Below are 576716 nucleotides of genomic sequence, written 5' to 3'. Positions count from 1 at the left end.
AAAGGGTGTAAATGCCCCGTAACCCCCAACGCTACAATATCTTTGTCTAAAGAGAGAAACATAATCTTCTCCCGAGACTCAACAAGTGTTTCATGGTGTTCTTTGAGACAGTTTTCACATAATCAGCCGCTCTTTTTCACACACTAATGCAAAATACCTCTCGTGTTTTTTTTCTTTCTTTGAGATAAGTAAAACTCTGAATTACCACAGGAGCTCAAATGATTAGTGGGTAGGAGAGAAACAGCCCTCTCGCTGTTATGGCAGAGTGCCTCCCACAGACTCACACTGAGGTAGCAGCCGAGGCTTTTAAGCCATTTTGCTATTAGTTTGTAAGTGCCATTAAGAAGCTCTTCTGAGATTTGCTCCCAATTTGGCTGCAAACAAACACAAACACACTTGCTGTGCTGGAAATATGTGAGAACATGTTGCTGTTTCATTGCCAGACAAGGCCCAATGGCTCCCTCGTGGCTGCACACTGCAGGCTCTTCAGCGATGCGCTGACTTGAAAAAGGAGTTCTAATCCCTAAGTAATGACAAACACTAAACAAAGTCCCTTGCATCATTATGCTGCAGCTCTGCAAATACAACGCTGCTTTTTAAAGGCATCTTTTAAATGGCAGCATTTGGTAAAGAGCGAGGATACACAGATTCTGGGCCATCACCGCCACCTCGGTGTGTAGACGCTTTGCTTTTTCATGTAGGAGAAAGGAGAAGTGCTGCTGGTTATTCTTGCAGCACGTCTGGAAGAACAAATGTTCTCATTCAGCAGCACCCACAGGGAGCTTTCTTTCAGCATGGCTGTTTTCAGATCAGAAGACGGTGTAGTTGGTGATGTAGACACCAGGTGGCACTCAAAGTCTTCCCTCTCCATGCCCCCACCTACATCCCAAACAATGATGTAATCTTTTTCATACCCTTATATCACATGGCTCAAACAGGCTCTTTGCTCCTCTCCATGTGGATATACTCTGATTTCCAGTGTTTGCGAATACCACTGTTGCCTTGCTGGATGTTTGCAGGTTTCTTTTCTGGTTCGTGATCAGCCTTCACAAAAGAACTACATGACTGCAAAAAGGCATGAGTCAATGCGACCTTATTTGACTGCAAGCAATGCAGTTTGCTTATTTTTGGAAGCTTTTGCTTTGCAATGCAGCAGTGATCATTAAAAACCTGAAGATCATAATTATAAAAGGATGATATACCAGATATGTGAATGAGACGATCTGATATATTTAAACTATTCCCGATAATTATAGAAGAAGTACAATCATTAGCAGTAGTTAAATGTAGTTAAAATGAATCATTTTGAATTAAAATATCAGGAACAATGAACTAAGATGCCTGTTTTTCTTAACAAGATCCTGCTTTATAGTCTAAAGCATCTTTTGTTGGTGCATAATAGTCATGTATTGGTATAAATATCAGCAAAGCAATCAGATATTTGAATACAACTGACCATTAAATAAAAAATTAGTAAAGCTATTTTCACAGATGCACTGGACTTTTTGCGGATTACCCAGCAGTGGAGCATATAAGAATGTAAATGTCTGACATAGTGAGCTTGGACATTAACCTACCAGCTGCAAAGTACAAGATCTGTGTGAGCAAATGAGAAATAGAGCAGCTATTATTCCAGAGCATTTAATGAGTGGGCGTCATATGTGCTACGGTGCATTCTCGTGCACGCTCTTACCCAGGCAGTTCCCTTACCGCACAGAATATTTCCACCAGTGCTCTGGAGGATAAAATTGAGATTCCTTAGGCCCAGTCAATGCTGGCAATGCTGCTTAGTGAGAGCAGAGTGGACTGCCAGAAGTCAAAGACATCTGAATTAAAGCTAAATTTATCTTCAATTGTTCTAATTTTGGTGCTGGTGATTTTCCTTTGGCACTGACTGAAAGCTTGTTTTGGGGCGGGCACTAAAAAGTCCCGTATGGAGTAAAATCCCTCGGTTATCTCCCGTTCATAAGAAACCTCACAGTGTCTCTTTAATGAAATCAACTTCGAAGCTGAATTTGCAGCACGGCACTGAGACGAGTTCTCCCAGCTGGCCACATATCCACAGACGCTGCTCTCTCATGGATTTTAAATATGGCTGTGACCTTAACAGTAATAAAAAGCAATTCTCACAGCACTAATCCTCTCCTCCTGTCTCACTAGCTCTTAACCTTTTCTGCCACTGAATAAGTGAACTGAGCTGCAAAGATGTGACTGTGCTCCCCAGCCCCCCAACCGCTGTTTAAAAAAAAGAGTGCGTAATAATATTGGCTCAGCAGCAGATAGTTTACAGCAGGAGTGGAAAACAATATGACGGCTTCACGGAGCAGTGGCTGTAAAAGAAATCTGGAAACAAACAGAGGCATGGAAACATCCTGCAAGTACCATAAGTACATAAGAATTCAAGTATCGTAACTACAGAAGTGAGGGAAAGGATGTTTTCCTGTTGAATTTTCCTTTCAATTATTGCCATTTATGCCAATTATTAGCCTCAGATTTACCATCATTATATGAAGAGTGGCCCATGGTAATATGATATGAAAGATACAGGATGAGGAAGATAGGAACGTGAACAGGAAAGATGGTTATTTCATAAAATCAGTGTTCAGGAAATTTGGTGTTATTGTATTCCCTATCCAATGCATGGGAATATGTCCCTTGTTTTTTGATGTATATTTGATGTGGAAAACTGCTGTTGATGTTTTACAGAGGAAAGATAGTCAAGTTGTGCTCAGCTGCTTCATCATAGGTCAAAGGTCAAGTTTCCTATTTCTGTTTGGTCTGGTGAGATGGGAGGATGCTATGAGGCTCTAAAACAGGGCACAATGCCAGCTGGTAATGGAACATGTGATGTCAGAGCTGCAGCTAATGCACTTCACGTGCTTTTTATCACTATTATGTGTGTGGGTTTATGTGTGCACAGAGAATGTGGCTCTGTAGTATTGTGGTTTACATGTTTGCCTAACAAGCGAAAGGTCCCCAGTTTGTTTCTGGGAGGAGTCCCAAATCCCTTCGGGGTTATGTCAGGAAGGACAATGCGAATATAAAAAATCCCTGCCAAATCAAATATGGGGAGCTACCTATTATAGCGACCCCTTGCGAATAAGGCAGCAGCCAAAACTTGCTTTAGCTGTTGTGTGCATAGAGATAATCTGCTAGTGGAAGTTGTGTTTGAAACCATGGCTGAAAAGAAAGATTTATTGTTATATGAAAGTACTAAGTTGAGCTCCAGATATACTTATGCGATGTAGCTGACTCACTGTGTGTGTGTAGCTAAGTGTGCGTGCACACTTCCAGTAGCAGATGACTGCTTGCCTCTGTTACTGTATATCCTTACCAACAATGGGCCATTGAACCAACAGAGGACTTGTTCCTCTGCCTTCTTCCATCTCTTTGTTTCAGTTTTATTGTGTTATAGTAAATATATGTTGGCAAGCTTTTATTGCCCTTCCACTTAATTAATGAGTTTATTGTTCATGTTTACTTCCTTTCATCGGCCTCTATATACCTGTGTGGGGAGTTGAATATACAGTAAACCATCCTAACACAAGTTTGGAGCCTGTGTTTCCTTCAGAACTGCTTTAATTCTTCATGGCATGACTACAACAAGGTGCTGGAAACATTCATTAAAACGTTGGTCCTTGTTGACATGATAGCATCACACGGTTGCTGCATATTTTTTAGCTCCAAATCTCCCAATTTAACTACATCCCAAAGATTGGAATAATTGGAATAATATTGGATTGGTGACAGTTGAGGTGACTGTGGAGGCCACTTGAGTACAGTGAACTCATTGTCATGTTTAAGAAACCAGTTTGAGATGATCTGAGATTTGTAACATGTCATGTTAACCTGCAGGAAGCAGCCAACAGAAAATGGGTTACACTGTGAGCATAAAGGGATGGGCATGGTCAGCAACAATACTCACGCTGTGGTGTTCAAATAATCCTCAACTGATGCTAAAGGGTCCAAAATGTTCCAAGAAAATATCCTCCGCACCATTACACCAACACAGTCTCAACCTCAAAAGCAGAATGGATCCAAGTTTCCATGCTGTTTATGCCAAAATCTGACCTAACCATCCAAATGTCATTACAGAGTCATCAGACCAGGCAACATTTCTCAGAATCTTCTACTTTCATCCAATTTTTGGTGAGTCTGTGAAAGTTGATGCCTTAGTTTCCTGTTCTTAGCTGACAGGAGTGTTATAACGTGTTGTCATGTGCTGCTATAGCCCATCTGCTTCAAGGTTTGACGTGCTGTGCATAAAAGGTGATTATTTGAGTTGCCTTCTCCAGTGACCTGTGACAGCTGAGAATTCTCTGTAAACTAGAGATGGTTTTCTGGGGAAAATCCAGCTAGGTCAGAAGTTTGTGAAGTACTCGGACCAGCCTAGCTGGCACCTTCAAAGTCACCTAAATAAAGTTTCTTCCTCATTCTGATGCAGAGTTTGAACTTCGGCAGGTCATCTTGCCCATGTCTACGTTCCTAAATGCTTTGATTGTCTGATATTTGTGTTAACGTCAAGTTGAACAAGTGTCCATAACAAGCAGTCGGTGAGTGTATACAGGGTGAAACAAAGAGGAGAGAAAATTAACACAATAGTAAATTGGCAAATTGCATTTGTGAAATACTTTTTTAATTACAGTTTAGTTGCTTTTGCTTCTTTTTTAAGCCCTGTGCTAATTTAATAATCAATAATAACTGTCAGCGTTAGTGGAGTCAGCGAGGACCTTTCCTGAGAGTCATGCATTCAAACATTATGAACAAAGAAAGCATATAAAAAAATAATTAAACTGTTGTATGAAAAAAATGTATGTGTACATATTTCAGCTCAGTGTGAGAGTCTCTTCTATGCTTTGGCTAATTTTTCTCCTCTGCTGTCTGATTATGTATGAGAGTGAGTGAGTTTGTATAAGCCCCCATAGAGGGGAGCAGTCAGCCTTGTGTAAACAACGGTAACAGAAAACAACATATAGAAAAAAATTATATTATTCATCTAAATCACTTAAACATCAACACTGAACTTTGGTTTCCAATAATACGCCTGCCACACACAGAGACCCACATACAAAGCTGCTTTCCATATAGTGGGATGAAGAACTCCTCACACTTCTAAAATCAAATCATTTTAATTAGCAGAACTTAATAGCCTAATTTAAATAACTGTGTGTTTAAAGTGTAAAAAATCTCCCTCTCTACATCTGTGTCTGTGTATCAATGGCTTTCCCTCTCAGTGAGACTTACCACCCACAAAGGTTAATGAGCTTAAACACAGCTCAGAGTGAGCTCATTAAAAAGACCACAGAGACTGGAGAGGGGAGAAAAGAGGGACGGCAGCTAGGGAGGAAATAGAAATAAGTGTAAAGGTGCCACTAGGGGCAAAATGGGAATATGTCAATTTGGGGATATGACAAGTGTTTGATTCAAATGTTTTTTGTTTTGTTTTGTTTGTGGGGGCCTAAAATAAGACAAAATGTGATGAAAAATCATTCATAAGTAGGCATGCTGGAACAAAGAAAGAAGTGACACATAAGAGGTAGATGCCAGCTCTCATTTCTCCTCCGACGCTTCTGGCACCCTTCTCAGTGGAGCAGCAGTTGATCCAGGACGTGGGGGAGGAATAAGTTCAGACTCACATGTTAACACTTAACTTTCAAATCTGCTAACTTGAAAGTTAACTAGAGAAAAACACAAACACCTGGCCATTAAACTGTGACTAGTCCCAGAATAGAAGTTTTACAATGAAAACACATCCAAAAAACAGGTAATTAAAGTAAGCAAACCCTTTAAATGTGCCTTTGTGAGTTGCAGTCAACATGCATGAAGCTAATATGGGTTACAAAGTAAGCAGATATTCATAAGTCCACACTGAGACTATAAAGGAGACAAGTGTCTGCAGCGTATTTTAAATGATCCGCTTTGACCAATCACAGTGATGTTAGGTAAAGCAAATTAGGATCGAATTATTGTTTCACATTGGGGGAGCTTTTGCCTGATAATCATGAGCTGCTGAACAATCATTAGTGTAACTGATAACGAGTAGCAAAAAAAAAAAAAAAAAAGAAGACAAACATACTCCATCAGCTGAATTGAAGTCCCTAAAAGGCAATTAACCCAGCAAGTCACTGATAGAAAATAAATGACCTACATACTTTGTGACTATGACCACTCTTCTCTATCAAGATAGAAATGTTTGCAGGGACAAATTTCTATTGACTAAAAGCGCTCGATCATTAGGAGGATTCGTTTCAAGATCATGCTGAGCTGCAAATGAGATATCCTCTCTGCCTGTTACTTTGTCGGGATGAAATTAATTAATGGGATCATTGCTGCTCTAATTTGAATTCTAATTTGATAGTGTGATTCAAAATGAAAGAGTTCAAAGCGGTAGTCTAAAATGCAGAGGGAAAAAAGAGGCCTATTTCAGACATACAATCGTTTGTGTTCAGAGGACATAATTCAATATCAAGGGAGTGTTTCGGGGAGGGGTGCTTGAGGGTTACCGCACTCACAGGCGAACTACGACAGGCAGCGCTCTTCCACATGGATGAAATAGCAGTGAAGCAGGTGAAGAATGTTGGAGCTGGCGGGTGGATGTCGGCCAGGGTTCAAAAGGTCACAGTGCTTGTGAGGGCCTTACACAGAAGACCAGTAATGTGATGTCAGCTGAGGGGGCTTCGCTGACACAACAGTAACAGAAGTAAACAGCGATGGCATGTGTCAAGCACTTCCAAGCACTGAATGTTCAGTGCGGCACGGTGCTTCAGCGCAGCTGGGTTTCTGCTGAGGGACAAACAGAAAACACACAAAGTTCCAGATTTTTCATCGCAGAAAGAAAAACATGCATTTTCATGTTTTATCATTAATTTGTGACATCACTCGTGAATCATAAACATGAGGAAAAAAATGCTGTTTTGCAAACTCAAAATAGTTCAACAGTTCCCTGAAAATGGAAATTTTACCCAATTTTCGATCCATTTTTTGTTTTTTTGCCAGGTTTTGAAATTAAAGCACAAACACAAAATAAAAGCAGATAAAAATGCTGTGACAAAATATTCAGCGCAAAAAACAAAAACTGAGCTGAGCACAACTCACAGTGGAGAAAAAAAGAAAACTTTTGGAAGACCAACAGCACTTGTGAATGTCAAAGTCAAGAAGAGACATTGACACTGTCAACTACAGCAGAGAAGAAACTGATCATGGCTGTTATTTATGATCGGACATTGAAGAAGACACATTTTAATGACCTAGCAAAAACAAACACTTGACAGAAGAGCTCCAGAAATCAGATTATGTAAATGTGAAATATCCATCCAGTCATGATATCTGCTTAGCCTTTAGAGGGTCCTGGCTAATTTTAAGCAACAGGTCACTGATCTGTCACACGGTGTAGAGACAAGAACTGTCACGGTCTGGCTGGCAGACCGTGGGGATGTGGGGAAAGGAGGACCCAAAACGCAGACTCTGCAATGCAAACAGTGCTCTTTATTTACAATGAAAAGCTGTAAACACAATAACTCCCCGTTGCTCCCTTGAACCCCGTGTGCATGCTTCCCTCCGACGTCTGTGCTCGTGCTCCCCGCTGTTGTGTTTCCGCACTCCCTGTGCGTGCTGCCTTTCTGGACCACTGGAAGAGGAAGTCCTGCAGGGAAACCATAGAAGCAGCCGTCAACACTAACCCTCAGCGGGTATATACGAACAGCACTGACATATACTGACACACTAACTTGGTACGATAACTCAATGATCCCGCACCAGTGGGAGCTCCAACACTCTCCTAAGTAGCTCCCCCAACGAGCCCTGATCACCAACAGGTGTGGCAGGAACTTCAGGTGTAGCCAGTCCTTCCGCAGGGCCACACCCATCAGGCCTGCAGGTGGCTGTGCTCCATCCTCCAGCCACACCCGCAGACATACACACGTGCACAACCACACCCTGCCTATACATACGAGTGGGACACAGACTAACACAGCATTGTGCAGAAAAAACACACACGCCACCAAATAATAATAATAATAATAATAATAACAACAGTCAAAACTGCTCACGGACCCCCGAGTCCTCCAGAGCCGGGTCCATGACAAGAACGTGTTCACATTTAAGGTGTTTTCACACCTGCAGTGTTTAGTCAGTTAAAATTAGACTTCCTGCTTGATGAGGTTCACGTGTGCAGATGTGAACAAAGTAACTCACATAGGTGGTGGTCAAATGATCTCCAGAGTGTGAACATGAGCTGACCCATCTATCAGGTGTCTGCTGCAAGTCTGAGCTACATGCCTTCCTGCAACCAGGTATCCTTTGCATTCTGGGATGCGACAGGATGTTATAAATGTACAGAGTACACAAAGGGCTAGCAGCTAGGCCAGAACGCAGCACCTTCTTCCTGTATTTAATTTCATTACCCCAGACACATCTGACCAATAAGGAGGCTAAATGTTCTTACATGGTTCACTTGGAGTTCACTTGAAGTTTTTGCCATGTGAAAAGAAGCCAAACTATGGGAAGAAAGCTAAAAGTTTACAGATTCAATAACTGATTCAGATTAGAGTAAACAACTATAGCGGTGAAAATCAGAATCAGAATCAGAATCAGAATACTTTATTCATCCCGAGGGAAATTAGGGGTTACAGCAGGCAGCACGCTAATGGCGCATGCGCACTCACAAAGGAACCTTCTGACCAACTTTACACAAACATCACATTGGGCAGACATGTCAGAAGGTAGGCTGATAGGAAAAAAACAACGAAAATACACTACATGAGGTAAGAGGAGGAGAAAAAAACTCCACTCAGACTGAGCTCCTAGTGGGAGAACAGTTTGATAAAAGAAAAAACACCTCAGCACAAAAGCACATGACTATCAATACACCATAGAAACACGAGACAAGCAACAGGGGCGGGTAAAGGGTAAGAGAGAGCCGGCGTAGACAGCGCATCCGGTCCTGCAGCATCTGTGCTGGTCCAGTTGACTGCTATCATCCCCGGTAGGGCACAAGCATCGAAGGCGTTGGAAAGGGAGGGGGATGAGTGAGTGCTTATCAGTGTAAGTGTGTGTGTGTGCGTGTCCATAGTTTAGCTGAGACAGTGTCCTTCGGCCTATCAGGCTAAGTAAACAGTCCTCCAGCCAATCCAGGTGTCCTTCATGGGGCGGGAAGAATAGTCATCACACAGTCGTTATCAGGGAGTTGTTTTGGTGGGCTCCAGCCTTGGGCCTGCAGCTGGGGCCGTGGTGTCCAAATGTTGAATATTGTTGATTTCTCCTTTGTGAGCAGCTCGAATTCTAGCACTCCGAGGCTGGTCTCTCGATCTCCCGTTGAAGAGCTGCGAGCCTCCCCATGATGGTATCAAACTTCTGTTCCGTGGTGTTGTCAGTCTTTTGATTCTGAGACCTCACAACTGCAGTGATCCGTTCCGCGATGTTTTCCAACTGTCGCTCAAGGGTCTCATTTTGAGCAGGCCTCTCTCTGATGTTTCCCCTCATACGCTCAATGGTGTTGTTTTGAGCCTTCACAGCAGCTGTAAGCGTCTCCAAGGTGTTGACCATATTACGTTCGTTGTGAGAGGTCGCACCTCGTCCCGTCGCTTCGAATCCAGCGGGCAGCCTTGTGGGGGTTTGAACAGCCGGTTCCGCTTTCTTATTTCTCTGATAAACCAGGGCTAAGCCAACGCCGATCAGCATGAACCCTGTTATCATGGTTCCGAATAGGTAGATATCTTCAGCGTCCTCGATCGACAGTCCCGCCAGGCACACGGTCCTCCAGTTCTGCCACCCTTAGAGTCACCAAGATAGCTTCGTGTGTGGACTGTGGAAGGAAGCTATAAAGTACTTAGGCAAAACAGACACAGGGGTGACATGCACATCCCATCAAAGTGATAAAAGTCAAAACCTTTCTGATTTTAGGCCAAAGGGAAATTCTTCAGCATTCAAGGCAAGAGGCTGAGCTTTCTTGATTTTATGTGTTGAGCCATCATGTCAAGACCTCTCAAAACAATCGCTCTTTTCCCACTCTTATGTTCCACCTGTCTGCACAGCAGTTCATACAGATATCAGATATCAAAGACATCAGCATGGAAGCATAGATGACAAGCAACAATGACCAAGTGGAAAACCTTATGCTGAATTAAATTCTTGTAGAGGTTAAAAAAAAGAAGAATCACTGATCATTCCAACATGAGCACAAAGGGCTTTTCATGGACTCCATATTCCAGGCATGCTTCAGTGGGTGGAAAACAAGGAGGAATTCAACTAGGTTGCGATCAGTATCAGAGCTTTCATATGTTGAAGGTTTTTGGGTGAGGTCTTCACGCTGTGATTGCAGTCAGAAGACGAAAAAAAGAAGCGGCAAGCAGAAGGAGGAGAAATGGGTGGTGCTATGACTGAAACAAAAGCTGCAGCACTTTCCAGCTGTAACACAAACATCAGCAGTCAGTCTGTATTCAGCTCCAAGGTGGTCCAAAGAGAGCTATATTTCACGTCTCCTCCGACAGGCTTACGACAGCAACAGAGGAGGTATTTCACTCTCAGACTGAAGCTGGATGTTGACTTTGCAATAGAGGGAGCCATTAACAACCATCGACATAAGGACCACAGACTCAAGGAATCGCTCCCTGGAAAGCCACACTTTACCCCACTCGCCCATTTTTCAAGAGCAGACAGAAATCTGTCATCTATAAATTTTTCCTCATAAAGGAGCTGCTGTGCGTGCATCTGTGTGTCTTTTAGCATTTGCAGCTGCAATGCAAAGCATGCCTTTAACACACAGGATAACATATTCATAGTTCTATTTTACTCTCATGCATAACATAGTACAGATCCTCGAGGCTATGATTAATTATGACACGCTGAACACACATTTACACACACAAGGCTGCATGTTCTGTAAACTGCCAGAAAAGTGCTACCAGCGTTCGTGTATACTCCAAAGAAACTGTATTCTGTTGCTACTGTTAGCACCGTGTAAGCTGTGGGGAGAGGGGAGTTCAAAGTTCTCCAGAGTCTCTGGGGATAAAAGAGGCTGTCATGAAAGCATCAAGAGGACCTCATTCATAATAAATGCTGGGAGGAGATGAATCATCAATCCAAGAAAGGTTTTATCTGCAAGCATAACACTGAAAGGATTAACTTTAGCTGTATTTTCCTGGTATTTTTCAAAGCATTGATTGATCTTGTCAGTTCTTTGTAGCAGGCTGTGTGAATAGGGTCAGTATTAGCCCTATATTAACACTAACTCTGCTGTGTTGCACATCTTAAACGTGGCTTTACGTACTGTTTGTCCTGACTTTACAAGGTACTTAAAGAAAGAAACTTTAAAAATAGAATGTTAAGTGGGGAGAAAACCTTGCTTGGAATAGATAATTGTTCAAAACAAGGAGTTTTTCTTTGTTTGAATCAAAGCTGCACTTTGTGCTTTACATTTTTACATTTTAACTGGAAAATCTGAAAAAGAAAATATATGTGTTATCGTCTTATTAAAACACCCCTTAACCAAGCTAGGGTGAAACCTTTGTAGGCAAAAGAGGCTCAATATAATCCAGGCCTCCGCCTTTATGAAAAAAGCCACATTTCTGTGTTGTTTTACTTGCTGCACACAGGTGCATGAAGATCTTTACACATATAGAGATGGAGGTCAAGTAAGTTGAGTGAAGAATGAAGGAGTTGCTGTTCTCTTGCCCAAAAATAAGAACTGCGACTTTTTTTGCTAGAATAAACCTGTTTTTAATCATTTTTAGAACTGTTTTGAATGAATGTAATGTTATAAGTTTAATATATGTGAGAGCAAGTGAGGTTGAGAAGTTTCCAAGCAGATGTGTTGAGGTGTATTTGCTACCCTCATTATTTAGTTCCAATTCCTCTGACAGGTTAATATTAGCTGCAAGAAGGACAATAATAGAAATATGTTAGTGTTGGACAGGAAAACCCTTGGGTCCTGTCATTTAGTGGCATTCTTGATGTTGTGCTGGCTGAAAACCTGCTCTGGGCCCCACAGCTGTGTCTTGTCTGTTGGCAGTATGACTGTATAGAGTTAATTCAGAGAGTAGGTTTAGCTTATATTGTGCGCTTTGCTGAGCTGACGTCATTGCAAGCTCTGAAACGTTACAAGCTTGCCAAAGTGTCTATGACTCACGCTCGTTCTACGATGTGTAGTGTGCCAGTTTACAGCACAGCATCAACAACACTGGACTTACACTATATGGGACAATGAAGGCACACATGGAGGAAACTACAAAGGTCGTCTTTTATGTATCTGCACATTGAACTTTTAGCTATAACAACGAATCCAGAGACAATTTTGATGGAAGAATGCAAGTGGGATAAGTGAAAACATTTGTTTGGGACTTTAAGATGAAGTATATCGTTTACTTTTATAATTGTGTACTAATACCACCAGAAAATGCATGATTCGCTCGCATGTATGGTGTATAAAGTTTTGAACTCGAGTCAAAATAGATGTATTGGAAAATATACTCACATCTGACATGCAGCTGTGATCTGAAGGGCACATCAGGGTAATTACACCCAGTCCAATATTTGGACAATCTAAACAGACCATAATAGAAGGACATCATGATGCACTATCATTTAACAAGCCTTGGGAAAAAAGCATTAACATAATAATACAGCTCCAACAACAAATATAAAGTAATACCATAAAGAAATTCTGTTTATATGCTTCAAAGTCTCATTTGCAGAAGCATAATTGTAAGCCTTGTTTTTACCTCCTACTTTCAAACATTAAACAAGTCTGTAACCATCTGGGCAGACAGAAGAGAGTAATATCTTCAGCATGATCACAGTTGATACTGAATACTAGCAGTGAGTATTTGTGAAATCACAGTGAACTAAATTTTCAATAAAAGGTAAATTCTTATTTAAACTGCAATTCTGTACCAGTCCTTGACTAATCAGGATCAGTCCTCAGTGTTTTATTCTCCAGGCAGACAGAAACAGAAGCACAGAGACATCCAGTTTAACAGTTAATCAAACACTTGCAAAATAAATAGATTTCCAGCAGAAAAAGGCATCCGTTAAAACTGATCTTACCAAAAGGAAAGGAGTTTTACCGTGCAGGGGACGACATGATAAACACGCCTATTTTATGCATGCATTAATTATTAAGTAACATAATTTCATCCTAATGATTTAAAATGTAATGTCTCAGTTTTTAAAGGTTTCTTGACTATTTGAAATTCTTCCACTGAGATTATTTTTCTCTTGGCCAATTATTATCTCTGTCTGAGCAAAAGCTTCAAGTGTCTCTGAGAAATCTTTGCAGAAATACAACTCCGCTCTAAAAAAAACATTTTGTGATACAGAATTAATTTTAGAGTTTCAGGCTGTTCAATTTATCTGAGAACGTGTTTGTGTTTGTACTCCCTGCTGTATTCACTCCACCATCTGTTTGCTTTATATCAGGCATCCTGTCATCTCTTGGAAATATGGGAAATTGGTTGTATGTCTGCACACCTACACCGACTACATCTGTTTTGTGTAGTGATACAAATGGCATTCTCGAGAAACCAAGCTGCGCACGATAACTGTATGATGTGATTTTTTTTTAACTTCTTTTTACTCTACAAATTATCATGTCATTAAAGTGAGTACTCTTACTCTAAGTGAGAAAATGACAGATCATTGTCAGTGTGGGGATCGCGCTCTCGACCGAAATACATAAATTAGCATACAGTAGTTCAGTACTCGGTTTTGCTGATATTTTGACAAATTAAGATGTAAACAGAAATCTGAATGACATTTTTAAAAAGTCCCACATATTCTCACTAGAAAATAATTTGTACAAATGGGTTGAAAGTGTTTCAACTGAATGTCAAGCCTCACAGCTTCTTCTTCCAGCTCTAATTTGCTACATAAGTAGACCTAATCGGCTACTGTGCTTCAGTGCCAAGTGAGATGATTAAGTGTCTGTAATGATTTGCTCACATCTTGTATTTGGAAATCAAAAGGTGCGACGGCTTTTTAAATGACAACAGTGAAAATGCATCTGGTGATGCAAAGAGACTAGACACTTACTTTTGTCCCTGGTATGTCACTATATCTACAAACAATAATCAGTTTCAAATTACAAATTTTAATGAATACAGCTGATTATTTTCTCTTTTGTTGTGTGCCTTGCAGCAGGCTACAGGAAAAATAAGGGCTATTTTTTTCACCAACTAAAGACATGAAGTGGTTACAGATGGATTTGTGTTGTGTGTGGTCAGCTGCATGCGGCCGTCTGGAGGCTGGATGAATGCTGTTGTCATTGCTGTTGCTGTGGCTGCTGCTCGAAAATGAGCCTCTGGCACTGAGATGCTGTCAGTCTGGCAGACAGACAGGCCATCGCCCTGGTCACTGCTGCCTCATGCCATCTGGGTCTCAACACTGAGAAGGGAGGACAGGGGGTAAAGTCATGCACACACAAGCCTACTAACTAGCTTACTCTGTGACTGATTGGCTTGGTTTCTTGGTTTTCTGTTTCAACACTAGACAGAACATACAAACATGTGTGGATGCTTTTAAAACTAGACTGGGTCATTGACTATAAAATCACAAATGTGCTGTGTGAAGGGTTACTTCTGAGATCAACAAAACGTAGCATCTGCTGCTGTGCTAGCATTTGTGGATACATGAGTAATTCATCAGCTGTGGTCCATTTTGGCCACAAACACTTTAGAAAATTTAGCAAAGATGTAGGGAAATGTGTTGATCTATTTCAGTTCTCTATGTTCTCCATCTCCAGATAGCGACTATAATTAAATAATGTTAAAATATATATATCTTTTGATATATATAATTCTCGTTTACATGACACGCTTCTTATTTGTAACAAAACAGAGATGTGCCCAAATCCTTGAATATATTTACTTTCAGGATTGGAAAAATTATATTTTTCAATTGTTTAGATAAAAAAAATCCCTAATCATTAAAGATTAAACTGTAAGATGACAACTGAAAACATAACAGCACAACGTTCAAAACTACAAAACATATTTTGGGATTTTTATGATGTGTCATTTTTCACAACTTTGTTGGAAAATATCATTTTTTATTAATTTCTTCTTCTTTAAGCAGAAAGCAAATGACAGAAAGCTGCATCATGCCTGTGGTACGTGCTGGAACCTAGAAGCTTTTTCTTAAGTTGGAATTCTTATTTAAAACATAAATTAAGCAGTTTACCTTAAGAGTGGTAATCAACGTATAGATTTAGACAGCCTGAAATTATATCTCAGTTTAATTTTAAAGTTCACTTCTCTAATTCCGAGCTTTATAAATGTCAATTGTAGTGTGTTAAGCTACTTTTTATCAAGTTTGAGGCTTTTACGTTCCAAATGAAAGAAAACAAGTTGCCTAAAGTTTTAAAATGACTGCCAATGAAAAATTGAAAATGACAAAAATGTGCTGTGTGAAGGGTTACTTGTGAGATCAACAAAACGTAGCATCTGCTGCTGAAACTTGGTTTTTATAAATACAGAAAAATTAAGTCATGCTAAATCAAACCTTTAACAATCAATTTTGAAGTTTAATGTTTGACTGTTACAAACAGTGGTTTGCATTTATTTGGGCAGTAGTACACCTTCAGTTTAATATCGCTATATTTAGGCATAATCAATGAACTTTCACCAAACATATATGAGGGGTGCGTCTTAAAAATCACAGTTGGTAAAGAAAAATTTGTTAGTTAACAAAAAATGTCAATAAAGACAATGATGGAAGTAACTATTATGGAAATTACCTCGTCACACATTAGCCAACTCATGTTTGTTTGCACTTAGCATATAAAATGTTCTATTTATTCATACATGTAAAGTCAAAGAAAATATGTGTTTGAAATATGACCTGTTTGGAAATTACAGCCAAAAAGGCCACTTTTAATATCAAAAATTATGATCGAACGATTATTTAAATGTTTTGTAACAAAAACTAAACATGAAAAAATGTGTTTCTGTCTTTATTGTGTATCTAACCAATAAGATAATTTCAAGTAATACCATGAAATAATCTATAAATGTACTGAAAACATAACTGCACAATTCTCAAAACAACAAAATATACAGTGTGATTGTTATTTTGTGTTATTTCCCATGAATGTTATCTAAAAGTATGTGTTGTGATGGATATTTGTTTTGATCTAATCATTGTGCTCTGCTGTCAGTCATCTCCAAGAAGCGTTTCCCATGTATATGTGAATTAAATGCCTTTCATTATTTATCATCCAAGAGCATCTACCCTATAAATGGAGAGTAAATACCTGCCATGATCTATAATCAGTCATGTGCAGCTTTGACTGTGATCTACTATCACTCATTCACAACAGACATTGTGATCTATTATAAGTCATGCAAAGCAAGCATCTACATGTAAACACAGAGTAAACATTTTTGTCAGACACCATCACTCACTCACACTCACATGTATTATAACCTACTATCAGTAACTTGCAGAAAACGTCTGCAATAAATATTTGCCTGTTGTAATCATTGAGGTTATTTCTTCATTTGTTTTTGAACAAATGAATGTAAGTATGGAGAAGGACATAGATACACACACGTCACAGCTGAACAAACTCAGAGCTGACTGCGCAGCTGTTTGCCTTTATTTCACTGGAAGCTTAGAGTTACACATCTCACAGTTAATCAACTCAGACTTTATAGTTAGGGGATTATTAATCTTACTTTCTGGAAGAGGACCCTTCTTTCATGTAAACAGTTTATTTTAACCCTGCATTGTCACATCTCTTAACTTCACTGAGCTGTACACCAATGTTTATTTTGACAGAAACGTTTGATTTAGTGTTAGTCATAGTCTTGACGAAAACGTCATTTAGTTTATAGTTAACTAAATCTAACATTAATTCTTATTTTCTTTGTCAAATGTGAAACATGTCTACTCTTCTGTTGCTCCCAGGCACTGATGTTTTGTTGCTTTTCCATGAGAAACGGGGAGCACAGGAGGTAGTTGTACTGTTTTTAAAAAAAGAAAAAATGGAGAGGGGGGGGGGGGGGGCAGATCAAATGTGTCCATCTAACCTTAAAGCACGAGGGGGTTACTTCTGATAGGATCACTTACAAACTCGTCCGGCCTCGCTACACAAGTTAATTAGTCGTGATTGGGGTATTTTGTCCTAGTGCATTGGTTATTATTTAGTTATTGTCTTGCTTTCATCAGAAAAAAAAGGTAGTTGACAAAAGCTATGACAAAAATTAGCAGTCAACACCACTGCTCTGCTCTTTATAATGTTACAATAAGCCATTTTATTTGATCTGATATTTTCTAATCTGTTTTTCCACCATTTAGTAACTCGGTTTTGGCTTTGTTTTTTTTTTTAAATGGTACTTTAAAAATGCTCAGCTAAATGCTCATGTGATCTTGCCCACCTGTCCATCTACGCTAACATGCTAGGCTGTAGCAGGTACAGTAGCTGTGTCCCAAAACGTAGGCTGCATCCTTGTGAGGACCCAGCCTTCGTGATCCACGTGGGCCGTGTCCACAAGGCCGAGAAGGTCAGAAGTGCGAAGTGCGAGTTTTTTTGTTTATTTTATTTATTTATTTTTTTTGCCTGTCCCATTTGGTTCTTTAGCCGTCAGAATTGTTGTCTGAGGACCAACAAGGATACCCAATGGATTTATTTTGCCAAATGGATCATCGTGGCATTGCCGTATTGGTCCATTTGATCGACCTTTGTTTTTATTATTTATTTTACTTTATTTCCAGTTATTACAGACGGGACAGACATGAGGGATAGGAAAGGGAGAAAGAAAGAGGAAGGAAAAGAAAAACATAAGGGGAGAGGGACAGTGAGAAAGGGGGAAAAAAATAAAAATAAAATAAAATAAAATCTCCTGGATCACCTGTTGAGAGAGAAAGAATAGAAAACAAGCAAAAAAAACCAAAGCAACATACTAAACACAACACCATCGCATTAATCTAGCTAAGTGTAAACAGTAGTAAATACTAAATATTCAATGTTGTTGTGCAGCACGCAGGACAGACAGCGCACAATGTGCTTTGAAGTAGCAGCCAAGAAAGGTGTAATTTAAGTCTACGAACAGTGAACACGCGTGTGCACACCTGTGTGGATCAGCGCGCTTGTATTCAAATGGTTTCCACATGTAATGGTCTGCAAGAGGATGTAGAGAGCCATAGCCCCGTCCCCCAGGGCATGAAGCAGGCATGGAGGAGATCCAGGCCCCAGACATCCAGAGGCCCCAGAGTGCGAGAGCCCAAGGAGGACCACCGGAGGGGCATCCGTGCCACCTTCATGGGAAGGGCTGAGGATCCCCAGACGAGGCGTCACCCAGTAGCCACCGAGCAGAAGCTAGAGGGGGCTGCACCGGCGTGCCCGCCGGCTCTGCCGGCAGCCAGCTGTGCCAGAGTGAACCGAGCCGCAGGCCCAGAGGCCAGAGGCCCGAGGGCCCCCCGCACCCCGGAGGAGGCCTGACCGAGCAACAGGCGCCAGGCCCCGCCAAGTAGCCACCGGGAGTGAGCTGGTACATACCTGAGCGCCCAGCCCCGGACACCAAGAACCACCAATGCACCGACCCCTGAGGGCATCAGTTACCGGCAGGGAGTGTGGTGAGAGGAGATAGGCCTCCACACTTTGGAGGGCCTGGGAGTTCCCAGAGAGGTGGAGTCTAAGACCCGACCTGACATATAGACACAGACAAACAGGCATACACAGACACAAACATGCATTCCCACCCTCATGCACACATATACAAACACTCAGCACTCACCCAACGTAAGGATTGACATAAATGGACATGTACACACAATCACACTCCCCAAACATACTCTATACCCCGGGTCCAGGTACCCTCGCCCCCAGAGGGGGAAACAGAACCCAGACCCAAGAGATGTTACCTTTCCCCCCGGGGTGGAGGCAAGCAGACTGTCCCAGGCTCCGCAGCAGCAGGGAGGCCAATCGGACAGCCAACATCTCCTTCCAGCCCCCCTGCCCCGATGGCTAGTAGAGAACGGGGGTGTGTGAAGACCCCCTCCCTCCTCCCACTCATGTGTAGTGTCTCGGTGGAGTTTAACAAACTCAGCCGTCTGTACGGTGGCCCTGAGAGGCCAAACGGACTGCAACTTTAGAAAACACTTGCAAAAAGAAAAATGCTGCAAAAAGAAAAACACCTGCAAAAAGAAAAACGCTGCAAAAAGAAAAACACCTGCAAAAAGAAAAACGCTGCAAAAGCACACAAGACACAACGGAAATGTTTTTGGGGAGACAATAACCCGACGGACCAGTTGCACGAACCAAAACATGCTAACAAGTGCACTGGGACTGGGAGACACTTCAAAGAAGTGGAAGCGGGGCGGCCAAAGAGTAAACTTTCAAAAGTAAGTACTGAATATTATGTCACTTATTGATGTGCAAATGTTTAATAATGAAGAACATTAAAACATTACTGTTGGCCACATGTCGGCAAAGTTATGTGAAATTAGCGATGTTTGTACTTTCAGCGTTTACTTTGTTTTAAAGCCTTTACTTTATACGCCGTTCGATAGTCGACCTTAATCTTACAGAGAATCTGATGATTTTGTGGATAATTAAAGTCAGTCATATATCCACAAACACAACAAGCTGAAAGTCAGTGATGCTGCTCGGTTTGCAGTCCTGAATATCACGGCACAAGCAGGATTCACTGCACTGTTAATGTTTGAACTCAAAATCAAACTGTTTGGACCGGCAGCAGCCGATTAGGGTCAGCTGGTAGCAATACAAACAGTCAATTAAGAGTTCAAACTCACCAATTCCGTTCTGTTCAGTGCACAACAACATTATGGCTCTGGCTCACAGTAATCAGCATCTAAGTTGCATAAGTTAGTTGGTGTTAAAAAAATGCATTAAAACGGGAAAAGCAAATGTTTGCCAATACACACCTGCAACAGCTCTGTCACCTGGCTTGCCTCCACGCATCTGACGGGAGGAAGCCGGGACAGGCTTACTATGACCTACATGCCATTCGATTGGCTGAGCAAAGTCATGTGGTTGGAGTCATGCATTTGTGATGCGTTCAATGGCAGGAAATAAGTGCAGGAAATTACTCTGGGTTACACCCTCCCCCCTTGAATACATGCACGTCCCGTTGCATGACAACACTACACAATATGTACGACTGAAGGGTTAGAATTGGTGGTTGCGGTGGTTAAAGCATCTGACAGACTATGTAACAGAGACTGAACAACTGATATCAATGGATTGCCTAAGCGGGCATACTGAAGTCGCCTAGGTGGTGATCTGTGACGCGTTGACCGCCTCAGAGGGGGGTCAATAACCGAATCTGAGCAATTAAGAGTTGGTAATGTCACAGGACTAGGCTCGGCCGCTAAGTTGTCAGAGACTCCAGGATCGGACAAGTCTGTAGACACGGTTTCAAGAATGGGTTCGGGTAAGATTTCAAGCAAATCTTCCCCCGATGTCTCATCAGCGTCAAACTCCAATGGGTCTTCCCTCTGGGATCCTGACAGAGCTTCTCCAGCTGATTCCATTTCAGGTGTAGATGTTGGAGGAAGTCTTTCCTCCTCACCACTGGGAAAAGACTGTAGGGGGTTGAGAGACTTCTCCACTCTAAACTCCATTGGGAGCGGGAAAAGGTGGACAAAGGTCGGTTCAAATACATTCTCTTCAACAAAGTACTCAGGAGATTCCTGTTGTTTCTTGGCCTGTTGACGAGTTAAAGAGGGTGTGATTGGAATAGTCTCATCTGATGGTCCTGACTCTGTTGCAGGAAGAAACCCACACGGAAGAAGGAGATCTCTGTGCAATGTGCGAATTGGGCCGTCTTTGCATTCTGGTTTTACAGTGTAGACGGGGAGATCTTTGGCACATTTCAGCACTATAAAGACATCTGGTTCCCATTTGTCAGCAAGTTTATGTTTGCCCCTCAGCCTCATGTTCCGTACCAAAACTCTGCTTCCAACTTCTAGCTTGGACGGTATAATACGTTGGTCAAATCGAGTCTTGTTCCTCTCAGCGTTCTTTGCAGCATTCTTTGAAGATAGCAGATAACTTTCTTTCAACCTAGCTTTTAAGTCTTGTACATACTGTGAATGTGTCTGTTGTTCTTTCTCACGTACAGGAAGATTAAAAGCGAGGTCAATGGGGAGACGAGGACAACGTCCAAACATTAGTTCGTATGGGGTGTAGCCAGTGACTTCATTTTTGGTACAGTTGTAGGCATGGACAAGTGGTTTCACAAACTGTTTCCATTTGGATTTCTGTTTGAATTCAAGAGTTCCCAACATGGCCAGTAGAGTGCGATTAAACCTCTCTACTGGGTTTCCTCTTGGATGGTACGGTGTTGTGTGACACTTTTGGACTCCCAACAGGGCGCATAACTCCTTTATCAACTTCGACTCAAAGTCTGGCCCTTGATCTGTATGGAGTCTTTCTGGAATTCCATAATAAACAATGAAGTTTTCCCAAAGACAGTTAGCCACAGTTTTCGCCTTTTGGTTTGGTGTTGGAATGGCAAGGGCATATTTGGTAAAATGATCTGTCAGTACCAGGATGTCTTTGGTGTTGCTGGTATCGGGCTCGAGACTGAGGAAATCCATACAAATGAGTTCAAGCGGACGTGATGTCCGAATGTTAACCAGAGGAGCAGCTCTCTCCGGCAAGCTTTTCCGGCGAATACACCGGCCACAGGTTTTTATTTTATTTTCCACATCCACTGCCATTCTTGGCCAATAGAACCGAGTCCTGGCAAGGTCAAGGGTCCGTTCCACTCCCAGGTGGCCCATATCATTGTGGAGGCTGTGGAGAACAGTTTGCCGCAGTTCTGTCGGAAGGACCAGTTGGTATGATGGTTGTTCATTTTCATATCTTATCCTATAAAGGATACCATCAATCAGCTCCAATTTGTTCAGTTCGCGAAGGAGAAGAGGAATTTCAGGAAGCTCTTTCCTGGCTGTCAGAGGAACTTTTTCTCCTGACTCCAACTGGTGAATAACCTCCTGAAGAGTTGGATCAGTTCTCTGTTTTTCATAAAGCTCAGAATGGGATATGGTGGAAATAACAGGAAGTCCATGTGAATCTTCTGAGTAATTCTCAGGAAGCACTGCTGTGTTGATGGACAGGGATTCAACCAAACTATTCTCAGCTTGGGTCCTGACAACACCACTTTGGCAAATCGCATCGACAACTTCAGCTGATATTTCACCATCACTGCTGCTTGAGAGATGTTGTTGAGTAAACTGATTAATTAGCTCCTCATCTTTTTGAGCAGGTTCCCCAGAGGAAGTACCATCATGGGGCAGACGGGAAAGTGCATCTGCATCCAGGTTTTGCTTGCCTGCTCGATACTGTATCTTGAACGAGAATGTAGAAAGAGCAGCCAGCCAACGATGGCCGGTAGCATCCAACTTTGCTGATGTCAAGATATAGGTAAGTGGGTTGTTATCCGTGACCACTGTAAAGCTTGCTCCGTACAAGTAATCATGAAATTTTTCTGTCACGCTCCACTTCAGTGCCAAGAATTCAAGCTTGTGAGCTGGGTAACGACTTTCACTGGATGACAACCCCCTACTAGCATAGGCTATCACCCTAAGTCTCCCCTCTTGCTCTTGGTAAAGGGCAGCGCCCAATCCGTTGGTGCTGGCATCTGTGTGGAGAATGTAAGGCAGTGCCGGATCAGCAAAACCTAGAACTGGTGCAGTGGTAAGTTTGTCAATGAGGGTATCAAAAGCCAACTGACATTCAGGACTCCACCTGGAACCAAAGGAGTGCTTGGGATCAAACTGTGAGCTCTTAGAAGTCTCATTTTTGGAGCTTTTGTGTGTGGATGGATATCCACGTGTGAGGTTGTTGAGTGGCTTGGCCATCATGGCATATCCCTTAATAAAACGCCTATAGTAGCCAGCGAATCCCAGAAAAGATTTCAAGGTCTTCAGGTTGGTTGGAATTGGCCAGGATTTCAAGGATGCAACCTTTTCTGGGTCTGTCTCAACACCATTTTCTGAAACAATGTGGCCCAAGTATCGGACGGATGTCTGAAAGAATTTGCATTTTTCTGGAGAAAGTTTTAACCCAAATTCTCTCAAGCGATTCAACACCCTCAGCAAACGGTCTTCGTGCTCCTCAAGAGTGTTGGAGAATATGATCAAATCATCCAAAAACACGAGGACCTCTTTCAAGTGCAAGTCTCCCATGCACCTCTCCATGAGTCTTTGGAACGTTGAAGGTGCATTAGTAACTCCTTGAGGCATTCGGTTGAACTCCCAAAACCCAATTGGCGTCACAAAAGCGGTTTTGGCTTTATCAGCTTCATCCATCTCTATCTGATAATAACCAGATTTGAGATCAAGCACAGAGAACCATTTCGATCCAGTGAGTGCTGTAAACGATTCCTCCAAGTTGGGCAATGCGTACACATCCTTAATCGTTTGCAGGTTGAGTTTGCGGTAGTCAATACATAGTCGAATGTCTCCATTTTTCTTCTTGACAACCACTATTGGTGATGAAAATGATGACTCCGACTCCCTGATAACACCAGCATCTAGAAGCTCTCGAAGATGTTTACGAACAGCTTCTATGTCCTGGGGATGAATAGGTCTTGCTTTGTGTTTAAAAGGGGTATTGTCATGGAGCTTGATGTGATGCTTCACTTCCTTAGTGCAACCAAAATCCAAGTCATGATGTGAAAAAACTTCAGACATGGCATTTAGTTTTGTTGTGATCCGTTCTCTCCATTCTGCTGGTATTGGTGACTCGCCAAATTTGAAAGTGAGTGGTGTTGACACCATCTCCCGATCTGGGGGGTTGGTCACACTGTGCTCAGAGACTATGCAGTCATAGGCTCCCAGCTCTGCAATGACACTCAAAGCTGGTATGTAGATGTCTTGCTCTGTTCTGTTTGACACAACAACTGGAACCTGAGTATGTGTACCACCTTTAAGAGCGACTAGACAATTACTGACACACAAACCACCCGGCAGGCCTGAACCCGGGTGCTGAATGACAACACATTGACTAGCTGGGCTGAGAAGCTTGGCAGAACCCTCGACCACAACTGTGCAGCCAGCTGGAATTAGCACAGGAGATTTACTAAGGGTCGTCACAACACCAAGATGATCAATCCAATTCTGTTGGTATGTCACTTGGAGAGTTTGCAGAACTGCTCTGTACCCGTAAGAGGTAGGCTGGAATGATGAACAGTTACTAGAAGAGAATTGTTCATAAAGAATTTCAAGTGTATTCATGCCAACAAGTACTGAGGTTGGATAATCAGGTCTCACATCAGGAACAAGTGCAAGCGTTTGAACTGGGAAGTCACTCCCAAGAAAGTCTTTTGGAAATGTCATGGCAACCTCAACATACCCAAGGTATGGAACACATTGACCAGCAGCCCCCTCCACATGAAGAAGCTCATTCAATGGGTGGACTGGCTGATCGGAGAGATGCTCATTATAGAATGAAACTGGAATTGTGGTAACCTGGGAACCAGTATCCAGTAGACACGGGCAGTTGCAACCTGCAATGTTGACTTCTGCTGTACATCTGGATCCAACTAATCCTGGTGGTAATCTAGTGTGGATCTTTGTCTGCGACTTTGCACACTTGGCATGCTTTTTGTTCTCAGCGGGACAAGGTTGGTCCAGCTCAGCTCCTGTTTGCCCCTCAACAGGAACTGGAACTAGTTTAAATCCTCAGAAGCAGAGGACTTTCGCTTCTGCCACTTTTGTTTGCTGTCAAATTGCTTCCGCTTGGCACTTACCAATGCTGAATTGGGTGCATTTTCACATTGTGGCTTAATGTGACCATCTTCTCCACAGCGGAAGCAAAACCCTGGTTTAGGGCTGGAGACGCTAGGTTTTGGATTCTTACCAACCTTCTTTGGCCCATAGAGCTTTGGAGCTGGGCAGGCAGCAACCGGTGGTTTGACATTACACTGTTGTGCTGTCAAAGCTGAAAGCTGCTGTTGTATAGCTGCCATCTGTTGTGAGAGCCGTTTAGTCAGAGTGGTTAGCGCAGCACAGAGGTTAGTTTCTTCTCCAGTATTGGCAAACTGGGCATTAGTGGTGGCTTTCTGTTTTGTCGGTCCCAAATGCTGTTTCATCCTTAATGTCTTTGCTGCCTCTCTGTCCTCTTCAGTTCGAAGGAGTAATAGAAGCTCAGTAAATTTGGGGGGGTTGTGCTTCTTTTGCTTAAGTTGGAGTTCCAATATTAAATTGTTATCCCAACATCCCCTGCAGAATTGATTCAACAGTCGGTTGTCTATGTCTTTCTCTAAAACACCCCCTCTTTTTGCTGCATGCTGTAATACCACCTGCAGACGTTGCAAATAGGCCGAAGGCTTTTCTCCACTGTCCTGGAAGGTGTCCATGAACTTGGCGTATAACTCATCTCCATCTTGCACAGTGCCATAGGCTGAGTCAAGTTGTTTCATATAGACCTCTGGTGGTGTGTCAAGGCTGAGATGTTTTACCATATTACAGGCAGGAGGCAGTAGACTGTCACGAATCAGTCTGGTGCGCTGCAGATCAGATATAGATGGATCTTTCAGGGCTAATTCGACCCCTGACCGCCATATATCATAATCTGTCTCTTGAATTGGCCTGGGCACTTTACCAGAAAACGCTCTCAGTCGATGGAATGCATGCAGCGAGCTGTCCCCACTCCGAACAACGTGTTCCACAACATAGCGTTGTACTTCAGGAGGGTTGAGATCAGCCGCTGGAATGGAGGCAGAATGCCTCTCTCCGCCGTGCGCTTCAGCACTACTGGCAACAGAAGGGGACTTAGATGGAAGAGGGGCTGGTAGTGAAGAAGGAAAGACTGAATCGGGAGGGTTTGAATCTTCTAGTTCTGGTTTTGCAACCACTGGAGTCTCTGGGTTGAGCTCTGCAAGGGACCGGCGTATCTGGGTCATCCCCTCACTGAGGACTTCTGCATAATCCCTCCCAGATAATTTGGCTATTCTTTTTAAGTCTGCCAAGTAAGTATTTGTCTTGGAACCACTAACTCTTGATGCATAAACTTCAGATAGACTTTCAATATGGAGTTTGTCACCTGAATCTGACATAGATGTGTGCGGTAGCAACTGAGACAACCGCGTTAAAGATAAACCCGAAGCGTACTCAGCGACAAGCATGTCATTAAATTCAGATTCTGGTGAATCTATAGTAACCTTGCGAGCTATGTCACCATACTGTTCAAGGAAAAGTACAACTTCATTAACTGAGTGCTCAGTTACTCCGTCAACTAAAACCGCATTTGGGATCTTAATGGCAAGTGTCTCAAAAACTTCCATTATGGGGAAAAACGAATTGGTGAGTTTGAATATATATTAATTACTAACCAAATCAGCTCCTGGCTGGCTCGCCAAGAAATGTAACACTGATGTAGCGCTGATGAATTAATACAGGCTAGGGATTGAGTGTGAATTTGTGGTTATTATTAATCAGAAGATTTAGGAATGCTACTGGAGCTGATGGGCAGTAATTAAATACACACAACACAAAATGCTTTTGCAGGTACCATGTATTTAACCGAAAGCAAAGAAAATTAAGAAAAGAAAATGAAAGCTTAAATAATCATTCCTGCTGTAGCTATTTAATTAATAGAAAAACCCAGTGGGGGTGCACAAAGACAACTAAGCAAATTCTTCTGGCTTATACCAAGCAATATAGATTCTCAAAAAAAGTTCCCCATAAATAACACATGTTAACATCGAAAACACTGATCCACATTGAAGTCCATGAGTTTTATCTGAATATCCATGAGAGATGTCCAAGCGCTATTGTCCATAAACGGGGGAACTGGTGTGTATGATTGTGGAAATCAGTGTATTCGGAAATTACGGGACAGAGCGTCGTCTTTGATAGCTTCCTACCAGTCCAGTGGAAGCTTCAATGCAGAATGAGTCCTGCTCCTAGCCGTTCATTGGCTCGCCATCCTTTTCCATACCTCAAAAAGGTTCACCTGGCCTGCATTAAATAAACAAGGCCAATAAGAAATCACAAGAATAATACAAAAATGTCAGCCAATTAAGCTAAATACATTAAGTTATTCTTGTTCCTGTGTACACAATTTATAAATAAATAAACAAACAATATATTGGTTAAATATAATATTTCTAACCAATAAGGATTTAACTGAAACCATTTCAACTGCTACATACATACATACTATGCAGCTCCACAACATTTGTTATTCAACAACTATCAGTCACATCAAAATCAAACTGTTTGGACCGGCAGCAGCCGATTAGGGTCAGCTGGTAGCAATACAAACAGTCAATTAAGAGTTCAAACTCACCAATTCCGTTCTGTTCAGTGCACAACAACATTATGGCTCTGGCTCACAGTAATCAGCATCTAAGTTGCATAAGTTAGTTGGTGTTAAAAAAATGCATTAAAACGGGAAAAGCAAATGTTTGCCAATACACACCTGCACCAGCTCTGTCACCTGGCTTGCCTCCACGCATCTGACGGGAGGAAGCCGGGACAGGCTTACTATGACCTACATGCCATTCGATTGGCTGAGCAAAGTCATGTGGTTGGAGTCATGCATTTGTGATGCGTTCAATGGCAGGAAATAAGTGCAGGAAATTACTCTGGGTTACATATTGCTGCCTCTGTTAGGTCACACATGTGTCCACTGCACCATCTGGGAACTCTTCTTGTTTCGTAATAACACAAACACTAAATCCTGCTTCTCTGGTGCTGTTGTGTAGCAGTGTGTACACCTGAGACTGCCACCTGTCTGTCTCTCCTGCACTCTCTCTCTGTTTCTTTCTCTCTGATTGTGGAATAAAAGTATGAACGTGTGTTTATAAGTTACACTTGTGTTTGAATCCTGCAGCTTATCACACATTTGATTTCCATGTGTGACACCTGCAAGTGTCCAGAGTGAGGACAGACTGAGGGACCCACTGCTGCACATTATCTGTGAGGCTTTGCAGCCCTGATGATCCACCAGGACAAACTCAGCAGTGTGTGAGGAAGAGGAGGAGGAAGAGCCAGCAGCAGCTGACAGATGGAGAGAATAGACAGACTGTTCCCTGTTTGTGAAGGACTGCTAGGAAAGTTTAACATAACTGTCTGTGCTGAATCAGTCTTATTAGGTAATGTTCAAATAATGTGATCATCCCAGTGTTTCCAGTGTGGGAGAAAGTACTCAGGGCCTTCAAGTTACACACTATGAAAGGCAGCAACAAGTTTAATATTCAGAAACTTAAAGTATGTATCAGCAGCAGAATGGAGCTAAAATAAATGTTTGTTTCAGTTCTATGAAGCTTTGAGTATTTTGGATCAGTAGCTGCTGTGTTTGTTGCATCATATTGCTGTAATTGTTTATATGCTTTATATATTCTGAGCTAAGTTGATCTATAGTGTTACATCATATTCTATAATGATGTTATGTGTTTGTAGACTTTCTGCCCAGTTTGACCCATTTAGCAGAAGTCAGCCTGTTTAAGGCTCTGATATCTATTCTGTATGACTTAAAGCAGTTATGACATGGTCTGATTTTCTCACCCAATAAAGGAATATTTAATATATCAGTCGACTCTTCATTCTATCAGAAACAGTTATCACAGCTCGAACATTTTCTTTTTCCACATATAAGTAAGCATTGAGCCAAATTTAGTAATGCCAACATATTAAAAGAACAATATTTGCCTCTTATATATAATACATCTATAGATACACTGTCACAGACACTTGTCTTTGAGTGAAGATTTAAGGTGATAGGAAATATAAATAAATGCAACTTGAATCTTTACTGAAGCTCAGTGTTTGACACAGAGTTCAAACTCCCTGCTGTAATGACTAATAATGATTAATATAATAACTATAATATTGGCCATATTATATTTACATTATCACAGTGAGATGACTTTAGTCTCATGAACAACATTAGCTAATTGTTATTTACTAGCTAATCTTAAATGACTGTTCAGTACAGAAATGAAGCCCAACAATCATGTTTTATAGTCCTGTGGTCTCAGCCTCAGATACTAATCAAATCACACAAAGCTCATGTAGAAACAAATATACAAAATATGTTCTCCTTCATTTCTGTCAAACAAAGCTGTATGAAACGTTTCCAGCTGTTAGTATCATGGTTGCTAGGCAACCTGGGCAGCGCGACGGAGGCTAGAACGTCACATTTCACAAGCCTACAAGCCTCGCACTTCTGGCCTCAGCGGTCTTTGAGTACGCAGCCCTTGAGGACCGTTAAGGCTGCATACTTTAAGGCTGCAGACCCTGAATTGGGATACAGCCATACATACATGTTTTGGTTTGTGCAACTGGTCCGTCGGGTTATTGTCTGTTGTGTCTTGTGTGCTTTTGCAGCGTTTTTCTTTTTGCAGGTGTTTTTCTTTTTGCAGCATTTTTCTTTTTGCAGAATTTTTCTTTTTGCAGCATTTTTCTTTTTGTAAGTGTTTTCTGTAGTTGCAGTCCGTTTGGCCTCTCAGGGCCACCATACGTCTGCTCCTTGCTATCTAAAATATAACAGGACACTGACGTAAATTCTCGACCGTCTCAAACTTCTGTTTAATCAGTTTTCTTTTTGACATTTATTCAGCTGTGTAAAAAGCCCGGAGGAACCCACCCGATGGATTAATAATGCTTTATTTAATCTAATTTAAGCTAATAACTTTGATCTTAGTCAAACCAATTTACTCCAGATCAAATAAAACACAGAAAAAAGCCAAACAATAACATTTTTAAGTTATCCGAGTGACTTATATATCATGTTTAACCTGAGTAGCGAAAGACAGGGGGATTCTGAAAACAATGAAGCCGGGAGTCCACTGCTCTCGCCGGCTCGAATCACCATTGAACCCCCCGGCTAGCTATCGAGCGGGTGGGTAACAGACGTCTCCGAAAACGTCGGAGAACTTTTGCAAATATGTGATGTCTTGATAAACCAAGCAGATATTTGAAGTTTACACAGCTACTTTCTCGCCTGAAATTATGTTAAAAGTTTATTTTGTGACCCAGAAAGATTAATAAGAGTAATATTAAAACTTAGTAGTGGCCGCCATTGTTGGAAACTGGAATTGGCATGGCCGCACTATGAATTCTGGGATATGGTGGGACACGAAGCACACACCCGACCCATCCTTCAAATTCGGGGAAATAAAGGACACATTTGTCGGCCGCATTTGAAGGAGTCGACGAATTGGGACAGCCTTCGTCACCTGGCTGTGACGTAATCTGCCTTCAAATGCGGCCTCCGGAGGATGCAGCCGACTTTTTGGGACACAGCTAGTGTTTAGTTTAGCATGTTAAAGTGCTAAAATGTAGTAATTGAGCCCCCAAATAAGAAATTCTGTTCAGCAGAGGACCTGGAGTCAGTATGACCCTTCAGTTCTATCTGGATTTTTTAAAAGTAAGAATTGGGATGAAACAGCTTCAAGGAAAACAGCATGTCACTACTGCTAGACTAATCAATGCTAGTAGCACAGTAGTTAAGCTCACATAATGTTGTTTTTGAAGCTCATTTAAAACACATTATTTCACATGCAGAAACTGAAAGGTTTCCTTGATGTTTTCTATTCTGAAAGTTGGAAAATATAAGTTCACACCATGTAATCAGTAAAGGACATAGTAACAATTACAATAGCACCACCCTGTAATCTTTGATCCAGCTTTATACTTAAGAAAATGACTGATTTAAGCAATGGTTTTACATGATGCTGACTCCAAAGCAGAAGGATGTGTGCCTGTGTTGGAAATTCAAGATCACACACTGCCGGTGATGGTCTTTTTTTTTCTTCCAATTTGTAGTTACAGGTTTTAAAAAGTCAATAAAAAGGTCTTAAGTTTTTCAGACTTCAAAGAACCTGTAAGTGAGTGGGACACAGTTTGCTCCCAGCTATAGAAGCAGAATAGGGGTGGGTTAGGCGGAAAGTGAGAAAGGTAAACTGCAAACACTGAAATGGCTTAGAGTAGGCTAGACAGGTCATGTACGGGTGAATATGAATTCATGCTATAGCTAATATGGAAATATATTGATTTAAATACCTAACAAGCTAGTATACCACAGAGTCCTGTGCTGATCAGTGTGTGAGCCAAACTAACACTCTGCAGCACTAGAGATATAAATGGGTCAATTACTTTTAATTTTATGCTGGGAAAATAAAAGATGCCTAGTCTCTATGAAACACAAATTGTTACAGGAGCAGTATAGAAATGAAACTGTTATTGGTGCCATAGTAGCGTGTGGGATGGGAAGTGAAGAAGTGGCAGCCGTGAGGGTCAGGACATGTTAGAAAAAGAAAAAGAGAAAACTGTTAAGAGAAATTAATATGCTCCTAACCACTCTAACCAATTAGTATTCCAAAAATTAAAGGACAGCAGAGTCATGCCTTTGTTTTCCAACAAGCCCACTTGTTATATTTTTGTTTGTTTCTCAACAAATGCAACTGAGTGGTACATTTGCAATAATGAAAACATTTGACACCCTCGTGATTAAACCTAACTATGCACAACAGATCTGATAAAAGTGAAGGTTTGGTCTGAGCTGTGTACACTCTACTGTGTGCTCTAGGAAGTGAAAGATTTAAACTGTAGAATTAGAGCAGTAGGGGCCAATACAGTAAGCCATTTCCTATTGACTAATAAGGCTTTAAACAACTCCATCTGCGATAATCTACTGAGTTTCCCTTAATGCGAACCATATGGAGCATAAATCCTGGCTGGGATACTCTGCATTTTTTTGGGACTGCTTATTTGCTGACAACATACCACACCATTGACAATACAGTCCACACAGCGACCCCACATCCACACTTCTCAGATCATTATCCATACGATCATGTAAACAGACTCGTCCATGTAGAAATGTTGCTATCTGACCTCAGATCTGTCGTTAAATGGGGCTCTCCCTCTAAAGCCGAACACCCATTCCTGCTTAATTATGCATGTGGGCTGAGCGATCAGTCTCCCTGTATGGTACTGTACACTCTATCCTGCTGCTTCCTTGAGCTTGCAAGCTGCTTATGGAGCTTTGGCAGTCCAAGCACTTTGAATTATTTAAATCTCTGTTAAGCCTGGCGTACATACGTATATCAATGGGAGAAATGGATTAACTGCTGACATGTTTTTCCTGTGGCTTTGCCCCCTGCCACCTCCTCTTGCCCATCCCTTCTAACCTGACAAACACACCAGGCAAATCATAACACAATGCCTTTCAAGGAAATGGCAATTTTTCTAATTCCCTTTTGAAGCTCGTTTCGCAGTAGATGTTGCTTTTAGCTGTATAGGGGTTGAGATTATGCTTCGGGATTAAGGATTGCTTTTTTTGTGCCGAGCACTCAGTCGGTAAAAAGGTCCGCTGAGGGCTTTTGTGCACCTAGAAGGGCCCACCCTGGAGAACAGCTGCTTGCCCACGGGAGGCCTTCGTGTGGGTGGGCTGTGTAGGGCTGATGGATCCCCTCCTCAAACAAACCCCAGAAAGAAAGCAAACAATCAATATCCTGCTGTCTGCCCTCAGTGTCAATAAATAAAAAACACAGTAGCGTAAAGAGATGAATAAATAAAAAAGGGGTATTCTTTTTTTTTTGCATTAGAGACGGCATCGTACACAAAACCAAGCAGACGCAGCATTTAGAGGTACTAGAATAGTCTCCGTCTCTCTGCACGACTCTGGCTGTAAATTTATGTTTGCAGCTAACGCATTCGTACTTGGGCAGAACATGAGCAGTGTTTATTCAATGAAGAGCAAGCTGGCTTGGATTTGTATAAATGTCTCAATTAAGCCCAGTGAAAATCAATGCCATAACATTTCCCCACCACTCCTTCTGTCTGCAGGTTTGCCACAGTTGACAGCTACAGCAAAGGTGTCAAGATCTGGTGTTAAATTTGTTAATCGGCCTTTTTTTCCCCCCTGTCAACTGACATGAAATTACAGCTGGGGATAATAGAACAGAAGAGCTGTCTGTCAGGTGGGAGAGGGGGGGGGAGAAAGAGAGGCCAGGGGGGAGTGATGTGCCCATCAGGTTATATGAGTGACAGCATGAGAGAAGCTCTTCAATCCACTCTCAGACTGCCGCAGAAATGAATTCACATTTCCTCCATTGCACCATTACTGGCAGGACAGCAAAAGCTCTCTGTGCTTTTTATGCAGTCAAGGGGAAGCAGGAGTGGGCCGTTCCATGTTTCTCTTATCTTTAAGTTTTTCATACCAGTCACAATACTCAGTTGTATGGCTATAACTAAGATATCTCTTGTGACAATGAAATTTTGGCAGTTGTTGCATTCACATGTTCTCAATTCTGATTCCCAACCAAGAGACCAAGGATCCAGCTTTCACCTGTTATATGACTGGAAATCTGTCGCTGTCAAAAGCAAATGTGGAAGCACACATTTATCATCTGATGGGATTTTAAAGCATTCTGGTGGGCGGACCTTTCATACAAGAAATGTAAGATTTGTTTTTTGCTGACACCCACCTGCTAACATTAAGAAGCAAACACAGTGTGAATGCGCACAAGTTATTTGGTTTCTGTCTTCTCCGAGTCCCACTTCCAACACATAAAAATGAAGTCATTTCTCTGCCAGCGTTGGCTGACTACCCAAAGCCACTGACACTTTTCTGTCCTTTTCTGCCAGAAAGCTCTGACAAGTGACAGGTGATCTATGGCTGCTTGAAGTCTGGGATCTAAATCTGAAACTAGCTTAGCCGCGCCTCGCAAAATGAGAATTGATAATCGAATGATGCTGAATGAGGGAGCCTGTCAGTACATTGTAAGGGAGCTGACAGATTTAGTTAAGGGAGAAGGAAAGCATGGCAGATGAATTTTGGCAGCATAAAGAATTGCTCAGCGCACAGAGAGACGCTGATCCCCCTACAGCTATTTTTGATTTTCTTTGAGTGTTTACATTTTGGTGGTGCTGTCGATGGGTAACTGAAAGACTACTATGCATATTGTAGTCATATAATCACAGCACGTAAAAAGGCAAGTTAGGGTTTTTTTTTAGGCTTGTCTGGTTAATTACCAAAAATAATCATGAGAGTGACAATAATTAAAAAACAAGACGACAGGGAAACAAGAAATGAGAGACAAAACACACAAAAAAGTGCACTGTATTATCTGATAGCATATAAATTGTCACAGGCTGGGTCTCTGACCCAGCGCTCTGAGTTCATGTTTGTATTTGTCTCATTTTGTTATGTGATTCGTTTTGTGTCATTTCCTCTCTGTCTTTAGTTTGGGCAGCTTTTGTTTATTGTTCCTCTGGTTTTCTATGTTTTGGGTTCTTGTATTTATTCATTATGTATTAGGTCTGTTAGTTTGTGCTGTCATGTCTAGTTTTAGTGTTTCCTGTTTTATTCTGACAGTGTCACGTGTTCTTTGTTTATTGTATTTAGCTTTCCTCTCCTGGTCCTGTCATTAGGTTTATGTTAGTCAGCTGTTCCCCTCATGTGTCTCTACTTCCCCTGATCACCTCTTGTATGTATTTAAGCCCTTTGTTTTCTGCATGCCATTGTCGGTTCGTCTGTTTACCTCACCTCAGTCATAGGTCTAGTTTTCGTCTGTTATTTCCACGTTAGTCATAGTCATAGTCTTAGCCTGTTTATTTCCACCTCAGTCATAGTTATAGTTTAGGTTTTGGTCTCAGTATCGTTTAGTATTTTGTTTCTTAGTGTCTTGTCAGTTTACTTTGGTTTCCTGGTTTACTCCTGCAATCATCCAAATAAAGGATCGCTTTCTGTTTAAACCTGCAACACCTCGTCCACATCTGCTTTTGGGTCCTGTTTCAAAAACACACCGGCGCACCCCGCCGTGACAGTACGAACCGACCAGTATGGACCCAGCGGACATCTGTGAGGATTTTTGGGAGTTCAACACTCAGGTGACCATTCTCCGCGGACAGTGGATTTGCTACTCCGCGTGCAGACAGGAGAATGAGAAGGAGTCAACCAGAGTTCAGCTAAAACAGATTTTGTCTGCATATCCTGCTTACGCGGCGGGATTGTCGGAGGATGTGCAGGATTTTGTTCGCACAGTTTTTCCACCGCAGCAGCATCAAAACCGCGAACAGGAATCACTGCCGCTGCCTTGCGAGCCTGAGACGGTTCGTGTCGGTTCGCTGAGACTCGCCACAGCGTCACCACCTCTCAGCTCATCAGTTTCCACACCCTCGTCACAGTCTTGCCACACTCTTGCCACGGTCCAGTGCGAGGAAGCGCTGGACGCCATAGATTTGGACTACGACGAACGTCAGTCAATATTCAGCGCTCTATTGGAGGAGGAGCTCCGGTGGAAGCCATGGCTCATTCCAGAGCACGAGCACTCTTTCCGTGGAACTCGACTGGCTCTCGGGGGACCTCGGAGTTACCAGGGACTTCCACCTAGTGCACCGCCGTCTTCCACTTCCAAGAAAAAGCGGCGTGCGCGCCACCGACGCTCCACACCAAGAACACAAGTGAGTGACTATATCTTGGCTCCTCATGTTTTTTCTCCGGAGATTATTGGAACGGACACTGCCTTTCCGGGTCATGAGCCCGGCTATGATGAGACTGTTTTCACTGGAAATGCTAGCCATCAGGCTCAGCTACGCTGCTGTGGGACTGCTATCCAGGCCGGTTTGGAGCCGGAGACGGAGGTGCAGCTTGTGCAGCCTATTTCAGTGTCAGCTGGAGGGCCCGGGGAGCCCGTCCGGCCTCGCGTCTCGTCTGCTGGAGGTTCGGGAGAACCCAGCCAGCTTCATGTGTCATCTGCTGGAGGTTCGGAAGAACCCAGCCAGCTTCATGTTTCGTCTGCTGGAGGTTCGGGAGAACCCAGCCAGCTTCATGTCTCGTCTGCTGGAGGGCCCGGGGAGCCCGTTCAGCCTCATGCCTCGTCAGCTGGAGGGCCCGAGGAGCCCGTCCAGTTTCACACCTCGTCAGCTGGAGGGCCCGAGGAGCCCGTCCAGTTTCACACCTCGTCAGCTGGAGGGCCCGAGGAGCCCATCCGGCCACCATCCTCGTCAGCTGGGGGTTCAGGAGAACCACACCAGCCTCATGCCTCGTCAGCTGGGGGGCCCGAGGAGCCCGTCCAGCCTCGTGCCACGTCAGCTGGGGGTTCAGGAGAACCGCACCAGCCTCACGCCGCGTCAGCTGGAGGGCCCGAGGAGCCCGTTCAGCCTCACGCCGCGTCAGCTGGAGGGCCCGAGGAGCCCGTTCAGCCTCACGCCACGTCAGCTGGAGGGCCTGAGGAGCCCGTTCAGCCACCTTCTGCTTCACCACCTGTGGCTGCAGCGCCACCTCCTGCGGCTCCCGTGCCGCCACCTGCAGGACCACCACCTGCTGCACTACTGCTTGCTGCTTCTACGCCTCAGCCTGAGGACGACGCCTCGCCTGGTTCTGCCACACCTCAGTCTGAGAACACATATAAACTCATTTCACCCAATATAGACTGTGTGTTGCTGCAACTTCCGCAGCCTCCTGCCATGTCGGCTGGGGGGCCTGAGGAGCCCGTCCGGCCACCACCTGTGGCTGCCTCACTGTCACCTGGTTCTGCCTCTGCTACGCCAGGACCAGCTCCGGTCTGTGCTTCGCCCGGTCCAGCTTCAGCCTCTGCTTCTGCTTCGCCTGGACCAGTCTCAGCCTCGGCTTCTGCTTCGCCTGGTCCTGCTTCAGCCTGTGCTTCGTCTGCTGCAGCTCCAGCCTGTGCTTCGTCTGCTGCAGCCCCAGCCTGTGCTTCGTCTGCTGCAGCCCCAGCCTGTGCTTCGTCTGCTGCAGCCCCAGCCTGTGCTTCGTCTGCTGCAGCCCCAGCCTGTGCTTCGTCTGCTGCAGCCCCAGCCTGTGCTTCGTCTGCTGCAGCCCCAGTGTCTTCATCTTCGCCTGGTCCGGCTGCGTCAGAGTCTTCATCTTCGCCTGGTCCGGCTTCATCTTCGCCTGGTCCGGCTGCGTCAGAGTCTTCATCTTCGCCTGGTCCGGCTTCATCTTCGCCTGGTCCGGCCTCTGCTTCTGCTTCGCCTGGACCAGCTCCAGTTTGTGCTTCGCCTGGACCAGCTCCAGTTTGTGCTTTGCCTGGACCAGCTTCAGCCTCAGCTTCTGCCTCTGCTTCGGCTTCGCCTGGTCCAGCCCCAGCATCGGCTTCTGTTCCTGCTTTGCCTCCGCCTGGTCCGGCTTCGGCTTCTGCTTCGCCTGGTCCGGCCTCAGCGTCTTCAGCCTCGCCTGGTCCGGCCTCAGCGTCTTCAGCCTCACCTGGTCCGGCCTCAGCCTCGCCTGGTCCGGCTTCAGCCTGTGCTTCGCCTGGTCCGGCTTCAGCCTCTGCTTCTGTGTCGGCCTCGCCTGGTCCTGCGGCTGTGTTGCCGCCGCCCAAGCCACGTTTTGCCCCTCGGAATCGCCGGCCGCTTTCTGGGCCGTCAGCTGGCCGTCCTTGCCGTCGGGGTCGGCCGCCTGAACTGTTGCACTCTGACCTGCTATGCTGTCGACCTCCGGGTCGGCCCCCTGAGCTCGTGAACTATGGACTACTGGATCGTTGGCCTCCTGGTCGACCACCTGAACCTTGTGAACTCTTGTGCTGCTGTCGTCCAGGTCGGCCACCTGAACTGTTTGACCATGACCTCCTGTGCCGTCGGCCTCCGGGCCGGCCCCCTGATCACATGAACTATGAATTTCTGGACCGTCACCCTCCGGGTCGGCCCCTGAGGAGTTATGAACTGTTCCCTGCGCTCCTGTGCTTTTGGTGGACATTTTGTTTTTGTGGTTTTGTTTCGGGCCCTCCGTCCTGGACCCCCGCCGCCCGCCCTTGGTGGGGTTGTTTTTGTGTTTGTTTTCTGGTTGTTTTCGGGCGTCTGGAATCCGCCCTTGAGGGGGAGGCTCTGTCACAGGCTGGGTCTCTGACCCAGCGCTCTGAGTTCATGTTTGTATTTGTCTCATTTTGTTATGTGATTCGTTTTGTGTCATTTCCTCTCTGTCTTTAGTTTGGGCAGCTTTTGTTTATTGTTCCTCTGGTTTTCTATGTTTTGGGTTCTTGTATTTATTCATTATGTATTAGGTCTGTTAGTTTGTGCTGTCATGTCTAGTTTTAGTGTTTCCTGTTTTATTCTGACAGTGTCATGTGTTCTTTGTTTATTGTATTTAGCTTTCCTCTCCTGGTCCTGTCATTAGGTTTATGTTAGTCAGCTGTTCCCCTCATGTGTCTCTACTTCCCCTGATCACCTCTTGTATGTATTTAAGCCCTTTGTTTTCTGCATGCCATTGTCGGTTCGTCTGTTTACCTCACCTCAGTCATAGGTCTAGTTTTCGTCTGTTATTTCCACGTTAGTCATAGTCATAGTCTTAGCCTGTTTATTTCCACCTCAGTCATAGTTATAGTTTAGGTTTTGGTCTCAGTATCGTTTAGTATTTTGTTTCTTAGTGTCTTGTCAGTTTACTTTGGTTTCCTGGTTTACTCCTGCAATCATCCAAATAAAGGATCGCTTTCTGTTTAAACCTGCAACACCTCGTCCACATCTGCTTTTGGGTCCTGTTTCAAAAACACACCGGCGCACCCCGCCGTGACATAAATAAGCTAGTCGCCTCAACAAGAATGATTCTATGTGCACTGTGATTTTAACAAAACACTGCAACCTGCAATGAAAACCCTAAAGGGCAATTTACCAAATGATTATGGTGCACAGTACCCTCCAAGAAGAAACATGCGTCCTTACAGGACAATTCAAAAACAGTCTGTGGCTTAAAGTCCACCAAGTTTATGTTAAAGTTTAAGGACAGTGTAATAGCGGATATTCGAAACAATAGAAACAACCAAAACAACCAAAACAAGAGTCTACATTCAAATAAAACCTTAAAAACGGTCAGCCTAGGTGTGCATTAAATTTGAAAAGGGATACATGGCAAAAGTCAATAATATCAGCCAGCAGAAATACTTCTAAGAGGAAAAACACTCTAACAGTAGCATAATACCATCATGGGAATAACCTTTCTAGATGAACATGGCAGTTTAAGTTACCTAGCTCGTTAGTATGGAGTGGTGTGTGTGTGGATAGAGTTTATTGCCTCTGCGCTGTGGCTCAAATAAGAAAGGAGTGAAAAAAAAACCCATAACAAATCAGTAATTTATTACAGGAAAGTTAAACATAATGGGGGTTTATCTGCAGCACAGCTCTTTAGTGTGCAGTGTATAAATCAATCTGGATCCCGTGGCTCGTTCAAGAAAACCTTTTATACTTGGAATAAAATACAACTCCTCACACATCTACCAGCTCTGCCTAGAAGGGAGCAGGACCCATCACGATTCATGGTCAACACTATAAGATTTAAAGTTACAGTTTGTAAGATCTCACCACTAGAGACAGCAATATGAAACGCGTTCAAGTTCTGCTTTCTTACACCTCCTGACTTCAGATGCATAATCCTATCTACGGTGGCCGCTGTAGGACAAACAACTCTGGGGACCATTCATCTGCAGTGAGTGTAGGCTGCTATTAATGTGCCAGGTGTCCTCTTCTATTTACTCTGGAGGAGGCTGTAAAGCTTTGTGAAATAGTTCGATATGAGTCAGCGATGCTCACTTCTGTCTGATGACAGTGATACTGAGGTGAGTTGTTGAGGAAATCTTGAACCTTTCTGTCAGTAAGTGCTTTTAGCTGCTGTTAGCTGGGGTTACTGAAGGTTTCTTTGAAGTGGATCTAACACTGCTGGACTTTAACACTCTAGAGTAAAGCGTGTGATAAACTCCAGGATAAATAAGCCTGATAATGCACATTTTTGTGTGTTAGAGCCCTGACTTCAGTTCAGGAGATGAGGCATGAGGAGAGGAGGAAGAGGATGACTCTTCATCCAGATGCCAACAGCACTGGCTGGTTCCATCATGTTTTTGCTTCTTTGGTGGAGGGGACCTCTTCACATCACAGGAACACCTATGGGTTATCTTCTCCCCTGCCTTTAGTGTACAATGTAAGTGGCCGGTCTCTCACCACATACATAAAACGCAATTAAGTGGAACAGCCACTGTATCCAAGATGGCAACATGGTGGCTTCCATAAGGTGGCACCAGCTTCTTTGTAATTTTAACGGATTAATTCTCAGTTTATAAGAGTGCATCAATCTGCTGGACACACAGTAATCAGAGTATTTTTATGAGTATCAGTGTTCGTTTTTTCTGTTAAATAAACTGGCTGCGCCTTCAAGTGGTTTGTACTGTAGATCACTATGTCAGGAACTGCAGTTACATAATGACAATAAATAAAGACATAAGAAATCAAATACTGTGTGACAAATATCACACATTGTTTCACATAAAGGTTTTAAAACTGTGATACAAAAAAATTGATTTATAAAACTGCATGTTCAGAAGTTAATTAATTAGTAGCATCTAGGAAGGAATAATTAATGCTTGAGGGCTTTCACATTATCCAGTTTTTTTAATCTGCACATTAAGCTAATTTCCCTCTGATGACCTAAAACTGCAGAACTGCTAAACATTAATGCCACATTAGACCACTAGCATTTGATTTTCCCTTTATAGTAACAGTCGGTATTTTGATGGCCTCCCCTTCGTACTGACGAGACCCACATCTGCCTCACATTGCATTACAACACTCAGAAGACACTCATGACTCATCACACTCGGTGGATGTTACAACTTCCAGGGTGATAAGATCTGGCAGCTCTTAGTGTTACAGATATTCTTTCTTTTTCTTGCCTCACGTCTCACAGTGCCTTTTAGTTTCACACTAGCACTGCTGTAGAAAGTTTTGCAGCAGTCAGGGAACGAATTAGAACTCACACACATAAAAACCTTGTAGAATCTCTCAAACTGGACTGGAATGGAAAGTCTCTGATAGTTATGAGACATCCGGCCAATCAATATCACTTCACTGGATCCCAAAATGTTTTATACTTTTTCACCCAGCTCTCCAAAACTGAGGTCAGAATTCCCAGTGAAAACTGTATTCCACAGTTTACAGAGTAATAGTACAATACTTCACTTCTCAGCAAAGCAGAAATCACAGCCCTCTTTTAGCTGTTTTAAAGACTATAATTTGTAGCAACAGGCAACTTGATGTTCCAGCTGCAGTTTGTGTAGTTCAAAAGTGGAACTGAAAACAGTTACTCATTTTTACAGCATCACAGTTATGTGCAATTACATTCATATTCTTTAGTATATCTCAACTGGTACTAGAAATTATGATCACATCACACCAGTTTTAGCCAACTTACACTGGCTCGCTGTTGAATATCGTGTCAATTTCAAAATTCTCTTGCTTACCTTTAAAATTCATAACAATTTGGCTCCCAGCTATCTATCTGAACTCCTCCATTTGTATAATCCTAATAGAGCACTAAGATCTTCCAACCAGATGCTCCTGACGCAACCGAGGTCTCGTCTGAAGTCCAGAGGTGATCGGGCCTTTGCTATCGTAGCACCCAGACTCTGGAATAACCTTCCTCCTTATATTCATTCCTCCGACTCCATCCAATCTTTTAAATTGCGTCTTCAAACGTATTATTTTAGTCTGGCTTTTGATTCAGACTAGCTGGTTATTTCGTGGTTAGTTATGCTGTTTACTCATATTGTTTCTTGCCCTCCTTTTAACTGTTTTTATTCTGTCTTATGCTATTGCTCTGACCCACTGTGAAGCACTTTGGTCAACTTTGTTGTATTATTATGTGCCATAGAAATACATTTTGATTTGATTTGATTTGATTTGATATGGCTTTAGAGGGTTTATTGTCATTTAAAATACATTTTTGTTAAGATTTTTTAAATATTAAAAATAAAGCACACAATGGTTATTTTACATCTGTGTCCACCATTCCACATTTTTTATTTTCCCAAGTTTCTTAGATATTTTTTTGTGGAAAGCTTCAATTTAAATCTATGAAGGCCATGTGAAATTTTATCTGTGAAAAGCTAAAAGTGAGAAAAAATGTTTTTGGTAATCTATTTGTTATGGTAAAAATGACACACACACGTTCTTCAAGTTTGGTATTTTTCCAGCTTCTTGTATTCCTTCTGCCTGATCTTCCCGATGTGGCCTCTTCATGGATCCCATTGGTTTGGCTCTGACTGCCTTCCCTGTCTTTGTCACTTAGACAACACTTCTCCAGTACTAATGACTTTCCAATGTCATTGCTGCAGATCCTAGTGGTGTGGATCAGTGAGTCAATGTCTCTGGCATACAGCTTGATGTCATCCATGTAGAGGAGGTGGCTGACGATTGCTCCGTTCCGCACTTGGTATCCGTTGCCAGTCTTGTTAATTATCTGGCTGAGAAGAGCAGTGGGGACAGAGCAACTCCTTGGTAAAACTCACACTTAATGGCAACTTGTGCTATTGGCTCGAAGTTGGCCACCAGTGCTGTTTGCGACACACACACACACGCACACACACACACACACACACAAAGTCTTACTTAGTGACTTGGCACCAGCAATACATGTTATGAAAAGTGATTAAGAATTAAGCACAAAACGTGGTAGAGAGCTGCACTCGTTCCTATCCAGTGAGTGATTCAATGATCAAGCTTATCTTCTCAAGTTTAAAAACAATATAATTGGACTAGAATTTGACTAAAACTAAATCAAACACATTTTCATCAAAACACAAAACACTAAATGAGCGTCACCTGCCAAAACTTTAGCTGGTTAAGTTTTCTATGTATCTTCATCTATGTATTTCTAATGTTTATTCACTGTAAATGGCAGATTTGACTGATCCTAGAACACTAGCTGGGTCAGCATTTTGAACAACATTGCTTTCCTGCTTGTAGCTGAAGTCAGCAAACCGGGCAGTGGGCCAAGCAGTATCCTTCAACATACCCTAGCTTATCTTTTCTAATGTTCTGTTTTCAGCCTGTGAGCGCAGTTAAACTAAGTACTATGTCACTCTTCTTTAACAAACAGACAATTGTTATAGACTGCTAAAACTTGCTGTATCAAAGATTCTCAAGGTTGGTGCAAAAATGTGTGATTGCAAAAATGATCCTTGATATAAACGGTTTAAATGTAGCTGCTTAACTCTGGTTGCAGAGACTTTGATCTTAGAGGCCAAAGAGTGGCACAGCAAAACCATAACTTAGCTCCCATAAACTGACCTGTGGGGATGCATTTGCTACTCTTGCTTTATTGCTTAGGTGTCCATGCTAATGCCGATAAGTCCATAGATTCATATCATAGATATAATCTTAGCATGAAGTATTGGCTGAAATTGTATTTAAGTGCAGATCAGAGCCATTATCTTTCCCATTATTTCCCTTCCCTGAAGTACCTGCCCTTATCAAGCGACTGGATACGGTTCTGTCCTCCTCTGCAGTGAGGTTTAACAGCAACCCTGTGAACACCCGATCAATCCACGAGGGCTAGGAGGCTATGCCTGCTAATGGCTAATGAAAGGTGTAATTACAGCAGGTCATCGAAGGCATTCAGACACAGAGGAGAACGACAGTGACGAGTTCATTTAGATCATTAGAGCTGAAATGTGTCTGCCTCGTTAGACTGCAAGTCACCCACATTATCCTGATGATCTCCCTTTGTTTCTAGACAGGGTGGATGGTATTTGATGGTGTAGTAGATTGTGGAATTATGGGTGGAGAAAGGTGAGCTGATTTAATTTAGCAGAACTCACACAGAATAAATCTGAACAAATTTAGGAGCAATGATGAAATTTTACTGGCAGCATTTGTCGAAAGATTCGACATTACTATCATTTTTCTTTTGCTGTACAGATTGATAATAAGTATTTAACTCTAATTAATGCTTTTTCACACATAAGCTTGTGTTATGCATGCGACATGGCATTCAAACTCACATAATTGCTCCTGTTTGACACTTCATCTAATTTCTCCAACAAGGGTTGCATTTTCCAGCAATTTCAAATGCTCCTAATAGCAGGAACACCTTGCCTCTGAAGGCCCCTGGAAATAGACCTGCAGCTGTATTTTTAGACGGCTATTAATACCTCCAGCTAATTCATTTCAGCTCTCCAGGCACCTAGCATGGTCTCTCAATTATGGATGAGGGGAAAGTCATTGGATTCTCGGTGCTGAGAGGAAGCTGAGGAAGTGACAGGACACTCTGCAGACACATGACAAACAGGCAGACAGCTGAAGGACGCGGAAGAGGAATAGGATAAGCGAAGATGAAAGCCTAGTTATTGTTATGGGGGGGAAAGGTGTTTTAAATTAGTATGTGTACAGATGGTGTAAGAGAGATGTGGAAATTATAGACTGTTCACTGCTACTTCTTAAGAGGGCTGTAATAGAACATGTGTTAATTGAAGGCAGCTTTGAAGACTGATGATTATCAGTGGTAATGATGGTAAGTTACACCACCTGACTTACACGAGTTCATTAAAACTGAAGACATCAAACTTAAATTAATGCCAGTCTTCCCTTTAGTTTAGATAATATTACAGATTCTAAACACCTAATACCTATAATGCCTAAAACACCTGCCAAGAAGGAAAGGAAATTACTGACTGGCCTGTGTAATTTCACAGAACTGTACAAAGTAATGTCTCCTTTCTCTCCTTTTATCTTTTTATCCCAACATACTTATGCTCTAATATTAAAACAGAATTTATGATAGGGGCCAGTTATGCCACCAAATCTGTGGCACATATATATATATCTTAGAGGTATATTAGACTACAAAGGTTTGTAAGCATATGTTTCCATTAGATCATAAAGGAACATTTTCATCCCTCTTAAGCATTATTTATAGTACTTTACAGAATTGCTTGCATTGACACTTGTGATCTGGTTTGTCTGCATTGTGCTGCCATCATGAGTGAAGCTGAGGGGTTTGTGTTGGACTTGAAGTTAATGATTTTTGAACAGCTACTTTTACTGAAATGCAGGAAGGCCAAGGGACACAACTCTAAGTCAATAAAATCTATTGACAGAACTATGAAACTATGCCTGCATTGGCACAATACTGGTCATTCCATTCCCTAATCAATACTGTTTGTTTTTACACCACATAGTACTACCAAGCAGACCTATCACGGTAATTGAGATCTGCATCTCTATATCGCTATGCCTGCCCTGTAATACCTTTGACAGATTGTGATTATGTTTGCAAGAAAGCTAATATTTACCTTTTCAGTTTAACTCAAAAGGACAGATACAGTAGCTAATTGTATCTTTAACTAATTAATTGATTAACAAAAGATTTACAAAAGGAAATTTGTAATGAATTGTGAATGACTATCTAAAGGCACACGCTGCCATTTGAAGTCCATGACAGTTTGTACAGAGATTTTCAGGCATGAAAACAGTCAGGCTGTAACCATATAAGGAAGCAGCATTAGCACAGCATACGTTAAACTCACCAGCCACTTTAAGCACGCCTTGTATATTGGGTTCAGAGCTGACTTAATTCTTCATGGCAAAGCTTTAGCAAGTGCTGGAAACATTCCTAAGGGATTTTGGTTCATATTGATGAAATTCATGATCATGCAGTTTGCTGCAGATTTGTCAACTGTACACCCATGATGCAAATCTCCCGTTGTCCCAAGGGTGGTTTACTGGATTTCATGGATCTGATGGCTGCAGAGCCCATTTGAGTAAAATGAAACCACTGTCATGTAAAACAAACAAACACAAAAAAAAACAGTTTTAGATGATCTGAGCTTTATAACATGATTTGTTGTACTGTTGGAAGCATCTGTCAGAAGAAGGGTACGTTGGCAAGAAGTGTAGGCAGGGTGGCATGTACCTCTTCAGTAAAAAAAAAGCTTCCCAAAATAAATACAGAAATAAATAAATACGGAAAACAAAAACAGAAAATGAACTTAAATTGTTGTACAGAACTGACTTAAGCAATCACATTTAGGGGGGGACAAAAAAAATGATACCAAGATCCACCCTTGGTACTGTTCTCTATAATTCATAGAGTTGACTGTGGAGGTAAATCCCAGCAGATCAGCGGTTTCTAAAATGCTCAGACTAATCCATGTGGAACTAACAACCATGCCTCCTTCAAAGTCACAGAAATCACCTTTCTTTCCTGTTCGGATGCTCAACTTTAAACTTGAGCAAGTTGCCTTGACCATGTCTACATGCCTAATGACTTGCTGCTGTGTGATTGGCTGCTTATATATATATGCATTAATCACCAACTGAATAGGAGTACCCCAAAAAAGGTGGCAGTGAGTGTATATACATAAAATCAGTTACATTAACAGATTGTTTTAAAAATTGCATTAAACACGATATTTTGTTATGCGTTTTCTCACAGCAGCGCGAGCAGTGTTCAGTCTGTTTTTGTGAATATGTAAGCCTCCAGACAGAAACAGCGATTTTGTTTTGCATTTTGCATTTTGAACCAAATCAAAAGGGAATTATATTTACTTTATATTTACGTATATCTTGTCTTAAAAAAAAGAAAAGAAAAGAATAGAGTGTCGGAAGCTAACTGCAGAAAAACACTGTCTCTCTCTCTCATGAGAAAAATTGTATTTATGTTATTTTTAAGACAAAATCCCTCCCTGAACCGTTTCTCTGCTGGGCTCCTCCTGGTTCGCCACCAACATATTCATTACTCTTGTGAGCGACAGGGAGAGCATACGGGTAAATTGGGTTTAGCTCCTGACCTTTGGGGTTTGATTAATGGGCCCTCTGTTCTGCAGCTCTAACAGGGGTCTAAAGAGCTGCTGAGTGTTGAAGGGGTGAGGTGACAGGCTAAGAAACCAAGGCAAGGACCCATACATCCTCCATCTGGTTATTCATCTCAAACTGAAAGGGCTGGACCTAGTCAAGGCTTACTGACCCAAACTGAAGGATTGCCTTTACCTTTAAAATACGTCAAACCAGGCAACCAGGCTTCGGTAGTGTTTTTATACACCTGTCTCTGCTTGTAATGTATGTTTCAACTTTACCATTTACTTTTTCATTTTCAAGTGACAAGTCAAATTGCAGATCTCAACCACCGTGTCAACAACAGTTTTCCTGCAGACCATTTTTACATCACATATTGTGTTTGTTCTATTTATTTTTCCTCAAGGTGTTCAGTGACACACACACACACACACACACACACAGGCATCAGAGCTTGCCTAGCGCAAAAATGTGATTAGCAACGGTACAATTTCCAAATCGAATCCAGCTGACAGCATTAAACAGAAAAAGGCAGTGGGCCTCCTTAAATAACCCTCCTTGCCTTCAGATTACATCTGCCACACACAAGGAATCAGAGACCAAGAGCCAGATAATCACGTTTGCTTCCTCTGCCCTCCTATTATGACAAATTAAAGAGGTCTGGAAGCCATATTTTTCCGAGCAGCTTGTTATTAGCTAAAAGACTGACAAACTGATTAGTATTGATCACAACCAAACCCTTACAGCAGACAGCCTTTTCTGTGGCATTCTACAAGGACCTGAAGGAAAGGTCATGAGATATTCAGAGCAGACTAAAGGATTTTGTGTCTTTTGGTCAAAGTGATGGACTAAAAAAGGCAGTAAAAAGTGGGAATTTTAATGTTTTAAAAAAATATATTTAGTTTTTGCGAATTCTATAGCCAGGGAACAAATGAAAGAAGACAGGTATATAGAACAAACGCTGATGCTTCTACACAGATCCAGTCATTGCAATGCATAAGGTCCATTTAATGTGGATGTTACCTCAAGATGGCAAGAAGAAAAGATCCAAGAAACACTGAGTGATCATTGAAGGCAGCCTCAGTCCCAAAGGCTGCTCAGTACTGGTGCTTGAACAGAAATCGTGACTTAAGTGACAATAGAGCGACTTCAGTACGTAGACTCGGAAACTGCAGTAGACAGCTCACATTTTATGGCACTGATATCAACTCTTCCTCAGGTGACTGAGAATATCATTCAGGAAGTGAGCAAACTGTGCCCAAGAACAGTCCTTTGACAGTTACACAGAGAAGGAATATTATAGCAGAACCCCTCATTTTAAAGAAAAAGATTAATACATTTGAGAGTTCAGTGGTGCACCCAAGCACTTGTCTACACAGATGTGGTAAATGTGATTTGCTCAGTGAGTCCTCCATCATTATATTCTGGTAAGTGGAGGTGTGACAAAGGGGGGAGGGCTTGACCCCTACAGTGAAGCGATCTGTGCCTCTGGGGACGGGTCAGTCCGGGTAGAAGGAAAAAGCCAGTGCAAATCAGTATGCAAGATAATGAATCATAGACTTCATATTAACCAGATTTCAACACATTTGAACATGTCTCCCTTCCTCCCTCCCTCCTCGCTATTTTTTGACTGATTACACCCAAGTGATGTCCAGAGCCAGCGGTGCCGTGGGAAATTGTGTCAACTGTTCAATACTGTTCCTGCACAAAAAAGGAATGAATGAAACTGTAGTGTATTGTATTAGTGCAAAATGTTTGATTAACAAATTAAAAGGCCCTGACTTGTGATGATGAGGGCAACACCCATTGTTATGGCCCATCTAGGCGCAGCCAGACCACAACATAAAGGGTGATCCATCCCCGTCCAACCCCAAACAGCACGTCACACACTTAACACTTTGTGACAGTGATTTATTTACAATGAGTGCAGATAAACAAAGGAAGGGAGCATATCATAACTTCAGGGTGAACCCAAGGCCAAAACAACAAACAAAAGGTAGCCTATCTCAGGAATAAACACAACTTACCTACTCAAAAGAACTAACACAAACGGCAATCACTTTCCTCCCTGCCTAACAAAAACAGGAGAAAACTGATCAAACAAAAAGGCGGTCCACCCCTACATGCTCTTACATTAACCAACATAGTGACACAGTGAACGGTCTGCCGGTTGGGTTGGGCCAAGGATGAATGACCTGGCAGTCCCTGGCGGTTTCTTCTTATCCGCTGCCTCCCGGTCCTTAGCCAATCGGTGCGAGCCATCCACCCTGGATGCACCAATCACAGAGGAGCACCTGCACACTCAAATTTACATATAATTACGACAACAGTCGTAACACCCACGCAGAGGTAAAGCTTGTTTTGTTGCTTCCACTAGACTGTGGATGTCGACAGCTTTCAGTTGGAATCGTGCAGAGCTGCTGGAAAATCAAATCTCCCTTCTTAGAGAAACTTGGCGTAAAGTAAAAGGGCAAACGATCTGAACTAGCAGCAGCAAGAGCGTTTTTTTGATTGTGTGAAAGTGTTTCATAAGGGAAAGGATGGAAGTAAAATCAGGGAAGCTTACTGGAAAGCAAAAGTGTCATGCACAAAAACTGCCTTCTGACAGTAAAATCAAAATAATAGTTGACAATATTCCAGATGACATAAAGGCTATTTTCTGCAGATCTGATTGAAGGTCTGCTTTGTCCAATTCTTTGCAAACAAACATTTGAAAGCCACTGTGTTAGGTCATCATCATGTACATCACCTGTCACGGGAACAAAGACTTTTACTCCCAAGAGAAACAATATTGCTGCTTAATGTCTGGTTTTAGTGCTTGATGCTCTATTTCCTGTCCATCCACACACACACACACACACACACACACACACACACACACACACACACACACATACATTTTGACATTACAGATGTCAAAATGAAATTATACTAATGAGAAGCTGCCATCTATTATGTTGTACAACTCTGATTTGGACACTGTCAAATATGTGTTAGCGCCTGTAGGGGATCATTTATAGCAGCTTTTCAGGATCCTGTTAGAAGAAAAGGCCGAAGAAAGACTCCAGCTGAATGTGCCAGTGATTTTGTCTTGTTGTAATGTATATTGTACTTTAATATTAGCATTTATATTTCCATTTTATTTCACAGGGAAATATTATCACAGTATTTATGTGATGCGGTAGCTTCAGCCACTGCAGGTTTTTACATATATTTAGTGGATAAATTGCCCGGCAGCATAGGAAACAGTAACACTGCAGATTATAATTAATTTTATATCAACAATAATAGCAGTAATAGTTACAACACTGATTATTTAGTTGTTATGTTGTTTAAAAAATACAAGGTATTTTTTAAAGAAATACCTAAAGAATCATTGCAACTCTGATAATTTTAGTAACGTAGCATTGCCGAGCTTCAAGTGGGTTTTAGTGGGTTAACGAACCCTAAGACCTGGTTTAACAGTGTTCTTGAGGGAAAATGACTTCACATAAATAACTTAATGGTATGAAGAGTGAGAGCTTGAGATCAAGTGACCCGTGCTGCTACTTTGTCCCTGAGGTTGTTCCTCCACAGAATCACAGATGTTGATGGGCTTTCATATTATCGTGGGTTTTTCACAAAGCATCATCAGCTTAAAAAAGAAATGAAGTTGGCGACTATGTTCACCCAACAGTGACCATAGATACCAGATAAACTGGACCACTTAACAGTTCATGTGGATGCAGTTATTTGGCAGTTTGGTACTGATGTAACAACCTGTTCGACAGGTATCTGCCGAGTCTCGGTTAGTGGAGTTTTAGTATTTTATTTGTATGTTGCTTGCACTGATGAGCAGGTCTCTGTGACATTATGTTCGTCACAATGTCTCCTTCTACAACTGTTTACCTGACGGTTTTTATTTTGAGTGCTTTTTGAATTCACTTTGGTGTGTTAAATTCATGTTCACAGTCATGTGCGTGCTGCCTAGTTTTTTTGTATATCTATTAATTTCATCTTTCTCTAAGATGCCTGTAGATTAGAACTTTGTATATTTATTAAGACAATGCTGGTATATGTTTTAAAAGGCTGTGAAAGGACCTTACAAAATTACACAACAGTGCTGCAATAACTATGCAGCTATATGTGGCTTTCTTTTTACAGGATATCTGTATTGTAGCTTGAAGACAAATATGACATACATACATATTGACAAGAAAGGTGAAAAAGAGAGTGCAGGCAGAGGGGAGGAGGCGTCAGGGGTGATTTGTGACAGAAGGATAGCAGCAAGAGTGAAACAGAAAGTTTACAAGATACTCCTGGGATCTGCTATGAGGTATGGTTTAGAGACATTGGCGCTAACAGAAAGACAGCAAAGATCCTTGGAGTGGATACATTGGGCAAAGAGCACTGAATATGGAGGAGGGAAGGTTTATGGAGGTATTAAAGGGCATGTAGAGGGTTGGTGTGACAGAGGAGGATGCTAAGGATGGTGTAAGATGTAGACCAATGATTTTCTGGGACAATCAGAGCGGTCAAAAGAAGAAGAAGGAGAGGACAATGTGACGGGGCCCTAAGGCCAGTACGTGGACGTAGACCCAGATGCGGATACAGTCACAGGAAACAATGGTAAGGTTTCTCACAAGCTTTATTTGGTGACACAAAGTGAAACGTAAGCACAGGGAAATAATGTTAGAGCGGCTCCCAGACGTGCGGGCTATGTGAACAGAGGGAGAGGTTGGTTAGCCATAGCTCAGAGAAGCCGAGAGTGGAGATGTGGAGACAGATTGAGTTTATGTCTTTCTTGACAGGTGGAGTGGTAACCGCACCGGGGGGGAGTAAGCACGGCCAGGTGAGCGTCCCCCAAAGAGTGTAAGGAGATCGAGTTCGACCTGATTGATCTGGAGATCCTAAGCCAGCGCAGGCAGGAGGGCAGGCAGGTGGTGAAGAATGAGTCCAAGAGCAAAGGGAGGCGAGGGATGTCCGAAAGGTGGTGACCGGCATCCAAGGGGAGCTGTAGGGAGAGCGGTGGTGGATCCAAAGACTATAAGGGCACAAGCTGAGTAAGATAAGTTAAACATAGAATCAAGCACAAGGAGAGCCTGTTAGGAGCATGAGTTAGCTGACAAACTGGAAAAGAAGCAAAGTGGACACTGGTCTTAAATACTGCCCATAGATTAGCCAGGATCTCCACCAGCTGAGTATACCAGGTGTACTGATGAATGCTCTATGGAGAGGAGGAAACAGGGACACCATGGAAAAATACAGATGACTCAGTCGGACCATGACAGAAGAAGACGTTTGAAGACATATAACAGATACAGTACATGTTTATATCCAGGCATTATTGTGGTGAGTGCTGCTGGTGGGATTATCCCGTTAAGCTGAAATCTTCACTAGTTTTTGAACAGCAGAGCACTCTTAAGGAGGAAGAATCATCCCAAAAGCTGCAGCTCATATTGTCCGGAGGGGATTCGCCAGTACATTCTAGTATCACATTCAGCAGTTAACAGCAAAAATAGCAGCGCTGGCTTGTTGAAGGTTTTTTCATTGCGCCGATGATGAGGTTTGCTGGGCAGGTTAAAAAAACAAGGGCAGTATTTTGAACCAGGTTTTTTTTTCTCCTCTTCCAGGTTGTCATGGTAACAGCAGGGCTTTTTAGGACGCTGCGTCTCACCAGAAAAGCATCTCCAGGGCTCGATGTAATACAAGAGGCCCGAGCGGATATAGAGATACGCTCAGACATAACCGGAGGAAAGTAGAGGCCCACAGAGTAGAGCGAGGCTAAACGATATATGATTGGGCATTTTCTGCCATCGTTACCATTTACAACACTCGCTTTGAGTTTTATGAGTGGGCAGTCACAAACTGTGCTGTAATGTTTGTTCAAGAAGGTCACAGGGAGAGGAAAATGCAGTACAGTAAATAATAATAAACACGAAAACAAATGCTCAATTCACAAAATGATTATATGATACATTTACAGTTGTGGAAAATGCAAAGGAAGTGTCGTACTATGAGCAAAAATATTGTTTATGCGTTCAATTTAATTTCAACTAATGCTTTGTTGAAATTAACGCAGCTGGCCACTACATTATTAATTTGTGACTCCTCCAAAAAAGTGTTGCTTATAATATTATAACATTGCAGTGATATCCAGCCCAGTACTGAAGCTGCGGAGTTTGTCATATCCTGTTGAATTGGCTGCTTCTCATTATTTCATTAATTTGCTGCCAAATTCTATTTGGCTCCGAGTCAAATACTACTGAACATTTTCCTGCATTCACAAACTGTCCTACACAGCCAGACAAACGCGGTGACTAATAGAGTATCCTCTTTCTTTTTAGATAGATTAGATTTGTTTAGTCATGATTGTAGCTGGGCCTCACACAGTGATTATCTATTCCATCAAAGTTCTCCGCTTCTCATCAGATCTCAAACTAACTTAAACCACACCTAAATACTTTGTTTGGTCTTGCTTTGCATTGCCTTTAGTGGAAATTCACCAGAACACCAACAGAGAAAGAAAAAAAAGACTATCAGGCTTTTTGGTAATCACTTTAAGGTTTATCATAAGTGATCATCATCATTATCCATGTTGGTACACTGTAATTCTTTCTATAGACTTTAATGCAGAGGGATAAAGTGATAAGACATTCTACAAATTGCTGTTAAACCCTTGGAGGAGATTATCCTTGTAAATCTGTCACCAATCAGCATTCTAGCCTTGTTCTCACAGCACATCACAATAGAAAACACAAGTAATCCTAAATCAGAGAGGAAGAGTCTGTTAATCCTTGTTGTCACAATATATACTGAGAAATTATAAAGACCAGAAGTGGTTTCAGTTCTCCTTCACATTACTATGATGTAATGTCTAAAGGCATTTGCTAATGGGATACTTCAAAGTGAAATAGAGTAAATAGAAGAGTATTAAATTAGGCCTCAAGAAACTGCACTGTGTGCAGAAAACATGCACATGCAGGCAGAGCAACACGGTGACAGTAAAACCCTAAAATTGAGTTTGTTTTCCTTCTTTTTACAAAATTGCATTAACTTGACAATTTCAAGACTCTGCTGACACACCACGCGATTGTGTCACATAGAGCTGGGAGCTACTGGAGAGGACGCTACAATGGAAAACCATTCAGCGGACGTGCTGATTTTACTGGGATGTGGGGACACTTCCCAATTGTCAGCTGAACGACTGACATTTAAATAAAACTCATATGACCGTTATACGTCAACAAAAATTTTACACTCCCAGAGTCAGTCACTTACTCGGAACAATTGAAACGCTTCACGCCACCGTCAGTTCAAACTGCCCAGTTAATGGAGAGAATTGCAGGTAAAGACTTTACTACAAATTTTAGTAGGAAATGGGTGAATTTGGCTTTAAAATTCCACCCACTGGTTTTATACAAGAGATAATGAAAAAAGAAAATAAAATAGTAAAAAGCATGACATGGTGAGGCACAGGCAAATCGTTTATTGCAGCCTACAGAAAGACCACTATAAATGGTGGGGAAAGAGGAAATAGGAGGATGTTTGCAATTTCACAGAGGTCAGCGGCATGACTGTGGAGAGTGGGGGGAACCTCTGCAGGGCAGGAAAAAAGAGGCTGACACACATTGTAATAGCATCAGCCAGTGTGTGTATACACCCAAGGGGGTCTGTGCGTTTGAAAATTAATTTCCTCTTCTTTTGAAATTAGACTGCCGTGTACATTTTAACCTAATTACCTCAAACACCTAATAAAGGATGGAATTTAACTATTAAGTCTATCCAGGCAGACTCATGGCTTGGCTTGACATCCAAAAGAGACTCTCTTTACAGAAGACTGCTGATGTCAGTTAAACTCAATCCAACTTTTATTAACTGTGCTTTGCCAGATGCATACCATATGATCTGGGACACAATTTGTGAAGGACTCATATCTTTCGAAATATACTGCTCAGAAAAATGAACACTTAACTTAGACCAGATCTTAATGAATGAAATATTCAAGGTGAAAATATTCACGGAAACACACTGTGTAATTTGTTGGGTATAAAATGATATAAAAACAGTCAGTGAAAATCAAAATGATCAACCTTTAGAGGTCCCGCTCTGATCTGTAAAGAGAATAAGGTGCCAGTGCAAGAAGTCCTTGGGTGAATGCCAGGGCTGGGCTGTAGACACAGGTCCCGCTAAAGGAAATGGATTCTGTTTCTGATGATTTGGTCAGAAACACACGCTGCCGGAGGTCCTTTTGTTGGGCTCTGGCACTGCTCCTGTTATTACTCCTCACATAAAGGAGTAGATACATTTCCTGGGGTTGATGTGCTTCTTCGGTCCTGTCCTGCTCTCCTCATGTCCATTCTTTAGTATCTCTTCCACGCTCTTTTAGCTGCGCGAGGAGAAAGAGCAAACCTTGCGACTGCACACATGAACGTCTCATCCCGAAGAGCTGAACTACCCGTGCAACCTGAATGGGCTGCAGGCATTTCATGCTACCACTAGTAAAAAGGGTATTAGCAAAGAAGCAAAACTATGGAAAAATCAGTCGGCAGGGATAAGGACAGTCCGGTGGTCTGTGGCCACTATTTGCAAACATGAGGAAGGGTTATAAACTGAAATGGAATTTTTTCCTTCACAGTGTAAAATATTCAAACTTAATAAATAAACAGACTTTTAACAAGTCGCAAACTGCCAAACTCATGGTTCTAACATTGTGGAAATCTGTTAGAAAACAGAAACTGAATTACATTGTTCCAAAAATAAGAGGAGGGCAATGACACTCGTGTTTGTGCAGTGAATTAGAGGGTACAGCCTGAAGCTTGTTACCTTTCAGATGGAGAAATTATAGGAGCACTAATTGCAGCATTGTGCATCTATGCTATTGTTCTTCTTCTGTGACTTTTCTACTTTTTACTTTTCCGTGAAGGTAATTAAAAGTATCACGTTTACACTCGACTGTACAGACTGTAATAGTTCCATTTAAATAAGTGCGGTGCAAGTTTTAATGTAGTTTTGCTTCTAATCTTATCCGGTCACTATATGCTGGTGTGGTTTTCTTCTGGCCCTGAGTATATACACGTGTCTCTCACCCTTATTCATCATACTGTTTTGGTAGACGAACTGTGTATGTGACACACAGTTCACACAGCATGTACATGGCACAGTATTATGGTTGCTGGATGATTGTGCATGTTTGTGTACCCAAAGTTTCCATTTCATGTTAGCTCTGGAAACATCCCCCCTATGCTTTTTATGTCTGCATCAGTGAGGTCAGTTTTAACTCCAGGAACACAGAAGTACAAATCTATCTTACTCAAATTTAGCTCTGTGACTGTTTGAGGGATGTTTTGTAGTTTAGCCACATAGTGACAAATATTGACAGTAGTACAGGAGGAATCCTGAGATAATTGATCTAAACACTGAGGATATGAATTAGGAATCCTTTAAAAAGATTCCATTAATATTCGCTATAAATATGATGTAATGTTAACAGTATTTGGATAGATGTAATTACTGGGCTGACAAATTAACCAAGAGATTAACCTTGAGTCTGTGACCATTGAGACAAATGGCAGGGCATGAGAAAAACAGCCATTCCCATTTAATGTGGAGACCCCAAGACTAAATACCTCTGACAGTCCTTCAAATACTTCTGATAGTTTCTAGATAGTTTTCCAAAGGTGGCTGCACAGGCAGAGACTGCCCTCAATAACTTCTGATATACGCCCAGTGATTTTGTTCTATAAGCAGGCCGGAAATAAGAAATCGCTTAGTTCAGTAAAAGTTCGAGGATTACTCCTAGTAGGCTTTCAAGGGGTAAAGGGTTAAACCATTAAACCAGGTGAAACCATTCTTAATACTGGGGTCATCAGGGACAGAGTAAAACTGCATGCATGTTGCAAATTAATATTTTTACTTTCTTTAGTTAGTCTTATGTTTTTTAAAGTGTGCTACAGACACTGGGAGGAATGACAATGGAGGGACGACCACTGTTGACAGTGTTCACACATAAATACATATAATATGAGGCATGCAGACAGTGTGATTAGCAGGTGCTCATGCAAGCCAGAAAAGAGCGGCCTCACTAAGGAATGGATAAACAAGTGAGCATCCCCAGACACTTTCCAAGGTCACCCAGAAAACTCTGTGTGTTCACAGCTATAAACCCAGACCAGCTGCTTCTGCTCGAGCCATATCAGGACCAAACATTTCCTACAACGCAAGTTCAGTGTGTGTGTCCATGTGTCAGCAGCTATTATCTCAGTGGGGCGTTTGTAACATGCAGTATATTTATAGGACGCACTGCAAAAACCCTTAGTGCATACTTACAAATTATTAATAAACACTGGCTTGACGTCTGCAAGTTTTGTTTAAATTCTTGTGAATGCAGACTTAGCGAGGCACTGGATGTGTGTGCGTGAAAGACACACTTCCCACCTCACAGCTCCCTTCAATGATTGTTTCTTTCAACCTCCGGTGAAATCTGGTAAATGTCTTTGTTGGGAACTGAAGTGTTTCTGAATAACTGAACAGGAATAGTCAACGGTGAATGAGCCACCTGTCATCTTCTGCTTCGGCATTTCATTGCAGACCAATTTTCTCCCCCAAAATCTTAATTTTGGCTCAATTAAACTTTACTTCATTGTTTTTCACAATAACTCATCATTTCCATATGGTCCAGGGGCTGACTCTCTGGGAAAGATGGCATCAAGCGGAGAGGCTTCGTGGCCTCCGGCAATGAGACAGGACAGTTATGCTGCCACGAATGGAAATGTTATAACAGAAGCTGATGAGACGCCGTCGCCACACAGAGCTGTTCGGCAGTGAAATGCATCCCTGTGGACATGTGCAACATCAAGACAGTCATCTGGGGGCTAATTTTCCTTATTTATCATTAGCACAACAGTTGCTGATCTGAAAGTGTCTGTTTGTCCTCTGGGAATTAGCGGTTGCAACAGAAGTAACGCAAAAACATCAGCATCAATTAAACCCAGTCTCCTCTCTGATCTGGAGGCTCATCTTAATCTCCAGCAGTGAAATAGGGCAGGTGATCCAATCTGTCTGTGAGAGCTGGCTGCGTTAGCACACATGCCTTAATGTCCACCTGCCTTGCACTCTCAGCCAGGCCGTACCAAGCGGTGCACAGACACAATCGCGCTACGTCTGGTTTAATACAAAACGGCACATCGACCCAAATGGCCGTGTTTTTGTTTCCCCGCGGCACTGTTTGATGTTAATGTCCCTCTGAATTATTTATCTGTGTGTTCTCTTTGCCTTCTCCTCATGCTCTCTGAAGGAATAAATCAAAAGAGCGAGGCACACACAGAGAACAGACAGGAGGATTTATCACAGGGAGTATTGTTTACCGCACTGACCTCCAGGCCCTGTTCTATACACATATCTGGGCTTTGCAATTAAACAAGCGTCCCTTCACATGGGGCTGAAACAGACACATATACATTGGGCTGTTTTCTTTGTGATTAAATACAAGATCTAGCCATGTTTCACTTGTGCTTCTTTCCCATTGCATGAACATTCAGATTACACAATGTATGATTTAAATGGTTTTTGATTGACAGAGGCTAATATAGCTTTGTCCTTTCTATGACACCCTTACGTTTGCATGCACGCATGCTTTCTCATGTTGTCTTCATTTTCCATTACTAAAGGAAAAATGTTACAAGAGAGGCACAGATGAACATCCCACAGGCTTCACCAGGCTTGCTCTTGTTTTAAAAACAAAGAAGGAACAGAAATATAAAAAACGCTCTTCAGGCCTCTTGCAGTGCAAAATCTTTGTTCTTTTCGTCTCTCCAGCTAAAAATGGTTAAGAACTGCTTGACTTGACTGATCTGCTTCTGACAATATAACTGAATGACACCAAGAACTGAATATAACAATGTACTTTTCCAGCCCTATTTTCCTGCTGGTCCCAGACAGTGTGCTTTAGACTGCATAAATCCATCCTGACACAAAGTGCTGCTTGTTTTTGTAAAACACAAGCTAGTTGCTATTTCTCATTAACGTTCATAGCTATCGCTGACAGCTCCCTTGTGTCAGCCAAATTTTTCCCCATATTTGGCAGGTTGTAATTTCATGCTCTGGCACAACTGATACAATTTAATTTTGTTTACAATTGAAATTGTTTTGGGAGCAAAAATCCTCCTGATGAGTACAAGCAGGACTCAGTAATGAACCATGTTTAAGAGGCTTTAGAAGATGAATAAGCTCTTGTCAATTTAATTAGCAGGTAGAAACAATTGGAATAGTGGAGACAACGAGAGGACTAACCTTCTCTTGAAGTTCTCACGAGCAGGATGAGCATGGCTTCACTGGCTTACTTGTGGGTAATTTAACAACTAGTCTGAAATAAGCAGTGGCAAACAACATGTTGGTAAAATCAGTAAATCTAAATGATGCTTACATCGTTTTAAAACAAGAATCTCAAAAACAGAGTGAAAGGAGCATTTCACAGGAAAAGTGTCAACAGTCTTGCTTTTTGACCCAAAGTGTCAATAAAAAAATTGTTTTTATTAGTCTTTTACATATTTGTCGCACTTAAAAGTTTCAGATAATAAAGTAAGTAAATACAAAATGCAGTTTTTATATTACGATTTGATTTATTAAGGGGAAAAGTTATCCAAACGTACGTGGCCGTGTGTGAAAAACTGGTACTGGTGTTTTGTAAGTTTTAGTTTTATTCTTTGATTATTGTTATTTCTCAGTGTGTCATTGTGTTCAGTTTCCCTTCCCCATGACGTTGTTATGTTCATTCTATTCAGCTGTTTCCCCGTGTGTTTCCATTTCCCCTGATCACCTCCTGTGTGTATTTAAGTCGTCTGTCTTCCTTTGTTCATTGTCAGGTCGTCTGTGTTCCTTCCACATCGCGTCATTTTATTCACAGTCTTCATAGTCTTCATTGTTGTTTCGTAGTTATCACCGTTTTCATAGTCAGTTTTAGGTTTTTCCAGTTTAGGTGTTAGTTTAGTTCTTGTCACTGTTCGTGTTGTTTTGCACGTTTCATCATCAGCCCTAATAGAGGCTTGTTTTTGGTTTAAAACCGCAGTTCCTCACTCCAGTGTCTGCTTTTGGGTCCATTACACACTGGTGTACCCCGCCGTGACAAAAACTACTTGCCCACCCTTGTTAAATCATGGATTTTTTCAACAGTATTTACAGGTGACCACAGCAGAGCACACTTTACATGCAATTTACACAAGTAGTTACTGTTACTTCTATGCGCAGAAGTTAAAGTGGCAGGTGGGGGAACCTTAAATGTTGGTGTCTGACTTTGGTTTTTGCTCTTTGTGGAGTCTACACTCTGCCAATATGACTGCTTTCCAACCTCCAGCCAGTATAAGAAAAGGATTTGGCAAGTGTTGTTACTAAATAAAATGATAAATCAAACCTAAATTCAAACTGATGACTCCTTCTAGAGGCAAGTCCTGTTACTCGGCTGAAATGCATGTGAGCGCTTATCTAAAGGGACTAATCTCAGTGGTTAATGGGATATAGAAACTGCATGTATAGAATAGGCAGACATGTATGATGAAAATCACATAATAATTTGCTGATTTTGTACACAAGTAATATTTAAACAGTTATTTCAGTACCATCTTTACTCATAAAAACTCATAAGCGCTGATAAATTTGAATTCAATTCAATTCAATTCACATTAGTATTGATTGATTAGCCAGTTTGTGTTACAGAGAAAAAGGATACCAGCTACAGGGGACCTTTCAGGCACTGCACATTATTAAATGACATATCTAGAACAGGACTCTGCAGTGAAACTTCCAGGTCTGTGGTTCTTTCTGATGTTACAGATATGCCAGGCAGGGTTTGCCAGCCAAGTAGATGGAGAATGGCTGCTCATCATTTCATGTTCTGGCCTCCTTTCTACAACTGAGCTCAGACCAGCCAATCCCCACAGTCTAATTGGCCTACTTTAACACTTACCTTTCTGTGGTATTCACTCTGTTGTATGTGTGTGTGTGTGTGTGTTCCTGCAACTGTGGGGAAGTACTCAATGATGGTAAATCCCAAAATGAGGATTCTAGAGTCTATGTAACAACATTTCTCCAAACCTTTGCTTTGCTACCTGTTACTTTACCAGGCCAGGGTTTCATCAAAATACTGATCAATCTTTTTTTTCCCTTCTATTCTCAAAGCTTTGGGAATTCTGACAGTTTTTCAATCTTGGAAAAATAAAAAACAAACCTCATAAGACATGTTCTCTGTATTTATGAATGAACTTTAGCTTTAGAGGAGACGCAGAAGAGATGATACTTCCCCGAGGCGATGTGCAGTGTAGCTGTGTGTCTGTGCATCTGTCATGCTGCCAGCTGCTGCTCAAGATCAGCTCGATCGCAGTAATTGGTCTGGTCCATTTTGATTTCTGCTTCCAGTATTTTTAGTCATGTATCACACTTGTCTCTTGACATCATAAAGTAGAGCTTGAAATGATTCTGCAGCTGCCGCATCAGCTTGTGAAATTGTTACTACTCTTAAAACGCTTTTTCTCCCAGCAAGATTCCTCGCTGCTTCAGAAATGCATTCATTAAGCTGAAAAAATGTCAAGTCACTCACAAATAATTAAAACATTACAGCATTTTCAAGACTTTTTTAGTTTTTATGCAGGATGATTTATGATTTATTACAGCAGACCATGCGCTGATCAATGCACTTGGATTCATAACTGTTGGATGAACTGTCTGTATTTTGCACATGGGCCCCAGCAGAATATTCCTATATACTATAATATAATCCTATAATACTTATTTATGCTGCAACATGACTTCTCTTCAAGTGTCACCAGCACTCTGTTTTACACCGACGTTGCTATTAAACACATTCATGAACCACAAGTACTTAATCCTAAAAATAAGTCAGTGGCAGTCACACGGTTGTGGAAAAATACACATTTGTTGTGCATATTTATACCAGCAAAAGACAAATATGTGCATTTGATGCAAAACAAACAACCGTGTTTCATAGTAATAAAAGGAACCTGTTAAATGAGGCTACACATGCTATACTTAATCGGATGAATTAGCTGGTTATAGTTTATTTAATAGGATTTATTGACCAGAACAATCCCATCATATTCCCACCATTATTTATCATGAAATCACTAAATAATTAGATGTAACTAATTAGAGTAACATCTGCTATGGTATTATTATTATATTTATCATTATTATATACTGGACCCAGTGGAGTTGGGTCAAAGACCAGGCCCAGAGCCCAGGGCCAAATTGACTTACTATGATTGCCTAGTCTTTTATAATTAATTTGCAAAGGGCTTAAGGGCCTTAATAGCTGTGAGGAGCACAGGCTTGAAGGACAAACACTAATTAAAAGTTGCCAAGGATCAGGAGAATGCGATGGTGCCGGGTGACTTTTCTGTTAGAAAGAGCTGATTATAATTCTGCGCTGAGCCTCTACCGGCTCTGCTATCATGAGAGTTCACACCGCCTTTCAAAAATGTATTTTCAGTCAGGTTTAAAGGACATTTTAAATAGAAGATTGACACACCATGATGACAAATTCAGTTTAGCACATGAATGTATGATTACCTCATATGACAATATGCTATAAATGTGGCATTTAGCAATACACAAGCTGTGCCAAGGGGCCCAGCAACAGGGTTGTTCCTAATTTCAGGGTTACACTGGTGCTAGCTAAAGGTGAGACTTGTCGTGTATGATGAAATCTGAGGTTATGACACGTGTCAAAAACGTTTTGTCTTCTTGATGTGTAATGTGTTAGTGTTAAAAGAAGATCGACAAGATAGGAGGCAAAACTGAAAGTGTAATGAAATGAGAAGAAATAAAAGAATCAAAATAATTCTCTAGAATGGTTCAATGTATTTGTAAAAGTCAAGACAGTGTTTAGGCCTGCAGTTAGTCCCATGAAATGTTTCCGTATTCTTTGTATGACTCAAAGCTCACGGTTAGAACATATAAGTTAGCTTACATCATCTCCGCAGGAACAGATTGCCAAGCTAATGAAAAACTCCCACAGCAGTCTAGATTAACTTCTTCCAGGGTTTTCTGGAAGTCAAGTCCTCAATTGCTTTTCTGCCGCTGGCACTCTATCTCCTTTTTTTCCTCTCTCTATTTCCTTCCCTCTTTTTTTCTTGCTTTCACCTGTAGAGTAGCTGCAGCTGTCTCCAAGGGGGGAAAAAAGCTTATTGAGTCAATTGAAGCAAAAAGGAAATTAACAACTACTGGCTGGCTGGTTTTATTGTTTTGTTTGGAGACAAATGCAACTCTATCCTTGCTGGAGAAGGTGAGAGAGTGCTTTTCCCAAGCGCTCTCTGAATTGCTTTGTGTTTTTATACATGTGCTGGTTCCCTTGTAAAGTGATCTCTATATCTCTAATGGCTGACATTTCTTTTGATGCAACCCAGAGGTCAGACAGTCTTTGGAAAAACTTTAAAAGGAGCAATTTAGAATCAATTTGACCGCACACAAAATCTGGATGTAATTCAAATGCTTTAGGGACAAGATAGAGATGGAAAGTAACCATTCTGACCCATCATACACTGAATATCACTCATCACTCTCAACTGAATTAGTCAAGGGCAGACAGCCCATCCAGAGCACAGACATTTCAGACTAATATGAACAGTTGGGTTGACAAGCATTGTAAGAGCAGAGCTGATGGACTGCAACAAAAACAAAAAAAGCCATATAAGCAGCTAAATACCACACAAATAAGTACCAGTAAGGGGCCAGGTTTTAAATAATTATTTTAGGGGGGAAAGGGGGGGGACCATCCAAACCTACCTGTTCCTTGGCAGCAAAAAACAGTAACAAACGTTTGCGATAGCTAACAAAGACTCTTTTATATAGCTGTGGAGGACCTTGGCCAACTCTTGTTTCAGAATTATTTTAATTCATCCACAATGGAGGGTCTCCAAGCATGAGCAGCGTGTTTAAGGTCATGCTAAAGCATTTCAATCCGGTCGTTAAGCCTGACGTCACTAGCCGTGTCTGGGCCTAAACTCTGCTGCAGGTCCATATATCAAACGATCACTATGGCATTACTGAATTAATAAAATGATCAGCGTTCTGCTCTACCAGGTGTAACATTTGAGTTTAACATCCAGGCATCCATGAAAACGGAATTTATGACATTTAACGGAGTTAGAAGTTAGCAGGGAGTTAGCTCGCTAGCTTCTATCTAAATACAATATAGCATGTCCTGACTGCGGGGTTTTGGAAACAAATTAAAACGTACAGCTCTGCTATCACTTCCAACATAAATGAAGACAGAAAACTAAACAGCAGTGACGTTTGTAGGGTTACTGAAGTTTGGCTAGTTGGTATATAGTGATGTGCTACATGACCGCTAGCGACACAGCTATGTTAACATAATATAAACAAGCTAACTTTTTTTCCACTCGATAAAAGTTAACGTGAGTGTTCTCGGTGGTCAGGAACAAATGTAATCGCATGGCAGGGTGCTGTAAAAGGACCAAACTTCAGCCAGGAGAACAACTGAGATAATCCGTCCACAATACGAGGTTAGTCATTCATATACTGCTGCATGGGCTGGGTTGTAGTTGCATCCTAAGGTTTTAAAAACTGAGCTTAAATAAATGATTAGCGGTAATAAAAGCTGAGGGAGGTCAACAGTGATCACTGACTGTTTTAGGAGCTTTTTGAGATCAAATAGAAGAAAATACATAACATTAAACATGTTAACAACACAAAAGCCATATTAAACGCAGGCTACTTTAGGCCCGGAAGTAGGATTCGTCACGTCATCACTTAACAACCGGATAGGTTTTAAGCCCAGACTTTGACTAGACCACCCCAAACCTTGTGAATGACATGAATTGATGGTGGGACATTTACGGTGGGTAAAAAGCAGAATTCATGGTACCATCAATTATGACGCTCAAGCAGCAAAGCACCCTCAGGCCATCTCACTGCCACCACCATGTATGATGTGTTTTTATGGGTGAGGTAGTTGGGAACTTCTGTCTTGTCACTCTACCAAATGTTTTCCCAGAAGTCTTGAGTCTTTTGGTAAATGTGTGATAAGGCTTTGTGTTTGTTTTGGTCAGCAATGGTTTTCTTATTGGAGCTCTTTGCCCAGGCTCTTTCTTATTGTTAAATCATGAACATAGACCTTAACTGAGGCAAGTGACGCCTGCGGTTCTTCAGATGTTGTTCTTTTGTGACCCACTGGATGAGTCATCGATGTGCTTTTGGGGTAATTTAGTAGGTCAGCCACTCCAGGGAAGGTTCACCACTGTTCCAAGTTTACTTCATTTGTAAATAACAGCTTTCACTGTTTGCTGGCATCCCAAAGCTTTAGAATTGGCATTGTAAGCGTTTTCAGACTGACAAATGTCAGTGACTTCATTTCTCAGTTGTTCTTCAGTATCTTTAGGTTGTTGCATGATGTGATGCTTTTGAGAAATTGAAGTTAATTAGTTTGAAAAAGATGACTTGAACAGGATCTTGCTTGCACTTGCTGAACAAAGCATAAAAAACTGGCCTTGAATAAAATTAAACCTGGGATCTTATATGGCACCTTCTGCCTTGATGACGATATAAAATTCTGTTGATTCAGGGTATTTTCTCACAATAGAGTCAAACCCCAGAGTACACTGTACATTACTGAAATATTCATCATTTACCAGCCCACCGCTGACATATTAATCAACATGTTTTTCATCAATATCCTTTATTCAGTGTCCCTTGTCATCACTGTCATCTTAACAAGAAGAGGCGTCAGCCTCAGGAAGGCTTATTCTCGGTCTAATTGAGTGAAGCCAGTTGAGTTCATTTGAGGCTAACCGCACTTTCTCACAATGAGGTTTTGATGAGCTCAAATCAATGGTGGGCAGGGGGGAGAGTGTTGCATGTAGTGCTCATTAATTCAATCTTCATGCATCCCAGATGCTCGAGTAAGAATAAAGAATAGGGAAGCTATTGATCTTTTTCTGGCATCTGGCCAGACAACACAGCATGTCTGCATTTTCCGTTCGAAAACGCCCCAAAATCACCTAATAATGACCCGTCTAAACAGTAAAGCATTTTTTTATTATCTCCACTCCTATGTGGCTCCAACTATTGGCTACAAACTAAAAGCCTTTTGCACTGAAATCATATGCATAACCCTGGGGACCAAGAGTATTCACATTATTTTAGTATTTGGTTTAGAAATCCGGAAAATTGTTAGTGATCTAAAAGCAGCATGCAGATGAATTTGCAGGCACAAAGCCAAAGGGAGAAGGCACATGCACTTCTTTTTGTTAGCACTGCAGAGGAAAATACCACAGACAGTATACTTTATGAAGTGAATATTCATTACCTGGAGTTAATTAGCCTGGAAGTGTTTATGTCTTTTAGGCTGTTAAGGCCTTAGAATTGTCCCAACTAACTACAACAAAAGGGTATCCTTTTTGTTTCTTTCCAAACTGAGGCCATTTTTCTGTTGTTCCTCAAAGCTTTTCTTCCCAGGTCTTCACACATCTGCACAAGGCTATACCAGTGTGAAGAACTATTTAATTTACCGAGGGCCTTAATATAATATTTACATAAGCAGAGTCGAAGAGAAACCTTCCAAGCCCTAAGGTTATTAACAGCAATTATGCCTCATAAATCCATGCCCTTCCCTTGCCAAGTTTGCGTGCTAGATCACAGAGAAGATAGAGAGATTAAGAGTCAGCAACATCCACCCACTTACCAGCTTAAAAGAGGACAGTGTTACTGGGTGTATTCAGGCACATCAAAGTCTAGCTGTGCTATGAATGGGGTGATACATTGTCTGAGCGATGGGATGTGACAGCGCAGATACAGACTGTCACTGACATGCCTTCTATCCTGGATTACCAGTGAGTCAGCCTGTGAGGAGTTTGCTTCGAGGCTATGCCTCTGGAAGAGAGCCAAGCTAAAATAATGTGCACACCCACTAACTTCAATACCCCCATGACATACATCACTTTATGTTTATTAGCATTGGGTTTCATGCCTTGGAGAAAGCTCTTTTGCTCTTTCAACAGGTCTTTTTACATTAAAGAGTTTTCTTGAAGTGTGGAAGGGAGAGGGAGCACTTCTTAAGAACCTGGATGGCATCTTTCCGTTTGAAAAAAGTGAGTTGTAAAAATTGGTGACAAATTGAAGAAAAATACTAACAAAATGTGTTCTGCGGCACCATGTGCTGGCTTAACTATTACTCTATAAGTCTGTCGCACCCCAGTGGAATCTCATAATATGAAGATTATAGAATCAAGTCAACCAGGAATGTCAAACATAAGTCCCAGGGGCCAGTCTGGCAGAAGCTCCAATCTGTACCACTGCATGGCTTTAGACAATGTGAAGGAAGGCTTAAATGTTACACTTTTAACTGTATTTTCTTAAGTTTTACACATTTTGCTTCTTCTTTTAAAGAAAAATCCTTTGTTTATAATTGCAAGACAGTTTGGCAAATTACCGACCAGTTCCCTTCTTTCAATTTTAGACATTTATTTCTTGCAAGTTAAGTCCTGCTGACAGATTTTTTCCTTCAGGTTAGGATTTTATAGGATGTTTTACTTGCTAAAGCAACATCTCTTTATCATGTAGACAAACTGAGACATGTATTTGACTATGTACTTTTTTCTGATATTACGATATTCCTGGGATTAAATCTGTAGTTAAACATCTTTACACTGACAGAAAAGGGAGTTTCACACAGTGATTTGTGTGATTTGGTACTATAGAAATGAAATAAAGCGAACCGTATCGGTCCAGCCTACCTGAAGTCAAAGTTGACTCTGATTTCTGATGGAAATTTAATCTGGGAATTGTTTGGCATAGTTTTCACGATGTTTAACAAAGGGGTGTTATAAATATATTAAAAATATTTCACCATTTATCACAAATGTAAATCTCAAGAAAGAAAATGCACAATAAAAGTGCACAATAACTTTTACACAAAGGCAGGGAGAGCTTGACATGTTCACCTTTCTGCTCATATTCCTCACTTACAGTAAGAAGTGTTATGATTATTATTTCTATATTGATCTCTCCTTGTACTCCAACATCCTCTCAATAGTCTGAAAACAGACCTGCTAGGTTGATCGGTTAATGTGTTGGCCCCGTTATATACTGGCAGTCTGTCCGGGGTGTACCTGACCTTTTTACCATATGACAGCTGGAACAGGTTCCAGCCTCCCTGAGGTTAAGAAAATAAATGAAATTGTTTTGTGACCTCACGAAGCTATTTGATAAAAATATAGTTGTTAGCTTTAGTCTTTGTCAGTTTGGTCAAATTTGGTTTAAAAACCAACTAATCTGATGTGGTTTTTGTGTTTTATGCTTAATGAGGCTTTAGGAGGTCTACATATCTATTCCACAATATCTATTCAGAAGTTTAGGCATTTGAAGTGTGTAATGCTGATCTTTAAGTATTTATTATAAGCTGAATATCCACTGAGCCAAAAAAAACAAACAGATTTGAGTAGGTTTATCTGAGTGCATCCACACCTGATTACATGTAGCTGGTGGTTTATCGACACCCTGTTAAGAACAGTAAATGCGGAGGTAGCCTTTCCCCTGATAGCAAACCATGAGTCACTAATTCTGCTAGTGTAGATCTTTCTATGCTGCGAGTGTAAAGCCTTGAATTGAGAGCTGATGAATAGGCAGGGAAGGCTCTTATCAGGGGCAGCTGCAAGAGTCATTTATCAGTGCAGAATAATGGCAGCGAAAAGAGATGAGTGGGGCAGTCGGCCTATTGCTCCACAGCATAATAGGCCTACATATTCTCAGTGTCCTGGAATAACTCTGTATCTCCATCTTTGTCACTGCAGGCATTGTGCGCCACTTGCCAAACAGGTATCAAGAGTCAAGAATCTGCCATAAGGGAAAAAATGCTTCAAAACTCCAGAGACAGTCTGAAAAGGGTAATTTTTCATTTTGTATTGTGGTTGTGATGAAATAATGAACATTTTCTAAATTCTTGACAAGTTAGAGACAGTATCCGAATCACTGTCAGGCCATTTTAATGGTGAATTATAGTGTATATGCAGGGATTTATCATGGTGACACACTGATAACCTGGAGCTTTATTGTCTTTTGTGACACACTGAACAAAGAAAGACTTCACATACACAACTCCATACACTTACAGCACAATGAAACCGTGAATGCTAGCTTATAAATTCCACTGTGTGTACAGTAGTTGTGCTGTAATTACAATGGGAACTTGATTTAAAAAAATGGATTTGAGCAGCAGTCTATTTTCATGTTGAACATAAAAATAGCATCATATTCAATACAGACCATAAGTGCCAAACGTTAAAGACACAAAAAAATGTTTTAATATCTGCGTCCTTCAAATGCATATGTTGGGTTTTAAATATGATCCAAGCGTGTGGGTGTAAATACTCAAGAGAAGGATACGTTAAACTCTTGGGCCTTTTTCTTTTCCTTCCAAAGCAGCATTCCTTCTTTTGTTATTGGAACATGCTTCATGTGCTGGGTTACGTGCTGCACAGTTCTCTCTCATGTAAGGTATTTTACAACCTTAAGCTTCCAAATGGGGCGATGCCGAGGCGGTACGGCTACACTGATGCCTTATCATCATGTTAATTAATGTCCTTTGAGAAAATGCCAAACACTAGTGACTGATGAGCCAGCATTAAGCTGCTAGTCTAAATGAGTAAATTAATGTAGCCATACTGTAAGCATGCAGGTATTTCGTTAAGGCCTCGATGGTGTGCGTGTGCTAGAGAAAATTCACCTTGTAAATCTGTTTTTGTGCCACTCAGCATGCGCAGCGCTTGCCTGCAAATACTTCCTCTTATGAACTCTGCATTGCCAAGCAAGCAAAATAGCTTCTGATCTGCAAACTGACTGTCAGTCATACGTTATTGTTATTGTTCTTGTCGAGAACAAGACACGTTACCTCTAAAAATAAACTTCTGGATCATTTTTAATTGATTATGGTTATTGACAACTATCAGTGTGAGAGTTGAAACATGAGCTTGTACCTGTACAACTCTGGGTGCACCTGTAACCTCCTGAAGGAACAAGAGAAAGATGCTGCTTTGCTCTGTCTTAATTTGTCTAAACATACAATAATACAACAATATTGTATTTTACACTAGGTCACTTAACAAAACCTCCTTTGCCAGTTTATCTAAGCATAATTAATAAAGCCCTTATGCTAAAGCAAGGCAGCTTTGAAAGATCACTTACATGTTTGGGACCAAACTGCCATCTAGTCTGCTGTTCCAACGCTCACCAGAGGCCTGCAAGTGATCAAACCTGCAAGCATAGACAGTTATTTACAGGTAATGACTTAGAAGCATAAACTTACCCCAAACACACGCACACACACACACACACACACACACACACACACACACACACACACACACACACACACACACGTCTCTTTGCAGAAACGATAACACACTGCAGTTGGATAATGGCTGCTAGCTGCTGCTGTCGGGGGGCCTGCTGCTTCATTGTTGCATTCTCAGCAGCTTGTGCACAGGCCCCCTCAGAGGAGCAGCCTGTCTAAAGGGGAGGGCTTTCAGACAGGCAGCAGTGGCAGGAGGACAGCGTGTTGTCTTCACAGCCAGAGCAACCATGTCCCCACTTTGTGTTTCAACAGGAGTCATTTGTAGTGAACTGTTTGCATAGCAGGGAGACAAGAAATGGCTCTGTCCTTGCTTAAACTCTGTCCTGTCTTCTCAGTATGTGGAGGCCAGTGTTGACTTTGTCACAGAAACAGAGCAAAGCTTTGCAGTAATGTTAATCGAGTCTCAGCAAGTTCATCAATTAATTATGCAGATAGTTCAGCACAGGATCATGAAGGCTGTCTGGGAATTGTAACATTCATTTGCAGCCCAGTATTTCTTTAAAATATTTACCACAAGTACAGATGTAAGTCTTTCTGTAAAATGAATATATTGTTAACACTGCAAAAGTACTTGAGCAGATGGTGTTGGAGATGATGACTCCAATTTAGTCATTTTTTATTTTCGTAAAATGCAAGGGGGAAAAACACGATTATCTCACGTCTTTTAAGATCTTTATATGCAAGAATAATAAATGGCCTACATTACCTGCAAGGTTGTCATCATTACACATATTAATACAAATGCAGCAATTTTAGATGCTTTGAGTAAGCAGAGCAAAGACGTCCTCTCTGATTATCAGTTACAGCACAAACAGAGACAAAGTGTGAAAGCTAATTCATCAGCTCCTGCTGTTTGTGCTGCTTCATATTTACCGTCTGCTGACACCAACTAAGCGAACAGTACATATAGTCTTTTTTTAGCCTGTAGACGAGACACTGCAAACCTGTACTAAGTAGGTGAGGCGAGACAGGTATGAATATAGTGTAACTATTTGCACGCTCAGGTTTATGGAACTGCACATGACTACAAATAGAGCTGATATATAAATGCAAATTAGTGACTAAAATGTAACCATCAAACTGGGATCCAAAAATCCACAGGGGTCCGTGATTTGTACTCGGGGGTCGTCAAAATATTTAGTACTTGATAATAGAAATGTGTGCCATTAAGTACATATTTTTAAGATGTTGGCCATTTCCACTAATAAAACAAATGTATCACTGAGCATAACTCTGATGATATATTATGATACAAATAGGTTCATTATCAGCTATGAACAAAGAATATTGCTCTTGTGATTATGTGATTATGACAAGTCTTAGAAAAACAAATAACTCCATGTGTTGTGTGAAAAAGCAAGTATAACCACCTCTGTAAAAGCAGTTTTGAAAGTTTGCTGGTCTGGGGCATTTCCACTAGGTATATGCCAACACAAATTCAATGCAAATTCATTGAAAGGTCAGACCTTGCGATGCTCAGAGAATATGCAAAAAATCCAACAGCTACAACTTAGTTAGCATGTTAAATATTAAAGTTCACAACAGCACAAAAAAACTGAATGAGTAAGGCTGGTTTGGAAGAGTGAGCTGGGGAAAGCCGCCTCACTAAAATTAGCATGATAGCACACAAAGTTCCCTCTTAACAAACCCCAAGACTTATGGTCCAATGAGCTTTGCACAAACCAAAACAAAGTGAAGATGTTTGGTCATAAGACACCATATTTGGCACAAACACCTCTTAACAACTGTGAAACCTGGTGTGAAACACGGTGTTGGAGGAATGATGATTTTGGCTTGTTTGCTTGTTTTGTAGCCACAGGACATGGTCACCTTGCACTCATTGAGCCAACGGTGAAGTCCTCTATATCAGCAGTCCCCAATGTTTTGGCATCAAGGACCATTCATGTCCGACAATATTTTCACGGACCGGCCTGTAAGGTGTTGCAGATAAATACAACAAAATAAAACCAGTACCGGTACAAAAAAAAGAAGATTTATCCATAACACGCGGGAATAGACCCAGGGAAACCGAGTTAACGATAAAAACGATTAAAAAATAACAATAAAAATGCTGAAAGCCATAAATTTCATACCCGAGCCTCAACTCTCGCGGCCCGGTACCAAATGACTCACGGACCCCGGCGAGTGGGGACCGCTGCTCTATATATCAAAGTATATAGAGTCAAATGGGAGGCCATCCGTCCGACAGCTAAAGCTTGGCTAAAATGTGTTCAAAATTTCTTCTAATTCTCTGTTTTCATGTGATTTAAATATATTTTGGTCTTATTTTTCAAGAATTTTAACAAATAGCTACAAATTGCAGGGTTTCGTCTGGCGTTTTCTTCCCCTGTGTCTGCCACAGGTCTACATGTGGGTATTACCTACATATTACAGCACATAAGGACACTGCTAATTCACTTTACTGCAGCTGTTTATATAGTCAGTAAATACCTGTCAATCATTACCTAAACTTTCTGTATCTGCAATCCATTTTTTGTTTATAGAGATACAAAATATGCTATGTGTAGACCTATAAACGCTGGAGTTGTAACAATGATCGTAATGTAACTAAAGCTTGGGCTAAGACCCTAAAAGCAACATTTGGGTATGTTTTTGTTGTCGCCCGCTACTGCAACAGACAAACTTGTTGTTTTTTTTAATTTAGCAAGACACATTATTTGCTATCTCAGGGTGGCAAGATAATTAATATGTGATCACAAGGGAAGAGCTTGTTATCTGCAGATAACAAGATAATGAAGTTGTGATTGTTAGATAACAGGGTTGGGAGAATCTGTGCAAGCACGGCAGCACTTGGCTTCGGCAGTTTTGAAAGGTTTCTTATAATTATGTTGTTTACAAAAGAGAACAATGGATGAAAGCAGATTTAAAAGAAGATCTTTGAGTTCAAAACAGACAGTTGGAGCTAAGATCATACCACGTATAACATGTGTAGTGTTCAATCACAATAGTTTGAAAGGGTTTGCAAGCAGCTGTTAAAAAAAAACACTCCTGCAGGAGTGTCTGTGAATAATGCCTGCAGCACACAGGTTAAGTAGTCTTCTGTAGCTTGTTAACTCTGAAGAAGTGTGGGCCAAATGTTGCAGTTGCTGTGGTGTTTTGCACAGCTCTGCATATCAAGAAGGCAGGTCAGCCGATCTGTTTTGTCTGTTATTTATCTCAGAAAGATGACTCACATGTGTGTACACTCCTCAATGGCTGCGAGCTATATAACCATGTTATGCTGGGTGGATTATGCATCTGTATCAGGGGCGGTTGCACAGCTCCTAAGAGAAAATCTATCATCTATTCAGATTTTGGAGGCTGACAGGAAGATTCAAGAGCTTTTAATTTTGAAACAAGTTGCACAATAAGTTCATCCCATTGAAACATTTGACATATTTGAACATGCACTTACAACTTTGAAACATTGTTACAGAAAAGGGTGATATCCACCTAAAACTGACACCTTAAATAGACATCTTGTCGTCATTTTTATCAGAGAAATAATAATGGATCTCTCACTGCGATACATCACCTTGTGCCCCTGATAAGAACACTCTTGATTGGGCTGAAGCCATCGTATCTGCTGATTCTGGGCTGTTTGATTTTTTTAATTCTGCTGGATCTTAGCTAAGCATTTCATAAAGTATCACATATTTTATATATATTAAATATTATCTTCATGTTATTTGTGTTGCTATCTCAGATACTCTTTTACAGTTTTTAGTGAACTGAATCGTCTTATACGACATCACATTCAGGGACCTCCAGGTATTGTACCTCACAGACCCTGAGCTTGTACTTTTACTATTTTTAATTTTATTCATTTTTTTTATATTAACCTTTGTCCTATATTGTTTTAAATACATTTCCAATGCTGCTATATTTATATTAGCCTGATGATGCTTCTGCAGCTGTCACAAGTTTGTAGCTCCTTGTCCTAAATCTAAGCCAGGATTTCAGTTCTTGTCCATCAAAATACAAAACAAGCTTCTTTGAAGAATGCGCTGAACTACTATCATCTGTGTGTTGACTTTAACAACATTATTAGTGGCTGTTTAAATATATACACTGATAAATGCAATAATTAGATTAGATTAGATTAGATTAGATAGAACTTTATTAATCCCTCGGGTGGGTTCCTCTGGGAAATTCGATTTCCAAAAAAGCACAGCACCGACAGAAGTTACAGAGTTACAGAATATTATATATATATATATATATATATATATATATATATATATATATATATAATACACACACACACACACACACACACACATATATATATATATAAATACAGAGACAATATAAATAAAATATACAAAGGGGATAAATAGAATAAATAGGAATAAAAATAAAAATACAAGTGAATTGCACATTTCAAGTATTGAGTCTATTGCACCGTTGACTATTTACAAAAGTATTGCACAAAAGGTATTGTACAGTGAGGTGAAGAGGCACTACAGCTTAGTTGTTCCCTCCTTTGTCCTCCTGTTTCCCCTCCCTCTCCCCTCCAGGGAGGAGTTAAACAGTCTGATGGCGTGTGGGACAAAGGAGTTTTTAAGTCTGTTAGTTCTTGTCTTTGGGAGAAGCAACCTGTCACTGAACAGACTCTTCTGGTTGTTAATGGCCGTGTGCAGAGGATGTCTGGCATTGTCCATAATGTCCATCAGTTTCTTTAATGTCCTTTTCTCTGCCACTGTCACCAGAGTGTCCAGCTTCATGCCGACCACAGAGCTAGCCCTCCTGATCAGTTTCTCCAGCCTGGATGAGTCCTTCTTTGCTGTGCTGCTCCCCCAGCACACCACAGCATAGAAAAGTACTCCAGCAACCACCGACTGGTAAAACATCCTCAGGAGCTTCCTGCAGATGTTAAAAGACCTCAGCCTCCTGAGGAAGTACAGTCGGCTTTGGGCTTTTTTATACAGGTGCTCTGTGTTGCATGACCAGTCCAGTTTATTGTCCACCCACAGCCCGAGGTACTTGTACTTGTTGACCACCTCCACCTCCCCCCCCTCTATCTGAACCGGCAGTGGACCTGCTCTAGACCTCCCGAAGTCCACAACCAGTTCCTTAGTCTTTGAGGTGTTGAGTTGCAGGTGGTTTGTGTGACTCCATGCGACAAAGTTCCTCACCAGACTTCTGTACTCCTCTTCCTGATCATCCCAGATACACCCCATGATGGCTGTGTCATCTGCAAACTTCTGAATATGGCATAATTCAGAGTTGTAGCAGAAGTCAGAGGTGTACAGGGTGAAGAGAAGAGGGGACAGCACAGTTCCCTGTGGTGCTCCTGTGCTGCTGACCACAGTGTCAGACGTGATGTCCTTCAGCCTGACGTACTGTGGTCTGTCGGTGAGGTAGTCGGAGATCCAAGCCACCAGGCAGGGGTCCACCTCCATCCTGTTCAGTTTTTCTTGAAGCATAATAAAATAATAGCAATGACAAAGAACCTTTGTGTTCACGTAAAAAGGGACATATCCTAGATGTAATTATTTCCAAAAGCATGCACAGCCTAGGGATGTTCACTCTGACCATTTCTGTCTTATTTAAAACAGCCATCTCTGCAAAAGAATCAAAACTGGTGTATTAGGAAAGTACTTTATTAATGAAAATACACACACCACCTCTGTCTACAAATCCTACTAGGCCATGTTGAGCGCTTTAATATTACTGTTGCTAATGTTATTGGTTCCGTGAAGATACAATATTTCTAATAAGATGCAAAAACCATCATGGAGGGATGTCACAGTGGTAAAATTGCAAGAGTGTGCAGACAAAACAGAAAAACAGGTTGACTATGACATTTATAAAAAGAGACTTTGTATTTTTAATCTTGAACAAAAACAGGCAAGACAGATATTTTTTTCTCTGAGATTATTAATAAAAGCAGTGATAATGTGAACACAACATTGCCTGTCATCAACAGACTGACAAATCCCCCTGCATCACTCTCCCCGCAAAGCGTTATTGTTATCCAGTAACTCATGAAATGATTTTCATCCTTCTTTTCCCAAAAAGTCAAGAAAATAAGGGAAATCATTGGTAATCATAATAACATGAAAGCCCTGAGCCTTCAGATACTGTTACCAGTCTGACAAATTTCAACCACTAGACTCTGCAGCTTTAACAGGAATTGTTCAACACATGACATCCCCTGTTTGCTGCTTGGATACTTTGCTGTTTTCACCTTCATAGCAGCAGATGTGCTTCACATAATTAATAGCTCTCTCCGGTCAGGCATTTTCCCAAGAGGTTCTAAAACAGCAGAAATCAAATTCTTAAGAAGGCTTAATGTAGATGCCTCACTAATGAACAACTACAGGACAATATCAAAGGTGCTCAGTTTCCCTTGCTATGCATAATACCACTGTATATATTCAGATGACAACAATGGATGTTTTTAAACATTTAACAAGAGAATGATATGTAAATGTAACAATGAGCAAGATAGATACATAGATATATAGATTTAAGGGACATTAGGGTAATTAATTACACTGCTCATAACATTACTTTCTCATTTTTCTCAAAGACCTGAAAAGTATTGTCACATAGCTATTAGCTAACAATCTAAACCTTAGGCCAGCGGTCCCCAACCCAGCGGGCCTCGTTCCAGTACCGGTCCGTGAGTCGTTTGGTACCGGGCCGCGAGAGTTGAGGCTCAGGTGTGAAATGTTTGGTTTTCAGGGTTTTTATCGGTTGTCAGTGTTATTTTGTTATCGTTTTTATCGTTAACTCCGTTTTCCTGGGTCTTTTCACGTGTGTTATGAATAAATCTTCTTTTTTTCGGTACCGGTACTAGTTTTATTTTGTTGTATTTATCCGCGACACCTTAAAGGCCGGTCCGTGAAAATATTGTCGGGCATAAACCGGTCCGTGGCGCAAAAAAGGTTGGGGACCGCTGCCTTAGGCTACCGATCTTTCTCTTCGTAACTAGATTTGAACACAAAAGCAAACGCACAAGGCAAAAATGAAAACTAGCTCAAAGAGACTTCAAAGCGATCACAACAGTGATTCTACTTTAGAAACATGAGCAGAGAGAAACCGAGGCAACACCACTGACGGCTCATCACTGCTTTTGTTACCTGTTGAATATCAGGTTCTAAAGCTAAGGCGCACACTTAGCTTTAACATCACTCTGGGTTCTTGGTTAGCTTTGTGTTAGCATGATATCTTTGCACATGCTAACACAAAGCTAGCCAAAATTGTGTCAACAATATAAAGCTGTTGTTTTTGTTTTTACTGTCAGGGTCTTGTCTATTTACGCAATAAAAATAAAACTACTGTCCATATCAGTCAGACAGCTACGGTTCTTTCAGAATTTTCCTGAACTTTCGTGAATTTTAACAAACACTAAAAAGGCTGAGCGCCTTACTCCAACACACTAATTTACAAAGCACCAAATGGCCTGGGCCTAGTTCCATTTCAAATCTACTTGTGCTTTACAAAACATCCAAAAGTCTCAAATCAACAGGTCTTCTATGTGGCCCCAGAATTAAAAAAAACAATGTGAAGCAAGTCTTTAGTTTTTCTGGTTCTCACCTCTGCAACAAACTTCCTGAACACCAGCTATAACCGCCGCTTTGTTTACTTGAATCTTTATTATTTGAAGTGGCTTATCAGTAAACCATTTCTGCAGCCTCCTCTTAAGCTTTTGTTTGTATTCATTTCTAGAGTGCGGTTCCCCGTGTTCACATATGGTCTAAAGATTAGTCATTACAGATCAGTGTAAAACAGTTGTCTATAGAGGACTGCATCCTCCCACAGTTTTACCACTATTTTGACAATGTTTTCACAAAGCTTGTGTCATGGACGACCTGCGTTTGCAGTGACAATCACATCTACGATAAAAATTATCATGACAGATACTGTATACATACATATGTGACAAGATGAAGAACAACTTATTTCTAATTGTTGCTGTTATATTTTTAGGATTGCTTTTTCATGTTGTATATAATGATGTTTCAAATGTCACTTTCTATCAGTAAAGCACTCTGAATTACCTTGTGACTGAATATTGCTGATTGATTGATTTAACTTGACTTATCACCGATTCTTTAAAGTGAACTTTTGTCTGTGTTTGTGCTTCATCATGTTAGAAATCAACACTAAAAGGAAAATTAGTAGCCATTTGTTAAAATCTGATGAGAGGGGATCGGTGACTGGGTGTTAGTATGTGATAAACTGGGAATGAGTGCTTGCAAAACGATTTTGCAAAAGGAAGAAACTGCTGATTCTAGAAGTTTGCCTGTTTGTCTTTGTAAGGCGATAAGAATAGTACACTGATGAGATGTTTGCAAATGACTACAGACTATCATTCAGAGACCAGACAGCTTCGACCATAACAGGCCTTCAACGCTGAATCGCTAAAAGCTTCACATGAATAGAATTTGAAAACTAAAGTACAAACAGAAAAACAAGTGTCTGCATCCATTTTCAACACAGTTCAATAAAACCATTAACCATAAAACATTTCCAGATACTGTCTTTTAGTCCACAAAGTTCAAGCAAATGTTTGTGTGCAGTTTTTTTATCCTCACTGACTGACGTTTCTACTCCTGATTTCAATCTGAATGTTTTTCTTGTTTGGTTGGGGTTTTTTTTTTTTTTTTTCATTTTTTACAATCTCTGTTTCATCTTTTTAACACCTTAAGTTTTATAATCAAAGGCTTTGCAAATAAAATTATAAGATGCATCGAGGTGGATAAGAATAAGGGAAAATCTAAGATAAGTGTGTGAATGTGTGTGTGAATGGGTGAATGACTGAATGTAGTGTGAAGCGCTTTGGGGTCCTTAGGGACTAGAAAAGTGCTATACAAATGCAGGCCATTTTTACCATAAAGACTGTTATTCACTCTTTACCCTTTACCTCTTTACATCATGCAAGCACACATATCTGCAGCTATATTTATCTTGAACATGAAAGTGCTTTGCATGATATCTGCCTATCTACAGATCTGTGTGGGGTTTTTTTGTTCGAGCAAAGGAGCAACTCGGTTAGCTAGTGTTCAGGTCATCGAGAATGACTGATGTCTCCAATCCTCACTGTTGCTTGCAGCCTTGAAGCGCTTTGATTAATCATCTCAGTTATTATTCTTATTACTATTATCACCACTCATTGCTCTGCCTCAGCTGAGGAAAATTCCTTGTGGATTTTCTCTGTCATTCACTGTTCAGAAGTCCAGCTGTCTACAGTGGTTTGCTGAGGCTTTTACTCCTTCCATTACAGGTCACTGACAGAAAGAGGCTCTAAAGGTTCTGTGCTATGCCTTTCCTTTGGAAAACATGCATTTGTACATAATTTCACATGAATATTTGATCATGTATCATATCTTTGGAAGCCCATTTTATAATGAAGAGTCATGACAATAAAGTCAATGAATATTAAAATAAAAGAGGGGAACTATCATATATTCTCTTGACCTCCTCAGTTTCTTCCCCCTGTCTCACTAGTGCCGTTTCAAAGTGACCCATTTCTCTCTGCAGTCTGAGCTTGTCTCTGTGAAGTCCTGTGAATATACAGCAGTGTATGAATAAAGACACGGAAGATAAGGAAGCGCTCTTTCTCAGACACTCTGAGGGCTTATCTCGAAACTACAAAATGACCAAACTCTGGACCGCTCTCCCTCAATTTCTCTGTGTGTCATTAAAGCGCTTTATTCAATTTGGGGCTAATATTCTTTGAGAGTTCATAAATTTTGCGCTGAAATTGTGGTTTTATTGTCCATAGAATCTCATCTAGGTTTCCAGAAGGATTTAAATGTCACAGTTTAATGTGAAACTTTCTTTTTTATCTGCTCCCTGCAAAGACTTTGCTTGTGTCAAAATGTGTTTGTTGCAGGTTGAACACCGGGGTCAAGAAAGGATATCATGTAAAAAACAATAATTCCTCAGGGATTATGTACTTACACATTAGCATATATTAGCATATATATATACATACATACATACATACATACATATAAGGGTACACACAAATGTACATGTAAATGGAAGAACAAAGGACGCACACATACTTCAGACCACATTTCTGGAGAACCAATCAAGTCTGAGAAAATGGAAATGAAAATACGGAGAAACTGAATGTAATTTAAAGCAAAACAAACATTTCAATATAGCTTGCATTTCTATTTCTACTTCATTGTTATTGCTTTAACAACTGAGTGTGCTATACAGTAGGCGTAGTCTAATGGTTATACATAAGAGCGGATGCTGTGGAACTTTTTTAGGCTAATTCATTGTTGAAATCATATCATCCTCAGTCAAACAGCCACATACTGCACCATGTTCCATCCGTGCATCTGCAGTTTCAGTTTCAGCAACACTGTGTGAATCTGTGGATGCTTTGCTTTGGACTTTTTTGCTCTGGTTGTGGTTCCAGAACTGAGAATCCCAAGTACTGATCATTTTCACCTCTTTCTTCTTTTCACATCTTTGTTATTTTCTTTCGTAAGCATAAAGTCTTTTCACTCTTCATATTTACACACCCCTTTGCATTTAATCCTTAGTTATTAACAAACTCTCGTCCCGTCTCCCTCCCTTCACCCACAGATTCTGGTTCTGCCAAACACTTCTTCCTGTCAAAAGGGAGTTTTTCTATCCCACTGTTTTTACCTGGTAATATAAAGCCCCTTGAGGCAGTTGGTGTTGTTATTTGGAATTATGTAAATAAATTAATTGACCTTAACTAAATTAAGTTGAGTAACTGTTGTGCAAACAGCCTGACTGAGTTTTACCAGTCGATATATGTTTCCACTCCCATCAACAGGCACAAGCTTTCAGTAGTGACTGAATAAGATAATGGATACAGGTGGCAAAAATGAGGTTCCTCCAAAAGGTGTATGGGAACACATTTATGGGCTAACAATAGGCCTGTTTCTCCTCCACAACATAAGAAGCCACTTGAAGTGGCTCTACAAGGACAGCTTCTAGGTGAGGTGTTTGGGACATGTCTAACTAGGAGGAGGTACCAGTGTAGACCCAGGGGAGCTGGTGCAGGTGGCTGTGGAGAAGTCCTGTAGCTCTGGGCGTCTCTGCTTATACTGCTGCACCCACAACCCAGTCCCGCATAAGCGGCTGAAAATGCTTAGCATGACTGAGAAATTAATTTCTTTCTGATATAGTTATAAAATAAGTTCATGAGTACATATGTTGTAACTTAAATACATATGCACATTTTTGCACACACAGTGTTATTCATAAATCTACACCCAGTTTTATGCATCTGGCTCCCGATGGCCATTACCCAGCTCCTAGTCAAATAAACCCTGTGTGTTTGCCAGAGTCCTCATTTAACCCTGATTAACGCAGCCCCCAGCAGGCGCGCACCACTTCATAATTCCCCTTTCTTCTCGTTTCAGTGGTTACAGGACAGGCCCGGTGTCACTGTGGGGTTTAAAGGAGGTCACGTGATCATGAAAACGCTGCACACCTCTCACCACACCAATTACGCCATGCGAAGGAATGAATGATGAAGCCCGTCAGGAGCCCTTGCTGAGAGCAAGAACGCATGAGAAAAGCTGTGAGAGAGACACATGCCTTAGCACTGCATGTTTTAAGCACATGTTCCCTTTTTGCAGTAGATTAAGAGCAGGTTGGTCAGGCGGCCCGTCTGCATTTTAATGGATCTCGAGGTGATGTTTTATACAGCTCATACACAGTAGGCCCAGTGTGGCTTTACTACGCCCACAGGCAGCTATTTTTCAGCAGCAGTGTTACTCTGTACTGTGTACATTAGGAGAGTGTGTGCTACAGGATTAAAATAAGAGCATTGTGGTCACTCCTGCTACATTTGTATATATAATGCTATGTTGCCATTGTGGTATAGAAAATACCACACTGGGATGTTACTCAACCACAGAAGCGGTTGAGTAGTTGGACCGTGTACAATAAAAACTTCTCCACTGCAATTTTTGCTGTTTTTATTTCATGTTAACATCTTTTCAGTCTTAGAGACACTATTCGAGTTATTTCGCAGCGCGAATGATCTGGCACAAGAATACCTTAAAGTAAAGGTGTGTTTTTTTCTTCCCGAGGTAAAGGAAAATGGGGGGGGAAGGAACTGGAGGTGGGCTTAATGAACACTGATGAACACTGGAGCAATGAGGGGGGGAAATAGTGTCACTGTTCAGCCACATTCTCAGGCACGTGTCAGTCTGCCGTTTCCAGTCCAAATAATTAAATATCCAAATCAGAAGTCCTTTGGTGTTTAAGGAGCCAACACAAAGTGAGCGACATAAGAGGGAAGCACACATCAACACTTGTTAGTAATGTGTCATTTATGCGTAGGGGTTATGCTTCTAACTGCCACTTTTGTCAGTTAGAAAATGGGCTGACTCGACTAGTTTAAGACTTTTAAACAATGGTGACGTGGCATTTCAGCTGAGTGAGCTTACGTCGGGTATGGGGACTAAAACACAAGAGGCATGAAAGCATATATGTATATATATATATATTATCTGATTATCTTTTCATTAGAGCGTGGGATATATTGGAGAGCAAGTGAACATTTGCAGGACAAAATAAGCAAGCATAAGGATCTGAACAAGTTTTACAAGGACCATTGTCGCGGCTTGACGACTGAGTCAGATATTCTTCAAAACTGCAGCTTTTGTGAGGTGTGGTCGGTCTACAGTGGTCAGTATCTATCAAAAATAATTCAGAGAAAGAACAGGGGTCATGGGTGGCCAAGGCTTATAGATACAAGTGGGGAGCTAAGGCTGGCCCATGTGGAAAGGCAAGCTCAGCTCAAACTGCTGAAAATCCAAATACACATGTGCATCATAGCTCGTTGTGTATGTTCAATATAATGCCGACTCCCTAACCTGCTAAGAGAACATGGAAAACATACTTTGGGCTAAATAGTTTATTGGCGTATTAGCATTGTGATTTTGAGTAGTAAACTTAAAACAACTCACCATCGATGGGTAATTAGGACTGGAATATTTCATAAAGTTCCTACACAGCGTTAACTTTGAGGAAGTGTCAGGAAAAGCAAACATACTTGGAGTTGCATTAAACAATATGGCATTTTCAACACATCCAGCCTGGTAATAAAACAGCTGTCGCTCAACATTATTATACTTTGTTCTATTTACACCCCTGTAAAGTAGCCATTCATTGTTCTTACAAGGGCACTTTGTTTTGTTTGTGTTCATTGATTAAAGGAGCTTGAATTTCTAGTAACGCGAGCATCCAGTTTCTAGTGTGTAATGTACTGTTGCATTCTTTATTGGACTCTACATCAGTATAAAGCTGATGTAAAGAAAACTGATTTAATGTTTTTCTTCCACTGACAAAACTACACAGTGTCAACTTGGGCAGCGAAGAAACACAATTGCTTTTTGAATCCCGCTGTAGCCAGTGTGCCAGCTTGGAGACTTCAAGTGATGACTTGTGACTGATGACTGTAGTAACTCTTTTATGAGAAGTAGTATATTATCAACGTGTTGAATCCAGAAGTGTCAACAGACAAATCTCTGCAGCAATCCGCTGCCCACAAGTCTCTCTAAAGACCGTATCTCACCGTTAGCACAGAATGAAGGATGAGTAGAGAGGCAGTGCTCACTTTACTTTAAGAGCCAAATGCACAACATTACTTTCCATCCTAGTAAATAAGATTTCATTCTAATTTTGTGGTTACACAGCAGCAACAACAACAACTGTAAACACTTTCCTTGTTGCTGCCGTTCCTCACGTATGACCTTTGTATCCAACAAGGTACAAGTAAAGCACCTGATAATACGACAGTATCGATTTGTGTAAAATGCTGGATAGAGAGCAAAGGTGCCCTAAGAATGGCTCAGGGCTTCATACTTGATTCTGGCTCCGAGGACTGCAAAACAACAGCCAAGCGCTCTGCAGTGGTCTCGTTGTAAATATTAAGAGTTAATTCCCTCTGTAAAATGCAGCTGTAAACCATCTGCACCGCTGTTAATCACAGAGAAAATGCCCCGCCAAGAATCTCCACTTGCCCTATTCAAATTGCAGCACACAAGCCACAAATATTCACGGGTTGCGAGCGCATATGGACGCGCACTCAGAGTTTAGATTCATTGCTTAATGTCTTTGGCAGGAAACACCAGGCATCTCTCCAGCTCTGTGGGATGTATTTTAAAGATATACATACACAAAGGAGCACAAAAGTCAGGAATGGTGTATTTATAGTGTGTGATTTAATTAGCTGACTCTTGAAGGTGGTAGATAATACACTGGGTTGACTGTTGAAAGAGCTAGAGAGAGCCAAGACCAAGGGAAAGGCAGGGGGAAAGGTGCAATGACGTCCAGTGTATCAGCATGTTATCACAGCTGTGTAGCTGGAGGTTTAAAGGTCAATCCCTTCCTGCTTTCAGCAACAGTCACCTTGCCACACTGACAGAGCTATCTGAAGCATCATTGACTAAATCAACCATCAGGCAACACTGCAGCACCTCTTAAATGGCTAATGGAGCTGCCAGACCAGCTGGGAATACAAACCAATGGATTTATTGAACATTCAGCATACAGCACGGCCAGCAATTCAAAGTTTACACATACACTTAGGTTTCCATTTAACTGTGTAGTTTCGAATGTTTTAACAGGACTTGTTTTGCTTCCATAACACAGCTTCTTTCAGAGAAGCCATATATGACAAAATATGCATTTCAGCGAGAGGACATTTGTGCACTCGGAGTCTGTGCACGTTTAATGAGATGCCTCCTTTGCGCCTATAAAACATATGACAATATGAAAATTAAATGTAACGATAATCATTTTGTTTTCAGTTGTCTGATGTAATCGACTGGGGAAATTTCATCGCGACGTCTGTTTTGACCTACAGATGAATACTATCCGACTTAATGTGATGCGTAATCAAATAGCTGACCTGATTCAAACTTGCCCAGTTTCTCCTTTGAGATTATCCTTTTGCCAAACTTTTTACCAACCTGGCAACCACCAACAGCCTTACTCTCTCTGGAGAGCGGCCAATAATTTTGCAGGTTCTGGTGTATCTAGCAGATATTCAAGCCAAGACCTGCTCCGTGCACCGATCCTTGTTTAGGAATTTCAAGGAGCTAATGAAAAGCTAAATTATAGTGAGAACAGAGCCAGTGGTTTAAGATTGAAATTTGGCAAGTGTAGCGCCTACTTTGCTCTCAACTTACTGCTTACCTGTTTATTAGGAAGCTTTAGTACCAAAAGTCTTGTGCGTTGCCAACACGTGGTGCGTATGCTCATTTTTCCAAGCTGTACTTGTCCCTTAACAGAGATGTCTAGTTAATCTGATAGAAAACACAACTAACGCCATGTGTTTTTGGGTGTAACAACAGCAAGGCAGGAAGTAACACATACTTCTGAAATGAATAAACACAGGTGGTGCAGTCAGAATCAGACAATTATTTGAAAATGTTTTTGTCTTTTTAAGCACCTAAATCTAGATGCTACAAAAATACCTCATTCAAGCACATTTAACAGTATATCAAGACTGACTGGCAAAAAGATAAAAAGGTAAGGAAAGACAACGAGTGCGGAGACATTAAAGTGAAGGGCCAGAGTGCCAATAACAATCAGTACCTTCATAGTGAGCAACATTCATTCTTCCATCCATTAATTCATTTTCCTAACTGCTTATACAATCCAGATGGATATTTTTATATTAAAATGATATCAACTTATTTATATGAATACTAGATGCTATATTAATAACACAGAGTGTGGGTAATATGACTACATTGCGCAAATCCACTGTTTTAATTAAAGTACAACAGTGTACACCTCCATGGGAAATATATAGCATGTTCCACTCTGTCATTATCCATCCAAGCACAACGTAGAGTGCATGTCATTCTTTACTGCATGGAAAAATATCAGTCGTTCAGTTGAGATGCCCGTGCTGTCTTTTAGAGTACAGGACGTACTTTGTAAGGTCCTCCTCCGGTCCCACAGTCCTACATGAGGAGAAAACCTCGGAGTTGTCATGGCAGCTGAACCGAGGCAGGAATGCACATTACTATGCTGGAGGAGAGAGGAAGGGGGGGGGGGGGGGGGGGGGGGGGGAGAGAAATGTCTTGATATCATTTTGCTGCAACCAGAGCTGTTTTGAGTTTTTTTATTGGCATGACATTCAATCACATTAGGGAGCAAATTGAGACTTTCAAGTCAAATGAGAACAGCTGAAAGAAATGCAACACAGGGGAGGTGGAATTCAGCAGACGCCGAGCATGTTTGTTAGCATATTTGTTTAATTACCTACTGTTAATAATGCAGCTTCTAATCTAATTTCGCTTTTCTGCAGGCGCGCAGCAGTTTGAGCACATCTGAAGAGAACTAACACCGAGTGCGTGGAGCAGAGTGGGAAAAAAGGAGAGGAGGACAGCGAGGGAGAGAGATGTGTGAATACACTGAGAAGTCTGTTATGCTGAGGTCTTGTGCAGGGGAGGGCCCGGGCTCTGAATGCAGAGGAATGACAGGCAGGGATTAGAGGGGAGGTGGTGCCATTGAAAAGAAAGCTGAGCCAGAGAGTCGAGCTGACACTTGAACACAGCCAACTGACAAGACCAGCCAGCCCTGCTGCAGTCCTGTAGAGGCAACTTCTCCCCCCGCAACCTCTCCGTCTAGGGAACGGGAGGAGGAGGGTGGGGGTGATCCTGCACTGGTTCATTAGTCGCGACTGAAGAGACAGATGACGCAACGAATGAGAATTAATAGTCCATGTATGATTTATCAGTTTAAGGTTGCCATTCAGAACCCGAACTGGAAAAAAAAACCTGTAAATTTTGGTATATAATTTGACTCTCTCACTTTAACACCACTGCCTGCAATTGGTCATTGTAACCCAAAATGCTCACGCTTAACTCACACACAGCAATCTTAAGCAACAGAAGGGCAACAATCTTAACTCTGATCGTATCACGCAGTACATTAAAGAGTGATCGAAAGCTTCACTGGAAGAGGTCATGCCTAAGGATGAAAATAAGTTCATGTGAGGTAAAAGAAGTGCACGACTGCAGCTTCTGTGACTGTCAAAGATAAAATCACAGAGACAACATCTTAATGTGGTTAATGTGTTTCCTGCTGAAACAGGATGCTGGGGTGCCGCTTGCATGAAAGTCAGTTATGATGTTTTCGGTTGTTTTTGTCTTCTAACACAGTTTTTATTTCTTTTCCATCCAAATAAGCTGGCAAAAGTCTCAAAACGTTGGAAACTGGATAGCCTAATACAGAAAAGACAAAAAAAATGATGCTGCTACTAAAATATCTTGACCTAAATGTCCAAAATCAGCATGTAGGATAAAGCTATGGGTATGAAACATACATGTCTCGAAGTTAAAGCAGCATCTGGTATAACCTTGTGCGCAAAGGCAGCCCACTTACCAAAGAGGATGTCGACAAAAAACACACAGCCTTTAGCGCCTGAGACAAACATATCTCCATATCATTACTTTTTGCTGCAGTGTACTGTATGAACTCATACTATTTCCTGAACTGGGCACTGACATTGAGAATTTAGATCATGCACTATTAAAAAAACAACAACAACAAAAAACATTTGGTATAAATGTACTTCCCATGGAGTTGTGTGGATAATTATAATCATCGCAAAATACTGATCTGTATTGACAAACCCAACACAGCATTTTCAAACTAATAGTAAAATCGGTTAAGCTTGTTGCATTACATATTAGAGCTGCAAAAGAAGCTGCACTGTTTAAGCCCTAAGTTTGGTTGAAATCCTGCACTTATGCATTATGTTGTTCCCTCCTTTGCAGTGGGCAGCATGACATGTTGGTAGATTGCAGGTAATCAAGCTGTTTGAGATATGCAAGGTCGAGGTCTGGCTGTGCTGACGCCTGTCACACTCAGACACTTAACAGCTGCAGGATGCTCGGGTCTCTCAGCTACTTCTCGGGGTTCACACAGACATCATTGCTTAACTATCTGAACTTGAGGGTTCACCATGCCGGCAGTATTTTATTCAGATATGCGATTCTGGGAGCTCTTTTGATTAATAAACCTGACAAGTCAGCCCATTATTATGAATTAAAACAGGACAACTGCATGTGTCATATTATCTCCAGAGGCAGAGGGGACAAAGCCAGTGGCTTCTTACGCAGGGGGCTGATTAGGAAACACAAACACCTCTCGCATCCTGCTGAGCTGCGCTGGGAATTGGTTTGACACTTTGATCCGAGAGCTCTCTAATGCACATAATAAAATAACTGCAAATACAGAGGCATACAAACACATTGCCATGGACACCTTAGCCATGTGCTACGGCGTCAGAGGAATCAGTGTTTTGTGACTGATATAAACACAAATTGCAGCACAATGGTGACATTTTCTGCTGGGCTCGTGTGTGCAAATTTTCACTAAATATGTATATTTCTGTACGTCTAAGTAACGAGCAGGTTCGACATCATCTAATCACGTACTGTGGCAAATTGCAGCAACGCATGCAGTTACAAATGCATGCATATTTACGTCTATCTGAAGTGCACACACGCCCACACAGCGCACTAGCATCACAGCTGCACACAGCGTTAAACAAGTGCAACATACAGGAAGAAAAGAGCACCTCCAATGATCCATCAATTCCCATTGGTTTGGTGAGGGGGGATTTATTGACTGGCAGAGTAAATTCAAGGCTTATTCACTGTCAACATAACCCAAGAGGCAGTCTGCTGGAAAATCTAGTGCTGTGGTGCCAGGTCACTCCACATAATTCCCCTGTAGGGCTGCTGTCTGTGATGAGCCGTGCTCAGTGTGGTTGTGTGGCTGCTGAAAGGCCTGTCATTACAGCTGCACCCTGTGGCAAGGCAGCTAGATCCAACCCAAATAAGATCCCTTCTGACAACTAACTGCCCCACCTAAACCCACTTATCAGGTTTCAGGATTTGGTTAATATGTTCTGTGTAAGTAGGAATTAAACAAGCCATCAAACTCTAAAGCCTGCTGTATATTAGCCTGTGCCAACACTGCTGTTCTTTGCAGTCGAGTCAATCATTGAACAGATCGCTCTTACACTGCCTTTTACTGATCAGTGTTTTTGCACTGTTCTTAAACGGGCGTTCAAAATGTAACCCCGTGCATGGCTTGTGCACAGAAAATGGTGAAGCCATTATTAGTACTAGCAGCATTAGTCATGCTTATGGTGTCGTTATTGTTATTTTTATTATCATCATTGTCTAAAATAAAGAAATTTAATGTCACGGGGATCTTGGAGCCTTTACAGTCATTTTTCATTAATTTACTCCTGAGTATACTGTACGTGATCGCCTGCAGAATATGTTTACTTAACTGAAAATAGGAGATTTACAGTTATAGGTCAGGTCAGCTAAGGTAAGGCTTTTTTAATGCTGTGTTGTAAATGAACATTAGAAAGCATCTATAATAATAAAAGCCCTTTAGCAATATAGATATTGCTATATTGCTGTACGGCTGTTGGTAGCCATGTACAAAACAATGGAAGACAGCAACGTTTTGTTTCTTGCCTGTAAACAAAACTGAATCATATGTAGTTTATAGCACTAACAGCTCAGAAATTTTCACATCTGAAACCTGAAACACTCCAAGGTTTCAAACAGCAGTTTAATACAACATAAATATTCCCCTAATTCTTTTTTTAATTGGCTAACAAAATAATCTGCTTCGCAAATGACTTAAATAGACCAAATATTACACTGAATATAGCAAATACATAACAGAATTCAATGCTGATATGTTAGCATACTACATCCATCAACGTTTTTAAATTATTACCTTTCATATGCTTACGTTTTCTAACAATGGTTCCTGCCTGATTGTGACTGATGGCTAATAGATTTGTTGAAATCTGACTGCTTCACATTTAAAATGTGCCTGTTTAATGACTGGAGCTTTGCCCCATTTGTCTGAGAACTGTGCGCTGAAACACGGTGTGTCTGCGTGCAGGCTTATATAACCCATTTCACAGGCTTTTGCTCTCTATTCATCTCACTTTGCTGCTTTTATGTACATCTAGGTAGTTATTCACTAAATTTTCAGCACAAAGTAGCTGAAGCTGGTATTTGGGGGATGAAAATGCTGATGGATGACAGCATTACCACCCAGGAGATGTGGGTGGTTTATGTGCGCCTACAATGTTTCAAAAACAGCTGACTAAGACCGCTGTGGACATTTGAATCATATAAATAAACTGATCGCCTTCTTCTTCTTCTTCTCTCTGTCTCTAATCTCTTCTATCTGTTACACACACTTTCTCTCTTTGAAATCAATCAGAGAGAGCCCCCCACCACCACGCTGATAGATCTATTATTAATGAGAGCCCTTAGCACCAAACTAAATTTAGTGCATAAACTCCACTTGGAGTGCTACAGAGGGGGATCAATAAAATCACAGAGGCCACAGCAAGAGTCTCATTTAGCTCTCTGGAAATGCAGGATGTGGAAAGGCTGACCCTGAGTGCAAATGGGCCTCCTGACTAAAGCTTGTGAGAGTGAGCAATAAAGAGAGCAAGAGGTTCTGACAATACAAGGAAAATGTTAGCGGGTCTTGAATTGTTACCTTGTAACTAATCTATATATGAGATAGCAGGATCATTGTCGGGGTGACGTTTGGTCTAACTGGGTGCATACAAGGTCTGAATCATCTCCTATTGAGCAAACCACTTGTGCTGCATCTGAATTTTTAGTCCCCATTACATTGACGTGTCTCCTGCGAGGATGGTCAATGACATGATTAATCTCCTTTGCAACATACTTCCATATTTAATTATCGACCTATTTCCTTGGAATATTACAAAAATTTCTCCAAAAGATACTAGATAAGGAAACGTGCATCCATAACTGTCATTATTAGGGGCTAAGTGAACCACATATGGTAATAAATTTTTTTCAGTGAAATGTACAATACAGATGCACGACAGCACAAAAATTACTTTTTCATCTTTTGTAAGACACAGATTTTTCAGTAAGTCTTTCAATGTCTTACTATGAAAGGTAAATATTGGTAGTGAGAGTGAGAGCACAAGGAGACCTGAGGTGGACACGTTCGTATTGGACAGTGTTGAATGCACATTATACACGCATGCTTACTCAGCAGGTCTTAAGTCCCTTTGGCGCACATAAAGATATAAGAGTTTCAAAACACTTTAAAGGACACGTTTACGGGGAACCTTTTGTAGCACACGCCATTAAAAATGTTCAATAATCGTATAACTCACTACAGAAGATATTTTTAAAAAGAGAAACGAGATTAAAGCGACCGCTTAAATCTGTTTGTAATACTGTTTCGCAGCATGCCAATGAAAAGTGTCTTTTAGCTTCTCGAGATGCCTCCACGAAATCTAGTCTGGAGGCAAGATTTTAAAATCCCGTCCCCACATTAGACCAAAGCCATTTAACAAAACAGCAAAAGCTCAGCTGATGCTTGACTTTAACCTCAGCTCATGCCTGCTCTTTTGAGACAGCGGGGAGTTAAAAGCTCAATTATAATCCAGCACCTGGAAATGTAAAGCGAGCATGCAGTTAGTCGAATGGATTTTATTAGAAACTCTCATCCAGCTGACAAGTAAAGGAAAGTTTGAGGTTGAGCTAATGCATTTGCATTTGGTAATGTGCTGTGTTAGACCAGGCGCAACTATGTTCACATTAGAGGACACCTTTGCTCTGAGTAATAAAACAGTTACGTTTGGTTATAAAAAGAATAACACAAGAAAATAAAACAAGTGTGCTTAAAGTCTTTCATTACCAGGATGGCAAACAGTGGGCATCAGTTTGCACAGACTGTGCAGATTCATTGAGTCACATGATCATGAGGGCTGTGCCTTGAATGGCACTGCAAACTTTTGAATCCAAAGCATAACTGTTAGATTTGTATTGTTGGATTGTCATTTATGCCTAGAAATATATATTTATATATGCTTAGAAGTATATAATCATTTGTAGATTGAAAGAACGTCTCATCCTAGGAGGTCTGTAACAACTCTGTGTAGCATGAAGAGGGGGGTGCGTTCTGGCACAGATCACACAACTCTTGGGATCATGAGCAAGGCTTTATCTTCTCTTCTGACATATGGCATAGCAAACACACGTATATCTGTTTAAGTATAAGTGTTTTTGTTTAGATGAACTGCTGGACTTCCAGACCAGCAGGTTTAGGGAAGTTGTTTATGGGCTCACATTCTGACACACACACACCCCCACACACACACACCTACATAATATACAGACTGGTACCTTTGTTCACGTGTATGTTAATGAACCTATGTATATTCATGGAACCTCAATAAAGGAGGGTCAAGTGAAGGAACGGTGCTTGTCGTGGTTCTCTCCCTCACATATGAGTAACACAAAGAACTTTGCCTACTCGTGTCTTGCTTTTGCTGTGTAGTAGAATTGTCTTGAACGTTCCAGCGAATAGGTTTATGCTGCAAACCTATCAATAACACCAAACCAAAGAAAATGTAAGCTCCTAACCAAAGGGAACTGTTGTGCCACTGCCGGCAGTTGCTTTACCTGTTTTATGGCTTCTCTCCTATTAAACTTCAATTACAAAAGGATGTCAAGACAAGAGATACCAATTAGGATGATCAAAGATTTTGGGGGGGGGGGGGGGAAGTAAAGATGGCAAATGGCCAACATCTTTAATTAACATGTCGCAAAAAGCTTGTCGAAAAATGGCTTGATGCCACTTCCTCAAACACAGACAGTAACAATAGTGAAAACCAGCAGTGCCTTCTGCACACAGGGTTGGCAGTAATTATAATTGCAAATGTCTCATCCACCTTAAACTGGCACCTAAGCAAGGAACACAGCAAGCAGTTAACGTCAGTCTTGGGAGAAGAGAGCTGAACAAACTGTGAGACAAAGGAGAGGGACAACTGATGGTGGTATATAAGTTGGGGGCGGGGTTTGAAGGTGAAGGAGGAAGATGGGTGATGGGAACAGCTGTGCGCTGGAGGGTGGAGAGAGGACCAAAAATATTCATTTACCCGGCAGTGTATAAAACAGACACAACACACTGACTGATAGTGACTGAAATATCAAAGCCACAGTCTGCTGGGTAGGCTGGGAAGTGGCTGCCGCTGCTGTTTGATCCACCACACACCCGCTTGTGTTTTTACTAAAAGCTTTGGAGAAGCCTCTAGGTGCCAGGGAGAAGTGAAGCAAGGTGGAGAATGCATCCAATCTCTCTCTGCCTCTCTCTTCCTCTCTCTCTGTCAGTTTGCCTCTTCCTTTCCCTCTCCCTCTGCCTCTCATCTTGTACAAATTGTGAGAACTCCTTTAGGCACAGTGGGATGAGAAAGTATGCATTTGCTGGGACAGCATGTGTGAAAGCGTTTGCTCTGTCTGGGAACGCGTGTGTACCTGTTTTTGCTTAAGCTCGGATAAAAGTTAGATCCTCGTCTTGCCTGCTTTTTCATTCCCCACTCACACGCTTCTTTTGAGGGAGAGCAAAAGCTGACGAAAGTAGGGAAAAACGATTTCTCCATCTTCTCCACAGCTGATCTCTTGTGCTCGAAGGTGAAGTGCATGTCAGGAGAGATATCAGCGAGCGGAGCCTGCAGCGGAACAGCCCAGAACTGTCAGCATGGTTGCCACCTGGAAAGCCACCAAATGGAACCATCACCAGGAACAGCCATGTCCTCAATCTGCTGGACTTACTTTGAAGACTGCTTTGTTTGACAGACTCACTGCCAGAGAAAATGTGGGTCTGCTTTTTTTTTTTTTTTTTTGTATTGGAGCAACTTAAACATCTTTCTGTGAAACACATAAAAAGCTGACCCATTATTTCTTTTTCCGTTTCAGTGAATTGGGACTGCCCGAAGGTGAAGTGCAGGTCAGGAGAGATTAAGTCTTAAAGAACCTTAAATATCAGTCCAGAAACGGTCAGGAATTCCTTACATCTTTTGCAGATGATGCTTAAAATCTGTCATATTTCATAAAGACATTAACTCCCCGCGGCTCTCAGAGTACTCTGCCTGATATTGAAACTGAAATGTCAAAAAGCTTACACTTAGTTATGTCTCACTCCATAAGCAAACATGAGCCCACGCACGTAAACACACACTATCACCATAATCACTCGCAAGGGTTTTAGACATATGAGCACTCCCCGGGGAGCGCTAGCTACAGGAATCTCATCGGGAAGCAGCAGCAGAGAGTAACTAGATTTCTCTGTCTTCCTCTTCCTCCCTTCATCATTTCCTCCCACTGGAGAGCTCAAAGAGATTAACTACAGATCAGCTGGGAGACAGCACTGCAGAGACAGCAACTGATTACACAGCAACAACATGCACTGGGGACGAAATGTGTATATGTGCATACAGTACTGTGCAAAAGTCTTGAGCCACACCTCATATCTGTATATATTCCTTCCAAGGAGCCAGACTTCTAGTTCTTCAGGCTTTCTGAAGGTCTTCCAAAGTTTTTTGTTTGGACTTTTTTTCATTGGCTTTACACCTGACCATGTTCACAGGATTTTTTTCCCCCTATCATTCAAGTATTGAAGAAAACTGAACCTAACTCGGGAAATGAACCAGTGTTGTGTTCTGCCCATGCATGAAAGATTTTTTAGAAAAGAAGCATTTTTATATTCTAGCTTTAGACACTTTGTTGCTAGCAGCCTGTCACAAAAAACACAATTTGTTCCTATTTCTTTATCTACAATCTACAAAATTGCCAAAGATAACCCAGTTTGACAGGAAAAAAAATGGTATTTTAGCACCAACAAGGTGATTCCCGAAAGCTATTAGCAGAACATTTGGCACATGATCAAATAATGTGCAACGTGTCCTTAAAAACAAGTGGAGGACAAAAGAAGAAGTGTCTGGCCTAATAAACTAACTCCAGCAGATGAATGCCATGTCTGAAAGGCATGTTTTTAAAGAAAAGGAAAACTCCAGCTAAGAGCTGACGCAGTACTTCAGAGGTGGATGGAAACATCGAAATAGAAATTACCATCAGTGTTTTCTCTCTGCCAAGCAATATCATCTGGAAAGCTTGGTAACACCTTTGCTTTTCAGCATGAGCGTGCACTATATAACAAAAATGACTCGTGAACAAATAATCATCTTGGTACTTGCTTTTCCTGATTTGCTTTTAAGGAATAATTATTCATGGCACGCATCGCTATTCTGGTTTTACTGCATGAATCAGATTGGAGTGTCCATTTTTAATGGGTGTGTTTGACTTTTGTTTGTTTTACCACCAAACGACACAGGAGCAGGTGTCTTTCTTCTGAAAGGTTACGCGTGCTGATGTTCTGATTCACTGTACAATCAATCATTCCATCATTTATTATCACTCACTTTGTTCAGCTGGGCAACCTGCCATTTCAGAGGGTTTTCCACAGGTCAGTCAATATTTTAAAAGCTGTCTGCATCAATCCTGAGCTACGGCTTCACAGAATGTGTGTAGAAGATGGATTTACAACAGTGCACGGGAAAAGTTAAACAAGTATAAAAAAGGATGAAAGGTTTTGGCCAAATTATTTCCTGTACTTGGTGTCATTACAGAATGACTCTGACTACTTTCCTCCTATAAATTGAGCACTCTTCAGAAATGAGATTCAATCATTTGAATGGAAGTGGGTTTTAGTTTTTTTATATCGAGAGTACGACCAAATCTTCTTATCTTCCCCAGTCTGGATTCTCTAGGTTTTGTAGGGATTAAATAATGGCCTTGAAATAAATGATTTTAATGGATACGTGCATAATACTGCAGAAGAAAATCCTTCAGTGCTAAACCATCAAGTAAGAGTAACGCTTTTTCATATTTGCCCAAATGTGTCTCTATTAATTTGCAAAAGAAAGCTGCTTGGCATAAGCCCACTGTTAGAAACTCCCTCAATTTGTAACGATGAAAATCTGCTGTCACGCATAATCAGTGATATTACATTTCAGACTTACATAATTAATCAGCGAGTTGGTGAATAACTTGTGATCCCAGTCATGAATTATATTTAAACAAGTCATTACTAGAGTTGAACTCAAAAAGCAACTGTAGTTCTCATGTTGAAAGTAGTGCGCTGGGCTGCCTCAGCATGCCTTCATTTATAAAACAAACGATCCATGTATCTGCTCGCACCGTCTCACACTGGAAGCAGATCTTCTTGATGTTCTCTATTATAACTATCTGGGCACCAGTGAAGGACTTCAGGTGTGATGAATGCAGGTGCAGCACTGTATCTTTTCCCTGTATAAGTAAGAGTATATGAATATTTGGAATTACATTGTCCAGGAACGCAAAACCAGCTTGTGGGATCATTTACAAGCTGATGAATCCATTCAACATTATATCATCCAAACTTGTATTTTTTAATACACATTTAAAACACGTTTGCTTCACAACTGCAAGCTGCTTTGCAACCCTCGTCCACCCCAGCACTTGCTCTGTCATACATAAATAATGCTATATCTATTGCTACAGATGCCTGTGGGGGTTGTCGCTGCTGTTTTTATTTCACCTGCACGTGTAAACCTCCCCGTCTGCCCCCAAAAAGCAGATGGCAATAACTACAGCTATATGATAAATATCAACTGATAACCATCTTCTCTTGAAATTCAGAAGCAAACACTTTATCTCTGACTGGCGAATTGTTAAGGTGTCTAAAAATAAATATCTGTTAAAAAGCGAAAGTTGACCCATAAGAATATTAAAACAAAGCAGGGAAGCACAAGCCTTCCTGCAAGAGGGAGCAGCATCTAAAGCATTGTGTTCTCTCATTTGCCTGGAGTGGATGCATGCATGAAAAGCTCCATGTCTCTTTGCATGCAAATCCAGTGTGTTTCTATGAGTGTGTTTTATCTCAGGGGCTGCTGTTTTCTAATCAAGAGGCTTGTGAAAGCCAGGGGAGCGTTATAAGAAGCCAAGCATAATACGCCCGTTCACAGCCCCTTCCTCCCTCTCTCTCTCTCTCTCTCTATTTGAACACACGCTCATTTTACAGCCTTTTAACTTTCAATCTGCCAGTTGTTGATTTTCTATTCTTGCCTCTCCTTTGTTATTCAGCAAGCCTCTCGGTTGCTGTTCGAATGTATGAGCCATATTAACACTTGAGATAATGCATATCAGCACCGCTCAAAAGGACAAAACACTGTGGCAGGGTTTTTTTTGTCATTTTGTGGGGGTGCACAGTTGTGGTTTTTTTGTAGAAATGCAAAGTTATCTTTGCTTGTTGTACACTCTGCACAGCATGCGATAAGATTGTCATCAAATAATAAAGACAGATGGTATGCAACATTTATATCTTAAAGCAAAAATGTATCCACCACTACACAAAGTCCTTGGCGGGGTTACAGAGACAATCAAGCCAAATCAAATCAAATCACTTTTATTGTCACATCACATGTGCAGGTACATTGGTACAGCACATGTGAGTGAAATTCTTGTGTGCGAGCTTCACAAGCAACAGAGTTGTGCAAAATACAATAATGTAAACAAGCAAAATACAAGAATGGCTGCATCTGAAACTAATAAATATATGTACAATATATAATAGTATATGCGTTTCTGGATGTGTATACTAAATATTTTTCTACGTGTGTGTGTGTGTGTGTGTGTGTGTGTGTGTGTGTGTGTGTGTGTGTGTGTGTGTGTGTGTGTGTGTGTGTGTGTGTGTACACATATTTTACAAATTAAATAGAGTAAACAATAAATAAAATATATAAAAATATACAGAGTTGAGACAAGCCAAATAAAATGCATGAGCTGCATTTCATTAAATCAGCAAGTGGCATCCAATTGCTTAATCTTACTCGGCTTAACTAGACAGTTCAGTGTACATTAGAAAAGAACAGCTCATCCACAGCATGCAGGTGTACCTTGACATAAATGTAACACTGTGGCAAAGGGCACGCTTGTATAAGCAGGAGTGAGCTCATGTACTGTTGATTTCCCTCAGCAGCTGCTAATGATGAACTTTAAATGAAAGTTAAAGTTACGTTTTATCGCGGCACGCTCTATAAACTGACCACAGTTGACAATCATGTGGACACCAGACCCTTATGGGCTCGTCTCCGCAGCTCCCCTCATTACACATAACTGTCACCTGCCGTCAGCCTGTTTATGCTGCCTTCTATGTTTACTCAGTCTGTTAACATTGTGCTCATTATGCTGTATGGCTGCAGATATGCTTAGAAAACAAGCCGAGGGAAGTCTCTCCTTCTTTTTCTCTCCCCCACGCTCACTCGCTCTCTCTCTGTCACTCTCTTTTGGTGCCACTTGCTCACTTATTCACGAGTTCTAACAAGCAAAGTCCTGGGTGGTGAAGCCCTCCCATGTGACAGTTTGTCACATTGTGTCAGCCTGTTGAGTGCCACCGAGAAAACATCACCTCTCCTAATGTGGCATTGTGTGACACGGCCTTCGACGCTGAAAAATCTGCCGCTTGCAAACAGTTACAGGGTACATTACCACATGGTTGCATGTCTGTAAAAGAAAAAAGAAGGGAGAATGATTTTTGTGTGCGTGTGTGTGTGTGTGTGTGTGTGTGTGTGTGTGTGTGTGTGTGTGTGTGTGTGTGTGTGTGTGTGTGTAGGAGGTTAAGCGAGATGGTTGTTTGGGGACTTGGCACAAGTTATCAGTGCAGCTTGCGGGGTTTGGTGGCTCAGGCGTTAATTGCAGGGGGACAAGTGGGAATAGCTCTCTGTGCACCAAAGAAAAGAGCTGTTACATATGTAAGAGAAACCACTTACACTCTGTCAATATTTGCTTTTGTTCGAGTTATTTACTGAGTTATAGGAACTGGAGGCAAAGTATTAAATGCACAGAGTCTCCTTCACTGGCTTTTTGTTTTGTGTGTGCTAATGCTGGATCACAGCTCGCATAAGCATCTAACCACTGGCAGATTCAGTCATGTAAATCATGTAAAATATGTTAAAGTACTTTTATTTTTTTTAAAAAATCATGCTTTATGTAACCCACCGTTTTCGCTTGGAGGAGTGCGTTGACCTTTCAGCACATAAGCTTTTTTAATTAACTAAACTTTGCTTGATGAAAAGACTTTCATCGCAGTGTTCAGTGTCTGCTGCACCATAGGGGTTTTAAGAAGGAGCAAAACTGCACAAAATGTCTAATTAAAGGAACAGTTATTCTTTTTCTTGCTAAGAATTGGAAGATCATCTTCATTAAATAAGAATATAGAAACAGAGAACAGAACAGAGACGATCGAGCACAAAGGTACAAGGGAGTAAATGCTGGAAAGCTCGACACGTGGCACCAAGATGATCTGGCAAAGAAAAAGGAAATGCAGTTAATATACAGATAGAGGCAGAACACAGCTGCAGGTGGGAAACACACAAGGGCAGGAAGTGGAGGATCTGAAAAGATAAACTAAAGCAAGAACAAAATAAAGCAGGAAGTACAAGATATTTCATATCCTTTTGCCTACGTACAGACTCGAAACGATAATACAGGTGCGATCGCCACAAGATGTGAGTTAAGCCATCAGTGATGAACTCAAATGACATCCTCACTCTATCTTTCAGCAGCTGACAGGAATCGAAGCAGGTTTCTAGGGGAAATATTGACTGCCTTAGGGGGCCTTTTATGAAAAGCTCTGCTGTCACAACATCTGTTGATGCAATTTGGAGGAGCAGAAAGCATTGTTACTTTAGCAACAGAGAGGGCACTAGACGTTTAGGATCAATAAAAACCATTATGGCTATTTTTTCTCTAAATGTTGAGCAATGCCTGAAACCAAAACAAGAAATGTTGACTGAGGGATTCTCAGTGTGTGTGTGTGTGTGTGTGTGTGTGTGTGTGTGTGTGTGTGTGTGTGTGGGTGGGTGGGGTGGGGGGTGGGGGGCAATGACAGGAGAAGTGTATCCCCTTGTGGCACACAATAATTCAAAGAAACATTTTTTATGATGACATTTAACATGACATGTATCCACATTAGTCTCTTAACTCAATTTATTTCACTAAAGTATCAGGTCACATTGCTAATTTTGCCCTGAATGATGCCTGTAATAAAAGCCCTACTGCCTGCTCAAGGGCTGCCAGTAGATTCATCTCTCTCACCCACACAGCTCTGGGGCCAGTCTCTCTGTTTGATTAAACTTTGCTCCCCAGTGCTATGAAATATCCAAAGGCACTTAGATTTACAACCTGCTCCGTTAAATTATTGACACCTCAGTACCGTTCCTATCCGTTTCCTGACTAATCCTATGTTGTTACCTCACTTATTTAAGTTGGTGACTTCCACTTGACTTTCAGCTCTAAACCAAGCTGGAATGATTCCTTATCACCCGATGTCCACAGCTATGGCCATGTTTACGTTACACATGCAATATCTGTGGCCGAGTCTCCCGCGCTATGTATATATGTGTCTGTGTTCAGCATGGAACAAACAGCTGCTGCCTTTGAAGCATAGATATAGAGCAGAGGCTCAATGATAGATCTAAATAACGTAGGCTGTGAAGATAAAACAGGTGAGATGAAGAGGGGAACAAAGGATAAAGGAAAGATAGAAAGAGACAGCTGGGGAGACTGAGAGGGTAAGAGATGATGAGAGGAGGCTCTCGGGCCGGGAGGATGTTTAAGCTGTGTCTTTTGAGCAAGCAGGTTAATTTTTCATGCGGCAGTTTGCGAGGCCCCAGCCCAGACAATCCTATGGCTGGCCACGGTTTCCTGAGAGACATCTTGTTGCTCGAGGCCCCCGGGCGGGTTTCTTGTTGAGCCTGCCTGTAAATTGCCACCAAACTAGTGAATTACTCCATGATGTGTCACAGAGGCAGCCGAAAGGCCTATAGGCATAAAACCACTGACTTATGTTTTCCCTCACAGTAATTCCTCAGTGACAGCTAGGGCGACAAATTGAGACGTCTCAGTTAGAATCCAACATCTCATATTCAAAACAGCTGGTCGTCATTGCTGCTGGAGTTTCTGATGGATTGAATCGACGTGCATGCTGGTTGTGGTTTAACAAACAATTGCAAATCATTTTGAGGCAGATATTGGGGTAATTCATCAGTAAATGGCAAATCTGAGACTATCTTTTTAAGAACAAGACTAAAAGCTTACAGCCAGTGCTGTGTTGCTCTACACAGATACACGGTGGTGCTTTCAGATAAATGTCAATTTTAAGTTGCTAAAAAGCAAAGTGTAGCATTTCAGCATGCTAGCAATTTATTAATTGGAATAGATGGTAAATGGTAAATGGCCTGTATTTATATAGCGCCTTACTAGTCCCTAAGGACCCCAAAGCGCTTTACATATCCAGTCATCCACCCATTCACACACACATTCACACACTGATGCTAAACTCTGTGTCACTGCAGCACTGCATCAGCCCTGAGTGGGTTGGAGGAGACTTAAAGTTGGGGCGATTTTGCTGATGGTAAACTGTGATGTTTTCACCTGTGTGGATACATGACCAATCATCACACAATCCACTCAGCTGACCAAAGGGTGATGACACCTGGGTGTGTGCTGCAGACCACGCTGTCTCCTTCTGTTTCAGCCATAGTCAGTGACCGCTTCCTTTGGCAACAGTGGGGAGCTCTTTGATTAACTTGTGCTTGTCACATAGACCCTCCAACCCACCTCCACAGCATCCTCAGCCTGAGCTTCTACATTTTGGGATCGCAGTTTCTTCCTTTCATATCTCTCCTTGATGGCATCCTCCCAGTGGACTGTCAGTTCAACAATGAAGACAAACTAGCTGGAACTGGACCAGAGGACCAGATTTTGGCACAAGTTGGTGACTGTGATTTCAGCTGGAAAGGTGAGTGTTTTGTTAAGGTCAGCCCTCACTTCCTAATCCATAATTATGTTTCCTCAGAATTTCTGCCCTTCACAGGGCTGAAAAGTGCTCGATGTCTTTTAGAGGATTTTTAATATAAATGGATTTGAACTGTGTGTGAGCCCACAGCGCTATGCAACAGTGCTACACACTGCATCACCGTGCCTCCTTATAATAAACTTAAGGGGTGGGCGGTTCACAGTCATTACACTGAATTGGCCTGAAGAACCAGCCCAGAAGGCTACATAGAAATTCCATTGATAGTAGACCGAGCATCTTATTGTTTACATTCAATCTAATTGGCAGTTGGGTGTGTAACATGGCCATAAACACACTTTTTCATTGACCATAACCAAGTGATTTAGATGCCTAACCCTAATCATTCATTAACCCAACTTCATAACTTTACCTCATTTGCGTCACACTATACTTGACCTGTAAGACACGACTTGAGAATGTCAAAAACTTCCAGGAATGGATTTTTGTTTTTATGTCCATATTCTTATACCAACGTTTTTGTCTGGGGGAAAAAGCGTTCGCCATTTCAACTATGCCTTAAAAAAAGAGATGGTTTGTTGAACAGAGGTAATATACTGGCACGATGTGTGCACAAATTCTGTTGTGACACTGAAAGATTTTTTTTATTTTATTTACAGCAGTGTAGGGATTTGTGCATCTTACAGCTATCTGGGGTTCCACTGTGAAATCTAGCCTTATTGATTTCTGTGGGGCTACATTCCTTACAAAGGACACAGCGTGTACTTGGAGAGAGCCTTTTTATTGCCTGCTTCAAATCTCTCACCTCTCAATCTCATGTCAGCGCCACACAGCAGACTCTTAGAACTATTGCAGCGGAAAATAACTTTAAGCAATGAGCAACTTGACCTCAGCAACATCAAATGAATCCTTATCGTGGTGGCAGACACAAAGAAAAACAATTCTGCCACTTAAATATCATAAAAAAGCATGACAGGTTCCCTTCCTTTAGCTTCCAGCGCAGCTGGGGCTAAGCATTTCAAACAGACTAGCGTTTGAATGACTGGGATGTGGGAGCTCAGAGTCTGTAGTTATGGATTAAGCTCACAGCAAATAGTTGCATGGAAGAAACAGAGGTAATCTCTTCCCTCTCCTCCACGGCCCTCTCACCATACCTGTTCCCCCTTTTTTAATCTCCTTACTGAATGAGTTCTCGCAAAGCAGCTCAAACAGAGAGGGGTTTATTCACAGCAGTTAAAGTAACATGAAAACGATACCGTCTCAAGATGAAAAGTGCACCGGCGCAAAGATCGATGCACCGCTCACCTGGTTATCCTTCTTCAAAGTGACATATAGGCCCAGCGGCTGCCTTATTCAAACTGACAACTTCAATGAAAAGTAAATGAGGGCATATAACAAACTCAGCAATGGGCCTTGAACTGTGGACAGCTGTAAACAAAAGACAAGAGTCTTACAATTTTATAATTGCATATGCACAGGTTACAGCCTAACCTGATGTTTATCATAAAAGGATCATCATGCTCACTCACTCAGTGCAGACTGTGGTTTAATCACCTGCAGTGCGCTGGATAATTTACCCTGCAGCACTCTGTATTTGCATAAAAGTACTTTCATTTTGCATTTTGATGCATTGCTTTGCATTTCCACCAAAGATTCTTATGTTAAAGAAAATTTCCACACCTGATCCACTGCACTAACTACCTAAGATAAGATAAGATAAGATAAGATAAGATAACCTTTATTAGTCCCACACGTGGGAAATTTGTTTTGTCACAGCAGGAAGTGGACAGTGCAAAAGTTATGACGCAAAAATTAGAATACAATAAGAATAAATACAGTACACAACTGTACAGAATAGAATAAAATAATATACTATATACAGTAGAATAAAATAGAATAAAAATATACAATAAGATAAAAATAGAATACGAATGCTATATACAACTGAGTAAAAATACAACGATGCCAGAAAAGATTATTGCACTTAGTGTTATTGCACATGTGTGGATGTGTGTGTTTGTTCAGTTAAAGTCTTTGTTGTGGAGTCTGACAGCAGTGGGGAGGAAAGACCTGCGAAATCTCTCCGTCCCACACCGTGGGTGCCGCAGTCTCCCACTGAAGGAGCTGCTCAGTGCTGTCACAGTCTGCTGCATGGGGTGGAAGACGTTGTCCAACAGGGATGACAGCTTAGCCGCCATTCTCCTGTCACTCACCACCTCCACTGGGTCCAGAGGGCATCCTAGAACAGAGCTGGCCCTTCGGATCACCCTGTTCAGTCTCTTCCTGTCCCCAGCAGAGATGCTGCCGCCCCAGCAGACCACACCATAAAAGATAGCAGAAGCCACCACAGAGTCATAGAAGGTCTTCAGGAGTGGGCCCTCCACTCCAAACGACCTGAGTCTCCGCAGCAGGTACAGCCTGCTCTGCCCTTTCCTGTAGAGGGCGTCTGAGTTATGAGTCCAGTCCAGTCTGTTGTTCAGATGAACACCAAGGTACCTGTAGCTGTCCACAGCCTCAATGTCCATACCCTGGATGTTCAGTGGTTGCAGTGGAGAATGCTTGTGCCTGCGGAAGTCTACCACCAGCTCCTTGGTTTTACTGGCGTTGATCTGGAGGTAGTTCAGCTGGCACCAGTCCACAAAGTCTTGAGTCAGTCCTCTGTACTCCTTGTCGTCCCCATCAGTGATGAGGCCGACTATTGCAGAGTCATCAGAGAACTTCTGCAGGAAGCACTGGGTGGAATTGTGGGAGAAGTCTGCAGTGTAGATGGTGAAGAGGAACGGAGCCAGAACCGTTCCCTGTGGGGCCCCCGTACTGCAGACGACCCTGTCCGACACACAGCCCTGAGTCCTCACATACTGTGGTCGGTCGGTGAGGTAGTCCAAAATCCAGGTAGTGAGGTGATGGTCCACTCCAGAGTTCTCCAGCTTGTCCTTCAGAACCGAGGGAAGAATAGTGTTGAAGGCACTGGAGAAATCAAAGAACATGATTCTCACAGTGCTTCCAGCGGTCTCCAGGTGAGCGAGGGAACGATGTAGGAGGTGAATGACGGCATCATCCGCTCCAATGCCAGGCTGGTAGGCAAACTGAAGTGGGTCCAGGATAGCATTTGTAGCTTTGACTCTCCTGTTTGGCATAGTGTGAAAATCAGGTGATAAGCCAGAGGATTCCTATAAGCAAAATTTCACACTCAGTGGTGCGGTTCATCTTCAGGTTTCATACTTATTAGACGATTGACACTAAGTCTCTAGCACCATTCATCGGTCACAATATAGCTGCAATATAATATTTTGCTAAATTCTTTCATTCATATGCGTTACGAGTTCATCAGAGAACACTTGACAGCATGCCATGTATTTGCTAATAAAGTAATAATAACCTAAACAGCAAGCTTCTTTCATTTAAGCCCACAGCAAGAGAACAGGTTTCCAACTAAGCAAAGTATTATGCAAATACTCACCAGACATTTACAAAGGAACAACTTCCTCGACTTGTGTAACTGGAAATGAGATGCAGATCCTCTGGAAGTAAACATAATCTACAATCTATAAACTAGCTTGCCTAGAAAATTGGACTGTTGGCTTCTGAGGTTATGTTTCCATGTAATTGAAGAAGTCGATTGAGAAAATACCTTTATGAAAACATAATCACAGTATAGAGTATTGATAACGGTGTTAACCTGAGATACCTGTTCCTACACGTCTGCATCACAACCTGATGGCTCTGCAGGGGAGAAAATAAACATTTATAAAGGCTTGCAAAAGTCTCTGTTACAGTTTGGGTGGTGTTACAGTCACAGTAAGGGCAGTGAAACCTTTAACTGAAAAAAATATTACACAGTGGAGTGATTGTATAATGTCATTGCCCTGATTTCTCCTGATAGAAAGCAGATAAATTAAGCAGTTTCACTTTGCACAGGATTCCCTGGAATTCCCTCAGGGACCCCCTGGAAGTGCTCACTCTGCAGAGACACAGCAGTCCTGCTCAGGCTTTACAAAAAGGTTTGGGGCAGGGTAAATATGACAAACCCATATTTCAAATATATATTTTATTACAGTGCACTCATGAAATTCTGACCTTTATGCGACAGTGAAACGCAGCTTTACAGCTTTGCACTTTCTGTTGTCTGCTGGTGAATTTAGAGAGTTGGGGGTTGAGGTGGGGGAGAGGGGGGGGGGGGGGGGGGGGAGAGTCAGCATGCTCGGAATGGAGAAGCTGTCAGAACCTGATAGATGAGAGTGTGTGAGAGGGAGACAGCGCAAACCGTCAGCGGGAAACGGCATGATGTGGCATCAGCTCCGGCAGACAGACAGACTAAAATAGTGCCTTGTATGACAAAGTGTACCCAACAGTGAGAGAGAATGATTTTCCCTTTCTCTCTGGCTTTCTTTTTTTTACACACGCTTCCTTCCTATGGTAAATTGTAGGCCAGAGGTGGCGGAAATACGTCAGTTATGTGGGTTCTCTGAAGCTTGACTGCGTATCTTAATTTCGGATGAAGGGAATGAGAGATAGAGAGGGGAGGGGGCAGAGAGAGAGATTTTAATCACTCCTGTCGCTTTAAGGACACTTATCAAAGCCTTATTATGCGAACAGAAAATACCAGGAGCCACTGAGCAACTGAGGGACGGACTGGAGTGGAGGTTTGTAGGGAAACTCAACGTTATCTAAACTGGAATAGACCGCTTCGTTGCCCTATGGAGTTTGGATGTCTGTCTTATCCGGACGGCTCGGGTCATTTAGGAAACACTGCGCATAGCCTAAGTAGCTCTCAGACTTCGGATCCTTTGCTTCTGAAGCGCAGAGCGGAGAGGAATATGGCTTAAAAGTCAAAGCGTCGTCCGCGGGATTATTCTCTCATTCGACAGCTTCTATCGACACGTTTACCAGGCGTTTATTATCAGCATTATCTCGGACGGATACTGTCCCGATACTGTCTCTCTCTCTCTTTTTTTTCTTGCCAGACTTGGATCATGGATTGGGGTGGTGGAAAACAACAACGGGCAGCGACATGATTTCTCTGCGCTGTCTGCAGTATGCTGCGAGCTCCCGCTTTGAACGCCGCTCGTTATTACTGAGATGCCACAAAAGTTACGAGACGAGTGCAGTGCGCGGATTTTGAGCGTTTCGCCGTTTTTTTGCACCTGCTTTAGCGGCCAGCGCGTCGACACGGCGCAGATTCGTGACAGAATAGCGTGCGGATCCGCGTCGCTTCGCTCACTCTCACCCAGTCGCTCGCCTGCGCGGGGATACTTGGAACGTTTGCTTATCGTAATGGAGATTGGCGAGGTTTATACTCAAGGTCATCCACTGTTGTGAGGCTACGGTCGCCTCGTTATTTACAGAGCCCTGCACGCAGCGCTGTCTCCACGTTATAGCGCAGCGCAGGCTACGATCCTCAGTCCGGTGTGTGTGTCTGCGTGTGCGTGCGTGCGCGTGTGTTATTTGATATTGCGCGAGCTGTGGAGTAATATTGCTGTTTCTTTCGGACTCTGGGAGAATTCTCTGACAGCATGGATGGGAAACTGAAGCAGGGTCGGAGATGTCGATCCAAGCGGGAGAGAGTGCGGAGGTTGCGGGAGGCTGGGAGCAGAGACGCCCGCAGCCCCGACCCCAACTCCTCCTGCTCCGACAGGGAGGGACACAGTCCGGGGAGGGACGCCGCCTCCCTGCCCGGTAAAAAAGCTCCGCACCCCGCGGCCGCCGCCAGAGTCTCGCGCCCCCCGCGGCGAAAGAGACGAGAGTCCAGCTCGCAGGAGGAGGACATCATTGATGGATTTGCTATCGCCAGCTTCATCAGCCTGGACCGTCTGGAGGTAAGGAGGAAGCGGATCGTTAACTGTTTGTGTGTTTGCATTCTTCATCATGTGTCAAGAGTGTGTGTGTGTGTCTGTCTGCGCGTGTGTGCGTGTAAGTGGGTCCTCACCCACTCACCAGCAACATGAAGGACTAGTCCAATTTGTAGCCAATTTACTTGAGATGGCGGTAATGAGATGGATGAGGATTACTCTTGTAATCGTCTGATATTTGTAGATGAGAGGATATCCCTCAAGGTGATCAGTGCTCGCTTTGATGTGTGTCTGTTTGGAGTCCTTGTCATGAAAGTGTTTACAACACACACACACACACACACACACACACACACACACACACACACACACACACACACACACACACACACACACACACACACACCTGTTTCTTGAAAATTACTTGCTTCAGAGAGCCAGCATATGATTGGAGAATAAACAGGTGCTTTGGTGGGACAGGTTTGGATCTGGTTTGTGCGTTTTTCTGTTTTCTGCTTTCTTGACACTCCGACCTCTGATAAACTGCCTATTACATCATTCGTGTGTTGGAGGCTCACACACTACGTGCTGATAACTCTGCTGCTGTCATTACCGTGTGGTAGCTATGTCAGATGTCAGAGCAGTGATTTCAGGAAGAGAGGAGGTCCCCCTGTGACACCCTCCTTTATTTAGCTCCTTTATCTCATTACATTCAAAATGACAAATGAAACATAGCTCCCTGTGGGATATTAGGCAGACTGATGAGGCAGGTTTGTTGTTGCTTTTTTATGGCTCATTCTGAGGATGGTACTGTATATAAATAACTACCTTTAAAAATATATACCTAATATTCACTGGTGTCTGTGTATTTTAAGATGATGGCCTCGTTTGAGAGGCCGTGGATCCAATCACACCTTTCTATGTAAGCTTAACTAAGATAAGATAAGATAAGATAGAACTTTATTAATCCCTCGGGTGGGTTCCTCTGGGAAATTCGACTTCCAAAAAAAGCACAGCAATGACCGAAGTTACAGTTACAGAACTGTTATATATATATATACACACACACACACACACACACACACACACACACACACACACACACACACACACACACACACACACACATATATAAATACAGAGACAAATATAAATAAAATATACAAAGGGGATAAATAGAATAAATAGGAATAAAAAATAAAAATACAAGTGAATTGCACATTTCAAGTATTGAGTCTATTGCACTGTTGACTATTTACAAAAAGTATTGCACAAGGTATTGCACAGTGAGGTGAAGAGGCACTGCAGCTTAGTTGTTCCCCCCTCCTTTGTCCTCCTGTTTCCCCTCCCTCTCCCCTCCAGAGAGGAGTTAAACAGTTTGATGGCGTGTGGGACAAAGGAGTTTTTAAGTCTGTTAGTTCTTGTCTTGGGGAGAAGCAACCTGTCACTGAACAGACTCTTCTGGTTGTTTATGGCCGTGTGCAGAGGATGCCCAGCATTGTCCATAATGTCCATCAGTTTCTTTAATGTCCATCAGTTTCTTTAATGTCCTTTTCTCTGCCACTGTCACCAGAGTGTCCAGCTTCATGCCGACCACAGAGCTAGCCCTCCTGATCAGTTTCTCCAGCCTGGATGAGTCCTTCTTTGCTGTGCTGCTCCCCCAGCACACCACAGCATAGAAAAGTACTCCAGCAACCACTGACTGGTAAAACATCCTCAGGAGCTTCCTGCAGATGTTAAAAGACCTCAGCCTCCTGAGGAAGTACAGTCGGCTTTGGGCTTTTTTATACAGGTGCTCTGTGTTGCATGACCAGTCCAGTTTGTTGTCCACCCACAGCCCGAGGTACTTGTACTTGTTGACCACCTCCACCTCCTCCCCCTCTATCTGAACTGGCAGTGGACCTTCTCTGGACCTCCCGAAGTCCACAACCAGTTCCTTAGTCTTTGAGGTGTTGAGTTGCAGGTGGTTTGTGTGACTCCATGCGACAAAGTTCCTCACCAGACTTCTGTACTCCTCTTCCTGATCATCCCAGATACACCCCATGATGGCTGTGTCGTCTGCAAACTTCTGAATGTGGCATAATTCAGAGTTGTAGCAGAAGTCAGAGGTGTACAGGGTGAAGAGAAGAGGGGACAGCACAGTTCCCTGTGGTGCTCCTGTGCTGCTGACCACTGTGTCAGACGTGATGTCCTTCAGCCTGACGTACTGTGGTCTGTCGGTGAGGTAGTCGGAGATCCAAGCCACCAGGCAGGGGTCCACCTCCATCCTGTTCAGTTTTTCCTGAAGCATACAGGGCCGGATGGTATTAAAGGCACTGGAAAAGTCAAGAAACAGGATCCTGACCGTGCCTTTTCCCCCATCCAGGTGTGAGTGGGCTCTGTGTAGGAGGTACAGGATGGCATCCTCCACTCCGACACCCACCTTGTATGCAAACTGTAGTGGGTCCTGGGCATGTTGTACCTGTGGTCGGAGGAGGTTGAGGAAGAGCCGCTCTAGAGTCTTCATAAGATGTGACGTCAGTGCCACCGGTCGGAAGTCATTCAGCTCATTGGGCCGGTTCTTTTTGGGGACCGGGACGATGCAGGATGTCTTCCATATGGTGGCTATGGTGGCTATTAATCAGTCATCAGTCATGCCTCCTACATAGCTCTTATTCAATATAATGGTGGACTGCGTGTTTGCAGCATAAAATCTTAACCAGTTGTCTATTCTGAATGTAGGATTCACTCACTTGAAGCTGATAATCAATTCTCCACTGCCCAGCTATTAACAAGTTTAACCTGTCAGGGTCATCTGTGATTATCCTGCAATTCCATTTAGCTTCATGGTACTTAAAGCAGGCGGGAAAGCAGATAGGAGTGCAAGGGCGATCCCTGAAATATTGTTGGGAATGAACTTATATGAGAAGAATAATGATGTAAAAGGCGAGTGCAGTGATGTAAAACTGCTTTAATGACACTGCAGAGTTTTTTGGCTAATCAGGCTAAATTTCACAAGCGGCACTCACCCCAGATAAACTTGTGTGTTGCTGCCCATTCTCCTCATTCATCTCCATGTGATTTTGTATGTAAAAGCACCTTTGCCCTCTGTGCTGCATGGCAGCCACTTCTGATGGCTGGAAGACTTTGAAGTGCGCTGCACTTAATGACTTCTGGGAAAAGTAACACGTGTTGTGATGCTGTAAGACGTCTTTTTAGTTCACAAGTTGGACATCTGTCTCTGATGTGGGAGATGAGGTTAGATTTATCCTTTGAGGGTTTATCTTAATAAAAACATTACAGTAAATAAACGCTGCCTCTGTGAGAGCGAGGCGAAGCCAGATAATTATCCAATTTTAGTTTTACACATTTACTAGCTATAATAATTCTCTGTGTTGAGTGAACACAGAGAAAGAACACTGTGCGCTGCACAGAAGCTTATGTTTCAAGGCTACGCAAATGAGGCATGATACAGCTCAATGTGAAATGATACTCACATACCAGCTACTTGTTGATAATTGGTCTGATTTGCATGCAAATGGCCTGCGCTTATTAAATGATGTTAGTGGATCTGGTACAATTAGAAGAAGAGATGAGCACAGATAGGGTTTTTTTTTGTGCCTCTGATTTCTGTGCATGTGGTAAATGAAATCAGAGTGTTGACTTAGTGCTAATTTCGTGTATTGTTTGCTGTAAGTGACAACGCTAATGACATTTGTTTTAGCTGCATCACTGAGAGTGAAATGGCCTCTCCGCGGTGTGTGCCCACCGGAACCATCACATCGTCTGTCCATGAGTCATTCTTTCACCTACTCACCGCGTGCTTGAGTGGAGCTCATGACCTACTCTACCTGTGCTAATTACTCATCAATTATGGGGGAGGGCGGGCAGTCAGGGAATAGCTCTGACTTATTGCATTATGCTCCGATAAGCTGGCACACCCTCTGGAGAGCGAGCGTGTGGTCCTCCTGACCTCTTTAAAGTGACTGATGGCCAGCACGGTTGTGTTTATGTCAGGCCATACAGTCGGTCTCATTAGGATTTCACCGTCATTATTTATTCCACCCTCCCCAGGTTCAGTGAGCCCATATGGCCAACATAGCAATATTTACTTGTGTTTAATCTCATTGCTTTCAAATCTCCCTGTAATCTTTTTTCGTGTGTGTGTGTGTGTGTGTGTGTGTGTGTGTCTGCTCTCTGATGCACTTCAGGGTGAATGTGTTTCATAAAATCTACGTCACCTTTGGGTTACTGCTGTTTGATTGTCCCATTCTAGTCTGTAACTCATGCCTGAGGTTACGGGTTACTCCCAGAGCACTTCCACTCTAAGCTCACTCAGTTGATATTCCAGCTCAGCGCCGATAGGATCGAGCTCCCTCGATAAAGGCTTAGGCTGTGTGGTGGTCTTGCCTGCTACCCCGTAACCCGGTTTCATTACAGCCGAAAGCAATTTGCAGCCACAGCCGCATTTGATTACACCGTGTTTATTCGCTTTGAATCCCCTCGTTTCTCGCAGGAAAGCCGCTTACTTACCTGTGCAAATCGACTATGCAAACACAGCCGTGCTGCTTTGTCACGGGCAACTTATGATGATGTTTTTTTTAAATGGGGGTATGATTCAGTGATGATTCAAAAAGAGTCAATCTGTTACTGTGGGCTGTTGAAAAGGAGAAAAGCTCATGCACAGTTTCTGTGGTTTTTATTTCTTTTTTAAGTAAAGAATGAAATCATTGCGCATGAGTCAGGAAAATTATTCCCTTATTTTTTTCTCTTTTTAAGAAACACGACTTTAAGAAGAAGGATAAATTAGCCCGTATATTAGTCTGAGTAACTTTGGGGAATTCTTTCAGTTCCTGAAGGCCAATTTCGTGGACATAGCAGCGATATAAAACAATTATGCTTTACAGCTTATACCCTCCAGAAGTCTCCCTGTGTGTATCGAACAAGTGAGGAGATAATAAAATGACACAATTATCCATCTGTCAACGTATTAATAAGATGTTTGATTTGCTCCATTTGCTCTGTGAGTGATGTCGGAGTGGCAAATCCCCTCTCGTTAATCCACAATCCTTCTGTTCATCTGCTTTAACATGAATTTACAGATTTGTTTGGGTTTTCCGTTCCGCAGCGTGGGTTTCTAAATTCAGTCTAATGGGGGATTTAGGTTTAGTTGATTTAGTGATATTACAACAGTGTGAAGGGCAGGAGGCCAAGGGGGTCTGGGATTCTGGCGGAAAATGGGTTCATATATCAAAGACTCTGTCTCTTTGTGTATCCAGGGACGTTTTGCTTGCTGTTTTCCTGCATGGCTCTGTTTTCTCAAGTTTTGCACACTAATCATCCTCGATCGTTGGCTACTGAGTAGCACCGCTGGTGGAGTATGGGGAAATTAAGTCCCTTGCCCTCAAGGAGCTTGACAGTAGTTGTTAGGGAAACTGAGATTTGTTGCTTCATTTTCTCTGCCTGTGTTTTGGCAGCTGGTGCATGGATTTAAGCCAGCAACATTCCAGATACAAATATGTGTCATTATATATCAGAAAGATTTTTTTTCGCCCCAGAGACTTCCCCTTAATATAGCTACACTCGAGTGTCTCATAGTTAGCACCCAGATATGACCACATGCTAACTATTTGGAGTCGTTAGTAAGGCCGGAACTCAAGATTTCATGTTAGAAAGCACACTTGTGCAGAGACGTGCCGATAAATCCTGAGCTTAAACTGAAGGTTTGGCTTTCAGCAGATTGACGGATTGTGTAAAGCTTTAAAGAGCCCAAAAATCCTATAATTTCACATCTTTTCCCTGGGTCAGCTTTGTGTTTCCGCTCTGCTCGTTGCCACTTGAGTAACACGATGCAAACCAATACTGGCACCTTAAACCGCAGCGGTCCTTGCTGTAGTGAGATGTCTTGCTTCCATGGTGAGGCAGCAGATTTGTTGCAGGGGTTGCAGCAATCTTGCTTCGTGTTTTCACTTTCCCCCAACGGTGATAGTGCTGTGCATCATATGTCGGCACTGACAAACAACTCCGGCTTTAATTAACAAGGCAGCCCCCCGAGGCTCCGTTGCTCATTGGCTGACGCATCCCATGGAGAGAGCTTTCTTAATGCCAGTGGGACGTCCCCAAGCCCTGGCTGTCTCTAACTGTCACACACTGTAGGCGACAGCGTGGCTGATAAATGCATGGTCACATTCGCAAGCCTTTTCTCTGTCTGACACGAACACATGACCGAACCTCCAGCGTGCAGCTGTCCAAGTTGTATATTCTTAAAGTTTTCCCTTAAAGAATGGCTTCCTAGTCAACTGGTCATTGTGCATTTATATTGATTTAATTATTGAATAACATCAGAACATGATAAAATGTGGTATTTTTTTCTTTCAGGAAGTAATTGTTTATGAGTCCTTACTAATATAATGTTGTTGTGTCACAGCAAGTCGTGAGTTATTCATTTACGCGCTGCCTCATGCTGCTGGAATCAGCAGCCTGTCGTGTTTGTGCTCTTCCAAACACATGTTGCCAACAGGAGAGTTGCTGAGTGCCCTCTGGTAGACAAAGCATGCAACATCAACACTCAGACATGGTTGAAAGGTATATATAAATGCAGATCGGTCAAATAGCTAATAGATAGTTAACTGTCTGATTTGCTAATGATGACGTCACTGGTGCCATGCGGTTTGAGTTTGCTTTTTCCTTTTTTGTGACCCATCAGGCCTTCGTCAATTCATTTAATCAACCAACTTTTGGTTGATGACGATGCTGCGGATCTGGAAGCAGGATGATCACTTTTCTCTGTTACTGACAACACCGTATTCACAAAAGTGTGAGGCCTGCTTAGAGATCGCATGTAACGCGTATTTGTATTAGGAACTTCCCAAAGCTGATCTAGGCTGCAAATGATCTTCTCCAAAAAAGGGGAAATGAGCATCGCAGTTTCCCAAAGCTCAACTGCAAAATAGTGTATAAAGAGATTTGGTTTACTGGCATTGTGAATACCAGCAAGCCAGTTCTGGCATCCCTTTTGTTCATTTCTAATTAACACTTATAAATTGTTTCAGCTGTTAAGATGTTAATGAGTTAATGTGCAGGTGCTTTCATTTTTAGGTGCTGTTGTAGATTCCATAGCAGGTTTAGTGCAGTTTTTTCAGTGCCTGTTTTAAGGAATATGAACATGTTTTTATTTTGCCCAATGAGAAATGTTACATGGCTTTTTGGCTTATTATAGTTTAAGAAAAAAAGGGGAGAGAGTGAATAAAAAATGTAGATTTAATTTGATTTGATTTTGTGACCTTATCATTTTACCAGCCTATAAATAGCAGCCCAATGGAGAGCTCCTGAGGGAGTCACATGTTACACTGGAAGGGCAAAGCATCATAGATTTCAGTGACAGTGGACCAAAATAGGTACATTTGTTTAAACCTACCTTCCTTGTGTATCTTCTGACCACTAGTAGAACTAGAAAGTAGTGTTTTGTTTTTGTTTTACTATTTCTTGTTTAATTTGAGTCAAACATCCGCACATGCACAGGTACAAGCATGCAAACAATGCAGTTTACATTCCTGCTGCCGGTTTCACATTATTCACTCAGATCAACAGTTGGTTGCAACACAGGGAAATAGTGTTCCTGTAAAGGCAGATAAGAAGACAGCAACCTCGCAAACGTGGGCGTTAACTGTATTTGATTTAAGATGTTTACAAAAATCAGCTACAAGGACGCACAAATACTATATTAATAAGGAGCATTGTTCTGAAGTACTGTTCTTGATGGCAGTGAAAGCGAAAGTCGGTGGTTTAACAGTCTGTCTGAGAAGAGAGCAAACCTGAGAACACGTTTGATGGCCTCTTTTGTGCATTTATTGAATCACTTGCACAGATTTTTTTCAGTTACTAACAAACAAAAAACAACAACAAGAAGACAAGTTATGAAAAATGTCACGAGCTAAGAATGAGTTGTATGTTCTTATCATGTGTGATAATATGTATTTGTTGATTTCTGAAGGTTGGAAACCAGTGGGATTAATGGCTGCCCTCTCCAGCGAGAGCTTTGTGAAACTGTCAGTTGTCTGTTTTTAGGGGTCTGAATGTAACGACACTTTTAACTGTCAGAATAAGAGCCTCTTTGTTTTCATGCTCAAAGCTGTAAGCTTGGTGACAGTGCACACTGACACATAATAAGAGGCACATAAAAGCACGTGGGTAACTTGTTGTAGGCATATATATCCATTTCCTGCTTGTCGTCCTGAGCCGTCTTCCATCTTCCTGTCTCCATATTTTCATTGCGGTGAATGACAGGATGTAATTAGCTTCTGATTAAGATGCTGTCCCTGAGCCTGCGATGGATTAGGAGCTGCACTGTTATAAGGTTTCCACAGTAATTATCTGCTGCTGATTTGTACTCCCCCCCTTTTTTGTTTGCTTTTCACAACCACTCTCTGGCTTCTTGATTAATGAATGTTATTAAACAATGTAAACAAAAGACATTTCATTTGAGTAGTTTAAGAAAAAGACATTTTGGGGGGATAACTTCATAGTAATCATAATTGTCATTCAGCTGAGGTATTTTCCAGCCCTGTGATTTTGGTTAATATATAATGGTGCACTTGGCCGCGGAAGCTCTGAATGAATGACTAGCAGACGAGGGCTGTGAAGGATTTACAATAAAAGTAATGAAACCTAAATAGAGAGGGCACTCTTTAAGTGGCTCATTAAGTAATGGCTGTTTTCCTTTTCAGCCGTGTCCTTCTCTGGCATAGAGCAAAGAGAGAGCTCTGAAAGCCTGGCTTACTTCAGCCTTCATATCACTTGAATCCCTTTTCAACATTTTGTTTATGTGCACGATTGGAGGTCGCTTTTTCCAGCCTTGCAGACTTATTTTGTAGAAAGGTTGCGGTGTCACTAAGAGTTGTGTGTTGGGGAAAAGTATTGATAATGATTTCAACAACACTCTGCTGCAAGCAAATATAAAAGCTTTTGTGTGTGTGTGTGTGTGTGTTTGCTTGTTTGCAAGAAACAAGCTGTACCTGAGAAAGAGAAAGGACCTGAGTTTACCAGGCGACATATTCGAGTTGAAATGATGATATGGTTTATGTACTTTAAATAAAGATAAAATTAGCTGCATAATGTGACAAAGAACATGCCTCTTTGGCTTTATCCCGGTTTTAAACTAGGCAGAACTTGCAAGCCGAGAGCTCGAATAAGGAATAATTACTACTAAACGTAAGCGTAGAAGTGCAAAAGTCTTGGATCAACCTTTATTTCTTTACATTTTGCTGGGAAAATCGGTACGGGGTTGAGTTTGTACAACTCTAACAAGCTTAAAAGTCAATATTTCGTATGGCTGCATTTATTTTTCAACATAACCTGAACTCTCTTATGTGATCTTCTTTTAATTTATTAAAGCAATCATAAGGATTAGTTCTCCAGGCTTCTTAAAGTACATTCAAAGCTCTTCTTTGGATGTTTCTGCCTTTTGTTCTGTTCTGTATCAATAAAGTTGAGTTTTGGGCTCCAGGGAGACCAATCAACGACTGAGAGCGCTCCATTGTGTGTTCTTCTATCCAGATATACTTTTACTGCATCCTCAGTGTGTTTGGGTTGTGGTTTCGCTCATAAATGAAGCTGTTGCCAATCACTCACTTTCCAGATGGTGTTGCATGGTTGATCAACGTCTGATGGTGCTTTCCTACCTTCATTCATTCCATTGGCTGGCTGAAATATAGCCCCAAACCATGACAGAGCCTAAACTGCATTTTGCAGATGGCTCCAGTGACTCACTGTTGTATTTCTCTCTCGACATCCTGTGTACATATTGACAATTTCGGACAGAAATTGCAAATTTGGATGAATCGCTCCATAAGACCTGTTGCCACTGACTTTTCAGTCCAGTAATTTTTCATACCTAAGGCTTAAGGATGTCTTCTCGACAGCCACCGTTCCTTTGAGATACAAACAGCAGATAGATCAAGGGTGAGATAATCTCTCAGGTCCTGCGTCAGATCTTTAACCCTTTAGAGCCGGTCGGAGCGGGCACGCTCTGTTTTGCGTAACTATTTTTAAATCCCGGTCTGCAACCACGTGAGCTAGCGCAATAATTTTTTTTGCATATGAAACTGGAGGAGTTGTACTTACATCTTATGTCATCAGCTTGTCCTAGGTCACAGTTTCCTTCCACATATAGCTTTGCAAAAACTGCATAAAAAGCACTTGCAGCAACAAAAACATAATATTCCAGAAACACGCTTCGCCGATCCGATCAGCTGTTCATAACACTTCCTACGTTGGAATAGACGTCAGTGCGAACTTTTGCATGTCCGCCATGACCTGCCCGAAACCGGAAGTGACGTCATTTTCGCGGAAATGTAGTTTTTTTTTACCATCAGGGCCTCATGGCCTATACTGGTGTTTTTAAAAGTTATCTTTGACTTTATGACTTTCTGTTTCTTTTCTGGGATGCTTAGGACTCATATTGCACTGCTGGAAATAGTTTATTTTGATGCATATGCTGCTTTTTTGCAAATTTGCATTATAATATTTATTTTCGTTTTTCCTGCAGTATATAAAAATTGGTGTATTTCAAAAATAAAACTATGAAGACACTCAAAATAAATTTCCTGTGGTAGGAAACTATTTTGTGCAACTTTTTTGTATTTACAGTTTTGAGGGATAAGCCTCTTAAATTTCTCTAACTAGAAATATATGTTAAAAAAGCAAAAACGATTTTCAATTTTTTTGTAGTTTATTGCACTTTTTTGCAATTTATGTAATTACTATGCATTTAATGAATACATATTATTAAAATCTGGGCTATAATTGTTGTATTGATGTATAGCAACTTGAAATGCTCCCAAAAATGGCACCACACCATGTAAAAATATAATATAAGCTCTGGCGGACTTGGTTCTATGGTAGGTCTTAAAGGGTTAATGGATTTTATTCCTATTTCAAATGCTTTTTCTCATAGTTTTTTTCCTTGCTACTATTTGTTTTGACCTCCACTTGTTCAATTTCTTCAAAATGTTCAAGGACGCACTGCACACCATGGCAAAAAAAGGCCCTGTTTTCAGCTAATAGCTCTATTGCTGCAAAAATAGTAATTTATGCCAACCTGTGGTATCATTAGATGTTTTTTTTACTTTTATAAGTAAATAAAATTTGAGCAGAGTAGATAAAGATGCTACACAATGTTTAAAATCTCTACAGCTGACACTAAAATACCATATTTGACCGCATTCAAGCTTTCACTTTCATGATACAGTTTAAAGCTTTTAGAGACCCGGGATGATTCAGCAACATGGTATTAGTGGCACAAATCTCAAGTCTTCAAAAACAGCATGCAGATTACAAATCAGCCTCCAGTCCATGTGGTCATGTTTTTCAGGAATGGCTTGTTTTCAAAGGCATGACTCACACAGTCGTGACATTGTGCAGAGTCTTGCTGCATGTTTTCTTAATAGATCGCTCTTGGTGTGAAAGCAATTAGCGTTAACAGTTGTCGACATGCTCTTCTGCTACCAACACTCACTACCAACACCAGCTCTGAGGGGAATAGTCTTTATAGGCCAAGCGATGCTGACAATAATTGCTCAGCACTCAGCTCCCCATCTGAAATAAGATACAGTGATATGTTAGGCTGCAATTTATTACAGCTCATTGTTTGTTGGTGTGTTGATTGCATTTGCAACATTTAGCCTTTTCTGTGTATGAGTTTCTGTGTGGGTGCAGGCGAAGCCAAATAAGGACTGTTGCTTCAGTGTTTTGTGCGATAGCTTTGGCAGCCATATAACAAGCCGTGGCCAAGATAATAGAGCTTAGATAAGAGGTTGGTTATGCAATGTGGAATTTCTCTCTTTCCTATTGCTACGTCGGCTCCATTCACTGTCTGGATGACTTTTGTGTGACAACAGTGGATTGAGCTGCCACGCTCAGTTGTGCCGTCGTTATGAAGCACCTTGTCGCCCATCCGCACTCTCAGAAAGACTGTGTGGGGGCAGGAGTTTGTCACTCCTGATGCACTGTAAATGAAGGGAAAGTCGTTTTTCCCTCCATCTGAGTGATTATTGCCCTTTCACTGACCATTGTTATCCACTTCTGATAATGACTGTCAGGCAGTTTTCTTGATATGTGGTGCAGTCGGTATTTCAGATGACCCTTTTAACAGAGTATATTTTCCCCTTGCGTCTTCTTGCTTGCTTTTCATAGTGCAGTGTGGCTTTGAGGATTATTGCCTTATTTGTTATTATGATCTTCTTTATTTTATTAACTTTTCTATCTTCCTGTGAATAATATGACATAGCAAGTTTTTCAAAACTATCAATAAACGATAGTGACGAGCCTCTTGCATGTTGGGTAGCAGTTAAATCGATCTTTTCTGTGCTTGCTGCAAATGAATGCTGTTGAGTGCTCCACAAAATCGGGGAGAAAACATACAGTCATGGTTCTGTGCAACAATTCAGTACTGAAAAACACCTTTGATATTGGGATAAAGTGCTAGAAAAGTCATTTTCTTGTTTTCCCACAGACACTGTTACATGACCAGTGTTTGAACATTTCTACTCATGAGTACAACAACCTAATATCACTTCATTCCACAGGCCGTTGGCATCTCCCATACAAACTTTTGTTGGCAAGATTTGCTTTTCTAAGCAATCTAAAAACAACAATAAATCTATCAGATCTTTATTTCAGAGTAGCATAACCACGCTACCATATGTAATTTTGCTCTGGAACCGGTTCTCAGATGGTATTATGTGGAACGAAGTTTGGAGACTCCCTAATCAGTTTTTAATTACCAACAAAATTAAAGATATTTCTTATAAATGAATACACAGAATTTATCCTTCTAAAGATTATCTTCAAAGCAAATTCAATTTAGACATTGATACAAGCTGCAGCTTTTGTAAAACTTCCAAGGAATCTACTACACATCCTTTTTGGTTTTGTAACCTTGTGCAAGATTTTTGGCAGAGTTTATGTGTTTTTATCTCAGAAAATGTATTTAAAGGATTTGTAGTGTTTTGGAAATATGTTTTGTTTGGTCTGCACAAAAACCAAAGACAATTCAACTTTGATAACAGAAATATGATTAACTTGTTAATTTTAATGGCTAAATTTCATATTCACAAGTCCAAATGTTTAGGAAGACATCCCTCTTTTTATGTATTCTCCTTTGAACTTGTACAGTATCTTAATTCAATTAAGAACTCTACTAACCCAAAAGCTATAAAAACTATTGGTGTTTGTAAAAAAAATCAAGATCTTTCAATCACTTTGTTCTTTGGCTTGATCAGTTACTTTCCCCCTAACATATTTATATTGTAGGTTCTGAAAACTGTTCTTTTATTTGTTTGTCTATGGTATGCAATTTTTTTTGTAAGTACAACACCATTAATATGGTACTGTTTAATTCTATTTTGTATTGTACTGATGTTTAAATAAAGGTTTGAATGTAAAAAAAAAAAACTACGACAAGCGACGTTAGCAACAACGACGGTAAAACCATCGTGTGGCTCCGTCCGCATGTTTATTTTCACAATAAAGCTGAAGATCCTGTTGAGATTTTTCAAAATAAACTGCATCATGTGAAATAGAATGCAGAGTGTTTACAGATGAGAAGCTAAAAAGAGCCGTCAGGTGCTTTTCCCCGCAGCACGCTGTGTAATAATTAGTCACAAAGAAAATTGAGGCCGTTTCAACTGATGTAACACTCGACTCCAGGTACACGACGCCCAGCTGAAAACACTTCACGCAAGTCAAGCTGCCCGAGATTCACAGATTGCAGAAAATGTAGAATTTTTGTTATTATATATGTCGGGACGATAAATCCCTTATGTCGGGATATGAGATTTTGGTTATATATCGTACAGCCCTAATTCCAGCAAGAAAGTCATAACAAGAGTTGTTCATTTCCATAGAGCATTTTCAAAAGAGCCATTCAGTCACCAGGCTTACATCGTGGGTTTTTTTGTCAGGATCTGCCGATGGTGCACAAAAGCTAAAAATGTAGCTGTCAAGAAAAACTCAAAGGGAGTTTCCTGCTCTGATTTGTGACTTTTAAATCCTTCTTCTCCATCCGTCTTCTCGGCAGTATTCAGTGACTTTCCCGTAATTCAAAACTCCAATGCTTAGAAATGACCTGAGGGTGTAATATAAACCTGTAGCACGTTGCTCGTTGGACACTTACTTTTTTCATGTAAAGTTACACTTAGGATATCATGAAAATAAAATGTGACTGTAGAATATGTGGAAACAAACAGATCCCTTCATGTATTAAATGATGCTCTATGAGAAAAAGAGAAAAAGAATGATTATATGTGTTTGGCCTAAATGTTGGGCCACATTTGGCTAAAGCTGATGGTGTTGAGTCCTGCCCAAATATCATGAAGCCTGTGACATTTGGACTTCCAGCGATCAGCCCATTTCATAACTCCTGGGCCATATCTGACCAACTGAATACTCGCTGGTGCCGTAACCAATCCACAGCACAGCCACAAGTAGCCCAGATGAAGCCCAAAATAAGTTTGCCAGATATTGTTTTAAAATAATATCACTTTTGTTTATATAACAGTATAAGAAGTCACTGAAGAGTGATCACATTGTGGGTTTTTACTTTACGATTATGTGGTTTACGTGCTGTTTTAGAGGGTTTTTGATGCTGCCAAGATTAAATTACAGGGGGAAACACAAAACCCTTCTGGCGAATTTATTATGTATTGATTTGCCATAACTCATGTTCAGTTTAAAGCTAATATAAACATAGTTCGTGCTTTAACACATTTCCTATAATGGTTACACTTCTGTTCGAGAGGCAGTCTCCATGGTTCTGTATGCGTCTGTTGAAGGTTTCGTCAGTTTTATAACAGGCTTGACCTGATGCCAGCTCAGACATTTACTTTATGAATCCTCGGGGCGTCTATGAAAGTCAATGTTCCGGCTGTGTGCTCAGCAGAGTGAATAGGAAGAATGTGTTTGAAATATAATGGGACATATAATAAGGGATATGTAACACAGCCACCGCTGCAGTAAAAATCTGCAAAGGCAAGACAATCGCTGTCACGCAGAGGGATCTGGCAGGAAGATCTGCAGAGAAAAAGTATTGTCAGTATTTGTTTCCTCTTTCTGTACAGACAGCACATATATTCAGTTTTCTGGTTTTTTCCGTTTTTTTCTCGTAATCTGCAGGTTGTTTGCCCATAGATCAAAGGCAGTAAAATGCATCTGCTCCCCTCTTGTGAACAGGCCACACAGCTCATTTCAGAGGGGCCACTTTGTCAGCGCGTCTGAAACGAGGACACGCACCTTAGAGCCAGCAGGGCTCTACCCAAGGCATGGAATTAGATCAAAAATTACACACACACACATTCAGAGCCTGAGCACAAGGCCAGTTGTAGAGTCAATAAAAAAAACAGACAGTGTGTGAGAGAGAGAGAACATAAACAGAACTCTGCCAAGCTACTGTTTGCATTCCACGGCACCGCTGCTGCCTCAGACGCGTGTAGTTTAAATACCATGCTATTCATAGGCACACTTATAATGATTTGTAAGTATGACCTTTAATGAATCAAGCTGTCTACTCCAACAAAACAGTTAGTTTGATTCCATATTGTCATTTATTAAAACTGCACTAGAAAACCCTTGAAACTCTTCAAGCTACACTTGAAAACTCTTAAATTGAACAGTTACTTTAATGCAAATGTGGTTTTTTTTTTCCGAATTTCTCTTGTTATCATTGTTTAAATAAATTAACACCAGAGAACATCTGAGGATCTCATTCTGTCTTAAAAAAAAGCAGACTGCATACTACAAATGTAATCGTGTAAACAGTGGAAGGGAGTTTATCATTTTTCATAGTGATACAGTTCGTGCTTTTTATTGATTGCTTTTCTGGCTTGGCATCTGTCGTGACTGAAAGCATTTGTGTGGGATATTAAAGCTATTTTCTGGCTTTGTGAATAAAGACGGATCACGCTTCAATTTATGCCCATTAAAAAAATCTTTAAAAGAAAAGTCAGCATGGTGTGTGCTTGAGTTTAGGTTCAGCGGGACATGCTCTATGCTTGATTTAAATAAGGGATGTACACGTATTGGCTGAATGTCAGTATTTGCCAGCACTGTTTGATTGATATTAGCATATCCTAAAATAAGACGATGTTTACCAATATCAGGAGCTTTAACTGTTTTTTCATCTTAATTTTGTTCGGTAAAAAAGTTGGAATAAAGGAAACAAATGGTAAAACCAAAATAAGGAAATGGAAAAATTATCTGTATTGGAATAAACCAAATAAATGAGAGGAGCTTTAATAACCATTGTTTTTTTTCATCGCTAAATTGCTTGATGTCATCTGCAAACAACCCAATTAGATCGATACTCCAAGCTTATCTATTTTAAATTACAAGTGGGAAAAGATGAATTGATGCATTCCTACTTTTCACAAGTTGCCCTGGTGACAGGAAGTCTGCTCGTGTGTACTTAGTAAAAGGTCAAAATGTCAGCAATTGTACATGTGTTATAACGTTAAAACACCTGTAATGATATTACTGTCTGTATATTTGTGGTTTAGGTATGTTCCTGAGATTTTAGTCTTAGATCGTCTAAATCAGGCGTGTTCATGCTGGTGCAAATGCTCCACGTGCTTTGTTAGTATTATTGTGAATGTGTTATGCGATGTACTTGCAGTCTCATAAAAAGATTGCATCAAAGAAAGGGACCAGGAGGACTACGACCACTTTTAGTCAACTGCCATCTTTAAAGTCTCTTTGGACAGAGTCAAAAACAGAGTCACTCTGCCATCAGTTTTCTATTGAGTGCGGCCAAGCTGTTTGTGATCATGTGGCAACTGTGATTAATTGACAAAAATCAAAAATCTTTTGCAGTCTACATGCAACAGAAATGGTAAATGGCCTGCATTTGTATAGTGCTTTTCTAGTCCCTAAGGACCCCAAAGCTCTTCACACTACATGAAGCGCTTCAGACTCAGACAGGGTGAGTGACACTACATTCAGTCACTCACACACACACTGGTGATGGCAGCTACATTGTAGCCACAGCTGCCCTGGGGTGCACTGACAGAGGCGAGGCTGCTGGACACAGGTGCCACTGGGCCCTCTGACCACCACCAGCAGGCAAACATGGGGTTAGTATCTTGCCCAAGGATATTTGGCATGCAGCTAGGAGGCAGCCTGGGATCGAACCACCGACCTTCTGATTAGTGGCTGACCTGCTCTGCCACCTGAGCTACAGCCACCCTGGGGCAAGGATAGCTCAGTAGGTAGGGTGGTCGCCCCATGATCGGAAGGTCGGGGGTTCAAATCCACTGAACAGGTACCCCTGAGCAAGGTACCGTCCCTACACATTGCTCCCCGGGCGCCTGATTTGCGGCTGCCCAATGCTTCACTGAGTGAGTGGGTTAAATACAGAAAGAGTAATTTCCCCACGGGGATCAATAAAGTATACATTATTATTAAATTCAAATGAATATTTCAGCAAAACCTTAAGTGATATGAAGCAGAAATTTCAGAAATTCCTCCAAAAATAGAGACGTTGTTGTTGCAGGATGACGATTTATCTGCAAACTTGCATAGACACTGAGCAGCCTTGCTTTTATAGGAATATAACCAGAGTACTAGTTGAGTTGAGGTCTCTAGTGCTTGGCAGAGAAGTTGATGCAGACTGATTGATTGAAACATATTGTCTGTATTTATAAATTAGGTGGCAGTAACTTGCAGACCTTTGCCAGCCTTTCTGAGAGTCATTGTTTGTGATTGGAAGTGGTCCCCCAGAAGTTCATGATGTTGCACACTCAACTTTTAGGCAACCAGCTGGTCACTGCAACTACTTGCAGTTTCAAAACATTTGAAACAACCACCAAGCAAGTACAGAGTTTACCTAGTCGCAGTGATGTTGCCACCTTTCTTTAAGGTGTAACTGAAATACCATCAGGTGTTTGGTTCAGTGTGCAGGACTTTGTGCTATGGAGCTGGCCAGATAAATTCTCTTTGTTGTCTGAGCCAACTGATTTGGATATTTGTCTTCTCAAACGTAACTTCTGCAGGCAATATCTAGAAAAGTGCACGTGTGAAAATTTTTAAAAAGGCCACTTAATGAGACAACTTGAGGAACTAAATAAGCAGTCCTCTCTTCTAGTCAGCTTTCCCCAAGGCTTGATATCAGTTCCCCAAAATGTGTCACTGGTGTATAGCAAGCAGTGAGCCAGCACACCAAAAGAAACAATCAGACGAGTAGAGCTAAAAAAACAACAACAAAACAAACAGACAATGGTGAAACAGAAAGAGAGAGCATGGGCTGAGGTATTCAGGCGTCCTGCTTAATTGTTTCCTGGCAGCAGGAGTAAGCTTGTTCTCAGTGCATAAATCCTCCTATTTTCATTTATGTGCTCCAGGTGTTGATGAAACAATTCCCCTTGCTGGATAATCATATTTCTACTTCCCACTTGCCAAGACACTGAAATGGTAAAGAGGATGGACCCCCCTCCCGCCGAACTGACACATCACACACACCACTAGCTCTCTCCGTGTATGTGTGAATGGATCTACTTGGCGTTTCAATTTGCACAATAATGCGAGAGGAGAAAAGCGGTTATGCTCGCTGACAGGCTACACCAGAGGGGTCGGTGTGTGTATGCATGTGTAAGGCCACGCAACAAAAAAACAATCATTTATAATTCGTCAGCCTTATATTTAATGAGTAAATCAGTCAGTCAGTCAGTAAGCAGGACAGTTTATCACTTAGTCAATCTGGCAGCTGGTTAGTCAATTAATAAGGTTGTGAAGTCACTTAGTCTTCCAATGAGTTGTCATGCAGCATCGTCGCTGCGTGTTCTCTGTAGAGGAAACTGATGAGGACGCTGGTTTTGATTTAATCTCAAAATATGAGAACGTTTTCACCCAAACTGAAAATGATAGGCCTCCCCCGTAATAAAATCGCAAATAGCACTTAAGGAGCAAATGTGCGTTTAAACTCTTGATTTGTATCTTGCCCCCACTCCTCGATCCCCTCGTGCCCTCTCTTTTTCCTCTTACGTTGAATGATGTGGCATAAAGAGCTGTTTTATGACTGCCAGAACAAGCCTGTATTTCTAGTAGCTGCCAGTCATTTCCTGGCCCGTGGCATTGCCTTTATCACTCATGAATCCTATAAATGTAACTGTGGGTCACATACCTCTGGAGGCCTCTCCAAGCCTCTGTAGCTGCAGGCAGGAATGTTAAAACCAAAGGCAGGCTCAACAGTGTCGGCGCTGTCATCGAACTGAGATATATACTGCTGCGGATTCACATAAAGGTGCAGAACTCCTCCCTGCAGTGCTGTACTTGTGGTTTAAGGCAGCCTGTTTTGGAACTTAGGGGTGTGGCATTAGCAAAGTAATCACGTTACGATTTAAGAAACGCCACAACTCAAGCACTGACAGGAAATCCAGAATGCATCTGCACCTCTGACGCTGTGAGGTGGCCTGCTTTGCTCGCACTACCCATTTGACGTCATTTTATTAACCAGTCTGCTCTTACTTACCGTCTCACAGTCAGATCCATGACAGGAATCTAGAGGAGACAAAGAGAGCAAAGAGAGCTAATGTGTGTTTTTTGACCCCCTTTGGCAAAACAGCAGGCATTGTTTGCAGGAGAAGAAGACACAATGGTGTTTCTGTTCAAAGCCAGCACAAGTGAAAGCCTGTCAGGGCTAAAGGAAAGCGAAGGGTGGAAAGATAGAGAGGGAGTGAAAAAGGTCTTTCTCACAAACGCCACCTGTTTGGATACTGGCTGTGGTCATTTAACCTGCAACTTGCTGCTGTTACATCAACAGAGAGGAGTTTGGCCAGTGTTCCGTCTTTTCTGCAAGTTTCCAAGCACTTCATAAAAAAGAGAACACGAAAACCTAAAGGCTATGCTAAAAAAGGTGGTACTAATTTCAACAGATTCCCCTTCTTTGCTCAGCAAGTACTAGAAGTGAAAATTTTGTCTCAAAAACAAACGTTCGGTTTAACAACTCAGTTTTGAAATGATTTATTACAGCAGAAGAGTACAGTATTACACTGCCAGCTCATTACTCCTCGCAAATATGCATAAAAACTGAGGAGTGAACTGTAAATATCCTCCAGGAGCCTATAGGTAGATGCTGGAGCAGTTGAAACAGCAGGGATGCAGGGCACCAGAAGACACTGTACCTGTAAATGGTGCGGTACGGCTCAAGTATCTGCCTGAACTAGCTCGCAGGTTTGCTCCATTCATTTAAAAAGCGCTGGCGAATTCAATACAGTTTGTATTCTCCTTTTTAGCTATCAAAAACCAACACTGGCTGTGGCTCAGGAGGTAGAGCGGGTCGTCTGCTAATCGGAAAGTTGGTTTGATCCCTTGCTGCTCTAGTCTGCATGCCAAAGTATCCTTGGGCAAGATACGGAACCCCGAGTTGCGTGCGAATGCGTGCGAATGTTAGATATAAAGCACTTAAGCACAGGGAAACAAGCGCTTGAATGAAAGAGACATGCTGTATAAAGTGTTTGGAGTGCTCGAGTAGAAAAGCACTCTATAAGCACCCATTTACCTTATTAAACCAGATGATGCTGTGCCGTGATATTTCTTTCCCATGCATTGGGAAAAGAGCACAGCTCCTGGTAAATCCCCTGCTTCTCCATCTGTTTTGTCCAGCTCTGGGCACCGGTCATGGTAACCACATTGTTAAAACCGGAGGCTATTATTCTTCTTCACATAGAAGACATCACTTAATGCACCTAAGGTCCGTTGCGGGTTTAGTGAGAAAAGGTCATATTTATATTTCCCACTGCAGCGTATGACCTCATGTAATATTTGTGTCATTATTGAGTCGAGGTGCATGATACTGACAGATGGGGTTTTTTTTGCTGTTACATAATATATTGTTTCTGCTCTGCTGTGAATAAAAACTAGACAAATATCAGCAGGTTTCCCTGAATGTTAATAAGTGAAACAAGATAAACAACTTGCTCTGTCTCTGGAGATGCCTGCATTGCACCGCAGCAGACTCAAGGAGTTTAACTGTTGTTTGAATGCAGCTTAACTATGCATGCTTACAGTCTCAGCACTCTGTTAAAAGTATACCCGAAGTGTCTTAGCATGCTAGAATGGTACACTTGCTAGACGACTGATAAAACTACAGTTTGTCCGTGTCCATTTTTAAAAAACAAAAGCAGAAACATGGAGATTCTGGAGAACCAAGTAGCAGCTTAGGTTACTTAAGGTATCTGCTATTACATTTACCAGTTTTGGTCACTCATAGAGCAGAGCTGCAGATCGGTTGCAGGTTGAGTGAGTAATAGCTTTCCTCTATGGTTATTTAGGATCACTTCACGTGAAGTAACAACAACGGGATCCTGCTCTAGAAGTTATATACTGATGTGAGTTCAGGTTTAGTGGATTCATTCATTAGCAAAATGTTGAGAAGAACCACTCAGGGCTGCATGGGCAGACTTGCTTGCTTTTGAAATGTTGCCTGGTTGCTTTACTGCTTGTGTATGTGGTGGGTCTGAGAGGCAGCCTGTCAGAGTTAATCAGCCTACAACAACCGGCTAAAAGCAGACATCCTGACTGCAGTGTGGTTCACACAGGCGCACACGGACAAATGGAGGCAGACAGACATGCAGCGTCTCACGTAGATGTTGATGCTCATGTACTGCTTGTATAAAGGGAGGAGGGGGGAAAAAACAGTTGTTAACAGACTTTTCTTCCACCGGCAAGTCGTTAATGGAGGCTTGGTTAATGGTGACTGACTGAACGTGCAGAGATACAATGCAGCCCTGCAGTCATCGAGCCAGGGCTTCAATTGGATTGGATGCCTGAAGACATTTATTCAAACAAGATGAACTGTTGATCCCCCCTCTGCTTCCCGGCAATTTCTCTTATGTAGCGCTACAAGAGGAGGAAGAAGAAAAGGAAACAAGCTTTCCCTTCCAGGCACATATTTCTTACAGCAGCAGTACATGAAATTCAAGTACAAAGGAGGGCCGCGCTATTGGATAAATCGCCTCCTACAAATGGAGCATCACCACCAAAGCCCTTCAATGTTATGTGTATTTTTTAGGGTATAGATAATTTAACAGCACCAGAAAATAAATTTGAATAAAAAAAATAGAAGTAAATAAATACTGCTTATTCTCCTGTGATGCTTTAAGTCATTTTCTGTGCATGCAGCTGATATGCGAGCTGATGTCATCAAAATATTTGGGCATTCATGCTAATGGGAACATTTTTGCTGAGATGCTGATTTTAGACTTTAATGCTAATTAGCAAATATTGTCAGGCTAAACAAATGGATGGGGGAAAAAAATCAGGTGGAGGGCAAATGAGACAACGCTCGGCACAGCGGTGAGTCTCCGGCATCATGAATCGCACATTCACCTGAAATTGGCAAAGCGGCACAATGTAAATGGTTTTAAATAAGCTTTGGCCTCCGAGCAGAGAAGACATAATTGTCTCTATTAGCTCCAGACTCAAGACAGCTCTAGTGTGCGCTGAGTGAGTGTGCTGATAGTTTCCCTGCTTGTTCAGACACGTCACATTGAAATGGCTGATAAGTGTGAACGATAAATAGCTCTAACCCGAGGCCTACTGTGTTTATATATGCGTATCTGCATGTGTTTATATATATAATATGCTTCATCTGTCAGGTCAATCTCAGCTGTAGAGGAACAACAATCCTTCCCCCCTTCCCTTTCTGATATGTCTCCTTGTATCGCTGTTAATCATTATCTAATTGGCATGCAGGCTTGCGGGTAAAGACTTGCATCGGCCCACGCTCGCAGGGCCACAACGGTGGATTAGAGCCATGCAGAAATACCAGCAAAGGCGATGTGATGAGCCAGTGTACGACCACTAGTAATGAAAACAGAAGTGGCAAGCAACACCTCTGCCAAGGCTGAATAATTATGCTATGCTTGTTTGTTATTTGTCATGTGGGTTTTTATTGAACGGCACTATTTAAACACGATTTCCACGGTGCTGAGCATGTAACTGGATACCAGAGTCACCTAGAAGCTCCTTTAAAGGAACCACAGCCTGCGCGGTGGTAAATATGGAGGAATCTAGATAAAATGTAACGCAACCCTTCAAACAGCTGTTAATTTTTATTATTGAATGCATCACTGGTTAATAATTTAGTTCATTAACTGTCAAAATGTATTGGAGAAATAAACCTTCACAACACCCCGGGTGACTTGTCTGAATTTCTTGTTTCTTCGTGGTTGAAAAATAGATGAAACAAATAAATATTTACAGCATTTTGGGTTGTCTGATGGTTCTCATCTAATTCTGTTAAAGTAAGTCTGTGTCTTTCGTGTCTTCAAACTGTTGTTCTGATGGTAGAATAAAATGTGCATTTTCTAACATGCAATTGTAATGCTGCCTTTAAGCGTTCCTCTCACTGCGGCGGTTCTGCTTGCTGAACGCACCGACGTTACACACTGTTTGCAACTTGAATCTAACAGCTGTTATGTATTCCGTGTCCTGCGTTAAACTCTCTGAATGGTGAACTGGGGGCTCGTTGACATAACAACCAGCCAAAAACCCAAAGCAACTGCCGATGCTGTAGAGCTCTGCTTCAGTTATTTAGATAAATCGAGCGTAGATTTCGTAACGGAATGAGAGTCTGTGTTTATGTTTTTCAGACTTAGCAAATATGAAAGCACTTCAAAGCCCATGTCTCCTGTTGTTTGCGGAAATATCTTACTATAATGATGATAGTGTATGTAAGTAAGTTTGTTCTGTAACTCCTCCAATATGCGTTAATCAGTCTGGACTTAAATAAACTGCTAAACTAGGATAGGGTTATCAACACCTATACAGCTTTTGGAAATAAGTTTTCTAACACCCAGATCGTGACAGATTCATCTCAGAACTAATGGTGATATTAAGTCTGTTACGTGTATGTTGTTGTTGTGCAGTGGCACTTTGGAGGGGATCGCTGGTTTATCATGCATATCTATCATACAGTAATAGTGCCTGTAATTTACTCCTTATCCAGTGAATGTTGCTGTTGCTGATGAAGCTCAAAAGAACAGCATGATAAATGAACGTACATGTGTGTTTTTTCATACATGAGCAAAGGGAACAAGCGCCACAGGTGTGGCAAAAAGTAGATATTCTTTATACTGTAGTTAAAGTCCAGTTGGTGTTTTGCTCTACATCGTCATCTAATCAAATGACTTGGACTGTGTGTAATTGTAAGTGTGCTGTAAAGCTCTTATATAATACTTTTATAGTACTTGTGAGTGTTAATGAATGTTAATAAGCACTTAGGAACCACTTTCTGTGGCTTGACTGTTAGACTTCATGGTTCCATCTTCCACAGATGAATGACATGCATTTGACTGGCAGTGAGTGGTCATTAGATTAAAAGCTTTAGGGGTGGGATCATCATCCTAATGATAATGTGTACCAAATATGTTCTCACTGCAGTACATTAACAATCTGCTCTATATCTTTAGACTCTTTAAGCAAAGTTAGTGGAGTGAAAGTGGTAACCTTTACAGCCCAGTGTCCACAGGCTAAGATGTCAGGTGCTGAAGCTGCGATGATGTATATAATCTCTTGTAAATTCAGGTCCAGCACTAATTATAATACATTCAGGGCGCTGAGCTCCTTTTTACTTATTTATTTATTTACTTATTTTTTGTGCTGTGTAAATTGGGGCAGTTAAATATGATTAAGGTTAGTTAGCCTCACTTCAGTCGATCTACAATTATTTCCCGTTCATGCAGAATGCCAGCTCCTTTTAGCAGTAATAATCATGAAAATAACTATTTGTGTAGCACCTTTCATCACCAGCACAGGGTGAATTACAGAGAATGAAGTGGTAAAAATAAAAATCCATTAGATTGGATGAATCTTTAATGATCCTTGCGGGGAAATTGGGTTATCATAGCAGAAGAGAACAGGATACAGCAGGATACAGATAAGGACGTGAAAGATAAGAAGCAGCAAAGGTTTGAATAGTGAGCAAATCATCCATGTTGAAATTAATACCACAAATTTTTTTAAAGTGTCATCAAGTGTCATGATGAAAACAAAGAAGATCTAATAAAATGAAAACTACTTTTGTAAAGGCATGCGTCTTTTGAAGATCTTAAAGTGCTTACTGACGCTAACGTTTGAGGATATTGGAGGATTTCTGTGAAATGGTAGCTGCCTGTAAAATGTGGTTAAAAAAAAAGGTCATATTGCTTTATGCTGTTAGTGTTATTGCCTTCTTAGATATGTGGGAGATTAAGAGAGGCACTGAGAGTGCACAGTAAATCTTTATTATCCCTGAAGGACAATTTGCTTTACAGCAACCAGTCATTAGCACGCAGCAGAGATATAACAGGTACACTACACATCAACATGTAGAGCCAGGAGCCAGTGTGTGTTGAATTTATTGTGTGGAGAATACTCAGCATCTGCTGATAAGTGCTGTGGAAGTGCGATGGCGTTATCTTTGTCGAATCGTCATATTAAGATGCTGCTTTCCCTGCCATATTTATATTTGATCACCATTTGTTACAGTGTCCTGGACAAATGTTAATGAGCTTAAAGTGATAGATTAGCTACTGAAATTCATCGGTTTAATGATGCACCTGTTTTTTCTTTTAGCTCATTTTGTTATAATGTACATCTGTTTGGAATTTTGATGGAAAAAAGATTTTTTTACAGTAGATCTAAAATTAAGTGAAATAATAGCAAAAGAACTGATGAACTGATGCAGAAATGAAACAAAAGTTAGCTTAAAGTTAGCAAAAAATTGATGCTAACGTTAAGCATCCACCAAGCTACCACAGGTCGACCTAGAGACTAGATTAGGAGAGGCTTGGATGCAATGCTCTTTAGCCCCTTAAAATAAAAGTGAGAAAATGTTATTACACATCATCACAAATATATCAGCTTTATTCTGTTTAGCATGCTATTAAAGCTATTTGATGTTTAGAGGTGTTGCTAGGTAAGCTAAGCACTTACTCTCAAGTTGCTTTGTAGCAGTGGTGGTTTGGGGTAATCTAAAGCCTTGGCTTAGTGGACTTTTTCATTCAGATACCTTGTGATAAGGGAGCCATCACATTATCGTGCTCATCGGGGGAGGAGTGCACCAACTTTTTTGTGGGTTTTTGTTGGTGGTGGTGTTGCTTTTGTCTCCCGTGGTTCACAGCACTGTTTGTTTGTGAGCAGTCCTATTTTGGAAGAAGAGCTCCTCTGGTTTGGTATCAGTTTCTAGACCCCATGATAGTTGTGGTTTTAGCGGTTGAACTGGCCGGTCTGTCTGCCTGACTGGCAGCCCTGTAAAAGGTGTGGGGCTCACAGTGATCCCAGTCACAATAGAACAATACGCCAAGGCCTTGGCTGCACGGATATCTTTTTAATCACTGAGGCAAGAAGCCATATAACAACAGGAAATATCCATCAGCCGTAATTGTGGAAGGATTCCAAAATATGGTGGAGCACTGTTTCAAGATCACATCTATCTACTTCCTGTACTGCAGACTTAAGCCAAGTGTCACTGTAAGACATTTCTCTTTGTAGGATGAGTTTGTACTTTGACCAAATGCAATAAAGCACGAGTGGGTTTTAAGCCAAGAAGAAGGTGAAAAGAACCTTTTGGCCTCAATTTACTACATATGAGATTACTTTATCATTTAAAGTTCCCTATGCAGAAATCTGTTCCTCGGTCAGTATTCGAGAAACACCATTATGAAGCTAAACAAAATGAAATTATGTTGTTTGCTTATAGTGATTCAACATGTATTTCTTAACCATACTTTCCTTCAGAGTCTTCTTATCATCCATCAGTGCTTGTACTTGATAAGTAGCAGATGGCCACCTAATCAATCACTGCTGTGTTCATCTGACCCACTTTCCCAGCTTATGTTTTCATTTCTTTTCTTCCAGGTCATGTAGCTCTGCAAAGGTGGACGGCTGAACAGCAGATTGTAGACTTGTAACTTCTTTTTATGTCACTGGTCAAGAAATCAAGACGTGGCGTGGAAAGCTTGGCGAAACAGTGTACTCTAATTAAGCATTTAGTCACTTCATTCTGTGTTTTAGTGAGTTTTTATGTGGACGCTTGTGTTGGGGCAGCTTTTAAAATTCAATAACTCGTTATTCAAAAGCAACACTAGCTCAGTTATATTTATACACCTATTTATTAAATCCTTTCCCGAGCATCCGTATGTTCGTGTCAGTCTGTTCCTCTCCTCTGTGAAAACATTAAATACTGCACTGCACTCAAGGTTTCTAAATGCAAGACGAAACACTATCCCTGTGCAAGCCAAACTAATCTGTACTCGCAGTTTGCAGTGTCAATATTTGCATATAAACCGGCCCCTGATAGTGACCTCTAGCAAGATGTTTCATTTCTCATCTCTTTCCTCATCTCCTTATTTCCTTTGCCACTTTTTTCCCGTCCTCCTCTTGTCTTGCACTCTTCCCCCTGAGCGTCCTTGTCAGTGTCACAAACAGCTATGGAGAAAAGAAGGGAGGTCAATAGTTTGTCTCCCCGCCTTGTAAATAATGTGACTCAGAGGCTGACAGAATGAGTTTGGATGGCGGCAGCAGGGAGAAACTGGCTGGAATATTTTCTTAACTACCGCCGCCACCGCTGCCCCCTTGACCCCTCCAGCTTGACTTGTTTAATCTAGGTGACAAATACTTGTCAGACTTTGTGCCGCATTTCTTTTCTGTTTGTTGTCCTTCTTTAAGGGAGTTTTTCTCCTTTTCTCATGTCACTGCTGGCATTTTAGCTGAGCAAAGAAGTGTTTTCTTGTCAAAGAGCCATGTAATCGAATTACCCTCCGCATGGGTTTTGATGTTAAACGCGAGTCTGTTGCTGCTTCGGGAATTTCAATGCACTGAGATTTTACGCAGTCACACTCGGATGCGGCAGTCCGCTGTACACGTGTGTTAAGCGGCGCTCGTGCTTATGTGTTGACATTTGGTGCACACGCGCATGAACTTGTCTGTAAGCGTTTGTGCTCACCGATGCCACGGGGTGCTCACGCTCCACTGGGATTTGAGCGTTGCAGTCCACTGCTTTGCTCTGCTTTGCTGTAACCGAGCAGCTCAGCGGATGGGAATGATGTGGAGGGGGCGGGAGGGTGGAGATTTCCTGTGTTGCCTGTGGTGCTCGGGGTGAACACCAGTGTCAAGCGTTGGGTTACAGTGGTGAATGCAGTGCTGCACATTCACCAGTGATTCTATCTTTGCATTCAGCAGCACCTGGCACACTTGTTAAATGCATGCAGTAATCTCACATGCATATGTGCAAGTTCATATTGCATGGAGCAGGGGTGGCAAACTTAAGGCCCGGGGGCCAGAATCAACCCAACAAAGACCCTAATCCGGTCCGCTCTACTGGGAAATGTCAACGTGGTCATTAATTTTGGACATTTAACAGTATTTTTAACTAACGAAGACCTCTCCCATGTTCATTCATGTCAAATCAAAGTAATTAAGTACTAACAGTAAATGAGGCAATGTGAACATTTATTTCTTATCTACTAAGCACAAAGAGTCGTTCTAATCCATTTCTTGTTTTTGTTACATCAGCATCAGATAGAAAACGATATACTGTTTTTTTGTCATACTGTTAGTTTTCTTATATTAAGATATCTCCGGGATTAAAAGTGCAGTTAACCTTTCACTGGTCTGGGCCACTCAAAATGAACGTGGGCTGTATGTGCCCACGTTATAAAATGAGTTTGACATCCTTGGCATAGAGCATAGAGCACACTTGTTAATGCTTTAACATGTGCGATGCAACATTCACACATGCACGCGCTGTTCCAAAAAAAGTCAGTGACACCAGTCTGAAGACGGCGATGATGGCGGTGTCGCTCAACGACAGGTTTGCTCATTGTTATCATCTGCTGAACGGCATGATAGAAAAAAGCTACCTTATCCTTCTCATAGACGTGCTCCCAAAGCCTGGTTAGGTTTCAGGTTAATTTTTTCCCCCTTTTCTCTCAAACACTTCAGTAGCCGGGTTTGAAATGCCACTCCAGCTCCAAATTGACTCTTCAGGGTTTCTTTCCTTTTCCTATCTGTCATTCAGCATTAGGCTGAAGGGAGAAATTCAGAAGCTGCGCTCCCTTGCCTGTACCCTGGAAAATGCTTCAGTGGAGCAAATTATATGTGTCATTTTCATTTATGCATATTGTTTTAGGTGATGTGATGTTTATAATCCTTGCAGCGGGAGCAGATTGCGGCGCTAGTAGCGACGGAGGCCTCTCAGCTAATCGCAAAACATTGCCACGTTATTGATTTCCATCATGGTTATGGTAATATATTTTTCGATTGTAACTGCTGCCCTCCTACTCCGGTTGCGCTGTGTATATCAGGTTGCATTATTCACACAGTGCCTCATTTGATTACAGGCGCCAGAGAAGAAGGTCAGAGGCGGATCTGATGACCGTGCAGTTCACAAGCCTCTGCAGCGGTTTGTAGGACATCCGACAGAGTCTCTTGTCTAAAGGCGCCCGGCGTAATGAATGGTCCGAAGTGTTTTTAAACGGGCTAGCCGTGATCCATCTAATTGCTCCCCACTCAGTGTAATTACAACTTTGTGTGCACTTTGCTTGGGACTTCACACTGGCAGAAGCTAACAGGGATGCTGTTTTAGCATTTTTCTTCTCTGGGTTTGATTTCTCCCTGCTGGCTCAGCAGTGGGACAAGCATATTTAAAAGACAGATTGCATCATTCTTTGATTGGTGTGCCGTTTATTTTTATATTGTGTTACTTTCCTTACTGCTGTGAAGACTGTATCTCCTGCAAAAGCAAGAGTTTGGCTGATGCAGATCCAAGTTTCAAGTTCCAAGTTTACCAAACTACTCTCAGTAACCAAGTCACTGTAGAATGCTAATTTTAGCTCAGTTAATATCATCTGTTCTTGACCATGGCCTTTCATCAGTTACAGGGGCCTGAAATAAGAGGTGGGCAACAGGCAAGACAAAGAGCTTTGAGCAACCAGGTAGTAAACCCAGAGCATCTTATATGCTGGTATCTCGTCTCTCGGAGATTACTTTTAAAATATGTGATCCCTCGCAATTGTATTATGAGCAAAAACCCTGAGCAAACTGTAGATTCTACAGGCTGCAGGCATCATCATGTGCACGTTTATCCTCTATAAGAGTACGACAGGGCACAGGTAATACAAACACGGAGGCAGAAACTCTCAAATGCTTGCTATAATCAGCGCATTTATTGGCACTGCAGTAAAAGCAAGTGGAAGATTATTAAGGGGTAAAGTTAATATCCACTGAAACAAAATGTAATGTCTTCCGTAAAACTCTCACCCTGCAGTTTACATGCATATAATATTTATTATATTTATAAACAGCTCTTCATAGGTAAAATAAAGGTGCTCATTAGATAAGCGTTTTTACATCTTGTTAGGCTGCTCATTCCATAAAAATTACACAAGACTATTATAAATAACCATTCACTTCCATAACGCACATTAAACTGAGGATGTAATATTCTCTAAGCCTGCAGCGCGTAAGCAAAAAAAATTTCAAAAAAGGGAAAACCTCAGACGGATTTAATAGAACAAAAACCACGTGCATCAGGGGCGATCTGTCAATAATTGTAAACATGCTAGTCGAATCGGCTCACAACACAGCTAACTAGCACAAAAACCGCTACGGGAGGTAAATTGGAACTACGAAGAAATTCAGACTTTATGGGAGAGGATAAAACCCCCCAAAACTGACATAAAGAACATATGGACGTTCCCCTACCCAGGTTACTGCAGGTTTAACGTGTTCGCCTTGCCCTGAGTTCATAAATGAACACCTGTGCACGCTCCGACACAGTGTTCTGCTGTTCGAGCTGTTGCTTTACCTGGAGGACATTAATCTCCAGTGTTTGGCTTCCTGGTTGAGTAAAGGTTATTAAATATGCAGAGGACAGTCAAATGGGTCCTAAACAGTATTACAGAGACAGAGAACATAGGGTAATTAATGGATGAAGATAAAGTGGGCGCAAAGAAAAGTTGTTGGTTAATTCTAATATTCAGATGGTTTCAGTGCTTGAATCTTTTCCGTCTCGTGTGAGATGACCTGCGTAGGCGTCATATATATGCCTCCGTATGCCTGCTTCTCGCCATATTATACATATTGTACAGTGTCTATGCTTATGCGCTGAAGCCCAGTGACTCTGTTGTATGTGTACGTATGTTTATCCAGCTATGGATGAATGCTCCATCAGGCAGGCCGCATGTGTATTGTCAGCAGCGTCCCAGGAGACTTGCTCCAGGCAGGCGGAGTGTTAGTAATAGACTGATTTACCTACATACTGCTTCCTAACTTCCCCACTGCTCCAGGGAGCCACTACTGCTTGGCTGACTGACTCTGCAGCTGCTTGTGTGCACCACACACAAGCGTAAATGCTCCCGCGCACACGCTTCTCAACAAAGCAGGTGTCAAGTACAAGTGGGACCTTTGTCAGTATGCGTCACACGCTGGAAACAGTGAAATGCAAGGCAAGTAGTTGGCTCATTCAAAGCAGTGACAGCGGTGTCAAATTACAAAAGAGTTGTAAAAAGGGAAGAAAAAAAATAAATGATTAGAAGTAATTATTTTACAGCACCGCCTGTTTATGGAACAGTTGCAGCACCTGAAATACCAGCCTGATGGCCTTTGCCTTGCAATAAAGATACAGTGTTAGTTTAAAAAGGTTCGAGCAGTTCACGTTTCCTTCATTCCTCACGCGGGCGGAATCGCTTTACTGCATTTTCGAGGTCCAGGAACAGCGTGATGTTTGAACCCGGATTATGCTGACCCAGCGGCACTCAAAAGAGACAAATATGCTTTTCATTATTTTTAAGTTTCTCTAGAGACTCACAGATTATGAGAAAAGACCATCACCTTGTTGTTTTCCTGTCTTCATAGATCGGAAAGTATGAAAGTATGTCCATATCAGATGCTTAAATTTCCCTCCCTATACGGTCTGCAAACTGTAACTCTGTTCGACGAAAATGTGAACACAATAATAGAAGAATCCTTAGCGCACAACACTTCAGCGGCGTTTAACATCGACCGCAGAGCTGTGGGGAATACCAAAAACTTAAAGGCCGATTTAAAGTTGGCAAAAGCAGCACAGGTGTGAGCAACTTTGTTTTCATGTCACCTTTTGTGCTTCAGTGTAAGCTAAGCTCAGCTGGCTTTTTGTCAGCCTTTTATGCCCGTTTGCTTCCCTCCTACTCTCTCTGCTCTCATATGCTGCTCTAATGCAGCCAAATCCCCAATGAAGCTGTTCTCATTTACATCGTTTTTTGTTTACAGAAACAGCATGAATATTTACACAATTATGGCCTGTTAACTACATTTTTTAACTTGCGTCCTTTTTAAGCAGTTTCTAAGCGACATCTAACAAACTCACGAAACCTATATTTACGACATGACACGGGAATTTTCGCTGTCATTTCTGCTATATTTACTGGAGTGAGTGTTATTATCTCCTAACGTTATCTCAGGATGGTGACTCATGACATGAGCCCTGGTGTTCATGGGACTCCCAAAGTATTTTCACTGTCACTGTATCTCATCCATCTCTCTTGTCACAACAAGATAAGTCATACATTTCATTTAAATGGAGATGCGCTTGTCTGAATTCTTGCATGCCTATGCCAACTGTGTTTCTGTGTCATTACAGCTTTGCCACGCAAAAAATTGTGATACTATGCGTCATCAATTTTTTCCTCCACCCCAAATATTTGGATTTAAAATGATTGCTCAAAGAGTTTGTTAGAAAGGACAGAAGACCTCATTAATGTGTGTGGTATCCCAACACGTTCTCACTCCCAAAGCGTAACATTTTACGCTAGGTGACAAATCATCGGTATATTATCCATCCGGGCATCCAACACATCCCTATATTACGAGATCAGAAAAATGAGGAAACATGAGAACCGTTTGCAATGAATCTACACACTGTAAAAAAAAAAAGTAATATAAAAGTATTTTACTGTGTATTTTACAGTTTTGTACTGTTCTTCTAGAATATCATAAAATTTACATAAATAGACTGATTTTACATTTCAAATGTAAATTAACGTAAAATCACTGTAAATGTAATAAAACATAATTTTCTTGTTTTTTAAATGTATCTGTCTGTACATATGCACATTTAGATTGGTAAAATAATTTACAAATGTATTATAATTTCACAAATATTTGTCCGTTATTTGAAAGATTGAACTGTTAAATTCAAATGTAATACTATGGAAAAATATATAAAATGATTCTTATAAACTTTTTTTACATCAAATAATAATTATTTTTATTATTAAGATTTAGGGCGATCGTGGCTCCAGAGTTGGGAGTTCACCTTGTAATCAGAAGGTTGCCGGTTCGAGCCCCAGCTCGGACACTCTCGGGTAAAGTGTCCTTGGGCAAGACACTTTACCTACTAGTGATGGCCAGAGGGGAATTATAAAGTGGAATTGTAAAGCGCTTTGAGGGTCTCAAAGAGCGCGATATGAATACAATCCATTATTATTTAAACCAACTGTTAACTGTATATTGCCGCATCCATTGACCTTGTTTATAGGTCATTTCATTGTTTAATCACATTAAAATGTTACTAATTTAATATTTAAAAGCACTTGAAAAAGGCAAAATCCCATGTAAAATTAGGGCAACAAACTGTATTGTCATTACTGAAAATAACCGTATTTTCATGTGAAAGTTATTTTCTGTTATTTTATGGTATTATTTTGGCGCCACAGCTGTCGGATTATTACTGTTTTTTTAGGATTTTTTTTTTACGGTGCACATGTATATTTGTTTTACTTAAATCGCTTTGGAAAACACTATCTAATGTCATTAAAGTGCTGGTTAATGTTAGGGTTAAGGTTAGGGTTAGGGCTGGAATACATGGCTGGAGCGTGTTTTACCACCGGGAGCGTCATTCTATTGGATTTCATCCACAAACCGGTGCGTATCATAGGGACGCGGAAGGTTACTTTTTGCGTTCCCATGGGACGCCTCGGGACCTGACAAATCATTGGTATGTTACGAGTCGGGAATGAGAATGGGCTCGGTATCCCATTGGCTGTTAGTCGCAGACCTCTTCTAAAGCTACAGGCACTCAAACGGATGTTTTGGAAACCAGTTTAAAAAGTAGTTGCTTAAAGGAAGAGTACAACTGATGAAGTATTTGAAGCTTGAACTGAAATTAGCTTTGCATAAATGTGTCAAAAAAAAGAGAGTAGCAGATTCGCCCTTAAGATGCTGTCACATTCATGGCAGACTGTTTCATGTGCTAAAAGCAGGGTGGCTAAAACATAAGCCTCAACTTGTCATCAGCAGCCTGAAGTGGCTTCATCAGAGCGATTTGTAGAGAGTCTGAATCAATCAGTTTCTTATCTGATGATCAGAAAGTAAGACAGAACTGCTGATTTTAAGGCTGGTTGAAACTGATTTCTCTCTATTTACACCATCTAATGTGCTGTGTTTCTGCTGCATACTGAATCATCCTAATCCCAAAATGAGTTTATTATTCTGTAGAAAGAGGCATTAACCCACATTCTGCTCAAACTTAGTTCTAATTATACCGTAACACAGATACAAGTGCATCAGTTGCCTTAAGCCATTTGTCGGATCTAATTATAAATTGGCCATTGAATGGCGGTTCTGAAATAAAATGTGCTAAATAAATTATATGTGGCAATAATTGAATAGAAAATAGGCGCCTCACTCAAAAGTATAACTCTCCATATTTTAATCTAAAAAAAAAAAATCAGGCCATAATAGCTAAAACATTAAACCCAGTCTCTAAACTAAACCCAGGGATTTATTTAGCATTTTTAAAGCTTATCTTCTGCATGACAGATGTTTTACCTATGAACTTTACAACTGGCAGCATTTCAGCTGCTGTTTTCAAATGTCTGGAGTTATTTTTTCCTCCAGCTAAAAAGGTTTTCTGTTTTGCCAAAGCACGCAGAGCGCACAAGCCGAAGTGTGAATGTCAGGACGGCTTCATCTGCCAGCTCCATTATGAGTAGCCAGCCTTGGCAGCTGACCTGTTACAGATAATATGGGTGCACCTAGCAGATGCTGGAAAGTTGCTAATGTTTGGAGTTGGCCTCGGTGGGTAGATCTCTACTCCATTCAGCATGATTTTGTACAGCTTGAATGGAAATTAAGGCAGCTCTTTAGAAGGAGCTGCAGAACTTGGCCGTGCTGGAAGATCATTACAAGGGTCAAGACAGCTCATCGAGGATCTCGGTGTTTCTCAGAGCTTTGTGTCAGTGCCATGTTGAAACTTAGAGGCTCGTCGAGTGGAAAAAAAGGTGCAGTGCGACTCGTGGAAAACGTTGTCTCTTGGAACAGACATCGATGTATTTAATTTACCAATGGTAAAACAATTATGGTTAGCCCATGCTGTGCTAACGACATCAATTACAAGCCCATTTTCTGTGTGTAACCTACATATAGTTTAAATCTTTTATAATAGATTTCTCATATTCATGGAGAATTTAACAAGTCAGTCTAAACTAGTCTAGTGTAGATTCATGTTTTTTTCCTCCACTCACCTTTTGCCTCATCAACAGTGTGTGCCATAGTCAGAAGACACAAGGAAATGATGAGTGATAAAGAAATAGATTTGTTGTGAGGGCCAAGGGTGACTCAGAGGCCTTGAACAAAAACCAAACATAGAGAGGAAAGAGTTGCACTATAGGAGGGGATGAGTAAGAAGAGAAGGCAAGGCAAATGGCAAGGCAAATTTATTTGTATAGCACAATTCAACAACAAGGTGATTCAAAGTGCTTTACAGAGACATTAGAAACAAAAACAAATAAAAAGCATGATTTAAAATTTATTAAAACAAGCAAACAAACAAACTAACTAAACACACACATTTCACACCTGTTCGCGCGATCTGAACCCTTATCGTAAGGGGAGCTACCAGTCCTTCTGTGGACGAGCTACTTTCTATTTTAAATTCCCTGAATTTAAAATACTCTCTAGACCCAGTCTAGACCCAGTTGGGGAGCTACCCAGAGCTCTAATCCCACACCTGTTCGCGCGATCTGAACCCTTATCGAAAGGGGAGCTACCAGTCTTTCTGTGGACAAGCTACTTTCTATTTTAAATTCCCTGAATTTAAAATACTCTCTAGACCCAGTCTAGACCCAGTTGGGGAGCTAACTGGGTCTAGACCAGAGAACATAGAAAAGGCCAAGAGATCAAAGCCATGATAAGGGCAAGACTGTTTTTTTAAATCTAAAATGAATTCTTCAGCTCTTCGAGGAAAAAAACCCAGAAAAACAGCAAAATAATGTTTTTACCGCTTCAGATTTAATGGTCTGTTTCCTACTTTGTAATCATCTTTCTACACTGCTGCAATTTGTAATTTAATGGATGACAAAAAACCTGGCAATGAGCAATAAATCAATGTTGATGAGTGTTTACATAGGGAAAAAAGCATTATGTAGATGAATGGCATTATACTTTAAAAATGCAGTGTACCACCCAGCACAAGTTGCAGGGGAAGTCAGCAGCCACGTCTTGATCTGTGTGTGCAGTGCTTGGGAGCCCTGCTGCTCGGCTGCCTGCCCCGCAGCCCAACATCTGCTGAGTGCAGGAAGCATTTGAAGGATAATTAAAAGGACTGGCTTCCAACTCATTTCCCGCCTCCCATGGCTAAGCAGCAACATGCTGCTCAACAACGAGAACTGCAATTATTTTGGGAATTAAGAAGAGAATGCAAATATCAAAAGTGAGCAACAAACAGATGTCTTTGTTTTCTTCTGTTGGTAATAACAAAGGTTATTATTATTATTATTATTATTTTATTTTGTATTTTTTTTTCTGGCTGGTTGGTCTGATTAGTCACGAGCCTATGTAGAGGTCAATGTGAAAGTTTTTCTGTGATTTTGTGTGTGTGTGTGTGTGTGTGTGTGTGGTTCTTTGCAAATGTTGTTGGCTTGATTTGTGAGCACAGCTTTAGTTGTATGTGAAGCCAAGCTGAAGCTCACAAAAGGCAGTAAACATGTGCATTCTTCACCCCTCAGTAGGTCTTTTCAAGGAGATGCTCAATAAAAGCTTTTCATCTCCTTTAAAAAGGTTGTTAGCACGTGCTGCGAGACGGCCGAGGAGTGAAATATCATTTCACCTGTAATGAGCTTTGAGATGCCTGGATGACAATAATGAGTCGGTGTGAGCAGAAAGTGCTGACTAACACTGAGATGTTAATATACTCTGGTTCACCACCGGCTCAAGGCTTTGTCTTCAGAGCAAACAGGAATAGTGAGAGGAAACACCAAACTCATTTTTTAGAAAGAGGTTATGTGAGCGGTGATTTATATAACTTCCTGTAACTATGTGCTGTCAGAGGTTAGCCATTTCCAACAGTCATCCCTTTGTCTGGTTTGAGGAGATGATATGGTTTATCTTTGTCAGTCGCCGGAGACTTGTTAACCGTTCGCTTTTAAAATTCAAGATCTTCCAGTTGTGCTAAAGCTAGACTCTAGCTCCGTGACTGATGTCTAGCCCGGCCTCCAGCCCTACTGCCTGCCTTCTTTGTGGGACACCAGTCATGTGAATAGGGCCCAGAAAGGAGAGCCAGCTGTTCTTTTCCTGCCAAGTCATGTGCAAGTCACAAAGCAGCAGCACCACTTGAAAGAGAAAGCAATAATCAATTTTGCAGAGTTAGCCTTTGAAAGGCTTGTTTTGTTCTCAGCGCCTGACAATTTAGGAGCAAGAGGCCAGTAGTGGCATTTGTCTTTTGATGGAATACACTGTGCTCCATTGTGCTAAAACCCCACGCTGGCCAGCATAAAAGTCAATTTTAGTATTTCTGTATAATAACAGCGCATTCAAGAATTTGCTGTCACATTATGTTTTTGGCATTTTTTCCCCCTCTTTTTTGGGCATGTCACTGGTTTGTTTACCATTCACTCTTCCACCTTAAGATACTGAGAAGAAACTTGCCTGTAACTGAATGCTCTTTGACACTCTCATAGTGCATAGATTTTCAGCAGGGCTGCACAACCCAAAGCTCTTTTGTTAAGCTGGTATCTGTAAGTATTTATGGCTGCCTCAATTGGCTTTTGTTGGCAAACATGGGGGTTCAGGAGGGGTGGGGAGCAGGGTGATTTGCACACCGGCTTTAAAGTCTTTTCTTGGAGCGAGGTGAGCATCACTCAAGCGCTGCTGCTACTGGCTGCAGTGAGTAAGATGGGGTGGAACATAGCTTTTCTATCTCCATGGGACATTGTTTATAGACTGAGGATGTGTCTGGGAGCTTAGAGGGACTCTGTGAAGCTGGTGCATACCATTGAGGCAATTGCTTACCTAACATTCACACTGTCTGTCTCCTCTTTAGGTATGGTACTCTGTAGAGATGTTCCCCCTCAGGCGCTACTGATGGGGTTTTTTTGCAGACCGAGATCACTTGTCCACAGTCTCAACATAATAGTAGAAAATACTGCAAATGCACTTCTTAGCTTTGGTGGAAAGTGTCAGTGGTATTGATGGCTTCTTTAAGCTGCTGTAAATTGCCCTGAAACACTTTCCACTCGTCTAGTCTTACTTTTAAATCAAAAACTGTTTATGAATGTGTCTCAGCCTTTGTGACAACTTGGTTATTTCCTTTTTCGGTCTTCCCTTGTGTTTTTAAAGGTTTTTCCTTTGTATTTTATCTTGAAGGTGGTTGGTTCACATGGTTTTCTTTCATTTCACTTCCGTCCTTTGTTCTTTTTCCCATCCTCGTTACTGCCTGATTGAGTTCACCTGTTCCTCATTATCCTTCATTCTCAAGAGCATGTTTGGTCTGTTTCTTTAGGCTTTGTCGGGTGGTTGTGGTATCTCCCTCCAATGCCAAAATACCATAAACCAATGCTGTTGCTTTTGGTATTATGGACCTTTGTTTGATAAAATTGTCTCCAACTGGAATTCCTTAAATTTTCATCAGATACCCCTGGGGTAGAGTTATTATACCTAATCATGCCAGCAGTCTTACATTATCAAGCTCAAAAAGAAAATACAACATAATGCTGTTCGTCTTGTAAGATGGACATAATGAGACATATTGAATGTCCCGCTCTATCCCTGGAAAGTTAAGCAAATGGCGTTGCTAAATTCCATCTGTATTTGTCATCGGGGCCATATCAGCTGATACTGATATATTAGTGCATCTCTAATTCTTGCAATCATGTCTTGTTTCTTTGGACTTTCCGTGCGTCATCAAATCACTTTTTTCATTTTTAGTTTTTCCTCAAAAACATGTAACCACCACAAGTCAGCAGATGCTGACGAAGATTGTGTAAACAAATAACAAGTGATCTTTTTGACCTAATCATTTCATTATTGATTGATCCACTGTTTACTAGTGTTCTGCTGACAGCTTGGAAGCCTTCTAATGACCTCACCATGCTGGTGTTGACTTTCTTGGTCCGAGAGTGGATGTGGAAGTGTTCTCTGACCCGTGACCAATTATTTCTATTTAATTACTGTGATCACACTTTCAGTGTGTCTTTGACTTGATGACACGGCGCGCCCGAGGGAGCATGAGCAGGATCACATGGGTCAGTGTGTTTCATTGAAGGTTGTTTCCCTTCCTCCACATATGACTTGCCCCTGGGCCAGCTGGGTTCTGTGAAACCACCGCAGCCGCACGCACACACCACAACCATCTCAAATATCAACCGTCTTTGCTGTGTAATGTATGCCCTTCCCCTTGTTTAACTCTTTCGCTCTCCTCGCCTCTGCAACACTTGCAACGGGTTCAATTAACACGCGGCTCGACCTCCTCGCCCCGCTGCAGTCCCACAGGATATAGCTGGGATTGTGCTCGCCTGCCTTGGCCCTAAAGATTTCCTCTTAGTGGGATGGAATGAGAATACACTCAGCAACCCACAATGGCGCCATTCCAGGACGTGCCATGTACAATAAAGCTCGGCTCTGCTCAATACGATGGGCTCTGAGGAAGCCTCTTCGGAATGTAGTAATTGAGAGAAGAGGGTGTAGTGGAAAATGTTGTGATTGCAAAGCATGTTTTTTTCCTGCAGTGCATGCTCCTTTTAAAAAATGGGTCTGCTGGCCAAGATCAAATGTGGCTTTGCAAACCTTCACTTGTTTTCAGCATTTGCGAGAGACAGGTGTTTTCAGAAGGAATTTAATGAAAGCTTTTGACTCTTTTCGCCTCTTAGCTTCTCTCACTCTTTGCTGTCCGTTATTGGCAGGCTTTCTTGTTTCATTGAGCAGACTGTTCTGGAGAATAGCACGTAGGCGGACGAGTTTCCATTGAATCACTCAGCGCACTTCACTTCCACTGAGTTTTTATTTCCAGTTATTTAAATGTATTTAGTTTTGCACACAGGAGGTTACCCCCCTCCCATCCCCCACACTTCCAGGGAACCACTGCACTCTCTGTAGATTGTCACGAGAAAGTATGTAAAGCTTTCTTTCCAACTGCTGATTTTGTGAAATGCATATTTAATGTCTTGAGTTGAATGGGTAAGTTTCAGGGACTCAGCTGGTCCTGCTCAGTTATTCTGCTAATCCTCTACCTGCTGAGTTGACCTTTTTATAAACCAAAGGCAGCTTTACTCAGGCTAGATCTAAATAATTTCTGCAGACTGCCAACATAAAAGGAACTATATAGTGATAGATGTTTCCAGTTTCCAGAATAAACACCAAATGATGTAAATTCACTTTCTTTCCAACAATACGAAAACATGATCTGATTTTTATTCGATGTAGTAATCACTGACAGTGCACCCATAAGACCAACTCTAATATGCTATACGAATACGTTATGAGAAATTGACGGGGTCGTTGTTAAATAAATTTCCTCATATCTGCACTTAGATAAGCCATACATAGTGGAGCCTAACCAGCTTATTGTTGGGCCAGTAATAATGGCGCATATTAGCTATTTGCCAATCTATCAGTATCGACATTTGGAACAGCTGATAAATGAAAAATAAAGAGGAGAAGGGAAAAATACAGTTTAACCATGTTATTAGTGTTTATTAGTGATGTGCGATACCACTGACTTCCTTTCCAATCTGATACCAAGTAAAATTCAGGTGGTATCGAGGATACTGATCCGATACCGATACTTTGTACAAAAACTTAATGTTTCATTGTATTTTCAAATTATAGCTTCATAATGATTACAGGACATCAGACTACTTGTTCTTATTGCTTAATAATGCAGAATTATCATATAGAAATAAAAAACCTGAAGCTGTGCGCTATTTGAACATGTTGCCTGCCTGCAGCACTAAAGGACTCAATGAGAGACCTAGCAGCACCTGTCCTCTCCTCCTCTTCAGTTCGCCATACACTCGTCATATTCTGTGATATGATTTACTCTGAGGTGTTTGATGAGGATTACTGGTGTTGCCACAACACCTCACTTTCTTGCCACATGTATCGCAAACCGTGTCTTGGCTGTTTGTGGATGTAAAATACGTCCACACATGACTCTATTTATGTTCAGCCATTGTTGTGAGTGTTCCTGTTAATGATAAACTACAAATTTACCCGAAATTACTAAAATATCGATATTTTAATATGAGAATCGATTCTAGAACATAAATAACTGGTATCGGAGGAATCGATATTTCAATATCGATCCGCACACCACTAGTGTTTATCTTGCATAGTTTCTCCACCAGAGGGCACTCTTGTTGAGAAGAGTCGGGCAGAGCATAAACAAGTAAATAAATAAATACATGTAACAAATCTTAAGGAATTCTGTGTATCTGTATCTGTTTTATGTGTCTGAAAGAAAAAAGTTAGCAGATATACTGAAATATCGGATTTTTCAATAACCAACTATCGGTATTGGTCTTAAAAATATCGGTCAGGCTCTAATACGGAGAATATCTGTAATGAACCACTTTTGATTAAGCTCTTAAAGTAACAGGCAGCTATGAAAATACAAATTCTCAAGAGTGACCAGTCTAAATAAAAATAAATGTAATACATATAAAGAAGGGATATTTGTAAAGCCTGCCGAGTATTGTTAAGGTCTACAGGCATAAATTACATCCTGTCTCAAGGCTTGGTATCAGTGCTTTTATTTGTATTTATTTTTGGATTGATATGAAATAAAAATGAGGTTATGCTTTCGAAATAAGCATTCACCAGTAAACAGAGAAGCTTTAGATGATCTAGATAATGGAATATAATAGTACACTAACAGAGAAGAAGAGTTTGTTGTGGAGCTGTTGAATTGGATTACACTATTTTACATTTACAGAGGTGGTGTGTATATTACCTGCCATCTTTGGTCCTCATCCCAGGATGCCTTTTGTAATGTTTTCATTTTAAACAGCTAAACTTTAGAATAATTTGGATCCAGTCTTGTTCTAATGACCTTTTAAAACGCTAAATTTGTTGTACTCAAGGCTGACAGGAAGCTAAAACTGACTATTAAGATGTTCTTTACTGTCCATTGTTGTCAGATTTAGTTTATCTTTGACACACTAACCACGAGGCTGTTTCAGTTTCACTGTATGATAATCTTAAGTAACTGTGAGTGATAAGGCTATTTGTATTTTATCCAAAGTATTTTATCATTTGCAGTTTCAGACACAGCGTCTATCTCTGTAAAAAGTTCACGGTTAACTCTTCAAAAATAACTGGGAAACAACCGTTCACGTACGAAACCGCACACTGCACTCACTGGGCTGTTGGAAACGTAATTACGTATTCTGGAGCAGTTATATTACACTCTTTCTTCGGAGGCTGTGCAAGTAGGCAATAATAGGAATTGAGAGACTGTGGCTTTCTGCTGAAGAAGTCAACACTGAGGAAATACTGGTATTCAGTCACACGGAGCAAAGCAAAATGTCACACAGGACCAATTCAATCTGGCACTTTCCTCTGTAAGAGTATTTGTCATACTGAAATGCATGCGGAGACTAGAACTGCTGTATTAATTTGCATGCTTTCAAAAGATGAAAGAATTTTTCTCTGATCTGTTGAAGTCTGCTCTTTCTGCAGACATTAAATCCTTTGAGATAACTAGCGTTTACTAGTCTAAAAACAATTTGTTCCCTTTAGATATTTAACAGATGGTCCTATCTAAATGGAATGAGTTCTAATTTGCAGGTGATATTATGCAGTCGTAAAGTTTTCCGATTCAAATTAAGCACTTAACCAGCTACATGTATGCAGCGGATATTATTTTTTATAGTTTTGCTAAAGTTATTGGATTTAATTAAACAGCAAATTATATAATAGAATAAAGATTTATAGCCCCCACCCCCCCCCCCCCCACCCCCCACCCCACCCCCACCCAAGAGTATGGAAACATGCTAAAAGATTCAAAGGGAAAAAATAGAAGAAAAATATGTGAGTTTGACAGATGTCTGGAAATTATTGCTGAAATCTGTCTGCTGTAAACGCGCAGTGACACAACAGCAGGGCTGTTCACCGTCGCCCATTTTTAAATGGATCTTTGCACTTTGTTTTAATGCCATATGTCTAGCAGAACTGTTGGGTTACCGTATACATTTTCCAGAATAATGTGCCGAGCAGCAACACTGTATTTGTTCAGCATTTTTATACACGTATTTGTTTGCTTTTATATTACTTTATGCAGTGTGTTAAAGTAAAGGAATGTAGAAAATAAATTAATTGAATGCACTTTATGAAACACTTGACATCTCTCATCTCTGTTTGCAATTATTCTTCAGTGCTATTTCTTTCTCATAGAGTTTTACATTTAACCTTTTTTATCTGTGTTTTCACTGCAAGCACAAATACACTGCTGTGTATGTGCATGTATGAATACTCAACATAACATTTTTTTTTAACTCAGATTGGGGATATTTGACTAAAGTATCGACTTTCCAGCCTTACTGGAAAGTGTGAAGTCATTCATCATGGTTGTGGGTGGTGCTGGGGAGGGTGGTGGTAGTGAGGAGAGGTGGGTAGGGAGTCATCCCCGGGGACTCTTCTTGTGGCGGCTCTGATCTTGTCTCATGGCAGGCTGGGCTGGGATAATAAAATCTTTACAGCTGTTAACTGAGTGAGTCACAGTGGACAATTCTGGGGGTCTGCAGACACAATGGACCCGCCTGCAGCAGGGTCCACCACAGCCAGCCATGAGTCTGTGCAGCTGTCCCTCATAGAGGTGGCTGTGACCTGTTGACCCCACCTACAAATTGCCGTCCTCGCTGTTTTAAAACTGGCCAGACTTTTAGAGATAAAAATCGTTTCTTTTTAATTCATATGAAAATTCACATTAAACTTCCGTTTAGTTCAGCTTTAGCATTACTAATGCAGTGCCCAGGCACATTTATAAATGAAAGAAGTTACAGGAGGTTTGCAGCTTCACCAAGACAGTATAATGCCCATATAGGGACGGCTTTTGGCTCGCATATCTACTGTAAAACAGCCAGTCTAGGGGGAACACTGTCAAGACGTTGGCATTTCACTATTATTTAAGGGTTTAACATAATTTACAAGTAAAGCTGAGGTTGTGTTTGATGCATTAGTCACTGCACTTGCAAACAGTGACCTCAACACAGCTCTGTAACTCTTGTGTTTGAGGTATGCTTAATGCACTTAAGTTTTCTCCTAAATGATAGGTGTAACTGCTGAGAAAAATACACAGCTGCACCACCAAAATAGCAAAAGAAGAGGGTATTCATAGGAAGTACATCATTCAAGAATGGGGATCCTGTGCTCACACATTAATGGTCTGTAGTCATGTCTATAGAAATAGACCTTGTTACAGACTTGCTCCACCAGCGTGTCCATTTTACATATGTGGCAGACGAAGCTGGCAAAGACTCTGATGTGCATGATCAGCGTGCATTGTGCCAAAAATGATCGCTTTGCCACAGAAATCCAATCATTTGGAACTTCTAATACAGAAAGAGACAGGAAGACAAACAGAGAAGCCTCTGCGCTTGAAATCAACATGTTTATCGCAAAAAGGAAAATGACCTAAAGCACTGAAGAGCGGTGGTTTAAAATCCTGAGATGCTGACTACTGTATGATCCAAGGCGTCTCACTCTGCTTCTCAGTTCACTCAACAGCAAACTGCTAGTCTCCTCCTCAGGACTTTACTACCTCCAGGAAAGTGACTCACTTTTTCCTACGTCTTAGGATGCAGTCATGGTGTTGTTATATATGACCCACAGTTGTTTGGGGGCTCTTGTAGCCAAAACCACACGTCTGTACTATGGTGTCATTCAAATGACTTTTAAAGATTTAACGTGGATATTTATTCAGCAAGTTAAAAATTTCAGTTGGAACCGGTGGCTTTCAAATGTGACCGCTGAAGCTTGCCTAGTTGTAACTGCTGGAAAACACTAGGTAGATCCACTGCAACACGTTGGCCAGAGCAAGTCACCAAGTCTTAGTAAATGTGTATTGTTTTATTGTAATTTGCTCAGTAAAAAGAGTGCATTTGTGCAGACTACAGTCAGCCTTGCGGTGTACATGTGTGACCTGCATGCGACACAAAGTTGGTTACATGCTGGCTGGACAAGGACTGAAAAATAAAAAGTATTTATGTAATTCAACCCAAACATAATCTGCACTGAAAAAGCAAAATATGGAGGACTGTTCAAAACAGTGGCTGTTTGTTTGATGTATTTGTCTTGAAATACTTGACATACAGCTTCTATTTTATAACTTCATCATTTTTACTCTGACGGCTTGTATACATTTCTCTTGTGACACCTCCCAAATGTGACTGTGCATTTTTCTTGTTTTCGATGAAGCAGCAGATCGTAATTCAACACAGTTTTCACATTATCTGTATGCAACAAGTGGTTTTGACAGTAAGGCTAATGAGGTATGACTTTGGCCTCTCTGGCATGTTGCCTTAAGAAATGCCTGCACAGTATGTTGTGATACGATCTTATCAGGTCTGGTTTCTTATCTCTCTCAGTCTTGCTGATAATCATCACGTCTGTCAGTTAGTTTTCTATCACTGCACAGCCATGGTAACAGTGCAGATGCTTAATGTTTGAGAGCAATGAGGATTTAAGAAAGAGGTCAAAGTGCCTTTTTTTCCTTGTTGGGGAAGGCGGTTTACTCCTGGTGTAGGCATTATGGTAACAGTGCTGCAATTTAGAAATACAAAAACGTGACTCATCTCAGTAACTGGGTACACAAAATGGGAGAGAGCTGGCCTTTCATTCGTAGGACACGGAAAGTATCAGGTTACTGCAAGAAACCCAAAATACCTAAAGATAACTTAGGGACAATGTGCTGATAGAAAAGCAATGCTTCCTTCAGTGTGCTCTATCTTTAACACCAGGCAATTAAATTTTAACCACCAACCCTGATTGCTTACGTCGTGAAAGCCTCTCAAGTCTTTTAGCGAAAACGCGCTGTCCAGGTTATCACTCCTCTTGATGTGAATAAGACATGATGTTGCACTGGCTCGTTGAAACTAAGACAAAATAGGAAAAGAGGATGTAAGCAACATTGTTAGGCTTAGAAAACATTTTGTGGGACTGACGGCTTGAAAGGATTCAGCGTATTTGAGTGTTTGAACTTGAGCACAAGCTCTGGATATGCCATCTCTCTGTTTCTTCTTTTCATCCCAGAGCACTCATTGAAGTATTTTATTGAATACAAATTTGAACATTAAAAAAAAAGTAGAAAGCGTCGCGTGATGAGCTTAGCAGATGTTGTTTTTTTAAATAAAAACAACCACAGGAGCCACACGAGCGCCAGCGAGGTTAAAGCTGCAAGCTGCACCCCGGCTTGCATCTTAGCTCGCTCACGGTATACAAAAGCAGCCTCATGTGACTTGTCTGTCCTTTTGTTTTCTTCCCTCTGAGTACCTCTTCAAGATAAGATCTGCTGCATGTTGACACTTGCTGCAGAAGCCTTTTCAAGTCATTTCCTATAATGCACTTTTATAGTCTAGACTTTCCTAAGCTGCGGTCCCCTAGCTTTTACTGATATGATCAAGTCAGCAGCTTTTACGTTTAAGTGAGATTTAGGCATGTGCTGACAGGTGGGGTTGAGATTCAGTAGCATCCTTTCAAATTCTTCATTGAATGAAATTATCTTAAACATTTACAAGTGATTTATGAATCTCTGTTGTTGGCTTAAAATGCAATGACCCTATCGTGTGACGCAGCTGGATTTTGGCAAGCTTGTGCAAGAAATCATCAGGTTTCAAGCTGTTGGACTGTGGCCCAAAAAAACAGTAGTGCAGACAAATCAGCATCCTGTGAGGACCTATGTGTAGCTACAGGCGTGCTTTAGGTGTGTTATCACTATCTGGTGACAGCTGCTGGCTTTACCAAGACTCGTGGTTAATCTGCGAAAAAAAGCCCAAATATACCAAAAGTAATTATAATTATATGTTACTAATTATTGTTTCATTTATAGACAAATTAATTTAAATAATGTGCTCTAGCCGGCTATGGCCGGCTTGGGAATAACTCAGACGAGTTGGAGGAGGTGGTGGTGGCACCTCTGATTAGATTGCTGCCCCCATGGCCTGGATCTGGATAAGCAGCAGAAGGTGGATGGTATATAAATAATACAGAAGTTTCACTTTGACCCGTTGTAAAGTTTTTCTTTACCTTTTAAATGAACGGTATAAAATAAAACATTAAAAACTGCCTTCTTATGTTGCCTGGTGAGGCTCACTGCTGATCCACAGCGTTACCACTGCTGATTTTAAAGGCGAGCTCAGAAAAGAATGTAAATATTTTCACCCTAAGCCGGCTGATGAATTTCATCGACTGCGTCTGGCTGAACCTCAACTGGATTTGGGCCGCTACCAAGACCGCTCAGCGCTGGGAGTAACCCAGCTCCAGCCGTTTCTCTCCCTCTCTGACTCGCTCTCCGCCTGTTTGTCCCCCTCTCCCAGTGGCCGACAAAAAGCCACAGGAAGCCGCTGTCAGCTGCCTCAAGAGCACAGTGAGAGATGCAGGAAGTGACCATCAATCCCTCCTCATTTCCTCCCCTCTGGTCTTTGGCTGCTGCTGCTGCTGCTTTTGGATGCCGCTCTCTCTTAGCTGCACGCCATCAATATGGGCTAATGATAGGAATTAGTAATGAACCGCTGGACGCTGACATTAGGCAGATCAACAAGATGCTTGTTCCTCTATATAATAGTACATGGCAAGCTGCTCTAGTGCAGGAGCTGCATCATGCACAGATTAGGACCAGATTGAATTAGCTGTGGCTGGACAAGTATGAGAGGAGGCTTTAGTGGTTTGTATGGTACTAGAGTACATGTGGTAAGGCTTAGAAATTTGAATGGCAGAGGAAACGGAACAGAGTTTACAGTGGCTTTAAAATCCCCAAGTGGTCTGGAAAGCACATTTTTCCATGATTGTGTCTTTGTTCTCGCACAAAGGCAGGAAACATAAGAAGATGTCTGGTATATTATAGCAGCAGTGGAGACTAGTCTTACTGGTTAGTCAGAGGGCAGCAAAGTGCTCATCCACTATGTAAATCATGCCACATAGAGTAGCTGTGTGTGTGTTGAGGATTTGCATCATCTGGTGTGGACAGAAACACTAGTGATGTCCCAGTGACTCATTTGCTAGTTGAGTAAATGGAGGAAGAGCATCAGTAAACCAAATCCTGACCAGTCTGATGATTTGATTTGGAATTAAATGGCCACACCCATCAGGTACTTTTCAATTTTGACTGTGTTGACTGTTAACAAGATTGTGAGTTTTGTTTCCATCTATTTATTTCTCTCTTTCTCTCTCCTGTGTGGGGCCAGCCAGCTTCTGAGGGAGTTTTTTTGGCTTCGCTCTGCTGTGTTTGCTAGCTCTGTTGGCTGTTTGGTGCAGCAGAGCCAGATGGTACATGGTAAATAGACTGGATGCTATGTAGCGCTTTTCTACTCTGCTCGAGCACTGAAAGCGCTTTATACTACAAGCCTCACTCATCCATGCACACACATTCATACAAGCACTTTTTTCTATGCTTAAGTGCTTTCTATCTAACATGCACACATTCACACTCCAGAGAACGCATCAGGAGCTTTCCCGAGGATGCTTTGGCATGCAGACTGGAAGCCAGCGGTCCCCACCCCCCAGGCCACAGACTGGTACCGGTACCGGTGAAATTTATGGTTTTCGGGGTTTTTATTGTTAATTCTGTTTCCCTGGGTCTTTTCCCGTGTTGTAGTTGTGTGTCTTATTTTGAAAGAAATATTTACTCGTTACCATAGCGACCAGAGAGCATTAAGGGGCAGAAAGGAGGATGTTACATTTCAGGAGGACGCTGCTAATAAAGTTACACAATTACACAGTGAAGTCACGTTTATTATTATATTTACAAAATACCACAGTTGTTGTCTTGGTCGTATCATTTTATTTTGTTGTATTTATCCGCGACACCTTAATGGCTGGTCCATGAAAATATTGTCTGACATTAAACGTAGTGCAAAAAAGGTTGGGGACCGCTGTCCTGAGCCACAGCCACAGGAACTTTAGAGTGAGATGGCAGTTGTCACTGTGAATGACCGCATTCATATTTTAATCACTACTTTTCATTAACTTTAAAAATGTATCAGCTGTGAATCAGCGGGTTTAACAGGTTTCAATGCTAGTCGCTACGGGCACGTGAAATGCATTGAGGTTTCATACAATAGAACCATAGACAGAGAAAAAAGAATAGCCCGCATAATGGTTTCACATGAAACTTTTTGTTAGAAAGAATAAATGATTTAATGCTATTCAGCCTATTTTGCTCAAAATAAAGAAGCATCTCTACCCCCACAGATCACGTCAGCTGTTTGTCACTCAGTCATGTTGACCTCATCCTGACCTGAAGCTGCAGAGGATGTTTTAGCCTGGGGCCAAAGACGACCACTGTGAACAAATTCTCTGGTATCTTCTTTTTATTTAGTTTACTGGGGAATTTCACTGGGAGGGAATGGCTGATGCCCTTAAGGCGAGCAATAGAGCTGTCTGGATGCGAATATAGTTGGGAACTGAGCAGCTACCAACCATAAAGAGTTATATCGCGGTTTTTGCTTTGCTCTCCTCAGACTGCCCAGATGTTGACCCTCTAGAAGCTGCTTTAGCAGCTGGATTTGATTTCTCCAGACCCAAGCCCTGTACTCTCCTCCTTCCTTCCTAAAGTGCATTCTCATACTGGGAACTTACTCTCTCACCGGCATCGAGTGTCTCTCTGTCTTCCTCCTGTGATAAATGTTGCAGGCTTTGCCAGCCGAGCCCAGACGCTGTCAGGATATTGCTTTGCTTTTAGCACCAGAAGGACTTCTGCTTCCCGGCTCTTTGAACCAGGCGGTACAGGAGACAAGAGACAAGAGTGTAATTACCATGGCAGAATGTGCCGCGCACCAATTAATGGCAGCCTCTCTTTGAAAGAGGAGTATTGTAGGGGTGGGGATGACTTTCAGCTGCCATTGCTGCCTTCTGATTGAGGCCTCTTTGAGAGAAAGAGGCAGTGTGCTTGTTGAAGCATCTTACAGCTGAGGCTCCACACAGCGGTGGGAACACCAAGAGCTGCAGGCGCCGGGAGAGACGTAGGACTCAATGGCGATAATCTTAAAAGATAGCGCCGGCACGTCATTTCCACCTTTCTTCAATTTGACTTTCATTATTAAAATTGGACACGATATCTTTTAGCCTTCAGATGCTTCAATTCACGTCTCACGACACCCTTTTTATCGTTAATCAGAGGCGAGCGTGTGGTTTAAGAGGGAGCATTCTTTGAATGGTTTTTTTCGTCAGCGTCTACCCTTTGTGTCCCGCGCAGCCGTTACATCACACGCAGCTCGTTCGGCCGAGTTTACATCTCACACCTTCAAAGCCGGTGCGGCCCAATTTCCTGGCTTTCTGCTGTTCGGAAGAAAACCTGTCAGTTGTCAGTGCTGCGTGAGCCTCATGAAAGCCTCCTGATCCACATCAAACAGCTCGATGGCCACAGAGAACACGGGGGCTGCTTTGTTAATTTGCTAGTTGCAACATGAACGGACAGATTGCATTGTTTACCATAATCACACCTACGTACGGCGCATCAGGCTTTTCGAGCTCGCAAGAAAGTGATCTCATAATAAAATTTCCCAAACACTGAGACATGTGTTTTCTTTGACATCTAAGAGGTGATTGATATGTGATTCTCTCCCTGCTTTGCCAGCCTGTGTTGTGTCTTATGTCATTGAGACCAGCTTTGATAAATCAATGAAATACATCAACGGTATCTCAAACAGAGAACCCTGTCTGTCATCCCGCTAAGCCAATCTTCCATGAGTCAGTGAGTTATGAACCCAGCAGCAGCTTATGTGTATCAACAGCTCTGAATGTAAAAAAACAGAGAGAGTAAGAAAAAGAAATTCTTCCCACAAGGGAAACAGCATCGCTTTCCATTGTAGCAGCAGGCCTTTCAGATTGAAAGCAAACATTCCTTTTGATGAATGTGGCTGCTGAAAAAAAAATACAAGGATCAAGCTCACCATGCTTTTTAGTGTGTGGGAAGGAAGGGAGGGAGAGGAATGTATGAACCCCACAACTACCTCGAGCCTGCCACGGCCTTTCATTACCCAGCCTTGCTAAAGGAAAGGGGAATTGAAAGGTCTGCGCAGGAAGCTCAGCCGACAGAAGGCAGACTACATGTCAAGTGAGCCGCAGCTGTTTTGCAGGGCAGTTGATCCGCTCTTCATGGCTTCGTGAATTACTCCGCCTCCTAGCTATCATTTCGGTGGCGAGTTGTATTCACAATTGGATATTTATGTAAGAAAAACAAAATCCGGTTTGCAGCGTTTCCATCACAGTCTTTAACCAGCTAGATTTGCTTAAAGGAGCACAAGAACGCGGCCACAGTTAGGTCATTCACTTATCACATGATGTTGTATTTTAACACTGGGCGGCTCTTCAGAATATTTGTTTCAGAGATGCTGATGTGCAAGATCAAGATGAGTATGTAAGCCCCATCAAATGGGGCAGAAATGTTAGCTTAGAATAACGATTGGGAAATGTCAAACAGCCTGCTGCTTTTTTAGGATCATTTGTGCGTCCACTATTAACAGAGAGGTCAAAACAACCTGAAGCTGCCAGCACTGACATTAAGCAGTGTGAAATTGAAAAAGTGGTGTTTTGGGAGAAGGCAGGTCTCCACCAGGAGCAGCAGCAGTCCAGGCACAATGAGACGCAGCGACAGGGCTGACAGGGATGGAGCTCATTTTTAAAGCTGTTGTGCGCCTCCACTCGTGCTGCTGAGCTCAGCCAGGCATAGACAGAGGCAAAAACCAGGCTGCCGGAGACAAGGGCATGTTCAGCAGCCTCGCTACAACAAATCTTCAAAGGGAGGATTTGTATGAAGACATCCGCTACATATTTAAAAGCCACTCCTCAATGTGACACCATCAGAACCTTATCTGCAGAACTTAACTCCTACCTTTTTCGCTGGAGCGCTGACAAAGATTAAGCAGATGTACTCTGCATGTGCTGTCCCTAAATATGAAAGCTTTTTCCAAAGAAAAAAACGTGTGTATAAATATATAATAGGCGGTACGGAAGTTCTGACATGTGTGGTCACAGATTATGTTGGCACGTGGTAAACAGCAGTTTTTCTCATACAGTAGAAACCTCATGCTGAGCCTTAGAGAGCCTAATATACGTTAATATACAGATAGGTCATGTTTTGATTCGAATGTTTTGTGAATGGAGAATTCATGCAGTCAGGCAGTGTAGATACTGTGTTGATCGACTTTGTGTACTTAACACTGTTGACTGAGTTGAGCAACACATGTAAATAGGAGCTAATAAGTACTGAGCAGCAGCTACTTTAACTGGATTTATTGATTGCTAGCTACTATGTTAGTATTGGTATTACAGTAAAAGGACGTCAGACTTAATACTGTTGCCCAGGGAACGATCAATTACCAACACCGCGGGATCCAAACTGACAAATAGTGATGAGAAGAATACAAACAATGCAACACTATTTTTAAGGCGTTTGACAAAGTGCAAAGAAAATACAGTAGCTTCACTGTTAACAGACGGCATCTGTTATGTCATGTAAACGAGCCCGATGACAAAAGCTTTTGAAATGTGCTCCACTGTGTGATTATTTACTCAGTTCCCTATCATGATTCCTGAATGACATTTCCCATATAGGAATTCAAAAACCACCAATTAATCACATTAAGCAACTGCCTGCTGTTTGCCAAGACTGGGAGTTGTTATGCCAGCTCTGTGTTGGCTCCATGGTAATTAAATTATATTAAAGCCCAAATACTGTGCTTTTTAAGTCGTGTCAAATAAAGCATCTCAATAGTCTCATGTGATCTGAACAATGTTGACGCGACACTGATTAGAGCGTGCTCAGAAAGAGCTGTGTGCTTTGTTGATTCCTTTTGTTGTCATTAAAAGCTGAGTTATTGCCTTGCTGCTGGAGGATTTTCATTTCTCCTCTCTTTTATGGACAAAAATGCCTGTGGCCTATTTTCAGCTAATGTACTCCTGGGTACTGGAGGCCTATTGTGTTTCCTGTAGACAATCTTTTTAGCTACACAGCCTTTTGCTCCGATTATACTGCTTCCACTCTGTTTGTATGATCCACTGTCACGGGAAACCACTCTGCTTGATATCAACACAAAGACGAGACCCACAATGCACCTCAACCTGGAGAGAGAAAACTCCTAAGCCTTGTTTGCTGTGGCAATTTTTTTTTCTTCACATCCCACCAATGTCTGAGACCATCAGTTAACATATTGCCTCCCGTTCCCCTATTATGTGCCTGATGTAAACCACCAGCATGTGCAGTTAGCTGTTGAAACATGTAAGGGGCTGGCTGATAGAGGACATAAGCATCTTAAACAGACTGCATTATTAGGTACACAGCTGGAGGCCTGCAAGCCTCTCATTTGTAGTACCGCAACGGGAGCATAAACAACGGTGTAATCTCCTCAACTTCAGTGATGTAATCGGCGGTAAAAACCAGCGATAGTCTGTTGTGAATGAGCTGGCCGAGCCACTGATGCAATACAGCTCGCTTTGATGATAGCGCTCCTTAGCGTCGTGCGCTTTCTTTGCGTGTGCTGTCAGCGTGATGGAAGTATTTTCAGCAGCCGTGTGGGGTCACTTAAACTCGGGGAAACTGTTATATCTAGATTGGTGCAGGTTTTGTGTTGGAGTTAAATACATCCCCACTTGGAAACCGGATAATGTGCAGTGACAAGTGTCCACTGTAGGCTGGAGATGTTTTCTATTGTAAATACGTCTCACTGCAAACGTATCTGACTCTGGGGTTCCTCCAGGTGTACAGACATGCGAGGTTAAATAATTCAAAATAAGTACGCGTCACACGAGTCTTTGAGCTGCAACTTCGGCTTCCAGTCACAGTCAGTCCAGAGGTCACGTTTCCAAAGGTCAGTCTTATTCCCAGGGTAACAAATACTGCAGTTCTGTTAAAGCCACTGAGAGATTTGCATAACGTTTCATTCAGTGTTGGTGCCATGACACATCAGGTTTAAGTCATTTCTCACTTCCATCTCATGAGATGCTATATGGAGACTTATAAAACACTCCTTGGCAACACATCTTATTATTCATTTATTATATTTAGGAAAACAGAACAGAGGTTTCTGGCACAACATCACCCACTTTTTAGTCACATGTGTACATACTGGTCACATACTGGACACGTGACTGGTTGTTTCTAATTTTTCCCAACAGGATTTTCTTTCTTTACTCAAACAATAACAGTATAGTTTCATTCACAGACTTAAACACATTCGTTTAGTAATGAAGCTGTTTTTTATACTGCAAGTGTTGCTTGAGCGTTGACCTCTTAAGCTTTAGGAGGAGGCTATGGCAAATTGTCCCGGTTAGACCAATGACCTTAGCCAGATTTTAAACTACTAAAAGAGAAGGATTGGTTTGTCGCTGAGAAGCTGAACCCTTTTCTTGCTTATTGGACGGGTTTTGGCTGTGGAGACAGGATGAAGGAGCCACAATGGATTCGATTCTTTATTAGCAGTACATGCACAGACTGTGCATTCACTTACAGTCAAAGACAAATTCATAACCGATAATGTTGCGGGGCGAGAGAGGACACTGCAGCGTGCACAGAGAGATACAGTAACAAGTTCAGGAAACACCTTGCAGCAGTGAGTTATTCAGGGCAATCTGGGGGAAGGCAAGAAATATCCACATGTCTAATATATTATGTTTAATTCCATGCATGCTGCTCAGAGTAATCGCAGTCAGTGGCTCTTTTGGCAGCAGCACAGTGTCACTACTGTTTCTCTTGCAGTGTGCGCACGCAGGCAGAAAGACAGTCACTTGCTAAGGTTAGGGGGATTTTAGACGAGTATTTCTATGCAAAATCATGAGGGTACCTCATTGCATCCCCTATGCTAAAATGTACCCAGCTGTCCTTGACACTGCAAAAACATGCACATTCAAATAGACCAGGTTCTGTTTAAAAAAAAGTGCTTGCTTATATCATACAGTTCTTTTTTTTGTTGAGCTCTGAGGCACCAATAAAAATAAACACTGGCCTGCAACCAAGATTTATATTTATACTAGGGTACCTGTGATTAGCTTTTTAGGGGCCCATTGAGCTGTGTGGACAAACAGTCCAGTCTCATATTAATAAGGAGTGAGCTGCTGTCTTCAAGCTTATTACTGTTACTGAGCTCATTAGCCTGCCGGCCCGGAGCGCTTCCACAGGCTCACACATTGGCCGGTTAGGATATATTTTTTCCTATATTGTGCTTGCACGTGTAAACATTACCTGGTAAGTCCTTTACCTAATTTTGCTGCTGGTACTCAGACATAACCAGGCTCACGTTACATGTGCTCATCCAGGTTTAAAAAAAAAAACTGTGGCAGCAGCGTCTCGCTTTCGGATCAGTGGAGAAACAGAATTTGGGTTTTCTGAAACTGAAGTGTTACGTTTGCTGACTTGTTCAGTAACTACTAACCTAGTTTCCCAAAACAAGTCACGTGAATAGCAACAGTCGGATCACTTGGTTTTAAGGTTAACCTTGACAGGAATGTCAGTTTAAGGATTACCGACGCATCATAGGTGCTTGTAGAAACAGAAACCATGTGGGCAGAAACCCAGTTTGTCTGTGTTTCATTTAAACATCATATCCCAGTTGTTGAAACTAGGATGATCTTTTTATACAGCTCATTACCACGGAAGCCTCTATGATTCAAGCTACGTGTGATTTATTCTATGTTGTCAGCTATAGATGCAACAGTTAAATGAGTGTGATCAGGCTGAAGCTAACACTTGTGTGTGGATTGTCCGTTAATTCTTTTTTTTTTCCAGCAGCAGTTTGTATTGACTAACGGCTGCTAACGGCAAACCCAGCTGTTTTATTGCCTTACTCATAGAAACCCTTAAGAGCTAGAAGTCATGAAAGTCGTGTACTAAGAACCTAGACGGACTAACTTATTAGAATTCACTCGAAGTACCTCAATTTTAGGCAAATTTCTATTTTTCCTATGTGTAAAATCTTGGAACAACGTTTCCTCCATTTGCCATATAAAAGAACTTGTCTAGAGACGCATACATTACATAGACTAACCTGTTTGATTAACCAATGAGAGAAAAAGAGAATGAGGTAATGAGTTGTTTACCTTCTCTATAAGTTATAGCCAGATGTTATTGCTTAGCACCAAAAATATCTTTAAAATGGGACAACTAAAACATACTCAATCTTATGCTAATTAAACAACAAAGCCTTTGATGGCAGTGAAACACACTCAAGCAATGAAAGTGCACGAAAAACTGCCAAATGAATTCAGTGAGAAACTGATTACTGTTCGTTTAATCATTACAAGTGACGTCACTCAGGACTCCAACGCTCGCTTCGTTTTTTCTGCAGCGTCTGAATCACTCCACTTCACTAAGGCACCTTAAGATTGGCAGGTTTGCGATGCTCCAGAAGTCAGGATGTGCGTTATCCTGTTCAAGTTTACAGTAATGAATGTAAACAGAGCGCGAGACAGACCAGAGCCTTTGTTCACAAAACACATGAGAGTTGAGCACAAATCTGGCATCACAACATATCACTGACTGAAATCTGCAGATACTGCGTTGCTGCTGAGTGGCTGTGCAAATCCCCTAATTTCATGGTTGTGCATGTTCAGATGTCATATTCTCTTTTAGCTATGCAAGCATGCCAAGTAGTGTACATGGGCTGTTATTTGGGCATTCTCTCTGAAATAATATGTACCGTGTCAACACAAGAAATGGATATGTGCAGTTCTTAAAGTGAGTAAGTGTAAATGGACACGCAGCTGCCAGCAAAGTGTAGTTGACCCTTTCCTGACTTCTCAGGCTGCACTTCCTGTTGCATTAGAGCGTGTGTCTGTGAACAGAATGCTTGACATGTTTTTTTAGGGGTGTGATTATGTTACCACAGTTTCGACCGCCCTGCACCTTATGATGCACACACTGTGCTTTACATTACACGTACAGTACACTGCCACATAGAACAGCGTGATTACCCAGCTTTCCCTCAATTAAGTTTCCATGACAGTGGAATGTGCAGGCTGGGAAGGTCGCTGAGGAGATAAGTACTACTTACCATATTCAGCGTCGTTTGAACTAGGTAATTATATTCAGCCGGAGACGTTTCTCCTTTCTCACCCCCACAGTTGCTCTCTCTCTGTCTCTCTCTGTTTCTTCACGGCTAGTTTAAGCGCTGGTGTTGAGCTTTAACAAGGCTGCTTTTGTCCTAGATAAAGCTTCTAGACAGCACTCATCAGTGCAGTGTAAGATCCCTGCCTGCCGGAGCACAGAGCACTGCCCTGGGGGCATCTTATCACTCCGCTGGCAATCACAAATACCCACTGAGATAGATGGGCTTCTCAGTTCTCTCTGTGGGGAGCCCTTCAGCAGAGAACGATGGCTTCTCTCTTTCTGAAAACACTTCTGACTGGCAGCTTGGCAGAGAGACAAACATAAAAATACAGAGAAAGCAAGAGCTATTGACAGGCAGATCCCTCAACCCACACATAGAAGTATTGGTCTCTTTCTACACATGCACTGATTGACAGATTGGCAGACAAGATGGAAATGAAGGCAGACAGAAAGCTGACATATGCATATAACACGCACGAGGCTGTGTTGGTGCAGTCGCGCGCGCACATATGCATCCCACACAACAGAGCCGTGTGGTCGCATTCCTTACGTATTTTTCTTGGAGCCCAAGAATGGCACGCTCCACACGTGGATTCTTTCCTCGTTATTAAATTCAGCACCAATTCCAAGTGGCATTGTCACCCGTCCAGACTGCCAGTCAGTTTTGCCCCTCCCCAAAAAATAAATTACAACAGTGTTTTAGAGACAAGAGGCAGAACGCATGGGATCTTTATGAACGCTGGCAGACGGACATATTTATAAATGTGGTGCCAGGATGCTGCAGTTACAAAGTTGCGGTTATGAGAGATGCTATGGATGCTATTGGAGGAGGAAGTTAAGTACTGTTTGCTGTCCTGTCAGTGTGTCATCCTGCGTACTGACCCGCAGTAGTTACCTCCTCTTATATCACCATCTGTGTTATTTGTTAGTAAAACAGCACTGTGCTACTGTCATGTAATTACATGGGCTCGCTCTGTACTGCATGATGAATGTATACGACTTAATGCGTGCAGGTGGCGGGGGGAGGGGGGTGCAGATGGTCTGTTATTATGCTGTCAGTGATTCAGGCAGAACAGACAAGCTATTTGTCTCCATGTTGTAATGAGTCAATGTTTCAAAACAGTAATTACTTTTTTGACTGGCTGACAAATGACAAGAATAGTAGCATACATTTGGCCATGCTGCCGAGTGTGTCCACACAAAAACACGCACGCCGATGTCGTGACTGAGTCAGGCTTGTGTTGACCTTTAACCCCCGGCTGTCACACGGCTATTGATTCCCTTCTTGTGCCTGACCTCATTATGCGTGCCAGCAGCCACCCTAGACTTGTGTCCGCCGCCCACCATAGATGTCATCGTCACTCTTCACTGTGTTGTGAGGATGACATTTACACCTGTGATAAGCAGGTCACATTTACCGTAATCCGATGCACAAAGCAAATTAGTCACATTTTCTCAGTTGCTTCGAGTCATAAATGGCTAGCATTTTTTAACATTGATATCTGGGCTGGATTTGGGCATTCGTTATCAGTGTGGCCATGCATATATCTGGCATTTTGTGAAGATATTTTAGCGGTAGTCTGGGGGATTGGCTACACATATAAATGGGTTTTATGCAATTTTTATTTATGGGGTTTTTGCTCAGCTCATATATGTTCCAGTCACACAGGGTGCACTCGGGTTTAACAAGTCCTATCTCCAAGTAGTCTCACCAGACGCAATGCTCAGAGGAAATTATAAAAAGCTGGTTAGATAGAAGGTAACATTTGAAGCGAGCGAGCCTGGAGGATGGAGGAGAGTTTACTTAAAGGATGCCAGAATGCTGCCGTGTTTTGACTTGAGCTAAATGTCACATTAATGTCAACTGCTTCTGATCCGTAAAAAAAGAGGAGAATGTACCACCAGGGTCACTGTAAATTATTATCATTATTCTTTTACAGAAAAGCACTTGTTGAAATGGTGAGGTGATGGTGAAGCGTTATTAGGACTTGGTTGCTGTGAGGAGAATTGTATTTTTTTTGCTTTGAACTTTTAGGAAGGTCCTGAGTCGACCGTTTGCAATCAGTATTACATGTTTGCCCTTTTCACTAGTGAGATCTTGCCTTTATAAGAGGCATTTGTGAGTTTTGACAACTTCAGCAGCGGATCAGGCTTTCTTTACTTCATAGCTTTGTTCAAAAGGTTCTGCAACACATGCACACATTGCTCTTCACAGTAACATAAGTGTTGGATCAACACCTTAGTAAAGATAGTGTTTGCTTTCATTTCTTAAAAAAGTTCCACAGAGATATTTACATATGAATTCTCTGTGAGAGCAAACAGCTGTGACTTGAGCACTAAGCTTAATTAATTTTCACGTGAACATACTATCAGAAGAGAGGCTGTCGTTTGATTCCTGTCCGTATATGAACAGCAGTCTGAAGCAAAGTCACCAAACAAACCTGCACATTGAAAAATACCTTCACCGGGTTATTAAATGTTATAGTGCATGAAAGCTTTCATTGTAACAGATTTCCCTGTTTAACAATGACAGCTGCATTTTCCAACATGAAATTGGCATTTTTCACACTGTACCTACTGTGATCTGCAACAACAGCTTATTACTGTATTTCCTCTAATTGCAGTTACTGAGCTATAAACAATATCTGCCTAATAGTCCACGAGACACATCCACAACAAGTCTAAACATAAAATAACCATCACAACACTACTAAAATCAAGATTTAAACATTAACAGCTCTGTAAATCTCTGCAGTTATCATTGCAGAATCAACCTTAATCAATAATATTTACAATATCTTACATCTACTAGTGGAACTGGATCCAGCATCAGTTTATAGTTGAAATTTGGCTCGACTCGACTGAGTCTGACTTAACTGAAAAAGAAAAACTGCAGTATAATCTAAGTTTCTTGCAAGCATTATTGAGAACAACTCTTTTCCCAGTTATTGATTCAGTCTTGAATACCTCCCCCGCTTTCCATATAGATAGCTCCATTGAAACTTGCGATAGGTTCTTGCAGTTTTTTATTAATAAGATAGAAAGGCTTCGATCTACATCTACCCCATCTCTGTATAATGTCTCATTAACATTTACCTCCTCAACTGCTTTTGACCAGTTTGAGGCTGTATGTCTTAACCAGGTGGAAGATCTTTGCAATAGCATAAAGACATCATCCTGCCCTTCAGATGGAGTCCCAACCCATTTTCTAAAAAAGATTATTAAGGTAGTCGGTCCCGACATTTTAACTATTTTTAATAGTAGTCTCAGCTCTGGAGTAGTACCAACTGGATACAAGCACGCTGTAGTGCAGCCAGTGCTTAAAACACCGAACCTTGATTCTTCTGTTTCCAAGCTTCTGTTTCTGTCAGAAATTTCAGAAAGGATTGTATTTGAGCAGCTACAAACCTTTCTAAATAGTCATAATATTTTTGAGAAGTTCCAGTTGGGCTTCAAAACCCACCACAGCACAGAAACTACCCTCCTAAAAATACTTAATGATATTTTATCACTGACTCAGGAGGCCCAGCTGTGCTCCTGCTCCTAGACTTAACCGCAGCCTTTGATCCTGTTGACCGCAGCATTCTGCTCTCCCGTTTGGAGCAATGTGGTATCAAAGGTATCCCCTTGGAATGGTTTAGGTCGTACCTCTCCGAGAGGACTTTTTCCGTGAGCCTTGATGATTTTATTTCTTCCCCAGCTCCTTTTACTTGTGGTGTCCCGCAGGGTTCCGTATTAGGCCCAATTCTTTTTTCAATCTACATGTTGCCCCTAGGCCTAATCTTTAGGAAGCATAACATCTGCTTTCACTCATATGCCGACGACACCCAGATTTATCTTCGGTTTAATAGAAACACCTCCACGCCCATAGAATCGCTAGTCAAATGTCTTGACGAAGTTAAAACCTGGATGGCCTCAAATTTTCTTACCTTCAACGAGGATAAAACTGAGGTAATTATTTTTGGACCAAGCTGTAATTTTAGTGCCCCAGATTTGGACTTATGTAACCTAACATGTGCTGTTAAAACGCATGTAAAAAAAACCTGGGGGTTTTCTTGGATAGCAAACTTACATTCGAGAAACAAATTAATTCAGTTGTCCAGCGGTCCTTTTTTAAATTAAGGCTCCTATCCAAAGTGAGATCTTTTTTATCTTTTAGAAATTTGGAACGAGCAATTCATGCGTTTGTTTTATCTCAACTGGATTACTGCAATTCACTATATGTGGGTGTCAGTCAGTCCAGTTTGGCAGCTCGGCTTTTGACTCGTGTGAAGAAACACTAACATATTACTCCGGTGCTTGCTTCCCTTCATTGGCTTCCAGTGCGTTTTAGAATTAAATTCAAAATCTTACTTTTGACTTATAAAGTGCTAGTTGGCCGGGCACCTATTGACCTATTGCAGCTTTATACGCCTTCTAGAGCCCTTCGATCAAGCGATCACCTGCTCCTACCTTACATAAGTCTAGGATGGTTCATAGAGGAGATCGGGCATTTGCGGTTGTGGCACCGAAAATGTGGAATAATCGACCTCTCCACAATAGAAAGGCCCCAACTGTTACTCTTTTTAAATCGCATCTTAAAACATATTTTTTTACTCTGGCTTTTCAAACGGTATGAGAGTTACCAATTCTTTTATCCTAATTTTCTTTTAATTTTCTTACCTGTCGTTGTTGTCAGTGTCATTGTTTAACTGTTACTCTGTACAGCACTTTGGTCAGCTCCCTGTTGTTTTTAAACGTGCTTTATAAATAAATAAATGAAATCTAAGGTTATACAGTAGCTAACTCTTTAACATTAACCGCATTCACCTATATTTTCAAGATTAAGTAATGATTTGTGTCCTGCATCTTCAGCGGTAGGTTTGGACAGAGTCAAATATACATGTATTTATGAAGCCAGCAGCAGATTGCTGTGAATGGATGACTACCCTTGCTGTGAGAGAGACTCTGGGAATGAGAGGCAGAGTTACATCAGTCCATCAGAATGTAATAGGGATAAAATGAGGTTCGAGTCTTCAGAAAAATGGGGACAGGATTGGCAGTCCACATTTATAGGGCAGTTTGAATATTAAGTCAGTGGACATGAGGGCAATAGACCTCTTAAAATTCTATGCCCGGATGTCATTAACTAGGCCGAGGGAGGCTGGGAGTGACTGAATGAATGCGGGTTAGAGCAGCTCCCCACAGGCTCGGCTAAGATATACTGTTTTTCACTTCATTTAATGGTCTTTGAACTTAAATATGTGTGCGTGTGATATTACTTTTTATGTAGGCTGTAAAGAAAAAAACGTTTTGTTGTAAAGAGATACAAATCCAGGGCAGCTGAGGCCTAGGCTTGCATTGGCAGGCCCAGACACACTACGGCTGCCAGCTTTCCCTGTGAAAACGTAAACAGACAGTCACAACTAGCACACAGTGCGCTGATCCACTGCTCTGTGCATAATGCCCCGTGGAAAGACTGAAGCAAAAGCTGGCAACACGAGTGATTTGGAGGCTACGGACGCATTTTCCTCCATATAAAGTGATTGTGTGGGCAGCTTTTCATGCAAAACATCAAACCCCTGGCAGCCAGCGTTGGAGTGTTGGGAGTTTATGTGTCACTCGGTGGGTGTCACACCCCAAGAGCTACTGGCTTTGGGGGCTAGCCCGTGTTGAAAAACCTACCCGATCTAAGAGCACGATCGGATCAGAGAACACATGTAAGGACAAATATGCGAGCTTTGGATGAGTTTGGGGATTTGAGGACTATCCACATGTTTCTCTTGCTCCCAGTAAGCTTTGCACACTAAAGACCAAAGGGGACTTTTGCAGAATTTGTTCTAATTTCTTTCCAGACGGTCTTTTCCTTTTTATACCCTGCACCTGAATGTTGTTGTGCATACTCCATTCTCTCGTTCCACTTATCCTACATTCAGAGGCATCCAAATGAAAATTCCTTTCTTTCAGTTAATTGACTCACAGCGTCTTCTCCCCCAGCTCCCTCGGAGTTGTGAGGCAGAGTCAGCTGTCAATTTCAGATTACAGCATGCTGTTGTTGGAGAGAGGTGCCCATTGTGTTTATCTGCAGTGACAGCTGGCTGGAGGCAGTGGGGGAATAGATCTGTCACTGTGCCTAGTTTGTCTCTGATCTGGCATCTGCCCAGCCACTCCACCTTTGGCTGAGCTGACTCGAGCACATCTCCACTTCCTTTCCTCTCCTTTCTCTTCCTTTCCTTTCCTATCCTTCGTCACCTCTTAGTTGGCATTCAGTCACACGTCTAGTTAATTTCACATGTGCTTATTGAAGCCCCGGCAGTTTGGCTCACTCTGACCTGGGTTTTACAGCAGGTGGGCCAAATCTCACTTGCCTTCTTGTGCTTACCGCCCCTGGCCTTTAGCATACAGATTTCCCTGGGCAGGAGGGCCTATTGACTGTGATTATTTCATCATGCCAGCAGTTAAGCTGCAATAGAAAAGGCAGCAAGATGACTCCCAGTTAGCCCCGTGCTCCGATTCCACTCTTAATTTTCACAGAGGGGGAGCTTTTGTAATGAATCGCTTGCTCCTGCAGCAAACTCGCTCGCCTGTCACGCAGCGCTTCCTGGGGGCTGCCTGATGAATTGGCAGCTGCTCCATTTCTATCATTTGTGGGGCAGTTTCAAGTGAAAGGTGCTGCAAAGCCCTGCAACACATGTCAGAGCTCATACTACAGCACTGGCTTGATGCAACTCCCCATTTTAAAGTGCTGCAGGGCAGGAAAAAACCCCCAACAAAGAATGAGATCCTCCACTGGAGCCGAACAAGGGTCAGCAGAGAGGAAATTCCTCTATTTGTAAACTCAAAGGTTTGTTTGTTTTTAGCTGATTCACTAAGCGCTAGCTGCCTGTTCACACTCTTGCTGCTTCGTTTGATGTGTGTCTCTTTGTGCGGTGTTGTGTTGACATTTGACCAGAGTGCTTCTGTAATCTGTTTTTCTCCTCTTGCTCGAGCTGTATAAACACATCCTTCCTCCACGGGAGGCGAATGGATCACTCATCGTTACAGGGAAAACGGGGAGACGAGAGGCACCCGCCACCGCTGCCGTTTGTTGCTGCTCGGTGGAAGCAGCACGCTGTTTACGTGCGCATGTACTCAAATACACACGGCGACCTACGTAGCAGGTGGTGCAGACCAAGTCATCGCAGCCTTTCCACTACAGTTGTGGTTTGGAGACATGCTACCGTCTAGGTTCCCTCTCATCACACCTGAGAGGACAGCGACGTAGTGCCTGAGTGGGCACAGCAGTAACCAGCCCGACACTTGGTTTCGCCCCACTGCTCTGACACCACAGTAGCTGATGAGACATCATTCAGGCCCGCTGGACTCCTCACACAGGGCCACTGCTGCTACTCTTACACGCCCCACTGGATGAGTGACAGGCTGGTTCCTACAGGGAGGCGGCTTTTGAGGATGCGCAGGGCTCAGAGTCATGTAAGGGCTTCTCTACCAGCAGCAGAGCCTTCATCTGGTCCTTGGTCAAGCTAGCCAAACTTCCTTTGATTTGTTCTGTCGGTTGCTTTTTTAAAACTTTCTTACTGTGATTCCTCTCAACTGCTGGTGGCTGCTGACTTACTGATTACTTCCTCCAGCAGCCAGCCTCCTCCCATCTGGTTCCTCATTAATCAGTCTGCTCACAATGTTATCTTTCTGAGGAGTTGTTCAAAAGTCAGTGACATGTGTTTGCTGGGTTCTGGTGGGAGGTTTTGGATTTGGATTAGGCTTCCTCTCGGAACTATTTGGAATCTCACAAGAAACACAAAGGGGAGGATCGTATTATAGTGTCGAATACCACGCGTTCTATTTTTGTCTTATTCCACATTAATAACTTTTTGACTGCACAGCAAAGAAGGAAAATTCTAATGACCCTGGATGAGCAAATTGGTTTGCTGCAGCAGCAAAAGAAAGATCATAAATGAGACTTAAGCAAATAGGCGACAATGAACCACACAGAAGACGGCATTAGAAGAAAATAATGAGAGTGGAATATATAAATGAAAGCACTTACGCTTATGTGTATTTATGAAGTTACAGCAGAGCATAAAGAACGTCTGATACGCACAGATGCGATTCAGTTTCGCTCACAGATGGTGCCGACTCCGTATGCATTCATACATCACTGTGTGCATGGATGACTAGCTATTAATGTGATATTGTCCTGCAATGTGCAACATGTCACATTGTCTTTATATTATAAATTAGTTCCTTTAGGACATTAAAACTCAGCACACTGATCCTTTCACTCAGTACTCTGCTTGGTTTTCAATCACAGCGTTTAACTTTTTTTAGTACTTTGGCTCATTTTGCTACGGGCCCAGCACCACTTTGGTGTTCTCTGAGTCATTTAATGGGAAAACTATATTCAGAGCTGCCCTTAACTGGAAGAGACGCTTTAAACGAGGTGAAAATTAGACTCTACCAGTGTTCTTTAAAAATATTTCATGTTACAGTTAGTTCTGAAACTTTGGCCATTGTTGAAATCGAGTGTCATGCCAACATTTCGCTAGAGTGCAAATTATCAGCACCTGTTGTACAGTTATATTTTAAGCACATTGTGAATTTGAAGCTTCTCAGTTAAAACGAGGCATAATCAATACAAACCTGTGTGGGGAAAACACACGTAAACACATGCGATCCCTGAAAACAGCCTCCTAGCTGGCCTTCATCATCATCGTCATCACTGCTGATGACTTGCTGTGTGAGTGTTCCATGTTTTATAAAAGTATGGGGATGAATTTGTAAAAGGTTTACAGCTGCCTAATGCACTGCTAGCAGCTGGGTCTCCAACCTCCTCGTTCACTTTCTCCTTGTATCATTTCAACTAATTATTTACATCCATCAAGAGCGAGTGCTGCGGCAGCTGTCGTACCAGCCTTGACTGCATCAGTCTGTTATCTCTTGAAACCATTTCCATACATCTCCCTCTGTCTCTCTTCCTCCTGGAGAAGCGTTGCGATGTCAAGGCCTCAGGTACGACCTAATGGACCTCCTCTTTTCTCTCCCTGTCGTGCTGCTCTGTACCTCCACAGGATTAAAGTGCACTCGGCAGGGTGCAATTACACCGCGAGCGCCGTTATATCCAAAGTTAAACACAGCCCTCGCTGTCTGCTCGCTAGTCTGCTGCAGGCTGCTGCAGCCTGGAGATAATTGTATTGCTGTCAGCCCTTGGTTGATGAGTTGCCAGTGTAATTGCTTTACGGTTTGACCTCTGGTTTTTCAAACACGCGCCCTGGTCAAGGATCTGCACGGTTCAGATGAGAGATGAGAGAGTGTGTGTGTGTGTGTGTGGTTGTTGGTGGCAGGATAAATATGTTAGTCCTCTAATGCTCTGTGTTACTCCCGAGTCCTCTGTTATTTATTTATTTATATTTTTACTGTGTCTTAAAGTGCAGTTCTGTGCACAATTAAATTGTTAGGTGTTGCAGTCACACCTAATATTTGGCTGCATTTAGCCTTCACTTGATCCAAAATGCTGCTACAAGAGTTCTGATAAGGACTAGAAAGAAAGACCACATTTCTCCCGTATTATCTTCTCACTGCTTCCCTTTCACTGTAAATCAGGAATTGAATTTAACATCCTTTTCCTCACATACGAAATCTTGCATAATCACACCCGTCATAGTGCCTTATTATCCTAAGAGCACACTTTGGCTTAGTTGTGGTTCCAAGACTTTTGAAAAATAGAAGCAGAGCCTTCAGCTTTCAGGTCCCTCTGCTGTGGAATCCACTCCTAGTTTGAATTCGGGGGACAGACACCCTCTGTACTTTTAAGATTAGGCTTAAAACTTTCTTTTTTGATAAATTATAGTTAGAGCTGGATCAGGTTACCCTGAACTCTCCCTTAGTTATGCTGCAATAGGCTTAGGCTGCTGGGATGGCTTCCCATGATGCACTGAGTGTTTCTTCAATCATCTCTTCTCAGTCTCTGTGTGCATATACACCACTAGTGCATTTAATCATTAGTCATTATTATTCTGGCGCTCTCTGCCATAGTGTGCCTTTTGTCCTGTCTGTCTGTGCTCTCTTCTCTTTTACCTCACCTCCTCTCAGGGAGATTTTCCCTTCTACTGTCCTGTACTTGCTAATAGGGGGTGATCTGACTGGGGGGTCACTCAGCATTTTTTTGTTCTTTTAAATGCTGTAGGGTCTTTAACCTTCAAGTACATTGAAGTTACTGCTGTTATGAATTTATGCTGTATAAATAAAATTGAGCTAAAATGAATTTAAATAGTCACTACAAGCTAAAAACTCACAAATATATCCAACTAGAACTAACCAAAGAAGCTCTTTAAGATGAACAGATTGTAGAATCAAAGGTAAGGTTGTATTTTTAATAGAAATTTAGTATTGCTGGTGTTTAAGAGCAACAAAGTGATTAGTGTTTATCTTCCAGCATAGCACCATTTGGCAGTTAGCAGGTGGCTCATTAGTGTGAATATTAGCAGCACCTGTGGTACTGTTGTCAAACTCTTACAGTTATATTTTAAATGCATTATGTGTTTTAACCTTTTCAATTAAAAGTAGCAATAACAGCTATGAATCTATAAATATGAATAAGTAAGAATTCTATTTAGTGTGAGTACAGTTTTTTTCTCTTTTCACATGGTCTGGTTGTTTAGCTACCAGATGTTCCTCTGCGCTGGTCATAGCTGCTAACTTTTCATGTCTAGTGTTGCTGCTAGTATTTTGCTGAAACAGCTAAAAGTTGTTTTTAGAAGAGAACAGAAGCTTTTTGAGCTACTAGAAAGATAGCCCAAAAGATGCTAAAACATTTGCAATAGTTTTGAACTTTAGCTAAGTTTAGCTAGGTTAAGCTAACAGGCTAAAGTTCAAAGCTATCACTGGAGTTATCAAACTGCTCTCAAAACCTTTATTATGTTCTCAAACTTGACTAATCACTCCTTTGTATTTTCATAAGGAGGGAATTGTGTATCTGTGTTGCAATTAGGTGACACAGCTTCAACATTATATAACAATATTTCAAGGAAATTTGTGACATTTGTGACATTAAGGGGACGGCTGTGGAGCGTGTGAGCAGCTTCAAGTTCCTGGGAGTCCACATCTCCGAGGATCTCACCTGGACGACCAACTGCTCCAAGCTGGTCAAGAAGGCTCACCAGCGCCTCTTCTTCTTGAGGACTCTGAGGAAGAACCACCTGTCCTCAGACATCCTGGTGAACTTCTATCGCTGCACCATCGAGAGCATCCTGACCAACTGTATAACAGTCTGGTACGGGAACTGCTCTGCCTCGGACCGGAAGGCGTTGCAGAGGGTCGTGAAAACTGCCCAGCGCATCGCCGGAGCACCACTTCCTGCCATAAAAGACATCTACAGGAAGCGGTGTCTGAAAAGGGCTGGGAAAATCATCAAAGACCCCAGTCACCCATCACATGGACTCTTCACCCTCCTGCCCGCTGGGAGGCGCCACAGGAGCCTCCGGACTAAGACCACCAGGTACCGGAACAGCTTCTTCCCCACAGCTGTCAGACTCCTGAACTCTGCCTCCTGACATCTGACCCACGTTAAACTCATGGACTGAACATACACACACCCACAATGGACAACTGTACCCTCAAACACAATAATAACATGGACTGAACCACCACTCACAACCACTAGCACTTTATATACCTCTGTAGAAATTATCCACACCCTCACTTATCTTAACTGCACTACTGTATAGCTCTGTGTAAATAATCATTCTGTACATTCGATAATTTTTAATCCTACAACTGTTTACAACTTGCATAGTTCCCATTTCTGTATAGCTGTATATCCCAGATTCTGTAAAGTTATTTATTTCATATTCTGTATAGTTTTTCATATTTATATCCTGTTCATATCCTGTACATAGCTTGTACTCACTACAGCCTGTACATACTTATAGTTATAGAATATTCACAACATACTTCATACCGTGTACATTATAACATACCATAATAGACCCATTTCTGTAATATACTCACATATCTATATTATTACTAATATATATTGTAATATATCTATATCACTAAAGCACTTCTGGATGGATGCAAACTGCATTTCGTTGCCCTGTACCTGTGCATGTGCAATGACAATAAAGTTGAATTCTATTCTATTCTATAATGTTTAAGACAATATATTTTAGACCCAACCATTTATTAAAGTGAATAAATTGAAGGACTTTTTTTTTCTGGCAATGTTAGTCTAAGTCATTTATTTGCTTTTGGATAAAACATAAGTGGCTGTTAGTCTCTCTTTCTTGTGTGCCTTCTTAGCCTGGTTCTGCTGGAGGGTGTGTTTTTACCTGGAGTGGTAAAACAAGTTTGTTGTTTCCAACTTTAGCAGGAATTGTTTCCTTGCGTATTTGACAAAGTTCTGTTCTTTGTTGAAGGTCTGGTCCCTTGTACCTAAACCATTTCCATACTATTAAACTGGCTCTCTTTTTAAGGTACTAAATTGTTATTGGAAACTGACTGGAGACTACTCTGTTTGAATTTGTGCCACTGTTGTGCAGTAAAAGTAAACATATATATACATATAGTGGAGATCATAAGGTGGCACTGTTTCACCACACAAAAATAATATCCATAAAAAGCATGGCGTCACCAATAAATAGTTTTACTGAGGAAAGCTCAGATAACTGTGCCTCTTGCTTGTGAAGGTAACAAAAGCAACAACAGGCCAAATCATTTTCTCTGATCTTTATGTACAACGTATAAAAACGTGATTTCATGCTTCAAGCGTATTTTAGTAATACGTGGATCAGAAGCGGTTAATGGCACTAAAATAATGCAGTTCTGTGTCATCCCTCTAAATGTTTTGATAAAAGATAAAAGACATGATGGGATAATAGGAGCACAGACTGTTTTCACATGTGTGTCATGTACTGAGTTGGCAAGGTCAGCCACTTGAAGCTCTTAAGTGCTGGAGAAGGGGATGTGGAAGAAATTCCCTACTAACACCTGAAGAAGAAAGGTTTTGGAGGTGCGAGAGAGAATCCAGTATGCAAAGCCAACATGTATATATGCCTGTGGGTACATGCAGGGAGTGACTTTTACAAGTGCATATGTGCATGTGTTGGAACACTTTGTCACATAACACTGTGTCATGTATTTGCATTTCAAGTGTATTGCATAGGAAGGAGTGAGAATTCTAGATTGTGTATTTATGTGTGTGAATGGGTGTGTGAAGTGGAAGAAAGATGTTAGTGGAAATTGACACTCACTGTGTTTCGCAAATGTGAGAAAAGAAAGGCTAGAAATTACACTGCTGAGATAATATGGATGGGTGCGTGTGATTGTAGGAGGGAGGCTTTACGTCTATAAACATGGAGCTGTTTGTTCCTGATGGATGAGGGTTCTTTAAATGTGTGCGTGTGAGTGTGTACGCCAAACAATCTCATTCATCTAGCAAACTGTGTGACGGCATCAGTTCACAGCTGACTCAGTGGTTGGGGAGTGCTCTGGGGTGGCTTTTAGCACCACACAGGAGCGCTTGTGTTTTTTGTTGCTTCCGACACGTTGCTTTGCGCTCTCTCTGTGGCAGCTCGTTCTCCTCCCTGTCAAACAAAATCACCACGATTTCTCTTTTGGTATGAATATTCTCCCATTGTAACAAATGCAGATGACAGCTTGGCTCACTTTTAACAAGGACCCCGTTTTGTTACTTGTGCACTTGTGCGATGAATCTCCATTGCTGTGTGCATAAGACTGCATGGTGTGTTCATCAAAGTGAATAATGAAGTCAGTTTTGTTAGTAATTACATGATTTCATTTGGGAGTGAAATAGTACATGTACAACTTCAGGGTTTTATTTGAGGATTGTGAATGTTGGCTGAAGGTCACAAAATCGTGACCTGCTGATATACACTAGAATAGCGACATTACCACTGTTATCAAATTAAAATTAACTAAATAAAATGGAATATTTTAAAATGTAAATGTTAAATCAGTTACAAATATTGCCAAAAAGCTCCATGTGATCGCATTGACTGCTAACAGGAGGACAGTCCTTTATAGCGATTGCTATTGCTACCTCCAACTATTGCTTGCAGCTGGTTAAAGACAACACATTTTCCCCCGGTGACTGGTGGTTGCCAGATGGTCCTTTTCTTTTTTTCACAGTAAAAAAGCCAAACTGAAGCAAGTTTGAAAAGATAACGGTAGCTTAGCTAAGAACTCTGAATGGCCTGTAGAGCAGCAATGCTTCCACCCATGTATTTCAGAAAAAAGAGTAATAGATAAAACCTTAAGTGAAGAGATAAGGCACACTTATGAAGTTCAGGGCCAAATAAAGTAACAACTTGTGTTTTTTTTTTTTAGTATTTTCCCCTCTTTGAGCCTTAGAAAGAAAAAAAATGATTAATTGTTTAAAAAATGCAACACTTTTAAAACTGCTCTTCATCACTCTAATTTGAAAAATGTAGTTTTAACAAAACAGATGTGACACGACAGATAAACAGCAGGGAGTGACATTAGTGAACACCTTATTTGCCAATATGTTGATGTCAGTCGTGTATTGGTCACAACTGATGTCGTACGACTTAGAATTATGTCATATGTTATTATGTAGGCGTTAAATAATGAGAAAAAGGGGCCATAATCATGAGTCAGTCATAGATTAAGAGGCAGAAGTCTTGTATGACGGATAAAAAACAAATATTAACTGAGTGAAGTTTGTTTCTTTGTTTTTCCACATGAGCTTACTGTGATTAAAGGTGAAAGGGTGAGGCAGGTGTACACTGCTATGTTAAACAGGCTCTGTCCTTCATGTAGAGTTTGTGTCAGTATCCTTTCAGGCCTTTACAATGTTGCTTTGGGGCTGTGCTTTTTGACTGGGTCAGCAGGAATGTAGCAGAGGGTTATGATGGACAGACTTTGACACTGAGCAGATTACTTCCTACGATCTGCATTAGTTATAAAATAGATATTACATCTTGGTGGTGTATTGCTTTGACTGCTGAGATACAGTATGAGGCTGCTGGTAGATCTGAGATTTCTTCTCTCCTGTCAGCTATATTCTGCTGGGATTCCTATGCTCTGTCGGCCCCCTGCTGTGTGAACAAAGCCAATCCTCATACTGGTTCAGCTCACAGCACGATGCACTCAAAAATTTGTCTGACGCCAAAACACTTCTGCTACGTTCTGAGGTAGTCGGCGTTTTATAATTGTGTTTTGATTTGACTTTGTAGTGAAACGACACAGAGAACAACTGTCAAAAATAGAGAGTTCAGTAAAACCGACAGAATAATGTGTTTGTTAGCATTCAGACGCTCGCCGTTTATTCTTCTTGAAGAAGCTTGCCATTAATGTCCCTGGTGTGCTTTTAGCAGTTCCACTCATGGAAAAACACTCAACAGTTGGTACAGAAAATATGTTGGGCAGATTTGTTGACAGTGTGAAACCAGCGTTACACATTTATAGAAGTTTTCTGTTATTCCACTCCACCAATGGGAATAGTTGTTGCCGAGGCAACACTTCCTCTCTCTGGAGAATATGAGGAAAGGAGAAACCCAAGGAATGACACCCGGCTGTATTTTGGGCTGTAGTGTGTGGGCTGAGCCACAGAAATCAGGGAGCTTCCTGTGACAATGGGTAGGAGGTTCACAGGACATACTGGCCTCTGTAGAAAGCCACTTTCCTGACAGACAAGCTACTTAGCAGTCTCTAGAAGAGCCTGTGGGTGGTGAAACCTGTGATATCTGGTAGCACACAAGCTCTGATTTAGACTTCAGGGATCAGACTGTTTTGTGTGTGTGTGTGTGTGTGTGTGTGTGTGTGTGTGTGTGTGTGTGTGTGTGTGTGTGTGTGTGTGTGTGTGTGTGTGTGTGTGTGTGTGTGTGTGTGTTTGCTGTTTTGTAAGCAAATTTTGTTTGTTGGTGATGTTTGCCATGGCCAGCAATGATTCAAAAACTGTTAGACTTAACAGTCGCAAAACAGAAAGTTGAACAGTTAGTTTTAAAGGTTTGTTTTCTTCTTGGACAACCTGCAAACATTAGATCAGAGGTTTCTGTGAGGGACCATGAAGAAAGCAGGCCCCTGGATGCATGCATCAGCTGCTGCAGAATCAACAAAATGATCAGCAGCTCAGACTGAGGAAGCGAGTCTGACAGCTGAAATAAACTGCTCAGTTGGTGGCAGCCAACTCAGCCAACGCATGAGCTGATGCAGAGTGTAACACCACTAAAGCCTTTTGTGATGTAATCAAGATTATGTTTGTTGAATCTCAAGAAAACACAAATGATGAATAGTTTATTTATGTGTGGATCACCCTCAAAAACACATAACATGAACACAAGGAGTGGATTGGTCTCTACAGTTTGAAATCACAGAAATCAAATCAGACCGTTATTAACAACGTGTCATCATGGTTAATATAGCATGTAAGAATAAATCGACACATGCAGTAATTGCATTATCTGTCACAGTGAATTCTTATTGAATTTCGTGAGTGCATCTCATCCCATATAGTTAATGAACATGTTGATTCATTGCCTATTTAATATTTGGATGCATTTTTGTTGTTGTCCATGGATTGCTGCTCATGTTATTGATCGCTCCTTTTACTTAAAGCAGACACACTGTGTATGTGAAGCAGATAAATGACGAATACAATGTTACATTCTACATAAATGCTATATTTATTGATCACTTGATCATTTGTAGTATTTGTAGCACTACATTGTGAAAGAAGGGCAACATATACCATAAGCACTTGGGAAAGGAGCAGGAAATAATTAATGGATGGATATAGGACAGTATATCAAGACTCACTTGCTGTATTAACACAGTGGCAATGAGGAGGAATCTTGATCTTATCCTTGAAATGCAGAATATGTGTCTGTCGTCTCATATTTCCTCAGTGTTTGTCTGAGGTGTTAAACAGATTTGAAGCCCATGTTTATTGTTGTACTGTACCACCCTGTTATTGCCGCATTCCCGTATTCTTCTCCCCTCAGCACCCGCTGGCCAGATGGTGTCACTCCAGGAGCTAATTCAGCCCTTGAACATGTGTGGTGCACAAACACACTTCCACCAGAATACACAAGCTTGAATAGTACTCAGATATACAAGCACTTCCACATATACTCTAAATATACTCTGACTGCGAAATGTGCAGTGGTACAAGTCAGGGGTAATTTTGGCATTCATTTTGACACCAGCGAATGCTACAAATACTCAAGATACTAAAACACATGCTTTTCATTAATTCACCTCTCACAGTCGCATAAATATTCATCAGCGGTGCATGTTTACATAAGCACATAAACAAGCATTAGGTTGCATAGCAATAAGAAGACTTAAAGGGTAATAAAAGCAGCAGTTTCGTTCTGTGGTCACACACACAGCTGGTTCAAAAACTGCAATCAGATGGGTGCAGAGAACAATAAAAGAGAGGCGCGGGAATGCAGCTGAGAGAAGGAATGGGGAGTTATCACCACCTGCACACACACTCGGCATATAGCAGCATTGCTGTCAAGAGGAATGCCCAAGCCAAGAGCCACTGGAAGGCACACAACAGGCTCCAAAACTGTTAAAACATCCAGATACTAGAGATCCCCCTTGTGCCTGTTTTCATGCACATTTTCATTTGCTTTTCGAAGTTTGAGAGCAGCTGGTTTCAGTTAATATCTAACAAAATACTTGTTCAGAATTTCAATGGTCTCTTGTTGCTGCTACAAATTGTCACTTGTAGTGCTGCTTATAAAGGAGCCTGTTTGTGTGGCAAAGCAAACTTGACAACCTTAATAGTGCTACAGATATGATACAAAATGTGATCCAAAAGCCACACTTGTTAGTAGCACTAATGGAAGTGCATAGCCATATGGATTTTTACACAATAATGGAAACGTTTGAAAGCTATGATATACAGACATGTTAATGTCAAGGAAAAAAATATTGACAGAGATCTGAAAGAGAGGCCTGCCTGAAGGTTAGCTTCTGTCAACTAGTATAGCTGCATGCTAATCCTTCGTGGCTAAACCCCTACAAATTCTCTTTATTTCTCTGTTCTCACACAACACACCGCATACAGGAAGACTAGCTTACATTAAATAAGAGAAAATACATCAGATCACTTAACAAAAGCTGAAGTAGGTGTGGTGTATTTACTCTATGCTCTAGTGCAGCGTGCTCACTGCAGAAACATGCGCTTTCTCTCGTTCACAGCCTGATAATCTCCTTGGCACAAAAATGTCTTCTCACGTCTTTTACCTTTGAGGCAAGAGCTTTCTGATTGTGTGCTTTGAGGAAAAACAGGGCGTCTGAGTAAATGAGCATATGCTCTAAGTTCACCAAAGGTGCGTTTGATGTAGCTGACAGCAGCATAAACAGCAGGTGTGTGTTCCACTTTGTCTGAACAGTGTCACATGACGAACACTTCTAAAGGGAGCAGGCATGATTAAATCAATCCCGTCTACAACATGACAAATCAAGGTGATTTACTGGACATGCCAAGAGCTGCAATAATGTGTAGAGAATCAGTACAACAGCTGAGCAATAAATCTACACAACCAGACCTCAGCCAGCCTAAAGGCAGCTAAACAGTGCAAAAGTGATGCAACAAAGGACTCTGCTCGCTGCTTTTATGTCATGTGGAAAGAAAGGCTTAAATTTTGCATTCTTACTAAAAAAATACACAGACACAAGCAAAAGCTAAATTGTGGTGAAAGATCCAGCTCGACTCAACGTTCAGGATCTTTTGGTGACCTGAGAGTTCAGTATGAGTCAACTGGAGAATCAGTCCTGATATAATGACCGAAAATGTGATATTTTCAAGTCAAGCTTCATAAAAAATGTTTGCATAAAAATTTAAATCCATACTTAATACATTGTACAGTGTATTTAAAGGTCTTCTTTTAATGTGTTGTACATTGTTTTTAAAGAGTATATGGAGGTGGGTTTAAATCATGCAAATTTCAGGTATAATTGTTTAAGATTTCTGAAAGCTTATTATAATGATTTTATTATACACCTTCTGGTTGTAGATGTACAGCAGCAGCCACTATTTAAGGTGATTTTTGCACTTTCCAGTCATTTTTAAATGCAGATTTTGTTATCTTCGGACTTTATCAGTGTGTTAAATACACTTCCTTCCACATAAATTTGCTTGCTTCTTTTCTTATTGATTTAATTGGATGCAAATATGTAAGAGAGATATTTTAGTATTACTACTAAAAAATAGATGCAAGGCACGGGGGTTTCCTCAGGGCAAACAAGGCAATCAGTGCATCATCATCTAAAAGTTAAAACATATCATATCAAAGTGATCACTCTCCTTACATCTTGAACAGCATTCAGTGCCATAAAGCATCTCCAGCTGAGCATCTCCATCATCCTTAAATTACTGCCATCTTGTGCTCACGTGTAATGTGGTCTTTGTCGGCCCCTCCCTGAGCCTGTTTCTGCCAAAGGTGTCCTCCTGTTAAAAGGGAGTTTTTCCTTCCCACTGTCACCAACTGGTTGCTGATAAAAGGTTGTCTGGTTGTTATAAGGTTGTAAGGTGTACCTTACAATAAGAAGCGCCTTGAGGCGGCTGCTATTGTGATTTGGTGCTATTGAATTCAATTGAAATGAATTTTGAATGAATGAATGAGCCTTCATAGAGAAGACTCATATCACGAAGAGGGGACAATAACATCTGCCATGTGAAGTGTGACAAAACAGGCGTGTTAAACAGATATAAGCTCCACCAGCCTGATTAGCATGTATATAAGTAATCTCTTAGTATAACTAGCTGTTTGCCATTAATATTTTAATCCCGCTGTAGATATTGACTGTTAATCATGACACACAGTTCTCAAGCCTTTAAATTTAGCTGTGATTTTTTTTTAAATAATATGTTTTAATATGTTTTTTAATTTCAATATGTAGGGCCTGTTTTTCTGAGCTCACAAGAAGCTGTTATTTTACAGATAAATGTGGTCCTGACAGGACAGCCCAACTACAAATACATGATTTTATAGAATACTTGACAATCTTAAACACCTGTGGAAATATAATTTATGTTTAGATTAATGCACAGAGTATATATGGTAAATGGCCTGTATTTATATAGCGCTTTACTAGTCCCTAAGGACCCCAAAGCGCTTTACATATCCAGTCATCCACCCATTCACACACACATTCACACACTGGTGATGGCAAGCTACATTGTAGCCACAGCCACCCTGGGGCGCACTGACAGAGGCGAGGCTGCCGGACACTGGCGCCACCGGGCCCTCTGACCACCACCAGGTGCACGTGCAGGTGTCTCGGACTTTAAAAGAAGAAAAGACACAAAGCTCAGTCAGCTTTAGTCACTTTGCAGCACCTCGGTGAAACGTACAATGCTATTTGGAAGTATATAATTGATAGTTTTCCCACAACTCCATTGAAGAGCACAGGAGCTGTGGCAGCCAGCCCTGCAATCTCTGTGTGGTACCGCTTAATGTCAAGGGAGGTGTACCCTGCAGAGCTCTTTGTGTCTCCTAAATAATTACTAGCCTTAGAAAGAAGAGAGTTCCGTGGAGAAAGCATGATGATAATGTGCACCAGACACTACTAAGTGTCTTCATCTCCCTTTCTCTTTCTGCACACTGTCTATTTTGTGAAACTCTGGCTTGTGTATGCCTCATGAAGACCCCGTTACCCTTTGCAAGAAACCTCAGGGTTGCTGACATTCCTCTGTGCAGAATGCATAAACCCTCCTTTGGGAACTAAACGTGCTTCCACAGTGGATCTCAAGGTCCCAGCATAACCATGTAAAGCCATGCGCTTTATTGTTAGCAGAAAGGAAACCTGTGTTGGATTTTATGCACTTGTACCCACACAGATACACACACATAAACACACTCCACTCCCCATGCAGCCTGGAACAGCAACAAAGCTCTCCCATTCTGTTGCCAGGGTAACGTGGCCGGGTCAAACCAGTCGAGCGGTCTCTCCTGTTCCAGGCTGAGACCCGCCCACCATCACCGTATCTCTCCCTCTCTCTCTGTGTTCGTCCTTTTTATCCTCTCCTCTCTCCCGCTCTTTTGTCAGCCCCACTGCCTCATCATATCTTAAACCACTTCTTCTCTACTGCTGAGGTCACTGTCACTTTTCTATCCTAGGCAGAACAAGGTAAAACGAGAGAGATTCACTACTTTGACCACTAGTTAAAAGCTTCACAGATGAATTGTCACGGAGGAGCAGGGAGGACTCGGCGCAGACTGAAATCTCAGAAAAACAGGTTTATTTACACACTCCAGGTGCACTATATACAGGTGAAGGAGAAGGGGGCCAGGGTTCCCAGGGGTGCAGAGCGGGGTCGGGAAAAGCGTCCAGAGTCTCCAAACCAAACACGAGAAATCTGCATACAGAGAACAAGGGTTAGCACGGAACTTTCACGGACAGAGCTCAAAACTGGCTGAGGCTAAAGTAGCACTGACGAGCGTTATTCAATAGTCCAGCGGCGAGGTGCTCTCAGTCACTGCCTTAAGTAGCGGGAGCAAACAAGGTGAGGAGCCACAGGTGATTGCCTACAGGTGGTGGAGGCCGGGAGCTCACAATGAGCTCCGCCCAGGCAGCGAGCAGAGAGAGAGGAGAGAGAGAAAAGACAAAACATAACATGTAGCCACACAGGGCCAGCCGAGCAGGCACGGGGACCATGACATGAATAGCAAGGCTTTTAACATTGTATAAAAAAGTAGACACGACATCAGGGGAATAAAAGAAGGCTGCAAGTTATGTTTTCATATTAGGCTTGCATAGGCCTTAAAGGTAAAGAAATGCTATGATGAATGTTAGACCTTCACCTGGTGTACACTGAAGTGCACTTTCACCAGCTAGTAAGCTCCGTCACAATTATCTGCATCAGTATTTTATTCTTTTGATTTGTAAATGTTTTTAACAGTACACAGTGTGATACACTGCTCCATTGTGTGCAGAAATAATTTCATAACCATTTCATAAAAGAAAAACCCTACTTCAGGCCTTTGAAATATGGAAATGATATCACAACTAAGCTGTTGCTGGCAGACACGGTGATGAATTACCCTTCTACTCCTGGAGCTATTATAGATCTGTTGTCTGAGGCATGGACTGAATAAATGGAAATAACACACACAAACAGTTAAAATCTGTTTATTTAGAATGCAGCAGACATGAGACAGCAATGAGAGCAGGTGCAAATGCTCTAAACAAAATCTAATTGCTGTGTGCTTGAGCTTGAGCTTCTGATAATGCGATTAACAGAAGCTGTAATGCTGGCAAACACAAAACTAGACTGAGAAGCATGACACATTTTTATGTGTAGATCTACATCCTTTACTCTCACTGTAGCGCTGTGTAGTACATTTTGCCTCCATTGAAATGGCATCTATAATTCCTCAGTGGTATGTTGTGAGATCTATGCAAGAGGCTGCAGAAATTAATACATGTTGATATGACTTAACACTGCAATATATTGTTTGCATGCCTCTGGCGATGATCTGTGTTTTCTTTGGAGTGGCAGCTGCTCAGCATACTGCCCTTGAGGCACTGCCACAACCTGCCACACTATATTAGCAAGAAAGTATGAGTTTTGAGCAGCTGATATTTATTTACTCCTGAGGCATATTTGTGTTTTATTAGTTTGCATTTCACTTGAAACAGACATTTAGCATGAAGGTCAAAGAGATAGTGGTGAGATGTTTGAAGCTTCACCAGATTCAAGTTGGATATGCACTATGTGCGTAAATTGGTGTTGCACCTAGTGTTTGGTTTTCTGGCTTTAAATAAGATGTGTATTTGATCACATGTTAATGGTTTACTGCAGTCAAACTAAAAAGAATGTGCAGCAATGTTATATTCGGTAGTCCTTTCGTTTTTAATGATTTAAGGATTCTCTGTTTTCTATTATGTGGATTAGAAAATATCAAAAGAAAACCTCAGTAATATTGCTAGATTTGGTTTAAAGGTAGCTGAGTTTATTATGATAGACAATAATAGATGAAAGTGGCAGGGGAATGGTTCGATTTTGTGAGGGTTTAAAATGTAGAAACAAACTTAATTATGGCTTTTTATCACTAAAGGGGAGGATTTTCCTGAAGATAATGCTGATTTTCTAAGCCCACAAAGATGATACCAGTACAGTCAAAAAATGAAAGCTCTTTAAAGACAGATTTAAAATCAATGATTGCCATGGGAGGTCGTCTGTTAGTACCACCTGGATGTTGCATCTTGAGAAATAAATGTGTCTACTCGTGAGGAGAAAAGAGTTACTTTGAGTCGCCGTGTGATATCACACCACAGTGTGAACGTGTGGGCAGGGTAACGGCCGTTTGTGATGGGGTAAATATGTCACCCAGTGGAATAATACAAAATATAAATACCAGCACAATGATTTTAGTCCAGGCATATAATGTGCATTTTAACTGCAACTATTTCTTGAGCTCTTAACAACGTACCATATGAAACATTCTTACAAGTTGAAGCAGAACCATCACACATGCAGAGCTGGGGTGTTCTTTCAGTTTTAACTTAAAATTTAATTTTCAACAAATTTTTATTTTTTTTTATGTTTCCTACAAATTTAGGTTTCTATTAGTTTCTCCTGCAGACAAATACAAATAACATAAGCAGCTCCTTTCCAAGTGAGTCTTTCATCTTGAGGAACTGCCGTTTGGTATTCCACACTCTGCTCCACTTTCTGCAAGTTCTGGTTAGAGTGGCCCAAACCTCACAGAAGATCTCTAAAGCAGCGAAATAATAATGACTGCCAGCTACAGGGGAAGGTGCTGGAGTTGGGTTATGTGTAACCATTAGGCGTAATCCTTTTTGCAGAAGCAGTTGGGGGATATGGATATGCGGTGGGATGGCCTGGGACTAGCTGCTTAACATGGATTAAAATTTAAAAATAACAGTGAAAGGATTTTCCACTACTAAAGTGATGAGTGATAGCATCATTCTTTCAGACTTGGCTTGCCCACGCATAGCCTCAGATTGAACCTGAGATCTGTGGTCTCTGGTTTCTTTTACAAACAACCGTAGCACTCATCTTTTTAAACTTGTTTTTGTTTAAGTGTTTGTTCTTGTTGTTTACCATTCCTGTTGTGAAGCACTTTGTGATATTTATCTTGAAAGGTGCTGTGTAAATACTTGACTCGCTTTATTTACTATGCATGAAAAATGATAAATCCAATAAGATTCTACCCCATACAATAAGACTGATACATTAACTGTTTTCTTCTTAACAACACAACAAAACATTGTTGGTCTTATTTCATAAAGGACGTTTATATCCCAGTGAGGTTTACTGTGTAAAGTGACCTTTGGCTCAACAAACAGCTGATTCCTTTCACAATGAAAATGTGATTTCCCTGTGATCGGCAAGTGTTGTACCCACTCTTAAAAGGTGTGAGAGAAGAAATTCTTATACATAGAAAACCCTGTTTTTAAACAGCTCCTTTCATGAGGCGTGGAACTGCAAGCTCTGAAACAGTTCAGCTAGAAATATTTTCAGTGTAGGAAAAACACAATTTATGCAGGACTCCTGGGTTCCAACATAAAGGTGGGTTTTAGTTAGGTTCCTTTCTCTTGGCAGTTACATTTTTGGAGATTGATTTTTGTCCTCCTTTCTATGGGAGTATTGTTTTTTTTAAGTACCTGATACATAAACACCTTTTGTCACGGAAGGTGTCATTCATTAGCAGTTATGAGCCTAATGTGCTACCCATCTGCTAATCTCCCACCTTTGGAGTCGATAATTTGATTATTCATATGGAGCACAGATTCATCTGCAGTTAGGCTTAATGCTGCTGGCTGTGAACAGATGCTGAAATGTGAACTTGCAGCCCTCTGGCCTCAGCTCCATACGGCTTCCAACAGAGACGTGTTGTCCTGTGCCATTCAAACACACAGTGATGACCACCGGCAGCAGGACATCACCAGCTCAGTCTTATTTTCAGATATGGAAATAAGGAGCAGCTGAAGCCCAGGAGGAGGGAACAATTCAGACACTTGACACAGAAGTGAGGCAGACATCAGGGGTTGTCACGGAATAGGACTTGTGCATGTATGCCAACACGTGTGCGCTTTTTTATTTTATCATCTTGGCAATGGCTTTGACTTTACTCACTTGCCAGCTTTATTTGACCTTCCTTTGACCATTTGTGTCTTATTATGTGTTATAAGTATGAGTCTAGAACAGCTGATCTGTGCTATGAGATGGGTTCATAGCCATCTTGAGCTCAAAGTGCAGTACCTTGCAAGGAGGAGTTGTAGAATATGTCTTGTCTGTGCTCCCATTGATTATCCCGCCGGAATTACTGAGGTTTGGTTGTTCATAGAGGCATCACCAGCAGTTGAGGATCAAACTAGGGCTGCAGTTCATGGGTAATTTCATTATTGATGCTCATTCTTTTTATTTAAATTGCAAACTAAAAAATCCACTCATGTGAGCTGTTCACCCATCTCTCCTTAGAAACTCAGTTGTTTGTGGCAGCTTGAAGAGATCCTGAGGCTGAGCATATGTGAAGGCTAACCATCAAACTTTACCTCAGCAAAACCTTTTAACATAGAATATTATTCATCTAACGTTTCGTACAGTTTTACCAGTGTAGTGACTTCAGTAACAAAAGCCGCAGCCACGTGGCTCTGTTATACGTGTTGGGCATAAAATTGGGGAGGTGAGGACGAGCTACCGCTGTATAACATACCAGCAACTTAGAAACTGTCTTTAAATTCCAATAAACAAACACTGCTTTCATACAGGGCATTGCTGAAGCATGAAATCAACAACTAACAAGGTTAAAGGGGGAGACTGTGTGGTCATAGACTAAATGTAAAGCTGCTGTATTTTCTCCAGTGTGTGTTAAAGCAGCACTTCATATCACAAGCTCATTATATCTGAGCCATAAAGTGATTATAGGCTCCAGTAAGGCATTGTTCTGCTGCTGACAGGATTAAATATGACTTTAGAGAGAGGGAGCGTCACTGCTCTCTGCTCAAGTGTTTGCTTGCTTTGTATAAGCCAGAAGTGAAAGGGGCCGCACACTTGACTATTTGCCAGCTGCGGTACACCCTCCCTCTGTTCTTTTGCACATTTATCTCCTGCCAGTTTGTATATCCATCTAGACCTGTCTGCTTTGTTCTCGTTGAAGGATTCAAAGAAAATCCTTGAGACACCAAAGGCTGTAAATCTCAGTGTGACACTGATCAGTATCTGTCATTCAGTGCAAGCACAGAATTATTTGAGATTCACTACTGCTGACTTGATCTAGTTTAGTTTCTTTGATTAATACTACGTAATTGCCAAGTTCTAACAAAATCTTTTTCTGCAGAAGAAGAGTGGAGTTGTGAAGACGCAAGAGAAGAAGGAGAGGTGGAAGGAGAAAAAGGCGGCAAAGCGTCAGAAGAAGGAGGACGAGGAGGTGGAGGAGGAAGAGGAGAATGTTCAGCCAGTGGTGGATCCCCTGGAGAACGGCTTCCTTCATCACGCCCAGCGGGAGCAGGAGAGGATGAATGAGAGGCTGCTGAAGAAGACTTACTCCAAGAAGAACAAAATGGTTAGTGTGTGCCTGCACGGCATTTTAAAGTCAAAATATCCCACTGGCTACAAGTTCAAGTAAAGTTACAAAGGTTGCATGCATGTTGCATGGATTCTTGGCTTGTGTTTTGCTGACAACAGAACAGAGACTTGCACTCTGTCCATGAAGGAAGAGGAGGCGGATGCTTGGGCAGAGTTTGAATCTAATTTAAAAGGCAGACTGCAGACTGTCTTTTTCTCCAGATGCTTTCCATCCTTATCCAAATCTAATGTAAAATTTGAAGATGTTGAGGGAATGGATATTATTGTCAGCTGCTTTACTGATTCTTGCGTTCACTGGGACTTTGCAGTGTTATGGATGTCGCTTTATGTAGGAGACATGAGTTATCTCTGTCAATGAGCAAACCTTATTCAGTGTCCAGAACTAGAGAAAAATCATTAACTCCAAAACATTGTGGACTTCTCACCGATAAAGTCACTTTTACTTAGGCAGTATTGAAAAATGGTATATGGCATTTTAAAATTAAAGTGGTTCTCATTATCTTTGATATCATATTTGTATGAAAGGGCTTTGTTCCTTCCTTATTCCTGTAGTTAGAAATAGTGTTTCTCACATTTTTGATTGTCTTGAGTTTAATCTTTGGCTTTTCTTTTGCTGCTGGCTAATGAGACTTTCTTCAGTGGGCAACCTACAGGCAATCTTCTGGTGACTAAAGGTTTTTGGTGCACCTAGCAACCATTTGCCAACCTGTAAGATATACAAATTTTTCACTTGCAACTGGTGGTTACCAGAGAGTCACCAGCCTTTCTGAATGGTTGTTTAGATAGTTTAGTTTATTAAGATCCCCATTAGCACCTGCAATAGCAGTAGCTACTCTTCCTAGGGTCTGACTAAAACATTCTCATACATAAAAGACGTACTAGGGCTTTAGCAGTTAATTTCACAGTCGCTGCCTGCAACGTCTAGGACTCACTAGCAATTAGTCAGGTTTTTTACACATAGACTATATGTAGAATATTCATAGAGTCTATAGTTGTGAAATGTGAGTATGGTTCACTTTAACTTAAGCCTGAACAATACCCATAAATTATATGTCACTTGATCTACTGTCAGTTGCATGTGCATTGTAAATATGCCACCCATGCTATAGCTGCTTGTTCTGCTGTCAAACTTATGCCTGAATGAACTTGTGAAAACACGAAGTAATAAGTGATCCAAATATGAATGACAGAATTCTTAACATATTGAAGCCAACAGTGTTACACAGCCCACATCTGCCTCACTAAGATAGCCCATCTGTGTGTTAACAGTTTGTTTAAATGGGTGGATATTTTATGCTCCAGTCCAAAGCCAAGATCCACCATAGTGTTGTTAAGGATAAAAGAGGAAATGTCGTCAGGAAGCCAAACGAAATAATGAGGCTATGTAGCCCCGAGGCCTCCTCCACAGACAAAAATATCTCTCTTAGATAAGATTTCCTTAGGAAGTTAACTTGGCTGAAAATGAGTTTGGCTGGGATATTTAGTTTGCTAAGAGACAGTTAAAAATTATGCATTCAGCTGATGCTGTATTTGAAATAGACTGCAATTACTGAACCAGATCTACATCCCAGTACAGATAATAACTCCATAATGTCAGCAAAATGCTGCTGTCAAGTGAAAAAACCTTTTAACTTCTGCTTTGTAGAATTATGTTTTGAAGCATGTTTTTAAGCAGAGAGTAGGGATTAGATCTAAACCTAGAAGAAAAATAAAGTTATCATTTTTTAAATCCCTTTTATTTCTCCTTTTCAAATAATACCCATTAGTAACATTCTCCCTAGGAAAAACCCCGATCTTTGATCTTGAACCACTTCCACAAAAATTATTTTATCTTCAGACTATAGCAGCGTGGCTGTCGGCCAAACCACACATCTACAGAGAATGTGTTTGTTTTGGGTTTTTCTGTTCAGATGCTAATCAAAATGACCACATCTTTGCTTAATGTAGTAAAATATTAAAAGATACATAGGAAATCATAATAGCTACAAATCTGCTTCCAGTCCATTTGAAAATGGAGCTACAGGCAATACTCCTAAAAGACTGTATACCATAAATAATCCAGTACTGCAGTTATGTGGTCTAATGCGACAACAGCGAGACCAATTCAGGCAGGGACTCTATCAGGGATCCACAGAAATGAATCGGCTCCTTATAAACATAAACTTTTCAGGTGTTTCAACTCCTGAAGGCAGAGGGATCGCACACATCTAAATCCCCATAATAAACACCTCAACCCTATGATCAGTAAATAACTATTTTCCCAGCTGTATAAATCCACGAAGTACCTCTGGCTACATGTGCCCAGGTATTTGCTTGTTACTTAACCTTGTTTAACTTTTAAACCTTCCAATCCCTTCCCCTTTCCTTCTATTAGTTGTTTTCTTTATCTTAGTGTCTGGCTGAGGAATACTGTGAGCTTCTGACTTCTGTTCTTAAGTATGCCTTTAATCCATAACTATAACCCCCAACTCCCAGATATATTAAGTTGTATCCATATGGTATGGAAAACAGCACACAGTTGCAGTCAAAATCACAATACAAATAAATTATGTTGCATAACTAATGCATTACCTAACACCATGAAATATGAAACAACTCCTTTGCAAGTTCTGTAATTAGCATTTAGAAAGTTGCTGAATGGCTCATCAGCGCTTTAATTGTAGGTACAGTTGGTGTTTGTGCAAAACCTGCTTTGCATCTACCCGCCTGCTCCAGTAATAGAATTTTAAGAGGTTTACCAATATAATCTGTGCGTGTGACAAGCAAGAGGATATTTCACAATAATTACACCACACAATATAGTTAGAGCCTACAGACATTTTAATTGTTTTCATTTCTGTTTATCAAATACTCTCATATATCCACAGGTTATTGCATTGCACAGCAAAGCACCTACTCTGTCACCATCTTTTCATATATTTACGAGTCTATCCCTCACGTTTCAAGAGATAGTTAGCGTTAGTGTGTTTTCAAGGGTGGCTCACAATGATCACAGTCGATATAAAAGTTTAATACCAAAGCCTCGCTTCATTTTTGTGACTCTCAAGTGATTATTTACAAGGAAGTACTGTAGATATAAGAGGTAAGGAATACAATAGACTGAAAAATCTATTCAAACTCTGTTTGCATTCACCTGTTTGTCTTTACTGTGGAATTCCATGCATATAAAACATATCTGCTTCAGATGGATTGGGCTCTGCCTTATTTGTACGTAATCTGTTCATAACTATTCCCACCTTTTATACTACTCTTATCTGTATATAATCTGCTCCTATTGCACTTACTGCTCTTGCACTTCTGATTAGATGCAAACTGTATTTCGTTACCCTGTATGTATACATGTGTAATGAACTACAACATTCGTGCTGTTATTTACAGACACATTTATCAAGATAAGTTAACAATAGCATGAGCACATTTACACTTAGTTATGTATGGGCGTACTGTAAATTGTTCCATATAACAAAGGAGACTTTGGATTTGCACATGTAAATAAAAGCTTTCTGTAATAACAAGAAAGGAGCAGCCACCCTGCTTTAAAGCAGGTGGTTATGTACAGTTGGGATTTTTCCTGGATGTGACACAGGCTTATTTACAGTTTTAGAAATTTTCATTCTAATAAATTGTGACAAATACGTAACCTTTAGTAACTAATACATGTACTTCATAGTGATCGAATATACTGAGAGTTTCCACCACCATATCACCCAAAGTACACTTTTTCTCCTAAGGCCTTTACTCTGCCCTCCTCTCTGTCCAGCTTAGTTTTTCCTGCCCATATCTCTTGCTGTTTTGCCGTCTCTTCAGTTAGAGCAGGTGTCTCTAGTGTATGTCACCCACTATGATCTGCAGGCGAGGTGATGTGTCGATCTCCTTGAGGCACCCTGTGGTGCTAGAAGCTTGCCGGAGGACAGAAGCTGCAATGTCAGAGCAGAGTTTGTCACTGGGGAACAAGGATGACACTTGATCCAATTAGAAGACATGTCAGTACCTCAAGAATGGTTAAGTGTGTGTGTGTGACTTTGTCTATATGCACACCAAGGTCTAAGCTTTCTTGTTCCCATCTCAGTCACTCCATGGCAGAAGCCATTTTTGCAACAGTCCAATGTTGTTTACTGATGTTGTTGTCAGCGCCGAGGTTTTTTGATGTCCAGGACGGACATTGTTTGAATTGGGCAGGATAGTTTGCATCTGTTGTTGTGCTTGTTCTTTCAGCTCCTCCCTCCTCCTCACCCTATCCCTGCCATCCTCTTCTGTCACATGAGCCGTGTGTTCACTGCATCCCGAATCTTCTCTGTGTCCAGCAGCTTCATCTTTATCATCCTTTGTCTAATATATCCACTGTCCCTACTCTACACATGACCAAAGCATCTCGGCCTTGCCTCTCCAACTTTGCCTCCAAACTGCTCAACGTGAACTTGTCCCTGTGATATACTCATTTCTGCGGCTGTTCGTTCTGGTCACACCCAGAATCTTCAAAATTGCCACCTGCAGCTCTGCCTACTCTCTTTTTTAATGCCTAGGTCCAAACCATACATCATAGGGGCTCTTACTACAATCTTCTAAACCTTCCCTTTCACTCTTGGTGCTATCCTTCTGTGACAAATCACCTCTGACACTCGTCTCCACCCGCTGCACCCTGCCTGTACTCTTTTCTTTGTCTCCCTCTCATTCACAGACATATATTGTGTCTTGCTTCTACTGACGCCATTCCTCTTTTCTCCAGATCCATACCTCCACCTCCTCGGGCTCTCTTCCACCGCCTCTCTATTCTCAGTACACAGTGTGAACATCATATTCCATGAAGACTCCTACCTGAGGAGGCTCAGAGTCGATCCCTGACGTAATCCCAACCGTACTTTGAACCTGTCTGTTCTCCACCGTCTTGTTGTCCTCATAGATGTCGTGCACCACCCTCACAAACGTCTCCGTCATTTCTGTCTTCCTCATTCATTACCACAGTTCCTCTCTTGGCACCCTGTCATATGTTTTGTGGGGTGGCTGTAGCTCAGGTGGCAGAGGTGGCAGAGCAGGTCAGCCACTAATCAGAAGGTCGGTGGTTCGATCCCAGGCTGCCTCCTGGCTGCATGCCAAATATCCTTGGGCAAGATTTGCCCAAGGATGTAGCTTGCTATCGCCTGTGTGTGAATGACTGAATGTAGTGTAAAGCGCTTTGGGGTCCTATGGACTAGAAAAGCGCTATACAAATGCAGGCCATTTACCATTTTCTCTAGATCCACAAAGACGCACTTAAGCTCCTTCTGGGCTTCTCTATGCTTCTCCATAACTCTCAAAGCAAATACGGCATCTTTGGTGCTCTTTTTCAGCCTGAGGCCACAGCCTGCTTACTGATAGTCCCCTCTCTTCTTAACCTACTTTCAAGTCTTTCAAATATCTTGGTGGTATGGCTCATCAACTTTATTCCCCTGTAGTTACTCCTGCTCTGCAGATCACCCTTGATCATTCTTGAAAATCAGTACAGTTCACTTCTCTGTTCTCTATTCCTGAGACATCCTCTCGCTCTCCAGGATTAATGTTAAAACAAGCAAACTTTAAAATACATACTAATGAAAGTCTATAACGCTTCAAAGAACCATACCTCGTTATAAGCTCAAACTATTTTCTAAGAAAATAATAAAACAAACAAAGAACAAAACAGAATAACACAGCTTTAAATATAACACATCCACCTGTCGAAGGCAAAGCATTATTAGAGTACGAAAGTTAAGGCAATATCCATAAACATAAAAATAATAGAAATATGTTTTATCACTGCTGTAAGACTTTGGGAACACCGGTTGCAGACCACAGCAGCGTGCTGAAGGGGTCATGAATAACACATAATGCTAACTTGCCCATGCACGCATTCACTTCACCATTAATGTCCATTAGCACTTTGCGTTCTACAAACCCTGCTAACAACGTGATATAGCAACGCATCTCTGGATGCTCTATTATTAGGTAGCATCCTCCACATCCCCATCCAGCCTTTTATTAGCAGCCAGCCTGTGAAAATGAAGCTAGCACCCTACATGCTCCTGTCATAGTCTAGCTGCTTCAAGACTACTTTCCCAGCTTCATATCAAGGTATGTGTATACGTAGTAAACCAGCTGGAGACAGATCAGATTAGCTGAGGCATTAACAGTGCATCGGAGCATGGTTCAGGGGCAGTTTGAGAGCTGTGATATACAGTACGCAAGAGCACCGCTATGCATCAGCAGTGGTGCAGCGGTAATGGAGGGTTGCGATCAGGATGAGTGATAACACTGTAAGGCTGGTTGTTATCTGGTGAGCAGCGACCCTGAGCGGTAGCAGTTCATCTCATAATATCTCTCTGGGCTAACCGCACTTCAAACTGGGAATAAGGTTCAAATGGGCATCAAGGTGAATCCTCCTGACTGTGTCTTACTGTGAAAGTTGGTGACCTGCAGTTTATTGTTGTTGATAACAACACTTACTTTGGTTGTGTTCATAGAGAAAACAGCTGCTAGATGAATCGAAGTAAATTACTGTTACCATAAAGAAGCTGCTCACTTTGGCAAGAAGGTACAAGTTTTGCAAAAAGAATATCTTTATTCTCCCGAGGCTTGACCTCTCACATCACGGCAATGTTGCTTATAAAGTTGTCATTGATTGAGAGGCTGTTGTACGTTTAATGAGATCAGACCTAAAATATGGAATCCTTGATGCAATTACAGGGCTGGAAAGCTTGTAAGTAGTAGTGTGATAGAAAAGGTCTTTATTCCTGTTTCTCAGGTTAACACTGCAATTTAACAAGGAGATTATTAGAGGAGTGGATAATGAGGTAGGCTGCAGAGGTGTCTGCAGGCAGAGTGTGTGCGCGTGTGTGGGAGCGCATAGAGAACGACAGGGATGAGCAAAGGACTAGTAAGAGACCTTGACAGATGAATTGGGTAGCTGTATGTAACCTGAATATGTATGCATGATTGCATAGCAGATAACTGTCATTGCGACATGAACAAAAAGCAACCGTGAGAACACACAAATGCCTGTACAAGCAAGAAATACGTGACTAAAAAACTGTTTCACTGAGGGATTTTTTTAATCAGAACTTGCTCTTGGCTGGCTTACCTGTGAATCCTCAGTATTAGAGTATTTTATTGTGTCGTGTTACCTTTGTTGAATTAAACGTCTTAGTCATTTGTACCTGATAACTTTGCATGCTGAGATTATCAAAAGCAAAGTGGGCTGCGTAAGCTGTACCAACACAGAGCAGAGACCTTTAATTCAATAGGTTTCGTGCTATTTTTAACACACTGTAGATTCTGCAGCCTTTTTCACAAATATTATCAAGCTGTACTTTGTCATTTCCCAGCTGTGTCAGTAACCTGTTCCAGACCACATTCACAAAATCATTGTTTTTCTAATGTGGTTTGTTAGCATTAACCATGGTTTAAAGGCAGTGTTTCAAACTGAAGACAGCTCATTTAGGATTTATTTGCTGTACGTGTAGCTACACATTGGGAAGGTTTAAAAGAAATGATTTATGACTAGCGGACCAAGAAATTACATAACTGAACATTTTCATAGTTTACAGCACAGCTAATAGAATACTAGCATGTGAATTACATACAGTAAATAAGAACAGAAAGAACAGAATAGAAATCAGACTGACTGTTTACTGAAGAGCAAATATATCGCCGTAATAATTTCTCTACTAGTAACACATATTTTATAAGCTAATCTGATACTGATCCTGGTAGATGATATATAAGAGTCAAGACCTTCTGCACATGATAAAAGTACATTATTCAAATTCATTACATTCCTGGCAAGGGGGGCAGTGAACTCCTGTTCCTGAGATAATTTTCCTGTATGAATATGCGTCTCGTGTCATGATCCGACTGTGTGCAGGCAGGAAATGGACCCAAACGCAAACTCACTAGAAACAGGATTGAACTCAAAATGGCAGCTTTTATTGCTGAACCAAGAACGTCTACAAGACCTAAACTGAGAAGAATCTAACAAAACACACACAGGGAGCCGCAGGGAGCAACACACAGCATGATCACAACACTGACACAGAGACACACAGGGCTTAAATACACTGGGAAATAACGAGGGGACTGAGACACAGAAGGGGAGCACAGCTGGGAGAAATCGGACATAACGGCACCCAAGGGAAGCGAAACTCAAGACATTCGCGTAGGACACAGACCTTCAAAGTAAAACAGGAAACGTAATATAGACGCAGACTTGAGTAGGGGAGACAGAGCAACTAAGAAACACAGAGAACAATAACAGGGAGACACAGAGGGCAGCTACGAAATACTCAGAGAACTAAAGAGAATACAAGAAAGCCAAACTAAGACACTAGACTAAAGAATAAACTGGGACAACAAAGAACTAAGATCATAATACAAAAACTCAGAGACACAAGAAACTCAAAACACTGGGCCACCGACCCAGGACGGTGACATCTTGAAGCATTTTCTTTTCTCTGTACGCTTTTTAAACTTTCCTAAATACCATCTATTTTTGTGCCGCAGACGGACTGACCACAGATTAGGTGAGAGGAGCCAAACTTGTCCCCATGGGTTTCCACTGGGGCTGGTTATGTTGACTTTGCCTGGGATGCCGGGGGAAGGCTGGGAATGGAGTCCCATCAGTGTTGAAACAGAGGTTGGGGAGGGCATAGAAGGATTTGGTGCCTACAGTCTGAACTAGTCCAAAGACAGTTTAATTTGAAGCTCAGATTCCTGCTATGACTCATGTATCACATGGATACAAGGTCCATGCATGAATGTGGCTGTGATTGGAGCAAAGAATTCACTGAGTAGTTGCCTCTAGGAATATTTAGCCCAATCACCCCTCCACTCTTCAAGTGGAGCCTCCAAGCACCTTTAGCAAGAAGAGAAGAGGAGGTTATGTAGATACTGGAATACATCCAGAAATAAAGACAAGGGAATGACAAATAACAGCCAAACCTACACAACTACTGCACCAGCTGTGCTTAGTCAGGTGGATATTGCTCCGGACAGTGAGCAAAGATTAATGTCAGGCCATGTAAGGTGCTGGGTTGCTTCACTGTTGAGCTATAATCATGCACACATCCCACCACTTTTAACAAGTCATATTCATTGAGATACAGCAGGGCTACTTCAGAGCAGCCACTCTGGGGACAGTTAAACCTGCATGGGAACATTAAATTAGCAGAGGTCTGAAGTCATGCTCTGTTGGAGCTGGGGCTATTGCTCCGTGCAAGCATGGAAGTGGACCAGAGGCGAGGAGAAGCGCCTGCTGGATATACTGTTTTCTTTGTGATACTGCAGTATAAGGATAAGCGCATTATCTTAAAGTCATGGTTAATTTTGCATTGCAGTACAGAGTGTTTTCAGTGCAGTTGTTAGGTTTTATACTCAGGAGGCAGGTGTTAGCTGTAATAAATTTGTCAGGACATAATTTGTATGTGCTTTGCTTGCTGGCTAGTTGTGATTGCTTTCTTTTTTTATGTAATTTATTAAAGTGGGACCTCCCAAGCTACATCATATTCTGGTTTTGCATCTGCTGGAGAATCTGTAGCTATAGCAACAGATATATTGCTCCTGGTAGATGTTTAACTAGAGCAGACAGCAGGGAGAGACACTTTATTACATCTTGTGCTTTATGATTTACTGGATCATTGTGGTTTATATTACAGTAATGTTTAGGGAGCTGTTCAAAAATGTGTGCTCCAGGAAATCTTGGGTATCTGGAGTCGTATTCCTCCAGCAAAGGCTTTCTGATGTAAACAAGAAATGAGATTGCAAACTGTGTGAGTGTGTGTGTGTGCCATTTGCAATGCTCACTTTTAACAAAAACAATCTATCTCTAAATCTACCTCTTACTAGAGTTGTCACAGGAAGCACACTGTCGCTTTGAACCTGAGCAGCCTTTACAGTTTTTTCTGAATGCTTAAACCCTAACTGTGAATCCTGTAGCACAATCTCTAAAACTATTCAGACTTATAGCAAAACCACTCACTGAGTGTGCAAAACTAAAAGCACAAAAACTGCTTTGCACTCAGTTTGCAATTTTGTAACACACACTTTGCAAAACTGTAGGCACAATTCACTGCACAACACTCAATTACCAAATTTCCAACACACTCCTAGCAAAAGTATACACATGTATGGCTATCATTAACACTAATTTGCCAACTGTCTGGCACACTTTCACATGTGAAAACTTTTTTAGATAATTAGTTCACTTTGCAATCAGCCTAAGCACTATAATACAGGTAAGCTGTGTGTGCGGAGTACAATGGAGGGAGCAGGAAGAGTGAGAAGTAGAGGAGGCCGAGGAAGAGGACGTGGAGGTGAAGAAGTAGGATGAAGAGGACAACAAGGACAAGGAGGAGCAAGAGGAAGACGAGGAGGGGGGAGAGGAAGATGAGGAGGGGGGAGAGGAAGGGTAGGAAGAGTAAGAAATAGAATTGCTGATGACATCAGAGCTACAATAGTGGACCATGTAATCAACCGTGGAATGACCCTGAGGGTAGCTGGCCAACGGGTCCAGCCTAACTCGAGCCGCTACACTGTAGCAAGCATCATAAGGACATCTTGAAATGAGAATCGGTTAGTACAGTCACTTCGCACAAAGATTTGTAGCACTGCCATATGCCAATGAGAAACACACCAATACCATTGATGTAAAAATACGGAAATTGTTACTTTACAGAATTGCTAGATGACCAGATGCTGGGGCAGAGGAAGCATGTTCACTGCAGACCAAGTAACCCATATAGTCATTATGGCGATTGCAAATAATCCTATACTTGGAAATAAACACTTGTGTTTGTTTTGATGTGTTTGAACAAACACCAGTACTTGAAGTTTGGATCCCTCTATGCTTATGGATCTATGACAGAAGTATGAGCTCAAACTGACATAGCCTACCTTGTGCACAGAGGAAGCAAAAGCCAGATGTGTTTTGTATTCATACCATCAGTGTGCAGTTGGCGCATTGTGTGCTTAGTAGATGATGGCTTGTGTGTACTGTTTGATACGGAAACACCATTTTTACGAAGGTGTGAAGAGTTAATCTAGCTGTGTTTGCTTTTGCAAGAGAACTACAATGTTTTGATGATTGGGTGACAGGTTTTCTTATTTGTGTGAAGAGTTTTGCAAAATTAGCCAATAGTTACAAAAAATGTGCTTAAGCAATCAGAAAAAACTGTAACAGGCACTGAACGCCACACTTCAGTTCACCGCAGGGGAGCAGTGAACAAAGTGTTAGAAATGAGGTCGTTCAGCCCAGATTCTCAGATTGTGTTGCCTTTCATGTCATTTCAGACCGATATGTTAAAGTCAACCGATCCAGGCTTTTTTTTTAACGTAAATATGAATGAGGAACCGTCACGAAATGTTGCCAACTGAAGTTATGATTAGGATCATTGGCATTATAGTGCAGTAGCCTTTGCATTTCCTCATTACACGTGTTAACCATTTATTGGATGAGGAACAATATAAGGTGAGTTGATTTGTTTTTTTATGTAATATGTAATATTCTCTCATAACCCTGTACGGCTGGAATTTTACATTTCCAAGTATTTCACTGAGTTCCCTGTAAAGTGTTACAGTTTTTTACAGCCGCTAGGACACAATTCTCAATACTTAGGTCACTTTTGCAAAACTCTTCACACAATCCTCCTAACTGACCGTCAGCTTGGCAAAGCAGTTCATTTCACATTCAAAATGCACTACAACTACCAAAACACTTCATTCAGGTCTCAAATAAACTCATTCTTCCAGAACACTAGCAAAGGTTGACAGCCGACAAACACACTTTGTCACCCACAAAACAATGACCTAAAAAACACTAACAACATGTAGCATTACACAGTGTTTTCTTGTGTAAAACAAGGACACATCTCTGTTTATAATTTCAATATATGTTACTGGAATGAATCAGACATCATGCAGAATTCGTTAATATTTGTTTATGTATTTTTTATTTTTTTGCACTAAGTAATCCCAAAATACAAGAATTTGTATACACACCATCCACTGATACACATACAATAGTAATGCTAATCTACTCGGTCTCCTCCATTTGGCCACAGGTTCTCATCCACATCACATCTTATGTCATCTAGGGCAACACACCTAGGAAAGAATCTTCTGGCTGCCAGAATTGAAGGAGTTGAAAAATTGAAGGAGTAACACCTGTGTAGATGTTCATCTACAATGAGAATCAGCTGTGGCTGGTTAAACTGCATTTTTAGATTTAAAATATGTTTCAATAAAATATTGCTGTTGAATTTTGCTGTCTTTTCAAGTTTTGCATTGTGTTATTGTTTTGGCCATAAGTTTAACAGTTTTGAAAACAGTATGTAAGCACATGCAAAATGTCCTGTACGTACAAAGATTTTTGGCAGTTGTTGTGTCTGAGTGAGAAGATGATTCATGAAATTTGAGAGATGTAGTCATTGAATGCATTTTGTGCCAAAACAATGATAACTGATCCTCAGTTTAGCCCACATAGACTTCTGTTGTGCTCACTGTGTGAGGAGTTTTGCAAACGTGACCTAAGTATTGAGAAATGTGTCCTAGCGTCTGTAAAAAACTGTAATATGTATGTGGAAACTATTTAGTACTGTTTTTGAATCACTGCTCTTGTGCTTTTCTCTGTATATCATTTAAACAGAGTTTGGTGGCTGTCATAATAAAGTTTTATACATATATGTTTGTAGGTGGCACTTTGTGGTGCTTCCTATTTGTTACAGCAGATCCTTGTTCCTGTGTTTTGTCTGAGCTAAAAACAAATGTAAAGATGAAAAGTGGCAGATTCTGGCTTGAATGATTTGTTACTGTTTCAAAGATTACAAAAACTTTGCCAAAAAAGAAAAAAAATGTACTTCAGAGTCTCATATTAGTTCAACGATAGGACTATTTGACCAGGTTTCCTGGCCAAGTGTGTGTGTGTGTGTGTGTGTGTGTGTGTGTGTGTGTGTGTGTGTGTGTGTGTGTGTGTGTGTGTGTGTGTGTGTGTGTGTGTGTGTGTGTGAAGCAGATAGCTGCTGTACTTGTAACAGGTCTTTTGTTTGGAGGCCTGTGTTTTGACAGGCCTAAGAGGGGTAAGACAATGGAGTGACCGTGCTGTATCGTGATGTGTTCCTGCAGCTGCCTGCTACGCTCCACTAATATTGCTTGCTTTCATCAAGTGCTTACAAGTGCTTCATTCTCTCCTTGTCACAGTTTGTTTAGTTTGCTTAAGTTAATTAGATCTTCTGTTAGCACCTATTTAATTATGCTCTGTGTAACTGTTGTTTTGCTCGGAGAATGTGTTTTTGTGTGTGTGCGTGTGTTCCAGTGTGAAGTGCATGCTTTTATTTTGTGTGTGTTCCTTAATGGGTTGTAGGTAATCACTTGTGCACTCATTGTGCTCACATCTGTGTACCTCTGTGTGTGTATCTAAGCCTTTGGGCTTATGAATGTATAGATTGGTGTGTGTGTGTGTGTGTGTGTGTGTGTGTGTGTGTGTGTGTGTGTGTGTGTGTGTGTGTGTGTGTGTGTGTGTGTGTGTGTGTGTGTGCTCATCCTCGCTTAGCTGGGATGCGGTGCTAGGCTGCCTGGCAGCATCTGAACATTTAAGTGTCTGTCATCGTTGCCACTTTAGTCCATTAGGGTCACTACGTTAATGGGATCTGCTGAGGCCCCTGCCCTTGTTTTCATAGCCAAGTGCCTGGAGGAGATGTGGAGGGGCTCACTTGCAAAGCTGGACTTTTATAGACAGATTAAATGGGATTACTGATGTCACCGAGACATATGTGATCTCTGCAGCCACAGTTTTCCTTTTCTTTTTCAGCGTGCACAGATTTGCCGTGATACAACACTGACCCCTGCTGTATTAGTCAGTCATTGCACCCAAATGTATGCGGAGGTAGTGATGATGGCGCGTTAACCCTTTAAAAGACTGCACTGCATCGTCCATTGGGGGTCACTGTTCCCATTTGAAAAAGAAGGTGGAAGCCTCTGTTCTGTCGTCCTGCCATTTTGACTGCCTAATTTAAAGCATATCAGGGATTACAATATTGAACCCAGGTGGTGGATCTTTTGCGGTTTCATCAACGTTTCCTGTAGTGTCTCGTAATGTCTGCTTAATGTGGCTTCTAAATGTTGCCATGAAAACAGCATCGTCAGTGCTAATGAAATGCCTCTGGAATGCTGAGGCTCATGTGTGGGTGGTATATACCTGCACTGTCGCTCCTTAAAACAGCAAGCATCTGCACAAGGTCAAACATGTCCAAATCAGTAAGAACTCTCCTAGCATTAGCTTCATATTGACACGAGGAAAGGGTTGGTTTTTTAAGCTAGACATATTTGAAATGTTTGTGTTTAGAATGAGGTTCTGTATGTTTTAATGTGTTGTGGTTTAGGGGATATGTGTGTGCAAGCAGGCAGCATGTTTGGTTCCTTTTTTTCCTTTTTTAAAGGCCATTCACACAGTAGCAATTGAACCAGAGGCTATAATTGTGTTTTCATGTACTATAGATCCTGTCATTAGGCCCCTGGGTCTGCAGGCAGTTATATGATGACAGCTGACAAGGGGGCGCGGCTCCTTTGAGAATGACGGGGAGGGAGTGGGGGGAGGGGGCACATACACAAAAGCCACAATTACTTCCTGGACGGTCCCCAGAGCTCAGCGGTTGGAGTGTGTATGTAAAATGATGTGGGAGAGGCCATTTGCAAAACAAAGAAAGGGTATTGGGGGGGTGAGAATGATTGCTTTTGCACGATAGAGCATATACCCTGAGGTGGGGGGTAAAGCGGATGAGTAGGTGCTGACACACCCACTAGTAGTCCTTGAGGAGTTGGAGGAGTTAGGGGTGTGGTTCTTGTGGTTGACCCCCTTGGAGGGAGGTTTGTCCCTTGGGCCCTGACAGCAGAGGATGGTCGAGTGAGTGAACATCAGTTCAGTATTTTCAGTCAAAAGTTACAGATCCCCTTTAGATTCACAATAAGACCCTAAAGAAAATTCAGTTTGTATAAGAAAAGTTAAGAAAATTTCAGAAAGAATTTTAGTAGCATGAGTTGCTAAGTGTCCGTTTTTCAAAGAAACTTGTTTAATACGCCTCTGTTCAAAACCACATAACTCAGTATAGGAAACAAAGAGCCTTTAAAAATCCTTTTGAGCATTTTCACATTTTTAGAAACAACACATGGGAAACATTAAAGAGTAATTGGAACATGTGACATGTGATTGAAGTCAAAGGCCAGGCTGGAGCCGTGACACTGAACTGCAGACATAACAGCATCACCAATTAGCAGTGCATTGTTGCAATACTGATTGGATAATATCTGAGCAGTGCAGTGAGGTGTGAGAATGTTTAGCAGGGTTACAAAGCTGAATTAGCCCAGTCGCTTTCAGTTTAATTAATGACCCAGTAGTGGTAGTATAATTGCTTTTCAAAGTGTGTCCCTTCTGACTCTGATGTAGGGCACTGCACATAGCTGTCTTGGTTTAAATGCCCAGTTCAGCTCCCACAGGGCTCGTCTTTGCCAGCACTCCCCCAAACCGCCAACCCCCGACCTACACCGCTGCTTTAGCCGCACAGGGATAGGTATGACATGTAGTGGTCCACATGAAATATTCAGAAGCAATTTCCTCTAAGTTTGAAATAATACCTTGAAATGTTAATGCAGTCTCAGTGTGTGTGTTAAGTGGAAAGCATTCTAAGGTGCCTGCGTTTGCATCGTCCCAGTGCAGCGGCCCCTGTGTTTAACCTGCTGCTGATGTCAGGCAAAAAAGCTGCAATGGAAATCCAACATAGCAAAGAAAGGAAAGTCCGAGGGGGCTGTTACCATCCCAGCAACTACTCCACATCCTTAACAGCATGCTAGTAGACACACTTGTGCTTGGAGCTCTTCAAATGACTTGCACACACAAATCACCCATACGCTACATGCTGTCGTAAATGCCCATGCAGAGACGTTCTTTACATCTGTCTCTCACACACATGGACACATTCACACCATTGATGCGCCGTTCAGACAGTTGTTCATCGGAGGTTGACAGGTGCACCAGCATTCCTGGTTCTGAAAGATTCACCACAGCTAGTGGTTTTATACAGCAGCAGGCCATGATCTGATATCTGCTGCCATTACTCTGGCCTCACCCACTAGGTGCCTCTTCAGCTTGATCGTTCCAGAGACACTGTGATGCTATCAGGCTCGGTGATGCCTCCATCGACTGATACACTCCATGGATTAGGCGGAGACTTACCACTGGCTGTTTCTGGCGAGAAAAGCATTGCAGCGCGTCTGCAGAAGCTGACACAGCTCAGTGTAAATATTAATGCTATGAGCTTAAAAAAAATCATCCAGTGTGATTTGTATATCAAGCAAATCAAGATTGTTATCATTTTATTTGTCAGCTGGAAGCTCACACAAAACTATACACACACCCTTGTTCAGATTGTCTTTCCGCTCACAGTCAGAGGCAGTGAGCCTCGCAGGGGAACACACACTTGGTTGCACAGTTCCTCTATGTGCTTTTGCCCCTCAGCCATGACAGCAAGGCATTAAATATTAGTGATGTTTCACGGCAGGTTTGTAACACAGTTACACTCATCCGGTTCACCTGTCCACTGTCTTTGCACACTTTGGGGCTTTGCTTTGAAAGACCTGAGACAAAAGGTTAGCTTGATGGGGACCAACCTACCTATGAGCTTTGGGCAGTGAATGGACACACACGATGTGGAGAAGTTAGCAAGGATTGGCAAACACGTTTTCACACAAATACCTGCACATATTGTATAATTAAAGATAACGCATTGAGTTAACACGCGTGCTGCAAACATGCAGAAGTGCATGTCACACATCTGTCACACAGGATATACAGGAAGTGAACATAATGCAATGTCACTGTCACTATAAGATGCTCTATAAAACAGCGCTGTAGCAAATGTCTTATTTTAAATGGTTAACATTTTATGGCAGTACATGATTGTAATGTACTACAAGTTGTTGCTTATGTTGAAAGGACATTTGTCAAAAACACTCGATTACTACTTTTTGATTGTGACCAAAATGGGATTTAGGTTAAGACTAAATGCAGGTCAGGCCAGGTCCTGACATGTTTATCCATTGAGCTTTCAAAAGTCAAGCATAGTCTGCTTTAGCAGTTAACAGCAGAACAAGGGGGAGGGGGCACCACAGGCAGGAGCAGTTGGAATATTAGTTATCTATTCAGCGAGGATTCTTTGCGCGTCTTGTCACATGACAACCTTGCTTACATGTCTGGCCTTTGGGTGGCGCAGAGGGGCTTGTCGTAGCAAATGACAGTGACCTTCCCAGTCCCCTACTCCACCTTCTGGTGGAATTGATTAGGCATAATTGGAGGGAGTCAGAATCTGAGGCAAGTGGCGCGCTAAATAAATTTGGGTAGTGTTAATTGCAGATTCCACTGTGTCTGTGTGTGGCAGTGTGAGGGGTAGAGAAACACTTAGCCACTGGCTGACAATAGAGGATTAATTGGTCTCCTCCAATGAACATAATTAGACTGATTGTTAGGAGAGATAAAGCAAAGGTTTTATGGGCGCAGCAGCACTGTCAGTGCTAAGAATATCATCTCTTCTCCTCCTGCTTTCTAATTCCCCTTCTGTGGTGCAGTCCTCAGTACAAAGTTAACGCACCTCATTCTACTTTGAGTCACAGAGGAGTTGAAATCCCAGCATATGAGGTAGGAGTGGATCGCAGGTTCACAGTCATCGAGTCTTACAGCGATAATGTGTCTTTAGGGAAACAGTCTAATCTTCTTTTCCAGCTACAGTGCACCCCATGTATTCCTGATCTTTGATTACATCAGTTTTTGAGCTTTTATTAGTCCGAAATACAAACAACAAAGAACCCTGTGCCTGATGAGGGAGCTATCATGCATTGAGATGATGAGAGGGAGTCCTGTCAGCCATCTAGACCATGTGAATCCAATTGTAACTGGAGTTCATTCCTACTCCAAGTGGAAATGATTTGGGAGCCCCAGAGCATTAGTCAGGCTTGGCCAAGACAATCGGCAACAACAACAGCAGAGACTTGTGGGATTTGGGGCCCCATCGCCATCCCAGAAACTCACTGAGCTAGAGCTGGGCTGCATAGAGCTCTGACAGAGTCCTCTTGGATGGTGCCCAGGTCTCATATAGAGAAGGAGGCCCCCACAGATTTCTTCAAAGGGGAGGGCAGAGAGAGAAGAACAATACATTTGACAAGATTCATCAGTAGAGGTTAACCACAAACGGCTGCATGCTAGCTGCTACTATAAATATGACATGAAAAGATAAGATGAAAAACAGCAAACGGAGGAATCAAAGAACATGTCAGAGACTTTCAGAATTTATGCCTCACACAGCATGGGATCATAGTTTGACAAGGCAGGTGTTGGATGTCCTCGAGTAAGACAAACAATGTAAGGCAGTCTTAAAAGTTAAAGTCTTAAATTCTTTGATTAACTGGTTAGTATTCAAAGCATATGTTCACTTTCTAGTACGAAATGCAGTACTGTGCAAAAGTCTTGAGGCACCCCTCATTTCTTTGTATTTTGCTACCAAGCATCCAGACGCAGCTTGTAATTTTTTAAACGTTGTCTTGAGTAACAGTTGTCCCGGCCTTTTGAAGGTCAAAGGTTTTTTTCTTTTTTCTTTTTTGGGACATTGGCTGCTTTTTCACTCCAGTCCAGTCCTTATACCTGACCATTTTCAGAGAAATTATTTTGGCATTTGTTGAGCCACTTAACACTGACCTGTGAATCATATAAAAGTAATCATACCAAGTGTTGACTAAAAGGTCATTGTGTAAACTCTGTTTGCATAGTTTTCAGGAAATCGTTGGCCCTGTTTCCCATTTTCCTAGAAAAATGGAAAAGAAATGAGGAGTGGCTCATGACTTTGAGAACCTAACTGAATTTATTTTTTAGACATGAAGACAGTCTGGAGACAGACCTCTACTATGGGGAAACATCCATTGTGGGTTCTTCTAGAGTCAAAACTCTTCTATTATGACAGGAAAATAAAACCCACACAATATTTCTGCTGTCAGATCCATGTTTTCGTTTAATTTCATCAGCATGTACATTTATTCCTTTCTTTTTAATGTCATATCAAATATAATCTGAAGTGATTGATTGCACCAACATAACAATATTTAGTGAGTCAATCATGTGATCATTGTAGTGTGTAATGTGCTGCATTATTTTAAATTAACCTAGCATCTTTTTGATTTATTTTGTAAATGCAGCAGTGATTTACTCGGTCCTACAGAAGTTGGTTATTTAATCATAAGAATATATAAAGCTTATTGATTATTACAGCCTGAGGCATTTCTTATCGTGTTTTAGCTTCAGCTTCAAGTCATTTTGAAGCAGTTATTTTAATAATTGATATAACATTTTATGTTGGTGATTTATTGATCTTTCTACGTGCCTGATACATTCTGTCGCTGCTTGGATTTGATATTAAACTGAAGGGTAAATATTTTCCTGGTAATGTTCAATTAAGTCGTGTTTCTTTTCTCGATTTTTCCACCCAGGAGGTGAGAAAGCCCAGTACAAGCTGACCTTACTTGTTAAAAGACATTTTCTAAAGTCCTCAAAGAAGTGGAAACATCTGCACAAATGTTGTTTCCATGGACACCTGTCATGTTTCTGCCTGGCTCCGAATGAGAAAAACAATGTTGGGTTTCTGACCTGAACCAAAGACTAAAAAAGTCAGCAAGCTTCTCTGACTGACAGGGAAGCAGCCTGGGGGGTTGGCTGAGCTGAGCAGGGCTGCTGAGGGCTGGGGGTTGAAGACCTTGACTCCTGCACCCGTGGTGTGATGGAGAGACTTGGCCTTGCAGCAAAAAAGAGACGGAGGCTTCTGCTCAAAGCCGAGGTACCTCGGGGAAACATTTTGATGCATGATGGGTGGAATAAAATAAAATGGGATCAACCCGGGCAGCAGCAGTTATTGGTAGAGGGGAGGTGGATGCTGTAGCCCTCTGGCAACACTCAACCTAGGGCTAGCTCTGCTTTCTATCTTCTATGTTTTTCTATGTGAAACTCCCACTGGTGCCCTGAGAGAAAACGGGCTGTTTTAAGATGTTCTAAAGAAATACTAGCAGATCGACATATCCATTTTAACTCAGCTGGGCATTAAACGGGGAAGTGGCTCCCCTTTGAGGAGAACTCACTGACCTTGGCAGGAACTCTGAAGGATCACAGCCAGATTCCTCACTTTCGGGTTTCCTTTTGTGGCTTATTTTTAAGGTGCGTGCTGAGTTTTTTGGTCACTGACTTCATCATCTCATAAAATTGTTACCATGACAGCCTAACCGTTAATCTTTCCAACTCCAGTTTTGTATTGGTTTTTTTATTCTCTACTTTATTTGAATCCGCTCTGTCACATGGCTTAGTAATAAGTTGTGTTTGGAGTGGACTGTGACAAACTGTTTCTTTTATAAATACTGCTCTCTAATGGATGAAACTACCTTGGTGCACCATTTCCAACTGATCCTATGTGATGGTTTGTTGCTCCCTCAGTGACTCTTTCTGCCAAAGTAGAGATTCCACGAAACAAGGGAGAGGCGGTGATCCAGCACATTAACCGGAGAGGCCAACTCATTGTTTCATCTCACTAGCTGTTTAGCCTTGGCTGCTAGGTGGCTCCCACCTGGCCCCAGTGGGGTTGTGACTGCTGACGGTTGGCCGAGAAGTCATGGCCACAGATTAACTCTGCTATTTATGGCCCGAGCCCGTCTAACTGCTGCCCCAGAGATGGGAAATATTGCTCACTTAGCAGGATTACTGGGTGCTGTAATGCCCCAAAGGCCTGCTTTATGGCAGGCCATAAATGTTCCCAGGGAGAGGCAGCGAGAGTCGGATTGATTAGCGCTCCGGACGAAAGTCGATCTGTTACCCACGCCCCACTGGGGAAGACTGTGATGGATGCTTCCGGGAGGTGGAGAGAGGCAATGAAAGGGAGGGGAGGGCACTTTGCTCTGCACCATGCCAGTCCTACACATCCCCACAGTGACACAAGATGGAGGGTTCCTATTGCTCGCAGGGCCGCAGGAGGTTGTCAGGCAGTCACAGAGCTATAGCCACTGTATGCAGCGGCCCTTTGCCATCCCACTGGCAGACAAATGAAGAGGCGACCTTGCCACATGCTGCCATTTACCAAAGTCCCCCTTGACACCTTGCATCCCCCGGGCATCTGTCATTTCAAAAGATAGACCCCAACTGCACCCCACACCCCCTTTGGGGCAGTCATTTGCTGCAGTAGACAGTCTGATAGCAGCAGGCCTTTTTTGCCTTACTGGATGTCATTATTGCGTGGTTACAAGAATATATTAATGTGGGGAACAAGCTGGAAAAACAATGTGTTGCTTGCAACCTTATACTAAACATAAAAATCGAATCAATGAATGAAATAATAAACACTGACTTTAGTCAAGAAACAGAAGGATCCACTTCCAGCCGACTTCTTCAACTCAAAATGGTTGTTTTAATGTGGATTATCTCTGGTTTTCTGATATGTTAACTTATACTATACTACTATTTCACTAGCTGGGCCCACGTCCTCATTTGAGGTTTGACAGCGTTTTAGTAGGTAAAGGTGATGCTTTGAAATGAATTGAGCTGCGGTTTGGGGAAGACCTCGAAGGGGACTGGCGACTGGCGACGGCTCCCGGGCCTGGCAGATCCCCGTGTACTGAAGAGAAATGAAGAAGTTAAAGAATTGAGAACAAGGAAGGAGGGAGGCATGTAAACAAGAATGAACAGCTTGCAGAACTGGGGGAACCTATATCGATGACAACTGGAAAGAGTGTGTTTGGAGGCGTGGTCCTGCTCCTGAAATAATCTAAATGGACTTGTGTTACATTTCAGTAATGACTGATTTGACATTGTTAGTTCTGGGAGTATAGCCCTTTATGGTTACAGCAGCGCTTGTTTCTGGTGAACAAGGAAGTGTTTGTGGACATCCACCCAACAGCTGACCATCATCATCCACTCAGGCGCTGTACCCTGCTGCAGGATTATAATGGCATTAAAACTGCCCTGGAACTGTGATAAACACGACAGCAGCATTCTTCAGAATAATACAGTGCAAAAATAGATAGGATTGATTGTTTATAATCTAAACAAACAACAACCCTGAAATGTATAAGCTTCACGTAACTATAATTTATGGCAGAGTTGTTTTTGGTCTACTTGTTGCACAGTCTTCCTCGCTTAGATAATGATGCCCCGTAAAGACTCTATGAAGACTTAGTAGTTTGTCTTAATGTACCAGTAAATAACTTTCTGTTTTTCTTTATTTGCTCTTTTGTACAAATCCACATTAAGATTGATCAAAATCTACAAATTAGTTTGAGTGTTTAGCACATTATTTATTTATTTATTTATTAACCTTTATTTAACCAGGAAGATCCCATTGAGATTAAAAACCTCTTTTTCAAGGGAGACCTGGCCAAGATAGGCAGCAGCAGATGTCTCACAGTTACAGAAATTACTCAAACACAGGCAGCAACAACACACATGCAACAATAAGTGAAAGAATACAAATAAAATAAAAATAAAATTCAATAAAATTCAAATAAAATAAAAAGTCAGTTAAAATGACAATCAATCTAATTGAAACAGTTGCATGTTATGGATTTGGCCTCAAGGATTCGTAGTTTAGATTTAAAATCACTTAATGAAATGAATTCAGTCTTTTTCCATTCCTTCTGCAGTTTGTTCCAGGCCGAGGGTGCTAAATGGACAAAAGCTCTTTTACCAAGTTCAGTTCGGGCAAATGGAACAGAAAGCAACAAGTAACCATGTGGACGAAGAGAATACCGACCAGCATGTTTCATTACAAGCAGGGAACATATATAAGAAGGCAGCAACCCAAGTATCGCCTTATATATAAAACTGTATAAATGAGAGTTCCTCCGACTTACCAAAGCAGGCCATCCTACCTGAGAGTATAACTCACAGTGGTGAGTCTGAAATTTACAGTTAGTGATGAACCTCAGAGAAGCATGATACACAGAATCAACCATTCGAAGACATTGAGCAGAAGCATTCATATATAGAATATCACCATAATCCAGCACAGGCAAGAATGTTGCAGCAACAAGCCGCTTCTTTGTATTAAAAGAGAAACACAACTTATTTTGAAAATAAAATCTCAGTTTTAACTTCAGGTTTTTCACAAGATTCTCTACATGTGGTAGACAGCTCATAACAGCTCAGTTAACACAGCATCTGTAACGAGTCAATGCGAGAGGCAGTAAATACTACAAAAATAACAGCATGAAAGCTAAGTGGTAGGACAACATGTACCAACTCTCTCTCCCCAGGTAGTACTGATTTCTTACAACATGGCGCTATGCTCGCCACACCTCTCACCTCATCCCTCTGGCTCCCTGCTGTTCTTCAGTCTCCCTGACATACCTACACAGTTGGACTGCAGCTGCCCTTATACGAGCCTTCCACTGGTTTCAATATTTTCCAAATGACTGATTTGAGATTTTGGCTGCACGTGTGTCTAGTTTTTAAAATATGTGTGATTTATGCACAATTGTGTATAATGTGCAGATTTGCATATGTATGTATTGTGTGCACACACACACGTGCGCTCATACAAATCAGTATGGAAATGATTATGCATATGGGAAAAGTGCAACTGAGAGTGCCACAACATCACCAACGGTTTTTCATATTGTTGGCTGTTGTGGCAGATAGCACGATGAAAGGGATCAACAAAGAGCTGACGGAGCTCTGCTTGTTGAGTTTATGTGTGCTTTTGTCTTTTCTTCCAACTAACACAAAAATGTTTTATGTTATTTAGTAGACTGGACGCTCTGGGGAGCCTGCCTTTCATTCTGATGCAAAGTCCCCATGACTTACATCTGCTATTGAATTACTAAAAGAACCACATCAGCAGGTGTTTTGGTTTTGTTTCAAACTGTGCTTGTGTGCCAACTTTGGTTTATGCAAAAATAGTTGAGCCCTTTCCTCCACTGCACCAGCCCTTTATAAACTTACACAGTGTAGTAGCTATACAGTTAGACCGCCATTAATTTACTGCTCTTAACTTCATAATTTGCAGTGTTTCTTTGTTCCTACAAGTGACAATCCAAGCATGTGTTTTTGCCACCATGCTGGGTAGGAGTTGCTTTTCTTGTTTAATGTGGTAAATCACAAGAGAGCGGGAAAAAATGCCTGTCACACAGATAAAGCTGATTACAATGCTTATCAGATACATGCACATAATTATAGTCATAATGCAAATGGAACAGCAGTCAAGATAACACAAAGCCTCTCCACCATCAAAAAGCATAGCATGTGATGAGGAGATAGCGTATCATAACTGCACGTCATGAAGTAACAAAGCATGGCGCATGGCAGGAATGCTGGTCACTAAGCAGGAAAATCCCCTTAGTGGCTGTTTCCATATCTGGACTATTTGTGTACTCGTTACTTCTGAGTATGTTTTGCGTTGTGAAAGGTTTTCATCATCAGTATTGACTTGCCATTGGTAGTACTCAGCTCTTGGTGTTAGATGTAAGCCTACAGAAGCCCCTTTAAGCTTGGAAAAGCCTCCTGGTCTCTGCTTGCATTCAGAATGTCCTTTCTTAACACTTTGAAATGCACTGCTGCTGTTACTGTTACGTTTGGAGCTTAATAGGCCAGCCTCATGATGTCACGCATCACATGCTACACCAGAAACTCTGGGCAGAGATTGGATTAGATTATTAAATTGAGAACTGGAAGCTTAATATATTTATGTACTTATATTTATGCCCCGCAAAATTTCTGAAACACTGTTCACCTGATGTGTAGCTGTCAAAGTGTTTTAAAATTTGGAACCAAACAAGTGCAATAAAAAAAAGATTTTGTGGAGGTGGACACATGATAAAAATTATTTTTGCTGCTTTTCTGGATTGGCATATTTTCTTTGGTATTTGGTAACTCAAATCAGGTCACAGACAAAATCAAACTAGACAAGATCAGACAATATTTTATTTATTCAGCCTATTGTTTTTATGGCGTCAGCTGTGCATGAGAGTCATGCTGGTCACACCAGCAGATGCCTGTCAGATAGAGGCACAGACACAGGTAAGCATTCTTACAGATAATAGGTCAAAGCCTTTTACACGGTTACGATAAAAACTGTCACATAATATCCGTGTGTAACCTGTTTGGTAGTATCACAGCAGCAATCCAGCGCACAAAAGAAAGTAAACCGATGCTGATCCCCGAGTCATTCTGGTTCAGCTCCTGTGTTTGTTCAATAACATCACCACTTGCATAGTTTATTTCTCCAACAAGGCAGATGTACTTCTGACTCTTTGTTGTTTGTCAGCAAAATGATTTGGAGCCTACTGAGCTGAACTTCATTATGATGGAAGAAATAGTCCTTTAAAATGGGATGTAGATCACTTAGGCATAGGGCTCGACATAGGTTTACACTAATAGTAACAGCGCAAACACTGTAGAGTTATACCTCTTCAGTGTTTGACTTAAATAAATAAACAGTAGAAGAGAGAAAACATGCTGCATGCTAAAAGAATACAAAATTCATCAGTTGGCAAAGGTCATATAAGACTGCTGGATTAAGATAAATCATAAATTAATTGGGGCCTAAGCAATGAAAGTAGGGCATATTGATATTATTGTTTATTAGTATTATTATTTCTAAAAATAAATAAATACATACATTTTTGAGTGCCTAAACATCCTTGAAAACGGACGTTTTGCATGTTTCAGAAATGGTAGAAAAAAATGTGTGTTTTTTTAGGCACAGAGTTCAAATTAGTCTGTACCACCCCCAAATCATTGAACAAGTACTTTAAGACTCATGTACAAAATTTGGTACACACAACGTCCCTGATACTTCATATCATATCTATCATATCTGATATCATATCTCACAGTACAATAATATTGAATGGGTTGCATTGTTGTATTTTGTCATGTTTCTCAGGTCTTTGTCTGAATTTCTACGAACATTATTGCTAAGGATTGTCTTATTGCATTGGAGTCACACTGGGTTAAATATGTACACTTGGGTTTTAAGGGGTATTTATTATTTTCTTCTTTTTTTTGGGTTGTATGGAAGCCCCAAACGCAATTTCATTGTTCTTGACAATGACAATAAATAAATAAATACTAAATACTAAAATACTACTTTAACAAACTCCTCCTACAGATTTTATTGGATGAACCTCGAGCTTAATTTTGCCATGGCTTCCACTAGACCTTGTTCATGACATATGCCAAGCATTTGAGTTTTCACTGAACGGTGTGTTTGGGGTACCATGGCAAATTTCAGTCATTCACTGAAATACGTTAATGTAATTCACATCACTTTGTCAAATCTGGCCCACACTTCACATGTGTGATGATAAGAGTCCCAGCCTGAACACAAATGCATACCAATATTCATGGTGATATCATAATATCAACAGTGATAGTCAGAAGGAACAGGAAATGACATGTTTAAATGTATCAGTGTACTCCTCCTGCCTACCATATCCTCTGATCACCATCAGAAACAAGAAAAGGAGGGTCTCTTAAAGTTTTTCCGCTCTCAGTGTTGTTATGAGTACTAGGTAGGCTTTGATGTGGCATCGATCAAACCCAGATGAGCAGACATTCACATCCCTGTAAAAACACACTGGGGATATAGTCGTAGAGCAATGTGCCATGTTGTGTTTGCTTTGTGAGCTCCCTAAGGCCTGACCTCCCAGCTCCATTTATGAGGACCGTTTACACAAGGGAATAATTTGTAATATTCACTCGGGGCTTTGGAGAAAGATTAGTGGGACAAAGGGTAAAAAAGGGATCAGCAGTTTGTTTTGCTTGATACAAACTGTAGTGGACGTTTAGTTTGTTTAAGTTCACCCTTTCTGTAACGCGAAATAAAGGGCTTGAAAATAAAAGTCACACGTACTTCAAAAAATGTGGAGAAGTAGAGAATCTGATTTTTGACTATCCAATAGTCACTGTCTGGAGTCGGTAGACGGCTACTTTGAAGAGGATAGTGGTTGTAGCCAGGCTGAACACTGAAGTTGTTCCACTCTTGAAAGCATGTCAATGTATCTATACGAACTACTCCTGGTGTTTTATATTCAACATATTATATGAGGGGAAAAAGTAGATGTTCGAGTTATCTGGTTGGGTATTGGTTTCCATAAAGATGAAATGCAAGAAACAACATCAAAGAATACACCACTAAGGACTCTGAAAGTTGTTCAAGAGGTTGCACAACATCGATTGGACTTTTGGTGAGATTGGCCATGCATGTCTATGTAGCACTCAAAACTAGAGTCCTGGCCAGGTTGTGAGAGTGAATGCAGAGATTTGCTGTTAAGAGGTTAAGGGAAGACTAATACAGGCACTGAAACTGGTTTCCTGTTTGCTCTAACTGTAGTTGTATTCATGAACCATTTTGTAAATATAAGGTACAAATAAATAAATTAATAAATTAATATTCCATAACTTCACTATAGAGGCTCCTAACTCTTTATACCTTTAGCTGGCTCAGCTACTCTATAAACCTTATTTTCAGACTTGAAAGGTGGACGACTGGTTCATGTGCTGGTCTCCTAAACCTGGATCGAGAACAAGAACTATTGTTGGTGGAGTTGAAGTTTAGCTGCAGGATGGCAAACTCACAAAAGAAGTAGCTCAGTATGTTGCTCAGCTGCTTTATTTGTCACCAAGTGCTTTGCAAAGGAGAGCATTATAAACTGTATTACATCTGTTTAAGTGTGTGTGCCGGTGCTTGTTTACTTTTGGGGGGTTTTATGAAGTCATCCATTTAACTTTAGTTGTGACATTTTTCTTAAGGATACGAGACTAAGACTTAGTGAACTCAAAGCACATGTTTTTTTGCAGCACTGACCCTGGTAGATAAATATACACCTGTAATAATCCTACACATTAATCCACAGTGAAGATACACATATATAGTGATTGCTAAGAAAAACTCAACTCTTAGCATTTGTTTGCCCATGTGGTGGCATAGAAATTAATCTTAGAGCTTTTTGATCGCCATAAGATGCTGCATTCAAAGCAACTTCACTTAGTATTGAAATTCCAGGCAAACATGCTCTTTGGCCTTGCAGCTGCTGCAATGTACAAAGATAAAGAGAATGAAAAAAAGCGGAGGATAAAAAGCTTTCTATCCCTGGAAGGTCAAGTAGACAGACAGCTTTACTATCTCTGTGACAATGGCTCTAGCAGAGATTCACTGAACAGCACTGTGATAGAAATCGCAGACAGGTAATGGTGGAGCTGGAGAAGGAGTGGGGGCTTATGGGAGTAGTTTTCCTCACACTACTGCTACCCTATAGATTTATGTGATTGGGTCCACTGTCTCCCTCCCTTTGATGAAATTCAATAGCTAGACTGTATGCTAAAGTGGTTCTAAGCTTTAAAACAATTCCTGGGTTTTTTGAAAGGTTATGATCATCTAAATCAGGGGTCCCCAATCCCAGTCCACGAGGGCCGGTGTCCCTTTCAGATGTGTCCTTGATCCATCACAGCTGATTTAAATGGATAAATTACCTTCTCAACATGTCCTGAAGTTCTGGTAATGAACTAATCATGAGATTCAGGTGTGTTGACCCAGGGTGAGATCTAAAACCTGCAGGGACACCGGCCCTCGTGGACTGGGATTGTTAAATCTAATATAGCTGTAAGTATATGTGTAATGCGTTTGCATCATCAAAGTTGAGAATGGGCTGATGCATGAGTCATTCATAAGCAATCGGCACCATCCTTTGAAAAATAATATTTGTCGTCTATTGAGTGTGTCTGATGCAGCTATTAAGCTTCTTACTTGGCAATGTTGTAGCATAGTCTTAAACAGGAATTTAGGAGTTTCTGATCCAAGTTTTTTTGTGATTGTTGTCAAAGCAGAGCACAGGTAATTGTAACGCAGACTTTGATGACTGTAGCCCACTTTTTTGCTCTGTCCAGCTCGCTGCTGCTTTATTATGAACGTAAAGCCTGTATATGTAGGCCTGGCTGGTTAGCAGATTAGGTTAAGTGAGATTTAAGATCAGCAGATCATTTGATCTCCTGCATCTTTATCTGATAAAGTCCAAACACATTACAGTAGCTGAACTGTCGTGGCTGCTTTCATAATGAAATATGCTTCTAGAGGCATTTGTTTACGGTTTAAGGGGCAAAAATGCAGCATGCATTGCACTTTTAGTCATTGTGCTTTTGAGTTTAAAGAGTTTATATTATCCACTGAGTGGCTTTTGTCATTTGAATTTACTGCCATAGGGATGGCTGCTAGGGGACCTATTTTACCTACTTAAAGCCTAGAAGATGCATTATTGTCCATTCAAAAAAACTGATGAACAGAAACTCTGAGATTTAGCAGTTTGGGGTGAAGACGTATTATTTCTGCTGTGGAGCTGATAAAATGGAGCTTCCTAAACGTGTTGAACCTTGTGAAAGGAGTTTTGGTTCCTGTAGTTAGTGTCTAAATCTAACGAAACAGCATGTGAAAATGAAAACAGATAGTGAGTCTAAACTAATTTTAGCCCAAAGGATGGGTTTCAGGTGTAATGTGTGACAACACGTTTTGTCCATGTCTTATTACGATGAGGCTTGTTCAAAATCTGGTGAGCAATCCAAAGAGGTTAGCTTTAATCTAAGGGACTTCTCAGTTCGAAGTTCGTACCTGTTCAGTTCTTCACATTATGAAACTTGTGCACTGACCTTGAACAATCTCTTGTTTTGTTTGCATGGTGAATCTTATGTTCTTATGTTTTAACTGTTGAGGGCCTTGATTAACATTAGCAGGGTAAGAGGATCAGGACCTTTGTCGCTGTCTTCAGGAGAATGTCATGCCGTTGTTCTGGTTGGGGTTACTGCGTGTAGTTGATCCTCCTCCATCATCCTCCAGGCCCTCCCGCCAGGCCCTGGTCCAGCCTGGGACTTTGAAGGCTAGCTGTTGAGATTCAGCAGACAGACGCCTCCTCGGGGGAACTGACATCATTAGAGCAGAGAGCAGATCCGAGCTTCTCTTCAGCTTCAACAAGGGAAAGAGAGAGATAAAGAAAGAGGGAGGGATCGAGAGAACGGAGGGCAAAATTTAAGCAATGCAAGGTCAAGATCACGGCACAATTACCCTGGCAGCTATGTGCCCGGGGAGGCCGAAGCCCCTGACTTCTCACCCTGCCAAGGTCGAATGGGCCGCTCCTCGAGACAATAAGCCTCCCAACATCCTCCTGTCATTTCTTCATTCACTGCTCACCTCCCTGCTCCTTCTTCTCCCACTTGGTAGTTCATATGCTGTGAGCTCTTGACATTCATTTGCAAGCTTTTACACATTGTGTTTCTTACAACTAGATTGCGTTTGTGTGTTAAATGACTGTTACTGACATCAGTTGGTTCCACGAAAGCAAGTGAGCGATCCATACTTTCACACGCACAAGTCTGAACAAAGCCACTTTACATGACAGAGACAGTGCTGGCATTGTGCTTTCTTGGAGACACGGAGATGTATCCTGTAACTCGAGAGTTTCGTAAGTATATGTGTTGATGTGCACGGTGTCGTATTAAGCATGTCTGTGCTGCACTGAAGAAAATGTGGGTGCTACTGAAACCAGTTGTCTCATGTCCAAAATTAGTGTGAATCAAAACATTTCAGAAACTTCCTACATGTTAATCTTGTTTGTGCATCTTAAGATCTGCAGGTTAACTGAGAGCTCATGCATGAATCATCCAGGGCATCCACATTAAACTGCAAAATACAAGACAATTATACCACATGGAAACAGGCCTCCGCAGTTGCCAAATATTTGCCTTAGCTCAGTTTGCTCTCGCTTGGAATTTTTTTTCAAGCAAAACAAATATTGCAATTTTAAAGCTTCAGCAACAAGGAGAGCAGCATACTTTGCATAAAATAATTCAGCTGCATGACATTGTATGATGTAGTCAGACAGGTAATGAAATCACTCAATTCCACAACAACAAGAGGTCAGGTTAGTATTCAATTAAGCCACATCAGTGTATAACACTTTTCTGCAGCACAGATTTACATTTAAACTTTAGTCAAATCCTGTGGACTGTTCCATATGTTCCTAATCATGGACGGATATAAGCGGCAGCTTTGCTGTAGTGGCCTAGCTAATTACAATGCACAGTTATCCTCCTTTGTACACTTATTAAATAACTATTATCCCTATTAACACAATTGACATGATCCTCTTCTGCCAACTACAGCCTCAACAAGCTGCGCCTGTCAGCTCAGCTAATGTTGCAAATATGCTTTCACGCACACAAACGCACAGAAAAGAAACACACAGTGCACAGGCACTCACAGATAGCAACGCTCAAATCCCCACACATGTCAGCATTTTGAGGGATCATATAGATGCAAATGCGACCGTGTAATTGCACGAGCAGTAGATCTGCGCTCTCAAGGGCTCGATGCTGTCATGTCAACGGCTGATCCCATCTGGTTTTCAGCATTTCTTTTTTTCTTTTCCAAGACCTGATTTCCATACCAACCCAAAGCTTTAGAATCCTCTCATCTTATCTGCTTTCCCTCCTCCCTTTTTCCTCCTCCTCCTCCTGTTCAAACTCTTTTAAAACCTGTGTCTTCAGGTCCAAGCAAGAATGATAGGACTGACAGCAAATAGACACATGTCATAGTCAAAACACCGAAATGACAGGGAGGAAGCCTCTAGCATAGTTTAGGTTCTGCTCTTCCCTTCTCTGTTCCACTCTCTGTTTCTGACGTCTTTCATATCTGAAATACTTTTTACTCTTTTCATAGGTGCATTATAGTTCTGTGAGGAGTAATCCACAGTTCTGTCCAACCTCTACCTCTCTCTTTACCACTTTAATCTACTATTGGTCCTCCACCCAATTTCCTTCTTCTTATAAATGACTCTGTCTTCTCACTGTCTTTTTGACCCTCCATCCTTCACATTTTTGCATGTCAGGTACACAGGCTGCATGCTTTCTGCATCTGGGCTTATAAGGATTTAAAACATTCCGTATGCAGGCCTGTATGTAGAGGTAGATAAATGCCTGTGTGACGGCACCGTAATGCGTTACCAATCTACCAATTTACTGCACATCCAAAGAGAACGATGATCCTTTCCTTGGGAAAAACGACTTGGCTATAAGGGCACTTTAGGAGGAGGAATGAGCCAAATATGTGTTTGTTTTTATTTATTACTGTGATTTTGGGATATTGTTCTTTATATATATGTATATATATAAAGAATTACCATTTTATGTCTTATTTGTATATTGATTATTTAAAGGATATCTACACAAAAGGAGGTTCCAAGAAAGTACAAGATTTCTGCTTTTTTATTAACTATTAACTATTATGTTAACTTAAGCAGCTTGCTTTTGCAAGAATACACAAACATAACAGAGAACTATACAAAGGGTATTTCCTGTAAACAGTGTTACTAAGTATAAGGTGGAATCCATTTTTATAGTGAAACTATGCTGTTAAATTGTTGTTTAAAAAATAAATCCTAAACAAAACTTATGTCAAGAACATTTTAATTCGGCGTTTTCATTAGAAACTAATAATAACTAACCTAACTAACCTAATAATAGGTGAACTTTTCATTGAAGTCATTAGTTTCTTTCTAATTGGCATGGTAGTTAGCACTGATGCCTCAGCGCAAGAAGGTCCTGGGTTTGAATTCGCCATCTTCGGGTGCCTTTCTGTGGGGAGTTTGCATGTTCTCCCCCTGCAGGAGGTTCTCTCCGGGTACTTCAGCTTCCTCTCACAGTCTAAAAACATGCAGTTAGTGGGGTTAGAATAACTGGTCATTCTAAATTGTCCATGGGTGTGAATGGTTGTCTGTTTCTCTGTGTTAGCCCTGCGACAGACTGACAGCCTTTCCAGGGTGTACCCGGCTAGGATAGGCTCCAGCCCTCCATCACCCCTCAGCAACCCTGAATTGGATAAATGGAAGAAGATGGATGGATGATGGAAACTAATAACTTACATGATTGCATTGCTCCATTTAGTATCCCAGTAAACTATTCCTCAGTTCATCTAGCTGCAAGTTGGGCTTGTTGGTCTGTATTAGAAGACATTACATCTTCATCTTGATATAATGTGCTTATAGACTCCGGTGAGCAGAACCAGACTGCTGTCATAACATCTTCATTGGCTGTGTTAAATTCACCTGACATAAAGAGACAAGCTTTACACAGTTTTACAGCATAAATGGCCAATATACATACACACATATACATACACACATATACATACACACATATACATAGACACATATACATACACACATATACATAGACACATATACATACACACATATACATAGACACATATACATACACACATATACATAGACACATATACATACACACATATACATAGACACATATACATAGACACATATACATACACACATATACATACACACATATACATAGACACATATACATAGACACATATACATAGACACATATACATACACACATATACATAGACACATATACATACACACATATACATAGACACATATACATACACACATATACATATACATAGACACATATACATAGACACATATACATACACACATATACATAGACACATATACATACACACATATACATATACATAGACACATATACATAGACACATATACATACACACATATACATAGACACATATACATACACACATATACATATACATAGACACATATACATAGACACATATACATACACACATATACATAGACACATATACATACACACATATACATACACACATATACATAGACACATATACATAGACACATATACATACACACATATACATACACACATATACATAGACACATATACATACACACATATACATATACATAGACACATATACATAGACACATATACATACACACATATACATAGACACATATACATACACACATATACATACACACATATACATAGACACATATACATAGACACATATACATACACACATATACATACACACATATACATAGACACATATACATACACACATATACATATACATAGACACATATACATAGACACATATACATACACACATATACATAGACACATATACATACACACATATACATACACACATATACATAGACACATATACATACACACATATACATAGACACATATACATACACACATATACATACACACATATACATACACACACATACATAGACACATATACATACACACATATACATACACACATATACATACACACATATACATACACACATATACATACACACATATACATACACACATATACATAGACACATATACATACACACATATACATAGACACATATACATACACACATATACATACACACATATACATACACACATATACATAGACACATATACATACACACATATACATAGACAATTGTTTTTAGTCAGGGTCTGCGCCCTTTCTAAGCTGCTGCCCGAGTCTTCATCTTCTTCTTCTTCTTCAAATACCTAAAGTTACACACATGCACACACACACACACACACACATACCACAGATAAATGCATATGAGTGTGCCAATACACACAGCACTCCTACCTCCCCTTCCCCACCTTCATCTAACACATAACACTTCCTGCAAAATTTACTGGTACTGTGTGCTATGCAGGCATGAGATAACGTCCCAGAAGTTTTCCAAGGGCAGGGCCAGCGCTCAGACATCAGAGGGAAGCAGCGTCGAACCGAAGCTGATTCATTACATGTGTTGCATCTGCCTCCTATTAAAAAGCCCAGAGCACTCTGGCTGTCTCTCCCGGTCTCTCTCTCACACTCTTTGACTGCAAACTACCTCGCGAATCCTTCCATTTACCTCACCTCTCTCTCTTTCGAAAACTCCCTCTTTCTGTCTCTTTCCTCTTAACTTTCAGTTACCTCTGATGACATGCCTCACCTCCTCACAAGTCTCACAGGTTAGCTCTAGCATACGTTGCTACAGCACCAGGACTTAAATGTCCAAATATTACACAGCTTCTTCGTGTTTTTTTCTTCACTTTATTGCCTCATAGTTAGCTCTGAATAAAATTCAAACATTGTGTGTTCTTTGTTCTCCTGAGTCTGTCTGTTATTAGGTTTAAGATTCTTGAACTGGCTTTGGCGGTTAGTTTTCCTGTGAGCTGTCTTAGCTTCTGCTGCTGTTCATTGTAACTGGAGCCCCATGAATATACTCATAATAATATATTATGTTGCAGAATAGATTCTTATTACAGGCATACTGGCGCTGATATGTATGTCAGCTGTAAAGTAAAAGGTTTACACACTAAACAAATAAACAAGATACAGTTAAGATCATTTGGGATCAGCTTCTTGGTCACAGCTCTTGAAAGGGGACTAATTTTAAATCCAGAGACCCAGCACAAGAGCATGATTCAGAAATATTACTCATTTTATACTTTCCCTTTATGCAGTCCCATAGCTCATCCTCTGCCCCGTGCTGGTTGGCCACATATTGATTAGAAAATATGATATTCCTGTTAATGACCTATTGCCCCAACCAACTGAAGAACACAGTCTAAAGTTAAACCAACTAAAAGTTTAGGACTCTTCTTCAACTGTCTATCTTTTAATGACTTGCTCATTTCCTTTTAACCAACAATCTCATCTTCAGTGTTTTAATTATGCTGCAGTGAGTGATAGGTATTTTAAGTTGTGTGTGTGCATGCGCGCGTGTGTGTGTGTGCTTTCGGTGAATTTGTTAAAAGGAGCCTTTTTGCAGTGCGAATGTCAGCTTCAACTGATAATTATTTCAGATTACATTAGAGGAAATTAAACATTTCTTATAGTACGTGTGAGGGTGACAAAGTTATCAGGTGCAGACACAGGAGAGAGTGTGAATGTTGCACTTCCAAAAATGTAATTTTTACAACTAATAAGATCATTTTCAAGTGTTAAAAAATAATTAATGGTTTCACGGCAGCTGAATGGTCTTTGCCCATGGATCAGTGGTGCACAGTGCCCTGTGTGTAATTTATCAGAGGCAAATTAAAATGTAGAAATCAAGTCATTTATTAAAAAATAACTTGATCTTTGAAGAAACTGGGGTTAGGCTGAGAGCAGTGACTAGAATGTTATACATTAATGATAATACTGATAACTGCTGTCAGTACTTTTGTTTATTGCGTGACCTTCATCTGGATTTGCTTCATATTTACAGAGAGCAGTTCTGGCTTTGATTTTCAGTTAACTTGTGAATTCAAGTTGTGAAAATCTCCGTGTGTAGCCAAACACCGTGTGTCATTTCGACATCTGTCTGGACCACTGAGCTGTCCCGCCAACAGACTCTTATCAGCTGATAAGACTGTTTACACCAGTCTTATCTCTGTCCACTTAAGGGCGATGTAGTTGAGAGTCATAAGTGATAAATCCATTCCACTCAAAACCTTCGGCACAATTTTCCATCCTACCGTTATTAGAGTCAACACTCACTATAGGCAAAAAGCCCTCTTTATTTACTGCATGTATCTTTTACAATACTGAATTATGATGTAACTAAGACATAAGGAACTCATTTGTAACATATGTTCTGCAGTGAAAATGCCTCCAATCAGTCACACATCTCTGTTTGAGAGACACAATGTTACGTGTAAACAGTTAATTTTTATTCTTATTTTCTGATCTGTTGGAGAGAATACAGATCTATTTTCACTTTAACTTGGCGATTGGAAAGGACGGCTGAGACGGCTGTAAAGGCACACACACCTGAAAATGAATGAATAAATCATTTTCTCTCTTACGCTCCTAAAGGTTTAGCTGAACACAAAGTGCAAATGTGGCATTTCCAGCAGCATGTACCACAACCTGAAATTGGTTTACTGAGACTTTGAACGTGCCCTTTTTCTTCTTTTTTTTTTTGAAAGTCAAAGTGAACTTTGACTTGCAAATGATTATGCAAGTTGGGGAAAAATAAGCAGCCTCCAATATGATCACCATTTGAATTTTTCTTGTAAGCATGCATAAGAGCTTTGCGAACCTTTGTACACCGAAGTGGAAGCTGTGCGTGTCTCGCAAAAAAACAAGAAATAAAGAAGAGGCTTCACAATTGGAGAGCAAGACGCAGATCCACAGCACTGCTTCCTTGTTTTCCTTCCAATAACATCATTAGCATTTTGACATCATCCTCCTAATTGTTGTTTGTAGCTTTGAGAAATGGTTGCCTTGGAGTGAGAGTTGAGAGGGAGAGGAGGGGGCTGGGGTGTTTCCGCTGTAAGGGGCTCATCTGTTCAGGACAGATACTGTTCCTATGGTCTTGGATGACAGGTAAGGTGTGTGTGTGTGTGTCTGTTGGTTGCAGTTGTCAGTGAACCCCGGGGACAGGTGCTGAGGGATAGGTTCGTATTTGGGAGCAGATGCACCTCCCCTTCCTCCTCTCTTGCCTTGTTCCCTCACTCCCCCAGGAGGCATATGGTGAGAGTGATTGGAGAGACCCAGGGCCCAGAGGGAATGCTCTTCTCCCCAGTTCATCTGTTTTAGATGGGGCCCTGCGGGACACTCAGGCTCTCCTGAGGTCCCCGTTGGCTGGGAATCAGGCCGAGTAGGTGGCTCTGCTTTCAGGTTGACTGCTTTGTTACAGTGCGGGGCGGTTGCAGTGGCCACCCCTGTTAGCTTTACACTCGGCTGCATTCTACACTGCAATTTTGTGCAGAGGACACAAATGGCTAATAGGTCACACCTTCTCATTTGTTTGCACAGTACCTCATTTATATGCAGCGTGGCTTTTAATCTGCCGACTCTTGTCGTGTCCTGGCGTCGGCGCTTGGAATGGAAACACCATCACAGGCTCGTATTTGTAAACCAGCTTACAAATGTGATGTAGTTCTGAGTGCAGTAGGAGACAGCGTTATGGGGGCATTTTAGGACTTGTATAATATGTGTATCCCTTTTTATGTGGTCATTTATTATAAAGTGAGCTCTATGAATAATGTATGATTAAAAGCTGTAATGGATACACTGGGACTCGTCAAAATAAAAGCAAAAATCCATTTGCGCTCCCTGTAGTAAATCCACTTGCTTGTCCTTGGGCTAATTTCCAACTTGGGACTTGGTGGGGGAGTGAGTGCATGTATTGATAGCGATTCAAGGGAGGGAGGTGTTGGTTGTGCTGTAGAGGGAGAGAGAGAGGGAAAGTGAAATAACGCATGGATGAGGAACAAAGTCAGGAATACCTCTCTTTCTCTCTCGATGCATCCTTCCTTTATCTCACTCGCGTACAGAGTCTCTCTCCTTGCCTCTCTCCTGTCTGTGTGTCTCACCATCTTATAGCTCCTTTCCCTGCCTCCAAGCAGCTGCCACTTCTGCGCCTGAAGAAAATGAAGGCAGATGAATCAATTTGGCCTGTGGCCCTAAAGTGCACTTGTCTGCGCCCCAGCTTGGGCGGGAGGGATAATGAGCCGATAGATTGAGCCGGTGCCGGAGCTCGGCACTGAGCGCGGAGGTGCCTTTGCCTGCCGCACCACCGGGCCACCCTCACACACATACACGATCCCAGATAGACACACGCACACACACATGTGCTCCCTGAGCAGCGGTAGCAGCCTGTTGTTGGGTTAATGGGGGTGAGGGTCCTTTGCGCAGGACACTTTTCAGAACAAATTAGAGGAAGGATCTCTATCAGTCATCTTCAGGCCTTCTTGTATTGCCCCTCATCTCCTCCTCACTCTGTGCAGGGGAAGCCCGTAGAGAAGAATAGCAGAAAGAAGGGAGTGTGTGTGGGAGGCAAGGTCCAAGATCTTAGGGTAATGAGGACTGACACTGGAACAAGGCCAAATCACAGCCTCCCTCAGCACTGTTGACAGGTGACGGCAGGCTAGGGAGAGACAAGGCAGAGCGAACAGAGGAACTGGAGCAAGGAGAGGAAAATCGAGGGCAGAGCTAACAGCTTCTTTGATTCAAGGAGGGAAAAGGTGGGAGACCACGCAGTCATTCGATGCCCCCATAAAACCCCCTGCAAGGTGAAGAAGGAGGGAGGATCAAAGGAGCAGTACAACAAAGCATCACCCGCGAGCCTCCTGCCAGCTCCCTGCTGACAAGCTGCCGATTGATAGACACTGCAGGAAGAGGGCGGAAGAGTGAATGGAAAAAGAAACTTAGCCAAGCCTGAGCAGATATGAGCCACTACTATGTCCATCTATGTCTAACCCTTTCTACGCAGAGGGGCTTTGCGACTTCACCCAGGGTTAGAGTAGTATAAATGAGGAGACCCACGTCGGCCCTACTCAACTTGGGGGGAAATTAAGATGCTGGAGGGCCTTTTGAAGATAATTAAAGAGCACAGAGCAGCAACCTCCAGAGATGGTCTGCAGACATGTTCAATACCGAGACTAATGGAGCTAATTTCCAGTACATTATTCATGTAAAACACAGGCCAGCTAAGTGAAGCTGTGTTTTTTTCCTCCTATTTCTCTTCTCTCTGTAGTCTTAAGTCATCTCCCCAGTCTCACTCACACACACATTACTGCATCCTTTTCAGATATGGGATACGTAGCATTGTTGTTTGCTCATTGTTGGTTTCATTAACTCTGTTGTCTGGAATTCAGATGCTGGTCATTTAATGGTCTTAATGGCGTCATTCAGATGCAATCACAAGCGTGACAGTGAGAGGCAGGTTGCATTTGCAATTTTTGGATGGTTTGGGCATCTGACAAGGATGCCTCCTGGGTCTTCTAGGTGAGATGATGCAGGGATGTCCTACAGGAAGGAGGCCACGCTGGAGGAGACTATATCTCTGCTGGTCTAGGAACGTTTCAGTGTACTCCTGGATAAAGTGGAGGAGGTGGCTGGGGAGATGGGGGTCTGGGATCTCTGCTTAGCTAGCTTCCCCTACACCCAGCCCTAGATAAGTGGAAGAAAATGGATGGATGAAAAAAGTCAAGTTTAAAAACACTTTTGAATAATTAGTTATCCCTGCAGTTTTCACTAAGAGCTGCCAAATGTAGAATTTATAGTCAAGACTCACGAGCTGCTCGTTTGGTATTAACGCTATATGATTTTGTGCTAATACAGCCCTGCATCAAATGACCAGTGATGGTTATAACGGCATTACAAGTAACGGCGTTACTAACGGCATTACTTATTTCACTAACGAGTAATCTAACTAATTACTATTCCTATTGTTACAATACCGTTACTAACAAGAGAATGCGGTCACGTTACTATTTTTCAACAAACAGACGGTTGAAGCTGTGTTCAGCTTACCGCACCTTATATCAGTTGCAGGAAGTAGCTGTAAGTAATCTGGGCGCTACAGCTTTAAGCAGCTGCGGACGGTGATCACGATCACTGTCTAGCACAACACCTGGAGCTAAGGAGGCAAAACAATTGCATGAGTGCTGCTGTTTGACTGAGGAAGAATATTTTTTTAAATTGTGTTGATAGGCCACGTAAAACCATGATGTAGATGATAAACAATGTATACGCGGCGTTTTTTCCTCAATAGCTTCGTCTCGTTTAACGTCTAAGGACAGCGCAGCGAGCACTCTCTGAGCAAAAAATAACAAAACAAAACAAAAAAACGCCCTTTTGTGTTGGTGGAAAAATGTACCATGTTGACCAATCAAACAATGATATGACAACATGAAGGGGGAAGAGGGGGAAGTTTTAGGGGTGACGGCGAGAGAGGGAGAGAGAGAAAGACGTACATATTGAATGCAGAACACCTGATTGTTATATAAATAGTTTGAAATGGTTATAAAAAAAAAGAGGGTAAAAGGTAAATAGCTGCAAATAACTTTGTTGTTTGCAAAACTTGTGCATATGATTTTAAAATTGACAATTTATATTTGCATTTAAAGTTATGAAATTTGATTCATTAAACATGTTTGTGATGGTTGCAGTAAAAATATATCTTTTTCTACTCGGTTTTTATGTTTTTTCTGTGATTTTAGATCAGTTGTGTTAATACGGTGTGTCAAAATGAAAACATAACCATAAATTCAGAAACGTGAGGTTGTGCTGAAAAGAATGACACCAAACAAGGCAAAGTAAATATTTTTTAAAGGTTAAATGTGGAGGGAAAATCAAAAGTGGTTAAAAATGGCCAGTTATACCCTGGAGCCCAGAGGGTTAAACATTTTTTTAAGTAACACAATAGTTACTTTTCAAGTAATTCATTACTTTTAGAATCTTGTAACTCAGTTACTAACTCAGTTACTTTTTTGAAGAAGTAACTAGTAACTATAATTAATTACTTTTTCAGCTAGTCTGTATTACATGACTGTGCTCACAGTTTCTACACACTTCACATAGCATCACAATAAGAACATTTAGTTGCTGCTACAGCCTGATTAGCCTTCCCCTAATACTGTCTGGAACAAACCTAAATAAAGTTTATTTTCACAAAAACTATGTGACATTTCGAAGCAGTGATAACAGTGTTTTCTTTCTGTTTTGCCCAGAGTGGATTTTAAAGACATCATTTAGGAATAGAGAATAGTTATAACCTTGGACTTTGTCACCACTTGCAAGCAGTTGAATTTTAGCAAAGACAATTAGTCCCATTGTCAAGCTTACTAACTCGTCCTTTAACATTAATGAGTATACAACAAAAGAAAAGGGGGAAAAAAACATGAAAGCTATATAGCTGGGAGTTTAGGGCCAATTAAGCACCTCCCCAGACAGGAAATTAGTCCCTCACTTAATCACAGGCAGTCCAAGCTGCCAATCCCTTGTCAGAGTTGGTGAATTCCTGCCTAGATCAATTGCTATCCCATGCAATTGAACAGCAGGTTGGGGAACGGTCTTTGCACGCTACATCATTAACCTAGGTGCCTAATTAGAAGCTGTGTTTTGATCAATAGCCAAATTGATTGCTGACTGGGAAATGTAACCCCAAAGTCCCTGAGGAGACGGAAGCACTTTGGGCACTTTGGGAATGTGTCAGCAACGCTGATGCTGAGTAAACAAAGTATTCAGCGCCAGCACTTGACAGCAACACAACTGTGGCTGTACCTCGACGCTCCGTCTCTACTGACGTGCTTGCCTCCCTGCCAAGGAGGATTGCTCTGTTTGTGCTCTCCTTGAGAGGAGGAAATCAAAAGGGCCACCATCTATTTTGAGATTCAAGGAGTGATTAGGCTGACAGCTAGTTGAGAGAGAGCGAGAGAGACCGAGGGAGAGGCGGGTAGAGGTGGAAGTCAAACCTAATTAGGCCCACCTGCCAGGTCTCTCTTCCTTCCATTTCTACACCCTGATTGCTAGGCGGCAGCTCCCCCCCACTGCTCCTCCATGCTCACCCCACCCTACCCCTATCCTGTCACTATTGACCTCAGCACGATGCTAATGCCCCTTGGCCAATCAGCATGCTTGCCCTGGCGGCAGCAGGGTAATTAAAAGGGAATTGTGTCTACTTGGCTTGTGAGCTGGTGGGCACAAGGGTAGACAAACATTCTCTCTCTCTGCCGCCCTGCCTCCCTCCCTCTCTCCCAGCCAGGTGGTACCGTACAGGACCTGTCAGATTAGCTGATGACCCTTTTAATTCTAGCCCAGCCGGGGGCCATAATTGATATTTACCGGGAAAGGTTAATTGTAGCAGTGATCTGCTTAAATTACAGTGGAGATCAGGAGACCGGGGCCAGACACCATACTTGCCACCGGGGGAGCTGCTACACGCAAACTGCTAGTCAAATGGATTACACCCCGCGGCCATTGCTGCTGTACTCCAAGGTGGGGAAGCAGCACGGGACATTGTGATTGGCTGATCCTGCAGCAGCACACAGTCTTCCTTGCTTAGCTCGCCAACCTCCCATCTGGCTGGGAATTTGGTTGCACACCAACTGTGGGACTTGATGGCCTACAATAAAGCAAACCATCCATGTTAGCATTAGGGCTGTCAGGTTTTGGTTTCGCCATGATTTTACATTACATCAACTTTTATTTGATATTCTGTATGTGCTAAATAGTAAGTTTTTTTTCTCTAAAATGTTATACACATGTCAACATTGTCTGCAGTATTATCTACTCATAGTTCACGTTACCTTTAAGTTTTTGCTTGGTCATTCCGGCCTTTTAAAGTTAGCTTATGGAGCTTTTAGAGCTAACTGAGGAACTGGGCTGGACTGGAATTTTAGTCCAGCAGCATATTATTTGCTTTTTCATTTTTCAGCCAAGGTAAGGATATTACAGGTCAGAGCTATTCTGTCCTGGTTAATTTTGCCTACCCAAAGTATGATCGGGTGTGTCCTCACATTATCTAATGTACAGTATGTGATCAAGAAGGAAATGTTATTTCACTCAAGCTGAACTATGCTGACTAGACTTATAGTTAAATAAATCAGTCAAGCTCAACACGGAGCAACTGCATTTGCACTGATCCCTTCAATTAAGTAAACCCAGCACAGTTGTGTTTACTTAATTTGCCCTGCTGCATTACCCATGCTGGCTGGTGCGACCAGCACCTGTTGGTTGAGGTTTTGCGTTCCAGGTGTTTTTGTTGCAGCCAGTTCGATTTTGCATTTAACCAAAGTATAAACTGACTCTCACACACTCATTGTATTTCCTTTGAAAGGCTGTGTTCCATGGTCAGTTGAACCTATTTTTATTCGACTGTGCTTTACATAGTCACCTGGTTCAAAGTACATTCGACTAAGTTAGAGGAAATAACATGAGCTGGAATATAAGACACAGTTTAACAGACTTGTTATAAATGATTAAAAAAACTTCCACTTCCACTGCTGGTTGCGGTTTGACAGGAAACCAAGTGAATGAAAAAGTATTTTAACCCTTTAAAGCCGGTCAGAGCGGGCACGCTCCGTTTTGTGTAACTATTTTTAAATCCCGGTAGCTCTGCAACCACGTGAGCTAGCGCAATAATTTTTTTGCATATGAAACCGGAGGAGTTGTACTTAGATCTTATGTCATCAGCTTGTCCTAGGTCACAGTTTCCTTCCACATATAGCTTTGCAAAAACTGCATAAAAAGCACTTGCAGCAACAAAAACATAATATTCCAGAAACAGGCTTTGCCGATCCAATCAGCTGTTTGTAACACTTCCTACGACCATCAGCGTGAACTCTCGCATGTCCGACATGACCTGCCCGAAACTGGAAGTGACGTCATTTTGCAGAAATGTAGTTTTTTTTACCATCAGGGCCTTATGAGCCTATACTGGTGTTTTTAAAAGTTATGTTTGACTTTATGACTTTCTGTGTCGTTTCTGCGATGCTTAGTACTCAAATTGCACTGCTGGAAATAGTTTATTTTGATGCATATGCTGTTTTTTTTTTTGCAAATTTGCACTCTAATATTTATTTTCGTTTTTCCTGCAGTATATAAAAATTGGTGTATTTCAAAAATAAAACTATGAAGACACTTAAAATAAATTTCCTGTGGTGGGAAACTATTTTGTGCAACTTTTTTGTATTTACAGTTTCTCTTAAATTTCTCTAACTAGAAATATATGTTAAGAAAACAAAAACGATTTTCAAATTTTTTGTAGTTTATTGCACTTTTTTGCAATTTATGTAATTACTATGCACTTAATGCATATTATTAAAATTTTGGCTATAATGGTTGTATTGATGTATATCAACTTGAAATGCTCCCAGAAATGGCTCCACAGCATGTAAAAATATAATATAAGCTCTGGCGGACTTGGTTCTATGGTAGGTCTTAAAGGGTTAATAAATTTCACATATTTGCAGGTAGATCAGAGTTCTGCTATTCTTTTCTCATGTACCATTGTGTGCAATGTATTGTTTTTGTTTTTTACTTTAGTCTTCTTTGCAATTATTGTGTTTGTGTGTCATTTCTGTCAGTCAGATATAAAGTTGGCTAATGCACAACTAAAATCTTTCTAGCGTGATTAAATGTTTGGTGTTATTAGATCTTGTTGCATGGGCTGACACTGAATTGGAAAATGCAGCGATAGAAGGCAATCAGCAATCAACAACCCAGCCTTCTGTACAATTTTAGATGGCATGAATATTAATAGAGGTTTCTATAGTTTGTTGCATTACACAAAGTAGGTGAGACTAAAATGTGCGCCCACCACAGTTATGAAGTACACTTAGCTCTCAACAAGATAGTTTTAAATTGTTGTTTTTCTCTGGTCTGTGTAAATATTTCAGTCTTCTTCTCTTTGCCATCTTGTTACAGCAAAAAGCTGTTGCAGCTTTTAAATTTGTTTCTGAAAAAAAATACAATAAGTCAGTGTCTTTAAGTAGTGGCATGGTCGATTCTATAACTACATTTTTAGACGATGGCATCATGTCTTGTGTGTTCTGCAGATCAAACCTTTGGCTCTTCATCCAGTCAAAGTTGGCGAGGACGAGACTGAACTCAGTCGACCACACAGGAGCAACTCCAAAGAGCAGCTCAGTGAGGTGAGTCCACAGACGAGACCCAAACTCTAATCTCAGATAGCCTCTTTGTGTTGGGAAGAATGCTAGTTGGTTAATGTGTCTGTGAAGCTTCTCGGTCATCCAGGTCATCGTAGGCTAAGCAGCTTGGAAAGAAAAGCTTCTGCACCAAAACTTAAAGAAGTCCAGATGCTTTTCTTTCCAAGCTCCCGAGGGTAGTTGGTTAACAGCGCATAGAAAGGACTGGTCACACAATATCACCTAGTTTGCTTGCCATTACGTGAAGCGTGACCAGTTAAATTTAAACATAACCAGGTTCAGCCAGGTGTGGGTCGACCTCACCAACCCCAGAACGGAACGAGTTAAAGGAACGGTTCCAATTATCCCTGCGCCCGCATCCATATGCCAGCCCATTTAGAAGATGAGTAGGTGGCAAAGCAAAATGGAAACCAGACATTGGTTCAGCATAAGGGATGAAATAATGCAATTTAAATACAGGGGAAGTAATGAGAATTTATGCAAAATCCCAAGCAGCTCATTTGAAATGAATGTAGAAATATGCTTCCTAACTAATGCCTGTCAAGCAGGCCTCCCAAACCTAACTAAATTCAATCAGACTGTTCATTTAGCTGACTAAAGCAGGAGGAGCGAGAGAAAGAGGAAGAAGGAGAAGGAAAATGTGCAGCTTCCTTTTCCAGCAGGGTTGAAATGATGGGAAGGAAAAAGATTTAAAAGAACTTATTAAATACATTGTTTTAAGTTATTCATATTTCCAACCGAAAATTCAGTCTCGTGAAAAAAAAACAGCCTAATTTTTTCCTATCTTCATTTTCTTTTTTCTAAGCCTCGCTGCTCAGTTTCTCTCATGCATCCCCCCTCCGCACTGTTTTTCTTGAATTTGTGTAAAAGGCTGTCTTTTAATGAAAAAGTCAGGAGGAAGAGGCGGGCTTGTCAGATAAAAGCCCAACGCTTGTTGACAGCTCTGACAGGGATATGCGACAAGCACTAAGAAGGAGGGGGCATGAACGAAGGGGGGCGGTGGAAGTGGTGGTGCTTGCTGTAATGGCGAGGGGTGGGGGGAGAACACGGTTGAAAATTGCACGCTGTAATCGACGACGGTGTTAGATGTGGCATGTCTCTCTAATCTGCTGCCAAATAAATGGTGCACAGACGTTGATCGCTGTAGCCACGCCATCTATATCAATCCATCTCTCCTCCTCTGCCTGTCTTTATCTTTCTTTTTCTCCTTCCATCTTTTCGTGTTTCTTCGCTGGCTGTATTCCACCCGGTGAAGGCCTGGACGTGACACACAGCGTGTCATTGTCTCCCTTATATCTCTTACTTTTTCAGCTCCATGAAATCTCCACCACCGCACTGAGAGCTCTGCTAATTTTCATAAAATACGCTCCACCACATCAAAGTGGTTCCCCAGCTTTAAGAGCTCTTAACTAATGATGCCGCATTGGCAACAAGTAAAATGGATTTCTCTTGTCTTACCGCCAAAGGAAACGGAGACAAATGCGACATGCGGACGCACCCGCCTGCCTGTAAAAACAGTCATGCATCAATTTGTGAGCAGGGGGTAAAAAAAAAAAAGGAAAAAATGCAGGGCATGCTGTTTGTTCATTGCCATGGTCGGGTCTTTATCTGTTTATTTTGACTAGGTAATTGTGCCTGCAGTGCAGTAGGGCCCCTGCACTAAGCCACGCAGGGATTAGGGAAATGTGAGGTGGGAGAGGGGGTGGGTTCCACTGTAACTGTGTCCTGCAGAGGAGGGGGTGGCAGTTGTGCTGCTGTCGGCGTCTCGAAAACCAAACTGTATTCACCAACATATCCACCCACATGCACCCAAACCCACCCACCCACCTTATTTTCCAGCCACAGAGGGCATACGTGTTCACATCCTTTCTCTTATTATTGTCCAACTAGTAGTGATTGGCCCGCCTCCTGGCCTTCATGCAACGGTAAAAAACCAATAGTCTGGGTTAGGAGAAGATGGACAGGACCCTCCCCTTTTAACGCCATGTTTTTCTTTCTTTCTTTCTTTCTTTTTTTTTTTGCAGGAAGAGTGGAGGAGGGGGCGTGGAAATTGGGAGAGGATAAGGGGGTGGATTTAGTAACATTTTTCTTCTCCGGGGCTGTTTAGTTAACCCTTAAATGCCGCCAGCATCCGCCCCATCTCTTTCGCCACCAACCACCATCGCCACCACACACATACTTGTCCTACTCCCTCCCCCAACACTCTCTCTCTCGGGGGCGGGTTCTTAAATCCTTTTGAAGTCCTAAGCACTGCAGAAATCCATTGAGAGCCATGTATAATGGCTTTTAAGAGAGAGTGTTTAGCTGTATGCCGACCCTATGGCTTATGAACCACTGGCGTTTTAATGGATCCCCCTTTCCCTCCCCTCTTTTTCTCCCTTCACCAGCACTAAATCCAATGGATTGTCCCTCATTATCATTTAAATAAGCCTCTCTTTCTACTCAGAATGCTGCAAGTTGAATGAACTCGACATAGTAAGGCTAGTTCCAAATGGCCTTGGCCTCACTCCACCTATGCACATATGCACTTACGCACACAAACACATGAACTTACACACATTTTAACGCACTCACAACACGCACACATATAAACAACAGACCGCATTTTCCTTGAAACACGCTTTTGGCCTTTTTTATCCACATATTTTTGCCTTCCGTTCGGCTCTTACGCCCCATACTCTGGCCTCCTCTCTGGTTGCGGTAGTGAGGATAGCAGAAAGGTTGAGCAGAGTGGGAATAGCCTTTTGATTCCCACAGAGCCTACTTTCCGGTTCGCAGCAGGACTCCTCCCTAATCGTCACCACAGGAGCCGTCCTGCAAATCAGACGGGCACACAGGCGTTGACAAGGGCTGATGCTTTGAGCAGGTGTGGGAGAATGGATGAGGGACATTGCGAGGGTGCAAAACAAGGGAGGCAGGTACGGTGAAGGTGTGGGGGAGGTCGTTTTGGATTGAAGGTGGACCTATGGATGAAATTGGTCTAGCAGAAAAGTCTCCTCCAGAGACCAGGGGGGAGAAATTGCCAATCTAGACAGAGGAATAAAAGCAGTGAAAAGTGGAAGTGGAGGGAGGGATTTTGAGATTGGTATTCGTGCTGGGCGCTGACAGACAGAGCAAGAGAACAGAACAAAACCAAGCCTTTTCTGCCTCCATACTGCTCTTGTTCAGTATTTAGAGGACTGCATTAGAAAGCACGGGAGTTAAATGGGCCGAAACACGTCCCTTACTGCATAAAGAGATATTTATCCTGAATAAAAAAGGGACAGATAAAACACAGACAAGTAAAAGACCTCATAAAATTGATGGGCACTGTGTATAATTTTTACACTTTCTTTCTTTTGTAACTCTGTCCACCATCACAAGAATGTCAGCATCATCAAAGGATGACGTTCCAGTGTGCAGGATGACTTTGATCTGTGACAACAGATCAATTTTTGCTCATAGAGCTTCATATATAAGACACGTTATTTAAATGGGTGACAAATCTAGTGACAGGAATTCGTGACCTCATCGTGACATCGTGAGGTTACAAATCACTGTTGTCTAGCAACAGGGAGAAGGCCCTGAAAAGAGGCCGTCCCTCATTCAAACACTCGCCAAATTTGAAGCTGCTTAGAAGAAAAGTTGATAGAAACGTAGAGAACGCACTGATGCATGGATCCCTTTATTATTAGTGAGTGCCTGTTGTCGTTTGATGTCATTGACAGTGCGCTGTTATTTAGAAACTATGTTACCTGAAATGGTGTCATTGTGTGGACACAAAAGAGTGCATCAGCATAAAGGTCAAGGATGATGACATAGAACGGCCTCACCCTAATCCGCAGGACCCCACAATGACACCTTCCCAACAAGTTCGTGTCGGACCTGATAGACTGTTGTTGAGAAATTCAAACAACACACATGCATACAGAGATTTCTTTATTTTTTATAGAGATGAACATGGTGGGAACACTGAAAATGTTAGGCTATGAAAGACTATGATTTTGGAAATTAGCTCTTATTTTTATGCACCATATTTACCGATGGTGAAATATCTGCCCAGTCATCCAAAGAAAGCTTGTTGTGGTGCTCTTCCTAATCTAAGGAGTTTTTTTTAGCACTAAACAGACACTTAAAATCTTCAGCTATAAAATAATTCCTGTATCAAATAGTTTTTTAATTTGTCTCCTGATGAAGGTGATGGAGTCCCTCTCATTCGTCTGTTGACGTCTATGGGAACTAAATTCAAGCCAATAAATGATACTTAATTTTCACATGTAGCACTGCAGCGCATTATGAGGACAGACCAGTACACCCAGTATCTCACTGTTGTATTTACACAGATGTGGACCATGTTTTCCACGGTGTATTTGTAGTATGGGACTTTTTGTTTTTAGACCAGCTACCCCTGTTGTTCAGAACAGAATGAATGGTAGCAAAGTGAGCAGGCGTGGGGTGCATGGTAGGGCGGGTAAAAGGTTAATGTGAATACTGATATTAAAGCTACGCTGCTTCATCATGTCAGCGTGAGCGAGCGAAACACTCCTTAAAGGTCATCCCTGTTCTCCTCTCTCTCCCTACAGAGTTCCACTCACTCGCTGTCAGGCCGTGGCTACTCGGTAAGTGACATTTTCATGCTTCATAGCTTTACGGCAGAATTACAATCTCCAACGACCCGCTTTATGGCCCCGGCGCTCGACATTTTAATTATGTTAAATAGAGTAATGGAGAAATCATGATATTAGGAACATTAATTCTGGCTGACTGACTGATTAAATTGCAGGAAGGTGTCCTATGCTACCTTGGCAAAAAGGGCCTCGTTTTATTGGCATTGATCAGCGCTGTGTTCGCCTGAGCTACAATTTCGATGTCAGAGTTTTATATCTTCCTCCAGTGACTGTCAGTGATGGATGTTTCTGCTCACACATATGAAAAAAATGCTTAAAAAGACTTTTGCTTTTGTGCTATAAATCCATTTTTCACTGCAGGAAGGCTGCATGTATGCATGTTACAGTGAAAACTGTCCCGTGGACTTTTGGAAGTGACTGCATGCTAATAAGAGGTAGTTAGAGAGTTATTTTTTAATCTTGGAACATGTCGCCTGTTCAAGGTAAAGGTGCCCAAGAGGATTATTTAGTGCCACCTAAGAAAACATCAGCTCAAACCTTTTGAACATAAACTAGCTCACAAATTGTCACTACAGGACTATTTTTATCCCCTGAAAGCATCTGTTGCCTTGCCCCAGTGCATTCTCGAACCGTAAATTTGTGTTCTTCCCCTCCCATTGTTTCAATGATGTGTGTAGTCTCTGGATAATACAGACAAGCGGTCGTCCTTTATGTCCTTTCCTTAAAGGGAAACTCATAAGAGGAACGTTGTTTAAAGTGTGCTACTTTTAGCTGATGAGTGGCATATGGCAGTTCTCATTGTAGCTTGGAAGCAATCATCTCGGCAAACAAAACAACTATAAATGGTTTGTCAGCCTTAATCTGCCTCAAAGGACTACAGTTAAAGCACTGAACAAAGCTCAACTTCAGAAGACATTGATCTCTGTGCGATCTTCTTTTTTATTTTGTTTTAATAGAACATGTCACATTCCTTTTCCCCAGTGGCTGCATGCTCACAGATGGATGAAAACAAACAAGACCTTCCAAAAAAGCTTGTGGAGCCCTTTGGCTCGAGCTGTCAGTTTGAGTCGGCAGGGAACGAGGCCCTCTCTTTATCTGAAAGGAAGAAGGAGGGGATCAGAGAGACAGAGGGAGAGAGAGAGGGCAAAAATGGCGTGGAGGTGGTTGTGTGGGAGGCAGGGGCATTGTGCAAGCAAAGGAAAGTCCAGTAACGAGGGCAGGAAGTTTCATGTTGTCTGGCTCCCCACTCCAGCTATCCAGTGGTGCTATCTGCAGCGTTTCTAGCCTACAGGCACCTCCTGGGTACTGAGCTCTGACTCTCAATCTGCTCTGCTGCTGGGCCTGCATGATTTCTGGGGTTTGCTTATCTGTGAGTGCTTCGGGCTTTATAGCGTGATGGTTTGGAAGGAGAGACATGGGGTGCGAGGTCAGGGGGCTTTAGGGAACTGCCAGCAGAGACTGAGTGGATATGGGAGGAGGAGGAGTAGGGCGAGGAAAAGACCAGGGGCTTGATATAGTGTTATAGCTGGAAAAAAAGAGGCTACGTATGTGGGCGGAGGCCTGGTTATGAGTAGGGGAGGGTCAATGAGGCAACTTTGCGCTACTGGCCGCTGATAGCACGGAAGAGCTATCTAATAGTTGGCCTCTGGCGGTCATCGCTATCTGCTTTTTTGCTCCTCCACAATAAAAACTCAAGCTGGTGTACACGGTCCAGTTATCTGTCACAAGTCACTAAGATTTAATAAAGTGAATCTTTCCTGACAGTTTGTCTTTTACTTCTATCGGAGATGCTTGTTTATGCTTCCATAGGTCTTTCTGGAAGACATATGGAATTGAGTGGCCTTGACTGATTGGTTTAGAGAAGAACGTAGAGGACGTTCCTGCATTTTAGTGCCAGACTCATGCATAAGGAGTGTTTTATGCCAAATACCTTAATGCTCTCTTTAAATGCTTTGGTTGTTGCTTACACAACACATTAGCTGTTGGTTTAATTGTACTAACTGTGTTTTTGTAAACGGAAATCTTAAGACACAGGTTTTCACATTGGTATGATATTTTTTTTAATCTATTTTTCAGATAAAACTTAAAGAAAAATGGAAGAGTAAGAAGTGAATAATATCACATGGCTAAATGATACCAATACATGTCTTTACCTAGTGGAGCAAAACACAGCAGGTTTTCTAAGTCGTGCATTTTTCATGCAATTTCTAGTTGTTCAAATTGTCCTTGATAAGGGAAACGGGAACATACCCTCTTTATATGCACACAGCACAAACTACACAACACAAACAGACAGTAGCATTTAGCTTCGTAATAAAACTATTAAAAATTAACTATTAAACTGAACAGAATTTGTTTATCCAGTTGATGCATTTGAAAGACAGGCAGTCTTGCAAAGGCTGCACCTGTCCTGCTAAAACCCACAACCCTCTGTCCCACCCAGCGCATTTCAGGGTGAGGATTAATCTCCGGCGCACTGAGTCCAGCATTGATATGTAGCAGCAGGAATGAGACTTGCTATCTAGCTCGCTGTGGAAGACTGGATATGGAATTGTTTATCAGTCCAACTCTCTTCTGTCTGCTTAGTGCAGGCTTCATTATAGCCCTGGCTATGTTTGGGAGACAAAATCTGTTCCTTGTTTCCGGTGCTGCTACCTGATTGTTGTTCCAGTGGAGATGGGTCTGGGCTCTGGCGATTTATCATCCTCTCAGGGGCTCCTCGATAAAGAGTCCAACATCTGCACCTGAGAGATACGTGCTGCAAGAAACAGGAAAATGTAAAAAAAAATCTCACTTCAACGATCCGCCCAGCCTGTCATTACCCCTGGGTTACATATATTGTCTGGAGGGGGAGATGTTGTAGCTAAGCCCAAGAAGACAACACGTCGCTCTTTTCTTCCAGATGAAGTGATTAAGCGCCAGTCACCCACCCCACGCCTTTTGAAACCACCCAAGGCCAAGCCACGGCTCATGTTTTCTTTGACGATAAATCCATGCAGGTTTTGTCTGTGACAGTATAATCTAACTAGTCTGTATTAGGAGGGTTTATCTCCGCTACGTCAGAGAGTCAAACCTTAGCTGAAGTGTTTGTGTCGAATAAGAGTATTTGGAGCTCTCAGACACACCCGTTCTTCATTTCCCCGTGCTCAGGTTGTCATAATCATATTTAACGCTAAATGAGTACACTCTAAACAGAGCAGTCCCAGTCATGTGTGCATTCTTAAACAATCTTGTTTTAATTGATTTGGCATTCACGACCTCCACGTTGTGACAAATGCACTTGTTTGTCTGAGTGACGAGAGCTTATCGCAAGATCTCTATCAAATACAAGGATTATGTCACTTAATTACAGTAGGAGCCATTAAAAGCTCCATGTTTTATTTAACAGAGTAAAACAGATTTGCTGGATTTAATGCTAAACACAGCAACTCAAAGGAAATTGGGTGTAAATTATAGCTTGAATTTAATTTTTGAAACAAGATTTTCTTGTTAATATACTCTGGCGTCTTCACCTGCAGTAGATGGAGCATCTTGTCTGTCTCTTTGTACATAACTCTGCCTCCCTCACTCTCTTTCTCACCGCGCCTCTTTCCAGTGGGGTGTGCAGGTCTCTCCATACCACTGGCTCTGCACATGGTGAAAATTAGTGAAGGAAACCAAGAGCCCAGCAGGAGTGGGATGGGGCCCTGACATTCTATTGGCCTTGGGGTGGGGCGCTGCCTGTCAGTGGTCGCTCTATGAGGGCTGTCCGCCTTAAAAAATCTATTTGTTTATCCCCGTGTGCGGTCCGGCTTCAGATCCTGGGCCCTGCTGCTCTCTACGCACCAGGGACCTGGGCTGTTGCCGCTAGCAACAGATAAAAATTGCTGTTAACCACAGCAGGGCCCACAACACATCAATCAAGCGGTCTGATAAAGGCTGCAGGCTTCTTGGGCCCCGGCTGAATGGTGCAGTTGAAAATCCTTTTCCAGTGGCTGAGCACACAGAGCCGTGATGATAGAGGCCCGCTATCATTCAGAGTCGAGGAGGGAAGCGTCATTTTCAGCAGTGCAGTTCAGGTTTTTTTTAAAGGAGACGCTTTAAAATGGCACCAAACAAAAACGGAAGCGGTCATTTAAATAAAAAAGCGACACAGTGAATTAGTGTTGACTGGGCTTAAAATGTTTATAAAAATATAAAAATGTAAAAGACGGCACAGTTTAGTTGTTTGTATGAACTCTTAATTGCTCTCAAAGCTGCCTAAAAGTTGGGACATTCGGCTTCACAAAGTTCCTCATACCCCATTCGTTAAGACTGAATTGAGATCAACTGCTAGACTAAACTCTTTACCCCACTGGGCCAAACTGGCATTAGAACAAAACATTTTTTTCACCAGGGGTGACTTCAATGGTTCATTCTAACCTTTTGCGGCCCAGTTCCACGATTCTTAAAGCAAATGCAGTGCTGATGACTTTGCTGCCCCGTAATAAAAAAGAACAATACTGATCTTTTCTTATATGAAATCCAGTTAATGTATTCCCAGCTCTATGTTATTGGCCTTGTAGCTGTAAGTTGGAGCTGGAGTTATTCCAAATGAAACCCACAGTCTCATGGGTAACAACATTACTTTTATCCCCCGAAGCCCAAGCTTGATTATCATCCTTCTTAGTTTGTCCTGGATGCACTGTCCCCTAACTCACCTGCCCCACTGTAAACAAATAGCCCTATAATGTAACAATCAAACAACGCTCTGAGGATTTGTTTACTGCAGCCTTTTTCCCCATTAAGTTTCACTAACACTGCAGAAAAAAGAGTGGTAATTCCACTTTATCATATGTTACATATACCACAATCAAGCAGCAATTACATGCTCCTTCCATTTGTAAGAGCTCCCATTGCCGACGTGGATGTTTTAATGAGGGCTGTAATGAACGCTCAGGGTGTTTGGCAAGTCTCCGAGATGTTGCTGGGGCTTTTATGGCTCCCCATTATAACGTACAATTTGCATCAGCAAATTACAATGCTCCATATCATTATCCTGCACCAAGGCCCGATCATAAATTAGAGCTCCAATTACAAACATCTATCTGGGAATGGGGAATGAATATGATGGCAGCCCCCCAGAAGTAGGCAGGAGGGAGAGAAAGCCTCCTGTGGATTGTGGGATGAGACTTCCATAGAGGTGTGATATTCCCATAAACCATCCTTATGTGGAATTCATGGTTCCAAAAGAAATAGACAATTTGGGGGGGGGGGGGGGGGGGGGGGGGCGTCTGCTATTTCTTTTTTGGCACTTCCATATGTCATATTTCATGGCACACTGCACATTGAACTTTTTGGTATTTTAATCTCTCTCCTTCTGCTAAACCCAGCACCCACTGATTTCTATGGCTGACTGTTTCACACTTTCATTCAAAGCTAAGTAAACCAGTCCATTCAGCTGTGCAGGGGAGAGCTCTTTTTATTGTGTCTCAATCCAAACCAAAGCTCTGTCTCTGTCCCTCCCAATCTCCTTCTGTCTTACTCTCTTACCCTCTCACATTCAACTTGATTATACACCGGAGGGAACATCATAAATCATAGAGATTTATCTTGCTGCAGCCTATTAATTTAGCACCACAAGTGTAATATTAGAGTATGTCATTTAAAGAAGCTTTGCAGCAGTGCTTTGCCAGTGTCCGTCGGAAAATTCAGAGATAAGCGTTTTAGTTTGGGCCGAACCATCATGGAAAAAAGGACACTTCTTTTTTTTGTGCTCGGTTGTTCTTCACGCTTACTTCTTCATAGAACGCCGCCCGTTCTTTGGCTCATATTCTGTGCCTGACTCTCCTGAGCACTAACTGTTGTTGTAGGGCAAACAAACAGCAGTGTACCTGTGATGGCTGTGTTGCCTGTAATCTGCGACCTGTGGCCAAATCTTGCATGGAGAGGTAGAACAAAAGGCGTACGCCAACAGATCGCTGCAGGCGCCAAGCAGAAACCACCTCCACTGATGAGACAAAAGGCCTGCGGGTCTCCCACAAACCCATAAGAGCTCCCAAATGCTGCACAAACAAAGCCTGAAATTAAGAAGAGCCAGAGGCAGGCCCATTTCTGCAGCAGAGCTAAAGTGTTCCTTTTTCACAGCCTCGGTGGATTTCCACTATGGGCTTGTAATAGGGCAGAAAAATGAAACAACGCTTTGCCATTTTCAGTCACAGATATTGAGAAAGCAGTTTTTTTTCTTGTTTTGCATTTTTCCAGCTCTTTCTGCTTTCACATGTCCTACCACACGTCGTGGACTCGTTTTAAAGGTACTAAAACCTCCTCTTATAGCCTTTAGCGGGCGTCGGATGATGTTTAATTCATATTTTGTTTTTCATTTTAACCTTTCATGTCTGTAGAATCATATGCATTCATATTTTTGTTTGCAAAGCCAAAGGAGAGAATGGGTAAGAACACCTCTTCCACCCTTGTGGTCAACACCGGTGCCCCTCAGGGGTGTGTTCTGAGCCCTCTGCTATACACTCTCTTCACCCATGACTGTATTTCCTCCTGCGCGTCCAATCTCATTGTTAAGTTTGCAGATGACACTACAGTGCTCGGACTTATATCCAACAATGATGAGACAAACTATAGGACAGAGGTGCAACAACTAGAGTCATGGTGCCACGACAATAACTTGGTCTTAAACACCAAAAAGACCAAGGAGATCATTGTAGATTTCCGGAAGAGGGGCCATAACAACCATCTGCCTCTCTTCATTGGCAGTGAGGCGGTGGAGAGGGTGAGCAGTTTTAAATTCTTGGGGGTAACTGTGACCGAGGACCTGTCCTGGGGCAACCATATCACCTCAGTTGTACGGAAGGCCCAACAGCGCCTCTACTACCTGAGGAGACTGCGGAGCGCACACATTCCCAGATCTCTGATGTTGAACTTCTACAACTGTGCCATCAGCAGCGTTCTGACGTATGGATTTCTAGTGTGGTTCCCCAGCTGCACCAAGGCCGATCAGCAAGCACTCCAGCGGGTGGTGAAAGAAGCTGGCAGAATTATTGGAACAAGTCTGCCAGAGATCAGTAATATCTTCCCCACTCGCTGTCTGAGGAGGGTGCACAGTATCCTGCGGGACCAACATCACCCTGCGCGCCACCTTTTCCATCTGCTGCCCTCAGGGAGAAGGTACAGGTCTATACAGGCCAGAACATCCAGACTGGCCAACAGCCTGTATCCACAGGCTGTGAGGCTCCTGAACTCTCTGCCCCCCTCTCACGGACAATAACCATATCCAACTTCTTAATAGCAATGAACTGGTCTGCATTGGTGCATCATATCTTTATTCTCTTCCCCCTCCTGCCCCCCCCCCCTCTTTCTTAAATAGATAACTATCATATCTGATATCATATCTCACAGTACAATAATATTGAATGGGTTGCATTGTTGTATTTTGTCATGTTTCTCAGGTCTTTGTCTGAATTTCTACGAACATTATTGCTAAGGATTGTCTTATTGCATTGGAGTCACACTGGGTTAAATATGTACACTTGGGTTTTAAGGGGTATTTATTATTTTCTTCTTTTTTTTGGGTTGTATGGAAGCCCCAAACGCAATTTCATTGTTCTTGACAATGACAATAAATAAATAAATACTAAATACTAAATACTCCCAACCCTGGTTAGAGCTTCAGAGGTCAGGAAATGAATTTTATTCCATATTCACAAACACCCCGTGGCAATTATTACTTCTGTTAATGTTTCTATGAATCCATTAGGGTTCAAACCCCCTACCTGCCTCTCTAACTCTACCTTCATGAATACCATTTCTAGAACCTTTCAAAAAAAGTTAGACTAAGTAGGTCATGTTCTGCCACTCGTCTTCTAATCACTCACCGAAAAGAACATGATTTCCCTCCATCGGCGCCCCTCAGCCTTGCTCCTGGGATTTCATTCAGCAACACACACTCATTTGATTTTCTGGCATGTATTTTCTCCTTTTCCTTTCTCTCACTACACCCCCTTGCATATCCTAACTTGTATCTGACAGTACACAAGCATCATCTACCGTGCTTCCAGCTTCACAACACACACTCACACATATGCACCATAGCTCCTCCTCCCCCTCCATCTCTCACTATCTCTGTCTCCCTCAGTGGAGAAGGTGTCTGACAGTAACAGCAGGTAAGGTATAAGATTACAGGAGAAGCAGGGGCAATTATAACTCCAGCTGATGCTGGTGTGTTTATGAGGAGAGTAACTGTTAATGACAGTGTTGTGGTTTCTCCAGAGGCCCCAGCACAGCTCTGGGAAGCCTGCTGTTTTTGTCAGCCTAGCTTCATGCCATTTGTTGTAGACAAGTTTAGTTTAGTTTTTTTAATGTGCTGAAATGTGTCTGTGTTGGCCCTGCCTGTGCTGTAATGCTAAGTAGGTAAAGATTTCCTGTAATGTGTTCAATTACCATTTGGTTGCTGACTGAATTGCAAACAAAAGATGGTGTCTTACGGTCATAGCAGCTTGGTAACGCATATTGGTTAACACATGTATGCACGCAGTTGCTGATGCGTACATGAGCTGGCGATTGCTGTTGCAGGTCTGTCTTGCCTTGCTACTTGCTCCGTGTGCCTTCACATACAGCAGGCAGATCATAGCAACTGAAGAGGAATTTGGGTTCAGATTTTAAAAAATAACTCATCATAATTGTACAAGATTTTCAGTTTCTAGCACTGGGACTCTCCCCGTCGCTGTTCTCCTTGGCCAGTGCTTGACTGGCAGCAAAAGATTTCAGCACTACTACACACTACTGTAGACCTTAACCTGTACATACAGTGAAAGTACACTGGTTAGCCACAAAATTTCAACTGCGTAATATTAACCAAAATAACTCTGACCTGCAAAGTTATTTTGCTGAGTGTTTCCTCAGAGCACAAAACCACTGAAGAAGATGCTAACCGCTGGAAAGAGGCGTGGTTAGCATCAGATTGTTTAGCATCAAACTGCTGAAAAAAGTATTGCTGGTTCTGATAGAAAGGTGTCAGAACAGTGCATTGCTGTTTTTGGCTTGTGTATGTGGCTGAATAGCTGGAGACAAGTTGGGGGGCCAATGCTGACTCCTATCCTCCACCAAAGCACCAGCAGTAGGTACATAAGGATCAGAACTGGACCACGGTGCAGTGGTGGTCTGATGCATCACATTGTCTTTTACATCATGTGGATGGCCAAGTGTGTGTGTAGCTTACCTGGGGAACACCTGGCACCAGGATGCACAAGCGGAAGAAGACAAGCAAGTGGAGGCAATGGGGACCAACACAATGACCTGCAGCTGATCATAACATTATGCCTGATCAGTGCGGACTTCTCTTGCTAGTTTTCTCATGGTCAAAGTTGCTCGCATCATTAAGTTTCCTGCCTGTTATAGCCCAGCCTTTGTTAGGTGCCACTGTTAAGTTAATAAATGTTTCAGCTGTGAGTGGTGTAGCTATAATACAACCTGAAGTACAACTTTTTTTTCATTGAACTGCAAAATTAATTTATTATAAAGAGAAAATAAAGTAAAAGAATATAAAATATGATTGTATACAAAGTAAAGCTTTTTGTAAGTTTATATAAGTGTGTTAATTCAGTATACCTTTAAAGGTGTTTTGTTGCTTAACTTGAGTTGTTTGCTGCGTTTGACCGCATGTAAACTGTTATGCACTTCTGTGTGTGCCAGATGGTGCAAAGACACTATTTGTCTTTTGTTTCCTCAGAGGCTGCACCTGTTGGGGTTGAATTTACCTGTTTAATTATCTGTATCCTCTGACATATGCTCGACGAAGTTACAACTCTACTGTTGCAGACGTTGTTCAGTAACATGTGCTTGCAGGTGTTTTGTAATACTTACTTATTGGTTATGTTATTTGCAAAACATTGCATCCCCTAAACACTGCAGGCCCAGGTGTGGGTACATTGTAGAAGTCATACCATAACCATGAGTCTGTTGTTGTTTTTTATTATTTTATTATGCTTGTTTCAGAATTACCCATTGTCTTACCCACACTCGCCCCGTAGTCATCTGCCCACAACTATCCACACTCCAGACCCCATGCTCTGTGCCCTCAGCGTGTGGTTGGCCTTGGCCCCGATCACACCGGGGCACATGGGAGATTAACTGGGCCGGCTTATTCACTCAGCAGGTTTCCCGACTCCCCTTCACTCATCCTGGCCCAATCTGCCAGCTAACCTCCTGCTCCGCCGAGCCATGGCAGCAGGGCACCACAAGCCCAGCCCGCCTTCATTACGCCTGCCAGATGGGCTGAGAATTAGATTCGAACTCCCACCAATGAGGGAGGGAGAGTAGAGAGATTGAAAGAGAGGAAGGGAGAGAGGCGGTGGAAGAAAAGGGAGGAGGGAAGAAAGTTGTGGGGGGAAGAAAGTAATGGTTTTTGTTTTCATTTATGTTGCAAGTTATTACATTTTAATGTAACACCCCTGGGACCTGGCAGCATTAAATGCCTGTTCTTGAATAATCGACACTAACTGCAAGTAAATGCTAGGGGAGAATGAAATTAGCAAGCGCTGCAATTTGGCATAGTGATTATCGGCTCCTTGGAGGCACTTCCGGATGATTTAAGAATGCTAACATTTAAGCAAGTCAGATCTCATTACTCTTCAAGGTTAAATCGAGCTGTGTCGAAGGGGAGATGCCTGATTGGAAATAGTGCTTCCTTGTCTCTCTTCAAGTCTCTTTGTTCATGGAGATGTTTCTCACTTTTATGGCACCTCACTGCAAGGTAAAAAAAAAAGACTCGGGCTCAAATCTGTCAGACCCTAATGACACCTTTTGCCAGTTCTTAATTGGATCAGCAATGCTTCCAAAGTATAATCTGTTCTTTGCCATGGATCATCACTCGTGCTGCGAGCGCTGCCATGCCCAAATGCCTTAGCTTGTTCTGAACGTCGATGTGTACAGCACATTGGCTGTGACACTGATATGTGGCTGGGACACGAGATGAACAAAAGAAAATCGGGAGCTTTTTGAATCTACACCAAAGGGAAAGTGTTTATTACTTTTTCAGGCTGCGCCACAAATGTTCTTTTATACAGTATTTTTCGCTCCTATTCTCACTCATTCTATGGAGGCAGAAACGATTTTCAAAGCAATTTCAGCCCTGGCATCTTCGGGTCCAGTGTTTACCTCAGCCAGCCGTACACATCTGTTCTCCACACAAACTTGATCCAATTAGGTGACAACAGACAATGGCTTACTCCTCCACAAGCCCAGCGCAGCGCCGGGGCTGCCGAACAATACCAAAGTGTTTTTTCTTCCATTACAGGGTGTCAGATCCTTTTAAAGGTGTTTACCCACTGTTGATGTGGCAGCCCCTGTTTCCAAAAGGGACTCAGCTGGAGAAGTGATAGGCAATGAGGATAATGATGTGAGTGGGAGCAGTGTGGCGGATGCAGATGCACTTTACTGTGTAGCGTGCTATAAATCTGTCCCTCCACTGCACCACACCCCACAAAGTTGAGGGACAGATGGGCTGGACTTTTATCTCCACTTTCCGAATTCCATTGAAATCAACACACTGATGAAATTTGTATAAAGCAAGGCAGGGGCAACAAAGCTACGTCGGGGAACATGTCTATTAGTTTTTCCAAGCTGTTGTTTTCTCATGCAGTGGGGAAAATCATTGCAAGTCAAATGTAATCATTCCACTGTTGGGTTATTCACCGTCTCAAATAATAATAATAATATTAGTTTGGTCCCCGGCATTGCTTACATCTGAATTTCTGAGACGCAAGTAAGTAGTCTGATGTTAATCACAACCAATCACCGATGCTATCACTGTTGTTGCTGGGGTTTTGTTTTTTTCTTGTTTATAACAGCTTTATCTTTTGGCACATCTTGAAATTTGGCAGCCTGAATTCATTATCTCCAGCGTTTCATGTAGCCAACAAACATGGTATCTGCAATGTGGGATTCTGCCTCCTCCTACTTACATGCTGTGTGCACTGTACCACATCTGATGTCTCTACATCACATTTTGTCTTTGTTGTGGCCAAAAGGATTTCTGGATTGTGGCAGGGTTACCCTAGGAATGAGGGAAAAGCCTCTAAATTGTAACCAGGCATTTCCACATGAAACATTCATGCTTAAGTATGATTAGCAGAGATTAAGGTGGGTTTGTTTTGCCTCTTAGAAGGCCCCGTGACAATTTGGAAATGGATTGAGAGCAGCTTTTGCAAGCACAGCCTTCTTAATCCGGTGCCAAGAGTTCTCACCCACCTTTCCTGAATTATTTACATTGAAGTTCTCACGTCAGCTTTGGAGCCAGTGGCCTAGAGGAACTGTATAAAACTGCCTAAACCTCAAAGCATTTGAAGAATGGAAAACATTATGTTAAGTATTTCCAAGACTTTTAATGGAACATGTTTTGCAAAGGAGGAGATTTGTCAGTGCCACTTGCAGAGCATTCAGGATGTATTAGTAGACAAAAAAATAATCATGTGCTTCATTCAGTTTGGAGTGTGCCTGCCTTGTGCAATGGGAGCTTTAGATTGTACATTTTTCCATCTCCAAGGCCGCTGTGGTCGGTTATCCCACCCTAGCTATTCGGCTATCATGTGTCCCATTTCCATATCGTCTCCCTATCGCATATATGAGATAGAGCCCTCCCATGTGCTGGATGATGCGATCCCCAGATAGATTCATTCATACATAATGATAAACGATGGGTTTGGACAGGACTACTTATTTGACAATCATTGAAGTGCCACTGTGATGGATGCTGAAGAGATCCCGCATCCCTCGCCACCCACCGCATAGCCATAGCTCCATCTTCTGATCCCAGCTTATTTATTTTCCCTGGTGGATCAAGGTCTTGTCTCTTTAAAAATGAAACATCAAATTGAATTAAAATGGCTCGCTCACCCAAAACAGAAGCCCGTGCGCCTTAAAAATCACACATTTGTTCTCACAATTCATTGTAGCAAAGTCAACCAACCTCCACCCCCCTGTTTCTTTGGGTGTGTGGTAATGTGAATTATTCATGCCAGTGGGGCCACAGCGTGCTTCATCATGTTAAAGTGCCCATGACATTACTGATAGAGCCACCAATGCCCCCACACTATGCTAATGCATTTAGAAAGAGGAAAGAAAAGACACAGCAGCATCTCAAGGGATCAGGAGGACAAGAATAAATCACACTACAGAAATTAGTACTTGGAAGTCTATGTTTAATCATAAATTACTTGTTAGCTTACGATCAAACATGGCTTTAGCTTTAGGGTATGAACTATTGACCGGACACTCTCCTTCAGGATTTTCTGGTGGCGAACGAAATTCATGGTTCCATCAATTAATCAGTTCCATCCATTCCCTTGATTTAGCGATGTTTTTATGCCACATACCCTCCCTGACACAGCCTACAGATTTGTATCTCCACCCATGACTAAACCCAGGAGCTCACTTGTGAGGCAAATGTGAAAAACACTGAGAGTCTGCTAGCGCCAAAGCACCAGATCAACAAAACTCACCAGTAGAAGCATTATGAGTGCTCAACTGGCCTAATTGTAGTCCAGACTTGTCACCGATTGAAATCATTTAGCATTTAATGGAATGCAACTGAAATTCTTATGCGATAGAAAAAATTCCACTGTAGATCTCCTCGATTGGTGTACACATGCGTGTTAGCAGAGGAGGTAATGCGACACAGGGGTAAACATGTGCATGTCTGCGCTTTCTAGAACCGTGCTATTGGCATCAAATTTAAAAAGAGAAAATGTGTTTTTCAACACAAAAATCAAAGTTTGAAATCTTAACATTTTACATTTTGTCTTTCAAATAAATGTGGTTTATGATTTGCAGCACATTTACATTTTACACAGTATTCAAAGTTCTTTGGAAATGAACGTGCACAAATCATTACCACCCATTACTGTTAAAACAGACTTGCTAAACCATATGGTGTTACTGTATTTTTAGATATAGAATATTCATATGCAATGCCAGTAGTCGTGAAAGTAAGTGATGTAGTGTAACAGTGTGTTCTGTTGTTTTAAAGAAAGGCTGTTATGAATCAATGAGTCATACCATTTGCACAATGTATAGGACAAGCGAAGCTAAAACCAGCTACACAAGCAGATAAGTTTCACTGATGCCTTTAAACTCCCCCGTTTTACCAACTCAGAGTAAAGCTTCTTCTTCAGGTGCCCTGAAGAGGTAACTTTGTGTATGCACCACTTCTCTACTCTAATGATTTATTGGAGCCCTAAAATTTGATCAGCCAGCTCAATTGTAAGCACAAACAATTACATTTGTTTGTGTTATTGAATGGAGCCTCAGTTTAGCTAGAGGAAAAATGTCCTCGCTGTGAATAGTGCACTAGTGAACATAATGTAGGCCCAGAGGGAGAGGCCATCATTCAGCTCTCCTTTTTGTCTTTCAGGTGTGTGTTATTATGCCAAAGAATGGTCCGATTGATAGAGATTTCTAAGCCAGCATACTATCACATCTTGCATCTGCTCGGCAGACTCATACAAATGCAGGCCTCTCCCCAAATGTTATTTCTTCGTGTTGTAAATCAATCTTACAATGAGCAGTCTGGTGTTAATATGAAAAGTAAACAAGCAGAGAAAAGGGAGGAAGCATGAAGAAGAGGTTGAACGGGGTATGAAAGTATTTCCACTGTCAGTTTGTGTTAAGCCAGTCTCAGATACGCTCTTTGTGAAGCTTTTCTCACCTTTTCAGAAACCGCCCGCGCGTCTGTAAAGGTGCTGGGTGAGATGAGCACAACTGATACTGTGGTTCCCACACGCTTTGCCTTCTGAAATTTCACAACCGATAGCGGTTACTGACAGGGGGGGGGCTGATAAAAATCTCTCCTGATTAGAAAAAACAGAGTGAGAGAGGCAGTGCGAAAGAGTTGAGGCAAGGTGAGTAAAAGCTAGAAGATAGCAGGCCTCATCAGGTCTCTGAGGTTGTGTCTAGGTTTCAGTTGACACATCTCTGGCTGGCCCTGAGTGCACCACGCTTTCCACAAATGATTCGGGTTGAGTCAAGACTGACAGATTACAAACCACACTGGCATTGCTTTATCTTGTGATTGCAAATTCGTGACAGAGATTGCTAGAGTAAGATTAGGACTTTTTTCCATTTCATATTTGTGCAAACGAGGTCAAAATTTTTAGAATCCTGACTAACCACGGCCTTTATACCTTTGGTGAGTTAAGCAGCCCACAAGTCCAGCTAAGTTCCAGCATGTGCGATGACTCCTGAACCCTGCCCCAAATAGGCTGGAGATCTGAACTCAAAGCTGAGTTGCTTGTGTTGTGCAAGCTGTTGTGCAGAAACTGAACTGCTGTAAAAGAAAAAAATGGTATCGCAGTCAACCACCCGCTGTTGCTGGTGAGAAGAGGAAGAAGGAAGGAAAGTTGTGGGTGCCATCATCCTGTTTGTTCTTCGTCTTGTGTTTTTTTAGCTTAGACTCGCTATCTTTAATCAGCTCTGACTGAATGTACTCCACTTCACAGCTGTCATTCAGTCTGAGGTGACATGATAAAGCGTCTGACTTACTAACAAAATGATTTGACTTTCTCAGTAACACACTTGAGTTGTGACCAAGAGACAACCTGCAGACTTAAACAGGTGGCTCGGCTCGAATAGACATGTCCACATTTCAAAAAGTTTTTTTTATTTGCTTCAGCAAATTGACACCTGTAACAGTGGTCCTTCCTACTTCCTTCTTTCTTATCTTAGACATGCTTGTTAGCAGGGCAGCCATAGGCCCTTGCTACTGTGATGGCTCAGCCACAATCTAGTACACTGACAGGCAGCCTATATATCTTGTAACTGGCACCAAATATTGGTTTTGCTGAAATATTCTGAAAAAATGCCACATTAATGATGATAAAAATAAACAGGAGGCTTGTTGGCAGAATGTGGGTGTCTGTCCCAGGGGAGACAGATCTCAGGGATATAGAAATAGTAACAGCATCACCCAACAAGGGTTCCACCGCCTCCTCCTCTCGAGCTCTCCTATACTCCCACTGCCTTGCAGCTATTGAGGCACTTGTATGGGCGTAGTAAGACAGCAAAGTTTTCATTTACTATCTGCAGAGATCCAACTCCGAAAGCATGCCTTCAGGGTAATGTTAGGTCTTTTCATAAGTTACAAAGATGTAATTAGACAAATTAGCTCAGCAGACTCTGGGGGTTGCGTTTTTAATGGCTGTATGTTGCCTAGGTTGGTAATTAGCAGCAGCCGCTGCTCCAAAATCACACATTGCACCCGAGGCCTTGCATCCGTAACCTGACAACCAGTAACAGAACTGTAATGAAGGCTTGTGTATCCCACTGGTTTGTCTTATTTTCCAGCCAGGTTTGATGCTGGAATTCATGCTGAGCCACTGTGCAAATCTCCTATTTATTCCCATGTATCATTTTCTTCCAGGTTTAGCGTGTTGTCCTTTCAGCTCGGTGATGTATTCAAATCAAACTGATGTGTTTCCGCCTCAGAGGCACAGACTTTTATTTGACCCAATCACCTTTATAGCTCAATTCATCAGGACCACGGTCTACATGTCCAGGTCTCTTGTTGTTAGTAGCACCCGAGGAAACGATCAGCCATTTCCACGCACCCGGTTCCTCTCACACTTTTAATGACTTGCCGATGGTGATTTCGTCCAAGCGCCTGTTTTTTATTAACTCGGAATAAATTCCTCTTCTCTCTGACACTAGACATTCTCTTTAAATTGGATCGAGGAGGCTGAATACTTAATCGAAAGTGACCTAGCAAAATGTAGATTAACTCGCGAGAGAATTTATTTGTTACAGTACATGTCCGTGATAAATTCATAACACTCTCTGTTTATCACAAATTTGACTGATCACTGAGCATTTCACAGTTAAAATGATTCATTTTCTGTTCACTGGTGTAATAGTCTGAGGCACGTCTTTATCTGACACAGCATCTTTCAGGTGCTTTTAGTCGATGTAAATTAAATGTGTCATTGTTCACTTTATTCAGCGACAGTTCCCCATATTTAGTCTGCAGCAATCAACTGTGGTTGATTCTGCTGATCATCCCATACAGAGAAAACAGGCGAGATGTACTTTGAAAAGGAGTTCTCTAAATGTATTTACAAATTTTCTCAGTTCACTTCAAATGACAAACAATATGTAAAATCCTTACTTTTTTTTTTTTTTGCAAAGTACAGGGTGGGCCATTTATATGGATACACTATAATAACATGGGAATGATTGGTGATATTAAAGTCCTGTTTGTGGCACATTAGTATATGTGAGGGGGCAAACTCCTCAAGATGGGTGGTGACCATGGTGGACATTTAGAAGTCGGCCATCTTGGATACAACTTTTGTTTTTTCAATAGGAAGAGGGCCATGTGACACATCAAACTTATTGGTAATGTCACAAGAAAAACAACGGTGTGCTTGGTTTCAACGTAACTTTATTCTTTCATGAGTTATTTACAAGTTTCTCTTTGTTCACAGCCATTGATATGTCGAAGAGGTTAACACGTGAGGAGCGGATCGAAATCGTGTTGATATCTGGTGAACGCAGTAACCGGGTCATTGCAGCAGATTTCAATGCAAGACCCCTATGAGACCACCCGTCTCCCAGGCTACAGTTAGCAAACTGCTTGCTAAGTTTCGTGAAACTGGTTCAGTGTTGGATTTATACTAATGTGCCACAAACAGGACTTTAATATCACCAACCATTCCCATTTTATTACGATGTATCCATATAAATGGCCCACCCTGTAGATCGTTTCTCTGTCAGTTGATTATTTTAACTCTCAAAAATATCTTTATTTTGCATGCAGAGGGGTCTAATTGACTAAATCTATCAATCCAACAGCTGGATATCACTAATATGGGTAAAGTAAAGCATATTTTTAGAAGCTGTGACCAATCTCTCCTCACTCTTTCTGCATATTTGATTCTGCAAAGTTTTTACAGCAGACGCACTTCCTGTCACAACCCCAAATGAATTTGCGTCTCCTCCCAGGATCATACCAGGGAGCTTTTGCTTATTAGGCGAATGTGTAAACCACTGCACAGTGGTGGCACTGATGTAGCGAGGGAAAGACAATAAATTATAACAAGATGCAGAGGAGCGCAGAAAATAGATGGTAACATAATCACTGATTCCCCTCCTGTCACATTGAGAGAGCAGTAGATGTGGGGCTGATGACAATCTGAGGCAAAGTGACAGAAGTGACAAGTTGTCCAGTGATACTGAGCAATATTCTCCTACTCTAGTAGAACATCACACAAAGTAGACCTATGTGAGGTTTTTACAGTATCCTGTATGTTGTTTTGGACAAATTAATTAAATGCTTTGGGCAAGATGGATTCTTTTGAAGGCCGTCTTTCATGTTGTGCTGTATATATGAGCTGTTTTGAGAAATACTCAAAGCTGAAAACGTCCAACAGTTTGCCAGAAGTGTGCCTAAGCAGCTAAGAGAATGGGAAACTGGTGATTCCTATAATCACCTCACATTTTACATCTGATTAACCAAAAGTATTGAGACTAAATTTCTTTCTTTTCGTTTTTTTAAAGTAGTGCCTATCAATATATGGAATTGTTGTTGTTTGCTGTAACCTGTCACAGCGCTGTCTTTCTGTCCTGTTTGTGGGGCCAAGTTGGCACAATGTTCTGCCTTCACTGACGTGGGAAGGAGACGATTGGAACAACGTGCTGTGAGTGGATAGCAGCACACATCCACGGGAGCTTTGTGGACCAAGCAGATAAGGATGGAGCCCACAGCATGACAAGGAGCGAGACTAGGGAATGGAGGACAGAAACTGCAGCCTTAAGGCCAAAAGACTCAGCAGAGAGTAATGAGGGCCAGCTCAAATTGAGGATACTGCCGAAACTGACAGAAAGAAGGAGGAAACAAGAGAAGGAGAGAAGGAATAACAACCTTGGAGAGCAAATTAGCTGCCACACTATAGTAGCTGACACGGTGGAATTTGGAAAGAAAAGGCACATATGACAAGGAACAAATTTCAAGGTAGCTTTGATTGCAGGTGCAGAAATCTAACCCTTAAGGGGACAGCCACATTTGCACAAACACCAGACTGGATTCCAAGAACTTAACAATCCATATTGTTTAGTCCAAAAAAGTTGCACAGAAATATGTGTACAGGTGCGTAGTGTTTGTTAGTTCAGTATGAGCACCATTATTTTTTAGTTTTAATGGGTTGCATACAGTATAAAGTGACAAAGTGAGTGAGAAAATAATTAAGATTGTAGATGAGACTTAATGATAACCGTCCTCAAACCAACAATCTAGCATTCATACTCCCTTCATGTCATTATTGGTGAAGTATATGGAGGTAGATGAGTCTTTAGCTCTTTTTTCATCGCACCCGTTTTGGGCACAACAAAGTGCAGGGCTTTAAATTTCTTTTAGGAGAGGCTGTCTGTAAATGTGAGTCACCATCCCCACATTTAAATGCTATCGCGTCGACTACCACTATATGCTGGCCAGCTTTCCATTATGCCTTGGGGTGTGGCTGCTTGGAACAGCATTTGATATCCAGTGTTATCCAGACTAAAATAGTTCAGGAACAATTTCATGGATTGTGGTGAAGTTTGGCACACACGCGTTCACATCCCACTCGCAATAAAGCACAGTCACTGTGAGGATCCTTTGAGTTTTCATGCAGCTTCATCAAGTCAAACTTCTCTTTGTTCAGCACTGACCTGTAAAACCTCTGATATTCCCACCAGCCTCCGCTGCAGTTCAGGTGTAGCACTAGCTTTGCTAGTTTAGCATGTTAGTATGCTAAAATTGTATGCTAGCATGGTATGTGTACCTTCAAAGCATGTTAGCATTGTCATTTTTCCCCTAGTTTAATTAATTGGGTATTCTGGGCTATCCAGGATACCCAGAAGTGTAGGTACTCTTCTCTTCAATGTGAACGCCTTCATCAGGACCAGCTTGGCACCCTGAACTGTTTATTCTAATCAGGAGCTTTAACACAGTGTCCTCACACAATAGTGTCATAAAAACATGTTCAGTATTGTTCTGGGTACAGCAATTATCCTGAGCCTCTTAAGAAAATAATATTTGCTCATGCCTTTCTTAGAGTTTTGTTAACTATTAAATTGCCACTCGTGTTTATTATCAGAGTGCACTCCTAGGTATTTATAAGACTGTGTCATATCCACTCTGAGATCTTAAGTTTTATAGACGTTAGATTGTCACGTCAGTTAAGAAGACACCAATGACACCTCTCTTTCACACACACACTCGCACCGACGCGGCACATCCGGCACAACAACACTATCATTTGAGTATTTCTGTAGATAGCCTAAGTGCCTGACCTCGTGTTATTTATAAGGTCTGTGGTATATAGCGTGAACAAAACCTGCGCTGACATAGTCCCCTATGGAGCTGCAGGGTTACTGATCATGTGGCCTGATAAAATCTTACAAAGCTGTACAGTAAATCTTTAGAGAATACGAGGACTAATCCGTTACAGGTTCAATCACAATTAATCAGCTTCGTTCTTTTTTTTAAAATGGCCAGTATCTCACAGAAACCATAAAAAGATTCCCAGGTGGCACAGTCTGAGTTGAGATATACTTTTAATTTTGAACGTCACGCTTTCTCAGGTGTGGATTGCGGCTCATCGGTTCTGCGTGATGGCTTGAAATTCCTCTAATGGAATTTAGCGGTCCTGTTTTCCTCATTTTTTCATTAGTTTTTTTTATGTCCCCTGTTTTCTCTTATCTTGTGTCATGCACACGCCAAGCTTCTCTGTGTTGGGTGTGCCTGTGGCACAAGACATGTTGGATCATTTGATTCCAGCTAATAAACGGCATCAGCCCAGAGAAAGGCATAAATGAGTTGTGGCCGCTTCCTGCTGCCTGCCTGGAGTGTGCAGCAGCAAGTCAGCTCTCTGGATGTAGGCTGATTGTGTCACAAGGGTCCAGATACTGTATATATGTATATGTATATATATACTGTATATACTGTATAAGGGAAACAATAAAACCTCGTATAGCTTGGTGGCAAAAAAACAAGTATCACTATAAGTATGCAGTAAATGATGGGTTCTTATTTTCTTGTGTTTTTCAGTTTTTAATGTTTCACTTAATTACCAAACCTGCTCAAAGCTGTGTGCTTGAAATGCCAGTTTTCAGTTTCTTGTTCATTCAGTAGTAAAAGTAACTCAACTTAAAGTAACGCATATCATGTCCGCAATGTGTTCTGCACGTATAATATGCAAGTACATAAGTATACAGTGCTGGGCATGTGCACACCAACACAGACATGAATCCAAACCACATGCTGTCTACATCCCCACACAGTTACTCATATACTAATATAACATCAAACCCACTCCTTCCTTCACAGAAAAACACACAAACAAACGTGTATTCTGAGTAAAAATGAAGACACTTCCTTGTTGACACATTTTACTGCTCTGCGTTCTGATTAGCGAGTAAAGGGAAGTGGTAATGAACTGTGAACATGCTGTTTCCTTCCATTCGGAGTATCAGCTCGTTCCTCCGCTCTCCCCACCAAGCGCCGTATTACTATTCTAGCCTTACACCGCTCCCAATTAATTGTGGCATCTCGCTCATCCCCTTTTGTTTATATTCAGTGTCAGAATGGCTGTTTATGCTATTTTCTTAGCACACTGGTGATGATGATACGCCAGGGTATCGATGAGCTGTGACATTATGAAGCCTGCTAATGTTTTTAGATAGATAGATAGATAGATAGATAGATAGATAGATAGATAGATAGATAGATAGATAGATAGATAGATAGATAGATAGATAGATAGATAGATAGATAGATAGATAGATAGATAGATAGATCTTTTCAGTTTTGCAGTATTGTTTACACACAAACGTCTCCTACCTAGAACTTTTTTTAAATTTAACACAACACCTCATTGCTCCAGCTCACAAAAACAAAAAGTGTGAAATCACATTTCCTTTCTATCTCGCCTGTACAATCTACAGCAGCACCTCTGCCTTTGCCTATATCGTGGTTTGCGATGTGTGTGTGTGTCTGAAAGAAGGTTTGTATCAATCTTTTGTCATTTTTATTGCTACATTCTTATCAGGAGATAGGACTCAGGCTCAAATGAAGCAGGTTGACAGTTATCGCATTGCAAATAAATGTGGGTGTGTCCATTTTTGTGTGTGTGTGGGTGATTGTGCTGGTTAGGTAGGGACGAGGGGGGGTCAGGTTGTTGGTGGCGAAATTATTTACAGCTTGCTGATGAGGTTATCTTCATCATCCCTTCCTCCTTTTCGGTCTCCTTCAACACACACACACACCAGGACGCCTGTAATTAGACAGTTAAGAGTCACACAGATACTCGTGTAATGGTTACGTCAGTGTCCCATATATCTCCTATGCCTGTGGAAGTGCATATAAAAAGCATACAATAAAAACTATGGACATTCACATTCATAGTAAACACTGCCTTTGCAATAAATACATAATCAAATAACGTCGCTGAAATCTCATGTACCAACAGCTTTATCATTCTTTGCTCGCGCTCAGAAATGCACACACTCCTACAACTCCATCGTCCTCTAAAATAGTCAACGGGCACGCCATCAGAGCGAGAAAACCCTGCGGAGGCCCTGGATGTGGAGGTGTCAAACATGGAAGTGTCAAACAGTGCCCACTCACCATCCCAAACCTTTCTTCATCCTTAGTATACGTGTGTGTACGCATGTGTGTTTGTGCGGTGTGTGTACAGTGTGTGTGTCCGTGGGCAGCTGTCACCTCTAAACAGCAAAGTTTTGAAATGACAGGGCCAAGCGATGACAGTTCAGCTACTGCCACCGGGCAGGTTAGAGACCGGAGCCTCTCTCCATCTAACACCCCCTCACTCTCACCCTCTGTCCCTCGACTCCCCTCTTGTTCTATCCCTCTCTACTTCTCTCTCCCACTCAGTTTCGTGTTGTGACTGCCTGTGACAGGACTCGTGGGTTTCTTGCTGTTTATTCCATGTGGTTTTCTCGCTGCAACAAGCTTGCGTTTCTCCCAGCAATTTCAAAAATATTGACTATGAGCTGCTAGTGGGTGTCTATAAGAAGAAATAGTGTAAGTGCAAATGTACCTACTCGTGTTTTTGGCTAGCAAATGAATTTGCATACAAATGCAGAGTAAGAATAAAGGCTATCGTGCATGGTGTGTGCAATCCCCTGGGAAGCTGTAGGTAGCTCTAGAGTGATCTACTTTGCGACTGTAACATACTTACTGCATGCCAAAAATGAGAAATGATTTCAGTTTGTCTCAGAAAAATGAAGCTAAATTAGTAATATAGTTATCACAATATATGCTCTTTATACGAGCAGTTCCCAGGCCTAACTCACAGTTTGACACTGTGTTTTGTGGTGGTTTAACTCAAAGGTCTAACTTATTGAACTAGTTCTGGGTTTTGTCATTTAGCTTCATAGGAGCACCTGTTCTCCTGTGGATAGCGTTCACTTTAACCACCTGCAACAGCTCATCGATAGTTTGTTCCACAGCACAAAGAGATCAAATCAGAATTGACAGCATATAGAGGCCATTGTAGGTTATATTTTTATAAACAGACTCACACTGGAAGAGCTGAAAATAGATTTAATCTTGAATGCGCTCTGGAGAAATACATTTGCGTTGTGTGGGCTGAGTAAATTTCAAAGTGCATGCTGACCTCTAAGTTAATCCTCGCCAAGTTTGTTGCTCACAAGACTGATGGACACACTGGATTTGTGATTCAGCAGCATAGACCTTTCTAGTCTTGGGGTCTGTCTTGTGTAGCTGTATAATAAAGCAGAAAAACTCCATGTAAAAGTTTGTTTGTGCTCTCTTTACCAATTACATACAGATGTGATATGTGTGCTGGCACTGACAGACAGCCGTGCTTTCCAAACATGTTTGTTCTGTTTGCACAACTGCATGTCTTTAAACACTGCCCCACAGAGCTCTGAAGGATCATTGTTTCTTTGCACCTACTCAGCGGAGGCTGTAGCTCAAATATGATTCAGTCACAGAATTTGAAGGTAATGTGAATGTACCGAACATGCTTTGGCCACGTGTCATTATGAGAGGATGTTTATTTGTTGCAGGATTGCTGTTGGTTCTGGTGTCTTTCGTATCTTTGAGAATGATGAAAGGTCTAGTGACGGTAATTATTTCCAGATTCTATTATGTTCATATTGTGAGCTGCCACCCTTGACACAGATCACAATAAGCCATCAGTCTGATTGTGACCAAAAACCCCAGACCACTTGAGTTTCAGTTAAGACACTATTGCAGCTCTACAGCAACTTCGTCTTTGAAAAATACCTGCCCTCCCTCTGACTTCCTTTGCTTACTCAAACACCGCCAATCACACATAAGCATATATACTCAGACAAACATAGGAGCACCACTTCACAGCACGCAGACAGATGGGAAGCATTATTCAATTTCTTGAAAGGAAATCATTCCATATCACAAAAAGCAAATTAACAATCATCCAAATATTTGGAGAATGAGATAAGTTAAGGACGCTTCCCCTGTGCTGGGATCCAGCAGGGAAACTCTAATTTTGGACTTAAGCAAAACAGGGAAAGGAAAATAAATATGTGCCAGTGGGGAGACAGCCGTGTCGTTGACCTCAGTAACACAACAGGCGAGACGGCGGGGACTATTCTGAAAGTATGGAAGTATGGGCTCTGTTTTTTCCAGAGTAGGACTCTCCACACAGGATGCAAGGTGTCAAACAAGGACCTTGAGTCTTAAAGAGGAGGAAGTGTCTCCTTTATGGCACTTTGCACCTTAACTGCCAACGTAGTATTTGCCAGATGTTCTGCAAAGTAACATCTGCACAGTGTTGGGAAGTTTATTCCACTACAGGTTACAGAATACATGCCCCAAAATGTATTGTAAAATGTAAAATCTATTGCTATTATATATAATATACTGTTGCTTAATATAAAAGGAGTAACAGTAGGGTGGACATTAGGCAAGGCTGCACTTTTTGCAGTGATCTCGTATAGAAAACTATTTCTGTTTTCTTTTTGACTGCTTTCAGAAGCGCACATGATTATTTGCAGCTAGCAGGTTGTTAATGCTGTCCATCAAGTCTAACAGTCTGCAGTCTATGAACTAACCTCAGCTAACGCCAGCTAACAACCTTCAGTAATAGTAATAAATCACACAGCAATACTGCGTCAAAGATACTGAGGTGGCACATAACCCAGGTAGCTACCACAACTAAAACAAGGTAGTTGCAGCAGGCTAACATTTATTTTTAAAGAACTTACTTCCAGGTGTTTGTTTAGGTTGGAGTGTTTTGATGCTGAGCAGCTTGGTTGCTGGCAAACAGAGTTTGCCTTGCACGGTCAGATTTCATCCCTTTTTTCTTTAAATGGGAAGTGGTGTTGGAAAAATAAAAAATGCATTCCTGCTCGTGCACTGCTGGATCTGTTGTGCTGGCTCCGGGTCCATTGTGTAACTGACCCCACCAACATTAACAGGACGCTTACATTAGAGCCTCTTATTACGTGTTTTATTTGGGTTTCTGGCAATGCGTGGAATTACCAAAATTAGAGAGTGGATAGCCTAACATATGAAACAGGAACAGACCGCCATGTAATCCATTTATTTCAACAAAGTAACTGTATTCTAATTATCACCTATTTAAGCGGTAACTGTAACGGAATACAGTTACTCATATTTTGTATTTTAAATACGTAACGCCGGTACATGTATTCCGTTACTCTCCAACAATGCAGTATATGAAGTTTCTTCTTCTTCTGGTGGACGGTCTATTATGCTTATCTTCTGTAACTGTAACATCAAGAACTAAGTGATTTCGATGTTATTTCATTGATTGAGTGAAATTAGGTGGCGGGCATGCTCAAGATCTTCTTATTCCCACATTATTATCATACCATTACTAAGGTATTTAGATCAGAAGATTAGAACAAAGAAGTAGAAAGCAGAACCAAATTCACCCTTGAAGGTATCACTAAATTGTGATGCTCTGTTTTGTGTGCTGTGGAAACTCACTCAAGATTGCATAACTCTTAAATTATAGCCACAGCATCAAGAAGCGTCGGGACCAGTTATTTCCCTCTTTCTGCTTTTGCGGCAGAATAACTTTTATTTTGGACCTCCTTTTTGTCAGTCTTCCGCCTTTGACTTAACCCATCTTTGGTTATCCCCAACAAGAATGGCTTCCCGGTCTCCAGGGAGCACAGGAACAAAAAATGTCCTTGAGCTATTTGTCTTGATGCTTGTGTTTCCCAACACATTTACACTAAGCGCTGTCAGCTGAGGCTTTCATTCCTTCCTGCCTTCCTCTACCCGGCAGTACTTAAAAACAGCTGGATGTTTGTGGCCCAGGGTACCAGGGTAATAAAGCGCTTTCTGTAAAATGATAGCTCTGTCAGGTTCCTCAGATGTTACCTAACAAACCAGCCTACAAAGGTGTTAATGTTCCACATTTAACATCAAGGGCTAATTACTACCTATAAATTACTAGCCTGACCTGGAACAGCCCCAGCTGAGCACTAGGCTTTCTATAGCTGTATCAGAATCTCAATCTCATTTTAACAAATTTGATCAGTTTCATGATTTTGTTTAATGATTAGCAATAAGTTCATAATCAGGTTTGCATGAAGCAATGTATGATCTCAACATTTGTCATGTTATTATTCTGGAAAGTCATTTAAAACTGAAATAAGCTGAGTAAGATAACATTCTCCACAGCTTAAAGTGTCCTCACCCTGACTTTTACAATTATGGGAAGGTTAGCTTATCACTGTGTTAGATTTATGCTGCCTTTCAAGCATCCTTCATTTCCACTTACTTACTAGATCAAGCAATCCCCGGCGAGTCTATAAAATCCCACAGCTTACTTTTCTTTAATTAAATGCCACTCGTAATGCTCCCCGGTGCACCCCGTATATCTACAGCCATAGCTGATGCTTTTAAAAGCAAAGAGCCACCTTTAATGCGCTGCGCCGTCTGCGGCTCAGCTGCACCAAGGGGACAGAGCAACAGACATCCATCTTAACAAGGTCACACCGTTTGATTTTTAATATAACGGTCAGTGCTCGGGCCCTGCGTCCTCCTTTAAAATATTAGCGCTCATTAATGATTTGGAAGCTGCCCGCCCCTCCTCTTCTCATAAAAACCCATCAGCAACCATTCTCCACACGAGGGTGAGCACAGTCAGATCTGTGCTTAGACCTGCTCCCACTCACTGCCAGGGGCTGGCCAAAAGCCTTCTTTATAGGCCAGCTTTATAGCGTTCATTATGCACACTTAACAGGCACTGTAATTCTCTCAGATGGGTAGGGGAAGTGAGGCGATTAGCTCTTGGGTCTAAACGTGGGTTGCCTGAGACTTTGACCTTTTGTTTTGGACATGAAAGATGATGTTTCTGGTTCGCGCAGAGGGAATTCCAGTTTGCTGTGCAGTCTGTACTCTCTATTACATATATTTATTTTTTTGTCTATTTTTCCATGCTTCTGAAGAAAAATTACATCTAATCAGGAGGAAGTAGGCTGAGATAAGGTCTCCTCTTATAGCAGAACTTTGATTATTTTCCTCAGGGCTTGTATAAGTGTTACTGCATTCTTGTTTTCTGTTAACAATTTATTCCACTGGGCTTCCAGCACAAATGCTGAGTTAAAGTGACTGGAAGTTGTTTTCACTTTGCTGTGTGTGAGATGAAAAAAATGAGTCTTAAAGGGTCAGGGTCAAAAACATCTCACACTCCTACGCAAACAGCTTATTAGAGCCAAGCTTTTGTAGAGGGGTTTAACTTTTCTGTACTTCTTGTTTTTTACTTCCCACTCATTTAATGTTGAGCTGTGAAAAGAGGGGACGAATGTTAAGCAGCACTCTATTGTAATCTACCACTGCCTTTGTTGTCCTAATTCAGAGCTTTAAATCTAAATGTCTTTAGAGAAACTCGTGAATCATGACCTGATCATCTGATGGATGGCATAGTTTCTCTCATGTGATCCTTGCTTACACTAGCCTGGGTATTCCACGTCAAACACACCTTCCAGAAGCACTGAACCCATAACATCCTCTCACCGTGGCTTATCTTCCTGCACAGATGGACTTCCAGGAGTCTCATAACTTCCTTACGTTACTGTCCTGTGTGTGTCCTTGGAACTGGCAGTGTGTTTACACAGCTCATATTGTTGTCTGCCTCCTGCTGGCCTCTCCTGCCTATGAGACCTGCAGGTCACAGTCCCACCACACCATTAGAACACTGAGATGCATTATTTCGATGCACAAAATATTGGCTGCTGTCATTGGAAATGTAGGTGATAAATCTTCAGACAGTGACCTCATAAAGCATACTTGACCTACAAGATGAGGAGCCTGAATGGTCCACGCACCATTAAGTTCACACAAGCCATCGAGATTAGGTTTCAGCGCACCAGCTGCATGTGGTCAGAACCACAGTGGCACTTTGAAAAGTCACCAAATCGATGCCCTGCATCAACGGCCAGTACATGTAATGGCTGTAACTGCTGTTACGGGCATTTTTACCCTGGAAATAAGAACTTAACCACCCTAAGTTACTGCTGATAAATACAAAACAGCGGTATAAGTCAGTGTTAAAAGTGGGCGAGTGTGTCAACTGATAAATGTGTTAATTTTTGAAAAAGGTGTTTGTTTTTTTATTTGATTTTAGTAACACATTTCTAAAAAAAAGAGAGAGAGAGAGCGGGATCAGCAGTATTCAACAATGTAAAGATGGCAGAGCTTTCAAACGACACAAAATTCCACAGTGGTATTCTGTGCACGTGCTCAGAGCCACACCCTCTGTCACGGGCAATGGAGTGGACTCAGGCACAGACTGGGATTCACAGTTCAATACAGATTCTTATTTACACAGACACCAGGTGCGATGCATATACAAGTGGGGGAAATCCGGGGTTTCAAGGGTCCAAAGGGGAGGTTCGAGAAAGGGAATGGCTCTCTCACACTCGCACTCCCTCACGGTTCCACACACCAACCCACTCACGTCCCAAGATTAGGTCACAGGTCCGGGGAAACTGTACACAGGAGAGGGTAGTTACAACGAGGAAACAAACTCACGAAGAAAAACGTTTATGAAAGCTAGAGTCTAACATGTCTCGCACAATCATCCAGCAATGAGAGGATCTGAGTCCCGGCCTTAAATGGCATAGAAACACAACAGCAGCATAACTGGAGACAGGTGTGTGGGCCAAAAGCAGAAGCCCGCAGTGAGCTCCGCCCAGGCAGAATGACGACAGGAAGAAAGCAGCAAAACAATAAACACATGTAGCCTCGCGGGGCCGGCTGGGCACACACAGGGACCACGACACCCTCATAGTGGCAAGATCCAGAAATCAAAATTGTACCTGTATCATCCAAACAATACAGTTTTAACAATACAACAATACAGAATGAAATGTAAAGTCATCATCATATTTCAGCAAAGTAGTTTTAGGAAGTTTATTTCAGCAAGTCAGTGCCAACGCATGAACTGAAACTGTAGTAATAGTCTGACAGCTAAACTCCAGACTTGTCACCCACTAAAAACAGTTGGCAAGTTATGAAATACAAACACAGGAAGGGGGCCCAGCCTGTGGCTGAACTCCTGCACTGAGTAACTGAGTTTGTCTGTTCGGTTCATGAACGCTTGTTGTGAAAAGAAGAGATGACACGAGAGGATGGCAGCAGACCTATGGTGTAGCTTTTTGAAAACATGTCGCTGGCATCAAATTCAAAATGTGTACATATATGTTTCCTAATCTAAAAAACATTTGCGTAACTTGGCGTAATTTCCAAGTAAGAGCAAAGCATTCTGTAGAGACAGTTATCAGACTGCCTCGGTCTTACTTGCGTTAATCATTAAGAAAGATTCAAAGTGCGCATCTTTTGAGTGGTTTGGGTGGAATAGGAAGGGTTAAAGTAGGCCTGGATCTGCTCTGGTGCTTCTTTTTAAGAGCCCCACTTAAGGTCTCTTTTTGTGGTTCCAGATGTTTTGTGTAGCTATTTATTTAGCTTGTAAACAGGCCGACAAAAAGCAGCGGGCATGATGATGGAGAGGGAAAACCGCAGTGACATTGTTGCAGGGCCTTAGATAGCTGTGTGCTTAAAGTTATTTAGAGCCGGGTTTGGGGCAGATGACTTAATCACCCCTGAGAGGGAAGTTACAAAATTGAAATGCAAATCTTAACATTTTGGAATTCATTGGGGTTGACATGGCCCCTTGGAACAACAACAACAACCAAAAGGAACGTGCTTTATGAAAGGGGGTGGGGAGAGTTCTCATTTCTTGCAAATGCTTTCTCTAAAAGGGAATAGGAATAAATGAGCCTGACCTTCTGGCTTTGTTCATTTTACTGCAATCCTGCCCTTCTCTAATTTTTCCTGGGAAGAAAGCTATAATCAACAGGCTTGGTAGCTTCAAAGTTCCCATATGGAGCAGGTGGATCATCCCTAATGCTGCGACATATTAGAACATCTGCCGTGTAGTCAAGTAACGTGCTAACCCCTCTAGGTACAAGAAACGGGCGTTGAAGTTATGATGACAACATGATTTGTCATAATTATTTAACATTAATGTTTGCAGAAAACTTTATCTTCGAGTATCACTCTAAGTTGCCGTGGAAACTAGCAGGAACTTTAGCCTTTGAGGAATTCAAAAGTGAAAGCAATGAGGTGAGAAATCAGATTTTTATTTCGAATGAAAACTGTTAGAAAAAAGCTTTATTCTTTCTCTTTCTTTAACAGTTTTTTATCAGCCAGTTATTCAGACATTTTCAACTAGAAGGTGCATAAGCATCTAACACACACATACACTCATGTACATCTTTCCCTGATGTATGGCAAGTTCTGATCTGTATCTCCCACACAGGCTTCCCCAGAGAATTGATTAAAATCAGAGAGAGAGAGAGAGACAGGCCTTGAACATCGCTGCTTATGTGTGAACAAACAAAAAGCTGCCAGTAATTGGATTCACATTGAGGGAGGTATTTAAAACAGTCTGATAACTGATGCAAGCTGCCAGCTATTGCATGGCATTTTATGATCCAGTTGCCTTTACTGGTCTAGTTGTGCTCCAGCGGAACATAGTTATGTTGAGCAGCTCCCTTTCCACCTCGGAGAATACAACATTCAGGAAAGGTTTCAATCTGAAAAAGCTCAAAGATCTTTTCCCTCTGTTTCCTCAACATTTCCTGCTTTTGGCGCGTTTAAATGTGCCATTCATTCACTCTGTTTAGGCTCTGTGTCCACAAACTATTAAAGTGCTGAAAGCACCCATGACCTCATTTTCAGAGTGTTTTTCTGAAGTGCTTATTGTTGCTAGGTTACAAAAGACTATCATCCCCAAATTTTTCTCAATTACCTGTAGTGATGATATCGTAAGTCCCGCCTCTTACTGGTTTTGAATTGTCATTAACAGACAAGTGCCGCAATCTTCCAAAAGTTGAGTTATTTTCAAGTGAAGAACAAAAATCTGTGGACATTTTTGCTCCAAGGACGTTGAGCGCTGTCAACGCTGAGATTCATAAGATTTATATGGAAAATAGCTGCTGGGAGCACCAAAAGCACTGCCTGTGAACACAGCCTCCTGGAAAGCTACAAGATGTTTTTTTGCAGTACATTTCAGATGAAAGCGTACTTCCTCTCTTTGATATTTGACATGTTTAAATGCAACTTAAAGAAAAATGGACGCTGCAGGAGGCTGACATATGGGAGTGTAATCCAAGCGGGCCAAATACCACAAGTTACAGATAATTAAACCGGTGCAGGGCTGATTAGAGGCAATAAGACAAGAAATTGGAGAATCATGGCCAGACAGAGCGTATCTGATTGTTTACATACCTTGAACTAAGAGAGAGAGAAAGAAGAAGTAAGGGAGAGAAGTGACTGCCATTTTATGTCGAGCTTTGAGGTGAGCAAGATAGAGATCAACTCCAGATGGCTGCAGTCAGAGGGCCCCGGGCTCCAGGGACACCATTGCCTCACAATCCATCGCTCACCCAGACACAGACACTCCATTACGCTGGTTCTGAACCGGAATTAAATCCCATCTCAAACATGATTGTCTTTCAACCTCTGCTCCATTGTGTTGACATTGGCCTCTGCCGGCTGAGGAAGCAGATACCTGGAGACTTGGGGCTGAATCATGGCTCAGCCTGCGTGGTCATAGAGGAAAAAGTTACTCAAAAGTGGGCTAAGAGGTAGATGACTGTGCAGTCTTTGAGTGTATTTGAACAATAGCTGCAGCATGGTGGACGCTCACAATCAGCTCTGACATGTTGAGTAATGTTCTGTTTATATGAGTTATATGAGTCTTAACTGAACTTGGCTACACATTATACCAGTTTAATTTTATTGAGGTTGTGTGAGTTCTAGCAATACTTCCACTTTATGTTGGTTGATCAATGAAAAGAGAGTTCAGCCTGGTATCACTCGGCTGTTTGATAGCTAGCATCTGTAACTCGTGACTGGGATAATAGTTTCGGTTGTGAAACAGCAAGACATCCAAATACTGTTACACAATCATACCGATCACATTTATATAGTCTATTAGACTGATTAAAACCATTAATTCTTTCTTTCTTTCTTTTGGTAGACACAACTTCATCAACTGCTCTTTAGCGTGGCACTGAGAAGTACTAATACTTGTTATATGTTACCCTCGTTTCATTGGGATTTTTAAGATACTCCCAGTGTATGAATGCATTTGTCTACATGTGTTGTAACACAGTTGCTGACTAACATGGTATAGAGCCATGTCTTAAATGGCTATCTGGTGGGAAAATAAGCATTTTCTTCACCTGTAGATCAAAGTGAAACTTTTTAGTGACTTGTAATGCTGATTATTCATGAAAATGTCAAGTTAAACAAAGCAAACAAACATATTCATTAACAGACCTGAAATGACTCAGTGCTGCATCTGGTGGATAAAATAAGCTACAGTATTGTTGCAATGCAACGTTTCCCAGAAGCCCACCGGCTGAACTGGATGATGCTTGTAATTTTCCAAATTGGACAATCGAAGAGGTTTTAATCATGTAATTACTTCGATTCTTCTGAGACTTAATTTGAGAGTTGAGACATTTGGTCAGAAAATCAAGATAACATGTGGCAAATAACTACATTCACACATGAGGAATGTAGTGAATGTACCAGCGATTCTGCCGTGTGTGGATTTTTGGGAGTTTCTCTCTCGAGTTGCAAAAAAAGGAGGAGAATGTTTAAATCAAGCACACGATCTGGGTTAGTAGCACTAAAAAGAAGAACGTCATATTTTTCACTGAAATGAACTGACTGCGCCTGTGATTGCGCGCACACTACTGTGCTATTGTCGCGTTCAGTCAATCTTTCTGTATGCATGTTGCTTCTAGAATAGCGAACCAGTATTTGTCTTTAAAACCATTAAACCATTACTTTATATTCGATTATTTATTTTTCATTCGGAACGAGAGAAAAAAAATCATCCAACAATTCCAGATGTGCGCCTGATTTCGATGATGCGTGGATTACAGTGTAACGATAATAAGGCTGCAGCACATTGCTTCGATGGGTTTGCCTGAACTCACCACATCCTATACTAGACAGACACACAGACTGATAAATATTTATGCTTCTGATTATTCTGTGTGCATTATTAATTGTACGAAAACATCCCTCCAAGAGGATCTCATTAGGGTAGGAAATAAGTCAAAGCTAATAAAGCTCATAGTTGAAAAAGCACTTTTGAACATCATTCCCTATTTCCTCTCTTTATTCCGCCTGTGCTGAAGTTCATAAAATGCACTGTAAACGCATTCATTAGAATTAGTATTTCCTCAAACTGAGTTGACTGGAGAAATTGTGTGTGATTAAATATTAGCTTGAATATAATTAGCATTTATTAGCAAACTCTGCTATGGCAGATAATGAAAATCTTAATGAAATGCTTTGTTGAATTATGTGTCGGGGGTGGGGGTGTCGGAGGTTGATTTTTTTTATATATTTTTGGTTCCCCGCACACTTAGAGTCAGCATGCCTGAGCTCACAGTACAACATACATTTTTTATATTAAGTGATAATGTCGACAGCTGCTGTAATTGTAACATCCGACTAGTGGGCCCCTTCGCTGAGGCAGTGTTTTGAATCTGTCTGCTCTGTACAGCAGCCTACAGTTAGTTTAATAGGCTCCTCAGTCTGGTAGAGCTATTACCAAATCCAACACAGACCATTAGGCTGCACGGGCTTAATTGCACATTAATTGGATAATTAGTCCTGCACTTTGTTTTTCTCCCATTTTCTCAAATCTTCTCCCTCATTTTGGCAAGCACTCGGTCATTTTATAAATTTGCCTTTTGTCATTACGGTTTTCGGCGCAACGAGAAAATGCAGTTGTCGATGCCATCGTCACGTGACTGGCAATTTGCCGTGGGGAGCACTCGCTCCACAGGGGGGTGTGGAAGCCGAGGTTTAGAGGGTCGAGGGAGCGCTAGGCTGTCTTCCTCCATGTTGACCCACAATGCACGCTGTGTTTGCATCTCCGCCTGCACAGAAACCAGGAAGAGGCATGCATTGTTAAATAGGCAACAACTCTCTAGGTCCACGAGGTGCATTATTTATGAACGTTTAAAAGAGATTTTATTCATCCCTTCCTCACATTTCTATTCCATTATTGTTTGTGCTCCAGGCATGTGTCTCAGCACTCTCAGATTGCTGCCATTAAATCCAGGGATCCATCGATGGAGTTATCAAAGTAAATGTTTGGCACATTTGATAGCGTTTGAAATATCCTCCTGTTATAAAGCTCTCCGGGGAGAAAGAGGGACAGGTCTTTCATGCAAATAGCCGGTTTTCTGATATCACATGCTGTCTAAATATCCACACTTATCTCAGCACTGTCAACAAATACACAGAGCACTTGCTTGATGTTCGGCTGGATGGGAAACGAAGAGAAGGCGCTCATCAGGCCAGACAGCACATAATGAAATCATTATCTTAAATTTGCAAGCAATCGATCTAGCGAGTTCAAGGTGATTTTACTGACCAAATGGTAAACATGTGGATGGCAGATACTTAGAAAGCCAAAAATGTGGATGACGACATGTAAATTGATCTATTAATTTTGTAATTCAAAGCATATGAATGCAATTTTGCATTCGAGTAGATGGCGGGTGTGTTTTACTGTAAAATGACTTTGGGGAACAGGGAGGAAATGAGTAAGAAAAACAAAGGTAGTGATGAACTGTGAGCTGCTCTGCCTTAATGAGTACAGCGCTGGCGTCCTCTGCCAGACCCTGATAGGTCTCCTGATTAGACAAGTAAAGCTCTGTCCTTTATTATTCCCACAAGATGCAGCACTTGCTTTTGCCTCTGCACTAATAATAGCCATAAAGTGTGATCATTCCAAAGTGTTAAAACGCTCCCCATAAACATCGGTCTGTTTTCGTTTTGTTTATTATTCATCTCGTCCAATTACCATTCTAAAGGGGGAGTGTTTCTTGCCAGACGCTGAGGGAATAGCAGATTAAAAGGCAATGAGGAAACATCTGTGTCTTTGCTTTGCCACAAATCTGCATCTCATTCCTACCGCTGGCATTCAGATAGACAGCGCCTACAATGCAGGGAAAAAAGTAAAAACGCCAAGGTGCATAGGGCTAGCGAATAGAGAGAAGGGTTACCATAGAAACACATACCTCACATGGGTTTATGGGCTGCATCCTATCACATGCTATCAGGAATTACCATAAATCTTCTGGCAGCGAGGGCGGTGGTTAAGGTGCATCTCAGCAGTGAATGACAATGTGTTGATCCCCACATATCTGGAGAGATGCATTCAGCCTCTTTAAATCAAGAGGAAAATGGCATCAGATTTAGCTTGTGACAATAGAAAGATGGAGAGTGCCTCTAATGCATTTCCTTTCATGAGCCTGTGTGCAAACACATATTGAAAATCGCAAAGAAGATGCCGGCTGCTTTTCCTTTATATTCATGCCATTGTGGATGTGAGTGATTGCGAAATCAGAAACTTATTGGAAAGCATAATACGGCACAGAGACTTGTATTTATCCCCCATAATCTTTGACTTGGTGTCATCGTGCTTATTCCGTACAGTCACGGTGCGGCTGCCTGCACAGAGCCAAGGCTCGCACTGAGAATTGTGTCAGAGCTCAGTGGTACATCAGTGCAATTTCCACAAATGGCACCTTTCCCCAAGCTCCCATCCTCTCGACCTCTGGCGCTGAGTGACGACGCTGAGAGCATTATCAGATGTGTTTGAGCAGCTCCCGTCAGCACGACCCCGGTGGGCGGTACAGTTATCGAGTGACCTTTTCTGCATGGCTCCCTGATATTAACGCAAGCTCCCCGCCTTATTACCATGGGAACATTTCACAGAGTATTAGACTTAATAAATGACTTTTTTCCTCGGCTTCCGTCTCTCCTCCTCCTTCACCATTTTTCTCTCCATCCTCTGCTCCTGCTCCCCTCATCCTTCCTGCTCCTGAGCCGATAACCCGACCTCCCCAGGGGCCCGGCCTCCATAATCGCGTCAGTTCATGGCCCTCTTATTCCGCAGAATTGCTTAATTGGTATGTGTTCTACATAACTGTTGGAGTATTAGACTCACAAATGAAGGTTAGAACCTCAGTGCTTGTAATCGACTGAAAGAAATTGATTTGTGCTCAGCTGCCCTTCTGGGACGAGACTTTATGGTTCTCTGAAGAAATGAAGCTTTTATAATTGTGTGTTCTTTCCCCCCTCTTCTCTCCTCTGGTCTCTCTCTTTTTCTCATTTCCTCCCTGCTAACTGCTTTGTTGACATTCATCAAAAGGCACGATGCCAGCAGCTAAAAGGTGATATATCTGTCGTCCGTGTTACTGTGCATTGTGCGTACGTGACATAAAAGTGCTAAATGTGTGCTGTTTCTGATCGTGGTTTAAATACTGTGTCAGTGAATACGTGATCGTGCAGGCGTGAAGCGTCGTCATGCAGCATAAAAACTCATCACAGATCTCGCTGGGTTGTGTGATACTAAGATTTCAGATAAATAGCTCAGTTTAAGTGATTATGACTTTATTATGATCATGACTTTGTGGCTGAGTGGCCAGCAGGGTGGCGTGCATGAAATGCAATATAATGCTTATCAAATAAGGACATCATTTAGATTTTAGTCCAAAAGTGAACAAACACACAGTAAAAATGAAGGCCTGATTCTGCATTAAAAAGGGAACAGCCAAAGTAACTGTGGAAACTGTGTGGCAAAAGAAAAAGAGACAAATTGTCGGAGGGGCCACAGGAGTCAACCATCCCAGGTTACTGAGAGCAGCACCTAGCAGCTGATTATTAGTTGCCAGTGTCTGTGTTCTGTGTAATGCATGACAGCTCCCTCTGACTTAGGTGACCGGAGATTATTTCTGCCTGCTTTCCAGGTCGGCACACTCAGATGTGCTCGGTGCAGAGGTTTGCTCAATGCAAAATCACATTTCACGCTTGTGCTAATGTCACCCAGCAAGTGAAGAGGAGTGAGAACTGGCAGGTGGTGTTTACAAATGAGAACAGCCCGAACCACGAGCCACCCTGACACCAAATGCTGATTTGATTATGGAGTGGCATGTAAGAGTATATGAATGTATGTAGCAGACCAGGTGGCACATTAAAAGTAGATTAAGTGAAACAGATGAGCGTCACATGTTTTTTTTGTTTGTTTGTTTGTTTTGTTTTGGGGGGGGTGTTTGTCCAAATGGATGTCTCATCCTGGAGCTTGATGAAGGATTTTAAAAACAAGGTGGTGGTTTGAGGGAAAGACTTAGTGTGTTTACTTGCGTTGGAATTATATTTAAAAGAGGAGAGCATGTTTGTTGTTTATTCTTCTTTGGGCTCATTCTTCCTTGTGAAGATGTTCTCTCTTTAGTGTCTTAGGTGATTCCTTCCCTTTAGGTGCTATCTGTTTGTACTGAGATAATTTCTGAGCTGAAAATGAGCACATTCACCAGCGCAGTACTTTGATGTATCTGCCCCTCAGTGACGTAAATTGCTCTTGAGTGCTTATAGCGTTTCATTATTACAGTAGGTTCGTATTAAGAACTGCAGTTCTTTGAAATTATAAATCTTGCAGAACTTTTCAGTTTGCTTCTAAAAAAATGATTTTTTTTAATATATTAGCTACCTCAAGAAAGTCACTTGTGATTTACCATCTAACAAACTAAGAGGCAGAGGTTGCCACTGTCGGATCTTTTCTACAGTTACTAATCTGCAGACAACAGGAGCAGTTCCAGGCTGTACATCTACACCAAGGTTTAAAGTTTCCCCTACGTCAAGGATGAATAGAGTCCCCGGATCCAACAGGACAGCTGCAGCTGGACATTTTTAAGCCCCTCCTCTGGTAAAATATTTAATGTGCATCCATCCATAACTTTGTAAGTAATCCTGCTTACATGCAGACAAACAGACAAAGCAACGAAATCATAGACAAATCACAGAACCTCGACAAAACTCTGATATTTCGCTGGTTTCTTCATCTCAAAGCTCATCGAAATCTACCGTGAGGCTGCCAGAGAGGAAGGAAGAGCGTAGCTCTTTCATGTATCTGCACCAAAACAAGGTTTATGGGCTTGACACCGTTTCCACAGGATGTAACCCAACAAGCACATCATTTTATCACTGGAAAGCACTGCAATCAAGAAAACCAAATTTTTCCTACTAATACCACAGTTAGTCAGATCTAACCGACAGGATCTGCAAAGCTGAGCAGCTCCCCTGCACACCCCCACGACCACCCCCTAAGTTTGCTTGCCTGAGGATGGTGCCCACAGGCGTGCTGTTGCTTTAGTGGCCTATGGGTAACTTTGATTGGACTGGAGCTGCATTTCTGTAGCTGTTGGCATGAAAGCTCTGCAGTTGGCTGGGGTTGTTTTTTATTTATTTTTATACAGAGGCTTAAACTTGTAGAAACAACACCATGTGAACTAATATTAATTTTTATTTGAGCTCTCAATAGCAAAGAGGATGAGGCAAGTCGGAACAAATCAGAAACGTACTTTTTGCTGTGGTTTATTTTATAGTCTGGAAAATAAAGACTTCTATCCTGAATCTTGTGCAACACATCCATAACATAATGTGTCGTTGCTCTCCTCAGCATAATCTTTTGACGCCACAGTAGCTGATTGTGAACCTGGATGACCCATAATTCTAACTATATGTGTGCAGTTCTTATTCTACAAATCTTGGCAATTGTTAGCAAATGCAAATTGAGCTTTGATGTCCTGTAGCAGCAGGCCCAATCCAATCCCCTAATCAACCGTGTGTGATTTAACAGTGCATCCTAAGCATTAGTATTCCAGAGCAGGATCCCTCTTGGATCCAGGCTAGGATTATCCAAGCTCTTAACATCTCAGCTAAGCTGGTTAACACCTGTTTTTATTGACATCTGAACACCATCTTCTTTGGTTTTAAAAGATCTCCCCTTGCTCTCACCAGCAGGTTAGTCTCTCGTCTTCTTCCAGGCTACAACCCACTTAAATGACCATTTTTCCCAGCACAAGTGTTGGTAGCAGGCCAGCAGCAGTACTGAAGAGATTAGAAGTTAAATCACAACATTAACATTCTCACAAGCATCATAATTGCATTCCTTATTAGAAATACAGCTGCATTAAAGTGGAGTCACTCTGGTGTATGATATAAATAACATGACCACAGCTAAGTCTTGTGAAGTCAGAGGAGGGCTTTTTTTTTCCAAGTCCTAGTCTAGACATGAGCTACAATTTCAAGAATTCCCCATTTTACTGTACATTTTTGTTCAAATTCTTTAGAGTAATTTGACAGGGAAGAGGGGAAAACAGGCTCTCTTTACAAGTTTATTACTCTTAATATTTCCTCTGGGGCCCATGTTTGCCCCAGTGTAACTGATGTAATATTCCATTCAGGCACTGATAAAGCCTGGGGGATTCTACTTAGCAGCGGCTGTAAAGTCCCAAAGAAATCCTCACACTCCCGTGTGTGCCTCTGTCTGTTTTGCCAAGGTCAGCAGGGGAAACTTTGAAGAATGTCCCAGGATTTGTCTAAATCATAAAGTATGGATCCTCTTAAGCATCGCAGGCATTAGAGCTGAGCCCTATCAATGATTCCATTAACCTAAATTCCAAACCAGGCTTCACAACATGACCACATTAACCTCATGGATTTTACCAAGCTCTTGATCCCCGGCTATTTAAAAAGACTGGAATGAATGGTCACTCACAATTGTCTGACTAGCAGCTACGTTTCCTGCGCCAGAGAAGGAATTATCTCTAATATGACCCCATGTTTATCTTTGGCCACGTGTCCACACGTTTTGTGGTTGTTTTTCTCCAACCTTACGACTATAACAGAAACTGATTAGACAATAGCAGCGGTGCTGTGCGAGGAGAGTTGACAAGGACAGAATCCCAAGCAGCTGATTTTTACCTTTCCTAGATGAGCAATAATCATTTCAGGCTAACGGTGCAGGGGCAAGCAGAGAAGAGGAAGAAACAAATGTCTGCCTTCATTAGGACAAAGGGAGGGTGAGCAGAAGAGCGCCTGACAAGCCAGTAACGCCTCATTGTCCCTGATCTCAAGTTTCATAAATTTCCACGGCTCTTGTTAAAGGACATGTCGCTGCTGTCACCAGGCGCTAACTCGTTATCTCCTCAATGCCGTAAAATGCTGTAATTAACATTCAACAACTGTAACCGATCCAGCATTTCTCCTCTCTAGCCGCTAATTGCCACGCTATTGTGCTTGCACATAAGTGCCCCTTTTGTATGTGTGCTTGTGGGTACACATTGCTGCGGTTCATTTTTGATTGTAAATAGAGGTGAGAAAGCAGCTCGCCTGAGCTCGAAGCTGAACCGCGTTCGCTTTCCTTTCCTTGCGAGCTTTCTAATCATTAAGTTTATGCTTCAGTCAAAGATTTAGTGTTTCCAGAAAATTTTCACCGACATCTGGACATTTTAAATGCCTTCTGTGCAAGAGTGAAATTCAGGCTTTGCCAGCAGATGCTTTTTTAGTAGACTCGTCACGGGCAACACAGCGTGTATTTATTACTGTATTGGAGGACTATTGGTTGAAATCACAATTACTGTTATTACAAATTTCAAGGCGATGTCTGCTCTTGGTTGTGAGGATATGGAGTGTGCTATTATTTAAGGCAATTCATCATTCTCCTATTAGCCATGCATGAGTGACCCTGCTAAGTCATATTCTTCACTTCATCATATACAATCTTGTACGGCTGCTACACAAGATCACTCAGAGAGTGCTGACTGCTCTTAATGACATCGTTTTGCTTTCTAGGTTTCAGATTTTCATTCATAGCTTCTTGTAGGTCCCCAGCTGTTTGAGCTCTGTCTTAGACAGATTGGTATGTGCTTTCCTTTCAGCCGCTCCTGTCTGAACTGACTGCGGCAGCCATCACAAGGCCTTATGAATAATTAGTCTAGGTCAACTGATACTCTCCAGCTCCAGACACCAATGTCATCTACTCTGCCAGCACCAGCCAAAAGCCAGATTAACTGTGTGCAGTTCTTCTCAATTGAGTCAGTTAAAGCTGATGCAGCTCTTGTTATTCAAAGGTAGCTGGCTAGATGTAAGTCGATACGGGGCAACCCCTTGAGGCCAAGCGTGGAACAGGAGAAGGGACGTCAAATTATTGGTGTCACGGGGGCCACTTTTAGAGGCTACTACGGTGGTCTGTCACAGATATACAATCACCTGGTGCTTTGTCTGTGCTGCTGGGCCTTGGTTTCATTCTCCGGGGATTATGGCGAATGCCAGGGTAAGATTTCCGAGAGCCAGGAAGGCCCCAGGGGGACAAACAAAACCAAATTGTTGCGTAGTGTTTCTTGTCCAGGTTTCGTGTTCAGGTCAGAGGAGAAGTAGTGCATGTGTCTGGGGATGGAGCGGTGCGTTCACAGAATAGGGCTAAAAGCTTCATTGTCAGACACACGGCGTACTCGTCTGTTATGCCGCTTCGTTTTTTCGAGAGGAAGTATCTCTTCAGGTTGTTATGACATCAAGTGCCTCCATAGCAGCATCAGAGCTTCTCCACAAAGTCTTTGTGACTCTTTTTGAGGGTTAAGCAACTTTATTCCAAACGGTACCCTTTATTTTTGACTTTTAGGAAAGTCTTTAATAGATCGTTTAGTAACCTGCTGCTGTGTAGTTACCAGTCTGGCTTTTTTTCATGTTTCTCCTCACAGATCAAGTTTTTTTCTGCTGTCCGAGGCTTGAAAACTAAACGTGTATTTCACAGAACTAACTTTCAGTTTGTGTGGAGCTGTGGCTTAACCCCATATATAGATAAGCTGCTCTTTTAGCAACTCATGGCACCCTTGTGGTTTCACATGTTTGCACAATAGGCACATAGGTTGTGGTTTTTCTCAAATTTTCACAACGGCTCACCACCAACGAAACTGCTATAGCTGCAGAGCTTAAACTCTCACTGCCTGCTCTGCCTCCTTCCTGTTACATTTCTGTGAAAACGCCGTCTTAAATTTAAAATTAATTAGTCATCAAACAGATGACATTTTAAAGATTTTAAAATGCATCTGAACTGTGTTCACCTTGCTGCGAGAGCTTGGGAAGAAACAGGATATATTTTTGGCGAAATAATAAACATGTTGAGTTGTTTGCCTAGTGCTAAAATGCTCCATACGTCTCTTCATTAGAAACAAGCTTTAAACTCAGGCCATGGAAGAACCTGACCTTCTTTTTATATTAGTGCAGCTATTAGTGTAATAACCTTAGGCTCAATAAAGTATCAACGTCAGCTGATGTTGGTAAAGACACAAACACATCCCTTCAGCTAAAGTCCTAAATTGTGTACTTAATGCTTCTATTGGCTCTAATTTGACCTATAATATCAACGAGACCAGCTGAAGTCTTAAATGTCTTGATTGGACATAGATCTGGAAAAAATTATCTCTGACTGTGATTAATTTTTCACACAGCAACAATACTGACATGCCACTTGAGTAAAAAGAAAAGAAAGAAAGTCCTTTCACAATCACCATGAACAAATGAGAATGAATTCTCCTCGAGGGTATGGGGGGAGAAGAAGATGTATAAATGAGGCAAAGTGTCATCATATGGCATTTTTTTATTAGATTGTTAAAGATAGATCTAATTTTAATTTGGGCTAATGCGAGGAACACTATCAGCCATTGACCAAGGGTGTCTTATGACTTACTTGACGTACTTTGCTCAGCAGTCTTGTGCTTTTACTCTGAACTTAAATGCAGACAGTGGGTCGTGCACAGGGACATGGTAATTTTAAGAGCTCTCGCACTCCCTGCTCAGTTCATGAACTTCAAAACCCCTCCTCTATCCTACAGTTCAGCTCCTGGAAGTAGTGCTATATTAGTATCTCCCAGAAAGCGTCGAGCAAGTCTGCTGCTTCTGTTTACAGCCTGTTCAATCACTCCGAGTACTAGTGGCATACTGATTTTCTTGGAAACACCAAATGCCACAGCCCATCCTGGCTTCTCGCTAGTAAGGTATTTATCATATGAAAATTTGGAACTGTCTGACTCGCGCGTTTTACTAGCCTTGTCCTGGAGCTGGGACTGATAAAATGTTGTAATATATGTACTGCAGTCAAAATGGAACATAAAAGTATCCCTGAATACTGTGAGATTTACACTCTGTCACAGGGAAGCGGTTACTTTTATGACGCTGTTGCACTGAACATAACTTTTGTAAAAATGGGTCATTTGTTTTTTATTTGTTTTGCTTTTTGTTTTTTGTTGTGTGCTTCAAGTAAGAGTCTAGACTAAAAGAAAAGCGACTCAAGTGTTGGTTTATTTTTTAGCATATGTAGTGTACTGTCTCCTCATATTGTGTATTTTATAACTCTATATAGTTCCAGTCTGTGTGTCTATGTGTGTCCTGTTCTTATGTGTATCCACTGGGGACCTCAAACCTTAGCCCAGGCTAAGAGCTGGTTTTCTGCCAGTTTTTCTGCAAGGCTACGAGAAAATTATCTGAGCTGTGTGGTTGCTCGTGGCACCCTAATGTAACATTAAGCAGGTTGACCAAGCTCATGCAAGATTGATGTCTTTAAGGCTGCACTTTGCATCTGTGACACTGACAGTAGGCTCTCGATCCCAAGGTCATAGGTCACATGACATCTTCATTACGTGACATAGATGCAGCCCATTCACCTAGTCTTCACAGACTGGAGGTTTCTGAAACATCTAGTGCAACTATTTAGAACTGCACGTTTACAGTGTTTGCTACCAACGTTATTAAAGTTAACATCACATTCATACAACAGACAACTTGTTGGGCACCGAATGTCAGCAGGCTTTTAATCATGTCGCCTCTGTCCTCGGCTCTTTCAGTTTGCGCTCTTTTTCCAGTCTCTGGCTTCCTGTGACTTGTCTATTTACCCAACATCTCCCTCAGCAATGAGGAGCATTTGCTCATCAGCCATATTTAAAGTGCACGCAGGATTAACTCAGCTGAAGACTTAACGCACATGCACAGTCACCCCATGCTCAGTTTGCTGTTTCCAGGCCGCAGATCGGCAAACGGCTCTGTTAGGCTTTCCTCTCTCTTATTCAATGTCGCTCTGGGCTACCCAGGCCTCTACCTCCTCCTCCCTCGACCTCATTTCGCCTGAATTAATTGAGTTCTCATTTTTGTGAGAAAGCTCACAGGAGAGCTGTGTGAGAAGAGAGAGAGGAGTGATAGAAAGAATAAGATAGACACAGGAAGATCAGTGGTAGTAGCCTAGAGGGCATAACTCTCCCAGAGGTAGGCAGTCACCACTTCCTGGGGATGAAGGAGTCCCTCCACAGTGACTTATATCTTTATCCTCTCAGCACTCATCGCTCAGCGCTTATGGGAAACGACCCGTAGGCTAGTGGTAAGGGTCAGGCAGATGGGCCACTTCAACCCTTCTGACTCAAGGGAGATTTCCACCTAATTTAAGCTCTTTGTGTCTGTGACATTAAGAGAAAGGCAGGTTAAATGGTTTCTGATGAAATAATAAAAATACAGGTGTGTGCGCGTGTGTAAGATATACCTGGATTTTTATCATCATCATATAGTCAAGCTGTAATCCTGTAGCTCTTCTAGATACAGACAGACAAACTGGTAATGGCTAAATAACCGAACATAGTAGTGGTGGACAAGCAGAGGAAAAGTAGTGATAGATGCAGCTATACAGAGTGATCAGGAAGAAGGAACAGGAGGGTGAAGGCAACAGTGGTCCCAGTGGTAATCGGAGCATTCGGGCGGGTGACCCCCAAACTGGGCGAGTGGCTCCAGCAGATCCAGGAATTATATCCTACATCTCTGTCCAGAGGTGCAGTTCCAGGACCAGCAAAGATACTGCACTCCCAGGCCTCTGACAGAGGACCTGAGCTTGAAGGATAAATACCACCTGCAGGGCGAATGGGGAAGTGAACATAGCAAGCTCACAAACAACCACATTAACAGAAACAGAAACCAAATGAGAAAAATCTGCTGTAGCATAAGTGAATGTAAATTTTAAAAGGTAACATCCTAAGCCAACATTGAAAATGATATGCAGTGTTTCCACAAAATAAAAAGTGCATAAAGCACCAAATATGTGACCCAACACATGTTACTAGTATAGAAGTGACGCCCAAACATGACTTTACAGTGTATTTGTGCCTTTTCTTGTACTCGTTACAAATACTCAGAATGGAAATAGCAGACGTCACGTGATATGCTCTCATTAACTCCAAACCATTGCAACTTCTTCCTTTGCAATATTCTTACATGGACTGACAACTTAGGTTGCTCTAAGTTGAGATAAACACTTGTCGAGCTGTTACAGCCAATCGCCCGCCTCTATTCCTCAATGTCACTGCCTTAGCACTCAATAATTCAAAGCTTGGTGGTAATGAGCTCCCCGTAGGCCCTGTCCCCAAGGATCCTCCCCACTGTGCTTCCACTGTAATGTAGTTATATCTCATGTCAGCCTTCAAATCAATTACATTTCTATCTGATGGCTATGTAATTGCGCCTGATTGAGTTTTTGGCACGCCAGCCAAGTGTGTGGCTCCCAAACTCAAGCCAGTCAAAACAGGAAGCTTCATCAAATGAAACTGTATTTCATCCTGATTGAGGCTGCTCGCATGATAAGCACAGCTGTAATTATGATAATAATAACAATAGCAATCTGTGTTTTCTCATCTTTGTTGTTTTTTTCCCCCCTTGCTCTCCAGATGATTTTTTTGCCCCAAGGACAACGAGCAGTGTTTACTTTACTCAAGATGCAAAGCCTGATTTGATTGTTGGTAGCATGCGCAATTTAGTAGATTAAATGCAAAACATAATGCTTTTGTATAAATCTAAGTGTGTTTGAGTTTCACTTTGTTATAATGCAGCAGGAATTTTCTGCTGGACTTCACACCCACACAGTGCCTAGTGATTTCTGCATGTTGCTTAGATATTAATGTCAGATATACAAGTGTGGAACTGCCAGCGGAGATCTGCTGGCTTAGTGCTGCATAATGCCAAGAAATGAGAAGTCGACTTTTGTCTGGAGCAACTAACTGACGCTGAGCTCGTTCTATTGACCCAGACTGGATGGATTGACAGATGACTGGATCGTCAGCAGACAAATGACGAAGAAGATGAATGGATAGATGGATGGATGGATAATGGGTGGAGGGATGAATGAATGAAAGAAAGCATGAATGGACATACAGATGAATGGCAGGTTGAATGAGTAGACAAATGTACCCATGGATGGATGGACGACTGGACATTCAGATGGATAGGTGGATCAACACAATACATGCCTGGGTGGACGGAGGGATTCTCTAATGGAGTAGTAGTGAGATAGATGAGAGGGAGGATGCTGTGGTTAGGTGCATCAGCAACTAAATAGTGATGAATAGTGGTCGCTGTCAGCAGCACTAAGTATAACAGACATAGTAAAGCAGCCTGGCTCATCCATAATCAGCAGACCCAGATGATTGTCTTCATGCCAGAAGAGAACGCACAAAGAGTATCTACCAATCTGTCTTTTTATCCTCACTTCATCATCCCTTTACTTTATATATACCCGCTTACTCTTGGTGCTCTTGCCCTTTAAATGTCTTCATTTATATGATTATCTTGTCATTTCTCTTTTTAAGGCCTTGCAGCTCTCCTTCTTTCTTGCTGTCTGTCTGTCTGTCTGTCTCACTCGCCCCAGCACCGTCTTTTGTGTTAACAGCCTTCTCTTTTTTTGCAGTGGGGGAGCCACTGGGTGCACATCTACAATCTTGCCTTTCATTTCATGGCTTCTGGAAATGGATGTTTTACTGCCTTCATTAAGGCATGCAGCAGTCAGCGCTGTGTTTTCCCTCTGAAGTTTAGCTCCATGAACCTCACCATTAGAGGACATTATGGCCCCAGATTTCAGGGCACAGTGGAACACTGTATAATTTGATTAGTGTTATTAATCAAGTGGAATACCGCTCCTTTCGCCCCCATCTCACTAACCGCCCCCACTCCCAGCCGCAGCCCCCTCCTTTTTGCCATTTCACTTCTGCGTTCAGACCCGTCAGATGTTCTCTTCCCTCTTCCTCCTCCCCTTATTCATACGCTTCTCTGTCACCTGCACAGCACGCATGCACTGAAATTGACAAAAGGCCGTACACCTTCCGTTTTAAAAACAGTGATTTACCACTTCCCACCCTCCAACCAGACCCTCTTCCCCAGCCTACACCGAGTTCTACCCCCCCCCCCCCCCCCCCCCCCCCTTCGCCCAGGACATAAATCAATTGAGATGAAAGTTCCATAATTGTGCTTGCTGGGAGGGATTTGAGGAAATTGCACTATGAATTTTTTAAAGGGAATTTTTACTAGCTGTTCAGCAAGACTTGGGCGGCGAAGGAAGGTGAGGCCATGAGGATTTATGGGCCTGGATTCTTCATTACTGAAGTAATTTTCCTGCAAATGATAGTGCAGCACCCTGGAGGGGGGAGTGCTGCCCGCCAGGGAGAGTACAAACCTGCTTAATCTCTCGTGGAGAGAGCAGCTCAGAGCACTAATATCATCTGTAAGGGACTGGGGCTCCATTTGTTCACATCTAAGCCACAGCCAGTGAATTTGTGATTCATATTAATTGATTGCTCAGATTTGTTCCAAGAGTAGCTACAAGTTGATTTCATTACCAGGACGAGTTTTTGTTAAAACTGCTGGGGAACGCGCTTTTGAAGATGAACTGTTTTCATAAAATGTGTGTCTTTCTGTGGTTGAGTCACTGGTGTCTTTCTGAGTGTATATCCATCCTCATGCCGATGAAGACCTGCTTTGCTAAGCTGTTGTGTTGTTGCTTTAGCACAGGTCCACCTTTCTCTCTGCATTTGGCCTTTCCTCCCTCCTCATTTTAACCTTTCTCAGTCCAACATGGCTGACGCTCTGTCTCCATCTCTTTAGGTGCAGCATGCAGCAGTGGCCCTCCTCAAGGTTAGTGCGTCCATGATGCCAGGTCTCATTCTGTATACTGCCTGCTGTCCATTCAATTTTACAGCTCAGTAGCTTGAGAAGCAGGGGGGGCTAAATCTGCTGCAAGAAGGAGAAAGAGAGGGAGGGGAGGAAGGGAGAAACCAAATTATTGTGCATCCTGTCACCAAGTGAAGTGTATCTCATTCCAGGCACACTAACAACTCAAGACAATTAGTCACTTCTCGCTAGGCTAGACCTGAGACTCACCTGATGGTCAAAAAGAGACAGGGCATAGAGGACCCTCTACTATGGCGAAGCACTGCAGCTGCATTCAGTGGAAAGGGCAGCAAGTTAGAGATAAATTGAGCCTGCTGCAGCATTTGTTTCAGCACTGAGAAAGAATTAAATTAAAGGAACATGGTTCCGGGATAAGTCATGAAGATCTGTACAAAGACCTGCACCTTAAAAATGTCTCTGATCCACAGTAATCTCTATCGGTAGCATCCGTCTGGGCTTTTCTGAGCCATTCAGTAGGATAAACTTAGTAATGTCAGTTATATACCACCTTCACTCCATCTAAGGTAGTTTGAGGCCAAAGATGAGGCCTGCCACCACATGCTCCTGAACAAAAGTGAAGCATGACTAAGGTGGGTGGTGCGTGGAAGATCAGCAAGTGGAATGAGAGAAAAGTTTGTCCTGGGCCCTCTGGAGAGATGCAGCGTGACCAATTGAGGTGAAGGGGATGAATGAGGCCATTCACTGGGCCTAATGAAAGAGCTCCTGCTGGGTCTTGAATGTGGGTGGGCCCATCTGCACCACATAGGCGTGCTCAAACCAGTGACCTCGAAAATTACCCAGGAAAGCACTTTGGGACAGTCACCCCAGCAACAGGCCGAGGTCTGCATGGTAACCAGGCGCTTCAATCAGCGCCTGGCAGCTTCTTGAACAGCGCGAGTTTTCCTTCTGTTCTGAAAGAAGTCCGTGTGAAATCAACTCCAAGGGACATCCTCCGTTTCTTTTTAAAGGGGAGATGCCAGTGATTGTCCCATGTGAAAACTTTTCTGCGAGGTGTGGAATGCAGCCCTCAGGAGTTTTCCTTTTAAGACACAAAGCACTGTTTGTCTTAGGCGGCACATATACATATGTAGCTGAGTGTTTGTGCAGTTCTGTACACAGTATTTAATTAGGCTTCCTCAAATGCACAGTAACAGGTTTTGCGAGGCTTTGAAACAGTTCTGATTACAAAGATATAGATCAGGAAAAGCGATTCCCTCAAGACTCCTGGGAGTGGACATTAAGTTTACAAAGCATCTTTAAGTATCTGGTTCATGGGGCTTCATCTGTCTTATTTGGTTTAATATATTCAGTCTTGATGAGCCAAAGGCATGCAGGTCATTGAAGTTCCATTCCTGTCTCCGTTTCCTCATGGAACTTTTGACAGCGTGAAATGACAATCCGCCCCTGCATGCATCTGCCACGTCAAAAAGTAATGAGATTGTGCTGCTGGAAATATCACTACAAAGCATCAGGCCTGCACTTGGGTCTGACTGCACCTTCAAACAGCGCTGCCTGCCAGCTCGCCTGCCTCGCCTGCCTGCTGCAAAAGAAATGAACAAAAACAATCAGAATCAGAGACAGAGAAACGGCAAGGGAAGCTCCCCATGCTGAGACAAACGAACACGCCAGGGCCTTTCATCCTGAGAGTGATTAGCCATCCGAACCGTTTTAAAATCCTGCTTTGAGTGTGTTCCTCAAACGAAAGAGCTCCATTGAGGAGTGGTAGTGAGATGTTTCTGGCTGGGAAGCGCCAGTGATCTAGCCTCTAATTGTGGCGTCGCTGACAAGGCTGGTGTGGCTGGGAGCGAGGCTTTTTGCTACGCTCTTGTTCCCTTCCTGTCAGATCCGCCACCAAAGGCACCAGGAAACAAAAGGGCCCCTCAGATTCTGCTCTTACATTCATCTGCCTATCGCTTTGTGCATAAATACAGACCTAATTTAACACATTAATAGTCCCTGATGCTAGTTTAATGTGACCAAAACTACATTATTTCCTGTAAATGCGTTGTCTGGTTACAGATGCAAATGTAAGTTGGTTTTCACACTGTAATTCCTGTCTAATCCTTGTTTTTGTAGCTTTCATGTTTTCCGTGTTATTACTGATCGAATTCTGAGCTTCAAAGACGATACTGACACATTGGCAATAGTTTAGTTCTGCAGCACAGAAGGAACAAAGACGTGTTCAAGGTCTTTGAGCAGCATTCAGCAGAGCTGGTAGGAGCTTATTTGGCATAGAAAACTTTTCGTATTCTCGATAGTCTTCAGAAGTCAGATTGTCAAAGGTTTGAGGTATGGCAGAGAAGCAGTTTGACAAATGAAAGAAACAGCGATGCTAGGAAGAGAACACAAGGGGAGCGTGGGTTAGGGAAAAAATAGGAAAGGATTTAAACCCCGGCTCATAAAAATCAGTATTATAACAACATTAATTGATGCTGCTGAGTACCATATGTGACGCCATATGGAATAGCTGCCCCAGAGGCCTGCTATAATAGACAGCCTGCAGTGGTGCACACAACTTGGCACATTTACAAACAAGGGACGTCCCATTAATATCAAACACACAGACTGAGCAAGAGACAGTGAGAGAGGGAGTGAGAGGGCATAGGAGGGAGGGAGGGAGGGAGGGAGAAAATAAGCAGAGGGAACCGATTTAGTTCATGTTTTATTTGGTTGCCATCTTTAGACCTTTTGTTTTTGCTCATCTCATGTTATCTTTTTTTTTTTTTCAAATGAAGACATGTATTATATGTATATATAAATATGCATGTTCAAACCCAGCCTCTCTAATCTCACTGCTCCTTAATTACAGTAATAAATTGCCCCTCCCTTTTGGGTTGATCACATCACCCTCTGTCCGCCCAACGGCCACTCCCACCGCAGATGCCCAGTGTTCCTTTCATCATACACACACAGACACACACATTAGCAGATGAGGTGATGTATGGCACCTCGACAAAGGTGGTGTTAGAAATCTCTGTTTAACCTCCAATCTTGAAGCTGTTATTTACTGCTGGCTTAAGATGAGTTTCCGGTCCTTGTTCCTCGCAGCACTGATCCCGACATAGATTGTGTTTATGTAATGACAGTTAGAAATGTATTTAAAACAACAGTAATGAACAGAAAATTCATGTTGGAGTTTTGAGATTCACAGCTTTTTATTTAGTTTCCTGTTATAGCGAAAATCTGCCAAGTGCAGTTCATGCATTCATACATTTTCATAGCTGAAAGTACACAACTAATCAGCTGATTCTTACTTTCTCGTTCTGCCAACTTTAGACATCACATTCTCCTAGTTCTCTAAATTATAATTTGATCACTTGTTAACCCCAAAAATGTCCAATTAACAAAGATATTAGACCAAAATCATCCCATTTAAAATGGCGAGAGTTAAAGATTTGCGAAAGAAATTATTACTGCTAAATAACAGTTTTAGCACATGTAAAGCACAAAACAACGTAAATTACAAAATTGCAACAAAACATTTGGGCAGTGAGGTGGCTAAAACTGCAGTTGAAGCTTTTATCCCACAAATCTGTGCAAATGTAATAGCATCATTACTCCTTTGTATGCCAGGGGCATCTGCAGACAGACATGCATCCAGCTACGTATAGCCTGGATGCACATCCATCCTTTATATGCAAGGCTCTTCTGACTCTTCTGACATGCCCAGAGCATGTAGGGAGAGAGAGAGATCCTTATGAAACTGAGTTGTCAGCCATTCTGTTGACTTTCATAGAATGTGAGGCGAAACAAGAATAGCGTACAGCTGTTTCCTCCCTGACACAGAGGGAGGCAGATGAAGAGCAAAAGAGGGGAAAAGAGAAAGAGGGAGGGAGGGAGGAAGAGAGAGCTCTCCGCTCTGTGATGTGCACTGATGTAGCTGGAGCTCTAGGTCAAACGCTGCCAGTGTTTTGTGTTCATCTTCGTCTCGTCTCCCCAGTGCTCCTCTAAATTATTCACAGCCTGAAGTGTGCAATGTGGCTGCCTCCTTCTTTCCTCTCTCCTCCTCCAGTCTAGATTCCTCTGTCTTACTTTTTTCTGTTTCCCTTTCTTTCTTTCTCATGTGACAGCTTGTTTCAAAATCCCCCCTCCCCAACCCGCCCCGCATCCACTCATCTACCATCACCCAACCATCTTTTATTAGTGACTCCATCTCTCGCACTTCTCCTTTCATCCTGGCTTTCTTGCTTGATTCTCCAGACTAGACTCAGTCATCCCTTTTTAGGTGGGTAGGCTGCCAGCTGTTAGTATCAACTCCTTAGCTGGTAGCTCCTGCTCTCACTCGACATCTTTCTGCCTCCCTCACATCGATCTCGTAGGATCTTAGATGCACTGGTCGGGTTGACAGCGAGTTCTCCCCCGTCTGATTTTCTTTATCTGAGTGACTCGTGAGAGAAAGTGCACGCTGAATCCTCAGACCAGTCTGTATCTCAAATTAAACATGTGCCTGTTAATCATTAAGCTTTTAAGAGACTACCTGTCCTGTAAACAAGAAAGAAAGTAACCGAGGCAAAAAAATCAATGACATGGCAGAGTTAGGGTCACGCAGTTGTCGTCCATCAGAGTTTTTAGTATTTGGTCCTTTATTGTCTGTGGGCGTGTCAGAATATAGCAGGCATTGTGGAAAAATAACACTGTTTTAATTGGCTGCATTATCAGATTTTATCCATACTGCAAAAGCCCAAGGGCAATGCACACACAGTACATCTGTCTGCAAGTGGGAGATTTTGTAACACATTATTATTGCGAGGTTAACAAGGAAGATGCAAGCACTGGTATCAGATCCTGTCTGGACAGCAGGGGTTGGAGGATGAAGTGTGCCCCTCGTGGCTACCTGAGGAGAGAGCAGAGCAAAGAAAGTAGTTGAATCTAGTTCCAGCTCTTGCCACAGGACACTCATTTGTAATTCTGTACCCTGCCTATAACGTTTGATCATTGCAGAGGGGGGGACGGGACGTAAGGGAGCTGAAGGTTTCGCCTCGCTCTTTGGCCTCCCCCCCTCCCGCCGAACCCTTTACCCGCCCTCTTGCATTTGCTGTCACCCAGTATGAATGCCCCCTCTGGCCCGATGACAAGTCTAGCGTGAAATGCTTGGCTGCCCCCTGAAATTAGCAGTAGAGCCCCCCGGCGGCACATGCTTCTCATGACCAGCACACAGTGGGCTGCCGCCAGATTCTTTTCATTATGGCTGTGGCCTGCCAGCCCCCTGACTCTACCTCCTTCTGCCTCTTCCTCCATCCCACCCTCCCTCTCCTCCTCCTTCCCCCTGTGTGTCAGCCAGAGCTCAGTAAACAGCATCTGTAGTGCTCATCACATTACTGTCGTAGAGAGGAGACGGAGAGAGTGAGAGCCAAGTTCTCTGTGGGGATTGCTGTTATGCCTGTGTATCAAAGTGTCCGCATGCATATAAGTATTTGCATGCGTGTAGTATTTTATTTCATGCGAACATCCACAGTAGCTCATATGTATATGCACATATATTGTGTGCTCATGTCTCTGTTGGCTTCACAGGATTAGCAAAGGAGAGAGAGTTAGTAGCAGTAGTACAGAGCGAGAAAGAGTCAGAGAGAAGGGGGGTAGCAGTACAGAGCAATGCCTGGAGGCTCAATCTGTTCCTCACTGAGCTATATCAGTGTTAGAGACGGCGGCTCGGGCCGCGGGGAAGCCTCCACTCGCTCCATCAAACTGTCAGCCAGCCAACGGAGCTGCACAGGGAGACTCTCAGCTGCCCCCAGGGCCAGTTCAAGTCAACATCCCATTTCCTTGCCTCCTCGCCTAATTTCTCCTACGCCCCGACTTAAATTTCCAATGCCCAGTGTCTGCCGCTGCAGCTCAGCAGCAACAGGCCCAGGGCCATGTCAGAACTCTGGGAGGTACCGAGCGTTGCGCGTGTGTGTCTGTGCACGCTAATTTCTGAAGGCAAGATAGCACTAGCTGCAGTCAGCAGAGAGGAGAAGGAGCTGCAGGGGCCCCATGAAAGACAAAAAAATAAAGAAATAAGTAGAAAAAATAAAAAAAACATAAATCAGTGTTTTATTTTTCTCTCTCGTTCTCCCTTACCTGTATGCCCATTTTTCTTCTTCAGCTATATTCATAACACAGTTGTGTATTCCCTGTCCCATCAGATTTCTGGCAGTTTCCTTTTTCTCTCTGAGCTGAATAAATGCTCCCTGTTCTCTCATACATCTGCCATTACTGTCTGTTTTCCCGTTGCCAAACTACTCCAAGGATCACACCAGCAGCCCAGCCAGCTCTGTCCCTCCCTCAGGGTTATCCTGAAAGCATGGGGAGCAAGGCAGTCCTCTAATTTAGTGAAAGGAGGCGGGTTATCATCGTCAATCTGTCCACACACCCCCCCCCCCCCCCCATCTCCTTCTTGCTCGTTGACCTCACCAAATACCTTTCATAGAATTGAAACAGAGAGCGTCCAGGTCTCAGTGCTGTTTACGTGGACTCTGGGTAATGTTAAAGTCTGCTTAGTGTGGTCCCGGGCAAGAACTATATCTTTCCTCACCTCAGCTTGATTTACATGGCCTCTACTGGCTCTTTACTCGAGTGTGTCAGTTCTAAAGCAGAGACCACGGTGTGTCTGGCTAATGCAAAGAGCATTTTCTCCAACCCTGTCTTCTTCAATCCCCCTTCACTATCACTCTCTCTCTCTGCCCTCTCTCAATGGGCCTCTGTGAAAGGAGGTTTTGCTGAAGTCCTCTCTTGTTTGCACAGCCAATTCCAATGTCCCAAGCTCAAATATGGTTTTGCGTGAGAGCCTGTCTAGGTCTGCTGGTCGATATCATTTCTGCCCGGTAGAGCTTTTTCTCTCAATCTTATTCCCCGCGGACCCTACATCTTCACTGAGATCAATACTTTCCTAATCCAGAGCTCTAAGGCTGACCCTGGGTAATCAGCTGACTTCCCATGCTGCCTGCTGAGGAGGTCAGGGGTCAAAAGGCTGTATAGATTTGATCCTGTGATCAAATCGCTTTGCTCGGTGGTGCTTTCAGATACAGCTATTAGGGTCAAGATAAATTGCTTGATTTTTCCCTCTCCCTGGTTGTGAAAGTTAAATGCAGTGGTGTGTTTTTGCTATGAATAGCATTAATGCACCAGACTCCCGAAGCTTTTTACCCCATTTAGTTTCAGCATAGATACAAAATTATTAGGTTTATCTGATCATCCAAAGATATGAAATGAGTAATTGATTTTTTTTTTACTATTTAAAGGTTTTTTGAACACACTTGCATGATTACATATATATGTAACCAGACACCATCACAATGGCCATGTATCATTTACTCTACCGTTATATATATAAACATTCTATAGTGTTGTGCTTTGGTTCTGCCTGGTGCTTCACCACTCATCCATAGCTCTCATCGTCTGGAGCACAGGCCAAGTGCCTGGCCTGGAATTGCCAGTTCCCTTTCATTAAGCTTTTCCAGTAACAGGACAAGCAGTTGTTTGGTTAAAGATTGCATCTGCATCCGTCCATCTTCAGCCCACTCTTTGCCCGACTGCTGACCTTCCCCACACTAGGGCTCCATCAGGCCCTAGTTCACCTTGGATTCAGTCTCTAACCCTGATTTGTTTTGATAAGCACTATGGAGGATGGCATTGTCCAGCTCTTCCAGGCAGATAGTATCATGAACGCAATCAAATCTGAACTCTCCACTGAGTCATGACAAAGGGTTAGCACATAAGAACATGCAACTAAAATGTCCTGCTGATAAATTATGAAAGATGAGTTGAAGTTAAGCTTTGCCGCAGGGCCAGTGAGACTTTCAGATCTCCTGCTGATGTTTCAGCCCAAGCAGGGGGTCCCCCGGTGGACTTGAGGCTTTGCATCCAGACCCCGTCAGAATGGTCATGACGCCTACGCTCCCACACCTCATCCCAGTATCTGCAGGAGGGAAATTGCAGGAGAAAATTGGTGTTGTTCCACCAGTATTCGACACCGCTTCCGTCCGCGACCATCTAAATGGACCATTACCTCCTCTGTGTGCTCTCACTCCAGGAGATCCGGGTTTGTTAGAGGTCTTCTTTTAGAATCAGGGGTATCTCAGTATATGTGCCTGGAGAAATGTCTTATAAATTGAAGCCATTTCTTCCACCGCTGTAGACTTTTGCATCGCGGACACTTTAACTTTATACATTTGGATAAAACATCAAGAAAAGCAGATGCTCTTTCGCTGCTGTCATGATGCAGCGCCCATCTCCCCGTCAGTTAATGTTGTTTTGGGCCTGAATGGAACACAACTGGTTGCTTATCAGGAGTTAATTTTGCTTTAATCCAGTTCCTCGTCGTGCCATTGCATCTACAGTTATTAGATATGACTGTAATTTAGCAGAAACACACCTTACAGTGACTTTGAAAAATTACAGCCAATCAAGCTTTTATCACGAATAGTATTATCAAAGCACTGACGCTTTTATGCTCTCCTCTTCTGCTTTTATTCATTTTATTTACTGCTTTATTTATTTTGAGAAGGAACTGACAGTGGCACTTTAATGCCAGCAGCTCTCTCCTGCTCTCTCTCTTTTTTTCAACATTTCTTGCAGCAAGCACAGGCTTGTGATCAGTATTCAGGAAGACAGTTGTTGACGCCATGCCAGCATTTGCGTTGCTGGGCAAGTTCCTCTTCTGTTCCTCTTTCTATCTCTGAGGCAGAATTCATGGCAGACTGTCCTCCGAGTGTGACAAGTGGAACTGTGTGATTAATTTGGCCAGTCGTTTTAATGTGCTCCGGGATGCGCAACGCTTATTGTCTTCCCCTTGCACGTCTATCAGAATCTGCCAGAGAAATGTCCAGGAGAATCGAGACATCCATCCCTCTCTTTCTGTTTTTTTCCCCCTCCCTCACGCTACTCTCTTTCTCAGCCCTGCCTCATTTCAGGGCTGAGCTACAGGGTCGTCATGGGGGCTAGCCCAGGTCGAGGCCTGGCTCCAGCCAGGGCCGCTGGCGGAATAAATCTCCTGTCTCTGAAGTGTTGAAAGCTGTGTAAATGTCAAACGCGTTCGTCTGATGTGCTGGCTGAGGGGAGGAGGGGTTGGAGAGGAGGTGGAAAGCTGGGAGGGAGGGTTTGTGGATGAGCCATCCACTGATTCTGGTCCCCCGTTGCCCTTCGTAGCTGGCGGTTGCCAGGTGCAGATGTTGCTGCTTGCTCCATGCCTCTGAAGAACTAGCCTTTTTTTTTTTTTTTTTTTTTGAGGTGGGGGGCGGAGGGGGGGCGGGGGGTACTGCAAGAGACAGAAACCACCAGGGGCTTGGCTCCTGTCAGGCAGCTTAGTGAGCAGCGTATCTTTTCGATTTTAACAATGTCCCCTCTGACCACCAGACATGCTGTTTAGGGAGGCTTCTGTTTGGGGTTGTGGTTTTGCATTTTCATCATTTGGCTTTCTTGTACCTTCTTGCTGAAAATTGTTTTCCTCGTGCAGACAGTCAAAAGAAGCATAGGGTGCTAAACGACGTAGCGCTGCTCTCGCCAACAACAATGCGTGCACAAACACGAGCCAATCTTGGACTTTTATTGTGTTTCTTTCTTTGAATGGACCAAGTGTTATAGCCCAACAGGGCAATCACATGTGGGCCTGACAAAAACTGCTGTAACACTGCCTATCCCTTCATCTCTATAGCATCCCCCCCGCCTGTTCTTACTGTTGTTTTGTTCCCCTCTTTCCACCTACCTCTCTCTCCCCTGCTGTGCTGTGCCTCTCTCTGTCTCTGTCTGAGCCCTAGCTACTATTTCTCTTCTCGCTCTGCTACAGTGCATGCTACTTGTAAAAGGATAAGCACCATGCTGTGCTCTTTTGATATTATTTTTCCTCCTCGCCAGCTCCAGCCTTGTGAGGCCTCATATCTAGTGTCATGGCTACTGCTGCAACAACAAGGCCAAGCATGCACCCAGGGAATAGACCATGCCAGTTGTTCATCTCCATCACCTACGGTTTAAACTCGTCCTCAGTAATAGAATGGATCTCACAACTGCTGTGAGATGGAAGTCATCCGTTCAGCTGCATGCTAAGAATACATTTACTCCATTTTCTGCAGGGAAGGGGTAATGTTAGAGAGTGGATCAATTTTCTTTTCTTTTTTCGCAATTCATAGTTAGATGAAGATGGAGAGAAGCATTGTTTTGAATGTGATTTCTTCGTGGTAAAATACCAGAATTCTGAGGGAACAAATGGGTGATGATAACAGGTTGTGATGTGCTCCTAACTACCAGTATAGAAATGGATTGCAATTAATTTGTCTGGAATTCACAGCCTGAATGGAAACTGATTGACATGAATCCTTTGCCACTTTCTCTTCTTAATGCCCGGCACTTTGTAATGATTGTCTTTTGACAAGCAGTAGTTCAAAGAAGAGAAAAGAAGATATTTTGTATAAAAATGTGTCCAATATTTTCATTTGTTTAAGTACTCTGTGTGTCTGTGTGTCTGTGTGTGCGTGTGTGTGTGTTTGTGTGTGTGCGGGGGAGGGGGGGGATCTTTTAGGTTAATCCTAGAGTGTTAAGGTCTGGTGGTCTCTGCTTTTGAAATGTGTGGTGTCGTACTGACAGATCCCCAAAGACATCTATTGGATTTAACCTGCTCTCCGAATTATATAAAGCAGCTCTTTCTAGTGCAAGTAGAATAATTTACAGATGGTGAAAATTTCAGACTTTATTCAGTTAAACAACAGAGAAAAAAGTGTTTGAGATTTACCTAAAGTTCATCACATCTGTGTAAATGTAGGCATCTACACTGAGAAAAGTATTATGTTATATATAAATGTAAATGGCACATGAAGCAGAAAAAATATCATTTCTAGTTGTTGAACGTATATGCAAAGGCCTGGAATTTGTAGTAATGTGGTCAAGATATAGGTTAAGTTGTATATCACTAGTAGCTTAGCCCTGTTCAGGAGAAAAACCTCTTACAAGCTGTTGCACATTGCAGTGGAAATCGCAGATCTCTGCACTCATTGATTTAACTATGATTTTTACATCTTATCAAAGAGTAAAGCTTGAAAGTTTCGTTGAGCTACAAGTGGACCTTTTAACCAGGATCAGCCTGAGCACATGAGCAAATCCACCAGTAAACTGCTCAAAAAGAAGAAATATAGACATGAATCCCATGTAACTTTGTAATTTTAACATGTTGTCGCCTCTTGGCCAGTACTCCCTTGAAAAAGAGGTTTTTAATCTCAATGGGACTTTTCCTGGTAAAATAAAGGTTAATAATAATAATCAAAAGGCAGGAAAATTCTTACCACTATTTATATTGAATTACTTATTGAAAAGACTATTTTCCTTGTGGTGTCGTTGTGTGTACTATTTAAGCAGTGCGTTTGACAGTTCATGACTACACTCTGTTATTCAGAGCACATACTTGTTTTATACCCTCCAACAAGTGTATTTTCTTCCTGCATGTCTGGTATAAGTAAACACACACATCTTACAGAGTTGTTAGTGATGACTCTGCAGCCAAGGACTCCTACCAACCTTTGGCATTGCCTAGTAGGATAAGCTATTGGGCATGGACTCACCCCTGAACCCACACACTCACACACATCCCCCCTTTCTCCTCTCCTGAGAGATCTTGGCCACCGAGCCCTTGTTCTGATTACTCTCGTTACTTAATTATACATTTGGACCCACCACGCTCACGACAAAAGGACACTGTGCCTCCATTGACACAGCTCCCTCCTCATTGTGCTCCACTTTGAAAGGGAGTCAAACAAAATAGAGAGGGCCCACTTAAATATGTTGCCACAGGGACTTAATTGACAGATTGAAGGCAGTTTTTTTTCACCGTCGTCCTTTCTCCATGTGGCTCTTTGGTTGAATTGCTCTGTTCCTCATGCATCCTGCTGTGAGGTCCAGTGGGCCTGGCAAGGCAGCTCAGCCACTCCTGTTTCCACAGCTTCTCCATCTTTGAGGTGTAACCAGCCAGGAGCCGTTCGTGACGAGCGAATGTTAGACGCAGGAGCTCGTAAGGTGCATACAAGTTCAGGAATGTTGCAAAGAAAATCAAACAAATGCTGTTAGACAGGGTTATTGACTTTACCTTAACTTAACACATTTTTCCGGAGTAAAGGTGAAAATAATTTCCCGTATTTGTGCGAGTTTAATCGTGTTTTTATTATTTGCCAAAAAGAGTTTTGAACATACCAGGAATAAAAGGCCGGGCTCTTGGTATTTGCAGCATTCTTGTCATCTGTTTGCAAAAAGTGGCAAGGTCTGACTTTTTTGAAATCTTTTTCTTTGATATTCTTTTTACTCTTTTTGATATATTTGATCCCAATCACTGCATATTTCATTGGTGAAATTTGAAGTGCTGAAGACAAACCATTTCTCTTCTTGACTGAATGGAAGGTGATTTGGCCTTTAGCTGTGCTAGAACAAGGTACATTTCAGAATACAACCTCTCTTGTTATTCAGTTCCTTTATCCCTGTAGAAGACTGACATACAAATTAAAGACTGGTTTGTCACACCACGGATTTGAAATACCACACTTAATAGGCACTGTGCTGGAGAATTCAAAGAACCTGTGTCCTTGAGATGCTATCGTCCAATTTTAAAGCACACTTAAAAGGCTAAATGACAAGCTGCAGCTGAATGCCAAGTCACTAAACAGACTCTTTATAATAGAATCCCGTGCAAAGTATTTTCATCCTTTGCAAATTTAAAGCAGTGAATTTGCGACAGAAACACCAGAAAGGCGTTTTGTGCCACTGTGCTCCTTTTGAAACTTGAAAAAAACCTCTTTCAGACTACCGCACTCTCCTTTCCCTCTTCATCCTCTGCCGTTTGCACTGAAAGCTGACAGTGAATGAGAGGTTGCACACAAAAATAACATCTGCACTGATTATGCTACTGGGGTGGGGAGCCAAATGAATAATTCCTTATATTTCCTGTGTCTGTCTCTTTTCTGTTACAGTGTGACAGCGAGAGTGACATTGACGACAAGGTAAGACTGCTTTTCCTGTGTTTACTCACCCAGCGCATGAAGAATCGGAGAGTTGTGAATAACAAATTTGAGCTCTCAACTGAGAAAGGGGAGATAGTCATAGTGTATTGTTAGCGAAAAAAAGATAAGGGGGTAAAAAGCAACTGCGCCTGGTCCCAACACTGTTGATCATTTGAATCGTACGGAGCATGAAAGTGACAAGTAAAATGTTGCACATCAAGACACTGATTTTCAGTGTTGGTTTTCTGTTCTTTATGAAAAGACGCGGTACCTATTATTTTTGGAACACTTTATGCACAAATATTTCCTACATATGCCTCCTAGCTTAGATCGTAGTGTGTGCTGCATGCAGTAAAATCTGCATTTAATCTATTCACAAAGCACATAACACCTTTATCTGCTTCTAAGTTACTCGACAGCAGCCGGAGTTTGTAACGCGTGTGTTTTATTTTCAGTATGATGAATGACAGATTTACAAGTTACAACCAGAATGTTTAACAAGATCGTTCAACAATTTCATTTAAAATATGCTTTAGTTGTGCTGCTAACTAGTAACACCTTGATTTTCTTCAGAAAGCGTTGTCATCAGGTTACCAGTTCACAATTTGACAGATGTAGTCTATCAGTTTCACCTCTGAGTGTTTGTAATCATCTCAGAGGTGGTTGGCTGATGGCAGGCACCTGGTTACAAGATGAAACGCCTTTGGGGAACCTTACGCATCCTAATTCCTGCACAGTTTAGCAATTACTCTCTGGTAAATGAATTTGATAGCATGCCTAATCTCCTGTAAGCTTAGCTCCCAGTTCTGTGGAAATGTCTGCAGCTCTCCCTATAAATAATACATTGATAGCAAGCCCAATTTGCATTAACTGTAGCCTGGCAAGTCAATAGGCTTTTATCTCTTCATTTAAGCGAGGAGGAACCGAGGGCACGAGCTAGTTGACACGACAGAGAGATGTAGCAGGCCTGTCAGTCTCCATACGGCTCCCTGGCAACACTGTGGGTGGAGGAGAGAGGGAAGTAAAGTAGAAGGAAGTGTTTCCTTCTAAGGGTTTTTGTTTCCTCTCGGTTACTTGAGACTCGTTTTAATTTTCAGTATTGAAAAAAAAAAAGTTTGGTACTACAGAACTAAACATAAAGATGGGCAGGAGAAAAATCAAGAAGCGCTTTGACAGTTTTACAGAAACTCAGCTGTCTTTCTGTGTTGTTGGTTATGTGTCAGCCTGTCTGTGGACTGGGACGCAATTCAAGACATGGTAGACTGTTAGACACTGCTGCCAAGTCTGATTGTTGAATTTCGTGCCAATTATTTCACAGTCCAAGAGCCAGATTGTAGCTTCACCTTCTTCTCAGACTACTTTTCATTAGTATGTCATCAGGAAGTGTTTTAGCTTGAGAAATCTCTGGAAAAATAGTAATGCCACTTTTATTGCACACCAGTTTGCGCTCTCACTGTGAGAAACATAGTCAGTGCATATTTCTGTAGATGTTAGTGCAAAAAGACATCTTCCTGAACAATCAATGTGAATCCTAATCCATAAGCAGCAAAGTAATACTGCAAGTGAAAACAACTTGTGAAAGTTACTATTAGTCAAACTATCTAGGCTTCAGTGTGGTCGCTAGCTTGTTTTTGTCTGTCTCAACTCTTAGTTTCCATTCTCAGTTCTAAGTTTTTTAAGTACAAGTTTCATGTTTTGTCAAGTCTATATTAAAGCAATACTGACTTGCCCATATGTACAGTGAAAGAGTCGTCAGTGTTATTATTCCTCTCGTTCACACACTGAAGTTGACTCATCTTAGTGGCAGTGATAGGGAGCAATATTCACATGCTTGTTGTTTTCAGGTAGAATAAAATGAACTGCAAAGTTCAGATGAAACTAATGTGCATTTTTACACATAACAAGAGCTTTATAAAAATAATAAAACAACATTTTAAACATAAAGATAGTTTTTAATACTGGGATGAAAACGCTTTGGAGTCAGTGAATGATTCGTTTTCCTCTGTCGAGAGCCTCTGCCAGGCCTTCACTGCAGCCACCTTCAGTTGCTGCTTGTTTATGGGTCTCTGCATTCACTTTTGTTTGCAGTAATCCAAAACCTGGCTTTTTTCCCCTTTTTTTAGCTGCCAGCTAATATTATTTTGACTTCAGCAAGCAACATATGGTAGGAATGCAGCACTGGAACACAAGAACCTAAAATGTATGCATACACTGCCAGTCCATAGTTGATTGTGGACTGGCTAGTCACACAGGACTATACTGAAAAATGATCATCTAACTACCTTGTTGAAGAATGAAACTAAAAAATAATAATAATAAAAAATTTTATTAGATAAGTAAAAACGGGGGCCTCAAAAATAAGTGTTAAAGTGTTCTGTTCTTCCAGTAGTGGTAAAGTTCCATTCCCACGAGCAGAGGTATTGACTGTAAACAAAAGATTTCTCCTAAAGCCAACAGGAAATGTAACAGAGCAATGGCATAATTCCAAAACTACGTTTCGCTCTTTCGCTGTTGTGGATTCTTTGAAAAGTCTCTGTTAGTGTTGACGTGTTTTCCAAGCGTGCAAGAAGAAAAGAACATCTGGATAAAGGCTATAGCAGCCCTGCCCTTTTTATTGCCTCAGAAACACGTATTACCATAATCAAGGTGATGAGAGTTGCGAATCATCCATATCAAATTGCAGAGGAAGGGAGAAGAATGGGGAAAAAATAATTTGACAGGCCATCACCAAAAGCAGGAAAAAAATATGACGGTGTAAAAATTGGGTTCCATGAGGAGAAAGACAAACACTGTCATTTGTAATTGCCTGCACTCAGGATAACTCGACAGTGATAATTTTCTGCAACGTTTTGCTAAAACAGGTGCCAGCTCCTCCCGAATCTTTCCAGTGAAAACAAAGGCTCCTTTCACATCAGATTACCAGGCACCTGAACACCCACATTGTCGGGATTTCACAGATTAACTTAATTAGAATATTGCTTCCAGGTGTGCCCCCAGGGTGCAATCAGTTACACTGTATTTAAATAACACTGACGAGTTGCTACAGCAAAGTCAGTTTAGATTGCTGCACCTTGTGGAACTCGCTTGCATCAAAGCAATGCTTTGATATAGCACCCAATGGCGTGTTTCCAGAGCATGTCAGATTTGAAATCTTTAGCAATTGCCCAGTCGTTTCTAGTTAAGTGCGAGGGTGCCCTAAGAAATAGCTTCATATAGATGGGCCTGCCTTGATGAAACAAGCAATCAGAATCTTGGTATAGTGTTCACATTGTTACCAGTGTTTGTTGAGAGGCCTGTCATGTGATGTCATGTTTGACAATGAGAAGTATTGAGTGTGATTTTATATAATATACCCTTGATATTGGCTCGTCATATGCCTGCACCTCAGAGGCATAAAATAACCCACAAAATTAGGAATTCTTAAGTAGAACAGTCTTTTCACTGTGTTTACTGTCATTAAAGCAACGGTTAATGTGTTTGCACAAAGCTATGCTAAATTTGAAGCTTGCAAAGAAAGTAACCACAGCTTAAATAAGAAACAGCGTAGCAACACAGAAACTAAATGTATTCACGTGAGACTGTGCTGCACACATGAGAACATCATTCACCGTTAAGTCTGGATCTAAATACTTTGAGCTGCTAAAATGCTCTCATATGCCCCAGAACACGTCTTAGCTCTGCAGAAAGTGGGCTGAGTGATTGGTTGTGCTTGTAGAATGGGACAATTAGTGTGCAGTCACAGGGTCAATGTTGGGTGAAATTGTATAAAGAATTTCAAAACAATTTTATTTTTATAACACCAAATCGAAACAACAGCCATCTCAAGGCTCTAAAGACCCTACAATAATAGACAGAACCCCAGCAGTCAGCACTTGGTGACAGTGGGAAGGAAAAACTCCCTTTTAACAGGAAGAAACCTTCAGCAAACAACATGTACTTAAAATGTAAACAAGCACATTTTTTACGCTCTTTTCCCCAACAACTCATCAAAATCCTCATATCACCAGCAGTAATATCTTTCTGGCTCCTAACCACTTCATGGATTTCTTGTTTCTTTTTGCTGATTTATCACTTGACAGTGATATTAAGCAATTTACTAATTAACTTAAACCGTCTTTTAGTATTACTGATTTCTGCCTCCATCCTTCTGCAATGAATGAACTTTCCAAACTGGCCAGTCTCTGACACATCTGAGGTACTTCAAGTCAGGACATCATTTTCTTTCATTGGAGAGCCATGGAAAGAAATAGAGTGGTATTTTATCCCTTCTCAGTTTGTTCATGCACTCTCCTGGAGTGTCATCCTATCTCCATTAGGCCTCACTTTGCCATCTTCCCTAGCTCCTCCAATTTCCCTGGTATTCTTTCTCCTGTGCAAATATTATAGTGGCCTGTATGCGAAACATTAATGCAGCAGCCTCAATGGCCACACTACCACACAGCGGAGGACACCCCGGTCAGCTAATTCTATTTGGTCCTCTTTGCCGAGCAGTCATTCAGCAGAAAGTGAATCTGTCTCCGAGGGAGTCTCGGAGGACCATTACCACATCCTGTCAATGAGTTCTTTTATGGCTCTGGTGTACTCTTCTACCAGGCCAGCACATGGGCTCTGACTGACACATTAATTCCCCCTCTACGTCCATATCTTCCTGCAGTTTGCAGAATGAATGCCATATCACCACGTCTCAGCGACTTATCATTAATGGCTCGTCGGCTGGTGGTATCCTCCCAACTGAAGCGTTGGAGGTTACGTCCTGTAAAGCTGGCAGTACTCGCACAACATTACCGGAGGATTGGATGGGGATCAAACCATATATGTTAACAGCACCATTGCCTTCACCTCTCTTATTGTTTTAACATTATTCTCTTCTTGTCCCTGGTCTTTTTCATTCACTGGCTACTTCTTAATTGCCTTTTCCATTGTTCATTCTTTACATCTTTTCCTCTGTCACCATCTTGAAAAAGGAAAGAAGCCAATAGTAATATATATGCATGTAGATATAGCCTCCACACTCAACTCCCAGTGCCTTGCAAGCTCTAGATTGGTCTCCAAGAGTCATCATATTCAATAACAAACAGGGCATGCACCGGGCTGCTGACAACCTGAGCGTTTTTTATGGATGGAAAAAATGGACCGGCTTAATGTTTCGACACAAGTGATCATCCGTCCTCATCTCTTTAATGAAATTAGATTAAGTGCACCTGGGAAAGAGCTGAGAAAGCAGAATGCCTCGCCACCATCTTTAGTCTAAAACCAATTTGCCAGTAATATTCCTTTCCCCCCAGCTTGGGAATCATCGTCCCTGATTTAAAATGGAGGAAGAACGAGATGAGACCAGAGCTGACTGGTTGCATTCAGCTCCCCACAGGCACTGTGAAATTAGAACTGACACCGGCAACACAGGCCTTAATATGGAGATGTCATTTTTTTCTCTTCTTGCTTTTGTCTTTCTCTCTCCTTCCGCGTCCTTCATTTCTTCCTCTTAGTCAGTTAGTTCCTCCTTTCAGGATTGTTTTCGCTTTCTGGCAGAAAGCAGAAAAGGGTGGAAAATGTGGAGAAACATTCAAATCAGAAGATTAACCATTCCCCCTAATTTCAGTATTGTTTGGATGTAAAGCTTCCTGTGAGTTTATGGATTAAGGTTAAGATTTAGTTTATGCTATAATCAGCTTCTTAGAGGAAAATAATTCTGACTTTTAGCTTTGTACACTGGCCAGAAATAAATATATTCTTCATTAGTTGGTCTCATGATGTTTATTACATCTAGCTGTTACAATGTACCTGGAAGCACTTATCTCTTTGATTGATATTGGGCTGTTTGCAACATGCTCTCATTTATGGTCAGCTCCAGCTCATATGAGCTCTGCAGGCTTCTTTTTTTTTTTTTTTTTTGAGTGGTTTTCAAGCAACGCATCTGTTGCACATTTAGTGCACAAGTATGCAGTTATCAGAGAGCTCACTTTGATTTGCCTCTGAAGTGAAGAAGGACACATTTAGTCTTAGCAGCATATGATGCGTGTGTATTTGTGTAGCTTAGAAGCAAGTGATACTAAGGGCACGCTCTGCGGTGAAAACCAGCCCCAGTGCATGTTGGGAAGAAGAGGCGTGATGACAGAGAACGACTTGGAGTTTCTGCAGGGCCAGCCAGCAGACACAGCCAACTGACATCAGCAAAGACAGCTTGTCACTAGCAATGCATGTCATACAGCAATGCAGGGACAGTCAACGCAGCCGTGGCATCACCGATGTGGCATCCAATATCCCGGTCCAGATTCTTTCTTAAAGGTTAGCACAGATGTTGGCATCGCAGATGAAAATAGAAGGTCTGTGGCAACCAAAACCACGTCAGCCACTAAGAACAAGGGAGGTATGAAAACATAACATGGCATCCAGACTGTAATCTTCTTTCACTTACTGCCGTCTTTCAGCGAGGCTGTTTGTGTTGGCAGAGAGTGTTAATAGAACATAGTTGTTCCTTTGTTCTGTTAAAATCATAGCACACACCCTACCCTCTGTCTCTGGAACAGCAGTGCTCTGCTAGCTCTTTGAAAAAAAAGAAAATCCCGTCACCACTCAGCCATGTTCAACAGCTTGTGATCATTGTTATTGGGGGAATTATTGTTGCCTCGATGAACACCAGGTTTTGCTATGTGTTTTTCTTCCACCCGGACTAGATCCATTTTTAGAGGCGGTTTTCTTCAAACACTGTTTTTCCCACCTGAGAGCTCCGATTCTGTAATAGAAGAGTTTTCAGCAACGGCCAGGTGAAACGCTCGATTGAACAATTTTCTGCTAGCGATCTCATCAGTTCAATGATACGGTAATAGAGAAAGCATGGCACGCCATATCAAACAAGACAAGTTGTGAGATTTTACACCAGCTGTGATGTCACAATGCATCTAACTGGTACTGCATCAAAGTATTTGGATCTGTTGGGAATAATGCTATAAGTGCACTGCGTTATTTGTTATATCCATGTTTGTAGAGAATATTTTTAGCAGTATACATTTTGAAAAACAAACTTTTTTTTTAATTAATAGTTGCATTTGTAAGTTAAAGAAGATTTCAGCTTGGATTGGAAGCTTCACCCACAATTTAATTATTTCGAAAATAATTAAAATTAAGTCATGTTGAGGTTTATTTATAGGTCATATGCTTCTAATGATGCGCTTTTACAACAGTCACTTAATCAGAAGTGAAGTAATCTCAGTGCATTTGTATTACAAAACCTTTAGCATGCGGCTAAACTCTCTAACCCTGTGCTAAGTGTGTGTCCACTCTGCTCCAAACCCACATGGCACAGAAATCATTGTTTTTCAAGTGGCCTCTGTTTGAATAACAATCCAAGCACTATATACATTTTTCCACATGAGTAATAAAAGTAAAATTGACTCCACATTGGATACAGATGTTCTGTGGGAAGCGAGTAAGACACAAATGTTTTTGTGTATGTGGATGTAGGATTTGAGCGTTTCTGATCGTGCATAAACATAATGCCAAAGTGGGTTTTTATTCAATAAACATGGTTGGACTGTAATTACTTACACATTTCTTCTGGCTGGAAATGGAAGACAGACTTGTGTGCGTTTATGCTGGCGCACCAAGACTCTGTCTCAGCCTTGGCTTGTCTGCACGAGGCCGCTTAATGCAAGAGGACTCACTTTTCCTTCACAACAAATGACATATGCATTCAGGGATAAATATAGAATTCCCTGTTGTTATTAGGAATCAGTACCATTCTGGGTAATGTTTCCCTGAAGAAGCCTTGTCTCCTCTTTGCCCTTGAAAATGATTAAATGTAGTTTAGGTTGACTGTGGCTGCAGGAAAATAAGAGCTCCTGTTCCTTTTAAAAAGTAGCCAGTCGGCAATGTTGTGTGACACACTTTTTATAGAAATCTTATAAGAAATATCAACACGTATTAAAAAAAAGTCCCAAGCTATAGTTATTTCTTGAGGCTCTTTATTTAATCTTCAATTACATACTGAGGCCAGGTTTCACAACCTGTATGGGAAGGATCAGTTGCAGCCCTCATAATGGTGATGACGGACAATAAAGAAAGTGAGCAGTGAGCAGCTTTCCCACCGGCTGAGAGAAACATATACCATCGTTCTTTTGCTAACCGAGTAAATCTAAACACTCAGATGCCTGTGGACGGCCTGGTGACTGCCAGACCTGAAGCGCCGCAGGTCCTCGCGTCACTTCGGCTCTGGAGGGAACTTTCCGTGGGCGAATGTGTATGTGATGTGGAAAACTGAGAGCCCCGTAGAGTAGAGGCCTAAACAGGGGCCTGCTGTCTTCAATTAAACCAGAAACCCCAGCCATGGCAGTCCCCTATGCACAAAAGCAGTCTGTGATGTGCACCAGTCAGAGGACGAGGTACAGGGCTTCAAAGATTGAAGGAGAAATAAAAAATTATGTCTTTCCTAAAAGTTAGGAGGAATGTGGAAGCAGGGGGGGAGAGCAAAGCAGGCATTAATGATGGCTGTCACTCATGCTCACTTGCCAGTTCCTTTTCCCTCTTCGTATCGTTTTGTCAAGCTTTAATTAGCGAACACACCTGGACTGTCTCTGAAGTTAACTGTGGAACATTGCCTGCCATGGTTTCTGTGGGCACTGAAGACCAATTTCATGCAGGGCACATTGGCACAACTGAAGCTGATATGCTTGTCAGTTGCAGCTTGACACACAGAAGCGGTATACCAGCTCTTGGATATGTATGAGGTTTTGGAGCTACAGACATCGACCAGCATTTGAACGGTCTCCCTGCCAAGCACCACCGACACAGGCGGCATGGGCATCCATTAAATTAATTTGACTTCATTAGTGCAGACCTGCTTGGCCTGGGGTGCCCACAGAGATGCCAGAGGGTGGGAGGTAGGGGGCTGGTGGTTGAGTGGCATCAGCCGCTGTGCTCTGAGGAGAGCGAACACATGGCACTGACAGGCGGAATATGGCCCCAGTTCTTACACCGGGACGGCTGCCAAACAAAGGCAACATGCGTCACTGGCTTTAGGGGAGCTCAATCAACACCCGGTTGGAGTATTAACGCCATGTGTGCCGTGCCACATCAGTGAGGAGGCCGCGGGTCGCCGGGCAGCCTACAAGTCAAACTTGTGCACACAGTGAATGTGGCAGAGTGATATGATACAGGGACGCTGCCAACGGGTTGACCCACCGCCATCACCTTTGTGTCTGCTGCCAGAAACGCTTCGTATTATGTTATAAAGCTCACGCTTATTATTGTTGTGTTGTGTGCACAGTTTTAGCTTGTGAGCGATTAAATCATGCTCGCATGTCAGCAGGACTGAGCCGCACAATACTGTGCATGTTTTGACGACGTTCAGTCTAATGTGCGCATAGAGCTGGGCGATTTTTTCATATCACGATATGGTTTTTTTTTTCATTTCAGGCGATAACGATATCTATCACGATATAAGCCAAATAACTATATTTGTAAGATTTAAATGTGCCGTTGCTCACAAGTAAAATGTGAAATACTCAGCAGCTTGTTTTGATTTAAATATTTATTTCCCATAATAAGTTCAACAGGGTAGATGTACTTAAGGAACATGAGACTTTTTCAGATAAATAAAGGCAAATATTGCAAACTACACAAAAGGCAGCCGCTAAAGCGTTTAAGTTTCAAAATAGAACAAACGAAACAGACTAAATTGTCAATTCCACTTAGAAACAAAATATTAATTCTAAAAATAAATCTTAGTTTGTTTTACAGAAGAACAGACAAAACTGACTAACTTTTGTCAATATCAAATAAACTGAGAACTAAAAGGAAATTCTCAATCTCTCCTTGTTGTATAGCTGAGCTTTTCAAACAGTTTCAACAGTTACGTTAGTCTGACAAAAGCCGAATGACGAATTAGCGCTTCCAGTCAGAGACTGAGCTGCACCGCTTTATTGTATTTCCAGACCTGCTTTCGGCACAATTTACAGTGCGCGCTACTCCTACCTTCACCTACGGAGCTTCTGTGGCTCTTCCGGTCAACAATCTCTCCGGCATTGGAACCATCATCTGTTTTCTCTTCGGTAACCTTCGGTCACGCTCTCGGTTGATTTTTCTCTAGTCGGCACACTCATTTCCTCCATTACCCGGGCGGCACGGCGGCTGGCTGCTTCCCAAACAAATACACATGTGCGGCTTGGCACTTGTGCCGTACGTAACAAGTCATGTGACGTGACGCTGCGGCTGTGATTGGTTCGGCTCTGTGCTAGTTAATTTGGATTGGCTGTTCTTCTTTTTTTTTTAAGAGGACAAGAGAGATGAGGTCTATCGCAATAGTTTAACCTTTCTATCGAGAAAAAGTTATTTCGCAATACGTATCGTTATCGTTCTATCGCCCAGCTCTATGTGCGCATTTTTCGACAAACTACTATTAGTACTAATGGCGAATAGAATTACTGTTCCAAGCACTTCTCTGTATGATTGATAACAAGCTAATGTCCTCAGTAATGAACAGATATTACTGCTTTTTATCTAAAAGTTGATTTGATCTGGATCTGAAAACCTTTTCAACTCAGTTGCACCAAACTGCCAGCAAAGGTGATAACTTTGCTTTGACTTAGATTTCCTGGGCTTCCCTGTAATTGTTTGTTAAAGAAAACAGCGAGCTCACACGCCTTGCTTAAAAGCACCTTGATAGCACAATCTGCATCCTCACAACCCCACCTACAGCCACCTTCTGGAGCTGACCTTAGCTCTGCTCGGAGTGGTGCACCTGATAAATACAGAAGTGTGGAAATAAATAAAAAATGGGGGGGGGGGGGGGGGTATTAAGTCCAGATAGGACTGGAAGGTAGCCTGAGGGTGGTAAGTGTTCTGCCTGACAGCAGTGAACACTTTGATCAGTGAGGCCCGTCTGAAGATCGCTTCCACATCTGCACAGGGGGAACGAGCTGTAAACTGCCAAGAAGCATTTTAATGACAGTTGGATTATAAAATGAAAGAGGGCTCCAGATGGCAGGCAGTGCAGCGGCTGCGGTTCGAGGGGAGGCTGTTTAAACTGCTTTTTTATTGATAAAATATGGGGTGAAAAATTGTGCAAGGCTTATTAGGCATCCCACTGTGATGTTGCTCAGCTGGCCAAGCTGTTCAGCATGGCCCTCATCCAAACATGCCTCCATAAATTTTTAGCAGTACCTTTAAATCTGTAAGATCCCTGCTTGTTAAGTTCACCCTGGCTCCCCCAAATCCCCCACACAGTATTTGTCCTTTAAAAGACTTGCTTGTGTCCTTTATTTGTGAACCAGCAGGATGTTACTAGCTCAACGTAGACTGAGGAGGTGGGAGGACAGGGGTAGGGGGTTCCCACATAACGTGCTCATTATCGTCTCCCTACAGCCAGAGTTTACCCCTTGAACAACTTAATTCCTGTATGATTTCATTAGCTTTACTCTCCGAGTAATAAAACGAGGCTGACCTTATTAATTCGAGACACCGTGGTTATGTCTATACTTAAATACACAGGGTGCTGTTCAGGGCAGAAATGCTCATCTGGGCTTTGACTTGTGATAACTGGTTTCAATAGTGGCTAAAAAGCAGAAATGGTTGGATTTAGTGTGGATCGACTTCCAATAAAGCTCAAATTGCACGATTAGTAATCTGTATCACTAGTTTCAGTGCAAAATGCGTGAGCGTGTTCAGTAATGAAACCCTTTTCAGGTAAGTCATGCTGAGGCTTCATAAATGCACATGTGGGGACGAACTTTGATCATGTACGGGGTGGAAAAGTCATGTTATATTTGTATGTAATTACTAGTGATGTTGATTGTCATCTTCCAAATATCTCTCAGTCAGTTAATATTACCTTACACTAAAGTGGCCTAATGCATGTCTTTGATTTGGAGCTCAAATTGAATTTGCTTGAAATGTGAATAGGCCTCATTCACAAGCTGAGAAAAGGCAATGGTATCAGTAAAAGGGATCGCTAAAAGCCGTCTTAACTCCTTCAAAATCTATACATGTCACATCTATGTCTTTCACTCGGGAAAAGTGGGCCCTCTTCCGCTGAGATATGTTGTTATCCATGCTCTCACTGCTAATTTAAAATCCATTTAAGCTGATAGGGTGGTTGACTGAAGCGGCGTTTTAATGCCCTCGCAGAAATTGACATATACACCGCTTTTCCTACCTTCTGAAAACAAGCTGTCCCCATTTATATTCCATAACTACCACTTCAAGGCCAACTTGCCGCGCCCCCATTCCACCCTCACGCCTATCCGTGGCGTCAAAGACAATTACTGTCAACATCACATCAAATTACAACTGTTGGTTTGCTTGTTTGTCTCGTTATGTGACTTGAAAACTGCCATCTTCTACCCAGGGAAGGTCCCCTCCCTCCTGCTCCCTTTGCCCACCCTTACGGGTCTACACACACTGACACGCATAAATCCCAGCGCAGAGAAGAGAAAGGACAGGCAGCCGGCAGCCTAATGGACTATTTTGTAATTGCGATTGAGAGGAAGCTGAGTTGTTGGATGTGTCATAATTTGACAGCTCCGAGCCGGACCATGACGCTTCAGCCGCAAATGTTTCCCTCCCCCCTCCTTTCTTTCCCACTCCTTCAAATGCTTTCTTTCTTCCCCTCCACGGAGAATAGTCAGAAAGGAAGGTGATGGGAGAGATGCTTTCGGCACATTCTGCTTCTCAAAGCTCCTGGCTCTGTCATATTACTTCTTTTTTTTCCTCTCAACCCAGCACACCGCCACACACACACACATATCCCCACCACCTCTCTCCTCGTTCTCTACCTTCACACGGATCCCCTAGGATAGAATAGGCAAAGCATCTCTGAGCATTCAGATGCGTTTGAAGTGCAGGACAGATGGGAGGCTCGAGGGACTGTAAAAAATGAATCGAGGCTAGTAATAGGAGAGATGTTTTGAATCCTCTCCTCCATAAGTTATTTATCAGGGGCCCTTAGTGGTAGAGGAAGACTTCAGAGTGCTCCCTTAATGTAGCATCTGATGACTAGTAGGGGGGCTGTTCCAGGAAGTGCTGTTGTAAAACAGGAGGAGAACATTAGCAGGGAAGTCTCCCAGGGCCCGCGCAAAAGAGAGGAACAACACACAGGGCCACTCTTTCCCAGCATGCAACGCAGGTCAGAGAAGGAAGGTGTACCGCCACCGACCCCCCCCCCCGCCAGCCCGTGTTATCAGATGAGTCACAGAGCAGGATGTTCTGTGCTATGATTCCCACCAGGCGAGCCACAGCTGAGTAGACCATGTGCTTCAGATAGTTGTGAAAACGAATCCAAATCGAATCGACTGATGTGATTGCTGAGCGCAGATTTTTTATTATTATGATTGCCTGTTAAATTTTTTCCAATTTATTATGACATTTGTAGCAGTCAGAGGAACAGCAGAGTAGTATGCCAGTTAAAGTAAGTTACTGAATGTAGCAATTTATGTCTTCAAACAAAGAGACTTCACCTTTGACCTTCTTTGGTCCACAGCTTTAGAGCCAAATTGTTTTAACCTTTGGGTTTGATTAATTAAGGAGTTTATTAAAAATGTTAACATGACAGGAAGTTGACATGAACTGCTTCACTCTGCAATATCAGAAGCAAGCACTAATTCTCCACTATTTCTTATTTTACCAAGAGGAAAACAATACTGACAAAACAACAAGGGTCTCACCACATTGTGTATCACTCCAGTAATGGTCCAGGCCAACCAGGGAAGTCTCCAATCACTGGAGACTAATGGCCTCTGAACTGATCACTCAGGTTAATAAAGACCAGCTAATGACATAGCTGCTTCGTTTGTGTTAATTGCTCTCTGTAGACCTCTGCCATGGCCCGCGTCTCCCGAGCATCTGTCACGAGGCATATTCCCCGACACAGCTCAGACCCTGGCCTCGGCCCCAAACCAGGCACGCCGCCAGACACAGTTGTCCGCTGGTGTCCTTTTACCGCGCTAGGGCGAGGGGTGAAAATACAATGTCTAAGTAATGTAAACTGTTTGTGTTGGCAGACTCACATCCTGTAACACTTGATGTGTTCACAAGTGGATATAGACCTCAGACATATGTTGTCAGAATATAATCCAGAAGCTATATTACTTTGTCTATATCAAATAATTATTTAAGTACATTGAGTGTATGGATGAATGCAGTGCATCCCTTTATGGTTTTACCCCATATGCATGCATCATCAGCAAATCAGCGACATTAAAGTGCTTTTATTTTTATCTTTTATTTTTATGTATATTAATCTTTAGCAGAGGAGAAGCGAGTGGCTAATGCTTACAACTGTAAGACTTTATGGTGCAGATGGAAAGATGCACAGTACAATGTGGAACGATTTGTTTGTGTATACTAGGGCTACAGTTTCTAGACACTAGAGCATGTTTGAATGACAAACATGTGGTCCAGTTTCATTCAATATGCCCTCTCACTCTGTTCTTCTCCATTCAGCAGTGAGAGAAACATTCAGCACGTTTTGAGCAGGATCTGTCTGAATACAGTGAACCTAAATCAACTTCTTTTCTGATTTAATCATATTATACTGTCTGGCAATAGCTATGAACAAATAACAGGCTGTACACAAACAATACATACCATAGAGTGCTCATTGCTTACACCCTCTGAAGTTAATAAGACAAAGCAATTAGCATTTGATTAACATTAAATAAAAATAGACATGCTTCAAGACAATTTGCCACATGAAAGGAAAATGAAATGAAATGAGTAAAAGACTGTCTTGCAAAGTCAAATCAGGTATTAGAAGCAACTTTACTTAATAAGATAATAAAAATCTTAAATAATGATGTGCAAAAAGTCTTATTCAGTATCTTAGTGTTATAACAAAAAGCACCGTCTTTGTGGATTAGCATGGTTTCACCAGGTTCTGCTAGTAACAACACCGTCTAAAAAGAAACATCTGGAACACATCTGGAAAACCACTCTGGAATCCTAACTGAATTTAAGGTGGACACCATAAAGTCTAAGCCTTTTTCAAAGGGAATTACCTGAAGTAATACCACAACTCACAAGCAAGGGGTATTTTGCACCCTGCACTTATGTAGGAACAATATTTCCTCAGTGGTTCTTCCTGTATCTGCAGGATAAGCATGTTTTTAAGTTGGAAATTTAGTCGCTGACTAATAAGATTTAGATATATTGCAGGCAATTTTGATCTACATTTATCCACATTCATTTGGAGGAGAGTTAGCTGCCCCGCTGCATATTTTTTTAATTTTGCAGAGCTTTTGATGTAGATGCAGCAGTGGCCATTTTGAAGCACTGACACATGGTGCAGCATTACAATGGGCAGCAATTTGCATATCATTTCATGTTGGGGATATTAGATTAATGGCTTGTGACTAGTGTGATGAATACTAATTTAGCCTTAAATCATGTGACTCTTCAGACATTAACAGCCTGCCCAACAGGGAGCACTGCAGCCAGACCTTTTATAAGGTCAGCTAACTTCTTTGGCCAAGTTCTTCCTGTTCCTCGTTCGTTCTAGTCAGTTATGGGATTTGTAAATGTTTGCTATTCCAGGGACTGTTGCCTTCACTGTTAATGCTATATAAGCCCACCACAGGGGTTAATGTCATTTCCATTTACCCTGGGAGACAATAAAATCTGCTGATGGAGTTAGGGAAGCAGTGATGAAAATCATAAATGTTGCAGAGGCCCCAACTCTTCCCCCCAATGGCCGCAATTTGACTCTCAGCGTGCTGGCCCCCGGTGTAGCCAGCTTTTGTGGCCACGAGGCATAATGATGTTAATGTTGTGTGAAAAGGCTGCAGAGATAGGTAGGCACAGAATCATGCAGCGTTTTAATGTAATCAGAAGCTGTTTGGATTCATTCCAACAGGTTATGAAGTAAGACCAAAAATAAAAGGACAAAGGACTGAAACCAGCACAGCTGAACGTCCGTGAGGTTCTTCCTTACTGACTGCCTGTTCGGCCAATTTTGTATTGTGTTTGTATCAGCTGAACTGAAGTGAACTGAAAATGGTAGCTAGATGTCTGTTGCTATTAGAGTGCATTATGAGTATGTAAAGGTCACCCCGATGTTTTAGTTTGAAATAGCACAGAATAGTGTAATATTTGGCCCTATTTACACCATGGAGGGGGGGGGGCACATTACAGCATTATAACCCTATTCGGGATTTAGACACTGTATACCAAAATGTTAAAACCAAAACTATAAAAGTTCTCTCTAATGAGCTCTTACACTGATGAATATCTCTGTTGGTTTGTCAGGTAAGAAACTGTGAACTAGTATAAGGTGCTGCTCTGTTATGGGTCTCAGCAGTACAGTAAAGCTTGAATGGGGATTCAGATATATAGTGATAATTTTATAATTTGACACTGCTGCAGTAGTCATGATGTACATTTTGTATTAATGTCGCAGTATTATAAGCATCTCTTTATGAGTATATTGAGGTTTTCTCACATACAGGAGTGTGTGTGTGTGTGTGTGTGTGTGTGTGTGTGTGTGTGTGTGTGTGTGTGTGTGTGTGTGTGTGTGTCTGTCACTTTATTCAATCTCCTGAGAGTAGATGGCTAGCCAGGAGTATGGAGGGAGGAAGTGGGAGGGTGTCCAGAGGGAGCTGTTTGATTGATGTGTTTTGGGGTAGTGGATGTGTGTGGGTGTGGTGGTGTTGAGGATGAGGAGGGGAGAGGAGCTTGATGGGACTGTGCCGCAAGAGGGAGGCACGGCTCTTAAGTGGGGGAGGAGGGAGCCTTAACAAGCCCTAGATTGTTAGTGACAGGCAGATACTTCAACACTTAAAGTAGAAGGTTTGATTTAATCACAGAGCTGTCATTTGTTATTTGTCTGGCTTGCTCCACCAGGGCCACGGCTGATCAACTGCCTGGTCCCAAGAGAGCCCTTTTTCCCCCTGTAATGTCTAAATCCCCAGCACAAATTACAGGCCTGCACCTCCCATTCCCACCCCTCCACTCCCTCACTGCTTCAATCCTGCCATGTTAGGAGATGAAGGCCAGAATGGGGGATTTACAAAGAGAGGGAAGCAGGTTGGCAAGATGTGAGCAAGGAGAGAAGACAGGTACAGAAATGAGAGCGAGCGAGATGGAATGGCCTCAGGGCCTCTAAAGATCATTAATAGGACTGTCAGGGAGGTTGCCAGTTGGTTAGCTTATCATAAATAAGAAATGAGCTCCTCCCTTCTTGCCCATTCTAGTTCATTAATAATGCCTGCAGCGGCTATTTTGTTGCATCGTACTTTGAAGGGAAGAGAGACAGAGCGATAGAGGCACGATGATGGGAAATTTAGGGATGAACGGGCCTCACTTTCCTGCTTCAGTAATCTGATAGGACAGTCTCCCAAATTACCAATGAGACCCCGTACCACCGCAGAGTCAATCAATTCCACAAGCAGTCAGGACAGTAGGAACCAAAGGTGGACTGTAAAAACCTGACGTGATAAACTAGAAAATGAATTGTCAGTTATTTTCCACGTTTGTGTTGTTTGAGTAAAAACTTAAATGAAATTTTGATAATCCAATTTCCATTTTTATTTCCACATACTTGGAAAGCTGCTGTTTTGAAGCCATGCTTTTCTGTACATTGGACAGTATTCAGGGGTTAATTCAAAGATTTACACAACCATTTCTAACAGTTTGAACATTGAAATTGTTTATGGCTTAACCAGGACAATATACAAATGCAGGCAGTGATACAGTGCCCTCAGACTGTTTCATCTCACCTTGTACTTTGGTGTCAATAAAAATAAAAATGCAGTCTCTCATTCCTGTGATTTTGGTGAGTCTTTAGTTCTGACATCACCTCCTCTTTCCCACTGTGGTCTAAAGACTTCTCCTCTCTTTGGATAGGAAAGATTTGTCCCTGGTTTTCACAATAAAAGCACATGTGGCAATGTGACCGTCACACATCACTGACGATGGTATGTTGCTACATTTTATTTTCTCAAACAGGCTATTGTGCTGTTAGTCTTTCCAAACCAACATCACCTTAACTGATACATGTTAGATGTCTGATTGGATTATTTGTTATCTGTCTGTTATGTTGCATGGTTAGCATTAGCCAGCTAGCTGGTTTTATGATAGATTTGTCTATTTAGAACTTTATATATCAGTCACACCAACCCATTAGGAGTTTATAGGAGGCTACCAGTGCCCAAACTGGGAAAGTTAGTATGAGTGATGTTTTACTAGCCAAGAGGCAGCTAAGGATCAATACGTGACAACATGCTGGCTGTAGTGTGCAGTTTAACAGTAAAGGGGAAGGAAGAAGAGATGGAATCTTTATCTTCTACAGGATGTAAAATAACAGGGTCATAGTTTGTTTCCACAAACCTGCAATAAGCACATGTTTGTGCAGATAATCTGTTTTAAATAGATACAATTTTCAAAAGTCCCTGTAGTTTCAAAGAGTTTTTCTGCTGTTGTAGATGTGTCCATCCAATCTTGCACCAGTTATCTGCATCTAACAATAAAGTGCTGCACAGCAAGCAGTTATCTGTAATCTGTTGTTGATGCTGACATATTTCCTGTAAGCAAAAACCAAAACAGTTTATCTACATCACTGTATTATACAGGCTTACTTTTCAGCTTTAGATCTGTATTTTTATATTAATAAATTGTAAAACAGAATATTTTCTGCTGTCAAGCAAGTTAAGGTTTTAAAAAAACATCAAAAACCTTTTTAAAACTATTTAAATTTTTAACTTGTTAGAAAAATCCGACGTCACTGTATCGTTTCCTCAACATTGCTGTGTTTGGATGGAAGATTGTCTCATTTGTTGTGTGTAATCGTCAAATTGAAATTATCATTGAATATTGTCCACTGTACATCAAAGTCTGACTTCAAACTAAAAACCGCTTTTCCTTTTTTATTTTAATATCTACATAAAATGCCTATATGTCAAAATGAAAACCTGAATTATATTATTTCATTTTTTAATTAAAACTCACATAAAAGGAAAGAAAATCAGATGCCATTGCAGAATTAAATTAGTTTTTATAATTTAATTTATAAAATGTTCCATAAATTCTAAGAGTGCTTAGCACAGAAGAAGGGTTTATGTAGCCTGATTACAAAAAACTGTCTATTCTGACTCTGTGTGACTGTTAACTTTGATCTTTGAGACTGGTACATGATGGTCAAGGAATATATATGACATCAACTCCAGCTAACCATTCTCCTGGGATGTGGACAGAGATGGGGGGGCCACACATCACCTGGAAAGACTGAAAGTGATGAGAGGGGTCGTTGGTTGTTAAAGAGAGAGCGGAAGCAAGTTCAGAGGGGTCAGCCTTCAGGTAAAAGCATTGCCTTTTAATTAGGGTGAAAGGATATTATTCTTTTATAAAGGCCAGGGGCCTGGTCGCTGTTGAGGCTGATAGCAGTCAATGGCGCTCATTAACCCTCCTTCCTGCCTTCCACTCTCAACATGACTCCATCTGAGAAGGCATAGATAAAAGGCTCAGGCTGGCCACAAATGATGGGGGGGCATCTGAGTTTTGTACTCTGTACTGCTCTCTTTTCTTCTCACTTTCTCTTCCCCTCTGTCTATCTGCACACCAACATCGTAAGCCTCTTCGCTTGTCATGGATTATACTTAATTTCTCTCAGGTGAGCTTCCCGGGGAAGATGGGGGTAATATTACTTTTGGTAGTGTGTTTAAGATGCCATTCACTTGGCTGGCAAACCTAGCAAGGTTACATGTTGTTATCGTTGTGACGTGTTCTGAATAAAACGCTTGGGTCTCCTAAAGACGATGGTATAGGTCCAAACAAGTATTCAAAAGAAATGTTTTTTACAGATTGCTATGCATCAGGAGCAGAGTGTGTGTGTCAGTATATATTCACATATATTCTCCCTCTGGTTCTTCCTAGACATTAAAAAACAGTCATGGCAGAGCGACAGGAAAGAGAGAGTGAACGAGAGAGAAAAAGCATTGCAAAGAGAATAGCAGGAGGCCAGCGCCCAGAAAGCATGATGTATGATTTTATTCATTCCTCCTTCCTGTTCCTGATTAGGGGCCTTTAAACTGTGATCGATTGACCCTCAGACGAGCCTCAAATCAAAGGCAGACACTGTATGTGCTGAGTGAGAGGGAAACGCATGGAGGCATTAGAGGCATGTGGCTCTGAGGTGCACAGCAAGAGGTTGATTCACTTTGTGCAGGCCAGCTAGAGAATAGGATGACGGAGACGGGGTTGTGGGCCGATGAAAAACCATGGCACACATTTACATGCTGACGTGTATAAATTCACGTCTGCACTCCCTGAGTGCACATACAAAGCTTTGAACACACATAAGCATAACCTCAAATGATACTTTGTGTGTGTGTGCGTGCATGTGTGTGTGTGCATGTGTGTGTGTGCGTCTAGTCAGTGGTCATGCCTCCAAATAACAACACAGAGGCTTTAACAAGCACGTTCACATGTCGCCTCTGCTGGGCTTGTCAGCCCAAAGGCTTAAACTTCCATCATTTACTCCACCATATCCATATTTTACTTGAGCTCCTCTAGTCCCTCTGCATTTTATCCAACACCTCCCATCCTTGCCGTCTTAAATCTCCTGAGATGAGCCCCAGTCTTCAGGAGATGAGCACACTGCAAACAATTTATGATGCCTTTCTAAGGAAGTCAGATCTGGCCTCCATACCTTGGGGATCTTTTTTTTCCCTCCTCTCTTTTGCAGTGCTGCCAAAAGAACATTCTGATATGTAATCTCTGGCTGAAGGAATGGCAGACAGACAGACACATGTGCACAGTGCACATTTGTTTTCCTGCTCTTGACCTACGACGGAGCGTAGAGCTACGGAGAGAGAGAGTCAAAGAAAGGCTGCCTTACAACAGATGGTTCTCCTTAAGGAGCTGAGATGAAACTCTTTGTGTTACAAGTCCTCTTTGGTCTTTTTTGAGACTCCAATCGGTTCAGGCCCCCCTGCTGGGCTGCGTTCCAATGTGCTGAGGCCAAATGAATGCATAGACACACACACACACACACTTTTGAGTATCTGATGCATTGTCTCACCTGTCTTCTTGCTTTGAATTATTGAGCAAATTGAATTCCAGTTAAGGCTTATAAATTGTCCTTGGAATAGTTCTGGAACAAGACCGAAGTTGCCGGACTCATCATTTGACAGATGATTGCACTGGGACTATGAATTTTCCATAATAATTCAATATAATACAGATTAGAAGAATATGCAAATATGCTTAAAGCTGCACGTATTGCTGGAGGTAATGGAAAATGCATTGTTCTGTTTGTGCGCAATACTACACGCGTAATTTAGTTTTATTACATGCACTGAGATTATCAAGGTAATGTAAGTAGCCCTCGATATGTTCAGTAATGGGCTACACTTTTGTTATTATGGTGGCTTTAATGAATGATCACTGCAAGTCTCGTCCTGCAGTTGTTTAGGACTGATAATCTAGAGCCTCCAACAGATCGATGTCGAATCTGAATAGGAAATGGAGTGCACAGCAGCCGAGGCCCGTCTCTGAAGGAGGCTGGGGGTGGGAGAGATTGCATTCCAGCCAGAGTGATGGCATCACTTCTCAAAGCGCACACGCTCGTGACAAGTAAACTGAAATCATCATTGATGTTATTTATTTTCAAATGCTCCCCGCTTGACAGGCGACATCTTGTTCGGCACGCATCCCAAGGGAGGCCACGGTGCTCAGCGTTTCTCGGCTCCATCACGCGCAGACAGCCGCTCGGTGCTGACACCAAAGGAGTGGGACTCACTAGAGACTTGCTCTGGAATTTGTCACAATCCTGCGCCACACGAAGAAAACACAAATGCACTCAGCTCCTTGTTTACACACATTTCCAGATCTGTCGCAATACTTGTCTCCCACCTCAGCATCTGCCACAACGCTAGAAAACAAGCGGTTGTTTGCCCAAAAAAAAAGCAAGTCTGTTAAAGTTGTTTTTGGGTTTTTTTTGTTCTTGATAAATGTCAACAAAAGTTGAATCCGAGGAAAGGAAGTGCGCTGCGAATGCCACTGACTTCCTGTCTCTGTCTGATTTAGACATGACGTGTGGAATTCAGGACTAAATTAATGTCTGTCAAAAAATAAAAAATAAACTGTTTTCCATAAGCTGAACCAAATCCCTGTAATTTGGTGTTATTTTAACTCATTTTGCCTGATGAAACATTTATCCAGATGTCAAATAATGACCAGTGCTAATCACTGTTATGCTCCTATTGTTACCCTGCTTTTCTAAAGAAAGGCCGAGCTTTCCTTTCCAGTTTTCCACTGTAATCTATCATGGACATCAGAGCGGAGGCTCCAGCTACACTCTTCCATTCTGCTAACAACATCAGCCCAGCAGCACTGTCTATCTCAGCACAGTCACAGGCTCTGTATGTGTGCTTCTGCACATTTGAGTGCCTTTGGTAGCCTGGCCCATCCATTCATGTGTACATGGCCTCATTATCAGTCAGTAGCTGTCTGAGCTCAGGGGAGGTGGTGCAGATGAAGAAGCGAGCATGGCGGCGGGCAGGTAAACCAGCCGTGAGCCAACACCAGAGCCCAGATACCCTCGGCATAGCTCCGCTAAAGGAGTCCATTTGTCAAATGTGCCTGCACCGAGGCCCGCTAGGGAGTACATTACTGGCTGAGGCCCCTGCAGGGATGGGCCCTCTGACTCGCAGCCATACTCACTCACCGTGCTGGCCGCCCAAGGTGCTTCCTACAGTCAGCGGTGACCAGCCCCCAGCCTACTCTCATTCGATTGGCTCATTAATAAAACAGCCTCCACACGAGAGCAGGGGACATGCTCCAATGCTCTGGACATTGCTCTCTCCAGCTAATGGGCCAGCAGGGAGAGGCCTTTGTCTGCATCTGACTCTCTCACATCCTTCAACGTGTCAGACGAGACAATGCAAGGGAGGATGGAGGGCTTTGACTGTGTAAAGCCCAGATCATGCTGTATGTGAGCCCGGGCTCAGGCTCAGTATTCACCATAGACCTCAATGTGTCTTCAGTCCGGGCAAGTGCCCGAGCTTTCCTCCATCAATTCCACTTAGCCTCACTTGGGCAAACCTCCTCAATTGTGTTTCCTCTCAAAATGATTATGGACTCCCTTGAATGTGTCAGTACCATAACAGTATCTCCACATTCTGCAGTGATTTCTAGCACCATCCACCTGCTCTTGTACCTCCTCCTACATTGTCTAGCCCAGACAGTGTGAGTCTAGATATTTTTTTCTCTCACTCTCTCTCTGTTTTTTTTTTTTTTTTTATATCTGTTGCTGTTTTGCATGTTAAGCTTTGGTAGAAGCTGCTCTGATTCACAGCTGGGCTCCTGGGGGAGAAACAAGAGTTTTGTTTGTGTTGTTGTAGGACATAAATCTAACAAGAGAGGTGGAGATGGAGCACTAAGGCTTATGGATCCCTTAGGGGTCTTACTGAGCTCCTCACTAAATAAATCTGAATCGAAAATACATATGGAGCGGTAAGCCGTTCACATAAAGGAGCGCTTGTTCTCCTCAAGGAGAGTATCAGATTTACTGGCTCCACAGTGTGTCTGCTGGATCCCACCCATAGCCCGTTAACACAGACGGAGACGGACAGACACTCGGTGTGCATAAAGTTCATTGACTGGAATGTTTCTGTGATGTAGCGAGCCAGAAACTAGTAGAAGCACTCATCCATTGTTGAACCTCTCGATTAGTTGGTGGTATGCATTTTCTGGAACTAACTAGCGTTCTCATGGCGCTCCATTAAATTCCATGGGATCTAAACTTGGGCTTGTTTAGGGAGCTATTTTCTTACTGTCACTGCAATAGATATCTGCCCCCTGCTTGGATATAAAACCCGTGCTATAACATTGCCAGACGCAATTCACGGGCAGAGGTGGCGCTCCCCAATTATTAGCTTAAGGAAGCAGTCTAGAGATTTATGAATATCCCCAGATGACTTAGAACAGCTCTAGTCACTTCCATATGTGACCTTGAGGCCGAGTGGTTGACAGGGCCCTTCTAGGCCGATTAGGCCCTAGCTGAGAGGCCTGCCTTGTTGGCAGCTGGGGGGCCAGGGGAGCATAGCCTCTTGAGCTCAATTGGTAAAGATCACAGATGTAGAGGCCCAGTGAGGGCAGCCAGTTACTGGGTCGCCACAGCCAGTGAGTCCCTTTTTCCTTGACACTGGGTTTACTGTTACTCTCAGACCCTTGAAGAGGAAATAACAGAGGTGCCAATTAAAGTTTTAAGACATTAAATAAAAACCCTCTGTTGTTGCCTTTAAAACATCCCAGTTAATCGTTGTTTGTCTTTACGACGGACCCTCAGTCAGATGCCATCATTCTGCTTTCTATTAGAGTGAGAATGAGTGGTTTTGTGTTGAAATGTTTTCTCCTCACCCTTCTGCAATCTTTCCTTTGCCTTCCAGCTTGCGGCTTGATTACTATATAAACAACCAGTTTTATTCCTGAAATGCAAAATGTTAGAGGGGTGGCTGTGCAGACTTTGTTGTCTTTTTGAGGTAGTCACCAGTTTATCTCTGTGAACATCTGCAGGCTATAATAACTGCATCATCTATATTTTCAGTTTTGCCAATCATGACCCTGATCACGATGAGCCAACACTAAAATGTTGAAAAGGTTTTGTTTAATGAATGTAGTCATTTCAAGAATCCCAGGAATTAAAAGACCTTTTTTAAAAGAAAACTTTAAGTTTAAAGACTTATATACTACTGGCTCTTGTAAATAGTCCCATAGAGAGACCAAGTGAAGATTTTGTACCTTTGATGGATTTAAAGTGGTCAGGTTTAATTTTTACATGATTTTAGTGACCTGCTCTTGGCTCAATGGGCCAAAGATATGTTTTCCATAGCTGCACAGTGATGTGTCTCCATCTCTATTTTCTCCCTTTCCATGTATGCCACTTCACTCTAATGTAGCACAGCATGCATGCACTTAGTTTCTCAGATTTCTCTGTTATTGAATTTAGTCGACCTGTAAAGTGGAAACCCTAACTGAACAGAGCTGCATTATTGGGTTCTGACCATATGTGAGAGAATAGGAAATAATAAGCTCAAATAAATTACATTCATCTCATGTTTGAACACCAAACACAGTCTAATTCTTTGAATTTGACAATGGTAGGGTATATGGATCCCGTCATTTTTCATTCTGTTTATTTAAAGTGCGTGCAAGCAAGTCCACAAAGCCACCGCGGAACAAAGACCAGTAAAAAGACCGATATAATACTGATGTCAGAGGCACTCGGCTTCTGTCTCTGGAGCTGAGTTGGTATAATTAGCAAGGAAGTCTCTTGCCCTTGCTCCAATCTACCATCAAGCCCACCCGATCCCCACTGGGCTCTGAGAGGTCCCAGGGCAGCTTACTTGTGGGAATAGAAGAAGTGGTCACACAGACTGTGCCCCGAGGGAAGGTAGGGTTAGAAGTCACGGTAGGCCTGTGGCCAGATGAACAAGGGAGCTGTGATGCAAAGAGGATTTTCTGGCATCATGACTGAGCTCCCCGAGAGCTAAGTGCATAATCCATATTACATTCATAAAGGCCCCACAGATTAGCAGACATCTTCGTCAAAATGAATTCAAACCTATCAGTTCATGGGGAACATAAGTGTCTAGAGTGAAAATGGGCTTTTATCAAAAACTGCTGAGGAGACATTCCCTTTAAAGGTTTTTATAGGTTAAGATATTCAGGCTGAGAACCTTAACCTCTGAAGTGGAAGCCATTAGTTTGGAGGGGAAGGGTCTTCCGGCTAAGAATATGGGATTTCGGGTACTGACACGCACAACTGTAGGTTAAAATGGAAACCATCTGACTGTTGTTAATGTCTTAACTCGTTTACAGTGACTCACAGGCAGAGGTTTGATAACTAGGCTAGCAGGAAAATGTGTTTCTTGTCTCACTGTCACTTCCCAAAGTCCTCACATACGAAGTCAATATGAAGTAATAACTCTGCCTTAGGCATGGCCTCAGTTGGACTGTAGTTTATATAATAATGAGATGTGATTGAATAAAGCCAATTTTCTATTGATGTGCTATAAGTGGTTAAAATCTAATTTCAGTAATTTTCTTGGTCTCTTCAGCATTAATTTGTCATTAGCTGATATTCCAGAGGACTTCTCATGCGTGCAGGATAAAGTGCGTATTCTTTGCTGAAATGCCAAACAGTGGTCCAACAAGGGTGTGTATGATAAGGAGAGGTCCACAAGCTTGACTGGGTGGAAACGTGCTCGGTGTGTTTCCTGCTCAGCCCGTTCAAGTTTGACTTTGTGTCTTTGGGTTATAGTTGCTGCAGACCTCAGTTCACCTGACTTCAATTATGTGACTTGTGGTTTGTTTACCTTGAGTTTTTCTAGGAGAAACAAAGCTTGCCACCAGTTCGCTGAGAGAACAGCGTAAAAAGCCTCTCAGTCCCTAATTAAATTCAAATTCTGTTGGACGTTTTATTTTGCATGATGATGTGATGTTCCCAATTTCATTTCAGACTAATTACTTGCCATTCACTTGTGTTTTGCAAGGGGACTTTTGTGCTTTTCTATACGACGGAGGCTTGTTTTCATCTCTGACGTGAGCTCATATTAAATTACTGCATTTCTTTTTATGCTGTCTGTGCCGCATTCAAACGCCGAGCAGCTTCGTGGATCCTATCACGAGAAAGTCATTTAAAGCGCGTTTAAATCGGAACAGCAGTCAGCACACGCCGTAATAGGTTGAAAACATTCTGTAATCTCTTTATGAGGCTTGCTAACGTTATCAGCCATCCTCGTCTTTGAGCGTCTTCATTAGAAAAGCTCCTCCCTCGTCTGAAAACGGGCCAAGGTCGCAGGTTTTTTGTTTTTTGGTGTAAGGACTGGGCTGCATGCACTGCATGAATAGCACAGTGTTCCCATTCCACATAGCCTATTAGACAAAACTGTGAATCAATAAAACTGTACAGAGCATAGTTAATCTACCCACCACCATCTTAGCATCTATTTTGAGCGCGAGGGAAGCCGGCAGCCATTTTGTTTTCCTGTTTTCCTGAATAGCTCCAATGAAAAGCAGACGCCTGTGCATGGAGTTAATTAAGCCATGGTTTTAGAGCCATAATTGATTGAATCATAGAGTCATAATAGAAATTGCGGGGCCTCAGCAGCTGTGTCTTACTGAATTAAAACCAGTGGCATCCTCTGCTGGTGAAAGGATATGTTAATAAGGCCGTGAATGCAATCAGATTTTGTTGTTTTTGTCCTTTTTTTAAGCTTGGGTGCTTCTTTTTTCCCCAACATTTTTCCTCAAGGGGTCTTATTATACACTTCTGTAACACTAGAGAGTTAGTGCGCAACGCAGTGGGAAGCCAAAAGACCCTCCCCCAGCCCCCTTAAATCTGTCAAAGCATCTGTCTCATCTACCCCGGCAAATCCTTTGACGTGTGGGGCTAAAGAGCAGGCCTTGTATCATTCATGAATGCTCGTGGATTTCCATATCTGACACGGCACTGACGTGCTGCTGAGAGCACTTGTGTCCGCATTCAGTGCTCCACCAAAATGTGACAACATATGGTGACCATGGAGACGTGGCATGTGCACAACTGTGCTCCAGTCATCCACAACTGTGCTGATCAACACACGTTTGTTCAGGTTTTTCTCGTTACATAGGGAAAGTCGCAAAATCAAAAACTGGACAACTGAAGGAGATATAAGCAGAAATGTATACAACGTGTACAATATGTCCTCTGCAGTTTCCATCATTCTTCTTATTCGTGCTCCTTTTTGCAGCCACACTCTCGCTCTTCTATTTTCTTTGGCCCTTTCTCTGTAGTGTTATAGTGCAGGGGAGGTAATGATGAGAAATGGAGTTATAATGCTAGTTGTTAAACCTCAGGCCGCACAACAAATGTGCTTCAGAGACCCGCTTTTGTCTCTGAATGGATTAGGTCTTTGCTCTGGTAACCCTATATTTAATCTCACTCCAGTCTCCACTGGCAACTCTGTGTTTGTCACGGTGACAAATATTCTGTCATTTTCTCCTTCTTATGTCTTTAACCACGGTTGCACCTAAACGACTGCATAGTCTTTGTTTGCTGCTGATTGTCTGTTGTTTTCTGATACAGGAAAACTGAAAGTTAAATTCTTATCTGTGTCGGCTTCTGTTATCTCAATAACTTCAGCGTGAACGTCAGGCTTGTGTTAAAAACAGCTTGTCTGGCTGTGCAAATTGTTCTTAGCCAGCACCTGGACTCCATTACTCACCTTGCTGGGCATTATTGGCTTTTAGGAGTCTTCTGTTGCTGCAGCCATTATAAACTTTCCCCAACAGCTCAGTGTCTACATGCTAGTTCAGTATTCTCCTTAGTTGTTGTACTCTCAGACTGCTGGCTCACTTATAGTTCCTAGAGTGGAACGGGAGGCACAGACTTCAGCTTTCAAGCCACTATTCTGTGGAACCAGCTCCCAGTTTGGACTCAGACAGTCACTCTCTCCACTTTTAGGATTAGACTTAAAACTGTCCTTTTTGATAATCCTTATAGCTATGGAGGGATCAGGTGACCTGGAATCCTGCCTTAGTTATGTTGCACTAGGCTGCTGGGGACTTCCCATCATGCACTGTGTCTTCTTTTCACTATGTTTATACACCACTCTGCATCTAATCATTAGTTATTATTAATCTCTGGCTCTTTTCTATAGTGCATCTTTTATCCTGTCTCCCTCCCCTCATCCCCACCTATCTCATCAGATGGCCCCGCCCCTCCCCAAGCCTGGTCCTGCCGGAGGTCTCTTCCTGTTAAAAGGGGGTTTTTCCTTCCCACTGTTGCCAAAACGCTTGCTCGTAAGGGATCATCTCTCTGGGGTTTTCTCTGTATTATTGTAGGGTCTTTACCTTACAATATAAAGCATCTGGAAGCAACAGTTGTTGTGATTCGCTGCCATATGCATCAGTTAAATTCAGTAGTTCTTTTTTTGCTCGTTGCTATGTGGTGTTTGCACTTCCTGATCCCCCATTATTGGACAATTCAGTCATTCTTTTCTTGCTTTTTATGATGAATTTGTAAAATAATGCATTATTACATCTTTTCTGTGTTTTTAATATGATATTAGATCCTCTTGCAAGGCCACCTCTGACTTTTAGTGTTCTATTTGACAGCGAGAACCTTTGACCACCTGATCAGGCACTAATGGTGATTTCCTCCAAAGAGCCACAGATTGTAGGGTGATTATTCTCAGAGAGGCAAAGAAGTCATAGAATGTTAATAAACTGGTGCCAGTCTGTATTAAATTATCAATGTGCATGAAAAATTCATCTCCAAACGCCTTTCACACTTTCTGAGTCGGAGCACAATTCACTTTTATCTTGTTAAAGGAATGGAAATTTTATTACAAGGGAAAATAACACCACTTGTTTTTCATTTTCCGTTTCACATCCCAAGCAGCGGTTAGACGTGAGATAGCTCTGATTATTGCGAGCACTTTCAGTATTCATGCATAATTTGTTGGGGTTTGGTTGTCTTGTATGTAGGCTTTACAACTCTGCAGCAAGTGGCATGGCTGTCCTTTCAGAATGCAGTGTTGCAGTGAAGCATAGCAGAGGTTGCTATTGCAGGCTCCCTGCTAAGTGCCCATAAATTACTTGCTAATCTCACTTCTCCAATTTCCATCTTTTTTTTTTTTCTTAGTGTAAATTATACCCCGGTAGAGACAAATCAGCAGCAAGACCACACAAGGCGGTGCCTTCTGTTTTCTAGACGAGAGCGGGAAAGTATAGTTTTTGCTTCTGTCAATCTTCCAAACAGCTAAGGGGGAGGGAAAATGAAAGCCGTGGGTCTATAAACAATTGTGTATCAAATGCAGGATCTAGTTTGCACATTTTCTCCTACCAGTGCTGCGAAGAAGATAAAGAATGTCAAGGTGACATGTGCGTGCTTTTGGCGCGAGAATAAAGACAGCAATGTCCTTGCTGATTCTATCAGCGGTTGCCATTCTTTACCTTGTTCATTGAAAGAGGAGGGAGTGGGGGAAGAAGGCCATAAAAGGGTGGGGTTGTAGGAGAAGAAAAGGCAGAGAGAGCATAACATCCCTCCCAGAAATGCTACTCTAACGTAACACTGTTATCAGCTCCCAACTGCTTTTCCTCCCTGATCGATCTGTGGTGCTGGGCGATGCAAATGGCTTCAGCTAGCCCTGGGTGTTCTACCATCAATGGAGAGTAATTATCTTCGGCAACAACCAATATTGGATTGTTAAGCCTCGGGATAAGTTAGCCGGCAGAGCCTTCAAACAGTCACTCACCTCTGTGGGCTTGAGCGCTGATGGATGGATCAGCTGGGACTAGCTGCTAGAGGGGCTCCCGAGGCAAACTAGCAGAGTTACCAGCTCTCATCTCCCTCTGCCCTAGCAGCACAGCCCTTTGAATCCCAGAGAAAATTCATTTTTAATGTGCCTGGTGGAGGGCACTTTTTGTTCTACATCGCCTCGATCAATCAGGATGACTTTTCATGTCGAACAGGAACCTACAGAAACATTTGCCAAGAGGGCTTTGATGAGAACTTTCAAACGAAAAAGAAGCTGCCTGACAAGCCTTAAACATGCAGTGCATTCATATTTCTGAATGCAAAGACTCACCCGCTGAACATAAGTGTGAATTATCACTAGCAGAATAAATTTCCACATATAATCTTAATCCAAGTAGTTTGCTTCTTTATCTCATGCGCTTGCTTGTGCATCCTTAGGGAGCCTTTATCACTATAAAGTCCTTTAATTTTTGTCAGGTCTCCTGAGGGTCCTTCAAAGTGTCTGACATTTCCTGGCCTCTGTTCTCAGCAGCAGTACTTGTATTCTGGAGTACACTGGTGCTCCACATGGACGACCTAGAAATGTTGTCCATATTGAAAGATGGGAGTCATTGAATAAGGTGCTGATTCTCACATTGCTGGTCTATGCTACTCGAGCCCCTGCGATGAATAAATCATGGATTCTGCAAGGCACTCTGCAGATACAAATTACAATGTACAGCTGCAGAAATAAAATGATATAAAACATGACCGTGTCCCATTTTGTGGGTAGCGACCCACGTTGCGCCTCTCTGTCATCTTTACTAGCAACAGAGACTGGATGGATGGACATGACTACCATAAACACAGCTACCTAAATGTGAAATCAACTCCTGAGCTCATGTGTATTTTATCTCCAGTGCCTTCTGGCCTTGATATAATTTTCTTTAAAGGATGGAATTTACTCTTCTTTACTCTCGAATTTAAAAAAAAAAAAAAAGAGAAACGGGATGATGAGCTAAAGATCAACCTTCAAGAAAAAAAATGCCTAATAGCTTCATATTAAATTTGCTCTTCGTGGTCAATATTAATACTTCCTGTCAACATCAGATCTGCAATCAGCATATTACTGCCAACACTCCTGGCTTCTCCCTTTACATAACAGCTTTTACTGTACATGCACCTATTTTAGGAAGCTGTTGAGTAGGGGGATATTGTATGCCAAATGCTATTTCCACAAGGAAGATATTTGGACCAGGGCTCTAGATCCACTCAGTCAGTGCAGGCTTACCTGAGATTAACTGTTCTCCTGACTGAAGCTGGCAGCATTAGTGGCCCACCGCTGAATAGATGTCGAGACGAAAGCTAGCTGTTAAAGTGCTGAAGGACAGAAAATACACCCACCTTTTTTTCCCCCAGAGGTAATGTAGTGATTATACCCTTACCTTGGGAACTGAATGTGGCCTTGCTGGTGTAAGATGGAAACCTGCTAGAATTTCTCTTATGTGTCCGTTTCAGATGTCTCAAAAATATCATAGGAATACTGTGACATTTGTGAAAATGAAGCATTTGACGTGGTCGATGTCATATGGAAATGGCAAGGTACATCTTCAAGAAGATGAAACACTGGATACAAGATATATTTTGTATTTTTTGCGACATTGTGGTTACTTTGTAGTTCACAGAAAATTACCTTTAGATAAGAACATTTGGGAACTTTTAAAGGAGCTGTGATACATTTATTCCCTAAATATTTATTCCCGTCATCTCTGAGACGAGTTATCCCAGATTCACTGCTGGTCCGGCGTCTACACCGTGCCGGGTGCTTCCTAGTTTTATCTTGGTGCATTTTATTTTCAGCCGCTTGCGGTCGGCTGTTATTTACGAGTCATCTGTCTGATTGACCAAAGTTACATTTAGTGGCGTCTAGATTTTCCCTGTCGAATCCCAAATGCTTGTCCACGTTAAGCCCTGTCCTGTTTATTTGGGATGGTGGGTTCATGTGTTTGTGTGTCTGTTTGTGTCGTGATCTGTGTTTTTAAGAAAAGTCTGTAAGATCACCCTTAATCACAGACAGCTGGGAAATAATTACAAGTCATGCATTCCAAACACAAACCATCAGAGTAGCCTATAACACATCACTGTTGTTAGGAGACAGTAGTTCCTCACCTGCAGGCACAATGTGTAAATGGCTAGTTTGTGGCAGGAATCACAGCATATTATTTATCCATCCACAATACTGTATTTATGCTTTTTTTGTTTTCGAGGGGTTTTTATTTCACATAACAGAGCTGCCATTCTCTCGGGTGCGTCAGTGGAGTATAACAAAGTATGGCAGAATGTAAACACCAATCTTCTACTTGTCTCCAGAAACTCCACAGGGAAGTAAAGTTCTGAAAGAGCCCCCTTACTCTGCGTTGGCATTTTGCAAGCATAAGCCTCTTTCAACCTGACTTCAATCATGGCTAAGTTAAGCAGGTCACAAGAGTGAACAGGATAACCACAGGGCTAACTTTGTAGGAGACGTCAAAGCTCTATCCTCCTCCTCTTTAGCCTCCGAGAGTTCTCCTCTAAAGTACATTTTAAGAATAACATCTTCACTGTGGAAAAGGAGCAGATGGATGCTCAGTAAGGACTGATGCCAATCCATAGTCCCCAGGCTGCTAAGAGTTTTAGGGAATTGTTGCAGAATAGAGGTCTCAGTGGGGGGAGAGGGGGAGTTAGGTTTTGAACTTTTGGTTGAAGCACATAAATTGCTAGATGGAGTTGGTCATGATGAAGGAAATTAAAATGTTCCCTACAACTTGGTTTTCCTGACCACTCATCTTTATTTAGTGAGAGATTTAATCTTATTGCATGTATAGCTCCATTTGTATTACCAAATAACAGGAAAAACATGCGTTTTATTACATTATTCAAATAGTGAACACGCATGCACGCGCTGCAGTAAACATTAGGTCTGAAAATATGTTCACAAGCACTGTATCATCCATGTGAAGGTGGGATATCGTTTATTATTTTTAAAGTCATCTCGAAAATAACAAACACATAAACTGGTGATTACAAAAAGAGCGGGAACGAATGGGAAAAAACCCGGGGTCCATTATTGGAAATAGTGTTAACAAATCAGATCAAGTCCTCGTACATTGATTGCTCTGGTCTCGTCCTGTCCTCATTTTCAACAGCTGCTGCCACACACGCACACAGACTCACACGCAGACACACACACCCCGGCTGACGCGCAGCACAGCCCAGTCTCTCGCTCTGTTGCGCGCCGAGAGCTGGTCCGAGAGGAGCGGAGCGCGCTGCGTCTTTTCGGGACTTCTCGTCTGTGCTGAACGTGCCAGGATCTTGTGGATAACCGTCCGATGATGTTCACAATGTGCACGAAACGATCTGCGCGGCTCTTGGATTTGGATTTCGTCGCGTTTTCTCTTTGAGATCGACAGATACTTCGGGGAATCTATTGTGGACGATCTGTCATCGGCGCTTTCCACTATCCGAGTTGGAATCCTATGAGCGGTGCTCCGGCTTGACAAAGATTCTCTGTGTTCTCTCAAGGAGTCCGAATATTAGCAAGAGAACTTTAGTGAAGTGAAATAAACTGCGTTTTCACTCCGTTTCCTGAAGATCTCGCCGTCGTTTTTTTTCTTTCGAGAGACGGAGGAAAAGCCTCTCGATGAAGATTTATTGTTGCGGCAGGTTATTCTGTGTTCAGTGAAAATTTCTTATCCTCTCACCTTTGAACAATATTTTTCTCCATTGGATTTATTCCCAGTAAGGCTTTCTCAAATATCTTTATGAACGCGTCTTCGTATTTGCTCCAGCCTGGGTGATTTGGATATCTTCGCTGCCGATCTCATTGCATTTGGAATCGGTAAGGTTTAGCGCTATTCCACCGATGATTTTGTTGCTTCCATTGTTCCCTCCCTGTTGAACTGTTCACTTAGGGTGATTAATAAAAATATCCCAAGAATTACGCTTTCCGTCCAAATGCGTCAGCGTAATATTTAAGAAAGCTGTTCGCTAATAGTATTTTTCTTTTATAGCTGGACTCCGCCGGTGGCAGGCGCATTTTCCTTTCCGTCGAGCCGCCGCTCGCACATTGTAACCGAAAATATAGTGAAGGTTCGAATAAGAGCCGAACTTACTTTTCCTGTTTTAAATTTCACATTAGCGGTGGCTCCTATAATTCCCTATTTATTTATTTATTTATTTATTTATTTATTTCGACAGTAATCTGGCAAAACTGAAGTTAGACCATTTACAGCCTGGTGTGGTTTAAACACACGGTTAAATGGTGCAAGCAAATTGAGGCTACATATTTTTTTTATTTCATAATTGTATTATTCAGCACAGCATCGCTGGTTATAATCGTTCATTTTTTAAATCTGACATTTAATTGTTTTATAAATCCTGCGAGTGCAGCACAATGTAGGCATGCACCGTTAAATCCAGCACACACTACGGGTCTGTCCCGTGTCTGACTTACACAACGACGGGAGGAGCTGTTTAATTAGGTTTTCTTCCCCCATCGCGCCCAGCGCTCTCAACCATCAAGGTTAGACTGGCTCACACGTCGCCGGTTAATATTAGAGCAACAGCGATGCCTCATATGGCACAAGTCTGTCGCTTTTCATCAGTCTGCTGGAAAGCCAACATTTGCTTTTGATTATGTGTTTATGTGTGGCTACTCTCTCCCAGGGTATTAGTGTTGTGTTTCCACAGGAGGTATTGTGCTCAGTAGAGACACAGTCAGCTGTTAATCTGCTCCCTGCATTTTTGTGTCTTAGTGTAGCCACAGCGGTGAAAGGACAACTACAAACAAAGTCTGTTTTCTTTCTCTTGTGATATTCCTATCCCTGCATTGCATTTGAATTAAATTAATTTGAATTTAGTGATACCCAAACACGGTTTCTAAATCACATTTACTGGTTAAAGACGCTGATTGTTTTAGAAAGCACATCTGCAAAGCATCAGAAAACAACACACGTTTTGATATATTATAACATAGTAGTTATTTATTACAGTCTCCTAGTCTATTGACAAAGACTGTGTTTTACAGTTGCATTAAGCCACTGCAGCGACTTAAATTACAAATTGTACTGTTAGTATTATAATATATATGTACAGTACAAGCTGTTAATTGTTATTTTTTGCCGCTGACGTAGACTGAGGTGGAGGCAGTACAGGGGAAAAAAGGATTCACATTTGTTTGGGAAATTTAAACAAATGATTTCTCAATTATTCCTGTCGGGATCCTCCCCATGTATGAGACGCACAGAGAAAAGCCTCTTTTTATTCACTGCTATTTTTACAGTGCTGCAAGCTCCAAAGTGGGTTTGTTGGAAAATTTCCTTAACAGTGTAACTGATGTGATCAATGATGAAGTTTCCATAGATTATTCACAGTCCATCCATTATCTCTCATTATTGCCTGTTAGTTCTCCGTGTCTTTGGGTTATAGAGTATATGAGACTGTAATACCAGTCGCTCTTCAATCTGATACTTCCACCACCTTCATATTAAAATATGTATCTTTCTCCACTCCCTGGCACCTATCTGTAATCTACTGCAGATGGGGCCCTGGAATTAGCTTGCAAAAACCTCTCTTATTCCTATCTTCAAAAGCCCATTTATCTCCAGCGAAAAGCTGATAAGAGACAGGCCTGCTTGGCAAATGTGATAAGAGGGTGAAAAATCCTCCAGCTATTTGTAATGTAAGAGTTCAGGCAGATCACAGCTAGGGAAGACATGACAAACCCAGCATCATGAGACTAATGCCTTGTGCCCCCTGAAGCCTGGATACGAGATAGAAGAAGAAATGGAGATTTATTCTGCATCTATGCATGAATTCAGAAGTGAAAAATGAGCTATAGAGAGGTTCAAGAAAATAGCCCAAGCATTTGGATGCAACACTGTGTTCTTAGCAGCGAAGCCGTTGCCTGAAACCCCAGAATGTTATCAGCCAGTGTTATAAAGTAATACTTCAGTGCAGAGCTGTTTTGAACAGTGTTGTCTAGCTTTGAATATGCAACAGTCTGAGAAATAGCAGGGGATAAAATAATTTAAAAAAACATGTCAGTTAAATATGTTGTTGATGCATTTAGGGTTAAAGCTGTGCTTAGGGAGGAACGTGTTTTTAAAGTGTTGTAAATCCCGACTGGAACCTGTCTGAAATGTGGAGGTAATCCAAATTGGCTTACACTCCGAGACTTAAGCTGCCCTCTGCGAGAAACTTCAAGAAATATGGAAGTGGGTTGTGCTGTAGATTTTCAAAACACCATGCTACTCATTCTGCAAGCCATTTAAGGCCAGCACTGCCAGAACTGTGCTCGAACACTGTTTTTCCATCTTCGCCTGATGTTTCTTTATGATTTACTTGACGCAGACCAGGTTCATCCCCAGTCCTCGACTGTGGCCTCTGCACTGCATAAAAAACGATGAATGTTTTCCTGGTGCCGAGGATGATATCTGTAAATCCTCTGACTCAGCGTCACCCGTGGTGGATTTTACATCAAGCATCAGTCTGTTGTTGCAAATAGACTGTTCGTATGATTAATTAACAGTATTTAAACAAAAAAAAATATTTACAACGTGTATGGAGGTGGACAAGGAAGCAAATTGTTCTCTCATTTACAGACTGGTGGCCCAGAGGGGATGTGGATTGTTCTGAGGACATGTCATTAGTATAACAGATGACACACAGCATGTGATGTTATTCATACTTCAAGGACACTCCCTAAGCTCCACCACTTGTGGGTCCACAGTAGGAGATGGAGAATTTATGCTTGTCCCCGTGGCACTTGGAACTACATCTTAATCCTGACAAGGGACTTGCCATAAAACACTCTCTCTACACTGAAAGCAGGGGGAGACTTTACAGGAAAGGAGGCTGCTGAGGAGCACGGCGTTTGGCAGGCTTGTCTTTTAACACGCACTGCAGAGATGTCTGTTTTTAACATTTAAGTTATAAATAACACATGGAACTGCGCGAGGCCATTAATTGTCAGGGAAGGGAGGGAAAGAGATGTTGGCAAAATAAAAAAAAATCTCCCTCTGTTTTTATTGCATTGTGGTTCCTTCAGAAATGGCTCCGTTATTAACTGTATCGGACACCGATGGATTTGTGTGCATGTCCAAACAGAAGTGACCGGAGACATTCCCTGTGGTGTTAGCAGGCTCTCAAACTGCCACACAGTGGAACGAATTGACAATGAGCTGTGGCTCTTTTTGCTCATCTCTCAATATCTTGGTTTTGCTCTCTCAACTCAAACTCTCAGCTATCTATTCAAACGTGTCTTTTGAATGCCTCCAAATGCTACTAAGTCACAGGTCAGTCAGCCAATCCGTCGGTGGTCAATGTGTGTTTCATGCTCTTGGCTCAATGCGTTGAGCTCTTTGCAGGTGGTAATGAGCAGCCCCGGTGCCTGTGGAGTGGCAGGCCAAAGTGCTGTTACACGCTTGGTTCTGTGATGTTGTCATTGTTTGTATCCTAACAGAAAATTCCCCTCTTCACTTGAAACAGCCGCTAAATCCCATGCATATGTATTTCAAAGAAGCTCTGCCTTTAATCCCTGCAGTCCTCCCGCAATTAGCCGTTGAAGAAAGCAGCTAGTGCAGTACATGATCTAATAGGGGAAGCGGAGACAAACTAGAGGTCCTTTCATTCTTAGCTGCAGAGCATCTCCTGCTCGCAATGAGCTCTTTGGAACCCATCTCAAGGAGAGGTAGAGACACTCAAGTGAATTTGCCTCTTTTGAAGCCACCGACCTGGGTCAACCTGTAATTCTGGCAGCTGGCCAGTTTCTCGTCTTTCCCCCTCATTCGCTCTGTCTGTCTCTGTCTTCCTTACCGATTTCCAAACAGCGCTTCCCCGAGAGCAGACTGTGTCTTTTGTTACCTTTATGAGGCATAATTAAATGTGCACGGCGTGGCACAGTGTTTGAGCAGGAACCCCAGGCGTGCCATTAGCCAGATGTGGCTGCTCAATCCTTAATGATAGTGGAACAGAGGCGGAGGAGACAAGCCCAGGAGTCCTTCATCACGCCATCCCGAGGTGTCGTGTGGGCCTAATTGCCCCATCGTTTTGTGCACTATACGAGCCCCCGTGACACCTAGCTTCATGCATTCATTATGTAGTCTCCCACTGCTACTTTAGGCTGTGGTGTTCGTGTAAAACTGGAGGTGGGTGGTACACTGCAGCTAGGCTTTTAGCCAGCAAGTCTGATTCACGAGGGGAGTTCTTAACACCTTTGTTTTCAACATCGCATGCAAGAAGTTGGGTGATGTGCTGTGCAATGCAGTGCATTACACACTGGAATGTTTTATTGTCATGTACTGTCATCGTGCAAGGGGGATAAAAGACATGTTTTTGTGTGCATCTGCAAGTGTAAGGATACTCAACCAAAGCTGTAAATCATTATTTGTTTTCAGCTTTGGTCCATTTAGTGTTTCTGGGATTGGTAGCGGCTGTTTGCAGTTCTCTGAATCTGTTTTAGTTGCTGAGAAATGACACAGATGTTCCTGAAAGATGGGGCAACCAGGACTGCTAAAAAGCCACTTTTATAGACAACAGCCTGCTTGTCTGTCTCTGCCTGGGGGCTTTGGAAGTTCTCAGGAATCAGACTGACAAACGCTGACTGATCGGCTCACATTTACAACAATTCCTTCCAGCCTTGCCTGGGATCTTACTATGGAGAGTTCTCATATTTCCTCCTAAGCTCTTTCACTTGCAGTGTATTAAAGCCCCCCATCCCACTTCAACGCTTTCCCCATCTTTTAATCCAGCCCGCATGTTTTTCCCCCTTAGTAAGCAGATTTGACTCGGGAGCTTTAATTAGATGCGTCTTCTTCGGGGTGTGAATGTGTCGGGTGGTCCGCGCACAGCCTGGGGAGCGTTGGGTGGAAATGGGCCTACATACCAAACATACGGCACCCTCGCTGGAAAGCAGACCCCTTCGTTAGTGAGGAACTGACGAACTGCCGCTCACATTTGCGTAATTAAAACAGCCACAGATTGTGGAACAGCTGTGCAATTTAGCACTGTGGCAACACCAGTGAGTCAAGAGAGACTCTGCAAACAGAGGACGGCTATTAAGTAGATTCATAGAGGACCTCACTCAGGCCTCATCCAAGCTTTCTCCAGTGGACAAACATAATATATATCTCCAGCTACTTGGCAGGATGGCGTGCAAATGTATTAAAATCACATTTTAAGGGTTTTTTAAATCACGTAAACAGTGGTTTCTACCATGTGTGACATGGTTGCAGAAAACGGTTTTGTTAGTCTGCAGTCATTCCTACACCTTTCTTCTGTTAAAGGCCATGCTGAACATTTATCTGTATCGATGCAGTCATACAAGAACTGCTGTGAGGTAGAAAAGAAAAGAAAGGAAAGCAAGGTCAATAGAGGGGTTTAACTTTCCATTCATGTCATGATTTCCTAGAAAAAGTTGAACATTTACAAGACAAAAAGCAGAATATTTTCTGAAACTAAAGTCATAAATTTCCAAGAAAAAAAAACATCACTTCGCAAGGTTGGACCAACCTTGTCATGCCACAAAACTGTTAAGCATGCAATGCCATGAAGCAAATCTAAATCAATATGATTTTTTCCTCTGAATAGGCCTGATCCATGGCAGTGTCTCTTCAAAGTCCAGATGCTCATGATAATGTGGTGATTCTGGTCTAAAATCACGAGCATTTACTTAATGCTAAATCTAATTGCAAAGTAGGCTCTAACTTGATTAGGTTATCCACCATAGTCATAATACAGAGCATGGGGTGGGACGGGGTGGAGAGTATGTGCCCAGCTTGCAAACACTTGTTTCTTTTTTTGCTATAAATGTACTATTTCAGTCACCCTAAAATCTGAATCCTTTTCACAAATTCATGACTTACGAGCATCGCTTTGCTGTTTATTACCATTTACACGGCACTTCTTTTGATTCTTGTTGGTTTTTAACCTAAAATGACCCTTATGTACTGTTGCAAATAGTCATTCCTCGACCTAGTTTACAATTGAGAGTCTGTAATTTTAAAAAGGGTTGCTTTCTTCTTTCTTTTTAGTGCCTGGCTTGGTCCTACAAAACTATGTGTGAGAAGTAATTAAAGCATCATGGTCTCCCTTTTGTTTCTTTTTTGATTATAGTTAATACATACCATTCTACCCTCCACTTTTATTTGCTTTGTTTTTTCTCCCCACTAATCCAAAGCATCTGGTTTTCGGTTTAACCATCAGAGGATGGTGAGACTGTGCAGAGGTGCATGCACTACACATGCAGTTTAAGCTCGAGTATTCCTCTGTTGGATGATGTTTGATAAAAAGACACTAACGTTCGGGCATGTTTAGCTTTCTTTCAAGCTGTAAGCATTTTATAGCGACAACTCAAAGATAGTCATTTGCAGAGTAGTTTAGTTAACACGAGAGCGATTTCAGTCGGTCCCGTTTGTGTTAGATCAAGTCAAATTTCCAACGGTAATTTTTTTGCACGTCTAAAGAAAAGTAGTAATATAGAGCTGTGTAGCTAAGTGTGAGCCTTGTAGGGTTCAGCCCTCTTGCCTTTCCTCTCTCGCCTATCAAGTGTCAGTGACAGTGACATGCCTAGGGCTGTCAGCAGGCCATGTCCTGGCTCCGTGCTCCGTCAGAGAGTGAATGGAGAGAGCCCAGGGAACTTGTTAAATTTCTGCTAAGCTAGGCTATGCTGACTTTGACAGGAGACATTTCCTTCCAATCTCCTCGGGTCCTCTGCCGACATCATCAACCACATCTCAGTGAGTGAACAGGGCAAGGGAGACGATGCAACGATAATAATGTGAAAAATGTCTATCTGCAGTAATGCCAGGTGAAGACAAACGGACAGGCAAGCGGCCAGCCTCTGCAATGTATTCTGGGAGACTGGGCCAAGCCCCTGTGGGGCTGTCATTTATTTATCTATGTGAAGTGTCTTGAGAGGTGAGGAGAGGAGAGATGGCAGAGGCTTCGCTCTGGCCTTCTCTTGAGGGATAGGAAATATAATTGGCCTGCTCTCACTCTTGGCTATGGCACCAATCAGACATTTCTCCCTCCCTCTCTAACCCACCCACCTTGCTCGCAGACATAGCTGAGGAGATGAGGCAGTGCTGGCCTTTCAGGCCCTGAGCAGGGACGACCCCAAACGAGACTTGTCACTTGTGCTTACAGTGGCATTTATTTGATCGGAGGAGGTTGTTTTTTTTCTCCCTTCCCTTCCCCCAGCCTTTTTCTCTGCATTCTTCCACTGCCTCTGTCTTTGGCTGGGGTTGTAATACTGAAAAACTAAATGCAGCTTGGCTGGGGTTACCCACAACTGCTGCTGTGCAAAGCAAATGACTTTGCTGTGAGGGACAGGCCACCTGTTAGTGACAGGGCGGGGGCTGAGTTGATAGAACAAGTGTCACTGTCAGACAAACAGGCTAAAATCTGTCACAGCAGGAGAGGGAAGGAGACAACAGAACGGCTCCCACTGACCCTTCTTCTGCCCGTTTTCTTCTACTATGACCAATCAGTGTGGAAGCATTGCTATGCTAGCAAAAGCTGCTAGTATATTTTTTCTGGATAATCAAACCGGACGATTTCATGCTCGTGTTTTGTTTGATATTGCGAGCACATGTGTGTGTTTGTGTTCCTTTAATAAGAAGCAAGGGGTGTCACAGTAGTTGATGGTGTAGATGGAGCAGTGAGGCTTGTGAGCACATCTGTTTTAGCCTCTCTAATTGTGTGTGGAGGCATCGATCTGCGGTGGGTGCCAGGGCAGCGTACCAGAAGATCTTGCCTCCTTACACTGGCTTCCTGCCAGGCTCCTGTCAGCCTTGGATGTGGGTGACGGCTTGGGCAAGGATCTCAGTGTTCAGAGACCCGTTACAGGTGTGCAACAGAGCGTGCTAAGTCTCCAATTACATGTTGTTGGGTGGCACGAGATGCCATGCGGGTTCACAAGGCCAGTTGGGAGCCCCTGTGGCAATGCACCTGAGCATGTTTAAAAAACGTTAACACTACAAACCAGTGTCCCCCCTAGGCGGACTGCTTTTTGATGCACTTATCTTTTTGAAGATAAATCTATCATTTAACATGGATTAACATATTTTGGGAATCTTATACAGCAACTGAAGAGTTGCCTTCAATAACTGCAAGCAGTGATAGGATAAAGACTGGAAACACTAAATGTGGCTGGCACTCGTGTGCACCTGCAACAGCCTGTGTTTCTTTAACAATGGCGATGAGTGTGATGGGAAGTAACAAGAACAGCTTTTGTCAGGCGTGACTTGAGATGACACCCCACATCCCTCATCTTCCTACTTTGCCCAGTCTCAAAGCTTTGACTCAATCTCTTGACACACAAGTGCAAGAAAAAAAGATGTGCTTATGTTTTTTTTTTCTTTCCTGCTCAGTGTGTCATCTGGCATCTTCTGGCTATTATGTTCACATTCAATTGCATCTCTGTTTACGTTGGCTTCTACAGTTCAACCACATGCATCTTTACCGCTGACAGACATGAAATGCAAACACCGTTTTTTTCTTTTCTTCTCTGCTGAATGAATAGCATTCAGTATAAAGGCCTAGGAGCCTGGACCAGCTAATCCAAGGATTCTCTCAAATGTGAGAAAAGGCTGCTTAAGCACACAAGCTGGTGCCTTGACTTCATCTGTTTGCGTATCTCTTAATCAAATACAGGCAGAAGGCACCTGAGCCAGGCTGAGTGCTTCTGGACATGCAAATGTTGAAAGTAAGTCGAAGGAAATAGAGGGTTGCCATAGAATTACAGGAGGAAAAAAACAAACAAGTTTTTAAAGATAACAAAAGGTTTTGCACAGCTTAAGCTAGAAGAGGCTTCCTTTTGTAAGTGCAGACAACTCGACATTGAAGAGGCATTTTACAGTGAGATCGTCAGGTTTGTTTTATTGACATCAGACTGGTTTGTTAAAGCGATCCAGCACTGTGGTAATGACCTTTTAAACCTTGCTTCTTCCCATACACTGCAAAAAAATCAAAAATCAATTCAGTGCACTATGAACACAAACTTTAATAATGTCACTGGAGCCAACACTGGAAATGAAAATGTCCTGCCTCTGCATTTAACATGGTATTCTTTTTACGACTCTTTTTTCCCAGTCATACACAAGGAAAACAAAGCTTTTAACAAGCACTAAGATATTCATCGTCGCCATCGCGAACAAGCCTAGAAAAGGGTATCAGTGCTCTGGGGAACATGCTTTGCCTGTTGGGTTTTTTTTGTGCACTTGAATAATTTAAGGAGTTGCATGTAAGACAAAGATGCATTCACTTGCTTCATTATATTTTAATCCAGAGCAAATGATGCTCCACGTACACTTGGCATGGCCAACGATGTTTAGCAGCCTTGTCTTCAGTGACTGCTCATAAATCTGTTCCAGCGGTGCAAAGAAATTTGAATGCATCTTCCTCACGCTGCCTTTTTTCCTCTTCTGTCCAGGAGTTTGTATTCAGATAGATTCTAGATCAAATCCTTCTGTCCTCAGGTGCCACGCTTTACTTGGAGATTAATACAACTGGGATTTACAGAGTTCTCCAAGGCTCCTAAAAGAGCAGGCAATTACAAAATGTTAGCGTTGTATCGTTGTGCAGTTGATTCAAATACAGCCGGTGGTGAGTTCCTAGTAATTAACTGAATGTAGAAGGGTGCCCTCAGATGACTGCTACTGTGAATTGGTGCTATACAAATAAAAGTGGAATTGAACTGAATCATAAGGTTAATAAAGCTGACCTTGAGTCCAGTATTGATGGGTTGTTATTGGTCTGGACATGACAGTATAACCCACAATGACCATAAATCAATGCATATCATTATCGTTTCACACACAGCGGCAGAAAGCAACGATAACTGAAATTAAAAAGCACCACAAACACGATCGCTGTCAAGGTCGCCTCAGAGTGTGGCGTGTTCAAACGCTGTCACACAGTAAGTGTCAAGTTTAAAGCCATAAGCTCTCCCACAAGATCTCTGCAGTTGTCGCGTTGGTGTTAAACTAGCTTTTGCTGGATTCTCAAATGGTACACAGCTCACTCGCCACCTCCTCCATCATTTCTTCCCTTCCACAGCAAAGCTCCTGGCATGCCCCACTGATATCTCATGATGGTTATTTATACACTCCCACCATCCCCACATTAAGTCACACATCTGGACTGTCGGTGACAGAAAAGCTCGAGCGCTATGCCATGAAAGAGATGTAAGGGGGGCAGAGAATTTATAGCTTAGTTTAGGCCCACACTTTTCCATATTAAAGACTCAGGAGACGCCTGAATCAAAACCCTGTATACGGTTAAGAAGCAGTGGTGTTTAAAAGAAACAGCAACATCAAAGTGTAAAGGATTCAGGGCTGTGACAAAGCAGTGGGTGTACTGTGGGCTGCTGGGGTCTATGTGCTATATTAAATTCCCCTTATATCCTCAGAACACAGCAGTCCAGTAGCAACAAACCTCATCTACTGCTTATATACTAGATGGTAAATCCAATAGCAGCTTCACCTCTCTTTGTTTGCTAATGAAATTAAAGTCTGTCCCTGTCAAAAGTCACTTTAACCCTTAACAGACAACACTGGCATTCTCCTCCCTTTATAAGGCCAGCTGAGCGGTGAAGGCATTTCTGAAGGTGACTGCCTGGGCGTTAGGTGTCCTGTCCCCCCTTCTGGTAAAGCCTCAGGGAACAGCTTGGGTTACATCTGCCTGAAACCTGAGGCCCGATAAGATAAGATAAGATAAGATAAAACTTTATTAATCCCTCGGGTGGGTTCCTCTGGGAAATTCGACTTCCAAAAAGCACAGCAACGACCGAAGTTACAGTTACAGAATTGTTATATATATATATATATATATATATATATATATATATACACACACACACACACACACATATATAAATACAGAGACAAATATAAATAAAATATACAAAGGGGATAAATAGAATAAATAGGAATAAAAAATAAAAATACAAGTGAATTGCACATTTCAAGTATTGAGTCTATTGCACTGTTGACTATTTACAAAAAGTATTGCACAAGGTATTGTACAGTGAGGTGAAGAGGCACTACAGCTTAGTTGTTCCCCCCTCCTTTGTCCTCCTGTTTCCCCTCCCTCTCCCCTCCAGAGAGGAGTTAAACAGTCTGATGGCGTGTGGGACATCAAAAGTAAATTCCACTTAACTTGCCACATCCCCTTCCAATATGACCTGGGGGCTTAGGTGGCCTGAGACTACTTTATATAGCGCATACCATGTTTGTTTGTGCTAGCTTGGGAAGATAGTGTGCCTTAAAGTCAGACGGTAGAGTTTTCCACTCCACCACTTGCTGTCCCCTGCCCGAGTCCCACTTCATCCCCTGCAGGGCAAGTGGTTGTATTGATCTTGATCCCGAGCACGGTCAGCTTTCGTGGTGGCAGATGACACAAGAACGATGCCGAGATACATTTCTAAATTCTCTTTTACGAGCGAGTCGCCATTATCAAACCCCTCTGCGAAACACCGAATTGCGAGCTATAAGTGTCGTGCTAAAGGTCACAGGGTTACAAGCATATAGCATGTTAACAGTGTAGGGTTAAGGAAGCTCTGTGGGATGCAGCGTAGAGGCTGGCGAGCGGAGCCTAGATCCCCCATAGTTTTCCTAGGCGAGAGTCGGCATTACACTCCCACTGGTATTAGAACAATATTTATTTGTGTTAGACGGGAGGTGATTCATATTACTCAAAATCACTGGCATAGTACGACTGAGATCTGCCTTTTGCTGCGCATTTTTTCCTCTCATTAAAGGTGTCCGTGCCCAGAGGAGCAAACCAAACCTACCACACATTTACATGTAGTGCCAGCTCTGCCTTTTCTTCTTTTCTGTGGTGCTGTCTTTTGCTGCAGAAGAAATTCACCATGTGTGGGTTGAGGCAATGGAAAGGGTCACAGCTTTTTTATCGCTGCATTATTTAAGATCCTGCCGAGTTTTTTTTTTTTTTTCCTCTTAGCAAATTCGAGTCAAAAGCGCACTGCAATCTTAAGAAGGAGGAAAAAAGGAAGAGTGTAACTTGTGTAGCCCGAGGTGTGCTATGACTCACCTAGACATTGTTCAGATGGAGTGAAAAAAAAAGAGTTCAATAGGAGTTTCTATTGAGCAGTGCTTAAAGCCACCTTTCTCTTAACAAGCTGCAGTGAGAGGTGGTTTGCCTACCAAGCTTGCCTGCAGCTCTCCGCAGGGCGATTATGTCACGGCGGGCCAGTCAGAATGATGTGTATCTCTCTGTTAGAAGGCAGCTCTACTGCAGCAGAGGCTCTGACTAGAAATATTATTATTATCTCCTCCAGGATCCTCTCCACAGCAACAACGGTGCCGCATTGTGAGAGCTCTGGAGAAAGCTGTTTTTGAAATAATCCGCCTGTCTGTTATCCTGCCTCTCAGACAATAACATCCAGAAAGGCTTTTTTACTTTCCACCACCCACGCTGACAATGGTGTAAAGGCTTTACAACAAAGGGATGATGTGGATATGGGGAGAGTGAGTTTCCGTGTCCTTTCCTATCATACCTTCTCGCAGCCGCCCAGAGGGAGCCAGGATTTGGTTGTGGCTGTTGACCAGCCAATCAGGGAGCAGTGAGCCATGTCTTAAAGGGCTATCTGCCATCTCTGCTGCCGAGAAGCCCGGAGAGCCAAGAGAAGTCATCAGGTGCTCAGATCCATATCAGGGCCAGGGAGTAATGACGAACAGCCCCCTGATTCCGCTGGGAGATTACCTGGCTTCTTATCGCTGCTGGCACACATTCTGACATTAAAAAGGAAAGGAGGCCACGCTCTTTTCACAGTCAGCTGCGCCGCACCGAACAGAACTATCGCTATCTCCTGCTTTTGTTTTACGTCACCCATTGTCCTTATCTCTTTCTTTCCCCGTGCCCGCGGTTTTAAGCAGAACTTAACCCCCAGCCCGACCAGTGATCGAACCGCACATGCTTTTAAACGACTGAGCTCAGATGCTGGTTGTGCATTAATTGAGTTAAATGGATTGCGATGGTCGAGATGATTTGTCTGTCTGCTTTTATTGCTGCAATTTAGACTGTGCCTCATTGCATTATGCCACTTAATGAGAGCCCTTAGCAGCTGTTTTGTCTCTGCTGGTATTAACATGCGCAGGTTCACTTAACAGGAGAAAGTGGGAATGTGTTAGCCCTAATTTCCTGCAATTTGTAGCCGTTAATCAACCAAAGGCACTTTTATAAATGGAATTTCTCTACTTTTTATTCCATACCTGTTTCTCATATCCTTTCTGTGCCACTGTGGGGTTGAGATAGTGATTTGTGACCTCCCCGATTCCTATACCTCACCACCACCAGCACCACCTCCATCCTTTAGTTGGAGCAGGTCTGGATCTTCTCTAGTGAAATATGCCTCATCCCTTTTCCTTCATTTCTCCTTATCTGGTTAGTGCTGGCTGTGGGCCCGCTGCAGCGTTGATTTGTGACCCTTTCCGTCTACAGCGGCAAGAGGCTTTAATGCAATGCGTGCCTCTTCCCTTCTCCCTACTGATGAAACGGACCTCTGCATTCCCCTGATAGATTGCTAATTTGTATACTAAACTGACAGGCAGCGGTGATAAGGGCTAGCAACTGCTACGCAGCCAGGGAGGGAGGATAGGTAGTGTGGGGTGCAGTAAGTGAGACGAAGGGTAATATTTTACACAAAGCCCAAGCCCCCCTGCTCTCTCTGCATTCATTTTCCTGCTTCTGTTGCTAGGGGGAGAGGGAGCAGGAGCTTTTCAACCCTGGCTCTCTGTCACACACGCACACACACACACGCACACACACATGTTACATGTTAAAATGGCACTCGGGGCCAAGCATAAAGAGGTTTGCGTGTGTTTTGCATGTGTGCGAGGGGAGGCCACTCCATTCTCCACAGCCACTACGGAATTCATTATCATCTTAATGATGCTCCATTTGAGGCGAGTATCTGTCGGTTGACAGTTGCGTGGGACGTTTCTTCTCTCTTCGCCATATATCTCATCATGCTCGCTGGGGGTTTGCAGTCTTGCTGGCCCACACCTGTTCTGACAAGCAGGCGGCGGTGAGAGTGGTGAGAGTGGTGGGTAGAAATTGAAGGTAAGGTAGATGTTCTCTGCCCAGGGAATGCAAAGCATCGCTACGACTTATAATAAACGACCGCTCGGGAGGTCATTAAGTTTCTGGAACAGCGCGAGGACAAATGCAGGCGAGATAATTAATTTGGTGTCTCCCATTGCAGCCAGGGAGCTGTAGGCCCACTGTGCATGTCTAATGCGGCATTTATTGCAAAGGTAGCATTAGCGGGTGTCTAGGGTGAAAAGGTGGCAGTAACTGAGGACCCTGAGTGGGTGCTGATAGCAGTCTTAATTGAAGCACTATGCTACTCCCATATGAAGGGAAAAACGGACCCCTTATTGTGTCTTGCTTGTGCGTTTTTGTTGTTTTTGTACAGATACACTTCTCAATGTAGGTGTTCCACATTGTGTTCTCTATATACAGTGGGGCAAAAAAGTATTTAGTCAGCCACCGATTGTGCAAGTTCCCCCACTTAAAATGAAGACAGAGGTCAGTAATTTGCACCAGAGGTACACTTCAACTGTGAGAGACAGAATGTGGAAAAAAAATCCATGAATTCACATGGTAGGATTTGTAAAGAATTTATTCGTAAATCAGGGTGGAAAATAAGTATTTGGTCACCTCAAACAAGGAAAATCTCTGGCTCTCACAGACCTGTAACGTCTTCTGTAAGAAGCTTTTCTGTCCCCCACTCGTTACCTGTATGAATGGCACCTGTTTGAACTCATCATCTGTATAAAAGACACCTGTCCACAGCCTCAAACAGTCAGACTCCAAACTCCGCCATGGCCAAGACCAAAGAGCTTTCGAAGGACACCAGGAAAAGTATTGTAGACCTGCACCAGACTGGGAAGAGTGAATCTACAATAGGCAAGCAGCTTGGTGTGAAAAAAATCAACTGTGGGAGCAATCATCAGAAAATGGAAGACATACAAGACCACTGATAATCTCCCTCGATCTGGGGCTCCACGCAAGATCTCATCCCGTGGGGTCAAAATGATCATGAGAACGGTGAGCAAAGATCCCAGAACCACACGGGGGGACCTGGTGAATGACCTGCAGAGAGCTGGGACCAAAGTAACAAAGGTCACCATCAGTAACACACTACAACGGCAGGGAATCAAATCCCGCAGTGCCAGACGTGTTCCGCTGCTGAAGCCAGTGCATGTCCAGGCCCGTCTGAAGTTTGCCAGAGAGCACATGGATGATACAGCAGAGGATTGGGAGAATGTCATGTGGTCAGATGAAACCAAAGTAGAACTTTTTGGTATAAACTCAACTCGTCGTGTTTGGAGGAAGAAGAATACTGAGTTGCATCCCAAGAACACCATACCTACTGTGAAGCATGGGGGTGGAAACATCATGCTATGGGGCTGTTTTTCTGCCAAGGGGACAGGACGACTGATCCGTGTTAAGGACAGAATGAATGGGGCCATGTATCGTGAGATTTTGAGCCAAAACCTCCTTCCATCAGTGAGAACTTTGAAGATGAAACGAGGCTGGGTCTTCCAACATGACAATGATCCAAAACACACCGCCCGGGCAACAAAGGAGTGGCTCCGTAAGAAGCATTTGAAAGTCCTGGAGTGGCCTAGCCAGTCTCCAGACCTCAACCCCATAGAAAATCTGTGGCGGGAGTTGAAAGTCCGTGTTGCTCGGCGACAGCCCCAAAACATCACTGCTCTCGAGAAGATCTGCATGGAGGAATGGGCCAAAATACCAGCTACTGTGTGTGCAAACCTGGTAAAGACCTATAGTAAACGTTTGACCTCTGTTATTGCCAACAAAGGTTATGTTACAAAGTATTGAGTTGTATTTTTGTTATTGACCAAATACTTATTTTCCACCCTGATTTACGAATAAATTCTTTACAAATCCTACCATGTGGATTCATGGATTTTTTTTTTCACATTCTGTCTCTCACAGTTGAAGTGTACCTCTGGTGCAAATTACTGACCTCTGTCGTCATTTTAGGTGGGGGAACTTGCACAATCGGTGGCTGACTAAATACTTTTTTGCCCCACTGTATATGTATTTATAAGGGTTTCAAATTACTGTAATTGCGTGTTAAAACAGTAACACGGGTGGCCATCTCCCAGATCAACAACAACAAGGACAAAACATGGACCTGTACTTTGAAAGGAGACACAGCTTCAGGTGACAGTGAGTGGAAAATTGGAAGAGAGGGCAGTGAAGGAGGAATCTGACATTGATGAAACACCAAGCAGTGAAGCAAATTAACACTGTGTGTACGTGGGTGTTGGAGGGGGGCGCAGTAAGTGTGGATTCACGGTCAGACAGGTTCAGCCGGGGTAATCGAGAGCCTGATCATCCATCTCAGGATACACGTCCTTTTTGCGCACTTCACTTCTCGGGGTAGGTGGGCTTCCTGTTCACTTTCATGCTACCGATAGGTCTTTCAGCGGCACGTCACACCAGTGCAGCACAAAGCAGCTGTGTACTCCTACACTGGAACATCAAGTGTCTTTGCCTCCACTAAGACATTTGACCCACTCATCCTGCCAGTCAGGGGAGCACGGACAATATGATGCGCTGTGTTTGCTTCCTCCGCTCTATTACCCATGATTATGTAGGACAACATTCCTGCTAGCTGCAGCACAGGCACACGCTCAGTTGGTATCCATGGTATTCCTGTACGTGTCAGGTGATCGTCTTTTGGTGCTGCCCATTAAATTGTTTCTCTCTTATTGAGCTGTCAATCAAATTACAACAGTCACCTTTTCAATTAGGAAAAATGTCATTTTGCAAACTTGTTTGGAGTATATATACGCGCTTAGATTAGCCACCTCTGTGCTTGTCCTACGACGGTCTGTCAGGAACATAGTACGTGCCAAATGACTCAGAACTAAATTGTAATTATAGTCTTTACAGGCGTGAGCCCACCACAAAGCCTACTAACAGGTTTCTTTGTTTTCACACCACAGCTGTTGTGATAGCTTTGCCAGCTTGTTTAAAAATTATTTCTCTGCAGGGAGGGGAAGGGTTGCTCCTCCTTCATGAGAACAGAACAGGAGGAGCCCATATTAGGAATCTGCTTGTATTTAGTCTGGGTTTACCTAACCTTTGGCTGTAAGATTTCACCCTGTTTGGACGTCATTTGTTCTGGCTCCAAGGAGCAGCTGTAAGATCAAAGGTAGCTGGAGGCCGAGGGATCGTTTGATAAAAAGTACGAGGGGGGGTGTCTGGTGGATGGGGGAGAGAAACTGGTCTCTCAGCAGTCTTTACTAAATGAGGTTAATTGAATCTGGGTAATTGCTGACCTTCCTGTCTCAGTGAAATTACAGCCTTAACTGATCAATGCTTTTCATAAATTTATGCCTCAAGGTCGTTCAGCTGATTATACTGCCCTCCCTTACTGCCCACGTTGCCTCGCTCAGTTGGCCCATTGTGCGAAAAATTAAGCAGGGAAGCGTTTCAACACAAAAAGAGTGCAATTATGCTCGTTTCAGATTTTCCAAATTAATTAGCTTGCTGTGTTTTTAAGTAAAGGGAGCGTGGACGTGGAACATTTTCAAAGATTATTCCTCCTCGCTTCTTTGCTGTGAAAGCAAATGCGTTTGGCTTTGCAGGAAATGTCCTGCTCTCCTTCTGCTACTCTGCAATTATCTGGAGATTTATGCAGTCAATAAGTCACTGGTGTTCGGGGAAGTTGGGGACTTTTTAAAACAAACAGCAGTGTAATTTGTAATTTGGCATTCCCTAAATCTGGGAATTATGGTTCTCCATGTGGCTCTTTAGGGAGTTAGCACTCTGATGGTGGGTTTACTGGCCAAGCTCCCTCCCTGGACTCCTTCTTTTTCTTCTCCCTCTTGTTCCTTTTTACGCCTGCCGAGGAAACGGGAGGATTTCACAGCTGCTGAGAGCTGGGCCCTGGCTGGGCCCTATGACCTCCTTCTTGCTTACCCCCTCCCTCCCTGAGTCTCGCTCCCTTTTTTCTCCAGCTCTCCAGCAGTCTCTTTCCTCAGGGAGCTCTTGTGTGGCTCAGAGGAAGCTGAATCATAAAGCATGGCTAATGAATAGAATAGGGAAGGAAAGCTGAGGCCTGCTGACGGCCCTCCAGAGAGGAGGCCAGGCCCCTGAAGCCCGAGGCTCAAATAGCAGACGGTCCCCACAAAGGTCAGGCTTCCTGCGGCCCGCTCCAAGGGCTTTTAGCTCCCAGGCAATGTGGCTTGAATTTCCCCCATTATTTTTTAAATGGTTAAATTTCCCCGTTTCCTTTGGAAAACCTGGCCTCTGCTCCTCTTTCTGTTTTTCATTGTCTCTCCCATTCTCTCTATATATATATTTCCCCTCTGTCTCATCTTTCTCCATCTGTTTTTAATGGCACCCAGTGTTGCCTCAACAAAGAGAGTGTGAAGAATTTGTTATACATGACCTCTGTACACCACAACCGCAGGCAACTCAGACTGCCAGCAGCACAGCCCCGTGAAAAAATGTCAACGTGACCAGCGAAACCCAGAAAGTTCTGTAAAAACAACAGCTAGCAACATCAGGGCTCTGCTTTGACATGCCTTTTTAAGAAGTGCTCTTTGCAAGCCGGCCTTGTAATTGTGGATTATACAACGGACTCATGCAGACTTGGCAGGTGCAAAACACAGCATTAAAGTCTAAATATTGGTTGTTGATGTTACTTGGAATACATTTGCACTATAAAACAGCTCACTGCACAGTGAAAACAGCCAGATTAGGAATAAGGAGATCTTGGCACGTGAAGAACAAGCGTTTTCTGTTCTCTTTCTCATGAACGTGTTATGTCTGTCTAGCTGTCTGGAGAACCACTCTGGTCATAACAATTGCTTCAACTGTTACGCCGAGTTATGGCATTACCTACCCTGTCTTTTCTGGTTTTGTGACCCTGTGCCACACTAAGCGAGTCCTCGAGCCAACTCCCGTGTCCATTTGACAAGCTTCATTTCATTCTGAGCCCATATTTTTCTTCCAGGGCCTCCAGGGCAGCGATTCAAGGCTGAGGTTGTGCTGTTGCAGCGCTGAGGCTTGGTACTGGAGTGTTTAATGTCGTCCAAAGCTAACAAAGAGCCTGTGTTGTAGGCTGGCGCCCTGGTTCTGGGAGACTGAAAGAGGGCAATGCACAACACTCTGTCTTTCCTCTATAGTCTTTCACCTTGTCTACTGTAAGAGGAAACAGGAAATATTGCAGTTCAGCTGAGTGTTCGCCCTCCTTTGAATGTTCCACCCACTGAGACTGAAGAGCTGTTATTGACCTTTTCTTACAACGTCTGCTTGAGGTTATTGAACTACCCAAAATTCGCCAGTTGTCTTCCTATAAGCGCTGCAGTTAATTATTAGCGTAACTGAGACAGTTGCAATTGTTGCTGTCTAATTGTTGCTGAGGTGTTGAAGAATTTAATAAATGCCTAATGTGTCCTCGATTCAAGCCTAATAGTGCTGACATAACATCACTGGCTTAGAGCAAATCTTGTGTTGTTTAATCATTTTAAATGTGTCTGGCAGATGCAATCGTTCAGAGGCACTTTGTGGCATCTTCCCTTTAGGTTCAATACCTGCATTTTGTTGAGTGTTGAGCTGAGGCATCAAGCGCAGACATGCAAACATTGTTCTGAACAGTAACACAGTGGCAGCCGAGGAGAAATTGGGAGATCTTGGAAAGAAGAGGATGTCCTCAAAACACTTGTGAAGTACTAACAGGGATGCCAAGGACAGCCATCTGTGTTTACAAAATCATTTGCTTTCTCTTTCTGTCTCTGTCTCTCTTGTACTCACTCTGATTCACTGTTCATTCTTTACATATGCTCCCTTTGTGCCGCATAAAATACAAGCATGGCAGTTGAGGACACTCGGGCCCTTTGGGTGGAACATATGTTCAGCTTTTGCAGCTTTTTACAAGTCGGCAGATCCCAGATGAGAGCAGCTAAAGCAAAGGGAAATAGTGGCTTTAAACAAAGCCCCTATATGGGCTGCTGTTACAGGCCGAGGGTTTTCATGGTTAATGCCGTCCTCCAAGCACGCAGACAGTGTTTTTGAACAATGTGGCTTTGCTGCTGTTTTGACTTGCTGTGTGGTCAGCGGCCATGTTTTTTGCAGAAATAGCTGATGTTACTTTTATTAGGTGTTCTAAATTCAAGGGCAAAATAATCCTTCTGTGTTTAATATACTACAGATGGCTTTCTTCTTCATGCGTTTGCCCAAGCACCATTTTAATATAGACAACCAGGTCTCTCCGCTGCTCAGTGTCATTTGCATTAGCCACGTCTGTAAACGATTGGTCATCACTTTGATACTGTCGTCGATATTAAATGAGAGACATATTCTATTCGTGAGATATGTACGTTTCTTGAAAAATAACACAAAATGAAATATCATTTCTGAGGGCTAGAGAGAGGGTGCTGGAGCCTTTGTGTTCGTAACGCTGCATAGCCATCTTCTGACTTCCTCCGTCTCTGCTGTCTTTGACAGCATTTCCTTTAAGGGATTTCAGGTGGCACAACAGTGCCACCTAATGTTTCCTCGTCAGGAAAAAATCAGACTAGGACCACTTGGTACAGAGGGAGTTCTCTGCACTGGCTGATTGAAGACTGTTGATTGACTGTGTAATGCTGTGTGTGGGAGATGAACTTTACTTCTAAGCACTTATGACCACATTTGTGGCTGGATAAGCCTTTTACTGAAAAAACAAAAGTATATATCTGTGTTTGCTTCCCAGCTAATGAGACAAATCCACTAAAGGTCTGCTGTCCTTTTTTTTTAACAGGTGTCTGATGTAGGATCGGAGAAGCTCTTTTCCCCTACCACACCCAAAGGTAAGCCCACTCTGCTTTTTCTCTTTCACCGCAGTCTTTCCTCCTCATTTATTCACATCAGCTACTGGGTCCATTCAGATTTAAATGTCAGCAGACATAAACAAGGTCTGGTGACTACATATGCATACATTTTTGCCAGGGCGCAGAGTGGCGTTTCTTGGACGACCTAGCCAAAGGCTTAGCCTTCCTACATATTGGTTCATTAGAGGGGATTTAGAGCCTCTCTGCCACATGCTCCCACAAATGGGAACTTCCCCTCAGGCAATACAAGCTCTCTGACAGCAGGCCTGGACCATAATGGATGCCAAAGGAAAAAGGCAGAAAGAGCTTTGTCAGCCCCCCAGACAGCACAAATTCAGTGTGCGTGCATCCATATGCACATGTATGGATTACAAGTCCTTTGCTTTTGCACAGGATGAGCATGATTTGATGCAGTTTTTGCATTTGTGTGGCTTCATGCACCTAGTGACATACTGTGTATATTAGGCAGGTGATACAGAAACTATGCAAGCACAGAAGCACCTCTATATTTAACACATGTAATGGTGCAGTGCGTGTGGTAAATACATGTTATTTTAAGTGCTTGCTCCCCAACACACCTGAAATAACAGAAAGATGAACCAATCAGATGCATGAGTGCTTTCAGCCCCATTTAGTAACATGTAACTAAATGATGAGGCTGCAGATACTGTAACATGTGATAGTGTTGGAGAAAAAGTTGCAACTAGCGTACCTAGCAAAGGCTTCGAGGTTGTTGTACAGCACTTAACGTCCACCATATTTACCAAACAGATCTTCACAGGCTCCTGAAGAAATGTTCAGTCTACTTCAGCACAACAAAAAGGAACGAGACATCATATTGCGATGTTGTTACTGTTACAAGTTCATTGTAAAGTCTATCAAGTTGGCAATCCAATAAATTGGCCCAAAAAAAGAAACAAAAAACAGAAAAAACAGTAGTGCAGTGTAGGTTTGGCTAAGATCCAGCCCAGTCAAATCACCCAATCCTGGTCGACAGGTCAGCGCAAAGAGAAACACACAGGGGCAGGCAGTAGAGGAGCAGCATGATCAGCCAACTCTACATCACATCCACCAATGTTGTCCTGCTAACAGTGAGAAGCCAGATCTGCCTTGCAACAGGAAGTTACAATAGCGCGTCAGTGTCAGTGTTCAGAATTTGGTGCCTGAAATTCTCTGCTGTTGCCAACTTTTTTGCACCGGCACCAGTTTTTTTTTTTTTTCTTGGACGAGGGGCACAGTGGAAATGTGTAGGAGCAGTTGTAAATTAGGCACCAACACCGTCCTGGTAGAGAAGAGGTGCTACTGACAGATAGCAGCATGCAGACCGTGTTCCCTCAGGGCAAGAACCAGGAAGGGGTCCCATTAACACAGACTGAGAGGGAGGGAGGTGGAGCTTTAAAACAGTGCAAAATATAAGGTGGGTTTTGGAGGGGGGCATGTCTGCAGACTCAACAATAAGATTTGTGTATTATAATGTGACGGTTAGGGATGCATACATGTATTTGTTGATACTGTTATATTGTTGAAAATGTATTAAAAGATCTTTTGCTGTAAGGACGTAATGTAACAAAAGTGATCTGTTGCTCCGAAGTGTTGCTTTCTTTAGCACAGTAGCTTTGACTGCTGAGTGGAAAAGCATGGCTGACAGCAGGGAGAGAAACCAGGCTTGCAGACTGTGTGATGTAGATGACCTGTGACCAGCACTGGCCTTAAGAAACCAGCATTCACAATGACAATGACTTCCAGACTTGCATGGTTTAGAAAACAACTAGACCACATCAAACAACAACTATTCCCCACCAGGCTGTTGAAATACTGCTGTTGTCAGCTGTCAGGGTGTTGACTTACTTTTATGTTTATGCAGAACATGGCTGCATATAAGCAGACTCTACCCTATAGAACTGCGCAGGCATGTGCGTACTTGATATTTTCCATTTTAGCCAGTGTAGAAAGACCTCTGTGGATCTGGCTAATGTTCACACAGAGCTGAGGATTAGGTCCACGGAATTACATCCCGACAATCCAATCAGAGGCTCCTGATTATCACACAGATCAACCAGATTCTGTTTGGGCGATGCAAACGAAGGACACCAGATTAGAATTAGAGGTTAGAAAGGGAGAGACGACAGAGAAATTCAGCAGTTTGATGAAGTGATTTGGTGACAGTGAGGAAGAAGTTATCACGCTAAAATTGCAGAGCTGCCAGCCAGCCTCATCGCCCATTCCACAGTTGTTGTCCAGCTGTAATGGATTCTAGGACAGTGTTTGTTTCAGACCTAGGCTGGTTTTTCCTCTGTGTACGTATAATGTGTGTGCAATACAAAGCAGCCCACAGGCTGTTTTCCTCTGGTTTAGAATGGAGAGTATGTGTCCCATTACCCGTCTCGCTCACGATCCTATAGGACTGATCACCAGGCCTGTCGAGCTGTTGGCTGGAAGACTCTCAGACAGATTTCTGTGTGCACGCAACCCCACTCAGGCACACACACACCGAAACATTATGGCACACATAAATATGTAATGCTGTGATGATGTTTGGCTTCCACAAATTGCTAGATAATGAGTGTTTCTCTTACTTTCACCTCTTCCTCGCTCTTCAGTGTCGTGCTCCTTTCTGAACTTTATTTTGCGATTACGTGTACAAACAGTCGAGGTTAACTCCAAATTGTACACAGGCCCACAGTCTGTCATGTTAATGAAACGGTTCAGGGTTAATAGAGGAGAAGAAAGACCAACATTGTAATCACTGATGGCAGAGCGCTGTAATTATGCACACAGGACAGGGTTTTGTGCAAAACCCAGACACCCTCGCCGTCTTTCCCTCATATTTACTTTTCATCATCTCTGCATTTCTAGCATGTTGACAGCCTGTTTTAGATGTAAGCTGACACTACTGGTAATAGCACAAGTGAATAGTATCTGTAATAACAGAGCACACACTGCAATTCTCTTTGGGTGTTGTTACCCAAGAGCTAGCAAGAAGTTGCACTGAATGTCTGCCTGTGTTGCTGGTTATGATGTAGGAAGGTGCAGCAGAGGTCAAGCATTATCTAACACGTATTGGTTTTTGTTTATTTGCTGTCTTAAACCTCCTGCAAATTATTGATTTCCTGGAGGATGGCATGTTTAAGTAAAAGAACTCGTTCTCCACTCAGGGCTGCTCTTATTGAATCGCAGGTCATAGTTTACCGTTGTCGCTTGCTTGAAGGCAAATGAGAATCTAAATGTAGCTGCTGAGCATTCGCAGGGCACCTCCACAGAGCACAGATAAACACCTCACTGGTAGGCCTTCTCGTGACATTTCAGAATGCCGGGCATATGGATGTGCCGGGGAGTTATCACCTAGCTGTCAGCAGCTAGAAATATCTGAGAGGAACACTGAGGAATGTGCACCGACTGTGCTGAATGTAGCATCTGTGGGTTTTAGAGCAGTAAGTATAGTGTATATACCTTCTTTGATTGCTTCCTAGTTTTCACTGATGCCTTATTGTCTTAGCTAGATGCTACCTGCCACAGAGTGATTGTAAACCCACGCTGTGTGCCATCCACCAGAGAAACCTGGGGCATCTTGGGATAGCAGGCGAAAGATTGGTAGAAAACCCATTTCTGAAGTGGATTTGTGCCCTTGTAATCCTGATTAATTTTGACCCGTTGTGCTCATTTTAAACAGAGCATTACAGTAAGCGTGAACACAGCAAGCTCTGGGGCGAAACCAGGAGCTTAGCGGCTTTGGGAGGCTTAGCTGCAGATGGCATTTTAAGCCGGACTTAATAAATTGTTTCCATTAAACTTACCGGCCCACACATACTGGATTAGACCAGTGGAACAAAGGAAGAGGAGAGCGTGTAGGGGAAGAGAAGAAAACACACACACACACACACACAAACTGCCGTGATGCACATCTCGGCTAACATCTCTCTGCGGCAACGTGAGAGGTGAAGATGAGGTTAACGTAATGTTCGGGGAGAAAGACGCTTTTGGACATGCAGCATTAACTCACTTTTGATCTCTTGCTCATCAGGGATGTCGGACCAATTTGGTTAATTGACATAGAAATAAACAAACAAAAAAAGATTCATAAACCATTTAGCTTGGCAGTGGATTTAGGGCTTATCCTCTAACTGTTTATATATAAACACATTACCACTGCTGTAGCTTAAGGATTTAGGATGTACCCCTACCCTTGCCTCCTTTTTTTTTTTTTTTGCTTTTTTTTTTTCCTTTGGCGCATTTTTACTCATACATCCGTCTGTTTTTGAAGGAAATCAATTCCTTGTGGTGGAGCCCTGCCTCTTCCCTTTTCTATCCGCAGCCCGCCCGCTACCTCCTTCCCCCATCGGCTCATGGCTTGCTCCCTAAGCTCTCATTATGTGCTACACAGTCCAGGTCCCTGTGTCGAATCGCTAATCAACCACCCTGTCTGCAGGCCTGCTCTCTCAATAGGTGCTGAGTGGCCTTTGTTCCACCACTGATGTTTGCTGCATGTCAATAAAAGAGCTATGGTCTCTTCTACCTCCGCCTCCTCCTCTTGCCTCGGCCAGACAGAGCAAAAGGCCCGCTCCTACAGTGAAAACTTACATAAAAATGAAACAGTCTCTCACCTGCTGCATTCTGAATGCCGGAGAAGGGAGGAAGGATGGGTGATTGGAAAGGGAGCAGCAAGGTCAGGGGCAGGGGATTGAGGGCGGCTCAGGCATAGTGAAGTAGATGAGAGAGCATGTTTGTGTTCGCCTGAGCAGCTCTCCTCTGGCCAGGTCAGTGTAATGTATCACTAACCTCGGCGGCCAGCCTGACTGTTTGCAGGCTCTCACCCATTAAATAATAAATGGAGGTTGACCCTCTGACCAGCTAATCAGCTTTTCGCCCCCGTTGAATCAGGATATAGTGGAGTTAGATAGAGAGTGTGGCTGACTGGCTAACAGGCAGGCTAGATGACTGCAGGGCAGACGTGACGCTGGGAAGCATAAGGGCTGCAAAGGCTCCATCCAGATCAGCAAGCTCTGGAATTGAAAAGCAGCCATCACCGCTGTGGAATCTAAGCCTGGCGAAGCTCACGTCGAGTACCTAAATTGATTTGTTGACTAATTCCAGACAGGAAATGTTTTCTTTATCCGCAAGACCGATATTCCTGCTGTTGAAATAACAGTTTCTGGTATCGCCCCCATACTTTCATGTTTGAAAACGAGCCGTCCCTTATACCTCTTTCACTTGTTGAGCTTGAAGAGAAGCTTACATGTCTCTGGATTTGTTTTAAATATTAAAAAGCATGAACTCAGAGCAGGATACAGAAAGCAGAGAGATTAGCTGGCACTCTGAGTTCAGGGGAATAAAATCAAAACATGACTTGTTTCCTTATCAGTCTGTGGGCTATTTCTGTAAACAGCCATAGGGCAGCTTATGAGTGATTTGTTTTCAGAGAAAAGGGCGATATTAATGTTCCCTTTATTGATAGTGTTAATGCTGTTTGTGCAGCCATCCTTGTCGGAAAGATGAAAATAAATAGGGGGAGCTCAGCGGAGATAAGACACGTGTTTAATTATTAATTGAGCCATTACTGACAGAGATTGCCTTTTTTGATTTAAAGCAGGAAGGTCTGCTTCAGGGACAGAAAAAGCAATTACAGAATTCCCAGTTTGCACCGCTGCTGCCCATCGTTCAGCGGACACTGCAAGAGGGAAGTGGAAGGAGACAAAACGCTCCAACACACGCATACATCCTGTCACACTGCGCTGTTCCATAAATTATTTTAATTCTTCTTCAATATTTATGGCTTTTTAAATTATGATTACACAGTCATGTACTATTCATGTAGAGTGGCAGACAGTCAAAGGGACCAGTCCACATTACCCACAAGCCCTCTGTGGTCTGGCACCTTAAAAAGCTGACTGGATGGAATTTGGTTTGGTTTCGCATCATTCAGCCAGTGAAATCAGACTGTATCGCCTTTTATGAGCTGCCTGTTTTCAAAGACTGTCTTGATTTTGTATGCGTGGCAATTAGCTGCCTTGTAAAGTCATTTCTGGTATGTCATTAAACCCCCTGTGCACTCTGCGGCCTCTGTTATGTCCATTAGAAAAGCGTCTGCTCTGTGCAAATCGCCCAGCGGGCATGAATATTAACTCTGCCTTCCTTTAGAGCATTTGATAACTGCTGGTTAAGTTTCATTCTTGAAACAGAAACTCTCTCTTGTGTGTGTCAGCCGTGACACGTCAGGATGCTTGACACCTGTCAGTCAGTCCTATCGCTCCCTGTCATCTGTGTCAGTCAACCCATGGGTGGTGATCGGCTATTGTGAGAGAAAATGGAAGTCACGTTGAACGCTGTATGACTAGGCTCCATGGTGTGCCTCTGCGTTCATTGACCGAGTATGGATTCAGCTTTAGCTGTGGAGTGGGAGAAATTACAAAATCACTAAAGGCCACGAGGGAATTTTAGGATACGTTGTCTGCGTTTTGGCTTGAACGCGGACAGACGCTGTTTCTCATCTTACATGTTAAGTCAGAGTGAAAATAGTGCAAATTTCAGTGTACTTAACATTACAGCCTCGAAATCCCCCAAATACCTTTGGGGTTCAGTACAAAGAACAGCTTTTCAGTGTTGTCTCTTCAGATCAGATAAACTATTGTACCTCAGCTACACACACATAGCATTGTGTATACTTGCTAAAACAAAAAAATTGCCATTGTTTTGACAAAACTGGTTGATTTATTATATAAATGTTAACATTCAGACCCTGCAGAGAATTTAATTTAAGCAGCAGCAAACTAGCATGCTGAAGCTAACCGCAGTAGTCATACTTTGGTCTGATGCGTCCCCCGATGGCCAACTAGCACGGCTCAGGTCGAGTCTTGTCTCAACAGAGAAAAAACATAATAAATGGATGTAGGCTCAGTGGTTTTTGTGGCTGTTGTTTTTTTTTCCAGAGGAAGAGAAGAATATAAAGAGGATAAGTCCATACAGCAGCAGCAGCTCTCATCACATCTTCTATCTAATCTTAATCCTCCTCCTCCACCAAAACAACAGCCAGCTGCATCGTGGAAGGCGTTTTCATTGTTTACTTATGAGAATACATGACCAGCGTCTTATCACAGCTGTCAGGCCTGAAATGTAAAGCGTGTCGCCTGTGATCACTTGCAGGTTTTCTTGTTTTTAATCCTTCAACTCCAGTCATTCTGCTAGCGAGAGTGGGTCCTCCCCTCCCCACATCCCCACACCCCACCCTTTATTTGTTTGAAGATCCCAGTTCTTCGCTATGTGCATTTTAAGCTCATCTGTGCTGAGAGGTTCAGAGCCAATGTTGTTTGCAGATGAGGCTGTAACACTCACTGACAAAGCCAGATGGTAGGCGATTGTGGCCAAACATGACACTTGGATAATGTACAATCGCTGGCAGGGGGACATTCAGCAGCCTAGATGGATATTACGAACATGCTTGTAATGCATTGGGATCAGTTCACACAGCTTTATAAAGATGGAAAAACCATCAACAGGAACAAAACGGATGTAAAATGCTCCAGATTCCATGAGAGACGAAGGACGTCCAAGTATCAGAAGAATGTGCCAGAGAATTTAGGGGTGAAAAGAGGTGAACCCAGTAAACACGATCCCAAATCCAACAGAAGTATCGTCCTGCTGTATAACGTATTTCCTGAGTATAACCAGATGGGTGGTCCGCCTCCAGTGTTTGTTCGGTATTCATAGCCCCTTACCTTTTCACTGGTAGCATATTAGTACCCATGTTTCTGTCAGTGGCTTATCAGAGCCACTGTGTCTACAAGTAAAACCACAGGCTCGGGCTAGCTTGAGTGAGGGTTGGGTCTGGAGAGGTGAGCCTAGCTATTAGCCTAGAACTCAACACATGGTGAAAGATGTAACCCGATACGCACTCCTGAGAACAGGCTTGTGTTTGCTTGTGCATTTCACCAGGAAAGAGCAGCATTAATCGTCCCAGTGTTTGTTAACAGACAGGGAGTAATTCACTGAGACAGAGCGCCCTGCGTTTTGGACAGTTCAGAGGAGGTTAAAAAAAAGGAACATGAACAGTGTGGTCTCCTCCAATATTCAAGCGGTCATCTGTTTGGCTGTTGTTTTTGGCTACCGGTGAATTCCCTGCACTGGGCCCTGGTGGTGGGGCCCCTAATGACCTCTGACTGACTCTAATACCCCATTCAGCTGAGCATGGGCTCCAGCCTTTCTGGCTGTTGGGTTAGTACTGCTGTGTTGAAGGGTGAGCAACAGGACTGGGATTTCACTGTTGTTTGCTTTGGGAAAGAGCAAGAGAGATTGTTCCAATGTCACACAACCCACGGAGAGATGTGTACAGAGGACTACCAGCAGTATCGACTGGGGTTAGGCTGATATATGTAGTGTTGCTGACATTTTCCTTTTGTTAAGATCAGATTTTCCCACCTTTGTATAATGCTGTTTCTCTGATTAAATCGTGTATCAGAGCTATTTTAAAAATAATGAATAAAATAATTTTTTCTTTCCTTTTTGGTTCATATTTATGTAAATTTTCAGGGGTAAATATTCACCTTAAACATGGCCAAAGTTTTAAATTGCCTGGTTTCAAGAAGTGGAGCTATCCTAATTTGTTCATATCAGGTACAAAGCCCCGCCCATAAAGATGGCTTCAAAGGTCACCAAAACTCATTGTTCCAGACTTTGTATTAACTGAGGGACTAAACTGTGAGATCACTGTGAACTTTAAACCAAGCAAAGACTAAAACAAACAAACATATGGAGTCAAAAATATTATAAATGTCCCGTTTACACTATATTTTAACAGTTATAAGAGTGACCATGTCAAAATATTGAAATACTTGACAAATTTGTGAATATCTTGGCATTATTAGTACAGAAATGTAATCTTAAAAACAACTGGTAGCGCAACCTATTACAAGCGATCTGCAGAGTCAGCCCAGTGTTATCAGCACTGATATTTACTTTCCAAAGAGCACATCTGTTAAAGCCTAACTGTGACCAATTGCATCAACATCACGCCTGCCTGTGTTTTTGGAAAAGATCAATATATGGTTATCTCTATCACTAATGATACAGTTATTGACTCATCAACTGTGCAGACAAGTGCCTCGGGCTCCTTATCAGCTGTGGCACACTGTATTAGTGTGTCGGGCTGGTGTAGCGCCGGCCTAATCCTGGTAGCAGGTGCCACTACAGCCGAGGTAGAGTGGTCATGTTTTTCAGGGACGATGAGCCATCTGGGTCTTGATACTTTATGGTGCTTAAAACACACTCTCAAGTGTGACACTCCCAGCACTTACCTTTTAGCTGCACACAATAATCTAAGCGCTGGCTGCTAAAGGGAGCGAGGAGGCTTTCAGGAGAATTTACAGGGTTTGATGTGGTGTGGCGCCTCCACTTCGACATGGATTCATGAAACAGTCAGACACACTTGGCGGTTTGATTTTGATTCCTCCAACTCCGTCAGTGTTGCTTTTGTCATATTCTGTCTGAAATATGTCGAGCAGAAAGAAAGCCTGTTTGGTTTGGTTTTTTGCCTTTTTGTGCCAGCAAACCTTGCTCAACACTTTTCTGGGGCCCTGTGTTGTTTTCTTTTCTCTGTTCTTTTTCTTTTTTCCTTCCCCTGGTGTCGTCTGTTTCATCTTGCGAGTGATTTGGCTCATTTCAGAGTCCAATTTCGCTCCCGTTTTACCGTGCACCACCCCTCTCCTCACAGACATACTCACATTCACACATTTCCCCAATCTGACACGCTGCCTTCACACTCCAAACAAATCAATTCTTCACTTTCCACACTTGGAACACCAGAGTGAAATGCTGCCGCTCACAGCAGCCCTGCAAACACGCACACTGTTGTTTCTTGCCCACTAGGGCTAAAGGAGGCTAGATTCTTCGTGTGTGTGTGTGTGTGTGTGTGTGTGTGTGTGTGTGTGTGTGTGTGTGTGTGTGTGTGTGTGTGTGTGTGTGTGTGTGTGTGTGTGTGTGTGTTTGTTGGCACCCACTTGCATGCGTGGCATGGGTTTAGGTGCAGACGATGCTGGGTTTAGGTTAGCAGCAGCCTCAAAGGTCAGTATCCAGGCCTTGTCTCCATTCGTTTACTTGACACGATTCTGTACCCTCTGCTCCCTCTTCCCTCCCCTCTGCCTTATTAACTAACCTCTCTTTTCCTCTTTCTCCCCCCGGTCTGGGTCACTTTATCCCTCTTCCTTGGCCTCTAATCAAGAATGATGAATGAGGTGCAAGGAAGGACAGCGAATGTTTGTGAACCTAATACACCCTCCAATTGTCACTCTTGTTGTGGCGGCAGTGGGGAGAAGGAGGGTAGTGCTTTTGAGAAGGCTTTTGTGTGTGTTTGTCTAACTAAGCTGTGAATGAGAGCTATTTCAAACATCTCTACTCCAGTCCTTTAAGTGTGTCATCAAGCCTTGATGTGTAATTTATCGACCCCCCCACCCAAAAAGCAAAAAAAAAGAAAAACGACGCTCGAGACTAGACTTAGGTGGTTTTTTGTTTTGTTTTTTTAAGTATTGGCTTTCAGATATTACAAGCTCTGACTATTATAGGAAGAAAAGGTTTGTAGCTCATCGGAGTACGGCTCTTTTGGCATGTAGTCTTTAACAAGGCAAAATGGCAGCACTGTTGCCGTCCTCAGCAGCTGCTGCGTCTCCATCTGTAAGCCTAAATACCCAGCAGCACTACAGGAGCCGTGCAGCAGTGGGATCCTCCTATAGAAGTGGCACCGACATGACACCAGTGACTCTATAGTGGACAGTGTGTCCCCGCCGGGGGGGCTGCTGCTGAAGCTCACTATCTTTAGACAGATACTCCGCTGGGATCTTAGGACCAGATTTCATTTACGCTGAAGATTATTGTAGTGATACTGACTTATCAACTGGCATAAGAGTGTAGAAGTTGGTTTTAGTTATCAAACAATATTTTTGATAAACTAGCATTTTCAGTCATTATTGCATCAAAATGCCAAACAGCTGCGTGTAGCTAGTTTGAAGTTTATGGCACTAACAGTGTATGACTTCACCAGTGCATTTGGAAAATGTCAATTTTCTGCACTGAAAAAAGTACATGACACATTATTTACTTTGAAATGTTAAACTTGGAGCAGTAGTTATGTTGCAACTGGTTGCATATGACCGTAAATGCAACAGTGTTTTGGTTTTAAATTCCTGTGGCATGCTGTACGAGTACAGCTAGAGCATCGATAGTGTCTTGAATGTTTAGAGAAGCAGTATCAACGTGTAAGCATGAAAAGACAAAGAAAATTTGTTTTTAGCCATTCCCACTAATGTGATACCAAGACTTTAGAACATTAGTTGTCTCCACATTTTTGGTTGTCAAAGGGTATTATTAATCTTCTTTTTTTTTTTTCAAAAAAGATGCTTTATTTGCATGAAGCAGGTGAGTAGCTCAGGCACTATCTCAAGTTAAAGCACAGCTTGCAATACTCATCCACTTTATCTCAAAAAAATGCACTGGAAACGTGATCTGTCTGCAAGGATGTTTGCCCCACCCCTTTCTCTGCACTAAACTGCAACGGCTGCATATGTCACAACAGTGAATGAGGTATGGTGAATGGTTAGGAGCTGTCAGCTTCCAGTTGTTGCTTTGCTTTCAGGGTGAGGAGTGAAAACGGAGATGGAGGAGGAGGTAAAGAAAAACATGCTGGCTCTTTCAGCCTACTGTCATGCCACTTAAGATTTGTTGAAGGATTTTCACCCAACCGTTTCCATCCCATTGAGAAGTAATCAGTACGGCACTGAAAGATAATATTATATCCACTTAGATGCATGTGGGCTTCATGCACGTTCATACATGAAATGAAGCTGGGAAACAGTGGGTCTGTTTACACTGCTGCACACTCACTCCCTCCATTTCTGCTTGGACTTGAAGCTTCCTGGCAAAAAGCTCCTTGTCTTTGTGTCTCCTACATTCCTTCTCGTCCTCTCTTTCATTCCTACCTCCTTCCCCTCCATTCTCTGCGGATTATGAGCCAGCTGGTAGGCTAATAGAGGATGCTTTCCTGCGGGGCACCAAAGTGATACTGTTCAGGCAGTATGGAAGCTTAAGTAAAGCTGACACGCTGCTCAAGAACTACAGCCCACACTGAGCTCCACAGAAGCCTGTAGAGAGATTCTGAAAAGGTCTTTAAGGTATGGGAGACACAGGGAGGCTGCCGCTGTCCTCCCACCGCTGAGCTGTGATGTGGGAAGCAGGAGTTAAGTCCTTTATTAGTAGTGGCAGCCGTTGTCTCCAGTCACCTCGATAATTGCGGCACCACGTCCACTGCTATAATCAATTGAGACAGCTGCCGCTGCGGCGTTCAAGTCCATCAGGCAGGCGTGTCATGCTAATTAATGAAATGATAAGGCTAGTGCTTTCAGCGTCGCGCAAATAACTCCTGAAGGCCCCCCTTCTCTTTTCAAGACAAAATCTAGCCTCAAAGTTCAAGTTACCCCTCCCGTTCTCCCCGTGTTGGCTGCCTGTCCACTGCGGCCCAAAGGGGAAAAGGGGTCACAGAGGTTGGGGATGGGTCAGTGACAGTGAAAGGGGTCAGATTTTAGGCTGGCAGGGTGGGCCGTGTCAGAGGAGCCATTAGACTTGAGTTTTTCTGTTGAAAGTTCCAAGATGTCTACCCTTTTATTTCGGAGAGCCCAGTGGCACTGACCTTAGATGACCCAGCAGTGTTCATAAGGAGCTGAGACTGATGGCTTTCCCAAAGCACATGAGCTCTGCTAGACACATCTTGGGGGAGGGAGGATCCTGACAGAAAAGGAAGTGCGAGCGTGGAGACGCCTTGCTTTGCAGCAACACATTATAGCCAGGGGTTAATGACAGTTTAACATTGCTTTTGGAGCTCCGCTGGACCGTGCATGATATAAAAGGGTTTAGACAGTCAACATCTCAACCTCTGTTGTTTCCACACTCACTCTTTTCCCTCCAATTTAAAGATGTACTCGTTTGCCTCGCATCCACAACGATGGCATATGTGCCATAAGGGATGACTGGCATATGTGTCCTGCACCATATGGCTCGAGATTGAATTGGGATGTGATATGCGCAGGAAAAACTGATTCATCTCTCAGTTTGAGCTGCCAGCTCTGTGAAATGAACATTAGGTTGTCGATTTATGCCTGTGCTTTGACTGTAAACGTGTTACAGCTTAACACCCATCCCCATTCTGGTGCCATTCACTCCTTGGTGAGCCGCGGCAAAGAGACAGAGAGAAATAATTGAAACGTGTCAGCTGTCCCCACTCTTTAACTATCTTGGCCAGCTTTCTCCTCTTACACCCACCCTCCACCCCCCCCCCCCCATTTACATGTCCCAGAGATTTGCAAAAATGTCGCCTTGGCTCCCCTCGTTACCAGTTTGGAGATGCTCGAGGCAGATTAAATAGTGTGAGGCAAAGCAAGCCGTTGCAAATTTCTCCTATGATTTTATTATTAGCACAATGATTCAACACTGCTCAGCCCTTCTGTTCCTCTCGTACAAAATCATTTTGTTGAAATCACCCCGCCTGTTTCCTATGACTGAATACCTCACGGCAACGAAGTGTTGATTGGCAAGACTGCGGTTTCCTGCCTTCTGCCAGTATCTGTTATAGCCATCTTCCACAGTCACTCACTCATGAGCTAAGCCTTGGCTCTGTGCAGATTGCTTGTCTAGAGAGGTACAAAAACCAAATCATTGTGAGCTCAACCGTCAAGAGCAGCAGAATATCCTGTCAGCCAAAGCCAGCGGGAGACGCATCAAGGCAGTATGCATCCTCACATACTGTCTGCAACCTCCAACGTCTTTCGGCGGATATGCTGCTTTATTTAAATATCTGTCTGTTCATGTCCTTATTTTATCACTGCCCTGACTGTTTATGCTTTGGCAAAGCCATGAAGGGAGTGAACCGCAGTGTTTGCCTAGTAAATGAGAACACCCAGTGGCCCTAAGCCCCCGACATCCCCTTATCATTGGGATACTTTGCATATTCTCGTATCTAATCTGAAAGGGCTTTTTGCATACAGGTTCTGTTTCCCTGGCTGTTGTATATACTGGTATCAGTGTCAGCCGTGAGCAGGTAATTTATGTAACACACTCATTTGCATGCACAGCATTAGCTTGCTGAGGGTTTTAGTTGGAAATCAAATGAGAATTTTCTCTAGAGCCCTTGTTTCATTCATGAGGTTGCAGGGGCCATTTGCAGGTAGCCAGGTGTGTATTTAAAATAAAGTAGTTAAACAAGCTTCAAAGTAAATGATTTCTAAAGATGAGGAAATGTGTGCAAGGCTTTTCTTCTGGGTTTCTAGTGCCAAGACACCTTAAAGGAATCTCTTGCTCACGGGGAGTATGCCATGCACCAGCAAGCCACAGTCCAGCTAAGGGCCAAGCAATTCCAGACTGGTCCAAGCCATTCCAATCTGGGCCATCTGGCTGCGTAAAGGCCACAGAGGACCAGATCAGTGACAGCTCTCCAGATGTTCCATAGGGACACACAGGGTCACAAGTTAAGGGTATCGAAGGCAGGAACAGCTGTGTAGCGACACCATGTTCACCTCAGATTCCCCTCTGGACACATCAGTTATTACCAACAAATCCCAGTGGCTTGTTGTCCGTCTGCTACCTTAGTCCCTGCATCCCTACGCTCCACCCCTTCCACTCCCCAACCCACGGTATAGCACACTGAGGCACGTGCACACAGGGCGAGGCCCAATTCCCTCGAGTAAGCAACTCCACGAGAACAACTATAAAAAGATCAATACTGGGATGAGATGTCATCTGGTGAGCAGACTTGCCAACACCCCCCTAGGGAATGTCCCTGCGCCCCCCCACCCCCCAGTGCACTAACCCAGCTAAGGGGAGAGGGGTGCCACCCCCACCACTGGGCTGCCCTCCAACCTGTCTGACTCACCCAGACCATCTGCTCAGGTTTGCAGGGCAGAGCTTCAGGACAGCACTTTTTTTGCGCACTCGTATGGCATTTGTTTCACATGATCGCCTGTGGCTGGCCTACTGTTTTCCTCAGTATGTAATTTCAGGGAGTATATTACATATCCTGCGGAAAAGAGGAACAACTTTGTGTTTTGTTTTTGCAGCTTAATGAAATGCATGACAGTCAGCTGACAGTTGTGCAGTGTTGCTTTGCATTGATGGGACCAAAAAAACATAACAAACAAAAAGTCTTTTTTTTGTGGTGGACGTTTTTGGACTTCAAAGCTTCTGTGCTAGCATTTTAGCCGCTGCCATTTTGTTCTTATGGCAGAGTGCTAAGTTATCAGCTAAGGCTGGAAAGCATGGTTAGCTAGCTACATTTACAAACTGTATGGCTGCACGTATTTTACTCAGCAAAACTAAAGTACTATCTTGTGTGTGCCACACAAGAAGCCATATTAAACTGAATTTTAAATTCAATTAAAAATTCTGCAAATGGCACCAACAGCTTAAACACAGTGATGCAGTCCAGCCTTTGGCTAACTTAAAATAGCAGGAAAAAAAGCCGCTGCAGCTCCCTCTGGTAGCACACCTGCCAGTCAAAGCAGCCACACCCTGACTTTAAACCTTACCAGTATCCAGAAGTGCAAGTTCTAGAAAAATATCACGCAGCATAGGGTTTTATGAAGGAGTATGACGGTGTCAGAGTTATCATGCATACATATTGTATATTTTTCAAAATGGTAGATAAACCTATTAAAAAAAAGGTCAGTTTGCAAACAATAAAAATCTATTGGATAATGCAACTCTTTTTCTTTCTCCAACAAACCGGTCTGGTTTTCCTCACTTTGTTCTGCCCTTCACTAAAATGAAGTTGCATGTGTTTGCCAACAGTAAAAACTTGTCCATGTTCCATTCATTCGTGTGCACGTGTGGGTGTGTTTTATTGTGCGTGCAATCGTATATGTGTGTGTGTGTGTGTGTGTGTGTGTGTGTGTGTGTGTGTGTGTGTGTGTGTGTGCGCGCGCGCGCGCGCTTGTGAGTGTGAGTGAGCTTTCAGAGGGATTTTAATGAGGGATGTGTTGGTCTGTGCCGATCGCTGCCTCCATTAGAGCCCATTAGAATCATCATTAAGATAACCCGGCGCTCGCTGTGGCCCTGGCTTAGAATGCGAAGCCCCCACCCCCCTACCTTCCCTCTATGGTCGTAGTGAGACTTCCTTCAGTATCACTCGCCTTGCATTATGTCTGGGAAAACTGGTTGCCATGGCAACATCACCCAACAGCGACATTTTGACTGTGGATATTTGCTTCTTCTCCTCCGTTTGTCTGTCTGTCTGTGCCCGCCTCTGTGTTTTTGCCATTGAGTATTCCTCTTTCTCTGTCCCCGTAACACCGAGAGTCTGACAGTTTAATCCAAGTCCCAGACCCCAATAAATCCGGAGGTCTATATAGGCCTGGACCCAGGAATTCATTTGAAAATTATGACACCATAGCCAGCCCCAGTTCTCCTATAAATATAAGGAGTAAATGGAAGGGGAGCTCAACAAATAAAGAAATAAATAAAAGCCCTGCCTTGCCTTTTTATTGGCCTTTTTATGGGTGTTAGGATCCTTGAAAGATTAAGCAGGCTGTTAATAGGGCCTGGATATTCCATTAGTGGGCTGCATGTTGAGTTCTCACTGGTTTGACAGCAGCTCCCAGCTCTTCTCATTTTGACTGAAACCCTGCTGTATCTGAGCACTCGTAGCTTAGAGCCACCAAGAGGGCACCACCAAGCTGTCTGTCTGCCTGTCTATCTCTGTGCATGTGTGCATAGTTAAAATGAATACCAGCAGTAGCAGCTTTGATTAGCTCAGAAGCTACAGCAGTGATTTTGCTGTTGCAGTTGTCACACAAGCGTATCCTCAAGCTCACAATCTTTGCGGGCCATTTTCCTTTGCATTTAACTCTGGGAGAAGCACAAGATCACCAACTGGCTCGTCTTATTCATTAAGATTCATAACTGCTTTGATGCTGCTTTTTCTCCCACTTTTATTTGCCTGCTACAACAGCATATAATTATAGTCATTAAATTGCGACAGTCTAAGTACGAAAAGTCGTTGTTCTGTGGAATGCTGATTATAAAAGCTTCTTGTCTGTTGAAAAGGCCGCTGATGAATGGTAAAAAATGGGTTCAGAGTGCTTTCCTGTGGTTTCCCCTATCCCCTGAAAGAACAAGAAGGAAAGATAGAAAGATGCCAGAGAGGCCAAGATAAGGGGCCACGATCTCTCCTCACAACACAATTGAAACATAATTATTTCATGCCAGATTGTGTGCTCAGCAAAGCCCTGAATGGGGGCCGACATTTAACTTTAATTAGCTGTGATTTATTCATACTGACTGGATCGCGGAAAGAAATTGGATCATCTGATTATAGTCAAGCATGAAAATGACCTGATTAAACACTTAATGGAACCTAGGGAGAGGGAAACAAGAGGAACCTTGGGCAGAAGACACTGGGACAACATTAAAAAGGCAGAGAGGGAGCAGTTTTTTCATGTGTTAGATGTTACTGAGGCAAACGAAGATGAAGTTTAACATGTTTCTCCTTAAATTTTAACTGTTTTTTCCCCATTTCAGGTGTGCCAACGAATGAGAGTCCTGAGTCCAAGACTTGTAGCTCAGCCAAAGTCTCCGGTCTCCAGCGCAGCCAGGAGCAGAGCAACAGTGAGGTGCCTTTTGCACCTCCCGTGTCCAGCCCCACCCCGGCTTCGGCACCTACGGGCTCCCCTGCCCCTGCTGCAGCGGCGGCACCCTCAGAGCCTCCTAGGTTACGGCTTCCCACCCCGCCTCCTCTCAGTGTTAAAAAGGAGCTGCAACTTCCACCGCCCGTCCCTACACCTCCCCTGTTGAGGGCACCGCCCCACCCCCACCCCCACCCTCCTCACCCACACTCGCACCAGGAGCCTCGTGTTCTGCCCCGACAGCACCACGCACGGCCAGTGCACCACCCGTTGCCGTATAGCAGCCTCCACGAAATCAGGTATTTTTACTGGGGCTAAGAATTATGAGTATAAACCTGCTAAAGAAACCACACGGTTCAGCTGTGTTAGTGCCATATTCACCAACCTCAGCGCTGCACACTACCAGAAAGCAAACAGAAATTCAGTACCCAGTACTGTCTTCACTTTCACCGTCTCACCTTTTGTACCTGTTCACAGTGTTGTCTGGCAGACGCTAACACTTTCCTTGTGTTTCCTACCACTCTAGTAAAGACGATATAACCTGCCAGAACTTCCAAATTAATATGATCTAGTCCAATAGACAATTCTATATTCCACACAGTATTGACTGTTTTCATGTGGATATTGATTTTTCCTCCCTCACAATAACCAGCTGTCAGATTTACTGTTTTCATCGGGCAACACTGCAGTGCACACAGCATGATTTCCCATTTCACCTTTTCAGATTGTGCCCTCACCTCTTTTAATTCAATATAAGAAGCATTATTAGAAAATCACTCTTATTTGGTCAAAGTAAGCTGAACTTACAGTGAGATACCTACAAGAAAAAGCATCACAGTATGTGGATATGTATGTACAGTTTGTATTAACATCGTAAATGATGCTAATAGTGATTGCATTTTTTTTGTACCCCATTAAATCTTTAGCCACAGCAGCAGTCCAGTGGGTCTTCCCAAACAGCATTTACCCCCGTCCCCTCACCACCACCTGAGTGGGCTTCCGTCCTCGGCCCCTGCATTGCCTCTCTCCATAGCCAACCTTTCTACCTCGCACTATTCCTCCCTACGGAGCCCAGCCCATCGCCATTCGGCCATGTTTGCAACCCCAGCCACACTGCCGCCGCCACCGACCTTACCGACCAACAGTTTAGTGGTGCCCGGGCACCCCGCCGGCACCCCCTACCCAGGTAAAGCTGCGCACCTTAAATGCTGCACGGTAGCTTTAGCGGAGACGCAAAGTCCAAAGAAAAACAACTTCAGAGGGAGCAAAATGTTTTACATGAACATTTTTGATTCATTATTTATTCCTGAGATTAACAAAAGAACTGCAAACACTGTTGCGGTTCTACAGGACATTTTATCATTAGATAAGTTACACTTAGCTGTACAACTGTGTTCATGCTGCAATTGCAGTTGTTTAAAAATAGGATTTATAGATGCATAAAATACTAACCTGGCAAATATTGTTTAACCTACTACAGTTAGTCGAGGATTTTTATACCATTAATGGCACAAAAATGTTACATTGTTTGAAACAAGTCAAGTGTTTATGCACCATTTGCTGATCTGGTAAGTGCTCATTCTTTACTTTTTCTTTTTAAATAAAAAGGCTATTGAGTTATTCTACAACGCATTTATTCCTAAGTGAAGACATGTGAGGGATTTAGCCCTTTCTTAGAAGTTTAGTTTGTCCAGATCTCAGTATTTTAAATAGAACCAATATACCAGTGGTGCTGATCTATTAACTATTTGCTGGTATATCGATAAATTTATAACAGCTGATAAATTAAAATTCAAGTAAAGACGAGATGATAGAAATACTGTTAACACCATGTTATGAGTGTTAATACTTCATAGTTTGTTAACCAGAGACAGGTATTCCAAAACTGTATTGGCAACACAGTTTTGGAATACCACAACAACCAGCTGATGTGAGCAGAGTCACAGCAATCCACAAATAATGAGTCTTAGTAAGGACTCATAAATAACCACACATGATGAATGCTAGGGATATCTGTTTATGGTTTGTGTACTGGCTATCGGATTTTAAATCATCCGATATCGGTGCCAGTATCAGTGTCAGTTTTAAAAAAGGCTCTAATTATACATCCATTTTCCATAGTGCCTCAGCAAAGTAAATTGCAATGACAAATTTGCATTAATCTTTAAAGCACTCTATGCAGCACATGGGATATTAATGCTAATAACACAGTGGGCAGTAAGCACTTAGAGCTCATCAATAAACTGAAAAAAGTACAAAGGGTCTTGCATAGAAATAACTGTTGGGCATTACAGAGTGGAAAAGTATATTAAATGGAAATAAATACACTTGGGGTCCCTTCTTAGATGGTCTGCATTTCTAGTAGCACAGATATTAAATGGGCACAAGGACTGTAAGAGGGCTTGGATGCATCACGAGTAAATGTCATCTAACGATCAGACAGCCACCACGGTCGGAGACAGCACACCGCAAGCAGCCAGTCTGCAACTGGCACAGCCAAAATTGTGTTGCCTAGCATGCAAACACGAGTGATTTGTAACGATTTTTAATATGTTCAAAGATTCTATCGAAACAGGCGATCTCATCAGAAAAGAAAATGTCTCCAGACATGATGGGTGTCTCCAAAATAAGCAGTAAATATGCCAGTTGTGAAATGACTTTCTCATAGAGGGCAAGAGTGTGTGTGTTTTCTGCTGGGATGACTCTTGGTTCTTTCTTGTCTTTAGATACCAGCCTGTTGATATCATTCAACCAACCAATCATGTATTGCCAGCCTCATTCGGGGATTCTGATTGGCACATTGTCACAGGCAACTCTCTTACCACCACCAATGAGTCCCCACGTAGAAAACCCTCACAGCATGAGCTGGAGAAACAGAGAATGCCAGGTGACTATTTTCTTTTTTCTCTTCTACCCTTGTTGTGAAGACTGACTGGGCGCCCGTGCCTTTTTTTTTCTTGTGTCCCCCCTTCCGCCCCCCCCCCCTCCTTTTTTCTTTCTTTTTTTTCCTTTTTTTTGCTTTTCTTTTTTTTTTTTTTTTGGGTTTCCCCTCGCTCTCCTTTCTTGCAGAGCATGACCTCCTGAGGCAGGAGCTGAACAACCGTTTCCTGGTTCAGAGTTCAGAGCGGGGCCGGGGGCCGTCCGCTTCGCCGTTGGCCCCTGTGTCACTCCTGAGGGCCGAGTTTCACCAACACCAGCACATGCACCAGCACCAACACACCCACCAGCACACCTTCACGCCCTTCCCCGCAAGTCTGCCCCCGGCCGCCATCCTCACCCCGCCCACCGCACCCCCCATGGTGCGTACCCAAGCCAGAAATGTGAGGATAAGTAAAATAAGCTCCCGTAACTTCCCACCAACTCACCTGTTACCCCTCCCAATTTCCTCTTCAATCAACTCCTCCCTTTTTTTCTTTACCCCCAAATTTGCCAGTTTTGTCCTGTAGCTGTAAGAACCCCTCCCTTCAGAAAAATCTGACACTTTGAGTTTGAATTTTTAAATATTTTTTTTTTGCACTCTTCCTGTGGACGACAAGCTGGAAGCATCACGTTTAATTGGGGCTGCCACCTCCCATTACACAAACACACACACGAGCATGTTTATTACACTGTCAATTTAATTGCTTCAAGTACACATTTCCATTATCAGCAACTATATTTGTATTTATTCAACAGATTGATGAGGCAACATGTAAAATGTTTATTTGTAATTTTAAATTAGCAATAGCATGTTCATTCCATTATATTTTCATTATTAACAGCGTGGTGTTCAGCCATGTGTTTTTAGCATGTTTAGCCGCAGCTTTTTTAAACGACACAACAAATGATAACATTTCTCACTTTCAGTATTTGATATGTTGCCCTTTGATTGTTTCAATTCTATTAACACATTCAAATATTTTATTTTGCTTTTATTTACATTTTACACAGCATCCCAACATTATTAGAAAGGACTGTAGAGTTTCAGTACGCTTCAGTTTTTATAGAAGCTACTTTCCTGTTTAGATATGCCTTTTCATTCAAAACAAAGGTACTAATAAGCCGATCTGTGTCTGTATGAATACATTCCTGCAGACTTGTGCTTTTATACATACATATATATACACAGACATATATGTGTGTGTTTGTGTAACAGGGACTTATTGCTGCGTGTACGTGTGTGCAAAGCCCAAAAGCAACCATACATTCCAATGACAAATTCAAAGCTTTTCTAGTGGGTCAGATGACCTCATTGCGGATAAAGGGGGGAAATGACATCATTGTAAAACTGTTTTGATAACGTTTCTAATTGCTTCCGTGTTTTAAATGCCAACAAGTCTGGAGGGAAGAGGGAGGGGCGTTTAACACTGGCAGCTCTCAAAATTTGTACAGAGGAAAAACGGTTATGACTATTCATCCATCATTTGAAATGCGCAGCAATCTCTGTCAGTCGAATCAGACGGCTCCCCATTTGTAGCTTTTTGCCATTAGTCTAATAGATCTAATCCATCTTGTCATGACCTCTGATTAAAAGCCCGTGGTCCCATTAAGGCCCAACTCCAAGATTATCCCCATCCTGTACATTAGAAATCAAAGCTCTGGTATTTATGGCGCAGTCAGATAAGCATAAGGGCCGTTTACATGATTCTTCGGTCAGCACACATGCTGTTGTCTGGTCTGCTGTTCATTCCTTACATGGAAGGAATTATGCGCTACACAATCCTCTCTTTGAAGATGAAAGAAGTGACCCCCCTCCCACCAACACCACCACCACCACCATCATCTCTTTTGTGTCGTTTCAGTGGGATTTTACACTGACGTTAATGTTGCTGTTGTGTATTTTGTCGTTTTCGCTGTTTTTACTTAACGTATGCCTTTCCCTCCCTCCTACCCCTCAGTAGCGATATTGCTTTCTTCTCCTTAGTGCTTAAAGAAGCAGAGTAATGATGATGTTGTGGCTGTTTTTACTGTTTTGCTATGAAAAGCTAGACCAAGTGTTTCCCAGCTGTGCATCCTCTGTCTATCTCTCTCACACACACGTTTTTTTCCTCCTGCTCTCTAGATGCCCCATGTCATTTCAACTATGTAACAGCCCTTGGCTAATGGCTGTAATTAATGAAATTATGAAGCCTCTATATTTGTTTATTGTTCTACGCCCTCGAGCAGCTGGCTTGCCAAATGGCAGCGGTGAATGCCTGCCCCCTTGCTCCTGCCATGTCTTTGGACGAGAAATATTTTTAATTGTTATAGGATGAAATATTAAGCGTTAATTAGCCAAAGCGGTTTACTATAAAACTGTGACAGCCTCCATAAATTTTAAGGCAAGACTTCTTTTTTTTCTTTATTTGTTTTTTTTAACAAGGCCATAAAGCCGAAATCCCCTCTCCAGTGACAGACATTAAACAGGCCGCGCCTTCAGAAGCGCAGAGGAGCTGTTTAATGAGCTCGGAAGCTGGCTCAGCATTTCCTCTCAATGGGCTGTCTTTGATTCGGGGCCATTATCGCCCACAAACAGGGCCGCCGACACCATCGCCGCTGTTATTACCATTCTGCGCACAGATGTGATTGGACCTGCTTCACCAGACGGCCCCGTGTCCCAAACCCTGCATCTGCACCAGCAGCTTTACCAGCTCCAGCCCGCCCTCCCTCCCCAGCCACCCCTGTCGCTGCACGCGTGCACACAGAAAATCTGATTCATACCCGTTCATTTTCCCATATTATGTAAACCCAAAACATCTGCGCCTGCCAACTGAGCTTTGAGAAAACACTCGCAAAAAGTACCTGCAAATGGTTTGTGTATTTACGGAATAGGAATAAGTTACTGTCACTTGTAATTAGACGTTTTCAAAATAGAGAGCTGGTATTGGCTCGCGAACAGACATACAAAGTCCTCATTCATGCTCCCTTCTCTCTCTTCCTCCCTCCTGTCCATCTCAGCTTACCGACTGCTTTCTCGTGTGCGCGCGGGGCATGATCGGAAACATTTTAAATGTAACCACACTGTTTTCATCTGGCAAATTCCAACTAAAATTATTCTGATAGGTTAAGTTCTGCCACAGAAACGGTTTCTTCACAACTCTGAGGTGGTGTCGGTTTCAAGCATTTAATCAGCTGAAATCCCATCTCCTTAAATCAGTCTCAATCATACAAGGCAGACTGTTCACACAGCTTCACATATGACCTCCGTGGTTTTACGGACTGACCCGCTTTTTTGTCTTTTGAAGTACAGTTTCCTAACACTGCAAACAAGTTACATGTCTTCTTGTACTTCCTTCCCAGATATACCATCGGGGCTTTTTGCACACAAAAAAATCTCAGCAGTCAAAAGCAATTAGATTCACATTTCTTCAGATTTTCCAGTGATTAGAAACAACTGGTCTGGCCTTAAAACTGTCTGATTCCTAAGCTGGGCCTCCACGCCCAATGTCTGTATGCTCAATTAAAAAAATCATGCAGGCTGTCTTCGTCTTGGCAGTGTGCTTAAGCGGTTGTATTGTTAGTGATTTAACTGCCTATCTGACCACGCTGTTTAAGTAAACCCATGACCAGTTCAAGCCAGCTGCTTTACCCCGGGGCTTGTTATTCTGGACCAAACCCTGCTCGTTACCAGTTACAGATGTTGAGCATGTGTTTTTGCCTTTGTAATGTAAAAAAAAAAATAATGAGACCTTATTACCAAAGAAGGCTGTTGTATGAGGGATTTTGTTCGAGTATATCATTATGTGGACTTTTGTTTCCTAATGCTTTTCTTTTCTGTCTGTTCCAGTTCGACAAATATGGCCCCAAACTGGACAATCCATTCATCAGACATTCAAATGTAAGTTTTTTTGCACTAATTTAAATGTGTTAACAGTATTTGCATATGGCAAATCAAATATTTGACATATTTGAATGTTGCCTTGACAGCATTTATTGTGGCAGTGGCTTTGTGTGTGTGTGTATCTATATGCTTGAGTCTTGTATGTATGACTGTATGATTTTGTTTTGTGTCTCCCATCTTCCCCTTCCTCCCCCTTCCAGTTCTTCCCCTCCTACCCCCCAACCATGCCAGGCATGCCCCCGCTGCTCCCACACTCAGGACCCTTCAGCTCGCTGCAAGGAGCCTTCCAGCCCAAGGTCAGACCCGCATCCCTTAACCCACTGTCTACAAACAGGAGATTTTAAGGGAGCTTGAGCATAAAAGAAACCACAAAGTGTGCAGACTTTTACAAGAAAAACACTTTATAAGTGCGCAAAAGGAAAACAAAAATTTAAAACTGCAGGTGGACTCCTAGCCTTAGTCACGACAGGCCAAAAATAGGACCGTGATGTCTGCCTGTCCAGAAGAGCAGAAGGGAGGAGATGCAGGGGACGTCGAGGGGCGGGAGGGTGTGAGTCTGGCAGATGCTCAGAGGCTGTGACCTGAAGTAAGCCACCAATCAAAGCTGGCCTAAATCCGCTGGCCCTATTCCCAGAGGGCTCAGTGATGGAGGTTCCCTTTTGTGGAAGGCCCCTCCAGATGGTTCAAAGCACAGTTTTATGCATCCAAAGCCCCTGCTAAGTATTCTTGGAGACGAGCTTGGGGGGATAGAGCTTGGGAAGTATGTTTGTTTGTGGGGCCTGGCGACCCTGGTCACCGTGCAGAATCACCCGATCTCTAATAAGGCAATAGATTAAGGCCTGATTTAGACTTCTGCGGGGACTCTTTGTAGTGCTTACGGTGTAGCCTACATAAGTGGCGACATCGTTGGCGGCATTTTTGCTTGTATGTGGTGCGTTGTGTTAATTACCATGTAGTCCTGTCCTGGTGTTTTATATCCAGTGCCAGCTGATGGAAAGAAATAAAATGCTGGGCCTTTTGGTTATTTTGGGGGGGAGGGGATTTCAAACATATCTCTAGTTTTTCCATTTCGCTGTAATTTCCATCACGTTCATTCCCATAGTTTCAGCAATCTCCCTCCAGGTATTTCCTGACATTTGTGAGTCCTTTATATTGATGCTATGATTATAATTCCTTAAACCGAGATTCTCTCACTGATAAAATTTAAAAAGGTGGCAAAAAAGTTGCCAGAAACACGAATGAATCGATGATGCTGAACGAGCACATCATACTAGTTGTGGGCTGCATTGACCCGATGTATAGTTACATTTCTCAGGAGGTGCATGTCAGGTTAGGCCATGTGAAATGACATGTGTTTCCTGCTGGAGCATAAAACCCCAGGAACAATGTTGATCTAGGATCTTGTGCTCTGCAGACTTGAAGATGAAACGATTAGAGATGTGCTGCTCTGGCATAACTCTGAACTCTGGGAAGCATCATTGCAGTTTTACCTATATCAGCTATAGCTGTGCAAATACTTGGGCGTTAGCTGACCGTAGTGCAGCTAATTATCTGGGTTGGAATAGATGCTGGAGGGTCTTCGAGTAGTTTTGCAAGAAATTCGTCTTACATGCTTCCATGCTATCTCCATAACAGCACTGACACAAAGCATAAGAATAAGGTGAAAACTGGGATTACAGTAATCTTATTCATTCTCTCAGGGGATATTTAAAAAAAATAAATGGAAAAAATGCAATTAACAGTGTTCTACAGAGGACCCTCTTGAGGATGCCTGAGACCCCCTTTGGGAATTATTATATGAGGTCAAATTGTTTTGTATTGTTGTGCCAAGTTCAGTTTCTTTCTTTCCCCATGCAGATGTTACAGATGTGGTTGATCACCATGTATCTTTTTGTCTTTGTCTTTCTCTGTCAGGCATCCAATCCCATCGATGTAGCAGCACGTCCTGGAGCAGTGCCTCATACACTTCTGCAGAAGGACCCACGGGTAAGCATGAGACCGAGAGCATCGCAGCCACTCTGCTCATATTCCTTCTGATGATAGCCACACATAATCCAGTGCATATGTCTCAAAGAGACATTTCTTCTCATGCATTTCAGTTTTACAGTTAGTAGTATGTGTCTTTGTTGTTTGTAATAATGATTATCTGTTTATCCATACAGATAACAGATCCATTCAGGACATCTGTTAGGGTAAGTAGATGCCTTATCCTTTCCTGTTAAATGCTTCATCTCTCTGGCCAGGCCACAAAGTCTAAAACCTTAAAATTCTTTAACAATTCTCGATTAAGCAAATGCAGGGTTTTGGCTGCATTTACGCTTAGCTTTGAGGTCTGTATTGGGGTTAGATATTCTTAATATGTTGCCTGGTTGCAAATTCTGATGAGTTCCCACTTTGTAGTTTGGCCAGAAAAGCTCTATGCCAGAATCAATTTTTAGCTCCCCATATCAAAGCCAGCAGGCTAACCTCAGTTTCTCTCTAAATTTTTAGAAACCTGGCAAGTGGTGTGCAGTGCATGTCCAGATCGCATGGCAGATCTACCACCACCAGCAGAAAATGAAGGTGCGTGAGACAGATAGTAATGTTTTTAAGGAATCTTGCTGTCATGTAAAGCCAGATACACTATATTGGTTATGGAAAACAGGCCAAATAGCTAACTTATTGAAAACACTACATGCTAGAGCAGATCGAGCTGACTTGGATCTTTTGTTTGGGTCTAAACGTAGAACGATCACATGATTGGAAAGAGGCAGAAAGCTTTAAAAGAAGCAAAGCCCAACACATGAAGGCTCCACTTTAAACATATATTTTCTATAAAGGTTCTCTCTGACTCCATAAGAGAAGGGGTAGATGGTAACAGTAGCACTCGGTATCAGACGCAACATGTGAACACAGAACAGAAATGCTTATACGAATTACTCCTCTCACTGACAGAGGATGGTGTGGCCTTGCCATGGAGATCCTCTGCTAATGCCACTGGCCCTGGGTGTCTCAGGCTTTTCTTGGGCCCAGAACCCCAGTTGCCAAGGATTTTGTTTCCCTAATCAGCTTACATATATTTGTTATAACACAGCTAGTCAGAATTGAGAACATGGAGCCATTGTCAAAGTCTCTGTCCTTCTCTGAGCTCTCACCCAGTGTAGCTGACGATCGCTCACGCTCACTCCCTTGTTGGAAATGTTTCGTGCTGTTGCGTACTGACCTAATTTTCTTTGTCTCCTTCTCTGCTTTTCTACAGCAAATGCAGCTGGACCCTCACAAACTTGACATGAATGGGAAGCTGGACCTGTTTAGTCGACCCCCAGCACCAGGAGTCTTCCCAGGGTTCCCGTACCCTCACGATCTGGCACGACCCCTCTTCCCCTCCACAGGTTGGTCAAGGCTCAAAATACCTACCAACATATTGAAAACACTCAAACTTCAAGCCTCCTAACGTCATTACTGCCTTTATGGAAATTAACATTTTTAACAACATTTGGAAAAAACACTTTTTATTTTCCCTCTCGTGCAATGTTCACATAATTATAGTGCTTTGGTAGCAAGTGTTTTGCCTGTAAAGGGAGTCAAATATGTCTATGAATATGCATGGCTCTCAGTTAGGTAATTGACTGATGCGCCCTGTGTTGGAGGGCAACAGAGAAGAGAACGGCCTTTGACTGGTAATTATGCAGCGGTGTGTCAGAGGCACTCCTGTAATTGGTTCTATCATTAACAATTCATGAAATATGGGTGATGGTAGCAGTGTTTTGTGAAAGAGGCCAACTTGTTGTACATTCAAGAGCTGACCTCACTAAGCTGGTACAGACTCACGCACAAACAAATAACAGCTGCAATGAAACCAGCTGATATAGTCAGTAGCATCACTCCACCAACTCTTTGCTCATCTGGTCCACGTTGCGTCAGAGTTTGTGATACTGCGGCAGAAATGCATTTGTTTAACTTAGGGTTTGGTTTGGCGTAAGATTGTTCCCCAACCGACCAGACGACCGGCCGGATATGGATTATAACACTATTTCATCCTCTCTGTCCCGATAGGCTCTGGACACCCCCCTCCGTCTCCATACGGCCCCCCCTCCCACCCCAGTGGATTCCTGCCTCCTAGCCATTTGGCAGGTAAGTGTAAGTAACCCCCATGTTTATCTTTTTTTTATACATTTATCTCCTCTTTCAACACGAGTCTCTCACTCACTCCTTCTTACACTCATGTTTCAAATACATTAAAAGCCACCAGGGTGTAATTTGAACCAAAGGTATTCCTAGTTTTTGATCTCAGGTTCACTTCAAGGTTAATGTACAATATCGTTAGCAACAGCCAGCTGCAGTACTGCCTCTTACTTTACTATAATATTGAATGTAGCCATCCTGCAATCAGCCAGTGTGATTCATACTACGGTCGAAAATAACTCCGGAGTCCGGGTTTATTAAAATGGAAGTAGTTTCCAGCCTCCAGACCGATTTGTCATCCCTCATTTGCTCGGACAAACTGTACACAGAGCAGCAGCACACAAGACACTATTTTCTATAAGCATGCCAAGCTTATTTCGTCGTACCCAGGAAGAAGGGAATAATGAAGGGGCGTTCGTGCTGTATGATTCTTTGGTACATTCGGTTGTTTGCATTTTTATTCATCATCCTCAGTTCGGACTGAGACACTGTTTAAGTGTCAGTCCATTCTGTGCCTATGAAAACATGGTAAACTGAGGATGAAGATTTAGTCAACAAATGGGAATTCATGTGTGAGGCAGAGGAGATTTCTCAATTCTTGTCTTTTCTAATACGTGAAAAGCTCCAGAATTAAAAATCCTTGACCCCTAATCGGTTGGCAAGTTGTGCATTTCCTGATGGATTATTTCCGATTTAAAGTGGGACTGCAAATTCTTAGTTAATGAGTCCCGTTCGCTGACTTCTCAGACTAAATATTTGTTATCCCCGTAAATTTGGAGGCTATAGTCTGTGACTGATGGAGTCCATCAGATAGTGATTCACCAGTTAAATCACTGTGCTCTGTCTAGGCTAATTTCCACAGCTCCTAATTGTCTTGTCCTACCACAATCCATTTCCAGCTCAGCTCCAAGAACTCAAAACTGATTTCCCCACCAAGCAGCATCATTCCACAAGCCCCAGCAGGTCAGAGACACTCCACTCCAGTTAGTGGCAGTGAATCCAGCATCCAGGCAACCTGGCTACTGCAGGATTACCAGGCAGAGAGCTAGGGTCGCAGCGCTAGAAAACCACGGCTCGCTTGTAAGAGAAAAGCCGAGTGGAATGGGTTGGTGTTGGGGTGAGCACTGCTAGCCAGCCACCCCCCCTTTTGCTAATCCCTGTTTGGCATTTTGCAGATCCTTTCAGTCGCTCCAGTTCCTTTGGCGGCCTCGGCAACCTTTCAAGCAGTGCCTTCGGAGGATTAGGCAACCCCTCGCTTGGTAAGCGTTGGCCCCCTCTCGTCCTCCTCCTCCACCGCTCCCCCCTTCAATCTGGCCCCTGTGGCCAGTAATAGAATAGAGCAGGACAGCGTTAGACCACAGGGAGAGCCAGGAGGGGAGAAAAAAATCTAGACACTTAGCTCTAGTTTCTGTGTCAAAACAGTCCTATCCCAGGGAGGCCCAACAAGGCAGCACAGCACACCACAGCAAACCTCCTCCCTGCCTCCACTTCATCTACCAACTAAGTCCCTGACAGCCTGGCTTTAATCTGGCTGTGTTGCTGCCAATAGGCACTCTTAGGTCTGCTGTTTGGTGGTAATTCGTCTATTAATTATTTGACAAGCCCCTTCTGCACCACCATGGAGGGTTTTCTCTTTTCCCTTTGCATCCCTTCTCTATGCCTTTCTCTCTTTCTCTTCATCCTTCCTATTTTTGTGTGCCAAATCGGTCACCCTGTTGTGAAAATGGATGTGATTGGAATAGACATGCCGTGGAATGCTAAGGTTCCCCTTGGCTTTTCACAGCTATCATCTCCAGAGGGCAGTGAGTCTCCCCTGTTCATCCGGTGCAGAAAAGGAAGGGAGGGGGGGGGGACCTTTAGTCTAAAAGCAAATGAGTAGGGGTTTTTTCTCTCCAGTTCAAGGGGGAGGGGGGCATTAACCTCTAACTCTTTCAAACAGCTTCAGTGCTTCAGTGAGAGAACCTCCAGAGACAAAGACAAAAGCAGCTTTTGTTGTTGAGTCTTTCTCATCTTATGTGTCCTCAAGAAGGTTTTGTGCCCAATTAACTTACAGTGGGTCCCACGCCTGTCTGCTTCTTTCCTTCAGGGTCCAACAGCATGTTTGGCACCAAGGAGGGGCCGGGAGGACTGCCCACATTTGGCAGCCCCCACCACGACACCTGGAACCGACTTCGACGAACCCCGCCGTCGTTCCCCACCCCGCCGCAGTGGCCCAAAACCGCAGATGCTGAGAGAAGCAGCTCCGCCAACAGCCACGAGAGAGAGCGAGAGAGGGAACGGGAGAGAGAGAGGGAGCGAGAGAAAAGAGACTCGTCGATTGGCAAAGAGGAGAAAGATAAAGACCGGTGGGTGAAACACACTTTTGGTTGTATGTTTTTGTGTGTTGCTCACATCCAGTATGTAAAAACCGACTCCTGAAATAAGACCACAATAGCGACTATGATAAACCAGCATTATTATACATACAAGCTGATCAGTCAGAGCAGAGCAAAGGAAAAACAGCGAATGTTTTTTTCTAGGTGGTTACAAGTCGTATCCATGGAAACTGAAATAAATTGAACAACCGGCACGCTTATAAAAGAGCACGATGCGCCGAGAGAAGCTATTTGTCAAAAATTAATTGGAGACATTTCTATGAATGAATGAAGGGTTACCGTCAAACAGAGAACAGAGGGATACAAGAGCAAGGCAACTCGTACGATTTAAAAGAGAATTATAAGGCAGATTTTATTGTTGAGAATTAATCAGACACTAACCAAACACGACCTACTGGCAAAAATAAAACTCTTACATTGTGCCGTTACAGGGATTCTGTGGATCGCAACCGCCACTCCAACCGCTCGTCTCCGGCCTCTGCACCAGTCAGCTACCAGATCAGCAGCCTGATTCGCTCCAGCAGCCAGAACTCAAGCGATTCAGGTCGGCATCACAGCGGCAGCGTAGACAGGGTCCGCGAGGCAGAGAAGGAGCTACTGGAGCGACACAGAGAGTCTTCCGCACTGGCTGATGTGAAGGTGAAGGAGAGTCGCTCGCCGGGCAAGGAGATGCTAGAGAGAAGACCCTCAGAAGACTCCATCAAACCCACTCAGCGTTCCCCTTCCCCCTACTCTAAGACAATGATCAATGAGCAGGGCATCAAGATGGCAGGCGGGCCTCTGTCTACGCTCAAGGACAGCGAGAGGAAGGAGCCCCCACCTGCAGAGCTCCTCCATAAGGTGAAAAATGACATGAAGATTAAGGAGGAGAGGAAGGAGGAGCAGGAGGTCATGGTGGTTAGTTCGGAGCCGGCCCCCCAGCCACCGGCCCAAGCTCTTCCTCCTCCCGTCAGCCAACCGGGAAACCCGCACCACCACCATCCACCTTTGTCCCAGCAGCCCCCACTTCCTTCACCGCGTGGTAGTGACATCTCAGCACCTGGCCTGCATGGTGTCCCCATGGCGCATTCTCTGCCTCTTTCCATGAGCGCCATGCCTCAGATGGGCAGCCTCAACGTGCTAGACCGGGCTCGCATGGCTCCCTTCATGGGAGCACTTGCAGGAAGAGAGCGCCTGCCGCACACAGCCTTTCCCTGGGATCCGCTCAGAGAGGCCTACCGCAGCCTGGATCTGCAACGCCGCATGGACTTCCAGCTCAGGCCTGAGCCGGGGCATCGTTTCCCCAGCATGTACGAACAGGAGCGAGCCTACCGCGAAAGGGAGGCTCATGACTACTCCCACCACGAGCACCTGTTGGAGGTACGCAGGGAGCACGAGAGAATGCGACAGCAAGCCGAGGAGCGAGAGCGCCTCCACCTGAGGGAGGAGCTGGACAGAGCACGGCTTCATCAGCTGCACCAGTCCCCAATGGAGGGTCATCTACCACACATGCCCCCCTTTATGCCCCACCTAGGCGGCATGCCCTACCCCAGACTCAGCCCCTCCACAGGACACAATGGCCCTCTGAACAGAACACCCCCTACCGCCGCACTTAGCGCACCCCCACCCCTTGTGCCAGCTGGCAGTGCCAGGCCAGCCTCGCCCCGGAGGACTACCCCCCTCACAACCACCCAGGACCCACGGGACTACTCCCCATCACGTAACCCCAAAGAGGTAGAGGCTCGGTAGCTTCTTGGAAAAGTGCAAAAATGTCTTACAGGGCGCTTTCACACGCCCCCGCTCCTCTAATCTGAAAGCTTGTTGTAAACAAAATGCACTGCTCTTCTCCACCAGAGAAGAGCAAAAGTCCCTAAGGGAAAGGGTATGATTGTACAAATTAAAGGTGTGTAAGGCTAATTAAGCACATGCCATGACTTTATTTTTAGTGGACTGGAGGTCGAATAGCGTCGGTAAAGAGAACATAAATATGTGTATGTTTATTGCCGACTTAAATATTTGATAATTATTAATATATTAATCCAATACCTTTTTTTCAACTTTGTGCAAAATAGAGGTCCTCAAATGAGTTTGTACATTTCCTATCCTTGTTCCATGTATAGATATCATTTCTATGAATTTTATGTATTTTGTGCATTAGTCACGCCTTTTACAATATTTATCCCAGTTGATTGTGAGACATATCCCTTATGACCCACTGTAAAGACTGGATTTTGGTTTCAGTAACTTAACCTCATGGTACCAGGATATCCTCAGTGATGACAATGTACAATGCTACATTACCGATTTGTTCTGTTCAATTGTTTTGCCTTTGAGATATGCAGATAAATATATATTATGAGGTCTTTGTTGAGTCTCTGTAAAGAAAACAGATGTAAATAACTTGTTGCTATTCCTTCGCTGCAAGTTTACCATGTAAATTTATTAGGCTTTTTAACCATTTCTAGAAAAACAAAATCAAAACGAAACACGGGAAAATCACCTGCCTGCTGAATATTGCGGAGAGAGACAAGTGTGGCCGACGGACAGGAAGTACGAAGGGAGGGTGTTGTAAGGAGGCCTAAACGGATCATCTGCAATCTATGCAAAGCAGCACACAGCACCCTGCAGAAGAAATCACCTGGAGGGAAAAGACCATACCGGTGATACTGAGAGCAACCTGGATTTAACACCTGTTTATATTTACAAATGAAATAACGACTAAATAATTCAAAGACTTCCAAGTCACAAACTGGACCAGCCCCAGATAGAAAAATGAGGACACTGTTTAGTGGGCGGCAAAAGGACTCTCTCTGTCAACCTTGTGGTGTTGTGCAGTTGTTTTTCTTAGACTCTTGTATACAAAACAAGTAGAGTTTTAGGCGTGCAAAAAAAAAATGAAAATGAACATTCATGGTTTAAAACGTACGGAATAAAGTTTGGACCTAATGTCAAACATTTCCTGCTCATCTTTAATTCTGGCGCTCGACGTCGGCGCCGGCTGCCAGCTGTGACTTTGTCTGTGAGCCGGACCTGCTGAGTGCTATGTGTATGTGAGGTTGATAGGTTTGCCGGCGATGCCTTAGTTTCTAGCATTTAGAGCATTTACTCATCTGATACCAAGATATTACTTTAAAATCATAAAGCCAACTGACTTGGCTGGCAGAGTAGCCTAAGCCATCAGATCATTTGACCGTAATCTGTCATACATGGGCTGCAGAGCTCTTCACAGGGATCGATGAGATTGGGCCAAGGCAATACAGGCAGGGACTAATAGAACATTGATTTTGTATGAAAGCAGGTTTTGAGTGTTTGTGTTGCAGGTAACCGGTATTGACTGGCAGCCCAGCGGCATATTGACCCGCGGTCTGGACTCATTAAGAGGAGCAATGCCTGGGAGGCAGGCTATCAGTTGGTGGAAAAAGAGGCTCCCCTCTCTTCTCATATGCCTCCTCTCCTCGTGCACACCACTCATCTCCTTTTCTAATGAGGCCGGAAGGCACTCTGGAGTGGGCCGCAGAGGGAGCCCTGGGGTGCCCTGTCCTGTTATTGACAAGACCTCGGCTGCGCCTGCTGCCTGAGCAGAGACAGCCAATTCATCCCGATAATGCGCCGACTACTCATCTCGCTGCTGTGCGCCGTGAGGCCCACCAATCCCAGTCCCATGGTATCAACCCATAATGACAGCGTGGATCAAACCGTGGCCAGGTCATTAGGGGATGTTATTGAAAATCAATAGTGCTCCTGTGTCTCACGCACTCCAACAGGGTTTTTAAAGGGCTCCTTGAAAAGACTGTTTGCCAGAATGTGGTTGGCGTATTGGGAAGACTTAAATCACTATCGCTTTCAATTTAGCCTCTCGGTAATTGAACCACATATTCTTCCTATGGGTAGCATCTGTCAGTGGCCGGCCTCACTTTAGCTCTGTGTGCTTTCAGTCCTAATAATCTAGTCAACAGCAGACACTTAACCCCTGTACCTGTTACCACATAGGGATTTTTTTCTTCCTGTAACTGTTATTTACTAGGCGAGCTTTAGTTGGAGAAAACCACACACCTTAGATTCCCCCCCACCCAACTCAATCACTCTGTCCTGTGCTCTATCCATTTTACGGCTGAGTGTGGAACGGCCCTCCGGAGATGAAAAGCTCCATCAATTTCACTCATCGTCTGGCAAGGTCAATTTATTTCAGCACACAGTCCATCATCAGATGGGAATCAATTGACACATTGCCTGGCATATCCAACCCAAGGTGGATTATTACAGAGCTTGCAATTGTCAGCTTCTTACTAGAGCTATTATTCATGTGTCCGGGGGATTTTTTTTCTTTCTTTTCTTATTTTTTGGAGATTTTGTACAGTTTTCTATATTTATTTGATCACAATTTCCTATGTGATGGAACATTGTTACTTTGACGGGACTTAATGTAAGAGCGTGTCGCAAAAAAAAGCGTCTGGTTTTCTTTGACACATTTCTCCACTGTAATCCCAATTAATAGGATACGGTGGTATCTGAGGTAAGACATTGTTTTATTGTTCCACTAATCCCCTTCATTTATCTGTGAGAAACCTGAATGCTGAGGGTTTGGGATTGAATTTTCATGGTCTCAAATACCTCCAAAAAGCGCTTGGCACAGTGCTCACCCCAGATTCAGAGAACAGTGGAACAGGCCTTAAGGGGCTTTTATGGAGCACAATGGCAGCTAATAACACAGTGCCAAGCTAATAAGATGGGCAGCTCTTCCCCCACTGATAAAACATGTATGAAAGCATTTTTGAGCCTCTATGTGGTGGCTCCCAAGATCCTTTTTTTCCCCCAGCGAGAGCTAGTGCATTAGTTCCCATTTGAAAGCTGTTTTGAAATGGAGATTGGTAATGAGACCTGGGGCCCCCTCCGTGATCACATTTGCTGGGGCCTCCACTGGGCCTCATGATTTGAGAGACCGCAGCTTTGCTCAGAGTTCAAGTCCATCTCTGCGGGGGTTAGAAAACCCTGATGAGAGCCATTCTGAACCACTAAGCTATATCTGAACTGCGAATTTAGGGAGAGCGCACAAGTCAAGGGCTTTGGCAGCGAATCCTTGTCGCAGCACTCTTTCTAGAATGCGTGTTGTTTTGACCACCTAAAAAGGCTAGCCGCATGCATCCTTCCATGTTCCCGTCTTTTTTTAGCTCTCTGTGTCAACAGAGCGGCAGCTGACAAAAACCAGGCCAGTCAGTGGTTAAGGAGCTGACTTGGAAACAGCCAAATGGTGTGAATTCCAGGCCCTGGTGACAAAGTGCTGTCTAATGTCTTTTCACCTCTGGACCTATGACAAATATTCCAGCTGTCTCACAGCGCAGCTACCATTGCTAGGCAAGCAGACCAAGTAATGCAGCCCAGAAGAAAGAGGATACTTGAATCGGTCACAGAGGAACCTCAAAGTGCACAATATGAGACAGGGAGGAGAAGAAAAGAATTAGAGGAGATGGAAAAGAAGGAGGTCCAGAGCAGCCACCGGGCAAAATAAGTTTTCCACTTTGATTCAACTTGGAGGATTTTTCCAGCCTTTAGTGGAACCTCACAATCTCCAACACTGGCCGTATTATGTACACAAACCATAAAAATGAATAACATTTATGCAGCTGGGCACATCAGGCAGTGATAGGACTCTCATTCACAGACTCACAGGATGGCACTGTGGCGCCACGCTGCCCTTTCTGTTCTATGCATGGACATGAGGCACAAGAAGACAAAACGTGGGCGGTGTAAAGGGAGTTTCTGAAATGCTTCGAATGAGTTTAAGAAAATAAGAGATTTTAGGGCAAAATGGAGGCCATACGTGGCTCGTCCAATTTGGCAGAGCCGGCGCGCATGATTAGCCGTAGAGACGTTAATCAAAAGTGGCTCAGTGTTTGAAGGGGCAGTGAGAGGCGCTGCCAGCTGGTGACAACATGGCTTGTGTGCTCGGGCCAAGAGTGAAGTTTATTTGAATACGGATCTTGCCGTGACCGTATTTCTCCAGAGCTCAGTTAGCAGAGCGTTCCCTGGCTCATCACTGGGATCGCCTCAGAGCCGTTGGCACCCGGGAAGGCAGAAGGTTTTTTTTCCAAGCCACAGAATGAGAATTACGATTTAGTCCATCCCCTCTGGTGGTGTGGGCATATTCATAAGTATTCATTCAGTTTGACGCTGGCACAGACACGACACCTAGTTCTTGGCTCTCTGTGTGTGAGGATTTTATTTTGAATATGAAACTATGAAATTGACAAAAAGGCTGTTTTTGCATTCTGTAAATTAACAACACATTTGAAAATCAAACATCCCATTTTTCCACTTAAAATCATGCGAGACCTCTACTGAAAACACGAAGCTTAGTTATTCAGCTGTCAGTTTTCCCTTAGAGCCAAGCTTCAAGACCCAGTGCAAAGCACAACTCTTAGGAGTAATGCGGTGGGATGTGTTTGATCAAGTAAATTCTTAAGTTTGTTTTCAGCTCTCTCAGGAGGTTAGAGGAGGGTTTGTTGGGGGTGATTTACTGTTACTATTAGCATTATGGCTTTATTTACAAAATATTCTATATTTTTATATAGTTACAAAAGCAGTGACAACAGTGTTTTTGGATGATTTACAATTTCACTCTTTCTTCCGATTGGGTTCCCAATCAGACAAAGACAAAAAGCAGGTAGGCGGGGCTTCTTCTGTTTGCCTGAGATGACCATATTAGGGATATCCACTCTCAGTGACATCATACACAAGGAAATACAAGAAAAAAATGTCAGAAAGCAAACGTTTCAAGAAGTCCAGATGTTTTCAGATTTTTTATAATCCTTGCAACTGTTTCGGGGGATGAACAAACGGCTTTTTTTGTATATTTGTCATATTTACATGTTTCAGATCATCAAACAAATTTTCACATTAGACAAAGAAAACCCGAATAAATACAAATTGCAGGTTTTCAATGATGGTCTCGTTCATTAACAGCTTTCCAAGCCTAACCCTATCCCTGTGTGAAAAAGTAGTTGTAGAGTATGAATGGCAGGCCTAAGGTCATACAGACCATCTCAATTGAATTTAAGTAAATTGGAACTTTTGTCTTGTCAGGTCACAGAATATTTTCTCAAAAGTCTTGAGGATCATTAAGATGTTTATTGACAAATGTGAGATGAGCCTTTGTCTTCTTTTTGGTCAGCAGGTGTTTTCTCCTTAGATCTCTCTCATGGATGTCATTTTTCTCCAGTCTGTTTCATATTGTTGAATCGTGAACACTACCTGTAACTGAGCCAAGTGATGCCTGCAGTTCTTTAATGTCGTTCTGGGTTCTTTTGTGACCTCCTGGATGAGGCTGGCCACTCCTCGGGAGGTTCACCGCTGTTTTGTCCATTTGTGAATAATGACTCTCACTGGAGTTCAAGGCCTTAGAAATGGTTTTGTAACCTTTTCCAGACTTATGGATGTCAGTGACTTGGTTTCTCAGCTGTTTTTTAGACCACTCATGAAGTGTAGTTTTTTTTAGGCTAATTCACATTGTCAGACAGGTTCTATTTAACTGATTTCTTGATTCAACAGGTCTGGTAGTGATCAGGCCTTTGTGTTGCTGGTGAAATTGATATCAACTTTTTTTAAAAATTGTGGTTAATCACTGATAATTCATGATTTAGATTCATGTAATTACTTTTTGCACAGGGTCAGGTTTGGAAAGCCTTTTTCGTTTTATCAATGAACTCATCATTAAAAACAGCATTTTGTATTTACTCGGGTTATTTTTGTCTAATATTAAAATCTGTTCGATGATCTGAAACATGTAAGAGATCAGGAAGTGGAAACTGTACAAAAACTGTACAATTCATCATCTGTATGTGAGGTCATTCTTTGTGTTTTTGACTTCTTTCAGCAACACACGGTCAATGCCACTGTGGCCACAACGGTCACTAGACTGACTTTGCGTTCTCATCGAGTTGTAATGTTCGTCCACAAAAACACTGAAATCACCCACAGCATAGTGGAAAAGGGCAAAGAGATTGTATTCTTCATAAGACTGGCTTCAACCAGGCGTTTCAGCATTCCAGGGCTGGCTTCAGCCCCGCCTCCCATGCTTCTTTGGAAATTTGTCTGGCAGCAAACATGCTTTGAAAGGCTCTTATCTCCTATCTAGCCAGGAGTTTCATGCACCAAAACAACAAACCCTATCTTATCTCAGTGTGTTCGTTAATGTCACAGCTTAAGGGGCTTGTTCTTCCACTTGCAATGGGGCTTGGAGAGCAGATTGTTTGCAGATTAGTAAATGCGGGCCTCTGGAGGTCTTGGAGCTAGTACAAAATACTTGTCTTCTCCCGCAGATGTTCATGTGCGCACACCTCACCGTATTGGCGGCCCTCCCACTTTCCCGTGTCAAATGGCAGGAGTACCGCACAATGGCTGGTAAGCATCATTACCCACAGTCAGATCTACAGCGATAGTTCTCTCATCAGAGTGCCAAAACAATGCACGATAGCTACACGAGGCTACAAATGTTGCTGATGCGCTTCTTCTGTTGCACAAAGCCCTAATCTGTGATACCTCCTGAACCACCTGCAATACTTGATGCCTTTTGCCCAGCCTGTGTGGCCATGTTCACGACCATCCCTCAGTGACACAGGAGAGCAGGCGAAGCTCTACTGGCTTCAGCCATCTGGCTATCTCACACAGCCCTTGGCTACACAGTGGCTCACTCAGCGATTGATTGGGGTGTTGAAGGCCAGCTATTTAACACATCAGAACAACAAGTACTGCTATCATGCTGGCTCCTTTTCATGTCTCGTTTCTGTGCCGCCCAAGAATGCCTCTTATCTCTTCCCTTCTGCTTGTTGGTTTAAGCCAGACAGCATATGCCCACATTCCCCCTGTAATAAACCATTTTGCTTTCGGTGTAACCCTGACAGACAGAAAGGCTGCAGCTGAGCTGCGATTGAGGGGGGGGGATGGCGGTTTAACCCTTGTGTTGCTCGGTAAGAAAGAAAAAAAATAAACAATAAAATCTGCAGCCCACTCTCCTGTTGGTGCACCCAAAGACTGACAGATGAAAATAAAGCCCTATGTTCCATATCATTAAATCCTCCTCTCTCACCTGATTACATTCTTATTAGTGTCTCCATTCTTCTCCCATTATTGTTACTTCTAGTGAAACAGGTCTGGTAATGTGCTCTCACTCGCTGGATGCACAACCTGCTCATTCCTATCTCTGATTCTTTGTTGCAGCCGAATGGTTTTTAAATGAAAAGTGTGAGTGCTGTGTAATTATATTTCTGGGGGTATTATAAAATCAAATATCACAATGAATGTAATTTTATTTGCTTGTAATCTCTCTCGCCCAGGCTAATAGGCGTTTTCGAAGGGCGCGCCTGGGGGGGGGGTTTAAACAGCCGACCATCTCCAAATAGAATGGCTGCTCTCTAACTCTCCCGCTCTGCTCCCTTTGTCTTTGATATGCAGGCAAAGGAGCTTGACAGTCTGGGAGACGTGGGAGATTTGTCGGCCTGTGATCTCCATGCCTCCCTGACAAATGAGCGCCTTTGGCAGGGCTGCTGGAGGTATGGCTTCTCTGCCCTGCTGGAATCCTGATGAGACTACTCTGGACCTGCTGGTAATGAAGTCAGGGCACAGGACCAACCTGCTGCCAGAAATGACCTTTAATCTACACACATGCAGGCCATTTGGCATGCGATGACTCAGAGTTGCACAAGCAGCTTTGTGCTATTACATCAAGCACATTTTTCACTGAGATGTTACTAAAATAGACCAAAAACACACAAGTTCAGTCCTTACAGAAATACAGTCACCACATCTTTTTTTAAGCTTATTTAAGAGAGAGAGAGAGAGATGCTGCTATGTGGAAAATAGTTGTTTCGTATTTTTTGGAACAATATGTTACGGCTGATGTTTTATGTGTATTCTTCTTGTTGGGCAATTTAGGATGCAATCACCATCCAGTCAATCTTCATTACATCGGACTCCACTGCTCCACCAAGCACGCAATTGCTTGACATTGATTCTGCAGATTCTTTCAGCCCATGTAATTCCTCACACGGAGCCGTGCAAGTAAAGATCTTTCCACCGGCGTGTCTGTGCAAAGTAAGACGTTAACAAATCACAACCTTAAAAATCTGAATCCCCTCTGACGATAAATGCGCTCATTTCAGCTCCACGCTGAGCATTAAATAGCTGACATTGATCGGGTGCATTTCCCATTCCACAGCGAGGAATATGAAAGCCTCAGTAGGTCCAATCCAACATGGTTGCCTTTGATTTCAGCTCCCACTTTCAGCGCGTCTCTCGGTATTGACTCACAGGAAGAACAAGCACTACCCCTTGTGGCCCAGTTGGCCCAGTGCACTGCGGGTGAATGACACATCCAGCTGCTTCTGGGCCCCTCCTGATAAGTTAACCTTGTGATCACATGCTAATGCCTGATTAATGTTGCAATAATTAGACACAGCCTTTCACACTTAGTTAAGAGGACATCCTCCAGCAATTAGCCCGAGCCGGAGAGAGATAATTTCAGAGAACACAGCCAAATCACGTTCTTCAGCTCGCCTCCATTCCCACTTGGCAACATTAAGGTTTATTTTCTCATTATTTCATTTAATTACTCGTTTGATGTTTCATGCAGCTGCCACAAGTAATCTTTGATCCAATTAGGAAATGCTGATTGACGTGAGCGTGCGCATGGGATTCAATAAGCTGCCTTCAATTTGATGTTGTGACTATATCAGGGGATCTGTAGAGGTTTCGCGTTCTCCACTGAATGCCATCTAATAGGTTAATAATCTCCCTTAAAAATGTTTCTTAATAGATGGCACACCTTTGTTTGCACGTGTGTGCACAACACGCGTGTGTTCCAGCACGTGCGCACTGCGCAGTTTCTCTAGCAGATATGGAGCAGCGAGGAATGAATGCGCTAGTGAGGAGAGGGCCCTGCGCTCACCATCCTGCCGCCTGCCCATTAATAATACATTGGCACAGAGTAGATGGAGGTTTGCTGAGATTAGTCCTTCATTAAGGACTCGTTTGCTTTTACAGAGACACCTTGGTCTTTTTTAACCAAGAAGAATCAGCCCACTTGTAACGGGACTGGAATCCTATATTATATTATATTATATTAGTCGTTGCAGTGTGAAAAGCGACTAGAAGCACTGTGATTTCCTATCAAGACAAAGTAAATGTACATTTAATAACTGTGCATCTGTAGTTGCATAACTATTTGCGTCTAACTGGAGTGGATGAGCAACTACTCCTAACTTTCAAATGCATTAATGTAATAGTATTTGCTACATACGAAACACAGAAAACTGGTGCAGGTGAGTCATGTCTTAATATAGGTCACATTACAGTACAGTAAAATTCATTTAGTTCCCAAAACTGTGTGGAAATATATCTGTGCAATTAATTCCCAGCACATCTTTAAGGAACCTTAAGAGTTTTAGGAGCTTGAAATGGAGCCTTGTCGTGTTACCAGGAAAGATGCGCGAACCATTTGGTGGATTGAGTTTTAAATGTTGGGGACTGTTTTTCCTGACTACAAAATGTTGGTCCTGCATGTTACAGGTAACTTAAAGCATTCACAGACTTATTTGATACCACATAAACAGTTATAAGTATACCATAGACATTTTACTTGAGATCCAAGCATTGTATGACACATTTAAGTTGCATTAAAATGGTGCAAAGGCAGAAGAACCTACATTTTTCTTTGCATTAATTACCCTCTCGAACTCTCAAAGTATGTTGAAGAATAGAAGGGAAAAAAAGTTTTTTACTGTGTTTGAAGAAAGATATGCTTGTTGTAGTGTAGAAGTAGTGTCATCATTAAGTTTGTTCAAATGGTGCTGTGAAAAAGTCTTGAGCCACCTCCAAGTTCTTTATATTTTTTGTATTATTTCTTACTCCACGTTTTTAAAGATCAAAGTTTTTCTTTGGACAATGGCTGCTTTTATGCTCCTTTTCAGTCCAGTCCTTGTTCCTGATCATTGTCGGAGGGGTGTTTTTGTTTATCTAGTTCTTGAACCACTGTTGTGTTTACACATGACAGACAACCAGTTCTTTTCTGTCTTTAGACACTTTGCTACCAGGATGCTGCAAACATATTTGTCCCCATTTCTTTAGTTGGATCTATGAAAAATAAATACACAAAATTCTGTTTTTGCCTTGTTCACCAACAAGGTGATTTCCAAAGAGATGTTAGCCATAGTGTGTCCTTACTAGACTGGACAAGTGGAGGACAAAAAGAATAAGTGGGAGACCTAAAAGAACCTCTTACAGCAGGTGAACAGTATCTGAATCATTTGTTTGAATCTGAGCAGAGCGTAGAGCCCTGTACATTTCAGAGCACTCGGATTATCAGTAGACACTAGTGACTTGGTTCCACTTGCAGTCAAACATGCCCATGTTATAACACTGACTCCACCATGCCTGACAGCTGTGCAGCCTATTTCAGATGTTTGTTTTTTCAGTGGAACCAGGTATTTGCATCTCATAGTAAACTCTCTGTATTCAAATTCGTGAAGCCACTTTCTGGATTGTAGACTTTGACAGTGTGCACCTGCCTTCTTCAGAGAGTTCCTCATTTGGCTAAATATCATGAAGGAGTTTCATCCATTACATTTCTTTGCAGTCTTTCAGCCCTTTCAGTGTTGCTGAGCTGGCCAATGCATTTCTGCTTTCTATAGTATTTTGTATATTTAGCCACTGCTAAAGGTTTTATCATCTCTCTGATAGGATAATTTGTCTCACTTGCATCCAGATCTGTTTGGATATCAGAGTTCACTGGAAATTTCCTGTGAGATTTCCAGATAATTTTGAGCCTCTGAAAATTAGAGACTGTATATAAATGGTCTCAAATGCAAACCTTTCTTAAAGGCTTGAATTAAAGCTAAAAGGATGTTGAGTGTTTGATTTAAAATCCACTGTGGTGTGCACAGAGGTCAAATTTAGCAGGAAAAATGTGTCAGTGTGCAAAAACATATCTAAATCTATTTAGTGAGTGACATAAAGAATTGGCTGAGGTTTTGCTGATTCTGGGATGTTTACAAGCTGGTGATGCAGCAAAATATGACAGCTCTATAAGGCAAAACACAAAGGCATGCAAAAAAATACTTCATGTGGGGACTCAGGAAATTTAACAGCCTTTTAATTTTAATGGGGAAAATATTTTTGTCTGTCATGCTGTCTTGTTTATAATAGCTTGAGGGATAGGTTTTGCATATTCATGCAGAGACTGTTCCTGGGTTGTTAACAACAAAATAACCTCGCTACAAAGTCCGCTGTGAAGCTCTTTTGGAGCTTATCACCAGCCCCTCTTCAAATCCCAGTTATTGTTTTGAAAACTTTAAGGACTGAATGGAATAAACAGATTTACTTACTGGAAACATCTGCTGGAACTAAGTGAAACACAAAGGCCCACAAATCCATATTGATTCATGTATTTCTGACAGTCCAGTATTTGAGCATGTACAGGTGCGGCGGTACGAAGCCAAGACATTTGGTTTGCAAAAATTAAATTTAGAGTCGAGCTGGAACATTTTCATTACTCAAGCCTGCAGCATTCAACTTTGGAAGACCAGAAATGTCTGGAGTACTTTATCTACCTCCTCATCGTTACCTGTCAGCAGTGGAGGACAGCCAGGTGCTTCAGCTCTAAGTGTGCGTATAAGGGGGGGGGGGAGAGTATCTCATCTAGAACCCAGAGGTGGGCAGATCAATCCAAATATTGATTCTATAGATACCACCGCTGGTATTGGTGTCAGATCAATACTAGGATCAATACTTTTCATCAAAACAGCCTTCTGGTTTTTTGTTTTGTTTTTTTTTTGGAAAGGAAAAATAAGCCTCATATTAGCCTTTTTGTGTTGATTGTTACATCTGTTTTATTTATAGCCTACAGTAACTTAAACAATCAAAAATATTTACATTACCATTTGTATTCCAGCTCTCTAAAAAAATCTCGGTTTCAAACCCATGAAAAGCTGAAAGATGTGTTTTGTTGTGTTAACCAAGAATTGTGGGATAGAAAAAATCGCAGGGACTTGGTGGTCATTAAAATGTGTTCAGAATTTGCAAATTGATGATAATTCGCCTCCTAAATCGTGACACGCTGCTCTCACCTACATAAGCTGCCTTTATATAATAAAAGTAAAGTATCTGTATTGGAAATACTGGCCCTGTTTTTACTTGGTGTCGTATTGATACCAGAGGAGACACGCAGTCTGTGGGAAGTTGAACCCAGTGAATCCACGACGTGCCCCTCCTCCATCAGCTGATGACGGTCAACCCAAAGCTGGGCAGGAAGTGCATCTTGTGCCTGAAGCTAGTTGGAACATGAACGGGAGAAGCTCGTTTTCACGCAGCTTCTGGGATAACAAACTAAGCTTTTGACGGTAGGGAAACCGTTTCCGACACGACATATAAACAACGTTACAGACATTGCTAGTACTCGCACCGAAGAACTACCGTTTTTGTCTTGGTCGCAAAATATGAACGGCTGCTAATGTTAGCAGTCGCGTTAGCTTATTATTGAAGTTGTGTGTGTATACGTGTGTGTTGGTAACTCGCCGCACCTCGTATTTAAGAAGTTGTCACCTTGATAGCTGACAGTTGAAATAACCTTTCCCCCCCTAACATGTAGCAGAGCATAGTCAGCTAGTAGTTTAGCTATGTAGCAGGCAAACTCACGTATGTCAAGCTAAGCCCAGTGTCGTTAGGGGGGGTCTTCCCCCCCATCATTTCGTACCAAACTTCATGAGAGATTCGTTCAGTTTAATGTAGCTTCGCTGATGTAATAATGTGCATTTCTGCACTAACGTGTTTAGTCTGTTTGTAAACTCATCCTACACGTAAACATGATGTTTAAAACTAGATATGTTTAACAGGACTTCATAAACACAGTTCGAAGAATTATTCGGCTTAAAAAGTAATGATAAAATATTTTTAAAAAAACCCCCAAAAAAACAAGCTTAGTAAAATAAATGCTGGGTTGACGTATGGCTCTTGTGTGTTAATCTGAAAAAAATAATTTCTAATTATTATTAGTGTCTATAAGAACACCAGTGTTTTTAAATGTAAGCATTTGCTTCTTGTTAACTGTTAATAGTTGGTGTGAGTGACGAAGAAATTAAAGAGCTTTGTAATTTTATCTTTTTTTTTTTTTTTTTTTTTTTAAATGACATCAGAAACAGCAGTATGCGACATTACGTGATGGCAGAGCTTCAGTTCATCCTTTGTCTTTTTTTTTTTTTTTTTTTTTTTTTTTAATAAATAGGACAGGGGGAATGAATGAGAGAGAGAGGGGGAGAGAAAGAAAGAAAACCAAAGGGGAGAAGAGACGGTGAGAAGGGGGGGGAAGAGAGAGAAAAAAAAAAAAAACTCCTGGGTCACCTGTATGGAGAAAAAAAACAAAAAAAAAACAAACAGAGGAGACAGCAAACAACAAAGAGCAACATAATAATAGAGAAAACAAAGCACCATCACAATAAACTAGCTAGTCATAGATATCAGTATTTACTAAGTAATAAACGATATTGTGCAGCACGCAAGATAGACAGCGCACAGTGTGCTTTGAGGCAGCAGCCAAGAAAGCTTTAGTCCGCGTCTGTGAATACCCATGTGTGCATACCTGTGTGGATCAGCATGCTTGCATTCCAAAGGTTTCTCCATGTAATGATCTGCTAGGGAGTGTGGGGGGGGCCACAGCCCCGTCCTCCAGGGTGTGAAGCGGGTATGGAGGAGATCAAAACTCCAGACATCCAGAGGCCCCCAGAACACAAGAGACCATGGAAGACCAACAGAGGGGCAGCCGCGCCACTGTCCCAGTAAGAGCTGAGGAGAGTCCCAGATGAGGGCTCGCCCAGCAGCCGCGGAGCAGAAGTCAGGGGGAGTTGCAGTGACGCGCCCGTGAGCTCCGCCGGCCCCCAGCTGCGCCTGAGTGACCGAGCCCTAGGCCGAGAGGCCGGGGGCACCCCACCTCCAAAGGGGCCCGAGCGAGCCCCAGGCCCCAGGCCCCGACAAGCGGCCGCCAAGGAGTGAGCCGGTGTGCACCCGGACGCCCACCCCCAGACACAAAGAACCACCAACACACCGACACCTGAGGGAGTCCGCCACCGGCAGGGGAAGTGGTGGTGGGTGGAGATAGGCCTCCAAACCTTGGAGGGCCTGAGGTGTCCCCAGAGAGGTGGCGTCTGATACCCAACCTGACATATAGACACAGACATACAGGCACACACAGACACAAACATCCATTCCCACCCTCATGCTCTCATATGCACTCACTCCACACTCAACCAACGTGGAGACAGACATAAAGAGACGCTGTACACACAATCACACTCCCCAAGCGTACTCTACAAACCGGGTCTAGGTACCCTTGCCCCTGGAGGGGGGAATTGCACCCAGACCCAGGTGGTGTTACCCTTTTCCCTGCGGTGGGGAGAGGCAGACCACCCCGACTCCGCAGCAGCAGGGAGGCCCCACACCCCAGACCGCAGTCGGACGGCCAACTCCTCCTACTAGCCCCCCCGCTCCAGCAGGCCGCAGAGAATGGGGGTGGGAGAAGACTCCAAACCTCCCTCCACCCGCTCATTGTAGTGTTGATGCATATGTGTTCTAAGGTGCAATTAAAACCCAGGAGGGCTTGGAGCTACCTGCCAAGGAGCAGCAGGTAAGCGCATAGTCCCTCCTGCTAACCCTCAATGACTAAGTGTATTTAAAATTGAGAGGTGGGCAACGACGTCAGGGGTGAGGTATACACCCTGATGGTGATTTGGACTCCGTGATTGTGCCCACCCCCAAGATCCTATATGTATGTGTAATGAGAGTGTGAATAATGTGAATGTCTAAGTTGTGGGATAAAATTGAGGCAGAGGCAGCCAGAAGGGGACGGGGGGGGGGGGTAGCCTCCTCTGCACCCTGGTGACATACCCCCACTCCAAGGCCCTGCATGTGTGGGTGGTTGTGGAGGAGCGGGAAGAGGGAGGCAGCTGGAGATGGGGAGGGAAGGAAGGGAGGGGCAGGTAACCCCTCCCTGGGGCCAGCTCCCCCGCTGACCCCAGTAGGCACTCCCACCCTCCGCGATCCGCCAGGGAAGGGGGGCCCAGGCCCATCAGACCGGGGCCCAGTGCAGTAGCGCCCCCCGGCTCCACAGAGCCCTGGACAGTCCACCCAACCCCACCACAGAGAAAACTGCACCCACCCCACCATCCACACATCTTCCAGACTACATAAGACGGTAAACGCCCAGGCTGAGATCTTCCTCCACCTCTCCTGTATCTCCCCCTCCTGCAGAGAGTTCCTGAGAGAAGAAAGCTCCTGCAAGATGTGACCATCCCCCCCACCAGTTGAAGAGCCCCCCAGGCGGCTCGATGCACCGGCGGCACCCTGCTCCAGGGCCGGGCCCCCATGCACCCACCCGCCCACAACCCCGGCAACACACCAACCAGGACCCGAGCCCCCGAGGCCCGGCCCGGGCCCCAGCCCAGAGACGGAGCGCTCCCAAAACCTCACGCCCATCCCGGACCCACCCAGGGGCAGCCAGGTTGCCAGGTCAGTAACCCACGTCCGTCAGCACAGACCCTCCCCTAGCCCCGCTGCACGCAGCCGCGAGGAAACAGTCACCTGAGAGCCAACAGAGCCCTCAACCGGACGTGACCGCTACCCCGGGTTGAGCCCCCCAAGGAAGATGCCTCCGGGGAACCCCCCGACGCCCTAAGCCTGTCCCTACCCCCTCACCAATCACAACAGTGAAGGCGGGACCAAACTATGACCCCCCACCCCCACTAGGTGATGGAGCTGATAAAAGGGGCCCAGAGCAATTGATCTAATGTGGTGGCAGAGGCTGTGTCAAGACTAATGTAATCTAATAGATAATTTCTATATTGGTTAGAATTAAGATTATTTTTATTTTTCCAGTTCATGAGGACTGTTTTCTTGGCTATGCATAGGGCAGTGAAGATCATATGGGCTATATTCTTTTCTGAAGTGACATTATCTAAGCTGCCCAACAAACACACTAAGGGGGAGGTTGGAATGTTACATTTCAGACATTTTGATAAGTCTTCACATATCTCGCGCCAAAACTTTTGCACTGGTGGACAGAACCAAAGAGCGTGGATGTAATTGTCTGGTGTATTGCCTTGACAGTGTGAGCAGTTGTTGGAAGATGTAAAGCCCATCTTGAACATCCGATGACCTGTATAGTGCACTCTATGAAGTATTTTGTATTGTATTAATTGCAGACTGGGATTTTTAATTAATTTAAAAGTTTTTAAGCAAATCTGAGACCAGAAGTTTTGGTCTAGGTTGACTGATAAATCTGCTTCCCACTTTGCAGTAGGAAGGGATATTGATTCATCTAATTTAGAAAGTGTTCTGTATATTTTAGATAATAATTTGGGGGATTTAAGAGTAAGAAAATGTGCCGCACTTAGTGGTGTTTGTAATTCAACTTGACTGAGGTTAAATTTCTTTTTTACTATGGATTTAATTTGTTGATATTCTAAAAACCTTGTCTTGTTGATCCCATATTGTTCAACTAGTCTGTCAAATGGAATAAATTCTGTTCCCTCTAATATATGTTCTAAGTATTTAATTCCTTTACAACTCCATTCTGGGAAATTAATCATATTATTGTTTTGTAATATGTCAGGGTTATTCCAGATAGGTGTACGTTTGCATGGGATTAATGAAGACTCCGTTATTTTTAGAAACTCCCACCATGCTGTTAGAGAAAAGCTGATGTTGATACTTTTAAAGCATTCATGTCTTTTGATGTTTGAGCTAATAAATGGTAGGTCTGAAATCTCTAGATCCTTGCATAGTGCCTGTTCAACATCTAGCCAGGGCTCAACTAAGAAGGTATGTTTTAACCATTCTGAGATGAACTGAAGCCTGTTGGCTAAGAAGTATTGGTGAAAATTAGGCAGATCTAATCCTCCTCTATCCTTGGTTCTTTGTAGCGTTTTTAAGCTAATACGCGGGGGTTTATCTTTCCAAAGGAATTTGGAAATATATGAATCCAGAGATCTGAACCAATCTTGTGATGGTTTGTTAGGGATCATCAAAAATAAGTAATTTATTTTTGGCAAGATCATCATTTTTATAGTGGCGACCCTTCCCATGAGTGATATGGGTAAAGATTTCCATCTAGTCAGATCGCCTTCTACTTTCTTTAGAAGTGGGATGTGGTTTAGTTTAGTTAAGTCTGAAAGCTTAGGAGAGATATTAATACCTAAATATTTAATATTTCCGGATTGCAGTGGGGCAGAGGAAGAATTATGGAAGGAGCAGTTGATGGGGAGAACTGTAGATTTTGGCCAGTTAATTGAATAATCTGAAACTCTTGAAAACCAGTTTATTAAAGTAATTACCTCAGAGAGGTTGGTTTGTGTGTTTTGCAGAAAAAGCAACACATCATCCGCATAGAGACTGATTTTATGTTCTATGTTCTTACATTTTATGCCCTTAATTGTTGTAGCCTGTCTAAATGCTGCTGCTAGAGGTTCGATAAAAATTGCAAAAAGTGAGGGGGAGAGTGGGCATCCCTGTCTGGTGCCCCTCAGGAGACAGAAGCTGGAGGATGTCTGGTCATTTGTTCTGATACGAGCCGTTGGGGAATTGTATAATATTCTTATCCAGTTTATGAAAGAGTTTCCAAAACCAAATTTGTGTAAAGTTGCGAATAAAAATTTCCAATTAACTCTGTCAAATGCTTTTTCTGCGTCTAGAGATAATATTATGGCTTCGATGTTTTTATCGTATGAGTAGTCTATTAAATTAAGTAATCTACGTGTATTTGTTGATGAGTGCCTACCTTTTATGAAACCAGTTTGGTCAGGATGAATTAAGAGGGGGGTCATTTTCTCTAATCTCTTTGAAAGAGCTTTGCAGATTATTTTAAGGTCTACATTTAAAAGAGAAATTGGACGATAGCTTGAGGGAAATAAAGGATCTTTGCCTGGTTTTAGCAGGAGACTAATGTTGGCAGAATTCATATTTGGTGGTAGTCTGCCCTTTTCCTCGATTTCCTGCAACATGCTGTGGAATACTGGTGCCAAAATTGTCCAGAATTCTTTGTAGAATTCTGCAGGGAAGCCGTCTGGACCTGGAGCCTTATTATTGGGCATACTTATCAGGGCTTCCTGGAGTTCACTTGGCGTCAGTGGCGAATCCAGTTCCATTGCTTGACTGTCTAGTAATTTTGGAAGAGTTACGTTGTCAAGAAACAGATCAATTTCATTTTTAGATGGGTTTATTTGTGGTGAGTATAAAGTTTCATAGAAATCCCTAAAAATGTTGTTTATTCTTCCAGGATCATATATTGTGTTCCCCGATAAATCTTTAGCAGCACATATAGTTGTTTTTTCTTTATTTATTTTTAGCTGGTTAGCTAGAAATCGACCTGATTTGTTACTGTGTTCAAAATTCTGCAAGCGAAGTCTTTGTGTAAGGAATTGTGTTTTTTTATTAATAGTTTCATTTAATTCTAGTTTTGTTTTGCATATTTTGTTCAATGTTTCCTGATCTTGGTGGGACGCGTAGGCTTCTTCTAGTGATTTGATGTTTTTTTCTAATTCCTGAATATTTTTTTCTTCTTTCTTTTTGTGTGATGAGAAAGAAATTATTTTACCTCTCATCACAGCTTTCCCTGCTTCCCATAGAACAGAAGCAGATATTCCGGGAGTGTCATTAAAGTCTAAATATGAAGTCCATTCCTTTTTAAAGTATTTAATAAAGTCTTCATCTTTAAGTAGTGATATATTAAATCTCCAGTTTTTACTTGGCGTAGTATTATTCTTGTGCATTAGTGATAAAGATACAGGAGCATGATCGCTGACAGCTATAGGATGAATCTCAGTGTCTGAAATGTCACACAGCAGTGAGCTGCTGACCAAAAAATAATCCAGACGAGAGTAAGAGTGATGAACATGCGAGAAAAAAGTATATTCCTTACTGGTGGGGTGAAGAGAGCGCCATGCATCGCAAAGACCAAAGTCGTTCATATACTGTTTGATTATATTTGTGGACTGCCAATTACGCTGAGTTCCTGTTGTGTTGAGCCTATCCATTTCTTCATTTAGTCCAAGGTTGAGGTCACCGCCAAGAATGAGTGTGCAATCAAGGTGTTCAGAGAGTGCACTAAAAAAACCGTGGAAGAATGAGGGTTCATCAACATTTGGACCATATATACTAACAATACATAGTTTTTTGTTCAATATTGATAGTTTAATAATTAGAAATCTACCCTCTGGATCTATAACTGTATCGAGTACTGTAAAATTAACATTTTTATGTATTAAAATTGCTACTCCCCGTTGTCTAGAATTATAACCGGCTGCAAACACGTTAGGAAACTCAGGTGTTTTAAGTTCATTTAAACCTGTGACAGGTTTGTGAGTTTCTTGTAATAAAACAACATCTGCCTGTAGTTTTTTAAGCTGGTTAAATATTTTTAACCTCTTTCCTCTGGTGCCAGCTCCATTTACATTCCATGTGACAAACCTCAGCATGCCCTTAATTGTGCGTGTATGTTTAATGATGTATGCTGGGTGTTTCGTTTAGACAGGTGGAGAGAATATGGAAACATCCCTTGTTTGTAATTTTATCATAGGCAGAAATTTAATTTCACTTTCTCTCTGCTACCATGTTTCTAGGAAATCCCCTGAAAAAACGCCAAAGTGAAACTTGTTTTCTCTTAACTTCTGTAGAAAAAGGGGGGGAAGAAACACAACAACGCATCCTGGGACATGGACAGTAGGAGAGGACGAGCGTGGGGGAAGCTTGTCAAAGTGGACTCCAGTGAAACTGTGATGCTGTTCAACAGTGAATGCACGGTTGGCAGAAAAAAAGGTGGTTAAGTTTGACTGTGTTTGGGAATGAGAAACGATTGGCATTAAATTCAATGCATTTTTTTTGTTTGTTTTGCTTTGTTTTTATCTCCTTTTGTTTTGAAACGCTTAATTTTCTGATGCCTATTAACAAATGACAGTCCTGTCAGGAGCGCAGACGTTGCTGTCAGTGTCTGGAGCTTTTGAAACCTCCCCCTTGAAAACACAAAGCTTTCTTTTAGTGAACCAAACTTAGACAGACCCTTGTGATGAGAACAAAAGACATCCATCGAGAACATGCGTGCAGAATATTAAGTAGATTTTTTTTTTTGTTTGGGTTTTTACTAAAGAAAAGGTTAGGTCTATAATTCCCCCTGTGTCTGCTTTTGTTGTCGAGTGCTTTTTGGGGGTCTGCCTTTTTGCAATGCAAAACTGCTAGGTTTAATTAGTTTGCTTATGTCTGGGCAGCGAATGATTTAAAAATGTCACAGCAGCACAATTTCAGGTATAACATGCGATGTTTTTAAAGGCTTAAATTTGGCTAAAGATTAAAAACTCAATATAGATAGTATTGGATTAATGAAGCATTGTTATAGAATGTTTGGTGGAGGGGGATTTAAAAATATGTTTGTGCTGTAATGGTTTACAGGTGCCTTTTATAACCTATAATGTTCTCTCGAGATGGGCTTTTAAAAGCAGAAAAACTAGGAATTTCTATATTTTCATGATAGCAATTTTCATTTTTTTGTTTCCAGGATGTTATCTTTCCTTTCCAGCGAATAAACTTGTCTCAGGGGAGCACTGCAAGATTGTGAAAGATGAAAGCTCAGGGCTGGTGTGGCTTGAAGACATGAGGTACTCCAGGCTGAACTTTTGTACCACTCATATCATTTGCTTGTTTTCCCAGTGGGCCAAACTGAATATCATTATAAAAAATAATAAGCTCTCTGCTGCACCGTTGAGTAGAAATAAAACTCTTAGAAGAAGTTGGTTGAAAAGACACTGGGAGTTATCAGAAACGTGTACCACCAGGTTGAGAATGTCCTACTGAGATAGAGGGAAAAGAAAAAGGAGACGCATACACTTTAAAGCTCCTTTTCAGTCATTCACTTTTTTCCATTAATCTGAGAGCATCGTAACTTGCTAGCCTATTATGGATTTTGCGATTTTAAACAATATATTAAGCCACCTTCCTGTTTTATAGGAATACAAGCAGCTGGCAGCCAGCTGAATCGAGTCCCCTCGAGATGTGCTCATTAACAAAGACTCATTCAGACTGATGGCAACATGTAGGCATTTATAAATTAGACCGCAGTTGTTTGCAAACTTTTGACAGTCTGTCTGAGAGTGACTGCAGTCAGTACAAGTCAGACTGTGACTGTTTGCAGAAAGGTTGCCTTTTATCAGGTGACCTGTGTAATCGCCTTGGAATCAAAAACTGTTGTTTATTAGGAGGCAGTTTTGTCAAGATAAGAGTGTTGATTTTTCAGTTGAGCTGATTTAATGTAAGTTTGTTTGGATAGTGGCACATGAGATGACTGCTTGTTCTATTCTCAGAGATTTTTCAATTCATTTAATAAAGTGTTGATATACGGAGGCCTGTATTGATACAATATGACCACAATATCACTCTGCTGGATCAGTTTTTTTCCCCCGCTGCAAAAAAATGCACATCTTCACTACCTAGTACAAAAATGGACAGTTCACACACTGAATATTTAAGTGGGACATGGTGAGCATTAGTTCGTATTTGTTCATAATGCCCCTTTGTAAAGCAGACGTATAAGCTAGGGCTGCTCTATTATGGCAAAAATGATAATCACGATTATTTTCACTGATATTGAGATCTCGATTATTTGACGATATTTAACAATAACAATGTATTGAATAATGACTTTAAAGATTGTCAAAAATATATATAAAATAGTGTGCAAATACTGATAACAGTGCAAATGTTTGCAATATAAGAAATCAATGAAAAATGTAAACATCTATGTTTAGTGAACTTTGCAGTGTTGCTCTGTGGTGCAGCTACGACACCGTAGCAAAGTTTACACACTATGTCTACTTGACCCACGTCTGACTCCGCCAACCCATAATGTTTCCACACCACTGAAGTTTTTTACCTCTCTTTTCAACCAACAGCAGTCACTCTCCTCTCCAAATAACTTCTGCTTAGCTTTCCGAGCTTCCCTCGGGTCCTCTTAATCAGCGGTCCCCAACCCCCGGGCCTCGGACCGGTACCGGTCCGTGAGTCGTTTGGTACCGGGCCGCGAGAGTTGAGGCTCAGGTGTGAAATGTATGGTTTTCAGGGTTTTCAGCGTTATTTTGTTATCGTTTTTATCGTTAACTCCGTTTTCCTGGGTCTTTTCACGTGTGTTATGAATAAATCTAATTTTTTTCGGTACCGGTACTAGTTTTATTTTGTTGTATTTATCCGCGACACCTTAAAGGCCGGTCCATGAAAATATTGTCGGGCATAAACCGGTCCGTGGCGCAAAAAAGGTTGGGGACCGCTGCTCTTAATTGTTGTGACACGTGTTCGAAACGCAGAGAGGTGCGCTCGATTTGTCACACGGAGCAGCGCGAGAGGAAAGCACGAGGGAGGGGCTAATAATCGGCTCAGTCATTTTTAATGATCGTTGAAAGCCCAGATCGTAATCGTGATTAAAATTCGATTAATTGAGCAGCCCTAGTATAAGCAGTATAGTTAAATATCATTTCTGTCTGTCCGTAGCACTAATGGCACAGTGATCAACATGTCCAAACTGGTCAAGAAACAAACTCACATGCTGCAGAATGGCGATGTCATCTACTTTGTGTACAGGAAAAGTGAACCTGAACAAAGTGAGTTTTGAATTTGTGAACTATAACAATGATATATTATTTTGTATGTGTGTATATGAAGACAAAAACGCGTACGCTGTGTGCTCTTGTCACCCTGTAGACATCGCCTATGTTTACCACTCCATCAAACTGGATCAAACCGCTTCACAACACAATTATGGTGAGTACCTGAGTAGTTCCCCACAGTTAATTTGTCAAAAGGAGCTAATTACACAAACCAGCCACAACACACAACATTAAAACCACCTGGCTAATGTTGTGAAGGTACCCCTTTGTGCTACCAAAACACACTCAGTTTCTGGGAGCCCTGCCTGTCCTTAAAGTGTCCTGTGGTGTCCAGAGCTGGTCGGTATCAGTGCTTGGTGGGTGGTACATGCCACTTAGTTACATGAATGCAATGGGCTACTGTTCACCAGCAGCATATTACACAAAAGCAACACGATCAAAACGAGTCACTTCATCTGTCTGTGATTTTAATGTTGTGGCTGAACTCTGTAGATCTTTACTTCTGTTTGTTTTGTTAGTCATCTCCCACTCTGTACTCAGACTTCAGCCCACAGCCGTCCTCCTCCTCTTCCAGGTTCAGAGATGGCCCTCTCTGTAGAGCCTGTAATGCTCTCAAAGGCTCCTCGGGATGCAACTCAGGAGGAACCTCAACCCTCTACCTCTGCTTCACACTTCTGTATTGAGACTGCTTACTCTTCTGGTGCCATGGCAACCACAGGCTCTCCTGTGACTGGTGGGTTCTCTACTCACGCACTTTTAAAAGGTTGGTGTGCAAAAGGACAGCGGGGAGTATTCATAAGATTAAAAATCACTCTTTAAAGTCTTACATTATGTACATTTACCGTTTGGAGCTTCTCTAAATTACTTTACGTCTTCAAATAGAAAAAGAGTTAACAGCCACGTCTTTTGAATGAAATGATAAATGGGCCGCTTCTTATATAGCATGTTTCTACTCTACTTGAACACTTGAGCTCTTTATACAACATGCTTCATTCACACAAGCACTCCTTTGTATGTCCAAGTGCTTTCTAGCTAACATTGTGATGATCCAGGAGCAGCCTTCCCAAGGATATGCTCTGGCATGCAGACTTTAGCAGCCAGCGGTCGAACCACCAACCTTCCGATTAATAGATGACCTGCTCCAGGGCCAAACACAAAAAGCATTTTTTTCTGAAATATTACAATACCTAAATACAGATTTGACACAGCACTGAACACTGATAGCACCTGCGCTTTCTCGCCCACTCTTCTGTCAGACAGCAAGCTGACACACTCACTGCAGTGGGACACGTTGCCTCGCCTACTCATTCACTCACTGCGCTGTCTTCTTATTTTAATTTTCTCATTTGCTCCGGTTACTTGTTTGGATTTGGTGTTAAAAACAAGTGCAGAGTCTCTCTGACCGGTTTTGGTGCATAAAGAAACTGATGGAACGCTGTTTCAAAATATTTCAGCTTTAAATCAAAGAACATTAAGATGAGAAACTCAAGTGTTGCAACTTCTGACAAAACAAAAAGCACCACATTCACATGTTTGTAGTTATCTTTTAATAAATAATAACCCCCCCATGACCTCAGAAATGGTTTATCAGTGATATATAAGTATTGAAGTTGAAATTCTATTCTTTTTGCTTTGTATTTACTCCAAGTGAGATCAGTAAAGCTGGAGGACAGTCTTTGTGTTGGTGTTTCAGGAAATGTATCTAATTGATCTCACAGGATGGGTCATCAATTAAAACATTTCTACACTGTAAAATATTAAAAGGGCTAATGTGAGGAATTTAGAATAAGACATCAGGCTGTTTACACATGACCAGTTAATTAGAAATTATAGGTGCACTTTATAAATTCCCCTAAACTGCAGTAAGTTACGAGATTTTCTCTCACTCAAACAGCTACAGTGAAAGCTTCTGCTACTGGAAGGAGGGACAGATAATTAAATGGAGATGAGCTGCTATACCTGCCTGAATCTGATATAATTTACCTTACCAACCAAACACAGGTGCAACAGATTCATAAAAAACGACGAATGCCATGTTCTCACATCATTTTCTAGTATGTTTATAACATCAGCCTTGTTCTTCTTTCCACTCGTCACAGTTTTCTACTTCTAACTGCTTTTTTTCATACTGAAGGCTCATACTGGTTTGTGGCTTTGAGCTGGAGATATTTTTACCTTTAGCCACTTTATTCTTGTTAGCGTGTTTTTAAATTTCCATGTTAATGAGGGAAGGTGATTTCAGCGTCTGATCAGGTTTGCTGTTAAGAATATTTTCATGCTTTACCAAACTTCATGTTTTCAGTCACGTTGAAGAGCTTCCATGCTAGCTACATGTTAGCTTGTGGCTGCTGTGAGTGTGTGTTGAGCATCTGATATATGGGAGGGTGACCAGCCGGTTGGTCTGACTCAGAACACTGAAAATTGGTCAATCGGTGCATCTCTATTAGGAAAAATGGCAGCGTTTAATAAAAGTGTGTTTCAGATAAATCCCCGGTACACTCTGCATTTGAGGTATACAAAGCCCCTTGTGCCTGCTGCATGGACTAACTACAGGATCTTTAGATTGCTTTGGTGGGAATAGTGTTCTGTGGTCATGGCTCTCAGAAGTTTGTTGCAGGGAACTCCTTAGAAAGACAACAATACTATTTTCTCCAGATGAGACAAGTAAAATATGTGTTAATTGCTGAGCAGTAGAGATGCTATTTGGTGGCTTTCTGTACTTCTGAGCAGAGCAATGTGAGCAGTTTTCTCCTGCTTTTGTTCCACATGTAGCTTCAGCTCTTTGATGGAGAGAGTCCAATAAACGTGGACTAAAACTGGCATTCCCATTTTCCCAATTTCTCTAATTCCTCTGGAAGGCAGCCACCAAATAGGTTATATTAATATAGTCCCTGTGTAGTTTGTTTTAGCTGTCTAAAGTCTGGTTGTTATTGCTTTAAAAAATTATAATATTGCAGGTGTTTAGTAAAATATAGTTGTAGAAATGAATATTGAGAATAATAATAATGTAATTGTTCTGACATAAATTGGTACCACCAGCTCATGTGTTTTGACAGTGTGACGGATGATTAACTGCTGTAGAGGAGCAGACAGTGAGCTGTGAGGACTCTGTGCTGCTTTTTGAAACTCTGATTACAGTTAGTGAGGGAAGAAGATGATTTACAGCTGATCAATACTGAACTTTACGCTAATTCAGCTTTATTGTTTGGCACGTGTCCAGCTGGTCATTATTGATTATATCTGGCCCGGTGTTTAACTGCCATTTCTGTCTGCTTTCATCTGCTTTGTGTATTGATTTGTTTCTCAATCTTGAAATCTTAGGTTCAGAGTACTCTGCTGGTACGGTGCCATTTTCTTTACAGTCACTCTCTGCAGTAAATAAACAAAGATGATTATGGTAAAAGAAGCTATCCTCAGCAGAGTTATGATACATGGTCAATAGAAGTCATTTCATCCATGTTTTGCCAGAACACAAAAGGCCAATGAGAATAATACCATGCTGAACCAATCACGTGGCTGGAATAGTTGGTCATATCAGGTTAGGCTAACAGATCAGCTCCATGGAAACACTTGTGTTACCTGCATACATCTTGTACACCCTCAGCTGTTTAACACCTGCTCATTATTCGGGACACACAACCATGTTAGCTGGTCACAGATTACCAAGTGACACTGTCTGCTCAATAGAACCTCACAATATGACTTTATTTTATTTTTTTAATTCAAACTAAGTAAATGTTCCTTATCTTACACCAGCTTAGACAGCTGGGCTGCTGGTACCTTGTGTTCACACTCAAAATAACTTACCTGATTTAAAATGAATAAACGTGATTTTAAAAAGAGAACAGTCTGAAAGTTTCACAAAAAGCCAGGTTGGTATCATTTGTTTCCAACAGGTTGGTAAGTAAGTGCTGTTTATTTTTTCAGCATGACACGTTTGTTGTAGGTTAGAGCACTTGGAGTTGATAAGTGTCTTAACATAGAGCTGCAGTGCCGACCAGCGTGTCTGAAGTTTGATGGGATTAAAGACTCCTACAAACACATAAAGTCGTGCTCACCACCACTAAATGCACTTAACTGCAAATGTGATCTCGGCAACATTACAGAACAATGCTTACGTCAAAAATAAATGGATTTAGTAAACTGGACACTGGTGTCATACTTTGCTACCACATCAGGTTTCTGGTCAAGTAGCACAGCTGATCCATATACGAGCCTCACTGGCCACCTCGTTTATATAATACGGCTCTTGTGTTTCTCAGAATTTGTATTTGTTTATTTATGTATTATTTATTTGCTTGAACCACAGTTGACTGAATGTCTGGTAGTTTGCTTTTGTTTATCCTTGAAAGTTTGTGGGATTATTTAAAATACAGCTGTAAAACGGTCTACAGTATAATTTTCATGTTCCACTTGCACTAAAAAAATAAAGAGAGAGAGATGGATGGATAGTCATGTATTGGTTGATCCAATAAATTTAGACCAGACTAAACTTAATTGGAAAATGTTGTAATCTGTGATCTATTAAAAACAAGTAGTTTAGAGCATTGAAGTCATTATTTGACCCACAACTGTTGTTCTTTTGTCTCATTAGGCCAAGCTAACGATCCAACCACTACACAGGAGGAAGAAACAGAAAACCTGGAGCCAACAAGCAAGAGGAGGAAAACCGATGATGGTTAATGAATATGTTACTTTGAGATTAAACTAGATTCCCTTAACTTCTCTGATTTTGTCAGAGCCATCATGTTCCAAGCCACATTTCATTTTAATCTCACGCTTTGTGTGTGTTCTGATTTATAATGTGCACCTACTGTGTTTACAGATAAATCTTATGAATTAGGTGTGCCATGCAGCTCAAGGCCAGAAGTGGTTAGTTCCTCAAAACCACCAGTAGAAGGGACTAAGACGGATAAGATGGAGGAAAGCTTGACATGTGTTATCTGCCAGGACCTGCTACATGACTGTGTCAGGTGACCTGATTTATTTCTTTTTCCTTTCATGTTTAAGTTACAATAAAAATAAAAAAAAAGGTGTCTGCTTCTGCCCAACAGTATATGTGGCAAAAATAGTGTTTGTGCAATTCTAACAAGCTTGAAACAAAGCACACAGGGTGTTGACCTGTCGCTCGCTTTAGCCTCTTTTCTACTGGTACTTAACTAGACTACTCAATTTCAGTCGCTCTCCATTACAATTGAACAGTATCTCAGTGTGCATGAGATCGCTATAATTTCTGCCTTTAGGTAGAAACCAAGAACAATAACAGGTGGTCACATTTCCCTAAATGAAGCCATTGGATGGAGCTGTAAAACCCGCACGGTGCAAATTACCCTGTCTAGGTGTAGTGCAGCTATGGTAGTCGTTTGCAGCGATATGAAAGTAGTTGCATGTAGATAGCAGGTAGCTATACTTTCTATTGGCGGTAGAAATAGTCCTTTATGTGCCTGGTCCAAGGTGTTTAGAGTGATGTGAGTGAGCAGTATGGTGGGAACCAAGTAGAAAGTCTCACCAGGGTGCTTCCTCATTTACCTCACCTCCAGCAATGCTCATGGAGCAATGACTAGGATCATTATTAAATGGTAGAACCTGGTTAATCTCTTTGCAGCTTCCAGCTGTTTAGCAGCTTCCAGCTGTTGGGAATGTCTGATCCTATGCCAATAAAGGTGTGGGTTTGGTTTTTTCTTTTTTTCCTGTAGTTTGCAGCCTTGCATGCATGTCTTCTGTGCTGCCTGCTATTCTGGCTGGATGGAACGCTCTTCCCTTTGCCCCACCTGCCGCTGCCCTGTGGAGAGGATTCATAAAAACCACATTCTCAACAACCTGGTAGAGGCCTACCTCATCCAGCATCCAGGTGTGCACAGTGGACCCCCCTTTTTTTTAAGTCTTATTTTGCTCTTTGCCCTCAGCCACTGTAAACCTGCACAGATTTTTGTCTTTTTGTGTACCATTGATGAAACACGAGAGATCGGCGCACTTAACTTTACTTGATTTCCTTAATGAGCTCATTCTAAACAAACTGTCCCACAGAAAAGTGTCGCAGCGAGGACGACCTGAAAAGCATGGACAGCCGTAACAAGATAACTCAGGACATGTTGCAGCCAAAAGTTGAGCGCTCTTTCTCTGATGAAGAGGGCAGTTCAGATTACCTCTTTGAGCTCTCTGATAATGACAGTGACTCCTCAGATATCAGGTAATAAATCAGTAATAAACCTGACATGTAGTTTTGTTTCTTCTGTTGTTTCAAATCATATTTTTCTGTAAAATCATTTTAGATAGGTGTTGTAGCGAACAAAATCTTATTGTGATGGCTCCTTGTCTCCAGTCAGCCTCTGGTGATGTGCAGACAGTGTCCTGGCTACAGGAGTGATGTGAACCAGCTCCTCTTTGCTTCGAGCTCAAGCTACTGGTTCCCCGGTCTGCCAAGTCTACAGCCTATGCCTCCACCTCCCAACCCAGTTAGCGAGGAGGCGGCTGCAAAGGCCTCAGCAGAGATGCCCTCAACATCCTCGGATAATAATAATGAGTGTAAGTTAGAGGAAAAATCAAAGATTTTAGGAAATGTAATAAAATAACTGCTATTGCTCAGCTATAGATGCCGTCGTGTCACCACTGTGTCTGTTTTTCTGTAAATAGTGGCATAAATAGTAGGGGTGCAACGATATTCGTATCGATATTGAACCGTTCGATACAGTGCTTTCGGTTCGGTACGCATATGTATCGAACAATACAACATTTGTAATTTATTTTATCAACTTTCCTTCTGACGATGCTGTCTGTGTTGAGCGCTCAGTGAATCTGCGTTCGACTACTCCGCCTAGGCTGCACTGTCGAGCGCAGATCCACTGAGCACTCAACACAGACAGCATAGTCAGAAGGAAGAGCGCAGGGCAAGCTAGCAAGACAGAAGTTAAGCTCTCCTTACAACATGGACCTCCCCCACCCTCATTCAGATCTGGCATTTGGAATTATTTTGGTTTTCATGTGACGTATGACCCTGAAGGTAAGCGCGTCATGGACTAAAGTAAAACAGTATGTTGGATGTGCCATGCAATGCTCAATTACATGGGTGGGAACTAGTGTGTTAGCGCAGTTAGCTCGTTAACGTGTTGGCCGTCTAGCCCCATGCACGGGGCGATCGGCGGTAGCTCGTTAACGGAGATTTGCCGTGTTGTGGCGTTAACGTCATTTCAACGAGATTAACCTGAAAGCACTAGTGGGAACACAACGAATATGACTGCACATTTACGCCGACATCATCCTAGTGCAAAGACAAAAACAACAAGCATGCTACTAACTTTAGCCGAGTCACTTAGACAGCTGTTAGCACATGATTCTCCTTATGCTGCTGAGAATATAGCCCAGAAGAAGCGGATAGTATAGCTTTTATTTTGGAAAGCGCCATTTCTCTGTAATAAACTCTCTTTTCCAAAGATGAGTGATTCCTCAATCAGATACAGGGCTTGCAATATCGCTAGCCTGATGTCCTGGAGCTAGCGATTTTTTCAGTCGGGCTACCAAAATCTATCTCTTCCCTGCCCGTCGGGCTATTGTAGGAAAAATATATGTCAATGCTTTTGCATTCTTTCAGAAATGTAGCTGGGTAATTATGTCATTGGCATCGGTGAGCCACTGTCAATATGTGACATATTGAAATCGCGTTTGAATTTGCGCTTGTTTTTTTGCTTTCACTTTGCAATCGCGCGAACTGTGTATAGAGAGCGACAGCACTGATCTGTGAGTGATGATAATTTGTGCACCAATTCCTCTGACATCGTCTTATTAATCGTTAGCTTACTATGCAGACATGACAAGTGAAATCTCCTGCAGCAAGCTTAAACATGTGAGAGGTTGATCGCGCAGAGAATCGCTGAGCTTATGTGAGTGCGTGTGTAAAAGCAGCAGGATATATATTTGACTACGATGACCTGGATGACTGAGAACCTTCACAGACAGATATATATTTTAGTTCTGCTGAGCCAAATAAGACAGGTCAGGGTGAAGAAGTGACAGCCAAAGAAAAGCTTACCACAAAACGGAGAAGTTATGACAAATCAGACTATAAGGCAAAAAGAAAGTGCAGCTTTATGGTTTCATGGACAAAAGAATTTCTGTGGCTGCAATATGACGAGCTAAATAACCAGGGCTGCACATAAGTGGTCCGCAGGTGCGCATTCGCTGTCAAAATAAAAAACACGCACAAGGGTTAGGGTTAAATTTAAAAACTGTACTTTTGAGTTAAAATATATATTTATAATTTTAATAAATGACAAATTAAAAAGGCATGAACATTTTTTTGTATCGAAAAAATATCGAACCGTGACACCAAAGTATCGAACCGAACCGTGAATTTTGTGTATCGTTGCACCCCTAATAAATAGGCGTCTTTGTGGTTGGCACTCTAACACCAAACGCGTTAAACAAGAATGATTGTGTGGTCAGACAGTGCATGTTAAAGCCCCCTTTAGCACAACAGCAACATTTCTCCTGATTTGCTAACACATCTTTGCATCTTGGCTCTTGTCCAACACTTCTTTCCTGCCTGCAGCTCCTCAGGAGTACCGCTGCCCCCCTCAGGGCTGCCATCTCATATGCACCTGCTGCCTCCAGCCAATGCCAGACAGACGGGCCGAGCTCGGCAACCAGCAGGTTATTGCTCAACAATGTGAGTGGCATCAACACCTGTTAGTCCGTCTGCTGAAATGTAACGTCTGCGTTGACTGAATATGATTGACTACAATTTGACTGTCACTCAGAAATTTGCATGCAACTATAGTGAAATGCAAAGAGATCATGTCAGATAATACAAGACTGTAAGCCGGTGCACAGTGGACTGTGTAAGGCTGCTCTGTTTATGTAGCCTTGTGGTATGTATTCTATATAGAATCGACTGATGGATAAATTCCAAATTTGTGAGTCATATCATATCTATAAATAGATTTTTTTGCACCTTAGATGGATGATTTGTGGTGTTTTGGCAGGTGTGCTGTGCCAACGACCTTTCTGTCATATGTACTGGGGTTGCCAGAGGATCGGTTGTCAGGGCTGTCTAGCTCGATTCTGTGGTATGTATCTGTTTGAGCGAAATAGCTCCAGGATATCCTGTGTTCACTGTAAACCTTCACCCTTGTGGGATTTGTTTTGGCCTCTAATTGAAAGGACTGAATCCTGAATAGTGCCCAAATCCAATATTTGTATTTTTCTTTTTTCCTATTATATGAACTATGTTTACAAAAATCCTAAACACTAGACGTAGCATTATTTTATGGTGAATACAGTGTATGATCTAACACTCTGAAAATGTATTATTATTATTATTAGAGGCATTAAACTATAACTGGTATGTTTTTCAATAATAAGAGTTCATTAAGTACAGTACTGTAGCAGCTAAACAGTTGAGATAAAGCACTACTCCTAAAGAGCTTTACACAATACTGTAAAAACACAGTATTTGCAGCAGATGAACAGTATCTGAAATTCATTACCTTAAGAAAAACAGCACTCATTCCCATTCAAAGCCTTTTTGTTGTCAACTGTTGTCTTTTTAACACATTTAAAAAAAACTCTCCAAAAACTGTTTGTTGTTTTTACTCTGAAATTTAAATTAAAATTTGAAATGGTCTGAGAACTGTGAATCAGCTAATTCATTAGTGTTATTATTATGTTGACAATTAAAATCCACTTTGCATTTTTTCAGACCTCAACCTGACTGACAAATGCCTGGATGGTGCGCTGAACAACAATAACTACGAATCAGAGGTCCTCCGGGTAAGATGGACTTGTATCCATTGTTTTATGAGTCAGTATTTTCGTTGACCACTTATTTCCAGTGCAATAGTTAATGCAGTGGTGTAAAGCACCAAATAAATGCAGTCATCTTACAACCTGTGACCTGTATGTCAGCATGTACTCTTTCCATCCTTCCACCAGAACTACTTATCCTCCAGGGGGCAGTCTTGGGAAGATCTGCTGAAGGACTCTTTGCAGGGTTTACAGCAAGGAAACTACCTTCTGACAGGTGAGTCCACTGAAAGTGAGTGCTGCAGATGCACTGTACACAGTGCTGTTTAGAATCAGAGCAATAACACTCGATCTTCTCTCAGATTGTCGTATCTCTGCAAACGCCATCCTGTGTTTCTGCTGTGGCCTGCGAGCCTTCAAGGAGCTGGCCTACAAATACAGACAGAACATCCCTTCATCTGAATTGCCAGGTCAGAAAATCCTACTAAATAATTTGTGACAAAAGTTCAAGTGCTCCTTTTTTTTTTTTTTTTTAACTTTTTTTTTAAATATATCTAAACCTTTGCTGTACTAACCTCATTAAATATTCTGTCTTCAGCTACTGTAACGTCTCGTCCAGACTGTTACTGGGGACGTAACTGCCGCACGCAGGTGAAGGCGCATCATGCAGCGTAAGTCAGTGAAACTGAAGTTGCTGACACTATGTAATGTAATGCCATTTAGATTTTTTCTTGCTGTCAGTAGATCTAATTAAAAAAAGCTGCTGACCAGCAAGAAGTGCAAGCCCGTCATTGTTGTCATCATTATAATGCCAAGGAGCCCAACTGCACACAGCAACCCAAAGCAAATGCACTGTAACACTAATATGTGCCCCGCTTTTCTATTTGATATGATATGCATGCATAATGATAATTGTATATTGGACGTCAAATGGATAACGTTATGCAAATTGAGTTTGTTTGCCGTTTCAGATCAGCTTCTATGCATTTATACGCTTATTTTGAATAGTTACAGCTTGGTTAGGTACTAATACTCTAATGCCAAGTACTTATTTATTTTAGTAATAAATATATGGAAGCACAATGCATTCACTTGACAAAATAGTGTCCCATTTGCCTAAAATAACAAGATAATTATCCCAGAAACTCAGATTAATGACCCCAGCTCTAGTGCAGTTGGAAACGCTGGGAGATGGTGGCATCTTTGAGTGATCCTGATGGTGTTGTTACAGGCTGTCTAGCAGACGTAGCAGTGTTTCTCAATATGGCGTTAAGATGTATAACGGTGCGTTACACTCGATTAAAACATTAGAGCTCCAAGACACCGTGGTGTTTTTCACTCCTCTTGCCACTAGGTGGAGTCCTTGTATAAACTGCCAGATAATTCTTCATGTTTTAAAGATCTGTGCCAGCTTGTTTTAGTTCCTCTCACCTCATTTGACATTTGCCTTTACAAGCAAATCTTACACCACTTTTCCCCCCTCTTTATTTTAATTTCAGGAAATTCAACCACATCTGTGAGCAGACGCGTTTCAAGAGCTGAAGCAGCAGCGTGGCTCGTCTTCCCTCAGCCGTGTCAAATTGACATAACTGAACATCTCGTACATTCGAGGAGGCACAATCACTTTTTGCATCCATTGTTGCTAACCGCTTTATGCAATAATCCCAGTCAGATATTACAATCAAGTCTCTATGTACAGCAGTGGCAAGGGTGTCTCTTCAGTAACACTATGCACATTCATATAGAATTAATTGCAGAGTTCAGAAATGTGTGACGCTGCTTCTCGGAGTGAAGACCTTAATAGATAATTTACACAATGCTGCCATTTAAATTCTCATCTGTTTTTCTTACATTATCTGCCATAAGCGGGTAATCAGCTATTATTTGCCTGAGCAGTTCATTTATTTGTAAGGTGAAGTAATTAGGTTCTCCCTAATAAATCTGTCCTCCAGCATGTGCAACAAAAAAATAATGCGAATAAGGCAATCTGTATGGATTAGAGCCATACATGCTTACAAGCGCTTTCTATGTACCCCCTTAGCCTGGGTAAGTTGAGGCTTAATAGCCCTTATGTGTATTGATGTTCATTAGCTCTCTTACTCGGTGTAGAATCCAGAGCTTCCTGCAACATGATGCTGATGAAAATATGTTGATGTCATTAGGGGGAAACAATGATGAGTAGTGTTAAGTAACAGAAATTGTATCATGTTTATTGGGCCAAGAGAACCAAAACTGCTGAATTTAAACAATATTATTAAATGTAAATGCACAACCTCCAAGGGTCTTTTTCACAAGGGCATTAGTCTGTTCCCAGGCAAAGGTGAAAAGCCATGTATAAGCAGCTTTCACATAATGGTGTAGATTTGTAATCCCATGTGATATCTGTGTAGGACTTTGTCTGTGGGTAGGGGATCATTGAGTTGTAACACTGCCAGAGGGCCTGGAGGCCTCTGTTGTGTGCTTTTGCTCTGGATAATCATCTCCAAAGTGATTAAAGTATAGTAGGAGGAGCGCCTGGCGAGAGATGCGTGGGAAGGGCTAATCTGTGATGAAATGCACGGTTGCGTAGAACAGAGGGAAAAATAGATTGCACTCCAAGCAGCTAGTAATAGTTAAATCTTTAGTAGCATGGAGGTTTGACATACTGCTCCTGCAGCATGTAGTTACTGAACAGTTGTGCCAATACAAACACAACAGTGCATTCTGTTGTAAAGTTGTCATTTGCAGCTACGTGTTATTAAGGCTTACCTTAGTTGACTTTGTTGGATTTTGTCCAGTTTTTCTCTGGTTCTTTCCTCAGGTACAGAAAGCTGCTGGTTTTTGTTTCATTTGCAGTATAACCATGTTTGGTGGTTCAAAATTCTGTTAAGTCCTATTGAATCCAGTGACCATTTGTTCATCATCACCCAAGTGTCAGAAACGCATGCAAACATGCACAGAGAACTTTTGATGTCTACTGTAAAGGTTGACAAATCAGCCTCTTATGGCCTTATTTAGTGTGGCCAGATTTAAGCGTGCACACTCATAGGGGCCTTATATTTAAATACAAGGATGAAGGAGTAGTCTGTTAGTTGACTTTTACCTAGAGTCACTGTAGAAAGTGCTGGAGGATGATGTAGAAGCTGTTAAAGCAGGTGTTAGCTGTCATCCAGTACATTTTGTGTGAGTTCACTGGTGGTATTGTTTTTCTACATTTATGTAGTATTTTAGTTGACTTGAAGAGAAAACAAAAACGTACTGAGTCTAAAAAAAATCTTAGTGTTTATTTTTTACTGCTAAGAATCTTTGCACATATTGTCGGCTCATTTTTATTTTGCTGGATTATATCGAGCATCATGGGAAAACTGTCTGTATCCAGTGTATGGGATATAAGTAAGGCTCATAAACTCTGATGAGTAATCATGAAAACTTCCATTCCAGACTGAGATGTGAAGGAGAAATGCAGTAGCCAAGAAAAAAATCTCCTTGATAATTTGAACCAGTTGCTCGAGTGTGGTTTATTAAGATTAACATTTTCTGCGGTTAATGTGGATGAAACGTGTCGTTTGGGAATCATCAGGTTTTCATTAGCGTACTGATAGAAAAATTGAATTGTGAATGGGGCGTTTCCCTGGCCTCTGCCTGAGCTCCTGATTTGAATTTGTTACGTTAGTGGTTTAGGTGTTTCTTGTCCTTTCTTTTACCCCCTCGGTTATGGTGCGTCTACGTTAGCATTCCTCAGCAGCTCAGGCCCTCAGCACAAGCCCGGTCGATCCCCTGATAGAGTGGCTGAGTTTTAATTATTCCCTACAGGAGATCTGGGGACCCTAAGCCAACAACAGTCCCAAGCCGCTCCAATCAGGAATTAGTATTAGAGGACTTTGGAGAAGTGCTTTGCATTCTCCCTTGAATGGTGTGTGTTTGGGGGGAAATGATTGTTATGTTGTATACTAAGGCAAATATTTACTCACTTTGTGTGCAAAAGTCTGGACCAAGCTGCTCAGCAGTATGGAAGAGGCAGGTTTCATTCTACCTCAGCACAGCTCCCAGGAAAGTGGGAACAAACAGGCATCTGTCACAGTAACATCAGCTAAGAGCTGCACATCTGTCGGTGCGAGAGATGAACGAATTTTCGGATGCCTAAAAACTATTTGCAATGCACTATTTGAACAATTAGTCTGGACTATAATCAACTGCTAGTGTGAGCAGCACTTGGCACATGCAGAAAGTGTTTGGTTTTCATTATGAGAAGTCTCTTCACACTGTTGTATTCTACAATTGTCTTTGAAAAATGCGTATGGATCTGATTTTGCTGTTAATCTTTACCATTAAAAAAAATGATACCTGAAAGAAAAACTGACTTGCTTTTGTTAACTTTGAGTTTCTGTAACCTTTGAACATGTGATTTCAGTGCAAATCTTCATTCTGACTTTGAATGGTTTCAAACAAGTTTTTACTCTGTGTAGCTCTGAGTTAATCAACAACACAAGCTGCAAATGATTTTGCCTTTATTAAAACTTTACATTTATTCATACTGACTTTTTTTAAATACTATTGTGAATGCTAGTTCTGTCTTTATGCTATGTAATGGTGTATATTGGTACTTAATATGCTTTTATTTTGATTTCCCTTTTATAATCCAGCATCAGTCTTAGGGGTACATACTGAATGCCTGAACTGTTGTAGCATTAATATAAATGTATTATCTATGCTGTGTGGAACACTTTTAGGTAATATGCAACTAAGTATTTGCTACGATGTACTAAAGAAGCGTCCCCATGAAGAAGATCAAAAAAAGAAAGCAAAAGGCTGGCACAGGAAGAAGAAAATCCACAATGACAGAGCTACTGAAAACAGTGCCGTGGTTGGAGTTACAACTCACTGAAAGGTGCGAAACAACAAACTTTATAAAAGTAGAAAAACTACAGTGAGAATAATATGCGTGTATACCAACAGGAAGCTACAGGAGATGCAATTCTGTAAGAGTTGATTTTGGAAATTAAAGGAGTAAGTGAGATGTATCCCAGTGACACTAAGAGTTCAGAAATGCAGAACTGGCCCACCAGAGTCCCTGTTCATCACCATCGTGTCACATCTGGTTGGTCACACTGCACAGCCCTGTGGACACACTGAGAGATGGCTGGCTGCTGTCGACTGCGTTCGACTCGCTGGAAGAGAGTGAACCGACCCCTCCTGACACCTGGCTTCCCCAAAGCCTCCACTCTGCTCTGGGCCTCTGGGAGCCGAGGTTGGTGCTTCCTAGAACAGGCGCCTTGCCTTCCCATGTCCCTGTAACCAGCCCGTTGAGCAAAGCGGATGCGGAGGTCTGCTCCAGGTGTTCGGCTGGGACCAGAGGCTGCCGGTCCTCTTCCTCAGAGATGGCAAACACAGGCACGCTGATGTGATCACCCTCGCCTGGGAAATCTCGAGCGTGGCCACTCTCAATTTGACACTGAGGGGAGGAAGAGGCTCTAGAGACGGGCTCTGAGGAGGAGGAGCCCGGGGCCTTCGCCAGGTCTGCTGTCGCTGAGAGGAGGCCAAAACACGTCCCTGTGAACCGAGGACGTCGCAGGTTGCTGGTGGAGTTGAGGCGCCGCTGTCTTTGGGCAGGCTGCGTGAGGGGATAGGAGGCATTGCTGATGGATGAGTCTGAGGCTGTGCTGGTATCTGCCTTGCCTTCCAGGTGAACATCAGAGAAAACCTTCCTGCTGTCGCCACCTCTGCAGTTAGCAACCAAACTGGATGGAGTCTGGAACGATATTCACAATTAACAGACTTTAATTTAACCAACTGGTGATGGAAAAATCCTGCTTGTTCACACAAAGTTTTCCTAAACTGCTCATTTTACATTTCATGAACATTCTTCAAGGGTCAGTTCATCCAAATCATATTTTACGTAGTCTGTTGGTAGAATCTGACCATTCAAGTAGCTTCATTTTATTTTGTATGTAATGATTGTAGTACTGACGCTGTCCACCAGCTTGGTGAAGGGACTGGTGGAGTTCCAGCTGCACCACTTCTTATGAAGCTGTGGCAAAGGAGGGAGGAAGTCCTGGAAGGTGCGGACACTCCACGCCCTCGGCCTGGCACAGCCGTTGCCATCCTTGACTGATCTGGATCCAGGTGAGGTGGAGGATTCTAGTGGTGACGGCCAATCGCCTACAGGACCAGTGTCACTGTGTCGCAGAAACCTCTCCCGCTGCTGAAAGATACACGTAGCAAAGTATAAGAAGCTACATGCAGGTGAAAACATCACATGATAGGAAAAATGCAGCTACAATCTTTAATATCTTAGGCAGCTTTTACTGAGTCAAGCATGGGTCAAAAACAGAAGCACTACCTCATCACGAAAGAAGAGGAGGAAAAAAATATTCTAACCAGGCACCAAGGAGAGTGCAGCAGATGTGTATATGTAATAACCAAATTAAGACACCAGTAGGAATATTGTAAGAGCAGAAAACCAAATAGTTAAATCTCAAACAAACAAAGTATTCTCTACTGTGCTGCACTTAAACTGCTGCCAAATCAGCAAATAGCATCTCTGTGCAACAATGTATTCCCTCAGGTGTGAACATTAGGAACAACTGTCTGCTGGTTGCACCTGCTGCATTTCCTCCTCACCTGAATATCTCCCCACAGACTTTCCTGTGTACCACATTAACGGATTAACAAAGGAAGTGTTCTGATTAGCCTAGCTCTGTCACACAGCCAGCCAGCTGAGCATGTGTGGCTCACGTACAAATCTCATCATTATTAAGTATATTAAAACTGTCGAGAGAACAGCGCAGGCTTTGGAACAATTTTAGAGACATCTGTGGTATTGCTGAAGCACAGCTATTACTGTGGGTCGTTTACACTCCGGGACCAAAACAAAGAAGCATTTTAGGAGTCAGAGCCTCATATAGGTCATTTCACTTGAGCTTAAGAGGCTAAATATCGACAACCTGGATGTGTGGAGATCGCTTTATAATGTCTTGGGAGTTGCACTCATCAGAGAGCGATAATCCGTCCCTCAGAGTCACTAGCAGCTAGCTTTGTCTAGACAAGAATTAGCTAGGGGTTTATATAAAATGTTCTTTTCCACGCCAAAGCCTGAGAACACAATAGGAACTTTTAGTCTTGAAAGATGAGGCAAGAACTCAGTGCACTTATACACTGTAGTTCCAAAGGTGAGACTGGGGACCATTTAGGGATATTTGGAAAAGTTTGACGTACTCCCTAGAAAATGGAACAAGCCGAATAAAATCTGTTGATTTTCAGACGGCGAGGAATGTACCAGACCGTTTTGATCCAGACTTTCTCTGCCTTGATCTCATCAGCCCTGCCTACAGCAACGTTTTCCAATCTTCTCATCGCTGTACTGCTAAATCGAAGCTCTTCTCGGAAAGGGTCTTTTGCAGCGAAAATTTATCAAAAGGGGGTTTACGGCTCAGGGCATCGTGTGTAACACAGGAAGTACCACGCCAACCTGGAAGCGTACCTGGCACTGACACCGAGAAGATGAATTTTGCAACATTTTCTAAACCGTATTTACATGCACCGAGGACACACACAGGCAGACCACACACACTGTGCGTCAAAGCGTGCATGACACACACCAACACACAAACACACACACAATTGGAGCTGGGAATCTGGCTCGGAAGATAATACTCCATTAGCCTAGGCTGCAGAAAAGCTTGCCAGCCCTTCAAAAAGCTGCCAAAGCTGTTTTATGCCAACTCTTATTCTGAGAATACAAAAGAGCAGCAAGAAAAAAATGCCTGATTGAACTATTGCTTCCCCAACACATGTCCTATCTTTTAATTATCCTCATGTGCCATTGCAACACTAGGTCAGTTCAAAGCACTGAATGCCCCACCACCTCTGATGTTCACTGATTCAGGGATCATTTCCTCAAAGCAACAAGATCACCCACGCAGAGTGTGACCTTGAGATTGAACACACAATTTCACTTTCCACTCTATGATATAAGACTACATCCACATCATTTGTTTTTCCCCCAGAGCCATGTCAGTAGCATGTTAAATTAAATGGATGGGAATTAGTTTTACACCTAATTCACATAAACAAAAACGATGGGTTTGACAATAAGCGGTCATCAGATTTGGTACATTTCATCAAGCATGCTTGGGATCTTTGTCCTGTTGCATGACACAATCTGGGCCAAGCTTGAGAGGTCAGACAGATGGCCTACAGAGGAGCTAACAGTTGACTGCAAGGTGCCCTGTAGCTGCAAAACAAGCCCAAATCATCGCCCGTCCACCATCGTGCTGACAGCTGGCATGAGGTGTTTGTGCTGATTTGTTTGGTTTTCACCAAATGTGGTTCTGTCCTTACAGCCAAACGTCTTCACTTTGGTCTCATCTGTCTAAAGGACATTCTTCCACAAATCTTGTGGTTCGTTCAGACGCAAATTTGCAAACCGACACTGTGCTGCCATGTTCTTTTGAATTCAATTCAGTTTCACTTATATACACACACCGCCAAATCACAACAACAGTCGCCTCAAGGCTCTTTATACATTATGGTAAAGACCCTACAATAACACAGGGAAAAGTCCAACAATCAGATGGCCCTCTGCGAGCAAGCACTTGGCGATAGTGGAAAGAAAAAGCTCCCTTTTAACAGGAAGAAACCTCCAGCAGAACCAGGCTCAGAGAGGGGCAGCCATCTGATGAGATCGGATGGAGGTGAGGAGAGGGAGACAGGACAAAAGACATACTGTGGAGGAGAGCCAGAGATTAATAATAACCAATGATTAGGTGTGTAGCACGCAGAGTGAAGAAGAAACACTCGTGCATCATGGGAAGCCCCAGCAGTCTCGGCTATTGCAGAGTTAAAGATTTTCTTCTGGCAACACTTCCAATTAAGTCATACTTGTCCAGTCTTTTTCTAAGTGTACGGTCATGAACTTTAACATGTTAACTATAGAGTGAGACATGCAGCTCTTGGGGTTATTGCAATTTTTCTGATCACTGTACAATCTCATCTTTGGGTGAACTTGCTCGGATGGCTAAACCCGGAAAGATTCTGTCCAATAGTCTTTCTCACTGAACAGTTGACTTTAATAATTGTTTGGAAATAGCCTCATAATCCTTCCCAGATTGATGGGCAGTAACATTTGCTTCTTTAAGGTCACTGATGATGTTTTTCCTCCTTGGCATCACACACCTTAATGCTCCAGACCACCAAACTACTGCTCGTATTCCTTAATTCCATGGAAGCAGTAAGAGTGTCCTTCATTTTTAAAACACTGCTTCTTCATTTTGGCTTACTTGTGTGTTAATAGGTTATATGTAGTTCATTTGGGGCTGCATTTACACAAATTTAAGACCTGCTAAAACCTGTACCTTTTTTCTACTATGACTATCTGGTGAAATTCACTGGTGTGAAACAAGATGTTACCGTGTGAGGTGAGGGGGGGAGGCCACTCGGGCCTGAGGACACAATGAAAACTTCATCGGCACCAAGGTCAAGCTCAGTCAAACCGCTGCAGGAGAGGTCCACATCTGCACTGTGAGATACATCGCCACTAGCAGTGACTGCAGAAACACAAAGACAAGTTTAGACAGTTCTCGCTGCTGACATTACACTTAGCCCAGCGCTCCACATGGGTTTCTTGCTACATCATTCTTCAAGGACCTTTTGCTACTGATGATTTGTGTACTGTAACTCAAAATGGTCAAATGAAGCAACATTCAGAGGAGGCTAACCTTAACTCAGTCATTGTTTGTAAGCTGTGTGTTTTGTCTGTGACCGGAACACATAGAGAGGGGCCTGCACTCCCCTGCTGATCAAACTACTCCCAGGCTGCTTTGTGGGTTAAATGCCACAACCCACAAATCTCTGAGCCTGGGTTCAGTCCCACTGAGAGCGCGAGAGAAATCTTTGGACTGTTCCAGGATGCAGCCTGTGGGCTGCTCCAAAACTAATGCAATTTTACTTTCCACTCAAAACTCGACAGAGTCTTTCTCATCGTTTTTATCTAATATTTTACAACATTTATAGTTTTTAAACCCATTTCACAAAAGCCCGCTGGGAAAATTGTAAAACAAGAAAGAGTTTCCCCGTTTCCTTTTCCAGAGACAGCAGCTTTTTGTTTGGAAAACATTAAAGCAGCTTGTGGTTGGCATGAGCACAGATAACCATCATAGCAAAACACACATATAAAAGAGAGCCAAGCAGAGATAGTCAATTGCATGATGCTTAACGCACAATTAATCTTAACAAAAAAATGACAGCAATAAAAACACAAGCCTCTTCTCAAACCCCAAGTCTTCACTTTTAAATTAGTGCACTTAAACTTTATCAGCACTTTCCCAGGAAATGAATTAATGACAGATTTATATTCTCGGAAGTATCATTGTCATTCCTGAAATGATCCTCATCAAATGTTCAAGCATGCTATGCAGCTATAAATCGAAATGATTTATAAATGACATCCACAGTAACGTGCTATTCATAGTCTTTGGGCTTGCCACAATGCCTCTCAGTGCATTCCTTGTAAGACTATTACACAGTTTAATTCTGAGTATGAATGCAATTTATTTATTTATTAAATGGCCAGCATAAGCATTCCAGTGAACTAGGCTGTTCACTGGGGGGAGGGCATCAATGTATGTGCAGGTGTGTGTCCTCTCAACCTGTGTGTGGCAGGTTGTTGTTGTCCTGCTCTATGGTCGCCTCCTGGTTGGCCTGATTCTCAGCAATCGGCTGCAGCTCACTGACCTCAGCCACGGTGTTCTGGACTCCCTCCGGCACCTACAACATAACACTGTAAGTTTATCTGCAGAGGAGCTGCCAGTAATGCAGAACTATTTGTTCACCCAGCAGCAGTTTCATGGTCTGGTGTCCCTCTGCCTTTTGGTCAGTTTCAGTACATTCAGTTAAATTCAAACTTTTAACAGCTTCTTTTACATGTAGCTTAAATGACGGATTTATGAAACAGTGGTATGGTGCCAGTTGGTCCACCTTTGGTTTTGAAGGTCTCTTTATAGACTGTGGGAAAGCAAATTTCACAGCTTTCCAAGTCCACTGGTGAAGTTCTCTAATCACATCCTTTAAGAATCCATACAAGGATCACAGATTAGCACCCTAAGTGGTGGAGACATCAGTTTTGGAGTGGGAGTTACTCCAGTCTCCAGGCTAGAGTTTGGGTCAGCCCGTCCTGTGAGCTTGATGTCGGTTTCCAGCAAAGATGGTTCTTACTTGACACGCTCGTCTGTGCGGGAAGCTTTCACATTATAAGCTCGTGGACTGACTTCTTTTTTTAAAAGCATTGTTTTGTTTGCGTTTTCACTCCCTGTTGCTCCCCTCGTCTCCACAATGAAAAGATTTGTTTTTCTCCCCTCTTTGATTAACTGCTCCGTGTTGTCATAGACGTCATGGAAGAATCAAGAATCTGCGAGTCTTGAAACATTAGACATTTTCTTGTAATGTTAATGCCTCAGGTTCCTCCCATTGATTGCCTAGCGACAGGAAAAAAAAAAACCCCTCAAATGTGAGATCACAGTTCAACCAACAGACCTCAAATTCAACACTACATGTGATCCTCGTCAAGACATCAGACAGGTTTGAAGTAGACGGTGTGAACGGTTGGAGAAACGAAAAGACAAATGACTCAAACAGAAATTCCTTAATTTAATAGAGATGAATTTATGATCTCAGATCTGTATTATTAGTATTGTTTTTAATCATCATTTAGGACATTTTGTGGACCAGTGTTATAATTAATATTTACATAGTTCAAATATAATAATAAGCTTTTAGTCAAATCATTTTTTATTTGGGTAAAATGGCCTGTATTTGTAAAGTGCTTTCCTAGTCCCTAAGGACCCCAAAGCGCTTTATACACTCAGTCATCCACCCATTCACGCACACATTCACACACTGGTGATGGCAGCTACATTGTAGCCACAGCCACCCTGGGGCGCACTGACAGAGGCGAGGCTGCCGGACACCAGTACTTGTTTAAATTATGATTACACAATATAATAGTACCTGTGTTCTAAATAATAAAGACCAATAGGGCTGTTCGATAATGATATGTATCGGATGACGATATAAAAATGTCTGTCGTTTCATTTTACGCTATCGTTTGTTTCATAAATAAACTGTTTACGGCAATATTTTTTTCATTATTTTGATGCTCACTGTAGTGGCTTTATTTATTAAAGTTCTCTCTTTCTCTTATATTTAATATAACCACACTACAGACAGACAAGCGTTTGTTTTTATGCGTTGTCGTTAGCAACAACGACGGTAAAACCACCGCGTGTCCGCTTGTTCCACATAAACCTTTCACAATAAAGCTCAAGATCCTGTTGAGACTTTTCAAAATAAACTGAATCACGTGAAAGAGCAGATTATTTACGGATGAGAAGCAAAAAAAGAGCCGTCGGGTGCTAAAAAATAAACCTTAGACTCAAACGTTAGAACAGGCTTTTCCCCGCAGCACGCCGTGTAATAAATACAAAGAAAACTTATGTCTAAAAATGTATCATTTCATGCATCGTTAAAACACTCGACTCCAGCTACATGACGCACAGCTGGAAACACTTCACGCAAGTCGAGCTGCCTGAGATTCACAGAATATGTTACATTTTTGTGATTTCTATCGTTATCAGATGATAGATGTCTTAATATCGGGATATGAGATTTAGGTCATATCGCACAGCCCTAAACACCAATATCAATAATTACATTTATTGTTGGCATTTTGCTGGTAACTGCTGTCCCTCTTACTCCACTATCACCATACTGTGTTTGTACTATCCCAATAGACTGTCAGAGTTGAGCATTACACCCCGGCCGAAGTGAAACAAAGTTAATATCATCCTAGAAATACCGTCTTCTTATTCCACGCTTTTGACTCCTTGCAACATGCAAAGCTACATCACAGCTAAAACTTTAGTTTAAGCCTCCAGTGTGTTTTGTTGGTAGCATGAATACACTGTTAGGACACAAGCCTCTCACAGAGATGTGAAGTGCCTCCTACTTTTCCTAGTGAATATTTCGTTTCAAGAGCTTCCCTTCTTCTGGGCAATTTTCACACTTTTAATCGTCACCATCCAAATTTCCTGCGCTGCATGAAATGTGATGGTTTTCGTGCATGTACAGCACAATCTACAAAATTCAAATCTAGGTTTAAACAGTGTGACTCCATGATGCTCCATTTCTTCTTTTTCAGTAAAAGGAAAATTTACTAAAAAAAGAACTAATTTGTCGATTTAATAAGTGTGCTTAGTGTCCTCGTTCTGTTGACCTTAAACCTTTCGGTTCAACTACAATCTTCACACACATCCTCAGATTATCCTCAAGCACTCTTGAGGATCTTTGAAACCAATCTGTAAAAACTATTCCAATTTTATGGATTTAAAAAGGTGCAATAAATGTAGGATTGTACCTTATTTTTTTCCTAATGTGAATACATTGTCATTTATATTATTCAAACTATAAATATAACGGCAAAATGCCATTTATGTCTCCCTTGTCTGAACACATATTTAGGTGTCGTTTAAAAAAAGATCGCATGTTTACTTGTCCAAGTATGTCAAAAAGCCAACACCTTCTGGGAAGATAATCACTTTTTACACTTAACGGCAGTAATATCTGTACCTCAGAGTTGCTGGATGCGCAGGAGCTGGCCCTTTTTGGACACAGTTTGGGTCTGGAAAAAAAGGAAATACCACAGCAATTCAATTTATATTAAAAGACACATCTGATATTCAAATTTTACGGCTGACCTCAGTTGTTTCCCCACTCTGAGCAGTGTTTTCTCAAAAATAAAAAACTCCTCTGGGGGTTTGTAATTTCGACCACAAATGTTCAAATTGACACCACCACATAAAACTGAAGTGATATGAGAGCTTTCTGATAACACTAGCCGCCTCAATCCCGGAGCTATTTCCACTCAGTAATTGCTGTGTTACCGTGTGGAAGGATGGGGCCGTGACACATACGCTCCAGTCTGCTTTAACGGTTCACGGGGTGGTTGTTGCTGAGCCGTCTTTGCTATAAATTACACTCTTCCTCTGGGGATTTTAAATTTGTCAGTGCTGATGCTCATTTCAAGTATATGTGAATTCTGACCCCATGCAGCGCTCTGATGTGAACACTGTAGCTGCTATCAGCAGCAGATCTAGCTAGATATGCTTCTCCACAGGTATTAATGTGGATATTAGTATTAAAGTCTTCAAACCACTCGCCTGTTTATCAGGGTCTAACATATCCGTCTGATGTTATTATTTGACTTCTCATGTTCTTAACGTTCACGTGAAGAACTGAAGCATCCAGGAATATTTGAGCAAGTACCCTTTTATTAAAAATGGCTCTCAGCTGAATGAGTTCATATCCAGCTACCAACTCAGGGCAACCCCTGCTGTGACTCTCATGCACCTTGGGCTGTTTTCTGACAACAGGGGATCTTGGGAGTTACCCTCACTGCTGCATTAAACTTGCACAATCTCGCCTGACTCGCCAGGCTAGTTGGTTTCAAATGGTTTCTGTGAACTTGTTTAAGTTAATAGGGAACAACTGAAATAGAAAAAAAAAAAACTGCTACTGTGGGTTTCTGTGAGCTTGATGTTTTGTGGCAATGCATTTCCTGGCTTCTGAATGACTTGTGTTTTTGTTTTTGCTAATTACTCTTTGATTTTATTGAACATGTGTTACTAATTTCCCTGTCATTAACAGTGAGAACGCAAGGGTATTTGTGCCTAACGGATGAGTTGGAGAAACTGAGCTACATTTGAAATCAACACCAATCATATCTAACGGTTTCTCATTGAAAGCTCAACACTGAGACGGGCACATATCCAAACATTTCTAAATTCTGAATCTATCTGGACCAGTAAGCTAAACCAGTCTGCTTGTCAGAACAGATAGTATTACAAACCTCCAAACTTAACCCTCCAGTTTGTGTTCATTGTCCCCTGGGATGGAGAGGGAACAACTTGTAAACTACACCTTTTGACTGACTCAACTGAGTTTTACCTCTCCTCGTTGTCCCTTGTTCCCATTTTCTCCGCCCATTCACTTTCATGCAGCCTCTGTGTTTTTGTGCCGTGGAATTGATGCCAGGTGCTGTACCTTGAATGCCCTGCTGTCTATGGTGAGAATGCTTCACATCAAGAAAGCCGCACAGTTGCAGCCAAACCCAACTAATCACAGAGGGTGACCACATCAGGGACTGAGACTTCCAGCTGAGTCAACATAACAATGTCATGACTGTGTAGGTGTGAGGGTATTAGTCTATGTGTATATAAGTGTGTGTGCGTGTGAATATGTCATCCCGGCTCCTTTATATCTGAGGAGAGATTACCTGTAAAATCACCAGAATTTGGAAGGTTTAATTCTAACAAAAGCAGGGTTTTTACCTTAATGCAAAAATGTCTCTAACTTGTCTTGTAACTCTTTCACTAGCTATTCACAAAAAAAAAAAAAAAAAAGGATCATGCTTTTGAGGTTGTAGCGCCCAAATGCTGGGACCGCCTTTTAGGTCAGCAGAATCTGTGGTTTCTTTTAAAAGACTACAGAAAACTAGTCTCTATAGGTTGGCTTCTCTTTAACCCTTTGCCCATTATCTGTGGCCTTTTGTTCTCCTAACTTGTGGGTGTATGGGCGAGTGTATTCAGGAATGAATAAAAGGCCATGTGTTTGACTCTGATCTAGAAATATGTACACTCATTGTTTTGTTTTTTTTAAATAATAGTAATAATAATAAGCTGATATGCCCATAGTGAGAGCACTAACTTGCCATGCTTATGTTAGTGTAGCATGCTAGCACATGCTAGGCACTGTTAGCCACAGTTTAGCTACGGCTGAAGGGTAATGCATCATTTTTTGGATGGTTTTTGGTCTTTAACCAAAACTGGACAGATGAGAACTTGATAGAAGGAATACACAAAAGGGATGGGATTACTGAAAAGCCTTTGTTCTGTAAATCAATTAAATATGTGTGTTAGACATTTCCCTTAAACTGGAACTTGGTGGTGTAGCTACACAAAAGATCAGATTATTAGCGAACACAATTAACATCTAACGGTAACCTCTAGGAAAAAACAAACATGTAAGCACAAAAAAAATTGCAGTGTGACCTTACAAACCTGAGCGAAAGATGATTAAACCCCAACTCTTCAGGTTCTACACTCTTTTAATAGAAAATATGGGGAAAAAAGAATAAGAAAAAAAACAACTAAAAAATTAGGTAAATAGGAAAACTGAATTCAGGTTGTTATACCTACATTTGAGCCAGTACTGTGAACTTTTCTGAAAAGCCCAAAAATAATGAAGCATAACATCCAACCTCTAAAACTAATGTTTGTTCAGAAATTTAAGTAAATAACTGACATTTTAATGAAAAACATTATAAAAATGAAAAATCATAATCTTAGATTTTTTTCCATCTTTTTTATAAAACTTTAAATTGTGAAATTCATGGATAAAAGCAAGAGCTTGTGCATATTGATAGATTAACTGTTACAGAAACAAAACACAAACCTTCGCCGAAGCAGCTCAATAGTTACTTTTAAGGGAACAGTGTTGCATTTTGTTGTCTTTGTTCTTCTTAAATGTACTTTAGGAAGCTTGTTGTGGAGTTAAGAAGAAAAGAAAAAAAAAGGTTGTCAGAGGTCCAAAGTAACATGATATTTAGAATCCTCATGCGTCATTCCCTATATGTTGTCAATAGAAACAATGACAGTAAGAAATATAGTTTTAAATAGCTCTATATAGCATTACTATCACTTTGACCTTCAGGTCAGAGGTCAAATATGACATATTTTTAAACATACTCTATACTTTTTATGTGTTGATAATACACACTACACTTGTAAGAATCATAGTTTACGTTCTAAGGCTTTGTGTCAATTTTTGACCAATAAAATCACTAAGTTGACCTTGAACACCTTGATCAATGCAAACCAAACTTTAATGAATTGTTACCATGATTCCCACTGAAGCTTTACCAGAATTCACTCAAAACCTCGTCCTGTTTTTACACAGAATGATAACATGCATGCACTACCAACAACATGATTTTGTTGTTGGTCATGATGTTGGTAATTACCAGTGCTGTTATTCAGGGCAGCTGTGGCATAAATGTTTCATTGGGTGGTGGTCTAATTCATTTGATAAACACTGTACCATATCCATCTCTCTCTCTCTATTGTGAGATGTTGGAACTTTGAATGAATATTTAGTCAAAAAAATAAAAAATAAAAGCTTTAAACAAACAAACATTTCTATCCCATCTTCAGGTAGCAAAGCACCAGCCTGATCCTTTTAACATCGTAAAGCTCTCACAGTCAAGAAAACTATAAAAATGGACTGTAAGTCAAGTATCATTTCAGTGCACAGTGCTGTATTGGATTAAGGTGGTGCTGTTTCCAAAATGTAATGCCTTTAATATAATAAAGTTAACACTTCTATTACCTGAAAATGATGCAGTGGGCACTTGTAAGTATCATAGCGAAGAAAGCAGCTCCACTCACTGCAGCCAGCAGTGTGTCTAGCTTATTGGCAGTATAAGCTGTGGCATGGAGGTCTCCTTGTGGCTCGGTCAGGTTCTGGTAGTGGAATAGAAGAGCAAAACCACGTCCCCAGTGGGTGGTAGTGATCAGTTCCATGATGACCTCCACCATTTCCTGGCTTGAGCCAAACACCAGCTGGCTGCTAGGAGGCCGGTTAGACCCACAAAACCTAGAGGAGAAGGTGATGAGGTCTGAGATGTAGAGGACATCGTGGGGGCAGGCGTCAAGGACAGACTGCTGGGTTTCAGGGCTTACACTTAGACTGTTGGTGGAGTGTGGTGAAGAAATGGTGGTCTCATCCACAACTGTGGTCGGGTTAGTACTAGGGTTGGCATCTCCCCTTAGGTGATATGAGGAGGCAGAGTTGATGGCTTTGTCCCCAGGAGGCACAGCGTCAGGTAGGAGGAGGAGAGTGGAAGGAGGTGGCAAAGATAGGCTGGAGGCAGCATCTGCAGATCTTTTGGCAGAATTCGAGACTTTGGTAATCTCCATTTTTGTAGACTGTTCTTGGACAACTATTTGCTTCACCTCACCATCTTGGAAGGATTGCTGAGTCTTTGAGCCATCACCTACACTCTGAACCACAGGATCTTTAGCCACTGAAGAGGTTTCATCAGCCCCTAAGGTGCCAGGGGCGAGAGTTGCCCCATCCTCTGCATCTTCTTCATCAAATTTAGAAGCAGAGAACTTGGATTCTGAGTCATGACTTTCAAAAACATCAAAGTCAAATATCTCCAGAATAAGCTGGTAATCAATAGGTACAACAAACTGCCAGACGCAGTGTGTCCCAGAGGAGTAGTTGTATGGGAAGCCAGGAGATAGAATTAGGCCTTGAACATCCACCACATCCACCCTGGCACCACAGTCAAAATACACCTGCAACAGGAATTATTTAATTAGTTGTGTCATATATCAAAATCTGCTTTTAAAGTAGATCTAAAAAGTCTTGCATTTTTTAATTTCAGACATTGACACCCTTTCTAAGACCTTAGATAAACAGGACGCAACTCAAAAGGTTAAGCACAAAAGCAAAACCCAATGTCCCACCAGTACTTGCATTTTTGTTATTCTTTGGCATTTCATTGCTAACTAGTGATACATTACACCGTCTAATTCTGAAATTTACTGATTACATTTTCCGTCTGTGTCAACATGTACCACTAAGTCAAACAACAAACGTCACTTGTGGTTAATTGCATAACAAAACCAATTTGAAATGGTAAAATGGACTGGGACTTGCAGCTGTATTCAGAAGTTTACATATGCTCATGTGCATGAATGCCAAGCCCCACCTTGACTCCTCCAAACATACCTCCTGGCACTGTGGTCAAATAGCTGAATCGTTGTTTTGTCTAACTCTGTCTAACCTTCTTGTACAGAAGGGCTGTTACCTTTTTCTTTCAACTGTTTTTCCCCCCAGGGTAAAACAAAGTAAACACTCATTGATCCAAATCATTCAATTCATATGTTCATGGCTACGGGTGAATAAAACCAAGCACCTGGGCATGCAGACTGCTTCTACAAACATTTGCGAAAGAATGGGTCTCTCTCAGGAGCTCCGTTGCCCATTTCATGCTCCCAGCTTTGTGGGAACAGGTTGGGTATGGCCCTTCTTGTTCTACCATGACTGCATGACCATTGCACAAAGCAAGGTCCATAAAAACATAGGCGAGTCTGGTTTGGAGAACTTGTGAGAACATGGCCTGCTCAGAATCCTGAGCTCAACCCAACAGAACACCTTAGGGATGAATTGGAGAGACTGCGAGTCGGGCTTGTTCTTGTCCTGGCAGAGACCAAACGATTAAGCATAGTACACAAATGTTAAAAGGGTTGAGGCTGGAGCTTTGGTAAGGCAGGTAGGTTTAATGTTATCTTGCTTTATCGCTTCCAAAACCAGTTTTAATGTGTGTTTTGGGATTACTGTCCTATTTGAATACCCAAATGTGTCCAATATTCAACTCTCTAGCTGATTTGAGGTGAAGTTGAAGAATCTGGAGTTAATCCTCGTTCTTCATTATTCCATGCGCTTTGTATAATGCATCAACACCGGAACATGAGGCTGCCACCACCATGCTTGACAGCTGGAGTTCTTAGATTTACAAATTTATATTTACTCCTCTAAACATACCTCTTGACGCTGTGGTCAAATAGCTCAATCTTTGTCTTGTCTGACTATAGAATTCTCCAGAATGCGTCCCAATTCAGCTGCAATTTACTCGTTTTTCAGATAATTATGTTTTAAAAATATGTAAATATCATATTTAACATCAGTTTAAGTGGGGGGTCCCCTTCTTTGAATGTTTGTATAATGCATGTTACCACACTGTTGAGCAGCTTTTAAAGTATAATTCATTCTTCAAGAATGTGATTAATGCTTTCAAATGGCCTTGTGTAGTTTTTGACACCATCCATTAAACGGCGCTCATATTTAACTTGATATCTGATTGTTCCTTAGTTACAGACTGATTGGTTATTACATTTTTTTTTACCTCATTTAGCTGACTAGGAAATTAATCACAAGAACAGTACTTATATGCACATATTTACAATAATCTGTTGTTGCTAGCTCCATAAGACCTTCCCAACCTGTAAACCTGCATCAATCTACAATTTTCCTTCTTATTATTCAATGAGTTTGCTGAACTTTCTCAATGTTCTGAAAATTGGTCAAACCAATAAGTGCTGTCAAACAAATACTTCATGATGGCAAAGAGAAACTACCAGTTATAGTCAATCATGGTCGCTAACAAGACGATAATAGGCTTTGAGCTTATCAAATTAAAATATATCATACAACCTTCAGCACCAAATATTAAAAGATTTGAGGGTATGATATATTTGAGCCTGTTAAAAGTTTTTTTTTTAACTTATATGCTGTATGCTATACAGTCACTCTGCCCTGGAAAAAGAACGGTTAAAACAACTCTTAAAAGCCCCAAATTACCATGACATTCATGTCCAGGAGTGCATGTTAATTTCTGACCACATCTGTATATAGCGCGTTTCTACTCAGGTCGAGCAGTCAAAACGCTTCCTTCTTCAGTGAACTATTCAACTCTGCTGTTCCTCCTCTACATCAAAGCATAGGTTTCACCTGGGTAACCTTGGGGAAGGGGACTGGGGTATTTCTTTAAACATGCTGGCTATAATTCTTCCCAGGTGTTCACTGGTATAAGGGGGACCTTTGCCCTAAGGAGAGGCAGATGCACAGTTGGTTGGGCCAAGCAGCTGAGAAGCAGACCTTTGTAGGGGGGCTGAGTGTTTATGAGCTTTCCTGTTGGTCTTTCCTGTTGTGGCCTGTCAAAAAGCCCTAGTCTGGCTATCCTTCTTTCCAGACAGGTAACAAACCAACAACCACAGGCGACGTTTGTGCTCTAGACTGGGCTGGAAGTGTACTAGATCTCTTTGAGATTATAGTTCACATGAGAGCTGTGCAACCTAGATCGGGGACATGAGAAAGCTAAACTCTGATTGCTACAGGAGTGATCTGCCCCCATCCAGCATTCTGCAGTTAGTTCATTTAAATTGGTAAAACCTGCATGTAATTTTGACTGGAAAAGTGAGGGCAGCACGGCCTTCATAACTAAAGAAAATACGACTGTTCTCAGCTGTTTAGACATTTGGAAACATATCCTAGAAATTTCACAATTAGCAAGTCCATAGCTGCACTCACACTCTCTCTTGAACTTTTTACATGAGTATTATATGATTATTGACTTAAGTTACCCTTATCTATGACCTCACCACTTTGCATAACAGTGAGTTACATAACAGTACCTTAACATGATCCACGTTAGCCAGCAGCAGCTTTCAAATTGTATTTCAATGATCTCAAGAGGCATTTCTACCCAGATTGATGAAAATAAACAAAATGTTAATTTAAAAAAATCCCCGAGGACAAAAAAAAGACGCAGTTAACATCTGCCCTTTCCTCTGCTATCAACTTACGCTGGAACACACATTAAGTACCCATCTCGCTCAGTGCCAAACGTTTATGTTTGTGGGCATTCAGCAGTCTGTCACATTATATCAAAGTACTTTGAATATATGATTTCTGCAGTACATTACAGTTAACTTTACAAACAGTAATAGCATTGCCAAAGACACCAAAGACCAGTGTTTGTAGCATACTAATGACATATTATACAAAATCTTTGCTCACTCTTAGTATTTAAAACTTTCTGACATTACTCATTTTCTCCTGACACTCTGAGGCAACTACATTAGTGCATGACACGTTTGGATAGCCTACACACTTAGTAGAAATTAATGTGACGTGTGTGATGTGATTAATGTGAGGAAAGAATTACACGGATGACATTTGAACGGGCCAAATGCCATTCCTGCTGAAGTTAGAGAGAGTAAGCCGATTAGGGGTTTGCAGCAAGGTTGGGCAATGACGGCACTTAACACCACAAGGGTGCATAACATGGCAAAGAGAAAGATAATACCGCCTCCAGCCAATGGTACCATTAAAAGATACACCTGTGGTATCAATTTCAAAATCCTACGTCGCCTTCTTCTCAAGTTATTGCAAGATTTTCAGAAACTCTGAACTCGGACCTGGAGGTCGAGGTCACTGAGATTGAAACACGTCCCAGATTTTTTCTAGCTACAACTATGACATCTAATTCGCTTCATTCTGGAGTGACTGCATCTACAAATCTGGGTGTAAATAGCAGGGCTGGGCCATATCATACCGTTCACGGTAATACCAGTATGATGTTAGGCATTGATAAGAAAATGAAATCTTGTGATAGAATATGGGTAAAACGCGCATGCGCAGTGCCTTTGTTTTGATATGCACATGGCGGAAAAAGCATGGCGGCGACGGAGAATGAGAAGGGCGAAAGCGGATCGTTGAATGAAACGGATGAACCAGAACTGGTTTGTAAAAATGCTGCAGCTTCAGTGGTGTGGAACTGGTTTAGCTTTCGTCCGTCAGATACACAACAAAGCACATTTTTTGGTAGAGCATGCTAGCGGGCCGTCGTTATTACCGAACCGATTTTCTGTGCTACACGGCGCTCAAGAATCTGTCAAAAAAATGTTTTGGTACGACTTTGCTAAGCTACGAAGCCGCACCGCGGAGCCTCGCAGAGTGATACGTACTGTGCTTCAACATAATATTACCGTATTGTGTGTATAACCTCTTTTTAAGTGTTGTGGATATTACACATGGTTATGCTGAGGATATGTTGTAAAGTATTTTGTCTCGCGTCAATTATATCATCAGTTATATCGTTATCGCGAATTTTCAAATATATATCGTGATAAATATATTTGGCCATATCGCCCTGCCCTTTCACAATTTAAGGCTTTTTCACAACATAAAATTCTAAATAAATAATTTGAGCCTAGGTAGTCCTGGCAACTTTAACATTGCTGAGGTTAAACCCTTTTTCAAGTAAGGTCTCACTTATTTTAACAAAATATCATCACATCATGACCAGTTCTCATCATAATCAAGAACTGGCGCCAAAATCTTTGTTTTACTCCATTTCTTCGCCGTGTTCTGATGCAGAGATAATGAAACTATTGCACTAACGCCACAGATTGCATGTAAAAGATTAACATAGTTTGTGGAGTGTTATTGTAAAGACTTGGCTTTACAGTTTTTTACTACGGCCTTTTGGCCATAGCTCTTAGTTTTCTGAAACCAGACATGAATGAGGGGTGGATCTGACTGTGAAACTGAGTGCAAATTCCTACAGAAGCTACTTATCAGTCACAAGTAGGCCTTGCCAAAAGGCTGTGTAAGTCTTCCATCCATTAAAGTCATTATCTATAATTGATTGATTGATTGATTGATTGAATCTTTATTTTGAACATGTTGAAAAAGTATAAAAAAAAAAAAATAGAATTAAAAGAGACAAATGAACAAAGCAAACAAAAGGAAAACGAGCAACCACAACTCCAAATAACGTCCATGTTCAAAAAGGAGCAGGAAGAAGCATAAGCTTATTTAATCCCACCCCTTTTCCACTATCTAGTATCAATAGACTACAGAAATACCTCCTTGTAATTACATTAATACCTCCTTGTAATTACATAATTGGAATCATGAATCACAGATCTCAATGATATCTATTCCTAATTACAACAACAACAAAAATAACAAGTCTCCAAAGTAAAAGTCTGTGTTACAAATGACTGCCTCCAATCCAGGCCCATTATGTAAGGAGGAGAAGAGAAAAAAGAAAAGAAAAAGTCAGTCCCAACCTATTTATCAGCGTGCTGGGATGTATAGCAACACCTTAAAGCATGTGCATATATCAAAGTTTTTGTTGCTAACTTCAAATTAAAGTGAGTGTAGCTTTCTCAAAACTATAAAAATTCTCAATTTGAATATTTGCCATGTTGCCTTTGGATCTCTGCAATTAAAAAACAGGGAATACTGATTTGCAAATCCACACACTGTGTTTTTACTGAAATTTTGTACAAGGTCCCATCTTCATTGGACACAGGGTTGTATATGCTAGACTACACATGAAAGGGCCCCAAAGTGCCACGGTGTCTAATGGAAATGGGACATTCTTATAATGCCAACATCTCAGTTCTGTTACATCACAGGCCGCTCTACTGGCAGGCCGCTAATTATTCAAGGATGCCTTTTCTCATGACAAAACAATGGGCCACATTGCTGTTTTGGTGAACCACTCCACAAATGGGGAATGTGGATAATATTTTAATGAAGTGATGCTAATAAGTACGTGGCATAAGAGCAGGCTGGTTATGCCACTGACAGCAGCTTCCCCGGACACAAGTAGACCAACTGAGCACATAATTGTCTAAAATGACTTGTTCAGTAAAATATTGGACCAGCTGCTGTCATTACTGGGAGGCCCCAAGCAAATGGTATTGTTCCAGTTTTCACTTTGGATCACCAGATTTTTAAACCAAAGAAGAACAAAAATAAAAAATTATTCCATGACAGCCATGACAAGTTTGTCTAATTAAACTAACTGTCTAATTAACTAGCTCATGTTGTGCAGCTGATTTATATACCATATTTACTGGACTCTATGCATATACCCTTACTGCTTTCATAGGAACTAAGGAGAGTTCAGGTGAGCGTTTACACAAAACCACAATCCATCTTACCAACAAACTCCTCCCAAGGTCAGACCATGCAATACTCTGGAAAAAAGGACCTACCACCTCAGACTCTACTGGGCTCAATAGCATGTCAAAGTTCAAGGCCTTAGAATTGGGGAAAAAAATAAAACAAGTAAAGCATGTTTGGAAGGTTTGAGACAGGAAAGAAATAATAGAAAACCAAAAAATACAAGCACACAAGTACCAAAACAATAAATAAGGTGTAGTAATAGCCCAGGCAAAGTCCAAACCTCAATCAATTTCAAATGCTGTGGCAGGACCTGTGCATAAAACGGATGCCCTCTACAATGATGTGACAGACTGATAAAGTCATACAAAAAATAATCATTAATAATAATAATAATAATTAATAATCAAATAATTCTCATTATGGTTGCTAAAGGAGATTCTATAAGCTATTGAATCATGGGGTGTACTTGTTTTTTCACGACTGCACAGAGTCCCGTGGAAACTCTTTCAATTACCACATGTAGTAATATTATTACAAATTTCAGCAAATATAAACTGATGACAAAAACTACTGTTTATCATATTAATATACCAAATATGTACATTATATTGTAGAAGCTATAAAATACTTTCATAGCTTATGTCTGATAATATTTTACTTTTGTTAAAAAAAAAAAAGTTTAAAAAAAAAAAAGTGTTTTGTTTTGGGGTTGTTGGTTTGTTTGTTTGTTTTTTTTTGGGGGGGGGGGGGGGGGGGGGTTGGTTTTACCACCCAGGCTGACGACACCCCTGTGAAAACTGCAACACGAGCTGCTTCTGCTGAAGTTCTGTTAACACACACACTCTGCCTCTCATGCACAAACAGCCTGGGACTGGCTCATAAACAGGCAGGCAGGCCCCTCAAAAGGGGGCAGGAATCCTCACCAGCCCTGTTTACTGAAGAAGTGACACTGCTTTGCAGGCTAGTGCTTGGGTTGCAGCAGCCCACTCAGGACGCACTGAAATCACACTCCACTTGTGAACCAAATCTGAATCAATATCAACATAACTAAACTTTGCCATGCAGTAAACAGTATGAATAAAAAAAATATTTAACCAATAAAAATGCGTGGATTATGTCTTCACCTCCTCTCAAATAGACTGGACTTGATGTATCTGGGATACAAGTATGAAGACCAAAAAAAATAAAAAATTCAGGTAAACAAAGTGACACAGTTGCATAAAAAACAAATTTAACCAAAAGAAAAAAAAAAAAAAAAAAAAAAAAGCTTTACTGAAATAGAAAACATAAAATTCACGAGGATGAGAAAAACCTAACAAGATTATTAGTCTCTCTAATTTAATTTAACCACTTTGACTCAAAGTTCAGCAAACATCTAGGAATTCCCCAGAGTTACACTAGTTTCCAAAGATAAGGACTTAAGGGAAACTGCAGCATTCACAGAATAAAGAAAACAAACTCCAAGGCTTAGAAACTCAGAGCTCCAGGTAGCAAGAACCCCAGAATAACAAGGACAGACTGCAATCAACTGAATCTTAACCTCTTTGTGACAGTCTACACAGACAGAAAAAAAAGCTCTTTGAAGTAATTCTCCACAACTGTGAAAAGGTGCCGATACTCCAGCCCAGGACTTATCGCATATCCCCCTCGTGTCCCTGCCTCTCCTACTGGGATTAAGTGGCTGCACGCTCAGCCAATGGTGAGTTTTTATAAGTAACTGGCACGGCAGTCTGATTAAATCCAGGCATTTCTGGGGTTGCCCTTGTTGGCCGCTTCAGCCCATTTTCATCACAGTTTGCATCAAGAGCCATTTATGAAAGACCTCTTTGAGCTCATGCATGTTTGATCAACTTTGTATTTACAGAGCCATCACTGGATATTCACTGTAGCCTACATGGATAAGTGGGGTGCTGTAAATTATTACAGCTGTGGTTCTCTAAAAGCTATGTGACTGGGTGGGCTTTTCCATGTTTGTGGTGTAAAACCTATTAACATATTTCCTCTAAAAAAAAAAAAGGGGGGGGGGGGGGGGGGGGGTAAAAGTGCTGCTGCTGTGGTAGCTGTTAAAACCTTTGGAACCCTGTGGCGAATCATGACCTTATCTTCACAGTGGTTTCAACTGGTTTGGAGAAATCATTCCCAGACTTTGGAATAAGATTGAGCCAATGTATCACTGATACTGATGTGATACTGATGTTTGGGCAGCACCCCTATGAGAAGCCCAATGCTGTAGGCTGTGCTGACAGAGTAAATTGGATTCAGTCAGGATGCAACAATATTTCCAAGTTTAAAAACATCAGAATTGCCAGAAGAGATCATTTTTGAATATCATCTCCAACATCACTGATAATCCCTGAACCAGTGTGCTCAGTCGCAAATATTGACAAAGCTATTAGAGCCCTTCGCTATGACAAACCCTGAAAAGCTTTCTGCTCTAAAATGTATTGATTTAGCTCTACTAGTACTAAAAGCATGTTTTTATCCCAGGTTTATCCAAAAAGCTTGATCTGACTCAGAGGTGTGCCTCTGTCATATGAGCAGTATATTCATAGTCACGAAGCGAAGCACCTGATTTAACAAAAGTAAACAAACCAGATGATCTTTAAAAATAAATTTAAAAAACCCTCAGAAGGCAGCACCAGCAGAAACTTAGTTTAAATATTCCAGCAGACAGCACCAAATTAAAACATCATCCAGGTTTTACACCATCTGCATCTCTGCTCATCAGTTCATCTCTACCAACTGCAGATCACTGACAAACTATGGCATGTTAATCCGTTCACAGACCGAGCAGATCCTTCATCAGATATGAGAGTTCATTATTCATTCTGAAAAGAGATAACTCTGCCCTCATTCTGAAACACCGACACATGCTTCCTTTTTTTTGTCTGACGGCAATAGAATAAATTCCAAACTTGTTTATGCTCTTCTGGAAAAAAATCAACTTAATACAAGGGGAGCAGAGGACAAAGCCATCATTTACTGTGCCACTTCAGGCAGATAATTGCAAAGATAGTGAGAACCCTATGCACACAGGAACTAAAGCTGGAGACGCTGACAATTCAATATAGTGTGGGCTTTTGTTGTCTAGCTCTGAGGACTGTGCCGCTCAGCCATCATTCTTCATCAGTGGAACTAGACAACTGTTGACAAATGGAAACCACAAAGCTTTTCCTGACCGACAATGTGACAATCGCGTTTGAGGAGATCTGTGCCGAAGGTAACCCTTTATATAACGATACCAGCCATTGTTACAAAAATGGGGACAATATACTGCATCACACAAAAATGGCAAACAGAAGAATCAGGGATCAGAAGACTGAGCGGATGATGCACTTTAAAAATTTAAAAAAAGAGAAAATAAACAGTTCTCTTGTTTTCCTCAGTCACGTGTAGAAATCTCCCTCTTATACACTTTAACACCTCTGACTTCTCTCGGGTAATTTCATCAGTGCAACTTCAAAACCTCAACCAATCAACTCTTAAGCGCTCACAGGCACTAATCTGACATTTTAGTGACCCTTTGCCTTCTTCTGTGGTATGTCAGAGACCAGAGAAGCAGCTCCTGCCCATTTGCTTTCCTCTACACCAGACAAGCCTTTGGATCATGAAGTTTTCCTGTCAGAGGCAAAGCTTTGGACGTCACAGTCACCGAGTATGAGAAGTTTCACATAAGGTTAACATGTTCCCAATGTGGTTCTCATTTCAGCAGTTTGGACTGCATGCCATTCTCCAACTCTGAAGTGCAGTAACATCAAAAACATGCCCTTGCCATCAAAACAACTCTTTGAAAATCTTTAAGGATATAACTGCCTCAAAATTTGGAGTTAAAAAAAAAGGAGGAGGGAAGAAGGATTAAGGACGGATTTTTTTGCCACTTTTTCATGAATGGAAAAGGTGCATGAGAGGAGCTCAAACTGAAGTGAGAGGGGAGGTTTAAAAGTCTGGCTACCGATTACGTGACAGGGGTTATTTTTGCTATATAGCCACGTGGAAAATTGTGATATAATAAAAGTAAAAACAAGTAAATAAATTAAGAAATAATACATTAAACGACTGAGAACCTCGTTACACAAAATGCCAAACCACGAACTGACCCCAGGGTAATTCCGATAACCTGTTTATGTTAAATAGTTGTCTCCTGCTCAGCTTTCACAATGAGATGCGGCGCGCTGTGAGGGTCATGCTAATGTCCCGTCCTGTTAGCAAGCACGGCGTAGGCGAACTTTAAGAGTAAAAGCTGTAAATTTAAGGGGGCAATGCTAATTGCAAAACTTCTCCCCAGCGTAAAGTAAAAGCTTGCTTGTTCTTCGAAGCGGAGTACCCTTCTGATATACTCTGCTGAAATGTTATGCAACCAAAGGCATTTAAAGGTTTACATTACCATATTTTGAAACTTAGTTCACACTACGTACTGCTTCTTGCTATCGCCTACACACAGAGACGTCTGTAAGAACTTCGTTACGTTGGTAAAATAAAGGCTGATGGTAACAGGCGGACTGCATTTAAATTGAAAACGTAGCTAACGCAATTGCTCGTCGGACGTGTGCCGAAATGAACGGTGGCGCCTGTTTTATCGTATAGTAGCTGGGTTCAACTCTCTCGGAGTCAATGAGTTTACCAATAAGCGAACAACTGTAGAATATCACGTTTTCCGAACGGAGTTCGCGGCTCGGTTCTCTACACAAGTGAGCACGACACTCAAAACAGAGCTAAGAACGTGTGATTTATTTTTGCAGCAAAGAAATGTCAACTTACTTTCTGTGCAACGCATCCCATCACGAAGAGTAGATATGCTGTCATACAAACATGCACCCCGAGCGACGTAACGTAGCTCATTTTTGCCTAATTGTTTCTTTTTAACGCCACGCACATTGAACTGTGTATCCCGCTCCTCTGCTTCCCTCTCATTCACCTGAAGTGTCGGGAGCGCGCTCCCATCGTTCATGGGCAAACACGGACGAACGCTGGACCGGACCTCTTCCTAATAAAAGTCTCCGGTTCTTGACTTTATCCTTCCCAGTAATTTTAATTATTAGTTCGTACATTTGAGCCATCACTTTTGTTTGGTTTTATTGTGGTTTCTTTCAAGTACCAGTGCTAGAAATGGATTTTTACAGTATTATGAAATGTTTCTTTCAGCTGAACTATTTTTTTAAAATGTTTCTTCTTTTTTGTCCGAGTACTTGTAAATCAAATCATGTGTATTTTATAGATTTTATTTTTTTACATAAGCCAAACCAAATGAAATTATGCAAAGTATTTTAAATATCACTTGTAGAATCAGAAGAAGAAGAAGAAATATAAGCCGTGTTCACAGAATTACCACAGTTGTGTTGAATCCAGGCTTCTGCTTTGAGGATTAAATTTTATTTCAGTATATTTATATCAGAAGAAAATTAATTTTGGCTTGCAGATTCGGGAGTTCAGTCTCACAAACTACACTGTTAAATCCGAAATATCCTTCACTTAAACAACATCCTTTAGTGTAACATTGAAGCTATCACTCAGAATGGTTTCATTTGATTGTGATGGTTTATATTTGGACTGTAGGAAAAACTTTACCGGTGTCATTGTTGTTACCGCCATTAGATGGAGCCAAAGGCAACTGAAAACCGAAAAGAAGTAGAGGAGAGTAAACAAGGTCATGTGATTACAACTTCCCCTTAATTCATTCAGAATTATTCCCTCTTATCCTGGATGTCTATGTAATCACTCCATGTCACCCAGACATTCTCAGATTAGCCTTAGGTTTGGAAAATAGTTATCAGAGGCATGTAAACAGAGAGGATAATGTTTTAGTGTTTTTTATTTATTTTTCTTGCCTTTAAAAAAATAATACATTTCCCAACAGTAAAACTATATTTTCTTTTTGTCCACAGTGATCACAATAAATATGGAAAGACTTATAATATAGTCATATTAAATAAAAAATATGACAAAAAATGTGAGCACCAGTCCTTGTGACTCTGGGAAAGGTGCATACGTTTAAATGAAGATTTATTGCATTTGTTATAACCACAGCTGTAGCTGCTAAGTGTGACTGGTAAAAACTGCAGAAATTTTCAATACAGCATTTCTAAACATGCTAGTTTTCTTTAGAAAGCATAAATTATTTCTATTTGCACGCAATAACCTTTTTTTTAATTATCTGTGAACTGTGAACTGAAACCACTGCTGTGCAATGACGTCCTTTACCTCTGTAATGCTCAAATCCTGTAAAATCAAATTAAAACTGAGGGTTATCTTCCAATTTACACAGTGTATGAAAACATCAGCAAGGATTTGGCCTGTTACTTTGGAAAGTATTATACCAAAAAACCCCAAAAGAAATAGCTTTTCTTGAGAAAAAGAATTGTTAATGCTCACAAAGCGGGGGATGGATATACAAAGTTATCACAGCATTTCCAAGTGTCAAGAAGGGGAGAGAGAAGCATCAACAAGAATTTCAAAGAGAGAACAAGTCTGGCGGTAGGATGTGAAAAATTTCAAAGACTCTGGAAAGAAGGAAAGACAGATGTGACTAAAGACCCAGAAAATTTTACCATGACTCTAGTGAATGACTTAGTTAAGTAGGCTCAAAGAAGACAATCTATAGGACCTTACAAAGGAAGGTTACAGACCAAGAAATACTCTTCTTCAGAAGCCATATAGAGGTATGCTGAGGACACCATGGAGAAAGGTTAAGTGTACTGGAAGTGCATCCTTTGGTCAGATAAGGGGAAACTAGAGCTCTTTGGTCAAAGAGACGCTAAATATGTTTGGAGAAAGTAGGAAGAGGCATTCAACCCAAAGAACACTGTTCTCATAGTGAAACACGGGGGTGGGAGTATTATACTGAGGGGCTGCTTCAGGAACTGGCAACTTTTCATGTGACCTGTGACCGCCACAAGAAAAGAATGGACTTCTTCAGTCTCATCTGACTACAGGTTTTCCCAACCTTATAAGCATTACATTTGCATAATGACTGAATCTAGCAACGCTGACTAACAATGGGCCAGGGGGTTAGTTTTAAGATCATTAATATGCAAATTGTGGTGTCAGCTTGCAGTTAGCTGAGGGTGAAGAATTCACTTGGATGAGCGAGGGAACATTTCAGCCACTGAAAACACAACATCCAAATGAACAGAATCGATTTTACATGGATGATTGAGCATGCATCAAGATAGCACAGTACCATGTTTTACATTTGCAAAGTTGCATCTGAACAAATCACAAGACTTCTGGAACAATTACGTTTGGACAGACAAGACCAAAGTGAAGATGTTTGGTCATAATGCTGCGTGTGGAGAAAACCAAACAAAAACTTCATACCAACTCTGAGCACAGTGGTGGAGGGGTGATGATTTGGGTTGTTTTGTCACTCACAGGATGTGGCCACTTCATATTCAATGAGTAAACCATAAAGTCCTCTATATACCAAAGTATTCAGGGGTCTAATGTGAGGACATCTGTCTGACAGGTAAAGTCTGGCCCAAACAGGACAATGATGCAAACACAGGTTTTAGATGACTGGTTTGTGACTGCAGCTAATCATCACCAAATGTATTCTAATTCTTGTTTAATTCAATATTCTTGATTTCCTTGATGACTGCAGAAATATAACGCCAAACTTATCACCTGACTCTTCAGCTCACCACACTCTTACAGTTTTGTTTCACTGTTGAGCTGACAGACAAGTCATCTTACTGCGTTGGTTCTTTTGTTTGTTTTCGGACAAAAAGCTCTTTTGAGACACATCCCCAGTGTGGGCAGGAGAATTTGCGACCATTAATCCAAAGAAGAAAAACTTGCATGCATCACAGAACCTGTGTGTACGTAGCAAAGACCAAAAGACATATTGGAAGTATTTTACCACAGCTAATGTTCCCAAATTCAAATCAGGAAAACAAATACTTGATGTCTGATGTCATATCACGATGTTCCATATATGCTGTTTTCTATGAAAAGACTAAAATAAAATGTGCACTGTTCTACTCAGTTATCATTTGAAAATTGTATCGACTGACCCCTTCTCAGTACATCTCCTGATTGTTGAAAAAATTGACAGTGGATAAAGACTATTGATATTTAACTCAATATTAGACCAGTAAAGTCACAAAAACAGTTTAAAAAAAACAAATTACTATAGAAAGTATTGACACTCTTACACCTTGTGAAGAGGATTACATTTTAAATGGATTAAATAATTTTTCCCACTCATTTACCATAAAAAATATAACAGTGAAGTGAAAAAAATTTGCAAATAATTACATTAAAAGAAAAGTTTTTCTGAGTAAATTTAACTTGGAAAAAACTGCTAAAAAATTCACAAACAGTCATTCTAGTAGTCAAAGGAGCTTGCAGAGAAAAGCGTCTGGACTTCTTTAAGTTGCTTGAAGACGTTTCACCTCTCATCCGAGAAGCTTCTTCAGTTCTAAGGTCAAATGGTGGAGAGTCCCAGATATAAACCTAGTGGGAGTGACCCCCCACAGAGGGACAAAGGGACCCCCTGATGATCCTCTAATCGCCTGAGCCAAGGTGTGAAACTGGGTGTGGGTCCCAATCAGCCAGAGCTTCAGCCAGAGTCTTGTCCTGTGGAGGTGGTCAGCAAAGTCAGCAAAGAGGCACAGAAAAGAAGACCAGACACCAGCGAGGGAGGATAAGAAGGACAGATGCAACAACATTGTCATCCCCTATGTAGCCGGTGTATCAGAGAAACTCAGGAGAGTTTTCTCCAAGCATGACATCCCAGTGTATTTCAGACCCAGCAACACGCTCAGACAGAAACTGGTTCACCCGAAAGACAAAACGCCAAAACACAAACTTAACAATGTGGTGTATGCTGTACAGTGCAGCGAGGAATGCTCAGACCTCTACATCGGAGAGACCAAACAGCCACTTCACAAGCGCATGGCACAACACAGAAGAGCCACCTCCACAGGACAAGACTCAGCAGTCCATCTGCATCTTAAGGACAAAGGACACTCTTTCGAGGATGCCAATGTTCACATTTTGGACAGAGAGGACAGATGGTTTGAAAGAGGAGTGAAAGAAGCATCTATGTCCACTGTGAGCGACCATCTTTGAACAGAGGCGGGGTTTACGACACCAACTCTCTGCCATCTATAATCAAGTTTTGAGATCCCTCCCAGACGCCTTAACGCCCACTCACATCCTGGGCCATCTGACCTCAGGAATTCGCATGATAAGGTGGGGCCAGGTTTCACAATGAACACACCCGAAACTCTGGCTGATTGGGACCCACGCCCAGTTTCCCACCTTGGCTCAGGCGACTAGAGGATCATCAAGGGGTTATTTTGTCCCTCTGTGGGGGGAAACTCCCACTAGGTTTATATCTGGGACTCTCCACCATTTGACCTTAGAACTGAAGAAGCTTCTCGGATGAGAGGTGAAACGTCTTCAAGCAACTTAAAGAAGTCCAGACGCTTTTCTCTGCAAGCTCCTTTGACTACGATGACCTGGATGACTGAGAACCTTCACAGAGTCATTCTAGTACAACCACTTATATTTTGGTACATGTCAAATGTTGATCAATTTTATGTCACACATTCATACAGAGTAAAACATTTCTGAATATGAAAAGAACTAAACACATGTAATCTGATAAATATTTTTGTTCTTTGAGCTTGAAACATTTTTGTATTGTCTGGATACATCCTTTTCTGCACTGCCATTTTCCCTGAACATAGAGGCAAAGAGAAGGTCATATCGTCATGGGTGGGAGGAACGTCCGATACCCACCTGCATGGAAGCAGGACATGGTGACAGCTTTCTCTGTGCAAGGAAGCTCAGGAGGCTCCTCCTGGTGGCAGAAGAGCGTGGTGCTTGAAGCTGGTCAGCCATAACTTGACTGTGCAGCATTCTTTATGTTTGAGGAGCTGAGGCCTGAGGTTGCAGGTAGAGACTGCCCCGGCTCAAAACTCATCCTCATCCATGGAGCTGTACGGAGACTCCTCTCTGGCCCAGTCAATAATCCTGATGACTTGAGGGCACGGGAATATGAAGTATACCCTGTTCAAGAGCCATTTACATAAAATCAATTACTGTCCAAACACAAAATACAATAAATAAATAAATAATCATTCAATTAAATACTACATAGTAAAAATTGCATGTTATAGTGTAATTGTCTTAACATATAAGGTCAGCGAAATCACTTTATGTTGCATTCCATTGGCATTGACAGCATTAGGACTAACTATTAAAATATAATAATAATAAGAACACATGGCAACGTCGTGGACTGTTTGGGCTGCTTTAGGTTTACAGCTGGGCTTTCTCCAGGAGTTTTAGTAAAGTATGGCTTAAGAAATTGTCTGCATAAAACACATTCCTTTAATAGAGAATCTATATGACACTTGTGTAGACCTAGCACACTATAAATAAAAGCCACCTTGCAGACAATAAAAAAAGCTGACTTTAAGCTCAACCATTACGTCCCTCCAGTGTGTTCACCTCTGTACCCGTCCAAAGTGCACGATCTTTGGTCTTTACTCATTTGGACCAATTCTCATCTTTGTTCAGCAATTTTCTTTTTTTCCAACAGTGTCTTTCTTTATTTTGAACACATCACTGTACACATCTACTAAGTGTAAAAAAAAAAACCAAGTAGGTAAACCTACATAAACTACAAGCTACACATACTGCCTTTATACACATGACTTGTTCAGCAATTTTCATGTAAAATTTAATAAGTTTTGACAAATACTCTCAACAAAGAACAATAATGTTTTCAAACCAGTGCTTTAATTATTATTATTATTATTTTTTGCATTCTACAGCTCTTCTTGAAAGTCTATTAACTTCCATTCATGTTAATAATAATTTTACATGGAAAATCATCAAATAACTGTTTTCATCACATTTGTGGAGGTGTTTCATTAAGTCTTTTTGTGAAAGACATTTTGTGAACAGTTCACCTCCAAATTCAATTCAGATTTTGTTGCAGTAAAAGTTTTTAATTCCTTTTAAAAATGCCAATTCATGTGTGTTTTCCACACAGATCCGTCTTCCAACAGTCTGTAATCACACTGCTTCAACCATGTTGAGCTCTGCGTTTCATTTATGAAGTGTAGCTTTCCATTATGTCTTTTAATCCGGGTTTTTACTGCACTAACAGTGTGTTTGGGCTCACTGTCATGTCAAAAAATAAATAAATTCCATCAATTTTGACAAAGTCCCCAACACCACTGGCTGAAATGCAGTCCTAAAGCATGACAGAGATTTCCCCTATTTTTTTTATTTATTTATTTTATTTATTTATTTATTTTTACAAATGGATGTTTTGTTCCTTAAGATTGGCTTAAGCCATCCTTCCTCTGAGACCACTTCTGAAGAGGCTTCAGTGAACAGTAGAGGAATCGACTGAAGGGCCTGCGGCACAGATGCATTTCTCACATCCAGTGTCATATTTTTTGCTTGATGTTTTCCTTCTTTTGCCCTCTACTTTTTTAAGGACAGACTGCACACCATGTCAAGATGTGCTAAGTTTTTAACTAATAGTTCTCTGGGAATCTACTTGCTGGTGCAAAATTACTATTTTATCCTTGTCAAACTGTGTTATCTTTGACATTTTTTGATGACTCAGTTAAATAAAATAGACCAAAAAAATAACACCAATACCTGAATAAAGTTAAAAATATATAGCCCTTGAAGCCTTTTTCTACTTGCACAAAACAGTACAGGCATACATATTTATATTCTTAATATAGCAAATGTAGCTGAGACTCATGAGGAGGACAGTTCTCTCCTGTTTGTCAGAATTAAAAATCAACCAACCAACCAACCAACCAACCAACCAACCAACCAACCAAAAAAGAGACATTTATAGGTACAGCATCTTAGACATTTATGAAGCTCTTGCAGCCTATTAGACACACACACACGCACACAAAATTGTGAACATCCACATCACTAAGACAGCTTCCTCCACCACATGCACAAAGCCATAGAGAGAACTATGCCTGAAGACTACTCAAAGAAATGACAAGAAAGCTTGTCTAAGAAAGTTCAGGCTGTGTTGAAAAATAAATGTCGTGATTTCTAATACTGACTTTCAAGTTTGTTTTAAATTTTTAAAACAGAGTTTTTAAAGACAGGAGGAATAACTTGAGACTCTTGAACAGTGCTGTACCAGTGAAAGGGCTTTACCTTTAAATAAAAACGTAGCTCAAATCCTAGATGTGGAATCTAATCTAATCTAATTACGTTAAGTAGTGGCGTGATTTAATCGTGTGTATATTAATGCATGTCCGTGCACCGTCTTGGTAAGTGGCACCAGCTGCTTGTGACGGTACTTTTGGTGGTTGCCACAGCTGCAGGTTGACAGCACAGCTGGAAAGCAGGGCGCAGTATTTGACCACAAGAGTGAAGCATTGTACCACATCCGAGAGAGTCACCGGAGCGGCTGTCCGTTCCTTATTATGGGTCGTGTAATACATGTATTATTGCTATATACATCTTCAGATATTGCGCGGCTTTAAAATATATGTTTTTCTATTTAAATTTAAACATTTGAGAGTACACATAGACAATCAGTCAGTGACCCGACAAGCTTAGTTAGTTGTTTCAAATAATGTATTGTTTGAGCCCAGTGTTTCTAGTCGGACAGAAAAGGGACCGAAACTAAACAGCCACGTAGTAAAAGGCGAAGCTCGCAAGAAGGTGAGTATTTGTTGTATTTTGTAGCATTTATCTGTGATATATTTTATAATTTATACTAGGGTTTGTAACAAAGGTGAAGCCAGGTGTTTCGGCGAATGACTTTCAGAAAATGGTCCTATGAAGGCGTGAAGGCGATTCCAGGTTGTAGCAATTCTTAGCTTGACAGGTCCCGTGGCTAATTAGCACTCACGTTAGCTTCACTAGCTAGTGCTACCCACCTAAAGTTTAGTGCGTCTTTCTTGTCATTGCCAGTTTTATATGAAGTGAAATTATTCAGCCTAGTCGCTGGAAATATAGGGGCTTTACAGTAATGTTTGCCATCAACTGTCTTGCTTTTTTCCCCGAGATGCCGACTCCGAGTCTGAGTCTGAGTAGATGCTAGCACCCTAGCTACTAGCAGCAGTTGTAGCCGCTGTGCGTCCAGCGGCTGCACCAGTCTTTGCAGCACACCCTATGAGTCAAAGGTTACCATTTATAGTAGGATACGATAATAATATAACATGTCACGCGGAAAGGCTTTGCAGAGTACTGCTGTCACTGTTTTTTAATCTTCGGAAAGGCTTACATGTAAATATCAACTGTGCTTAATAAGGCGTATCTCTGATAGGGTAGGTTGTACACATGCCCTCACAGATTTACTTCAGTGGTTGACAAATAGGCGATAAGCCGGGGAAACCTTTGTTGCATTTGTTTTTAAAGTACACATAAATTATTGCAGAGTTAAGTTATATTTAACCTGAAAAATCCACTTACCAAAGTAGTTTGTTAGTATTTAATTATAGCTTATAAAAGCAGACTGTTGTTACGTAACCTTATTAGTGGGTAAAACAGATCCCTGGTGAGTCGCTACGGCTTCTTCTGTGTCGCATGTTGATCTTTCTCATGTGTCGTTAAAAGTTGTTATATATTTTCTCTCTTCTTGTATGTGCTTGGAGGTGCTCCTGTAGACTGACATGCTCTCAGCTAATCTGCCTCCTAAGAAGATGGCGTAGTGAGATGCCCTTTCAAGAAGTGCACCAGCAGTGCTGTGACTGTTACTTCTCTTAATGGAAGTGGATACTGAGCAGTCAGTGGCAGCCCAGATGGAGGCCAATACTTATCAAGAGGACCATGTTATAAAATCCAAAGAGGCTCAAGCCCATGCTGTGGAGCGTGAAACGACATTTAAAAAAGGGCTGGAAAACCCAAAGGATGCAAAGGGGGATATTCATAACGGTGAGTAAGCATGCTTTTCTGGAAAGGATCACTCATTCCTAGATTGTGAGGTCTCCAGTTCAAGTTCTGAAGTGTAATGGTGTCTCTTTTATCTAACACTATTTTGCCATGCATGACCTGTTTTGGTGGTTATGACGAGCCTCTCTAGGCCATCTGCAGCTCCATGTTGCACAGGCCTTTGAACAAGCATATTATATAGCTGAGCTAAATTCAAAATTTTCATCATCTGTTTACAGTGTTTCAGTTTGGGGGTTTTTGACAGAAAAAATGTGTACAGAATGTATCTAATTGTAACGTATGTAAGTGTACGAGTTTGAGGATACACATGAGACAAACTGGAAAAAGTAGCAGGAAGATTTTCTCACACAGTGCGTTACCCAGAAATACAAAAGCTTTACTGAAAAGTGTACAGAAATATTTTTTGTAATTATATTTGGAAAAAGCATTTGAATATCTCATTTATTTTCTGTACATTTAAATATCCATAATTACATTAGCAACAAACAACATCATTAAAAAAAAATTCTAACAAGATATTACGATTTTACCGCAAATAAACTCCTCTCAGCGGGACATTTCTGGGATGATTTCTTCAGTTTTGAATGACAGCTGCTTGGCAGACGTTCCCGCATTCTATTGCTGAAAATGAATCCCGTTTTCTCCATAACTACTTCAACCAGTGACAAGAGGACATAGAAAATGTCTGTCATGTAAAATGAACAAACCACTTCCACCGCTGACAGAAAATGGCACGTTTTGTCTGTAGTCTGTGGGTAACAAAGAAAATAATTTCCAGTCCCTTTAAATGTGTTTGTGTTGCAAGCTGAATCCCAGTTTTGCTCCTATAAGAGTAGATGCAGCTAGGAGGGATGCTTCAGTAACAATAGTGTTACATGAGTGTTTGTCGTTGCCTTGTGCACGTAAGCTATTGTTGCTTGACAAAGTTGTCTAGCCAGTTTGCCAAAAGAATCACATCCACTCAAATTAGTTCACAAGAATTTCTCATGACTAATTGTTGGATTCCTGAGGGCTTTCCCCCCTTCCTCTTTCAGGTCCTGTCAATTCAGATGTGATGCCAAATGGAAATGGACTGGCAGAGGGCTTTGATACTGCAGGGGACACCCTGCCTCTGACAGCTCCTCCCCAGAGCACCAGCTCCCCTGTCAACTCGCAGAACCGCGAGCCCTCCCCAGGTGTGGCTGCTTATCCACCCATGATGCTAGAGAAGTCTGAGGGGGCTAGTGCTGAGGTCACGGTTCACAAGAGTGATGCATTGCAGTCACTCAGACTCAGTATGCCTATGCAGGAGACTGAACTGTGTAAGCATAAATTTATGTGCAGTGAATGCCCCCTCTATAACCCTTTCTATTCTAACCTCCCGTTTTGATGTGGAGTGTTTTGGTCGTTGGCTCATGTACAAGTGTTTGCTTTAACTCCCCTGTCTGTGTGTTATCTGGACTGAAGGATTCAGTGAGGATTTCATTTAGCTGTTTGACTTTACCTCCTCCCAGCAACTCCCATAGCAGTCTTTTGTTTAACTCAAATTTTGTGTGGGTGCTTTTTTTTTTCTTTTTCTTTTTCAAGACACTATTTGAATTCATGGCTTTGTTTTGCTACTAATCGCTCTGATACATTATCTTTTACATGGTATTTTTAAAAATTGGCACCATTGCCTGATTCACAGTTATGAAAGCTTATATTTTTAAGCATGGCAATAACTGATTTTGTTTGCCTGCACATTATAACTCCTACAGAGAATCAAAATAACTCCACAGGAAAAACCCACATGAAGTATCTCTTAATTGTTGGTGAATACACAGCTCTAATTCAGTGTACATCTATTGCAGTGTTATAGCTGCGTACCTCTATACCAGGGGTCGGCAACCTGCGGCTCCTTAGTGCTTATACTGCGGCTCCGCGTGGTTTGGGAAAATAAATTAGGAGTATTTAGTTGAAGTGTAATTTATTTATGTTAGTTCTTTTTAACTTGTAGTTCTAAATTGGAAGATTGTTGTGATATTGAAATATAAAAATACAATTATATTTTATTATTTTTTCATCGCTCAAAATAAGCGTCACACTGGCGGAAGCCGGTGTACCCGCCGAAACGCCTGCATTTGCCGAGACTTTCAACCCCAGGTAGGCCAATTATGGATCTTGGGATCCACATTATGTCGGCAGCTCCACTGTGAACTATGTTACAAACAAACACCGCTCACGCCTCACAGACGACAGCTTACAGTCCTGCGTGAAGATGAATGTGACTTCTTACAGCCCCGATTTGCAGGCGCTGTGCGCAGAGGTTCAGGAGCAGAAGTCCCGTTGTAAACATACCACGGCAGACCCGACGATGTTTGCATGAACACGCTTTTCAGCATCTCTTTATTGACCACTTTTCACACACGGTTGCTGTACGCACACAGCCGGCTGTAGCTTTTCAGCTCACAGCCCGACACACACCAACACAACAGCATAGAGAGCACAGACGTTAAGGCGGCGAGGCGTGATTGCGGGTGCTGCTCAGGTGCGTCCGCCTCCCCTACAGACCACGCCTTGCCACACACATTAACCAGGTAAAATACATATTCAATTTTGCAAACATCAATTTTTAAATTTTTTTTAGCAGCATAGTTCTTTTATTTTTTAAAAGTCAGATCAAGGCTCCAAAAGCCCAAAGGCGATATAAGGGGGCGGCTCACAACAGTTTTTGTTTGCTGGATCATTTTAGTTCAGCTTTCCTTTTGTTATATTTCTTTAAGAGTTCAAAATGTGTTAATAACATCAATAAAATGTAATTTTCTCTGTAGCACTTCATGGATTTCAAAAGCAACACACCTTAGTTGTTCGCATAAAGGTAAAAAACAATATATACATTGTTATCTTCATTTTAGATGTCAAAAAATATTTGCGGCTCCCGGTGTTTTCGTTTGCGTGGAAACCGGCTCCAAATGGCTCTTTGGGTGTGAAAGGTTGCTGACCCCTGCTCTATCCTATAGGACGCCTTTAATTTTATGGGTGTAACACGCAACAGTTATGTAACACCTGCTCTAAAAATGCCATTAATCCTTAAGTCAAGTGGCAAACCTTGACTTACTGCCCATGGCCAAGTATTAAAATAACTAAAATTTGAATAATTTGTTTACCATTGTCATTTGAGAACCAGGCTTCAAGCAGCTTCACTCACCACCATGCCAAATTCCAGCGTTTGCATTCGTGACATAACAGCCTGTTTAAATAATCTGCTTTGCTGTAGTTGGATAGTATATGTTAAGCGGTAGCATTTTTCTCTTTGTTTTAACATTCCTTGCCCTTCATCCTTTCAGCCAACCAGAAACCATCACTGGAGATGGAGAATGAGGAGAAGATTCGCCTAGAGGCTCGCCGGCGCCTGGAGGAGCAACTAAAACAGTACAGAGTGCAGAGACAGAAGGAGAGGGTGGGTGAATGCAAAGGGAAAATGATGTTTTTCTGGCAAAAATTATACACAGAAACATTGGCACCATGGTGAAGGAGCAAAGTTATATCACAATATTTACATGATAATGTCAGAGAAGCAGTCCTTGAACGTAATCTTAGGAGAGGTAGAGTGATGCACCAGCACAGTGTCACTTGTTTCTGCTGATTTACTTTTTCCTGCCTTTTCCTGTGAAATTAGTTTAACTTTTTGGCTATGTTTGTGACTGAGATTAGTAATTGTACAGTAATTACTGGACTTATTCTAAGTTCTTTTACTTGATGTGAATATAAATATTTACACATTTATTCGGTTATTTTTGCTGGACACTCATTTTACCAATTAAAGAATAGATGTCATTTTTTTCTTTTTGTTTCAAATACAACCTCTGATTCTCTCCTGTTTTTTAGTCTCATCGTACCACCACCAAGAGCAGACCATTCAGTACCCTGGATCCAGAACTTATGCTACATCCTGAGGCATTACCCCGGGCTAGTACTGTTGCCATGACCAAGGAGTATTCCTTCCTCAGGACCAGTGTCCCACGTGGTCCTAAACTTGGTAGCCTTGGAATTCCTCCTCCCAAAGAAAAGAAGTCCAGGTCACCTCGCCCTAACAAGATCCACTCCTTGGCTGATTACAAGTCTCCTGAGAATGGTGGTGGTGGTGGTGGTGGTGGAGGAGGAGGCATAAAGGCAGCAGACATAAGCTCTGTCAACTCCACTATTAGCTCTGTGTCCACACTGTCTGAGATCAGTGTGACGTCAGAGTGCGGTACTTCTGAGACAGAGGCACAGTCCGGTGCTCCCCTCCACGTCCGGGACAGTGTGTCAGAAATTGATGGCAGTGAATCAGGGGTAAGGCCCGGGAATGATGGCAACGACAGTGACAGCTCTTCCTACAGCAGCGTGTCTACCAGGGGAACCTACGGTGTGCTCTCTGCAGCAGTGGAGAGGCAGCAGGGGCCATACACAGTAGATGGACGCGAGATCGCCCCTGAGGCCATGGGTCAGTTCCCTTCCCTTCAGGAGGTTCTGCAAGCAGCCACTGAAGAGCAACACTTCCTGGAGCTGGAGCAGGAAAGAGAAGGGACAGCAGAGCCTCGTAGCCGCAGGGACAGCTTCTCCAGCAGGTGACGATTTCTTACAAGAAAGGCAAATCAATAAATGTTTGAATTTATTATTTGAGTAGTGAGGTTGGTAAAATATTAGTGCAGTTGTGGTTACTGTGTATTTTCACAGACTGAGTATATGAGGGAACCTGAAAATTTTCATTTTGGAAAAAGATTGATATGTATAATCTTTTGTTGAACCTCTCAACTCATTTGTTTGATCGTATTCACTGAGGTTGTTTAAATTTGTTTTAGTGTTTCTTTGGAGAGTTCTGTGATGGGTCATGATGAAGTGCTCCAAGTGTTGAAAGAGAAAATGAGGCTTGAGGGCCAGCTGGAATCCTTGTCATCTGAGGCCAATCAGGTAATGCAAACCATCAGTAATATTTTATTTATTTTTTTGGTCTTCAGTTCCTAATATAACCTTGTGGGCGACCAATATTATACAAGTACACACTGAAAATAATCGGGCTACATGCTATAACCACCTGCCCTGTTTTCTAGGCTCTCAAGGAGAAGACAGAGCTTCAGGCCCAGCTTGCAACAGTGAATGCACAGCTGCAGGCTAAAATGGAGGAGGCTCAAGTCAGCAAGGAGAAGCAGAGTGCCCTCACTACAGAGGTTGGCACACTACGGCAAAGCTGTAGCCAGCTAGAGAAGGCTATGGTAGAGCTCCAGAGCAGTCTAGAGAACAAGAATGCCAGTCTGGCTTCTCTAAGCAATGATCTAAAGGTTGCTGAAGACCAGTACAACAGGCTGATGGGGAAGGTGGAGGAGATGCAAAACGCTGTAACCTCAAGGGACAATACAGGTGAGTGATGGAGACTCAAATGGCTGAGTGTATATACTCACCTCCACCTCATATTTTTCAATTTTATGTTTTGATCCTGCGCTTTTGCAGTTCAGGAGTTGCGTCAGCAGATGGGTGGTCTTCAGAGTCAGCTTCAACAGGTGCAGCTGGAGCGCAGTACCCTACAGAGCCGACTGAAGACCTCCCAGGCCGAGATCGATTCACTTCAGCAGGTCAGACAGTGGTACCAGCAGCAGCTAGCTCTGGCCCAGGAGGCAAGAGTGCGTCTGCAAAGTGAAATGGCCAACATGCAGGTAAGTTTAATGCCCGTGCAGTTGGCTTTAATGTCACGGCTTGGCATTAGTTGTCATGCAGGAGACATAACTATTGACATGTCTGGTTCTGTTTGTTTTTTTTTATAGGCTGGACAGATGACTCAGATTGGTGTTCTGGAGCATCTGAAGCTGGAAAATGTGACACTGTCACATCAACTCACTGAGACCCAGCACCGCTCCATCAAAGAAAAAGAACGCATCGCTGTACAGCTACAGAGCATTGAGGTATTTTCCAGCTTCAGGTTTAAATCTAAAGTCAAAACAAACTACACGTTAACTTTGTTATTTAGCCAAGGGAATTAAATAAAACCAATCAAAATATTTAAAAAAAAAAAATCACAGGAATTGCAGTAAAATGTACTTTTAACCGTTTGTGTATCTCGACTATATTTGAACATTGTTTAAAGTGCTTTTACTCTCTGTAATGTAGGCCGACATGCTGACCCAAGAAGCTGCTTACAAGCAGATCCAGGATGCAAAGAGCATGGTGGAAGATGACCTGCAGCACAAGCTGGACGAGTATGAAGAAGAGCGAGAACGGTTAATAAAGCTTGCCAACACAGCCAGCACCCTGGAAAGAGAACTAGAGCAGGTAGTCATGCCAAATGTAACCGTGACTTATTTGTCACCCTGCATGTGCAATAAAATTCTTAGACGTAATTCTTCATTTGTAAACTCTGCTCTTAATGTTCTGTCTTAGGTAAAGCTGACCCTTTCCCAGAAGGATGCACAGCTGCAGACACTTCAGAAGGAACATCTGGAGCTGATGCGCCAGCTGACAACCACTCAGGAGAACTTGCACACCAAAGAGCAGTCCATCAACCAGCTAGAGGCCCGATACCAGGAGCTGGAGGCCCAGCTGGCTGAGCTGCAGACAGAAAGCACTGCCAAGGATGACAACATCCAGTACCTCCAGAACGAAAAGATTGTCCTTGAGGTAGCACTGCAGGCAGCCCGAGCAGACAAGAGCCAACTTGATGAGAGTGCTGAGAGGCTTGGCGAGGATGTTCTGGTGGCCTCAGATGTCTTGGATCAACTACGACAGGAAGTCCAAGTCAAAGCCAATCAGGTATGAGACAGAAGATGTGTTGAGGTAGAGTTAATTTATTTTACATTTACCTAAAATGTTTTTTGCAGTTTGGAAATGTTCGCAATAGGTCAAAAAGGCTTGTTTTTGTGCCTGAAGAATGAGGATTTACCCCCTTCTCTTCAGTGTAGTTAATATTAATTTAAACAAAACTCAAGTAGCATTGATACAACTTATAGTGAGTAATGAAACAATTGTATTATGTTACAGATTGAAACTTTACAACAAGAAAATAATTCCCTGAAGAAGCAAGCTCAGAAATTTAAGGAGCAGTTCCTGCAACAAAAGGTAAGACGCCTTCATAGCTTTTACATGACATTATATGCTGCCTGCAGCAACTCAGAAAGACTTCATGTACATTTATAAGCCACTTGTCAGAGTGACTCCCAGCTGGCTAAGGCTGTGGCTGCCGTGGGAGTATGTATTGTAGAGCCAGATGGCAGACACATTCTCTGGAGGAGAGCGGTGCTGACACGCCTCACTGGATTGAGCATTGTCCAAGGCTGCTTTATTTTGCATTGACAGACTGTCATGAAAAGGGTGGAGTTAGCTGACAGAATGACAGACTCATGCACTGCATTGTGTGCCTTTCAAGATTTGAGTTATTGTAGGCCCTCTTTATATGCATGCATTAACATCTTGGTCCATCAAATAGTAATTGAACTGTTTTGAGCAACACATGACAACCAAGTAAGTTTTTGTGAAAATGTCTCTATTATCAATAAACTAATCCTGAATGACTGAACTCTGTACCCTATTGCTAAGGATGAGCCCATCCACCCTTCGGAGAAAGCTAATTTCCGCCATTTGTATCCACGATCTCATTCTGTCTCCTTAAAAGAACCAGCAATAATAGTGTTAACCAAACGATCTGATTAACGGATTTATGGCGTTTCTCAACAACATTTAGGACACAAGAATTTACCAGCATTGGGTATCAATTAAAATTTTAACAATTAGATTAAATGACTGGTAAGTCTGTTACTGACTACTGACAGCAGCGACTATTAGTCGACTAGTCGTGCACATCCCTAATTTTAAACATGTACAGGATAAAAGTAAGCAAATATGGTATTTGTTGTCAATTTGTTAAAAAGCAATGTGCATTTAGTAGCACTTTAAAAAAAAAATCAGCAAGTTCAGTCTTAGAGAGATTTTTCATTTTCATGTTTTTCTTGCTAATTCATAAATGGCACAACAGACTTGTGTCCTCTCATTAAAAGGTTAGAATTATATTTGCCATCTTATAGGTTTTACAATGGTTCACTATAGCCATTTTCATTGGTGGACTGTGTTCATGTTTGGCCTGCAAAAATAAAGCTTATCCACTCCTCTATGAATAGACGGCATCAGTGAATTAAATCTCTCTCAAACCCTGGAGATGATGCAGCCCTGTCTCCTGCAGTGCTGTCAGTTCTTGTTTTTTCCCTGCTGTGTCAGTCAAGGCAAATATGAGTGAGACTACTTGCACATCTCCAAAGGAGCAAATGCCTCATAAGTATTTTGTTCCACTTTAAACCTTTTACTGGGGTTAAAAATGCCATTTACCTCACAGGTGATGGTGGAAGCATACCGCAGGGATGCCAGCTCCAAAGACCAGCTGATCAGTGAGCTCAAGTCCACCAAAAAGCGTCTATTGATGGAGGTGAAGGATCTGAAGCAGGAGCTACTGGCTGCTCAGGGGGAGAAGCAGAAGGCAGAGCTGGAGCAGACCCGGCTGCAAAAGGAAGTGGTGAGAGTGCAGGAGCAGATGAGTAACATGGAGGCCCATCTGCAAACCATTCAGAATGAAAGGGATCAGCTCGAAACCCAGATTCAGGTACTGTTTGTCTGATATTTGCTCATGGCATTACAGTATTATATAATAAAGAAAATATTATATTAACCTTGGGTGTTTTTTTCCCCCCCCAATGCAGTCTCTACAGTTTGATCAGAGCCAGCTAGCAGCAGTGACACAGGAGAATGAAGGTCTAAGGAAACAGGTGGAGCAAATGGAGGCTGAAGCCAAGAAGTGAGTCATGTGGTCCCACAGTGATGATTTGGCCCATGATGCCCCTCTTTGTAGTCATTTGGTATTTATAAATAGAAATAAGGGGTAATGCCTAAACGCCTCATAGAAATAAAAGTTTGTATGTGTGATTTTTCTTTTTTTTTAAATCCTCCTCAGAAATTCTGTGTTTGTTATATCAGGAATTAAAATACATTTTTTTTTTTTTTTCATTCATATGTTCTTTGAAATAGAGCCATCACTGAACAGAAGGTGCGTGTGAAGAAGCTGGGAACAGATTTGACCAGCGCTCAGAAGGAGATGAAGGCCAAACACAAGGCCTACGAGAACGCCGTGGGCATCCTGAGCAGGAGGCTCCAAGAGGCTCTGACTGACAAGGAGACGGCTGAGGAGGAGCTGGCTAAATTGAAGGCCCAGGTATCAGATGAAGGGAACAGCCAGGCCTTGCAGGTAATGAGCACTTCTTTTAAAGCTTCAAGCTGCAACATCTATTTAAAGAGTTTCAAGCATTAGAAGAAGTATCACTGTTAGAAAGCTATACCTGCTCTTATTTATTTAGTTTGTATCACAATAAATAAAATGGGTGCATTAACTCCTACAGACATGTGTTACTGTCTGTACACCTCGTTTATGATGGACAGCGCTTACATAGGTGGTAGGGATCATGTTAAAGTATGAGTCATCTGTCTTTCTCTCTAGTCCCTTTGTGCACTACTCAACTCTCAAATGTGCATTAACCTTGGTAACGCCAGGTTTATGCATTGCAACCATGTTGTAACAGCCCTCTCTACAGCTTCATTACATTTGCTAAAGTTAGTGTTAAAAATATCATCTGATTCTGAATGCGTGAGGTTTTTATTTTATTTTGACAGATTTTTTTTATATGGATTGACCCGTATTCTTGTCATTTGTTACCATTTCTTGTCAGAAGGTTGTATGCCCCTGCATCGTGAATATAACTGTAGCTGTTGGCTAACTCAAACATTTATTTATTTGTCATACAGAAGAAGATTGAGACTCTACAGGCTGAACTGCAGGCTGTTACCAACAGCAAAGCTATGCTAGAGAAGGAACTTCAAGAAGTGATCACCCTAACGTCCACAGAGCTGGAAGAATACCAGGAGAAGGTTCTGGAGCTTGAAGATGAGGTAAACTTTGTTAATCTTTCATCTTATAGCTCATATACTTTTTTTTTTCTCAGTTCAAACCTCTTTTTAGCCCCTTTCAGACATGCTTTTCTCTGTTAATCTCATGGCATCTTCCAGCTATCAACGTGTCTCCCCAGAATCTTGAGATGGGCATTTCACTAAAAGATCGTACGCTTTGGAGAACCAACCAAAAGGCAACAATACAAAACAGAAAAAAAGTCTTCGAGTGACACACTCTCCTGCTGTCCAATCTACTTGTGACAAACATGATTAATATACAAAAGAATAAATAAAATATACGTATGTTAAGATTTCAAGAACAGCAATCTTAAAGTATAAAATGCATTAAGACAATGTCACTTCATGTTCTGTCAATTTTTTTGCTAACACCGTGGCTTTTGTTGATGTGGGAATCATATAATGAAGACTTAAGGAAGATTATTGTAAAACGGGCTTACGTATGAATACCAGAATGCAATCACTGATAATAGACTGATAGGTTAGGTGTCCCAGAGCTTAGTTGGTTCATGAAAAAAGAAATAATTTCATGAACTTTTTCATCAATAATACAACTGTATGAGCAGTTTATTTGCACTTCTGAAATTATTCAGTTCATATGTTTTGTTTTGTTTGTTGTTTAGTTTTTTGTATCAATGACATGTATTGCTTCCACAGCTTCAAGAATCGCGCTGCTTCAAGAAGCGGATCCGAAAGTTAGAAGATGCCAACAAGAAATTGGCACTTGAGCTGGAACACGAAAAAGGAAAACTGGCCGGATTAGCTCAGTCCCACAATGCACTGCGGGAGCATGCCAACATTCTGGAGTCGGCCTTAGCAAAGAGGGAGGCAGATCTTGTCCAGCTCAATTTGCAGGTAAGAAAAAAAAAGGATTGCATCTAATAATATAGATGTGGGTTTTGTTTTTATTATCCTGGTGACACAAAGTATCATATTACCTGTAGACTAAACTAGAAAAGTGGGGTTTCAGGTTCAAGCTGTTCTGAAGCGTAAAGAGGAGGAGGACCAGCAGATGAAGCGGATGGTACAAAGTCTACAGCTGGCCTTGGAAAAAGAGAAGACCAAAGTCATGGACCTGAAAGAACAGGTAAGACTTCTGTGCTGCATATTAGGCTAAATTATGATTTCCTTCTCTTTAAGCTGAAGTACAACCTCAAAATAACTCCTATTAAAGTATTTTGGGAGTTAAATACTTTTTGTTTTGACACAAGACACAGCAAGAACCTGCTTACAATCTATAAATCGAACTGATAAACTGTCACATGCCTAGCTCAGTACGTTCTCCTTTTTGACACCAAATTGGGAGTAGTGTGGTCTTTGGAGTTCCCATATTGTTTTATGCAATGTTTCCTTTAGGTGGCAGCAGCAAAGGCTGAGGCAGCCCACAATAGACGGCACTACAGGGCAGCCATGCTGGAGCTGTCAGAGATCAAGAAGGACTTGCAGTCCAAAGAGGACCTGGTTAAAGCTCTGCAGAAAGAAGCCCACAAACTACAGTGCGTGCATTTGCCTGATTAAAGAATACTGTGACTTCAGGAAAATTTTAATGATTTCTAATCTAATACTGTGTTACATAACCTATAGTAATTGACGATTTTATAAGCTGCTTAACAAACTCTGCAGGGCTCAGGATGAGCAGCACGCTCAGGAGGTTGCCAGGTTCCAAGAGGAGCTGGCTGAGGCTCACTCCCAGCTCCAGATCCTCCGGAAACAACTGGACGATGAACTGGCAAAGCAGCCGCTCACTAACCAAGAGGCAAGTACTCGTTTTGGGTTACTTTACCTGTTAGTTGGGCTACATTTGTATTCTAACCAACAGAAGTCAGTTTGGGAAAAAAAATTTTTTTTTTGTTGTGTGACTGTTGTAATATTTGATACTGATTAGCTGAATTGATTCGAATACAACACTTGGGGTTATGTAGTCCTTATTTCCTATAAACATTTCAGTGTTGCAGTTCGTTAAAACCTGTTTTAGTCTCCTTCCAATTTACTGTTGGAGATCACCTCTCAATAACACTGACGTCTAACACTGGCTGCTGGTTCAGGTTGAAGATTTGAAGTGGGAGGTGGAGCAAAGGCAGAGGGAGATTGAAGCTCAGAAACAGCAGGTGGAGATGATGGAGCAGTGCCACCACAGGGAGCTCGACAACCTACAGACAGCTCTGCAGGCAAGCTTTGACCTGATTATACAGTATAGGCACAGTGTCTCATGTTTCCATGTTTCTGTCATTTATGCCTCTTTCAAACCATTTACTGGTAAAATAAAATGTCTGACTCAGAATATTAAAGTGGAGCTGGAGTCGGTACAGGAGGAGCTGAGCAGCACTAGGAAGGACAAGTTTATGCTGCAGGCCAAAGTGGGTGAGCTGAGAAACAGCATGAAGACAGTCCTGCTTCAAAACCAGCAACTCAAACAGGACTTCAAACAGAGTCGTCTAAGGAAGGTGAGGCAACTTTTCATGCCGTGAACGGTTGTGTTATGTGACGTGTTTAGTGCTTTCTTAGTTCCTAGCTGTGAGATCATTTAAACTTCAGGAGTCCACTAAATAATGTACAGTAAAGTATTAACTGCTGCATGTGATTATTATGGTTTCTCCCTCTGCGAGAGTCTCGTCATGAGAGGTTGTTGTTAAAAAGATTAAAACCGAAGCAAATAAAACGTATGTTAATATTTCATATGGGTGCAACTAGCAATGGCTAATATGTTGTCATTTAGCTGGGTGTGCCCATTACTTTCTACAGTATGAGTAATGAAGGCATTCTGTCTTTTACAGAGATGTAAAGGTCAGTACTGCAAGTATAATGCCATATAAAAATAATGTGTTGTTGTTGTTGTTGTTGGAGCAGCAGCGCATGGAACTGAAAAGTGACGGGAACCCATCCACCCCAGTAACGCCAGTTAAGATCCCAGACTGCCCAGTGCCTGCCTCCCTACTGGATGAGTTGCTGAAGCCTTCGACTTCTGTCAACAAGGAGCCACTGAACAATCTCCACAACTGTCTACGACAGCTCAAGTAAGATCTTTTTTCTGTGTGAATGATTTGGTTAAACATTATCAGCAAACCGACATGAAACTTTTTTTTTTGTAGTGCTGGGCAGTTATTCAAACGCCAGAACTGATGTAACAGTTTTTTTCTGTTGTTTTTTTCCCTTTCAGGGAGGAGATGGACAGCCTCCAAAGGCAGATGGAGGAACACACAGTAACAGTACATGAGTCAATGAGCTCATGGACAAACGCAGAGGAAGGACTGGATCAACTGAGGCTTCAAAACAACATCTCCAACTCAACAGAGCTAAACAACATGGAGGTGGAAAATAACAACCATGGGGAACAGCAGCAATCATAACTAAAGAACTTTTTTCTCAGGCCAATAGAGGGAGAGTGGAGTTTTATCCACCAAGGCACTTTTTAGCCCCTTACACCCTTTCTCTTTTAACAATTGCTGCCAACATTTGGCATTTCTCCCATCGGCACAGAGGTGCATTCGCAGAGTAATACTTTACATACCATAGCTTTATTCTTTCTTCTTTATTTGATGGTTGTTTTATTTGTGTTACGCCTTTGTCACATTTATTTATTTAGAGTTGAGAGATTACAACTTTTTGTTCCATGCTTCTTTTCCCCGTCTATACAAATCTTTCAGGCCATAATTTTTTTTTCCGTCTCCTTGTTAGTTTAGCATTTTTCCTCACAAAAATTGGCTACTATCCACGTAATGTTAGATCAGTGGCATTCATGCTGCTTAATGATGACTGGCTTCATTTAAAGAAGTGTTTTCAGCGACAGAAACAAACCACGAGGCCGCCTAAAGGCTGGCTACCACATGTTCTTCCATTTATGTGTGCCTGTCTATGAGTGAAGTCGTTCGTCTATGAAAAAACTGACATGGTTAAACAGGCAGCCTGTGTTAAAACTTTATCACTCCTGTTCATCAACTTTAAAAATTCACGCACAGTTGTAGTCAGTTATTTTGTATTGCCTCATGTTAAGATGCAGTGTTTAATATGTTTGCTGTGTCACCCTGGGTTCTTAAACTCTAAAAAACAACAAAAAAACAACAACGTTAATATCAGTTTGTCTAGCATGGACGGCAGTAATTTGTACGCAAAAAAAAAAAAGCCTTAAGCAGTCTTTAATATGGTATAAAGGACTAATTTGTTTGGGTGAATATATTTCTGCTGAGGTTGTGTGCAAGATGTCACTTGTTATATTGTATATATGTGTGACTGCTTACTTAAAACCAGTTTATTGTAAAATATGTGGATTACATCAACTGACATTGCACACTTGATCAAAACTGGACTGACCGAGGGGTAAAGTTGTAAGATGAAACAACAAAAAAAAAAACTTCTAATAACAGTAAGTGCAATCAGATGTGTTCAGTTTCTGTTACAGTTAATACATTAAGTTTGTATTTACAAAAAAATGAATACCCCTGAATCACTTTTTTTCTGTTTCATGGGTAATGGGATAAGTTAATTGTTGTTTCCAGAGGTTAATATATTATGTACATGTCCTTTTTTTGTACGATTGTTTATTCATCTTAATTGATAGTGTAAAGAAAAATGGAATCTAATGCAAACCATAAATTGGATAACAATAATAATTCTGCTGCAGCTGCACTAACATTTCAGTATAGAGTGGTTGTTGGATGATACAGTAGCTTTCTGCATGCAGTTGTGCTGCAGCTGCTGTGCTGATGCTCATTCCCACACTAAATGCTTAGGCAAATACCATGTTATGCTGATGAATTTCCAAAGGGACGATGCTTGGAGAATGCTTATTGAGATGAAGCAAATAACACAAAACATTAAACATGTTGATATACTGTGTTCCCATATGTTTTTGGACCGTGTTCTCTATTGCTTACAGCTTTTTGTTATATATATATATATATATATATATATATATATATATATATATATATATATATATATATATATATATATATATATATATATATATATATATATATATATATATATATATATATATATATATATATATATATATATATATATATATATATATATATATATATATATATATATATATTTTTTTTTTTTTTTTTTTTCTTTTTTCCAGACATTTTGACCCTGATTTAAAAAGATGTGATATTGGTATTTATCATAAAATTTCACTATTCATCTGTCACGGTGTGCCCATTCAAGTATAAGTTAAATATGAAACTCTGTAAATTACCCCGTATTTTTGTTTCCTGTTTCCACTTTGAATTTTTTCTTTTCAATCGTTATTTTTGCTCAGGCAGTATTTTAGACGGAAGCGGGTCCTCGCTCTGTGCATTTTGAAACCGTCGCGGTGAGAAGACACCTAGCAAAATAGCCGGGGAGAGGAGGAGGAGGTGGGAATGGTACAATTAAAATTATATATTAATATATCATTGATGTACAGTTGACTGGGGTACATGTTTACGGTTATATGCAATGTAAAACCAGAAAAAAAATGTGCGTTTAACGTTCGTATCAGTTTTTATTATCACTAACCGGTAGCTCGAGTGGTTAGCTTCTTGGCTTGCCAGCTGGCTAATGACTGCTAGCATGGCTGACAATCTCAGCTTCCTGAAATGAATCGCATACCTAATGTCACTCTAATCTAATTTTCATATTTAACGATCATTCGTGCAGTTGATCGTTTCAGTTATTTGAATACCTTCGCCATGCCCTGCGTTTGTTTTACCCGATAAGTGATCAGTTTGGCCTGCGTACATGGCTTTGTGCTAACACAAAATATTTACCATTTTCTTTATACCAGTTTTACATTTCAGATTCTTCATTGTTTTTGTATTTTTCTTATTCACTGTAAAATAGTATGTCTGTTATTAACTACAAAAATCGGCGCTAGGTTATCGTTTCCTTGAATTAGTCACGTCTACTAAGGCACAGCATGATGCTATATTAAAGGCTAGCAGAAAGTACGTAAATATGAGGACGGTGTATTTTTAACTGTAGACCAGCAGCCATGTCCCGATAAAGGCTCTTGTCACCAACATGCACAAAATATTTGACATGTTACGTTGAGTATTATTATTAACAAATGTAGAAACATACGGTATTTAAAACAATAAACTAGTGATGTAGAGAGAGTTCAGCAGTGATGTTATTTAAACCTATGTCACATCCAGTGTAAGGTGTCATCTAAATGATCTTTAACCACAACAGTAGCATATTTTAAGAGAAAGAAATGTTTAAAAAATCGATTTGTGATTGGCTGCTGTCACTTTCAAGTGAGCTAGTTGTAAATTTTCCTATAGTCCTAAACGCATCGTGCGCCCTCCCTTAAATTTGAACATGCGCAGAACGTGTTGTAAACAATGAGACTCTTCCAGACCGTCTCCAGCTTTGTGTCTGTCCAACAGTTGATCTGTGCAAAACTAAACGGTTTCCCATAGCTCTCCGTACATTCAATAAAAAATGTTCCTTGGTAAGTAAAGAGACACATTTGTGACTAAATTTTTTTTTTTATCAGCATCATCACTGCGAACACGTATCACATTTATTACGTTACAGCCTGAAAACCCACCTCGAATGACATACTTGGGCGTGACAGCGTGCGAATGAACATACTAATATTGTTATTATGCACTTACTTTAATGCAGATTTATATTGGTCAGTATTCCAGCCCCATCTACATTCCTTCCGAGCAGCGTCTCTTGTGCTAGCTTTGTCAGGCAAACTACCGGCTTTTAAAGCTGACTTGCTGGTTAGCAGGCTAGCTAGTAGATGCTAGTCCAACACTGGTCTCGGTGGTTCTGTTGAGGCATAATATGCTACGTTAAAATAAGCATTTAGACCATCAGTACCACCGGGTGTTTTTCTGTCATATTAATCAAAAAATTCATTGAGGCTGTTGAAGACACATACTCATGCTTATTAAATGTAAATGATTATCTTTTTGCTACTGAAAGGGGGGGGGGGTGTCAGTGATGGTAGTATCGGTGTGTTACATTTTAAAACTTTGGACTGACTGTTGGAGTATATTAAATTATACATGGCATTTAGCTATTGTGCACGCAGTAATTAGAGACTGTTTAATTGCACACGTGTGGAATGCAGTGGAAAATGTTGACATACTAGTCTAAGCTTGATTTAGACATCCATCAACTTTTAGTTTAAGTACTACTTATTTTTATGAGTAATGATAAAACTATAGTGTATAGGAAGTTGTTTATCAATAGCTGCTGTTTGTAAATGCTGAAGTTTGTGCTGTGTTACAGGGAGCTGAAGCATGGAGGCGGCTCTGAGCAGGTTGAGGGGGCTAAGTGCCGATGAACTGTCCGAGGAGTTTGCCCGGGCAAACGTCAAGTGTGGACCCATTACACCCACCACCCGTGCCACCTATGAGAGGAAATTAGCCCGTATCCTGGCTGGACCAGAGAGCAGTACCACTGAAACAGACAGCAGCTCTTCAGCTGGTGCCTTGAACATTGTGGTGGATCATGCCAAATCTCTGTCATGTGCCACCTCGGCTGTTGTGCCCACAACCTCTGGAGCAAGCAGCAGCTCCTCAAAGGCTGCCAATGAAGAGTTGGACTTTGGCTACGGTGTGGGTCTCAACCCTCCAGAGGAAGAAGAAATATCAGAAAATACAAACTCAAACAGCTCTGCTGAGGGCAGTAACTTGCAGTCCAAAGTGGAAACTCCTTCAAAGCCAGCACAAGTGTCCCCAACCCTTTATTATGGAGTGTGTCCACTTTGGGAGGATGTCTTGGCAAGAAATGGTAAGAGAAACTCAGCTTCTTACTTTTTTAGAGTCCATTAGATATCATGTTTAATTTTGGTATGAAGAATTACTTGCCAAGTGTTGTTGACTTTGGAAATTGTAGAAACAATACTTTGAAACAATTTAGCATTACTTCACGCAGTTTAAAAACATGGTACAACACGCTGTTTTTGCCCCACCTGTTTGCGTTTCAAGTAGTGTAGAGGAACTGAGCCCTGCCACCAGTAAGACGATGGCAGGAATGAAGCAAATGAGTCCATTTTATAAACCCCAAAAAATCTGAACTATAGCGACAGCTTCTATCCTAGTACAAGTTATTTTGGAGCAGCTTTGCTCTCTTTTCACCATCCTTCACCTGTCTTTACTGTTATTGACACTAGCTGTGGAGATGCTCCCAGCTGCTGGATGACTAGTTAGCATTATTTTGCATGCATTTGTTAGTTTAATTTTAGAAATGTAGTTATTACTGTTTATGTTTCCTAGACTGTGTGACATGATATTTGTCCTTTTAAGACGGTGAACTTTGGAGTAACAATTGTTGGAATTATTGTCTTGTAATAACCTATATTAGTCATATGACTAGCATATTATCACAATGGCTTTAATTCAGTGGCTCTAACAACAGAATTGCAGTAACTGTTTAGGATTACAGGCAGCTGTCACTATGAGATCCAAACAGATACTGATGCAAGTGAAGGAGGCTATCATTTGGCTGAAAACTAAAATAAACCTATCCTATCAGACTGATTGCAAAAATGTAAGAAATGGCCAAATAAACAATTGTGTTTGTTCTTGAAAATAAATAGATGCACTGTCCAGTTTAGCAACTCCAAATGACTTGAAAAATCACAGAAGACAACTAAAGCAAATGTTAAGAAAGACTGGGAAAAAAAGGGGGGTTAGGAAATTTCACACCAAGTCAACAAATTCAAAAATCTCAAGTAGGTAAGTGCATAACTGTCAGGGTCTACAATCGAGAGACGTCTTCATGAATTGAAATACAGAGTGTTTATAACGAGACACAAACCATGCTCAGTTACTCAGTTCCACTCAGGATGAAGAAACCTAAAACAGACCACAAACTCCTAAAAGATTCTTCGGACACAAACAAAAATAAAATGTACTAGAATGATGGGAAGAGGAAAATATGAAGAAGGAAAGAGAACATTTATGATCTGAAAGATCTCATCTGTTGAATATGGTGCAGTAAATATTATGGCATGGGCATCATGTGACTGCTCATAGTGTACAGGGTTATAATCTCCAAAACTGATTTAACCACCCAAAGCCCCGTTTCTCAAGGCAAAGAAAAGGGATATTCTACAGTGTTTGTCAAATAGCCTTTTAAGTTGTTGAAAATGAGGAGCTAAGTATAAAAATGCATGTAATTCCAACAGTTAATGTAATAATGTTGTTAAACCGCTTGAATTAAAGCTAAAAATCTGTGCTTCACTAAATAAAAACAATTTATATTGGATTGAAGCATTTAAATTTGCAGTGTTGTTACAAAAAGTACTTCAAAGGCAAAGAACAGAAGAAATGTCTCAGAAATATGGTTTATCCAATAATAATCAGATAATTAAGATATTTTTTTATTTATATATTTATTTATATATATATATATTTGTTTAGTGGACAAACATTTTCTTTTCTTGGCAGTGAGCAGTCAGGCAGTAGGACAGCCTGACCTCTCTGGGGCAATGATCTAAATTCACTTTGAGCTTCCATAAAAATCAGTGCTGTTAATGTTAATCAGTCAAGGCAGGCTTTTTTTGCAGTTGCAGAAGCAGTGGCACTTACGTGGCTGACAAGACAGACAGGGCAAAAAATGTGGAAAAAATCCAGCCACCGGTTAGGCCACTGTAAAACACAACAATTAAGGAAAAACGGAGTACCAAATAAAAGAATTAAAATGGTTTTTGTGTTTTTCTGCAGAGGGAGCACATGTGTACTCAGATAAGAAAGATGCCCTTCAAGCTGTAAAGACGATGAAGGGAGCCCGTTTTAAAGCCTTTTCCAACCGTGAGGATGCTGAGAAGTTTGCTAAGGGGATCTGTGATTACTTTCCCTCTCCCAGCAAGTCGGTCTGTGTATCTCCTGTCAAACCAGGCCTGCCCATTAGTAAAGGTAAGTACATGAAATGATTTAGGCTTCTCTTCTAAAAGAGCTTCACAGTATTTTTTTTGTGTATTTTTATTCAATTGAATTAGTTTTTATTTTCTCATCTTGTGTTAGTTTATTGCCTGATAAAGCAGTGCACCGTTATCAGTCAAAATTGTTATCGCTTTTAAGTGAAGTGGCATCTGTGAGCTGATCGCTGTATTTATTACAGTGTGAATATAGAGGTGCAGCATAGTTCAAAGATTTCACAGTTTGCTGATGTATCTGACATGTTAAAAGGCACAAGCGGATAAAAAGACTACAGATCGAGCTAGAATCCGAGCCATTGTGCAAGGCACTCCTGAAAAATTCTTCACTGCAGTGACCAGCTTCGTCTCTTTCTCCCTTCCACCCCAGACAACGTGGAGGTCGATACCATCAACCGGGAGCGTGCCAACAGTTTTAAGAGCCCGCGCTCTCAGGACCTGACGGCCAAACTAAGGAAAGCTGTGGAGAAGGGCGATGAGACGGCCTTCAGCGAACTGGTCTGGGGCAATCCACGCTATCTCATTGGCTCAGGAGATAATCCCACTATTGTTCAGGTGGGAACATGTAGTGAATACTTTTGGTATATTCGGACTGTTTATAACGCTGACTGAAAGTTGCATGGTATTTAGCATCTTAAGATAGCACAGAGATGCCGCCACAATCTCTGGAAAGTCTTTGCTATTAATAGAGTAGCATGGCCTGACTTGCCATTTGTTGATACATAAATATTTTGACTCTATCAGCGCCAGCCTTTCAGTTACTGTGTGTGTGTGTCAAGCTTGTAGCTCCTGAGACAAAAACAAAAGTGAATTTACCTGCTGGATGTGCTGAAATGGAATTTTTGCATCAAAGTAATTCATGTGTTTGTTTTACATTTAAAAGTACTTTAAAAATTGGGATTTAAAGTGTTCATAGTTGATGCTAGTATATTATAAATAACTGTTTGTTTATTAAGCTGCAGGTATTCAAATAAAATCAGTGGCATGTTGTTAATCCCTGATTAATCCCAAAGTCAGATTCTGATTTTTAGAAAAAAACGTGCAGTTTCTGTTAACTGGAGATTAAAAAGGATTCCTGACCCATTCAGTCGTTCCTCTGTGGTTTGTTATGTTCAGGAGGGCTGCCGGTACAATGTAATGCACGTGGCAGCCAAGGAAAACCAGGCAGGGATTGCTCAGCTGCTGCTGGACACCTTGGAAAACCCAGAGTTTATGCGCCTCATGTACCCAGATGACCAGGAAGTCATGCTGCAGAAACGAATCCGCTACATTGTAGACCTTTACCTCAACACTCCAGATAAAGCTGTCAGTTCTTTCACACTCCCAATTGAACCTGAATAGATTCATTTTAAATAATAATATGAACAGAGCCCAGTAACTTTATTATTTTGTTTTTCCCCCACTGTAGGGCTTTGAAACACCGCTCCACTTTGCCTGTAAGTTTGGGTGTCCAGATGTGGTCAATGTCCTGTGCTCGCATCCTGACATTGATAAGAACCGTGAGAATAAGGATGGCCAGACGCCTAGGGATGTAAGTGCTTACATTTCGAACCATTATTTAAACGAGCAGCACACACAGATGCACACACATGGAGCATGGATTAAACCACAGGAGTGACCGTGAATGTGTACGCATTTATATGAGTGCTGTCTAGCAAATACAGTCTCTCTCAGTGCAATCCTCGCAGTAGTTGTTCAGGGAGGCGCAGTTATGCCCACACAGGTTTTTAAGCTGTGACCTCTAAGCTTGCTTTTTGAATTCCTTTGGCAGCAATCACTCACTGAACATTGTAAGCTAAACTTAGATGAGCAAATTCTTTCCTCACTTGATCCAGCAACAGCTGTACATAAATGTCTGTTCACGCATCATTATTTTGTTTCCCTCTTTCCCACAGCTTATATGCAGCAGAAAGAATAAAAGTCCAGAAGTGAAACAGAAGATAAGTGACTACCTGGAGGGTAAGGGATTAGCACATTTCTTACAAATTAAGTTTGTTCTCCTTGGGCTGGTTCAACACACAGCATGTGACATCTTAGTTTTTTGTTTTTTTTAAATCTGTCCTTTTAATATTTGTAAAATTGGAGCTGTTAAGTGTCGGTCATAATAGTCTTGTGAGCTTGAAAAAAGAGCCCTGGATGTCTTTAGGTTTGAGAGGTGAAACGTATTTACAAAACTAAAGAAATCCAGTTACTTTTTTCAAGCTCTCGAGACTGCATGTGTTAGTGTTACTGAGCGGGTATACTCATGAATAAACTGCAACAAGTTTGTTTTGCAAATCATGACAAGTTTTTGTTCAGTCCGGTGAGAGTTGAAGGCATCTGGTGTGCAGCGTCAGAGCATTTGGCACGGCGTTCTGCATACTGTATTTCTTTATACCATTTGGTATGCGCACACTGCCAACGCCATATGCAGCAGCCACATGACAACACATAAACTTAGATTTTGTTTTGACGTACTCTGCCAGCTTAAGGTTCGACTCCCACCGCTTCCACCTTTGACGATATGTAAATGTTGTCATGAGTTATGTTGTCATGCTGACTTTGAGTCTCTGTTGTTTCACAGACCGTTGCTATATCCCTTTGCTGAGAGCAACTGACAATACCTCCCAGCCCATCATTGGTGCTCCATGGTCACCTGAGTCCTCAGAAAGTCTCTCGCTAATCCAGCGACACACAAGAAGCCCCAAGGATCCCATGATGGCTGTCACTGCCTTTGCTGGCCCCCTAAACCCCTCTAAAGCAAGTTTAAAAACAACAACAACAAAAAACCTGCTTATCAGTGTTTATGAAGGCCGTAATAATTTTTTTTTTAAAACACATATTGTCTTCCACTGTAGGCAGATGATTTTCGCCGGTTCTGGAAGACGCCACCCAGAGACCGGGCAGAACTTTACCACCACATACTTAAGTCTGATCCTGACAGAGGGGCGGAGAGAGTAGGCAGGTACGTCCAAAACCTAAGTCTTATTTTATTTTCAGTAACTTTCTCAGGAATATCTGTGTCCGCTGTGATGCACAGATATCATCTGTTAAATGCCATCTCTGCACTTTTCACATAGTCATACATATTGGAAGCTTTCACTTCATTATGGATGATTAGCTAAACCACAGTAGGATACAGTTTTTAATCCATCCCATCCATCCATCCATCCATCCATCCATCCATCTTCATCCGCTTTGTCCGGGGCCGGGTCGCGGGGGCAGCAGCCTAAGCAAAGAGGCCCAGACCTCCCTCTCCCCAGCCACCTCCTCCAGCTTATCCGGGGGAATACCAAGGCGTTCCCAGGCCAGCCGAGAGATTTAGTCTCTCCAGCGTGTCCTGGGTCTGCCCCGGGGCCTCCTCCCGGTGGGACATGCCTGGAACACCTCACCCAGGAGGCATCCTTGTCAGATGCCCGAACCACCTCAGCTGGCTCCTTTCGATGTGGAGCAGCAGCTGCTCTACTCTGAGCCCCTCCCGGATGGCCGAACTTCTCACCCTATCTCTAAGGGAGAGGCCAGCCACCCTTCGGAGGAAGCTCATTTCTGCCGCTTGTATCCGCGATCTCGTTCTTTCGGTCACTACCCACAGCTCGTGGCCATAGGTGAGGGTAGGGACGTAGATCGACCGGTAAATTGAGAGCTTCGCTTTTACACTCAGCTCCCTCTTCACCACGACGGACCGGTGCAGCGTCCGCATTACTGCAGCTGCAGCCCCAATCCGTCTGTCGATCTCCGGCTCCCTTCTCCCATCACTCGCGAACAAGACCCCGAGATACTTGAACTCCTCCACTTGGGGCAGGAACTCATCCCCGACCCGGAGTGGGCACTCCACCCTTTTCCGGCTGAGAACCATGGCCTCAGATTTGGAGGTGCTGATCCTCATTCCCGCTGCTTCACACTCGGCTGCGAACCGTTCCAGTGCGAGCTGAAGGCCCTCACCCGATGAAGCCAACAGAACCACATCATCTGCAAAAATCAGAGATGAGATTCTGAGGCCACCAAAGCGAAAGCCCTCCGCCACTTGGCTGCGCCTAGAAATCCTGTCCATAAAAATTATGAACAGAACCGGAGACAAAGGGCAGCCCTGGCGGAGCCCATCACCCACCGGGAACGAGTCCGACTTATTGCCGGCAATGCGAACCAAGCTCTTGCAACGGTCGTATAGGGATCGAATGGCCCGTAGCAATGGGCCAGACACCCCATATTCCCGCAACACCTCCCACAGGACACCCCGAGGGACACGGTCGAATGCCTTCTCCAAGTCCACAAAACACATGTAGACTGGTTGGGCAAACTCCCATGCACCCTCAAGTATCCTGGAGAGGATAAAGAGCTGGTCCAGTGTTCCGCGACCAGGACGAAAACCGCATTGTTCCTCCTGTATCCGAGGTTCGACTAGCGGACGAACTCTCCTTTCCAGCACCCTGGCATAGACTTTCCCAGGGAGGCTGAGGAGTGTGATCCCCCTGTAGTTGGAACACACCCTCCGGTCCCCCTTCTTAAAGATGGGGACCACCACCCCGGTCTGCCAGTCCACAGGTACTGCCCCTGATCTCCACGCAACATTGTAGAGGCGTGTCAACCAGGACAGCCCTACAACGTCCAGAGCCTTCAGGAACTCGGGGCGGACCTCATCAACACCAGGGGCTCTGCCACCAAGGAGTTGTTTAACTGCACAGGCTAACCAAGCCCGATAGGCCTCCTTCTTCAGCCTGGTGGCTCCCTTCACCTCTGGTGTCCACCAAAAACTGTCAACCAAATGGTGGACAGTTTTTAATGTTTTGTTTAATGTTTAAAATGTTTTGTATTCCATATACCACTGAGAATAGAACAGCCCATTATGTAACTATGTGAAGGTCGACTTATGCATTAACCTTCCCCGTCAATAATTGGAATAATCAGCTCTTCAAATTACCAAAATAATATTTAGCAGTTTATTACTATTATTTTGCTATAATGGTGGATACTCATAATAATCATGGCTAAAGTTTTAGTTAATGAGGTCTGGGTTTGTTTGGGGTTTTCCCCCTGACTCTTGGCTCTCTAAAATATTGGAGAGGATATCCTTATTATGATAATTTCAGGTTTCTTCCTGTTAAAAGGGAGTTTTTCCCCTTCCCACTGTTGCCATGTGCTTGCTCATAGCTCATCTGATTGATGGGGTTTACTTACTATTATTGGAAGGTATTTATGTTACAATATAAAGCGCCTTGAGGTAACTGTTATTGTGATTTGGTGTGATATAAATAAAACTGAATTGAATAGATCTGGCTGTGAGCAACAAAGTCCACCTCCTGTTCAAATGAATTTGTAAAGGAAAATCATAACAAAGCTGGCTTAAAGGTAAGGAGAAGCTCATTTTAGAGAGCGGATGACCTGAGTGACTGAATCAAAGTCCAGTTTAAGATAATTGAGGACTAGTTTTGTGTTTTTTGGAAACATGCACAGCTTCTTTTTTTAAAGTCCAACAGTAGAAATATAAATCGAAATTAATGTAATGGGTTAATTTTGATTATGCATCCTTTTAACCCACGCAGATCAGCTTCAACATTAGCCACAATCATGGGGAACCAATAAATAAACAAATATCTTTGTTATTTAAATGAATCTACGTCTTGCCTACAGAGACCTAGCTCATGAGATGGGACACCCCTGGGCGGAATATTGGGACTTCCTGGATAGTTTTGTGGATCTGTCATCTGGTGAGGGGCTCCGCAAGCTGGACGATTACCTGAGCAAGAAGGATTTCAGTTCACGGACTCATGAGGGGGCCGGCGAGAATGAAACCAGCAACAGGTTTAAAACCCCCTCTCCAGGTACAAAGTGCTTTATATTTGAGAAGTATGGGTTGCTGAGATGGACTGTGCACATTTCTGATCACATCCTGATTTAATGTGTTAATTTTTAGTGATGTAGCATAATCAGTGTGTTTCTCAAGTATAGCCTCTTGTTATATTAAATGGTCTTTGCAAAGTTTCATACCTCGTTTTTTTGCCCTAAAGCAAAGTGCACCACTCTTTAGTTTACAGTTTTTTGTTACTCGTTCTTCGCTGATTGCAGGGAAGCCCAAAAAGTTCTGCAACTCTATTTCTGTTGGTGCCTTCCTGGACGAGGGTGACGATATCAGCCTTGAGGAGATGAAGAACCGGCAGAACGCAGCACTCACCAGCATCACCTCCTGTGCTGCATCCAAGGACGTCCTGAAAGGAGCTGTGGGTGGCCGCGAGTTCCACATCGCGCTCCGCCACCACGGGGCCGACCTGATCGAGACTGCTGCCGAGCAGGACCTGCTGTGCTGCTGCAAAGACGGCCTCCTGTCGCCTGGTGTAGTCTGTAAAAACGGGGTGTGCTCCTCCTCCAGAGATAGGACTCACAATGGAGACAAGGTGTCCCCACGCACCTCCCCATCCTCTTCCTGCATGCTGTCGCCTATTTCCAATCTCATGGTGGAGTTTGAGCGCATGTCTCTGCAGGAGCCACCAGACAGTCCCACCAGCTGCAGAGAGAGAAGGAGCAGTGGTGGGAACCGTCATAGGGAGGCTCGGGACTATAACTCCTCCTCAGCCACAGACCTGAGCTCTGTGCTGAACCTCCTGTCTCTCAGTCACAGCGGTCAAGATGGTGAGACTGTGGATGGGCCAGGCTGGAGAACAGAGGGAGCAGGTAAAGAAGAGAGGCACAGCAGCGGCAGCTCAGAGGAGTACTTTGAAGCAGAGGAGAGTCTGGAGATGCTGGGTAGGACTAGGGGGTCAGTGTCAGGGTTGCGCAATTTCTGCGCTAGGTCCAAGTCATGGGACCACGGGGGCAGGGACTTAAGCAGCTCAGGATCCTCTGGGTCCTCTTATAAGTCCTTAGAGAACTCCCATGAGTTCTTACCCAGGACCCCACCACATGTCAGAAGAGGACTTTTTATTGATGGGTGAGTCGCACTTGCTTTCACTGCAGAGGATTCAGTTTATAGCAGACAAATAGAAAATGTTCCTGAGAATCTTTAAGTTTGGTATTGTAAATAAAATTAAATATGAGACTATGTGGAAAAGAAACTGAACTACATGAAGCATTTGTGAATATTTCTGTGATAATCCAGAGAAGTACTGTGTAACACACTCTGAGCTAGATGCTGTTAGTGGGATGTGACAGGCAGACGGTACAATTAGGAGCAGTCTGATGATCCCCAACTGAGCTGAAGTGATAAGTAGCTGATTAATCGTCTGTCTTTTTTACAGTGATTCTCCAACCAAACTGGACAGAGCGGTCCTGTCAGCAATAGAGGGCACAGACATCGATCCTCAGAAGTATCCGAGTATTCATAAGTGGAAGAGCACAGTGAAGTCATACTCTGCCTCAGATATGCAGAGGTTAGTAAGCTTGGCTGGCATATCAATGCAGGGTTTCCACCAGTGTTTTACAGGCTGTGTGTGTGTTTGATGGCAGTTGTAGGCAGACTTAAAAAGAATAATGAACCAGGTGAATGTCAACAGCTAACATAATTATATCTGTTCTGCTGCTATCTGTCAACTTATGTCCATTAATCATGGATTACAGTAGGCTAGGTCCTGCTTGGCTAATCTACATAAACTGTGAATTGGTGCTTTCTTGCTTGTGTTGGCTGGGAAGTATGCCCTTTTGTTTTTTCCCCCTCTTTTTCTCCACAGTGTGCAGAGATGCAGCTAGGCTAGCACAGCTCCATTGTTTTCCTCTGTCGTACAGTTAGCATTATAGCTAGTTAAATTTCCTGCAAACCCTGTTCATAGTTATTTGTATGCTTATTTCACGTGTGGGTGTGATCCTGCTGGCTTCAAAGGTTTCAGTACCAGGTGATGATGATGATGATGATGATGATAATACTTTTTCATGTCTTTAATCAGCACTAAAGGTCAGTTTAGTGCAGTAGTTGCTGAAATGGGAACTGAGAACCAGTTCTGTGTAATATGTGTAATGCACATTTTTTTTGAGTAACAACCCCAACACTGATCACAACAAAGAGGGGAGACGCCTCCAACATGCACAAACATTTGACCACACAGAATGCGGTTAATTTGCACAAATGTTATGTCTTTGATATGCAGCTTAGCAAATGTGGTGACTCTCAAAATGTAGCCAAGGAGAATCGATAGAGAATTGATGAGAAATCAAATCAATAAGAGATACTGATAATAGAATCGAAATTGCTAAATTCTTATCAGTTCCCGTCCCTTGCATTTGCTTTTATTATCTTGCTTTTCATTACTGTTTAAGCTTAAAAACTGGCTCTGCACACAGCTTAGAAGCTGTTATTTTTATTTTACATTTTACATCATGACAGAGGGCATCCACAGAAACATTGGTGGAAAAAAGAGAAATCAGTACTGAAATCTACAAGACTGACATTTAAACTACTGTACATTCAGATCTTACAGATTCTGGCATGTAAATGAACTGGTGTTTTCTACAGGGAGTGCAGAATTATTAGGCAAGTTGTGTTTTTGAGGAATAATGTTATTATTGAGCAACAACCATGTTCTCAATGAACCCAAAAAACTCATTAATATCAAAGCTGAATGTTTTTGGAAGTAGTTTTTAGTTTGTTTTTAGTTTTAGCTATTTTAGGGGGATATCTGTGTGTGCAGGTGACTATTACTGTGCATAATTATTAGGCAACTTAACAAAAAACAAATATATACCCATTTCAATTATTTATTTTTACCAGTGAAACCAATATAACATCTCCACATTCACAAATAGACATTTCTGACATTCAAAAACAAAACAAAAACAAATCAGCGACCAATATAGCCACCTTTCTTTGCAAGGACACTCAAAAGCCTGCCATCCATGGATTCTGTCAGTGTTTTGATCTGTTCACCATCAACATTGCGTGCAGCAGCAACCACAGCCTCCCAGACACTGTTCAGAGAGGTGTACTGTTTTCCCTCCTTGTAAATCTCACACTTGATGATGGACCACAGGTTCTCAATGGGGTTCAGATCAGGTGAACAAGGAGGCCATGTCATTAGTTTTTCTTCTTTTATACCCTTTCTTGCCAGCCACGCTGTGGAGTACTTGGACGCGTGTGATGGAGCATTGTCCTGCATGAAAATCATGTTTTTCTTGAAGGATGCAGACTTCTTCCTGTACCACTGCTTGAAGAAGGTGTCTTCCAGAAACTGGCAGTAGGACTGGGAGTTGAGCTTGACTCCATCCTCAACCCGAAAAGGCCCCACAAGCTCATCTTTGATGATACCAGCCCAAACCAGTACTCCACCTCCACCTTGCTGGCGTCTGAGTGGGACTGGAGCTCTCTGCCCTTTACCAATCCAGCCACGGGCCCATCCATCTGGCCCATCAAGACTCACTCTCATTTCATCAGTCCATAAAACCTTAGAAAAACCAGTCTTGAGATATTTCTTGGCCCAGTCTTGACGTTTCAGCTTGTGTGTCTTGTTCAGTGGTGGTCGTCTTTCAGCCTTTCTTACCTTGGCCATGTCTCTGAGTATTGCACACCTTGTGCTTTTGGGCACTCCAGTGATGTTGCAGCTCTGAAATATGGCCAAACTGGTGGCAAGTGGCATCTTGGCAGCTGCACGCTTGACTTTTCTCAGTTCATGGGCAGTTATTTTGCGCCTTGGTTTTTCCACACGCTTCTTGCGACCCTGTTGACTATTTTGAATGAAACGCTTGATTGTTCGATGATCACGCTTCAGAAGCTTTGCAATTTTGAGACTGCTGCATCCCTCTGCAAGATATCTCACTATTTTTGACTTTTCTGAGCCTGTCAAGTCCTTCTTTTGACCCATTTTGCCAAAGGAAAGGACGTTGCCTAATAATTATGCACACCTGATATATGGTGTTGATGTCATTAGACCACACCCCTTCTCATTACAGAGATGCACATCACCTAATATGCTTAATTGGTAGTAGGCTTTCGAGCCTATACAGCTTGGAGTAAGACAACATGCATGAAGAGGATGATGTGGACAAAATACTCATTTGCCTAATAATTCTGCACTCCCTGTATTAATTTGAACACGGCACATTCACAGAGGACTTCCCTCTATACCGAAGTGCTTTCTCACAGTCATATTCTCACTCAAATGGATGTATAACTTGGGGCTCACCATCTTGCACGCTGAGTCGGGGATTGATCAACCCACTCTCCAACCTGAGCCACCCAAAGAATGTGCTCTTTGCCCTTTAAATCATGTGTTAACTCAAAATCAAGAGTCCAAATACACCTCTTTAAATCCAGGGTGCAGAGATAAAGGCAACTATTAAACACGCACCCACGCAGGGTAGTCTCAGGTAGTGGTGTGCGGATTGATACTAAAATATCGATTCCTCTGATACCAGCCATTTATGGTCTAGAATCAATTCTCATATTAAAATATCGATATTTTAGTAATTTGGGGTAAATTTGTAGTTTATCATTAACAGGAACACAGTGGAAAGAAACTATATAATTCGGATTGTCTACATTGGAAGGAACTACTTCCTCTTCCGCCTTTCATAGTCATGTGCGAAATACAGCTGAATAAATGTGTCCAGCTCCTTGGCGTGCGCACTCACAACAATGGCTGAGCGTAAATGGAGTCATCCATGGACACGTTTTACCTCCACAAACAGCCGAGACGCGGTTTGCGATACATGTGGCAAGACAGTGAGGTGTTGTGGCAACACCACTAACCTCCTCAAACACCTCACAGTAAATCATATGACAGAATATGACGAGTGTATGTTGAGGCGAACTGAAGAGGAGGACAGGGACGGGTGCTGCTAGGGCGAGACAGACGTCTCTCATTGAGTCCTTTAGTGCTGCAGGCAGGCAAGATGCTCAAATAGCCACAACTTCAGGTTTTTTATTTTTATAAGATAATTCTGCATTATTAAATGATAACAAGTAGTCTGATATCCCATAATCATTATGAAGCTATAATTTGAGATACAGTAAAAGATACAATAAATAAAATAAGTTTTTGTACAAAGTATCGGATCAGTATCCTCGATACCATCCTGGATTTTACTTGGTATCGGATCGGAAAGGAAATGAGTGGTATCGCACATCACTAGTCTCAGGCCAGTCCCCCAAATAATATGCTTTATATTTACCATTAAATTTATTCTAAAACACTGATTATTGTGTTGATCTGTATTGTGTAGCTGGCCTAGCCCTGCAGTGGTAAAACCACGACTCAGGATGCAGCATCAGACTCCCGGCTCTCCTATCAGCGGCCTGATGTCCCCCACCGGCCGCTTCAGCCCCGCTCGGCACGCTGCCTCACCGGACTTCAGCCCCAGCCGGTACAGCCCTGCCAACGTTAGCTACATTCAGCGCCTCAAGCACTTGAACGAGCCGTCAGTTTAACTGCACCCACCTCCTGCGCTACAATGCAGCCATACCCTCTCCAAGCCCTGCCTTCTCTCACACACCCGAATCCAGCTGTACAGAGCTGGCTACACCAGAGCTCAGAAACCACAAACCTAACAGAAATATGCACAAAGTGTCTGGAAGATTTGTATTAATGATGTATGGTACGACTCCTACGTAACACAGGAATTCTCATCACAGTTAGGTTGTGATGTCAACTCCAGACTTTAAAAGGTAAAAAACAAAACAAACCTTGCTAATTTATGTACTGTATGGGTGTGGACCATGTTGAATTGACGGTAACGTTATTTGTGGCAAGTGTGAAGCACCTTTATCATAGCCTGACTCAACTTTTATGAATATTGTGAACACAAGCCACACCCCCCAAAGTTAGTTGATCACTAAAACTTTAGTGAGGGATCCTAAAAGGATTGTCACTGAAGATGTTCTTAAAAAAAATTAAAATGTCAATATTTTAAAAATTATTTTTTGTATGTTGGTCAGTAGCACAAAATTTAAATGTTTTTATTAATGGTGTTAAAACAGACTGCCATTTCCTATGTTCTTTTTTCCCCCCTCAGTTCAGGAATTGCCTTAATTTTCTGAAGTGATGGACCAGCTCTCTGTCAGTTTGGACACATTTCCTCTAGCTCATACATGAAATGTATGGAAAATAAAGCAACTGAGATCTTCCATGTTTTTATTTTGTCCTTCAATAAATTCATACAATTTCCATCTTTTCTCAGTAGTTCCTGGACATATCTGGACTTTTTCTTTCTGTCGCTGTTGGCGGCCTTAGAGACTGTGCAATTTTTTTTCTTTATCTTTTTTCTGGAGTATCTTTTATGGGCAAACATCTCCTACAATGTATGAATGACAAAACACACCCATCAGTATAGTATTATTTCAGATTTGGCTAGTGCCTGGTGTTGCGATCACTTTAAAGCTGTGTGAAGTGATTTGTAACCACTAGGGGGCGAGAAAGACTCAAAGTAACTTGATAGGGTTTCTATGTCCTGTTACGACTGTCTTGTTAATGAAACTGCCTTATGATACAGAGAATACAGATTAGTTGAGAGCTGCTTAAAATATGAAGTTGATTAGCAGAATATGCGACCCTCATGATAGAATTTGATTTTAACAAAGTGCTAAGTAGAGCTTTGAGGCCCAAAATTTCAGTAATCCCTCAGGTGGTAAAACTGACTTCAAGTAAACTTGTGTAGATAACGGCAAGTTCTTGCAGTCCTCTAAAAACCTGCTGTATCCAGTCTGTATTGTAGGGATAACGTCACTGCTGGGTGAGGGCTTATCAGCTGTGTCTAGGACTTAAAAAGCCAATTATCCTGAATATTCAGATGGCCACTCGCATTTAAAGAATGTATTTTTTGTGTGAACTATACCTTTATCCGAGAGCACAAACTACTTCAGTGCGAAGATTGTGTCGTCATCCTCGTGTTCTCAGATGACAACAGATCTAATTCTGGTTTCTGAATGTGGAACTTTGCAAAAATGTACCTTAAAAAAACTTAACATGCTTCTTGTGCTTTTAGCATTCTGTGCTTTATTAAAACTTAACTTTCATGGTGAATTCTTTCTGTATGTCTAGACCTCATTTGCTTTCAATTAATCAATAAAAAACCCTCACTCTTACTTTACTGTTAATGTATCCACTTATTTCATTGGCTGTGTTATCAGTAAAATAAGAAATGTGACAAGTTGTGCATTCATGATTTTATTCACTACAATGGCACCACAACATAATCCTGAAATGTTAAGCTAATAGCATGTTCAACAGCTTTACAAATATTTATTTTTTTGGTTTGAAAAAAATGAGTCACTTGTGTAAAAATTCTTCATTACATTCAGGAGGAGTTGCTATGCAGCTGTTAATCACTTCTGCTGGCATCCTATGGCACTGAAGTAACAACACCACCACAAAGTCTCTGATAACATCAGAGTTCAATTACAAAACAACACCATAATTTATTTGAAGACACTTAAGGAGAAACATTTCATGGGTCAGCCCATCAGGTCCGTGTTAGTTTGTCCGCGGGCATAAATCCTGCATCTCCAAGAGTCCTGAGGGCCACCCTACCGCTGGGGCGGATGGTAAGCCATGTGATGCTGCCATTATTCAAACCCATGCGTAACCAGCCCTCTGGAGGAAACTGAAGAGCCCTGAGGAATAAAGAATATGATAAGTGTTACCAATATCTACTTTTTTCTTTTCTTTTTAAAAAATTGGATCGTGCAATTCCTTAACTAATATCTTGATTTTTTTAAACTACTTTTTGTCAGTTATTCAGAGGATAAACTGAAGCTCAGTCAAACAGATCTAAGGGAATAGGAAAAGTGTTCTTCAGTCAGTGACTTTAGGACTGGGACAGAACATCAATATACCACAAGGCCTCCTCTTGTAACGCATCAATACACTGGCGCCAAATCTCTTCCTGCTAACAGATTCCCCCACCTTAACAGAGGTCCACAGTTGTTGCAGTGGAGCTTATCAGATAAGTGAGGGTTAACTAAGCAAATGTTAACCAATTTCCAGTGAAGAAGAAAAGCTCAGGGGTAAAACGTCTTGCAGTGTATTGTGTAATCTCAGTATCATGTCAGCATGGGCAATATCTTATGCAGTGGTGGGGAATAATTATTGGATCCCTTGCTAAATTTGAAAGTCTGCCGCCCCCCCCAAAAAGTCTATAACTTTTATGATAATTTACTCTTTTATAGAGAAAAATGTATACAAAGAATAAAGAAAAAGGAGGGATTTTGTTCCACTCCTCTTTACAGAAACTTTGTAAATGCTTTACGTTTCTTGGCTGCTGCTTGGCAACTCAAAGCTTCAGCTCAGATTTTCTACAGTGCTGAGATCGGGAGACTGGCTAGGCCACTCCCTAATCTTTATAGCCCCTTTTCCATTATACCTACTCGGATCGACTCGCCACAGTTTTCAGGGTTTTCCAGGTGATCCGAGCAGGTACTAAAATGTAACGTCAGACGACATGCCACTGATTGACTGGTCGGTAGCAGGCGCTTCCTTGTTGCTATGCCGGTATGTTTTGGAGCATCGTTACGCTGGAAGACTGATTCACAACCCATCTTCAATATTCTGACTGAGGGAAGAACACTATCATCCAAAATTTTATAGTACAAGGCCCTGACTATTTGCCCCACGATGCAGTGAAATCTTCCTGTACCCTTAGCAGAAAACCAGCACTAAAGCATGTTTCCTTATAAATTCATTTGCATGTCATTAAATGAAATAACTTTTTTAATGAGAGCACAATGACACAAGTGAAGCACAAATTAGAAATCCTATGTGAAATGGCTTGAATACATCGATTAGCGAAGCAAAGAGCAACAAGTCTGGCCTCAGCTGAGCAGCGACAGCACAAACCTGCAGACAAAATAACGGATGACATTGGCATGACACACGATGATCTCGTAGCTGTCCTCCTTCTGTTTGGGGTCAGCCCGGTGGATGTAGCGGCGGAAGGCTGCCTCAATGCGAGCTCCATCTTCGTGGTACTGCTGGAGGACAGTAGAAAGGTTGAAAGCCACCTTTGTCACATAAAAGGGTTCTGTATGAACCCCAAAGCAGAGTCAATGCATGTGTGCATTGTAGGAATACATGAAGAGTTTTATTCCAAAAAGAAGCCCACTATGTGGCAGATGTAACAAACGCTAGATCAGGGGTCTCGAACTCCAGTCCTCGAGGGCCGCTGTCCTGAAGCTTTTCATGTGTCCCTGTTGCAACACCCCTGATTACAATCTGTAGGTCATTAGCAAGACTCTATAGACCTTAACTGCATGCTGTGGTGGTGATTCAGCCATTGGATTCATGTTACAGCAGCTCATGAGTGAATGAACACGGTGCAATAAAAGTACTTTTAGAAGTATATTTTTCCCAAACACTTACATTAACTTAAATTTACTTGAGTAGGGTTAGGGGTTGCCACTTCAGCATGCAGTCAAGTTCTATGCTCTTGCTAACTTTACTCAGGCGTGTTGCAACAGGAACACATGGAAAAGCTTCAGGACAGCAGCCCTCGAGGACTGGAGTTCGAGACCCCTGCGCTAGATCAATACATGAAACTGCTGCAGCAGCACTCCGGTCTCTAAAGAAATGCAATAGCTTATCTTTACTTTCACATTAAAAATCCATCTTTATAGGATTGTTCCTTTGTCAACAGTTACCAGCTTGTTTAAAGCATGTGAATATATACATAATGACACAAAACCAGACTGAACAGCTTCAAGACTCCTCATTTCCAATATTTTGGAAATTAACTCTTTTCATGATTCATTCCTATGCCAGTGCACTGATGTATTGGTTGACTTTCGCACCCGCAAGCCTCAACAAGCACTTGACAGGACAACTGCACAGACACGTGGGCAACAAAGTTACCTTAGGTATCAGCAAATCCGGGGGGGAAAAAAAAGAAAGAATATCAAACCTACAGCCACTCCAGAGATGGAATGGGCTGTAGGTTCTCTCACCACAGCGTCAGGCTTCCAGTGAGTGACAGGTGGAACCGGTTCAATAGGCGCACCTTCTCGCAGCAAGTCACATCTCACCAAGTCCACTCCTGGACCCACAGGGACACAAGACAACTTCAAGTTTAGAACTTTTAAATGTAACTTTTTAAGAATCTACCAAACTTGAGTTTGTGGTTGGCTGTGTTGCCTTTTCTAGTTACCTGGGAGGTATTTACTGATTATATTTGCTGTCTCCGTGGCCCTGGTCATGCTGGAGTGGATTAACACGTCATACTTCAATCCAAGTGCAGCCAACCTTTGGCCAGTCAGCTCGGCCTGTTCACGGCCTGCGGATGGAGAGACACTGATCATTCCAACAATGCTCTGTCAGAAACAAGGAAAATCTGGGGGTTGCGGGGTATGAGCAAAACAAACAGCCCCAGCACTCACCAAGGCTACCTCCCAGCATTACTTTGCATGCAGGCTGCCTATTACGTTTCCTGTGGATAAAAACAAGAACGACTAACCTAAAGGAGTGAGGATCTTCTCCTTGTCACTATTCCCGCTCAAGTTGTACTGGGAGTGTCTGATGAGGAGGATGTTGCGTGTAGCTTTCGGTTTGCTGTTGTTCTGCTCCGAGGTGGGGTCTTCGGTCGCATTCTCCTTCTTCTTCCCGTTGGTCAGAGCAGATGGATCTCTCCTGGTCAAAGTTCAAGCGTAGTGATTTTGAGATTAGAAGTGGCTTACTGTCTCACGTGGTTAAGGTGAGAGCTGGAAAAGTGGGTTAACGTAACTGACTTTAAATCTGCTTGGGAATAACACCCACGCCTGACCGACTTTTAAAGAGTTAAAAAACAACAACACTTTTTTGGCCATCGGCAATGCAAGAGGACTTTAACGGTGTCATAAGTCATTATGCTCATGTCTTTCATTCGGGAAACACCTCGACTGCCAAGTTATGGTGATGCCTGCTTCAGTCCGTTACATAGCAGCTTGGTCCCGTTTGGTATGACGTTCAATATAAAGGTAGAAAAGTGGATGAAATATAACGGTGGCAGCCACGTCAGAACAAACAGCGGGTCACGGCACAACACATGTACGTTAACTTACTTGTCCCAGTTGAAGTCCCAGGCGTGTCCGGTCGGGGTTGGCGTGTGGCTGGCAGGGGTAAACGCCGGCTGGGCAGCTTGAAGGACGGCGAATCTCGACCACCGACTGACCCTCTCTCCGCCCTGCTCTCCAAAAAACCCGCTGGAGTCGGCGGCTGCGGCAGCGAAAACCAAGACTGCGGAGCCTCCAGCGAAGCCGCAAATAAGTTTCAAAGTTTTCCTGAATGACATCCCGCGAGCCGCAGAACAAGGAAACTAATGCTAGCTAATTAGCTGTGCTTAACAGTCGCGCTATTAACAAAGTGCACCCCGCCTCTGCTGTTGTTAAACGGGTCTTTGACTTCTAATTCCAACTTTACAGCAAGGAACAGAAAAAATATCCAATATGTTCTCTAAGCGCAACTACCTGCTGAGCTCCGGCTGTTGGACGGATACTAAAAATACAGTCGATACAAGCGAAAGCAGACTAATCAGTTTCCTCTAAACTTTACGGTGTCCCACATGAGCCAAAACAGTCAGCCTTCGCTCTCCCGCTTGAAATATGGGATTTTGTCGCGTGAGGGCGCACAGCTCCCTAACTTCGCAGTAAGGTCCACAGCTTGGGCATTTTGTGCTCCGTTGAATGAAGAGGCTCTGTGAACTCCATTCATTCTGCACCATTTCACTATAAAATCATCGTAGGAGCCGCACATAATTTCCTCCCTTACAAGAGCTCGCTCCTGCCTATCGTCAGTGCTGAGGGAAAAATAATAAGGATGCTGAATTTAAGAGTGGAAGCTGAGTCGTTGGACAAATCAGTTCTGACTGCTGAGTGTTGTGTGCGTGCTCGCAGCTAAGCGGAGCAGTATTTAAACATTTAAGAAATAGGCGTGTTACACATGACTGTTGCACATACGGGTGAGAGCCACCTGCACCGTGCAGCTAAGCAGCGTCCTCTCCCTAAACTTTAACACACGGGTTTGCATTAAATTAATGAAAGATACAGCAGATTGTTTAGGTGAAGCGTGAGCGTTTTCGAGGAAAGCGGATTTTACTGCGTATCAGCAAAATCTCGTGGGTGAAAAAAAAAATGATGAGAAAGAATTTGCGCAAATATGTTTCCTTGCAATTGGTTCTGATTAAGACGCTTGCCGGGTTTGCACCGAGGCTCCACCTTTTCGAGCGGTTCAGTGACCTCAGCAGTGGGCTGGATTGTAAGGGTGGGATTTCCAGGCTTTCACAGGCTCTGTGTATTACTGCCTCTGTCTCAGGATCTATGCAGCTTCAGCGATAGCGAGCACGGACTGCGTGTACCTTTCACGGCCATAGAGAGGCACATTCACACACCACACTGGAGCTCCCTTTTCTTCTTCTTCTCTACATGCGACTCCAATCGGAATAAATAATTAAGGAATGTGGAAATTACAGAATGCCCAACAGCGTTGGAAAGAGATTTAAACCCACCAAATACATCCCAGTGTCCACTGCTGCCACACTCCTGGTGGGATCGACCACTTTATTTTTCGTTTTCACGTAAGTTTGCACATTGCTTCCTCTTGATCTCATTCGTGTGTGCAGGGATTTTTTTTCTTTCCTTCTTTCTCTTTTTTTCCTTTTACAAACTGTGCGCTTCCCTCAGATTGACACGGACACAGGGTGGATAGGGGCTGGAAGTTTGCACGGGTGGATAGAGTCACATAGGTGGGATAAGTGGGTTTTATAAAGACAATCCCCTACTGCTGAGATGCAATGAAAAAAGCAGCTCTCTGTGCAACCTCGGACACGCCATTCAGCTGCAAAGCCTGCAAGGCAAACTTCCAATGAGCCTTGCAAGTTTAACAGGGCTAATGATCGTGGAGGAGACCGCGGTTTAGGCCGCAAACACTTCCCTTTAAAGAAAAGCCAGAGGCAGTTATTGACACATATTTTTTTTTAATGGTTGCAGTGGATCAGCGGTAAAAACAGTGATTTGTTAAGAGGTACAGAAAAGAAAGTGTAGTCATGCAGCAGTGGGGCTCGTTACATCTACCGTTAATGCGTCCTGCATCCACACTCACACAGGTTTTCCTTTAGGAGAAACTGGAGGTATGGGCTAAAAAAGAAGGCACAGTAAAATCAGTTTTCCAGAATTTTTCCATGGTTTCATGGAAGCTGACAGTGGTTCATCTGCTACATTATCACCTTGTCTGTCAATGATCACCCCACCCTGGAAAAGGAATGTCCCATACTCCCTACATCTGGAAGTCAAAACTGATGCTGTAAGAAGCTCCGATAAGAGCAGGGAGAGTGGTGTGTCTCTGAATCACCATCCCTCCCTCATTCATTCCCCCTCAAGTGGTAAGCCTCAGGCGAATGGATTATCAATGGAATCAGCATCACGCTCCATCTCACATCTGCAAAATACCCCGAGGGCGTGGGTTTGAAATTCATTTTGGGGACCTCTGACCTATAGAGGGATAGCTTGCCCAGCTTCCATCTTGGATGGTCTGCTAAAGAGTAAAAAACTGCTGAATGGGATTCCTCACCCTTCAGCAGAGGGAGGTTTTGCTGTATGCCACAGCTGCCAATAGGAGACACGCTGGCTGTAGAGATGATTCATTCAGCAGCATTAGAACTGATTTCAGTTTAGACATACAAATGTAGCCTTTTCACATTAAAACTGCACAGGATGCTTTTTCTTTTTTCTTTTTCGGTCTTCGCAGTGTGAATTGCTTGTGTCCACCTGGACAGTACATGCTTTATCTGCACCCTGAGTGGTTTTTGCTCTCTCTCTCTCTTGCTGTCAGGTCATTGGCTGAGACTAAAGGAAACATATGGTGCTTGTGGGCTGTGTCATTAAAAATCCCAACTCTGCCTGGTGTACTGTCTGGGGCTTTGCATAAACAAATGGTCTGATTTACAAGTCCTGAAACAGAGTCAGTGTTTTGTGATTTCATATGAGAAATCAGAATGTCCCCCTCCAACAGATCTTTTAAGAGCATTATTAGTCCGTCTTTTGCTGGTGTTCATGTCACTCTATACTTTAAGGTTTACCCCTAGCAGATGGTTAAAGGGTGAGGATTAGGCTTTACTTTATGTTACCTTCATTTGCCAGGAAAAGGCCCTAAGAATTGACTCGTGTATAATGGAACCCCCCTGGGGAGTGGTACACGTCCAAACTAGGCCATGCCTCCTCATTCTCAGACACACACAGAGTCCATTATTTCATTATTTTGAATTCAGTCTAGCCTTGCGAAAAGACACGCTTCTAGTTTTTATCTAATGCATATTTACGGACTCCAAAGTGCAAACATCCATAAACTACAGCAGTCTGGAGTTAAAACTTAAGAACTACATCAGTCCCTGATGCACACATGTAGATGCAGCTAGCCAGGGACACAAATCTTTTTTTATTCCCGGGCCTCAGTGAGCTAAAGGTCTTACTGCTGCCAGCAAACCGCTTGGTGTCATATGGGCAACTGGAGTGTCCGTGGTGTGTTACTGTGTTTGGCTTACTGACGCCTGACAGTTTGTGTTTCCCACTGAGACTGAATTAGAACATGTTAGTACAGAATTATTTATACAGCCTCACACCATGACCACGACTCATCACAAAAAATACTGGCAATAAATTAGGATTTTTAGTCACGGTTTAGCCATCGCATCATCGTCATCATCGCAGCCTAATCTGTGGTGCTTAGTCCTGTTACTGTGTCTAAACGTGTCCCAGCTTTGTATGGCTGTACCTTTTCAGTATTTTTTCAGTCTAATCACTGACCTTGACCATATGCCATATGGATGTCCTGGAAATAAGACTGTTAGTTTCCAAGTCTAATAGTTAACATGTTAGAGCAGGCGTGGAGATGTGTTGAAAAACAGGCGTTGATCGTCTGGACGAGGCTTACGCTCTGCAGTGCTTGCCGTGTGGAGGTGATTTATGAGAGAGGTGGTCAGTAGTGATGGTTGGAGGCTGAACATCACCGGGATTGAGACCAGAGCTGCACACTAATCTTCAAATTCCACACATTTCCTCTTTTTCGCCGTTGTTTCAGTGAATCCAACTTCATTCTCTACCTGCTGAATGCTTGTGTTTCATTAAGAGGTGCTTGTGAAGATTTTTAAGGGTATTTTTGACATGGTGGCGAAGAGAGTGCAGATTAGTCTATAGAGGGTCTAGAAAGGGCTAGAAGGAGGAAAGGAAAAGCACACTACTGCAGCACGTTCATGGATAGAGCCTGGTCTGTGTGGCTTATCTTTGTGGAAGTCACAAATCCACAACAGTAGCAGGACAGATTTAAAGTTCTTCAGTTTTTCTACAATCCAAGGGTTGGTGGGGCTGCTCCGACTTCCCCAGAGAGAAATCCAAGTTGAGGGGGCATTCCAACAAAAATTCCAACTGGGAACTCAAAGATCCTGACTTCTGAATTAATGTGGAACACATCATTAAGCCAGCCTCAAAGTTGAGATTAGTCTAACTAAGGACACGCCCACTCTACAGTGCTAATGGTTAGCTTGCATGTCATGATTCGAGTTTCTGAATTTACCTGACATATCATGGTCTCTTGCAGCTACAATGTAGTTAGTCTGTTCCTTCAATTTAAAAAATGTAAACTGGCACAGACATTATTTAAGGAGAAGATGTGGCACTCAAACAATCTTGAAGGATCTAGGAGAGAATTCAGAAATACTAAAGACCCACCATCCCAAAGATCCAATCAGCATTAATCACCCGTCATCTCGTGATATTATGAAACTGTGACCGTGCATTGTAAAACTAAAACTTGCGGGAAAAGTCTTGCACGCCTTATATTTGCCACAAATTTGTTTGCCTTTTAAAGCCATTTCTAAAAGCTATTTTCGCCTGCTTCCTCACCACAAGGGGGCGCCACAGTGGGTAGCTTTGCTTGATTGACGTGGCAGAGTTTTAACTTGAGGCCCTTTCTGACATGAACCCGCTTCACTATGGAGTCGTGCACGTTTAATGTCCCAGTGATCACTGAAGTGAAAATGACTGGTGTCCTCCCATTGATAGGCTGCGTGCTTCAACCCAACTAACTGCATCCAATCCAAGATCGCTGCTGAGTTTCGGGAAACTTTGGTTCTGTTTCATCAGGTGTTTCAGCCAAATGCTATTCACAGCTTTTCTGTGTAACACTGAATCACTGAAAGCACAACTGAATGTTTCCATCATGAATGTTTCCTCCACCTCATCCTGGGTGTGTTTTCTGTCTGCTCAGTTGCTGCTGTCTGTTTTTTCGAGGGGATCAGTAAAATAACTTGTAATCATTAATGTTTCACCGCTTTGTATTCGTGTTTGTTGGAGCTCATTTGCCTTCCTTGCGTGTGACCTTACTGGCTTCGAGGCGAAGTGGGTTTGACTGTAGTTAAATCAACTCTTGGTCTTGTCTTGTTTATGCTCGGTTGCCAGACTATCTTGGCCTGCTTTAAATATTGCTCATATGACGCTGGGACTGATTTGGGTTTAGTTTGTTTATTTAAATAGACGATCGAGGACACTTGGTCAAGTTCGAGCTGTCTCAAGGGCAGAGCATGTCTCAGAAGAAGGAAACTACCCGCTGGCCTAATGGCTCTTTCCATGTCTGCGCTTATGAACAAGCATCTATCAAATCTTAAAAACTAGAGAAGCTAAGCCTCCCTGATGTGTACTTCACAACATGGTTGCACATTTGAGCCCAGTGAGCTTTTGCAAAAATGTTCCCTGATTCCCACAGGAGTAGCAGATTTCAACTTGTAAGTCAAGTTCATCAGGATCCATCTTCAGCTACTTTCTACTGAAAAAAACTTTCTTGATTTCTCCTGCCTGCAGCTTAGCCTGGTGCTCCGACCTCACAGGGAAGGGCTCACCTTCTTTACAAGTCCTACCCTAACCCCTGGGTCCTGCCCGTATTCGGTGAACTATTCTGTCCTCGCACGCTATCTCTGCTTTAGGTTTCAGTCCCTCAGCCCGGCTGGATAAGACGCAATCTTGTCCTCGTGTTACACAGAGGATGAAATTTTGATAATCTTAACAACGCTAAAAGCAGCTGCAAGACGTGCAGACTCCCCGGGGCTTAAACATCCCCTCGGCCTATTCATAAAGTCCATGCGGTGCAGTCTCGTGGTTTGTAGAGAGCTGCTGTAAAAGCAGTAGCAGATCAGTTCAGTGTGGCTTTGTCTGATTAGATAACACTGTAATTTCCTCTGTAGGTCCTCATCTATCAGCACCTTGGAGTGAGGGCTTGGAGATTGACAGGTGCAGTGCAGGGCTGTGTCACATCCGCTCTCAGAAGGTAGTTAGGGTGACAGAAGGGGCCACATTTCACTTAAATTAATTTTTAAAGAGTAAAATAAAACTCACCTGAGACGTCTCTCCTCACATTACACTCTGATAGCTTGTAACAGTATGTCTTTAGTCCGTGTGGTAGCTTGTGATTAACTATCATTCTTATTGTGGTCTATGGTTTACCACATGGCATTTTTCCCAGCCGGGAATATTATTACAGATTGACCAGTTTCCTACTTCTGCAGCTCCCCACAGCCTCAAAGCTGCTGCAGCAGCTACTCCACATGGAAGTCAAAAGATAGTCCCTTTTTTCCTGAAACACCAGACTTAAGTCAGAGTGAAGGACTGTGTTGACTGGGAAGTATTTACACTTGCAAACAGCCGTGGCCCTGTGTGATGTCCCCACACCCTAAATGTCTTCATTTGATGGAAAAAAAGAGAGAAAAGAATCAAAACTCCTTTGAAAGGCTGCGTCTTTGATGCCGTCATGGAGCTTCAGCCTGAGATCATTTCTATTTAAGTCCAACAGCTTTGTTATTTATTTATTTTCATCTGTATGTGGCAGAAACTAAACTGCAGTGGCTCATATTAGCTCATTGCAGCCACACTGGTTTTGGTGAATGTGCTCTTTGTTTCAAGGGAGAATGTAAACGGTGTGCAACAGCACTTGTTGTAAAAAAATAAAAAAAATAAAGTGTTATTTAGGTCGGCGAGACTGTGCTGGTGTCCACAGAGTATCAATTACTTTCTTCGTCATTAGCATTTGTAATTTGCCCCACATAATTTTATTTTTAATGGTTCATGGTTATTGTGCCTACAAAAGTCAGTAGGAATGTAAGTGAGATCGAGCTTGGCGCGGTTGTTGCACCTGTCACGACTTTGATCTATTGCATAGGTTTTGTGCATCGTGTTGAGCGTAAATGCGAGCAGAGCTTGGATGGACCGCCGGTGCTTCTCTGCTCGACGCTCAGTTGTCACTCCATCACCTGAATCTGGACGCCATCTCTAAAATATTTTCAGCTGCTGACAATAACAGGACCATCAATGTGACTTTCAGATGTACATCTTGATCTGATAACGGTCAAAATGAGCAGGAATCTTAAGACCAGCTCAGCTGTGTTTGTCTCGAGCACAAAACTGCACAATTTTCACAGTGCAGGCTCTAAGCAAGGTTGAGAACCACACTTGATTTTCTATTTCATGTGACATTCCAGTTTGTTTGACAAAGGAAAACTATTTAAAACACGGTGGGCACTGGTTTTTATTGTCAGTGGAAACTATACTGCAGTTGTTTCAAAATGAAAGTGCACTGAATTCTCCTTTTTATCAAACTGGATTTTTAGTTTTTTCAGTTTGTTTGTATTTTTATCTGAATGTATGTGACCCTGAAGGTGCAGGTGGACAAGAAGAGAGCTGTAGCACTGCCCTGCAAAGTATTCATCTCACACGTTTCTTTTGTCGTGGAATGAATATGCTGATAGTTACTGAGGGAGTTCTGCCTCACAATTAGCAAACAGCTACAACCAAGATACCCCCCCACACCCTCCACACAAACATAAACCAGTGCTTTCCTCTGTGGCAGGGAAACATCATATATCTGCCATGTCTGTCAAGCCAAGCTATGTTCAGCTGTGTTGTCCCCTCAAAGTAATGTTAGTTGTTTCTCGTTAGGGACACTGTACCACGAGTCTTTGAGCAACTGACCACTCTGCGCGTCACACAAACGGATCAAGTTAAGCTTTAGAGTGAGGGTGGGCTTTTGTGATTTGGGCCAGCTTTGCAATAAGTTTTGTTGTGTATTTATTTAAGCTTGTTAAACAGCATTAAAGAACTCAAAATACAGTTTAATTCAGCTCTTTAAAAGCTTTGTGTTGACTTTTTTTATTATTAGTTTGGTTTGCCATCAAAGTTTAAGCACCTTAATCTGTAGAGGGAGGTGTTTTTCATAAAATAACATGCTCCTAGATTTCCTAACACATGGTGAGCTCCAATCTTTGTTCTTTAAATCAGGCCAAACTCTGAACTCGTGGGCATTTATTTGATTTTCTCATGTAGTCTTTTATATAAAATGTTTGAATCACACAAATGTAACACGGCATGAAAACGAGTGAGGGAGCGCCTTTAAGTTTTCCAGATCAATATGGTTGGATGGAACTTTTTAGATTCTTCTTGCTTCCCACCGCAGCTCGTGACTTTTTTCTTCCTCCGTGTCTATTTAAAGTGCCTTTGGTTTCTCTGAAGCAGTAACTTTGTGGAGCCAAAAAGAGTAAATTGTGCCTTGTGATGCCGTAGTTGAGCTAAATGGATCCATGTGGACTCGGCGCACAGCAGTGTGTGGGCGAAAAGTGTGGGAAAGTGCACTGAGGTGCTCTCAGAGTTTGCTGTGTGCTTCTGTGCCCTCCCACCAGCTGAACAAGCCCAGGCCTCCTGGAAAGTCTCCTCTCGGGGAACATGTGGGATCAATTTAGACCTCCAGCCTCTCCCTCCTCGGGTTTCTCCACCCTGTTTTCCCCTCCTGTTGTTTTGTCAGGGAGAGAGACCTTGACTCTTAATAACTCACAGCAGAACTTTGCATCTTAACACGCTAGACACAACAGCTTTCTGAGAAAGTGTAGTGAGCTGAGGCACCTGGTGTGTAACGGTTCACGTCTAATACATCTGGGGAGCTCAGCCGATAGGCTCCATTATTATGCCGCTTTGCCACCTATAAAAATCTGTTGAAATAAGTTGCCACAGCCAAAAAGACCAGATATCATTTCTATGCATATCTGTGTAAAGACCACTTCACACATCTACTTAAAGCTAGTGCAGAAGTTTGATGTAATTTCTTATTGCTTATTTGAAACTATTCTAAAATAGGAGACAGGATGTGAATGTGGAAGGTGTTACTTTTATCTTTCATCTACAGATAATTATCTCAACTTTTCACTTTCAAAGCCCCACCATAAGCTTCTTGCGCTACAGTTATGCTGTGTAGTTCACTTTCACTGCTCTTGTCAGGGTTGTTTCCACACACAGCGGGGAGCTGTTAGTAAAACATTTTAATGCCCGCTGCTGTAAACCGCCTGCGTAGCACCGAGCAACCAACTAAGTCGAGCTTTTAGCACCCCTGGATCTGGTAATGAGAGAGAAAAAATGGTCCGGGAGCATGCTGGATGCTGGATTCGCACGTGCAAGGTTGACAGAAAAATAAATCCTAATGTTGTAGCAGCTTGTGAACAAGTATCCCATCATATCAGCTTAAAAGATGACAGTGTGTCGGTGTAGCGTGATTTTTGTGTTACAGCCAGCCAGTTTTACAACAAAAAAAATCAGAGGAAGATTATTATTTTTCCTCCTCGTCCTCCTCGTCCTTGGATGTGCATACATGGAAGACAGAAGCAGGAAGAGCAGCAGCCAGACCACAGCACAGAACTATAGCTGGACAGTGATATGACATTGAGGCAGCTAGACTTGAGTTGGGTTGCAAAGTGGTTTGCAGCAGTTCAGTTTAGATCAGCTGAGCAGCACTGGAGCTTGAATTTTCTGCCTTCCTGCCTGAACTAAGGTAATCCCAGATCTAATGCAGGTTTTAACATAAACTTGCACTTGTACTCATTCACTCTTGTCTCTGACGCTGTCAGTCTTGAGCCATGATCACCTGTGCGAAGCTTGTGTACATTCCCTTTGTAGCTCGCCACAGAGGCAGCGTTGTCCTGCCATGTCTGTCACATGCTCTTATTTCACACCACTCTGGGCAGTTCATACACAGGTAGCATTCGATTCATATTTCATGTCCAAAATGCATTTGCAAGTGTCCTTGTTCAGAAAGACCTGTAAACAAAAAATTACAAGCCTGGCATAAAAAATGAATGTCATAGTTTTGTTTCTAACTTTTATAGCGTTATCCCGTCAAGACCTGATTTGTACATTCTCATATTTTATGATGTCCTTCTAGCATTCAAACAAACGGGCAAATACAGTCCTTCTTGTTTTTCATGCTATTACATATTACCACAGTTTAAACCTGGAGGATCGTTTTTACAGCTCAGAGACTGTGCAGTCGACTTGTGCTTTTTTTTTATAGCTACTGTTATATAGTTTTATACTGTTATAGCTGCTGTTTCTGAAAACAATAAAGAAACCCGCTGATGCACTTCTATTTTTAGTGCACAACGTGACAGAAAATCAAAAAAGTGGAGGGAATTAATGCTCACGATCTCTCGAAAGGAAGTTGTTGACATATTTGTGACAGAGACGGTGCGCGCAACTGTCCAGTGTTGAACAGTGGGCCAGCTCAGAGCTGTGGATTTCCTCTGTTGGTTTGTTTTCTTTGGAACAATTCTGGAGAAAAGTCTGCATTTCTTTCTGTCGTGTACATGCACAGCTGATGCAGTCATGGCTCTTTCAACCGAAAAACAAGGACAGGAAGTTTGACTCAGCGTCTGTGCACAGAAAATATTTCACTTCTCACTCATCTTGTTTTGGGGGAAGTTCAGTGGTACAGACCAGAGAAACTTCAGTGTGTCATTCAATTGATATAATCTTTCTTTTTTTTTTACATTGCGACATCATAACAGTTGAGCTGGGCACATGATGTCATTATTGAGCAGTAAGCACTCCCCGTTCAGAACAGCAAAGTGGATCATCTGTTTTGTATCTGCAGGTTTTGGTGCTTGTGTCGGTGCTGTTCAGCTGTTCTGTGCATTTTTAAAACGTATTTTGAGGATATGCTCACTCTCTAAGCTCTGACTTTCTAGTGGTATATCTGCCACTGCTATCATTGTAAACAGCATTATAAATGTGCTGTGTTAGAAAGATTTTGAGAACAGCAGCGAGAAACGCTAACTCGGGATAGTGGGAGTTGCTAACTGAACTTGGAGGCCCGGAGCTTAATCCTGTCCCACCTTATCTTTCAGGGTGTAGGACGTTTTCTCTTTGTTTTGCCTCTTGTCTTGCAGGGCGTCAAAGTGATCCAACTTGAGAGCCTGATCTATTTGGTAAAACCATTAATGTCAACAGAGCAAGCCAAAGAAATTAATGCGCGACTTTGATGTCGGCGCTTGGAGGCATTTTACTTCAAATTAGGATCTTACTTGGAGTTTTAATCTGACCTGCGCGTGGCAGGGATCTAATTCCGTGACCTGGCTGCACTGCAGCCTCAAAGCGTGTGATTAGAGCTGACGTAAACAACAGACTTTGTTGCTCTCAAAGTATGTTGCGCCCAACCCTGTCCCCATTGCTACTACCACCGTTTGCATTCCTAGCAGTGTGAATAATTGCTAAAGTCCTGATTAAACGGCTGTAGAAGTATTAGCCGCTTGTCCAAATCCGGCTAATCCTTTAAATTAACACAATTAAATTAAATTGTTTAAAAAGCGTTCCCGTTGACAGGAAAGCCGTCCTTCCATCAAGGGCCAGGGCTGATTGCCATGTCTAGACTGACACGTGTGGTGTTCTCGGTTTAAATGTTTTTCTGCTTGCACTGCTTGAAACCCTTAAAGCTCGTCCTTGTTGATCAGAATGTATGTATTTAAAGTAATGCCTTCATTTCTGTGGTTCTTATCTAACCACAAAACATTCCCACCTTATTACTTACATTAGAATATTTTTTTATTAAAAATTTCAAATAGTTGGTGATTAAATATGAGAAAGTGCATCTACCTAAATATGTATGTATTAGTGCTGTCAGCGTTAATCTCGTTAAAATGACGTTAATGCCATAACCGCACTAACGTGGCAAATCTCCGTTAGCGAGTTAGCGCGGATCGCCCCGTGCGTGGGGCTGCACGGCGCTAACGCGTTAACGTCATTTTAACGAGATTAACGCTGACAGCACTAGTATGTATCTAAATATGTGCTGGTTTTTCATTTGTAATTTATATTCTTGAATGCTTGCTTGCCTTTTCATACAATTAATCACATATCATGTTGGCTGAGACTCATAACTCTAGAAAATAACAGCTAAACATTGTGATGTATTTAAATACATCACAATGTTTAGCTGTTATCTCTGGCTAAAACTGATCTTTTTCTAATTCTACCAGATGGTTTTTGTCCTGAAAACAAACTAAACTAAAGAAGTGATTGTCCCAAAAAGAAGCAGACCCCATGTGCTGTGGATAGAAGTTTAAGCTATGCCTCCTATGCATTAGCATTATGTTGGTCTGCTTCTGCAGCAATGATGGTAACCAGCATGATTGAGGAGGACACAGAGCGGACGGCCTGTGCAGGTCATATTGTGGGAAGTACCCCTCATGTCTCTTTGAAACTAAAAAGATGTCATTTATCAGCTCGTGCAGCTGGTTTTAAAGCATGACCTCACTTGAAAATTGAGCACATTGTGCGCTCACACTCAGCTGCCCTATTGTGTGTGGCGAGTTCACTGATCCACTGAATTCGTCCCTTCTGTTTATCTCCTACTTTGCCTCTGCAGACATTTTTGCACTTTTATAACTGTGGCTACATTTCTCTGCTGACCCGAGCGTACGCTGACAACTTTATCAAGAAGGATCAAAAAACAAAACAAAACTGTTTAATTGATGTTAGTGTTAGTCTCCCAGAACACAGAGAGGATTCAAATCTACACAGAGAAACATGGAGCACAGGAGAGCTACTTTACTACAGTTCATGTTCCTGATCGCCTGCTTTAATCTGGCCGCACCCGCAAGATGATAGGAAGATTTTCTTCTATTGTTATGTATGAAAACATTTCTGTTTGAATCTGTCTTACAGCAACAGCTAGAGATGTTTTCTCTGAATGTGGCCCTGGGGGTAAATCCTTACCAGTGTGGGATCCAGCTGTGTATTGTGCGAGTTACAGCATCTGTCAGTGTGGAGCCAATTTGACCAAAGTGAAGTATTCTCTCTGCTTCTCACCTTACGTGCAATTAAAATACTTCTGTAGCAGTTTCACCACAGAAGCTCAATAATTCAGCAGTAATGTGTCTCTCTGCATTATTCTCATGAGGACGCTGGCTTTTAGCATCACTGAATATCAGACAGGCATAATCTGTGAATATCAAGTAGTTTGTTTTATCGATCTTTGTACGAGGCCGTACTCAGCTCTGTACGCACTGCTCTCCTTAATTCAATTCACATTCTGATCCTGCATATCCTCGTCCACCGTGTGTTTTGTGACAATAACGTCCAGTGCAAATGTGCGTTCTTTTTGTATATTGACCTCTCAAACATTTTACCCACCTAAAGTCTTTGCCGTGATTCGAGCGAAGTCAGCTTCACAATCCAGAGTGCTCCACAAACATCTTTCACAAGTTTCTTCACGTCTTTCACTCCCCCCCACGATGCCACGATTGAATGTCCACTTTGGTTTGTGGAGACGCCGCCTTTCTGAGGGGACGCATGTGTTTTTGTCATCTCTCTGTGGCAGGTTACAGTCCCTGCGATATGTGCTTGTGGGTTTAGCCCGCCTTGCCATATCTGTCTTGCTCCATGTTAATGAAATCATTCAGGGTTGCAGAGCTTCTCTGTGACAGGCCCTGGCGTTTTCTCGTCCCTATAAGCATATTCCTGCCTGCACTAATGTGCTGGGTGCTGCAAACTGAGAAGCTCCCCCTGAGAGTGTGTGCAGAATGTTATTAGTGAGTTTCAGTTCTTCCCTCGAGACGTCTGTCGCATTTTACTCTCCGAACAAAGTTTTCGTGGGCTTTTTTTTAAAAAGGAGAGCTTCTATTGCATATGTATTTCTTGAAATGCAGTGTTTCATTTTGGGGTTTTTTATTCCTCTCGTTTTATTATCCATATGTATTCACATTTCTTGCATGTTTCTCACTTCTGAGTCCTTCTTAAAGCAGCGCGTTTGGCTTGAGATGGCTACTACTGGCCCTGTTTTTGAGTCTGAGCACAGTAAACAGAGAGATGACCAACCAGGGAGCCATAAATGCCGTCCGCAATGTTGTGACAGATTGGATTGAAAGCCCAAATGAATAGCTACCCAAGAACGGAGGAGGAGGAGGAGGAGGAGGAGGAGTGGAAATCACAGTCACAAACTACACCTGTCTAAAAGAAACACCAACAGCATGAACAATTGTTTAGGTTAGTGCAGAAACAGCAGTAGTACAGCTGCCTTAACTCCCACACACACCTCCCTAAGTAAGCATGCAAACGTAGCTTAGATGTCAGGAAACACGTCGGTTCAGCTCGGATAGTGATGGGCGAAGAGTTGCCGTTCCGTCTGTAGCGGCTGGAAAAAAAGGTTTTCCTCTCAGCAGGTGGGGTGACAGGGAGCGTGACAACAGCTGCCCTATTGTGTGTGGCGAGTTCACTGATCCACTGAATTCGTCCCTTCTGTTTATCTCCTACTTTGCCTCTGCAGACATTTTTGCACTTTTATAACTGTGGCTACATTTCTCTGCTGACCCGAGCGTACGCTGACAACTTTATCAAGAAGGATCAAAAAACAAAACAAAACTGTTTAATTGATGTTAGTGTTAGTCTCCCAGAACACAGAGAGGATTCAAATCTACACAGAGAAACATGGAGCACAGGAGAGCTACTTTACTACAGTTCATGTTCCTGATCGCCTGCTTTAATCTGGCCGCACCCGCAAGATGATAGGAAGATTTTCTTCTATTGTTATGTATGAAAACATTTCTGTTTGAATCTGTCTTACAGCAACAGCTAGAGATGTTTTCTCTGAATGTGGCCCTGGGGGTAAATCCTTACCAGTGTGGGATCCAGCTGTGTATTGTGCGAGTTACAGCATCTGTCAGTGTGGAGCCAATTTGACCAAAGTGAAGTATTCTCTCTGCTTCTCACCTTACGTGCAATTAAAATACTTCTGTAGCAGTTTCACCACAGAAGCTCAATAATTCAGCAGTAATGTGTCTCTCTGCATTATTCTCATGAGGACGCTGGCTTTTAGCATCACTGAATATCAGACAGGCATAATCTGTGAATATCAAGTAGTTTGTTTTATCGATCTTTGTACGAGGCCGTACTCAGCTCTGTACGCACTGCTCTCCTTAATTCAATTCACATTCTGATCCTGCATATCCTCGTCCACCGTGTGTTTTGTGACAATAACGTCCAGTGCAAATGTGCGTTCTTTTTGTATATTGACCTCTCAAACATTTTACCCACCTAAAGTCTTTGCCGTGATTCGAGCGAAGTCAGCTTCACAATCCAGAGTGCTCCACAAACATCTTTCACAAGTTTCTTCACGTCTTTCACTCCCCCCCACGATGCCACGATTGAATGTCCACTTTGGTTTGTGGAGACGCCGCCTTTCTGAGGGGACGCATGTGTTTTTGTCATCTCTCTGTGGCAGGTTACAGTCCCTGCGATATGTGCTTGTGGGTTTAGCCCGCCTTGCCATATCTGTCTTGCTCCATGTTAATGAAATCATTCAGGGTTGCAGAGCTTCTCTGTGACAGGCCCTGGCGTTTTCTCGTCCCTATAAGCATATTCCTGCCTGCACTAATGTGCTGGGTGCTGCAAACTGAGAAGCTCCCCTTGAGAGTGTGTGCAGAATGTTATTAGTGAGTTTCAGTTCTTCCCTCGAGACGTCTGTCGCATTTTACTCTCCGAACAAAGTTTTCGTGGGCTTTTTTTTAAAAAGGAGAGCTTCTATTGCATATGTATTTCTTGAAATGCAGTGTTTCATTTTGGGGTTTTTTATTCCTCTCGTTTTATTATCCATATGTATTCACATTTCTTGCATGTTTCTCACTTCTGAGTCCTTCTTAAAGCAGCGCGTTTGGCTTGAGATGGCTACTACTGGCCCTGTTTTTGAGTCTGAGCACAGTAAACAGAGAGATGACCAACCAGGGAGCCATAAATGCCGTCCGCAATGTTGTGACAGATTGGATTGAAAGCCCAAATGAATAGCTACCCAAGAACGGAGGAGGAGGAGGAGGAGGAGGAGGAGTGGAAATCACAGTCACAAACTACACCTGTCTAAAAGAAACACCAACAGCATGAACAATTGTTTAGGTTAGTGCAGAAACAGCAGTAGTACAGCTGCCTTAACTCCCACACACACCTCCCTAAGTAAGCATGCAAACGTAGCTTAGATGTCAGGAAACACGTCGGTTCAGCTCGGATAGTGATGGGCGAAGAGTTGCCGTTCCGTCTGTAGCGGCTGGAAAAAAAGGTTTTCCTCTCAGCAGGTGGGGTGACAGGGAGCGTGACAACAGCTGCCCGGGAAGCCCGCCTTCATGTGACATGGGTTGAGGTGTGGTGACAGCTGGAATGAGAGGACACGGATATGCAGAACTGAACTAAAGAGGAAAAAAAACAACAACCAGCTTCTGTGCATCAGCCTCCTGCTGACACTATAGAGTCCCACAAAGTGATATTTTTAGACCATTGCTAATACAAATCTGAGCACCTGTCTCATGGTTTTAGGAGCCCGTCATTATGCTAGACCTGTAGACTTTGACAAACAGGTCTGTCGCCATTGTCCGCAGTCTGTAAAATCTCACAACACCTTCTTCTGTTACCCCAACAAGCATAAAGGACTCCTATAGACTGCATGTGCAGTAGATGACCTAAAACAAAACAAAGCATTGTATGTACAACTGCAGAATCTGAACAAAAAAATTAAGTGTTTAAATATTAATATTTAAACACTCTTAAATGGAAAGATAATGCTAGCTGCATATTTGCACACATTTCAGCTGTTGTTTTCCAGAGCCTGCTCGTGTGACAATGATGGTGTTGAGGGAAAAGGCATGCTTGCACATTTAAAAGAAGGTAAAGAAACATAGAAACATTTTTCCTGTAACAGATGGACTATGCAGTATAATATGAAAGTGTGCATACTGCTTGACATTACAGTTCACAGATATCAGCACCATATGTGGACATTTGTAGAGCCTGCAATGATATGGGACACATCCTAGACTGGCACAACCTCGCGCCTTGTGACAATGACAAAGACACGCATGGTAGTGCTGATTTTGGTATTGAGCTGATACCAAGTAAGGAAAGGGCCAGTACTGCTTACATGGGGGGGGGGCGGTGTGTCATGGCTTATGAGATGAATCATCACACTGTGTCCACACTAATACTTAACACAACAAAACACACCTTTCAGTTTTTCGTGCATTTTTTTTTTTTATTCCCCAAAAATTATTTATTCAACACAATTTAGTGGATCGATGGTGGTCCCACGTACTAGATTTAAAACACGTGGGGATCGGGCTTTTCAGGCACTGGCACCTAGGCTGTGGAACTCTCTGCCGTTGTCTTTACGCTGTCTAGACTCTACTGACTCCTTTAAAAAGCAGCTGAAGACATTTTTATACAAACGGGCTTTTAACTAATTTAATTAATTTTAACTTGTATGTCTGATCTTACTGTAAAGCACTTTGTGATTTTTATCTGTGAAATGTGCTATATAAATAAATTTTACTTACTTACTTACTTAATACCAGCACCGGTATCGATGCTGTCAATATTTGGATTTATCCGTCCACCTCCAATATGGTGCTTTTCCTCTCTACATCATTTGGGAACTATTAAGTGCCCTCACAAATAACTATGATTAGCAGCAACATTAAGCAAGCCTGCAGGAAAAATGACGACTTATTATATGTGACTGTCGACACTTTTATGTGTCCCATTAATATAATCGTGTCTCTGTGGCCCGCGGGGTTGGTCGTGTGCTCCTGTTTACCTCTGAGAAAGCAGGGCTGTGTGTTAAAGCAGACGTGCGGTGCTGAGAGCTTTGCTGGTCCTGCCAACACATTTTTCAAGCCCCGTTGAAATCATGCCTCGTGGTATGCTTAATGAAGCACGGGGCAGAATGAGCAAGAGTATTGATCTTCCTTCTAATGGGTTATGCATGAAGCTGAAGCTAATTATATTCTATAGACTACACAGTGGAGAAAGTTTATGAAGGCAGTGACATGACCTAATCATTTCTTTAGGGGTGGAGCTTCACGTGTGCCACAGTTGGAGGCAAAAAATGGCGTCGTGTTGAGCTTTTGCTCCCATTTACTTCCTTACTTTGTGAACAGAATAGCCGCGCAACTGCATGTCTACTGTAAAAGACATGCAGTTGTTTGCACTGCTTACTTGTAACATTACCTACAGCCCAGAATAACCAGTTCACCCCGCTGTATCAGACACTCACTCCTCTGTAACCAGTTACTTGTCCCTTTAGGATGTTCAGCTGCTGTCACACACTGCTAAATGTTCGAGTCTGTATGATGTGCCCCCAGAGGGAAGAGCAGAGGTAAAGTTGTAGCTCTGATTTGGAACTTCAGAGGCCGTAATATTAATGTACTAATAAAGTGTAAGCACACAGGGCACCTCTGCGTTCAGACCCTTCATCCATGACAAGCGTGTTTACTGCTCAGCCATCGCTCGTGTGCGTTGCTGCTTTACATTCAGTGTGTGCGTCAAAGCTTGCAGAGCCGGCGACAAGGGCTGCCATTCAAACACTTCACTGCGCTCATTTGCAATCTGTTCTCCACATTGCCAGGCTAAGTGGTGACTGAGCGAGGCCTATTTTTAACTTCCCAACGTAACTGGAGCACAGTGCTCCTTCATTGACACGAGTAGCACAGCTAATGGGCAGGTAGTTGTCAATCAGCAGTTATAGTTTCTTTTCATTTCCCATTTTTTTTTGTCTTTCTACTCAACATCATGAATAAACAAACAAAACAAAGCAGAAACAGCACGGCAGATCTGGGATTGCTTTATTTTTCTGTAATTGTTGTTTGCTGGTACCATTTAGGAGTTTATCTTGGCTGCGAGACTGGAAAAAAAAAAACACAAGCATTTTGTGCTCTGACTGAGCTGGCCAGCTGCCAGCCCTTATCTTCAAGCCATATCCAGGAGGACATTTTTATCACACTTCCATGTGTACAAACTCAAGAGCCAGAGCAAACGGCTCTGCTGAACCTTATCTTTTCTTCCCCCTCTCAGACAAAATGCATCATCAAGTACAGGGGAGTGCAAACATTAATAAATCTCGGAACTCTTCGGCCTCTTGACGTGGGCGTTTACTTTGAGGGGATATCACGAGCTGTTAGATTTGGCCTGTTTGCTTGCATAAGGTCTGACCGGTGATCATCAGCTGAGGCTGTGACCTTCCTCCGCTGCGTCTGAATGAAACAGATGGGTTGGGACTTGCACGGGGAGTCTGACTCTGCTGATGACTCCTGCGCATCAGGGCTGCCTCTTTTTGCTCTCAGAGCTGCATGTGCTCACATTCACACGGTGATCTTTTAATGTGGGCTGAGGTCAAATTGGTCTCAGCCAAATCAACACAATTAGTTGATCTGACTGTATTAGGATACTAATGTCTGTGTGAGTGTGCATTTCCATGTTTCTAGCAAAGGCTACTATGAGTCCTAGTCTAGCAAGACTTACATTTAAAATGGCTAATCTTAGAGGTGTTATAGCAGCCACAATGCTGTAGCACAGTTTCATGTAAAGCAGTGTAAAACAGAGTAATAACAGGACATCTGCTAGACTCTCTGGTTGATCCACATTAAATCTTTCATGTATTTGCAGCATCAGAGCAGCTGACTTGATATAGACTAGATTTCTGCCGTCTGCCCAGGTCCACCCGTGTGGCTCACTGTTGTGTTTTTAGCACATTTTAAACATCACTGGAGCTTTGTGGCACATAGTAATAAGCTATAAAATCTTTGTCTACACAAGCTTTGCTATAAAATACTGCTTATCTGGTGTGGTGGACTTGTAGGGTTTTTCCACAAAGATCACAGGAAATGGGATCTTATTCCTTTCAGAGCGATCCCTGCGGGGAGACCGTGTGGTGTCTTCTAGCAATGACTGTTGAGATCATCACAGTCTGTGTGAGAGAAGTGGAGAGGTTACTGAACGACCCCCCTTCCCCCAGGTTGGCTCATTGTTTGTACTAGACTGTTAAACCATATATATATATCATATATGTCTTTGATGGAAAATATTGAAAGCACCAGCTGTTGATTCAGGAGCATTTCTGTGACACAGAACAGGTTAAATCAATCTGAATATCAGCGGCTTCCTCGTCAGCCTGTAATGCAGACCAGTCTGCTTTTCTCCTGTTACACCTGCTGCATTTTACAGGAAATTGAGTGTCTTACAGGAGCTCTCTTGCTTGGTTGCTGCCACTTCCTTTGATGCCAGGCCTAATGAGGTTTACATGAAGGCCCAGCTGGCAAAGGCCCTGCTCCAACACCGGATACTGACTCAGGAGATGAGGATTGGGTCTGTGCTGGAGGCTTGTCCCCCCTTCCAGGGACTGCTGTACAGGCTATTGCACTATGTGTGCCACACATCCAACATACCCCCTTGTAAAGGGGGACAGGGGTGTATGTTGGATGCAGCACATTTCTCCGTGTTGCCAGATATAAAGCTATATTTATCTACACAGGATAACTTCTGATCCAACACTCCTTCACAGTACTGCCTCAAGTGAAGCTTATACATTTACACACACACAGTATGCATTACGAGAGTTTACAGTGGCAGCTGGAGAAACTAGACACCAGTTTGCAGGGTTTAATAATAAATGTGGTGCTGTTGTAACATTTTGTCCCGTACTTCACTGCATGAATAAAATAATATGGCTGCAAAGCCACAAAACATTTCATTCCTGCTAGCGGGCACAAGGCAGCAGTTCAAATATTTGGCGTCATTGGCAGGAAATTAGGTTTGCTGATAGGGGTTTAACGAATTACGTAACAGCTGCACACCGTAAACAAACGCACAAAGAGATCGCTACTACAATTACATTTGCTGTTTCCCGTGTTTTAAACAAAACATTACAGGAGGTATTAGGTTGGGATGCTTATTTCTGTTGCATAATAGCTTTTATTTTCAAAGCTCTACACTAACCTCATTTAAAATTATGATATTGGTTTCAAAACACTTACTGTGTCTTTAGCGGAGCCTGGTGTGTTGCATTTTAATGACTGTTGCTACTGAAACAGATAATTGATTGCCATTAGTGAAGTGCTGCCTTTTGTAAAAATTAGAACAGTTTGTAACTGCAGGTGACAGTGAGAGTATTGTTATCATCGTGTGTGTGTGTGTGTGTGTGTGTGTGTGTGTGTGTGTGTGTGTGTGTGTGTTCCTACCTCTAACATACTTCACAGTTTTGGAGTTGACATCAAAATGTCAGCTGTTATCCGACCAGATGTAAAGTAAAACGAGCCAGATGTGTGGACAGGGGAGGGCTGTTGATGCCCACTGCCCAAGTTTCTCATTTGTAATGTAACTTTTTAATATAGTGTTTTTTGTTTTTTTGTTTTTTAAAAAGAATAAAAAAAATACTGTTTTTAACCACGTGTAAATGGTAAATGGCCTGTATTTATATAGCGCTTTTCTAGTCCCTAAGGACCCCAAAGCGCTTTACATATCCAGTCATCCACCCATTCACACACTGGCGATGGCAGCTACATTGTAGCCACAGCCACCCTGGGGCGCACTGACAGAGGCGAGGCTGCCGGACACTGGCGCCACCGGGCCCTCTGACCACCACCAGTAGGCAACGGGTGAAGCGTCTCACCCAAGGACACAACGACCGAGACTGTCCAAGCCGGGGCTCGAACCAGCAACCTTCCGATTACAAGGCGAACTCCTAACTCTTGAGCCACGATCGCCCACGTGTGTACTCCTCCGGCCGGTCTCATCCGAATATGGTTCTTACTCTGTCGGTGCTGATTCGAAACACAGTGGATTGTCAATTGTCTGATTGTCTGTTGGCACGTGTTGCATTAAAGGCTGCAACTGGAACTATCTGATGCCTTGTCTCAGAAGCAGGAATCTGCTCTGCATCCCTAAAACTATGTGACCAGACTGCTTTTGACAGAAGCTACGTTAAGCTGCACAGAGCAGATGAGGAGACCAGGAAGTCATTTTTGAAATCAAACTCCTTTTGCAGACTAAATGCTTCTGAAACACTCAGATGTGCTCTGAAGCCATGCAATATGTGCTCCAGTAACAGCCAAGGAGAGAAATTAATGGAATGTTTGCAGCATAAAATAAAATTTGTCAAAGGCAAATTTCTGCCAGTTGTTGGATCCTTCCAATTCCTTTATGATCTGTATTTACAGGGAGTGCAGAATTATTAGGCAAATGAGTATTTTGTCCACATCATCCTCTTCATGCATGTTGTCTTACTCCAAGCTGTATAGGCTCGAAAGCCTACTACCAATTAAGCATATTAGGTGATGTGCATCTCTGTAATGAGAAGGGGTGTGGTCTAATGACATCAACACCCTATATCAGGTGTGCATAATTATTAGGCAACGTCCTTTCCTTTGGCAAAATGGGTCAAAAGAAGGACTTGACAGGCTCAGAAAAGTCAAAAATAGTGAGATATCTTGCAGAGGGATGCAGCAGTCTCAAAATTGCAAAGCTTCTGAAGCGTGATCATCGAACAATCAAGCGTTTCATTCAAAATAGTCAACAGGGTCGCAAGAAGCGTGTGGAAAAACCAAGGCGCAAAATAACTGCCCATGAACTGAGAAAAGTCAAGCGTGCAGCTGCCAAGATGCCACTTGCCACCAGTTTGGCCATATTTCAGAGCTGCAACATCACTGGAGTGCCCAAAAGCACAAGGTGTGCAATACTCAGAGACATGGCCAAGGTAAGAAAGGCTGAAAGACGACCACCACTGAACAAGACACACAAGCTGAAACGTCAAGACTGGGCCAAGAAATATCTCAAGACTGATTTTTCTAAGGTTTTATGGACTGATGAAATGAGAGTGAGTCTTGATGGGCCAGATGGATGGGCCCGTGGCTGGATTGGTAAAGGGCAGAGAGCTCCAGTCCGACGCCAGCAAGGTGGAGGTGGAGTACTGGTTTGGGCTGGTATCATCAAAGATGAGCTTGTGGGGCCTTTTCGGGTTGAGGATGGAGTCAAGCTCAACTCCCAGTCCTACTGCCAGTTTCTGGAAGACACCTTCTTCAAGCAGTGGTACAGGAAGAAGTCTGCATCCTTCAAGAAAAACATGATTTTCATGCAGGACAATGCTCCATCACACGCGTCCAAGTACTCCACATCGTGGCTGGCAAGAAAGGGTATAAAAGAAGAAAAACTAATGACATGGCCTCCTTGTTCACCTGATCTGAACCCCATTGAGAACCTGTGGTCCATCATCAAATGTGAGATTTACAAGGAGGGCAAACAGTACACCTCTCTGAACCGTGTCTGGGAGGCTGTGGTTGCTGCTGCACGCAATGTTGATGGTGAACAGATCAAAACACTGACAGAATCCATGGATGGCAGGCTTTTGAGTGTCCTTGCAAAGAAAGGTGGCTATATTGGTCGCTGATTTGTTTTTGTTTTGTTTTTGAATGTCAGAAATGTATATTTGTGAATGTGGAGATGTTATATTGGTTTGACTGGTAAAAATAAATCATTGAAATGGGTATATATTTGTTTTTTGTTAAGTTGCCTAATAATTATGCACAGTAATAGTCACCTGCACACACAGATATCCCCCTAAAATAGCTAAAACTAAAAACAAACTAAAAACTACTTCCAAAAACATTCAGCTTTGATATTAATGAGTTTTTTTGCTTCATTGAGAACATGGTTGTTGTTCAATAATAACATTATTCCTCAAAAATACAACTTGCCTAATAATTCTGCACTCCCTGTATGTTGAGTCTGTTGGAGCAAAGACACATGAGGTATGGAACAACCAGCTGTGTCCTTTAAAGTCAAGCTAAGAAAAAAAAACATGCTTAGGGAGCAGATTTCCATTTGAAAACTCCATAACAGTAGGCTAGAAACAGTGACACATCCCCTGTATAGTCATGTTGGCATGAGGCTGTGTGCCTTTTGCTAGATTGACCCCACAGGGCAAAGGTGAGTTTGAAACTGGGAGAGAAGCTGACTCAGTGTTACGAAGAATCACAGCGTACTCCTCGCTTTGTGCCACACTCCAAATATAGCCAGTTAGACACAAAGATGCGCTGACGTTTTCTCCTGTGACGCCTAACAGCTTGAATAGACCGAACAAACAGGAGTTTACACAACAAGCTGTTCGCGCACAATGCCGGGGCACGCCGGGGGCAAGGTGCTTAACCGAGGCTTTAGCTTGTTAGTGGGTTTTTTGGCGATGGAACCGCGGGTGTGTGAGTGTGAAGTGTGACCTGTCACAGCTGTAACAAAGTGTGATGTCATGGCAAGGTGACAGTGAATGCAAGGCCTAGTTTTCCATGACTAATCCCTGCAGGATGGGATGCTTGACTCCACATAATCCCAGCTAAGTGATTACGCCACTCTTTCTGCCCGTTGTATCAGTGCATTCTGCTGCTTTATTTTATTTTATCTGCTATTTAATGGATGTTTTTTTTGTTTTTTTTTTAAAAAAAAACAACACATTTCTGGAGCCACCAATGCCAAATATGTAGGCACTCTCCCAGAGCATTAATGTGCTGCTTTTATCCAAAGTGCCTGCATTAGAAAGGTGTACAAATTTAGGATGGGTGACTCCAGGAATAATGGAAACGCCATCTACGGCAGCGTGAAAGCGGTGCAAGATAAACCCGCCTAAAGTTAGTCTGCAGCATTGAGTGGAGTTCAGTTTTACCTTGCTGTTGCCATGCAGAGTGTGAGAAGAAGAAATTGTATCCATTGATTCAGTTTAATTCAGCTTTATTTATATTGTACCAAATTATAACAATAGTCATCTCAAGGACTTTATATTGGGACTTTACGATAACAGTGAAATCCCCAACAATGATGTTGCCCCGATGAGAAAAAAACACTTGGCAACAGTGGAAATAAAAAACAAACAAAACACCTTTTTAACAGGATCAAACCTCCAGAGGAACCAAGTTTAGGGAGGGGCAGCCATCTGCAGTGACCAGTTTAAGACATAACCACCAAATTAGTTTTCTTTAAGGTGGTTGCAGCCTGTGTTGCTGTAGTGATTTGTTGGCTGGTTTGAGTGACTACTGTAGTACTAGCGTTGAGCAGCTTGCTGCACAGACATAGTTGCTCATAGCTGGTTCAATCCAGTCTGCAAACTCCTGGCACCAGCTGGTAGTACTTCCTTAGAAATGATTTAAAAGCATGCGGTGATTCATTTCCTCTTCAAATGTTGTAGCAATCTATCAGAACACATACTGTATGAGCTGACTCTAGGAAATTTTATAATTTCCAACTTTTCTGTGAGTCACACCTCCAACATGACATCCGAGGGATCCTGTTGTCTGAAGGAGCTTCAGGGCACCAAAGGGCCTGAATGTGGGTTTTGTTACATATTGCTAAACTGCATGTTCGTTGTTACACTAAAAGAGAACAATGGCTGCTGTTTGGTTCCTATAAATACATTTATAAACTCGTGTATTTTTCTGCACATTTGCAGTGAGACACAGACCACCTTTCAAATGGTAATGTATGTGGATTTCAGAAAAGAAACATTAACGTTCACAAGTTGACTGTATACCTTTAGAGAGGTTGTAGAAGACAGCGATGCCTTCACTGTCTCAGTCAGGTAATTTGCTGCAGATGGATGACTGTGGGAGATGGCGTGCAATAATTCACATAAATATTGTTCCAGGTTGTTTATCTTTTGGCGGCAATTAAGGTCAAAGTTCCACTGTGGTGTCATCTGTGAAAAATGGATTTAAAAAAAAATCCAAATAAAAACAGAGAGCCCACGAAATGGTGAAACGGAGATCTCTTAGCACAAGTTTTGTCATTTCTCCCCCTTTTTACTTTTGCGTATTCAATGCCAAAGTTTAAAAAGTATCTGTAAGTGTTTCCTACAGATTTAGTTTCTATTTCTGCATATGTGCACATGTACATGCGTGTGCATTTCTAACTTATAGCCTTCACAGTGGAGCATATAATCTGCCTCAGACTCCAGCGTCTCGGACTGCAGCTGCTTACGGTCGCTTTTGTTCTGCTCTGGTAGCCTCTGTGATTTTCAGCGTAGACACCAATGAACTGGTTCTCCGCATTTCTAACTCGTCGTGGGTCTCCAAAAGCAGATGAGGGACCGTTGTTGGCAGATGCAGTCTGGAGTTTGATTCTGTCTGACTGCAGGACTAGCTGGTTACTAGCTAAACTAAACTTTAAAAATAAGCACAGCATAACTGGCCATTAGTTGCTGTTTTGTTTTGTTTTCCAAAGATAAAACAAGACATCTCAAATAAAGCTACCAGTAACTATCATGTTTCTGTGTGACCTTGTCTGCTAATTTGTCAGCAGTGTTAAAAACCCTTGAATTGGTGCTGAAAATGTGGAGCACTAACATGGAACTCTGCCGCTGTGTAAGAAAACGTCTCACTGCATCGCATCAAGTGTAAAATCATAGTCCTTGGTTCTCTCTACAGAAAGTTAGATCTTTAAATTGTTTGCTTTCATGCTGGGTTTCAGTTCTGGGCCAGTTAAGAAGTAGACTACGCTGTTGTAAAAGCTTGTAAAATATGTTGTGGTGACCACATTTCAACTAAGCGGGAAAGACACTGTGCAAAATGTTTGAGTTTAATTTGCTCCCAAAACTCAGATGAGCTGAACCCTTAACCCCACAGTCAGTGCGTGTCAGTTCGTCTTTACAAACCCATACTGTGTGTAAAGTGGTTGGACCTCCCACCTATGCTGTCCCAGAAGGCCTCTTTCTCCTACCTGCTGCTGGGTCGTCATATTTTCCACTGTGGGCTGAAGCAACAGACCATCCAGGCCCAATAGAGCGTCCATTCATTCACTGAACCCAGGGAGGAAGTTGGAGGCTGTACTCAGCCACTCCTCTCTTCTCCTTGTGAGTAGGTGTGGATGTAAGATGAACTGTTCGTTTTATTCGGGGCTCAAAATAAACTTATGCTGCTCATAATCCAGACTCTTGGGAGATTATGAGGGGTGAAGGCAGCTTTGTTGCAGGGAGAAAGGCAGACCTCTATTTCAGTGGCTGCTTTTAATGGGATCCTTGGTTCACATACGTGTGTTTACTGTGAACTCTCCCTACTTCTTAGTCTAAAATAGGCCAATGAGCAAGATGTTAGTCTACTGTGGATCTGAGAAATGAGTGCTTTACATTACTGATTAACCCGTAAAGCCATGGGACTCAAAACCAGGCTTTTTGATCAGAGTCCTGCCGTCAGAAATAGCTTCACGCATATGTGATTTTGGCGTTTCACCATTATTGCCTGCCTCTCACTTTGTGATGAATCATTATAGGATGAGAGGACAATTAATACCCGTCTGCTGCTTTTTTTCTCAGCAGAGACAGAGAGCCACCACCTCTCAGCAACTGTCAAAGAAACCCCCCAAAAACTGCTGAACATAACGACACAAGGCCAGTAAACAAGAGAAATTATCCTCTAATTAAAACTTTTTTTTGGCCGTAAAGTGGGGACGCGAAGTTATTTCCGCTGTGTTTATTTATAGTCAGGCCAGGTAGCGGAAAAGGATCAAGAATATTTCAGTTTCAAAGGCTTCAAAAATCATGTGTCGCTTTTCTCTGTGTGCGAGTTGTGAAGTGCCAGTAACACCCCAAACACACACAACACCACCACCTCTCTTAACAAGCCATAAGAGACACACTGTAGAGTCGCTGCTCTGATTGGCTATATGCCACAATCACAAATAGAACAAGAATCAAATTGCTGTCTTTTTTTTACACTTTACATATTTATTAAGTTTGCGGCGTTTAAAAAACCAACAACATCCGATGTAAAACCATAAGCTCATCTTCAGGGAAGCGATTTCTCGCTCCAAGGATCCTTTGCTGATTCCATCTCTTTCAACCTGCTGGAAAATGAATTGAAAGTCTTACATGTTCAGCCAGCAAGGAGGCGCTTTGAGTCAGAACGACTGTTTGGTTTTCACTGTGCGATTTCAGGCCGTGAGCTGATATTCTCACCGAGATCAAACATATGTGCAGAACCTATATGTCAAGCACGCAAGGCTTTAACAGGTGGAGATGGAAAAAGAAGATGGAGAGGGGTGGTGTGGTTTCAAGTAAAAGAGTGAATTATAAAAAGTCTTGGCTTTCTAGAAGAGGGGGGGGGAAAGCAAAGAAAGCTGAAGTCGTGGCTCGGTTACTGCGGGGAAAGGAGAGTTTGAAGTCTCGGCAGCTGCAGAGATCAAACAGGGCAGAGATGAAGCTTTTATTCACTGAAGGAAACATTTGCTCTCTCTGTCACGAGCGGCTTCTTTGGCCTAAGATTATACTTAGAAAGTGGGATCACAAATTGCCTTTTGCATCCTGTTGCATCAGACTGGGTCAAGTTCACAGCAAGGAGAAACCTTTCTTAAGAGAACAGACACACATATACAATCGCTGTTTATTAATCTGCAAACGTTAGACCGGCCGGTCCTCAGGTAATCCCTTCACATCAGACGTCGAGCCTTCTGATGGTGAGTCACGAGGTATGGCGTCAGGTCCTATGTTGGTAGTCAACAATGAGTGTGCTGTTCAGGCACAGGCCCTCTGGGCAGGACGTCATGAGTCCTGCCCACCGTACTGATAACGCTGTAAAAGCGCAGCACTCGAGTGTTTCAAGTGGAACCAAACCGGAACAAAGTGTTGTCCGTGCAGGACGATCAGCTGAATCTCAGATGTTTCAAAACCGCCTGCAAACTGTAGAGAGGGGCTGAATTCACAGGAGAGCACAGTGACTCCAGCTACTTCAGTCTTGTGTTGCTCCTTCTGCTGTTAATAGATTTGAGTTGAGTGAGCAGACGAACATGTCTTTTAACTTTATCAACCATCTGTACAAACTCTGGTAAACCTACTCATTTATATGATGTATGAGAACATCATCAGTGTCTATTTTGTTGGGTTTTTTCCAGTACTTTTCCCGTGTTTACTCTGACATACTGTATTTGAATATTTCTTTTAGTCAACAGGCTGATACATGAAAACGCCGTATCAGCATTGCACCACTAATCATAGATAAGAGTGTGTCATGACTTCACACTTTCACAGAGCGAATCTCTAAATATTTATACTAAGAGATAAGAACCTGTGCTCGATTAAAAACTGCAGTGTTCACTGGCTGCTGACAAAATGCTGCCCAGTGAAATTTCATTCTAACATTAATACTTAGAAAAGCTAGAGGCTGACAAGCTAACAAGTTAAAAACAACAAGTTACACCCTGGTGGTATTGGTCAGTGGCACATGTACAGAGTAGCTTGGAAGGAAGGACAAACTGGATTTGACAAATCTGGACTAATTACGCTTAAATCAAATTAAAGATCTCAAGGATAAGATTAACACAAATGCAGAGGTTTTAATCAGCAGCACTATGCAGAGGTTTCGAGACACCCCTCTTTGGTTTTTTATTATATATATATATATATATATATATTTTTTTTTTGCTTTTCCAAGAAGTCAGACTGTCTTGTATTTTTACGTGGTCTATTTCTCAGGATTCTTGAAGGTCTGCAGAACTGTGGACATTAGCTGTTTCTGTTTGTTTGTTTTTTCATTGGACTCATTTTCAGCCCAGTCCTTCTACCTGGCCATTGTTAGAGCTATGAGGGTTTTTTGTTTGTTTTCAACTGATAATTCAAAGAATTCAACCATATAAAAGAGACCATTGTTGTGTCTACAGGCCAATTAGCAAAGAACCAATTTTAAATTGTATCGTCAGGTACTTTCTTGCTACCAATAAGATGATTCCCAAAAAGCCTTTTAGATAAAGATTTAGCACATTTTGTCATGGCATACAGTTTGTCCTTAAGGAAACTGGACAAGTGGAGGATAAAAGAAGAAGTAGCAGGCCTAAAAAATGATCTATAGCAGATGACAAAATGTCTGAGACGTAGGAGCAAAGTAGGACCTGACACAGGACCTAAGAGATGCAAACACAAGTCTGGTTCTTACACAAGAACTGGACTGACAGTCAGTGGCAACAGGTCTTTTGGAATGATGACTCCAAAGTTGATCATTTTGGTTCAAATCATCATCAACATGTATGGAGGTAAGGAGAGAGGCCCAGCAGAGTGTCTACAGGCATCTGTGAAGTACGGTGAAGACTATGGCATAGTTTGGGGCTGCATTCATGTCAAAATTAATGGAATAAAATAATGCAGCAAAGTACCATAAGATTTTGTTACCATGCAATACCATCTGGATGCATCTAAGAGGCAGAGGCTTCATTTTTGAGCGTGACAATGATCTGAAACACACTGTTAATGTGGTAAAAGCATACCTGGATGGAAAAACACACAATCAGTCATGGACTGACCTTTCCAGAGTCTGGACCTCAACATTTTTAAAGCAATGTTGGATCATCTTGACTTAAAATGAAAGAAAAGGCAGCCAACATCCAAAGAGGAGATTTGAATGTGCTTCAAGAAGCCTGGAAAAGGATTCCTGAAAACTGTTTACAGAAATTACAAGTAGGCTTGGCTCAGAGACTTATAGAAATAAAGGTGGTCATAGTGGATACTGACAATAAAGCTCATTAGTATCATACAAACTCTTGTAACCTTGTAAGACTGCTAATTCTTGTTCCTGCATAGCTTCAGTATTCAGTGTTTAATTTGAGAGCAGGAGCATAAAGATGGCGATAATTTAAGTCCGTCCAAAAGGAAGAAAGATTAAGTAGAAGCCATAACAGCAGCTGTCACTGGCTTTAAAATCCCAAGTTAGGGTAAACCGAGTCATCAGAGTGGACTTTTTTGTTTTTCCTCTCACAGCCGAGACACAGAAAGGAAAAACAAGGCTTTTAAGTGAGCCAGGAACGCTGTCCCATGCTCGGATACCCTGGCTCTTTTCCTTCTTTTTGTATGTTGCTGAACTGACACAACCCATGCGTGTCACATTGTGTCCACCACAAAAACTAAAGCTGCACCGGCCATACAAAGTTCATATTTAGAAAGACTGTGATTGTGCTTGTGTGAATAGCCGGCTCCCTCGACTGGCCCCAAGGGCCTGTCAACCTTATTTCCCCTTTGATAACATAACACATTTTGACTGCTACAAGAGAATTTATGTCTGCTTGCTCGCTGGCTTCTCCACCCATTTATGGTGATAGTGGTGGAGGACTACTCCTGCTGTATTTTCCAAGGCCAAACGCAGACCCCACTGGTTCTTAGGAGAAATTGTTTTCATTACAACTTTTCAAACAGGCCTCTGAGCCGTTCTGCCAGCGTGATAGGGGAAACTATTGAAAACGAGACAAATTGGTTTCAGGCTCAGGGGGAAAGCTATAATTAGCAGAGCTCAAACTCTGCTGCCTTTTGTGAGAGCTTTGGTTTACTGTACGATGCTCTTGCCATGACGGTCGCTCAGTCAAAGGGTGCGATCAATCTGTCTTGTGGCTGCTGGCAAAGCCAGACTCGCACCATATTGTCCTGTCACTCGCTGTCCGCCAGCGTTGCACTGCCTGATTGGCGTCTCGGTTTCACGAGCGGCCTTGAGGTCGAAGAAAACAAAGGAAAGTCTAAAGTAAACCTTGTTGCCTCCCACTTCCCTCCTTCCACTTATTACTCTGTCTTTTCTCCTACCCCTACCACTTTCCGCAATTCATATTGTCTCTGCAGCCACTGTGAACTCTGCTCACGTTTCCTCTGTCTGGAAACAAGGAAATCTTTTCTCCTTGCTGCCCCAGTTGTTAGCAACCAAATTCTGTGCAATGGGCCATTCAGAAATATTCCGACTACATTAACTCAGGAGTAAAGAATCTTTTTCTATTTCTAAAATTAACAGGTATTAACAGGCCCAGATTAAAATCAGGTTTAAAACTAGTTCCTAGTTATTGTGTCCTCACCACTGTGGTTACTCGGGTTTAATATAAGTTTATAATGCAGATCTTTGTTTATGTTATGTCATATTTATTACTTTTTTAAGTTAAGGTAATCTTTTGGTCTTCACTGCACTCTGGAACGTCATGAGATTTTTCTTTGACCTCTTTTTTTGACTGAAACACTCTCCAAACACTCACATATTATTTGTTGGATTTGAATAGTTTCTGGGCCTTTGGGTGTGGCTGCTTAATGTTAGGGAACAGCTTTCGAGTTTTACTGACTTTCAGTTTTAAAGTAAGAATAAGCTGAAGGAGAAGTGCCCAGTCACCTTTGTGTTTGAAGGCCTGCACAGTCAAACATTCTCCTGGTGGGGGGTGGGGTGTGTGAAAGCTTTGGTTTCTTAAACGATTTTCCTCCTGCAGGTTTCCACAGCTCCTTCCGAGCCGGAGGCTTTTGTTTCTCTGTCCACAATCCAGGAGAGTCAGGAAGAGTAAGAAATACAAGTGAAAACCCCACACACTGAAGGGTGGGGGAGGAGAAAGAGTGTTGGCATTCCAAAGGGTGGATTGGAGAGGATTTGGTCCTTTAAATAGAAGCACCTGTTCATCTGGGATTAGTAGGAAGTAGAGCTCTATTTTTACAGTAGGATTAGGGATGGACCAGTATGGTTGATTTTTTTTGTTTAGTTTTTTTAAGAGCTGATCCAGAGACGATTATTCCAGTGACTTTTTTGTGGTAGTTTGTGGCTCCCCTCTAACTTAGCTGCTAGTGTAACCTAGCTTCATACCTGATAACATTAATAACTATAGCAAAAGTAGCCAATTCGACTTCTTTTTTTAATATTTGGCAATGGCTTGCACTGATAATCAGTTTTTCGGATGTAAGGTATCTCTGCTGTCATTCAGTCAGAGCGAAATAAAAATAGAACATAAATTGTGGTATTCAGAATGCAAACGCAAAATGAATTGTCCTATGTACTGCTACCAACCTGCGTCGCTCTGCAAGCTCACCAGCCTGGTTACGGGTTGCAATTACTTGTGACAAATAACAGATTGCAGCATGCTGGACTGAGCTCGACACCACAGATTAGTAACTGCAGACGGCAAGAGACTGAAGGGCATTTTAAAATGCATTCATCAGTAAATCCTTGGAGAAAAAAATAAATAATCGCAAAAATTCCAAACGTGTGAGCGGATAGGAGGCATTAATTAGCTATCCACTAGTGGGCATATTTCCCCATCTCACCTGTAGGACAGACTGGCTGTGAAACAGAGTCATGGGGCTCCCATCTGTGGTTGCAGAGTGTAATTAACTCACCCTCTGGCTCTTGCCGGCTTATGGAGATGCCTGGAACAACTGGTTTTGGTAACAATTTATAATATGTCCAGTAACAGGAAAGGAGACACAAATTATTCTGAGAGTAATTATAAGTACATTTATATGCACTTCATAATACATTTCTTATGCTATATTTAAAATTACTTACAGTATTATTTGTGTCTCCTTTCCTCTAAAGTACCTTATGTTTGCAAGATGTCAAATTGTTCATGCACTACATAAAAGAACTTACGCATTATTTAAAATTACTTACATAGTAATTATTTTTGTTTCGAGTTGTGGGCTGTATTATGAAATGTTAGCCTGGTTTCTTCTTTGAACTCCATTATAATGTCCTAAAGTGAAACCATTGGCCATGCAGTGCTGGATAGAGCTTTTTAATAGGCACTGCTCTGGTGTTTACATACTGATCTTATCATCAAACCCACAGCAAGAACATGAATGAGCACATTTCTCGAAATAAAAAGTGCTCATAAATTGAGGAAGTCATTCTTTTATTGATGGTGATTTTAAACATCAAACCTTTAACCAAGGGTGGCTTTCTTTGGCTTCATCAGGGCCTCCTTCCTTTTGGTAGGAAATGTTCTGGTTTCAGTATTATTTTTCAAGCAAAAAAAAGAAACCCAAAGTGCAGGCTACAGACGACTTCATAGTGAAACCTTCAGAGACCTGATAAGGAGATCCACATGTGCTCTCGGTCGTCCAGATGGATAGTGCAGCTATCTGTTCAGGGATGCATGTGGATTCAATGCACACGCAGGACAGACACATGAGCACCACACAGTATGCTTTGTGTGACTGTGGCCTCATACCAGATTTTCGAGTTCAGGATTGAAGCACTGCAAGATTTTGCTTTTGCGAGTGTGTGTTTAGATTTTAGCAGATATCACATTAGCCCAAAATGCAGTCGTGCTTTTAGAAATACACAGTTTTCTCTTTAAACCTTGCTCGATCTCGCCTTTACAAGCGTGAAAGCACTTCTGAACATTGGCATTATTTTAGAAAATGGGATATTGGCTGCATCTTTATGCATTCAGCTCTAATTGTTTTCAGAGAATCTGCTTGCCCCACCTACCAGACTCAAGGGGATTTTTTTTGGCTGGCTTCAAACAGACTAAATCACAGATGACTCTACTCCACCTATAATTGGGTCAGCATGTGTATTTATAGACAGAATGTCTTTCCAAACCCATTAAACACAAAACGGAGCTAGTTGCACTAAGTAGCCTGAATTGTGCGCTAAGTAAACAAAAGCTCTCATCAGTTTCTGTCATTAGGACCAGTTAGACGATCACTGAGTGTAAAACACAGCCTCTGCCTAAGCTGCTATATTACTCTGTCTATCAAAGGACTAGAAAATAATTCTTCATCTTTCTCATCGTCTCCAGGGATGCACAGTAGTAACAATAGTAGATATAGTGAAAGAGAAAAATGCATTAATCTTAATAAAGACCATCAGACTCTATTCCAGCATGTTGCCAACCTGCTACTCACCATAACTGTGTTGAGCCTTTCAGTAAATGATATGGCCAGGAATCACTTAACAATTCAGTAATGAAATCCCACACCCTTAATGTGAATGTTGTTATTGTAAAAGCCTAGCTAGAGTCCCCCCCCCTTATTGAATCAGTGGCAACTTGACATCAGCGTTTATCCCCGCATATGGCTCCTGCTGCTCTGACTCTCCAGCTCCTGTCTGCCACTGCTACAGCGACAAAGACCTCGACAGCCCCCCTAAGCGGATCAGACCTTACATATCGCACCACAATTTCATTAAGGGTCACAATTCGCAGGGCTGTCATGCCATAATAAACTCCCCAGTGCAACAGGAGCAGATGGTGCGACCCAAAGCATCAAGGGAGAGACATCCAGAGGAATCCCTTTAATAAGGGAAGTAGGCCGGCAGCCGGTGCTTTAGAAGATAGCGCCTGCCTTTTCATATGATGTTCGCAGGATCCTTTGGTGAGTGAGTGAAGCCAGATACAGAAACTGTAAATCGTGGTTTGGGCTTTTCAGGAAGTCACAGGGCCACGCTTTTCATTTTCTTCCGTCCAAATTGGTTTAAATCAGTTTCAATCAGCAGGAACCAAACCCACACATTTACATATTACATTCGTACAAAATCCTTTTCTTTTTATCCTATTACTGCTGAAAATCTGAGATTAATTTTAAAACACGAGGGCTAAAACACATGGTTGCTATGATTTATCACCTTTATTTCTCAGGGAGTTGGATTAGCGGTCTCATGTCATCTTTTTGGTTCTTCACCCTATGAACCCTAACACACACACACACATACTGATCAGTTGTGATCAGCAGTGCCACGACTGACATTGCCACAGGTCACGCTTTTAGCCCAGGCTCCTCTCTCTGCCATCCGTCCTTATTATACTTTAATCAGCAGCTTAAAAAATGCTCCCTTGGAAAGAATGGATGCCCAATTCAATGCGCTTCACAGGAGGAGCTCTTATTTTTGATGGTAGTGCATAGACGTCGTAACCGTCCCCGTGAGGCTTTAACGTCAGTGTCCTATATTTACGTCTGTCCAGCGGCAGCGAGTTTGCCAGCGAGGCTCACTAGGCACTGGCGTGTGAATTGGCACTTGATGTGAAAGAACATATTGATGCTCTCTGCTTAAACGCTAACACTGGTGTAATATCAATTATGCAACTGTGCAGGGTAACGTTCAGTGTGTAAATGTGCCCAGTCATGTATTTGCCATTATGTCGTTCTGAGCTGCAAAATGCTTGCATTCAAGACAGTTCAGCCCAGTTTATTGACCTTTCTGCCCTCTGTCTGTCCCCGTCTTTGTACTCGAGTTCCCAGAGAACACTGGTGGGATTCTGCCCCACGCTGCCAGCCTGTATTTCTAAAAGGAATCATTGTGTTGTCTTGTTGCGCTCTGGTAAATCAATGGGACTCTTTGTTCCCCCTGCAGCATGTAGGACTTGGAGCCCGGCCTGTACAGACGTCACGATTGGTGCCTGCTGTAGACCGAGTGCGTCTGTTTTTTAGGTTTTTTTGTATTCTCTGTCTTAGAACAGTCACATTTCATCCCCGTCCCAGCAGATACAAGGAATGAACTATGATATTAAGATCTGCCATATTCAATCATCTCAGAGGTTTCTCCTTTGCACGTTTCCATGCTCTGTGCATCTCCACGTGCAAGCATGCTCATTCATAGGTAGTGTTCGTGTTTGCTAGGGCTTTCACATTTTGTTCACGTGTCAGGGCGTAAATGCTCATTGTGTTTGTGTCCCTCAAGGCCTGCAGCTGATCTAGATTGCCTCTCTTGCTGGATTAAAGGGGGAAAAAATCTTTTTTGACAATGTACAATTAAAATTCCCGCAGATGTGAAGGGGCCGCTGATGAGTTTCTTCAGAGGGAGAGAGCAGAGAGGGGTGGGAGGCGCGGAGACGAAGATGAAGAAGAAGGAAGAGGAAGAGGGGGTGGTGGGGGGCACTCTTTAGGGAGGTTTAGTGAAAGCACCTGCCTCAGCTCTGGGACTCATGATGGATGGAGAAGAACAACTGAGAGGGGGGAGGTGGGGTGGGAGCAGGTTTGAGCTTGAAGTGAAGGACATTTTGTCCTGCAAATTCTTCCCTTTAGCCAGTTTGGCACGCACACATCAATTCAATAAAGATACAAAGGTGCTCGGGATGGGGTTAATTCATGTTAAACCCAAGCAATTCCTTTGAATCGTCCAAAGTTGATTTTTTTTTGTGCCTTCAAGTTCAAAGATCCTGAAATTTGATTCAATTCTCTCATTTAAACTTCTGAACCTTGGCTACGACTCAGTTTCCCCTTTAGGTGACTTGACTTTAAATCTGCTTCTTTAGAATACGACATCAATAAATCACTGCTGCTTTTTTTGATACATAACTGGCACAAAGAAGCAACCACCTGACAGGTTCTGCATAGTCTCAGCTGGATTTACATCACATCCCCAGTGACTGGTTTTATTTGTAAATTTGCTTTATTTAAATTTTGTGATGTGTATTTATTTATTTATTATTTTTGCCAGAAATGAGATGAGGACATCAATACCACTCTGAGGTATGTTCAATAAATAAGAAGCTATAGTGAGGTGGGGACTGCTTTTAGCCTCCTCTGTTAAGATGGATTTATAGAAGTAGCTGGTGGGCAACATAAAAAGTTCCTGACAAAAAACAATGAAGTTAAAACAACATTTTAGATGAGAGTTCTAATGTGAGTATTGTACAGTGAGATATTAAGTTGAAGTTTGTTTGTTCTTGCTGGTCCTTCATGTTTAATGGTTCATCTCGCTATCTAATTTTGTGTATTTCATTTTATGTTTACATTTTTAAATAAAAGTACAGAGATGTACGCTAGCAAGCATTTTGACTTTAAGAACTCACTGATACATTTAGAAAACAGGGTGTTGTTCACAAAGACTACACCTTGTACCTCACAGTGAAAAAAGCATGCACAATTTGTTATTCCCTGTGCTGGTGTCGTTCCTGCATCACCGTAATTATGTTTGTCCAGGATCAACACCAATATTGACCAGTGACATTCAGTTAGCGTTAGCCAAGAAGTTAGCCAAAGCTATTCAAAACTATTGTTAGCAAACCAACATGAGTAACCTAAATTTCGCTAACAGCGAGCCTAACTTATTAACATATTTATATTACTGTATAAATTAATAAAGTCAACATTTGAAATGCTTACCATTAGTTCCAGAAGAGAGTTTTGAATAAACAAAGGATTTTTTTACCCCCAGCATTGCAAAGCTATGACATCAGAACAACATGGTTGGACAGTTGCAATGTTGATCCTGGACAAACATTATTATAAGGATGGTCTGCTCCCAGGCCTAGTCTGTCATAATATATATAAGGCATGTGGGCAGCCTGAGAGAAAAGACTATTATAAAGCCTTCTGCCACACGAGTGAAAGCGCCAGTTAGATACAGACGTTTTACGCTACACACGAGGAACGTACACTCTGGTGTAAGTGGGGAAAAAGCTTGTCTACATTTTGTGGATGCTGTGAAGCTGCAGTGTTTTTGTTTAGCAGGTTTCCTGTGCTGTATAATATACTCTTTATAAAGAGAGCAAGGTAGTGAAGACACGTCAGTCATCCTTATTTACGGTCTGTCTGCTGTACTGGAACTCCAGAACAGTTCTGGGATGCTCTCATGTGTTATTAAAACTTGCTTTTTTTCAAGCATTGGCAAAAATAATCACTGAGATATTTTCTGAGCCTTATGTAAACATTTAATTGTAATATCATCTTCTTAATGTTTGTCAGTACTGTTTAATGGCACTGGCTCATGTTGCAATGTAAGATAGTATTTTGTACTAAAATATATTCAGCCTGAATGTGAATGCAGTTTTGTTTTTCCACATCTGTCGGCTCTTTTATTGAAATGGAAAGTACTGCATTATAAGCTGCATATGGACTGGATGGATCACTTAGGATTAAAAAATAATAATATTCCAACTCTGGCTGAATATCCCAAAATATTATATTTGGGGATGTCCAGTAATGCCTTTAGGCCTCGAATGTGTTAAAGGTGAGCAAAAGGTCCATATTGCTCCAAATGAAAGAGCCGAAGTTTTTGAGCCTAGAGACTGGATTTGATTTAGCACATATTGAAATGGAAAGAAGCTTTAGGGACCGCTCCAGAGAGAAACGTTCAGAACACAGGGAAGACGTTAATTACGTTACCATGAATATGTGGGCTGGACTTGGTTACATTTTACAATATCACTGCTAAGTTGGGTTAGTCTCTTTTCTTTGGCATTTTATACTTTAAGCAGAATCTGTTTGGTTACTGCCTCTGAGGTCTGGTGTGTTGTGGAAAAGAATAGTTCAATTTCTAAAGAATAGCTCCTTTGATCTCTTTTTGCTGGTCAAGTGTAGCTTATGGTGGCTAAAATGGATATATGCACTGTGACAACCCCTATTGGTTTCTGGGTGCTGCATTTTGAAACGTCAGTGTTTTGGCCACTATTATGTTAGAGTTTTTACCTAGAAGTTGGCATATCTGGACACCAGGGTGAGACACTCTTTGATAGGATGCTGCATCTGTAAACTGTACCAGAAACAGATATCTGTTTAGTAGTGCTATTTAACAGACTAGCAAAATAATAGAAGAAAATTATTCAGGATAGTTTTTACCATACAGTACGGCACTATTATACCACATATTTCTACTGAAAATGCTCGAAAAAACACCAAATTTCTAAATACTGTTGGTAGGTGCAGATTGAGGTGAAGGCTAGCAGACAGCTCTCAGCTATAGCTGCCTATTGCATTGGGCTCACTTTTTGCTGTTTGACTAACACTGCCCACCAAAAATAAGCTACTGGATGCAAGAAACACGGCTGCAAGGAGGACTATACCTGAAACAAAGAAATGTTCAGTGTTAGACCTTTTCCCCACAGGAGCATTTTATCACTCTGAGCAGCTTCTGGAAGCTGGTGTGTGTGCACAGGTTTCTTTGAGCTAATTCCCTCAAAACTTAACCACATTAACTCGAACCCTCGGTTGTGAGGGAGGATGTGTGTGTGAACATCCCCTCTTGTTTTATTACCAGTCCCATTCATCTCTGCCAACCTCCGTGCCAGTTCGTGTGTGTGTGTGTGTGTGTGTGTGTGTGTGTGTGTGTGTGTGTGTGTGTGTGTGTGTGTGTGTGTGTGTGTGTGTGTGTGTGTGTGTGTTAAAGTGATTGATGAACAGTTCATTAGGTTGATGGGCTCTGCAGGGGCAGACAAGCTATCAGCCACAAAAGGTGGATTTCAAATACAGCAGAATTTGCTGTGGCAAGATACCAGATGCATCAGCGGTTTGGAATGGCTATTTCCTGGAAGTGAATATATTTATATATATATATATATATATATATAAAATATAATATAATATAATATAGCCAGGTGTTTGTTTAGGGCTTCAGCCCAAACAACATGGCAGGACTTGCATCATGCTGATGTTACTGTTTGTGTGTTCTAGTTCGAGCCATGTGTTACAGTGTATTTGTGTTTTTAATGTGTCCTGTTTTCCTCATGAAACTCTCCAGCACCTCCACACGATATCTCCGGCTGGCTAAGAAGTGTGTGTGTGTGTGTGTGTGTGTGTGTGTGTGTGTGTGTGTGTGTGTGTGTGTGTGTGTGTGTGTGTGTGTGTGTGTCCAGCCCTAACTTAGCCTCAACTTCCTGCAGGAAGGGAAAGGAAAGGAGAATTGCACTGACCTCGGTGGTGTGGATGGAGCACATTGCAGATGGCGCACAGAGATAAATAGCCATAACAGTGATAAGAGAGCCATGGAGGGTGCGGTTAGAGAGAGGAGGAGAGGGCACATTGTGCATTAAGACCTCGTCTTGCTTCCTAAAACTTGGACAAGGCTCGGGCTTTATCTGACTTTTGCATTGTGCCTGTTTGTTTGTGTTGCTCTCTGTTTATCTGCATGTGTGTCTCTGTAGATGCTGCTGTATTTCTGGAGTACCTCCTCAGGTTTCAGCTAAGATCTTCTTATCTCCTCCTCGCTTCTTCTTAGAACTGTCGAGTCAGCCGTGTGCTGAAAGGGATTTGGCATTGCTGCCCTCTGCTTTGGCTACGAATAAATTTGCATTTGCCAAAGAGCACTGACTGGCCTCTGTCAGCGAAAAATGTTTGATAAAACGCAGGATGTATTGAGTTTCCTTATTTGGTTCATTTAAAATTGCTAAACATCAAACTCTCCTCAGTGGTCAAATTCAACAAAGGCCCTCACTTGCTTTTCCTGAGCTTTCAATTGCATCTTTTTCCTCACTGATAGCACTAGTATCTTACAACAGTTTTACAACAACAAAAAAGAACATAATCCTCGAGTGAAAAGACTTGAAATCATTACAATACGAGATATTATTACATAACATTGCAAAGTTATGACTGAGGTAATAAATCCAACGAGAGCGGTGCTTTTGGGCCCCACTTCTGTGAAACCAGGTCCCAGTTTGGATTTAGCAGACAAACACCCTCTCTACTTTTAAGATTGGGCTTAAAAGTGTCCGTTTTGATAAAGCTTATAGTTAGGGCTGGATCAGGTGACCCTGAATCATTCCTTAGTTACACTGCAATAGGCCTGGGTTTCTGGAGGCTTTCCGTGATGCACTGAGGTTTCTTCATCACCTTTTTTCACTCACTGTGTGTTTATACCCGAATTTGCATTTAATCATCAGTTAATCTCTGGCTCGCTTCCACAGTGTGTCTTATGTCCTGGCCCCTCCCCTCACACTCAAACGGTCGCGCTAGATAGCCGGCCCTCCCTGAGCCTGGTTCTGCTGGAGGTTTCTTCCTGTTAAAATGATGTTTTTCCTTCCCACTGTTGCCATGTGCTTGCTCATTGTTGGGGTTTTCTCTCCATTATTGTAACATAAGGCACCTTGAAGTGACTTTTGTTGTGATTTGGTTCTATGTATATATAAAATTAAACTGAATTGAATTATCAACATTATAAATAAACTGAATGTCAGATAAATACAATAAATTCCTGTGGTTCTCATGTCATTGGCTGTAAAAGATGGATGCAACTCATCCTTCCCGTTGTATCGACTGTGCAACACTAATGGTCCAGCACTTAATTATCTGAAAATAGGCCACAAACCAGTCTGAACGACTCTGTCTGTCGCCTCTTTGCGTCATAACTCTTGAAACTCTTGGCCACACTTGCAGGCTGCCATGTTTGAGACTTGGAATAAGAGTGGCTGGGAATGTGACACAGGGCAAGCAAACTTCTTGAGACATTGCTTTCCCTCCGTACATATCAGCCTGGCAACTGAGTGAGCAGACCAATGGCGTGTCTATGTTAGCAGTATCCAGCCACTCATACATGCATACACTTTGCTACTCTCTAAATAACCCATAGTTACAGCACTTCTCTTGTTAAGCCTCTGTTTCTTTGGCCCCATAAGCCTCATTTATAACAAATGACCCATCGCACTGTACTGGTTTCCAGTTTCCCAAGGGGTGCCTAAAAGAAAAGAAAAGAAAAATCCCAATAACGACAAAATAGCCACCCATGTGTCATCACTTGGACAGCCCACACAATCCAGTGCATGCACATGAGTGTGTTTGTTATGCCAGTTTGGTACACATGTCATTGCCAACAGTTTTTCATCAGGAAAAGTGACTCCCGTTTGATTTATGGGATTATGAGCGCACATGTTGTTGACTTGTTATTTTCCTGTGGGAAAGATGAGTACTTGTAAAATCGTTATTGGGGAAATTAACGGGGAGATTGACAAAGTATTGTAATGGGTTTTTTTTCTTAATACAAAGACAGTGAGTGGGCAGAAGAGTGAAGATGAGGCAAACACACACACACACTGTCTCTTTTCTCCTCTTCCATATGAAAATATTTTCATTTATCACCAAATGTCATTCATCTCCATCTGCCCCTACAAAATGCTTCCACACATTAACTGGAAACTGTACCGGGGATGACTTTCAAATGTTTGGTTGTTTTATTCTTATAAAGTCATGTTTCACTGAAACACGAGTGTAAGCATTTAGCCATAAATACTGAATCACACTGCTCTTTTAATATAAATTTGAAATGAAACCATGCGCTTTAGCATGAGCCTTATACGTGTGGAGTCAGGCGACGCTTGTAATAGTGTCACTGCACAGTATGCGTATTTATAACGTGATGTCATTTACTGTAGTAAGCTGGTTTGGATACTGTGCTTTTCTGCGCTGGGCAGCCTTCCTGCTGTCGTCTTTCTGTAAACAATCAAAATGGGATTTGTGAATATGCAAATGTAAAAGGGCAGCATGAGGGGTGAAAAGCATTTAACTTGATTTCAAACGAAGCCTTTGTGCAGCCATGAAAATGCACGCTGGGCTCCGAGCATGCAGATGGCAAACAGTGTACCCCGCGGCTGCTCGGCTTCCACCTCTGCTCTCTAGGCTCAGAGCGAAGGCGACCTTTCCGCGAGGCTCCAGAGAAGCAAACACAAGTGAAGTGGGTTTTTTAGTCTTTAGTATTGGTATTAATTTGCTAAACTCTATATGCCTTATGAGCATAAATAAAATCAAACACAGACGGCTATTTTTTAAATTGAATTTTTTAAAGTCCGCTATTGAAGACCACATGTTTGTTGTTTGACTGTGCTCACTTTAAGTCTCGGTTAAGACTCAGATCTGCTTACAGAGTTTGTGGGGAAGCCAATCAAGGAGCAGTAAGCCTCCAGCTCACAAACACACGGAGGGAGGACAGTTTAAAAATCATATTTATAAATCCGGTTATGTTTTTTTCCCCTTGTACAAAAGGATCGGTTGTTAATTCTGAATGGAGACCAACTGGTCAGACAAAAAAGCAATGCAAAGATTTCACTTTGGCCTCTGCAAGCTTGCAGTGGTCACTACTCACAATTTTTCTGACATGTCACGCTAAAAGCAATGACTAGACCTAATTTAACTACATACTCTGAATGCGAGGCTGAGCGCCAGCCGGGCTGCTCTGCAGTTTGTAGGCAAGGAGGGAATAACTTGGGGTTAGAGGAAGTTTAATTTACGATACCCGCTCGGTCTGTGAGTTCTCAAACCGTTCTGCTTAACATCTGCAGTGAACACACCTCTGTTTCCACTGACAACAGGCTCGCTGCCGCTGTGTGTGAATACAAAGCTTCAGGGATGTGTTTGTGTTGGTGACTGGCAGCTCCTAAGGGAGTTAGAAGCGACTTATGGTGCTGTTCACGAAACCTATGAGGAGTAAAATTAGTCTGACAGAAACTGCAGAGGAGGAAGGAACCGGCACTGGTTTGGCAGGTGGGATTCTGTGATGGACTGTGGGAACTGAGGTCCTGGGAGATGATTGTAGATGGCATGTATGTAACAACTGAGATCAAGCTCTCACACTAATTTCCTTCATGACTACAGTTCTCTCACACTGCCTCTCTTTCTTTTTAAGTCCTAATGAAAATTTCCTTCCTAGGGGGTGAAATGATACCAGCCTTACAATGGATTTCGGATCACTGGGTCTCAGTAGGCAGTCAGTACAAGAACACCCTCCCTCGTGTGTCCCACTGGGTTGAGACTTAATGAACTAATCAATGGGTTGGTGTTCTCAGCAGGAGCTGAATACATTACTGTAAGTGTTCCTTTTGGCCCAGCAGCGTCTTCTACCGTTATGGGTGTAATTCCAGCGAGGACTCACTGTTCATGATGGCTCTGAGATCCAGATAAAAGGTGACAGGAAAGTATTTTATTATCACTTATAACATTTTGACAGCCTGAAATATCAAAAGTCCGTTTCTGTCAGGTTTTACACGTATAGTTCATCGAGCATTACTGTGAATGAATCACAGACGTACTCTGCATATTAATCCGTCTTATTCACATTCACACAGACGACCGCGTCTTAAAAATGTCCATGTTGGACAAAGAAAAGTGCCACCTCTCAGTATCAGTCCCCAAAGCTCTCTGGATTCAGTCAGCTTTCTCTTTGATGGTTGTTCAGACTCTGCCCTCCATTTCTCCCAGTGCTACTAAAAGAGCAGATTACAGCAACTTCAAAGGGAAGGCTGTTTTTTTTTTTTCTGCTGTGATCCAAAAGAAGGAAAATGAGGGACAGATAGATCCGAGTAGTCAAATAGCCTTAGGATATGTAGTGGAGACCATATAGATGCTTGTCATGGTAGGTGATTGATTGTCACAGCACTGTTTCAAGCTTCAGCTGTGACTAATGGACCAGTTGAGCCATCTTAAAAATCATCAAATTCCTCATCAAACACATAATTACTTGACAAAGACTGCAGTGGCTTTTCCTCCCCTCTGAGGTTTTCTGGATTTTAGGGGTTTACCTCTAAAAGTGTTTCACTGAGCTTGTGTTGATTCAACAGACTCAAGCCTGTGGTTTTCTTAAGACACGATTTGTTTTTCTCCCCTTTTACTTTTTTTCTTTTAAAGACTGCTGAGTTATCATCACCATTGCTGTTTCCCACCAATAGATATCAGATACTCTGTTGTTATTGTCAAATGATGTGTATCTATTAAAATAGTTTCATTTTGGGTTTCACGACTTTCTTCCATAAAACCATCCCAACGTTTGCGTCTTTACTTTCTCCCTCTGTGAGCAAATCCAGCTCCACGAACTCTCAAGCTGTCCTGTTGTTTGCAGATCCCATAGTGACATAATTTTGTCAAAAGCACATATCAAGTAATGATGCAGCCTAAACGTGGTAGAGTCGGCAGACATGGGGGCCTCTGCTCTGTTCAGAGGGCAGCAGCAGCACATGCAGATGAGCTGCACAGCTCTCATTCTGTCTCCTTTTTTCTCTCTTTTTAATGCAAATATAGATCAAATGAACAACTCAGCAGTTGTCGCTGAGCTTTGCATACATGTGATTTTTTGTTCAGTGATTTCACAATGATAAAATCGGGATTTTGAAGTCTGGAAAATGCTCCAAATATTCCTCGTTTTTTCCTGTTAAACTGTTAACTATACTACACTGAATTCAGCTGGATTGAATTACAGTGTATGTGAATCCAGACAACAGCGAGGATGAGTTTTGACAGCTAATGCAGCGGCGTGGCGCTGCGCTGTAATTCGTGTCGTGTAATTATTTCTGGTTTAGAAAACAACAGCTCTACACTTCTAATTGTTTTTGCTCACGTCTCAGTATGGATCCATTAAATCACCAAGTAGTTCTGACCACCCCAAGGCCGTTTGCATAATCGTTCACCAAACATGTGAGTCATGTTTAAAGAGCTCATTTGCACTTTAACAATGCAAATGTATGACGCCAGAGGGGAAGGTGCGCTCTTAGCTCGCAGTCTGCCTCCTACAGACTTTCTTCCTTTGCTGTTCAGCAGGAAAATCACATGTGTAACCCGAGGAATGACGGGTGGATTTACATTTAAGTAGGCATGCATGGATGGGACCTGTAGTGGTAGTAGTAGAAGTGATTTAGAAGATGTTTGCTGTGAAAGCGCTCATTGATCTGGCTAAGGTTAGTGAGGAGACCGCAAGCTGCTCTGCCAGCATGGGAGCGAGCTGTGGGCTATTTCTTCCCAATCCTGTGCTTTTATCTCCCTTTTCATCCTCATCTCAGTCACGAGACGAAATATGATTTTAATTTCTACTCCCTGGTATAGACGTTGACTCTGCACCTCAGTGTCTGTGAGGTATTCGGCCGCATGCAAGCTGCTGTTTTAGATGCCGATCGGCCTGGACGCTCTCCAGCTCCTGTTTGCAGTAGTTTTAATCATCAAAAAGATTCCTGGACTTTTTGGACTTTAGGCCTCGATGGAAGCAAACTCATTACTTTACTGCCCTTTTGGCAGAAAAAGCCCTTTCAGCTTAACAAATTATCCAAGCTATTTTTTGTGGACATTTTTATTTCTGTATTTATTTGCCTCAGTTGAAGTGTCATGGCGACACTTAGCGTGAACACTGCTTACCACGCAGGGCTGATAAGCACTCTGTTGTTATTTGTTCCTCCTACACAATTAACCAATGTCTGTGTGCTTAATTAGACTTTCTTTCAGTCACATTTTCCTCCCACGCTGTCAGCTCCCAGGTTCCCAAAATGGTTGCTGTCAGCTGCACTCCACCCCACCACCCCCCACCTCCTATCTGACTCCACTGTATCACACACTGCGCAAAAATACATGATCCCTTGACAGGCAAGTAAATTGGGATTTCGGGAGACTGTGGGGCTGCGTCCCGTTTCTCTTCTTTGATCAATTTTTTTAAGCACTTGTTGACACAGCATAGCACTCACTGCAGTGTGCTGAGTGAATGCCAGTTCTGCTGAGATGTACTTTGATGTTATTGTCTTGTAAAGGAAGATATGTGCAATGTGTGTTTTCAGAGAATAAGCAGGAACAAAAATCTGTCCCTTGTAAGACTTTGCCTTATATCCTGTATTTCCATGTCGCAATAAATCGCTCCACCTGTTTCCGATTTTACATGGATAAAGTTAACTTAGGTGGCAGCTCTTTTAGGATGTAATATATTATGAATATTTTTGTGGCCATTTTGAAAACTTCAACTAGTCATCTAGTTATAGACTAGAGTTAGCAGTGATATGATGCAACAGTGAGGGCGGATCAACCCAATACTAGGTCTAACAAAGCTGAAGAGGACTGCATGTGTGAAAGGCCATCTCGTCCCTGTTAGCGCTTCTCTGTTCTCGGTCTTTTGTAGAGCCATGGCTCTGAATAATTCAGCAAAGCAACAGCAGACTGGCAGAGCAGGAAAGGAGATAAATGGATTGAAGCTGATCTCGGGGCACGAGTACAGGAAGGAGCTTTTGACGTCACAATGAGCTGGGGAGGCATGTTTGGAGATTCAAGTGTTTGTATCTGAGTTGTGTGCCAGCCGGCCGTGAGTGTATTAGTCATCACTTAGAGTGAGAGTCTCTCTTTGAACCCCCAGCCCCACACCCCACACCCCAACCCTGTGAGATATTTCATTAATTCATGAATCCTCTGTGAGTTTCTGACCTGCAGGGTCTCTGTGGTATGTCCAGCTGTAGGTGTTCACACATCTCCATTCCGATGGCGTTTCACCTCCAGAGAGGCAGTCGGCTTGAATCGTGACACCGTAGGAAGCAAACAGTGTCTTGACATTTAAGTGCAGGTGACTGAGCAGAGCTGTGAGTCTTACTCAGGTGTCTCCACACTTGAATGTGTCACAGCCCTTATTGAGCTATAATTTGCAGGCGGTGGGGAAGGTCGGTTTGATGCAAAATGTTGCTCATCGAGGTTTGGTGAGAATATTTTTAGCCACGCTAGTGATGGCTTTTGGGTGTGAGTGTTGAGGCTGGAGTATTTCTAGCTGATGCATTTATTGGCTAGCAGATCCCAGTGCAGACTACATCAAGTTTAAAGTTCATTGTGGATGAGTAAGACATCAGCTGTTGTGCCAAAAACTCAATTATTTTAATTGAACAGTAGCTACTATTAAAGGCAGGAGTTTCAAAGATTTTAGAAGATTTCAACCAGTTTGGGTTTTTGTCAGCTTTGATTGTTTGGGCACAAAAAGCTGATGCAGGAAAAAGCTGTACTTGGACTTTAGTGACTCACTACAGCCCAACTTATGTAAGTGTAAAGTGGTGCACTGAGTGGAGCCGCATAGTAAGAAATCAACAATAGTTCTTTTCCAGTGAAGAATTACTTCCAAACAGAAAGATACAAATTGAGTTCAAAGACCTCAAATCCTCCTCATCGGGCTTTTATGTACTCGTGTTAAATAGACATTTTGTTAGACACTGCCCTGCATCGTTACTCAATAGAGACTCATTCATGGGAAAGTCTGTTTTCTTGTAACACTTTTACCTTTGCTGTCACTTTTTACGCGGTTATGGTAAAGACAAGAAGGGGAAACGCACGGTTGATGAAAATGCAGCGCTGTTTAAATGTTTGTTACGATGTGCTGCTCAACACACAGGAAGGATCCTGATTGTCTTTGTCTTGATGTGTGTCTCTAGGTGCCCCTGGTTGACTAAAGTGATCTCGCCCGCTGTGCCTCTCTACAATGGACTGGTCTTCCTCTTCGTCTTGGCCAACTTCAGTATGGCAACCTTCATGGACCCTGGCGTTTACCCCAGAGGTTTGTACCGACGCGAGGAGCTTTGAAAATGTTTTGATCACAGTCTGAACTGTAAACTTTCTAAGCAAAATCTTATTACAGTATTTATCTGCCATCTAAAACATTAGTGTCTGTCATAAAGCATGTGCACATAAATGTAAGTGCTACATGTAAGTAATGGGTAAACTCTGCTGAGTCCCCATTTAGAAGGTGCTCTTTATTTCTTTTCTTTTTTTTTTATAGCACCACATTTATCAGAGAACCACCCTACAGCGTTTCATTACCCTATTATCTGCCTCTTACAGTCTACCAGCTTCACATGCAGGGCACTGCTGGAGGTTATACGAGCCTTCATATTGCACGGTGTATTAAGTATCTTTCAGCTGTTCAGCCTGTCAAACAAGCTGCACTGACCTCTGCTCCTGATGCAGGCAGACTCCTGAGTCTCAGCCATAGTGGGTACTGATAATTCACCCATCCCTGGACATGTTTAATTTGCTTCTTGATGATAAGGACCTTGCTTTAGAGAGTCTTTTCTGCTCATAAAGGGGAAATGATTAGTAGTTTGTGTATAGTGCCAGTTAGCCGCCTCCCCAGGCCATGACTGTAGCCTTCTCCCACCAGGAGCTCAGTCTGAGTGGAGTTTTTTTTCTCCTCCTCTTACCTCATGTAGTGTATTTTCGTTGTTTTTTCCTATCAGCCTACCTTCTGACATGTCCAATGTGATGTTTGTGTAAAGTTGGTCAGAAGGTTCCTTTGTGAGTGCGCATGCGCCATTAGCGTGCTGCCTGCTGTAACCCCTAATTTCCCTCGGGATGAATAAAGTATTCTGATTCTGATTCTATAGCAGCTGTCTTGTGTTTTATAGACTGGTGGCAGATGAGTTTTTCTAGGCACTTGATGTAATATTTGTCAGCCAAATTATAATATATGTGTCATCAAGACTGTAAAAGTAAAGTGCAGATTGAGGTCATGGACAGCACTTGCAATTTCCCCCTTTTTTTGAGGAAGCCACTAATTGAGGTGATGCACAAAAAAGATGACTGGGGCTAATGAGGCTGTGCAGTTATTAAGTTCATTTTTCTGAAGACAATTAGAAAGAAACTGAAACTTCAATAAAAATGCTAATGTTGTAGTTTGTTCCTGTTTAAAGGGAGTTTTCCTTCCCACTGTCACCAAGTACTTGCTCATAGGGTGTCGCTTGACTCTTGGGGCTTTCTCTTTGACGCGACTATTATTGTAATTTGGTGTTACATGGATTGAATGCAATTTTATTGAATTGAATTGAAGTACTAGGCCACCTATGTTTTACACCTACAGGAGCTGGTTGGCCATGGAAACACAACACCTCGATGCACAGTTTTTGTGTTGTTGTTGATGCCGGAGGAAGTTTGGAAGTCTGCAGTAATTGCGACAACAGAGTGCTGAGACTTTTCTGGATTATAAGCCTCAGCACTCTTTGAGCCCGCTCTGCAACTTTATATGTTCTGTCACTTCTTGGCTGAGTTGCTGTGGTTCTTTAACACTTCTACTTTGCAATGAAAACACCTGAATTCAGAGATTAAGAGGTGTGACCCAACATTTTTGTCCATGTAGGCTACCTCTATGTCACCATAGGAAATGGCATGTGTTTCAAGTGTTCGTTTTTTCACTCAAAGAGCAAAGATAATTTCATGCCCACTAACAGCCAATCATCACTGACCACAATAGTAAAATGTTTCTCCTTCACTGTGTTTAATTTGCCAGCTTCATGTCCTGTAAATATGCACAGTTCACCCGTTTGTGAAGGATGAACATCTGACAAAAACATATGCTGACGGTGACGATGCGCTGGGGAAAAAAGTGACTCACAATTCAAGAACAAATTGAGCATTACAACCTAGAACATGAATGATGTTCTACGTGGCCTTCACACTGGCAGTCTTTCAAGAACAAGCATTCAGAGCTAATGAAATGTATCTGAACATCACGCAGTTAACATAAAACAATGATAAAGAATCACACTGTAAGTACATACACACACAATCAGCTGCAAATAATAAAACTCCTTAAACAGTTCATACATATTGAAGCCCAGACACAGAATTTTAGGGGGTTCTGCTGTGTGTGGCTGGTACTCAGCATTGCCAGTGGATGTTTTGGACCATGTGGGTTGAGGGTCGTGGCATCTGTGGATCAGGCTTTCGAGGATGCTCAATAGGACAGGGATGTGGGAAATCACCTTCTGCTCTTTGTTGCATTTCTCGAGAACAATCCTAAAATGTTTCGGAGTGTCAGGGGAAGGTGGCTGCCACTGGGGTGCGTTGTTATATTAAGGAGAGGAGTTTGTATTTAGTCTACAGCAATGCTTAAGTGGGTCAATGCTAGAACCCAATGTTTCCTAACAGAAGACTGAGATGATAGGTACCATCCACTTCATCTGTCAGTGACTTTAATATTGTGGCTGATGGCCGGTCGCTGTGGATGCGACTGGATGTAGGTACCTTAGTCTTTAGTGCTAAAAATAAAAACAAACTGTATATTTTAGGTCATACTTCATTTGTTTCCTGAGTTTCATGCAAAAATAGAATTGAGTTTGACAAAGGCGGTGTAGATTGTACGAAACAGGCCAATGCTTTGTTACCGAACAAGCTCGGATGGAGCATTTGGAGGAAAGAATCTGTCAGAGGAGATGCGAGCCTAACTGCTGTTTGTGTTTGCTGGTTTGGCAGGCGGCTTGGCTTCAAAATCTATTTGAATCGACTTGAGAGCCATAATAGCAGAGCAATCTCCCGCTATGGAACTGTTTATTTCTGTGCTCTACCTTTGCTGCTATCTTGCTTGGTTTCCTTCTGCATGTGTGTACTCACCTACCCGGGTCAGTTATTGCTGTACTGTGAAATTATTTTCTGAAGTTGGAGTTTCATGCAAATCGATCAAATGTGCTCCTTTGATCAGATGAAAGGCATGTTGCTTTGGTACAGCTCCACAGTAAAAACAAAACAAAAAAGCTCTCAGCTGCAGGAGTTGTTCCGTTTTTCTCTCTGCAGAGACAATAAGGAATACTTTGCGTATGGCATTGCATTTCTGCTTGTGGCTAACAGTTGCAGTTCATCCAACAGCAGAGTCGGACACTGGGAAAGCTCATACTGCAGTTTGCAAAGTACGGGTTTAATTATCTTTTTATGTCAGATAAAGCAAACCGATAATTCTGCCAGGGTTTGAGGTCTAACTCCCATAAAAACAAATCCATTTTAAGAATGTATAAACTTGTGCGAATAAAGCCAGGCAGTCTCTTGCTCTACACAAGTCACACAGTTGATCAGCTCAAAGCACACCGAATAGGTCACGGGTTTGCTCTCTGCAGACATCTAACAGCAGGGTGGGCTTCGTTTGAGGCGCTTCCCTCGTGTCCCTGTCAAATGGAATCATAAAGCACAACCACGTGTCTCTTTCTGGGTTTGTTTGCAATGTCTTCTTCTCACCCACAGCGGACGAGGACGAGGATAAGGAGGATGATTTCCGGGCACCGCTCTACAAGAACGTGGAGATCAAGGGCATTCAGGTCCGGATGAAGTGGTGCGCCACCTGTCACTTCTACAGGCCGCCTCGCTGCTCGCACTGCAGCGTCTGTGACAACTGTGTGGAGGTGTGTGTGTGTGAATACAGAAGCATGAGTGCAAACAGAGAGAGTGTGTGTGTGTGTGTGTGTGGGTTCACTGCATATGAAATCTAAATATGCATCAAGGTCAGAGTAACATATAAGTATTTTATCAAGAATCTGTCCAGTTGGCATGTTCAGGCATATTTGATATGAAAAATAATGCAGATTTTTTTCTTTTTTGCATATATTTAGACTTCCTGCCAAGGATTAAAGCGGGGAAACAGCATTTCTTATTATCTGTGTTTCTGGCAAGAAAAATGTCATCATTAAAGATTATAATTACTGGAATAAATATAAGCTTTTGGCAGCTTCAACAGTAAAATACTGTAAGACTACACATTGGTACACACACAGAGGCATAAAAATACACAGGGACATCAGATATTAATACACAAGATGCAGAATTAAGCAGCTTGTATTCCTGCATGTGTTCTAGAAACTGGAAAAAGGGGTCGAATGTTGATGATCAAAACAATGAAATTAATGAACAGTTTTACAGGGATGTAGATGAATTTATGTCTCAGTAAGATTTAGGACTACCGGGAAACCACACATGCAATAGGCAGTACAAGGCATTTATTTAAGGCGCAGTGTGATTCGGAGTTACTGTTTACTGAAACAACAGGAGTCATAAAACTAGTTTCCAATTCCCAAGCAGTGCAGAACAAGGAGAAGAAGAACGAATGCCAGAGTTCGAGCTGTATGTATGAGCTGGACTGTACCTGATGATTAGGTGCTTTAAAACCTGCATTTTTATTTATTTCTTTTTCTGGCCTCCAGGTTCCAAAAAGAATTCTGACTGTGGAGAAAAAAAAGGTCCTCAGTCAGAAAATGTTTTCCTAAAAACTTTATGTTCTCAGTCCCTTCTATCAAGTCTTTTTTATAACAGAGCATGATGGTAATTTAGTAAATTATAGTCCCAGTTACAGTAAAATAGACCGTGAAGCTGTCTCTACGTGCAGTGTCCTTGATTTCTCGGTCACATGCCGGCCACAGCAAACACGCTCAACTGGTTGCTAAGGCACAAACAAAGGTGATGGTGACCACGTCTATCTTTTATTTATAATTTATGTTCATATGCCTCAAAAATAAGCAGAGTTTTAGCATTTGAACCCCCCCCCCCCCCTCTCTCTCTGAACCAACTGTACCATCATGACTTACTTACATTGTGTGGGTTTTTTTTTTTTTTTCCTTCTTAAAACCTTAAAGAGTTCTTCTGATTGGTTTCTCAAAATTTCTAAATAGAAAACTCCCTCCCTTTCTCAGGACTTTGACCATCACTGCCCCTGGGTGAACAACTGCATTGGACGGAGAAACTACCGCTACTTCTTCCTCTTCCTGCTGTCGCTGAGCGCTCACATGGTGGGAGTGTTCTGTTTTGGCCTCATCTTTGTCCTTGATCACAGAGAAACGCTGGGAGCGCTGCACACCACTGTCACGTATCCTTACACGTTTGTAAATCCTACAAAAATCATTTTGTGTTATTAGCTTTAGATTCTTTATTATTTCTTGTAAACTTGCTTCCTTGTATCGTGCATATATGACTCGCACTGTGACCTTACATTATTATGACCTTGACCTTTGTGCTCAGTTTGGTAGTGATGTGCATAGCGGGTCTTTTCTTTATTCCAGTCATGGGACTCACAGGTTTTCACATGGTGCTCGTAGCTCGAGGTCGAACAACCAACGAACAGGTGAGGAGATGTTGCTGAAAAGGAACGTGCATTTATTAATCAAACAATTAGTATTGTTACTGTTTATTGGTGTAACAGCTCCACGTAGAACAAGAAGAAATTAGAAACTAGTTGAGCACGTTAAAGGCAATAAGCACAGACACACTTAAGGGAATATCACACACAACACTGAACAGCACAGATATTCCCATGCAAGACGCCTTGTGAATGCATTTTGGGTGTGTGTGTTCACACTTATACATCCTTGTGAGGACCAAAAATTCAACTGTTACTATACTTGTGGGCAGAGGTGTGGACTCGAGTCACATGACTTGGACTCGAGTCAGACTCGAGTCATTAATTTTATGACTTTAGACTTGACTTGAAAAAATGTTCTAAGACTTGTGACTTGGCTCGGACTTTTACACCAATGACTTGAGACTCGACTCTGACTTGCCTGACATTACTTGAGACTTGACTTGAGGATAAAGACTTGAGACTTACTTGAGACTTGCAAAACAATGACTTGGTCGCACCTCTGCTTGTGGGGACCAACAGTCTTTTACGGGGCCCAAATTCTTGGCCCCACAAGTTTGAAGATCTTTTTGATGCTCAAAATGTGGTTTTAGTGTCAAGGTTACAGGTTATGGTTATGGTTAGGCATTCACTTTTGATGGTTAGGATTAGGGTAAGCGGCTAGGGAAAGCATTAAGTCAATTAGATGTCTTCACTAAGATAAAAAGGCAAGTGTGTGTGTGTGTGTGTGTGTGTGTGTGTGTGTGTGTGTGTCCACTCTCTGTATGTTGGCCATGGCCTTGTGTTTACTTTGCTTCCAGCTGTAAACCAGCATTTTGTTCTGCAGGTGACGGGCAAGTTTCGTGGAGGAGTAAATCCTTTCACCAAGGGTTGCTGTGGCAACGTGGAGTACGTTTTATGTAGTCCCCTAGCACCCAGGTAAGATGCTTTACTATGCTGCGTGTGTCCATAGTATGGGTAGCTAATACATTGTAGAAACTGTCTTGTCTTCCTGTTACATGCAGTACATCAAGGCAATACACGTGCATATGTATACCACAGCTTACTCATGTGCCATGAAATCCATGCTGTACCAGCACATCACTGCAGTGGTAACACAAGCACATGCTCTGAGGTAGCTACAGAGGTGTTCTGCCTGAAAGCAGCCAGCAACCCTGGGGGGGGGGGGAAGGCAGATGGCTGAGGGAATTGGCTCACTCTGTAGAAACAACAGTTAATGGGAAACGGCGCGGAGCTAGCCAACCTGCTTTTTGCTCACATGCACACAGAGCATCACTAAAACCCGCCCCATTACACCCTATTGGGATGAGCCCCATCCCATAAAATTCAACAGTGTGACTGCAGAGAGACAACAACAGGTGGGGGTGAAATGTTGTGTGGTTGCTGTTTAGCTGTTGCACAGGCCTGATGGGATCCGCTTTAATTTACTGAATCAGTGACTCATATAACATCGAACCTGACTGGGAGTGAGTCTGACAGCAGAATCATTATGTTTCCTGTTTTTATAAAGGCGTTGATTGCTTGAATATGTCACGACTGCTCAGAAAACATGGAACAGTTTTTTTTTTCCTCAAGTTTCTGCAGCGACGGCCCTGAAAAGCCAGCTAAACGTGCGCATCTGTGTGTGAAATGTCTTTTGTAAAGCATGCAGCAAGTCAGTTGGGATACCGGCGTGTCAGTGCATGACAGAGAGGCTGACGTGCGTTGATAATGAAGTATAACTTTCAGTAGATGACTGTAAATAACCTGTTTGTTAATGTGCTGTAAATTTTTCATGAAGGTACATGCTGGACCCCAGGAAGAAGCCACATGTCAAAGTTCAGCCCCCGTTCATCAGACCAGATCTCTCAGAAAGGCAAATCACCATCAAAGTCACCGACAACGGTATTCATAGCACCATCATCAGCTCCAAGGTGACTAGCTTGCACTTACTAGGGAGCTTTCCCTTGTTCCTCTATCGTTTGTGGCTCGACACAGTCCTTTTTCCACTACAGAGGACACATTAGTGCGATAAAGCAGAGCTTTAGAATATTATTTAACACCTTAAAGACGGACGACTCAAATGGGGAAAATTATTTGAGTTCAAAAGGATGTGGTGAGTCTGACTAAATGTAAAAGTAAGCATGTCTGCAACTGATTTGCAAATCTCACAAACCTGCAATAGAAAACGTGTTCCACATTTGATGTCAGCAACATGTTGGGACAGTCCCATGTTTACTGCTGTGTAGAATCCCCTCTTCTTCGTCTGGGAACTGAGGAGACCAACTGATGCACTTTTGGGACAGGAATGTCGTCCCATATTTGTCATATAGACGATTCTAGCTGCTCAAAAATTCTGGGTTTTCTGAGTCATATTTTTTGTTTCATGATGCATCAAATTGATGAAAGGTCGGGACTGCAGTCGGGAGAGTTCAGCCCCCTGTACTCTACTGCTGTGAAACCACTTTGATGTAATAGATGCAGATTTATCGTTGTACTGGTGAAATATGGAAAGACATCGTGTGGGTGGGAGCACATGTCCTCTAAAACCTGACTTTCAACATTGATGGTGTGTTTCCAGATGTGCAAGCTGGCAGTTATATAGGCACGGGTCCACCTCCTTACAATAAGAGATGCAGGCTTTTGAACTGGGCGCTGATTGTATGGAGGTATTTAAAACGAGCATGGCCCAGAGAAGACAGAAGAGTTTCTGAATCATGTTTGCATACAGCTTCTTCTCTGCTTCTTTGATAGAGCTTCAAATCTGTATTTGCATCTTGTCCCTTGCACACAGATTCCTCCAGATTTCCTGAATCTATAGTACTTACTGTAGGCAATTAAATATGGTAAATGGCCTGCATTTGTATAGCGCTTTTTACTTGTCCCTAAGGACCCCAAAGCGCTTTACACACTCAGTCATCCACCCATCCACACACACATTCACACACTGGTGATGGCAGCTACATTGTAGCCAGACCACCACCAGTAGGCAACGGGTGAAGTGTCTTGCCCAAGGACACAACGACTGAGACTGTCGAGGGCTCGAACCGGCAACCTTCCAATTACAAGGCAAACTCCCAACTCTTGAGCCACAATCGCCCTTTTTTCTAAGTTTTCAAAGGTTTCATGTTTTAGACACAGTGTTGTTGCAGTTTAGTGAAGCTCTGCCCATTTTCATTTCTGAGGAACTCTTTAGGATGCTCTTTTTACACCCTGTCATGTTACTAAACCTAAATTAGACACCAAATGTTCCTCTAGCTGCTTCTTTTTAGTTCCAACCACTTTTCTAGCACTTTTTCCAGCTTCCCTATTTTTTTGAGAACGTTTGCCGCCATCAAATTCGGTGTAATACAGTAAAATGTCCCAGTTTAAGCATCTGATATGTTTTCTGTGAAAGCAAATTGGCTTTATGAGTTTTTGCAAATCGTAGCATTCTGCTTTTATTTACATTTTAAATGGCGTCCCACATTTTTTGGAATCAGGTTGCACTAGCATTTATCCAGGCCTGTATCATTAATGTTGAATCGGTCATGTTGAACTTCGGTTGTCATTAGGAGCCTTGAAGTGCTGTGTGAGCACTATGGTGCACGCTACAACTTTTATAGGCACTAAAGATGATCCTAGTATTCATCAATAATGTATGGAGTGAAAAGAATCCATTTAGCATTAATCCACAGAGGACAAGAAATACATTTCCAGCTCTTATCCTCCACCAGTTACTGCCCATAACACAGAGACTTACAAGAAATCTCACAACAAATCTTTTCTTATGAATGCATACACTGATAACACTGTATAACAATATGGCTACTTTAATACTAACAAGACTTGTGTCAACATATTATTTCATTATTATTCAAAAATACAGGGGGTTATGCAGAGGATGGCACAGATACCTCAGTTCACTTTAAATCTAGACTGCTGCGCACTTGCTGATAAATTTGGGGTGAAACACGTGCGTCAGAACGACTAAACGAATGAAATATTATATTGAGCAATTCATATTTGATTTGACCCACAGGTTAGACTAAACAGACTGAAACTTGTCTTTTTGCCTTTAAGGGGCAGATGAGATATGGAAACGAGAGCCGGCTGGGAAGTCACCCTTGGATTGTCCCCAGACTCTGGAACGTTTTTGTTCCTTATGTTGTTAACTTTTGGAAAATCCGAGTCGGCTTTCTTAAGTAGGCCTCGACTGAGCAGTTAATTTTATTGCAACTCCCTCTTCTTCATGTCTGGCTGAAGTTTTGTTTTGTTTTTAGTTAACCATGGTTTGTCGCATCTATGGTTTGGGAAGGAAAATATTAAGAGGAAAGTTAGCTTTATTACAATGGAGTAATTACTTCCTGGTTTCTGTGCTTAGTCAGGGATCTTTCTGCAACTAGGATTGATTACTTGGATTTTCTTTTCTGCCTGTAACTTAAGTTCTTAAGAGCTGGCTGAGAGGTACTGGAGAAAATTGTATTGATTGCTAAATGACAAAGTCGTGTCATTTGAAGTTTGGTGCCATCTCGGCCTAATAATGCAAGTTTTTAAAGGGAAGAAATCTGCAGACGGTGACTTAAATAGAAGCACAGCTGACTTCCAGCTCAAGACTGCGTCAGCTGCTACCAGCATTACATCCCTTAATCTGAGAATCTTAATCCAACTCTGCCGTTATTTCTTTTTTTCGTTTTACAGCCACTACTAAGTATAAATTTAAACGTAGACTAGTTGCCATGTGCAGGTTTGCCACCCCGAAAACCCTCTGTGACACTTTGTGTTTGTCTCCTGTCTTTCGTGTAGTCCAAAAGCAGCCTCGATGGTTTAGATGACAAGGATACCCAGCCGCCGCTGCCACCCAAAGCTGATAGGTACAACCAGCTTAAAAGCCAGATGACCTCCAGTGAAGGTAAGAACCACAGAAACAGCCCTGACTCCATCTCTCTCTCTTTCTCCTGTCAGTCATCATCAATCCAAGTTCTTGTTCTTGTCACGGTTGCACCAAAGAGCAATTCCCAGAACTTCCTCTGTAGATCACTAGTGTCCTGGTTTGGGAGCAGGCTCTAGATTAGCCTGATGAATGTCCCTCCCAGCGGCAGGTTGATGGCCTTTTTCACGCCTGGCCAGAAAATCGGCCGTGATTTGCGGTGAGAAGGCAAGCTCTGCTCTGTGAATCAGCACCAGATTTGTGGTACGATTCCAGGGTGAAGCATTACAACGTAAATCACCACCGTTTTTCGGGTAGGGGAGGGGTACAATGGCAACTGAAAAATGCCTTTTGAAAACCATCCGTATAAACGACGAACCTACCGTGGAGGTACAGCTAAGGATTTTAGCCTCCGTTCAGCAGTATGAAATGGTTTATAGTAGTGTTAAGGGCAGGTTTCTTCCTCGGATCTCCAGTGTCATGGTGCATTATGTCAGGGACTGGAAACTTTCTGCTCTTCCAAAGAGCACTACTGCTGCCTGGTGGTACTTCAGGTCACTGCGCCCAGTCTAGCGTCACCTCGCCTTTCGAGGCACTTTACTGAACTCTGAACCTGTGGACACAGGTGTTCTTTGCGTGTTTCTCCAAAAAGATTCAGGCATCCCCGCTGAGACATGGCTGCCTGCTAAAAGCACCTTCTTTAAATGCATTTGGGTTTTGCATTTTACTCAAGAAGAGTGTTGTTTTTCAGTGATGGGCAGTTGGCTGTTGCTGGACTCAGATGTGTTAAATATTAGTTGCAGAACTGATTCTTCCCATCTGGCTATTCCTGTTAGTTTTGTTGTGTAGAAACTGTGATTGTGTGGTTTTGCAGAACTCTACAGCTTCTTATCTCTTGTCCTTATATACTATAATGTGTTGTTGCTTTAATGTGGAGTTTTTTAACACAGGGTTTATATTGTGTGTATTGTAGAGACTTCCCTGTCTGGTAAGACCCACCCATCCACTCCAGCCATGTACAAATTCAGGCCAACCTTTGGCACCATGCCCAAAGTCCACTACCACACTACAGAGGAGAAGGTAACGCATTAATGTTATTATCTATTATACATCTCTGTGAAACAATGAACAGTGAGTCATCGTAAAGTGCCAAAAGGCTCAGATGCTATTTTGACATTTGCCCCTCAGATTGTCATATCTGATGACCGGAAGCCCTCGGCCATCCTGGAAGAAGGTGTCCGTGGTCATGACTATCGATCTGAGCCGAACCTGGACCTGCCTGAATATGCTAATGCTCCCCTCCACCGCACGTTTCAGTCCTCGCCCCTCCAGCTGGATTCAGACCCCATCAACTCCCGCTCTCTCAGCCTCAAGCAGGGTCATGGCCGACCGGAGAAGGGCCAGCTCCCAGCACTGGAGCCACGGACAGTCACTTCAACCCCCTACAAGAGTGTCTTCTCTCCCAATAATCTCTCCAACCGCAATGGTAGTCTATCCTATGACAGCCTGCTCAACCCTAGCATTTCCCCAGCTACTCCCAGTGAGTCCATGGCCCACCGTGGTGTTCCCTCTGTGGGGTTCCACTCACCCTACCTGCCCACCAAAATGTGCCACATCCGGGAACCTGATATGCAGAGACAACAGGTCCCCCCTACCTACAGCCCAGTGATGCCCCCCAGAGTGGTGGGCAGACAGTCCCCTCACCTGAGGGACAGAGACCCGTCTCCGGTGCGCTACGACAACCTCTCCCAGACCATCATGGCATCCATCCAGGAGCGAAAGGAGAAGGAGGAGAGGGAGAGGCGGCAGATGCATCACGGGCGCTCCCAGACCCATATCTATGCCCAGGACTCTGGTGTGTTTGATGGGGGCTATGGCCTGCCTGCCAATGCTTGCTACCCAGATGGGCCTCGTGGCCCCGGGTCAAGAGGCCCAACACCTCCAGCCTATGGAGGCTCCAGGGACAACCTAATGGGGATTGGACTGATGAGCTATGGTCAAAGAACCCCAGTGCTGCGTCATGCTGGCTCTACACTGGGCCGTGCACCTAGGACGTCGTCCACCTCCCTGCACACAGATCAAAGCAGCATCAACAGCAGCCAGAGCAGAACCACAGGCCCAGAAGGCCCCTATCGCTCCCCGGCCCACCAGCCCCATTCCCCCGCTATGCCCCGTTCCCCTTCTTACTCCCGCCAGAAACTCTCCTACATCAGTGCACACGAGAGGACAGACTCCCCTCGTCTAGGGGGCCCAAGGTATGAATCCTAATGTAACTCCTGGGGTACTGCATGCATTGTACAGAGCCGGGGTCTGGAGGTCACTGAATGTATTCTGGATGGAAACGCTGCTCCCTCTGCTGGACACAACCAGCAATACATAGGGCACTAGGGTACTGCTAATCGAGGCAACATGTAGCAGTTGTGTCGTGTATGGTTTTTTTTGTCCCACTGTTCTGCTCATTTATTCACAAGTTATGTCTGGTGTGTGAAGTCGTACACATTCTGTTTTGATTTGTTTGTTTGCCTTTCTAGTAGAAGTTAAAAAAATCAATAACATTTTTTTGTATTATTTCAAACAAATCTGTTGAATAAAACTGTGTGACAATCATTCCTTTTTCATTTTGCATGCTCTTTACTGACTCCACTAACATTTTCAAGCCTTTTACTTTACTAACAAGTAAACACTTGACTAATCATCCACGTTGCTGTCTTGTTTTTTTTTTTGGGTGGGCGGGTTCTGACTGACATATAAAATTGTGTTGCTGTTCCAACTGATGTGCATGTTTTCACATCCCTTAGTGTTTGATTTGTTTGTTGAATCATTTCTTATTCTTCTCTTTCCACTCAGAGAGGCCATGAAAGTTAATGGGCAGATGGACTGCCACCCGAGTGCCCAGGGTGCCGCCCTCAGTCCCAGTCGCCACAGTAACGTCAAAAAGGTGACAGGCGTAGGAGGCACCACGTATGAGATATCAGTGTGAGCAGGGACACCACATCCACCAATGACCCACAGTGGACGCTCTGCCACAGAGATTCTCCTCTGTTATTTTAATAAGATAACAGGCAGTGAGGGGTGCATAGTACCCCCCCCTGTTTACTCTTCAAAATCAGAGGATCTCTTTGCTCTTTTGAGGGTCTTGTTTAGCTATATGCCCGTGTGTGTTTGTGCCAGAGGGGTGGGTTGTCGGTTGTTAACGTTGCAGGCTGTACTGTGCGTGTGCAGAGTGTTTGTCCTTAATATTTTGTAGTCCATCGTCGTGGACCGTCCAGCGAGATCGTCAATGTTTTTACCGTCGTCTCTCATCTGTGTTTATGAAGCGTTTGTTGTTCCAAATGTTACACGCAAACTTTCGCTCCAGCGAACGCTGAGGGCTGAACAGAAACACTACAGATCGATTAAACACTTGACTTGCTACGGATTTCTGCAAGAAGACTCTTTTCAGCTGACCTCAAAAAGTCAAGGTGCTTCACATTAACTTGTACTGTTCATGCCATGTCTGGTGGAGATGTGATGGAGGTTTATGTGGAGACGATATGTGCAAGGGCAGTAAAAAAAAAAAAAGCAACACAAGTCAGATGAGAAACTGGAGATGGTGACAAGGAAAGAGCTCTGCAGAACAGGAGCGGGTGTTCCTCAACCCTGACATGGTTATTTGATTGGGCAAAGACTGTATATAAAAGATGTTCCACAATACAATGACATCACCCATTTGTTTGGAGATTCCTGTTTTGAAGGACTAACTTTAGGATTTAGCTGAGTTTTTTTCTCTTTTTAAACACATTTGAAACGGAGGGCACAGCTGATCAGTTAACATTAGTTAGCATCTTCGATCAGCGGATTGCATCTGTTTTATACTGTGACATCAACTGGATGCTAATTTTAGCCTGTGAAAATCAGGCTTAAAACAAACTGCACTTACTGCAAAAATCAAACAGAACAGCTGACTCATTAGTTGTCCGACTAGCACTGGTTTAGTATGCTAGAGAAAGTGAAGGGTGGAACAGAGGGCACTGCACATCCCAGTGTATCCCCTGCCTGACCGTCTCCTTTTGTTATAAATGGGACCATGTTTTACTAAATTAACACCATGGAGTATTAAAAAAACCGACATAAAAACAACTTGATCCTAGCTACTGATACCATGATCTCATTTGGAAGATGCATTAGAAATCAAGTGAGATTTAGGATTACTTTTTCTTTTTGAATTCCATAAGACTTGTTTTGTGTAACCAGAAGTGTTGCCCCCTGCTGGCTATTACAACAAATGCAGGTTTAAGGCACTAACGTACTGGTTTCACTTTCAGAGGGATCCATCCATCCTTAAAGCACGTGGTAAGGGGTTGAGGAACACCCACTCTTCTACAGAGTACCTAACTTTTACTTTAGTTTTGGGTGGTTGCATTCCAAATTTAATGAAAAAGTCGCTTTTAATGAACACACTTTATTTTTCTAAAGAATTTTCTCAAGAACTCATGCATGCAGAGATGCAGGTTGACATTAAATTGAATATTATAAATGTCTCCGCTTCCTGTTTGTGGAGCACAGATTTTTAGAGTTGCAAACTAGCACAGCCCCGCCCCTTTACCCCGTAATGAGGATTCAGTATCCAATCATGGCTTTTTGTTTTTTCAGTTTGTGATTTCAGCATCAGCCACATCAAAAGAGCTGGGGTGATTATATTGTGCTCTGAAAGACCAGAATACCTCATCCCAGTGTTTTTCACTGAGTACAGAATGAGTCCACCCCGGAAGCAACCAAATGAAACTTTGTCAAACTCAAAAAAGGAAAAATATTTAGTCAATAAGCTATGTTTTTGCTATAACTATACATATAGGAAGATTAAATGAAACAAATCAGTATCAGTTAAAAAAAACAAACATTGGTCACACTTTTTATTTTGTACTTTTCCTTTTTTTTAAAAAAAAAGTATCCTTTTATATGGAATTGCTGTTTTGAGTGGAGTTTGTTCTTAAATTATAATTTCAATAAATGGATGAGATTGTGAAAGATGGGTAAATAAAGTAGATAGAATTTGTTCTACATGGCAGTGTTAAAAACAGAAGTTATGACATAATCCACAATGATATGAACTGTCTAAATGATGACGTTGAGGACTGGGCTTTGCATAAAAGCAGCCTTGACCTTTAAGTGCCAAAAGCGGCTACACACCACATCTTCAAAGAGACAACAAATAGGTCATGTAATGCTATGTCACAAAGAGTGAAAATGCCAAATTCATTCATTCGCAGTAGCTGTCTGGTACAGCTCTGGCACTGCCGTTACTTTTTTGTTAATCAAAAAAAAAAAGTAATACCTTTAAAATAGCTGATGAAAACTAAGTGGACAATGACACAACATGTCAGATGTTACTAGAATGTAAATGTTGCATTTGGTTGCATTAACAATAAGCCATTGTTGCCTTTGGGAAGAAACTTTGTTTCCATACAAAGCAAACTATGGCTGACTCACTTGACAGTGAAATAGCAGAAGTGTTTTGTACTGAGCAGCAGGTGACACCTGTGACGATCTCTGACTGGGTACGCTTTCTTGAACCTTCTGTGGCAAGAGTTGTCTCCCATTTAAGGTCTCACCCAGTTGCCTTACCAATGAAGACATTACTGCAAAGCACGGTTGCGCTCGTCTGTTCCAACTCCTGTATTTGAGAAATGATTAAAATAGTTTGTGAGGCTGTGGTATACAGGGCTAGTTTTTTGGAAATTCGGACGGGTAGGAATGTCAGCGGAATGGCAAAGTGGAACATCTTGAAATCCCAGAACAGACCAATGGCTGCTGAGTTTGCTGAAAAAGCCGATCAATCGTGACTCCCAGACCCTGTTTGACCACATATCTAAAGAGCTAATCGATGTCATTCCTCTTTAAGATGACTGCCGTTAGTCCAATGTTGTTTTTCTGGGATGGACATCACTGCAGGTCAGGGGACATTCCTGACAGTCAGCAATGACTCTGTTGCATCAGCCACAAGCTGACTTTTGTTTTCTGAAACTCATATAGAAAGTTCAATGTGTATTAAAAATGAAGAATATACTGTAACTGTACATGTGTTCCTATTTTTGTGAAGAGGAAATATTTCCCAATGACCTGAGCAGAGTAAATAAAGTTTCCGACTCTTTGAATCAGACTGATTATTCCTAACAACAAACGAGTGACTTTATATGAATGCAAACGTGTGGTCTTTGACAGCTTTTATTCGAAGTTGGACGAAACATTTCAAATCATTTGTGCAAATGAGAAGCAACATTTCATCCATATTCATGTATTTACAGATGCACTGGCACTTAGATGCACTTCAGAGGCAAGGTTAAGAACTCAATTAGTGGAAAGAAAAGGAGAGGGTGGTGAGCACACAGATCAAAGAGGGCACACTCTGTTACATATACTCTACATGCTTTAAAGTCTGGGAATGTTATGATCTAAACAATACAAACTTGATTTACTACTGAGGAACGCAAGTCAGAGCATAGCTGCACCAAACTGATGGACTGTTTACTTTGGACTTGATGTTTGTCAGGACAAAAAAAAAAAAAAAAAGCTAAGTGCATCTCATTTCCTATCAGTCAACCATCAGTGCACACTGCACAGAGCAGTACTCATCTGATGCCCCTCAACTTTCTGGAGTGGATTCCCTTCAAATCAGTTCCCAACAGAACTGACCAAAGAAGGAACTACTTCTGCAAGGCAGTCAGTGAGAAGTCTTTGCCTTGTTGTCTAACAGTAGGAGCATTAACAGTGGACAGGGTAAGGCGGCCCACTGAGATGCAACATGGGATTTTATACTTAAAATGCACCTCTGTAATACCTGTTCAATGACCCTGCGCTGCCATCGAGCAGGCTACGTTATCCTCTCCCTCTACAAACAAAACTCTTTATCAGAATAGCAAAAACAAACCAAACAAAAAAAATACCCCAATGTGGGAATCATCACTATCACAAGCCTCTTTTCACAGTTTGTTTGAAGTAACATTGAACTGTAGATGACAACGATGGAAAGCGTGGCATTCCACGGTGCAAAGAGGGAAAGGGGTGGGAAAGGAAGGACTTTTTCCAGAAAAAAAATCACTAGCGTGTATTTTTTCCCCCCATTGGCATCAAGGACTTGTGATCTTGAGGCAAAAAACAATAAAAAGAAAACCTAATAATATTATGCAAGTGTCCAAATTCAGTTCGTTTAGAGTCTATTGTAGAAAAAGAGGAAAAACCGATATATTGAAGATCAGCAAAAGCAAGTTCTTGGTTCTCAATTCTTCTCATCCTTCACCTCCTTCTTCTCAGTCTCCTTTTTCGCCTCTTCCTTCTTTTCCACTGATGCCTTGTCTTTCACAGAGAGTTCCTCCAACTTCTCTGCCACCTTGTTCGCACTATCGCTGTTGCCTGTGAAAAGCAAACAGGGATAAGTGCCATTAGCTAAGAAGCAATGCTGCATTCTACAGCTTTGACTGTTGTGTTGTAGAAATATTACCTAAAACAAAATAATCAAAAATAAGGATAACCCAATAAAACAACTGAAATTGAAACGCTGACTGACATTTAAGGGGTTAGTCAGGAAAATGATCCAATATTCATCTGTAAGAGGCACATGCATGTAAACCCAGAGGTCAAATAACAACCAGATGTTTACAGTCACCAGGATGACAATCAGGTGTGAGCATGAGCTCCAAATGTGCGGAAATGTATCAAGACTGATACAATGGTTTGAATGAACAATGTTTTGTTGATGAATTGGATTTTTTTTTTTAATCTTTAAACAAGAAGCATTCTGTTTGGAGAACTTCAGAAGCTCATCCCATATTAGTGAGACGTGATAGTGCTATGATTGAGCTAGAAATCAGTCCACCCACCCTGAAAACCAGCAAATAAATAAAGATACATACATGAACTGACACTTAACAAAAAAGAAAATGGGCTTTGCAGCAAAACAGTGACCCTCAGCATACACATCTTGTCGAAGAAGAATTAAATTCATGGTTTTGAAAGGTGCAGAAGTACAGTAGGTTTACTCAACACACTCTACAACAGTCTAACCTTTCTATGACACGAACACCATGGGCCTGTGAAAACTGAATTGTAATGTAGCAGAACATACCGACACCAGTCTTTTAGAAAACTAGTAAAGTGTTACATTCTGCGTGTTCATGTAGCAGACAGAAAAAGTCCCCAGCTGAAGTTGGCAGCAGAGAACAGAGTGTGTCTGCATGCTCACAGCCCCTATCCTCATGTCACATTGCCCTCAGTTTGAATTCAGTCTTAGGTCAACACAAGTCATTTTAACCTTAGCAAAATGTTGCATTCAGGGTTCTGAAAGTACTTGCTACTGACATGTTTCCAAGTAAAATTACTGACAATTCCTATCTAATGTTGATGTGATCTACATTATGGACTCGTTTATGTTGACAAAACTGTTTTACTTCACTTGCTTCTCAGAAAATTCACATATGCGATATCTAGGGGGGGGGGGGAAAAACCTAAAAGTTTAAGCTTCATGTACCTGTTTGCTCTAGATGTTTTCTGACTTCCTCCTTGCACTCGTCAAACTTCACCTTGAACTTCTGAGCATCTGCAACAGAACATAATGTAACATAATTTAAAATCCAAGTCAAAGAGCTCTGGGAGAATTAATGTGTAATGTTGAAATGGGTACCTAAATACTTACTTTCAGCATTTAAAAAGCGGATTGCCAGAAGTTCAGGTTTGGGGCATTCATCTGCATAATCAGCTAGTGTGTTCCACACCCATGCTCTGTCACTGCCAGCATTGGGCTTCAGCTCCATCATTGGTAAAACTGTGGTTAACAAGAACACAAAGTGCTGGTATGAGCACAGTCACTTAAATAGATTTTTTTTTTTTAATATCTAGTAGTTTCAATTGGGAATTAAACACACAGATGCACCATTTCTTATCTCCACACATGAGTGGAGGGAGGAGTAAAACACACATTTTTCCCAATCAAACCAACACACAAAAAAATATCACAGTCTGGATAATATCACAACTGGATGAGATTACAAGCCCAGTACCTCTAACACCCACCCCTCAACCTCTCGTTTGCTCATCTATAGTTCTGTTGTTGCCACTAATACCAGGGATTTGACTCATTTAAAGATCGTGGGGAAGGGTGACGGGGGGAATCACATGGGGCCTATGGTCTTTTTGTACTTACATGTACATCAGAAAATGTTTGCAATAAAAACAAGCAAAAAATACTTGGACGCCCAGTCAGCGAGTACACCTTGGCTTTAAATAACACATCTTCACACCACTCTACCTGTACCGCCACTCACCCATATTGTTTAGGTTACATATGGCCAATTGTTGTCATGACATGAATAGCAATGAAATCAGATTTGACTCACTGTGATGGTTGGCACAGATCTTTAGAGTTCGATCTCTCCTCATCAGGAGGCGGATTGTGCCCTTCTCTTTGTGTTTCAGCAGCTTGACGTCTCCAGTTCCTCTCTCCTTCCACTCCGGTGGGTCGTTTTCAGAGGCAAAACGATATAGTTTGGCCCGCCTATGAAAACAGCAGAACACCTCAGTATTAGGAAACTGATTAATGTGTCTCTGTTAATGTGTTCACATGGTAAGCAACTTACATTTTAAACAGCTCCTCCTCATCCTCCTCTAATGTTTTCACATCCTGCTCAGGAAGAGACACGATGGGCTCAAAGTGGGGATCATGATTAGGGTCTTCTGCACCATCTGCAGTGGTATCATGGTCTTCCTGGTCCTAAGAGGAAAAGTACATTAAATTAACTCAATTCCCCCCGGCCCCCTAAAGTTGAAGCTTCATTTTACTTTAGTATTGTCATCAAATATTTATCCAACTTTATTTTTTCCTAAGACAACTCGTTGTGAACTTGCCTAGCTAGAAACGCAGGCCTTTCACTAGCCGGCTAGCCCGGAGCTAACAATCCGACTTTCTCTTTTTTTTTGCACCTCTGCAGTTGTGCTAAGCAAAACGCTTAGCACAACTGCAGTATTTTTTCAGTAACTTGTGTGATTTTCGAGCAGTCTATTTAATATAACACCGTCACTACTAACAGACAGTAAACAGCGCCCTGATATAGAGCTAACACTAGCTAACTAATGTTAGCAAGTATTGTGCTTGGCAGACAAAGGCAAGCAACCTAGCTAACCTCGTTGCCCTGAGCTAGTGAGAAGTATACTAATTGAAAAATACCCAGTTTAAAAAACTGACCGATGTGATCGTGTAGTAGAAGCACTAATGCTCTTGCGCACATCACCTCCCTATGCTAATGTTCACAGTATGAAGCTAATGTTAACACGTTTGCTGGCTGCACACTTTGAATTATGGGCTCGTGAACTGTAACGGAAGTGTTAAGAGTGGAAAATTTTACAACGGTTAACACTGTGCACTTTTACAAGTCCATTGGCGTTCCGTTACCTTTTACATCACTGAAAAAATATCAATTAGTGTTTCATAGCATCACCAAAGACAAGATCATTGTCGGCATTTCTTGCACACGGCTTCCTTTCGAAACTTTGACAAATTATGACACATGAAAAACAATGTTTGTCACAAAATTGTTATTTCCCAGCAATCATAAAGCATTACACGTCCTAGAATGATAGACCTCACCTTTGGGTCTGCCATATTATTGTAGATGTTTGTAGATTATGAGAGTAGTTTGAGAGATTCAAATCCCAAACTGGCCGCCGTTTCCCTTCAGCTTCTCTCACTTCCTGCTACAGCTTTCGCGCGCCGAATTCTCTACGCATGTCCGTGCTCACGCTGTCACAGCACGCGCACCGCCTCTCTCCTCTCAGGGATACCCCTCTTCACAAAAATGTTTTTACTGGATATTACTGTCAATAGAAAAACGTGACAACTTGTATCGAAAGAAAAACAAATTAACTAATAAACAAACAAACCAAAAAAACTTCTGGTTCGATAATTGTCAGATCATTTTATAAATATTAGTCATAATATTAACTAAGTATCATCTGTGATACAATAATTCAATCTATGTGCAAAAATTATACCTCCATGATATATGAAGCCACTAAGGCTTCCATAGGATTATGTATATATGTGTGTGTGTGTATGTATGTATGTATATATATATATATATATATATATATATATATATATATATATATATATATATATATATATATATATATAAGCAATAGCATGTTTGTACAGGATCAATAACTATCAAGTGAACTAAACACCAATCTGTAATGGAGACATTACATTACAATAATTCTGTTGTATATAGTATCTTATTCTTATTATCTTATCCTATTCCAGTGTTTCTCTTAATTTTTGCTGCTATAACTTTGCACTGTCCACTTTCTGCTGTGACACAATAAATTTCACACGTGTGGGACTAGTAAAGGTTATCTTTACCTTTATCTCTTTAAAAGGACAACAGAACAAAGGAGGGATTTTGAGATATTAGTGGCATAAAACTGAAAGGTTGTAGAAAACTTGCTGGTGAATAAAGCCAAATGTATCCAATCTAAATATTAACAGACTCTTCAAAATATACATTTCCCCCAATAAAAGCAGGAAATCAGACTTATTAGTGGTTAAAATAAAATGTGCTTGTAACAGGGCGGCCCTTAGTGGCTGGAAACACAGTGAGATGGACCAAGGCAAGCGTAGTGGAACAAAAAAAGCATTTATTTCCTATACAGCTCTCCTTACAACAATTAATTTGTCAAGCTTCTTCACAGCACAAAAATCCCCTAATGACAACTGGCAGCCTTAAATATGTTCAGCTGTCACAGACTTAACCATTATTCCACTCTCAGGTAAATTCTTAAATCCCAACCTTCCACCACAGTATACAATATATCAATTAGAATAAATAAATACATAAATACATCTTCACATTTACATATTAATAAATATTTCACACTTTAATGTTACACCAAACCCAATATTATAAAAACCCAGAAACCCAAGCACAAGATTCACCACACTCTCTTTACCAAAGGTCTCTCCCGGAACCTTTAAATGGTGTCTGGCTCCCGGGGAAACATTTGCCCAAACACCTTGAAGAGGACACAGGCAAGAAAGGTGAGTAATCATTATCTTACAAACACTTATTTGCACCACTTTTATTCCTAGATTTCACACACAAATTTGCATTAGTTTTCCTTACTGGTAAACCTTAATCACAATCTCATTCTTCTCTCTTGACTAGTGATGGGCAGATGAAGCCCCATGAAGCACTGAAGCTTTTCATCCAATTGGTTCACCCCAACGCGAAGCTTCATGAAGCTTCATTTGCTCTAGCAGGACACCTACTGGACGTAAAAATAATAGCTGGCATGAATTTGAAGAGTGTGGCATTTTGCACACAGCCTGTAAATGTCAACAACAAAAGGAGTGTGTAAAACATGTATATTGTAGTGATGGCAGTATACTGTGTATATTTATAGTGGCAGTATGGGAAATGATTATTTGGAAATGCTTGAAATGGAAATGATCATTTACTGTGAGGTGAGGTGTGGTTGGGGTGTGGACAGTAGTTGTGCTTTTGTAACGTTGAGGTATGGACAGCTACACACTGAGGCTTTGAGCCTCAGTCCTGCCCGTTCACATTTTATTCTGTAAAAACTAAATTTTCACTGCTTTTACGTCCTTTTTAGTGGGGAGAACATAGCTGGGATTTAATGATTTAACAAATCTTTTGAATCCTTTGTCCTCCACAATGCTAAATGGCTGGGAGTCCTCAATCACCATGCTAACCAGGTCTTCATCTATTTGAGATTGTTCTCCTGAGGAAAGACAATAAAGATAAAGCACAAATATAAATATCACACACGTAACTTATAACAGTTGTATAATATTGTTATATCATTTAGTAACATTACTGCATGCTATATTATCATGGCATTTGATGGCTCACCTGGTCTTGCTCCACAATCGGTGTCCCCCTTATTCTCATGCAAAGCTCTGTAGTGCCTAAGCATGGATGAGGTGTTGTTGTTATATCCCAGCTCCCTGGCACATAGCAAACACTTCACCTTGTACAAAAGTCAAGACAGCTCAACATAAATTGTATTGCACCATCAGTATCATGACAATACATCTTCTGTAGAAATTTACATACCTTGTTGGGAGGAATAAGATCAAAATGTTCCCACACAGGGGAGGACATCCTCCTCTTCTTAGCTGGCTCCATTCTCTCCTGACTTTCTCTCCTCACTCTCATAAACCTCCAAACTGTCTCCAAACTCTCACTAACCGCAACTCTCCATCAAACACCCACATTTTTGAATGAAGTCTGAGGGGTTTATATCGCTGTCATATCTCGCGGCAAAGTTCGAACCACTTCATGAACCAGTCACGTGGTACAGCCGGGCAGCGAGGCTTCGGACGTCATCATTTTCAGCTCCTCCCATAAATGAAGCAAGCCTCGATACGCGCTTCGCGGAAACGCCCCCTCCATTACTCGACACACGCTCCGAAGCCTCGATACAGAACGTCACATCACTACTCTTGACAGACAACCACCACATTCCTTGATGAGGAGCAGCTGTGCAGGATCTGAAACAAGGCCACCAACTGATTTTAAAATTCCCAATAAATAGTCAATAAATATTTAAACTTCTTGTGTGCAAATCCATGCTTAAAGTGCAATGCTAAATAAAGTGCTTGATAAGGTGCTTTTAATAAAGTGAAAGGTGTGCTCTAAAGTGCTATACAGATAATATAATATAAATAAATGCAGTAAGGGAGTCCTCTTCCTTACATTTCCTCCTCCCTCTCTTAAGCGCGAAGTGCTTCACTCCTCTGTCATCCTAGATAAACAATCAGCAACCACATTTGACTTCCCCAGCCTATACTGGACCGTAAAGTCATAAGGCTGCAGAGACAGGTACCATCCTGCAATGCGGGCATTCGCATCCCTCATGCGGTTCAACCACTGGAAGGCACGATGATCAGTCTCCAGAGTGAAGTGACGTCCCAGAAGATAATACCTCAAGGCCTCAATAGCCCATTTCATGGCCAAGCACTCTTTCTCCACCGTCGAATACCTCGTCTCCCTGTCGAGTAGTTTCCAACTCAGAAACACCACAGGCCTTCTTTCACCATCCACCTCTTGCTGAAGGACAGCACCAAGGCCAACTCCTGAAGCATCAGTTTGCAAGATGAATGGCTTGCTGAAGTCTGGACTGTGTAGAACTGTATGTGTAACTGCTTCCTTGAGGTCTCTGAATGCTTGCTCACAGTCTTCTGTCCAACGCACTTTGTTGGGGGCTAAGCCTTTTGTGAGATCATTCAGTACAGTGGATCGCTCTGTAAAAGAAGGTATGAATTTCCTGTACCAGCCTACTAGACCCAGAAAACCTCTCACCTTCCTTTTTGTTGTCGGAACTGGGAAGGACTGAATTGCTTCAATCTTTCCAGCCTGCGGCTTTATCTTCCCCGAGCCAACTACAAAGCCCAAGTACTCCACTTCTCTGTTGGCTATGGAGGACTTCTTGGGATTGATAGTCAGTCCAGCCATTCTGATGGAGTGTAGCACCTTCTGTAGGTCTGCATGCTCTTCCCAGGACTGGCTGTACACCACCACGTCATCCAGATATGCTGCAGAGAATGCTGACACATCTCTTAGTACATGGGAGATGTGTTATTATTGAATTATTATCTTGTTAATAATTTCACCTCCTCACTACGTACGACTCTGGATACTGTAGCTCCTGTGAAAACTATGGTCTCAAATCAGAAGTACCTGACTCCGTGGTATAATTCTCAAACACGTACCCTAAAGCAGATGACTCGTAATCTGGAGAGGAAATGGCGTGTCACAAATTTAGAGGATCATCATTTAGCCTGGAGAAATAGTTTGCAGCTTTATAAGAAAGCCCTCCGCAAAGCCAGAACATCTTACTATTCATCACTGATTGAAGTAAATAAGAACAACCCCAGGTTTCTCTTCAGCTCTGTAGCCAGGCTGACAAAAAGTCAGAGCTCTTTTGAGCCAACCATCCCTTTAACGTTAACTAGTAATGACTTCATGAACTTCTTCACAAATAAAATTTTTATCATTAAAGAAAAAATTACCAGTAATCATCCCACAGATGTAATATTATCTACAGCTACTCTTAGTACCATTGATATTCATTTAGACTCTTTTTCTCTAATTGATCTTTCTGAGTTAACTTCAATAATTACTTCCTCCAAACCTTCAACGTGTCTTTTAGACCCCATTCCTACAAAACTGCTCAAAGAAGTCCTGCCATTAATTAATTCTTCGATCTTAAATATGATCAACCTATCTCTAATGATCGGCTATGTACCACAGGCCTTCAAGCTAGCTGTAGTTAACCCTTTAAGTCCTACCATAGAACCAAGTCTGCCAGAGCTTATATTATATTTTTACATGGTGTGGTGCCATTTTTGGGAGCATTTCAAGTTGCTATACATCAATACAACAATTATAGCCCAGATTTTAATAATATGTATGCATTAAGTGCATAGTAATTACATAAATTGCAAAAAAGTGCAATATTCTACAAAACCGTCGAAGCAGGTAATGGCGGACATGCAAAAGTTCGCGCTGACGTCTATTCCAACGTAGGAAGTGTTATGAACAGCTGATCGGATCGGCAAAGCGTGTTTCTGGAATATTATGTTTTTGTTCCTGCAAGCGCTTTTTATGCAGTTTTTGCAAAGCTTTATGTGGAAGGAAACCGTGACCTAGGACAAGCTGATGGCATAAGATGTAAGTACAACTCCTCCGGTTTCATATGCAAAAAAAATTATTGTGCTAGCTCACGTGGTTGCAGAGCTACCGGGATTTAAAAATAGTTACGTAAAACAGAGCGTGCCCGCTCCGACCGGCTCTAAAGGGTTAAACCTTTACTCAAAAAGCCATCTCTAGAACCAGCAGTCTTAGCTAATTATAGTCCAATCTCCAACCTTCCTTTCATTTAAAAAATCCTTGAAAGAGCAGTTGTCAAACAGCTAACAGATCATCTGCAGAGGCTTATTTGAAGAGTTTCAGTCAGGTTTCAGAGCTCATCACAGCACAGAAACAGCTTTAGTGAAGGTTACAAATGATCTTCTTATGGCCTCTGACAGTGGACTCATCTCTGTGCTTGTCCTGCTAGACCTCAGTGCAGCGTTCGATACTGTCGACCATAATATCCTATTAGAGCGATTGTATTACAGGTACTGCACTGCAGTGGTTTGTATCATATCTATCTAATAGACTCCAGTTTGTGCATGTAAATGGAGAGTCCTCTTCACACACTGAGGTTAATTATGGAGTTCCACAGGGTTCAGTGCTAGGACCAATTCTGTTTACATTATACATGCTTCCCTTAGGCAGCATCATTAGAAGACATAGCATACATTTTCACTGCTATGCAGATGACACCCAGCTCTATCTGTCCATGAAGCCAGATAACACACACCAATGAGTTAAACTGCAGGAATGTCTTAAAGACATAAAGACCTGGATGGCCGCTAACTTTCTGCTTCTTAATTCAGATAAAACTGAGGTTATTGTACTCGGCCCTGAAAAGCTTAGAAATATGGTATCTAACCAGATTCTTACTCTGGATGGCATTACCTTGGCCTCCAGTAACGCTGTGAGGAACCCTGGAGTCATTTTTGACCAGGACATGTCCTTCAACGCACATATTAAACAAATATGTAAGACTGCGTTCTTCCATTTGTGCAACATCTCTAAAGTTAGAAATATCCTGTCTCAGAGTGACACTGAAAAACTAGTTCATGCATTTATTACTTCCAGGCTGGAATTATCAGGATGTCCAAAAAACTCACTGAAAAGCCTTCAGCTAATCCAAAATGCTGCAGCAAGAGTCCTGACAGGGACTAGAAAGAGAGAGCAGATTTCTCCTGTTTTGGCTTCCCTTCATTGGCTTCCTGTTAAATCCAGAATTGAATTCAAAATCCTGCTCCTCACATACAAGGTCTTAAATAATCAGGCCCCATCTTATCTTAATGACCTTGTAGTACCATATCACCCTATTAGAGCACTTCGCTCTCGCTCTGCAGGCCTACTTGTTGTTCCTAGAGTATTTAAAAGTAGAATGGGAGGCAGAGCCTTCAGTTTTCAGGCCCCTCTTCTGTGGAACCAGCTTCCAGTTTGGATTCAGGAGACAGACACTATCTCTACTTTTAAGATTAGGCTTAAAACTTTCCTTTTTGCTAAAGCATATAGTTAGGGCTGGACCAGGTGACCCTGAATCCTCCCTTAGTTATGCTGCAGTAGACGTAGGCTGCCGGGGGATTCCCATGATGCATTGAGTTTTTCCTTTCCAGTCACCTTTCTCACTCACTATGTATTAACAGACCTCTCTGCATTGAATCATATCTGTTATTAACCTCTGTCTCTCTTCCACAGCATGTCTTTTATCCTGTCTTCCTTCTCTCACCCCAACCGGTCGCAGCAGATGGCCCCGCCCCTCCCTGAGCCTGGTTCTGCCGGAGGTTTCTTCCTGTTAAAAGGGAGTTTTTCCTTCCCACTGTCGCCAAAGTGCTTGCTCATAGGGGATCATATGATTGTTGGGTTTTTCTCTGTATCTATGAAGCGCCTTGAGGCGACTTATGTTGTGATTTGGCGCTATATAAATAAAATTGAATTGAATGGTCCATTAATCGTTGGAATGTCGCTGGTGCACCTTGAAGCCCAAATGGCATGACTTTAAATTGGTACATACCAAACATACCAACCATAAAAAACTATAATGAAGTTACAAATTAATAATACCCTGACTGAAGACCAACAGACTATAAATAACTATATTACAGAGTTCTATTCAGCCCTCTACACTACAAATTATTCCAGTTCGGAGACTAATTCTTTTTTTTAGCTCTATCCATGAAAAAATTCCTCAAATTGACACACACTTTAAAAATCTCAATGAGTCTGAAATCACTTTAACTGAATTGGATACTGCTGTTTCCCTAATGGCGAGTGGTAAATCACCAGGTCCTGACGGAATCACGATTGAATTTTACAGATATTTCTGGAGTGACATTAAAGATCTATTACTAGAGGTATTTAATGAATGTATAAATGATCAGATGCTATCTCCAACTATGAAACGAGGAATAATTTCTTTACTTCCTAAACCAAACAAGGACCCTATCCTTTTAGATAACTGGAGACCTATCACACTTCTTTGCTGTGATTACAAATTATTAGCTCATGTCTATGCCAACAGATTAAAAACAGGAATAACTCAAATAATAGATGAGACACAGTCAGCCTTTATAAAAGGACGTCATATCCATCATCATACCCGTTTAGTATTAGATATGTTGGATCACAATCATTTAATTCCTCATGATAGCCTTATTTTATTTCTTGATTTCTTTAAAGCTTTTGATTCTTTGGAGCATAATTTTTTATTTAAAGCTCTGGAGGCTGTGGGTTTTGGTCCCAGATTTGTTAGTGTAGTGAAAATGTTGTACAGAGATATAACAAGTAGTATTGCACTCAATCAAGGGTTTTCTAATAGTTTTAAAATTTATCGTGGCATTCGGCAGGGATGGCCTATTAGCCCGTTATTGTTTATTGTTGCAGCAGAAATGCTTGCCATTTATATCAAACTCTCTTCAGATCTGGAAGGCATAAACATTCTTGATAAAGAATTTAAAATTAGTCAATTTGCTGATGACACTGCCTTATTTCTAAGGAATGTAAATATGGTCTCTACTGCAATTAATACAATCCTTTCATTCTCAAAAGCATCCGGCTTAATACTAAACCTTAAAAAATGTGAAATCTTAGCTGTACACAGCTGTAATCAAAATACTATTAACAATATTCCAGTAAAAGAGGAAGTAAAATACCTTGGTTTAATAATAAGTAAAAATACTAATGATCGAGAGATTAATAACATAACTCCTAGATTAAATGTAGTTAAAAAAATATTTAATCATTGGTTAACACGTGATTTATCCATATTAGGTCGTATCTTACTGTCTAAAGCAGAAGGACTTTCAAGACTCATATACCCCTGTTATTCAATTTTTACATCTCCTAAAATGATTAAACTGTCCAATTCTATTATATTTAGCTTTATCTGGAAGAATAAAACACATTATATACGCAAATCACAACTAGTTAAAGACTATGAAAATGGGGGCTTGAAAGCTTTAGACTTTGAATCCATTATTGCTGCATTCAGGCTCACATGGATAAAAGACTGCATTTCCTATCCTCAATCTACGTGGTACCATATTCCAAACAAACTCTTTAATAAGGTCGGGGGGTTAGATTTTTTGCTCAG

General features: G+C 42.1%; 8 protein-coding genes across 27 annotated transcripts; 5 read left to right on the top strand and 3 right to left on the bottom strand.

Annotated features, from left to right (window-relative positions):
- The first annotated feature begins 105832 nt into the window (after positions 1 to 105832).
- Positions 105833 to 391787, top strand: fbrsl1 (fibrosin-like 1). Of its 9 annotated transcripts, none has more exons than XM_080894981.1 (20): positions 105833 to 107376; positions 191143 to 191367; positions 236653 to 236748; positions 241326 to 241361; positions 289723 to 289752; positions 302709 to 302738; positions 357797 to 357845; positions 375408 to 375810; positions 376438 to 376697; positions 378581 to 378810; positions 382257 to 382307; positions 382511 to 382606; positions 384225 to 384296; positions 384473 to 384502; positions 384801 to 384872; positions 385549 to 385681; positions 386346 to 386429; positions 387650 to 387733; positions 388561 to 388819; positions 389281 to 391787. In XM_080894981.1, the coding sequence occupies exons 1-20, from the start codon at positions 107074 to 107076 to the stop codon at positions 390575 to 390577; spliced, it is 3840 nt and encodes a 1279-aa protein (XP_080751107.1). In that variant the 5' UTR covers positions 105833 to 107073; the 3' UTR covers positions 390578 to 391787. The 9 variants fall into 9 exon arrangements, with proteins under 9 accessions (XP_080751107.1, XP_080751106.1, XP_080751105.1 ...); XM_080894980.1 differs by having other exon boundaries at positions 378581 to 378831; positions 386346 to 386423; XM_080894979.1 differs by having other exon boundaries at positions 378581 to 378831.
- Positions 391788 to 403098: 11311 nt separating this feature from the next.
- Positions 403099 to 427027, top strand: chfr (checkpoint with forkhead and ring finger domains, E3 ubiquitin protein ligase). Of its 6 annotated transcripts, none has more exons than XM_080894194.1 (19): positions 403109 to 403215; positions 404507 to 405491; positions 410533 to 410674; positions 411408 to 411507; positions 413390 to 413499; positions 413600 to 413659; positions 414080 to 414268; positions 418100 to 418183; positions 418331 to 418478; positions 419202 to 419356; positions 419533 to 419695; positions 419828 to 420030; positions 422051 to 422167; positions 422484 to 422567; positions 423200 to 423270; positions 423433 to 423520; positions 423606 to 423713; positions 423842 to 423914; positions 424743 to 427027. In XM_080894194.1, the coding sequence occupies exons 3-19, from the start codon at positions 410572 to 410574 to the stop codon at positions 424783 to 424785; spliced, it is 1899 nt and encodes a 632-aa protein (XP_080750320.1). In that variant the 5' UTR covers positions 403109 to 403215; positions 404507 to 405491; positions 410533 to 410571; the 3' UTR covers positions 424786 to 427027. The 6 variants fall into 6 exon arrangements, with proteins under 6 accessions (XP_080750319.1, XP_080750320.1, XP_080750317.1 ...); XM_080894191.1 differs by lacking the exon at positions 404507 to 405491 and adding an exon at positions 406115 to 406372 and having other exon boundaries at positions 403112 to 403215; XM_080894193.1 differs by lacking the exon at positions 404507 to 405491 and having other exon boundaries at positions 403099 to 403215.
- A 137-nt stretch (positions 427028 to 427164) lies between these two features.
- On the bottom strand, positions 427165 to 452761 carry LOC308404245 (uncharacterized protein). Of its 2 annotated transcripts, none has more exons than XM_080894190.1 (7): positions 452584 to 452761; positions 440659 to 441632; positions 436843 to 436894; positions 433869 to 433986; positions 432631 to 432767; positions 429191 to 429421; positions 427165 to 428971 (listed from the first exon to the last, which is right to left on the bottom strand). In XM_080894190.1, exons 1-7 carry the CDS (start codon positions 452662 to 452664, stop codon positions 428312 to 428314), a joined length of 2253 nt encoding a protein of 750 aa, XP_080750316.1. In that variant the 5' UTR covers positions 452665 to 452761; the 3' UTR covers positions 427165 to 428311. The 2 variants fall into 2 exon arrangements, with proteins under 2 accessions (XP_080750316.1, XP_080750315.1); XM_080894189.1 differs by having other exon boundaries at positions 429191 to 429424; positions 452584 to 452760.
- Positions 452762 to 460266: 7505 nt separating this feature from the next.
- Positions 460267 to 476496, top strand: golga3 (golgin A3). 3 transcript variants are annotated; one of them, XM_080894687.1, is made up of 24 exons: positions 460267 to 460491; positions 461439 to 461706; positions 462759 to 463025; positions 465030 to 465142; positions 465571 to 466292; positions 466527 to 466635; positions 466776 to 467082; positions 467173 to 467375; positions 467484 to 467621; positions 467827 to 467988; positions 468097 to 468465; positions 468694 to 468771; positions 470039 to 470302; positions 470400 to 470494; positions 470725 to 470941; positions 471496 to 471639; positions 472315 to 472512; positions 472628 to 472744; positions 473014 to 473153; positions 473281 to 473413; positions 473703 to 473825; positions 473937 to 474101; positions 474505 to 474671; positions 474815 to 476496. In XM_080894687.1, exons 2-24 carry the CDS (start codon positions 461538 to 461540, stop codon positions 475002 to 475004), a joined length of 4590 nt encoding a protein of 1529 aa, XP_080750813.1. In that variant the 5' UTR covers positions 460267 to 460491; positions 461439 to 461537; the 3' UTR covers positions 475005 to 476496. The 3 variants fall into 3 exon arrangements, with proteins under 3 accessions (XP_080750813.1, XP_080750814.1, XP_080750812.1); XM_080894688.1 differs by having other exon boundaries at positions 461427 to 461706; positions 462759 to 462899; XM_080894686.1 differs by having other exon boundaries at positions 461427 to 461706.
- A 431-nt stretch (positions 476497 to 476927) lies between these two features.
- ankle2 (ankyrin repeat and LEM domain containing 2) lies at positions 476928 to 494493 on the top strand. 3 transcript variants are annotated; one of them, XM_080894941.1, is made up of 13 exons: positions 476928 to 477029; positions 478894 to 479397; positions 481335 to 481526; positions 481917 to 482101; positions 482663 to 482851; positions 482955 to 483077; positions 483442 to 483505; positions 484110 to 484289; positions 484388 to 484490; positions 487154 to 487344; positions 487589 to 488447; positions 488755 to 488886; positions 492665 to 494493. In XM_080894941.1, the coding sequence occupies exons 2-13, from the start codon at positions 478905 to 478907 to the stop codon at positions 492867 to 492869; spliced, it is 2916 nt and encodes a 971-aa protein (XP_080751067.1). In that variant the 5' UTR covers positions 476928 to 477029; positions 478894 to 478904; the 3' UTR covers positions 492870 to 494493. The 3 variants fall into 3 exon arrangements, with proteins under 3 accessions (XP_080751067.1, XP_080751069.1, XP_080751068.1); XM_080894943.1 differs by having other exon boundaries at positions 476959 to 477020; XM_080894942.1 differs by lacking the exon at positions 476928 to 477029 and adding an exon at positions 477954 to 478099.
- A 138-nt stretch (positions 494494 to 494631) lies between these two features.
- pgam5 (PGAM family member 5, serine/threonine protein phosphatase, mitochondrial) lies at positions 494632 to 498967 on the bottom strand. 2 transcript variants are annotated; one of them, XM_080894945.1, is made up of 6 exons: positions 498465 to 498967; positions 497882 to 498054; positions 497576 to 497701; positions 497376 to 497464; positions 496273 to 496406; positions 494632 to 495050 (listed from the first exon to the last, which is right to left on the bottom strand). In XM_080894945.1, the coding sequence occupies exons 1-6, from the start codon at positions 498692 to 498694 to the stop codon at positions 494900 to 494902; spliced, it is 903 nt and encodes a 300-aa protein (XP_080751071.1). In that variant the 5' UTR covers positions 498695 to 498967; the 3' UTR covers positions 494632 to 494899. The 2 variants fall into 2 exon arrangements, with proteins under 2 accessions (XP_080751071.1, XP_080751072.1); XM_080894946.1 differs by having other exon boundaries at positions 496273 to 496403.
- A 691-nt stretch (positions 498968 to 499658) lies between these two features.
- On the top strand, positions 499659 to 564386 carry zdhhc8b (zDHHC palmitoyltransferase 8b). Its single transcript, XM_080894944.1, has 11 exons — positions 499659 to 499975; positions 547110 to 547231; positions 550681 to 550838; positions 552120 to 552292; positions 552445 to 552547; positions 553389 to 553480; positions 554343 to 554475; positions 557327 to 557432; positions 558424 to 558530; positions 558639 to 559705; positions 560298 to 564386. Exons 1-11 carry the CDS (start codon positions 499872 to 499874, stop codon positions 560428 to 560430), a joined length of 2298 nt encoding a protein of 765 aa, XP_080751070.1. The 5' UTR covers positions 499659 to 499871; the 3' UTR covers positions 560431 to 564386.
- ranbp1 (RAN binding protein 1) lies at positions 563972 to 568222 on the bottom strand. The gene is made up of 6 exons (XM_080894947.1): positions 568066 to 568222; positions 567059 to 567192; positions 566819 to 566976; positions 566119 to 566247; positions 565954 to 566022; positions 563972 to 564839 (listed from the first exon to the last, which is right to left on the bottom strand). Exons 1-6 carry the CDS (start codon positions 568078 to 568080, stop codon positions 564706 to 564708), a joined length of 639 nt encoding a protein of 212 aa, XP_080751073.1. The 5' UTR covers positions 568081 to 568222; the 3' UTR covers positions 563972 to 564705.
- Between the last annotated feature and the right edge of the window lie 8494 nt (positions 568223 to 576716).

The sequence above is a fragment of the Rhamphochromis sp. 'chilingali' genome (assembly GCF_963969265.1).
Source record: "Rhamphochromis sp. 'chilingali' genome assembly, chromosome: 10".
NCBI classification, from domain to species: Eukaryota; Metazoa; Chordata; class Actinopteri; order Cichliformes; family Cichlidae; genus Rhamphochromis; species Rhamphochromis sp. 'chilingali'.
This window is presented reverse-complemented; position numbering and strand designations above follow the sequence as displayed.

Coding starts and splice junctions, on each gene's coding strand:
- fbrsl1 (XM_080894979.1), top strand. CDS start 107,074: ATGGATGGGAAACTGAAGCAGGGTCGGAGATGTCGATCCAAGCGGGAG. Junction 107,377..191,142: donor TCAGCCTGGACCGTCTGGAG/GTAAGGAGGAAG, acceptor CTTTTTCTGCAG/AAGAAGAGTGGAGTTGTGAA. Junction 385,682..386,345: donor ACCCCTCTTCCCCTCCACAG/GTTGGTCAAGGC, acceptor CTGTCCCGATAG/GCTCTGGACACCCCCCTCCG.
- chfr (XM_080894191.1), top strand. CDS start 406,229: ATGCACCCACCCGCCCACAACCCCGGCAACACACCAACCAGGACCCGA. Junction 423,521..423,605: donor AGGAAACTACCTTCTGACAG/GTGAGTCCACTG, acceptor ATCTTCTCTCAG/ATTGTCGTATCTCTGCAAAC. Junction 423,915..424,742: donor GTGAAGGCGCATCATGCAGC/GTAAGTCAGTGA, acceptor TTTTAATTTCAG/GAAATTCAACCACATCTGTG.
- LOC308404245 (XM_080894189.1), bottom strand. CDS start 452,664: ATGAGCTACGTTACGTCGCTCGGGGTGCATGTTTGTATGACAGCATAT. Junction 432,768..433,868: donor CAACAACCTGCCACACACAG/GTTGAGAGGACA, acceptor GTGTTTCTGCAG/TCACTGCTAGTGGCGATGTA. Junction 428,972..429,190: donor TCACCAAGCTGGTGGACAGC/GTCAGTACTACA, acceptor ATATCGTTCCAG/ACTCCATCCAGTTTGGTTGC.
- golga3 (XM_080894687.1), top strand. CDS start 461,538: ATGGAAGTGGATACTGAGCAGTCAGTGGCAGCCCAGATGGAGGCCAAT. Junction 470,303..470,399: donor AGCTCGAAACCCAGATTCAG/GTACTGTTTGTC, acceptor CCCCCAATGCAG/TCTCTACAGTTTGATCAGAG. Junction 473,826..473,936: donor ACCTACAGACAGCTCTGCAG/GCAAGCTTTGAC, acceptor TGTCTGACTCAG/AATATTAAAGTGGAGCTGGA.
- ankle2 (XM_080894941.1), top strand. CDS start 478,905: ATGGAGGCGGCTCTGAGCAGGTTGAGGGGGCTAAGTGCCGATGAACTG. Junction 487,345..487,588: donor GTTTAAAACCCCCTCTCCAG/GTACAAAGTGCT, acceptor CGCTGATTGCAG/GGAAGCCCAAAAAGTTCTGC. Junction 488,448..488,754: donor AGAGGACTTTTTATTGATGG/GTGAGTCGCACT, acceptor TCTTTTTTACAG/TGATTCTCCAACCAAACTGG.
- pgam5 (XM_080894945.1), bottom strand. CDS start 498,694: ATGTCATTCAGGAAAACTTTGAAACTTATTTGCGGCTTCGCTGGAGGC. Junction 498,055..498,464: donor TGGGACTTCAACTGGGACAA/GTAAGTTAACGT, acceptor AACTTTGACCAG/GAGAGATCCATCTGCTCTGA. Junction 495,051..496,272: donor ATCCGTTATTTTGTCTGCAG/GTTTGTGCTGTC, acceptor TTTATTCCTCAG/GGCTCTTCAGTTTCCTCCAG.
- zdhhc8b (XM_080894944.1), top strand. CDS start 499,872: ATGCCCAACAGCGTTGGAAAGAGATTTAAACCCACCAAATACATCCCA. Junction 499,976..547,109: donor ACTTTATTTTTCGTTTTCAC/GTAAGTTTGCAC, acceptor GTGTGTCTCTAG/GTGCCCCTGGTTGACTAAAG. Junction 557,433..558,423: donor CCAGATGACCTCCAGTGAAG/GTAAGAACCACA, acceptor TGTGTATTGTAG/AGACTTCCCTGTCTGGTAAG.
- ranbp1 (XM_080894947.1), bottom strand. Junction 566,023..566,118: donor CCGCTTTTTAAATGCTGAAA/GTAAGTATTTAG, acceptor GTTCTGTTGCAG/ATGCTCAGAAGTTCAAGGTG. Junction 564,840..565,953: donor AAAACATCTAGAGCAAACAG/GTACATGAAGCT, acceptor TGCTTTTCACAG/GCAACAGCGATAGTGCGAAC.